Source organism: Pelophylax lessonae, assembly GCF_965119305.1.
Source record: "Pelophylax lessonae genome assembly, chromosome: 12".
NCBI classification, from domain to species: domain Eukaryota; kingdom Metazoa; phylum Chordata; class Amphibia; order Anura; family Ranidae; genus Pelophylax; species Pelophylax lessonae.
In genome coordinates this window covers 102156745-102705640 of record NC_138779.1, presented here as the reverse complement: position 1 = coordinate 102705640, position 548896 = coordinate 102156745, and the positions used below count along the sequence as shown (strand labels likewise).

Here is a 548896-nt window from a genome sequence, read left to right as displayed (position 1 = left end):
AAGATCCGCTTTTATCGGCTCCTGTCTAAATTGTCTCTAGTATATGTATGTATGAATGTGAGTTGGGGACCTTAGATTGTAAGCTCCTTGAGGACGGGGACTGATTTGAACAATATATTTATGTTAAGCGTTGCGTAAAAAGACAACGCTATATAAATACCGGTACTGGTGAAAAAAGTGTAGTTAGTTTTAAATAAGGTGTAAACATGAAATATGGTCAAAAATTGGAGTTTAAAAGGAAAAGTGCACTTTAAAAATAAGCCCATTTATCTCTTTTGCCCCAGTGCCCAGACCTAACCGATCCCATCTTCTTCCTCCAAAGACGCATACTTACCTCCATCCAATGGCCACAACTCTACTGTTTATTTATATCAAGTGGTGCAAGTCTTTAGTGTCCTGGCTATGCCTGAGTATTAGGGCCTCAAAGACTTCTATGAGGCTGTGTCCTGAGGCCAAAGATGACCAAATATGGTCCCATAGAGGTCTATGAGCTTGCAGGTGTGGCCAGGAAAGCGAAAATTTGTGGTGATGCATGTAAGCAAACAGCGTAGCTACATCCATCAAATCTAGTGGGGGGGGGGGGGGGGTAGGACAAGGCAGAGTGAGAGGACAAAAAGGTTTATCCACTCGGGAGAAAGTGTCCCATTGGAAGGGGACAAACTGCACTACAAAGAATTCCATGAGATTTAACCGGTTGCCGACCGCCGCACGACTATATACTGCGGCGGTCAGCCCCGGCCAGGCAGAGTGACGTATCGGTACGTCACTCGCCTGTCACTGACTTGCGAGCCTATCGCGGGCGGGCGCGCGCCCGCCGAGGCGCGCGCCCGCCGCGGCTCGTTCACAGGCAAGTCAGTGCGTGTGACCGGCGGACTCGATGTCCGCCAGTCACACTGCGATCGCTCCTGTGAAGGGAGAAAGACAGAGCAGCTTGTGTAAAAAAGCTGCCTGTCAGTTCTCCCTGTGTAAAAGTAAAGATCTGACCGTTCTACTATGTAGAACGGTTGATCTTTGCTTTTACACCAATAGGAATGTCCCTACACAGTAGAAAGCACGCCCCTAGGACACACTTAACCCCTCCCTGTCCAATAAAGTTAACCCCTTCCCTGCCAGTGTCATTTTTGCAGTAACAGTGCATATGTATAGCACTGATTACTGCAGTAATGTCACTGGTAACCCCAAAAGTGTCAAAAATGTCAGTCAAGGGTCCGATCTGTCCGCCGCAATGTCGCAGTACCGAAAAAAAAATCGCAGATCGCCGCCATTACGCGTTAAAAAAAAAAACACTAAAAATGACAAAAATCTTTCTCTTTGTTAGTAAACGCGATAACTTTTGCGCAAACCAATCAAAATACGCTTTTTGCGATTTTTTTTACCAAACATAGGTAGCATTAAACAAATTGGCCGAAAAATGTTAAAAAATTTTGATTTTTACTTTTTTTTTTGGGGAATTTCATATAAAAAAATGTGAAAAATATTGTTATTTTTGCAAAATTTACGCTCTTTTTTTGTTTATAGCGCGTGATCAAAAAATCGCACAGGTGATCAAATACCACCAAAAGAAAGCTCTGTTTGTGGGAAAAAAAGGACGTCAAATTCGTTTAGGTACAGCGTCGCACGACCGCGCAATTGTCCGTTAAAGTCACGCAGTAAAAAATCGCAAAAAAACCCCTGGTCCTTTAGCAGCCAAATCCTCCGGGGCTTAAGTGGTTAAACAGGATTGTGGTGCGACTCCTGTCCAAATCACATGTGATTTCCCCCCACCACACATGAAAGGGAAAAGCGCCATCTAGTAGGCAGTTTATTAAAAATGTTAGAACTCACATTAAAGTAGAACTAAAGGCAAAACTTTTTTTTTTGTTTTGGCTAGAGTGGAGAGGGATTAGAACCCCTGTCAGCTTTTATTGCTGTATGTGCCCCCGTTATGGAGATTTACCCTCTCTATTTGTCCTGTTTACCGTTATCATTGAAAGTGAAATTAAAAGAAAGCCTCAAGAAAAGTTGTCCCAAGAAAAGTAATAGAGGGGAAATCTTCCAATGGAAACACTAGTTCTGGTGATCCGGGGGTCCCCAATAAATTCCTTTAATTTACAGGGATTTCCTCTCACTTCCTGTTTGCTTATGGGACATGAAGTGAAGAGAAATTCCCCAATGGGACACAGATGGCCCACTAGATGATGCTTTTCCCTTTCTATACACACACACACAAGAGCGGTGGGGAAAAATGCATGTGATTCGCACAGTGTCGGTACTCGGTATCGTTATTTGTACTGATAAAAAAACAGTATCGGTGCAACACTAGTTCTAACCCCTCACCATTCTATCCAAAGCTAAAAAAAATGTACCTTTTGTCATAGTTTACCAGCGCTAGGCTGCGTTGCAGTGTGAATGGGACACATAGTAAACACATGATTAAGGTATTACAGATACGCACCTCACATCTTACCTTCTGCCACCACTACCCATACCGCTGCTTGATAACAAAATACAAAACGTGACACCAATTGGGGAAAGATTTGGCCGGGTAGGCCATATTTATTAACAACTGAATGAAAAACATTTCTTAAAACAGAAACAAACCTAAATCAGTACCCGTAATAAACAGCTTGCCGATCTTGGGAGGCATCGAACACCAAATTAGAATTTGGTACCAGCGTTAAACTTAAAATGGTCCCCAGCCACAGTGGTGTATTTTGGTTTTGTGCTGCCCTAGGCAAGACTAAAATTGGGCACCCCCCCTCCAAAGTAAATTTGCCCCACTCCTTCCTTAACGGATGTGACTCCCTCCAAAATTGAAGTCGAGTCCCAGCGTGAACCCCTGAGATCTCACGAGAGGGGGGGGGGGTTGTGAGAGAGAGAGAGAGAGGGGGGTGGGTGAGGGAGAGAGGGAGGGAGAGAGGGGGGATGAGAGAGAGAGGGGAGGAGAGAGGGGGGGGGTAAGTGAGGGAGGGAGGGAGAGAGAGGGGGGTGAGGGAGGGAGAGAGAGGGGGGATGAGAGAGAGAGGGGGGTGAGAGAGAGAGAGAGGGGGGATGAGAGAGGGGGGTAAGTGAGAGAGAGAGAGAGAGAGAGGGTGAGAGAGGCAGCTCTAGCAACCAGTGGCCAATAGAGTCTCAATGATCCCTCCACCCCTGGCTTTTTAACCCCCTGTGATAGGTGTGTGCTGTACACCTTATCATGAGGACTTATTTTTTTTTTTGCTTCAGGCCTGACTTGTTTCCCTGCGGTGACAGATGTTTTACTATGCAATACCATGTCCGTCACTGAATTAAGTGTGAATTGGCCCTAAATATAACAAAATGTACCAGTACTTATATGTAGTGGCTGCAGTTTTGGTTTTGTATTTTTTTTTTTCACCTGGAGATTCGACTGTAGGTATGTTATTTTTCAACTTCCTACAAAAGATCAAGTTTTGCACGAAAAGTGTCAGTTAGAGGGTTGAGACCATTTACCGGTGGCAGTTGTGCTTACAATGATCAGCTTTTTTTTTTTATTGATGTAACACCTTTATCCTTTACCCAAAGCAAAAAAAAAAAAATGTTGTAACTGCCTAAAAAGTGATAAATGGAGTTTGACTTGATTTCTCAGTCAAGTTAATATAAATCTGCTAGTTATCTGACACTCCCCTCTCCTCAGACTGACAATGCTGCTTTCCAAACCTGTCTCTGTTGCTCCTCCATCCAAATACCCTAAGGCTGGCCATGGGGCAGTTTTCTTTCTGGCACCCACGATTTGCAGGAAAGAAAATCACTAGATTTCCCCATCAATACAGCCAGTGTTGATGGGGGAATCTCTCTCGTGGAGCCAATGTGTTCTCCAATTGGGGGGATTGGAAGATGCCCCCACCAGGAGAACAGTGATTATTGCTAGCGGCCATAACAGCTGCTAGCAATAATCGCATGTAAAATCCAACGGGCTGGTTATACCCAAGTTGGGTACATTCAGCCTGCCCATACATGGTTCCAATCTCGGCCAGTTCTTGCTGAAGCACCCGAGATTCAAACTGTCTATGACCGGCTTAACAACTCCCCGACCGCCCCACGCAGATTTACTGGGGCAGGGCGACTTGGCTGCGCATAATCACGTGATTATGTGCACGCGGCTTGATTAGACACAGCAGGTGGCAGACTGCGGGAGGAGCAGACTCGATCGCTTCCGGCCTCCCGCAATCTTCAGCAAAACTGACAGGAGAGCCGCCTGGAATGTAAACAATGTAAGACGGTTCTCCTGTCAGAGAGCAGGGAAAGTTCTGTGATTTAGCTAAGCTGAATCACCGATCTCTCTCTGCCTCTGTTCAATCCACCCCCCCCCCCCCCACAGTTAGTAAGCACATCTGGGGAACACATTTAACCCCTTGATCACCCCCAGTGTTAACCCCTTCCCTGCCAGTGTCATTTATACAGTAACAGTGCATATTATTTAGCACTGATTAGTGTATTAATGTCACTGGTCCCCAAAAAGTGTCACCCAGTGTCAGATTTGTCCGCCGCAATGTTGCAGTCCCAATAAAAATCGCTGATCACCGCCATTACTAATAAAAAAAATAAAAAGTCCATAAATCAATCCTGTAGTTTGTAAACGCTATAACTTTTGCTCTAACCAATGATTATTTTGGGATTTTTTTTACCAAAATTATGTAGCCGAGTACAAATTGGCCTAAACTGATAAAAATTTTAGATTTTTAAAAATTTTTATTGGGAATGTTTTATAGCAGAACGTAGAAAATATTGATGTTTTTTCAAAATTGATGCTCTTTTTTTGTTTATAGCACAAAAGTAAAAAACTTCAGAGGTAATGAAATACCACCAAAAGAAAGCGCTATTTGTGGGAAAAAAGGACAACAATTGTATTTGTCTACAGCGTCGCACGACCGCACAATTGTCAGTTAAAGCAACACAGTGGCGAATCGCAAAAAAATGGTCTGGTCATTAAGAGGGTAAAACCTTCCGGGGCTGAAATGGTTAAGACTGAAAGTGTGCTACTGGCCAGACTATCAAAGGGCCAACAATGGGGATGAATTGAATAATACAGTGATGTCACCTGCTGGCGTCCACTGCTTTATCCGTTGTTGAGTGGAAGAAGAGTCCTTCCCACCAGCCACAGCAGCTGGGCCAGCAGGGAAGAGGACCGGCCACATGATTGCATGTAAACACCAAGGCTCCATTCACACCTGAGCGTATCGATTCACTGGCATTTTTCAAGCTTTTTATAAGTCTTTTTGCCGCTTTTTACAAGCTTTTTTAACCACTTGCCGACTGGTCACTAGAGCTCTACTACGGCAAAGTGGTTCGTTATCGTCTGGCGACGTAGACCTTCGTCACCAGACACTCCCCTTTCTCGGCGGCGGCGCGCGCCCCCGCAGGCTCACTCCCGCTGTATTCAGTCACAGCGGGAGTCGGGCCAGGGGAGGAGCAGCGGCGCTCGCTGATCGTCAGGGAATCGAGTGTGGAGATCCGCCTGCTTATGTAAACACAAGCGGGCGGATCTCCTAAGTGACAGGCAGGGTCAAATTGCAGGGTTCAGCATAGCTAAACATGCGATCTGTCCTTGTGTCACTCAGTCACCTCCCCCCACACACGTTAGTAAGCACCAGGCATACATTAACCCCTCCCTCTCCAATAAAATTAACCCCTTCCCTGCCAGTGTCATTTTTACAGTAACAGTGCATATTTATAGCACTGATTACTGTAGAAATGTCACTGGTATCCCCAAAAGTGTCAAAAATGTCAGTCAAGGGTCCGATCCTCCGCAATATCGCAGTCCCGCAAAAAAAAAAAAAAATTGCAGATCGCCGCCATTACTTGTTAAAAAAGAAAACACCAAAAATGACAGAAATCTTTCCCTTAGTTAGTAAACGCAATAACTTTTGCGCAAACCAATCAAAATACGCTTATTGTGATTTTTTTTTACCAAACATAGGTAGCAGAAAACAAATTGGCCAAAAATTTAAAAAAATTTTGATTTTTACATTTTTGGGGGGAAATTTCATATAAAAAAATGTGAAAAATATTGTTATTTTTTTAAAATTTACACTCTTTTTTTGTTTATAGTGCAAAAAGTAAAAATCGCACAGGTGATCAAATACCACCAAAAGAAAGCTCTGTGGGAAAAAAAGGACGTAAATTTTGTTTGGGTACGGCGTCGCACGACCGTGCAGTTGTCAGTTAAAGTCGCACAGTGCCGAATCGCAAAAAGTGGCCTGGACGTAAGACAGCAAAATCCTCCAGTGGTAAAGTGGTTAAAGCATTTTAGAAGCGTATTACAAGCATTTTACAGCTTCAGGCGATTTTGTTTAGACAAAAGAAGGCACTAGGCGGAGGCGAGGGAGAGTAAATGAGTGTTGGGGAGCTGCTATTTAAGCGTTTTACAAGATTTTTAACGAGCATTTTTCTGCTAAATTCAGGCATTTCTATAGAAGTCTATGGGGCCAAAAACGCTTGCAATCTGCCAAAAAGAAGCTCATGTATTTTTTGAGATTCAGGCGTTTTACTTCAGGGGACAGAACGCTCAGATGTGATCAGGGGCCATTAAAATTAATGCTTTTTGGGGGGTTTGGAGCTTCAGAGCTGAGCTGGGGCCTAGGAATATGTATATAAGATTTGTGATACATTCTAGGCATCAGGGAGAAAAGGGTAGGGAATATTTCCATGTTGGTTTGCTAGCTGGCGATTCCTCCTACTTAAAGGATTGGGAACCTGCGGTTGATGCCATATTTGCTTTTGGATTTAGACACGCTTTCACTTTTCATTTATGCTTCAGATTATTGCTTTCATTATTTTAAAATGCTAATTTAAAGAACAAGTGGAAAAATCCCCAGGGGGTTTCAGTGCTCATTCTTGTGCTTCAATACATCATGGTCCGTGTGATCAGGAAAGTAGCAAGAGTCTGCTCCTTGCCTAAATATTCAGTGCTAAAAAGTGCCCCTTTTTCCCTTTCCAGAAGGTTAGGAGGTAAAGTATAGTAAAATATAAGCAAGCATACTAGGCAATTTATGACACCATCACATCATCCTGAATACTTGTAACCCAAATCTCTAAAATGCTTCCAAACCTATTTTGATGTGCCTAAATGCTCTCACTTGTCGGTTTATTTTCTTTCATTTATAACAGATATATTAAATAGCACTTCACAGAGTGCATGTCCTTACAACACTGAAAACTCTTAGGCTCTATTCACATCTGAGCGATCCAAATCGCGGGCGGAATTGCTGTGATTCTGCCCGCGATTGGAAATCGCGGGATGCTTGTGCAATGCCATTCCTTCTCAATGGCTCCTAATGCTGACACAATTTTGCTGCCATTGTCGCCCGACGAATCTCTGTAAAATCGCGCAAACAAAATTTCTGGACACCTATCACCCAAAAGAAGTTTTTGTTTGCCCGTTTTTACCGTGATTTGTCAGGCAACAATCGTGGTTAAATCCCACAGTGATTGGGGTGCCATTGAAAAGTAATTGGGATCACTCAGATGTGAATGGAGCCTTAGGCTGGCCATACATGGGGCACTTATTTATCTGGTACATCCATTGTGTAGTCCATCTTTACCCACCTTGTTAAGCAGTGGGTGCAGACCCATTTCATTTCTTTTATCATGATTCTCTGAGCTCCCACAATCTCCATGACTCCTGGGCATGCCCAGAGAATATAAATCAAACTGTTTCCTACCCTCATGTGCCAAGAAAGACCACACACGATGAGACAGCAGCAACCGGGAATGTTAGTTGTCATCCAATGAGAGTGGGGCGGCCCTGTATAGTTACATAGTTGGTCTGGTTAAAAAAAGACACAAAGTCCATCTAGTTCAACCAATAAAAAGGGGAAAACAAAACAAAAACATTTTTTTTTACAATCCTATATACACAATTCCATACCCACAGTTGATCCAGAGTAGGGCAAAAACCCAGCAAAGCATGATCCAATTTGATCCAGCAGGGGAAAATATTCCTTCTGTATCCCCGAAGAGGCAATCGGATATTCGCTGGGTCAACTTTACCTATAACTGTTAGTATCCAGTTATGTTATTAGGCCCTTTTTAAAGCAATCTACTGAGCTGGACAGAACCAGCTCTTGAGGGAGTCCATTCCACATTTTTACAGCTCTTACTGTGAAGAAGCCTTTCCGTATTTGGAGATTAAATCTCCTCTTCTCCAGCTGACTCCGTGTACACCCGTGCATATACCTTGTATCTTCAGCTGACTCTGTGTACACCCATCCCTGGGACTTTTGCTGTTTGCTGAATATCCAGACCAGAGACTCCTTTTGCCTCTCTCCTGTGGAACCTTCCTGGAGATCCCTCTGGTCAACCACCTGTGCTACCAGATACAGCCTGCCTCCTTGTGGTAGAGGTGCAACTTCACCTTCCAGGGAACCACAAGTAACAGTAGTGACAGTAGTAACAAGTAAAAGTAGTGTTTGAACTAAACTGTACTGTGCTGTTTATTATAAGTGATTTGTTCATGTACTATGTTCACTTAGATACTGTTAGTCTGTATTGTGTTGCCCCCTAGTGGCCTTTGTCACAATGTTCTTTAGCCATCACTGTATTGCAATAGTTGAACTGCCTGTTTGTCTTCCTATGTTTGTTGCATCACTCTTTAAAACTCTTTATCGTTTTATTGGCATTGTCAATTTTTCTTACATCTATACAGTAAACTTCAACTTGCGCACTACTGTTTGATCATTTGGCTGATACCTCTACATAGCACATCAAACAACTGCAAAATTATAACAAAGTTCAAAGAAAAATGCAAATTGAAGTTTTTCACAAGCTGAATGATCTTCTTGAAATTCATTTTTCATTCTGCTCGTTTATATTAGTGATGCAGCCAAATCTGTGCAGATTTCTAAACTACACAGTAATATCCCAATTCTCTGCATCTGACAACATGAGTGCTTTTGCACACAAAACGAACTAGTTGTCCCTAAAGTGCATAAAATCTTGGCAGTATCAGGTGAAAAAAATCTTTCCATCAATGGCTAACCTTTTTCATCCCAGATATAGTTAGCATAAAATGGATTTATAACCTTTTCAGACAATGCAATAGTAAGGGCTCACACTTGTGCCAACCGTTCATGCCCATCTGAAAAGCAATCTGCAGTAGACTGCATTTCAGAGGGCAGTTGACAAGCCGAGATGTAATAGGTTGTTTCCCTGTTATCTCTTTGTACCTTAAAATGCCTTAACCACTGTGCTGAAACCACATTCATTGCACATGGTTACAGGGTGATTGAAGCACGGACCCATTTACTTGTATTAATCACTTTTAGCAGTGGCATTACCTGTTAAAGGCAACAAGAGATATAATTATTACTGCACCCGCAAAGCAAAGCATCGCAGCATGTGTGCAAACCCAGACAGCCACTGTTGCAATTTAACCACTTCCCGGCTAGCCTATGGTTAAATGACAGCTGGGCAGGACATTCGTCATTCAGGGTGGACGTCATATGACTTACTCCCAGAACACACCTCGCACGTGCCCCACGAGCTGCGCTGCGGCGCAATCTGTCACCAGCTGTGTCCACTGGACACAGCCTATGACTGATCAGTGTACCGGCCTGCTGCTGGTACCATGTGATTGCTGTGACCATTGTGTACAATTGTGTTGCTAGCTGTGGTTGGTCACAGTGATCACATGTTACAGACAGGCCAATCTCATCTGTACCATGTTAGCTGTGGTCAATCAGAGCTAATCACAATAGTAGACACTGAATGGACGGATTTCAGGCAGAAAAAATGATTGCTTATACCAGTGTAATTCACTGGTATAAGCAATCAGAATGTGTGAAAAAAAATCCTGGTCACTTCCCCAGAGTGATACAGTGTTACTATGGTAAGACTGTATTGCTCTGGTCACAGTGGGTTAAAGAAATAAAATGTAAAAAAAAAAATAAATAAATAAAAAAAAAAGTTTTTTCTTTTTACTCTCACCAGTCAGTGTCACCATCAGTTATATGATGATGCTGTACTGCATTGGTGACAATATGTAGAAAAATACATTTGTGAAAAAAAAATTAAATTCTTCATTTTCTAAAAAAAATACAAAAAGTGTGCCATGCCTCTTACTAAATATCTTGGACTGTCCACTTTCCAAATAGGAGTAATTTGAGGGATATTTGTACTGTGATGGCAAGAATTGAGATAGGCCATCATTACATCAGGATTGATGGATTTTCACATATCTATACCAAAGTTTGTGGACTGTCCTACAAACTAAATAATAAACACTGATTTGAGTTATTTCCACCAAAGAAATGTATCAGAATACATTTTGGCCTAAATTTATGAAGAAAGATTTTTTTATTTGCAATTTTTTTAACAGAAACTTTTCAGTCTTTTTCATTTTTTTAGCAAAAAATTAAAAATCTCAGTGGTGATTAAATACCACTAAAAATAAACTCTATTTGTGTAAAAAATTAGAATAATTTCATATGGGTACAGTGCTGCATGGGCGTGCAATTTCAGCTGAAAGCTGAAAATTGGCCTGGGCAGGAAGGGGATTAAAGTGCCCATTATTGAAGTGGTTAAGGGGAACAGTCAAGGGACAATAAACTGCAGCTCAACTGCCAACACAGCCTGTGTCATTGAGCCCTAAAGAGTCGCTGATCATATTTATGTTGTAACAGCCAAAAAACTGAATTTTTGTAAAATCTTACCTGTAAAATTCCTTTCTCTGAGTCCTCCGACAGTCGCCGCCCACTTCATATTCATCACCAATGGGGTTATGTCCTTTATTCCTTAGGAGTAGCTAGGCAATAGAATATGTTAGTACAAAGACTTTTAACATATCCCACCCCCAGGGGGTGGTCCCCTCAGTACATAACCCTCCACTTCCTGTATCCAACTCAGTTTCAGTGGAATAGCAGTAGAGAGTACATCAAAACCCCAAAAGAGGGGCGGGGGCGGCGACTGTCGGAGGACTCAGAGAAAGGAATTTTACAGGTAAGATTTTACAAAAATTCCGTTTTCTCTTACGTCCTCCGACAGTCGCCGCCCACTTCATATTCATCACCAATGGGGATGTCCCAAAGCAGTGTAAACATGAGGGGTGGGAAGAACTCAGCCGCGCCCAAGGCAACGCCGTCTCCCCATCAGAGAAAGGAACCTTACCAAAGGAAGGAAACCAGTTGGGCATAAGAACAAAACACTCGCTCAACAGGAGCAAGAAAACCCAGGGAAAAAACAAAAATCCCAAAAAGCCAAAGAACCCGTAACAAGGGCTCTAGGAAACTGCCGCACTAAGAACCTTGCGGCCAAAGGAAGCATCAGCCGATGCCTGAACATCTACTCTGTAGAATATCGTGAAAGTGTGTACGGTCGACCAAGTCGCCGCCTCACACACCTGGGCCACAGAGGCCCCATGACGACAGGCCCAAGACGTACTCAGAGATCTGGTAGAGTGCGCCTTCACAGGTACAGGGGGAACTTTCCCCCTCAAAGCATAGGCCTGATCAATGGTCCGTCTGATCCATTTGGCGATTGTAGAAGCCGACGCCGCCATGCCCTTCCGAGGACCTCCCGGAAGGACAAACAAGGCATCCGACTTGCGAGAAGACTCAGTCGATTTGAGATAGACTCTAATCGCCCGGACAACATCCAAGGAGTGAAGCAACACCTCCGTCGGATGCTTCGGCTTTGCGCAAAGCGAAGGTTTGACAATGTCCACATTGAGATGAAAGTCCGAAACCCTTTTTGGAAGAAAAGAAGGGTTAGGTCGCAAGACCACCTTGTCCAAATGCACAACCAGACACGGAGACTTGCAGGACAAGGCTGCCAGCCCCGACACTCGACGAGTCGAGGTGATAGCCACCAAAAAGGCGACCTTCTTGGATAACAAAGACAGGGAGATCTCCCTGAACCTTTCAAAAGGAGCACGCTGCAATACTGATAGAACTAGATTCAAGTCCCAAGGGGGAAGAGGGTCCCTCCTAGGAGGGATCAGATGACGTACCCCCCGCACAAAAGTGCTAACCAAAGAATCAGATGCCACAGGCCGTTGAAAAAGAACGGCCAAAGCAGACACCTGACCCTTGATCGTGGCCAGCGCCAGACGCTGGTCAACACCCGTCTGAAGGAAGGGCAACACCCTAGACACCGAATAAGTGTCAGGAGAGAAACCCCTGGATTCGCACCAGGCAAAATACGCCTTCCAAGTACGGTAATAAACCTTCCCCGAGGAAGACTTCCTCGCTTTTATTAAGGTGTGAATGAACTCAGGGGAAGGACCCCTGTTCTTCAGGACCTCGGTTTTAACAGCCAGGCCGTCAAGACCAGCGACTGTAAAGCAGGATGGAAGATCGGTCCTTGCGACAGAAGATCTTCTCGAAGAGGCAGACGCCACGGGGCGTCGATTGCCAGATTTACGAGGTCTGCGTCCCAGGACCGGCGAGGCCAGTCCGGTGCCACAAGAATCACCATGGTCGGTTCCGCGAAGGAACCTGTACAGCAATTGAATCGGTGGGAACGCATACATCAGTTGGTACTGATGCCACGGGGCAACCAACGCGTCCGACGCGTCTGCCCCAGGATCGCACGCCCTTGCCACGAACCGTGGTACTTTGTAGTTCAGACGAGACGCGAACAGGTCAAGACCCCACCTCGCGCACAACATCTGGAAGACAGCCGGGTGAAGGGACCATTCTCCCTGGTCCAGGGTTCGACGGCTCAGATAATCCGCCTGCCAAATTTTCACCCCCGGAATGTGACCTGCCGATATTGCCGGGACATGCGTCTCGGTCCAAGACAGAATCGCGGCCACTTCTCGAGCCGCCCGGGCACTCCTGGTGCCCCCTTGGTGATTGATGTAAGCCACCGCCGTGGCATTGTCCGTCTGCACCCGAACCGGGTAGCCGTGAAGATTGTCCGTCCAACGACGAAGACAGAGGAGTATCGCTCGCAGTTCCAGAACGTTGATCGGAAGGGAGGATTCCTCCGTCGACCAAACACCCTGGGTGGACAGAACGCCCAGAACACCACCCCAGCCCGACAGGCTGGCGTCCGTGGTGATCACCGTCCACGAAAGGGGACGAAAAGACTTGCCCCCCGATACTGAGGGGGATTGAAGCCACCACAGAAGATCCCTTCTGGTCTGAGAACTCAATGACATCTGGAGATCCAGAGACTGCGGACGCCCGTCCCACTTGGACAATATCTCCGCTTGGAGATCCCGTGTGTGAAACTGGGCGAAGGGAAATCGCCTCGAAATCCGAGACCATCAATCCCAGACACCGCATGCACGTCCGAATGGACGAAGATGGAACGTCCCTGAGGGACCTGACTGCCTCCTGAAGAGCTGCGAGTTTTTCTTCCGGCAGGAAGACCTACGCCTGGACAGAGTCCAGAATCATACCCAGGTAAGAAATCCGAACCGATGGGCACAATGTCGACTTTGGAAAATTGATCGTCCAACCAAACTCCTGCAGAGTCTGCAACGTGACGGACAGATCCTTCTCCAGACATCGCAGACCGAACCAGAATATCGTCCAGATACCCCAGAACCGAAATGCCCTGGGCCCTCAACAAAGCCAGAACCGGTGCCAGCACTTTGGTGAACACCCTTGGAGCCGAGGCGAGACCAAAAGGCAACGCCACAAATTGGTAATGATCTTCCGCTATGGCGAATCGAAGGTACCTCTGGTGACCCTCGAAAATCGGGATGTGAAGATACGCATCTTGCAAGTCGATGGAAGCCATGAACTCCCCCGGAACCAGGGCAGCCACCACCGACCGCAGGGATTCCGTGCGGAACTTGCGCACCCGCACAAGGCGGTTCAGCGCCTTCAAGTCCAGAATCGGACGCACCTTGCCCTCCTTCCTGGGCACGGTGAGCAGATTGGAATAGAACCCCCGAAATCTGTCCCGATGAGGCACCGGGACCACCACTCCCTGAGCCCTCAGGTCCTGCACTGCTAGATGCAGGTCCCGCAAACGCTCCGGGGATAACAGAAGACTTGAGGGAAAAAATCTGCTCTCCGGCCGAGAGAGAAACTCGATCTAGTAGCCAGATCGAACGATTTCCTGTGAAGTGGGTGAGGGCGCCCCTTCAGGCCGCACTGTTGTGGGCCGCAGAACCGGATTGGCCGGACTTTTGCTTACCTGCCCACGGCTTCTTGCGGGAGCCTTGACCCTTGGACGGCTTGTCCCAAAATGTGGCCGAAAGGCACGAAAGGACCCCTGAGGGGGCCGAAAGAAAACATTCTTGTTTTTCCAGGAGCCGTCTTAATCTAGTGGGATTGAGGTAAGAGCGTGCTCTTACCCCCCGTGACCCCTTCAATTAGGGCATCCAGGGATTCGCCAAAAAGGCGAGAACCATCAAAAGGCAGATTGGCCAAGGTCTTACGTGAAGATTGATCCACAGACCAACACTTCAACCAAACCAGGCGGCGAGATAACACCGCCACACTGTGTACACGTGCAGCCAACGGAACCATATCCAGGTCCGCATCACACAAATACATGACACCCTGGTGGATTTGATCCACCATATCCAAAGTCGCCTGGGGGGCAGAATCAGCCACCAGGACACGCCTAAGCACCTGCGTCCAGTTCGCGACCGCCTGGGCCGCCATAAGTGAAGCAATAAAGCTTTCAACATAGAACCCATAATAGAATAGGTACGACGGGCAAAGGACTCCATCCTCTTGTCCGTGGCATCCCGGAACACCGGGGTGTCTGCAGCAGGAATCGCAGTGGACTTGTTCAAAACTGCTAACGCCTGGTCCACCGGAGGTGGGACACACCAACGCCCATCAGTAGCGGGCGTAAAAGGATAGCGCAGCTTAAACCTACTTGGTACAGCAAAAGGTTTGCGTATATTACACCATCGTTCTTTCACAGCGCGCTGAAAATCATCAGTGCATGGAAACATCTGCGATGATATGCGCCTTTTCTGCGTCCCATAAGCCGCCAAGGCAGCTGGAGGACCTGTTTCCTCCTCCAAACGCAGAGTTTGCTTGATAGAAGCAACCAATTCATCCATGAGCGCAAGCTCTTCAGACGAGCCAGGGGGAGAATTATCAACCCCCTCTACCTCAGCCTCCATTTCTGACCCTATAAGGTCCCGGGAGGAACGAGACCCCGATAAGGAGATCTCTGCCCCAGCAGCCCCAGTACCATCACCCTCTGAAACAGAGGAAATTGAAAACTCTGGGCCTTTTAGAGGATTGAGCAACCACCAGCATTTGCACCTGAGTCGCAAGGCTAGCCACAATCGCAGCCAAATCCCCCCCCCGGGGGGGGGGAAACCGCAGTCCCCTGGCTTCCCACTAAATTGGCAGGAGACTAGTATTCCTGAGAATCCATGCCCTTGTAGCAGCAAAAATAAATGGGTAACCGCCCCTTTAAGAGAGCGCTGCGATCGTAGCCCACTCACACTAAGCATCCCACACAAGGGACCCCCACAGGGACAAGTATACCAAGGCAGGATACAGGGAATAAAAAGAAATGAACCTGGAGAGATCGGTGCTGCTGCTGCTGCCTGCGGTGCTCCTGAAGGAAAGGAAATGCTGGCATACAGGGCGCTCTATGAAAGCCTATGGAGGCTACAAGAAAATGGCCGCCATGCATGTAAAACATGCGGCCGGAGCGATCGCAGCCAAAATGGCGCCGTTTGGCGCCAAAACCGCCGCTCCCACACCCCATGAGGGAGAAGTAAAACACACCATCTGCCCAAAAAAGGAACATGGTAAACCGCCGCAGCGGCGCTGTAATGTGCCCCAAGCATGAGAAACTCAAGCCCCACAGCACACAGCCGTTCACACAGACAGAAAACTGACACAGAGTGCAGCCAGCCCCCCCTCCTGCAGCCCACAGCTTGCAATGTGAGAGATAGGGAAAACGTAATAGTGTGAACACAGGGCAAGGTACACAGTCCCAGACTGACACCCCCCAGACAGACAGGTCCCCACATAAATGCACTTACCTCTCACATGGCGTGGGGGACCCGCACAGGCGAACAAACCGCTGCACATGAGGCAGGGAGAGTCGCATCCAGGACGCATCAGAAGGTGGGTTGAGAAACCGCACAGCGTCCAGTGAGGTGGCCACCTCACCTAGCATCCCTGCACGGAACAGGGATGGGTCGTTCAGATAACTCAGGAGCGATACCTGACTGAACGCTCGATGGCGGGCTGAGAAGCCACTGACCCACAGCCTGCTACCAGGGGGGTCAGCCCGAGACGCAGCCCGCATGATCCTCTTCATCAGAAGAACTAACTAACGCTGGTAAAATAACAGCTAACAAGAAAGAGAGAAAAAACTCAAATAAAATCCAAAGAAAGGAAAGAGAGCTGAGACAAGGTGCCCCAGCACAGAAACTTCCAGCTACTCCTGACAGCTAGACAAATGAAACTGAGTTGGATACAGGAAGTGGAGGGTTATGTACTGAGGGGACCACCCCCTGGGGGTGGGATATGTTAAAAGTCTTTGTACTAACATATTCTATTGCCTAGCTACTCCTACGGAATAAACGACATAACCCCATTGGTGATGAATATGAAGTGGGCGGCGACTGTCGGAGGACGTAAGAGAAACAAATGTTCCAGTATTGTGTGGCTATACGGTTATGCTGTACCCCCTCCACCTTTTAAAATATCTGTTGAATAAGAAAAAAGTGTTAGGTTATTTACCCTTATGCTGGTGTAGGAATGCGTGTAAATCGCAGATGTTCCTGCACTCCCAGGCAAAATGTGGTGCTCTTTGGCAGATACGGAGGGTTCCCACTAATTGTAAAAGGCAGCCCCACACATCTGAAAACACAGCACATTTTTTGGGTGCATGAAAATCACATCGGCAATGAGCCTGTGATTCTGAAAAGGTACAGCCTCGCTGCAGCTGTGTTTCCTACAGGTACAGCCACCCATCAAATGGATGGGCTGTTGTGCCCCCGCAAACATGGCATGCAGGAAACGGCTAGATGTGATGAGATGTTCTTCATCTCTTTACAAATGAAGAACAAGCTAGAATACTAAGTCAATGTACCACAAGGGGAACCTCTGGTGGGGTAATAGAGAGCTTCTGCATATTATTTTATGTAGCAGGATTCCCAGCTTTTTTGCTGGATATGGGTCCCCCTGGGTCACCGGGTGCAACAAAAGTACCTTTGTGCATGTTCCTCCATGTGTGAGCACTGAGACAAAGATCAGTCCAGTATCTTTGGGTTTTTCCAGGTTTATTTGAGAACATCGATGGGAGAAGGGAATGAGTGGGTTACTCCTTTGGCTCAACTATGCAAAATTTGCTAGGGACAACTGAAAATGCCGATTAGTGCTGACTAGAGTTGAGCGGACACCTGGATGTCCGTGTTCGGCGGGTTTGGCCGAACTTTAAAAAAAAGTCCGGGTCCGTGTCCCGGACTTTTGCCGAACTTTTCCCGGACACGAACCCCATTGAAGTCAATGGGGACCCGAACTTTCAGGCACTAAAATGGCTCTAAAACACCAAAGGAAAGGGCTAGAGTGCTGCAAATGGCAGCAAAACGTAATTAAGAGCATGGCAAGTGCTCTGCAAACAAATGTGGATAGGGAAATAACTTAAAACAACAAAAAAAAAACAGAAAAATAAAACAATGTTCTTCATCTCTGAAGGACGAGGCCCATATGGAGTAGGAGGGAGGTTGAGGTGGTGGTGGATGTGGCCGCGGTGTAGGTGGAAGCGGCGGTGGAGGAGGAACAGGCCTGGATTAAGAGCATCATGGGCTTGGTGCTGAGGATTTTGAAGGGCCTTAAGGGCCGTGCCTTGGCATGCACCCAGAGGAGGAAGAGTGCAGCCATGCATGCCTAATTCAACATGGGATGCTGTCTCTGAAGCCCATAAACACATCCATGCATCTGCAACTGTCCCTCCTTGTCCGGCCTTCGTGCTGTGTGGGGAGGTTCTGAGGGAGCTGCCTGGGGAAGCGAGCATAGAAGCCAGACTTCTGTGTTTACAAGTGACAGAAGAGCGGTAACAGTGAATATGGCCAACCCGGGGCCTATATAAAAGGTAGGGGCCTGGAGCTGCAGCTCCAATAGCCCCTACGTTAATCTGGCCCTGAGGAGGAGGACGAGGTAGCCAACACTGCTTCTTTTCACAAATTTTAAATGAGGGTACACCCCAAAAGAGTGAGAAAGAGCAAAAATGGAACAATGGGTGGGTAAGGTCGGTATCCATCGCTATTCTGCACAAGGTACGGAAAAGTCCCGTGGGATCCATGCCTGGTTCATTTTAATGAACGTGAGCTTGTCCACATTGTCTCTGGACAGGCGGCTGCGCTTGTCTGTGATAACGCCCCCAGCCGTGCTAAATACCCGTTCAGATAATACACTGGCTGCAGGGCACGCCAGCACCTCCAAGGCGTAAAGGGCAAGCTCAGGCCATGTGCCCAACTTGGAGACCCAGAAGTTGAAGGGGGCAGACCCCTCATTCAGTACGTCTAGGCGTGTGCACACATACTGCTCCACAATGTTGGTAAAATGCTGCCTCCTGCTAAGACGTTCCATCTGAGCTGCTGGTGCTGCTGTTTTTTGTGGCGTGCTGACAAAGCTTTTCCACATTTCGGCCATGCTAACCCTGCCTTCTGAGGTGCTGGCGGTGCCCTGGTTGCGTTGGCGACCTCTTCCTCCTCCTCCTCTGCCTTGTGCTTCCACTGTGGCCCCGCTGTCAGGTGGGAATGCCAGCAGCATGGTGTCTACCAGCGTGCGCTTGTACTCGCGCATCTTGCGATCGCGCTCCAGTGAGTGAATTAAGGATGGTACGTTGTCCTTGTAATGGGGATCCAGCAGCGTGGCCACCCAGTAATCAGCACAAGTTAGAATGTGGGCAACTCGGCGGTCGTTGTGGAGACACTGCAGCATGTAATCGCTCATGTGTGCCAGGCTGCCCAGAGGCAACGAAAGGCTGTCCTCTGTGGGAGGTGTATCGTCCGTGTCCTCTGTATCCCCCCAGCCACGCACCAGTGATGGCCATGAGCTGGCCTGGGTGTCACCCTGCTGTGAATATGGTTCCATCTTCTCCTCCAGCTCCTCCTCCTCATCCTCCTCATCCTCCAGAACTGTGCCCCTGCTGGACAATTGTGTCCCTGGCGTTTGTGTGTGCAGGAACCCACCCTCGGAGCCCCTTGCGAATGACTGCCCTGAAAGCCTTGGAAATGTTACCTCCTCATCCTCTTCCTCCTCCTCCTCCTCCTCCTCATCCTGTGCCACATCCTCTTCCATCATCGCCCGAATTGTTTTTTCAAGAAGAACGGCGTCATCGGCACTGGCCATGTTGGTGGAGTACTCAAAACAGCGCAACAAGGCACACAGGTCTCGCATGGAGGCCCAGTTAATGGTGGTGAAGTGGTGCTGTTCCGCAGAGCGACTCACGCGTGCGTGCTGCAGCTGAAACTCCACTATGGCCTGCTGCTGCTCGCACAGTCTTTGCAGCATGTGCAAGGGGGAGTTCCACCTTGTGGGCACGTCACATATGAGGCGGTGAGCGGGAAAGCCGAAGTTACGCTGCAGCGCTGACAGGCGAGCAGCAGCAGGGTGAGAACGCCGAAAGTGCGCACAGACGGCCCACACTTTCTGCAGCAGCTCTGACATATCGGGGTAGTTTTTAAGGAACCTCTGCACCACCAAATTCAGCACATGCGCCAGGCAAGGGATGTGCGTCAAACCGGCTAGGCCCAGAGCTGCTATGAGATTTCGCCCGTTATCGCACACCACCAGGCCGGGCTTGAGGCTCGCTGGCAGCAACCACTCATTTGTCTGCTGTTCCATGCTCCTCCACAACTCCTGTGTGGTGTGTGGTTTGTCCCCCAAACAGGCAAGTTGTAAAACTGCCTGCTGTCGTTTACCCCTGGCCGTGCTGAAGTTGGTGGTGAAGGTGTTACGCTGTCCAGATGAGGAGGCGGTAGAGGATGAGGAAGCGGAGTAGGAGGAGTTAGGAACAGGAGGCAAACTGAAGCGCCCTGCAATCCTCGGTGGTGGAAGGACATGCGCCAAATTGCTATCCGCCTCAGGCCCATCCGCCACTGCATTTACCCAGTGTGCCGTTAGGGAGATATAACGCCCCTGACCGTGCTTACTAGTCCACATATCGGTAGTTAGGTGGACCTTGCCAGAGATGGCGTTGCGCAGTGCACACCTGATTTTTTACCCCACTTGGTTGTGCAGGGAAGGGATGGCTTGCCTGGAAAAGTAGTGGCGGCTGGGCACGACGTACTGTGGGACAGCCACCGACATAAGGTTTTTAAAACTGTGCGTCTCCACCAGACGGAATGACAGCATTTCAAAGGCCAAGAATTTTGAAATGCTGGCATTCAGGGCCAGGGATCGCGGGTGGGTAGGGGGGTACTTCCTCTTCCTCTCAAGTGTTTGGGAGATGGAAATCTGAACGCTTCCACAGGACATTGTGGAGATGGTTGGTGACCCAGGTGGTGGTGTTGCTGACAGATCCTCTGTTTGCGGGGTGGCAGGTGCCGGTATCACTACAGATGTGGCTGGAGCGGCCGAGACTGCAGCAGAAGAGGAAGCAGGATGAGCCAGAGACGTTTCTTGGTTTTGAAGGTGTCTACTCCACTGCAGCTCGTGCTTTGCACTTAGATGCCTGATCATGCAGGTTGTGCTCAGGTTGAGAAGGTTTATGCCTCGCTTCAGGCTCTGATTGCACAGGGTGCAAACCACTCGTGTCCTGTCATCAGCACATTTTCTAAAGAACTTCCACGCTAGAGAACTCCCTTGCTGCGTTGGGCAGTAGCGGGCGTAGTGTCTAGGGCACGGCCGCTCCGCTTCTGCACCCTGCTCCCTCTTCTGCTGTGCTAGTGGCTCTGTGCGACCACCGCCTCTTCCTCCAAACTACTCAGGTCACCTGCATGACCTTCATTCCATGTGGGGTCGAGGACCTCATCGTCCTCCACATCATCTTCCACCCAGTCTTCACCCCTGCCCTCCTTGTCGGTCTCCACAATGCTGAACGCCACAGCAGTTGGCACCTGCCTTTCGTCATCATCGGAGACGTGCTGCGATGGTCCTTGCATGTACTCATCTTGAGAAATAAGTGGTTGGGCATCGCTGCACTCAATCTCTTCAACTTCTGGGGCAGGGCTAGGTGGATGGCCCTGGGAAACCCTGCTGACAGAGTCCTCAAAAAGAAGAAGAGACTGCTGTATGGATTGGGGCTCAGACTGCTTGCCTGATTTCCAAGGGGGTGTGGTGAAAGACGGTTGGACATTGGCTGCAGGTGCCAACTCTGACCTTTCTGCAGTAGACTGGGTGGGAGACAATGTGAAGGACCGGAGGCACTGTCAGCAACCCAATCTACTATCGCCTGTACTTCTTCAGGCCTTCAGGCCTCATCAAATCCTCCGCAGTATGAGATGCGCCCCAAAAATTGGAAAGGTGTATCTCACACGTACCGACACAGACTATCGCGCAATTTAATTGTTTATACCCAAAGGTTTTGATTAAATAGCGGAATAGAAAATATGATCCAAAAAAAAGTGTATGTATATCACACGTACACAACCACACTAGGCCCCAATTACTATTGTTTGTACCCCTAAAGGCAGGATGAGGAGTAGGAGGAGTATGGAACAGGCAGCACCCTCAAATCTTCAGAAGTATGAGATGAACCCCAAAAACTTGGAAAGGTGGATCTCTCCCACACGTACCAACACAGACTATCCCCCAATTTAACTGATCCCCAAAGGTTTTTGATTAAATAGCGGAATAGAAAATATGATCCAAAAAAGTGTATGTATCTCACACGTACACAACCACACTAGGCCCCAATTACTATTGTTTGTACCCCTAAAAGGATGGATGAGGAGTAGGGGGAGTATGGAACAGGCAGCACCCTCAAATCTTCAGAAGTATGAGATGAACCCCAAAAACTTGGAAAGGTGGATCTCACACGTACCAACACAGACTATCCCCCAATTTAACTTATCCCCAAAGGTTTTTGATTAAATAGCGGAATAGAAAATATGATCCAAAAAAGTGTATGTATCTCACACGTACACAACCACACTAGGCCCCAATTACTATTGTTTGTACCCCTAAAAGGATGGATGAGGAGTAGGGGGAGTATGGAACAGGCAGTACCCTCAAATCTTCAGAAGTATGAGATGAACCCCAAAAACTTGGAAAGGTGGATCTCACACGTACCAACACAGACTATCCCCCAATTTAACTCATCCCCAAAGGTTTTTGATTAAATAGCGGAATAGAAAATATGATCCAAAAAAGTGTATGTATCTCACACGTACACAACCACACTAGGCTCCAATTACTATTGTTTGTACCCCTAAAAGGATGGATGAGGAGTAGGGGGAGTATGGAACAGGCAGTACCCTCAAATCTTCAGAAGTATGAGATTGTGTTCACTGTACCCCACAAAGATTGTGTTCACTGCACCCCAAAAAGATTGTGTTCACTGCACCCCACAAAGATTGTGTTCACTGCACCCCAAAAGGATTGTGTTCACTGCACCCCAAAAAGATTGTGTTCACTGCACCCCACAAAGATTGTGTCCACTGTACCCCACAAAGATTGTGTTCACTGCACCCCAAAAAGATTGTGTTCAATGCACCCCACAAAGATTGTGTTCACTGTACCCCACAAAGATTGTGTTCACTGCACCCCAAAAAGATTGTGTTCACTGCACCCCACAAAGATTGTGTTCACTGTACCCCACAAAGATTGTGTTCACTGCACCCCAAGAAGATTGTGTTCACTGCACCCCAAGAAGATTGTGTTCACTGCAGCCCACACACAGCAAAATAAATGTGGATCACTGACACCTGCCTATCTCCTATCCCACACCACACAGCAATATCGATTGTAGTTTGTAGAACACACTTTCCCTAAAAATCAGCAGACTCTATCCCTAACAGGATTTATAAGATCGTAGATCGGGACTGCACCCCACCCCACACAGCAATATCGATTGTAGTTTGTAGAACACACTTTCCCTAAAAATCAGCAGACTCTATCCCTAACAGGATTTATAAGATCGTAGATCGGGGATGCACCCCACCCCACACAGCAATATCGATTGTAGTTTGTAGAACACACTTTCCCTAAAAATCAGCAGACTCTATCCCTAACAGGATTTATAAGATCGTAGATCGGGACTGAGTGCAGACCCCACCCCACACAGCAATGTCGATTGTAGTTTGTAGAACACACTTTCCCTAAAAATCAGCAGACTCTATCCCTAACAGGATTGATAAGATCGTAGATCGGGACTGAGTGCAGACCCCACCCCACACAGCAATATCGATTGTAGTTTGTAGAACACACTTTCCCTAAAAATCAGCAGACTCTATCCCTAACAGGATTGATAAGAGATCGTAGATCGGGTGACTGCAAACCCCACCCCACACAGCAATGTCGATTGTAGTTTGTAGAACACACTTTCCCTAAAAATCAGCAGACTCTCTCCCTAAAATGCCTACAACTCGCCCTGCCTAACACACTCCGACCTGTCCCTCAATTCTATCCGGACACAAATGTTTTTTTTTTCCTGTCTGTCCCTAATCAGCAGCCAGCACGTTGATGTGTGCTCTCTCCCTGATCTAAGCAGCAGAATGACGCGTAGCGGCGCTGCCTCGAACTTATAAAGACTTGGTCACATGCTTCAGACGGCCAATCACAGCTACTGGTACATTTGTAGGCATGGCTGGGATGGCTTAAGGCACACCAGTTAAACGCTTGTTGATTGGCTGTTGAAAGCCCGCCATGAAAAGCGCGCCAAAGCATGCAAAACCCGGAAATAAAACGACCGAACACGGATTTTTACCCGAATATACAGTAAAGTGTCCGTGTTCGGTTAAAAAAAATCCAATTATTCGGTACGAACACGAATAATACAGTCCGTGTTCGCTCAAGCCTAGTGCTGACTTGACGCTGGCTAAATTCCGGTCAATGCCGGTTGACGCTTGTTAACGCTGGCTTGCTGCCTGTTAACTCCAAACTGACTTTGGACTGCTTTCTCACATAAAAGAAGTCCTCTTAAGCTCCCTCAAGCACTCCTTGCTGAGGTAGCTACTTGTACTACTGCTGCACTGCTAAACACTTCAGGGCCCACACCAGCACCATCTTTCTCTCACTTATCTTCAGGGCTTAGACACTGGCACCCCCTTTCTCTAAACATTCTCCACAGGATAGCTGGCTCCCGGATCCCTCTGACCTTCTGGAGTGGTCCCCTCTCCTAGGCAGACCCCTGGGCGGTTTTGAGTACTCACGACACAAGTGGCAGCTGGTGCGTTAGGGGGGCAGGGGCACCGCCCCCCCATCCATGCGTCCGGCCCCCTAATCTACATGCGGGGCGCCAGACGCATGAAGTTCAATGGGTTTTTTATTTTTTTTAATCACCTGATTAGAGCCAGAGGCTCCAATAGGCTTCAGAAAAGGGTGGACCCGGGGCGCAGAGCAGTGCGCCCGAGCCCACCCATTGTGTGACAATAGCGAATGAAAATTCGCTATTGTCACATGGATCCTCCTCCTGGCCAATCAGGAAGCGGGTCCGAGACCCGCTTTCTGATTGGCCGAAAGGCAAAAACCATGCCATTGGCCAAGGAGGAGGCGGAAGGACTCGAGCAGACGCCAGGGGGACTGAGGAGATGCCGCCGCTGCAGGTAAATGCACTGGTCTGTCTGCATTGAAGGGGGCACGGCACGCTGGTCTGTCTGCATTGAAGGGGGCACGGCACGCTGGTCTGTATGCATTGAAGGGGGCACGGTATGCTGCGCTGGTCTCTCTGCATTGAAGGGGGCACGCTGGTCTGTCTGCATTGAAGGGGGGCACGCTGGTCTCTCTGCATTGAAAGGGGGCACGCTGGTCTGTCTGCATTGAAAGGGGGCAAGCTGGTCTGTCTGCATTGAAAGGGGGCATGCTGGTTTGTCTGCATTGAAAGGGGGCACGCTGGTCTGTCTGCATTGAAAGGGGGCACGCTGGTCACTCTGCATTGAAAGGGGCACAGCACACTGGTCACTCTGCATTGAAAGGGGCACAGTATACCTTAATTACTGAAGGCCCCTTTCACACTTTTGTGACCTCAAAGTCACGCAATTATTTACAGCGTTTTTTTGCCGCAAAGCAATGCCTATTACATTTTTCTGTTTGCGCCCCGCCAAAAATTTTGAGCACCAGCCGCCACTGCACGACACTTTTTTTTCCCAGAACTTCTGCCCAGCAGCTCCACTCGGTCCACAGCACTCTGGATCCCTCTCTCTGCAGCCTAGCTCAACCTTAGTCCTTTAGGCCGACTGGCCAGGACACCTTCACTACCGCTGACAGAAGGAGAGATACCCGTCATCCTCCTCCTGCGACTCTGCTTCCTGCCAAAGATGCCCTGTCACATGCCCCCCTCAGACTTATAGCCCATCCCAGGGTGCATTGTGCAACCTCCACCCACTGAGATTGCCATAAGCCCTGGTGTGCTATTGGCTAGGTTTCCTCCACTATCCAATAAGAGTCCTCATTGGAAGCAGTGGGGAGACTCCCCAGGCTCAACAGGTCACACCTGGAAACATGTGACAACCTAACTAAATGATCAGGCCCCCCTGATATGCAGACAGGGCCACCCATATGCTTTTTCCTAGCAGCTACCTAGGAGGGTGCTACATTTAGTTTCACATTTTATCAAACAGTAAATGATAAATAGAACAAATATGCTCATATTCATTCCTCCCCAATGTACCCCTTTCCCTGACTTCTCTGTCTAGATTGATGGCACAACTATCAGTCTGTCCCCACATTTCAGGGATCTGGGGGTAACCCTGGACTCTGAACTCTCCTTTAAGCCCCACATCCAATCACTATTCAAATTTTGCAGCCTCCACCTACGCATTATCTCCAAATCATGTACTGCATACTGAGAAATGCTGGCAAAGATGACTAAATATCATTTTACCAGATTCCCCTGCTTTGCTGATTGTAATTACTGCACCATATACTTATTGCACTCTGAACTCCTTCAGCTCTCTTTCCCTCCAATCTAGAAATCCTTACAAAAAGGAAAAGAAAAGTACAACCTCCATAGTGTAGTAAACAAAGTAAACAATATTTATTAATGATTAAAGACACAACACATTCACAAAAGAGGAGCTTGTGCAAAGTGGTAAAAGTCAAAGCTGCTGCCCGGAGCCCGAAGCCACTGTGGAATTCCTCTGATTCGGCGATGAGCAGGGGGAGAAGAGCACAGGCAGGAGGGAGCCACTGCTGCAGGGAGACAACCCAACCAGGGATGGAAGCCTAGATAGGCTGAAGATGAAGCAAAATGCTTTGAAACGCGTTCCTTTCTCCTAGCGCACACCCAGCAGGGCCAGGCAACCTCTCCATCTGGGCTTCGGCTTTCATCCCTGGTTGGATTGCCTCGCTGCAGCAGCAGCTCCCTCCTGCCTGTGCTCTTCTCTCCCTGCTCCCATTCGAAGGAGGCAGCAAGCTTTGACTTTTACCGCTTTTCACAAGCTTCTCCTTTATGGGTGTGTCATTAATCATTAGCCATTAGTCATTGGCCATACACTGATTTAATTTCAACTGAATTTCATTCATTTAAAAAGCTGGACAGAAAATTCCTGGCAAAACAGCATCTGAATTCAAAGAGATGAAGTCATTGGGGTTTATTTACTAAAGGAAAATTCACTGTGCACTACAAGTGCACTGCACGTTCACTTTGTAGTGCAGTCGCTGAAGATTTGAGAGGAACATGCAAGGAAAATTAATAACAGCATTCTTGCTTGCACGTGATTGGATGATAGAAATCAGCAGAGTTCCCCCTCATTTCAGATCTTCCCCTCAGATCTACAGTGACTGCACTTCCATGTGCACTTCTATGTGCACTTCCATGTGCACTTCTATGTGCACTTCCATGTGCACTTCCATGTGCACTTTCATTGCACAGTGGAATAGCCTTTAGTAGATGTAGCACCCTGCTAGGTAGGTGCTAGAGAGTGCATCGTTTTTGGGTTTCCCTGCTTACCAGGGGAACTGTCGGGTAAATGTAAGTACTCTTTGCCTAACAGGGAGCAGTGATCCATTGATAAGGTCTGCTCAGTGTGATCAGATCCTGCTCATGTTATCTGCCTGTTTCACACTGGTCCAATAGGATTTGGCATATTGGACAGTGAGAGGAAACCTGACAAATGGAAGCATTGGCGTAGATACAGCTCTGGCCATTGGTGGTGGAAAGTGCCTCAAGGCATGCTGGGTGACTGTATTTCTATCAAGAGAGCATGTGTGCAGGGGGTCTTGGACTGGAGACCGGGGGCTGCTTCCCCTCTTCTGTTCAAGCTGCCATGTGGCTTCAGGTGGACGACCTAAGGGCCAAAGTTACAGAAGCTGCAACCCTGATGTCGGGCAGAACTTACTGAGAAGGCGATATATATATGCTGTGAGTACAGATCTATGTCTAGGGGCCTGTTCGGTGAGGGCCATCCCTTCTTGTTAGTGAAGTCAGTGGACGGGTGCCACCTAAAGAGGTTACTAATTAGCGTCCTGAAGAGTCAGTGTTTATTGAGTCTACTGCCAGAGTAAAGAAAGGGCTTTTTTTTCAATACAAATCCTGTATGGTTCAGCAGAGGGTCTGCTATTCAGTTCAATTAAGTGAGGCCAAGTGAGAGTTGTCCTCTTTTGTGCATAGTTCAAGTTGGAGTATCCCAATAATCCTTCTCCTATCCAAGTTCTACCAAAAAATACAAAAAAAACAAATCCTCTGGACTGGTCATTGAATAACAAGTGGATGAGTGTGCACCTGGCTGTGTAAAAATGCTCAATCTTCTGGCTGCAGGATAATCAGAGGGAGACCCAAGGAACTTCATACTCAGCAACCCCTATGGGGGCAGTGCTACATACATAAACCCCATTGTTTTGGGTATTCTGACACTTGAAGGGGCTGACCAACACAGTACAATAGTCAGCAGGAGAAATTCCTCCATCCATGCTGTTTGGCGTGGATGTAGGGTTGATTCATTTCTCTTGGTCGCCAATGTGTATTGCCAGCGTCAAACTTGAAGTAGATAGCTAATTTTTTTTTTTTTTTTTTACAAAAACATTTCCTGCTCTCGACGAAAACCCATGTGTTGGCCTTTTTGTTATCATCATCTAATTGCATGCAAATGGTTTATTTTACAGCATCTAGCTAGAAACTTTGATCAATCTGGTGCTAATTAGGCAAATAAAAGCAATTGTTTGGTTGCTAGGGGCTACATTCTCCTGCTGCACTTCAAGAATAGTCAATAGAGCTGTGCACATGGGTGTTGTGTGCCCCATAGCAGTCCAGACTGTAAAATTCATTAAGCCCCTTATAGACACTTATTAGAAATCTGTCTGGCGGTGGTGTGACAAATTGCACAAATTTGCGACAGCTTCATGTTCATGCCGGTAAGGCGTGTCTCAGAAGTGCATCAGGCAGAGTTTTGTCTGCTACACAATACTTACACTCACCAGCCAGTTTATTAGTAGGGATGATCGAACGGTTCGGGTCGACCATCGGTTCGGCCCGAACATTGGGTGTTCGAGGTTCGGCCGAATTTAGAACTTTTTGCCCAAAAAGTTCGGAATTCGGCAACCAGAACCGCCCAAAATGCAATGCTTCAGGAAATGGGCTTTAAAAGCCCGTGATTGGACCAGAACCATTAGCAAAAGCCAATTGAGGGGGCAGGAGAATGCTAGGAATGTGATTGGAGTGACTAGGGGGTCCCTAGACCAATCATTAGTGAATACGCCCCCCAGCATATAAGATCGCCCCCGCCATATTCCTAGCATTGTTATACTGGACATGGAAGAGAGTGGAAGCAGTTCTGTTAATTTTACTTTAAAAGTGTCATTTAGCTATTTTTAGTGTGAGGAAAGGGATATCTAGTGTAGTTAGAGTGCTCCTTTACACTTTAGTTAGCTTCAAAAATTCAGTTTCTGTAGGGAAAGTGTTAAGTGTAAGGGGACCGTAGTGTAGTGTAGGGTTAACTGGCAGTGACTGCTATGGAAGGGTGACAAAACCCTTCCATAGCAGGGTGACCGCTATAGAGAAATGATCATTTCTCTGAATAGCTTCGGCACACCCATATGGCTTCTCACCAGCCAAGCATTTTTTATGCTGCAGGGGCTGCCACTGCCAGTGCTTTTTTGAGGACATGTTTGATGTCAGACATGACATCTGAACATGTGTATAGGGGGTATATATAGACATATATGTCTGAATATATACCCCTAGACATATATAGGTGTGATAGTAGCAGAAATAAATGCTTGCGCTAATGAAATCATTTACAGTAAAATATTTCTGCTACTATCACACCTATATATGTCTAGGGGTATATATTCAGACATCTATGTGTATATATACCCCCTATACACATGTTCAGATGTTTTGCCTGCCTCAAAAGAACCCAAAAAAATGCCAAAAAAACGCTAGAGTCAAAAAAAAATGCCCAGGTGTGTTTTTGCTGGCATTTTTTGGGGGGTTTTGGAGGCAGGCAAAACATCTGAACTTGTGTATAGTGGTGTATATACACACATCCATATATTTATATACACACCTAGACATATATAGGTGTGATAGTAGCAGAAATATATTACTGTAAATGATTTCATTAGCGCAAGCATATATTTCTGCTACTATCACACCTATATATGTCTAGGTGTGTATATAAATATATGTATGTGTGTATATATACCACTATACACAAGTTCAGATGTTTTGCCTGCCTCAAAAGAACCCCAAAAATGCCAAAAAAAAACGCTAGCGTCAAAAAATAAAATGCCCAGGTGTGTTTTTGTTGGCATTTTTTGGGGGTTTTTGGAGGCAGGCAAAACATCAGAACTTGTGCACAGTACCACTATACACAAGTTCAGATTTTTTTCCTGACTGCAAAGAACACAAAAAAATGCCTTCTATTAAACCGGCAAGGTGTTACAGCAGCGAAGCCAATCCCCTGTCACTGTGCTGAAAGTTTTCTAATACAAACAATCTTTTTTTTATGGTTCTGGACATGCTACAAAGCTGAAACTTCACATGTACACTTTTTAGACCCCCCAGATACTAAATCCAAAGGAAAAATTTAAAAAATCTCTCTTTTTTTTTTTTAATTTTTCAATAATTGGCTTTTTTATCAAAAATGACAATTTTTAAGAACTTTTTTTGTGTGTGATTTTGTGTCTGGGGGGTCTAAAAGGTGTACCTGTGAAGTTTCAGCTCTGTAGCATGTCCAGAACCAGAAAAAAAGATCATATAGTTGTTAAAGTTAAAGGAGGGTCCCGACCCACATCCCTGTTCTACTGAAAAATTATCTTTTTTTTTTCATGGTTCTGGACATGCTACAGAGCTGAAACTTCAAATGCACACATTTTAGACCCCCCAGATACTAAATCCAAAGTAAAAATAAAAAAATCTCTCTTTTTTTTTTTTTCAATAATTGGCTTTTTTATCAAAAATGACAATTTTTAAGAACTTTTTTTTTGTGTGATTAATAGTTAATGGGGCATGACCCAGAACCCTAGGCACTTTTTAGGGGCATTTATTGGGTTTTAGGGCTTAAAAATTGTGTTTTTTGATTACCGAAGTTAGGGTTCCATTGATTTCAATGGGGTTCTGAAATCCGAATCGAACTTTTGGGAAATTCGGGTGTTCTGGTCGAACCGAACTTTTCAAAAGTTCGATCATCCTTATTTATTAGGTACACCTTGCTAGTACCGGGTTGGACCCCCTTTTACCTTGAGAACTGCCTTCATTCTTCATTGCATAGATTCAACAAGGTGTTGGAAACATCCCTCAGAGATTTTGTTCCATATTGACATGCAGGGCCGCTGATAGAGGGGGGACCACCAGCCCTCTTGTAGGGGGCCCGAGCACACAGGGGGGCCCACACAGAGAGGGGGATTAGTGATGGACAACAAATACAGAAATCTTCTTCCATCACCTGAATCTGATCTGTCCCCCTCCCTGCTATCAGCTTTTATCTGCTGAGAAAGAGACAGTTGTCCCTCACTAATCCCCCTCCCTGTAAGGGCCCCCCTCCCAGCACTGGCTCTAATGTTATCTCTACTCAGGAGTTTATTTGTAACTTTGTTTCTCTCTCTCTCTCTGTCTCTTTGATCACCGAGCTCCAACTGCCCAGCCTGTAGATTTTTCTCATCTCATCTTTATTTTTATTTAACATATTTTTTTTTTTTTAGATTTAGCAGGAATTATGCGGGTTATGTTATATTTGTGTCTGCTAATAGTGATTTTGTTGTAATTTTAGATAAATATATCTTTAATATTTTCTTGGGGGGAGGGGGGCTCTGCCAGGTAGTCTGTACGGGGCCCCGCAATTTCTAACAGCAGCCCTGTTGACATGATAACATCACACAGTTGCTGCAGATTTGGCGGCTGCACATCCGTGATGAAAATCTCCCATTACACCGCATCCCAAAGGTGCGCCATTGGATTGAGATCTGGTGACACAATTTATTAGAGTACAGTGAACTCATCATGTTCAAGATACCAGTTAGAGATGAGATTTGTGACATGGTGCATAATCCTGCTGGAAGGAGCCATCAGAAGATGGACATGGTCAGCAACAATACTCAGGTAGGCTGTGGGATTTAAATGATGCTCAATTGGTACTAAGGGGTCCAAAGTGTGCCAAGAAAATATTCCCCACACCTTTACACCACCACCACCACCAGCCTAAACCATTGATACAAGGCAGGATGGATCCATTCTTTCATGTTGCTTACAACAAATTATGACCCTGCCATCTGAATTTTGCAGCTGAAATCAAGACTCATCAGACCAGACAACATTTTTCTAATCTTCTATTATCCAATTTTGGTGAGCTGACAGGAGCGGTATCCAATTTTCTTAACTGACAGGAGTGGTACCCGGTGTGGTCTTCTGCTGCTGTAGCCCATGTGCTTCAAGGTTCGATGTGTTTGGCATTCAGAGATGGTATTCTGCATACCTTGGTTGTAGCAAGCAGTTTTTGAGTTACTGTAGTCTTTCTTTCATCTCACACCAGTCTGCCCATTCTTCTCTGACCTCTGACATCAGCAAGGCATTTTCGTCCACACAACTGCTGCTCACTGGATATTTTCTCTTTTTCTGACCATTCTCTGTAAACCCTAGAGATGGTTGTGCGTGACAATCCCAGTTTTTAAAATACTCAGACCAGCTTGTCTGCCACCAACAACCATGCCACGTTCAAAGTCACTTAACCACTTCAAGACCAGGCCTAATTCTGACATTTGTTGTTTTTCAAGTTAAAAATCTGTATTTTTTGCTAGAAAATTACTTAGAACCCCCAAACATTATATATATATATATATATATATATATATATATATATATATACAGTATATATTTAGCAGAGACCCTCCTTAGACCCCAGAGAATAAAATGGCAGTCGTTGCAATATTTTATGTCACACTGTATTTGTGCAGCAGTCTTTCAAACGCTATTATTTTGGGAAAAATACATTTCAATGAATTAAAAAAACTAAACAGTAAAGTTAGCCCAATTTTTTTTCTGTAATGTGAAAGATGATGTTAAGCCGAGTAACTAGATATCTAACATGTCACGCTTTAAAATTGCGCACGCTCATGGAATGGCAACAAACTACGGTAGTTAAAAATCTCTATGGGCAATGATTTAACATTTTTTACCAGTTACCAGTTTAGAGTTACAGAGGAGGTCTTGTGCTAGAATTATTGCTCTCACTCTAATGATCTCGGCGATACCTCACATGTGTGATTTGAACACAGTTTACATTTGCGGGCGCGACTTACGTATGCGTTTTCTTTGGCACACAAGCACGGAGGGATGGGGCAGTTTAATTATTTTTTTTTTTCTTATTCACTTTATTTTATTTATTTTATTTTTTTACACTGTCCCCTTAAAAATTCTGATCACTTTTGTTGCTTTCACAAGGAATGTAAAAATCCCTTGTGACAGCAATAGGCAGTGACAGGTACTCTTTATGTACGGATCTGGGGTCTAAAAGACCCCAAACCCCTCCACTGCACTTCAAAGTATTCAAAACACTAAAATCCGGGTTTTTGAATACTGTCATATTTTTTTCAATCAGCACTGTTGGCTGTCGAGTAGACTGGAAGTGACGTCATGACGTAGATTCTGGGTTTCTACATCGGAGACCAGACCAAAGCCGAACCTGGCTTTGTTCGGGACTCCGGCCAGCTGTCGGATGTTCCGACTGGTGGCTTGGGTCTCACGGTGGGACGGGACACCCGGGCGGAGCGGTGGGGAGGGGGGGTGTAACGTCCTCTCCCACTCCTTGTAATAACAGCTGAGTGGCTGATTAGCTGCATCAGTTGTTATTACTAGAAAGCCAAATATCAGCATTTTCCCTATCACCAATATTGTGGTATTACTTTATGAATTTGTCATAACAATAGTGACAGACAATAAAAGCGTCACAAATAAGAATTACATGAGATAAGGAATTTGGGCCACATTTCCGGGGTGTGGATGTAGTTGGAAGTCTTACAATTCATTCACAAAACCACTGTGATGTTTTGTCACACACGTTGATACTAACAATGAAGACATCACAGTGATTTTGTGAATTAATTGCAAGGCTTCCAACTACATCCACACCCCGGAAATGTGGCCCAAATGCCTTATCAGGTCACCCCCACTAAATTTTAATGGAAGGTTGCTATTGCTGAACTATCCCTTAATATATTCTAGATTGGCTGTTACGATGGGCCCAAGACTTCAGTACTTTCTAAGACATTGACCTGGAACAAGTATGCAATTCAGGATTTCTAATTGCCTTCTAACTTCACTAATGCCTCGTTTCCACTGAACGGTACGGTTCGGTACAGTTCAGTGCGGTTCGGAACGGTACACCTTGATCAGGCTTTCATTTCCATTGCCAACAGTACCTCAACAGTGTAGCTCCATCCTGTTGGTATGGTACCCAATGTGCTTGGTACCCCAACGAAAGGGTCCCAAAAAAGTGGTACGGTACGGTCCGGAATTAGGGTACCATTCACAACTTTTGACAATGGAAACAGCAAAAATTGCGTACCGTACCGAACCGTACTGCTCAGTGGAAACGAGGCATCATTGTGTTCTTCTTCAGGGTATGTGACTCAAAGCATTAATGCCAGAGATGGCCAGGCAAATAGCATTTTTAGGAAAAGATCAGCAATGGCAGCTTTCATATTTCTTTTAGCCTTTCCTTTAATTTAAACATTTGATAGAAAAATACTTCCAGATCAGAGATGATCAATATTCCGCACATGAAATATGTTTATATTTTTTCTTCAAACAGCATAATCCCTATGGATTTGTATCTAGTGTATGTCTAGGCTTATACATAATGTATCACACATAACTTGTATATTTTATATTGTGATGAAAACAGAGTGTAGTATCATTGACTGCCCATTAGAAAGAAGATTTTCAGCGACTTCGATTTGACTAAACAAACAAGTTAAAATAATAAGCACAAAAACAATACACAAAATATAAATGCTTTTTAAAAATCAAAAGACCTTACAGAAAACCATTTGTAATTTCAAATGTTTGTGTTGTATCAGATTTATAAGACAACAGATCAGTATTGTGAAAATAAAGCAGTAAATAATTATTAAACCGTATTAAACCCAAAAGCAATCATTTCTTATATTGCAGCCTACCATTTCTTAGATGTGATGGCTGCATTAATTTTCTTTTTTTAGGCTCTCTTTCTTTTATTTTTCACTTGTGATTTGGCCAGTAAGTCTGTTGTTTTTCAACATAATAAGCTCCCCTGCAATTGTGGCAGTTAGAGTGTTGAGACAAACCATTTACTGACAGAGGTACTAAAAATTTATTCATGTAAAACCTTTATTTTTTTAAAAAATAAACTGTTTGCTGTAACTGCTTTTATAGATTAAGCTGGAGTTTAGCTTCAATTTGTTAGTGTATATTATGCCTCTTTTACATGAAACATTGGGTCCCCCTGTCAGTTTTTGAGCTGGAATCAATTGTACCCTCCATTCTCCTCTATGGGCAGTCAGATGAAAACAGACTTGTGTCCATTTACACACAGCTACCTCCGATCTAATGAAAGCAGTGGCGGCCCGTGCATAGGGGGCGCCGGAGCGCCGCCCCCCCTAAAAAAAAAGAAAAAAAAATAGAAAAAAAAAATGACAAAAAATAATAACGTTTTGAAAAAAAAAAAAATTGGGTTCGCAGGCCTATGCGCTCGGCCTGGTGGATATGGGAGGGGGGGGTGGGGTTTACGACCCAGAAGAGGCGCCGATTGGCTGCCTTCTGGGGGTGTAACCTGGGCGCAGCAAAAAGCATTGAGCCACCCCCACCTGACTCGCAATGGGGGCGGTGCCGGTGCATGCGTCAGTCACGCACCGTCACCGCTCCCTTGGCACTCTCCTCTTCTCCACCCGGCCCCTCTCCGCAGTGTCGATATCGGGTTCCAGCTTCCGAGATAACAGTCCGCAGACTCCGCAGAGCCAGCCCAGAGACGCTACTCCCGAGTCCCGCGGCCGCAGACAGACCCGCAGCAGCAGTGAGACTGAGCCGCCGAGCCGGTAAGCGATGCCTCGGGGGGGACTCGGTGCCTTGAAGGGGGCACGCACGCTGGTCTCTCTCTGCGTTGATGGGGGGGGGGGGCGTGTTACATGCCTGTGACATGCTTGTACCTGTGTACAATGACCTGTGCCATGCCTATTCCATCACCTGTGCCATGCCTTAACCATCTGTGCCATGCCTATTCCATCAGCTGTGCCATGACCTTACCATCACCTGTGCCATGCCTATTCCATCACCTGTGCCATGCCTGTACCATCTGTGCCATGCCTATTCCAACACCTGTGCCATGCCTGTACCATCTGTGCCATGCCTATTCCATCACCTGTGCCATGCCTGTACCATCTGTGCCATGCCTATTCCATCAGCTGTGCCATGACCTTACCATCACCTGTGCCATGCCTATTCCATCACCTGTGCCATGCCTGTACTATCTGTGCCATGCCTATTCCATCACCTGTGCCATGCCTGTACCATCTGTGCCATGCCTATTCCATCACCTGTGCCATGCCTGTACCATCTGTGCCATGCCTATTCCATCACCTGTGCCATGACCTTACCATCACCTGTGCCATGCCTATTCCATCACCTGTGCCATGCCTGTACCATCTGTGCCATGCCTGTGCCATGCCTGTGACATGCCTGTACCATCACCTGTGCCATGCCTATACTATCTGTGCCATGCCTGTGACATGCCTGTACCATCACCTGTGCCATGCCTATACCATCACCTGTGCCATGCCTGTACCATCACCTGTGCCATGCCTGTACCATCTGTGCCATGCCTATTCCATCACCTGTGCCATGCCTACACCATCTGTGCCATGCCTATTCCATCACCTGTGCCATGCCTGTACCATCTGTGCCATGCCTATACCATCACCTGTGCCATGACCTTACCATCACCAGTGCCATGCCTATTCCATCACCTGTGCCATGCCTGTACCATCACCTGTGCCATGCCTGTACCATCAGCTGTGCCATGCCTGTACCATCCCCTGTGCCATGCCTGTACCATGACCTATGACATGCCTGTACCATCACCTGTGCCATGCCTATACCATCACCTGTGCCATGCCTATACCATCACCTGTGCCATGCCTGTACCATCACCCGTGCCATGCCTATACCATTATCTGTGCCATGCCTGTACCATCACCTGTGCCATGCCTATACCATCATCTGTGCCATGCCTGTGACATGCCTGTACCATCACCTGTGACATGCCTGTACCATCACCTGTGCCATGCCTGTACCATGACCTATGACATGCCTGTACCATCACCTGTGCCATGCCTATTCCATCACCTGTGCCATGCCTATTCCATCACCTGTGCCATGCCTATACCATCACCTGTGCCATGCCTGTACCATCACCTGTGCCATGCCTAGACCATCATCTGTGCCATGCCTGTACCATCACCTGTGCCATGCCTATACCATCTGTGCCATGCCTGTACCATCACCTGTGCCATGCCTATATCATATGTGCCATGCCTGTACCATCACCTGTGCCATGCCTGTATCATAACCTCAAAGTCATGCAATTTTTTTACCGCGTTTTTTGCCGTGAAGCAATACCTATTACATTTTTCTTTTTGCGCCCCCCCAAAAATTTTGAGCACCAGCCGCCACTGAATGCAAGTGGGCCAAAACAAATGGAAGAGGATCCGCTCTCCTCTGTCTGGCCAGATTGGATCAGAGGGCAGTCGGGTGTAAATGGATAGCCGGTCTGTTTACATGGAACTGCCCACAGAGCAGAGCGGGCTGTGTCTGTGTCTGCCCTGCATAAGTGGAGCAGACACAGGCCTGTCTTCTCCACTCAATTTAGCAGGGGATCAGCTGACAGATCTCCTGCTGATGAAAACCAGATCGGGCCTGTGTGAAAATGTGCTAGTACATCTCACACTCTCCTCTCCCCCCCCCCCCCCCCACAATGACAATGCTGCTGTGTCTCTTGTGGTCATTCCTCCAGAATTGTGTCTCACTAAGATAGAAGGTGTATTACTGGCCAGGTCACCAGGTGAAAACAGAAGGAAAAAGTTAAAAAAAAAAAATAATGCAGCCACCACATCTAATGATTGGGAAGCTGCAATATCTTACATTTTTGCTTTTGGGTTTAATATATATATACAATATACAGGTGCATCTCATAAAATTAGAATATCATCAAAAAAGGTCATTTAGTTCAGTAACTTAATTGAAAAAGTGAACATCATATATTTTATATAGATACTGTAGGTTACACACAGAGTGATATATTTCAAGCATTTCTTTCTTTTAATTTTGATGATTATGGCTTACAGCTAGTGAAAGCCCAAAATCCACTTTCTCAGTAAATTAGAATATTACATAAGAAAAACAAAAAAAAAATAATTTTTTTTGATGCAGAAATGCTGGCTTACTGAAAAATATGTCCATGTACAGTATAGTACACACTCAATGGTTGGGGTCCCTTTAGCTAGAATTACTGCATCAATGCAGCGTGGCATGGAGGCGATCAGCCTGTGGCACTACTGAGGTTTTATGGAAGCCCAGGTTGCTTTGATAGGGGCCTTCAGCTCTTCTGCATTGTTGGGTCTGGTGTCTCTGATCTTCCTCTTGACAATAACCCACAGATTCTCTATGGGGTTTAGGTCAGGTGAGTTTGCTGGCCAATTAAACACAGTGATACCATCACTGTTTGGTCATCAAAACAGGTAAGACAAGTTTTTTGGAAAATATTGGCACTTTTTAGTGACTGATGAAACTGTTTTACAAATATGTTGATGTGTGACCTCAAATCACTTTCAGAAAATCTTCCTCGTTGAAAGATCAACTGGTCAAAAGTAACGATTCTAATAAAACTAGATCCCGGTGTCTAATTTTACAGAAACTAAACCATGCAAAAGATGTAATTTTTGCAGCCTTGTGATGAACGCCCGAGAAGTGACCTTACCAAGCGGTCACCTATACATGCCCAATTTCTAGCCGGTTTTCAAAGCATCGGTTTCGTCTACTACATGGCATGTGAATGTGGAGTTTTCTATATTGGGAAAACTAAAAGTGTCCCAAATTTCTAAAAATAAAATCGAGGAACTCATTAATAAACACATTGGTCTCAATCACAACTTTTATTCACCAAAGATGAGATTCTTTGCCCTTGAACATATACCCAAGCATGAAAGAGGGGGGATATTGATAAACTCTTGTTGCAGCGTGAATCCAAATGGATTTAAACCTTAGCGACTACTGGATTTCCAGGACTCAATGAATCTATGAGTTTTAAACCTTTCTTGTAAGAAACATATTTCATTATAACTGTCTATTAAGCTTCATGCACCTCTGGCCGGGTGATTATTATGTTTTTTTGCTGTTTGGTTTTATTCTTGTTTATGAATATAACTGGTATCTTTAAATGATTCTTGCATTTCCTCTGTTTAGATTAATTGTCAGATTCATTTATTTTTATTTTTTTAGTTTTTTTTATTTAATAGATGGCCACTAGATTGTGCTCTACATTTAGTCAGGTGGTTGTGAAATGATGGGCTACCATACGGACGCTCGGGACTCCGCTGGACAGATTATCTGGCATTACATACCGTTGCCAGTGTTCTCTCACAGCAGGTGTCCTAATTAGAGCTCTCTGCTGTGCTATTGTTCCATCTGGGATATTCCAGATTGCAGGTCTGTATAGTGGCTGATCATCATCTATCTCCTGGCAAAGCTGGTATTCCCAATAAGGCGCTGATGGACTCACGTCGCTCGTGCATGATGTCACGTCTGGCGCTATTTTGCGCATTGCGCAGTGGGTCTTTTTTGCTGTCCGCTCCTCTGCCGGCGCCATTGAATGCTGGGGAGGTGAGGGGAGATATTTAAGGAGAGTTTAATCTCTCTTCCTCATTTTTACAGACTCCACAAGGGTGGAAGTGGCCATCTTGCAGCCCGATTATCCTTCTGGAAGAATTTTTAAGTCTATATACACAAATAGGATTTATGAAAGTCTTGAGTTGTTTTACTGCTCTCAATTCCCACTGCCCCATTTTTTAGGTTAGGTTACGGTATAGCCTTTTGGGTTTTTCATAGTTATGCACAATATCTGGTGTAACTTTTTGTTATTTACTATACCAATATGTCCCTCCTTAGGTGTTAAACTCCCTGGGTGATCTCTCCCTGTAGTATGCTGATATCTTCTTAACACCTAAATTACTTGTCTCCTCTATGGGTTTGATATACTTTATCGTTTAATGCATAGAAACTGGATTGCTCTTTCCAGAGGACTTATTAGTGTAAGCATCATTGTATATATAGTATAAATGTTGATGTGATATTTGTCTTTTTTCTTCTTATAACTAATTCATATGCAATTTCTTTGTAGTGTTTGCAGTATTCATATCATAACTATCTCCTGAAGAAGCTAAATCATAGTGAAACAAGTAGAGTGAAGTTGAAAAACTGCATAGCATATGTAAAGCAATATTTCTTTTATTGTTGTACATTTTAACTTTGTACGAGTAAAATTAAATATTTTATCTACAACATCCTTCGTGTTTAGCACCAAAAAAAAAAAAAAAAAAAAACGAATTTTTTCATATTTGCACAGTTTTTCCAATTTTGTGTGTGGTGCATGTGTTTTTTTTAGACAATCAGCCTATCTTTCTATACACAGTGATACCATGATCATGAAACCAGGTATTGGTACTTTTGGCAGTGTGGGCAGGTGCCATGTCCTGGTGAAAATGAAATCAGCATCGCCATAAAGCTGGTCAGCAGAGGGAAACATGAAGTGCTTTAGAATTTCCTGGAAGAGGGCTGCGCTGACTTTGGACTTGATAAAACACAGTGGGCCAACACCAGAAGCCAGCACAAGACATGGCTCCCCAAATCATTGGTGGAGAGGCACAGAATCTAATTTGTATGAGGTCCAGTGTGAAGTTTCCACAATCAGTGATGATTTGTGGAGCCATGTCATCTGCTGGTGTTGGTCCACTCTGTTTTATCAAGTCCAAAGTCCATGCAGTCCTCTAGCAGGAAATTCTCGGGCACTTCATGCTTTTCTCTGCTGACCAGCTTTATAAGGATGCTGATTTCATTTTCAGAAGGACTTGGCACCTATTCACACTGCCAAATTTACCAATACCTGGTTTAATAAATATGGTATCACTGTGCTTGATTGGCCAGCAAACTCGCCTGACCTAAACCCCATAGAAAATCTGTGGGGTATTGTCAAGAGGAAGATGAGAGACACCAGACCCAATATAGCAGATGAGCTGAAAGCCGCTATCAAAGCAACCTGGGCTTCCCATAACACCTCAGGAGTGCCACAGGCTGATTGCCTCCATGCCACGCAGCATTGATGCAGTAATTATTGCAAAAGGAGCCCCAACCAAGTATTGAGTGCATACTATGCTGTACATGGGCATACCTTTCAGTAAGCCAACATTTCTGTATTTTAAATCCTTTTTTTTATTGGTCTTATATTCTAGTTTTCTTAAGATACTGAATTATGGGTTTTCACTAACTGTAAGCCATAATCATCAAAATAAAAGAAAGAAATGCTTGAAATATATCACTCTGTGTGTAACGCATCTATATAAAATATATGATTTTCACTTTTTGAATTCAAATACTGAAATAAATTAACTTTTTGATGATATTCTAATTTAATGAGATGCACCTGTAAGTGGCAATTTGATAGAATGATCAAAATTTTGACCGTCAAAGTTACAAATAATTAAAAGGTATTACAGGCGGTCCCTGGGTTACAAACAAGATAGGGTCTGTAGGTTTGTTCTTAAGTCAAATTTGTTTGTAATTCGGAACAGGTACATTTTTTAATTGTAGCTCCAGAATAATAAAGAATCATTTTTAGGTTTCCTTCCTAGGGGTAGATTTCCTCTCACTGCCTGTTGTTTCCCTGTTGTTTAGGAATCATTTGTAAGTCGGATGTTTGTAACCCAGGGCTCGCCTGTACATGGAACTTTTAACAGACTACAAGGAGGCTTAGGTTGCCTCAATCAAAGACAGTGGGAAAATCTGATCATTTTTAAGGACATTGCAGTTTGTTTGTTTGTTTTTTTTACATTTTTGATTTGATCTTTCAATAAACTTTATTAAATTTGTCAATTTATAGCCACGTTTTAGCTTCACAATCAACCAAATTCTAGTGGTTGATCGAACTTGTGAGAAGTAGATTGCTTTGTTTCACTTCATTATTTGTGTTTGTAATTGCTATTCTCTTTAACCACTTAAGCCCCGGAAGATTTTACCCCCATTCCGACCAGGGGTTTTTTTGCGATTCGGCACTGCGTGACTTTAACGGACAATTGCGCGGTCGTGCGACACTGTACCTAAACGAATTTGACGTCCTTTTTTTCCCACAAACAGAGCTTTCTTTTGGTGGTATTTGATCACCTGTGCAATTTTTACTTTTTGCGTTATAAACAAAAAAGTGCGTCAATTTTGCAAAAATAACAATATTTTTCACATTTTTTTATATGAAATTCCCCCCAAAAAAATGTAAAAATCAAAATTTTTTAACATTTTAGGCCAATTTGTTTTATGCTACATATGCTTGGTAAAAAAATCGTCGGCAAAAATCGTATTTTGATTGGTTTGCGCAAAAGTTATTGCGTTTACTAACTAAGGGAAAGATTTCTGTCATTTTTGGTGTTTTTTTTTTAACGCGTAATGGCGGCGATCTGTGTTTTTTTTTTGGGGTACTGCGACATTGCGGCGGATCGGACCCTTGACTGACATTTTTGACACTTTTGGGGTTACCAGTGACATTACTACAGTAATCAGTGCCATATATATATATATGCACTGTTACTGCAAAATGACACTTGCAGGGAAGGGGTTAACTTTATTGGGGAAGGAGGGGTTAAGTGTGTCCCTAGGGGCGTGCTTCTAACTGTGACATGGCTACTGGTGTAGGAACAGTGATCAACGGTCCTACATAGTAGAACCGTATGATCACTATTCCTACACAGGGGAGAATGACAGGCGGCTTGTTTACATTAGCCGCCTGCCTTTCTCCCTTCACGGCGGAAGATCACACGCACGGACTTCCCAGGGAACGAGCCAGGGCGGGCGCGCGACTCAGCGGGCGCGCGCTCACCCGCTATTGGCTCACATGCAAGTGACAGGCGAGTGACGTACCCATAGGTCACTTTGCCTGGCCGGGGCTGACCGCCGCAGTATATGTACTTGCGGCGGTCGGCAACCAGTTAAATAGATAGTGGATAAAATTTACTGAAAAATGCCATTGCCTTGTGATCACTTTAAATATTTAAATATTTTAGAAAATATTTAAATATAATATACTTTAAATATTGCCTTGCGATCACTTTAAATATTTATTTTGGGCCAATATAGCGCAAAATTCCCTCTCTAATGCATGCGCATCCCGTAAGCACTGTATAAACTGTACATAGCATCAGCTTCATACAGTATACAGGGCTGTGTTCCAACAGTAGTATAGGGACTTTTCATTCAGTTCCTGGAACAAAATCGAGTCAAGTGGAGCCCTGCTCAGCCATTCAGAGGAAGCATTGTATATTAGCAATGAATGGAGGTGGAGATTGTGACTTCATCTGCCCATATCTCCACCTCAACCAATCAGAGGAAACAATTTAATTCCAATCAAAGGAAGCCTATTCATTTATCAAAATAGAAGGCTTCCTGTAAATGTCTGAACAGGGCTCAGCCTAAATCAATTTTGTTCAAGCAGCAGATGGGAAGTCCCCATATTGATGCTGGAACACAGTAGTCCCCGTTCACACTAAGGCGACCTGTGAGGCGACCTGGTCGCCTCACAGGTCGCCGTAGGTCGCCTTCCATAGGGAAGCTGCGGACCCGTTCTAATAGGAGCGACACAAGTCGCTCCGACTTAGAAAAGGGTCCGGAGCTTCTTTGGGGCGACCCGGAGGCGACCGCCATAGACTTCAATGTTATGAAGTACGTGGCGGCCGCTCCGAGGTCGCGGCGTGCTGCTCGCACCGCGACCTCGGAGGTCGCCCCCCCCCAAGTCGGATCGCGGCAATGTGAACGGGGCCTAAAGGAAACAGTTTGTTTTGGCCAGCTTGGCTTACATAAACAAAAAAAATCATTTTTTTGATTGGTCTAATTGGTCTAATATACTAGTTTTCTGAGATACTGAATTTGGGATTTTAACAAAGTGATAGCAAACCTGGAGTAATGCCTTGTACACACAATAAGAACATTGGCTAAATGATCGTCTGTTTTATTTTTTATTTTTGCATGGTAGTCTCATATTGAAAACCAATAGGTTACTAAACTTACGAAAATTCTCTTATGACAAGATACATCTTCGGAAGTGATGTAATGCATTGCATTGTAAGGTATTTTTTCATTTCCATGCCTGCATGGTCTTGGTCACACAGTTTATTTTCTTAGGCAGCAACCTCTATCCTGGGGTCAGTGTGACAAGACAAACAGGGGGACTGGGGTCTGAGACTATTATTTCTTGTATGGTCATTTAAGGCAATGCACTGCCCTTGGGGGGTCTTCCTGACAGCTGCCGGTGATCCTGATAAATATGTCCTTCTCCGATTCTGAGGTGACCTGGACTCCTCTGTGGGGACTAAGCATCTCTGAGCTTTTTTATTCTTTTCTTATGATCTCCTGAAGAAGCCTTTTTGGCAAAATACATAGAGATCAATACCCACTACTGGATGCCCTACTACCTAAACCGATACCATTTGTTTGAGATTTATAATTTATGTTCAGTTATGTTACATATACACTATATTACCAAAAGTATTGGGACACCTGCCTTTACACGCACATGAACTTTAATGACATCCCAGTCTTAGTCCGTAAGGTTCAATATTGAGTTGGCCCACCCTTTGCAGCTATAACAGCTTCAACTCTTCTGGGAAGGCTGTCCACAAGGTTTAGGAGTGTGTTTATGGGAATGTTTGACCATTCTTCCAGAAGCTCATTTGTGAAGTCAGGCACTGATGTTGGATAAGAAGGCCTGACTCGCAGTCTCTGCTCATATTCATCCCAAAGGTGTTCTATCGGGTTGAGGTCAGGACTCCCACCCCAAACTCGCTCATCCATGTCTTTATGGACCTTGTTTGTGCACTGGTCATGTTGGAATAGGAAGGGGCCATCCCCAAAATGTTCCCACAAAGTTGGGAGCCGGAAATTGTCCAAAATGTCTTGGTATTGAAAAATGGAAGGCTTCTTAAAGCGGTTGTAAACCTAACAAAAAAAAAAAAACCCCTGCAAGACAAAGGCACAATGAGCTAGTATGCATCACATACTAGCTCATTATGAATTACTTACCTTACGGAACCCCGGACACCGCTGTGGGAGCTGACATGATCCCTCGGCGTCTCTTCCGGGTTCGGCGGCTCCGGTGCCGTGATTGGCCAGAGCCGCGATGACGTCACTCCCGCGCTTGCGTGCGGGAGTCATTTTCGGGCAAGCTCCCGGCAAGGAAAGCTAAAGGTCCGCCGGATTAGGAGATATTAATTGTACCTACAGGTAAGCGCCTTATTATAGGCTTACCTGTAGTTAAAAGTGGAAAAAAGCGGTATAACGGAAAATTCCTATCATACTTACCGTAATTTTCCTTTCCTGGTGGTCTCCATGGCAGCCTACGTGTGGGTTAACCCCGCCTCCTCTCCAATGGTATAGGACCCCCCTCTATAAATTTCAGCTTGCAGGCACAGCCAGTGTTCCATATCTTAGCCGAATCCAAGACCAGAGGGTGGGAACTCCGGCTGCCATGGAGACCACCAGGAAAGGAAAATTACGGTAAGTATGATAGGAATTTTCCGTTTTCCTGGCAGTCTCCATGGCAGCCTACGTGTGGGAAATAACTAGCCCAAACCACACGGGTGGGAATGTTTCAAATCAAATTTTACTTCAAATTATTAGCAGACAAAACAGTCAAGCCAAAATTAACTGAAGATAAGGAGGCTGGCTCCACACAATAATGTGTCATAAACGTATTTACAGAAGACCAGGAAGCTGCTCTGCAGACTACTTCTGGTGCAACATGATGTGAAGCCGCCCAGGACGTTGAGATGCTTCTCGTCGAGTGGGCTGTCACCGCCTCCGGAGGAGCCAAACCCTCTACACAGTAAGCTCGCTGAATGGCAGACACAATCCAGGCCGCAATGGACCTTGACGAGGCCCGTTTCCCTCTATTCTTGCCTGAGAAAAGGACGAAGAGATTATCCGATTGTCTGAAAGAAGACGTTGACTGGAGATATTCCATAAGAGTTTTCCCTACATCCAAGGGATGAGGTTCATTATCCTCTGAAGAACGAAAGGTAGGAAGTACAATCTCCTGGTTCTCATGAAAAACCGATGATACCTTCGGATTGGAATTGAGCATCGGAATTAGGACTACTCGGTCCGGGAAGAACGTGAGAAAAGGTTCTTTATGACCAAGAGAACTGATCTCAGAAACTCTTTTAGCTGAAGTGATTGCTACTAAAAAGGCTGTTTTAATGGTAAGATCTCTAATGGAGTCCGACAAACTAGATCTTGAAAGGACGTTAAGGACAAGGGGAAGGTCCCATTTTGGGAACCTTGGCTTCCTCTGAGGTCTGAGTCTGACCGCACCTTTGAAGAATTGTTGTATGAGTATATGCTTGGCCCAGGAGAACCCTGAGAACACCGATAAGGCTGATATTTGCACCCTGAGAGTCCCAACTGATAGGGACTTATCCAGACCTGCTTGAAGGAACTTCAGGACTTCTTGAACTCCGAAATTCAGGGAATGATTTCCCTCCGGGTACGTGAATTCCAAGAATCTAGACCAGACTCTACAGTAAACTCTGTTCGTGCTAGGTCTCCTAGAGTTCATTAAAGTAGGGATTGCCCCAGGAGGGCATCCGAGTGACTCCAACCTCTCCCTCTCAAGAACCAGACCGTTAACCTGAGCAAGGCGGGGCAGGGGTGTAATGTTGTTCCCTGCGAGAGAAGGTCTGGTTTGATGGGCAGGGGAATCGGGCTCCGATAGCTGAGTTGCAGGAGAAGTGGGAACCAGGGCCTGTTCGGCCAGTGAGGGGCTACCATGACGATCTCCACATCTTCTGCTTGGAGTCTCTGAAGAAATCTGAGGATGATGGGAAATGGGGGAAAAGCATATGCCCTGCTGAATTCCCATCTGTCGGTCAGAGCATCCGTTCCGCATGCTTGGTGACACTTGCTGCGTGTGAAGTACCGAACTAGCTTGTGGTTGCATGGAGATGCAAACAGGTCTACTTCTGGTGAGACCCCTAGGGACAGAATCCACTTGAATGAGTCTATGTGGAGAGACCACTCGTTGTGATTCAACTGAACTCTGGAAAGGAAATCTGCCTGAACATTCTGTGGCCCCGGAATGTAGGCCGCCGAGATGTTGGACAGATGGGCTTGGGCCCATGTCATGATTGGGTCTACTTCTTGAAGAAGGGAGAGACTCCTGGTACCGCCCTGTCTTTTCACATAAGCCACTGCCGTGGTGTTGTCCATTCGAAGAAGTACGGATTTTCCTTCTATTAGATGATGGAAAGCTTGAAGAGCTAGAAAAGCCGCACGAAGCTCCAGGACGTTGGAAACCGGGGAGTGGGCTTGCGGGGGCCATTTCCCTTGAGCCACCTCTGTCATGCAATGGGCTCCCCAGCCAGAGTTGCTGGCGTCGGTTGTAATGATGACCCATGTGATGGGGACTAGAGAATGGCAATTGAGCAGGTTCTTGCGTTGGAGCCACCAAAATAAGCTGCTCCTCATGCTGTGGGAAATAAAGATATGCTGATCGTGATCTTCCGGATTCCACTGCCGAAGGAAGCCCCTCTGAAAGGGCCGCATTCGCCACAGTGCCCATTTGACCATAGGGGTCGTCGAGACCATTGTGCCGATGATCTTGAGACACTGGGATGCCGTCAGAAAAGAGGATGAGAGGGCTGGAAGGATCCTCTCCCGAACCACCGGGATTTTCTCTAGAGGCAGAGAAAGTGTATTCTGAACGGTGTTGAATTGAGCCCCTAGATAGACCAGATGTTGAGAGGGCTCCAGATGACTTTTTTGAAGATTCAACAACCACCCGAACTCCATGAGAGTTGTAGTGACCAGGTCCCTGTGGAACAAAAGTTGATCCCGGTCTTGTGACAACAGTAGAAGATCGTCCAAGTAGTGATGTAGACGTACACCCTTTGTTCTGATTAGAGCCACCACAGCTAGAAGGACCTTGGAAAACACCCTTGGGGATGTGGACAGGCCAAAAGGAAGGCAGATGAACTGGAAGTGTTGATGTTCTACCGCGAAACGAAGGTACTTGTGGAAGTTTACTGCTATAGGCACATGGAAATACGCGTCTTTGAGATCTATTGACACTAGCCAGTCTCCTGGAAGTACTGCTTTCTGGATAGTAGATAAGGTTTCCATTTTGAACTTTTCGTTCTTGATGAACCTGTTGAGATAGGTGAGATCTATCACAGGGCGCCAGGATCCATTCTTCTTCTGTACTAGAAAGAGGGGCGAGTATACGCCTTGGAATCTTTCCTGCACGGGCACCGGAATTATTGCGCCCTGAGCTACCAAAGTGCTTACATAGTCGAGCAAAACGTTTCTTTTCTCGTCCTGAGAAGGCAAGCGAGTGGGAATAAATTTGGACACGGGATCTGTTGAGAAAGTCCATGTGTGTCCTGTGGACACTGTCCTGATGGTCCAGAAGTCTGAGATTGAGGCCGCCCAGACACGCTGAAAGCGGAGCAGGCGTGCCCCCACCTGGCATGTCTGAACGGGCCCAATCTCAAAAGGACTTCGAGGTTTCTTGACCGGAAGGTGCTGAGCCTCTGACCGGCTTACGAGAGGATGCTTGGCTGCTCTTCCAATTTCTCCTGTAATCTCGCCCAGGCCTATATGAGCGGGCATCCTTTGATCGCTCTGCAAACTGCTTTCTTGGTTGCTGCTTCTTAGGGCCAAAGAGGCGCCTATCTTGGGGAAGGAGACCTGACTTTCCACCCGTCACTTTAGTAATTGCATTATCCAATTTGTTTCCAAATAAAGAGGAACCTTCAAAAGGGATTTTGCACCAAGCCTGTTTAGAGGCTGGGTCTGCCAGCCAGGGACGCAACCACAGGGCCCGTTTGGCTGTGACAGAAGCCAACATGGATCTGGATAAGAGACGTAACACATCAATGGATGCTTCTCCAAGAAACACAGAAGCTAACTTCAGTTCCTGAACAGGAGAGTTCTCTACTGCATCTTCAGACACACTTCTTAATTTTAGTTCAACATCAGAAACCCAGGTTTCCATGGCCTTAGACATGGCTGCTAGTGCTAGCACAGGTTTACAAGCCGCACCGGCTGTGACATAAATTCTTTTTAAATCCAAGTCCATCTTCCTATCCAGAGGGTCTTTAAAGGACACCGCATTATCCAGCGGGAGTGTAACGTGTTTAGCCAGTCTGGAAACTGCAGCATCAACCAGAGGAGCTGATTCCAGGTGACTGACTTCTTCCGATTTAAAAGGATACAACTTGGACAGTTTGGAGGATAAGGAGGTCTTGCTGTCCCCTTTACTCCACTCTTCTAGGATGACATCCTTCAATTCTGACAGGAGCGGAAAGTTTAGCCGCTCTTTCCCCAAATGTTTGAAAAACCTTCTCTGTTTTACTTGTGGGGTACTGGGATCTTCCCATTTCAGAGCCTCTTTGACTGCTCTTATGAGAGGTGCAACAAGGGCAAAATCAAAACCCCCAACTGCACCTTCCTCTTCTTCCGAATCGCTCTCTGAGGATTTCCCGGAAGTGAAGCTTGGCTGAGAGGGACCTTGCTCTTCAGGAGCATCAGCAGGAGAGCTGGGAGTAGCAGATCCAGGTGTGGGACTAGCATTCCACTCTTTCATGGATTGTTGGACAATCCGTTTCACCAGGGAATCCAATCTCTGATCTTCAGACTCTCTTTCACCAGCTGCACGAGCGAAACAGGGCTCGCAAAGGGACTTGTCCTCCGGGACATGCGCCCCACAACCCCAACAGGCTCTCTGGGCCGCATGGCTACTGTGGCGGTGTGTGCGGTGTCTGGAGGAGGAATGTGAGCGTCTCCTCTCATGTCTGCTCCCTGATGGAGACTCACGGCGTCTTGACCTTGAAGATGATTCTCTTCGTGGCCTGACAGGGTCTCTTTCTTGACCAGACCTGGAGGAGCTGGGAGAAAGAGAAATCCAGGGAGACACAGGATTTAGCCATGAATCATGAGCCAGCATCCCTCCCTTCATATCCCTCTAAATGTACCAGCACTCACCTGTTGTGAGAGGGCTGGCCACAAGAGGGCGGTGAAGCAGGATCCATGTTTCAGGCAAAACCACAAACTCACTAGGAAGTAGAGCATACAGGGATCACTACAAAGCAATAAGGAACATTCAGGTGTTGTCCTAATATGCATCCAACCGCTCTCCCCCCCCCCTGCATACCACAAAAAGGTATGCAGCATCCGGTCCCCACATACCTGGTAAACAAACGGACAAGGTACCGGGAAGACGTCGCTATGCCCACAGTGCATTCCCAAATGCTCTGGAGCTGACAGGCGTTTAAATTTTCGCGCCAGGATGACGTCAGCGATGGCCGGCCGTGATCGCAAGTGCGCATGCGCGGACCAGGCCTCGCTTCCGATCGCGGCGAAGTGCGCATGCGCAGGCAGCGAGCGGAGCTCCATTACCATACAGCGCATGCGTCCGCCGGACTGAGCGGAGGGGAAGCAGGAAGGAGATGGCTGGAACGCACGGAGCGTTCCAGCCGCCATTGGGCCACCAGGGATAGCAAAGAAAGATAGTTTGGAGACAAACAAACATAACAAAAACACTGCCATGGAGGAGACAAATCTTCAGACCCTGTCAGGATATCCGTCGGCCATCCGAAGCACCGCACAGTTATCAGCCAAAGGGGATTTTGAAATGTCACTCACCCGCCCGTGGCTGGGCCCTGGACATAGACACCGACTTTTCATTCTGAGGTAAGCCGACCAAATTCCAACAGGAAATAATCCAAATAGTTGGTCCTTGGAGGAGGACAAAAAAGGAACACTGGCTGTGCCTGCAAGCTGAAATTTATAGAGGGGGGTCCTATACCATTGGAGAGGAGGCGGGGTTAACCCACACGTAGGCTGCCATGGAGACTGCCAGGAAACTACCGCTTTAAGGCTGACGCCTTAAGAGTTCCCTTCACTGGAACTAAGGGGCCAAGCCTAACCCCTGAAAAACAACCCCACGCTATAAACCCACCTCCACCAAATGATTTGGACCAGTGCACAAAACAAGGTCCATAAAGACATGGATGAGCGAGTTTGGCGTGGAGGAACTTGACTGGCCTGCACAGTCCTGACCTCAAACAGATAGTACACCTAAGACTGGGGTGCCATTAAAGTTCACGTACGTGTAAAGGCAGGTGTCCCAATACTTTTGATAATTTGGTGTACTTTTGGGCTAGAGTTATATGGGATGTGCACAGTTTATATGTTGTGTAACTCATTTCTGGGTTTACATTTGTTATCCATCACGGATATATGATGTTTTTACACTGGTTTTAATGATTTTTTTAAAATACATTGTATATTTTTTCATACACAATTTGCTAGTACACACTCCTTTATTGGGGTTATATATGTGGCAACCTACAAAATCCCCTCTTTTGCTTTGTTTTTGTTTTATTTAATTTTTTTTTTTTTTGTACAACTAGCATACTAATTACACAAATCATTTGTTCTGTTATCGTATGAGAAAATTTTTCCCTTCTGATATTCGGATAATCAGCTCTTGAAAGCTGTGTACTAACAATCAGAAAATCGTCTAATTTTCTCATTGTGTGTGTACTAGAAAAAAGACTTAAAGCAGAGTTCCACCCAAAAGTGGAACTTCTGCTTTAGGTAGTTCTAACCCCCTGACATGCCACATTTGGCATGTCATTTTTGGGGGGGGGAGCGGGTACCTAGTTTTGACAGGTACCCGCTCCCACTTCTGCTCGGAGTGCCGCGGCACCCTGAGCGGAAGTTCTCCTCTCCCCCTCCCTCCCTGCAACCTTCTAGGACATGTCAGAGGTCCCAGAAGATTGCCGGCCAATCACGACGCGTAGCGCAACTCGCGCATGCGCAGTGCGTACCCGGCTGTTAAGCCGCAAACTGTCACAGCCGGGTGCCCACACCAGTGATGCCGGCGCCGGAGAGCAGAGAGGGAGAAGAACGAGGCTTCGGGTGGCCGCATCCCTGGACCGTTGGACAGGTGAGTGTGTTAGGCTGGAACTCCGCTTTAAAGTCTAAGATTGATTCTCCATCAGTTTGTTCAATATTTGATCATGTTAGTTGTTTGAGAGTTTACATTTTTTAGCCAGGTAAATTAAGTATTTTATGGGATGCTTTCAATTTACATTACCATTTAGCAATTGGAGCTCTAGACTACTTTTCTGTCATCCTATTGCCAGTTTTTAATAATTTTCAGTCTATATACATACTGTACATAATTGAGAGTTTGGGACTGCAGTCACATGGCAAGAGCTATGCTTTTGCTTCAACAACGCTCACACAACTGTACGTTATGATGTGTGAGCTCTGATCTATCCAGACTCCATTCAGCCCAGGAGTGGAGTGGCAAGCAAGATGCAGAGTGCAGTCATGGAATGTGGAGACGGTAATTAGTACACTTACCTTAAAGTTTTACTAAACCCTGGACCCTGCATTTACTATATCTCTCTTTGTGCTGGGAAACGCTTTTTCAGATGTTTTTGGGTCGGTTTTTTTGGGCGTTTTTCAGGCATTTTTTTCAAACGTTTTTTGCAGGTGTTTGGAGGAAGGCATTGACATCTAACAAAAACACTGCCAATCTGCCAAAAAAGAATCTCATGTACTTTTTTGAGCTTCAGGCGTTTTGCTTCAGGTGACAAAACACTTACTATACTCGAGTATAAGCCGAGTTTTTCAGCACATTTTTTTGTGCTGAAAACGTCCCCCTCGGCTTATACTCGAGTCAAGGAAAAAAAAGTCCGCTCCGACGGGCTTAAGCTTTAAAAATGGCGCCGCCCGTCGCATACATGTCACCGCGCACGCACCGCCGTAGGGAACCCCTACCGAAGAAGCCAAACGGAGCCCACGCTCCAGGCGTAACGCGTATAGGGAGGCGGAGCCTGCGTGCCTGACGCCGATCGCTCGGGTGCTACTCTCTAACACTGAATGCCATAACAGCAGGCACGGCTGAGTGCCCAACAAATGTGAGTTACCCCTTTATGCTCAATAAAAGCTCATTATTTACATTCAGAGAGCACTAGATCTTTGCTTTATCTTTATTTTATGTCCTGGCGACCCCCGGAGGTGAAGGCTGGAGAGGTTACCTGTGATAGTCTGTTTATCCCCTGATATGCTCATGCTGGCCCGTTTGGGTCTGGTATCAAGGTGAGAGGCCAATCTTACTGGTGGAGGGAGTTCACACACTGGTGGTTCCTGCTTGATTCACAAGGGATTGAGGCTGTCCTGTCATCACCTGGATATACTAATCATTACTTTGGAGCACTTTATATGAACATTTATGTTTCATCAGAGCACATATGATGGACACCATATTTTGTTGATAACACTTGTTGATTCATGTAATCACTAATTATTTTTGTGCCCTTCTGGCGCAGCACGTTTTTTGATTTTTACGTAGTACTACGTGACTGGAGTGCATATTGTTTTGGCGGCGCTGCCCTCCCGCGATCGTCCGAGAAACCGAGAGAAGACCCACCTGCTTATGTAAACAAAGCAGGCGGATCTTCTGTCAGACAGGCAGGGAGAGATCAGCAGTTTCAGCTAAGCTGAAACTGTGATCTGTCTGTGCCTGTCACAGAACCCCCCCCCCCCACATACACAGTCAGTAAGCATATTAGGCATAAGATCACCCCCAGTATTAACTCCTTCCCTGCCAGTGTTATTTATACAGTAACAGTGTGTATTATTTAGCACTGATTACTGTAGTAATGTCACTGGTCCCCAAAAAGTGTCAAAAATGTCAGTTAGGGGTCCAATCTGTCCGCTGTAATGTTGCCGTCCCGCTAAAAATCGCAGATCGCCGCCATTGCTAATAAAAAAATAAATAGATAAACAAAAAGTCTAAAAATCTATCCCGTAGTTTGTAAACGCTATAACTTTTGCGCAAACTAATTAAAATACGCTTTTTGGGATTTCCTTTTGCCAAAAATATGTGGCAGAATACAAATTTGGTCTAAACTGGTAATAAAATTACATTTTTAAAATTTTTTTATTAGGAATGTTTTATAGCAGAAAGTAAAAAATATGGCGTTTTTTTCAAAATTGTCGCTCTTTTTTTGTTTATAGCGCAAAATCTAAAAACCACAGAGGTGATCAAATACCACCAAAAGAAAGCTCTATTTGTGGAGAAAAAAGGACAATTGTATTTGGGTGCAGCATCGCACAACCGCGCAATTTTCCATTAAAGTAACACAGTGCCGAATCGCAAAAAATGGCCTGGTCATTAAGGGGGTAAAACCTTCCGGGGCTGAAGTGGTTAATTGCATAGTTACATTCGCTTAGCTTGGACCAATGCAATTAAGCCTATCACATATCTGAGAGACCTCTGGGGAAGCTGGAAATCTCCTCAGGGGGGTGAGGGGGGCTGCTTATTATAAGGTGATTGTAAAGTCACATTTTTTTTTTTTCGTTAAAAATAACAAACATGTTATACTTAGCTGCTCTGTGAAGTGGTTTTGCACAGAGCAGCCCAGATCCTCCTCTTCTTGGATCCCTCTTTGGCTCTCCTGGGCTCTCCCTGCTGCTGAGTGCCCCCACAGGAAGCAGCTTGCTATAGGGGAACCCGAGTCGCAGCTCCCTGTGTCCATTCAAACATGGGGTCGCGGCCCAGCCCTGCCCCCTCTCTCTCCTCATTGGCTCACTGACTTTGACTGACTGTAGTATGAGCCAATGGCACCGCGCTGCCGTCTCAGTCAATAAGGAAGGAGAGTCCCGGGCAGCTGAGACACTCCCGCAACATCCGTATTTTGGCTGGTGATCTAGATGTTGCTCGGTTAAAGCGGAGTTCCGGGCACAGAATCGTTTTTCTACAATTTATTGCATGGTCTTCCTAACCCTTCGCTGAGGCAGAATTGGATATTCCCGTGTTTTTTTTTCTTCCCTTACCTTTTTATAGAGCATTATATACTCACCTTTCCACCGACTTCCTCTCTTCAGAGCCGCGGCTCTCCCCGTCACTTCCGGTCCCGCAATGCGTCCTGGGAGCTCTTACTCGGCGCTCCCAGGATGCACTGTGCAGTCACGTGGGCGGCCGACCGCTCGTCTCATCGCGCTATTTCCAAACAGGAAATGACGCGATGTTAGGCGGAGCCCAGCGCGGACGGCGCCATCTTTAAATAGGTCGACACAGCACTCTTTCTCCTCTCCTGCACGTTGTCTGTGCTTCCGGGAGGCTTTATAGGGGCGGCAACTTCCTCTAACATTGCCGTCCCTATGGAAACCAGTACTATGCCGATCGCATAGTACTGGGCATGCGCGAGATTTCGCGCTGGACTCACAGGCCTACGCCCACTCGACTCAGGAAGAAGGGAAGACATTTCCCCACAACGGACTCGGCAATCCACAGCAAAGATGGCGGCGCACATCAGAAATTATATAAAGTAAGATTTTATTCTTGCAAACACATTATTTCACCGTAACAAACAGGATTAGCAGATGTATAGAGGTGTAAGGGTGATTGTTAGGGGGAGATTGAAATAAAAAAAACGATTCTGTGCCCGGAACTCCGCTTTAAGTATTAGAGGGGCTGAGGGGGGCTACTGCACACAGAAGATTTTTATCTTAATGCGTAGAATGAATTAAGATAAAAGGCCTTCTGCCTTTACAACCACTTTAAAGGAGTAGCATAGCCAAAGCTTGTTTGGCTGTACTTCTCCTATAGATCACAGGAGTGCAATGCATTTTGCACTCCTGTGACCCGTTGACATCACAGTCGGTCCAGGCTCCGCGTCATCGAGGCGATGGAAATCGGGACCTGCCAGGTGCCTGGACCGGCACCCGGCTCAGTCTCTCAGCAAACCACTGAAAGCCTGAGCCGGCCGCTCCCGCCCCTGCACAGCCCAGTGCTCCAATGAGTGAGAAGAGGGCAGAGCAGAGAGCTGCTGACTGACAGTCAGCAGCTCTCTGCTTGGGGAGCGACCAGAACAGAGTGATCAGTGGTGTTCGATCGCTTGGTTCTCAGTGCAGAGGCGCTGGGGGACAGATGCAGCTTCGGACCGATGCTGCATCCACCTAGGTAAGTATGATTGGGGAAAATAAATAAAGCCTACACAGCTCCATTAAATTACTGTAAGTTTAATTTCCGTCTGTGACCCCTCAGTCTTGTTCCTGCGGCATCAAGTATTTGGGTGGAGTCGTTGTCACAGTATATGAAGGCACAGGCAGGAATAAAAATATTCTCAAAATTTCTAACGCCTCCTTAATCTACTAAAACATGTTTGTTTGTGTCCCCGCTGGAGAGATTTTTCATCATTCCCTACCCTGACAGCTAGTGGGAGGAAGTGGGAGGAAGGTCCTCCGATAGCCTCATAGATGGCAAAAAAAAAACCTGACAGAGGCTTTAACCTTGCCCTGCTCTATCAAAAAAAAAAAAAAAAACTTTTGTCCAAAGTTGCTTTAATCCTGGGACTGTAAAAAATTGTGGGTTTGTACCTTTTTACATCTTTTGTGTGACCTATTGCTTGGGCTTTCCTTTTCATGACCACCTTACACACACAAAGACCCCAAACGGTGTCAGAAAGATATATATGGCTTTTTGTGAATTGACTCTTCTTTTTGGATTAATGCTCTGTCTGTTTTTTTGGACAGTTGTGTTTCTTTTATTAAAGATGAGTGTTTTTAGCTCTTTGACCTTGGAACAGCCTGAGCCTTTGAGGTTTGACTTTTCATTAAGAGACATTGACATTTGTACAGAACATGCACACTTTTTCCTCCTAAACAGATAGAGGCATAACAAACAGAGCTTTGCCTGAGTGTATAGCTCACCAGGAGATGAGCACATACCATGGATTTAGTAATAGTAAATTGTTCTTTAAAAATAGTTCCGACATGTTCCAGAAAACTAGAGACATGGGAGTACATCTCACCGTCTCTTGGGGTTTGGTAGATATTCACTCCCGAGCAATAGGAGTAAACAATAAGAGTAGACGTCATCACCTCCTCTGTAGTCCTGGATTATCTCTCTCACCAGCTCTTTCTTGATATTACACAAAAATTCTCCAGCTATTTGTGCCATACAGAATGTAACAAAATATGTTTAAAATCTTCAATATAGTTAACCTTTTCGCTACCAGAGCCGTTTTAGCATTTTTTTTTTGCACACAAAAATAATTTTTTGCTTGAAAATTACACAAACCCCCCAAACAGACACCTTAGAGAATAAAATAGTGGTAGTTCCAATTTTTTATGTCACATGATATTACCGCAAAGGTCTAGGCAATGCAAAAGTTCAGGAAAAAACACAAAAAAGAAGTGAATTCTAGGGCAAATAAACGCAATAAACTACCCACATTTTAATAAAATATAAAAGACGAGTAAATAGATACCAGATAGAAGTCAAACCTTAAATTTGTGTGCACCGTGAAATGTGGACAAACTTCAGTACCCTATATCTTCTTTATCTGACACTTCAAAAGACCCCCATAGGTTATCAGTTTACTGTTATGGGGGAGGTTTTGTGCTAAAAATGTTTCTCTTATTTCGGTGTGCGTGAAGATATGTAAACTGTATATCGCAATTGACGTTTTAATGCATAGGCATGTGCTTATGTTTGTACGTGCGTATATGTGGGGCCTCAAACATTTTTCTTTTTTTTTTGGGGGTGGGGGGGGTATTTTATGTGCTTGGGTGTAACTTTATTTTTTGCCAAAAGTCTCCTATGTGATTATTTTTAGGTGGCAGGTTCTCTTTTATGAGACAGCTTCTCTTTAAATGACCCTGCATGTCTCCTCTGTGTTCCACTGAATGTTTTGCAATGCTGGTTGCATTGCAATACATCGCTTCCCGGCTATGCTAGCCAGGGAAAGTGACAGGTGACCCAGAAAGTTATGCCATAGACGTCGCTTTGCGGGTCACAGCAAGAAGGGGAGCATAAGTGTGTCCGTGCTTCTCCCTCCCCTCCTCCCGCCAGCACCTGCCTTGATCCTAGGCCCGTAGATGGGCAAGCGGAGCCTGGAATACATGGTGGGGGGCACGGGTGGGGGAGCACTGGTACCAGGTGTGTGTGCAACCACTGGATGGTGTGTCAAACCCCCCGCTGTCAGGTCCGTATGATGTATGGACCTGGCAGTGAAAGGGTCAAAGAAGTTCTATAATCACAGTATACATTTTCATTTCATAACTTTAGCATTATAATAACAATACAAACAATACTTATTATTGACAAACCAATATAAACTTACTTGAAAAATGTCCTTTCATGCTTTGAGTTCTGCCTGTCTCTTGGTCATCTCTTTCTACAACGTCCTGGATTCCCGGCATGCTTTGCAGTTTCTCCTCTGCTGTTTAGATTTGATTTGTAAGGACCACATATCCCATGGTACCGTGCTGTGTGCAAACAGTGATTCCTGCACTGACTCTACCTCCTAAAACTCCACCTCTCAGCAATTCTGTAGTTCGGAAGGCAGGCTCCATGAAATGTGTGACACAGCAGTGTCTAATCACAGGACATAGTGAATACGCATCAAAGAATTCAAAGAAGTGAATGTGTGGGGATCTTCACAAAGTCAGTTACAAACTTCATGATTGTCCAGATTAATAGGAGTAGGCAATAAATTAAAAAAAAAACAATGTGGAAATGAATATACCACTCTCAATTTTGACCATAGATTCATTTCAGAATGCTTTAGAAATAAATATAAAGAAATATCTACATATACTGGGTATAGAAAAATAATTCCCCCCCCCCCCCGCCCCCCATTTAAATCACATTTTGTTGCCTTTCAGCAACAATGAAGACAGACACAGTTTGTGTTTTATATTTACCTTCTAACAATCAAAGTCAAAGATATAACACCAACATGAATGTGTGTGTAAGTCAGCGCTGCTCAATAAACCACTTAATGCCATAAATCATCAAATAATCAAATAAATATTCATCAAAAAGTATATAAAGTACTCAGTGCAAACTGTGCCAAATATATAGTGCAACAATATCCTGTGAATAAATAAAATGTCCTCAGATTTCAGTGTAACCTGTTCATATGTGCAACTGAGCCAAAAGTGTTTCAGTGCTCCAATCTGAAGAAAGTGCTCGTGCTCCCTCTTTGGTTCCCTACTCACCGAAATAATATGCAATTCAAGCCTTTATGACACAAAGACTGTGCGGAGCTGCTATGCCCTTTAAAGATGTCCTCAGAGCCTGTGTCTTAACCGCTGTTCCTGTGCAGGACTGTGGGAGGCTGCTAGTAGGTAATGCTGGCCGTATTTCTCCTCAGTGATATAAGGAAATAAAGCTTGCCATGGTGAAGTATGTATAAATAATTTTATTGAATATAAGAAAATCCACTTACAATAAAAAGACTGATATGCAGCATTGTACTGTCCAGTGGTTGCTGCTCCTGCAGCGTGCGTTCCACTGACCGGAAATGACGTTGTACGCTCTGCCTCACTAGACGCGTTTCGCCCTCCCCCTGTGCGTCCTCTGTAGCATAACATGTACTAAAGTGGTCCTCAAGCCATCTTGTCTGGTCTGGAGGAAGCTATGCCAGCGAGGAGACGGCTGGTCTTTCAGAAGGGCTTAGTGACTCACTTGGAGGACGCACAGAAATTTGGGAACATGGTTACATGTTAGCATGTTGCCAGGTGGGCTTAAAGGTTCTGACACTGTGAAGCTGTAACGCTCCTGCGTTTTATGTATGATGTGGATTTTCAGCTGCAGAAATATTCCACTTCAGTAGTCATGTAGAGAAACGCTGAGACACCAATCCCAATGACTCATCATATGTGGATGATCTCAATTCAGCAAGTAAATACACACACTCAATAAGATGTTTCCTAGAGTGACTTATGTATATAGTAACACAGTGATGATAGGCTGAAGAGACAGGTTGGGTAGAGATGGTAGATGACAGACACTTGAAAGGAAATGTTCTTGAAAGTAAGATAGTAGCAGATGGGATGCAGATAGGTTTAGCAATCATGTATGGTAGCAGATGACAGAGTAGCAGGTGGACATACAGGAGAGATCAACCCAGTGCAAGAACAGGTGGTAGTAGGCTCAAGAGCTAACAATCTTAGATAATGCAGATGTAGTAATAGTCCTTAGTATGCAGAGCTAGATAGTGTAAGCTTTAGTATGAAGGTTATAGAGGTTTCCCCTGTGGGGTACTTATCACTAATAGCAATGTAGCAGAGGAGAGGTTCGGCAAGAGCGGATGATCCGGTAGCGGGATACAGGGATCAGCGCAGCGTGGTTCCGACAGCGAGGTATGCTTGCAAGCATGAGAGCTTCAAGACAGGTTAGCATCAAGGCACAAAGCAGTTTGAACGAACACATGTGAGTGAGAGCCGGCGATCTAAATAGCCATCCAGTCCGGCGCTCAGTGATGACAGCATCAGTCTTAAAGGTGTATGCGCACCTTACCAAAAGAGAATGGTGGGGCGCATACACTTATGAAAGAGTAATTAGGGTACCCAAAGGTACCAGAACATTACAGAAGCTGGACATTGATCTGGATCTGTAGAGTCTTTAAGTGATCTACTATGGTATCTGGACCCCCTAACCCTCACCTCCTTAACCAATAAAACTTTAAAAAGACAAAAGTGACTGGCACCCAATATCCTTTCTCATTTCCCCTATTTTAGCCATGGATTCAGCCCTAGGGTGAAATGTTTGCCTACCCCTGGCTTCTGGAGGTGCTGCTCTGCTGTTGAGGAGTGCTACACCATTATCATTGAAAGTGGAAGAAAAAAAGAAAATCTCAAATATCATGACATCAGGGCAGGAATAGAAGGGAAATCTTCCAATGGAGACAGTAGTTTTGGTGACCCCAGTGACATCCTGGGATTTCCTTTTACTTCTTGTTTTGGCTATGCAACAGGATGTGAAGGGAAATCACCCCTATGGGACACATATGGCCAAAAAAAAAAAAAAAACTGATAGGGGTTATAACCCTCCCTCACTCTATCAAAAAAAAAGTTGTACCTTTAGTGACACTTTAGTCACCAACATAGCTGAGGTCCTCCATTCCCCTTATTAAAGTACATCTGAAACTTAAAGTGGTTCTAAAGCCTCAAGGTTTTTTTTTTTTTTTTACCTCAATGCATTCTATGCATTAAGGTAAAAAACCTTCTCTGCTGCAGGATCCCTCCAAACCCCCCCCCCCCTTTTATTCTTACCTGAGCCCGATCCGATCCAGCAATGTGCACGAGATCAGCGGCTCTCACAGCTGTCTCCCTCCTCATTGAGCAGATTGATAGCAACAGGAGCCATTAGCTCCCGCTCCTGTTAATCAACTCCTGTGATGAGGGAATGGGGGGGGGGGCAGGGCCAAGTCCTGTTGTCTGCATCAATGGATGCACAGCAGGGCTCGAGAGCGATCCCATTCAAGTGCCCCCATGGGAATCGGTTTGCTATTGGGGGCACCAGCAAGAGAGGAGGAGCGCCGGCAGGGGACACGAGAAGAAGAGGTTTAGGGCCTCTCTGTGCAAAACCAACTGCGCAGAGCAGGTAAGTATAACATGTTTGTTATTTAAAAAAAAATCCCTTTACAACCACTTTAACCACTTGCCGACCGACGCAAGTACATATACTTAGCCCCCCTGGGCAAAGTTACGTATGGGTATGTCCCTCGCCCGCGAGCCAATAGGGGGCGAGCGCGCCTCCGGCTCCCACCCCCGCTCGTTCAATGCCATCCCCGCGCTCAGTAACAGTGCATATGTATAGCACTGATTACTGTAGTAATGTCACTGGTACCCCCAAAACTGTCAAAAATGTCAGTCAAGGGTTCGATCTGTCTGCCGCAAAGTCGCAGTCCCGCAAAAAAATCGCAGATCGCCGCCATTACTAGTTAAAAAAAACAATAAAAATTACATAAATCTTTCCCGTAGTTAGTAAACGCAATAACTTTTGCGCAAACCAATCAAAATACGCTTATTGCGATTTTTTTCACCAAAAAATATGTAGCAGAAAACAAACTGGCCTAAAATGTTAAAACATTTTGATTTTTACATTTTTTTGGGGGGGAATTTCATATAAAAAAATGTGAAAAATATTGTTATTTTTTCAAAATTGTAGCTGTTTTTCTGTTTATAGCGCAAAAAGGAAAAATCGTACAGGTGATCAAATACCACCAAAAGAAAGCTCTGTTTGTGGGGAAAAAAGGACGTCAATTTCATTTGGGTACAGCGTTCGCATGACCGTGCAATTGTCCGTTAAATTCACGCAGTGCCGAATCACAAAATAGGCCCTGGTCTTTGAGCAGCCAAATCCTCCGGGGCTTAAGTGGTTAAATGGATTTCATTTCATTGCTGCTATGTTTCATGTTTTCCTGTGTACTGTTTTCACCATTTTGTCCTCCTTTGCTGTTACTCGGTGCTTGTGATAGCAATCACAGTCTCATATATAATACAATATACAGTATTATTGGAATTATTTTATTTTAAATAAGTATCTGGTAGTGTCTTTTTTCGTATATATGTCCATTGTGCTGTACTTTATTGGTGCAGAATATATGATATCACAAGGTAATGTGAGCTCATGGTTTCCAGAATGGCAGTTATGAGGCACTGTCTCTGAGTTATATTTTGCAGTGCATCAGCTCTGTAGATTCAGCAGTGACATACTTTTAATGATTAACTAAATGACTCATAGCTAGAAACTCTGGGGAAATGATGGGCTTAATCAGTTGTTTAACTTCTAAAATAGTGAACATATCACATTAATATTTTCAGTGGTGCTTACCAAACCGCGTATTTAAAATGAAGCAATAAATAGATGAAGGTACCATCTAATTTGCTAATATTTTCAATCAAAAGTCATGACAATGTAATATATTGCAGCTTACAAATCATTAGATGTGATGGCTGCATTTGTTTTCTATTTTTTTTAGGCTTTTTTCCCTCCCCCCCCCCACGTACAAGAACACAACTGTCAGGGGCCCCTACTTATGAAAACGTTATTTGCACTACATGTTACATATTGCTACACACTCAGGAGTGAGATCAAAGATTCTAGGCCCATTAATTACAATTAACTCTAAACTGATGACCTGTAGGGGCTTTAACCGCTTGCCGACCGCCGCAAGTAGATTTACTGCGGCGGTCAGCCCCGGCCAGGCAGAGTGACGTTAATTAACGTCACTAGCCTGGGAGGGTCTGGGGAGCGAGCGCGCGCCCGCGGAGGCGCGCTCCCGCTCCCGCGCGGTCACGGACCCCCCCGCGCGTGTGACTGGCGGACCCGATGTCCGCCGGTCACTCGGCGATCGTCGGGGGAGAGGGAGAAAGTCAGGCAGCTTGTGTAAACAAGCTGCCTGTCATTCTCCTCGGTGTAAAAACACTGATCAGACGGATCTACTATGTAGAACCGTTGATCAGTGTCCTTACAGCTCAAGCCACAGCCAATCACTGTAGAAAGCACGCCCCTAGGGACACACACAGCCCCTCCCTCCCAAATAAAGTTAACCCCTTCACTACCAGTGTATTTTTACAGTAACAGTGCATATATATAGCACTGATTACTGTAGAAATGTCACTGGTAACCCCAAAAATGTCAGTCAAGGGTCCGATCTGTCCGCCACAATGTCGCAGTACCGCAAAAAAAATCGCAGATCGCCGCCATTACGCGTTAAAAAAAAAAACAACAAAAATGACAAAAATCTTTCCCTTTGTTAGTAAACGCGATAACTTTTGCGCAAACCAATAAAAACACGCTTTTTGCGATATTTTTTTTTACCAAACATAGGTAGGATAAAACAAATTGGCCGAAAATGTTAAAAAATTTTGATTTTTACATTTTTTGGGGGAATTTCATATAAAAAAATGTGAAAAATATTGTTATTTTTGCAAAATTTACGCTCTTTTTTTGTTTATAGCGCAAAAAGTAAAAAGCGCACAGGTGATCAAATACCACCAAAAGAAAGCTCTGTTTGTGGGAAAAAAAGGACGTCAAATTCGTTTAGGTACAGCGTCGCACGACCGCGCAATTGTCCGTTAAAGTCACGCAGTGCCGAATCGCAAAATACCCCCTGGTCGTTTAGCAGCCAAATTCTTCGGGGCTTAAGTGGTTAAAGCATTGGCTATGGAAAATATAAGGTATTGAGGTTCGTGGTCATTTTGCAGGTACATGCAATTTTAAAGCTTTTATTTATGGGTATGTATTTGAAGTGCAACTTCATCTTTTATATTTTACCAAGAAATTGGGTAATATGTTTTATTTGTGTGCCCTAAAATAGACTTTACTACATCCCATGTAACTCATCTTAGACTCTATTTTTTTTTTTCAATTTCTTTTTATTGCTTTTTTAAAAGAGAAAAACATCTCACCCCACAGAGCGGAATATACAAAATAAAAACATCAAAAGCACCCCCCCACCTCCAACTCCCATTCCCTCCCTAAGCAGGTTCACCACCCTATAGGCAACTCCACCATCCCAGAATGGAAGTCCCCCTTAGGAGACGTGAATAAACAAAGCTATAATACATACAATAAAACACATACATATGCAGCTCTAGGATGATAATGTAATTGAGCACATAGTCAGGCACCTTCTACATCACCTTCAATCCAATTCTCACCCATGTGTCCATTATTCAGACTACCTTGTTCGATAGAGGCAGGGCTCTCCAGCCAGATCTTCCATACCTTATCAAACTTCTTTGGACAGCATCTGCTCAAATATGTAGCTTTATAGAACCATATTCACAAGTCCTTTCCAATAAGATATAGAGGGTATCACTGGCTTTTTCCAATAGAGGATGAACGCCTTGCGAGCAAAGCCTTTGAGTCATGGCCAATATTTAGCACAATGCAAATCACACCTACCTTTTGCCATGGCACGCATAGTGCATATTCTTTATTCTCTAGCCTCTATGGCCCAGAGTATGATTCTGCATACAAGCCCACTGATTTCATAATAGGCCCTTGGGCAAAACAAACAATACTTTTCTGCCCTGGCTGATTGATTTGGTTTGTTCTGAAAGGTTATTTGATTTGTTTGCTGATTCGATCCTCTTGATTGAATCACACATTTTTGCATGTTCCCATGCATTCCCATACATTCATTTGAATGGGCTGCCCTACACATGAAAAACATGTAAAAGAAATCCCTGACCCTTTTGCAAAATCCTACCATGCATTTGGACAAACATGCATGTTAGCAGATGCTTAGGGGTGCCATTAGGAATTAATGGCACAAGCGTGCATCTGCTAAAGGGCAGCACAGTTCTGTGCGTGACGAGAAAGAGCACTATTTTGTGTGCGTTCCCATCATGCATAGAGCGTGAGCGCAGCCTCAAGCTGGCAATACATTAGAAGAATTTTATTTGAAACCTTTCATTTCAGGAACATTCGTTTGATGTTTGAATCGTTAGTGGGGTCAAATCGATGTTCATTATAAAATGCAGTGGTGAAAAAATTTGAAGGCGTAGGATGGAAAATATGTCTATCCATTATTGTATATGCAGCTTTATAAGCATTCTTTGTCAGTGCATTCGCACTGCAGCGGAGACTGACTGCTGTCTCTCTCAGTCTGATGTGCGCAAGATTATTGGAGGTTATTGGACAAAATAAAAATGTACTTATTTGAGGTATGCACGCACTGATTTCTGTTTTATTCTGCCTGGGGTTTCGCTTTAAAAGGCTCGTGAGGGAGAAGAATTGCTGGTAAAAGTTGCAGGTACCGGTCACAATTAATTGTTGACTTCACACAAATTGTAAACGATTGATCTATCAAGCTGGTCGCTGGATTGCCACATTCATGGTATTATGTGATTATTCACAGGTCTCTATTATATAGATCATATTCATTTACATTGGCTGAAAAGCCTGTGATTAGATGCAGGAGAGACTTGTGCAGCAAGATTATCCAGAACTGCACATGAAGCACAAGCCTTGGAGTACTGTCTACAAGGTGCCCTAGTAGTAAAAATGCATGTTGGGCAATGAGCACACTTCCGGATTGCTGAGGGCTCATTTGCATTCATTTTGCTTCCTTGCATTTTGCTGCATTTTACAACAATGCATGGACAGTGAAAAATTCTTCATTTCCAATTGTGCAAATATCGCCAGCTGTGTGTCCAAACAAACATGGGATAACATCAAAATCACTCTCAGGGTTTGTCTTAAAGTATACAAACAAACTGAATATCCGCGCTACCAGTGTAAGCAGCTGCCATAAACCACAATGTGATCAGAAAATGAAATATAAAATGCAGCGCTGAAAATGAAATCCTATGTATATATGGAAATGTAAATACAATAAAAAATAACGATAAAATTCTGGAACAGTCCAATCCACCCATGCACCATGGCAAGTGAGGAAATCCGTCTAATAGGTGCTTGAAAAAGTGAGAACCTCCACCACACGTATAGTGACCAATTGGCCTCTTACCGAATACAGGTGACCAATGCTCTCACAAAGGTCATTAACGCTTTTGCTCAAGGCAGGACGACCAGATTCCCAAAATGGTGACAGAAGCTCCTAGATTTCTTAGATCTCCTTCCAAGGATAGGATCTATCATGTAGTGTCCCTCTCAAACATGGAATAGAGACAGGGAAAGACCATGGTGCAGTATGTTCCAAATAAAAGCGTTTATTTAAAATAAAATGCACTCACCACACGTAAGAACATGAGGGACCTTAAGAATAAAATTCAATGATCGCTGGCAGGCGATACATTCAATCCGGCTTGTGACGTCGACGCTGACAGCTCCGCCTACATGTTTCGCAGGCAACTGCGTCATCAGGGGGGGAGGGAGCAGCGTAATAGACGTCTTTTAAAGGCCAATGGAAACCGGAAGTGCAAGCGGTCAATCGGCACGCCCTCCGAGGTCACACAGGAAGTGAAACCACGTATGGACCGCATTACGACACCGAAAGGGGTTCTCAGACCTTAGAACTAAAGGCTGATGAACCGGAAGTGTGCCTTCGTTCCGGAAACAAAACAAATGATCATCTCCCGGAAAGATACATCCACCTGCCATGGGAAAGATCATTTAACGATAACTCATTATACATGGATAAAAAAGGTATATGTCCACAAATGGGAAATATTACCAAAACTATATCAAAAAACATGAATTATTGTAAACAGCCCCATAGACCATCCAAGGACTCATGGGAGCTAATATGTAAAAACCGGATGTGGATCCCCAAACCCAAACCGGGGGAGAAATACAAGAATTAAAATCAAAAAAGAGTCGAGGTCACAAGCCAGAAGAATTACCAATATAACAAACATATACAATGGTGATGTAAAAATCCAAGAAGTATACAATAACTCAAAGCATACAGGTTAAATGAATGTGTACAATCTAACACAACTTGATATAAAACTTAGAATCAGAAAATAATTTTATACCAGCATAATAGTCCATAACAACATAAAACACAATGTCCAAGGTTAACTGTTGTTAATGAATGAATTGAGATCCAGGTCTACATTCAAACCAGATGGCCTAAGGCATTTGAGGAGATAAATCCATCGGGTTTCTAACTGTGAGATACCTCTACGTAGGTTGCCACCCCGCCAGTTAGATTGGAAAAGATCAATGACCATAAATGAGGTCCCTGTAGGGTCCCTCCCATGGTATTTGTCATAATGTTTGGATAGGTTGTGCTTCGGAAAACCCCTGCGAATGTTACCGATGTGCTCATTCATTCTCACCCGAAACTCCCTAATGGTACGCCCTACATAGTGTAGCCCACAGGGACAGGTGATTAAGTACACTACATTTTTAGTGCTGCATGTTGCAAAACATTTGATGTCATAGGTTAAACCCGTCGCATTGCACAAAAATTGAGTGTACTTCCGCTGTTTCAAATGATTAATTGAACAGACAGCACAACGTCTTCAAGGGTAGAACCCATCTCTGTCAAAAAAGAATTTAGGTCTAGTGGGAGGATCAATGATGTTCGGTGCTATCCTTAACCTTAATGGAGGGGCACCCCTAAAGACAACCGGGGGCTGGTCTGGAATCAAAGAACCCAGAACCCTGTCACTCTTCAGAATGCCCCAATGTTTGGTCAAAATTCTTTTCACCAAAAAATGGTGAGAAGAATAGGACGTAAAAAAGGAAAAGCGAGGTGAAAACCTAGTTGTCTCCCCCACTGGCCCATTAATAGGTAAAACCTCCCTCTCAGGGTACAAGATCAGACTCCTATCCATCTCCGCAGTGGCACGAATAGCGGAGTCAAGTTCATCTGATCCATAACCTCTGTCCAGGAATCGTTCTTTTAGTACCTGGGCCTCCTCAAGGAAGTCCTGCAACAAAGTGCAGTTCCTCCTGAGTCTACGAAACTGACTTTTAGGGACACCTTTTAGCCATGGTCTATGATGACAACTCTCTAGGCTTATGAACCCATTACGGTCCGTTTCTTTAAAAAACGTAGATGTGATTAGTTTATTATCCTGGACCCGAATTCTCAAATCCAGAAAACTAATCTCCTCCCTACTGATGTCATATTTCAGGGCTATACCGCGATCATTGTTGTTCAGAGTGGAGTATAAGTAAAGTATAACTAAATGCAAAACTTTTTTTAAATTTTGGATAGAGTTGGGAGGGATTAGAAAACCTGTCAGTTTTTATCGCTGTCTGTGTCCTCTGTAGAGAGGCGAGCCCATGCCACACGGTTTATTAGCAATTTGTGCCTGATTTTGGAGAGGCAGGCATGCTGATTGTACAGGTGTGGACCGGGTTTATTATAGTCCCAGGATTGGCACTCAGGGCTCCCAGCTGGAGACAGTTCCACCTGGCAGACAGGAGGTCAGGAGGACACCAACCAGCTTATAGGAGGTGTGTGTATGGGAGTCAGGAGGGCTCCCACCTAAGGTTGAAGGCCATCCCTTTAAACCAGAACACACATTAATTACACAGGTTCTGTGGCTGATTAAGGTGGTAATTAAACTCAGTTAGTGCCTTATGAGCATTATATTAGCCTCAGAACCTGAGTAATTCATATGCGTCCAGGTTTAAAGGGATGAGGTGGCAACCCTACTCTCACCTTCTCTAAGAGATAGAGAGGGTGCAGTTTGAGGGTTCATGTCTGCAGGAGGCAGAGGTAGCCCGTGACAGCACTGTGCAAAGCTGACCCCAAGTAAGCTTCAAGGGAGCCTATCTGAAGGGTACTTGTGTTGGTCTGAGGAGCAAACCTAAGGCCTAGGAGTGAAGCCTGAAGCAGCTGTGTGGTAAGTGAGTAAGCCAGGGGGCTGCACTATCAGTTTACAGAAATGGCGGAACCCCCTGCGAGGGAAATTTCTGTTGTTTTTAAATTTCTGTTCCTTTAAATAAAATTGGGCTGCCATGCCCTTAACCACTTTACCACCGGAGGATTTTCCTGCTTTACGTCCAGGCCACTTTTTGCAACTTGGCACTGTACGACTTTAACTGACAATTGCGCGGTCATGCAACGGCGTACCCAAACGAAATTTACGTCCTTTATTTTCCCACAAAAAGAGCTTTCTTTTGGTGGTATTTGATCACCTCTGCGCTTTTCATTTTTTGCGATATTAATAAAAAAAGAGCGACAATTTAGAAAAAATAACAATATTTTTCTACTTTGACAGTTAAAAAATATCCAATATATTCAATTTTTGTCATATATTTAGGCCAAAATGTATTTAGCTACATGTCTTTGACAAAAAAATTCTCAATGAGCGTATTTTTAACCGCTTTAAGACCGGAAGATTTTACCCCATTCCTGACTAGGCTATATTTTGCGATCCGGCACTGCGTTATTTTAACGGACAATTGCGTGGTCCTGCGACACTGTACCCAAATTACATTTATGTCCTTTTTTTTTCCCACAAACAGAGCTTTCTTTTGGTGGTATTTGATCACCTGTGCGATTTTTACTTTTTGCGCTATAAACAAAGAAATAGCGACAATTTTGAAAAAATAACAATATTTTTCACATTTTTTTATATGAAATTCCCCCCCAAAAAAATGTAAAAAATCAAAATTTTTTAACATTTTAGGCCAATTTGTTTTCTGCTACATATGTTTGGTAAAAAAAATCGCAATAAGTGTATTTTGATTGGTTTGCGCAAAAGTTATCGCAGCTACTAACTACGGGAAAGATTTATGTCATTTTTACCTCCCCCTGAAAAAATGTATGAGCTTTATGTGTCAGAAAAAATCCCCCCCCCCCCCCCAAAAAAAAAAATTTGAGCACTAATCTTACCCCATAGGTAAAAAAGAGAGGGGTGATATCTGCGCTTAGACGAATAAATACATAAATATATAAATATAAAAATATATAAATATATATGTAAAAATACGTAAGACAATAATATATTGATTAGGCAGCCAGCTAAAAAGTAGATTACATACTTGTAGATGTTAAAAAAGAATAAAAGCAGCGCCAAAAAATCTTACCCCATAACCCCTTTTGCAAGCCATAATTATACCCCCAAAAAATGTCCCCTCCTCCAGTACAAATCCCACCACCCATCTCAAATCCTCCTCCTCCCAAATCCCCCCTTCTAGCACAAATCCTCTACCCCTTAAAATGTCTCTTTTGAGCATAAATCCCCCCCCCCATTCCTAGCACAAAACCAAACCAAATCCCCTCTCTTAGGACTAATCCTCCCCCTCAAATTTCCCCTACTAGCACAAATCCCCCAAATCATCCCAACTAGCACATTTCCTCCCCCCCCTCCAAATTCCCCTTGCTAACAGAAATCCACCCTCCTAGTGCAAATCCCCCCTCCAAATCACCCCTTCTAGTACAACCCCCCAAATCCCCAATGCGCCCAGGCCAGCCTGCCCACCCCTTGTCCTGGCCCTGCCCATGATTGTCCTATAAAGATCCAGCAGGGCCCCTGACGCTCAGTTTGGACAGTGCTGATTGAGCCTGAGCTGATCACATGCACCCTCCCAAGAAAAAAAACAAACTCTCTAGCAATATGCATGATACTGAGCATGTTCAGCTTGTCCCCCAGCCTCTGTACTATCTGAGTATGGTTTGGGGATTCTGGTAGTAAGGGAGTAACAGAGGAGACAGGATAAAACAGCCTTTTTACACAATGCAGAGGATTAACCCCTTAGGTTCCTCAGTGAAAATAACAAGCATGCTTTACTGCATATACACACTAATATTTCTGTTGTGGGTTTAGTAACCCTTGACTCTGGGTATCTTTAAATATTTACCTTGCAGTGCTCTCCCTTCCCCTGAGCTATAAGGGCTAAATGCTCGTTTTGTCTGGGGGGATTGAAAAAAGGTAAAATACTTACCTTATTCCTCCCTCCTGGCTTCCTCTTTCTGTTTAACAGGTCCCCCAAATCTACCCCTCTTCACTACTTGAAGTCCCACAACTCACTATTACCATCATAACAATCATACATAACAACCAGGCAGCTAGCATTTTCAGCAGTCAGTGGGGGAAAACCCTAACATTCTGTCATGAAAGGTGTAATTTAAATTTGATTACTAGGGTAACCGGAGCACATGTACACTACAGGAACTCTGTCCATCTTTAAAAAAAATCCTTGCGGTCTTCCACTTCTCAGTCGCCCCAGACCCTGCTCTTACCGTACAACATTGCCCACACTATGAGCTGCCATTCAAATGCCACGTCAACATGCTGCATCTTTAAAGCCAGTAAAGATAGTTCTGGAGCAGCGGCACGCTAGCTGACCCACAAATTTCAGATACAGCATCACCATTCAAGTTAGAGAAATAGGAACATGCACAGTTGCACATTAGTAGTTTCCTGTTTAAGGTTAATTAATATTCTCACAGTAAGTCACATTTAGGGACAACAGCTCACCTGCATTTATTGTGGAGTACAACACAGGCAAACGAGCCCTGGAGTGACTCCTAGATCGTTCCTAGTCTGTTTATTAAACTACAAAGACCAAGACCTCATTCTGTCAGCAGAATTTCAAAAACCAGTATAAAGGAATAGTAGTGGTAAAAAAAGCATTTGTGTGTGGGAGCAGGGTGGGCATAACCTTGCAGACAACAGCAAGTTGTGGGTGGGGCCTACTCACCCTGCACTTGTGGGTACCTTTATTGTGCGCTCATCAATGCCTGGGACCAGCCAGGGCCTGTGTGCATTGTACTATGACACTACACACCTTCCTTGATGTATGTTGCATTTAGGAGCAACACTGCTAAGCCCATGCCTTCTCCACCAGTTCAGCGTATCTCTGCAACCCCACTCCAAATGACACAATGGGGTCACGCCAAGCCCTATGGCAGACCTCATGCAAGTTCATTCTCCTTCTCTCTCCTGTACGGCTAGGTATATGGGGTCTCTGGCCTATTTTGGGGGAACCCAACTGACTGCTAGGGAAGGAGCCAGATCACTGCCCCCCTCACTACTGGAGGACCTGTCACTTATGCCATGTACCACGATTCATGATGGACTGCTGTTCACTTCCCACTAGTACATGGTTACCTGTGGGAACTGCTCTCCAACTCTCCTTCGTAACCATTCGTAGAGGCTTCATACCCCATGTGTGCTTTACAGGCCCTGTTCTTCTGATACACCATGTACAACCATGCATCCCTTAAATAACTTCAGACCAGACTCAAGAACAGTTCCAACATTTTGCTGAAAACATTTGAATGCATTACAGCAATAAATTGCAACTCAGTTAATTTACTAACTAACTGACCTGTGGCTGATTCCAAAACAGGCAAAGTCCAATGCTGATGAATCCTTTAGGGTGGCAGATGAAGGTTACATTCTTCCCGATGACCTTCAGGCTCCCATGTGGTCTTGTTTGGCAAAATGGCCCTGAGCCCAGCCTTCTACTGTGTGTATGTATATATATATATATATATATATATATATATATATATATATATATATATATATATATATATATATATATGCACTGGGAAAGAAGGCAGGACACAAAAAGCCCAGGAAACAATTAACTCTTCCCTGGCCTGGGCAACCTAACCTCATTTGCTGTAACAGTGCATCCCTCTTGTAGGCACCTGCCTACATGTAGGTTTAACCAATCATTTTTGTACAATAATTATATGTGTAATGAGGGTGTGACAAGGGTGTGTCCTTTGCCTATATACTTTTTGCTAAAAGGGTTTCCCTTTTTCTCATTACAGAAAGTTGGGAGGTATGCATACATCATTGTTGTATGACTAATAAACAAGTGTACATAGATCACTAGAAAACATAATTTTTATAGTACATGAGTTGTAATTCACCAACCAGTTTGAAATTACGTTAATGTACAGGAGGTCCATAATGAATGGATTACACAGAAAGATGCTTAAAAAAGAACAAATGTTTCTAGGCTCAAAATTTGTGGGCTTGTGAAATGGCAAAACAAATGTTGTCCATGATTGCAAATAGGTGACATAATACAAATTGTTACAGCTCATTAATTAGATCCTGATCTGCTTGTACATCTAGCTGCTGTGCTGGTATTTTGACAGCTCTGACTCTGGAAGTTTCCAGAGCCCGGCACTTTCTGGTTTCATTCTCAGTGGAGGAGATTCATGAACATGTGCATCTCAAGCTCTTCCACCTGCTTGGTCTCCCTGAAAGCCCTGCATCCTTTGATGGTTATGTCTGAACAGAGGATCCAGGTGAATCCGAGGCGCGGGAGAGTGGCTAGGCAATATACACCCACCAAACAACCAATATGTAGAAGTGATTGAGTTGCTGCACAGCCACTTGGACCGAATCTACATATGGACTGCAAACCCGCTGATTTGCAGAGAACAAATCTTAAGCTGCTATTGCGGTCAAAGGTTTTTTTAATACCTAACTGCGTCATTGTAACAAACAGTTACAGGGGAGGCAGAAAGCAACATTTTTCAGGAAAAAAAAGTGTTACTATAAAGAAATCAAGCATAAGTAGCTATAAAGTACATAAACAATGCTTAGGAAACGCGTGGCAATCATTAAAAATGCATCAAAGTCGATTTGAATAGAAAAACATTTAGAAGGCGTTCAGCATGAATAAGTCTTAATCAATGACCTAAAACTCTAAATATTACTGTTTTTTATGCAGTCAGATACTCTTGCGCATAGAATGTGAACCATTTTGGAACCACAAGAAACAGATGTCATTAGCTATGAACTATGGTGATGAAGTCTTTCACCTTTGCCAATGTAGCACCCTCCTAGGTAGGTAATAGGAAAAAAGCATCTATTGCTCCTTCTGCTTATCAGGGGAGCCTGATCTGTTAGGTTGCATGATGCATGTCTCCAGGTGTGATTCACTGGGTCTGAGGGAGTGTCCCCACTGTGTCCAATGAGGGAGCTTGTGGGACAGTGGAGGAAACCCAGCCAGTGACACATTGGCTTTTGTGGGAGTCCCAGTGGGAGGGCATTCTTGCAATGCATCCTGGGATTGCTTTTAAAAGCCTGGGGGACATGTGACAGGGTGTCTTAGGCGGGAAACAGAGTCCCAGGAGGAGGCAGACGGCTGGACTCTCTTCCTGCTGTGTATGAGGAAGGTGATCTTAGGCGGTCGGCCTAGTGAACCAGGTGTGGAGCTGAGTTGCAGAGGATCGAGTGTAGCTGACGGTGGAGTTGCTGGCAGAGTCTCTCGGGGAAAAACAGTGTCCGTGAGTACCAAGGCACTTGCCAAAGGGTCAGCCCAGGAAGGGAACCACTCCAGTGAAGTCAGGGGATCAAGGAGTTAGCTCACACAGAGAGAGTTACAGTAAAGGGGGTGCAATGTACAACCCTGAAGAATAGGGATAAAGGGGGTGCCTAGTTGGGACCTGAAGAGCGATTCACAGAGCAATACAAATAGCAAGTCCATTAAATTATTCTTCACTGCTAGTGACAAGGTGAAGCAGCAGCCTTGCCGCACTCAGTGATATCTATAGACGTCCCAGCAAATTGGGCATAGTTCATTTAAGTTGGAGTATCCCACTCATCCCTTTTCCTATTCAAGTTCTCAAATAAACTAAAAAAAAAAACAAAACCCCTAGACTGTTTCTTGACTGAGCCAAGCACTTTGAAAATGCTAAACCGTGATGTTGTTGCTATGGGTAGCCCAGGGGAATCCTTAACCAGCAGCTCCCAAAGGAGTAGTGCTAAACCAATATAAAGAGGTGTCTAAAAAATAAGCAATACATTCCCCAGTAATGCCACATAAATAGTAATTAACTTCCTAACATGCAATGAATAAAGGAAACACACTGCAAATGAAGACAAACTATGCCAAAGGTATGAATATTTCCAAATAATCAAATTCCTCCTTGCCTTGATTTAGTATGTTACCATGTAGCTTGAACTAACTGTGAACAAACTGCACAAGTTAATTCCTTTCTTTCTTTCTTATGTACAGAAACCCTGCCTGAGGACATGTATAGTAACTCAGTAAGTGTACAGGAAACGATCATCTAATTAGACGACCATAAATTTAGTGCAGGTGCTTTTTATCTTTTTGCAGCCAGACAAATAAAACCCACCATCAGCCTCGTGTCATTACCTTCAATACATACAGCTGTAGTCACCCCAGATGTGCTTCGCTAGTCACAGTGTATTTGTATAGAATGGAAAATTAAATCTCACTTGTGCATTACAATAACAACATTCCGGGGGAAGGCAAACAGTCAAAGCAGCTAAACATTCAGAAAACAGAAAACCTCAATTGCCTCCCCAGGATTTTAACATGAATGCTTAGCAGGACGTATAGTTCTGTAAGTATCAGCAATGTTGTTCAGTTCCATCCATCCAGGTGCACCTTTGGACTAAGGCTATGTTTACATGGGCGATGGAGTGCTGGGAGTTTGCTGCGTTAAGTTAGCTGCGGCCAGTTTGTATGCAGCCATAGCGCAGAGTGCAGCTGCGTCCAGAGGCAGGGTTTAGCTGCCTCCGAATGCAGCAAACTATCTGCACTCATTTCCTGTGTGAATGTAGCCTTAGACCGAGGGAGCATTTAGACTAGGTGTGGCCAGTTTGTGTGTGGTCAGAAACTCTGCAAAAAAACCAACCCTGGATGCACACTGTTCACATCTACGGTCAACTGGAGGCTCTGTTCGCCAAAGTGCGGCCATGGGAATGTAGCCTAATACTCTCTTTTCAAAGCTCTCTTTTCATTGATGAAGACGTTCTTATCCAAGCTGCCACTGCCAAAGAGATCACACTTGAAATCTAAGCAGTACAAGTGACACCTGCCCAAAGTGGAGAACATCAATCACAAGTCAGGAAGCAATGACAACCTCTCTGTTTCCAATACCTACCAACGTTCTAAACTGTTATTGGATTATAAACTGCTAGCCAACAAGGTAGCCACTAAATTAAACCTGATCTGAATAATTCCACCCATAAGATATTTTCTTGTTCATTATCAATTTTAAAATAAAGTGGAAAAAAACAAGACCAAAGGATGACAGATTTTGAAACTAGATTCAGCAACATAGGAGATTCATCCAATACAGTCCGCATCCACCAGATCTTGGTATGGTTGAGGAACAGGGGACACACCCTCACTGCCCTTATTTTTCTGAGCCCCCAAGGCTGCCTGGATAAGAACCTGTATGAGTTGTATGGGGCTATGCACGCCATATTTTTAATTTTTTTTAAAATTTACTGTATATTTAAAAAAGAAAAAATGTTTTGGGGTTCTCCTAAAGTTGCAACCAGGCCCCTATCCAGGCATGCAGCATGAGTGGTCAGGAAAGGGAGGGCAGCAAGAGTGAACCATTCCAAGCTACATACCTTTTAACATTTGGAAGGTACCCTGCAAGGGGAGAAGGGTGGCAAAGCCAAGTCCCGATGTTGAGGGGACAAGAGCAGTATTCCTACATAAAGTGCCTGAAAGGATGAGGGGGGGACGTTTCAGAATTAGAAAGCCCTCTTTTTAAAAAGGGGTTCCATATACCCCCCAGCAAATTAACAAGGCACCCATTGTCAATTGTCAAAAACAAATAAAGACACCCACCCCATGATAAAACTTTATATTGCAAACAAAAATATAGTCATCAAGAGAAGTAGATTCAGCTTCAGTTACGAGGACCCACCACTGTATGATGTTGCCCCACTGCCATGATGACCCACTGCTCTACAATGTTGCCCTGCTGCAATACTGTTGCAAGATCACAGATCCCCACCCAGTTTCTGTTTTTAAACAAACCATCTGAGAATCCTGGGAGACGCCATTGACCAAATATTGCTTTCACCATATTTGCTTAGTGATATCACCCAGAATCTGCTTTCTGATTTGTGCATCAGTCTTGCAGAGTTGGGGGTCCATGTTTTTGTACGAATGAGGCTTTAGCAAACCAACAGACTTGTATAAAGTATTCAAAATTTCTACTTGAGTAAAAGTACAAGTGCTCGATCAAAAAGTTACTTGAGTAGAAGTAGAAGTGCTCGCAGAAAAAGTTACTTAAATAGAAGTACTAAAGTATTCAACATTTTTTTTACTTAAGTATTGCAAGTAGTTTTTTCCAAAAATTTGCTACTTAAGTACTAAAAGTAAAAAGTACCAGTAGTTTTGAAAAAAAATTTCTACTCAAGTACTGAAAGTAGAAGTAGAAGTACTGTGTTATGTAGTTATTAAAGAAAGAAGTCAAAAGTTTGAACATGATATTGTTTTTTATTATTTCAAATGATTTATTCAAATGATTAACCTAAAGGACAATCACAATTCCTTAGGCTGTAACTTTTTGTAAACAAAAAACAGATAAAGTATGTCCCTCCCTTCCCCTTTTAAAGCATCCACCTTTTAAAGCCAGGGGTGGTCTCCTTCCTGAGCTTCCTCACTCTCACAGCCAGGCAGATCACTTGAAGTTGAAGGGCCAGGGGTGGAAGGTAGTGTTTTTGGTTCGTCCATCTTTTCAGCTGATCAAAAGGCAGAACAGGAGCATGCGCAGTCTTCTTAATCGCGGTTTGATTTGATTTGCTCAATTGATGATGATGTGCCAGGCCAGCTTCATCAAACCTACAACGCTTAAAGTGAAAAATGCATCAAAAACTACTAACAAAGTGGCTGTGCTAAAAATGCTACTAAAGTGCCTGCAAATATATATATATATATATATATATATATATATATATATATATATTCTTCTTGTATTCAAAATCATCGCCCACAGTATCAAAAATAAAGTGACATGTCTGTGCTAAATGCAGTGCAAATTATTCCCACAATGTAAATTTTATTCATATAAAATATATATGACAATACCACAATAAAATAAGTTGTGATTGTGAATAAGTTAGGTGCAAGTTTAAGTGTGTAAACTAAACTTTATAAAGGAAAGTCCATAACTGAATTCCAGTGTGCAATCTAAGAAGTGTTGTCACTTGCTGTCAGATGCTTCCACCTTTCTTCTGTGATCTGCTCAAGTAAAGTGGTGGACTGGATAGCCTCTCTCTCTGCCTCTCACCTTTGTAGCACTGGCACTGCACTGGTTCAAAAAGCTGTCTATATTATTTTCATTATAAGAACTTGTCAGAACATGCTTCCACCACCTGTCCTTCACACTAGTAGTGCTCATTTGCTTTGCTCAAGTCAAGTGCCACTGCCAGTGGCCACTGCAGTGCAGGCACAGCCGCACAGGCAGAGGCAGGCCGCAGGAAGCACAGGCACCACCACAACACAACACTTATGGTCCATGGACCATGGATGGTCGGATAATCATCATAGCCGTCAGTCTCACTCTTCTTGGTTTAAAAAAGCCACCATGACCCATGTGTATATAATATATTAATATTTTATATTGATTATTTGATTCTCAAATGGCACATTTGCCATGGCAAGGATTAGGCCCTCTCCACGGTCCACCTCACTCACCTCATAGAGAAGAAGATGAGATAACGAAGAAAATGCTCCGAGTCCCACCGCCCGTGTCACAACTCCTCTCAGTAAGGGCCCTAAGGGGTGGAGTCTGAGTGACACACAACACGTTTAGAGGCGGAGACCTCGAGCGGGAAGATGGCAGCAGGGCTCCTCCAGTGCGGTCTTAACTTGATGACCATGACAGTGATTCCGCGGGCCGCGGCGCGAGCGAGGCTGTGGGATTGATTGAATTGAGTTGTGCTGCCTACTGCTACACGCTACCTACTACTAAATTGTGAGTCAGTATATTTTATTTCATTTTTATATATAAAAGCGGTATTGTTGAGCACTACTAGCCACTAGATCCCCTGGCTGTCACTTTGTCACATGTTGGGGAATCACAGCGGCTCGGCTCCAGAAGTGGCGGGTGTCCCCGTCATCCTGCCAGGGCCGCCAAGAAGTTCATCTCCTAATCTTAAGTTATTAATATCTTATGAGGAGAGGACCTATGAGATTGAGAATTGAAATAATTAAATATATATGGCTTTTTGAACCAGTGCAGTCAGTGCCAGTGCCACAGTGCCACCCAGACGCTATCCACCAGTGCCACCACCATTAAGTGTGTTGGTCGGTCACTCGAGCACTGAAGGAGGTGGAAGCATCTGACAAGTGAAGTGACACTTTAGATTTGCACACTGGAATTCATTTATGGACTTTTCATTATAGATAGGTTTACACACTTCAACTTGTTGCACGCACCTGACCTAACTTATTTCATAACTTATTTTATTGTGATTTATTGTCATATTTTATATGAATTGAATTTACTGTTACATTGTGGGAATAATTATTTTCACTGCATTTAGGCTTTAGCACATTCATGTCACTTTATTTTTGATACTGTGTGGAGTATGGGCAGGGCACTGGGGGCAACGATGATATTATATCGATTGCACAGGCACTTTATTCGCACAGCCAAGTTGTGTTTGTTAGTTGTTTCTTGATGCACTTTAAGCGCTGTAGCACCATTTATTTGTTTGTTTCATATTTTCTTTTTATTGGAAAGATTTGGTATAGCAGCTTTTATTATACACAGCCTTTATTTTCGTATGCGCTGATTTACAAATGACATTATACGCATTTTTTTGAGCTTTATGCAACCTGCCATCTACTGTTCTGGCAGTGGTAATTTTTTTAAAAGTAACGAGTAACTATGCAGCACAAAAAAAAAAATACTTGAGTAGAAGTATCGAAATCATCGAAAAAATGTAGTGAAGTAAAAGTAGAAGTAGGAGAAAAAAATTCTACTCTAGGAAAGTACAGATACCGCATTTCGGTACTTAAGTACAGTACTTAAGTAGTTCTACTTCGTTACTATACATCTCTGCAAACCAGAGATGTATAGTAACGAAGTAGAACTACTTAAGTACTGTACTTAAGTACCGAAATGCGGTATCTGTACTTTCCTAGAGTAGTTTTTTTTTCTCCTACTTCTACTTTTACTTCACTACATTTTTTCGATGATTTCGATACTTCTACTCAAGTATTTTTTTTTTGTGCTGCATAGTTACTCGTTACTTTTAAAAAAATTACCACTGCCAGAACAGTAGATGGCAGGTTGCATAAAGCTCAAAAAAATGTGTATAATGTCATTTGTAAATCAGCGCATACGAAAATAAAGGCTGTGTATAATAAAAGCTGCTATACCAAATCTTTCCAATAAAAAGAAAATATGAAACAAACAAATAAATGGTGCTACAGCGCTTAAAGTGCATCAAGAAACTACTAACAAACACAGGTTAATCATTTGAATAAATCATTTTAAATAATAAAAACAATATGATGTTCAAACTTTTGACTTCTTTCTTTAATAACTACATAACACAGTACTTGTACTTCTACTTTCAGTACTTGAGTAGAATTTTTTTTTTCAAAACTACTGGTACTTTTTACTTTTAGTACTTAAGTAGAAAATTTTTTGAAAAAACTACTTGCAATACTTAAGTAAAAAAAATGTTGAATACTTTAGTACTTCTACTTAAGTAACTTTTTCTGCGAGCACTTCCACTTCTACTCAAGTCACTTTTTGATTGAGCACTTGTACTTTTACTCAAGTAGAAATTTCGAGTACTTTATACAAGTCTGCTGCAAACCAACCAACGAATATCAAGCTGCCCAGATTCCCTGAACAGTTCCTTCTTAAAGAGGAAAGAACAGGGCCCAGCTACCTTCTGGTTGCCTCTTTCCAGAGAATGGCTGGGGCATGACAAATATTCATACTGATCATCTGAATCTCCCTGCCTTATGCTCTAGAAACTTCTTTCAGACGTAGGTGGGAGCAATCAAGCTTTCAGCTCTGGAAACCCTAAACAGACCAATAAAATCAATCACTGTTCCATTCATTACAACAGAGAAAAAAGAAAAAAAATTACATAACAGCATAACGGAAGGTCACTATACATATTTTAGTAAATTTTTTATGCTTTGGCTACCATAAGCTTGCAGCAAAATCCGGTGTTAGTGCTGAGGGGGAGGGAGAAGGTCTACGGGTCATTCAAGAGTAGTTTTATGTCACAAGTCCACTGCCATTGATCACAGCTGTTGGAGCTCCAGGTCATGTCCTCACAGGATAGAGTGGCAGAATCAGATCAGATGGCTGCAAAAAAGGGCACTGGTCAAGAAATGGCACAAAGCTTAAATTTGGACCAGGGCATGAGCAAGAATTGGCTCCCTCATGACTATACCAAAAGCTGGACCAGGTAAATGTCCTGGGTGGCTGCAAGAAGTGGGCTTATTGATGCAATAATCAAATCAGCATAAATGCTTAGAAAATATATGCACTCCTATTAATAGTTTTAGCAAATCATGGATATATGCAGCAATTCACCAGACATTTAAAATTATAGTAAATTGCAAATGAATGATTATAAATTGCATGTGGGATTAAATGCAAGATCATTAACATATACAGAGACACATAAATACATTTTATGGGATGATTAATAAAATAAAAACCCACAACAGAATCATAAGAGTTGCTCCGGAATTAGTGGAAAATAAAATTGTCCAAAAAGCTCTCTCTCTGTCTGCCCAGACCACCATATGCCATTCCAATCGAGAAACTGATCGCCTATATCCTATTGTTTTATGTGAGGTCATGGAAGGAACCGCTGGGTTCAGAAGAAGATTTCTCTTTATTAGAGTGGTGTTTGGCAGCACAGGCATTGAAGAGGTGAGTGTTTACTTTAATATAAACATACTTGGCAGTGCTAATATTTTTAGCGCTGCACTGTATGTTTATATTTATGTAGATTCATTTATATTGATTAATGTGATAGCTGCTTCACCTATATTCTAAGCGCAGTTTCTTTTTTAGATGAATATGAGTATTTATTTCTTTTTTCTTTTTAAATTTAATTTATTTATTTATTTGTAGAAAGATTTTTGCCCAATTTTATTTTCCATACAGGATCACTTTACCATGAAGAAAATATCTGTTGCTAGGTCCTCTATAATTATTAATTATTACTCCTTAGTGTCCCAGGAGTTGTCTTCTACCCAGTAGGGATGAGCCGAACACCCCTGGGTTCGGTTTGCACCAGAACACAGAATACGAACAGAGGAAAAGTTTGTTTGAATAAACGAACACCATTGAAACCTATGGGACTCGAATCTCGAAAATCAAACTGTCTCATTTTGAAGGCTTAAATGCAAGCTATTGCCCCAAAAAAGTGTGTGGGGGTCCGGGTACTGACCTGGGGAACATGTAGCAATGAAAAAAAAGTTTTAAAAACTATCGTTTTTAAAGGAGCACTGATTCACTGATTTTAATGAGGCTTAAAGTGAAACTATAAAAATGAAAAATCCCTTCAAATATCGTGCCTGGGGGGTCCCCTAAATGTGCCTGTAAAGTAGTGCATCTCTACGATGTATGTAGCCTTCTGCAGCAATACTGACATTTCTAAAGCAAAACATGTCATATACAAATATACATACAAATTTCAAAACGCATGTACTTGTCATACAGGTGCAGAAAAATTGGGCCTTGGTTGTTGGTGGTGCCTGAACACCCCAACCCCTCACAGTTACTCTTGCTAGGCACAGGGACAGGCCCTGCTGCTACAATTTCCATACAAATTTGAAATTGCATGTACTATAAAGGTGCCAAAAATTGGGCCTTTGCTGTTGGTGGTGCCTGAACACCGTAACCAAGCCCTCACAGTAAATCTTGCTGGGTGCAGGAATGGGACCTGCTGGTAATAATTTCATACAAATTTGAAATTGCATGTGCTATACAGGTGCCAAAAATTGGGCCTTTGCTGTTGGTGGTGCTTGAACACCGTAACCAAGCCCTCACAGTTACTTTTGATGGGTGCAGGAACGGGACCTGCTGGTAAGAATTCCATACAAATATGAAATTGCATGTGCTATACAGGTGCCAAAAATTGGGCCTTTGCTGTTGGTGGTGCCTGAACACCGTAACCAAGCCCTCGCAGTTAATCATGCTGGGTGCAGGAATGGGACCTGCTGGTAAGAATTTCATACAAATTTGAAATTGCATGTGCTATACAGGTGCAAAAAATTGGGCCTTTGCTGTTGGTGGTGCTTGAACACCGTAACCAATCCCTCGCAGTTACTCTTGCTGGGTGCAGGAACGGAACCTGCTGGTAGGAATTCCATACAAATTTGAAATTGCATGTGCTATACAGGTGCCAAAAACTGGGCCTTTGTTGTAGGTGGTGCCTGAACACCGTAACCCCTCACAGTTACTCTTGCTGGGTGCAGGAACGGGACCTGCTGGTAAGAATTCCATACAAATGTGAAATTGCATGTGCTATACAGGTACCAAAAATTGGAGCTTTGCTGTTGGTGGTGCCTGAACACCGTAACCAAGCCCTTGCAGATACTCTTGCTGGGTGCAGGAACGGGACCTGCTGGGAAGAATACCATACAAATTTGAAATTGCATGTGCTTGTCATACAAGTGCAAAAATATTGGGCCTTTGGTGTTGGTGGTGCCTGAACACCTTAACCCCTCACAGTTAGCAGAGCACAGGGACAGGGCCTGCTTTTAAAAATTACATACGACATTTAAATTGTATGCACCTGTCATACAAGTGCAGAAAAATTAGGCCTTGGGGGTTGGTGACCTAAACCAAAAACATTGTTGGAAGCTAGCAGAATCAAGGTAGAGGAATAGGATAGGCAGCATATGCAGTCTTCAAGGGATGGCAGACCCCTAGCAAATCCAATCAGCTACATCAGCATCAGGGGCTTGATAGCTCTTGTTGATCCAGGACTGGTTCATTTTGATAAAAGTCAGCTGGTCAACAGAGTCTGTGGACAGACGTATTCTTTTGTCCGTCACAAAACCTCCAGCAGCACTGAACGTCCGATCGGAAAGCACGCTGGAAGCAGGACAGGCCAGTAGCTCCATTGCATATTGAGCAAGCTCTGGCCAGTGGTCCATCCTCAAGACCCAGTAACCAGTGGATGCTCAGCTGGAAAGGTCTCCAAGTCTGCTCTTGCGCCTAGATAATCATGCACCATATGATGGAGACGCTGCCGATGATTGCTTAAACCTAAGAGCCCTGGGTGCTTCTGAGGACAAAATAACTTTTTAAAGGCATCGGTCAGCCAGCTGCCTTCTCCACCACTCCTCCTTTGGCTGAACAATGCCTCAGAAACACGTCCAGAGAATGTTGACCTCCCAGTGTCTGGAAAGGTGGTACACAGTTTTTTTTTTCAAGGCCTCCTCAAGATGTTTCATCCTTTGCTCCCTCTGCGAAGGCAGGATGAGCTCTGCAACTCTACCCTTGTAACGTGGGTCAAGAAGGGTTGCCAACCAGTAATGATCCCTCTCCTTGATAGCACGAATTCTCGGGTCCTTTCGCAGGCTTAGCAGAATCAGGGAGCCCATGCAACGTTAGTTGTAGGAGGCATGAGCTTCTGAATCCTCTGGGTCACTAAGTATGACATTGTCAGCAGGGGCAACCTCTCCCCAACCACGTACAACTCCTGGGGTTTCTGGGGAATCAAAACCATCCCTTGAAGACTACTGTATGCTATTCTCTACATCCATGCTGCTGAAATCCTCATCTTCCTCCTCCTCTTCCTCCTGTGTGTTTTGTGGCCCTGCAGGAATGATATCTGCATAAAGGGGGCCTTGTGAGGAAAGGAAGTCCTCCTCTTCCTGCCGCTGTTTTGCCTCAAGTGCCCTGTCCATGATTCCACACAGTGTGTGCTCCAGCAGGTAGACTAGCAGGATAGTGTCACTGATGCATGCATCGTCCCGGCTCACCATCCTTGTGGCCTCCTCAAATGGTGACAGGACGATGCATCTATCCTTAATCAAAAGCCACTGGTGTGGTGAAAAAAGCCAAGCTCCCCTGACCCTGTCCTTGTACCATACCCCCACAGGTACTGATTGATGGCCCTCTGCTGCTTGTGCAGTCGCTGCAGCATTGCCAACGTTGGGTTCCACCTGGTGGGCATGTCACAAATGAGGCGGTTGGTGGGCAGGTTGAATTCCTGTTGAATGTCAGATAAACGACCACTGGCATTGAATGAATGGCGGAAATGGCCTCAGACTTTTCTGGCCTGCCTCAAGAGATCTTGGAAGCCCGGTATCTGCTCAATAAACTGTGCACCACCAGATTCAGAACATGTGCCAAGCATGGAACATGTGTCAAGTGTCCCTGTCGGAGGGTGGAGAGAAGGTTGGTGCCATTGTCACATACAACCATTCCTGGTTCAAGCTGTCGTGGCATCAACCATCTCTGAGCCTGCCCCTACTCATAGATGTACACAAGTGACCGATTAACAATACTCTCACTGATGTGATGTAATTGATAGCCCTATAGATGAGCTTTGGTGCTTATAGATGTACGCAAGTGACCGATTAACAATACTCTCACTAATGTGATGTAATCGATAGCCCTATAGATGAGAAATATCTCTCCCTTCCTGCTAGGAATGAATCACTGGCACTGCACTGTCTGACAAACTGCAAAGAAATGATTCTCTCCCTGCCTCAAACACGTTCCTGGCCCTCTGTACACTACTAGTAATGTCTCACTGCACTGTCTGACAAAATGCAAAGAAACAAATCTCTCCCTGCCTCAAACACGTTCCTGTCCCTCTGCTAGGAATGTCTCTCTGCACTGTCTGACAAACTCCAAAAAAAGCTACTCTCGCCCTGCCTCACATGGGTTCCTCTCCCTGTCTCCTCGCCCACACAATCACACTACACGCTGCGGCTGCGCGAGCAGCCTTTATGTAGTGTGGGGCGTGTACTTGGCCCCTGAGCTATGATTGGCTAAAGGCAGCCTGCCTTTAGTCCAATCATGACAGAGATAATTTGAATGGCCAAAGCATGAGGTCAGGGTGCATGCTTTGGCCAGTCACAGAATGCACTGCACGCGTGGAGCACACGCAATGCATTATGGGATTCTTAAATTTTCAGCGAAGAAGCACATTTGTTCGTCATTCGAACCACCAATGTTCGAGTCGAAGTTAGCTTTGATTTAAAGCGGAGTTCCAGCCATTTACTCACCTGTCCAACGGTCCAGCGATGCGGCCGCCGGAAGCCTCGATCCTCTCCCACGGCGCCGGCATCACTGCTGTGGGCACCCGGCTGTTACAGTTTGCGGCTTCACAGCCGGGTGCCCACTGCGCATGCGCGAGTCGCGCTGCGCGCCGTGATTGGCCGGCAATCTTCTGGGACCTCTGACGTGTCCCAGAAGATTGCAGGGAGGGAGGGGGAGAGGAGAACTTCCGCTCAGGGCGCCGCGGCGCTCCGAGCGGAAGTGGGAGCGGGTACCTGTCAAAACTAGGTACCCGCTCCCCCCCCCAAAAAATGACATGCCAAATGTGGCATGTCGGGGGGTCAGGACTCCCTAAAGCGGAAGTTCCACTTTTGGGTGGAACTCCGCTTTAAACTCAAAGCTCATCCCTACTACCCAGCATCCACAGGTAAATCCTCAGTGAGGAAGATAAAAAAGGCTTCTCCAGACCAGTACTTCGAGACAGTGCCCTCCAGCAAACAATCCTTTAGCAAGCAGGCTCCTGATGAGGCCCTGGTGGCAATTGTTTTGTCTTTTCCCAGGGGCAGCTGTTTCCCAGGTGACTAGAACCCTTCTTGAAGAGGAAATAACACTCTCCTCAGGCCCCAGCCACCTTCTGGACACCTCTTTACAGAGATTGGTGGGGCATGACAAATGTTCATACTGGTAAAGAGAAGGTGTGTGGCGCTGCCAAAGTATACTGATGGTTCCGTATGTCCAACAATGATGCTAAATGTGTATTCAATATAAATCTCCAATGTGAATCCCAAATTAATAAAGTGTCAAGTGCATCATATATGTTACAAGTATAAATGTGTGCAATAATATAGGGGATCCAACCCTGTGAAAGGTTACTGATAGTGCTAAAACCGTGAAGAAAAAAATATATATAAAAAGGTGAAAAATAGAATGTGGATAAAACAATACTATATATATATAATTTATGGGTAATATCTGGACAATAAATAAGAAAAATAAATGAAGAACATTTAAATCAGTTGGATCCACTTAGAAAACTGTGAAAGTCTAAAACCTTATAATTATACAATAAAAGGCATCATATATGGCATAAACTGAGTAAAAGATAGATGTATAAATCTTATGGCAGCAATAGTCCAAGTATTGGTAAGTCCGTAATAACTGAAAAAACCTAAAAAAGGGAGGGTGGTCCCACAATGGGAAAAGACCCTTCCTAAAATAGGGGAGCAGAAAAGTGACTAGAGTGCAGGTGCTCTAACGACAAATATTTTGGAGGTGTTCAGATGTTTAGTGACAATTCAGTGCTCCCCGCACCCCTTGGACCGCACTCACCAGAGCTATTCACCCCTACAGGGGTATCAGGCCTTGGATATATAATCCTGGGGTCCCCTTGACTGGTTATCAGAGTGATTGGGTGGTCCAATATTCTGCCCAAATCTTGCAAACCAGGGTCCTTGGCATTAGGGTCCACAGGTGCACCGATGTATATGGGGGAAGAAGGCTCACATAGAGTAGTACCGCTTTTTAAATTGCTTTATTAGAATCAAAATTAGGTACTCACAAACGAAAAGAGGGTAATCGGCATGAAAAAACGGCAATAGTAGCGCACTTCCGGGACGCCGTGCGTTCCACGGGGCGGATGTGCGTTCCACTTGGGCGGATGTGGCGTGATGACGCTCTACGTACGTTTCGTCGTGATGACGTCTTCACGACGAAACGTACGTAGAGCGTCATCACGCCACGAAAAGAGGGTAATCGGCATGAAAAAACGGCAATAGTAGCGCACTTCCGGGACGCCGTGCGTTCCACGGGGCGGATGTGCGTTCCACTTGGGCGGATGTGGCGTGATGACGCTCTACGTACGTTTCGTCGTGATGACGTCTTCACGACGAAACGTACGTAGAGCGTCATCACGCCACATCCGCCCAAGTGGAACGCACATCCGCCCCGTGGAACGCAAGGCGTCCCGGAAGTGCGCTACTATTGCCGTTTTTTCAAGCCGATTACCCTCTTTTCGTTTGTGAGTACCTAATTTTGATTCTAATAAAGCAATTTAAAAAGCGGTACTACTCTATGTGAGCCTTCTTCCCCCATATACATCGGTGCACCTGTGGACCCTAATGCCAAGGACCCTGGTTTGCAAGATTTGGGCAGAATATTGGACCACCCAATCACTCTGATAACCAGTCAAGGGGACCCCAGGATTATATATCCAAGGCCTGATACCCCTGTAGGGGTGAATAGCTCTGGTGAGTGCGGTCCAAGGGGTGCGGGGAGCACTGAATTGTCACTAAACATCTGAACACCTCCAAAATATTTGTCGTTAGAGCACCTGCACTCTAGTCACTTTTCTGCTCCCCTATTTTAGGAAGGGTCTTTTCCCATTGTGGGACCACCCTCCCTTTTTTAGGTTTTTTCAGTTATTACGGACTTACCAATACTTGGACTATTGCTGCCATAAGATTTATACATCTATCTTTTACTCAGTTTATGCCATATATGATGCCTTTTATTGTATAATTATAAGGTTTTAGACTTTCACAGTTTTCTAAGTGGATCCAACTGATTTAAATGTTCTTCGTTTATTTTTCTTATTTATTGTCCAGATATTACCCATAAATTATATATATATATAGTATTGTTTTATCCACATTTTATTTTTCACCTTTTTATATATATTTTTTTCTTCACGGTTTTAGCACTATCAGTAACCTTTCACAGGGTTGGATCCCCTATATTATTGCACACATTTATACTTGTCACATATATGATGCACTTGACACTTTATTAATTTGGGATTCACATTGGAGATTTATATTGAATACACATTTAGCATCATTGTTGGACATACGGAACCATCAGTATACTTTGGCAGCGCCACACACCTTCTCTTTACCTTTATTCTTACTATATTTCCAGGAATATAGTGTACAGGTGGGCTGCAGCCAATATCAAATATTAGAAGTCTAAAAATTATCCTAAGCGCGGATTTTTTATATTTCAAATGTTCATACTGATTGTCTGAAACTCCCTGCCCTATGCTACAGAAACTCCCTTCAGAAGCAGGTGGGAGCAATCAAGCTCTTGGCTCAGGAAACCCTGAACATACCAATACAATTAATCACCGTTCCATTAACTACATTGAAGAGGTGAGTATTTACTTTAATATACACATGCAGTGCTAATAATATTAGCACTGCACTGTATGTTTATATTTATGTAGATCAATTTATATTTATTAATGTGCTAGCTGCTTCACCTATTTTCTAAACATGATTTTTTTTTGATGAATTTGAGTATTTATTTACTTTTTTTTTTTCATTTAATTTCTTTATTTTGTTTGTAGAAAGATTTTTGGCCAATTTTATTTTCCACACAGGATCACTTTACCATGAAGAAAATATGTGTTGCTAAGTCCTCTATAATCAAGTTTTTATTTAACTTTACAAATATGCATTTAAAAAAGTATTGTTTTGCTGGATTTGTAATTGCATTGCTTTATTCACCCACCCTTACCTCTGGTATTGTCTTTTTTTAAAAATGCAGCTTTGTATAATTGTTCAATTTGCATATATAACATATTTTGCTGTGATTGTGCTATGTAAACTATTGTGACTAGCAAGTGCTTAAACATATGGTTGTGCAAAATACGTAAACTTGGATGAGGCATCCGGGTTGTAATGGTTAATTAAAACCTGAACATCAGTTGGCTTCTTGCAAATAAACGCAAAACTATAGTAAATCTCATAAAAACCCATGCTATGCAGTTGTGATATTAAAACAAATGTAACTAAACATTCCATACACTTTCAGCATTATACATGTAGTGAACCATATTTTAACTGATCATGTTTTTTAAAACTGAATTCCAGGATAAGCAGATATAGTCTAAACACAAGAAGCATGCGTATCCTAACTTAAATAATGCTGTGTTTTGTGTATTTTTTCCAGATCTGTGCAGTAATCCAGTGTGAACATTTGCCTCAGTGCAGGAACTTCATATAACAAAGACCAGTCCCTTCTGCTCTCTCTCCTTGTGCAGGGTGACTGGTCATGTCTCCACCCCCTCTGTTCTTTTCCAGCCATCCAGTAGTGGAAAGACCTGCTTGGCCCCTCCCATGGCTCTGCTGCTTTTACAATGTAATATCTGGGTTTCCAAAAGTATTTGGTGCATGCAAAGTGAATATATATCCTTGGAGGCTTTGGAGGAATACATTTAAATTAAGGTTTTTGTGCCCAGTGTTTCACTTTAAAGGGTAACTCCACTTTCGTGGGGGAAAAAAATAGCAAATAAAGAAAACATAATAAAGCGTAAAGAATTGCAACATAAGTCATATTTGTAATTTAATGTTACTAAAAATTACCTTTCCTTTTCAATTTGCAGCCGCTGTAATTTTCTGAAAATGCAATGCAAAATGGCTACCTGGAGTTGTTCTGTACACAGCATGTATACTGACCACACCCCCAAAACATAATTTCCTGCTTGTGTGATTGGCTCACTGATTTTCCCAAAAGTCTGATACAAGTCTGATACAAGTCAGATTTCAGGAATTCCTTGCAACAAAAATTTGATTTTTGGTGAGATACTTCCAATAGGAACATGTCTAAAGGGATGCACCTCCAGAAAATTTCTCATTAGAGCCCTGTAGCTGTACAGCTGACTGATAATTATGAAACCACTCCCATCAGACCCACTCTGCACAGGGGCACAGAGAAACAAACAGTGATTTCTTCAGAATAACAAAAGGTAGGAATCTGCAACAAAGGTTGTTGTAATCCTTGCAATGTACAGAGATCACCCAGAAGGAAATGTATTTTTCTCAACAAAAGAGGAGTTACGCTTTAAGATTTTTGTTCATTTGTTTTCCAAGTGCTGAATCACTCACTCAAATTCCAAAATAAGACTTATGTTCATGGGTATATACTTGTTAAGGTTATGTGGCTTACCTTATCATGTACATTATCCAAAAAAGAAAACTTTATTATAATTTAATTAGGAGTTTATGATATGTAGTGATATGCAGATCAGACATGGATAAAAGCAGGTGCAGTTAGCTAGTCTGCCACTAGGTGGCTCTGTATCAGTATAGTCTGTGGTTACAGAGAATAGTGTAATCAGGGGCTAGGTTCCTTTTAGCTGGAGCCCTCTTATAGCAATGTAATGAATGACTTAGTGCTCACATATAAGCCTGATTGAGAGGAGCCCTAATGCAGTTGGTGCATGAGAAGTAGAGACCCACCCATCAGGCAACGGATATAGTCAGCTAGTGGAGGCCCTGAATAGGGTTGGAAAACAGGGAGAAATAGTCTTGCACCCAAATGAGAGCAGGTTGCAAAAGGCCTTTTAGGCCAGGCCAAGTGTTCCCTGGAGGGAGGCTACCCCCCTCCCTCCCCCAGTGTCACGGCACTGCCGCGTACTCACCTGCGTCTGGGCGCCTGCGGCGTTCTCGCAACAGAGTCTCGGTGCTTGCCGGTCACAGAGACACCCCCTCCGGGTCTGCGGTGGCTCCTTCTCCTCCCCTCACCTCTGAGGACTGCAGCAGCACACTGTCATGGCAAGATGGCGGCCGCCATGCGGTTAGTGTTTTACACAGAGGGAGAGAGGAGAGTTGAAGATCTGGTAAGATCAGGTTCTATGAAGCAAACCAAGATGGCGCTGGGTCTGTGACCTCCCTTTATAGCCCCTGGCAGCCCCACCTACTGGTGGGAGGTGGCGGGTCATGTGATCCTGGCTCCCTATATAAACCAAGCACACCTTCCAGTCAGTGCTTGGTTATTTTCCTTGCTCCTGTGTGTCTGCTAATTGCATTGTCTGTGTTCCTGATCCTTTCTCCCTCAGGTGGATACTCCTTGATTGCCTGCCAGACCTGACTCCAGAGTTGTCGACCTTACCTCCTCCTCTTCATTAAAGGCCCCCGTGCCACCACAGTTCCTACGGGGCCCTGTTCCCACTTCCAGGGACTCCTAAGGGTCGTGTTTGTAAGGGAGTGCTGTTCCACTGCAACTGGGTTCCCTCTCCACTGCAAGACCCCAGGTGGGTTGTGACATAATAACCAAGCCGCAAAAATGGAACCCGCAGGAACAGCCGAAGCTATTACTGCTCTCACCCAACAGATGACAGCCTTGGCTCAAGCCGTCCAAGATCTACAAGCCAGTAACGCTATGCTTCTTCAACATGAACAAAGAAGGGCTCAGTCTGTACCCCTTCCAGACTCACCCCCAGCCACTGGTCCGGTACTAACTGCATTCCCAGAACCAGCCATTCCTATGCCTGACAAGTTTACTGGAAAGAAGTCTGAACTGCGATCATTCATCACAGCTTGTGAACTACTCTTCGTCCTAAAACCACGCACCTACCCCAATGATTACGTGAAGGTCCGCACAACCATTGCCTTGCTGTCAGGTCAACCACAAACCTGGGCACACCAACTCCTGCACTCAAAGAGTCCAATACTGGAGACCTGGGACTCTTTTGCCGCAGCTATGCGTACATTATATGATGACCCTTTGAGACCCTCCGCTGCTCGCTCAGCCCTCCGTTCCCTCCGGCAAGGAAGAAGACCTGTGGAGGACTACACCACGGATTTCCGGGAGTTGGCGTCTGACACTGGTTATAATGAAACTGGCCTGATAGAACAGTACCGACTAGGACTATCCGAGGCCTTAAAAGATGAATTAGCCAGAGTTGGGGTACCCCCTTCCTTGGAGGGTCTGATCCTCCTAGTCACCCAATTAGACCGACGCTTCCGTGAACGAAGAAGTGAGAGACAGGCTCCAGCTAATCTCCGGTCCTTGGATTCCCCAGGGCCTATGCCTTCTGCTTCTCCATCCTCTTCCTCATCTGAAGAACCTATGCAAATAGGCATGGTTCGCCGTCCACTAACGGAAGAAGAACGCAAGAGACGCCGTTCTCAAGGACTTTGTCTCTATTGTGGGAAAGCCGATCACCAACTCCGGTCATGCCCCGTCCGACCCACAACCTCACCTGGTAAGGGTTCCTTAGCCCCTTCTTCCTGGACTTCTACTGTTCCATCCACCTCTTCTTACTTATCTGTTTCTCTTTCTCTCCAGTGGGGAAGTAGAGATCTCCAGATTACGGCCATCATCGACTCCGGAGCCAGCGGGTGTTTCATAGACCAGACCTTGGTCCGATCACATCATCTGCCTATGCAACTTAAGTCAAGGCCGTTATCCCTATTCGTGGTAGATGGTACTCCTATCAAAACTGGACCCGTACTACATGAAACCGGTCCCATCTGTCTCCTCCTTGGTCACCATAAAGAGACTATCAATTTGGATATTGTACCCTCACCAATATTCCCACTCATCCTTGGCCTTCCCTGGCTTCGCATCCACAATCCAGCGATAGACTGGATTAAGGGTACTCTCACCTTCTCTTCCACCTTTTGCACCACCACTTGCTTAAAAGAGGCACCCACGCATCTACTCACGATAAACCTTGACCCTCCAGTTATCTTGCCAGACAAATACAAGGAATTCCAGGATGTCTTCAACAAACAGAATGCAGATCAGTTGCCCCCAAGACGTACATATGATTGTCCAATCGATTTGCTCCCAGGTGCCCCTATCCCCTATGGACGTGTATTCCCTCTGTCGGAAACTGAACTCGCGCACCTTAAGGGGTACATTTCTGACAGCCTCGCCAAAGGTTTCATCAGACCTTCCACGTCACCAGCAGGAGCAGGTATATTTTTTGTTGGTAAGAAAGATGGAGGTCTTCGCCCATGTATTGACTACCGTGCCTTGAATAACATCACTATTAAGAATCGATACCCCTTACCTCTGATACCCGAGCTCCTAGATCAGTGATGGCGAACCTTGGCACCCCAGATGTTTTGGAACTACATTTCCCATGATGCTCATGCACTCTGCAGTGTAGTTGAGCATCATGGGAAATGTAGTTCCAAAACATCTGGGGTGCCAAGGTTTGCCATCACTGTCCTAGATCGATTAAGGAAAGCAAAGATTTTCTCGAAACTAGACCTACGAGGGGCATATAACCTGGTCCGCATACGCAAGGGGGATGAGTGGAAGACAGCATTCAGGACACGCTACGGACATTTTGAATATCTCGTCATGCCCTTCGGGCTCTGCAATGCCCTGGCCACATTCCAGCACTTCCTGAATGATGTCTTCCGTGATATACTGGATTCTTTTGTCGTAATATATCTAGACGACATACTGATCTTCTCCTCTTCTTCTGCTGAACATAACGAGCATATGAGAAGGGTACTTCTCCATCTCCGTGAGCACAGACTCTATGCCAAGTTGGAGAAATGTGTTTTTGATACAGAATCCGTGGAATTCCTGGGGTACTTGATCTCTCCGGGGCAAATACAAATGGACCCTCGTAAGATCACAGCTATCCTGGAATGGCCTATCCCTAAGGACAAGAAGTCTGTACAGCGCTTCATTGGGTTTGCCAATTTCTATAGACGTTTTATCAGAGGTTTTTCCCAGGTATGCTCCCCCATTACAGCCCTGACAAAAAGCCACAACCTGTTCATATGGACCAACCAAGCTCAAGAGGCCTTTGAGAAACTAAAAGAACTGTTTACCCAGGCTCCTATTCTCATCCAGCCCGATTCTACAAAGGCCTTTTTCCTTGAAGTTGATGCCTCCGATATTGCCATTGGGGGTATCCTGTCCCAAAGAGGTGAGAGGGATGATCGACTTCACCCCGTGGCATTCTACTCACGAAAACTCCTGCCCGCTGAAATTAACTATGACGTGGGCGAAAGGGAACTTCTTGCTGTCAAAAACACTCTAGAGGAATGGCGCCATCTCCTTGAAGGAGCACCCTTACCTGTAACTGTATATACAGACCACCGTAATCTAGATTACCTACATACTGCTAAGAGACTGCGTCCCCGTCAAGCCCGCTGGGCTTTATTCTTTTCCAGATTTAATTTGCAGATCACCTACCGCCCTGGCTCAAAAAATCAAAAGGCAGATGCTCTATCACGCATGTATGAAAAGACAAACCCAACAGATCAAACCCAAGACACCATCCTACCTCCAAACCAATTCCTAGCAATACAGGTATCACTCCTAGACCGTATACGCAATTAATCGGTCCAACCACCGGTGATGATACCTCCTCTGATCCAGAAACAAGGCTTATGGTACCATGGTGAACAACTGTATATACCACCTTCACTCCAGTCTGAAGTAATTGGCCAGTTCCATGATACCCTTTCAGCAGGTCACGGAGGAATTACCCAGACATTTGAAAACATTAGCCGTTATTATTGGTGGCCTTCTATTAAATCGGACGTCAGGGATTATGTCCTTTCTTGTGATATATGTGCTCGATCAAAGACCCCAAAGATAAAACCTGTGGGTCTTCTCCAACCTCCTGCAGTTCCTCAAGGGCCATGGACCGACATAGCCATGGACTTTATTGTGGATCTACCCTTATCACACAAACACAACACCATCATGGTGGTAGTGGATAGATTCACAAAAATGGCACATTTCATTCCTTCTGTAGGACTTCCATCTGCTTCAAAGACTGCCTCCTTGTTCCTGCAAAACATCTTTCGTATACATGGATTACCCCAAACCATCATCACTGACCGTGGGTCCCAGTTCACCTCCCGTTTCTGGTCCCATTTTTGTCGTCATCTAAGGATCCAACGATGTTTATCCTCGGCTTACCATCCTCAGACCAACGGCCAAACAGAACGTGCCAACCAGATTCTGGAACAATATCTTCGTTGTTTCACTACACATCTGCAAGACGACTGGTTATCTCTGCTTCCCACAGCAGAGTTCTCCTACAACAACCACATGCACCACTCCAGCAAGATGACACCTTTTTATGCCAACTATGGTTTCCATCCATGTGCCCTTCCAGAGCTACCTTGTCCAAACACAGTGCCTGATGTAGCCTCACAACTGAACAAACTTAGACATCTTAAGCCTATGTTGTACCAGACCCTGAAAATAGCACAACAACGCTACAAAGGATATGCAGACAAAAAAAGGTCACCAGCACCCACCTATGTGCCAGGAGACAAAGTCTGGCTGTCCACACAACATATGCGTTTGTCTTGCCCCTCACGGAAGTTGGGACCACGTTACATAGGGCCTTTCACTATAACCGAGATCCTATCTCCTGTGGCCGTCCGCCTGGACCTCCCTTTCACCTGCAGGTTACATCCGGTTTTTCATGTATCCCTCCTAAAACCTTGGAAACCCAACAGATTTCCTTCCCGTATTGTGGTTCCACCCTCTCCAGTGGTTGTGGATGGCTCTGAAGAGTTTGAAGTCCAAGAGATTCTTGATTCCAGACGTCGTAGGGGAAATCTGGAGTATCTCATCCACTGGAAAGGGTATGGCCCAGAGGAGAGATCCTGGGAGCCAGCTAAGAATGTTCATGCACCTGCCAAGATTAGAGCTTTCCACAGAAGACACCCTGGCCGACCAACCCTATTTCGCGCCCTGAGGTCGCGTTTAGGAAGGGGGCTCTGTCACGGCACTGCCGCGTACTCACCTGCATCTGGGCGCCTGCGGCGTTCTCGCAACAGAGTCTCGGTGCTTGCCGGTCACAGAGACACCCCCTCCGGGTCTGCGGTGGCTCCTTCTCCTCCCCTCACCTCTGAGGACTGCAGCAGCACACTGTCATGGCAAGATGGCGGCCGCCATGCGGTTAGTGTTTTACACAGAGGGAGAGAGGAGAGTTGAAGATCTGGTAAGATCAGGTTCTATGAAGCAAACCAAGATGGCGCTGGGTCTGTGACCTCCCTTTATAGCCCCTGGCAGCCCCACCTACTGGTGGGAGGTGGCGGGTCATGTGATCCTGGCTCCCTATATAAACCAAGCACACCTTCCAGTCAGTGCTTGGTTATTTTCCTTGCTCCTGTGTGTCTGCTAATTGCATTGTCTGTGTTCCTGATCCTTTCTCCCTCAGGTGGATACTCCTTGATTGCCTGCCAGACCTGACTCCAGAGTTGTCGACCTTACCTCCTCCTCTTCATTAAAGGCCCCCGTGCCACCACAGTTCCTACGGGGCCCTGTTCCCACTTCCAGGGACTCCTAAGGGTCGTGTTTATAAGGGAGTGCTGTTCCACTGCAACTGGGTTCCCTCTCCACTGCAAGACCCCAGGTGGGTTGTGACACCCAGATGACCTGGGAGAAATGTACCCAAGTCAGGGGTTAGTGCAGTGATCCTGTTTTAGAAAGACTACCTGCAAGGAATATCGAGCTGGACACACAGCCTAAGACAACCCAGGACCCTCTGAGTGAGTACAGATGACCCTTGACCCTCTGAGTGAGTACGGATGACCCTTGGAGGACAGAGAGACAATAGAGAAGATGGCTTGGTAATGTGACTACTACTATATGTGATTGACAATGTACTGTCATGTGACCCCGGTATTATGTCGGTGTGATGTGACTGTGAAAGTCATCTTTAAAGCAACATCAATAAAGTGCAGTAATTCTTATTTTTGTGTGGACATTTCTTCTTTGGGGATATAATGGTTAATGGCCGAGAATACCGCGAGGGAGAGGGGAGGGATGGAGGAGGGATACAAGGAGAGGCTCACAATATGGAGGAGGGTTAAAGCCTCAAGCAGGTGGGATGTTGTTCTGGAGGGGAAAAAGCGGGACAGGGACTTGTGCTCTTGGCACCATTACTAGCCATTTTCAAGCTCCCCTGACATATACTGTCATGCCTATAACTGGCCTTTGCAGGGGTTTAGTGTACACAAATTTGCAAATAAATGCGTAGGCTGCAGAGCCACTTCACGGCACCCCAGTATTATCTGCAGTCCTAACTCTGAATTTTGAGAGCCTCTACAGTGGAAGCACAGTTATAAGTGGGGGCAGTAGCCATTTGTTTGTACTGTTGGAATACTGGTGAGGGGATGCACTGGACACCTTTGCTACCATTGTTATATATGCTGGGTGTCCAGTGTGCCCCTGTGCCTTTAGGGAGAGATGGACTCCCTCCAGGCTCACCTACCCTCTGCCTATCCATTATAACGCATGTGCTTCCATTGTGGAGGCTCTCAAAATTTAGAGTTAGGACTGCGGATAATACTGGGGTGCTGTGAAGTTGCTCTGCAGCTTACTCATGTATTTGCAAATGTAGGAAAACTAAATCCTTTTAGTGCATACTGTTAGACAAGATAATTCAGTTGGTTGCAGACTGGTCGGTAAGTTGAGCTGGGAATTTTCTTTGGTTTTGTTTCGCATTTTTACTGGCCTAGCCAATAATAAACCACCAATCACAAGACACTGTCCCTACCACTCTGCTTGGCTACAGGAAAAAAGAGTAATACCTGGTAGTTCTAGGTATAGGTAGCATGTGACTTAGTCTTTTTCCTCCAATTTAACAGTGCTGGTGCTAAGTCACATAGGGGGTCTATTTATAAAAAAACAAATGTGCTTTGTAAATGTCTCATTATCCATGTAAGTATAATGAATAATACCTATAATGTTTGTAATTTGTGTGAATTGTCAATTTCTATTTGTTTCCTTTCGCCAAGCAAATGCAACATTTCTTATCATTTGATCCTACTAAAAAAATTAGCCATGAGAACAATCAACCATAAGCGGTAAAGAACATTTGCCAATAGGGAAAATACCCTAACATTATAGGCTATTATAAGGGAAGGGAAGTATGTGCAACTGGGAAGGGTGTCAGTTAAAGTATACCTAAAGACAAAACTTTTTATTTTAGTTTTGGATAGAGTACAGAGGGATTAGAACCCCTGTCAGTTTGTATTGCTGTCTGTGCCCTTGTTAAGGAGATTCTCCCTCTCTATTTTTCTTGTTTACCATTATCCTTGAAGGTGAAAGTAAAAGAAAATCCCAAACTTTGTGTTGTCCATGGAAACAAATAGAGGGGGAATCTTCCAATGAGGATATTAGTTCTGGTGACCTGGGGATCCCCAAGGAATTCCTTTAATTTGCAGGGATTTCATCTTACTTCTAGTTTGGCTATGGGACAGGAAGTGAAGGGAAATCACCACAATGGGATAAGACAGCAAAAAAATCTAACAGGGGTTATACCCTCCCTTGCTCTATCCAGAATGAAAACAAAAGTTCTGCCCATAATTCTACTTTAAGTAATTCTGTGGCTTTTCACCCTACATAGACTAAGCACAGGATCACTTGCTGTCAGTGGAGTGGAGTGAAGTGTTCAAAAGTGGCTGAAAAATGTATAAATTAAAGTGGTATTAAATTCTAATACATTTTTTAAAATGGGCCCCCAGGTTGTGCATGCCATACTGAATTAACATGCATAGCATATAGAGTAAGTACATAATGAGAGACTTACCTGTCATACTGTGCCCACCAGTGCTGTGCTGTTCCTGCTCCCACTGGTCATGGACGCCTCCATCGTCACCTGGTCTTCCTTCCAGGTTGCGTCTGATCGGCCACTTACAGTTACCAGGCCCATTCTTTTGTGTTGCCCTCACTGTCCCCAATCTCAACCACTTCTATACTCTCATGTCTCCCAAAGGCCACTTGCTATACTCAATGATCTGTGAGGAAAAGAGGCCGTGGGACACTTCCTCTAAGAGAGCCTGGGGATGTTATATGCTCTGGCATGTTTTTTCATTGGCCAACATGAAGCATGCATAACACAAAAACACATGTAGTGTCTATCTAGGTAGGTTGCACAGAGGATAGGTAAATGTGGTTATTTTTGGCTCCTCTGTAATCATGGGAACAGCTATTGATTACTTTGGGCCGTTCTAGATTTTACAAGTTGCAGGTTTAATTTCTCCCCCCTGCATTCTGGAGGCTTCCAGAACATAGAGGGCTGAGAGAGGCAAATGGGCAGCTTGAATATTTAGTGTACTTCCGCCTCAGGTGCTCTGCCCCTCTGAGGCAGATTTTCTTGAGTTTGCTGATGTTCATTGAGGTCCCTGCTGTGACATGGCTGAAGGGGCTATTCATAATCATCTTTGGAGCTAACTAAGTTCTCATCTGGTATGGAGGACTCACTGGAGAGTGCTGGGTGGAAGCTGGAAAGTGGGTAGCTTTTCTTTGGCATTGTGAGTATGTGAGTATTACCCCTTCCTGACTGAAGAGTGTCTGGTGGAAGTTAGGAACTAAGCAATTGTCCTGAGGAATAGAGATATCTGGAGAAAACTGAGGGAGTTCAGCTGTCCTGGAAAGACATTGTGAGAATAGACCTGAGCTCAGCACCCTAGTGACTGTGTGCTGTTTTACTTTTGGTGTGCCAGCAGCAGCTCTCTCCCTGAGACTGCTCTCATAGGGACTCACATACTGGCCATTTCCTTGTCCTCAGCAGTATTCTGGACTGTAAGCTTTGTGAAGAGTGCTTTCCTGCTCTGTGCAGTGTTCCTGAAGTTGCACTGGTTAAATACCTACAGCTGTGCAATTGTGCAGGGTAATCAGGTGCCAAAGAGACTTACCTCATGGTCCCCAGCTATAAACCTTTAAGACTGTGAGGGTTTAGACTGTCCTCTCATTGATGTTCCCAGTCATTTTGGAATACCCCATACCACCCCAACCCCTCTCCTTTTACAAGTTCTACAAGCAATAAATCATAAAAAGACATCCCCTTGACCAGTGATCTCCAAACTGCAGCCCGAGGGCCAGATGCTGTCCTTTGCTTGCCTTTATCTGGCCCTTACGGCACTTTTCCTCCCACTGATATAAGACACCATTCCTCCCACTGACACAAAAAAATGGGGCATAATTCCTGCTACTGACACCAACAATGGAGCACTATTCCTTCCTCTGACCCACTGACATGAACAATGGGGCACTATACCTCCTAATGACACCAACAATGGGGGACTATTCCTCCCACAGACACTGACAATGGAGCACTATTCCTTCCTCTGATACCAATTATGGGGCACTATTGCTTCCACTGATATTAATAATAGGACACTATTCCGCCCACTCACACTAATGATGGGTCACTATTCCTTCCACTAATACCAATGATGGGTCACTATTCCTCCCACTGATACCAATGATGGGTACTATTCCTCACACTAAAACCAAGGAAGGGGCATTATTCCTCCCACTGACACCAATGACGGGACACTATTCCTCCTACTGATACCAACAACAGGGCGCTATTCCTCCCCCTAATGCCAAAGATACATTTTTTACTCCCACTGACGCCAGGACAATTTCTTCTCCCATTGGCCACAGTCTGGTCCCCCTAAAGACTGAAGGGCAGTAAAACTGACACCAACTATGGGGATCAATTCCGCCCACTGACATGAAGAATGGGGCAGTATTCCTCCCTTCATGACCAGGCCTCAAATATAGCTTTGATTACCACTGTTTTTTTTTTTGTTTTATATTAATGAAAAAAGACTGAAAAATTTAAAAAAAATATATATATTTTTTACTTACAGATTTAAAACATAAAAAAATTTAAATAATACAATTTCTTTATAAATGTAGGCCAAAATGTATTCTGCTGCAAGTCTTTGGTAAAAAAAAAAAATCCCAATAGGTGTATATTGATTGGTTTGGGTGAAAGTTATAGCATCTACAAATGATGGTATATATACTGGAATTTTTTCTTTTTTTTTTTTTACACTAGTAATGAGAGTGATCAGCAACTTATAGTGGGACTGCGATAGTGCAGCAGACAATCTGACACTAACTGATGCTGGGGGGAACGGACTAACTGCCACTGACATCACAAGTAACACTAATACAGTGATCAGTGTTAATAATAAATACTGTCGCTGTACCAATGACACTGGCTGGGAATGGGTTAACATTTAGGGGCAATCGAGGGGTTAACTGTGTGAATAACAATGTTTAGTGTGTGTAATGTGTGCTGTATTACTCCCTGGTTTGCAGGGAGAAAAAAAGGCACATAGCTGCTGTCTGTAACGAGTTCTGTGTTGTTTACCAACAAAGGGCTCTTTAATGGCATTTCCGATTGCCGATCAGCAAGTTTTAGCAATAAATCATTGGCCAGGACCTGCTGACCTGGCTTTTGCTGTAGCAAATGACAGCACAGCCGGGGTGGCGGGTGCGCACACACTCCCCCTATCCAGAAATGAAAATATTTACATGATGCACAGCTGAGCCACCCTGTAGCAGTAAAGTTACAGAAGGTGGTCAGCAAGTGGTTAACAATCTCTTTCTTACCAGACATATAGACCAGTGGCGTAGCGTGGGGGGTGCTGGGGGGGCGAGCCGCACCGGGCGCAAAATCTGGGGGGGTGCAGTGTCATGCTGCCATTTAGGAGCCTGCTCAGCCATCCTGAACAAGCCCCTGCATGGAAGGCGGGACTCGGGAGCCAGGAGGCTGATATTAAAGCCAGTACAGCTCCGGAATGGAGGGCTTCAAGTTAACTCACAGGTGATTGGTTGCTAGCAACCAATCACAAGCTGATTATCTGGAAAAGTTGTGCAGATTCCACCCTCCTTCCAGAGCTGTCCTGCTTCTAATATCAGCTTCATGCTTGCTGCCATCCATGCGGCGCTGTCCACTCCACTGCTGTCCCCTCTGTGAGTAATGTGGATTGTGGAGGGTGCTGTGAAGGTGGAGCTGAGGACAGGGAGCTGAGGATGGGGGGGAGCTGAGGACAGGAATCTGAAGATGGGGGATGGGGGGGGAGGGCTGAGGACAGGAATCCAAAAAAGGGGGATGGGGGGGGTGAGGACAGGAAGATGGGGGATGGGGGGGCTGAGGACAGGAATCTGAAGATGGGGTAAAGCTGAGGACAGGAATGTAAGGGGGTAGTGGGGGTCAGGAATGTATAGTGGTAGTGGGGGTCAGGAATGTAAAGGGGTAGTGGGGGACAGGAATGTAAAGGGCTAGTGGGGGTCATGAATGTAAAGGGGTAGTGGGGGACAGGAATGTAAAGGGGTAGTGGGGGTCAGGAATATAAGGGGGTAGTGGGGGTCAGGAATGTAAGGGGGTAGTGGGGGACAGGAATGTAAAGGGGTAGTGGGGGTCAGGTATGTAAAGGGGTAGTGGGGGACAGGAATGTAAAGGGGTAGTGGGGGTCAAGAATGTAAAGGGGTAGTGGGGGTCAGGAATGTAACGGGGTAGTGGGGTACAGGAATGTAAAGGAGTAGTAGGGGTCAGGAATGAAAACGGGTAGTGGGGGTCAGGAATGTAAGGGGGTAGTAGGGGTCAGGAATGAAAACGGGTAGTGGGGGTCAGGAATGTAAGGGGGTAAGTGGGGACAGGAATGTAAGGGGGTAGTGGGGGTCAGTAATGTAAAGGGGTAGTGGGGGTCAGGAATGTAAAGGGGTAGTGGGGGTTAGGAATGTAAAGGGGTAGTGGGGTGAGGACAGGAATGTAAAGGGGTCGGGGGGTGATGAGGACAGAAATGTAAAGGGGTGGGGGGGATGAGGACAGGAATGTAAAGGGGTAGGGGGTGAGGACAGGAATGTAAAGGGGTGCTGGGGATGAGGACAGGAATGTAAAGGGGTGGAGGGGGGGTGATGAGGACAGGAATGTAAAGGGGTACTGGGGTGAGGACAGGAATGTAAAGGGGTACTGGGGTGAGGGCAGGAATGTAAAGGGGTGGGGGGGGGTGGTGAGGACAGGAATGTAAAGGGGTGGGGGGGATGAGGACAGAAATGTAAAGAGGTAGGGAGTGAGGAGAGGAATGTAAAGGGGTACTGGGGTGAGGAGAGGAATGTAAAGGGGTGGGGGGTGGTGAGGAGAGGAATGTAAAGGGGTGGGGGATGAGGACAGGAATGTAAAGGGGTAGAGGGTGAGGACAGGAATGTAAAGGGGTACTGGGGATGAGGACAGGAATGTAAAGGCGGAAAGGAGGTTATATAAAGGGGGCTAAGGACAGGAATGCAGAGAGAGGCTGAGGACAGAAATGTGAAGGAGGAGGGGCATGATATAAAGGGGCATGAGGATAGGAATGTAAAGGGGGGGGTGACGACAAGGATGTGAGGGGAGGGTGGAGGGATATGAAGGTGGGCTGAGGACAGTAATGTGAAGAGGGGGTTTTGATGTGCAGGGGGGACTGAGAACACTATTGTAATGACAGGATTGTGATTTGAAGGATATGAGGCTAGCTTTATAACATTGCTACCGGTGTTATGCATGTAGGCAGCCCATTCATTTCATTTTGTGTAATTGTCAATATAGTAATCAGGTAGGTCTGTGTAGGTGTCAGTATAGTAATCAGGTAGGTCTGTGTAGGTGTCAATATAGTAATCAGGTAGGTCAGTGTAGGAATAAGGTATGTCTGTGTAGTGGTCAGGTAGGTCTGTGTAGGTGTCAGTATTAGTAATCAGGTAGGTCAGTGTAGGAATAAGGTAGGTCTGTTTAGTGATCAGCTAAGTCAGTGTAGGTGTCAGTGTAGTGGTCTAGTAGATTTGTGTAGGGGGCGCAAATTACTTACCTTGCCCCGGGCACTGACAACCCACGCTACGCCACTGATATAGACGGACACTCTTCTTGTTTCATGTTCCATTATGGTGAATTTTTTAAAACATAATGTTTCAGATCCAAGATATTATAATAGAGATTTAGGTACTTTTTCTAGCTGAATTATCATTATTTATTGCTGGCATTTACATAGTATTGACAATTATTGCTGTGCTTTACATATTGTACATTCACAGCAGTCCCTACTCCCAGGAGCTTACAGTCTAATGTCCCTCTCCCCCATACACGCACACTAGAGCCAATTTAAACAAGAGCCAATTAACCTCTAATCATGTTTTTAGAGTGTGGGAAGAAACCGGATTACTTGGAGGAAACCCACTCAAGCACAGGGAGGACATAGCAAATCCATGAAGACAATGTTCTTACCAGGACTGTAACCTGGGACCCCAGTGCTGCAAGGAAGAAGTGACAACTCTTAAATTTTATATGCATTTAATATGTTTGATGCATAAATCACTGTATTAATTGCTGTTTTTCTTATACTTGCCCAGGTTCAGCTTTAAATGTTGCTTTTTGATATCTATTGCAAACTCTGGTTCCTCATCTTTTTTTTTTTCAGGCTAGGAAAGCCACAATATTAATATGTTTTTCTTTATATATTGCAGGTGTTTAAAACTAGCTTTAATTCATAAGCAATATAAAAAACACTGAAAAGTGTTTTTTTTTTTTAAGTCAAACTATATTTAGAAAAATTATAATATTAATGTGTGCTAGGAAAGCCACAATGTTAAAGTGGTTTTCTTTATATCTTCCAGGTGTTTAAAACTAGCTTTCATTCATAAGTAATATAAAAAAAAAAACAGGGAAAAGTGTTTTTTTTTGGGGGGTTTTTTTTAAGCCAAACTATAATTAGTAAAAAAGAAATGATAGAAATAATGTGGGGACAATGCATGCCCATAACTAGCTAGGAGTATGTACAAGAGGTAGTAGGATGTCCACTCTAGTTTTATATCCTGCTTTTTTTTTTAGTTATTTGTATACCGATTTATTTTCGATCGCAATACAACTCTTTTGTGTAAGTTAGGTTTTTTTTTTCCAATGTTTTATATGACATGTAAAATAGGAGAAATAAAAATGGGAAAAAGGCAAGAACTAATTAAAAATTAAAAAATAAACATTTGTCAGCCAGATTGTGACTCCAGGTTTGCCATCTAAAGCCGATGGCTATCCTAAAGCATGTGTCCTAGTTTCCTTGTAGTAAATACAGTAGACAGAAAATCCCAGTATTGCTGTTGCATATGTTCTAACTATTAATGTGTTAAAGCTGGTCGTGTTTGCCCAGCAGCTATATAAAGGTGGCCAATTCATTGACCGGCATGCCTCTTGATACCCCTTGTAGACGTTCTAGTTTCCAATGTCACATCTTAGGATGTGGGAATCACATGAAGGTCCTGATGAGTCATACATATCTTTTCCGTCCCTCTAAACTGTTTTAGCCATCACCACAATGGAGGTTATGTCATCTCTGCCTTTCCACCAAATTAGCTTGTGCCGTTCTCCTGCAGTTTCCCCCGTTAGTGCTGCTGCTGCTGAGGCTGCTGCTGAGGCTGCTACCACGATGGTCTCCATGACGACACTTCTCTCCCTCCTCTTTACAGCATCTCCTTTACTAGGGATCCTAAATGACATCGCTGGCAGCCAATCTCTATGTCTAGATCTAAAGACATGGAGGTGGGACAAAAGGAGGGTCTCCTATCCATCACATAGAAGGGGGCCCTTGCAACATACAGAGCAGAAAAAATATCAATCTCAGCATCATTATATTTTTTTTAATACATCCTTTTGAATCATGCAATTCTTTTTTGTAATCATTCGCACATCAATGCAGAGATTTGCCTCCTCTGTGTATCTGTTGCTGTGAGCATTTTTCTAGACCACATAGCAGGCAGAAATAATACTACTACATTAAATCATCTCTACTCACGTTACCTCTGCCTGCTTCCCCAGAAAGGATTTTTTTTTTCCTGTGATCCGTCTGTGCATGTATGTTTTCCTGCTATCCTTCTGGCAAGCGAGGATTTTTTTTTTTTTTTTTTCTTGATATGAGACCTGGAGACCTGCAGTCTGCAATGCCATCATACCAATGGGGAAACAGGTAAGGCATGGGCAAGTGATTGGCCCTTTTTTAACCTCCATCTCTGTTGATGATTTTAAGCATGCACAATAGGGACACTGACATCATTAATACACACAGATGCTGCATCCCTCATCTGTGCCCATTAGTTTAAACACGCATACTTTGTGCGCTTACGTTATAATGGTAAAGCATTGCATGCAATCTGCATTCATGATGTCCACTGAATTCTGTTTGTGTGTTTTTTTTTTTCATGTTGTGCTGTAGCAGAGTCTGATCTCTCCAAGACCCAGGAATCTGTCCCCCTAAGATGCTGAGACTGGACCCCCTGTTAATCCTGGTGGTTTCCATGTCGTATTTCAACCCCGAAAAGGCCTTAGCAGCCCCGGCAGAAAGCGGTGAGCTACCCAGCCTCCCCCCCCCCCCTTTTTTTCCTTTTGTCCTCTGTCTTATTGCTATCCATTTTATTCCATACAGGCTGCATGTGCTGCTATTTCACCTGGACTTTTATGCCGATGAGAAGCATTGGCAGACCATTCTTTGATTTTTTTTTTCAACTGTTCTACTATGCCGTAGCGCCTTTCACCCATTTTCCACACAGCGTCTCGGTTATCTCATCGGGCGCTGTATATTTATCCTTGCCTCAACCATTTTTAACCCTTAGCACCCTTGGTTTATTAACCATAGCCTTCTCGGAAGACTGTTGCCGATAGCATAAAATTTCTAGCAGGTCGTAATAAAACCTAATGGCTTGTGACAGCGGACCTTTAACCCGTTAGGTAGAAAGGTTTTATTAACCAAGATAGGCATTTTAATTGGATTGTAAAATCCTTTCTTTTCTGGAATTAGAAATCTTAATGATGTATTGAGACACATGCAGGCTTATTTTTAGAAGGTATGGCTAAAAGCAATGGTGATGAAGAAAGTAGAGTAATTCCTAGTAACCAGGCGGTTTATTGGTCAGAGCAGTCAGACATGGTTTCTTATTCTGTGCTGTGGTCTACTGGTCTTTATTTCTTGTCTTATTAAATAATCTTCAATTTGTTACGGTTGTGAAAGGGTTACCTGATGCGGTCTCATAAACGAGATGAAGAGACAATGAAACGAAGCTTGTTTTTCGCTGCTAAATTTGTTACAGTAAAACGTGTTTCAGCATTTGTACTTCTCCCTGCTCAGTCCCCGTGGACGTGTCAGGTTTTTCCCTCAAAGGCTCCCTAGGGTAAACATGGGTGTGATTATGCATTGTATACACAGAATATGAGATTGCGCTGTAGGAGAATGGACAACATTGGCAGGGCTGGACCGCTTAAAAACCCTCTCTACATATCCCAGCATGCTCTGCCAGTCTCTGCTGGGAATTGTAGTTCCTTAGCACTATGGCCTTGGAAAGGCTGAGTGTGCTAAATGCTGTAATTTATGGCATGAATCAGGATTAATCTTGTAGTATTCCTTTAGTAAAGTCATTTCGGATGGGTCACTGTGCTTTGTACCTAATCATTGCTCTGCACTAGAGACCTGCAAAGGTCTCTTGTCATAAACCTGAACCCTAATAGCAACTCGGGTATATTTCCTAACCAACCAAATTAGCTAAGTTTTTGCCAACAAATCTACCTGAAGGCCATCTTCACCATTGTCAGATGTTGAGAGACAGCCATGTTACAAAAGAATGCAGCATGGAACAAGAGAGTGCCACAGTAAAGGGAGATGCTTGTTGTAAGAGACTGTCATGTTATAATTCCCATTCATGCTCTGCATGTTAAGTAATTAGAAACCAGGACACTATCCCCAATTGCCCACAGCAGTGTGTTCTACCACAACCCAACCTGCGGCCTGATTCATCTAACGCAGTCGTTCTCAACGTTATAGACCAGGGCCTAGTAAATTCTTGCAAAATCTTCCGTGCCCTATTATTAAAAAAAATAAATTAAAAGATAAGGAGGAATTAGGGGACCCTGTAGGAGACTTGGTGGCGCTGTAGAGCATGAGGTTTCTGGAGGGAGCTGAGGGCAACTTTGGGGGATGGGGTCTCTTCAGGAGACTGGGGGCTTTGCGGGGCACTGTGAGAGACTGGAAGGTCCTGCAGGGGCTGGATGAGACTTTTGGAATTCGGAGGCACTATGGGAGGCTGGAGGCTCAGCTGCAAGCTATGGGACACTGCAGAACACTAGGTTGCGTTGTTGGAGGTACTGTGGGAGTTGGGGGTTTTCTAGGAGGCTGAGGCACTGTGGGATATTGATAGGCACTACAGGCCACTATTGGAGGTAGGGGGCACCATGGTAGGTTAGGGGATCTTCATCTGGTTGGAGGTAAGGAGAAGGGAAACCACAGCCTGGCTGAAGCCCACTGCCCGGTGGTTGAGAACCACTTATCTAACACATTTTAGGTAACTTACAGGTATCCTACCTGCTGCAGGAGTGACTTTATGCTGCTTTATTGAATAAGCCTGCTAGAGCCTACTTTACTGAAATGGTGCAAACATGTGCAGCAGTCCACAGCAACCAATCAAGAAGCAGCTCTCATTTTTCTAACTATACTTAAATGCCAATAGTGATTTCTATTTGGCTGCCCAAGATTAAAGCACATAAACGATCGTTGCAATATAAGACTTCAGGTTAATTATTAAACTCTTGTCTAATGACTAATCTTAAAAAATTTGAACTGATCTAAAAATTGATATGTCTGGGCTTCTATATTTTGAACATCATTAGTGCACTATATTATTGCTCATATTTGGTATTTGGTTCTGTACAGTAGCATTCAACACACCCACACTGCAGCACACCGCAAAGCATAAGCCATGAGTTATATTGCGCTGTGTGGAGCTGTTAAAAAAAGTTATGTCTGGTTTTCTTGCTGTCGCTGAACCCATTAAAGCATTGTGATATGTATCTCTCCTCCTGCATGGCATTAGAGGAGTGGAATCACCTCCAAAAGGGAGAAGGCTAGCATTTACCCCAGGATGGATACATGGCCACGGTAGAGAGCACCAGTCTTTTCAAAGTTTTATAGCTCCAGTTTCACAGGGAGAGAGGGGTAGGGTTAGTTCTCCAATAGCAACAAGGGCTTCTAGACTCCATGAGACCAAGGGATTGCAAGTACCCTCTGAGGGCAGACACTGATCCCCCTTCAGCAGGACTTCTTTCAGGCTCTACCACCTTTAAAGCCCTACCCTCCTCGACCAGGCAGAGCAGCTTGAATAGCTCTGTGCTAGGCCCCATAGGACTCAGGCCTGCACAGCACAAACATACATCCTCTTCAAGCCACAGCCTGGGGGATAGAGAGGACAACAGACCACCCCCAACGCTTTTATTCCTTTTCCCAGCATGCACCACTGGCATGAACATTGTAGTGTAGTGCCATCAATAGTGCAAGATTTGCTACCAGGCTGTATCTATTGCCCTGAGTGCAAATGACACCCAGTGGTGGCAATGGGGTACTGCAGCAATCTCAAACATAGCGGAGAAACCAAATGATGAAAACTACAAATTGTCCTGAGCAAACCACTATTCAGGAAAGGTAAAAATACTAGCCATCTTGAAGTACATGATGGCTACAAATATTTTTTTACCTTATCCCAGAGTCAGCCCATTGCTATGTGGGTCTTTAAGTGAGACACCGGCAGGTATGCCCAGCGTCTCCATCCCTGTATCGGAAAAAACAAATTGAAAAGGATTAAAAGAGGTGCATGGAAGCCAGCCAGCCCCCAGTCTGATGTACTCACCCTCCAGTCTGCCACCAACCAAGTAGACCATGCACCTCTTTTAATCCTTTTCAATTTGTTTTTTGAGATGAATACTGAGGCATGGTTTCTGGAAGCTATGTAAAGCATCCTGTCGGCCCTGCCCACTAGCTATAATCTACCTGCATAGATTAGCGCAGAGACCCAGTTATGACGTCACTGTATCTAAAATAAGGTATGTAATGAAAACAGAATCAGGTTTTAATAAGCAAGTAATTAGCATGCTGCTAAGGAGGGAAACAAGGGACCAGGGAAGGCAAATTATAGCCAGATTAAATAGCAGCAATAATGGAATTCTTATTGATAGGACTTTCTTTTGAAAACCTACCTCTGAAACTGAAAGATGCCTTGCTGTTTATGACTTATATTTTCTGAGTCACTGACCCAGAACAAGCATGCAGCAAGTAGAGTCAGCGTGAAGTTAGAACATTTGATCTGAATTTTTTTTATTCAGGATCAGTGATTCAAAGCATTGATGCCACTGGACTATTATAACAGCCTGGCAACTCAGAGGAAAGGTCATCAGTGACAGCCCTTATATTTCTGTTAGTACTGTCTTCTTTAATAAATCCCTGGTATTTTCTACAAGAAATAGGTCATTATTGTAAATTTTGTTGCTGAAACTACGTGTACATGGTTCATTGAGGCTTAGAATTGAATTTTTTATTGTTTAATTAGTGTAGCTCATGGCTGCCTGATTTTATGTACAGGTTAGAAAAGGTTTGGGAGTTGTTATTTAAGAGACTTAGAGTTATAGCTCCCTCAAAGTATCTCTACGTTGATGTAGAAGTGGAAGTTGCATTATCACATAGTTGCCAACATTTAAAAAAATTTCACAGCACAGCTATAAATTACCACACCCACTACCCTAAAGCTCCGCCCACTCTGCATAATTAATCTCTCCTACTTATCAGATTATAGAGTCTACTCCAATATAGAGAGAATTACAGGAAATGAAAAAGGGGATTTCAAACTTAAGGCCACAGTAGCAGAGTTGGAATAAGTCTCCCATTCAGCTGCACTACTTCTGCGTAACATTTATGGGCAGCCCGATTAACAGGCGCTTCCAGGGACAATATAAATTACCTGGGACAGGCTCCTATTTGCAGGGACTGTCCCAGGAAAAAAGGGAGAGTTGGCAAGTATGTGAGAGCTATATCTATGGTAGCATAGCTATCAGTAGGACCACCCATTCCAAGAATGTCTCGTGACCCAGACAAAAAAGTGGTACCCTAGTCTAGTTTAGGGGTTGGGCATTGGGCTAAGAACCCTGTCCCAAAAAAAGACTGCAAAGTCTAAGATCCTTCATGAGTTGAAGTGTACATCTTTAATCAGGTAAGTAAGGATGGTTGGTTATCACCAAGGAGATTTGTACACATGAATGAGAGATCCTACATGTTCTTGCCTTTTTTTTTGACTCAGGTGCCTTCATTCTTTCAGTTACTGAATGCTGAGTAAAGTGATTGTTTCTTCAGTATGGGGAAAAGGGAATGATTCCTAAAATAATGCTGTCGCTAAAGATAAAAAAGTGTTCCATACAATGAAGATAGTTAATAAGTACCTTTCTAAACATCTCTCTGCCGCTGCCTTGAGTGGAAACTGCCACCTAAATAATCTTCAGAATCTGACACTTCCAGAAGTGTCAGTTTCCTATTCTCCTGGTGACCTCACTAATTTGATCCTGCATCATTACTGTGTCTTCTGTTTTGTGAATTCACTTTCACATAGATCCAAAGAGACTCAAGTGTTGTTATGTGTGCATTTCCCAGTCATCCCTCCAGCAGGTACTGAGATTGGGAGTAACTAAATAGTTTGCGTTGACATGGTTCTAAAGCCCCATTCTCTTCATTAAGGTAAAAAAAACCTTCTGTGCTGCAGGATATCCCTCCCTCCCCCGATCACTTCTTTTATACTTACCTGAGCCTGATTTAAATCTAGTGCTGTGCACAAGAGAAGTGTCTCTCTCTGCTCTCTCCCTTTTCACAGGGCAGATCAATAGCAGTGGGAGCCATTGGCTACCACCACTGTTAATCAAATTCTGTGGTGAGGTAGTGTTAGACACATGCAGTGTGGCTCAGGATCGAGCATGCACAAGTGCCCCCATTGAAAGCGGCTTTCTATGGGGGGCACTCGCTGAAAAGGAGGAGCCAGGACCTCCAATGGAGAACCCCAAAAGAAGAGGATTGGGGCTGCTCTTTTCAAAACCATTGCACAGAGCAGGTAAGTATGACATGTTTATTGTTTTAATTTTAAAAAATAACGCTTTACAATCCCTTTGAAAATCAGTTTTTCTTCAAGCGGTCCAAAAGCTCCGAAGCGGGTTTCTCTGAAACTGTCAAGGCTGCATGACATCAATCTATCTATACGTTGCTCCCTATGTCAGTCTCAGTACTTACAGTGTCAGCAGGAGGCATGACATAGCAGTCAGGTGGGGGAGCTAGCACACAGTAAGATGCAATACGTCTAGAAATTTCAGATTCCTATAAACTATGCAGGGCTTATAAAGCAACAAGTAAGGAGTAAAAATGGGGACCACATAGGTATTTATTGTTTCTTTATTTAAAAAAATATTACATTTACCACTGCCCGCGAATCGACGTACCTGTACGTCGGCTCGGAGAAGTGGTTGTACCATTCTTTAGAGCCAACAGTCGGCTTTCAGAGGATAACAGCCGCTGCAGCTCAGCCATTATCCCAGCGAGCGAGAGGGGCATCCCACCGGGAGACATGAGCAACCACCCGACACGCCTGCCAGCTGTTTGGAGTCCCGAACAAAGCCGGATTCGGCTTTGATTGGGTCTCCGGTGTATTAACCAGGAAGCGGCGCCGAATTTAAAAAAACTGTCAGTATTCAAAAATGTCAGATTTCAGCATTTTGAATACTTTGAAGTGCAGTGGATGGGTCTGGGGTCTTTTAGACCCCCGATCCCTCCATAAAGAGTACATGTCTCTGCCTATTACTGTCACAAGGGATGTTTATATTTCTTGTGACAGCAATAAAAGTGATCCGATTTTTTTTTTTTAAACAGTGCTAAAAATAAAACATTAAATAAAATAAATAGGAAAAAAAAATCAAAAAAATGAAAACACCCCTGTCGACGTGAGCTCGCACACGAAAGAAAACGCATATGTAAGTCGCGCCCGCAAATGAAAACGGTGAGGTATCACCGTGATCGCCAGAGCGAGAGCAATAATTCTAAAAAAAGACCTACGCTAATTCTAAACTGGTAACTGTTAAAAGGTTTTAAAGCATTGTCTATGGAGATTTTTAAGTACCGTAGTTTGTCGCCATTCCACGAGTGCGCGCAATTTTAAACCGTAACATGTTAGGTATCTATTTACTCGGCGTGACATCATCTTTCACAATATATAAATAAATTGGGCTAACTTTACTGTTTTGCTTTTTTAAATGCAGTGACATGTATTTTTTTCAAAAAAATTGTGTTTAAAAGACCGCTGCGCAAATACCGCATGACAAAAAATATTGCAACGACCGCATTTTATTCTCCAGAGTCTTTGCTAAAGAAAAACTGTATATATAATGTTTGGATGTTCTAAGTAATTTTCTAGCTAAAAATACAGATTTTAACTTGAAAACAACATGTGTCAGAAATAGGCCTGATCCTTAAGTGGTTAATAGGTCACGTTAAAACGTTTTTTCATCAGGCGCGAAGAGTATTCCCTTGTCTTTTGCAACGCCCTCATAGTGAACAACTTTACACCAAGTTTACAGTATGCACCATTTGTGTAATTATAAAAGAGAATAGAAAAGTCAGGCGTTAGCACACAACCTTAGCTTCTCAAAACAAATCCAACATAAACCACATAGATATAAAATGTGCTAAACATAAATCCCATATTCCATAAATCCATAAGCCTAAACCTCCAAGACATATTTAAGATGTATGGTTGATAAGTGTGCATTTTGTGCAGACTGTGGTGGAGCATTAACTGAAGGAGTTCTAAGCACTTTCTGTTCTAGTGCCTGACTTTCCTATTCACTTTTGTATTTTGAGGTGGGTATCCACTTAAAGTGTTTGCCTTTAATAAGGCTTACCTATATGTACTGAAAATATTTTCTAAACTTGCACAGTTTAGGAGATATTTACATTTCATTCAGTCGATGAGGTCATCGGCACATGCGCTCTGAAGAAACAGCCACCCGTGCCGTTTCTTCAGAGCCCTGTGCTGTGACTGCGCATGCGCGGAGTGACGTCACGAGACCGCCGGCCAGTAGCATAGCCGGAGTCCGCAGACCAGGAAGTAAAACGGCAGAAAATGGATGCGGGGACGAAGAGGGCTTCGTTTGGAGGTAAGCATACTAGCACATTATGCATTTACTTTGCAGGGGAGAAAAAAACAAAAAAAAAGGAAGAGTTTACTTCCTCTTCAAAGGGGTAGCTGCACACATTTAAACTATTGAGGTTGACGCCATGTTTTACACACATTTTTTACACATTTGTGTAATTATATCTACCCTTAATCACCTCCTCTAAAAAAAACAAAACAAAACCTCTGTGCTGCAGGATTCCCCCCCCCCCCCATCACTTCTTTTATACTTACCTGAGCCTGATTTAAATCTAGTGCTGTGCACAAGAGAAGTGTCTCTCTCTGCTCTCTCCCTTTTCACAGGGCAGATCAATAGCAGTGGGAGCCATTGGCTACCACCACTGTTAATCAAATTCTGTGGTGAGGTAGTGTTAGACACATGCAGTGTGGCTCAGGATTGAGCATGCACAAGTGCCCCCATTGAAAGCGGCTTTCTATGGGGGCAGTCGCTGAAAAGGAGGAGCCAGGACCTCCATTGGAGGAGCAGGGATGTATGACATGTTTATTGTTTTAATTTTAAAAAATAACGCTTTACAATCACTTTGAAAATCAGTTTTTCATCAAGCGGTCCAAAAGCTCCGAAGCGGGTTTCTCTGAAACTGTCAAGGCTGCATGATATCAAACTATCTATACGTTGCTCCCTATGTCAGTCTCAGTACTTACAGTGTCAGCAGGAGGCATGACATAGCAGTCAGGTGGGGGAGCTAGCACATAGTAAGATACAATACGTCTAGAAATTTCAGATTCCTATAAACTATGCACGGCTTATAAAGCAACAAGTAAGGACTGGAGTAAAAATAGGGACCACATAGGTATTTATTGTTTCTTCATTAAAAAAATATTGCATTTACCACTTCCCGTGAATCGATGTACCTGTACGTCGGCTCGGAGAAGTGGTTGTACCATTCTTTAGAGCCAACAGTCGGCTTTCAGAGGATAACAGCCGCTGCAGCTCAGCCATTATCCCAGCGAGCGAGAGGGGCATCCCACCGGGAGACATGAGCAACCACCCGACACGTCCTTCGGCTGTTTGGAGTCCCGAACAAAGCCGGATTTGGCTTTGATTGGGTCTCCGGTGTATTAACCCGGGTGCGGCGTCAAATTTAAAAAAAAAAAAAAAAAAAAAAAAAACCTCATCGATGCCCCCTGTTAACTTAGTTGCCCTTCTCTGCACTCTTTCTGCTTCTGCAGAAGCTTTTTTTGTGAACTGGTGCCGAATCCTAAGCTGCATATTTTAGATTCAATTTTACAAAAACTTTGTACGGGGGTAATATTGTGTCTTAAGCCTATACCTTGCTCACTCTACAGATTGGAATTGCATACTGTTATTAAATCCCAACTCAAAGACAGATTTAGGCCCCATGCACACTGGTCATTTGCCCAACTCTTCTAAACATATTTTGCTTAAAGCGGAGTTCCACCCAAAAGTGAAACTTCTGCTTTAAATTCTCCTGACCCCCTGACATGCCACATTTGGCATGTCATTTTTTTGGGGGGTCAGCGAGTACCTAGATTTGACAGGTACCCCCTCCCACTTCCGGTCGGTCTGCCTAGGTGGTTCAAGCAGAAGTTCTCCTCTCCCCTCCCTCTTTGCAATCTTCTGGGACACGTCACAGGTCCCAGAAGATTGCCGGCCATTCACGGCGCGCAGCGCGACTCGCACATGCACAGTGCGCACCCGGCTGTGACGCCACAATCTGTCACAGCCGGGTGGTGCCCACACTAAAGATACCAGCTCAGTCAAGATGAGAGGGAGAGGAGCGAGGCTTCGGGTGGCCGCATTGCTGGACCATGGGACAGGTGAGCGTGTGTTCATTACAAGTCAGCAGATACACTTTTTGTAGCTGTTGACTTTTAATAAACACAAAAACGAGTGGAACTCCGATTTAAGCGCATTTAGACATGTTTACATGCGCTGAGGCGCGTCAGGAGTATTTTCCTGCCAAAAACGTTGCTGCTCCTGAACACGTTGGCTGTGGGGGGGGGGAGGGGGTTTCTAACTCTAAACACCCCTGCCCCAAACGCCTGTTAAAGCCTATGTGTACATTGACACACAGGGTAAAATTGAGGGGCATTTAAAGGTAGAAATAAACTCCCCGCAAGATGCCTCTATAGCAGGGGTTTTAAACTGGCAGCCCTCCAGCTGTTGCGGAACTACAAGTCCCATCATGCCTCTGCCTATGGGAGTCATGCTTGTAACTGTCAGCATTGTAATGCCTCATGGGAATTGTAGTTCTGCAACAGGTAGAGGTCCATCAGTTTGAGACCTCTGCTCTAGAAGCAGCGTTTAAATTCCCAGTGTGCATGAGGCCTGAAACCTACCTGCTCTGTGTAATGGTATTGCACAGAGCAGCCCCTTACCTCATCTTCTGTAGCAGACCCCTGCTGGCATTCTTGATTATTCCCCCCCCCCCCCCCCCAGCAAGCAAACCCCTCCCCACAGGATTTGACTGACAGCCAGAAACCAATGCTGCTGTCCTGTGAGAAGAGGAGCAGCACGGTTGCAGATGGACACAGCTCTGGATTGAGACAGGGCTCAGGTAAATGTTAGGGAGGGGGAAAATAGGAACAGGCAGCAGGATTTTAATGCAGGGAATGCATTAGGGTAAAAAATGTCTTGACTTCATAAACACTTAAACTTACATTTAAAACAGCTAAACACATTCCATGTGTATCTCTATCGGAAGGACTCTTGCACTCTGTGTGCAGTGCTGACTTGTCCCCCAGGGAGTCGGAGCTAGATCTTTCCAAACAGCAGGGAGTGTGAGCATTGCTGATTACAAAGCTCTACCTCTGACTTAGCAGGAGGTGTGTTGGACCCCTGCAGAGAGACTGCTGCTTCCACAGAGAGATCAAGGCTGCAGTGTGTTTTAATTGGGTTTTAAAGTAGAACTACAGGCAAAACTTTTTCTTTTTTTAATTTTGGATAAAACAAGGAAGGGTTATAACCTTTTTCTTCACTTTCTGTCCCATAGCCAAATGAGAGGAGATCCCTGCAAATTAAGGGAATTGCTTGGGGACCCTCAGGTCAACAGAACTAGTGTCCCTATTGGAAGATTCCCCTTTAATACTTTTCTGGGGACAACCCAACATTTGGGATTTTCTGTTACTTTCACTTTCAGGCCCCATGCACACGGGACGTTTTTAATGCCGCTGTAAGTAGCGTCAGGCGTTTTCTTTTTGCAGCCTAAAAGCGCACCTCCATGTTATTCTATGGCCTCATGCACACACAGACGTTTTTGAGCTGTAAGTGGCCTAGGCATTTTTAAGCTGCAAGAAGAAGCGTTCTGAGGACCAGCGTTACAGCTGTAAAAATGTCTGACGCTGCTAAAGGCTGAATAACGTTGCTATAGCGTTGCTTAACGTGCGTTAAGCCACGTTATACGTTTTTTCTGCCTCCATTGAAAATCAATGGTTCCCTATGGGAGCCTATTGATTTGAATGGAAGTCGCACCGCAAGTCGCATCAGGATGATCCGACTTGCGCTGTGATAATCTTGAGGGGGAACTCCACGCCAAAATGGGAAAAAACGTCGTGGGGGTCCCCCCAGGTTCCAAACCAGGCCCTTCGTGTCTGGTATGGAATTTGAGGGTAGCCCCACGCCAAAAAAACAGTGTGGGGTCCCCCCCAAAATCCATAACAGACCCTTAACTGAGCATGCAGCCCGGCAGGCCAGGAAAGGGGAGGGGATGAGCGAGCGGCCCCACCCCCCCTGGACTACACCAGGCCACATGCCCTCATAATGGGGGGGTGTTGGTGCTTTGGGGTAGGGGGGCTCTGCACCCCCCACCTCAAAGCACCTTGCCCCCATGTTGATGAGGACAAGGGCCTCATCCCCACAACCCTGGCTGGTGGTTGCAGGGGTCTGCGGGCAGGGGACTCATCGGAATCTGGAAGCCCCCTTTAACAAGGGGGCCCCCCCAGATCCCGGACCCCCTCCCTATGTGAATGGGTATGGGGTACACTGTACCCCTACTCATTCACTACATAAAAGGCAGTGTATGTAAATAACGACAGGAGACGTTTTGGAAATTTTATTAAAAATCTTCATCCAGTCTTCTCCTGCTCTGGTCTTCTCCCTCTCCGGTCTTCTGCTCTTTTGCTGTCCGCTCTTCTGCTGTCCGCTCTTCTGCTCTTTTGCCCTCTGCTCTTCTTCTTCCTCCGGTCCTCCTCCTCCTCCGACGTCTCCGGTGATTATGCCGGTCTCCGGTCTCTGCAGCTTATTATATAGCCATTAGGGGCGTGACCGTCCAATGACGTCATCGGGAGGCCCCGCCCCCTTATGTCACAGACACCGTTTTTTCGGCGTGGGGCTACCCTCAAATTCCATACCAGACCCGAAGGGCCTGGTTTGGAACCTGGGGGGACTCCCACGTCGTTTTTTTCCCCATTTTGGCGTGGAGTTCCCCCTCAAGATTCTCACAGCGCAAGTCGCGCCGCAAGTTGGATCATCCTGATCCGACTTGCGGTGCGACTTCCATTCAAATCAATAGGCTCCCATAGGGAACCATTGATTTTGAATGGAGGCAGAAAAAAACGCTGCTAAAAGCAACGTGAAAAACGTGCAATAACGCAAATGGAAAAAGCTACTGAAAGCACGTTTTTACAGCTGCTTTTTCCGGCGTCAGAACTAGCTCTGACGCACGTTTTTTCTAACGCCCCGTGTGCATAGGGCCTCAATGATAATGGTAAACAGGACAAATAGAGAGGACAAATAGAGGGGGTGAATCTCCAAACAGGGACACAGACAGCAATAAAAACTGGCAAACTTCTAATCCCTCTCCATGCTATCCAAAAAAAAAGAAAAGCAAACAAAAAAAAAAAGCTTAAGATCTTCCAAGACACCCAAATGCTTTGCCATCAGGTACTCACCCAGGTTTCTCCACTTGTGTTGTATGGTGCATGCTTTTTATTTTTACAATTGCCATGCAGGTGCCCAATTAAACTTTGCATCCAGCTTAGCTTGTAGGTTAGAGTAATCTTTTATGGACGTTGTTCCACCACACAACTTTGTGTCATTTGCAAATACAATAGTATTTTTTATATCCAAACTCTATACTGCCAATATCACCAATAAGTATAGAGTGGGACTTTCATGCTGATAACAGTGGAACAGAGCAGCAGAAAGACATGGGACTTAGAGCTTTAGAGAGAGATAAGTAAACGTTACAGATATATGTGCCCAGGTAAATTTTCATGAATGGGGTTCACATCCACTTTTATGCATTCCCTGCTTTAAGCTTTAAAAAAAAAAAACACCTCACCTCCTTAAACACTTATCTGACACCTCTCATGACCCACTGGCAGTCCTGCTCCCCTCACTTTCCAGATTTACTGGCTACACTGAGAGCAGCGGAAGCCATAGACTGCTGCTGTCAGTCAAATCCTAAGAGGAGGAAGCAGGAGCCATGGCCGAGCCGCGCTCTGTGTGTCTATCCAGCTAGGGAGCGCGCCCATAAGGGTCCCTCCATAGCACATGGCTTTCTATAGGGGGAACAGGGAAGAGAGGAGAAGCAGAGAGTGCCGGAAGAGATGTGGGCCTGCTGTGTGCAATATTGTTGCACAGCGCAGGTAACCATATCTTGTTTTTTATTTTAAAACATTTTTATTTTTAATAATAATAATAATAAAAAGCAAGGTTCATAAAGACATGGATGGGCGAGTTTGGGGTGGAGGAAGTTGACTGGCCTGCACAGTCCTGACCTCAACCCGATAGAACACCTTTGGGATGAATTAGAGTGAAGACTGCGAGCCAGGCCTTCTCATCCACATCAGTGCCTGAGACCTCACAAATGTGCTTCTGGAAGAATGATTAAACATTCCCATTGACACACTTCTAAACCTTGTGGACAGCCTTCTCAGAAGATTTGAAGCTGTTATAGCTGCAAAGGGTGGGCCAACTCAATATTGAACCCTACGGACTAAGACTGGGATGCCATTAAAGTTCATGTGGGTGTAAAGGCAGGTGTCCCAATACATTTGACATTATTGTGCATATTTATATATACACTGATCAGCCTTACCTTTATGATCACTGACAGGTTAAATAAATAACACTAATTATCTCATTACAATCACATCTATAAGTGGGTGAAATACAATAGCCAGCAAGTAATGGTGTCCCTGAAGTTGGTGTGTTGAAAGTAGAATAAATGGAAATTGCATTTTTTTTGTGTAGCTGCAGATAGGTCAGGGTGCCCATGCTGATCGGTATCCACAGCCAAACGTGCCTACAATGGGTAAGTAAACAGGGAAATGCACCAGGGGACAATGGAAGAAGGTGGTCTGGTCTAATGAATCATGTTTTCTTTTACATCATGTGGATGGCTGGGTGCATGAGAAGGAAGAGGTAGTGTGATGCTTTGGGCAATGTTCTGCTGGGAAACCTTGGGTCCTGCAATCTATGAAGATGTACATGACATGTACCAACTACCTAAATATTGTTGCTGACCAAGTACACCTCTTCATGAAAACAGCATTCCCTCATGGCAGTGGCTTCTTTCAGTGGGATAATGCACACTGCCATACTGAAAAAATGATTCAAGAATGGTTTGAGGAACACAACAACGAGTTTGATGTGTTGACTTGGCCTCCAAATTCTCCAGATCTCAATCTAATTGAGCATCTGTGGGATGTGCTGGAAAAACAAATCTGATCCATGGAGGTGGAGGCCTTACTTCACAACTTAGGACTTAAGGAATCTGCTAATGACAGCTTAGTGCCAGATACCACAAAATACCTTCAGAGGTCTGGTGGCATCCATGCCTTGAGGGGTCAAGGCTCTTTGGGAGGCAAAAGAGGTACCTACTGAATATTAGGTGAGTGGTCATAAAGCTATGGTTGATCTGTGTATATTTCCTGTTATAGGGTGACTTCCAATAGTGCTGCTATGTCATTACCTTGTCACATGTGCTCCTTGTGAGACTAAAGTTGGCTGTGCCAACACACATTGTGCAGCATGGTCCACCTTTATCACCATCAGAAAGTGGCAGCAAAGCAATGATGTGCAGCCAACGCTGAAGAAAGTGCATGAAAGGAAGTGGCTGAAAAAGGTTGGAGGAGATAAGCAGTAGTAAGATACAGTTAAAGGGCAACTCCACTTTCGTGGGGAAAAAAAATAGCAAATAAAAATAATAATCTAGCATTTACAATTGCGACTCAAGTCATATTGCAATTGAATGTTATTAAAAATGACCTTTCCTTTTCAATCTGCAGCTCTATAATTTTCTGTAAAGTGCAATGCAATATGGCTACCTAGAGGAGTTCTGTACACAGAATGTGTGAAGGGCTAGGGTTGCCACCTTTTCTTCAAGCCAAACCCGAACACTTTAGCGGCGCGCGGCAAACATTTTTTTTGTAGATTACATAACAAATGAAAAACAAAATGTAATACAAATAGATTTAAAACCTGTATAACCTTTTTAAAACTTGTGCTGCACCAAAACACATGGTACTTTTTTTATTATACGTTTTTGCCGCGGGTGAATGAGCGCAAAAGTAAGGTGTGTGGTTGTGCCATTAAGACTTAATGTCACCACTGCCCACCTGCAAAAGGGCTGTGTCTGTTTTTGTGCATTTTAAGAATGTATGCAAAATTTCATCTATTTCTGTAATGCACAAATGTTTACCTAGGGCAGGGGTGATTCATTAAAATTCATGAAGGTGCGGTGACTAAACGTTTCTTTCAACCGAGGTCCAAATTGCTCTTTTACTGTATATAACATAAAGTAAGTAAAATGAGTCAATCACATCCATATTTCAAGCAAAAGAAAGTAAACCACCCTACAGAAGCTGTCCCCATCAGAGTGCCCCCTTAGACCAGCTGCCCCCATCAGAGTCTCCCCTTACATCAGTTGCTCCCTTCAGAATACCCCATTACATCAGGTGCCCCCATCAGAGTGCCTCCTTACATCAGTTGTCCCCATCAGTGTGCTTCCTTCCTTACATCAGGTGCCCCCATAAGAGTGCCTCCTTACATCAGGTGTCCCCATCAGTGTGCTTCCTTCCTTACATCAAGTGTCCCCATCAGAGTCCCTAATTACATCCTGTGTCCCTATTAGAATGCTTCCTTACATCTGGTGTCCCCATCAGAGTGCCTCCTTAAATCTGATTTCCCCATCAGAATGCTTCCTTACATCTGCATCCCCATCAGAGTGACTCTGAGTCCTTACATCTGGTGTTCCAATCAGAGTGCCTCCTTACATCTGATGCCCCAATCAGAGTGCCTCCTTACATGAGGTGTCCCCATCAGAGTGCCTTCTTACATCTGGTGTCCCCATCAGAATGCCTCCTTACATCTGGTGTCCCCATCAGAATGCTTCCTTACATCTGGTGTCCCCATCAGAGTGCCTCCTTACATCAGGTGTCCCCATCAGAGTGCCTCCTTACATCTGGGGTCCCCATCAGAGTGCCTCCCTACATCTGGTGTCCTAATCAGAGTGCCTCCTTACATCAGGTGCCCCCATCAGAGTGCCTTCTTACATCTGGTGTCCCTATCAGAATGCCTCCTTACATCTGGTGTCCCCATCAGAATGCTTCCTTACATCTTGTGTCCCCATCAGAATGCTTCCTTACATCTGGGGTTCCCATCAGAATGCTTCCTTACATCTGGTGTCCCCATCAGAATGCTTCCTTACATCAGGTGTCCCCATCAGAGTGCCTTCTTACATCTGGTGTCCCCATCAGAATGCTTCCTTATATCAGGTGTCCCCATCAGAGTGCCTCCTTACATCTGGTGTCCCCATCAGAATGCTTCCTTATATCAGGTGTCCCCATCAGAGTGCCTCCTTACATCTGGTGTCCCCATCAGAATGCTTCCTTATATCTGATGTCCCCATCAGAGGGCCTCCTTACATCTGGTGCCCCCATCAGAATTCTTCCTTATATCTGGTGTTCCCATCAGAGTGCTTCCTTACATCTGGTGTCCCCATCAGAATGCTTCCTTATATCAGGTGTCCCCATCAGAGTGCTTCCTTACATCTGGTGTCCCCATCAGAATGCTTCCTTATATCAGGTGTCCCCAACAGAGTGCCTCCTTACATCTGGTGTCCCCATCAGAATGCTTCCTTATATCTGATGTCCCCATCAGAGGGCCTCCTTACATCTGGTGCCCCCATCAGAATTCTTCCTTATATCTGGTGTTCCCATCAGAGTGCTTCCTTACATCTGGTGCCCCCATCAGAATGCTTCCTTATATCTGGTGTTCCCATCAGAGTGCTTCCTTACATCTGGTGTCCCCATCAGAATGCTTCCTTATATCAGGTGTCCCCATCAGAGTGCTTCCTTACATCTGGTGTCCCCATCAGAATGCTTCCTTATATCAGGTGTCCCCATCAGAGTGCTTCCTTACATCTGGTGTCCCCATCAGAATGCTTCCTTACATCTGGTGTCCCCATCAGAATGCTTCCTTACATCCGGTGTCCCCATCAGAATGCTTCCTTACATCTGGTGTCCCCATCAGAATGCTTCCTTACATCTGGTTTTCCCATCAGAATGCTTTGATACATCTGGTGTCCCCATCAGAATTCTTCCTTACATCTGGTGTTCCCATCAGAATGCTTCCTTACATCTGGTTTTCCCATCAGAATACTTCCTTACATCCGGTGTCCCCATCAGAATGCTTCCTTACATCCGGTGTCCCCATCAGAGTGCCTCCTTAAATCTGATTTCCCCATCAGAATGCTTCCTTACATCTGCATCCCCATCAGAGTGACTCAGAGTCCTTACATCTGGTGTTCCAATCAGAGTGCCTCCTTACATCTGATGTCCCAATCAGAGTGCCTCCTTACATGAGGTGTCCCCATCAGAGTGCCTTCTTACATCTGGTGTCCCCATCAGAATGCCTCCTTACATCTGGTGTCCCCATCAGAATGCTTCCTTACATCTGGTGTCCCCATCAGAGTGCCTCCTTACATCAGGTGTCCCCATCAGAGTGCCTCCTTACATCTGGGTTCCCCATCAGAGTGCCTCCCTACATCTGGTGTCCCAATCAGAGTGCCTCCTTACATCAGGTGTCCCCATCAGAGTGCCTTCTTACATCTGGTGTCCCTATCAGAATGCCTCCTTACATCTGGTGTCCCCATCAGAATGCTTCCTTACATCTGGGGTTCCCATCAGAATGCTTCCTTACATCTGGTGTCCCCATCAGAATGCTTCCTTACATCAGGTGTCCCCATCAGAGTGCCTTCTTACATCTGGTGTCCCCATCAGAATGCTTCCTTATATCAGGTGTCCCCATCAGAGTGCCTCCTTACATCTGGTGCCTCCATCAGAATGCTTCCTTATATCTGGTGTTCCCATCAGAGTGCTTCCTTACATCTGGTGCCCCCATCAGAATGCTTCCTTATATCTGGTGTTCCCATCAGAGTGCTTCCTTACATCTGGTGTCCCCATCAGAATGCTTCCTTATATCAGGTGTCCCCATCAGAGGGCCTCCTTACATCTGGTGTCCCCATCAGAATGCTTCCTTATATCAGGTGTCCCCATCAGAGGGCCTCCTTACATCTGGTGTCCCCATCAGAATGCTTCCTTACATCTGGTTTTCCCATCAGAATGCTTCCTTACATCTGGTGTCCCCATCAGAATGCTTCCTTACATCTGGTGTCCCCATCAGAATGCTTCCTTATATCTGGTGTTCCCATCAGAGTGCCTCCTTACATCTGGTGTTCCCATCAGAATGCTTCCTTACATCTGGTTTTCCCATCAGAATGCTTCCTTACATCTGGTGTCCCCATCAGAATGCTTCCTTACATCTGGTGTCCCCATCAGAATGCTTCCTTACATCTGGTTTTCCCATCAGAATGCTTTGATACATCTGGTGTCCCCATCAGAATTCTTCCTTACATCTGGTGTTCCCATCAGAATGCTTCCTTACATCTGGTTTTCCCATCAGAATGCTTCCTTACATCTGGTGTCCCAATCAGAATGCTTCCTTACATCTGGTGTCCCCATCAGAATGCTTCCTTACATCTGGTGTCCCCATCAGAATGCTTCCTTACATCTGGTGTCCCAATCAGAATGCTTTGTTACATCTGGTGTCCCCATCAGAATGCTTCCTTACATCTGGTGTCCCCATCAGAGTGCCTCCTTACATCTGGGTTCCCCATCAGAGTGCCTCCCTACATCTGGTGTCCCAATCAGAGTGCCTCCTTACATCAGGTGTCCCCATCAGAGTGCCTTCTTACATCTGGTGTCCCTATCAGAATGCCTCCTTACATCTGGTGTCCCCATCAGAATGCTTCCTTACATCTGGGGTTCCCATCAGAATGCTTCCTTACATCTGGTGTCCCCATCAGAATGCTTCCTTACATCAGGTGTCCCCATCAGAGTGCCTTCTTACATCTGGTGTCCCCATCAGAATGCTTCCTTATATCAGGTGTCCCCATCAGAGTGCCTCCTTACATCTGGTGCCTCCATCAGAATGCTTCCTTATATCTGGTGTTCCCATCAGAGTGCTTCCTTACATCTGGTGCCCCCATCAGAATGCTTCCTTACATCTGGTGTCCCCATCAGAATGCTTCCTTAGATCAGGTGTCCCCCATCAGAGGGCCTCCTTACATCTGGTGTCCCCATCAGAATGCTTCCTTATATCAGGTGTCCCCATCAGAGGGCCTCCTTACATATGGTGCCCCCATCAGAATGCTTCCTTACATCTGGTGTTCCCATCAGAGTGCCTCCTTACATCTGGTGTCCCCATCAGAATGCTTCCTTACATCTGGTGTCCCCATCAGAATGCTTCCTTATATCTGGTGTTCCCATCAGAGTGCCTCCTTACATCTGGTGTCCCCATCAGAATGCTTCCTTACATCTGGTTTTCCCATCAGAATGCTTCCTTACATCTGGTGTCCCCATCAGAATGCTTCCTTACATCTGGTGTCCCCATCAGAATGCTTCCTTACATCTGGTTTTCCCATCAGAATGCTTTGATACATCTGGTTTTCCCATCAGAATGCTTCCTTACATCTGGTTTTCCCATCAGAATGCTTTGATACATCTGGTGTCCCCATCAGAATTCTTCCTTACATCTGGTGTCCCCATCAGAATTCTTCCTTACAACTGGTGTTCCCATCAGAATGCTTCCTTACATCTGGTTTTCCCATCAGAATGCTTCCTTACATCTGGTGTCTCCATCAGAATGCTTCCTTACATCTGGTGTCCCCATCAGAATGCTTCCTTACATCTGGTGTCCCCATCAGAATGCTTCCTTACATCTGGTGTCCCCATCAGAATGCTTTGTTACATCTGGTTTTCCCATCAGAATGCTTCCTTACATCTGGTGTCCCAATCAGAATGCTTCCTTACATCTGGTGTTCCCATCAGAATGCTTTGTTACATCTGGTGTCCCCATCAGAATGCTTCCTTACATCCGGCGTTCCCATCAGAATGCTTCCTTACATCCGGTGTCCCCATCAGAATGCTTCCTTACATCTGGTGTCCCCATCAGAATGCTTCCTTACATCCGGTGTCCCCATCAGAATGCTTCCTTACATCTGGTGTCCCCATCAGAATGCTTCCTTACATCTGGTGTCCCCATCAGAATGCTTCCTTACATCCGGTGTCCCCATCAGAATGCTTCCTTACATCCGGTGTCCCCATCACAGTGCTTCTTTACATCTGGTGTCACCATCAGAGTGACCCCGTACATCTGGTATCCTCATGAGAGTACCCCTTACATCTGTTGCGCCCCTCAGAGTGACCCCTTACATCTATTGTCCCCACCAGAGCAACACCTTACATCTATTTTAGGAAGCCACAGTCCAGTCTGAATTATGTGTCTGGTTTTCAGGTGGACTGAAAACTGGACACATGATTCAAAACCAGGACTGTCTGGGTGACAGTCCAGTACAGAAACATAATTTCCTGCTTGTGTGATTGGTTCATTAATTTCCCCAGAAGTTTACACTAAGATACAAATCAGATATCAGGGATCCTCTGCAACAAAAATGTCATTTTTTAGTGAGATACTTCCAATAGGAAATCATGTCCAAAGGGATGCAGACCCTGCAATTTTCCTCATTAGAGCCCTGCAGGTGCAGCAGCTGGTTGATAATTATGAAACCACGCCCATTAGACTCACTCACCACATGGACACAGACAAACACACAGGGGTTTCTTCAGAATAACAAAAGGTAGAACTCTGCAACGAAGGTTATTATAATCCTTGTAACGTACAGAGATCACCCAGAGGGGAATGTTTTCTTCTCAACAAAAGTGGAATTATGCTTTAAGGATGAAAGTGATGTACGCAGCTTCCCAGTCGTTTCCCCCAGCTTACTGAAGCCGTTGGTAGTGGGCAGAGATGTATAGTAACGAAGTAGAACTACTTAAGTACTGTACTTAAGTACCGAAATGCGGTATCTGTACTTTCCTAGAGTAGAATTTTTTTCTCCTACTTCTACTTTTACTTCACTACATTTTTTCGATGATTTCGATACTTCTACTCAAGTATTTTTTTTTGTGCTGCATAGTTACTCGTTACTTTTAAAAAAATTACCACTGCCAGAACAGTAGATGGCAGGTTGCATAAAGCTCAAAAAAATGTGTATAATGTCATTTGTAAATCAGCGCATACGAAAATAAAGGCTGTGTATAATAAAAGCTGCTATACCAAATCTTTCCAATAAAAAGAAAATATGAAACAAACAAATAAATGATGCTACAGCGCTTAAAGTGCATCAAGAAACTACTAACAAACACCGGTTAATCATTTGAATAAATCATTTGAAATAATAAAAACAATATGATGTTCATACTTTTGACTTCTTTCTTTAATAACTACATAACACAGTACTTCTACTTCTACTTTCAGTACTTGAGTAGAAATTTTTTTTCAAAACTACTGGTACTTTTTACTTTTAGTACTTAAGTAGCAAATTTTTTGAAAAAACTACTTGCAATACTTAAGTAAAAAAAAATTTGAATACTTTAGTACTTCTACTTAAGTAACTTTTTCTGCGAGCACTTCCACTTCTACTCAAGTAATTTTTTGATCGAGCACTTGTACTTTTACTCAAGTAGAAATTTCGAGTACTTTATACAAGTCTGGTAGTGGGGAAAACGATCTGGTCCGATGGAGTCCTAGACAGGAAGATGGCCCCAAACTCGACTCTATGGCCTTGGAGGACCGGAGCGACGTCATACATCGCTTCCTTCCAACGACCTTTTCTTGCAGAAAAAAAATGACTTTTTTTTTGGTTTTTAAGTGTAGATGTGAGATCTAAGGTCTTTTTGACCCCCAATCTCACAATAAAGAGGATCAGTCCTTCTTATTTCTATTACAAGGGATGTTTACATTCCTTGTAATAGGAATAAAAGTTATAAAAAAAAAAAATTAAAGGGACCATGTAAAAATTAAAAAATAAAAGGTAAAATAGATAAGAAAAATTAAAGTGCCCTGTCCCTCCGAGCTCGCGCGCAGAAGTGAACGCATATGCAAGTCGCGCCCACATATGTAAACGGTGTTCAAACCACACATGTGAGGTATTGCCACAATCGTTAGAGCGAGAACAATAATTCTATCTCTAGACCTCCTCTGTAACTCCAAACTGGTAACCTGTAGAAATGTTTAAAGCGTTGCCTGTGGAGATTTTTAAGTACCAAAGTTTGTCACCATTCCACGAGAGTGCGCAATTCTGAAGCATGCTAGGTATCAATTTACTCGGCATAACATTCTCTTTCACATTATAGAAAAAAAATGGGGCTTACTTCACTGTTTTTTTTTATTTTTTATTTAAAAAAGTGTATTTTTTTCCAAAAGAAATGCGTCTGTAAGACCACGGTGCAAATACAGTGTGACATAAAGTATTGCAACAATCTCCATTTTATTCTCTAGGGTCTTTGCTAAAAAAAAAAAAAAAAAATATATATATATATATATATATATAATGTTTAAGGGTTGTAAGAAATTTTAGAGCAAAAAATACTGGTTTTAACATATATACAACAAGTGTCAGAAAAAGGTCTGGTCCTTAAGTGGTTAATGAACTACCACGGTGCTGTTGGATGCTGTGGGGCGCTCTGGTAGTTCATTCTCTCTTCATGTCAGATTGTATCTGTTTGCCTGCATGAGATGTATGCTGCTGCTGCTCTGCTGGAGACCTGCATGGCACCAGCAATCTGCTGAACGCTGGTGCAATGCTTTGCAGGCTCTAAATAAATAAATATATGCACATTTTTTTTAACCTGCAAAAAAATATGCATTTATTATTTTTTTCTAAAAAGTGAACTTATCCTTTAGGTTAGGTTTAGCTGTGCAGCACCATTGCCACACCATTGAAAAGCAAATCGTGGTGAGGAGGCTATATGACGGTTCCTTCCTTCCTGTTTGTCTGTTTAAGGCCCGTATATGTTGCACCACCAGTGCAGTAACCCATAGCAACCTTTCAGAACACATTACATTTGATTGGGTGCTGTAATGCATTTTTAAATAAGCCATATATTGAGTACATGGTAATAATTTGGGAATACTGCAGTGTAATTGATTAGTTTATAATCAGATGTTGTTGAACATTAGTAAATGTGTAGGTGGGGTGCAGCGTGGTGCGGAGTCAATAATTCACACAGGCTGGTACAATAAACTTATATTGAAGAAATGCAGCAACAGTTCACAACAACCACCCAGCCAGGCACACTCACAGTTTAGTAGTGTGACAGGAGTAGATTCCAGCCTGAATGACAGCTTCTGTTATGAGGGGACTGAAAGCAGTCTAGCCATCTGGTCTCTAATCGGGAGAATGTCCAGAAAACATGAGACCCTGTGCTTACCCTCCCCTTCAGAAACCTTTCCCTAACACGGTTAGTGTCCTTCACATACATGGTACTTGTCCCTACTCTGTCCATTCGCCAAAGAGCACCAAAACCCTGGAGCCAGGACCTTAAACAAAACCTGGTAGCCAGGGCCTTACCAAAACCCGGGAACCAAGGTCTAAACAAAACCTGGGAGCCAGGGTCTTAAACAAAACCCAGGAGCCAATGCCTTAAACAAAACCTGGGAGTCAGGGCCTTAACCAAAACCCAGGAGCCAGGGTCTTAAACAAAACCCAGGAGCCAGGGTCTTAAACAAAACCCAGGAGCCAGGGTCTTAAACAAAACCCTGGAGCCAGGGTCTTAAACAAGACCCAGGAGCCGGGGTCTCAAACAAAACCCTAGAGCCAGGGTCTTAAACAAAACCCAGGAGCCAGGGTCTCAAACAAAACCCTGGAGCCAGGGTCTTAAACAAAACTCAGGAGCCAGGGCCTTAACCAAAACCCAGGAGCCAGGGCCCTAAACAAAACCCGGGAGCCAGGGTCTTAAACAAACCCCCAGAGCCAGGGCCTTAAACAAAACCCAGGAGCCAGGGTCTTAAAGAGAACCCATGAGCCAGGGCCTTAAACAAAGCCCCGGAGCCAGGGCCTTAAACAAAATCCGGGACCCAGGGTCTTAACCAAAACCCAGGAGCCAGGGCCCTAAACAAAGCCCCGGAGCCAGGGCCTTAAACAAAACCCAGGAGCCAGGGTCTTAAAGAGAACCCATGAGCCAGGGCCTTAAACAAAATCCGGGAGCCAGGGTCTTAAAGAGAACCCGGGAGCCAGGGCCTTAAACAAAGCCCCGGAGCCAGGGCCTTAAACAAAACCCGGGAGCCAGGGTCTTAAAGAGAACCCGGGAGCCAGGGCCTCAAACAACACCCCAGGGCCAGGGCCTTAACCAAAACTCAGGAGCCAGGGTCTTAAACAAAACCCCAGAGCCAGGGCCTTAAACAAAACCCAGGAGCCAGGGTCTTAAAGAGAACCCATGAGCCAGGGCCTTAAACAAAGCCCCAGAGCCAGGGCCTTAAACAAAACCCGGGACCCAGGGTCTTAAACAGACCCAGGAGCAAGGGCCTTAAACAAAACCTTGGAGCCAGGGTCTTAAAAAGGCTCTGTCTGACCAAGGATGGCTGCTTGAGTCATGTGGTGCAGCAGCAGATAAGCCTGCTTCCCGACTAAACTATAGAGGAACCTTGTTCCTCCTGACTTCCTCTCCAGCAACAGGGCCACTGCAGAAAATTGCTTCCTGCCATGGAGAGAGTAGACTGCACCTGCCTACAAAAGCTTTAAGCAAAATCATGTCTCCAATCAGGGGGGTATTTACTGCTTTTTTTTTGTCAAGTGGTTTGGTAACTGGACAGTGTATATACAGAGATATATCCACCATACTGGCAATAATGGGCCAAAGCCTAGGACAGCAAGGTAAGGGGACAGGGCAACATGAAGCTTCAAAATTTACAAACTTCTAGGTTTTCTTGTTTAGTATCACTCTAATATGTCCTTGTATGGACATTTCATAAACGCTGGTTGCCTGGCTGTCATGTTGACCTTCTTCCTTTCCTAACTACCATATGCAAATAATGAGTTCTAAAGGCTTTTCTAGCCTGTATGCTTGTTCTGGGGCAGTAATTCAGAATGTACTAAAGCCAGAAAGTAAGCATTAAAGCCAGAGAACTAGCATTTGCAGAATGGGGTCAAAATAATGGCAGCCTCCATGCTTCTCTCTTGAAAGATTTAATTAAAACAAATAGAAATGAAGGAGAGTCATACAGGAAGACTCAATGTAATTCCAGGAACATGATACCATGTCAGGGATTCCCCTGAAGAAGCCACGTGAGCGGAAGTGGCGTAACGCGTAGGGCCGCTACCGGAAGTGACGTACGGACGCGGAAGTGAGGACCGCGATCCTCAGTGTTTGTTTACACAAGGCGCTTTCTTTTAAAGACGAATGTAAGTCTTTTTAACCTATGTCAATAAAATTGAATATTTCTGGCAATATTGCACTATTGTGAGCACTTTACTTTCGAGATTCGCTGGCCATTGGGAATGTTTTGAAAGTCGATCCATCCAAAGGTACCACTATTCATTGGCAAACAGGGAAGGAGTGGAGAGGATCCCGGGTCAGAGCTTATAAGGCGTATAATAAGATATTCAGAGGTGAGAGATTAGTACACCTATAGGGGCACAAAAGTGAAGAAGCACCCCACTATTTTCTACACTGTTTGAGGTGGAGGGCAAAAAAACCCTATATGCTATTACCTCTTTCTGGACACATCATTGGAGGACATTCCTTTTTTCCCACCTTTGAACTGTTTGAGTCACCTGCAGTATTTGAAAAGGACTGTGTGAAAATATGCACATCACTGTTTAATGCACCTAACGCTTTACCTGTCACTTAATTGGTTTTATATTTGATTATTGTTATTAATGGATTATGGATTGCACTGAGCACTTTATTTATTGATTATATCGATTTTATATTTTATTTATTGAGATAAGATTGTGTATATCCTTTATCTATTTATTTGCACGATATATCGAATGTTTTTTTAGTGTATGATCCACTCTAATTATTAAATCCACTTATACACTTTATACAAGGTACACTGACACACAAATGAGATACACAGTTTAATTTAATTTTTTTCACATTTATTACACTCCTATTAGAGTTCTACTTTAATTTTTAATTTAATTTCATCACTTCCCAGAAGTGCTGTACCCCCCAACCCTCACTACAAGTTCCTTTAATGCATGGTTTTCAGTAACGGTACATGCAGCATCTAGGAAGTGTTTATTTAATTTAGACATTTCCTTGGACAGCGCGAGACTCATAACATAATACGTATGATACCATGTCTCCTTCCTCTTGTTTGTTGACAGGTAAAAAATATTTGGCTTGGATCTGCTAATACCAGATTCTAGCAATTTTATTTGAAAAAACATTTGCTTGATGGGGCGGGCCTTATACAAAATGATGTACCTATGATAGCATGAACCAAGCATACAAAAAGATGTACCTAGGATAGCATGAACCTAGCATACAAAAAGATGTACCTGTTCAGATAGACCTAGGATAGCATGATGCCCAAATACAGCCTTGTGTATATGCTAAATGTCTTGGCTGTAGGTAAAGTGCATCTATGGTCAAAAGGTAAAGTCATATATTCATTTCCACATTGTATTTCAATTATTTCCAGCCTACTCCTTTTAATCTCAATAATGTTAACATTTGCAAACTTACTTTGTGAAGATCCCTGCACATTTACTTCCTTGAATCCTGTGACACGTAATCACTATGTCCTGTAAGTAGGCACTGCTGCGTCACACATTTCACAGAGCCTGCCTTCTGAACTACAGAGGTCCTTAGAGGAGGAGTTTCAGGAGGCGGAGTCAGTATGGGAATCACTGTTTGCAGGCAGCAAGGTACCATGGGATATGTAGTCCTTAGAAATGGAAAGTAAACAACAGAGGAGAAACTGCAAAGAATGCAGGGATTCCAGAAAATTGTGAAAAGAGATGGCCAGGAGACAGGCAGAACTCACAACATGAAAGGAGATTTTTCAAGTAATCTTATATTGGATTATCAAAAATACCTATTGTTTGTATTGCTATTACTGTGCTGATATTATAAAATGAAAATGCATGCTGTGTCCATAGATATCCTTTTAGGCTTCCATACACCATTAAAATTTTAACCAATTCCTGCTGAATGGGCCAAAATTCAAGCCATGAATGCTCCTGTCAGTACCACCCTACTCCACCATTATTGCTTTTTTTTATCGACCTTCATTGAGGGAGCCAGATTGAAAATAGGCAACCAAACATTAATTGCTAACAGCATACAATAGCCAGTGGTTGGGGATTCCTTCATCCACACTGTTTAGCACAGATAGATGAATCTATTAGACTTTTATTAATTGATAATGGTGTATACGTATCTCTACTCTTATTCTCAGGACACCAAAAGCACAAAATTGATAACCTTAGCGTCATGGCTGACAGACCATGTGCCAATGTGCACTAAGAGTGTATGTATCAAAATTATGCTTATGGGATAGTAAAGGGTAATGTCAAGTTGGTTTATGCAAAACATTGTTTATTAATAGGGTCCATTGATGAATATAAAACAGTTTCAGTGAAAGCTGGAGGTGAGCAAAATTGAGGGTTTTCAATTCCCTGAAATTTTGGTAAACAATAGAAGATTAAGGTCTGTTGCACACGGCTCCCTAAAAATGCATGTTTTTAGCTATACAGGCAGTTTTTTTACTGATGTAAATAGAGACCATTGTTTTTAATGTTGTGGCGCTCTTAGTGCACCACCATAGGAAGCCACTTCTTATGGGGGCGCACCTGCGTGCTTGCTCCTGAGCCAGGCTGTGTGCCTCTATAGATACATACAGCCTGGCTTGGCCCTGCTTTTGATCCCTCCTCACAGGATTTGACTGGCAGCAGCAGGAGCCAATGCTTCCCACTGCTCTTGGCCAAGCTTGTGAGAGCGGGGGGAAGGGAGAGAACAGATACAGCCAGGCACATTGCTGTATAGATAGTGGAGTGTTTTTTACCTTAATGCAGGGAAAGAAAAAAAAGCTTTAAAGCTTCGCTTGTTTTCACCCTCCACTGACACATTTGGCACTTTTTTTTTGGGGGGGGGGGGGGGGTTCCTGGTTTTTACAGGTACCTGCTCCCACTTCCGGGTAAGATTTCTGTGGCAATCTCTGAGCATTTCCGGCCCCTCCTCCTCCCCCGCTGCCTTCTGGGACACACACAGGTCCCAGAAGAAGGCAGGATTCAGAAAGCGCAGCACAACCCATGCATGCACAGTAGGATACCGGCTGTGAAGCCCGAAGGCTTCACTGCCAGTTTCCCTTACCTGCACACCTTACCCTGCCGGCACATGCAACCTAAAAATTGTCTTGGGGTGCCGACATCGTGGGATCCCTGGACAGGTATGTGTCCATATATAAAAGCCCGTAACTACAGTATTTGTAGCTAATGACTTTATTTTTTTTTTTTTGCTAGACTGGAGACTCTTTAACCTTAAGAACCACTTTAAGTTCTTTCTGCTATCCTGGACCTGTTTTTGAATCCAAAATCGTAATCTTTTTTCACAGAAATAAAAAAGCAGACCTCAAAAAAAGTAATGTAAAAAATGTAAAGTGACTTATAAAAGGATGGTCAAATGCATAAAAACACATACCAAAGAATAATAACTGAAATAATCTACCCTAAAACACACCTTCTAAAATGCCTAAATGTTGGCAATGCTCACAATTGGAAAACCTGCATTATATAGTAGGGACTGGGCAGACAGGGATCACACAGTGGGGCTGATTTAGTAAAACTGGAGAGTGCAAATTCTGGTGCAGCTGTGCATGGTAGCCATGCTTTTAACTTCAGCTTGTTCAATTAAGAATTGACAAAAAACATGGAAGCTGATTAGTTTCAATGCAGAGCTGCACCAGATTTTGCACTCCACAGTTTTAGTAAATATCAACCAGTTGGCCAGCTTGAACATGTATTTCAATATATGCAAACTAGAATCCCCCTCTTTTATAAGTTTGCTATGCATATGTAATGGTTAATAAGCTGCTACACCCCTTTAGTATCTCATGTGTTGTCTATATTGAAGCTATTTAGGACCTGAACCCCCATGTTTCCATTTTCACTGCATAGTGCAGTTTAGTAATTAAAAAGAGCAGGGATGCCTGGAGTTGATAGAACAATCAGTTATGCTCACTGTGCTGTAACTCCCTTGTGTTTTATTGTTTTATGGAAGTTAATTGTGTATTCAGAAGAATTCCAAAAATTCTTGGTGCGGGAAGTAGATGCTGTGTTATTTGATCATTTTAAAGAACAGTGAATACTTTTTTGAGAAGCACAACACAGCTTCTGGGAAAGTCTATAGGAACTGAAGATCAAAAAAGTGCTGCCATTGTGTAATATATATCAGCTTACCGATCATTAGATGTGGCTGCATTCGTTTTCCTTTTTATGCTTTTCCCCCTCTGTTTTTACCTGATGATCTGACCAGTATTACAATGCCTACAGACAGGGCACAGCAGACAGCAGGGAGCACCAGATCTTAACTCTGTGGGCTCCCCTGTTGGTACACACGGTTATAAGCAGTGTTGGGGGTAACAAGTTATAAAGTAACGGATTACAGTAACTACATTACTTTTTTGGGTAACGAAGTAACGTAATGCATTACAATAATAATATTGGTAACTACACTACTTTAGTAGGCTATAGGAATGCGCTTTCCTGCGTTACCCAAGCCGCGTGGTGCGTGCGTGGCGTGCATGGGTGCGTGTGCCGCCGCCCATTGCCATAGAGATCGACATCTCCTCTGAGCGCAAGGGATCGGGTGGGAGATTAAAATGGCCTTCTTTATCCTGTTGTTTCTGGATTTTACAGAGAGGCATATTTCTTTGTGCAGAGGGGGATATTGTTCTTTCATATGGTTCAATATTTATACAATATTTATGCAATAAACTCTATGCAGAAAGAGTAAATGTTTGTCCATGTTTCTTCTTCTACACTGTCAATTAAGAAAGAAGAAAGTAAAGTAATAAGTAGTGAGGATAGATACTTTTTAAACGCAGTAACTAGTAAAGTAATCTCATTACAATTTACAGAAGTAACTAGTAACTAATAACTAATTACATTTTTGAGTAACTACCCCAACACTGGTTATAAGTAAATACAGTTCTTACATTCCTCTTGGCTCTTCACTGCAATAATCAGTCCAAGGGTATTGGGTTTTTCTGTTGTCTATTTTATAATGAGGATAGGAGAAGGGAACAGTGGATAACTGCAATTCAACCATTCACAATATCTGAGGACTTCTATCTTCACAATTCCGCTTGTAGATATGGAACAGCCAGGCTGTTAATTCATCCTGCCACTTTAGATGAATGGGGTTAAGTCTCTTGCTTTCTTTATCCTCTCTCACAAGTTGACTAGATGAACAATATCTTATCTTCAGGACACTCCCCCTAGCATCCTCTCTCTGCTGACACCTGTCCACTGACTATCCTATGTGCAGGTGTGGCCCCCCTCAGGTCAGGCCCCTTGGCATTAGTTCCTGTACTCATGATACTGCAGAAACACAACCTCCAGTGTCTCCCCTCTCAGTCAGTTTCCCTGGACCTCTGGGTTCAGCTCCTCTCAACTACCCCTCTTGCCCTCAGGACAACCTCCTGCCACCGCATGGCATCCCCACAGAAGAAGAGGCAGCTGCCCACCTCCCTCTGGGACTCTGCTCTCCAACGAAAGACCCTTAGCACATGTGCTCCTGGCTTTTATACAGTATCCCAGCATGCACCGAGGCAACCTGCTCTCTGCCAATCACCAGGACTGTATCAAAAACCCATGCACCCATTCGTCAGGTTGCCTCCCACTGTCCAACATGCCTCTCTTTTGGACCTGCGTGAAACACTCTCTAGACTGAATGAATCACATACTGAGCACAATGAGCAGACCTCACTAACAGATCCTGCTCTCTGGTAAGCAGAGAACAATATAGATTTACCTGCAGCTCCTCTGGTAAGCAGACAGAACCCAAAACTCTACTTTCTCACTAGCACCTACCTAGGAGGGTGCTACATAAGCACCACTGTTAGTGGTAAATAGTTTGTTTCAACCATGTAACTGCTACATCGGCAGGACAGCTTATTCTTTTACAAAACAACCTGTATCATCAGGTGAAAATAAAAGAAAAAAAGCCTAAAAAAGAAAACGAATGCAGCCACCACATCTAAGAATTGGTAAGCTGCAATATAATAAATGTTTACTCTTAGGTTTATTACTGCTTGAAATCAAGAGTCATTTTCTAGCTTACAGATGCTTGGTAATATAGCTAATCCTCACAAAAGAATGTCAAGTGCACTATTCTTGAAATTTCAGGAATTCTCCCCCAGTAGGCCATTCCTGTGCTTTTATCTGTAGTGTGCACAGGTAACATTATTCATGGGTGAGATATGTTGCATAAGAATGACAAAGATGTTTTTTGCCCTAATAATAATAACAATTATTAGCATATGTATGCATTTGCATTTGAAGGATAACTGTACTTCTGCTTGCAGCTTGCAGCTTGCAGCTTCCCCCGCAGCTCCTCCTAAATACACACCTGAGCCTGATCTCCATACAGCAATGTGAAGGAGAGCTGAGGCTCTCTCAGCTCTCTTGCTCCTCATTGGCTCAGATACAGAGAGCAGGGATCGGTAGCATGAGTGCTCAAGAACCCCCATAGCAAGCAGCTTGGGTAGGAGTCAGGAGCACCAGCAGGAAAAGCTAGAAGGGGAGAATCAAGGCTGCTCTGTGCAAAACCATTACACAGAGAAGGTAATTATAACATGTTTTGTTATTTTAATTAAAAATAAAACCTAAGTCACTTTAAAGAAAGTCTCATTTATTTAGATGTTTTACAAAACAGTTACATTCAAGGCATGCCATGACTGATAACTGTCAAAAGTTCTTGTGCTCTCAACTGAACCGTCAAACCATCAAATTACTGGTGTCGGAACTAATCACACGTGCAGCACCATAGCAATTGCAGATCAAACCGAGGCTAAGATGACCCCTTCCTTGGGTGCGAAGAAGAGGAGGGTTTACTTCTGCTTTAAGGCACTCCCCCGCCCCACCTTCATCTTTGATTCAATGATTTTCATTGTGCAGCACTGTCTGGAGTTGTACAGCCATGCTTCAGGAAACATCCCTACCAGGCACTCTTTATCCATCCCATATTCGCTGTAGCCCCAATTAATCCTATCCTATTAATCCTATGGGAAGCTGTACTCATGATGGCCTACAATGATCCTACAGAGTACAGCCCTCTCTCTAGAAATCAATGAGGACACACAATACATGCACCCGATGAAGAGGACAAAGGCAGGGATGCTTTAGGAAGCATAGCTGTATGGCTCTACTCAGGGCCTCACAGTGGTGGTCATTGGATCAAGGAGGTATCGAGAAGCTTCTCCTGCTGGCTTTCATCCAGGGGGATAGAGGCATGATGTAATGGATAACTTGTACCTGTCTTAAAATACTGTTTTTTGTAAGAATGGCCCATTTTGTGAACCTCATTGGAATCATGGCAGTTTTTTTATTGGTGAATAAAAGTCCTGACTTTGCTTGCAGTGGTCTGTTGGTGTGCTAAGTTTAGGAGACTTTATGGAAAGATATCTTTTCTTTTTTTTTTCTTCTTTTTTTTTTGTTTGTTTTTTTGCAGATAGTGTTCTTGCTTTTTGCCCTTCTATGATCTATTTTGACAACTGATTTACAAAGTGTCATTTTTCTTTTGCACTTTTTTTGGATTGTTAGTCTCTCTTGGTATGACCCACTGAACTTCACTACAAGGGTGTTAGTTATTTTCCCTTTGCACTAGAGACCTAGCATGATGATTTATTTTAAACATCTATGGGAAGCTGTCAGTTGTGGATGGACAGGATGGTGACAGCTTGTCCCAGCCCTATGGATTATTGGCTTTGTAAACTAAACTAGTTGTAAAAACTTCCTTAGATAGCCATCCGGATGATTTCCTGCCCACCTTTTGAGGCTCACATAACTTTCCCCACCACAAAAAAACAAATCATGCTTTTGGTGACACCGGTGATATTTGGTAATATTCAGTTCATTCAAAGAATATTTGCTGAAAAATTCGTTATGGAAGTTTTTTTAATGAGAGTTGGAGAAGGAGCAGCTCATGATAGGTATGCTAGTGTCTCTATGGCTAAATGCTCCCAATATCACAGGGAAGGAGAATTCAAAAATAATTGAAAAGAGGGAGCACTGGCATAGCGCATTATCCCACAAAATTATATTAGGAATGTAATAAAGTATTAATCATATGCTTAGGTAATAAAAACACTCATCTGGCCACTCTCCGTGGCTATACTGTATATTTCCAGACTGGCGGATGACCTAAGCATAGGAGGGACCTCACCGCAGGTTAATGAATTTTGAAGGAATTCCTTCTAAACGCGTCAGCCTGCAAGGACCCCAGTGAGGCTTGTGAGTAAATTTTTTATCACATTCTTAATACAATTTTGTGGGATAATGCCCTAGGCCAGTGCACCCTCTATTCTCTTATTTTTCTAGTGGTTTGAGGACAACCCAAGTCCTAGAGGGCAGCAAGGCTTCAAGAGATATTTCCCAATGGGCTATCTTACTAATGCGCAGGAGATTATTGATGTTATTGAAGGAGAATTTAAGTGGATGAACTGGGCAGTTTTTCATATCCTTGGTTTTATGCTTAGGTGGCAAACTGCTGTACAAATCAACAGAAAAGATTTCGATTTTAAAATCAGTCAACATTGAGTTTAATAAGAAAAGTTAATTGTTTGATTACAGAAATACAGTATGTATTTGTTGTACCTATCAGGATGAATAAGCATTTTTCAAGAATATGAAATATGGAAAATATGTTGCCCTACTAAAAATGTACATTATAATGTAAATTTCAGTTACAGTATACTATGGCCAGAGAAAGGGTTACGGGCAAGTGAAAAACACTGACATAAGTGAGCATCTCCGAGGAGTTATGTTACATGGGCCCTGGATAAGAGGTTATTGTGACTGATCTACATCTGTTGCAGCCATTGTGCTTTGAAAAATTAAGATATGTATCAAATATTACATAAGTTTAAATATATTTAGTTTCTTTGGGTGGCACAAACATTTCATGGTATTGCATTGGTGGTGGTTTAAATGGTTAAAAGCTTAGTCCATCCAAAAGTATTATTTTGGTTATGTGCAGAGTCTGATGCTCTGGGCCACTATTTAACATTTCATCAGTGGGTATATATCACAGAGAGTTGGGGTAGCAAAACATATCAAATATAAATCCTCATTCTCTAGAAAATAACTAATCTAATGATACAAATAAAACATATTTAAGAACACAGCATGGGACCCTATACTTTTTTGACACTTGTCCATAAACTCTTCTGTATAAATCTAAATAACTTTGCATAAATGAAATAACTTTTATACTTAACATCTGAAAATCTTAGGTTGCACTGAAACATCACTATCAGAAAATGTTCATAGTTACATAGTAAGTCTGGTTGAAAAAAAAAAAGTCCATCTAGTTCAACCAATAAAAGGGGGAGAAAAATGATATAATCCTATACCCATAGTTGATCCAGAGGAAGGTAAAGAACTCCAGCAAAGCATGACCCAATTTGCTCCAGCAGGGGAAAAATTACTTCCTGATCCCTCGAGAGGCAATCAGATATTCCCTGGATCAATATTACCTAAAAAAAGTTAGTATCCAGATATATTATGTACATTTAGCAAATAATCTAGGCCTTTTTTAACCACTTGACCCCCGGAAGATTTACCCCTTTCATGACCAGGCCATTTTTTGTCATACTGCACTGCGTTACTTTAACTCCCAATTGTGCGGTCATCCACACTGTACCCAAATAAAATGTGTGTCCTTTTTTTCCCACAAATAGAGCTTTGTTTTGGTCGTATTTGATCACCTCTGCATTTTTTATTTTTTGAGCTTTAAACATAAAAAGAGCGACAATTTTGGAAAAAAAAAAATATTTTTTTAAATTCTGCTATATGACATTCTCAAAAAAATGTTAAAATCAAAATTTTTTAACATTTTAGGCCAATTTGTTTTCTACTACATATTTTTGGTAAAAAAAATAGCAATAAGTGTATTTTGATTGGTTTGCGCAAAAGTTATCGCGTCTACTAACTATGGGAAAGATTTATGTCATTTTTATTGTTTTTTTTTTTTACTAGTAATGGCGGCGATCTGAGATTTTTTTGCAGGACTGTGTAACGCTCCTGCGTTTTTGTAGTAGGCTGGATTTGCAGCTGCAGAATCTCCACTCAGTAGTCATGTAGAGATGTGTTGAATAACCAGATCCAACTCTCCAGACTCATCACTGTGGGCCCATCAGCTTCAGCATACAGATATACACACACTCAATAAGATGTTCCTGGAGTGATAGGATGTATATGATAGTATGAAGGTGATGTGCTGAAGGGACAGGTGTGAACAGTGACAGAGATGGTAAGCACTTGATAGAAATGTTCAGGAGAGTATTAGATGGTATTTAGGTAGAATGCAGATAGGTTAGTAATCGAATATGGTAACAGGTGGTAAGGACAGCAGATGACAAATACAGGATAGGCTAACCCAGTGCAAGGATAGATGGTAGTAGACTCAAGAGCTAGCAATCTATGTAACAGTGCAGATTATAGAATTAGTATGCATAGATAGTAACAGTCCTTAATGTGCAGAGGTAGGTAGTGTAAGTTAGGTTATGGAGGATTCCCCTGTGGGGTACTTATCACTAGTAAGGTTAGTAGTAGAGGGGTCCAGTAGTGAGGGAGTGATCCGGTAACGAGAAACAGGGATCAGTAGCGAGGTTCCGGTCTGTTCCAGGTAAAAGCAAATAGCTGGAGGTTCCGGCAGCGAGACAAGCTTGTAAGCATGTAGACACACAGGCACAGGCACATTGAACGAACAACGTGAGAGAGAACGCCGGCGGTTGAAATAGCCGCTCAGAGTGGCGCTCGGCGATGACGTCATCCGTCTTAAAGGTGTATGCGTACCACCTAATTAGAAAGGTGGGACGCATATTGAAAGGAAATGGAAATTAAGGGTACCAGAGGTACCAGAATCTTACAGTACCCCCCCCCCCTTAAGGCCGGCTCCGGAAGGCCTATAGCACTGGTTTCTCCGGGTATTTCGAGTGAAACCTTCGTATAAGCCTAGGTGCGTGAACATCAGAGGTATCCAACCAGGTGTCGTCTTGGGGTCCATAGTTCTTCCATCTTATGAGATACTGGAGTCTTCCTCTGTGGATACGAGAATCCAAAATCTCCTTAATCTCATATTCTTCTCCGCCTTCAACTTGTATTGGAGGTGGAGGCAAGATGGTAGGCCTTATTCCTTGGTTAGGAACATGGGGTTTCAGTAGCGACACATGGAAGATGGGATGGATCTTGAGATCTGCCGGTAAGGTGAGCTGTACTGCAGCTTTTCCAATAAGTTTCTTAATTGGGAAGGGTCCCAGAAATAAAGGTCCAAGCTTTTTGCTAGGGATCTTTAACCTTAAATTTTTTGTCGATAGCCAAACGAGGTCCCCAATAGCATACTGAGGAGAAGGTCTTCTACGAAGGTCGTAGTACCTTTTTTGTTGACTATGAGCGTGTGAGATAGTGGTATTAAGTAAACCCAGAGAGTCTTTTATTTGGGTAAGATAGTCCGAGGCTACTGGGTTACTTGATGGATGCGTGGTGGAAGAAGTGTGGGATGAAACCCATAGTTCAAGTAGAACGGACTTTGCTTAGTAGTACTGTGGGTTGCGTTGTTATAAGCAAATTCCGCCAGAGGGAGAAGGTCCACCCAATCATCCTGTAGGTATGATGTGTAGCAACGCAGATATTGTTCTATACACTGGTTGACTCTTTCAGTCTGTCCGTTGGTCTGAGGGTGGTAGGGTGAAGTGAGCTTTCGCTCAATCCGTAATATTTGACAAAGAGCTTGCCAAAATTTGGAGATGAACTGTGAACCACGGTCGGATAGGAGAGTCTTTGGAATTCCATGTAACTTGAACACATCTTTCATCAGTAGTTCCGCTGTTTGTTTAGATGAAGGTAGTCTACGGATAGCGATGAAATGTGCCATCTTTGTCAGGTGGTCCACTGACACTAGAATGGTATTAAATCCTTTAGATGGTGGTAGTTCTACTATAAAGTCTAAGGACACAACTTCCCATGGAACCTGGGGTATTGGTAGACTGCAGAGTAGACCAGATGGTTTTGTAGTGTCAATTTTGGACCTTGCACAGATGTCACATGAGGAAACAAAATTTTTGTACAGACGTCTTCATATCAGGCCACCAAAACTGCCTGGTAAGCAAATTAAGGGTTTTCGTTATACCCATATGTCCTGCCATGGGCACATCATGTGATAACTCCAAGATCTTGGTGCGCATAGTAGGGGGTATGTAGAGTTTGTCGTTGTAATAGAGGAAGCCTTCTGCATCAGTACTTAGTTGTGATGGAGGTGAATCCAATCCTATACTGTGCAAAATCTCTTCCTTCAAGGAACGAACAACACCAATAATACGTTCATAGGGTATTATAGGAATAGAAGGGATTTCGGCGCAGTTATCTTCGGTTAATCGTGATAGCGCATCCGCTTTTTTATTTTTGTCTGCAGGCGTGTAGGTCACTAGGAAGTTGAATCTTAGGAAGAATAATGACCATCGTACCTGCCGGTGGGAGAGAGTTTTGTTAGTCTGGAGGTATTGAAGGTTTTTGTGATCTGTATATATGAGTATTGGTAACCGGGTACCTTCAAGTAGATGTCGCCAATTCTCCAGTGCCAGTTTTATGGCAAGCAACTCCTTTTCACCCACTGGGTAATTCACCTCTGGGCTGCTTAGTGATTTTGAGAAGAAAGCAACTGGGTGGAGTGGTGAAGTATTTGTTGGTCGTTGGGAGAGAACTGCTCCTACTGCCATATTTGACGCATCTACCTCCAGAATATATTGGAGGGATGGGTCTGGATGGCGTAGTATGGGAGCAGAAGTAAAGCTTGATTTTAACAAGCAGAAAGCTTGATTTGCTTCTTCTGACCATTTGAATGGTTTCTTTATACTTGTCAGTTGTGTGAGAGGTCTCACAATAGCAGAAAAGTTCTTGATGAACTTCCTATAGAAGTTTGAAAATCCAAGGAATCGCTGTAATGCCTTACGAGTTGTTGGTATAGGCCAGTCCAGAATACAGGATATCTTGCTCATATCCATCTTAATTCCGGTTTTGGATATGATGTATCCTAGGAATAATATTTCTTCTTTATGAAATAGGCATTTTTTTAATTTCACGTATAGATTGTGTGCGAGTAATCTGGATAACACAAGTCTTACATGTTTTATATGTTCAGACAGAGATCGAGAATAGATAAGTATATCGTCCAGATATACTAAAACACAGACATCAAGTAAGTCTCTAAAGATGTCGTTTATGAACCTCTGGAAAGCTGCGGGAGCATTACACAACCCGAATGGCATCACAAGATATTCGAATAATCCGTATCTGGTTCTGAATGCTGTTTTCCACTCATCTACGTCACGGATTCGGATTAGGTTGTATGCCCCTTTTAGGTCCAATTTAGAGAAGTAAGTAGCCCCACGCACTTGTTCGATGAGTTCAGGGATGAGCGGTAAAGGATAGCGATCCTTTATCGTAATCGTATTTAATTGCCTATAATCGATAATAGGCCTAAGACTTGAATCCTTATTGCGGACAAAGAAAAGTCCTGCAGCTGTGGAAGAAGTAGAGGGTCTAATGAACCCTTTTTTCAAATTTTCATCTAAGTATTCCTTGAGATGAGAAAGTTCATCCTGTGAAAGAGGATAAACATGACCGAAAGGCAATTTGCTGTTAGGGAGTAGATCGATAGTGCAATCATAATCCCTATGGGGAGGCAACACTTGAGCATTTTTCTCAAGGAATACTTCGGACAGATCCTGATAGCATAATGGTGCAATCTCATCTGACACCACAGACAGGATCTTTCCAAAAGATGGGAGGTTACACGTAATCTCGCAATAGTGAGAAGGGAAAGTTAAAGTCCGTCGGTTCCAATCTATGATTGGTTGATGTGTGTGTAACCAAGGAAGTCCCAAAATAATGGGATAATGGGGTGAAGGTAGTATATCAAAAGTGGTGGTCTCCATATGAGACTCGTTAGCAGTGACAAGGAGTGCTTGTGTCTGGTTGGTGATTGGACCAGAAGATAGCGGAATACCGTTAATGAAACTAACAGAAACAGGTTTAGGTTTTGAAATAATAGGTATTTTATTTAAGGTAACAAAACATGTATCAATATAGTTCCCACAAGATCCTGTGTCGATCATAGCCTTGGTGGTAATCCTAGTCTGGTCCCACTGTAATGTTAGATGAACAAAGAGATAGGGGTTAGAAAAGGAAGTCGTTAATCCTCCTAGCAAGACATGTGAACACTCACCCTCTTTTTTGCGGACAAGGGGACAGACGCTTATCAAATGATCCGGGGATGCGCAGTACATGCAGAGGTTTCTGGATCTTCTTCTGGCTCGTTCAGTAGTTGATAAAGGTGGGCGTATGGTTCCTACCTCCATGGGAGTAGGGTCAACGGCCGAAATCTGAGAAGGACTAGACAATGGCATTCCCATTTTCTCAGCCTTTCTTTCTCGCAGTCGCCTGTCGATGTTGATACTGAGTTGTATTAAGGCATCCAAGGTGCCAGGTAAATCCGCTCGGGCGAGCTCGTCTTAACAGCTTCTGACAACCCGAGTCTGAATTGAGTTCGCAGAGATGTATCATTCCACCCTGAATCAAGGCTCCATCTTTTGAACTCTGCTACAAAGTCTTCTACAGGTCTCCTACCTTGTTTTAAAGCCCTCAATTGAATATCAGCAGTACTCTGCCTATTGGGGTCTTCATATAAACTAGCGAGTTCCGCTAGGAATAAAGAATAGGAGTTGAGAAGCTAATCATTTTTCTCAAAGAGAGAGTCTGCCCAGGCCCGTGGATCACCCGTTAAGTATGAAATAACGGTACAGACTTTAATTTGATCAGAAGGGTATGTACGAGGTTTTAACAAAAAAAGCAATTGGCATGCGTTTTTGAATTCACTAAATTTTTTCCGATCACCTGTAAACACTGGAGGAGGGTTTATTTTAGGTTCAGGGGGCTGAGCAGCAGTAAGCCGTGAAAGACGGGTTACCTGCTGTGTCAGAGTTTGATTTTCTTCTTTTACTTCAGTAAGAGCAAGTATTAATGCATTTACTTGTTGTGTTAATTGTGTCACTTGAGTGGGTAATTCTGCTGAATCCATTTTTTTTTTTTTAGGTTCGTTCAATCTGTAACGCTCCTGCGTTTTTGTAGTAGGCTGGATTTGCAGCTGCAGAATCTCCACTCAGTAGTCATGTAGAGATGTGTTGAATAACCAGATCCAACTCTCCAGACTCATCACTGTGGGCCCGTCAGCTTCAGCATACAGATATACACACACTCAATAAGATGTTCCTGGAGTGATAGGATGTATATGATAGTATGAAGGTGATGTGCTGAAGGGACAGGTGTGAACAGTGACAGAGATGGTAAGCACTTGATAGAAATGTTCAGGAGAGTATTAGATGGTATTTAGGTAGAATGCAGATAGGTTAGTAATCGAGTATGGTAACAGGTGGTAAGGACAGCAGATGACAAATACAGGATAGGCTAACCCAGTGCAAGGATAGATGGTAGTAGACTCAAGAGCTAGCAATCTATGTAACAGTGCAGATTATAGAATTAGTATGCATAGATAGTAACAGTCCTTAATGTGCAGAGGTAGGTAGTGTAAGTTAGGTTATGGAGGATTCCCCTGTGGGGTACTTATCACTAGTAAGGTTAGTAGTAGAGGGGTCCAGTAGTGAGGGAGTGATCCGGTAGCGAGAAACAGGGATCAGTAGCGAGGTTCCGGTCTGTTCCAGGTAAAAGCAAATAGCTGGAGGTTCCGGCAGCGAGACAAGCTTGTAAGCATGTGGACACACAGGCACATAAGCACAGGCACAGGCACATTGAACGAACAACGTGAGAGAGAACGCCGGCGGTTGAAATAGCCGCTCAGAGCGGCGCTTGGCGATGACGTCATCCGTCTTAAAGGTGTATGCGTACCACCTAATTAGAAAGGTGGGACGCATATTGAAAGGAAATGGAAATTAAGGGTACCAGAGGTACCAGAATCTTACAGACTGTGACATTGCAGCGGACAGATCGGACCCCTGACTGACATTTTTGACACTTTTGGGGGTACCAGTGACATTACTACAGTAGTCAGTGCTAAAAATATGCACTGTTACTGTAATATTGCCATTGGCAGGGAAGGGGTTAACCCTGTGGGTGATCAAGGGGTTAAATGTGAGCCTAGGGGAGTGATTCTAACTGTGGGGGGGGGGCTTCTGAGATGACCATAGAGACATGTGATCCTATATAGCAGGATCACATGGGCTCTGTGATTATCCCAGGGAGAAGGACGGTTAGCTGTGTTTACAGCCAACTGTCCTTCTCTCTCAGCAGGGAATGATCGCGAGTGTCAGGCGGCAATTGGAGCTGCCTGACACACGCATTGGCTTCCCCCTTATGAGCGGGCGCAGGAGCGTGCCCCCGGCAGCGCGCGTTTGCCCCCTAGACTCCTGAGAGCGAGCGCCGTACAGTTGCGGCAATTTGCCTACTGGTTGACCTACTATCTTTTGCAATCTGTCGTTCGTTTTGATTTTTTGTGGCCTTGATTTCCTTTTTACATTCTGTTATATTCTTTGTAACCTTTAAACGATGATAGTGTTCCTTTAAAAGATGATAGTGTTCCTTCGTTTTTATATTTTTTAAAAGCTCTTTTCTTATTATTTATAGATTTTTAACTTTGGCTGTGAGCCACCTAGTTTTTATTTTTAGCCTTTTAATCTTATTGCCCATGGTAATATATACTGCCTGGCCAAAAAAAAAAAAGTCGCCACCAAGAAAAAAGGTCACACACTCTAATATTTTGATGGCTTTGATTACGGCACGTATTCACTGTGGCATTGTTTCAATAAGCTTCTGCAATGTCACAAGATTTATTTTCATCCAGTGTTGCATTCATCTTTCACCAAGATCTTGTATTGATGATGGGAGAGTCGGAGCACTGCGCAAAGCTTTCTCCAGCACATCCCAAAGATTCTCAATGGGGTTAAGGTCTGGACTCTGTGATGGCCAATCCATGTGTGAAAATTATGTCTCATGCTCCCTGAACAACTTTTTCACAATTTCAGCCTGATGAATCCTGGAATTGTCATTTTGGAATATGCCTGTGCCATCAGGGAGGAAAAAAAACATTGATGGAATAATTTGGTCATTCAGTATATTCAGGTAGTCAGCTAACCTCATTCTTTGGGAACATGCAGTAACTATCCAATCGGATAGTTACTGCATGCTTAGTTTAGTTAGTTGCTTAGTTAATTCCAGGTGGTGACTTTTTTTGGCCAGGTAGTGTACTTTGCAGTGAGTTTGCATACAGTGGTCTTGAAGAATTCCCATTTCTAGTCCATCTATGCCAATACTCCCTCCCACTCTAAGTCTTGGAGAGCATCCCTCATCCTTGGAAAATTTGCTGTCTTAAAGTTAAATTTCTAGTATGTGCTTGTTGTTTACAGCTAAAATGAAATTAAATCATGTTATGGTCACTGCTACCCAGATGTTCTTTTATATGAACATTAGTAATAAGCTCTGTATGGTTTAGGAATACCAAGTCCAGCAGAATATCATTTATAGTCAGGGCCTCTATGAACTGGACCATAAAATAGTCTTTAACTAGGTATATACATTTTTCCCTTTAACTGTTCCTGCACTGCTATTACTCCAGTCAATTTCCAGGTAGTTTAAATCCCCCATTTTTATTACTGTCCCAGCCTTCAAAGCCCTTTCTATCTCTGCCAGGAGCTGAGTCTCCACCTCCTCATTAACACTTTGTAAACTATAACAAACTCCAATCATTAACTTTGCAGTTCTCACAACCATGTGCAGTTCCACCCATATTCAATTTAGATTGTCCAAACATACTAACAGAGTGGGTCCAATATACTAACCTATATATTGAAATTAGCATGGTAATAAAACAGCTTTGTGTTTATGATTTACAATTTTACAATTGGAAAGACTTATAGATGCTCGCAGGGCATTTGTTTTGTTGCCCTAACTCTCTGGAGATAACTACTTCCTAAATTATTTAGTATATAAGAGGGGTGAAAAGTTTTGTTGGGTCAAGGTATTCTCCCAATAAACCACATATATTTCCTATTACCTTCTCTCTATAGAATTCAAGTAGTGAGACCTTCTTGCTATTGTTGCTGGCTTGTCTCCCAATGACCCTGAAGCTTTGGGTGTTCCTCGGCATGTATGGGTGTTTCCATTCTAGATATTTTAATCTATACACATATATATATATATATATATTGTGGTGAACAGCACAATGGTTTAGAGTAGAGTGCAAGGCAATCAGACCATCGTACCGGTCATATATAAAAAATTTCAAACAGGGATTGCTGCACCTAAAATTTTTTGTGAGTCCAAAAAAGACAAAAGTTACATGTTATGTTCCAAATAACAACAGTTTTGGGCAAACTAAAGCACACCCTTCTTCAGGCTGGAGCATAATCTAAATTACATACATATACAGGTGCATCTAATAAAATTAGAATATCATTTAAAAGGTAATTTATTTCAGTAATTCAATTCAAAAAGTGAAACTCATATATTTTATATAGATGCGTTAAACACAGAGTGATATATTTCAAGTATTTCTTTCTTTTAACTTTGATGATTATGGCTTACAGCTAGTGAAAACCCAAAATTCAGTATCTCAGAAAATTGAATATTACATAAGACCAATAAAAAAAAAAAAAAGGATTTTTTAAACAGAAAGGTTGGCTTACTGAAAAGTATGTTCATGTACAGTATCGTATGCACTCAATACTTGGCCAGGGCTCCTTTTGCCTTATTGCTGCATCAATGCAGCATTGCATGGAGGTGAACAGCCTGTGGCACTGCTGAGGCTTCCATAATACTATGGAAGCCCAGATTGATTTGATAGTGGCTTTCAGCTCATCTGCATTATTGGGTCTGGTGTCTGTCATCTTCCTCTTGACAATACCCCACAGATTCTCTATTGTATTTAGGTCAGGCGAGTTTGCTGGCCAATCAAGCACAGTAATACCATCATCATTAAACCAGGTATTGGTACTTTTGGCAGTGTGGGCAGGTGCCACGTCCTGCTGGAAAATGAAATCAGCATCTCCATAAAGCTGGTCAACAGAGGAAAGCTTGAAGTGCTCTAGAATTTCCTGGTAGAGGGCTGCACTGACTTTGGACTTGATCAAACAGTGGACCAACACCAACAGATGACATGGCTCCCCAAATCATCACGGACTTTGGAAAATGTTATTATAAGAATGTCTAATCTGTAATTTGATGCCTTTTGGAGATTTTTCCATCTTTCCTTGGCTTTTTTATGCACATTAATACAAATTTTACCTGGGGTGCCCAAACTTTCGATCCCCACTGTATGTATCATTTTTTTATACCCTAATATATTGTTAGCTTGTTTTGCATTCTTCCCTTGACTAGTGTTACCTGTTCCCCAGGTCCCCCTTCCACCTCAAAAATAAAAAAGTATGAGTGTGTGTGTGTGTGTGTATATATATATATATATATATATATATATATATATATATATAAAATATGCACTCCCTTTTTAACAAATAAAGTGCAACATTTATTGTAAAGTTCCAGTTTACGAGGACACCTCCAAAATTCACGTGCATTAAACAAATAAATATAAAACAGATGTAACAACAAAATAATTTAACCTGTATGCTATACTAACAAAAAAAAAAAAAAACACCACAATGTGTGATAATGATTCCCTCACAGGCAATTTCCAAAACAAGTAGTGTATATAAAAAAAAAAATTCCCGCCACAATGATACAGGAGATGGTCAGAGACTGTGTGTGAACAATGATACAGATGGTCAGAGAGTATGCAGACAATGATACAGGAGATGGTCAGAGACTGTGTGTTCATGATACAGGAGATGGTCAGAAACTGTGTGTTCGTGATACAGAAGATGGTCAGAGACTGTGTGTGGACAATGATACAGGAGTTGGTCAGAGACTGTGTGCGGACAATGATGCAGGGATGGTCAGAGACTGTGTGCGGACAATAATACAGATGGTCAGAGTATGCAGACAATGATACAGGAAAAGGTCAGAGACTGAGCATTCGTGATACAAGAGATGGTCAGAGACTGCGCGGCCATGATACAGGAGATGGTCAGAGACTGCGGGCCATGATACAGAAGATGGTCAGAGGGCTGCACAACCATGGTATAGTAGATGGTTAGAGGCTGAGCGGCCATTATACAGGAGATGGTCAGAGACTGTGCGGCCATGATATAGGAGATGGTTAGAGACTGTGTGGCCATGATACAGGGGATGGTCAGAGACTGCGAGGCGATGATACAGGAGATGGTCAGAGACTGCATTACCATGATACTAGAGATGGTCAGAGACTGAGCAGTCATGATACAGGAAATGGTCAGAGACTGCGTGGCCATGACACAGGAGATGGTCAGAGACTGTGTGACCATGAAACAGGGGATGCTCAGAGACTGTGCGACCATGATACAGGAGATGGTCAGAGACTGCTCGGCCATGAAACAGGAGATGATCAGAGACTGTGTGCGGACATTGATACGGGAGATGGTCAGAGACTGTGTGAAAAAGTACAGGAATGCCGTTCCTATGCATTCCTGCAGGACTCAAGCCCTGCTGCCAGCACTGGGAAGTGGAGACTATGGCAGTCTCTGCTGACCTGAATCTTGAAGCTGTGCACATTGAGGACACATCAATGACCCTAGCTACGGGCCGGCTAAAGGTCTTTAGGGGGCCAAATGTGGCCTTCAGGCCAAAGTTGTGGGACCCCTGGATTAGAGCATGGGAGTCATAGGCCACTTAGTGCACACTGCAGATATCAAACCTAGACCCCTGGAAACCTGCTCAGCTATAGGTACCTACCTGGGTAGTCTTTGGGTGATTTGTCAGTGTACATAGAAATTCTGCCACTATTTAAATTTAAATATTTAAATGTTACTCAACAGTCATAACTCTCAGTATTCTGCAGGAGAATAAAGCTTCTGAAATCACGATTGCTAATTCTGTAATCTTTCCTAAAACATTTTGTTATTGCTCCTCCCCCAAGGCTAAAAACAATGTTAAGTTTATAAATGGATTGTAAGAAAAATGTTATTATTTTTTTAAAGAGGTTCTGTTAACAAACATAACTTTTTGCTGGATTATTAACCTCTTCAGTCCAAGAGCATTTTTTCCATTTTGCTATTTTTCCAATGCTATGGTTCCGCACATTATATCTTTTAGGGTTTGTAGTCTATCCTAACAGATTATATATTGATTTTTTGGGAGAGATAGGGCTTTTATTTGGTACCAAATCTGAATACATATATTTTATTACCTTGGTTTTTATTGGAAATAAATAGTATAAATAGGAATCGTGAATCAACTGATCTTTAATTAGCTAAAGCGTATTTGTGAATCTGATTTATATATAAAGAAAGGAGAAAAATCAGTTAATTAAGATTCAGTTTGCATGTGAAATGATATATTCTTTGACAATGCCTCCATATTTGTTTTTTTTTTTTTGTTCTAGTTTTTGGCAAATCCCTTATATAGAGATTACTTTTTGCAGATAAAGAAAACTAGAGCTGTTTCCAAGAGTAACTATTATCTTCATTCAATGAGCCTGTATTGCAATATATTGAGCACATTTTCTGGTAGATAATAAAAACTACCATTAATTCAGATATGTACAAATAAAAAAAAAACATGCTCATCAAGACTGAAACTGAGAAAGGGAGAGACATCACTGTGACCTCCTTTGAGTTAATGTAGTCAGTTTAACACTGAAAACATGCTTACAAGAAGGAGAGAGAGCAGAGTAATGACCTCTTCAGTGTGTAGATGATTCTGCTCCTTCATTGTCCGCTCTGCAGGTTTGGAGCAAGTTGGTACAAGTGATTCATTGTGTATTTAGCCAATTACCTATTTGTCCCTTGCAGGGAAATCAACATGTTCTCTTAAATCCTGCCCACCCCAGCTGAACGTACTCGCCCTCTCCATGCTTCCCTGCCACTTCACTCAGCCTGTCAGGCCCTTCATTTGTAAAGCAAATGTTCACATTAAGGCTTTAAATACGAAAACTTTTGTCTGTTTTCTTTGGGCCAGCTTTGCAGCCTTTATTTGCAACCACACTTTGATTTTGGGAAGTAGATAATTTACGAACCCGTCAGTGTTTTCTTCCAAAAATGAACCATGCTAGGTACAGTGAGATCATTACGGCAGAAAGCCGAGCAATCATATAGGATTACAACATCTGTTATAAAAACGATGGCTTTGGTAATACATGAATATGGTAAGATCTAGTACAATGGTGGTAAATGCCTGAAAACATCATATTGAGCTTACTTTTGGCAATATTAGGCTATTGCCTCTCGAAAAACAGATATGTCTTCTAATTACTTAGATGCTGACGTAGCTTGTAAAACAGACAATACTGTCAGAAGGTGTTCACGCAGAATTAAACTTATATAAACTGTCTTGGAAAAATGACAATGTTACCTTGATGGTGTGTCTATTATACTGTATATGCTTAAAACACATACAGTATCTCACAAAAGTGAGTACACCTCTCCCATTTTGTAAATATTTTATTATATCTTTTCATGTGCCAACACTGAAGAAGTTACAGTTTTCTACAATTATTATTATTCAGGATTTCTATAGCGCCAGCAGTTTAAGCAGCGCTTTACAATGTTAGAGGGAGACAATATAGCTACAATACAATAAAATACAAGAGAATTAAGAGGGCTCTGCTCAGAAGAGCTAACAATCTAATGGGGTGGGGCAGGTTATACAAGAGGTTGTAACAGTAGGGAATGAGCTGATGGAAGATTAGTTGGTGGTGTGATAGGCTTCCCTGAAGAGATGAGTTTTCAGGGATCGCCTGAAAGCAGCTAGAGTAGGAGATAGCCGTACAGGTTGAGGTAGAGCATTCCAGAGGATGGGAGAGGCCCTGGAGAATGTAAGGTAGTGAGCGAACAGCTTGTATAACAGGGTAAATTTGCTGACCCCTCAAAATAACTCAACACACAGCCATTAATGTCTAAACCGCTGGCAACAAAAGTGAGTACACCCCTAGGTGAAAATGTCCAAATTGGGTCTAAAGTGTCAATATTTTGTGTGGCCACCATTATTTTCCAGCACTGCCTTAACCCACTTGGGCAGGGAGTTCATCAGAGCTTCACAGGTTGCCACTAGAGTCCTCTTCCACTCCTCCATGATGACATCATGGAGCTGATGAATGTTAAGAGACCTTGGGCTCCTCTACCTTCCGTTTGAGGATGCCCCACAGATGCTTAATAGGGTTTAGGTCTGGAGACATTCTTGGCCAGTCCATTACCTTTACCCTTAGCTTCTTTAGCAAGGCAGTGGTCTTATTGGAGGTGTGTTTGGGGTCGTTATCATGTTGGAATACTGCCCTGTGGTCCAGTCTCCGAAGGGAGGGGATCATGCTCTGCTTCAGTATGTTACAGTACATGTTGGCATCCATGGTTCCCTCAATGAACTGTAGCTCCCCAGTGTCGGCAGCATTCATGTAGCCCCAGACCATGACACTCCCACCACCATGCTTGACTGTAGGCAAGACACACTTGTCTTTGTACTCCTCACCTGGTTGCCGCCACACACGCTTGATACCATCTGAACCAAATATGTTTTTCTTGGTCTCATCAAACCACAGGACATGATTCCAGTAATCCATGTCCTTAGTCTGCTCGACTTCAGCAAACTGTTTGCGTGCTTTCTTTTGAATCATCTTTAGAAGAGGCTTTCTTCTGGGACAACAGTCATGCAGACCAATTTGATGCAGTGTGCGGCGTATGGTCTAAGCACTGACAGGCTGACTTCCCACTCCTTCAACCTCTGCAGCAATGCTGGCAGCACTCATACATCTATTTCCCAAAGACAACCTCTGGATATGATGCTGAGCACATGCACTCAACTTCTTTGGTCGACCATGGCGAGGCCTGTGCTGAGTGGAACCTGTCCTATTAAACTGCTGTATGGTCTTGGCCACCGTGCTGCAGCTCAGTTTCAGGGCCTTGGCAATCTTCCAATAGTCTAGGCCATCTTTATGTAGAGCAACAATTCTTTTTTTCAGCTCCTCAGAGAGTTCTTTGCCATGAAATGCCAATCCAGTGACCAGGAGAGAGTGAGAGGGATAATGCCAAATTTAACACACCTGCTCCCCATTCCCACCTGAGACCTTGTAACACTAATGAGTCACATGACCCGGGGAGGGAAAATGTGGCCCGATTTGTACATTTTCACTTCGGCATGTACTCACTTTTGTTGCCAGCTGTTTAGATATTAGTAGCTGTGTGTTGAGTTATTTTGGGGGGGGGGGGGGGCAGCACATTTACACTGTTATACAAGCTGTACACTCACTACTTTACATTGTAGCAAACTGTAATTTCTTTAGTGTTGTCACATAAAAACATTTAATAAAATATTTACAAAAATGTGAGGGGTGTACTCACTTTCGTGAGTTACTGTAAGCCTGGCATAGTGAACAGTGCGTTACCAGTATTTGATACCCTGCTGTTTATTGTTAATATTGTAGTGGTACTTTGGTAGCACAAATGATCTTGTAATAGCCTGACCTACAAGAGCTAATAGGTCTTGCCTGGACAGCAGTTCCAGATTTCTTGCGTAGTGGCACTTGTTGGTGAGAATTTTTTTTTTTTTTTGCATCAATACCATAAAACTGCATTGGGAACTGTTATGATTTGAGATTCACCATGCTAAAAAACAAGCACAAGACAGTATTATGTTTATGTTCACAAAGGGACAGTAGGGACTGTCTAATTACACATGAGCACCGTAAGGGCCATTCCGTATGACTTTACTATTAACCTTATGAGGGTGGTTTGTAAGGATGATAGTTCCACTTTCTAAAATATTACATTGCATATGCCCAATGTGCTGGTAAAACCTAAATGAAATGTGAAATGTGCCCAATGTCAGTTATAGTCTTCATTCTTCTATCATGTATGATTAAGTTCCATGTTTTCCCCATTAAGCTTAGCTCTTAGCACCTCTTTTGTTCATCTCATGTAGTCACACACATCCTTTCACAAGTGTTTATTCCCATTCTGATCGTTTCTATTTAGTTCATTCATGGCTCTTCTGAACTGTTGATTCATTTTTCTTTCAAAGTGCACCAAAGCAAGAGGCGCACACAACAGTAATCACAACTGTGAAATAGTCATGGGTAAAAGACCCAGTTTAAGGACAGGATTTAAATCTAGTTTTTACTTTATTTTTTAAGTAAATATGTTTCTCTTGTTAGAATTAAGTAAAAAAATAAACACAGAATTATTGACCTAAATATTTTTTCAGCCGTCTAACTTGCAATGTGACCAGTAGTTGTTGCAGACATTGACAATATGGTTTAAACACTGGCACCTTGGCAAGATGGTTTAAACATATGAAAAATACAAACAAAAATCCTGAAAATGAGAAAGTAACTTCTGGATAAGGGGTAATTATGGGGACATAATGGATCAGCATAAGGGGAAAGCCATGAGGCAAGAGTTTCATATTAGAACGATAACTGATATGGTACCTGTCTAATGGCTGAGGCAATAAAAGGGTATTAGAGTGAAAACATGTATGATAGATCTCGATCAGAAAATCCATTAAAGATAAAAAGGCATTTGTAGTGTGATATGTCATCTAGCCTGAATATGTGCGTAGAAGAGGAATCATGTGATTGGTGCCCCCTGCAACCAAGCTCTCCATGTGCATTTTATTATTTAGCACTGCAGCCCATGCAAAGAGGGATGACGTCTCTCTGGAGATTTTTAGCATATAGAAATGGTTCTGTGGGCTGCTTTCAGGCAATGCCTGAGACTATCAATCTTGATGTATTTTATGGAGCATGGAAGCATGGAAAAACAGTGCAATTTCAAGTGACATAATGTCTGTAGATTGCATTTCTCAAAAAACTTTGTACCCTATCACAGCTCTAACAAGTATGTAAATGAGTCTCTCCTTGACAGCAAACAACAAAAGCAAATGTTGGAGGAAGGAAATAGATGCTTTAAGGTGACAAGGTACCTGTACCATTGTAATATTATATTGTAGTTGTTCTCCTGGTAGTGATTAGACATGTGAAAGTTATAAGTTAGTGTGAACACTTTGATGCACTCCTTCCTTAAAGTGATTGTAAAGTCTTGTTTTTTTTTTTTTTTTAAATAACAAACATGTGATACTTACCTGCTCTGTGCAGTTGGTTTTGCACAGGGTGGCCAGGATCCTCCTTTTCTTGGGTCCCTCTTCAGCTCTCCTGGCCTCTCCCTACTGTTGAGTACCTCAACAGCAAGCAGCATGCTGTGGGGGCACCCGAGTCATGTCAAAACTCCCTCTGTCCATTCAGGCACAGAGCCCCTTTTTCTCCTGATTGACTGACTGATTTTGATTGACAGCAGCGGGATCCAGTTGTGCTGCACTGTTGTCTTAGCTAATGAGGAGGAGAGACCTGGGCAGCTGAGAAACTCCTGCGACATCGTTGGATAAGGATGGGCTCAGGTAAGCATTTGGGGCAGGGCTGGGGGGAAGGGCGGCTGCACACAGAAGGATTTTTTATCTTAACCACTTGCTGACCGCTCACAGTACTACTGTGGCAGGCTGGCTCCCCTGGGTCCAGCAACGTAGACCTACGTCGCTGGACCCCTGAAAGAGTATTTGCAATTACTTGAGACAGGGGAAGCACAGAACGCAAAATATTTACACTGACGAGTCTGACTGACTGACCTGTTGCTTCAGGACCTCCCTCGGCTCTACAATGAGCCCGCACTGCCGCCTGGAGAAGAGAGAGGTGGCCGGTGGTGGGTGGAGGAAATTTAGGAGCGGAGGAGGAATTTGACCATTGCCCTCGCTCTCCCGCTGTCACGTGACAACACTGATGTCACGTGATATCACTGGTTGCTAGATGCCAAGAGCATACTAGCAACCAGTGTGGCCGCAGCGCGCAGGCATGGACTGGGGCTAATAATGATATACTCATAGCAGGAGACCCTATTTGTCTGTGAGCCAGATGCAGCCATCAAATGAGCCACGTCTGGCTCGCGAGCCATAGGTTCCCTACCCCTGCTTTAGATGCTGGTCTCACCATTTTACTGAGAGGAGGAAAATAAAAATCTATTTACTGACTAAACTATAGGGAAACATTATGCTATGATGGTGGAGAACAATAATTGGAATAATGTAAAGGTTAAATAAGATACATTAATTTGTCAGCCAAATTTACCCTCCCATATTTCAATTAAGGCCTGAGAGGCCAGAAATTATCATCATCTATTGTATCCCAACATTCACCCAACTGTAGGAGGTACAAAGGGGAGCCTACAAGCAAACTAAACTGGAGCTTTTCCCCTGCAGTGTCCCCTTGTGGCAGCAATGTATATTTCTCTTGTTTAAGAACTGCATTGTGAAGTACAGTGTTACTGGAATTGTATTCCAGGATTTCCTTGCCTTCAGCTGAGAGAAATTTCAATAATTTAAGACTTTATATAAAGTCTCAGAAATCTTTCATTAATGCCTTTATGTTGTATAGTTTGAATACATATATTTTTTATAATTGCAAAAGAATATATTCCACACTTCTGTTTTTTTTTTTTTTTCAATTTTTCTGGAAAAAAATAAAAAAACGTCTTTGGGGGAAAAAAAACAGTTTTATCACAATGTTTTAGTTTTTTTTTCCAGGCCTTCTCATCTCTCTGTATAGTATGAGGTAATTTGCACAAAAATAAGGTTTATGGTGATGTGTACCAGTATTGAATCAAATTATTCACCTTGGTAGTGTTGTCTTTGGCTTCCCTGCCAGATACAAAACCACAGTGATATATGTGAATCAGTCATTGAAGAATAGATTTTAATCTAGAAACCAAGATTTAATGTATGAATATACATTGACAATAATCAATGAAATTAGTTTAACGCTACCTCAATTGGTTAAAGTGTCTGTCCAAGGTTACAATAATTAGTGTATAAACAAAGCATGCTCTTTAAATTAGCTTTATGTAGTATAAATGAATTGAATTAACATCCTGCTGATACATGCTTATTACAATATTCCACCTCCAGCTGAACAACGGTATACATCCACAAAAAAATTGGCCTATCTTCCAGCATTGTTCGAACCCTGAAGCTATGCCATATCATTATCTCTGTAAAAAGCACCATTAGCCTCACGTGATTGCTTCACTGCACATGTGCTGGAATTCTCAGTCTGAGAATGGTATATAGTTAGGGCCATTTCTTTCTAACAGGTTATATCTCTAAGTAATTTCTCAGGTATTAGCATGATGAGGTGTATCTACAATTGGATACAATAAAAGGGGCATGGGCAGACTATAATATACAACAATTATGGGCTGTGGAAGTGAGATTGAAGATGAAATGTTGTACCCAATGGTTTCTTTTTAGCTGTGCATACCATGCAGAGCCGAGTAGTGACTAAAATCCTTGGTTGTAGGGTTCAGAATATTCCAACGATCCATTAGCTTCAGTCTGTGCATTTGGGGTTTTTGATTACATAAGGATGCTCTAGGGAGGGATGACTTGCCTGTTGCATTCAATGAACCTTAAAAAATTGAGTTAAGATCTCCAGAAACAATTACTTTAATGCTTCAAATAGTTTTAGAACCTTGAGACTGTATTTGATGCCAATTAGGAGAGTAAATATTAACAAGAGCAACCCTGAAAGACTGGGAGAGACCCTGCAGACTGGGAGATTGGGAAATCCTGACAGACTTGGCACTGATTAGAAGAGTAAATAGCAGCAAAAGAGGATGTTTCAGAATAAACAGTATATTTCAAAAATATGAAACCACCCTGAGGATCTGTGAGTCAAGGATATCTATGTAAAAATCTGTCAATTTAGCTAGCGAGTCAGGACTGTGAACCCAAGTGGTATAGAACCTGTTTTTGCATTGGGGGTTATGCCCTATTTTAAAATGTGTTTCCTGAGGAAGCAAAAAGATTAATTCTCTGTTTATGAAAAAGATAATGATTTTGTGATCTTTTTAAGGAAATTCATACCTTTGGCAATAAATTTGGCTAATGTAATCTGCACCAATATACCAATAAGGGGCAGGGGGAATAAAGTGAAGCTTTCCTGAAGATGTCCTGGTAGATGGAGCAAATAGAGGCATGGTTATGGCTGCCAGCAGGAGCGCATGCTTCCATCAAGGATGGAGCAGATGGAGTGGAGCATCCTTACAGTATATTTGCTTGCCTATCCAAGTGCCAGTTTGTGAGTGCATATATATATATATTTTTTTTTAATATTAGTATTTTAAATTAAACGTTGTTAGATGATGGAGACTCCTTCATCGTTTTTTTCTTTACTGGGTATTGTATGAGGGAGGAGAGGAAACGAGAGGAGCTGTCTGTTTTTTCCCTTGGAACAGTGAAGAATATGCAGGTGCATTTCATAAAATTAAAATATCGTCAAAAAGTTACTTTATTTCAGTAATTCAATTTAAAAAGTTCCATAACACTTCAGCAGTGCCCCATGCTGATCGCCTCCAAGCCATGCCGCATTTATGCAGTAATTCATGCAAAAGGAGCCCCAACCAAGTATTAAGTGCATAATATACTGTACATGGACATACTTTTCAGTGAGCCAACATTTCAGTATTAAAAATCCTTTTTCTATTTGTCTTATGTAATATTCAAATTTTCCGAGATACTGAATTTTGGGTTTTGACTAGCAGTAAGACTAATCATCAAAATATGAAGAAAGAAATGCTTGAAATATATCACTCCGTGCGTAACACATCTATATATAATATATGAGTTTCATTTTTTGAATTGAGTACTGTCCGTGATACTTTTTTATTTGCACTAACATACAATTTTTCAGGACAAGCTTTCGGGGTATGTCCCCTTCATCAAGATCCAAGCAGTACTGATTAACAAAATGTATAGCAGAATGGTAAAAAAACACAAAATCTGTAAGCCTTAGCCTTAGCCACTCTCTAACAGAGTATGAGCAGCATATCCATCTACTGGTAAAGTTTAATGAGCATCCTACCTAGTAAAATGCATGTATTTATATCTTTATGATTAGTTTTATGATTAGTATTTAAGATTGATACTCTATATATTCATATGTTTTTTTTCTATAAATTTTTAAGTATTTATTCTTTTAAGAGAGTTTAACTTTATTTTCTTTAATCCAATCTCTGTACTTATGGTGGGATTCTGGTGAGGGCATTCTAGATCTCATGTCCAACTCTGCAGAGGGGTAGAAAGTCTATGAGAAAAAAGCAGACAAAGGTGGAGAGAAGTGTGACTGCTGGAGTGGTAAGGCCATTGCTGCCATATTGGATTTGCAGGCCGCAACAGAACAGGAGGACTACGGCATGAAGAAGGCTCCAATTTTCTACATGCTCAGATAAGGTTCTGGTATGCATTTTTTTAGGGAGTGGGAACCCACACTTTTTTTTCTTTTTTGTTGCATCGGGTTCCCCCTTAAAGTTCAAACCAGACCCTAAGACCCTGGTATGAAACTATAACATCCATACCAAACCATCATCTAAGGTAAAGTTCTAGTATGTATTTTTAAAGGGAATCCCTTCCCATTTGCTGCGAATTAAAAACCATTTCTTTCCTTTGCTGTAGTCATATAGATGCACTACCGCACAGACTTTTTAATTTTTTTCAGAGACTGGAACAGGTTTATGACATCAGTCGACAGCGGGAACTAACTGCACTTGTGTGATCCATAGGAGAAGTTTAGCCCAAAAAAATGTTGGCTATACTCCTTTAAAGCATTATCCCTACTAAACAGACCTTTTTCTTTCCTTTTTTTTTATTTGGTACATGGGAACATTTGCTCAGCCTATTGGTTTGACACTCCCTTGACTATTAGTCTAATCCTGTTTTTTAACATTCAGCTCTCATTGACTTCAATGGGGTTCGGATTCAGCACCCAAACTTTAGTCATGTTCTGTGAATTTGCTGTGAACCAAACCCAGGTACATTGGCTCATCCCTACTGCTAATGCTTTACAGTTATTTTACAATACCTTAGCCTGAGTTCTATGTAATTCATAATTAGATTGGTGGGTGAATCTGCTTCCTGTATCTCTTCTGTGTAACTTCCTCCCTATCTCTTTCTGTTTAATATATCAAAGCAACCGTCCAAGGCAGGGCTGAATCTTATTGGCAGCTGTGACAAAGCAACGTCACTAAACTTGCTGATATACTTAGATAAGTAAGGCTTTTTTATGTGATTAATTAACAAGAAGAAAAATTTAAAAAAAAAAGAAAAATGCACCTCCTGTGTAACATTTAGGCAACAAAAAGGTTCCAAGATAACCAGGTGTAAAGATTATGGGCTAGCGCTGAGGATTATGATAGCTCTAATATCACAGTATGGTGAGCTGCTGCTAGTGAAAAAATACCTGCGCTGCTTCACAGAGCACACTAATAAATAAATCTCAATAAATATTGTGTATAAATTATATGTGTAAGGTGCTAGTGCTTCACTAAAACCACATAGTTCCTATACCATAAATATTGATTAATATACATTAATACATATGACATAAACTTAAAAGTAATAAATGTGAAATAAAATCCTTCAATCAATCACGTGTTTAAATTGTGACAGTCTTTGTGCAAAACATAAGTCCAAAGTGCTGCGTGCTCATATAATAAGTGCTGGTGCTCTCTGTACACGGGTAGGTGCTCCCCTCTCGGTCCCCTACTCACCAGAAGCCAAATAATACACCGCTTTCAGAGTTTCCTTTAGATGAGAAGAGCCTTATTGGACCATCAACTGAACAGCTTTACTGTAGATTACAACATCCAGGTATTGCTCAAAAAAGAAAGAGATGCTGGCATCGTGAAGTATGTAACAACTTTATTCGATGCACACAATACAAGATACACTTACAGTGTAGCAGAGGTTCAAACGCCTATACACTCATCCCACGGGTTGCCATACAATGGGCTGTGTTCTTTCCCCGTGTCCCCGTTTACCGGAAGATGGATGTGGTCGGGCGTAGTACGTACTCGGACGGACAGCTTGACGCATTTCGCTCCGCACACAGAGCGTTATCAAAAGCAAGTCCGTTCCGGATATGTACTATATTTATAAGGTAACATAATTGCATAATTGCTGACACCTAGAGGAACCGGAAGTGGAATGCCGCCATCTTGGGACTCCTGTGATGACGAACTTCCTGTTCGTTGCCATCTTGCTATACCCTCTATGTAATATACATAAGCATTATCCCCACATCTTATGCTATTCTCCTGCGCTCAGTAGGTCTTACAAATTATTGGCAGTGTAAATTCCTAATTGGAGGGTTAAAGACTATTTCCAACAGTGTGTCTTTTATTATTATATCCTAATGGCGAAACCGGAAGTAGTTCCGCCATGTTGGGACTCACATAATCGTCTTACAAAGATGATGAAGCCGGAAGTGACGTCATCAAATCGGGACTCACCCAATGACGCACCTCCCGCCCCTCGCCTCACTGTTGGCTGCTCCTACCGCTCCGATCATACTCATTTCTCCTAGCAAACATTGCCAGCTCGGGCCACGCTATATTATTTACCATAAAAATGGGCTTACTATGCGATAATATGTGTTTATACTGTGATGGCGAAACCAGAAGTACCGGCGCCATATTGGGACTCATAATCTCATGTAAATTCCGTGGCGGTCGCCATATTGAGACTCTCACATTATGCTTCCTGCTCCTCGCCATATATTACTTATTCCTCACAAATGATTAATGCTAATAATTTTAAATTTTAAAACCGGGGCCATTCTAATTGCGGTACCTCTTTACATGTAATACACCTCACAAATTAAAATAAAATAAAATATCAAAATACAAACGATTAATAATAATGTTGATACATCCACATACATAGACCAATTAATAATAATATTGTTAAAAAAATCCATATACACAGACCTAATAATTGTATGCCCATCCCATAACTAACTTAAACTCCATAAATACAAAGTATTTATATTAACTGCCTATCCCAACTATCTCTGAAAGGTATATAAGTGTAATAATAGGATATATGAATAACTATAATGTACTGTGGATTCCATATCCATTACATTAGACCATTCCTTATGATGTAACATTCACCAATACTCCTATGTATTTGGTATTTCCCTCTCTAGACAGGCTAAGGTTTCTATACTAATAATTTATATTCTAAAAATTTAAAATTTGCTATACAGCATGTGGGTTATTAATTTATTTAAAATATCATTAAAAATTATTAATAAAACAGTTAATATCCAGCTCTATGTTAAGACCTGCAGGGACCATGGTTTTCAACTGTTGAATCCACCAGGTTTCATTTTGGGACACTGCCCTTTTTAAGTGTGTCCCTCTCCAATGAGGAATGATCCTATCTATGCCACAAAAAGTCATCTTGCGGGGGTCCTTGTTGTGGTATAATCTGAAGTGATTGGAAAGGCTATGTTTGCGGAACCCTTTCTTTATATTACTTATATGTTCCCTCAACCGCACTCTCAATTCTCTTGTGGTGCGGCCCACATATTGTAGGCCGCACTCACATTGTAACAGATATGTCACATGCGTATTCCTACAATTGATGAATTGGTTAATCTCATATTTTTTCTTTGTGGTCCAAGATTCAAAGTGCTTAATGCTTCTCCTTTTGTCTTTGCGGCAAGTCTTGCAAGCTACACATCTGCCGCATTTATAAAAGCCCGTTCTATCCAAAAAAGTTACCAATTTCTTTGGAGGATCCGGAATACTTTTAACAATTCTGTCCTTCAAAATGGGAGGTCTTTTATAAATGAACTTTGGTTTGCTCGGCAATATTTGTTTAAAAATAGGATCCCTTAACAAAATGTCCCAATGTTTTTTTATACTTTTCTCTATCGATCTATATTGTTGGTTGAACTCCGTGCAAAATGCAATATCAAAAGTATTCTTGTTATTTCTGGGTTTATCAGCCAATAATTCTTTCCTGTCTAATCTCTCAACTTGTTTTTTCACTCTATCCAACTGTGTTCTTCTATATCCTTTTTCCTCAAATCCGTTAATCAAAACCTCAGATTGCTCATTAAAATCACTCTCTTTATTGCAATTCCTTTTTATTCTGAGTATTTGGCTCTTTGGGATGGCTGAAATCCATTGCGGATGGTGGCCACTACTAGTTGGAATATAACTATTCCTATCTGTACTTTTAAAATATGTTTTTGTAAAAAGGTCAGAGCCATTCTTAAAAATAGTAAGATCCAAATAATTCACCTCCTTAGTACTAAAATCCTCCGTAAAAGTGATACCATAAATATTGTTATTAATTTCAGACATAAAATTTAAAAAAGAATCATGTGACCCCTCCCATACAATAAAAATGTCATCGATGTACCTCTTGTACATCTTAAGAGGGGTATGGGTTTTCTTAAAAATAGTTTCCGCTTCCCATTTACTCATGAACAGGTTAGCCACTGTGGGGGCGTACTTGGCCCCCATGGCTACACCTTTTGTCTGGTTAAAATACTGTCCATCATGCCAAAAATAGTTATTCTGCATCGCCATATTAAGAATGTCCAAAATAAAATTAATTTGTTTTTGCGGGAGCTTTTTTTCTTTTAATAATGCCCATTCTACCGCTTTGCTGGCATCCTTCTGTTTAATATTTGTATACAAGGAGTTGACATCTATACTAGCTAAAATGGTATTTTCTGAGATTTTGATTGTAGATAATTGATTAATCAAATCTTTTCTGTCCCTAAGCTATGCTGGACAGCCCTGTGCAATGGGTTGTAGGTGATAGTCCACGTATTCCCCCACTCTAGAGTAAATGGACTCCACACCATTGATGATGGGACGTCCTGGGGGGTTGGTGGTGCTTTTGTGTATTTTAGGATTGTGATATATAATCGGTTTCCTGGGCTGTTCAGGTATTAGGTATTTAGCTTCTTTTTTGTTTAGGATCCCATCTTTTTGTGCCTTTTTTATTTTTCTTTTCAGCATAGCTTTTAGTTTTTTCATTGGGTCACCTTTTAATTTAGTATAAGTTTCTCTATCTTCTACTAGGCGGTTCAGTTCGGCTATATAGTTCTTTTTATCCATAACCACAATTCCCCCACCTTTGTCCGCAGGTCTTATTATAATATCATTGGCCTTCTCTAGTTTTTTTATGCTCTGTTTGATTTCCTTACTGCCTTTGATAGGATGTATGGATATGTTCTCTATATCTTGCTCGACCATCATTTTGAATACCTCTAAGCAATGATTGTTGGAGTTCTTGGGATTGAATGTGGACTTATTCCTTAATCCACTATGTACATAACCATCTTCTTCTAAAGTGCTCGTAGCCGGTTTATTAAAAAAATGTTTCTTAATATTTAACACTCTGACAAATTTATGCAAATCAATAAAAGTCTTAAATTTATTCAACTGTTTGGGTGGTGCATACTTTAAACCTTTATCTAAAATCATAAGTTCATCATCATTAAAAACTTTATTACTAAGGTTAAAAATTCCTGCGCCTAAGCGTCTCTTTTCCTTTTTCTTCTGTCCTCCCCTACATCCTCTCTTCTTCCCTCTCCTCCTTGGGGTGGTTGGGTGTTGTAGTTCCTCTGTGGTGCCCCTTGGGGAGGGTGTGTGTTGTGTCCTCTGTATGGGCCCCTGTATGGGCCTCTCGGTCTCCAATAATGTTGGCCCCTTGGCGGGCCCCAATATTGTCCCCTTCCTCTGTATCCTCCTCGTCCTCTCCCAGGAGGTCTCCCTGGACCTTGTTCCCAAAAATCCCCTCTGTAAGGGGGTCTGTAATAATTGTCATATTGTCTATCATCTTGATGATGCTCCCTTGGGGCAGGGCTGACCGGGGAGATGGGTTCATATCTGTTGTGTGTGGGCACATTGTACCTAGGGATTGCTGATATGGTGTGGTGTTTCTATTCTCCCTGATTGGGGTTTGTGAATCACTCATAGGTGTTCTTGTTGGGGTCTCTGTGGGAAAAGTGAAAGTTACCTCTCTTTCAGGTGTCGTTTCTCTAGATTGTTCGTTGTTCTCTACCAAATCCTCTTGCCATTTATATACATTACCCTGTTTATAGTCATTGCAATCTCTATGAAATTTCTTGATTTTCTTCTTCTGTATGTCTTTATCTAATTTGGCAATATGGTCCTGGATGTTTTTCATTTTATCTTTATATTTCGTATTATCTAGAAAGGGCTCTAGAATTTCTTTCAATCATTTTACTTTGTTCTCTAACATTTCTAATTTGGTTTTTCTACGTGAAATGATAAGCCCTAATAGTTTTTGTTCACAGCCATTGAAAAAATTGTACCAACTATCTTCTAGTTCTTTGGTCTCCAAGCCATCGTTAGGGGCTACATCCCACCGTAACCTCGTCGGTGTGATGCCCTCTTTTAGGTATTGGCTCAGTGTGGTAATATCCCACCAAGATCTAATTTGTTTATCTAAGGTGTTTTTTAATTGTTTCAGGCTGCGATCAATGTCCATATTTACTCCACCTTGGGAAAAAATCTCCTCTGAGTTGATTTTTTTCTTGCTAATCATATTAAATAAATCCATAGCTGCTAAGCAAAAAATATATGAATATTTTTTAAAATAGTAAAGATTATGGGCTAGCGCTGAGGATTATGATAGCTCTAATATCACAGTATGGTGAGCTGCTGCTGGTATGAAAGGTGACGTGCCTTTAAAAGTGTATAGTGAAAAAATACCTGCGCTGCTTCACAGAGCACACTAATAAATAAATCTCAATAAATATTGTGTATAAATTATATGTGTAAGGTGCTAGTGCTTCACTAAAACCACATAGTTCCTATACCATAAATATTGATTAATATACATTAATAAATATGACATAAACTTAAAAGTAATAAATGTGAAATAAAATCCTTCAATCAATCACGTGTTTAAATTGTGACAGTCTTTGTGCAAAACATATCAACATTATTATTAATCGTTTGTATTTTGATATTTTATTTTATTTTAATTTGTGAGGTGTATTACATGTAAAGAGGTACCGCAATTAGAATGGCCCCGGTTTTAAAATTTAAAATTATTAGCATTAATCATTTGTGAGGAATAAGTAATATATGGCGAGGAGCAGGAAGCATAATGTGAGAGTCTCAATACGGCAACCGCCACGGAATTTACAGAGATTATGAGTCCCAATATGGCGCCGGTACTTCCGGTTTCGCCATCACAGTATAAACACATATTATCGCATAGTAAGCCCATTTTTATGGTAAATAATATAGCGTGGCCCGAGCTGGCAATGTTTGCTAGGAGAAATGAGTATGCTCGGAGCGGTAGGAGCAGCCAACAGTGAGGCGAGGGGCGGGAGGTGCGTCATTGGGTGAGTCCCGATTTGATGACGTCACTTCCGGCTTCGTCATCTTAGTAAGACGATTATGTGAGTCCCAACATGGCGGAACTACTTCCGGTTTCGCCATTAGGATATAATAATAAAGACACACTGTTGGAAATAGTCTTTAACCCTCCAATTAGGAATTTACACTGCCAATAATTTGTAAGACCTACTGAGCGCAGGAGAATAGCATAAGATGTGGGGATAATGCTTATGTATATTACATAGAGGGCATAGCAAGATGGCAACGAACAGGAAGTTCGTCATCACAGGAGTCCCAAGATGGCAGCATTCCACTTCCGGTTCCGCTAGGTGTCAGCAATTATGCGATTATGTTACCTTATAAATATAGTACATATCTGGAACGGACTTGCTTTTGATAACGCTCTGTGTGCGGAGCGAAACGCGTCAAGCCGTCCGTCCGAGTACGTACTACGCCCGACCACATCCATCTTCCGGTAAACGGGGACACGGGGAAAGAACACAGCCCATTGTATGGCAACCTGTGGGATGAGTGTATAGGCGTTTGAACCTCTGCTACACTGTAAGTGTATCTTGTATTGTGTGCATCGAATAAAGTTGTTACATACTTCACGATGCCAGCATCTCTTTCTTTTTTGAGCAATACCTGGATGTTGTGATCTACAGTAAAGCTGTTCAGTTGATGGTCCAATAAGGCTCTTCTCATCTAAAGGAAACTCTGAAAGCGGTGTATTATTTGGCTTCTGGTGAGTAGGGGACCGAGAGGGGAGCACCTACCCGTGTACAGAGAGCACCGGCACTTATTATATGAGCACGCAGCACTTTGGACTTATGTTTTGCACAAAGACTGTCACAATTTAAACACGTGATTGATTGAAGGATTTTATTTCACATTTATTACTTTTAAGTTTATGTCATATGTATTAATGTATATTAATCGATATTTATGGTATAGGAACTATGTGGTTTTAGTGAAGCACTAGCACCTTACACATATAATTTATACACAATATTTATTGAGATTTATTTATTAGTGTGCTCTGTGAAGCAGCGCAGGTATTTTTTCACTATACAAGATAACCAGGTGCCCCAGCTGTATTAGTTATGTCAATGCTTCAAAGATATAAGCTAAGTGGAAACCTATGTGCAGCACGTACCTTTGACAACTAGAGACTCATTTTTTTCTAATCCAATTGATTCTATATTTTTTGTCCATTGAGGAATTGAGCTAATTTGTAAATTAGAGAGACGTACTAGAGTTTTACATATAACTAGCAATTAGTTGCATTTAATATTTGCTGTCACATCTAATACAAAAATTAAGTAATAGCAGAAATCATGTTATGTTTTACAGTATATGGCACTATTTCTGCTAGGTATAGAACTACAGTGAGTGGTCAGTTAAAGCTGGGCTTCCAATACTGAATACCAACTAAACTGTGATCCATAAAAGTCTCCAAACATTATCACTTTGACAGAAGAGATTTTAGGTGGCCCCATTATAAGCAGAATCTTTTCCATGTCTACTAATGGTTTGCACAGCCTTCCTCTGCTCAAATTCAGTTAGAACATCAGTTTTTACATACCATCTGGTTGGCCTGCAATAATATAATGTCTGTTCTGGCATTCTGCCAGAGAGGGTAAAACCTGACCATGCTATATTTTTTTCGTTGCCTATTTTTTATAATTGATCATTCTTTGCTATTGTGTCTTCATGCCTTTTCACTCTCCGCTCCTTTATGTATTAATAATGTGTCCTTATCAATTTTTAGACTGACTTGTGAAATACTTTGGGGTTGATTTACTAAAGGCAAACAGACTATGCACTTTGCAAGTGCAGTTGCTCTAGAGTTTAGTAAAGATTTACTTTACAAAGAATACACAATCACATGCTGCAAGGAAAAAAAAAAAGAAAACAAAACGGCATTTCTCTTGCACCTGATTGGATGATGAAAGTCTGCAGAGGATTACTAATTTTCTAAGTTATGCGACAACTGCACTTGCAAAGTGAATAATTTACCATAAATGTATATATATATCACTATGATTGTTCCAAATGGAGAGCCATTCATTTACTGAAAATGCATTATAAAAGGGAAAAAAATAATCCTCATAGTTTAGCATTTAAACATTATCTTTAAATCATTGCACTCGACACCTTTACATGTAGTTGTTTCTATGTAATAAATAATAATGAAAATAAATATTTTGGCATCAATGGACTCCACATGGACTCCAGACTGGAATGGCTCTGCTGCACTGTGCTTCGGTCTTTCAGTACCTTTTTGGTTGGAAATTGTTAATATTGCTCCTTTGTGCTATATGATATTCCACAATTGATTCTGCCTTGTAAAGGCTGAAATGCTGATTTCAAGCTGCTGAACAATACCAGCGCCTGACTTGTCTCTGGGGAGTGCTGGAAATCCATAATGTAAATTAATTCATTTGTCAACAGTATTTCCATTATGAAGCTTGTTCTTGTCTTCCCATATCTCCTTGCAGATGGCTCCTCTCAGAGAGCTCCTCTCGCTCCACCGTACGCAGTGGTACTTATCTCCTGCTCTGGACTGCTAGCCTTTATCTTTCTGCTCCTCACCTGCCTGTGCTGCAAGAGAGGAGATGTTGGGTTCAAGGTAAGATCAGTGTTACTAAACCTGTAAGGCTGAATAGGATATCCAGTACTCAAAAGTTTTATATTTGAAAATGTCCTGTATGTGTAAGTGAGTCATGTCAAGCTGTGCTCAAGTTGGCAAGATTGTCTGCTTAATCAAAATCTCTGACTAAAAATCTCCTTTACATTTTTTCTCCAAATTTAGGGATGAGCTTTGCATTTGCCCATAGTGTGATGGGGTAAGCCTAAGGGGTTCAAGGACCCATACATCCCGACCTAACATTTCACCGGTGGTCAGAAGGGTTTGAATGGCCAGTAACAATGACTTTGGTCAGCAATAAGCAGTGCATTCAGTATACGCATTAACTGCAATGTGAATAATATTATTATAACTAGTCTAGAGTGCACTCTAGAAGAATGGCTAGGTCAGCCTTTCTCAACCGGGATGCCACCTGAGGTTTTTAGGGATGCTACAGCATCCTGGTAGGAAAAGGCTTGTCAGATGAGACTAAGCTCCAGATCCCCAACCAAACTGTAAATCATCATTCATCGAGCTCTGTCAGAAGGACCGTTAAGAGGGTGAAAAAAGTGAGAGGGGGAGGTGTCTTTCTGAGTGCTGTGCTCTCTGCCTCCCCCTGCAGTGCAGTACCTGGCTATGTGAGTGAAGGTAAAGTACTGCAGTTTTTAAAAGGCTATGTGAGAATGTGTGTTTCTGTGTATGTGTGTTTATATGTGTGTATGTATATATGTGTGTGTACTTTTAATCCTGATCCCCCATTTCTTTACAATCACAACTGCTTTTTTTAGAGCTCGTAATAGCAGCAAGGACTGTCACTCCTCTGAAAAGCAATTCCTGCTCAGATCATTTTTCAGAGGCATTTGACAGGCGGTAAGGAGGCAATATGTTGCCTCCTCACTGCCTAATAAACCCCCTAAAAGCAGTATTACTATGCTGCAACTGCCTGCAATGCACACAGTTATGGGGCGGTTGCAGTGCAGCTCCATTCACCTGGGGGTATACTTCCTCCTGTTGCCACAGCATGAGTACACCCCCAGCTGCTGCCTCTGCAGCAAAAGGGGGAGCAGTTGGGGATAGATAAAAGGGTCTTTCCACCCCCACCCCCCCAACCTCACATGTGAATGAGCCTTTCGTTCACATTTGTGCTTTTGTGTGCATGTAAGGCATTCCTTTCCTTAAATAGGCTGCCGTACCAAAAGAAACACAGGGGTTTGCCAAAGCGTGAGGGTACTGTTAAGAATTAATGGCATCCCTGCGCATTTGCTAAAGAGCAGCACATTTTTTTGCATGTCAGGAACGTGCGTGATTTTGCATGCATTCCACAACACGCCGTAATGTGAACCAAGCCTTAGACTTGGGTACCTCAAGACTGATAGTGCTTTTCAAGATTGACTGAAAAAAGATTAAGAAACACTGGGCTAGGATATGGAACAATGTTTCCTGAGAGGTACCTCAGATACAGGTTTCTCTTAAGCCTGCTAGCGTTGGGACCCAGTTGTACTGTTGGCGCACCTGATAATAGCCCCAGTCAAGCCAGAAGGCAGCAATATGGCTACTAAATGGCTGTATAGTCAGTTCTTAAAGGAGAATCTCTAGCAGAAGAAATCCCCTCAGCAGCAGTTCACCAGTTCCAGAGATACTGCAGCTCATCCAAAGGAGAGGCCGCACAGCAGCAAGGAACAATTTTGTTCAGGGCTGTTTTCAGAGGAATGGAGCCATTCAAATTTGTCTGGCTGCTTTCCCCAGCACCAGTACACAGAGCCAGCCACAGTCTAGGCTTATTTTTTTTTAACAAATATGCTGCTGACAGCACTAGTTATGGTAACTACTGTATACCAACAATTTAGGTAACATGAATCTGCACCACACAGCTTAGTGGGAGTAGCACCTCAATAAGAAAAGTCACCAGCAAAAGGACAGCACTCCTCCTCCTTGTTCTTCACTTTCTGCATCTCCTTCATCCCCCACAAAATTCTTCTGCAATATCTGCAGCCTCTATTCACAGGGAGGGAAATCTCACAAGACGTTTAATAGACAGAGTACAGGCCACGCCAACCAGTTATGGGGCCACACTGAGGAGGATTAAGTAAAAGCTGGAACCTCCACAAGATTTGCCTACACATTCTCCTACAACTCCTGAAGAATCATTCCCAAGGCCAAGGTCTCTTCTACAGCTGCTGGAACAGCAGAAAAAAATATCTCCTAATCACGCTGCATAATGATCATGCCTAGCATGTTAATGCTATCTTGGCAAAAGTGCTGGCTTTGCAGCTGCTCCCAGCTCATGAAATCAGCCTCCTTTCGCAAGTTTATGGCCTCTACTACAAGCACAATGGCAGGTACCCAGACATCATTATTTTGGCCAGAACCCCATTCCTGCTCTCCACCAGTATGTGGAATGTAATGCGTCAACTGCATAGGGAAAGATTGGGATCAAAGGGATTCTAAAGGCAAATGTTTGTTTTTTACCTTAATTCATTTTCTGCATTAAGGTAAAAAATCGTGTGCATGCAGTTCCCCCAATGGCTCATCCCAGAGTCAGATAATATTAAAAATTTAAAGTGACATATTCTAACTGGATCCTTATCCAGACATACATCCTGGGTGACCAGGAAAGTGATGGCAGCGAGCGAGCACCCCTTTATCCCTGCATTCACCTACTGCATTATTTTAAAATAAATGTTATTAGTGTCCGCAGAAGTGATTCCAAATCAATCATGGCGTCCAGCAAGATAATTCATGTCAATCATGGCGTTCAGCAGTGTAAATCCAGTGTCAATAGCGATGACCAGCCAACTGCCGGAGTGTATATGCCATTTCATTAAATGATAAATCCCTGGCAGGGGTAATGTAAATTGATGTGGATTATCTTGCTAGATGCTTTAATTGATGTGGAATTACTTCTGGGGACATTATTTAAAGGAATTTTAAAAACAGGTATGTGTTTGTGTTTTATTGTGATTTAAAGACTTTTTATTTTGGTGTGTGTTTTTTTCCTTTGAACTCTTTTTGCAAATAGGTGAGGGATGTGTTAGTACCCCAGGGAGGGGTAGATATCTGATTGATTAAGGTAAGACATTCCTATGGGGGACATTTTTCCAGGGAAAACTGCCTATGAGGCTATTTCCCCTCACTTTGGAGAAATTTTCACTTTCTTCACCTTGTGTGTCCATGACAGGATGTGAAGAGAAATCTCTCCAATGGGGCCCAGTAAAATACAATATCTGCCTGGAGCTTTAACTATTCCTCACTCAAACATAATTTTAAACTAAAACAATTTAGGCTAGAGATACACTTTAAACTGGCTAGAAGATCTCCTATTGAAAAACAAGACATACTTTTTACCTTAGGTGGGCGGTGCTCTCACTGTAACCCCGTATACCTGTATTTGTAAAGTGTTAGTAGTCTGTTAAATATTATGCTTTTTGTTTTCAATTATGCTTAAAATGTTGCTCTGTATTATACTTGACATATGGTCCCCTAATGGTCTTTGGCATTTACCCACTAATGTTTTACATTAGCTTTAGTGCCTAAACTTAGGTGGAATCGACTTCCACAAATCCACAGATCCAAATCTAGCTACATGGATGGTAGGAAAGGATAACAAAAGGTTTTTTGTTTTATTAGAAAAAGGAAGTATTTTAAGGTTGGAGCATTTACTGTTTTCTACTATTAACCCATCTATCCTTTAAGTAAATTATAGGAGTGTGGTGGTCCACTGCTTCGAGGGACAACTAAAAGTTTGGTGCCTGAAATTGTTTAGCAATTTGAACTGGTTAAAGTTCTCTTGAGGACGGTTTAACTATAGGACAAATGAGCTTTCCTCAGAAGAGCGCTTCAAAAATTTTAATGGATCAATATAAAACATTTTTTATGATTAATTTCTACAAACTGAGCATACAGAAGCTGATGCTATGCATACTGTTCTGTAGGGTCTCCCCAGATATTTACTAGCCAGTGTTTGCTTGCTTTCAAATAAAAAGGATCTCCCATATCTTTTTTATGGTCAGCTCTATCGTGCATAGCAAACAAGGTTTTGGCTTTTGTCACCTCTTAGTGAGATATAATGGAGTGACACTAATTTTGTGTAACCCAAGACATTTTTAGCACTGTTATAGAAACATAATTTCTCCTGTTAAACATCTTGGCATATTACAGTATATCAAAAAATGTAGATGTTGTTTACACTTTGAGTATCACCATGTCTTTTAGGAGTTTGAGAATCCAGATGGAGAAGAGTTTTCAGGGGAGTACACGCCTCCTGCTGAGGAAACCTCCTCTTCTCAGTCTATCCCTGATGTGTACATCCTGCCACTCTCTGAGGTGTCCTTACCTGTCCCCAATACACAGGCTCCTAAAACAGGTAATTGTCTCTGGGTAATGTTTCTGAAATGTGCTACCTACGACCTGTAGGAAACTATATATTAACTGTTAATGCAGTATTCCAAGATATGTTATAGCATGCAAATGAGGAACATGTGGACTTAAAGATCCAAATGGCTAGTTTTGGAAAGTAGCTGATCTTGTCTGAATTTGGTCTTTAATTACCCGTTGAACAACATATAAAGGCAGCGCTAGCAGGTAAAATCTATAAATACGTGCTAAATGATTAACATTAATATAATATGATAAAAATAGTACTAGAAATTGAGTGTATATAATTCAGTGAATACATAAATTCATAAATCCATAAAATGCAACAGTGAAAATCAAAAATTCATAAAATGTAACAATAAATATAATCTCCAAAAATAAAGTGCATCCAGTGTCCAAAAATGTAAAAAATATTAAAGTGCAAGATATATTTAAGGTGCAGTCCAAACTTATATTCTTCCAAAGAAGTTTATGTGCCAAAAAGTGCTCAAAATCCAAATAGAGTTCCCAAGTGCTCTTCAAAGAAAATCCCCCTATGGGGATGCACTCACCGAACTTAGGATGTAAATGAGCCTTGAATATGTGTGGTACTCCGTTTAGAAAGTAAGAGCAGCCCCACTGAGACTTAAGGTTTCCCTTGCCTGGATGGATGGCTGCAATCCTTTACTATGGGCTCCTTACTACTTCCTCTCCACTCTCTCCCCAATGGTGTACTCAGAAGAAAGGAGAGAAGCCAGACATCGTGAAGCCCGTAATTTGTTTATTTAAAAATATTAGAAAATAGAGGTACTCACAAAGGTAAAATGTAATTAAGCATGGATTGGCATATACAGCGAAGTCCTTCTCTTCCGTGTCCGCTGCCGGCGTGCGGTTCACGGTGGTTCGCAGGAAATGACGCTGTAGCGTGCCGCTGCCCGGAAGTGCGTCGACGCGTTTCGCCTGCCTTGTGGGCGTTATCAAAGACATTACTTCCGGTAAGGCGGCTCGTATTTATACTTATCACGCTCTGTTTACAACCAATCAGCCGGAAAGGGGGTGGAACAGATTACATAGACTTCCTGCCAGTGTTTATCCCGAGCGTGTCCCCACAGGGCTAAATTGGCAGTTACGTCCGCGGATGTTTTCTATTCCAAAAAATATATAACTATAATATTGATTTATTTTTGTCATCAGACCCATAAAACAATCATTTAAGCCACCACCTCATTTCCTGTTGCCGATTTAAGTAATTGACATTTAAAACATATTAAATTTATTTAAAAACATATGTATATAACATTTAGAATTATTTTATGATAAAATGGCAATGAAATATTAATACCGCTAGATTTCATAATCCCTGGTATATTTTATATCCCTAGTCCATAGTATTTTTCCGTTGCAATTCATCATCTACATGAACAATTGATTTCAAAATATACAAATATTATGTAACCATTCCTCAGAGTGCATTATTTATAAAAATTGTTAAAAATTATATCCTGTAAATATAAGATGGTAACTGAAAAAAATAATAATAAAAATAAAGATAAAAAATGAAAAATAAGTAAAAATAAAATAAAAATGAAAATAAAAATAAAAATAAAAATAAAAAATAAAAAATAAAATATAAAAAATAAAATAAAATATAAAAAATAAAAAATAAAATAAAAAATAAAAAATACAAAATAAATAAAAAATAATAAAAAAATATTAAAAATAAAAAATAAAATTAAAAATGAAATAAAAATAAAAATATAAATAAAAATAAATATAAAAATAAAAAATAATAATAAAGTAAACAAATAATAAAAATAAAAAATAATAATTAATAATAATAAATAAATAAACAAAAATAAATAAAAAATAAAAAATGAAAAATAAATAAAGATAAAAATAAAATAAAAAATGAAATATAAAGATAACGGGAAAAAATTGTTTTTTCTATATCATTTTGGTATTCAGATTTACAGGAACAAAAGGGGAAAAAAAGGAATAAAAGGGAGAAGGGGTATCACCAATTAGATAAGAAACAGTTTAGATCTAATTCTATATTAAGGCCCCGGGGCTGTAAAGTACCGAGGCGGTGGATCCACTGTGTTTCGTTTTTAGAGATTGCTCTCTTTAGATTGCCACCTCTCCAGTGTGGTTCAACCCTATCTTTCCCGTTATTTCCCGTTATCTTTATATTTCATTTTTTATTTTATTTTTATCTTTATTTATTTATTTTTTTATTTTATTTTTATCTTTATTTATTTTTCATTTTTTATTTTTTATTTTTTTATTTATTTATTATTATTAATTATTATTTTTTATTTTTATTATTTGTTTACTTTATTATTATTTTTTATTTTTATATTTATTTTTATTTATATTTTTATTTTTATTTCATTTTTAATTTTATTTTTTATTTTTAATATTTTTTTTATTATTTTTTATTTTTATTTATTTTGTATTTTTTATTTTTTTATTTTTTATATTTATTTTATTTTTTATATTTTATTTTTTATTTTTTATTTTTATTTTTATTTTTATTTTATTTTTACTTATTTTTCATTTTTTATCTTTATTTTTATTATTATTTTTTTCAGTTACCATCTTATATTTACAGGATATAATTTTTAACAATTTTTATAAATAATGCACTCTGAGGAATGGTTACATAATATTTGTATGTTTTGAAATCAATTGTTCATGTAGATGATGAATTGCAACGGAAAAATACTATGGACTAGGGATATAAAATATACCAGGGATTATGAAATCTAGCGGTATTAATATTCCATTGCCATTTTATCATAAAATAATTCTAAATGTTATATACATATGTTTTTAAATAAATTTAATATGTTTTAAATGTCAATTACTTAAATCGGCAACAGGAAATGAGGTGGTGGCTTAAATGATTGTTTTATGGGTCTGATGACAAAAATAAATCAATATTATAGTTATATATTTTTTTGGAATAGAAAACATCCGCGGACGTAACTGCCAATTTAGCCCTGTGGGGACACACTCGGGATAAACACTGGCAGGAAGTCTATGTGTAATCTGTTCCGCCCCCCTTTCCGGCCGATTGGTTGTAAACAGAGCGTGATAAGTATAAATACGAGCCGCCTTACCGGAAGTGATGTCTTTGATAACGCCCACAAGGCGGGCGAAACGCGTCGACGCACTTCCGGGCAGCGGCACGCTACAGCGTCATTTCCTGCAAACCACCGTGAACCGCACGCCGGCAGCGGACACGGAAGAGAAGGACTTTGCTGTATATGCCAGTCCATGCTTAATTACATATTACCGTTGTGAGTACCCCTATTTTCTAATATTTTTAAATAAACAAAATTCCGGGCTTCACGATGTCTGGCTTCTCTCCTTTCTTCTGAGTACACCATTGGGGAGAGAGTGGAGAGGAGGTAGTAAGGAGCCTATAGTAAAGGATTGCAGCCATCCATCCATCCGGGCAAGGGAAACCTTAAGTCTCCGTGGGGCTGCTCTTACTTTCTAAACGGAGTACCACACATATTCAAGGCTCATTTACATCCTAAGTTCGGTGAGTGCATCCCCATAGGGGGATTTTCTTTGAAGAGCACTTGGGCACTCTATTTGGATTTTGAGCACGTTTTGGCACATAAACTTCTTTGGAAGAATATAAGTTTGGACTGCACCTTAAATATATCTTGCACTTTAATATTTTTTACATTTTTGGACACTGGATGCACTTTATTTTTGGAGATTATATTTATTGTTACATTTTATGAATTTTTGATTTTCACTGTTGCATTTTATGGATTTATGAATTTATGTATTCACTGAATTATATACACTCAATTTCTAGTACTATTTTTATCATATTATATTAATGTTAATCATTTAGCACGTATTTATAGATTTTACCTGCTAGCGCTGCCTTTATATGTTGTTCAGCTTTTCCCGGTCTTTTACTTGGTGAGCAGCAGCTTCAGGATAGATATATATATTTACAATTGTTTAAAAATCACTAATATTTATTCATCACAGCGCGGGTATTAATCTATTGTTTTACACATTTAATTACCCGTTATCAATTCTTTACACTGTATATAGAGCATCACAGTTTCAAAGATGTATTCTTATCATACACAGATGCAGGCTCAGACCCCTTTAAAGTAGGTTCACATTTATGTGGGTCCAGCATGTGTGTTTGTACTGGTACATCATGGGTACAGAAGCCTATTCATTTAAATGTGCTGCTGTACCCAGAATCACAGAGAGAGAATTTGCCAACCCTTTCTTAAAAATGCGCCACATGGACCTTCATGGTGCTGCAACAACATATGGTTTCACACAAGCAAAAATGTGCTGCATATGGGGTGCTATTAAGAATTAATTGCACCCCTAAACATTTGTTTAAGAGTTTCACCTGCAGGTCGGGAACGCGTGTGATTATGCACTCATTACGAAACTGCACAGATATGAACCTAGGCCTGACTCAATAACCCTTAACTCTCTGGGTTCCTGGATATGGCCAAGGAGTATAAGTTCCTACCCTAGACTAACACTAGAGGGTGCCTGCCAGTTGTAGATTTTTGCTTGAGCAAAATGGCATCATGTATGCAAAAACGCAATGACGTCTTGCTGCGGTGCGTCACATAATGACGTCCAACATAAATATACGTTGGCATGTATGTGCGTCATGACACAATGATGTAAATAAATGGCAGAACAAATTGGAGCCCAGGGGAACCTATATAAGATTGTTTGGCACCTGGTGGAGGCCCCATTTTGATTTTGTTTTGAGCACTGTGCACAGAGCACATTATTTTACTTTGTTATCCCTGATGAAGCCTCAATTTAGGTAGTAAAACATGTTGGGGTTTTGGTTTTGATATTTGATGGCGTTTTAGTTTGGGGGGTGCTTTATATTTTAATGGGGTTCATGCCTTACTGGAGGAAGAATTTAATAGATGACAAGAGAAATGAGGAGAGCAATAAGATATGAGGAAATATAATTATTGTAATCAGACAAGAAGAATATAGTTCTAAGAGATAGCAATTCTGGGGTTTTTCTAATTCTCAGATAGATAATAGATTTCCTCACAAAGGTGTTCTTAGATTTGATATAGATTTACTGAGGGGAACCTAAGTGGCAAATAAAGATCAGTTTGACGAGGTGATAAATTTAGAGATTGGGTCCTTACATAGATGAAAAGGATGTAGTGCTCTCTAGAGGAATTGATGAAGAGAGACAGTATGTGATCTTTGGAGGCTTTCGATGTAGATAGTACAAATCAAGTAGTTTGTAATAACTACACATAAATGTGTAGTAAACCTCTTTGGTCTGACCATCTAGTTCACAGGTGTCAAACTGGCGGCCCTCCAGCTGTTGCAGAGTTTAGTTGGAATATAAGGCACAAATTCCATAAGGAATGCTTTTTTAATCCTGGAATTGGATCCATATGTGATGGAGTAAAAATGAAAATGCACCTCTAAAATAGTAAATAATATGAAAAAAAAAAACACTACACCACTGCACTTAAATGCTGTAAATAAAAATATACATTACTATATTACTTTGATAGGAAAGACATGCATATAGGGGATGCATGACATACCTGGTATGCAATATGCAATATCCATATGTGATGGAGTAAAAATGAAAATGCACCCCTAAAATAGTAAATAATATGAAAAAAAAAACATTACACCACTACACCACTGCACGTAAATGCTGTAAATAAAAATATACATTACTATATTACTTTGATAGGAAAGACATGCATATAGGGGATGCATGCCATACCTGGTATGCAAAAAGTATAATGTGAAATCCAGGGCACAGAGCATAAGAAATATTTACAAATATATAAATACTTTTTTCTTTTAATTATACTAAGTGTGTGTCAAAAGAAATCTCCAGAGTCTTCCTCATTTTCACCCCATGTCCATTAGAGAAGAGCTGCCTTAATTGAACGTTCAAATAAATTACTCTGCCAAGTTAAATCTGTGCATTCTTAACAAACATAAATTAAAAATGCTTTTGGTATTCCACTCACTATATACCTAGAAAGGTCATTCATGGTCTGTGGCAGTAATCACCTTAAAGGGTTCCACTATTAGTTATAATTGTTGCTGTGCAGTGAACAACTGAAACTTGAATGACAGTCAGCAACAATATTGGTCAAATTGGCTTGTTTACTACCATTATTAATTAGACATAATAACCAAGCTGTAAGAATTGGAACACAATTCTCCTTACATTTCTAAAATAAAATAATGCTTTTCTTATAAGCTTAAAATCAAACTGACAAAGGTTTACTTTAAAGGTTCATAAACACGTATAAGAAATTCAGGTGAACATTTTCATCCGAGGAACGATCGTACAATTTTCTGATAGTGTGTACACAACTTTCGACAGCCAATTCTGAAAATTTAGGAAAGGACAATCTCCAACATTTTTCTCATACTGGAACAGAACTAATAATTTTCATTCAATGTGTACCATTTTTGTATGATTTTTGTATGTGAAAAATCAGAAAAAAAAGAATAGGCATGATCAGAAACAATAAACATCAACAAAAAAAGCCTCTGTCGTGCAAGAATTTTCGTATGTTATTTCCTTCCTTGGTTCCGACTTGCTGTGAAACAACAAGGAAAATTGGACACCTGATTTTCTTATAGTGTGTACCCCATTTAATAGGTTTTGTTAGGGCTTCATGTTCTATTGTAGAATATTACACAATTTAAAAATGCCAGGAGCATTAAAGTGTCTGTTATTAACTGAATTTTTTCTTTAACTAGTAAAACAGACTGGATTTAGCCGCCAGGACTTAAGCTATCTTCAAGAGATTGGAAATGGCTGGTTTGGAAAGGTAAGTCTAAAATAGCATAATTAATTTATTACTTCTTACTTAAAGTGACCCTGGTGCAGAATTAAAATTCCACTTTATATAAGAGATAATATACTTACTTTTACGGCCTCCTGCACTGGCAATCTTTCTTCCTTTCAACAAAAATAAGGAAGTGCACAGTCTTCAGCCGACACATTTCCAGGAGCTTCTGAGTTCTGGTCCCCTACCAAGTTCTGTGGTTCCTTCCTCCATGCTCCCCACATTACTGAAAGACACCTTGGTGTCATAGTGGTCTGCACAAGGAACCACTAGTGCTAGACTGGATACCAGGAAATTGACACCCACAGGAGGGAGTCAGGTCAGGAGAATTCTACAGGCACTGTAAGGTGGTGGGGAAGGTAATTGTAACATCTGTTTTTTTAGATGGGAACCCTGTTTGTTCTTTTTACATTTTACAGCAGGATCACTTTAAAGCATAACTATCAGGCTATTACATGTTTAAAATTTTGCCCAAGAGACAGTCACTACAAGATGATTTTTGTTACTTTATTAGTCAGTCCATGATTCTCTGCGTGGAATAAAAAGATGTGAGGCCCACCTTCAAGCACAGGAGAGTGGAGTGTTGGTTTGATGATTCTCTGCGTACCTCCCTTAAACTCTATGACTAAAGTCTAACTTTCCAGATATTTGGCCTAAGCCCTGCCAACAGTTATGTCCCTGTTCATTGAGAATTCCCTTATACATTATCTCACAAAAGTGAGTACACCCCTCACATTTTTGTAAATATTTTATTATATCTTTTCATGTGACAATACTGAAGAAATGACACTTTGCCACAATGTAAAGTAGTGAGTGTACAGCTTGTATAACAGTGTAAATTTGTTTTCCCCTCAAAATAACTCAACACACAGTAATTAATGTCTAAACCGCTGGCAACAAAAGTGAGTACACCCCTAAGTGAAAAAGTCCAAATTGCCAAAGTGTAAATATTTTTTGTGGTCACCATTATTTTCCAGCACTGCCTTAACCCTCACGGGCATGGAGTTCACCAGAGCTTCACAGGTTTCCACCTTCTGTTTGAGGATGCCCCACAGATGCTCAATAGGGTTTAGGTCTGGAGACATGCTTGGCCAGTCCATTACCTTTACCCTCAGCTTCTTCAGCAAGGCAGTATCTTGGAGGTGTGTTTGGGTTCGTTATCATGTTGGAATACTGCCATGTGGCCCAGTCTCCGAAGGGAGGGGATCATGCTCTGCTTCAGTATGTCACAGTACATGATGGCATTCATGGTTCCCTCAATGAACTGTAGCTCCCCAGTGTTGGCAGCACTCATGCAGCCCAAGACCATGACACGTTCACCACCATGCTTGACTGTAGACAAGACTTGTTCTCTTTGTACTCCTCATCTGGTTGCCACAAAACACGCTTGACACCATCTGCACCAAAAAAGTTTATCCTAGTCTCATCAGACCACAGGACATGGTTCCAGTAATCCATGTTCCTAGTCTGCTTGTCTTCAGCAAATTGTTTACAGGCTTTCTTGTGCATCATCTTTAGAAGAGGCTTCCTTTTGGGACGACAGCCATGCAGACCATTTTGATGTAGTGTGCAGCATATGGTCTGAGCACTGGCGTATGGTCCGAGCACTGATAGGCTGAACCCTACCCCTTCAACCTCTGCAGCAATTCTGGCAGCACTCATACAGTATGTATATTTCCCAAAGACAACCTCTGGATATGACGCTGAGCATGTGCATTCAACCTCTTTGGTCAACCATGGACAGGCCTGTTCTGAGTGGAACCTGTCCTGTTAAACTGCTGTATGGTCTTGGCCACCGTGCTGCAGCTCAGTTTCAGGGTCTTGGCAATCCTCTTATAGCCTAGGCCATCTTTATGTAGAGCAACAATGTTTTTTTTTTTCAGATCCTCAGAGAGTTCTTTGCCATGAGGTGCCATGTTGAACATCCAGTGACCAGTATGAGAGAGTGAGAGCGATAACACCAAATTTAACACACCTGCTCCCCATTTACACCTGAGATCTTGTAACACTAACGATTTACATGACACCAGGGAGGGAAAATGGCTAAATGGGCCCAATTTGGACATTTTCACTTTGGGGTGTACTCACTTTTGTTGCCAGTGGTTTAGAAATGAGTGGCTGTGTGTTGAGTTATTTTGAGGGGACTGCAAATTTACACTGTTATACAAGCTGTACACTCACTACTTTACATTGTAACAAAGTGTCATTTCTTCAGTGTTGTCACATTAAAAGATATAATAAACTATTTACAAAAATGTGAGGGGTGTACTCACTTTTGTGAGATACTGTAGGTCACCATAGAACTGTTATTGCATATTATCATGTTTTTGGTAGACATTGGTAGACATGGCTTACTTCTGAGGTCATGAAAATAAGACTGCGGGAATCAAATAAAAATATTAACACAAAGTAGGGCTTTTTAGCTAAAAAATGAAATTGAAGGCATCTAGAAGCATTTGCTTTGAGGCTTTTACTTATAAATCTCTAAACTACCTGGCAGATTCATGTTAGTGAATGATTTAAGAAAATGCTAAGTGAACAACTCATTTTTTCTGATCCTTTGTAACAGGTGATATTGGGGGAGATATTCTCAGATTATACTCCTGCGCAAGTGGTAGTTAAAGAACTCAGAGTGAATGCAAGCCCTTTGGAGCAGCGGAAGTTCCTGTCAGAAGCCCAGCCTTACAGGTAATAGATGGCTAGTGCGATAAACTGGAGGTGTCCTTCATTCCTATTAGGATGCAGTCTGTAGAATGTAGACCAGGTGGCCAGCCTATGGACACTTAAATGTTCACATGGTCTAAACAAGCAGTAAACAAGTTCTAAAACAAATCCTCCACATGCGTCTGTTATAACAGGCACTGTGGATTAATTCATTCTCAAATTTCATACCTAAAAATGTTTACTATCATTCCTCTCAGTAGTTAACTTACTACCCCCCAATGCCATCACCACCAAAACTAACTTGGCAGCCTGCCAGTAGGAATGAGCGTTTTGGCCTTGGTTCAGGCCATGAGCTGTTCAGCTAATCAATCCTAAAGTCCAAAAATTATGAACTTTAATCTAAACTCCATTGAAGGCTATGCGGGAATCGAATCTTGAAAATCAATTACGGCCATTTTCAAGACTAATAGACAAGAGATTCTCAACCAAAGGACATGAGATGTGGGCAGTACCAAATGGGAGGCATGCCCTAGTGCTAAAAAAAAAAAAAAAAAAAAAAAATTTAAAAGTTCGGCACAGCAGGGACATTTGAACTTTTTTTTCTGGTAAGATATCCTGCACATCTCAATCTATGGACTCTCTTTAGATGTTTATATATTATCTGCTAGTTTAAGGAGGCTGCAGAAAGACTATTGTAATAATTTTATGTATCACTGATTGTTTTATTGGTTTTACTTTATTGTTATTGTGTGGAAGTGCTCAATCCTTTTGAGTTACATAGCGGGGTGACTGAGTGGAATAATATGGTGTCAGCAACATATTCAACCACACTCAGACATTGCATATTTTGAATGTAATGGAATCTTAAAATTTTACGTTATTGCTTAGCTTACATACAGCAGCAGCACACTAATCTGTTGCACGACAACATGGAAAGTTTAGATAGTTTTGTCCGCAACTCCTGATTTTTTAATTCAATAGGTCTGAATTGAACAGTGGAAGTAGTAAGCACTACAGATATAAAAGCTATGGCCAGTGGGAAAACTGTTTTATATTATAGCTTGTGAGCTTATTTTTCAGAGTACCACATTGCATTGTCCTAAAAGTTTAATAAAATGAGTGCACAGAAACACTTCAAAACCACAACCCTGCATTCCCGGAACCTCCTTCGGGTATGCTTTTGGGACAAATTGGCCAGCATCAGGACAGCTTGCGAGCACTTGAATAGGCAGCATATAGAAAGTGCTATATATAGAGTATATAGAGTTCTGCAGCATGGGCATTTTTTAAAGTATCTGCTGTCAACAGTGCCATTGTAGTCTGCAGCCTCTGCATGCAGCATATTAGCTGTATTAAATGGGTAGACATGGCAATGCAATTTGGGCACTCCCTTAAAGTGATAGTAAAGCCTCAGTTTGTGAGGGGAGGAGGAAGAGGAGGAAAGGATGCATTAATAGACTCAAAATACATGGATGCTATGTACCCTTGAGGGGGGAGGGGGAGGAGGTAAAGCGCCAGGAACATTTACCTACATTAAATGGCAGGGATTGAAGTGCGTATACACATAATCACACTTGAGTAGGAGGAGTAATAGGGCATGTTAGCATGTCAGAAAATAAGGATGCTATGTGCCCTAGAGCAGTGGTCCTCAACCCTGGCCTACAGGGCCCACTAACAGGCCAGATTTTAGGTATTACCTTGGGGAGATGCAGACTAGAGTACTGCAATCACTGAGCAGCAAATTATATCACCTGGGATGTATTTCAGTTATCTTGCAAATCTGGCCTGTTAGTGGGCCCTGTAGGCCAGGGTTGAGGACCACTGCCCTAGAGGAGAAGGAAAAGACCACATTAAAGCGGTAGTATACTCCGCTTTTTAACTTTTACCTACAGGTAAGCCTAATATAAAACTTACCTGTAGGTAAAAATTAATATCTTCTAAACCTGCAACATTACCAACCTGCCATTTTTGCTACTTCAGTTGGCACATGACCTGCGGAATCCTGATAAGCAGCCCAACACCTGATAGGCAGCTTAGCAATGTCAGCCTGAAACAGGAATTACTGTTACTAAAAATAATTCTGGCAAGCTTATTCTGTAAAAGCAATATACAGTAAGGCATGATGTTAAACATACAGAAAAATAGATTTTTACATACAATTTAAAGAGACTCTGTAACTGGGGGTGGTAAAGTATGAAGTAAAGGCGTCTAGAGGTACCTCCTGCACATTTCTATTGGCCAGTGAGGTTGTCCATCATAATGATGGGCCAATATGAATGTGTTCAGTGGGGCCTATTGGAAATTTCCAATGTCTAGGTTTGCCCACTCCCCTTTGCCCCATGACAGCCTCTCTAACTATGTCATGACAAGGGTTAGACAAATCCTAATGCTCTTACACAGTTTTGCAACTTTGACATGTGTTAGTAAAACTGTGCATATCACTGAAACAACGTAGTGTATCCTGGTGCATTGTATCTTGTTTTTTTTCAGGACAAGTTAGGCTTTCATTTGGTAGTAAATGATAATGGATGTCTCCTTTTTTTTTAGTTTTTTATTAAGAAAAACTACCCTGGAGTAGTAATATATATATACTGTATATATATATATATACCATGTATATATATATATATATATATATATATATATTTTTTTTTTTTTTTTTTTAATTTTAGTTGTATATTTATTGATACTACCATAACCTACCATTAAAGAAAAACCCCAAATAAATTATCTTGCTCCTGATGATCGCAGTGCTACCACATATGTGTATCTTATTTGTTGTTTGTACCTGTAGTATGGCCCAGAACAAATAGTTTATTTTATTAATTTTTTTATAAATTTTGCTTTTTTTTATCCTACTTAAAATACACTGACCCTTACTTTTCACCCCAACTCTTTACCCCGACCTTTGTCCTGACTTTGAACTTTGACCCTGACCTTGAACCTAACTATAACCCTGACCTTGTCCATTCAAGAGGTGGAAAAACACATGGGTGGGCTCCACAGTCACTGATCGCTGTGATAGCCAATCAGAGGCTATCACAGCAATCAGGTGCTCAGGAAATGGGCTTCCAGGTTCCCAATCATTAGTATGGGGCCTGGGGCTCTCAGTGAAAGCTCGGCCCCTGTGCTGGGAGCAACCCCCCTGCATAAACACATGTATGGCTATATGCAGCCTAACAGAAGAGGACCTGATTCTATGAGGCCACATAAATGTCCACACTTGGCAGGAAGGGGTTAAGGTAGTTTTAACATTACCTTAATATATCCAAGTGCTCCATCTCAGTTCAGTGTATAGAAGGTTATATAAAATATTTTATCAACTGACTTATAATGGAAAAAAAAAATTAAATGTGACCTCGTGATAGAAATGTTTTTTTGCTAACAGCTATATAAGATAACCAAAGCATGTGCCTTATACAAGGACACAAAGTAGCGGGTCAGGATCAACCATATATACTTGAATGGTTACATTACTGAAAATAGTGAATAATCTCATCTGTCGGTTCTCTAAATTATGTTTTACAAACATGTGTGTCTTCAGCTCCAAAAACATGTATTCTGTATTCACATTAACACATCATAATAAAATCTTACAAAATTCAGGTACAGTAAACCCCCGCTCCATCGCGGTTCAGTTTTTGCGGTCCCGGTATATTGCGTTTTTTTTTTTTGTAATGTTATTTTACTATATAAATCATTAAAAATGAAATATTTTTGTGTTTTCCATAGCTCTTGCTATGTCTCTCAGTATCTTATGTGTGTTTCAATGAGTTTCTATTGTTTTAAAAGTGTGTTTAAAGAACTTAAAATGCTTTTACACGTACAGTGACAGTAAAAAAAACATGCCTACAATGCATTTTAATAGGGTTTTTTCTATTTTGCGGAATTTCACTTTTTGCGGCTGGGTCCGGAACGTAACCGGGGGTTTACTGTATATTACATTACAGTGAAAGTCCATTCTTTTTATTAAAGTACTCACAATACCTATATTTTAACGGACTTCCAAGTAGTCTGATTTAATGTAATTCCTTATATTACATTTCTATTCTGGTCAATTCACTGAAGCGAAATGTATGTGGTATTTAGTTTGCTTTGCATTATTTGCTATTTTTGTAATTTTTTTAACAATTCAATTAGTGCTTGCTAAAGACGTAAGTATGAACAGTCTGCTTTTAAATGTACCCTTCTTTTTTTAGGTAAACATTAAAATCCACCTTCATTTTGCCTTCCTCGTTGACTAAAATGTATTTTAACTAGTTAACGACCGCCTGCCGCTGTTATACTGCGGCAGGTAGCCGCTCCCAGGCAAATCGCCATACATGTACGGCGCTCGCTCTCGGGAGGCTAGGGGGCGAGCACGTGCTGCCGGCGGCATGCTCCCTCCCCTGCTCATCAGCGGAGAAGCCGATGCAGTGGGCAGGCGGCTACGATTGCTGCCTGACACCCGCGATCGTTCCCCGCTGCGAGAGAAGAACGGTCAGCTGTGTAAACACAGCTGACCGTTCTTCTCCCTGCAATGATCATAGAGCCCATGTGATCCTTCTATATAGGATCACATGTCTTTATTGTGATTTCAGAAGCCACGCCCCCCCCCACAGTTAGAATCACTCCCCTAGGCTCACATTTAACCCCTTGATCACCCATAATGTTAACCCCTTCCCTGCCAGTGTCATTATTACAGTAACAGTGCATATTTTTAGCACTGATTACTGTAGTAATGTCACTGGTCCCCCCAAAAGTGTCAAAAATGTCAGTCAGGGGTCCGATCTGTCCGTCGCAATGTCGCAGTCCCGCAAAAAATCGCAGATTGTCGCCATTACTAGTAAAAAAAAAAACAATAAAAATGACATAAATCTTTCCTGTAGTTAGTAGACGCAATAACTTTTGCGCAAACCAATCAAAATACGCTTAATGCAAATTACTGCTACAAAAATATGTAGCAGAAAACAAATTGGTCTAAAATGTTAAAAAAAATTGATTTTTACATTTTTTTTGAGAATGTCATATAGCAGAATGTAAAAAATGTTTTTTTTTTTTATTTCAAAATTGTCACTCTTTTTATGTTTATAGCGCAAAAAATAAAAATCGCACAGGTGATCAAATACCACCAAAAGAAAGCTCTATTTGTGGGAAAAAAAGGACATCAATTTTATTTGGGTACAGCATCGTACGCGCAATTGTCCGTTACAGTAACGCAGAGCCGAATTGCAAAATAGGGCCTGGTCAGGTAGGGGGCAAATCCTTCCGGTCTTAAAGTGATTAACAAATTCTCCTGATTACCCACTAAAAGATGTAGGACAGGTGTCCTAATCATGCTCCTTGATTGTGACAGGTACTTAATGGACACTGGGAATATGGTTTGGATTACTTCAAATAGGACAGTAATCTTTATCAAGCATATATCTCAAGAAACATATGAAGACTGCTTCACACACACAGGAGGGGGATGTCCATCCTGTATATATTCGGTGTGAGTTTGTTCAATAAAGAGTTCACCCCCAGCATTCAGTCTCGACTAATGTCTGTGGAGGAAAGCTATACCTGCTTTGGATTATTGGGAAAGTCTACTTTTTATTGCTAATGAGAACAGAGTTACTACAGCATAACTTGCTACTAGGGGGAAAAGGACATCTCTGTTGTGTTCCTACCCCGGTGTCTGCCACATCTTGATGTCTATCACATTAAAAAAAGAAGTTCCAGAATTATGTGACAGAGCAGAATTATACAACAGAAAACATGTAGGCTGGCCATACGATACAATTTTCTTATTCAATTTCCTTTAGATTTACCTTCAACTATGTAGTGCAAGGGCCTGATTGCATACAAACTGAAAGTGTTTATGTTTGACCTCATATTATATGGTTTTGGTAAATCTAAAGGAAAATTTTGCAATAACATTGTATAATGTATGGCTGTATGGCCAGCCTTAGCTGAGTACTGAGCACTGAGAAGAGACGTTTTACTTTGTAAAGTGAATTGTCACTTAGGTTAGTAAATGAGGTGAATGAGGCATGCCGGTAATGTAACTTCGATGGGTTTAGTTCCACTTTAAGTGTACAAATGGCTTGAATACTTGGGTGTGTGGTTTATTTACCCTTTCGTTTAGTCTACTCTAACTGCAAGTTTTATATTTTTCTTTATAATCTTCCTTTTTGGTTTAGTGCAGTTTCTATTCCTATTTGTATTTATGTAACAATTTATGGTACTTGTAAGGTATTAATAATGATTATGATCATGAGATCCAAAACAGCACAAAATAAAAAAGACATAATTTACTTACATTTTAGTAGTAATACAAAAAACAAATGATTATGCTGCTCTATAGTGGACCATGGAAAGCATTGATTGAGTATCCAGCTGCAGCTGAGAGGAACACCTGTGTACCTTAATGGTCCCAATACTCAACAAACAACACAATAACCTCTATGTGGAGCTCTGGGGGATTTGAGTTTGTCAAGCCCAATCATAGTACACGTGCTCAAACTTGCTGGCTGTTATAAGTGGGCTGTTATTTGTAGTTCAACAAAATGGAAACAGTCACCATGGATGATAATGATAAAGATAAAAGTTTTATTGTAAGTCAAATAGAAATGAGAGTTCCAAAGAAGTTGTGAATGGCTGTAGGCAATGTATAGCAAAAAACAATTGTTCATGAACCATCACCCTGAACAATAATCCCCGTAGGACTACACATATCAGAAATCCAAACACTGAATGGAAGGCAGGAAGTGATCTGCTCGGGGTTGTCATGGTGACAGCTTTGTAATGAAGGGCCAGGCTTTGGATCCATCATCCCTGTTTGATCTTTTTCCTTACACAAGGAGCGCAGCTTCAGCTGTCCAGCCGGACCCATTCCTTATCTGGGATTCCACCTACAGCAGGATCGCTCACTTCCAGCCTCCCCGCCTGCTGATCACAGTGTGGTTTGCAAGGCTGCCGCTGCAGCGTCCAAGACAGCACTCTGAGTTAAGCGGAACATGCAGCATGGGAAGTAAAGCTGCTCTCCCCTTTCTGGTTTTTATCCACATTTCCAGCTCACTGTGACACACTACGGAGACACAGCTCATCACATTGTGGAGACAGGTCAGTTTCTTCTCGGGCAGATCACTTCCTGCCTTCCATTCAGTGTTTGGGTTTCTCATATGTGTAGTCCTACGGGGATCATTATTCAGGGTGATGGTTCATGAACAATTGTTTTTTGCTATGCATTGCCTACAGCCGTTCACAGCTTCTTTGGAACTCCCATTTCTTTTTGACTTACAATAAATCTTTTATTTTTTTCATCATCCATGGTAAATGATTCCATTTTGTGGAACTACAGTTACACTTATAACAGCCACCAAGTGTGAGCACATGTACTGTAATTGGGCTGGACAGTCTCACACCCCCCAGCACTCCACAGAGAGGTTCTTTTGTTGTCTGTTACATTTTAGTAGCAAAATGCTAGAACCAGAACAGCCCAAATCCACCTGTACAGTACATGAGTGTAATCTGAAAAGCCATTCTGATCCCGTCTCAACCTTGCTTCATGAGACTGAGGTCAAAGCAGGCTTCTGTTCTTCTGCTATTTACAGTATATGGGGCATGTTCCTAGAAAAATAAATTAGCACATCATAGGTTTGATGCATACAACCTTGTTTTACAGGTGTATGACTGTTGGTAGCCCCACAAAAGCTTGAACTATAACAAAGCAGCAGAAAAACACCTAAGGCATTATATGTTATATCAGTGCTAAGAATTTTGGTGATGCTCAGAATACAGTATCTAAATTAGCTGCCATTTAGATTAAGAGGTTCATCAATTCAAAAAACTAACAGCAATGCAGTATAAATTGTGATTGGTAGCTGTGGATTGTTCTTTCCTACAGTTAGGTACAATAGACCTATGGTATTCTGGGAATTAACATTTAAAGGAGTAGTACAGCCAAAATGTGTTTGGCTGAACTTCTCCTGTGGATCACAGGAGTGCAACTCGTTTTCAGCAGACAGTGGGCTGAAGCCTTCTTTCGGCTGACTGTACAGAACCGGCCAGGCTTAGGCAAGATTGCGACAATGAAGTCGGGATCCGCCTACATGCCTGGACAGGCACCCAGCGCAGCCTCTCAGTGAGACGCTGGGAGCCTGAGCCAGCCGCTCCCACTCCCTCCACAGCCCAGTGCTCCAGTGAGCAAGGAGGGGGACAGAGCAGACAGCGGTGACTGACAGTCACCAGCTCTCTGCTTAGGGAGCTCTGAGAACCGAGCCATTGGCAGTGTTTGATCGCTTAGTTCCCAGTCTTGGAGCTGGTGGGGGACAGATGCAGCATCAGACTAATGCTGCATCCACCTAGGTAAGTATGATCCTTAAAAAAAAGTTTGGATGAGAAAAAGTAGGCTATATTCAGGGTACCTTATCCATATGATACATCTATTTACAAACTGGAGAGTTTTGGACTTTACTAGTATGGAAAGATGGACGACCACATGGTATAGTAAAATAGCAATATTTATTTCATAAAAAAAAATGTATTCTTAAAAACCCATACTTCTCTTTTAAATAAACCTGTCACGGACATATAAGTTCAAATCTCAGCCCTTCCATCTTCTGAGTCTTCTGCGTCTCCATATTGGTCTCATAATGTGATAAATTTAACTGTACTATTTCTTCTTAAATATACCATTGGAAGCATTTTGATGTATCTGTTTTATGAGTGCAAAAAATGTTAGCAGAAATGTAGCAGGTTTTCCAGGCATGTGGCCTGATGTGGGTCTGCCATTGTTACCGGTTACCTCTCCAGCTCATGTGAGCTGCGACCCTGGGTGTGAGAACTGAGACATGGATGACTCCGGCATCTTGGTTTTGTGGTTTTTATTGTAGAAAGGGGGATGGGAGAAGGGACTGAGTGGGATACTCCTTTAGGCTTAACTAATTACACTTGGGACTTAATCTTAGAAAAACGCCTGTTGGCGCATCCTTGACGCCAGCCGACGTCGCCCAACGCTCACTAACACTGAGAACACACTGTAGCTTGATCGAAGTGCTGGATCCTCGACAATAAGTCCAGAAGACCCAAGACTGTGAATTGTAGAATTACTGACACTGCTGTACTGCAAAGTCACTAAATACTCCCCTCCTGCCTTGCACTGGCTTGAGGTAGTACGCTGTGGATTTCTGTAAAGCCGCAACTCTCAACTGTCACACTCTGTCCAATTCAGGGCCCATATGCAGGTGCCCCCTTTAACCTTGAACTCTTCGGGGTTTACTGACTATGTACCCCCCTCTATAACTTAAGGATCCTCAACCTAGGTACCCCCTTTCAGCTAGCTGGCACTGGATCCCAGAACCTCTTCCGGAGTGGTCCCCTCTGACTCTGGCAGAACCCCTGGGGCAATCCACAGTACTCACGACCTGTGTAGGTTTTCCTGGGATTGGACTCCTCTCTGCTCCACAGGCTCTCGGCACACCAGATCCCCTCAGCTCAGCTCAACACTCTCTGGATTCTCAGGCGACAACCCGAGACATCCACTACACAGCCATACTCTCCCTCCTGGGACTCTGCTCCCACCAAAGACACCCTGTCTCGCACTTCCCCCAAACCTATACCCACTCACAGAATCCTTTGCAGCATAATCTGCCTTCTGGGGTAGTTACAAGCTTGGATGTGTCCCCTGATTGGGCTTCCCACACTGCCCTATGAGAAGCCTCTCACAGGAGCCAATGGGGATACTTCTCCCCTCAGCAGGCACATCTGGAAGCCCTGACACCCTAACTAAATAAATCACAGCCCTGCTGGTAGGCAGATAAGGCCCACTATATATTTACCTAGCACCAACCTGTAGGGTGCTACAGAAATTTAATTCTCCTGTGTTCCTAGATCTCTTCCAGTGTTGTCTCAAATAGACTATTTTTCTCTCATTGTTCTTATCTTGGACTACAAGTCAATTAGTCATTATGCCATGGTTAAGAAGACAGTGAGTGTGGGAGAGAAGTTTAGCAATAACAATAGGACATTAACCACTTTACCACTAGAGCATTTTGCTGTCTTACGTCTGGGCCACTTTTTGCGATTCGGCACTGTGCGACTTTAACTGACAATTGCGCGGTCGTGCGACGCCGTACCCAAACGAAATTGACGTCCTTTTTTTCCCACAAACAGAGCTTTCTTTTGGTGGTATTTGATCACCTGTGCGATTTTTACTTTTTGTGCTATAAACAAAAAAAGAGCGTTTATTTTGAGAAAATAACAATATTTTTCAAATTTTTTTATATGAAATTCCCCCCAAAAAAGATGTAAAAACCAATTTTTTTAAAAATTTTTGGCCAATTTGTTTTCTGCTACCCATGTTTGGTAAAAAAAAACGCAATAAGCGTATTTTGATTGGTTTGCGCAAAAGTTATTGCGTTTACTAACAAAGGGAAAGATTTATGTCATTTTTTGTGTTTTTTTTTTAACGAGTAATGGCGACGATCTGCGATTTTTTTTGCGGGACTGCGACATTGCGGCGGACAGATCGGACCCTTGACTGACATTTTTGACACTTTTGGGGGTACCAGTGACATTACTGCAGTAATCAGTGCTATAAATATGCACTGTTACTGTAAAAATGACACTGGCAGGGAAGGGGTTAACTTTATTGGAGAGGGAGGGGTTAATGTATGCCTGGTGCTTACTGACCTGTGGGGGGGGGGGGTGACTGTGTGAGACAGGGACAGATCGGATGTCCAGCTATGCTGAACACTCCGATCTGTCACCCCCTGTCACTGAGGAGATCCGCCCGCTTGTGTTTACACAGGTGGGCGGATCTCCACACTAGATCCCCGACGATCGGGGCAGAGCAGCGGCGATCGCCGCTGCTCCTCCCCTGGCCCGACTCCCGCTGTGAATGAAAACAGTGGGAGCGCGCCTACGGCGGCGTGCGAGCGCCGCCTACAGGGGAGGAGTCTGGCGACGTAGGTCTACGTCGTCAGACCTACAAGAGCCACTTTGCCGCAGTACTATTACAGTACTTAGTGGTAAAGTGGTTAAAGAGGAACTGCAATCTGCTCACTTAATTAGTAATAAAAACATCTTTGCCATTCTGAAGCTTCCCTCCAACCACTTTGCATGTTATGTTATATGTTCTGTGATTCTGCACTTGCCAAATATGCTGCAGAAATCTCCCTCCACTAAGTCTGACTGCAGCCATTTTAACTGTGGGCAGCTGAAGTTGTTGACCGCTCACTTCCTGGATTTATACAAACACAGACACACAGAGGAAATTAAGGAAAACCCGCGCTATGGAAATGTGGGGGGATAGTGGGCTGCAGCCTCCCTGAAATATAGCAATGCTATATCTGGATATGAAATGTGTAGAGGGGTAGGGAATTGGCGCTGCCAAAAGGGGGACCTACTATAAATCTCTAGGTGGTCACAGATAAATATTGTGCAAAATAGTTGATATCTCCTAAATCATCAGCTAGTTAATATTCACAGATAAATGTTATAAAAAAAATTCCTTTAAAATCTTTAAAACATATATATCAAAAAATACTCAAACCATCAAATATGCATAGATATAAAGTGACTAGTAATAAAGTGATATAGTGATATAGAAGCTTGAAAAATATATATATATTATAAATGTATAGAAAGGGTATCTATATCGGTGACACAATATAATTAGTGACAATTATATACTATGAAAAAGGTATATATGGGTGACCCAAAATAATCAGAATAAAAAATATTTATTACTAAAGTGCAAAGTGATGAACAGGTATAAATCTGTGTGTGGTGTATACTGGTATGTGTATACACTAATAAAGTGCTCAGTGAATGGGAAATTTGTTCCCAATAACTAAATCCAGGTGACAAAGAAAAGGAGAATTAATTAAGTGCAGTATAAACAAATGTGTCCCACTGTTTGGTCTGGAGTGCTCCTTAATACACTCTAAAAGTCCATAGAATAGAAGCACACTGAGTGAAGTACATCAAAAACAGGGGGAGTGCTTGATCTTCAAGTGGTGCTGAAATCCAATCCTCGTGCACTAGAGTGGGTGCTCAAAGTGATTGGTGAAATAGATTGCACTCACCAGAGTGCCCAACCCCACACAGGGGTATTGGGCAAGGTGTGTTAACTGTAAGCCACAGCAGCAAAAATGTATTCCTTATGGTCATCAACTTCCTTGTATCTTAGCGTGGGGGAGAGGAAGGTGACCCTGCTACTCTCCAGTCCTCCGTTTGGGTAATGCTCCGGTGGTGCAGTGTGTGGAATAAATAAAAGGGGGGACATATAGTGTAATTCCGTACGGTATCTTTATTTAGATATATGTTAAAAGGGTACTCACATTACAGAAGATAAAAATCAGCATTGATATTATGTCTCGTGCAGAGACCAAACGAAATGCCGGCAGTAGCGTACTGTGTTCCGGAACGCAATGCGTTCCATGGCAGATCCGGATCGGGAAGACTTCCTGATCCGGATCTGCTCACAGACACACGGAGGCACACAGACACACATACATTTTTTCCCTGCTCATCTTTTCTGACTGTTTTTTTACTAGTTTTCCATCTGGTTAGGGTCAGTGTCACTACTTAAAGCATGAGGCGTTATCTGAACCCTTATAGAGGTTGTAAAGACAGTCCAACTCTTACAGGATGGCACATCAATACATGCCATTGCCAGAAGGTTTGCTGTGCCTCCCAGCACAGTTTCAAGAGCATGGAGGAGATTCCAGGAGACAGGCAGTTACTCTAGGAGGGCTGGACAGGACCGTAGAATGTCCTTAACCTTAACCCATCAGCAGGACTGGATGTCTGCTCCTTTGTGCAAGGAGGAACAGGCTGAGCACTGCCAGATCACTACAAAATTACCCCCAGCAGGCCACTGGTGTGAATGTCTCTGACCAAATCAGAATCAGAATTCATGAGGGTTGCTTGAGGGCCTGACGTCCTCTTATGGGCCCTGTGCTCATTGCCCGACACCATGGAGTTTGATTGGCATTTGCCATTGAACACCAGAATTGACAGGTCCGCCACTGGTGCACTGTGCTTTTCACAGGTGAGAGTAGGTTCCCAGCAAGCACATGTGACAAATATGAAAGGGTCTGGAGAAGCCATAGAGAATGTTATGCTGCCTGTAACATTGTTCAGCATGACCGGTTTGCTGGTGGGTCAGGGATGGTCTGGGGAGGCATATCCATGGAGGGACGCACAGACCTCTACAGGCTAGACAATGGCACCCTGACTGCCATCTGGTATCAGGATGAAATCCTTGGAACCGTTGTCAGATCCTACGCTGGTGCAGTGGGTCCTGAGTTCCTCCTGGTGCACGACAAAGACCAGCCTTATGTGGCAATAGTATGCAGCCAGTTCCTGGATCATGAAGGAATTGATACCATTGAATGGCCCCCACACTTTCCTGACCTAAATCCAATAGAACACCCCTGGGACATTATGTTTCGGTCCATCCGATGCCGCCAGGTTGCACCTCAGTCTGTTTAGGAGCTCAGTGATGCCCTGTTCCAGATCTTGGAGGAAACACTCCAGGACACCATCCATTGTCTCATTAGGAGCATGCCCCGATATTGTCAGGCATGCATACAAGCATGTGGGGGCCTTGCAAACTACTGAGTACCTCTTTGAGTTGCTGCAATGAAATTTCAGCAACATGGACTAGCCTGCTGCATCATTTTTTCACTTTGATTTTTGGAGTATCTTTGAATTCAGCACTTTGTAGGTTGATCATTTTAATTTCCATCAAACGATGTGGCATCCTTTTGTTCCTAACACATTACCCAGTCCATATCAGTATAGATATCCAACATGACATTTTTCCCCCTTTGAGATCTGATGTGTTTTCAAAGTGTTCTTTTCGTTTTTTTGAGCAGTGTATATACAATAGGGGAAAAGGGCTTTTTTCCTCCATCAACTGCTTTAATTGTTCTGTTTTCATTTGTACAGGTAGACAGAGGAACAAAAAATCCCTGTTTTGGATGAACTTGATCTACTCTAAAGCCATAAAAAGTGTATTTGTGTCAATTTAGGATTAATTTATATTCTTATAAAACTGTATTCAATTTTTAAAGCAATCCATTAATAAACTCAAACACTAATCAGTGGTGTTCCAACTCATAATGGAAGAGTGACCTAGATCTTTGCCGGTAGACTTGTTTTGCTCAGGAGTAGGTGAAAATATTAAAAGAAACAGGAAAAATAACATTTATTTTATGTAATCACCTGTGCCACAGCATATAACTATACCAGTTTGTTCATTAGTGTAATGCAAAGAGCTGTGATTAGGTGTGTAGTGCTCTCCTCCAGAGGGGTGGCTCAGAATGTGCCCAGGTTTCTCTTGGTGGCACAGAGGCTACCTGCCACAGTCACAGACCCAAGTACACTAACAACACAGGCTCACACCCTAAGGGATGTTTTTTTGTGGATTTTATTTGCAGAAAGGTGAACAGGAGGGTCTTTAAGGGTTCAGGATACTCCAAAACTATAACAGGAATGAATAGTAAGACAATCCTAAAAAATAATTTTAAAACAGCCTTGACTGGAGGTAAAAGGCAATGGCCAGTAATTTTAGTTCTCTGTAATAGCAGAACCATTCCATTCAGTAACTTCTGGCTCTAAAAATCCCTCCAGCTCATGCACACTTCCAAACCAGGTCTTACTCACAATGTCCTAGGACAGCTATCTGCCTCCCAGCTTCCATGTGTCAATATTCAATGTGGGAGACAAACATTCTTCTCCAGACTGGACTCCAAGATGATGCACTCCAGCAAAAATCCTTTTATCATAGGTTCTCCAGTCCCTCAGCCCAACACCCACTGAGGACAACAAAACCCCAGTACACAGACTGCATCCCAGGGGCTGCAGCCACAGGACAAAAACACTTTGAATAGGACTCCCAAACATGTATCACCCTTTCAGCCACCCTCCAGGCACCCTCTCCTGAGGGAGTGTTTTGATTCTTGTAAATATCCATAAATCAGCGGTTGGTCCTCCTATTCTATATTATGGAAGCTTTTTCCAGAGGCAGAGAGGAACAATCAATCACTCGCCTTAGAAAAACCTGACCAGACCAACAAACAGATCACTCCACTAAATACAGTGAAGCCAAAAACTAAATTTAGACTGACTAGGGCAAAGCGCTACATCCACTCCTTTCCCCCCTTAAAACTTGTCCTATCCTCATTTGCAAGAAAACTTCCAAAATTCTCTTGAGCCCAAGAGCAGAGTATCCTGTTACAATGGATGGGTAGGGTACATAGGGTTAACAGTAACCATAGTCAATATAGCAATATATGTGGCGTTTCACATACAGTTTGAAATTGCAAAAATAGTAACATAGTGCAGTTGAGCTTGTCACTAGGCCACCAGGTGACACCACATGGCACCATTTTACAGAAGAACATATTATAAACAGTCTATCTGAGGTAGAACCCTACCACTTACTAACCGTAAGTAGTCAGTGAATCACTAAACAAATTAGTACAATAAATTCCCTTTGAAGTTTAGATCTCTTGCCATTGTTCCCCCTGCAAAGAAAAAAAAAAAAGCAACAGACAACACACATCACAATCCTAGATTTGAAGCATCATCTCCGCAAAGATGATCCTCAAATGTATCAATGGTGTCTAATTATTATATAGCCCTAAGGTATTAGGTATTAGTAAAGTTTAAATTGCAAATTCCTATAAGCACTCTAAAGCCACCTAGTGACACAGAAAAGCAATGCAATAACTCATTATATTTGTGAGAAACTAAAGTGCAGCTCAACCTGGTTCAAGGATAGTCTCTCCTTCTTTCCTTTATTTATTTATTTATTTTTTCTTACTGGCTCTGTATACCAAAGCTCAGTAGGCCTTAGCTTGTGTGCACCACCTTAAGTATTGTTTTGGCTTTGTGGCACCAAAGTCCAACAGGCCTCAATGTTCTTAGCCACAATGTTATGACTAGGCTCCTTTCTTGAAAAAAGAATATTGTGAAAAATTTAGAAAAATCAAACGCAGCCGCCGGTTTTACTGTACAGGTCCAGCAAACAGTAACAAGGGCAGAGGGTGCCCTATGCAGATCCAGCATAATGTGAGCACAACATGGTGCATCATTTACAAGTTCTCCCCTGCTTAAGGCAACAGTTCAATTCCTAATTTTATATTTTAATGATGACTACCAAACTGTAAAAATAGCCAGTTAGAGCATGAACAACAGAAGAATGGGCAAAAAAAAAGAGAAAGAAAGAAAAAAGAGCACATAGCAATTTAAATGTAAAAATCCAGGTCAGGGACTAGCACCATCTTCCCGTCAGGGCCTCAAATGTTAATGGAACAATTCTGATCCCTGTGTCCAGCATTTTTAACAACTTTGTCTGTGTAGATGATCCTTCCAAAGTTCCAGCTGTCTCTGATATTTGGGAACTACAACTAGAATACAGGGGAGGTAATCCCATAATTCCTCTTCACACCAACCCTGTCTCAATTTTCTCCTTCAGTTTCCTGGGAATATTAAGAAATTTGTAGCCATACTCCAAAGCCCGGTGCTTGCATCAGAGTATTGTAAACATTACTATGATAGCGCAGTGACAGTGATAGCTCTTTTTCCCTAGAGGCTTCAGGGTCAAGTTCTGGGGTACCCCGGGGCTTCTGTTGCTCTCCTCTGTCCCCTTAGGACCAATCAGGCTGAGACCCCTTTGACATGTTCCACTCCTAAATGTCTTCTTCTGACTGCTCTGCATCAAATTTTTCGGCAAGCCCAGATTAATTCTTTCATCACTGGTTTCCCCAACAGGCTCACTTTCCTCTGTTTCTGCCTCCAGCTTCTCCCTGACACAGCTCACACGTATTAGAGCAGTCGCCAGCGCCTCCAGGAAAGTCCCTGACTCAGAGAGATCCTGTGCCTTTGTGCAATAGCCCATGCTCAAATCCACGCTAAAAACACCTGGTGGCAAATTGCTGGGTAGCAGATCTAGAAGCACTTCCCTGTAGTGCTCACATCAGCTTTAGGCCCTGATTATTCTTTGAATAAGTATGATATCAGTATCCTACTCACACCTATGTTAGAGTAACAAGAAACAAACACCAGACTAATTAATTTTAAGGAAAGCAAGTATATCGTCACAAGGCAACGTAAAGGGCAATACACCAATATCAGTGAGCAGGTAGAGAAACTGCATGCAGTAAACTGACTGACCTATCATTAGTTGATTGCCTATTAATTTGGTCTAAATCACTGCATTAATAAGGCAGTATTAGCCTAGCAAAAACAGCATCTGTTTTAACTGGTAGCAGGCAAACAGGATAACCAGTGAATAAGATCAACAGAAAACAGAGAATCCACAGTAGCTCCTCTCGAGTTAATAGTCAATAGGGGTTGATTTACTAAATGCAAATAGATTGTGTGCTTTGCAAAGTGCAGTTGCGCTCTGCAAGTACAGTTGCTCTAGAGCTTAGTAAATTAGGTAAAGCTTCACTTTGCAAAGAGTACCCAATCACATGTTTTTGCTTGCACATGATTGGATGACGGAAGTCAGCAGAGCTTCTGCTCATTAATTAATCTCTGGAGCAACTGCTCTTCCAGAGTGCAACTGCTCTTTGCAAAGTGCACAGTGTATTTGTATTTAGTAAATCAACCCCTTTGTGTCTGTTTCCCTATGTATTTAATTTGTATATATCCCAATTGGGGTACTTTTGGGAGGCAGCTGTAAAGGATCTGGCACCTGACCTGCAAACCAGCTTGGCAAATAGTGGGGCCCAGTCTGTATGGTGGTGCACCTAATTACTGTCCCCTTATTGTTCTGCATGCAATAGGTAAGTCCCATAGTGGAGATTAGTGCCCTGTCCTGATCTGTAAGCAGCATCACTCACAGCTGTGGCTCACCAGTCCTGGCAAAACTCACTAGTTCTCAGTAGTTCAGTCCCACACTCTGGTCCTTAAGCTATCGTTGGAGTCTGTACGCACACACAGAGGCACAGAGTAGTGCACTCAGAAAATTGCTCCTCTCTCCTCCTCTTACAGGGTGTGTAGTTTACAGCCTCGACCTCTCTCATGGCAAAATTCCCCAGAGAGACTGAATTTACCAAAGTTCTGCGTGGCTGCATCATCTAGTCCTTAACCCTTGTTGGTATTACCAGCATTGTGGATCAGGGGTGGGGGGGTTGCAGGGGGAGTGGTAACAGGCAGAAGATAATACACAGCCATTCCAACAGCAGCAGAGAAGCCCAAGCACTCGGCTACATGTGCGAAGGTCAGCAATCCACAGTAACCATAGGAATTAACTTTGTTGAAATCTGATAAATTCTGCTTTATTCGTCATGGGCACTTTGCACTGTGCTCTGTGTTTTATTGAATGAGCCTGCGAATATGAATTAAGTGAATAAAGCATAAACGTGTATCTGATGTGCTAGTAGAGCCATTGTTCTGTACTATGGGTAGTATATTGTTTTAGTGGTTATCACGTGCGAGTTGTAGTGCTGGGATCCAGGGCACAATTTTTACCAGAGATTCAGTCTTCATGGCGTTCGTATGTTCTCTCTGTGTTTATGTGGGTTTCCTCCTGGTGTTCTAGTTTTCTCTCACATTCAAAAACATGCTAGTAAGATAATTGCTCCAAAGATAAACATCACTATATAAATGCAAAATCTAATTTATCAGCTTAAATTCGTGCAAATAGCCATGAAAAAAAAAAGTGCTTAAGTGCATAGATAAATGTATACATGTACAAAACAGAACGAATTAATAGCAAAGAAGTTCATAACATATTCAATGTGCAAGCGGATCAACTGCCGCCTTTGAATAGGTTATAACGTTTTTTGCTATTAATTCAGTTTATTTGAACTGTACATGTATAAATTTATCTATGCACATTTTTCATGACTATTTGCACAAATTTAAGCTGGTAAATTTGATTTTGAACTTTATATGAGATAGCACATCTGTTTGTCTTTGGAGTAAATCCTGGGCTTGAGTATTCGTGCACTTAACAGTTTGCTGCTTTCTACACTAAATTGCTAACAATATTTGATTTTAGATTTTTTAGTCTAAGGGCAGAGGTTCTATATTAGTTTTGTGGTAAGATAATTGGCTTGGAATTTTCCATCCATCAGCATTCAAAAAGAAAAACACAAGAGTGGTTAATAAAAAAGTAAATGTTTATTAGTTTAAAAGGTATTAAGTTTAAAACCATGCATAAAACTAAATTTGACCCAAAACTATTTTTTTCTAACATAAGCTAGCATATATTTGTGATCTACTGTATTGATTTATGTACTGTTTTCTCAACATTTCGGGACAAGAGTATGCCATAAAATATTTTTATATTGTTTCATAAAACAAGTAATGCATAGAGAGTTACATGTTTTTTTGTGTTTTTCAGAAGTCTTCAACATCCAAACATTTTGCAATGCCTGGGGCTGTGCACAGAGACCATCCCTTTTCTCCTTATCATGGAGTTCTGTCAGCTGGTAAGTCCAAAGCATAGATTCTCTCTAAATGGATGGCAAGTCAGTGACCTTTTGGTAGTTAAACTGTGACTGCATTTTACATGTGGACTGTTGTAATTAATAATACTTTAACCCTACCTGCTCTTACCTCAACCTCCTCCTGCCATTAATAACCCATACTACAGATCAGATCAGTAAGTGACCTGAACCATGAGCCAGGACCTTCAATGGTTTGGGTGGAGCTTTCATCTCCCACCAAGCCAGACACATGCACTGCCTCTTTTACACGGGCAATGGAGAAGTAGCCACCTCCTTAAAGGCTTGCAAGTAAATGGCTTCTCCTGTAGCATCTATAGAGAAAAGGGCACACGTGCACTGCTTGGTGTAAAACAGGACACTAATAAATACCTGGTCTGTAGTTAGCACTAATAATTATATGGGATGTGGTGGGGGGAAACTGGGGTAAATATGTCTGAAACGAATATATCCTTTAAGGAAAACCAGAAAAGAAAATAAAACCACCAAACCAGCAGCAGTGGAAGAACTGTCTTGCTGTTCTTTCCGTGGAATTGCCCCTAAATTGCTATCTAGAGCCTACTTTAGTTTTTCTACTCCAACATAACGGCGATTAGGCACACACCATTTTTCCCTAAACAAATGAGAGGTATGTTCTGATGTATTCTGATTTATGTAACCAGCTTTTGGCCACTGCTTTTGTAATTTTGTTTTCACGAGAGAATTTTATAAAACACAGAAAAGATGCATGACCATATAAAAGCCTGATTCTATAGTTTATGGATTAATTGGTAACCATCAATCTGTATTTTGTTTAACAACAGTGGACATACTGTATATTCAAATATTGTTTTTTAAAAGCATATTCATTACTCTTAGGCTCCCTTCACACCTGTTAGCATAGCTGTGATTCCGCCTGTGATTTCAAATTGCTGCAAAATGCGGAACGGTTTGCGAGACCATTACTTCTTTTTTTTTAATTCTTTGCGAGACCATTACTTCTAATGACAGTCCAATCACGCCACGATGTTGGCACAACTGTCATGCGATACATCGTGCTGAAATTGCAGCAAATTGCAACGGGCGATGCTGTCACCCAAATTAAGCTCTTTTTCTTTATGAGCGCTACGCATTGCGATTGCAGTGTAATTTACCATGGCAGAATCGCGGCGCTATTGGAGTGCCATTAATAAATAATGATATCGCAAACGCGTCCCGTATTTCGCAGAGATTTAAAATATCGTGGGCGGAATCGCGGTGGTTCCACCCAGTATCAGATTATACTCCTGAGCTTCACCTTTAACCAACATCAGAAACATAGAAAAGTGACAGCAGAATAAGACTGAGCAGTCCATTGAGTCTGCCCATTTTGTTTTTGTTTTTTTCTTGTTTTTTTTTTAACTTTATTGTCTAAGTATAGATCTATGTTTGTCACAAGCATGTTTGAAGTAATTTACGGTTGACTGTCTCACTACCTCTGTTGGGAGTTTATTCCAAGCATCATCTACCCTTTCAGTAAAAAAAAAAAAACTTTCTAAGAATAGTTTTAAACATTCCTCTAGTTAGTTTGAGATCATGTCCCCCTGTTTTTGATTTCGTATTGAAAAAACTGCCCTCTTGAACCTTTTTCACACCTTGATGTATTTAAAGGTTTCCATTATGTCTCCTCTTTTCTCCAGACTGTACATTTTAAGTTCCTGAAGTCGCTCTTGATGTGTTTTATCCCCCAAACCTTTCACCATTTTTGTTACCTCTCTCTGGACTCGTTATATTTTATTAATGTCTTTCTGTAAGTGAGGTCTCCAGAACTGGACACAGTATTCTAAATGAGGTCTCACTCCAGGAGATGAGCTAGGCTCTACTGATCATGAACGGTTCCAGGTGAATTCTAATAGCTCATTGTTTTAGTGCCCCATTGCAGGTGACCCAGGCTTACTCAAGGCATGGAATCAAAAAGCAGTTGGTCTTGACCAGAGCTCCTGATAGTGAAGAAGGGACGGGGACCCTAGTGGACCCAGTTTACTTTGCTGTAAACTGACACCATCATGGTCCTCAAGATCACCACACCAAGAGGGTGGCTGGACTGGAGAGGCAACAATGCTGAGGCTGTTCACAGGGCTACAGACAAGAAAACAGTGAGATCAAGACAGGGAAGGGGAAGATATGATATATGAGGAAATAGTCCAAGCAAAGGTCCAGCCAAACAGCAAGCAAGAGCTTAGTCAGATCCAAACAGAGGTCTCAGCAGGCAGCAAGTAAGAAAGTCAATCCAGGTTGATAACCAACAGGTGACTGAAGTATTATAGATCTTTCCATAAGGTAACTAATAGCGATTTGCTGAACACCCCCAGTTCGTTCCCACCAGAACTCCCTAACATTGAAAAAGTTTGGACCCGAACCACGAACCCTATTAAAGTCTATGTGATCCGAACTTGGAAAATCCCTATTTTGAAGGCTTATATGCAAGTTGTTGGCCATAAAAAAGGTGTCAGGACCCGAGGACTGCCCTAGGGGACATGTATTAATGCAAAACATTTTTTTTAAAGGGGCAGTGATTTTAATGATGCTTAAAGTGAAACAATAAGAATGAAAAATGTATTTAAATATAGTGCCTGGCGGGCGGGTCCCCTTAGTCTGCCCCTGTAACGTGGCATATCTGTACCATGTATAGAACCTGCTGCAGCAAAACTGACATATATAAAGAAAACAAATGAGATTTACAGTAATTTGATTTTACCTGCAAGCTTTCTTTATTTTATAAACAATGGCTTGGGGAGCCAGTCTGTATGATGAGGCCACATTTTAGTGCATGTGCTTGTAAATAGCTGGTTGTTAAGGAGCGGACGGGGAAGCCAGCTTCCCTGCTGACAGCTAAATAAAATAAAACCCATTGCTGGCAATTTAAAAATGTGTAAAAAACAGTGTTGGGGTCTCCCCCAAACCATTCTAGGCCCTTTGGGTCTGTTATGGATTTTAAGGGGAACCCCATGCCAAAATGTTTTTAAAAATGGCGTGGGATTCCCCCAAGATCCATACCAGACCCTTATCTGATCAGGCAGCCTGGCAGGCCAGGAAAGGGGGGGACTCACTCGTCCCTCCTCCTGAATCATACCAGGCCACCTGCCCTCAACACTGGGGAAGGGTGCTTTGGGGCAGAGGGGGTTCTGCCCTCCCCGCGCTGCACAATGCATTCTAAGTCCAAATTGGCCGCGGCATCCTTAACAACTGATGAATCATCAGCTGACAACGGGCTTCCCCGCTGACAGCTTAATGAAAAAAAAAATGGTACCCCTACTCATTCACCAAACAAAGTGTAAAAAAGCAATAAAAACACACAGAAACGCAGTTGGTAAAAATTCCTTTATTAAAATAAAAAACAATTACCCCCGATGTAGATCCTTTATCAATCTAGATGCCCGCTGCACCTCCGAACCCGAAAAGAAATAGAAAAAAGCACCGCCCATGATGAAGGCTACCGCCGTCTGCCTACTGTGCGGTCTAACAGTTCTTAAATAGCCAAGGGGCCGAGCCACCTGGCGACGCCACATGGAGGCACTTCCCCAAGTGGCATCACCACCCAGTGCATGCTGGGTCGGTGACATCCAAAGGGCAGTACCACCAGGTTTAAGAACAGCTTAACTACTGTCAGATGGCAGGGTCATGATTGACAATGTATCCACATTGGGGGACATTTGTTTTTTATTTTTAATAAATAAATTGTCAAAAACTGTATGTGCATTATTTTTTCTTTGTGTCACTTTTTTTGATGAATGAGTAGAGGTACAATGTACCCTATACTTATTCACATAAGGGGTCAGGGCCTTGTTAAAGGGAGCTTCCAGATTCTGATAAGCCCCCTGTCCGCAGACCCCCTCAACCACTGCCCATGATTGTAGGAAAGAGTCCCTTGTCCACATCAACATGGGACAAGGTGCTTTGGGGTGGCGGGGCAGAGCCCCCCCCTGCCCCAAAGCACCCCCCATGTTGAGGGCATGTGGCCTGGCATGGTTCAGGAGGGGGCGTTTGCTTGTCTCCCCTTTTTACCTGGCCTGCCAGGCTGCATGCTCAGGTAAGGGTATAGTATTTTGGGGGGGACCTCACGCCGTTTTAAAAATTTTGGCATGGGGTTTCCCTATCAATCATTACTAGTCCCAAAGAGTCTGATATGGATGGGGGGGGGGGGACAATGCCTGTAGTCTCATTTCATTGCATTGCAACTGGCCATTTTGTTAGAGGTGCAGAAATTTGATTCTTCATGTCAGAGCTATCTTCTGATGACTGGTGATCAAATGACTGATAAAAAACATATTTATAAGGCTATAAGGCAGCAGGAGATCTGCAAAAAGTACAAATCTACAGAAAAAATGCAGCAGAAGCAGGGAGATTCTTGCACTGTAGGTACTGATTTCTTTCTAGCAAGCCTTCATGAGAAAAGTAAGCAGCACAGAAGTGTCATCAAAAAATATCACTCAAAATCTTGTGAGATTCGATTTTAAAGGAACAGACACATTTTTGGGGCTGCTGTGCAGGTGCTGGAAATATAAAAGTTGGTGCCAAATGCCAGCTGTGCACTTGTGAGCATGGCCAAAATGTAGGTGTGGTTAAATATGGGCATGGCCTGCAGTGAGTGTTTCTTCACAGTCTATGGCTTGTAGTATTTTGCATTTACTCTTTTGTCCTTAGGACACTGAGGGAGAAACTTAGAAAAATCACTTAGCATGTCATGGCTATCGACGGGCTTGCAAAGATTGCACTTACCTTTTGGAATGGCTTAAGGGGAAAAGGTTAAACAGAGTCTGAACCTACTTGCTATATACATGGAACATATTATTATTATTATTATTATTGCTATTATGAAACAGGATTTATATAGCAGCAACAGTTTGTGCAGCGCTTTACAACGTTAGGACAAACAGTACTGTTACAATACAATTCGATACTGGAGGAATCAGAGGGCCCTGGCTGTTAGAGCTTACATATGTCAGTCTTTGTACCCACAAATATGCCTTAATTACTGTGCTAGTCCAACAAACACACATAAACCTTGGCACAAATTATCAATTTAAAGAAGGAATATCTTCTATCATATATGCTTTTCTGGACACTAAATATACAGAGAGAACTAACACGTTGTCTGACCCTAAAAAATAGTTTAGAACTTCTTTGCAACAAGCAACTTTTAAGACAATAAAAATCTTTGATACAAAGTATATACTGAGCAACAAAGCATAAAAATTGCAGCAATTAGGACTATATAATGTACAATATAGCGTAAATAGTGGTTAGGACTATCTAATGTACATATAGAGGACAGCAGTCAGGACTATGTAACAAATAACAGAGAATATGGAGTGAGCGATCAGTAAGATCTAATGTGCAACATAGCGTATAATGCAATTGTCAGGACATTGTAGTGTACAAAATATCATATATGGTGCAGCGGTAAGGACTACATAACATACAACATAGCATACTGAGTATAGCATTCAGGACTGTGTGGTCAGTGTGCCCCCTTCATTGTGTAACATTCAACATAGCATATCGAATGATGAGGTTAGAACTATGTAGCATATAGGGTGCAGGCGTCAGGACTATGTACATTAGTTACTCAGTGTGCCCCCTTACATTGGTGGTCAGTGCTTCCTCTCAGTGTTCAGTGTACCCTCTTATACTGGTGCTCTGTGCCCTTTATATTGGTGGTTAGTGCTACCCCTTACATTAGTGGTCAGTGCTCCTGCTTATACTGGTGGTCAGTGCTCCCTCTTATACCGGTGGTCAGTGCGCTCTCTTATATTAGTGATCAGTGTTCCCTTATCCATGCTCCCTCTTATGTTAGTGGTTAGTGTTCCCTCTTTTGTTAGTGATCAGCGCTCCCTCTTGCTCCCTCTTATGTTAGTGGTCAGTGTTCCCCCTTGCTCCCTCTTATGTTAGTGGTCAGTGTTCCCCCTTACATTAGTGATCAGTGCATCCTATTAGGCTAGCCATTCATGGATCGAAATTCAGTCAGTTCAACAGGGACTGGTCACATTTCAATCCATGTATGGGCTAGCTGGATGTGCCATGTTAATCTTGTGTACAACCAGCCTGTTTGTTTTTTCCCAAATTATCATTGCTGCTGGCTATAGCTAGCAGCACTGATAATTGTATTCTGCTGGCAGGGAAGGCGCCCTGCTGACAGAACACAATACCTTGAATATGTGGATGGCGAATGGGAAAATATATTTCTTTCATTCAACCTGCTGGTGGAATGAAAAAAATCTATAATGCATGGCCTGTCTTAGATTAGTGATCAGTGGGAAGTTTTGGGGGTGCTAAAGCACACCCATGCACCCCCCGCCATCACCCCTGCAGAGCCACAGTGCACACTTTGCAGCTTACACTGCAGATACAGTATATTGTTTAGGCCTCAGCCAGTGTTGAGGGCATGGAGATTACTAATACATTTTTGCTGGAGGGCACTGTGCTGAAGGCCTGGTCTGGGGAAGGATCTTTTATTCCCCTCACTGAGGAACTACCTGTGGAAGCGAGGTGGCAGTCAGCTTCTGGGACATTGTGAGTAAAGGATTTTTATACTTGTCTACAGCTATAGAGATTTTTGCTAGCAGTTTGTCCATCTTTTGAACATTTGGCAGTATCTTGATCCCCTGAACCCCTCTCCTGTTTCAAGCTACTGAGCAATAAACTCTAAAAAGATATCCCTTAGACGGAGCCTGTATTGTCAGTGTGCATGGAAATGTGCTTGTGACTGGCAGCCTCTGTATTAACAAGGGAGACCTGGATAAATCTACAGTGTTGGGGTGATCGCTACATTTCGGTTTGAAGGCTTTAAGTGTTACTAAACCCACAACAGTAAAATCAGTCTGTATCTGCAAAAAGTACAAATCTACAGAAAAAATGCAGCAGAAGCAGGGAGATTCTTGCACTGTAGGTACTGATTTCTTTCTAGCAAGCCTTCATGAGAAAAGTAAGCAGCACAGAAGTGTCATCAAAAAATATCACTCAAAATCTTGTGAGATTCGATTTTAAAGGAACAGACACATTTTTGGGGCTGCTGTGCAGGTGCTGGAAATATAAAAGTTGGTGCCAAATGCCAGCTGTGCACTTGTGAGCATGGCCAAAATGTAGGTGTGGTTAAATATGGGCATGGCCTGCAGTGAGTGTTTCTTCACAGTCTATGGCTTGTAGTATTTTGCATTTACTCTTTTGTCCTTAGGACACTGAGGGAGAAACTTAGAAAAATCACTTAGCATGTCATGGCTATCGACGGGCTTGCAAAGATTGCACTTACCTTTTGGAATGGCTTAAGGGGAAAAGGTTAAACAGAGTCTGAACCTACTTGCTATATACATGGAACATATTATTATTATTATTATTATTACTATTATGAAACAGGATTTATATAGCAGCAACAGTTTGCGCAGCGCTTTACAACGTTAGGACAAACAGTACTGTTACAATACAATTCGATACTGGAGGAATCAGAGGGCCCTGGCTGTTAGAGCTTACATATGTCAGTCTTTGTACCCACAAATATGCCTTAATTACTGTGCTAGTCCAACAAACACACATAAACCTTGGCACAAATTATCAATTTAAAGAAGGAATATCTTCTATCATATATGCTTTTCTGGACACTAAATATACAGAGAGAACTAACACGTTGTCTGACCCTAAAAAATAGTTTAGAACTTCTTTGCAACAAGCAACTTTTAAGACAATAAAAATCTTTGATACAAAGTATATACTGAGCAACAAAGCATAAAAATTGCAGCAATTAGGACTATATAATGTACAATATAGCGTAAATAGTGGTTAGGACTATCTAATGTACATATAGAGGACAGCAGTCAGGACTATGTAACAAATAACAGAGAATATGGAGTGAGCGATCAGTAAGATCTAATGTGCAACATAGCGTATAATGCAATTGTCAGGACATTGTAGTGTACAAAATATCATATATGGTGCAGCGGTAAGGACTACATAACATACAACATAGCATACTGAGTATAGCATTCAGGACTGTGTGGTTAGTGTGCCCCCTTCATTGTGTAACATTCAACAAAGCATATCGAATGATGAGGTTAGAACTATGTAGCATATAGGGTGCAGGCGTCAGGACTATGTACATTAGTTACTCAGTGTGCCCCCTTACATTGGTGGTCAGTGCTTCCTCTCAGTGTTCAGTGTACCCTCTTATACTGGTGCTCTGTGCCCTTTATATTGGTGGTTAGTGCTACCCCTTACATTAGTGGTCAGTGCTCCTGCTTATACTGGTGGTCAGTGCTCCCTCTTATACCGGTGGTCAGTGCGCTCTCTTATATTAGTGATCAGTGTTCCCTTATCAGTGCTCCCTCTTATGTTAGTGGTTAGTGTTCCCTCTTTTGTTAGTGATCAGCGCTCCCTCTTGCTCCCTCTTATGTTAGTGGTCAGTGTTCCCCCTTGCTCCCTCTTATGTTAGTGGTCAGTGTTCCCCCTTACATTAGTGATCAGTGCATCCTATTAGGCTAGCCATTCATGGATCGAAATTCAGTCAGTTCAACAGGGACTGGTCACATTTCAATCCATGTATGGGCTAGCTGGATGTGCCATGTTAATCTTGTGTACAACCAGCCTGTTTGTTTTTTCCCAAATTATCATTGCTGCTGGCTATAGCTAGCAGCACTGATAATTGTATTCTGCTGGCAGGGAAGGCGCCCTGCTGACAGAACACAATACCTTGAATATGTGGATGGCGAATGGGAAAATATATTTCTTTCATTCAACCTGCTGGTGGAATGAAAAAAATATATAATGCATGGCCTGTCTTAGATTAGTGATCAGTGGGAAGTTTTGGGGGTGCTAAAGCACACCCATGCACCCCCCGCCACCACCCCTGCCGAGCCACAGTGCACACTTTGCAGCTTACACTGCAGATACAGTATTTTGTTTAGGCCTCAGCCAGTGTTGAGGGCATGGAGATTACTAATACATTTTTGCTGGAGGGCACTGTGCTGAAGGCCTGGTCTGGGGAAGGATCTTTTATTCCCCTCACTGAGGAACTACCTGTGGAAGCGAGGTGGCAGTCAGCTTCTGGGACATTGTGAGTAAAGGATTTTTATACTTGTCTACAGCTATAGAGATTTTTGCTAGCAGTTTGTCCATCTTTTGAACATTTGGCAGTATCTTGATCCCCTGAACCCCTCTCCTGTTTCAAGCTACTGAGCAATAAACTCTAAAAAGATATCCCTTAGACGGAGCCTGTATTGTCAGTGTGCATGGAAATGTGCTTGTGACTGGCAGCCTCTGTATTAGCAAGGGAGAACTGGATAAATCGACAGTGTTGGGGTGATCGCTACATTTCGGTTTGAAGGCTTTAAGTGTTACTAAACCCACAACAGTAAAATCAGTCTGTATATGCAGTAAAGCATGCTTGTTATACTCACTGTGGAACCTAAGGGGTTACTCCTGCTCATAGTGTAAAAAAGCGGTTTTATCCTGTCATCTCTGATCCTCCCCTTCTTCCACTGTCCCCAATCCATCTCCGGATAAGACAGAGCTTTTGGAGTCACTCTGCACATGCTCAGTTTGGTGTGTATTGCAAGATATTTTTTTTTTCTGGGAGGGTGCATGTGATCAGCAAAGGGCCAATCAGCACTGTCCAGACAGAGGGTCAGGGGTCCTGCGGCCTCATAGGATAGTCAGAGGAGAATGAAAATTCCTCCTACAAACTTTAACCATGCACTGATAGAAGTAACAAGACTGCTGTATACTGCTGATGAGAAAAGGTATTTAGCAGTTTAATTTTACTAAAATAATTGCATTTCAATGTGTACTGTGGAAGACCAGATATAGTGAACGCAGGGTCCTGGGTATAGTAACACTTTAAAGGCTAAGTTAATCTTTAAGTAAAACAACTAAATGCACATATTTATGCAGGTAAACAAGTGTATTTATTATTTTTTTACACAGGAGCCTGCAAAATATTGCACCAAGTGGATTGCAGGTGCCATGTCAGGCTCCTGCACATCCTCTTCCAGCTTTTTGCCCATACCTCCTTACATGTTTTCAGTTAGAAATCTGGAGGAAGATTAAAATAACTAAAAGTGTGCTGATAGGCACACTTGTAGTCCATTGAGAAGTACAAGCCCATCTGCCACAGTGACTTGTAGTTTATTCTTTCACAGATCTCTGATTTTAAATGTGACAGCGGCTGCAGAACCCCCACTTGCTGTCACAGGAAAGGACTCAGTGGGTGAGGCAGGAAAGTTCACCCTAAATACGGATGTACCATATTCCTTAAGGTGAACTTATCCTTTAAACTTTCCTTTTAAAGCAGAGTTCCACCCAAAAGTGGAACTTCCGCTCATTTGCTTCCTCCCCCCTCCTGTTTTTGAGAGGTACCCTTCCCCACTTCGGGGAGACGGAAGTCTGGCCCCCTCCTCCTTCCCTCGCCGCTGAGCCAATACAAATCCGAAGTGCGTTTCGCGCATGCACAGTAGGGACCAGCCTGTGAAGCCGCAAGGCTTCACTGCCGGGTTCCCTCACCGGCAATGGTGGCGGCAGCACCCTACAGCCGATGGAAACATCGGCTGCGGTGCTGACATCGCTGGACTCCAGGACAAGTAAGTGTCCTTATATTAAAAGTCAGCAGCTAAAGTATGTGTAGCTGCTGACTTTAAATTTTTGGAGGGGGTGAGGCTGGAACATGGCTTTAAGCGGATCGTCGCCCGCCACCCCATTCTATTTTTAACCTCTGCTTACCAGTTGGTCTATTGTGCACATTTCAGATACTCATTTACCCAGAGGATTCAGCATTGTGCCTCTGAGATCCTCTTGTCTTCTTCCTTTGCTAGATCCCACACCGCCATGTTGCTTGTGACATCATCAAGAGGCCCACAGGTTCTTCTGGGTTCAACTGTCCCAATGATGCAGTGCTAGGCACGTCCCCCTCCTCCTTTCCTAATAAAGTGTTATATCTATGGTATATATGACATGCATATCCCAGGAGGCACAGAGAGCACTGTACAAGTCATTCGCCTAGGCAAGTGACATGCATTGGTGGTGAGACTGCACATTTTCATGAACCTCTTAACGAAAGCTATACTATACGCATGCAGTTGGTATAGAAAAGAATCAACCCCTTTTAAATAATCACGTTTTGTGGCTTTGCAGCCTGAGATGAAGACAGACACAGTTTTTGTGTTATATTGCTGTATTTGCTTAGCACGCAAAGCGATTTGGCTTTCAGCTGTGGTCATTTTGATTAGCTCATCATAAAAAGAGCTTTCCTGGAGCATTTCAATTCCTAGGAGTGAAACTGAAGTAAACAATCAACTATGGGTGGCAAGGCACTGTCAAAAGATCTCCAGGATAGTTGTGGACAGGTGCAAGTCAGAAGATGGATACAAAAAAATACCAAATGCTTTATCAATGCCTAGAAGCCCAGTGAAGTCTAATAATAAGAAGTGGAAGGTATTTGGTACAACAAAGGCCCTTGCTGGATCAGGAAATCGCTCCAAACTGGATTAAATAGCCAGGAGGAAACTGGTTACAGAAGCTACAAAGAGGCCTAAAGCAACTGTAAAGAAGTTGCAGGAATTTATGACAAAGAGTGGTCATTGTGTGCATGTGACAACAATATCACAAATTCTCCACAAATGTGACTTGTACAGGAGGGTTGCAAGAAAAAAGCCACTCCTCAAGAAAAACCACATGCAGTCATGACTGAGCTTTGCCATAACGCACCTTAAAGATTTTGAGGCCACATGGAAAAAGGTGTTATGGCTAGATAAGACTAAAAATGAATTATTTGGCCTCAACACCAAACGATATGTCTGGTGAAAATCCAATACAGCTCACCATTCAAATAACACTATACCTACAGTAAAGTGTGGCAATATACTGTTATGGGAATGTTTCTCTGCAGCAGGGACTGGAACACTTGTTAGGATAGAAGAAAAAATGGATGGTGCAAAATACTGTCAAACTACTGAGGAAAATCTGCTGCCTTCTGCCTGAAAGTTGTCAATAGGAAGAAGGTTTACCTTCCAACATGACAATCATCCAAAGCACACAGCAAAAATGACCACACAGTGGTTGAAGGAGAAATGGCCTAGTCCGAGCTCAGACTTAAACCCCATTGAAAATCTGTGGAACGACTTGAAGACTGCAGTCCAAAAACGGTCACCATCAAATTTAACTAAACCTGAGCAGTTCTGCAAAGAAGAGTGGACAAATACCGCAAAGTCTAGATGTGTAAATTAGTAGAGAAATATCCCAACAGACTAAAGGCTGTAATTAAAGCAAAAGGCGGTTCAACAAACTATTGAAACAGGGTGATCCTTTTTCCAACTCAGTAATTCTATTTTAGAATTTTTTACATTTTATTCTGAAATTGTTAGTGTTATATCTTTCGCTTGGATGTTATAGGTTGCACTGAGTAAATAAAGCTGGATAAAACAAAACTGTGTCTGCCTTCACTTTTAAGGATGTAAAGCAACAAAATGTGATTATTTCAAAAGGGGGGTTGATTCCTATACCCACTACCTACTGTATATATGGCCTCTTGGCAGGTTGACTTTAAACCTAGAGGCCGCATATGTGCGTCCCATATGTAAATATTTTTGTGATGAGAGCATGCTCAGATGTCTACTTGCAATCGGAAGCTTTCCGATCATGTGACCGCTGTGACAGCCAATCACAGCGATCACATGATGAAATGCCCGCCTTCGCCTCTCTGCATTTAGAGCCTTTTAAAGAGCCAGGAGACAATGACGAGAAGGGATTAAATAAAGATAAATAAATTCTTTGTGAAATCTGTTGACATTTTCAGCCTACTGATAACTGGACTGAGTCCCATCCCAATTAAAACAAAATGGCAGCTGTTGAGACATCACACACTCCAAAGGGTTACAGATAAGGAATTGCATTGCTAATATTGTTTCTTGCTTCTGCGCTGCTACAAATGAATGACCTTCTTCTGATTTTCTCACTTTAGGGGGACCTGAAACGTTATCTGAGAGCCCAGCGGAAGGCAGATGGCATGACACCAGACCTTTTGACCTGTGATCTTACAACCTTACAGAGAATGGCATATGAAATTACACTTGGACTCATGCACCTTCATAAAAATAATTATATCCACAGGTACACCACCGCCTTATTTTATTTCTCTACAGTACACACACCTATCAATGCTTTAGCATTTTCTTTAATGATAAACTATTTCTTTACATATGCTTTATGGACTAAATGTGTTTCATGAGATGATTTTTGTAGCAAAAATGCACGGAGAAGGAAATTGGGGCAGGAAATCCCTGACCTATGTGAAATAGAATATTACTGTAATAGAAACAGCAGAGAGGAGATTATAAAACATTCATCCAAGCAAGGAATCAAGGAGTGTGAAATGTCCTTATAACACATCCTTAGAACTCATTAAAATGTTCAAGAGAGTCATAAATTGGTAAAAAAAAAATCTTACTGGGTGGCTCTTTATCTTTTTCATGATCTTTAAAATCGTATGTACATTTCAAAGTTCTGCACAGTGACGTGAAACTTAGCGATAAATTATACACTGTGACAATAGTCAGTGTAATAAGTTGGTGTGACAGATTATATACTGTAATATTAGGTAGTATGATAGTCAGTGGGGAATTCTGTACAATGCACATATGTTAATTCCAAAATGGGGGAGCAGATGGAGCCATGGAGGTGAGTGAGCAGAATGAGGGGCAAAGTACAATGCAGCCAATACAGATCCAAGTCAATGGGGGGGAAAAGCTGTAACTTAGTTCTGCCAGTAGAGGGAGACCTCAGAGAAAGTGGTGTGTAGAGTATGGAACTATAAGGAGTGTGGTGACTAAGTAGCTGTACATAAGCAAGAAACAGGCAGGACATTGAAGCCCTATACTTGAATACCACAATTCTACCACTGCACCATATCATATTATATTAAATTCACAGACAGATAGTGCAGTGCTAAAAAAAAAAAAAAAAAAAAATTACAATAAACATGAAAAATGAATGTATAAATATGTTGGAAAGAAGCAAAGTCCAAATAAAAACATAAATAAGCAGCCAGATATAGAGCAGTAGTCACAGTGGAGAGAAACAACCACTGGTGATAGCAGATGTAAAAAGGTGACTAAAAGTTGTAACTTCACCCCAAGATGGATATTGAATCTGCTTACCAGTTGGGATGACCACTAGATTATAGGTGGCCTGACTGGGCATATGAAAATGGACCTCTTCTGGATCATATAGGCTGAGAACACTCAGATGGTAATACCGGTTCCCAAAAAATAGAACACACAGCGCTTCCATAGTGCAATAACGAATACAACTTTTAATGGTATATAAATAAATGCATTGTCCTTTTAGGTGTCCCTAGACCAGTCAAGCTATCATACTTTTGTGTGCCAGCATCTCATGCTTAGCTCTTGTTTAATGACTGTGAGTAATGTCTGTGGAATGACACACACTGCTAGAGAGGTGGAAATTGCTTAGTAAGCATAGTCTGTAAGAAGACATGGACGATTCCAGGGAAGTCTACATGGATTAGTGAGCAGTGTCTGGGTGGAAGACAGGGACACTGGTGAGGATTTGGACACTAATTAGTGAAAGCTCTCTGTTGCTAGGACACGGGACACTACTAAGGATATAGAAACTGCTCAGTAAACATGTCTGGGGGGGGGGGGGGCAATGTTGTGGCTGGGATGTGAACACTGATTAGTGAGCAGTGTTTTTTTTTTTTTTTTGGGGGGGGGGGGGGACAAGGAAACTGCTGGAAATGTGGTGGACACTGCTTTAAAAACATGAAAATGGATAGGACAACACTGCTGGACTGATAGGTGAGGATGAGGATTGTTTGTAGGAAGACCATGAATACTGCTGAGGATGTGGACACTGATTACTGAGGATTGTCTGTGGGGAAGACATGGACACTGCTGGGGATGTGGACACTGATTAGTGAGGATTGTCTGTGGGGAAGACATGGACAATGCTGGGGATGTGGACACTGATTAGTGAGGATTGTCTGTGGGGAAGACATGGACAATGCTGGGGATGTGGACACTGATTAGTGAGGATTGTCTGTGGGGAAGACATGGACAATGCTGGGGATGTGGACACTGATTAGTGAGGATTGTCTGTGGGTAAGACATGGACACTGCTGGGGATGTGGACACTGATTAGTGAGGATTGTCTATGGGGAAGACATGGACAATGCTGGGGATGTGGACACTGATTAGTGAGGTTTGTCTGTGGGGAAGACATGGACACTGCTGGGGATGTGGACACTGATTAGTGAGGATTGTCTGTGTGGAAGACATGGACAATGCTGGGGATGTGGACACTGATTAGTGAGGATTGTCTGTGGGGAAGACATGGACACTGCTGGGGATGTGGACTCTGATTAGTGAGGATTGTCTGTGGGGAAGACATGGACAATGCTGGGGATGTGGACTCTGATTAGTGAGGATTGTCTGTGGGGAAGACATGGACACTGCTGGGGATGTGGACTCTGATTAGTGAGGATTGTCTGTGGGGAAGACATGGACAATGCTGGGGATGTGGACACTGATTAGTGAGGATTGTCTGTGGGGAAGACATGGACACTGCTGGGGATGTGGACTCTGATTAGTGAGGATTGTCTGTGGGGAAGACATGGACAATGCTGGGGATGTGGACACTGATTAGTGAGGATTGTCTGTGGGTAAGACATGGACACTGCTGGGGATGTGGACACTGATTAGTGAGGATTGTCTATGGGGAAGACATGGACAATGCTGGGGATGTGGACACTGATTAGTGAGGTTTGTCTGTGGGGAAGACATGGACACTGCTGGGGATGTGGACTCTGATTAGTGAGGATTGTCTGTGGGGAAGACATGGACACTGCTGGGGATGTGGACACTGATTAGTGAGGATTGTCTGTGGGGAAGACATGGACACTGCTGGGGATGTGGACACTGATTAGTGAGGATTGTCTGTGTGGAAGACATGGACAATGCTGGGGATGTGGACACTGATTAGTGAGGATTGTCTGTGGGGAAGACATGGACACTGCTGGGGATGTGGACTCTGATTAGTGAGGATTGTCTGTGGGGAAGACATGGACAATGCTGGGGATGTGGACTCTGATTAGTGAGGATTGTCTGTGGGGAAGACATGGACACTGCTGGGGATGTGGACTCTGATTAGTGAGGATTGTCTGTGGGGAAGACATGGACAATGCTGGGGATGTGGACACTGATTAGTGAGGATTGTCTGTGGGGAAGACATGGACACTGCTGGGGATGTGGACTCTGATTAGTGAGGATTGTCTGTGGGGAAGACATGGACAATGCTGGGGATGTGGACTCTGATTAGTGAGGATTGTCTGTGGGGAAGACATGGACACTGCTGGGGATGTGGACTTTGATTAGTGAGGATTGTCTGTGGGGAAGACATGGACAATGCTGGGGATGTGGACACTGATTAGTGAGGATTGTCTGTGGGGAAGACATGGACAATGCTGGGGATGTGGACACTGATTAGTGAGGTTTGTCTGTGGGGAAGACATGGACACTGCTGGGGATGTGGACACTGATTAGTGAGGATTGTCTGTGGGGAAGACATAGACACTGCTGGGGATGTGGACACTGATTAGTGAGGATTGTCTGTGGGGAAGACATGGACACTGCTGGGGATGTGGACACTGATTAGTGAGGATTGTCTGTGGGGAAGACATGGACACTGCTGGGGATGTGGACACTGATTAGTGAGGATTGTCTATGGGAAGGAAAATAACACTGCTGGGGATGTGGGCAATGATTAGTGAGCAATGTCTGCAGGGAGAGCATGAACACTACTCGGGATATGGACACGGCTTACTGAGAAACATCTGTGAGTTGGACATGGGCATTACTGGGGATGTGGTCTCTAATTAGTGAGGATTGCCTGTGGGGAAGATATGAACACTGCTGGGGATGTGGACACTGATTAGTGAGCAATGTTTGCAGGAAGAGCATGAACACTGCTGAGGATATGAACACAGCTAAGTGAGAAATGTCTGTGGGGAGGACAAGGACACTGCTGGGGATGTGGACACTGATTAGTGAGATATGTCTGTGGGGAAGACATGGACAATGCTGGGGATGTGGACACTGATTAGTGAGGATTGTCTGTGGGTAAGACATGGACACTGCTGGGGATGTGGACACTGATTAGTGAGGATTGTCTATGGGGAAGACATGGACACTGCTGGGGATGTGGACTCTGATTAGTGAGGATTGTCTGTGGGGAAGACATGGACAATGCTGGGGATGTGGACACTGATTAGTGAGGATTGTCTGTGGGGAAGACATGGACAATGCTGGGGATGTGGACACTGATTAGTGAGGATTGTCTGTGGGGAAGACATGGACAATGCTGGGGATGTGGACACTGATTAGTGAGATATGTCTGTGGGGAAGACATGGACAATGCTGGGGATGTGGACACTGATTAGTGAGATATGTCTGTGGGGAGAACATGGACACTGCTGGGGATGTGGACACTGATTAGTGAGATATGTCTGTGGGGAGGACATGGACACTGCTGGGGATGTGGACACTGATTAGTGAGGATTGTCTGTGGGGAAGACATGGACAATGCTGGGGATGTGGACACTGATTAGTGAGGATTGTCTGTGGGGAAGACATGGACACTGCTGGGGATGTGGACACTGATTAGTGAGGATTGTCTATGGGGAAGACATGGACACTGCTGGGGATGTGGACTCTGATTAGTGAGGATTGTCTGTGGGGAAGACATGGACAATGCTGGGGATGTGGACACTGATTAGTGAGGATTGTCTGTGGGGAAGACATGGACAATGCTGGGGATGTGGACACTGATTAGTGAGGATTGTCTGTGGGGAAGACATGGACAATGCTGGGGATGTGGACACTGATTAGTGAGATATGTCTGTGGGGAAGACATGGACAATGCTGGGGATGTGGACACTGATTAGTGAGATATGTCTGTGGGGAGAACATGGACACTGCTGGGGATGTGGACACTGATTAGTGAGGATTGTCTGTGGGGAAGACATGGACAATGCTGGGGATGTGGACACTGATTAGTGAGGATTGTCTGTGGGGAAGACATGGACACTGCTGGGGATGTGGACACTGATTAGTGAGGATTGTCTGTGGGGAAGACATGGACAATGCTGGGGATGTGGACACTGATTAGTGAGGATTGTCTGTGGTGAAGACATAGACACTACTGGGTATGTGGACACTGATTAGTGAGGGTTGTCTGTGGGGAGAACATGGACACTGCTGGGGATGTGGACTCTGATTTGTGAGGATTGTCTGTGGGGAGAACATGATTTTTCCTGGAGATGTAGACACTGATTAGTGAGGATTGTCTGGGGGGAGGACAGGAACACTGCTGAAGATGTGGACTCTGATTAGTGAGGATTGTCTGCGGGGAGAATATGAACTTTCCTGGAGATGTAGACACTGATTAGTGAGGATTGTGTGTGGGGAGGACAGGAACATTGCTGGGATGTGGACTCTGATTAGGGAGGATTGCCTGTGGGGAGGACATGAACACTGTTGGGGATGTGGACACTGCTGAAGATGTGGACACTGATTAGTGAGAAATGTCTGTGGGAAGGTCATGAACACTGTGGGGATGTGGACACTGATTAGTGCGGATTGTCTGTTGGGAGGACATGGAAACTTTTGGGGATGTGGAAACTACTTAGTAAACGCTAAATGTAGTAGGAGTGTAGGTACTTCTCATTCAGGAATATCTCTGTATTGTCTGTGGACACTGGGAAGTAAACAAACTTTGTACACAATATTTATAGCCCTAAGATTCCAAGAGAACTGTTTTGTCCTGATGTTTCAGATCACAGTACAGTTTTTCACTCTTTCTAATTCCTCTCCATGTAGCAGAAGTCACAAAAACTTCAACAAATAAAGCTCTAATGTGCTTCATTTATTTAAAAGAATGCCTAAAAATATCTCCAAGCTGTCCTTAGAAACACCAGTGCACACCAGCATCTATGCAGGTTATCTCTACAATACATTACATACTTGATTTATCTCTTTGAAGAACCTGCAAGTGCAGAAATGTACTTCTTGACCTGCCAATAACACACTGCCCTGTTGTGAGTTGACAACACACTGCTTTTTTGAGGACTGAGTGGTGTCAGCCCTACCCAGTGTCTTTCTTTACACAGTCAGCTACTCCCATTCTCAGATCTCTAGAACATAACAGCTAACAATTCTGTAGTCCAAACTAAAGAGGTCTGAAGAGTCTCTTTGAGAAAACACAAGAATTATGCAGGGGGCACAGACAGGACAGCTCTGAAATTGTGACAAGCTCAGCAGTTTTCCCTCTACTTATCTAGGAGATAAAGCAACATTCTTCCAATGGTTACTATACCAGATCAAAAGGGAGCAAATAGGAAAACTTCATAGTTGGGATTTACACTTTATTGGTTAGAGGAGGACAATACAATAGCCTGTGTTGCCATTATAAATATCTCTCTTCATTTTAATATCATATTGAATATTAGGTTTGTGGGTAGAATTGAGGTAGAATGTACAAAGGTAGATAAGAAATCTTTACAAAATGATGCACCTCTCTCATCTACATAATTAGGGATCTGTTGACAGAATACACAATGTCCTGTGTCACTGATAGAATAACTAAAAATAGATAGAAATATTCAGAATTCCATTCCTTACCAATACATGAATGTCCGTATCAGAGAATGCACGTATGTATTGATTTGACACCGCCATTGAGCATTATCTTAAAGAAACAATAACAATTGGCCACTGCCAGTAAAATACAACCCAGTTGATTGGCCGCACCCTTTAAAAATAATCACCTGCGTACGGTAATCAACTGCAGGAATAAGATTCTAGCGGTGTGATGTTTGTGCCTTGACCTCTTCAAAGTGGGAAGCTGTGCACTCTAAAGTTCTCCCTTTATGGGAATAAATTGTTCTGATCTTTTCTGTTTTGGTAGGCACAGTCTATTTTTGTCTGCAGGTGCAGATAATGGTGTTTCTTACTGAGTTTTCATTTTTATATATTTGCAGTGATCTTGCCCTAAGAAACTGCCTTCTTACCTCTGATCTGACTGTCCGAATTGGAGACTACGGCATTTCTCACAATAATTACAAGGTATGAACAACCTAGGGAGTCTAAATGTTTTAGAATAACCCAAGATGGAAAGAAGGTTGTGTGTGCATTTCAACAGTGTTGTTTGTTCATTTTACTTCTCTTCCCTCATCAAACTGTCATTGGTAGGGGGCCCAAGGCTAATGGCTGCTCCAATGGCAATGCTGGTAGCAAACATGCACACAGTCCTCCACTAGATAACAGATTGGACTTCTAGAACTGGTATTAGCATGTTGGCTTTTTCATACCTATGTGAATGACAACAACTCTTTTACACCACATGTCCACCACATTTTGTCACCAACCATACTGTGGACTTAAACCTAGAATGTGCTATTAGAAAAAACTTTGAAATGGAGCTAGCATTTAAAGTCACACTTAACACGAATTGACAGGGCACAAAAAGCTTTACCATACCCTATTATTACAGTGAGTAAAGAGATAACTAAACTCAAGAACAGAAATGTAGTATATTGCAGCTTACAGTCCTTAAATAGGATGATTGCATTCATTCTCTCTTTTTTTTTCAATCAAAAAACTTTTTCAGCAAATACAGACAATACCTATTGATCTTGCCAGAAAAACATTGTCCTTGTCACTTCCTACGAGCTGCAATGAAGAATGTTTTCCTTCCTAGCTCTCTGCTGTACACTACCAATTGACCTTCCCTCAATGAAGGTGAAGAGACATATTTGTAGTCCATTTCAGGAGAGCAACCTAAGGTGACAACCATGTCTCCCTCCATAGATACAGTGGAGGAATGATAGGGACCCAAAGACAGGAGGGCTGTTATTTATATACAGGGGAGCTCTGTATGGATCAGGATAAGATCTCCCAGCCATAAATGGGGCTCTATTCCTACTTCCTATCCACCACAGACTTTACTCCCCCCCCCCCCGTACGTATGCTTCATAGTAATAAATTAAAAATTGAAAAAGGAGAGTAGGATCCAATTGTAATGGCCGTGGCAGGTGTAAAAGTTTAGAGATCTCAAAACCAGAGTTTAATACTCTAGCATGCAAAAAACCCTAAAATATCCATTTTTAAGTGGACTGACTCTATAAGATGATTTTTAATCTTTTGCTTTTCTATGTATAGCTAAGAAAACAACAGTAACTAGCAAACAAGCTTATTTTTCTGTATCGTTAAATTAGGCTAAAGTTTTTTGACTTGGGTAATTCATACTCTACTGGGCATTACTGCCTAATCCATCAACATTTTAACTGAAGACATGTTTTTTTAGGTGTGCCATCTCACTTAAAAAAGAATAAGGGGGAAGACAGAGCAGAAAGTGACCTTGGTTGTAGTGAGGGGATAGATAATTTATTGGGAAAGCAAGTAGAGTGGGAGCTGACTGTGCAAAGTAAGAGGATAGGAAGAAAGAGGAAGCAGAGTGACAGGTGATAATGGGCCAGGAGAGAGTATAGATAATGGAAAGAGAAATTCAACTGCTTGTGGACCAAGAAAGCATAAAAAGGGAGAGCAGAAGCTGATCATAGGAAGCGGTGGAGGCAAGAGAGGGATGACAGCAAAACATGGATCATTGCCATGGCAACAGGTGCAATTGCTACTTTAGCAAAGGGGTAGATCCTTTCCACACCATGGCAATAGGAATGATCCCTTCATTACCATGGTACCACCAGAGATTCCTCTTGATTCTCATGGTGACAGAGTGCCCAGCACAATTGCCATGCCAAAGAAGGCACTGGAACCATGGCCATGGTGATAGAGGGGTTGGTCTCTGTTGTTTGCTGGAAATATCTGCCCCACTTCCAAGGCATTGGAGAAATATGTAGTGCTGCCCTAATAGAGGAATCAGCTCCACTGCCTTGAATCTAGGAGGCCTCATTGCCATGGTCCAGATGATATGATGATGAAAGGATGTTCCCCCACCTCACTGCAACAGAGGTTACCCTTGCATTGTCATTGTGAAGAAGAGTAAGGATGAGTTTAGGTTTGTCAATCCTGTCCACTGCCACAGGCATTCCCTGCCCCACAGCTACATGTACACAAAAGGAATGCTTGTAACATCATTAAACTAATATGGCCACATAAAGATATGACGTCAATGAGAAAGCTGTAGAGATAGAAGAATTGCCTCCATTGTCATGGCAACAGAGGTGTATTGCCCCCTCATAATCATGATGGAGGGATCAACCCCATTGCCACGTGGATGGTGGGATCTATGCGGTTAATACTGCAAAGGTTAACCAGTGCTCCATTAAAATTAGAATTTGAAATATTCTTTCACCAATATATGAAAGTTATCATTATATATTAGTAAAATATATGAAATACTTATTGTCTGCTTTATATGCAGACACAGTGTTAACCTCTTCTTCAGTTCTGTTGAGGAATTTGCTCCTTAGTGTCCACCATTAGCTGCTAGACAACAGAAATATAAAGAAGAAAATAAATAAACTGTATATGTTTTGTTTTATTTATTACCCCCCAAGCACTTGCCCAGAAGAACTTTATATAGTAAATGTGGTCTGTCATGAGGCCCTCTGCAATTATGTTTTAGCAACAGGTTTGGAGCTTAAGGTGCAAGTAAACGTGTAATTGACCTAAAGTGGTTGTAAAATATGAACAAAGCATATTCTATATACTGTATACTTACCTCTATCCAAAATTATTTTTCTCTACTGCCTCATTCCTCTGTTATCTGAATGAGTCACTTCTGGCAGCTTTTCCAGACACCAAGAGATAAAAAGGTGATGGGGGAGGAGAGCGCTAGATCACAGCCTGTGGCTGATATCCGCAGTTCTGCAGGTTTTCCTGTACTGTGTTTGGGGTGTGTGTGTATCTCTTCCCTCCAATCAGGGCTTGCAGCACCCATCACTGAGATCTGCACTGTGATACGTCAGATCCCTGCCCCCTGCCAGGGCTGAGAAAAAAATCCTTTGATCTGTTTTTAGAATTATCTACAGAAGAACGGGCTGCAGATACAGTGCCTTGGGAAAGTATTCAGCCCCCTTAAACCTTTGCGACCTTTTGCCACATTTCAGGCTTCAAACATAAAGATAAAAAACTGTAATTTTTTGTGAAGAATCAACAACAAGCGGAACACAATCATGAAGCGGAACAAAATTAATTGGATATTTCAAACTTTATTAACAAATAAAAAAACTAAAAAAGTGGGCGTGCAAAACTTTTCAGCCCCTTTACTTTCAGTGCAGCAAAGTCTCTCCAGAAGTTCAGTGAGGATCTCTGAATGATCCAATGTTGACCTAAATGACTAATGATGATAAATATAATCCACCTGTGTGTAATAAAGTCTCCGTAAAAATGCACCTGTACTGTGATAGTCTCAGAGGTCAGTTTAAAGCGCAGAGAGCATCATAAAAAACAAGGAACACACCAGGCAGGTCTGAGATACTGTTGTGGAGAAGTTTAAAGCTGGATTTGGATACAAAAAGATTTCTCAAGCTTTAAACATCCCAAGGAGCACTGTGCAAGCGATAATATTGAAATGGAAGAATCAGACCACTGCAAAGCTACGAAGGCCTGACCGTCCCTCTAAACTTTCAGCTCATACAAGGAGAAGACTGATCAGAGATGCAGCCAAGAGGCCCATGATCACTCTGGATGAACTGCAGAGATCTACAGATGAGGTGGGAGACTCTGTCCATAGGACAACAATCAGTCATATACTGCACAAATCTGGCCTTTATGGAAGAGTGGCAAGAAGAAAGCCATTTCTTAAAGATATCCATAAAAAGTGTAGTTTATAGTTTGCCACAAGCCACCTGGGAGACACACCAAACATGTGGAAGAAGGTGCTCTGGTCAGATGAAACCAAAATCAAACTTTTTGGCAACAATGCAAAATGTTATGTTTGGCGTAAAAGCAACACAGCTCATCACCCTGAACACACCATCCCCACTGTCAAACATGGTGGTGGCAGCATCATGGTTTGGGCCTGCTTTTCTTCAGCAGGGACAGGGAAGATGGTTAAAATTGATGGGAAGATGGATGGAGCCAAATACAAAAGAAAACCTGATGGAGTCTGCAAAAGACCTGAGACTGGGACGGAGATGTGTCTTCCAACAAGACAATGATCCAAAACATAAAGCAAAATCTACAATGGAATGGTTCACAAATAAACATATCCAGGTGTTAGAATGGCCAAGTCAAAGTCCAGACCTGAATCCAATCGAGAATCTGTGGAAAGAACTGTAAACTGCTGTTCACAAACACTCTCCATCCAACCTCACTGAGCTCGAGCTGTTTTGCAAGGAGGAATGGGCAAAAATGTCAGTCTCTCGATGTGCAAAACTGATAGAGACATACCCCAAGCGACTTACAGCTGTAATCGCAGCAAAAGGTGGCGCTACAAAGTATTAACTTAAGGGGGCTGAATAATTTTGCACGCCCAATTTTTCCATTTTTTATTTGTTAACAAAGTTTGAAATATCCAATAAATTTCGTTCCACTTCATGATTGTATCCCACTTGTTGTTGATTCTTCACAAAAAATTACAGTTTTATATCTTTATGTTTGAATCCTGAAATGTGGCAAAAGGTCACAAAGTTCAAGGGGGCCGATTACTTTCGCAAGGCACTGTAAGCAGGTACATCTTCTGTAGGAGGATTTGTTTCATCTATGTTTATCACCTGGGGCTAGTCACTTCACTGAGTATATGTAAGGGTTTTTAACCACTTCCCCCGGATTCCCGTCATATGACTTCAGGGACTTGAAGTGGCGATATCTGAATGATGCCTGCCAGGGCCGCTGATAGGGGGGGACCACCAGTCCTCCTGTAGGGGGCCCAGGCACACAGGGGAACCCCAACAGCATGGGGAATCGGTGCCATCGGGCGGAGGGGCAGTTACAGAAGAAAGCCCTGTGTGGCTCTCTGCAGCAGATGAAAGTCAGTTTCTCCCCCTCCTGCCAGCTTTCAGCTGCTGCAGGGAGAGAAACAGGGCATCTTTCCTGTAATAAATCAGTTAAAAAAATTGTAAAAATGTTTAACATTTAAAAAAAAATGTAAAACACAATTTAAAAATGGCTAATTCACACAGGTTCTCTGTTATGTTTGTGTCCACTAATAATGATTTTAGTGTATTTTTTGTGAAAATATTGTCTTTAAATATTTGGGGGGGGGGGGGGGGGCACTAGACCTTCCCTGTAACTCTAAACTGGTAACCTGTAAAAAATGGTAAAACAAAGCCTATGGATATTTATAAGTACGGAAGTTTGGCGCCATCCCATGAGTGTGCGCAATTTTTAAGCATGACATGTTAGGTATCTATTCACTCGGTGTAGCCTCATCTTTCACACTATACAAAAAATCAGGCTAACTTAAGTGTTTCGGTCTTTTTTAATTAATGAAAGTGTTTTTTTTTCCAAAAATCGCACTTGAAAAATTGCTGCGCAAATACCATGTGACATAAAAAGTTGCATAAACCACCATTTTATTCCCTAGGGTCTCTGCTAAAAAAATCTATCTATCTATCTGTATATAGTATATAGTGAATACAGATATATTTTTTATATATATATATAATGTTTGGTTTAAGTAGTTTTTGCAACCAATAAACGTAAAAAAGATTTTTAAATGTAGGAGAGAAGTGTTAGGATTGGCCCTACTATTTCTGCTGATGTTTTCCTTTTTAACTCATGTATAATGTCTGCATGTTTTAGTTCTACTGTACATTGATACATGGATAAGTAGGAGGTAGTGTCACTGGTACAAACACAATAACAGAGGTTCTCAATCCAGGAAAATAGAGAAGGCCGCTAGTGGGCAGTGACGATCCCGTTCCCTCACCTCATACCCCGCCCCTCAGTGGCCATAATTTAATGTAAACTGCAAGGTGACAATCCAGAAATAACTTTTTTATTTTTTATATCCAGGAGGATTACTACATTACTCCAGATCGACTCTGGATCCCATTACGTTGGGTTGCTCCAGAACTTTTAGATGAAGTTCATGGAAACCTAGTTGTGGTGGACCAGAGCAAGGAAAGCAATGTCTGGTGAGTGTCTTCTTCATCACCTTTATCCTGTACTAGATTTGCTTTTTTTTGTGTTTCTCCAGAGGCAGCTGATTTGTTTTATTTTTATACAAGCAGTCTACACGGTTGTAATACATTATTTAAAACATGACACATCACACCGTGCATATTTATTATTTTCACTGGCCTAGAACTGTCGTGATTTCTGAAATAGCAGACAGTATAAAAAATAAGCTTGACTTGTTTTTTAACACGCAGATCTGCAGATTTCACATTTTAATGGATTAAATCTATCAGGAAAGTAAGACTTCCAGCCTTCGTATATATCATTTCAGTTTGTGCTTACTCACACCAGACACATTACGTATTTTGCAGACAAAATGCATACACAATAGAAAATATATTGTTTTTAATAGAACATGTTGCGTTTGGTGTAGATATAGCTTTATTCCTAAACAATATACAATTGACAACTGTAAGGGCTCTTTCACACGGCCGCTCCGCTGCTTAAGTCCGCTGCGGGACTTTTTTTTTTTTTTTTTCACGGAGCGGATGACATTTGTGTCATCCGCTCCGTGTGCCCGCATATCATCCCATCCGTTTGCGGATGATATACGGACATAATGTAAGTCTATGGCATTGCGGATGTCAGCGGATGACACCGCTGACATCCGATTTTCCTTCCTTTCCGTTTTTTACACGGATGGAAAAATGGGGTTCTGTTCCATTCGAAAAAACGGAACAGAACTGAAAGGAGGAAAATCGGATGTCAGCGGATGGTATTCCGCTGACATCCGCAATGCCATTCACTTACATTATGTCCGCAAATCATCCGCAAACGGATGGGATGATTTGCAGACACACGGAGCGGCAGTGTGAAAGGACCCTTAGTATTTAGAATTTAGACAGTTATATATAAATAATCAGGTTGATAAAAGACACATCCATTAAAAAAAAAAGACCCATCCATTAAGCTCACCAAAAAAGAAAAAAATAATAAAAAGGATTGAGCCACAATTTTACTGGCCCCTGACCACCAACCTGAACACAGGCCTTCCCCAGCTCAAGGCTGTACACATGCCACAGCTGCGCTTGGTGGCAAAAAAAAGGAAAAGCATGTGGCATTCGGTGGACATTACTGCTGACAAACGTGACCCATACAAGTCTATTGAGCCTTGTTGCAACCGCCGCATGCAGTGCATTGCGGCTTGGTGATGTGGCATTTACAGGGTTAAATCAGGTGGTGAGGAGGTGTTGCCTCTGAAAAGTAATCCACCACGGATTGCTTTTCAGATGGGCAGCAAGGGCTGTCGCACTTGTAAATAAAGTGAGGTCCAGTTTGGTCAAACAGAGAAAAATATCAAACCATCTCCGTCCTTCCTAAATACATGTTGGCTATTGGTTTTGATATTATTTTCCAGCAGTCTGAAGTCGTGGACTTTTAGGGTTTCTAGACCAATGCAGGATTATTTAAAACAGTTTTTTATTTTTAATGTAGATCACCTTTGGCTTATTTCTTAAAGTATATGTAAACTCTCACTTTGTAAACAACCCACTTTGTGATCACATTCCCACTGTTCAGGGAATGAAAGAGGGAGAGAAACAGCCACACACTGAACTTCCCAGTAAATGGCTGTGGGGGAGGTGGGGGGGGGGTGCTGACAGGACACGTCTGATCATTAGAGGAGAGCAGGCTGAATTCCCAGCACAGCTAGGGATCTGACCATGCTGTGCTCTCATACCTATGGTCAGTTTGTAAAAGGAAAACAGAGAGACTGGCAAGAACACCAGATGTTTCACACAGAGAAAGCATTACAAAGAGGACAGGATACTTTTCCATACAAGTACATGGTACAGCAGGCACATATCAGGAATATGAAATGTTGGGTTTACAAATTCTTTAAATAAACTATTGCTCTGCAAGATGGTTTAGGACAGGATACATTACAGGTAAGGCTTATACTATGTCAAAGAGACCCCATCGTCATCAGAAGGTTTAAAACATCAATGTAAAGGTTGATTATAAGTTTGATAACATTTTAAATATTTTTATCTTAGGCCCCTTTCACACATGCAGACCCTTCTTTTTATCAGTTCAGTCACTTTTTTTCAAAGAAAAAACATATGAAGTTTACATCAGATTGTAATCAGTTTTTCATTCATTTTTCATCCGATTTTATATCTGCCAGCTGGAGTCCTTAACCACTTAAAGTCCCGTAGTCATTCTTTCATGCAAAAACATACCATTTGTCCGTTTACATCCTGTTTTTCATCCGAACCGTTTCTTTACTGGAAGAAAAATAGGGCTTTGATCTGTTCCAAAAATGTTGACAGAAGCGGATGTAAATGAATGTAAATGGATGATCACCCATTTACATTTGTTTTCCCATTGAAATGCATTGATGTCCATTTTTCATCCGAGAACAGATGGATGAAAAACGGACAAACAGTCCGCATGTGTAAAAGGGGGCTAACTCTGATTGGGTGCTCTGAAATCAGGTGCATGCATTAGTTAATGACCTGATTTAAAGTTGCTAAGCACTGACACTGAAAGGCAGACCTGGTGATCTGTTATGGTCCTTAGTGCTCCATGACTCTTCGAAGGTCTCCATATATAGTACAGGAGTTAGTTGGTCAGATCTTGTTAAAGGAGCCATGATATTAGACCATGGGTAGAATTCAAATTTAAAAGAAGACTTCTTTAATATGATTGTTTGGATCCCACTAAGAAAACCAGAAATATGTCAAGAGCAGCTCAAGGAATACTCTTGTAACTATGTGACATTCAGGCCCTCTTCGCACTCTTGATGTATTGTGGTGCATTACCGTATGTTTGTTAATATTCAGTATTTTGAGCGGCAAAATGCACTACGGTATGTATGGTAATGCACAATTAATAGTGTGCCATTCTTTTGAAAAGAACCCCAACACACCTTGCCAGCTCACTTGATGCACATACATTTCATTGCCCCACATAGTTAAAACGCCAGTCTCAATCACAATATTACTGATTTAAATGAACAAATATACATGACTTAGGCTAGTATGGGTATCTTTTTCTCTTTTATTGTATGCTAATTCAGCAGAGCATTTACATGTAAACTATAGAGATACTAATTATAATGGAAACCATAAAGGCTTGGCTGCAGTGCCTATCCATATTGCTTCACTATATTGTCTGATGCTCTTTTAAAGGTCTCTAGGAGTTGCAGTATGGGAACTCTTTGAATTTGGAAGTCAGCCATATCGTCACCTGTCAGATGAGGAAGTGCTGACCTTTGTGATCAAGGAGCAGCAAATGAAACTGGCCAAGCCTCGACTTAAGCTACCCCATTCGGATTACTGGTAAAATCATCTCTAGACCAATGAACTGAAAACAATTCTTATTACAAATTGTGCTTAATTTAATTTGGATGTTTTGACTTCAATGAAAACTTTATAATACTGAACAAACTTGTAGAACCCTGTAAAATTCAAGTTTCTGTTAAAGTCAGAAAGAGTTTATGTATAACTGAAATGACATATTGCAGATTCCTAGCATATGGATTATATAGTATTCTTGCCCTTTGCTTTGTGGACAGGGATGGTATTGATTCAGTGTCTGTAGAAATGTTTCTGGTGTATCAATACAGTATTGATAGTGTCTCTATGGACATGTTTCTGGTGGTGTCAGTACATGACCAGTGTAGAACAGAGGTCCACAACCCTGGCTGAAAGCCTGACCCCAAACCACTTCACATTTTCTATCCTAATAAAGGAGACCACACAACGAGTGGAGTAAAAATTGGCCATAGCAGCCTTTTATTATCAATTTCAACTTAAATTAACATAAAGGAGAAAAAACATTCCTTAAAACAGAAACATATCAGTCACTAAGCCTGGTGGTCTTTGAGGCACCCCCAAAATGTTCCAATCATACACTGTGGGACCTTTATCCTGATAGGCCTCCAGCCACAACACATTGGCTCGGAGACAATACACTACCCGCAGCACAACCATTTTATAATTCCAGGTAAACTGACATTAACTGAAATGCACCAGAGGGACACATACCACCGATGGGTCCTGAACCATTCATGTATCCTAAATATTTTACCCCCACCAGCAAAGACCAATAAAAAGATGCCACAGCACGCCAAGGGTAAACCCTTACCCTTAAGTGCACTTCCACACCCTCAAGGGTCGCTGTATCCTGTCTTGCAACCCAAGGGACCACAAATCCATCCCCACGGCATTGAGGTGCACACCGTCACCTCAAAGGTACTGCCAGGTATCCACCTCCAAATCTAAGTGGCCAACAACCAACACCCCATTGCGACAAACAAATTTGCCCACCTCCATATTCACTTTTAGGTGGGCCTTATTAAGCCACTCCACCAAATTATATTTCCCGAATCAGTTCCCGCATGAATCTGACTTCCAAATCATTACCCCTACATGGAGTACCAGAATGTCTGGCTGCCTATCTAGTGAGAAGCGATGAACTTCCGGCACAGCCCTGCTCTACATCATACCCGGCACCCCTAACCACCGGACACAGGCCTCCTGTCTAGAGAAACCCAGTTGCCTACCATTAGGATGAACGTCCGCTTGCCTGGCACCCCAAAACACATAGGAGTGGCCCAATATCCAGACAAAGCATGGTTCAACACCTGAAATAAAGGAACAAGACACAGCGAAATAACACCAACTATTGCATAATCAAAAACAGTATAGACACCGACACACACCCACACACACACCCTTTACGCCAACAAAAGAAGAGGAGGAGCATACAGTAAAAACCTCTTAGAATCCCACCTGCCAATAGGCTTGACTGCTTCCTCACCTAGACTGCCCAAACCCCACTCAGTCATCACCACCTCCAATCAGATAAGCCCCCCTTTTCTCTTCTACCATACCTCTCCATAATTAACTCTTTCTTAACTTGTTTTTCACCTGGTCATGTCTGCCCTGCGCTATTTTTTTTTTTTTTTTTTTTATGCTCTGGGCCCTGCTGTTCTGATAATGTCTTTATTGACCTGTTTCTGGTAGTGTCAGGACAGTACTGATTGTGTCTCTATGGGCATGTTTCTGGTGTATCAGTACAGTACTAATATTGCCTCTATGGACACATTTCTGGTGTATCAATACAGTGCTGATAGTGTCTCTATGGACATGTTTCTGGCTGTGCTAGTACAGTACTGATAGTGTCTCTATGGACATGTTTCTGGCTGTGCTAGTACAGTACTGATAGTGTCTCTATGGACATGTTTCTGGTGGAGTCAGTACATAACTGATAGTGTCTCTATGGACATGTTTCTGGCGGTGTTAGTACAGTACCAATAGTGTCTCTATGGACATGTTTCCGGTGGTGTCAGTAGAGTATTGATTGTGTCTCTATGGACAGATATTTGGTGGTGCCAGTATGGTACTGATTGTGTCTCTATGGACAGGTATTTGGTGTCAGTATGGTACTGATTGTGTTTCTGCAGACTTGCTTTTGGTGATATCAGTATGGTACTGACTGTACCTCTATGGACATGTCTCTAGAGGTATCAGTAAAGAACTGATTTGTAGCAGAACAGTAAACATATTGTCGCTGTGAATATGTAATTGCGATCATTTAATCCTGATTCACATACTGTAAGTATTATCGTGATCTTGCTGTTGTTGCAATATTGTAAGTCTTGGTTTGTTAGTTCTGATTCTGTATGCAGTGTGAGTATTTGGAGATAAAGAGTGACAGAAAGTAGCTGACCTTGTGGAGGAAAAGATTAGAACCTGCCCATTACAGTGACAGGAAGGGGTGAAGGATGAAAAGACCTGGGTGAAAAACTGCAACCCCTCGTGGCTATTGTCTGTTGAGCTGTGGCCCAGTGCAAAATTCAGATCTGTATCAATGTACCATTTTTTTCAGGACTTGGTTATCTTATCTTAAGTACTGTAAAGATTTTTTGTGTTAATTATTTGCTGTCTGGTTTTTAGACATGTTTCATAGTTTGCATGTATCCCCTTGTCTCAGTCTGTAGCCCCCAACTGACGATATATTTTACTATTTTACCATTTTACTATAATAAAAGCTAACCAAGGTTTGCTAAAATGGACGAAGTGTCTCTAAATGTACCTTATTGTGACGTGTCCTATTTTGCAAGGATGTGTTGTAACTGGGCATGTCAGATTACTTCCACTGTCCCTAAGTCTATCCCTAGACAAAGCAAAGTTTAATTTCAACAGCCTTCTATCATTTTCCCAGTGTTATGCTCCTTAACAGGATTATCATGTTATAAAGAAATGAACCATTCACATCTCTTGCTATCCTGCATATTATGATTTATATTTTATATAACGGTAAAGCAGTCTCCCTATTTATTTATATATATCTGTTATATTTTAGGTATGAAGTGATGCAGTCCTGCTGGCTCTCTGTTGAACAAAGACCTACAGTAGAAGAACTTCATCTACAGCTCACATATTTGTTAAATGAATGCTCCAACCAGACAGAGGAGAGTTTTGAGTGGCGATGGAATGCACTTAAACCAAGTAAATCTTCGGTGGGGCCTTTGCGTCACTCAGATGAGATTTCTGCATTTCCACTACTAGATAACTTTAACGGTGGGGATGGATTTCATGCAGATATGGATGACATCTTGACTGTAACAGAAAGCAGCCGTGGACTTAACTTTGAATATATGTGGGAGAAAGCCAGACTGGGACGATGGAAGTCAAACTCACAATGCCAAGATTACCCACCAAGTAATGGGAGCTTGACTGTGCCTGCTAATCCATTTTATGACTCTAGCCACCAACATTCACGTCAGAGCTTGGAGACTCCGAGTGTGGTTCCAGTTATCAGTGCTCGTAGTCCATCAGTAAGCAGTGAATATTACATTCGCTTGGAGGAACATGCAGACAGAGGTAGTGGTGTGGACTGTACTGTCTGTGCACCTAGTCCAATCTATGAGAGAAAGTATGATATGCAGGATCAAAGAACACTTCATCAGCGATTGTCCCTTGGGAGCCCATCTTCCCCAATTGAACCACTCTTTTCTTCAGACTGGGACCCACTTGAAAGTGGTAGAACCAGTCCAGATGATCCTCCTGCTCATCTAATATTACATGAAGTTCCTAAACTTATAGATAGATGGACACCTAGTAACAATAATCCCTTTATAAATGTAGGTAGAGACTTGCCTCGTTATGTAAACCCTTTCCGTGGCCCAGTTGAGAGAGACTTGTCAAGACAGGTACAGGAGACCTCCCTAATGGAGTCATCTTTGCCTGATGTCTTTTCTTCTGATTCAATTCTGAATGTTTACAGAGACATTGAAGATCATAGAAGAAGCTGGGATTCAGATACTCTTGAAGAGAGGGGTGCTGGGGAAACCCTTGCTGGAGACCCAGAATCTCTAGCAGAGTTTTTGGATGATCGAGCTTCACCTTGGGATTGTGAGCCCTCACTAATGGAAGATCAGAGCACAGAAAGCAGCAGCAGTAGTACAGACAATAGCAGTCATCGCAACATGCCCTCTTGTCCTTTGTGTAGTAGAGGTGTGATGGGCAGTTTGCAGAGATGCTCCTGTGCTATGTTGCGTGGAGATGTGGTAATTGACTGGACCACACATGTTGCCATGCATCAGGACCATTATGGCTTAGATGATGATTCTTCTTTAAAAGTTGAACAAGGTTCTCTTTCTGAGTGTTCTATACCCGCTCGAGCTTTTGGTGATGGAGATCTCTATGCTGGACCCTTTGGAGACAGTCTTTGTGCTGCAGAACACCAAGAGTTTTATGATCCTTTAATGGGAGCAGCAGTAAAAAGCTATGATATTCAAGACTATCGTAACCGTAGTCAATTAAAGACTTATGAATCATTACAAAAGAGTATTACCAACCACCCTCCTTCCCCTTTCATAGGAATTTCCAACTCAATGGCCAATTGCAGTGTAATTGTCCCCATCGAAATCCCACCCCTTTCCACACTTGCAGAAAGCATAGAAGAAGAGGAGACAATTGAGATTGCTCCAGATGTGCTCAAAAGATTCCCAGTGAACCATAACGCGCTAAACTTAGTAAAGACATCACGGGACTCTAGGGCAACATTAGATTCTGTTGATTCCTTGGACATCCCTTCCAACACCAGCTCATCAGATGTATGTAGCCCATCTTCTCACTTTTCATCTCCTGGGCAAAAGTTTGGAGACAGTGGCTATGACACAGAAAACACATTTTCTCCAGAGTTCATCCTTAAAGATGTTACAGAGGAAAAGGAGGAAGACATGAGTCTTAAAGATTTGAAGTTACCCTTGACTCCTATATCAGAGTCAACTAGTGACTTGACTTTGACAGAAGATTTCTCTGAACCTCAAGCTACTCCTATGGAAGAAGAAGCCTCTCTTAGAACATTAAATCTTGCAACACCTCACCGAGATTCTGCTTACTTTTCTGATTATGACAATGAAACAGACAAACATGGCAGAGCAGTGTGTCAGAAGCTTGATGGCAGTGATACAAATGGAGTGTGTACAGAGGAAATATCTGTTGTTATATCAACAGCGGATGAAGATCCAACTCATGAAGTTAAAAGCACAGAGGAAGCCAGTCTACACAAAAAATCTGTTGAAGATGTTGAAGATACACTTGAAGAATGTTCCAAAGCAGAAAATAAAGAACAAAATAATCATAAGACAGACTTGCTACAAGGTCATTTTAAAGGAGATGGAGAAGAGATTTTGAACTGCAATGGTGGAACGAACACAGTACTAGAGGAAGATATAAGTCATATTTTCTCTGAAAAATCTTCTGTTGACTTACAGGAAACAATAAAAGACAATTTTCCCATTATAGATCAGAAAAACTCAAATGAAAACATGCTCAAAAAACAACCAGAAAGTGGCTTTGTAGTTCAGGTCTGCAAAGAACAGCTACTTGTCTCCCTGAGAGAAAATGTGACTAGGAATGTTCTTTCTACCTTTGAGTCAGGAACTGTAAATTCATGCGTTTTGAAAGACCAAGCAGTTTTAAAGTTGTGGTCTATGGAACCCAAAGCTAACCTGTCTACTCAAGAAAAAATAAAAAGCGAACTTTTGTGCAAAGAATCATGTGAACTCACTGAGTCTGGGGATAACAAGTGTTCATTAAGTGATCTCACTCTGGACATAAATTCCTCTGAAGAATCCTCTACAGTGATGCTAAATGAGGATCAAGATGAACGTGAAAACAATGAACCAGAAACCCACAAGGTAGAAGATGAATTAGTGGATGGAAAAGAAGATTGTAAACATGAATCCAGTGAAGAGCCTGCGTCTTTGTCATTAGAACAAACCCTTGACAACAGTGAGAAGAACCCAGGAGACAATCCTACTGGACAAGAAGATGGGCCAGTGCCAGAACAATCAAAACTCTTTCTAGATTTTGGATCAGTTACAAATCCTGGGAGTGAAGCTATAAAAGGTATGGCATTTATTTCTGAAGGGGAAACACCACAGGTTTTCTTACAGGTTTTATTTTTAAACTTATATCACGCAAATTGAACAGCGTGCCTAGGTGTTATTTGGCTGCATTCACAGAGATTGATCTTTAAATAGATCTTTTCTTTTTATTCCTGCATTCAGTAAAGTATTTTTATACTGCATACTACCATCTGTGCTCCATTGCTTTGTAACCTTTGTCTACAGATGTGCATGGCAGTTCTTTTTACATTGCTTTGGTTGGTTTTCTTCATGGCTGTCCTAGTTAATTGCATGTCTTGCCAACTAACATACTGGGGTTAAATAAAACAAAAGGCTTCATGTTAACTTTATATATTTGGTATTAAGAGCACTGGGATGGAGTTACTAACCACTTGCTGACCACCGCAAGTACATATACTGCGGCGGTCAGCCCCTCACAGGCAAAGTGACGTATGGGTACGTCACTAGCCTGTGAGGCTCTGGGGAGCGAGCGCGCGCCGCCGGAGGTGCACTCCCGCTCCCGCTCGGTCACGGACCCCCCGACGTGTGTGCCCGGCGGACCCGATGTCCCCTGGGCACTCGCGATCGTCCGTTAGAGCAGGAGAAAAGCAGGCGGCTGATGTAAACAAGCCGCCTGTCATTCTCCCCTGTGTAAGAACAGTGATCATACGGTTCTACAATGTAGGACCGTTGATCACTGTTCCTACACCTCAAGCCACAGCCAATCACAGTTAGAATCACGCCCCTATGGACACACACAACCCCTCCCTCTCAAAAAAAAAGTTAACCCCTTCACTGCCAGTGTCATTTTACAGTAACAGTGCATATGTATAGCACTGATTGCTGTAGTAATGTCACTGGTAACCCCCAAAAGTGTAAAAAATGTCAGTCAAGGGTCCGATCTGTCCACCGCAATGTCGCAGTCCCGCAAAAAAAATCACAGATTGCCGCCATTACACGTTAAAAAAAAAAACAACAAAAATGACAAAAATCTTTCCCTTAGTAAACGCAATAACTTTTGCGCAAACCAATCAAAATACGCTTTTTGTGATTTTTTTACCAAAAATATGTAGCATAAAACAAATTGGCCTAAAATGTTAAAAAATTTAGATTTTTACATTTTTTTTGGGGAATTTCATATAAAAAAATTGGAAAAATATGGTTATTTTTGCAAAATTGACGCTCTTTTTTTGTTTATAGCGCATGATCAAAAAATCGCACAGGTGATCAAATACCACCAAAAGAAAGCTCTGTTTGTGGGAAAAAAAGGACGTCAAATTCGCTTGGGTACAGCGTCGCGCGACCGCGCAATTGTCCGTTGAAGTCACGCAGTGCCGAATCGCAAAATAGGCCCTGGTCAGGAAGGGGGTAAAATCTTCCGGGGCTTAAGTGGTTAAAGGATATAGAGAACTATCACTTTGCAAGGGAACTTTCAATTAGCTCAGTGAATGTGGTGAACATTTTCTTTTGCAAAGTATACCCAATGTGCAAGAAAAAAAAAAAGAACAGGATTTTTGTTTGCATATGTCTGGACGAGTGAAGTCACTACAGGCAATCCTCAAGTTACAAACATCCGACCTACATACAACTCATACTTTCAAATGGAGGGAGACAACAGTAAATGAGAGGAAATCTACCCCTAGAAAGGGAAATGCCCTAGGATGGGAAAAAGGTGTCGCCACTGAAGGTTTATCACCAATCCTCATTTCCACAACAACCCAAACATTTCAAAATTCAATTGTCACAGGGACAGAAAGTGAGATGAGATCTTCTGAACAGGGACACAGACAGAAAAACCAATGTTACAGGGGTGTTAACCCTTCCCTATGTTATCCCAAAAAAACATAAAAATATTTTTTTTGGGCTGGAGTTACACCTAAAAATTGTACCTGTTCCAATTTATATACAAATTCAACTTAAGAACAAACCTACAGAACCTATCTTGTTTGTAACCAATGGACTGCCTGTACAGACTCACCATATTTACTAATCTAAGTGGAAATTCACTTTTCTAAGTGTCGGTTCACACTATGGCGATCCAACTTCGGGGGCTACCTGTGAAGTCGCGTGCACCGCGACTTCGGCGCGACTTGCATGGACTTCACATAATGGAAGTCAATGCAAGTCGCTCCGATGTCGCCCCCAAGTAGTACAGGAACTACTTTCTAAGTCGGAGCGACTTGAGTTGCTCCTATTAGAACGGTTCCCGTAGCATAGAATAGACCGCGACTGACATGCGGTAGTGTGAACCCGGGACTAAGTCTTTCTTTAATAAATCAATCCCACTAGGTGTGAAGCAAATAATTTTATTGGGTATGATGCTGAATATCCTAGATTGGGACATTATGACTTTAAAAATGTAATCTTTCCACCCATATCAGAGTGTAATCCTTAGCTGGTTCTGTAACTACTGTACAAAGGGACTTATCTAAATGCATATCGTGGCCATTTATCAACTGCCGTCCTCCTCACGTACCCCCTACCTTCACTCACACACCACTAAATAATCATTTTTAGGATTTCACACAGATGAACCAGTTCAGGTCCACCCTATAGCAGTTTTTTTACTGCTACAGGGCGGCACCTGTGTGCCAGATCACGTATATATACGTGATCTGACACTTCCAGGTAGGGGGCACTCATGCACACTGCTGGCGACTCGCTTTCACTGTGATTACACACAGCAGAAGCCGATTGGCAGGTGCATGGTACCCGATGTCTTCCAGCACCCACCGATCGTTAGGTAGAGAGGTAGAACAGCGATCTGCCTATGTAAACAAGGCAGATCATCGTTCTGACAGAGGGGAAGGGATAGAACTTGTGTCCCTGCAACTTGTGTCTCTTCCCCTAGTAAAAGCCCCTCACACAGTATAGTAAAACACTGGCTAGGCGCACAGTTAACCCTTTGATCGCCCCTGATGTTAACCCCTTTCCAGCCAGTGTCATTAGTACAGTGACAGAGCATATTTTTTAGCACTGATCACTGTATTGGTGTCACTGGTCGCCAAAAAGTGAAAAATGAAAAAATGCAGAGGTGATCAAATACCACCAAAAGAAAAAAAGGACATTGGGTACAGTGTTGCACGACCACACAATTGTCAGTTAAAGTAACGTTGTGCCGTATTGCAAAAAATGGCCTGATCATATAGGTGGGGTAAATCTTCCACAGGTCAAGGGGTTCAACATCTGCTGGTAATTACTGAGACAGCAATACTGGGGTTGATTTGCTAAAGGCAAATAGTTTGTTCACTTTGCAAAGGAAATTTTTCCCAGAACTTAGTGAAAATGTGGTGAAGCTCTGCTGACTTCAATTGTCAAATTGCTGTTTTTATAATTTTCCTTGCATGTGATTGGGTATGTGATTAGGGAAAACTCCCTTGCAAAGCCAACAGTCTGTTTGTCTTTAGTAAATCATCTCCAGTCATTCCAGTGTCTATGGAAAATGAAAGAAAAAAAGAAAACTTATCCCGTTAGGGGTACTTGAGACCTGGAGTTAAGAAGCACAGCTGTAGCCTTATCATAGAAAATGAGGGTCTTCTTGTGCTTTTAGACCTGTCCTTTCAAGAGAGAGAAGCAGACCAATCATGCAACCCTGGCATTCTCATGACTTCAATCAGATATTTACAAAGATAGGCTTCACAAACTTGGGGAGTAGAAAGGACTATATCTGGCCATGAGTAATACTGTATTTTGGCATCTGAATTTATGGAAATGTTTATCCTCACAGCTAAAGTTGCCAGGCTTTCCTTATCTCTTCCACCATTGAACCTTCAAGCATTCCAGAGCTCCTCTGGCCGAAAATCTTTGTGGGAAAACGAAGAAGAAAAAAGAGATTTACATTTCAATAAGGAAGAGGAGGATGAGGACGATGATGGGTTTGGACTTCCAGAGTCACAGAGAACAGGCTCCGAGTCTGAAGGAGAGTTGACTGGGATCCCAATTGTAGTATCGGAGACAGATGATGCGTATAATTTGCGTAGCCTGCTAAAATCCCCAAAATCAGCTGATGAAGTAGATGATGACTTTGATCGGAAGAGGAAGATGGTGTCCTTCTTTGATGATGTAACCGTTTATCTTTTTGACCAGGTAATAGATTTAAATAATCATGATTTCAAGGTCATTAAAACTGATCTAAACCCAAAAAATGTAACATATTGTAGCTTACCAGTCCTCAGATGTGATGGCTGCTTTAGTTTTCACTTTTTGTTCTAAATAGATAATCTGCAAGTACAGAAATTATCTATTGATCTTGCCAGAAAGGCTGTATGGCCTGGAGCTAAGTGAAACTAGGAGGAAGGGCCAGCATGATTGGGGTGTGCAGAAGAGGTGGAGTATTAGTGGGGTGATTTAGAATGATGCATTCAGCTTACCGGAATGGAGAGTTCCAGGCAGAGGATGTGTCCTGTAATGAGTAGAGAGGAGGGGGGATCATGTCGGAGCTCTTCACAGCATCAGACAGTTTTCTCCCACCCTGCCTCCCTTGTTTGTTTTGGTTTGGGGGAGCCTCCTACTTTCTCATGGTGCTGGGGTATTTGTAGTGGGTTTTTGGTTCTCATGTTTTTTAGCTTGTGTAAGGGGTTAGCTCGGTAGCGGGTGTGGGTGACCCCTTGGGTGGGTTCGTTACACAGAGAGACAGCCGAGGAGTGGTTGAAAACAACGGTCTATGGTTTATTCTTCCAATTTGCTGGAAACAAGTGCAGGCATCCAAACAGCATAAATCAAACAAACATAAAATAAACCCTGGCCACTTGGGGTGTCTACCTTCACAACACAGGAACCTACCTATGGTGTCTGTCCCAACCTACTGCTGGTCATACAGCAGAAGACCAATAGTCTTTTTGTTTTCTTTTCACACAGAAAAAGTCAACACGACCTCACCTTCAGAAGTCTCTAAGCTCACTGCTCTCCTTAACACACAAAGCCTCAGGATGCAGCAATCAGTAGTCATCCTCTGGATAACTTATAGAGGCCTTAATTGCCTCATTCTGAATAGCTGAAGCTTTCCAACGTCCTTAAACCTTTCTGGCTATCTCTGCAGCCGACAACTGATAGTAATTGGTGAATTGTCTAAACAAGGCAGAAATGTATCTCCCGTCTGTGACAACGCCCACAGATTTACCTGACTTCCTGTCACACTTGCCATTCAGTTTCTTGGTCCTTTGAAGGCGGTGCTGGTTAACAAAATTGTGGAAAATTGTGGGCTGGGCCCATCTGAGGTATGGGTGTCCTTTCCTAACAATACGGTGGTAACATCAGGTATAAATTAGGTTGTATGTGGTAGTACATAAGTGATTAATTGTCCCCGAGCTGGTGTAGTTGCGGTAAGGGGCCTTTGATTGGGTGGCAGATACAACCGGTTGGTCGTGAGTTTATAGGCCTTCAAAGACTTTAGACCGGGCATAGGTTGAGGTTGGCTTATTTGTTATGCTTTGATTGTACTATATTTATTCTTTGACTGTACTATATGCATTAAACGTGTTTTCTTGTGACTGTTGTATTTAATGGTTTGTTGCTATAGCTATTTGACCCCAAATAAAATGTGTCGTCTGGTCATTTTTGGAAGGGGGGATGGGTAAAGTGTTTAATGTTTTTATAACCAGAGCCTCTGCATTCTGCAGGTCCCTCAGTCAAGTTTTCTTTCTTCCTGTGAGATGAAATGGCAGCAAAAACAAATGATATCCTCCTTGTGTAAACTTTTAATCCCATTAACCCCTATGTAAGGAAAATTATTAAAGGCAGACATGTTTCAAGTCCAGCCTATGTGGCTGCCATAGCTCCCTCCATAGACATAGTGGAGGAGTAAATGTAGCCCCAAAGGAACAGGAAGTGTGTTATTCACAGATGTACCAGATGAAAATAAAGCGAAAAGGCCTGAAAAAAGGAAACTAATGCAGCCACCATATCTAAAGACTGATTCATTATAATTTATTACACTTTTTTGGGGGGTTTAGAGGTACTTTACATAAGTCTAGACAGTGTATCCTATTTCTGAATGTTAGATTGTTCTGACCTTAGCATTACTGTACAGCTGTTAGATAAGCACCTTGGGCATATGGATTTTATCTGCATTTTAATAATATGCAAACTAGGGTATTCTCATAGCATATTGACCTGATACTTAAATTAGCAATATGGGAACAGAGATGTAAAAATACTTTTCTTTTTTCTTATTTTAACTTGGAAGTGACATTTACTGCTTTTACTTCTAGGGATGCAGGATAAGCGTAACCTGTATTATGGCGCTTGTGTTTAAATGATCTAATTTACGAATAACACTGAGAAAATAATTTTCTCTAGCGCTCATCGACAGACGTAGTCCTCGGTGATACACCACCTTCGGGTTATGTTACCTCCGCAGGAGCAGGACTAGACAGGAAATTAAAAAGCTCTGGCCACACCCTAGGGGCAGTCCCAGAGGGTATATCCTCTCTCTCTCTGCCTCAGCAAATCAGTTATTTTCTGTCTAGTTAGGAGTAAGGACCTAGACACCTTGCTGGGATCTTAGGTCCTGGCAAGAATTTTTTCTTAAAGGATTTTTTTAGACAGCTTTTTCTCCAGTGTTCCTGTGAGATCTTCAAGCAAGAAAGCTGAACTGGGCGACGGGCTGGATGTTGAGATCCGGTGGTCACCCCAGTTCAGCCTACGAGCGCGTGCAGGCCATAGCTCCGCGCTGGGTCGGCCGCGACAAAGTCCCATTAAAAGGACTGAACCCGCGAGTTAAACGTCTCGCTGAAACGCCAAAGACCATGAGTCACGGCGTTCGTATCGGTCGACAGCCCTCCCGCCCCGGTGGAGAGGGGTACTGTCAGGAGTTGGTGCCCGCCTGGTTCCGGTATGGTGAGTAGTATGTTCCCCCTTTCCCCCTGACGGGTTTTGTGGTGAACGCGGGCCCCTCTCTGTATGGTAAGAAAGAGTCCTTTCTGTCCTATAACATGTCACAGATCCTCCTACTTTGAGTGTGATTTTTTGTGTACAAAAAGCCAGGAGGCTTGGTTTGGGAGCTAACAATCTATTGTATACATGTTTAAAAGATGTAATCTGTGGCATTCTGGGAATCTTATGGGTTAAGTATAAGCTACCTACCAGTCAGAAGCCACGAACATGTAGACTGCCTTCCAAATCAGATCTCCAGCTATTAGCAGGCCTCCCGAACGGCCATGCGGTCCGCCAGGGGCCGATACCGCCAACCACGCCATATCCCCAGGCAGAGACAGTGTTGTGTGCCCTGCAGCACACCGCCATTCAGCAGGCCGCCGCCATTTTTTCTTGCAGGATCGCACGAGCCGCCATTTTGGCGTAGCCTCGTGTCTCCAGCATGGGGGCGGCCATGTTTGAGGTGATCCTACACCTCGTGGAGCTTGGGGGAGGCGCCGGAAGGCGTGCAGAGGGGCGGAGCCGCCTCCTTTCTTCCTGGGCAGCCAGCCAAAAGACTTCCTGTTTGTCAAGACAGCGCTGTAAGCTGTTGCAGTTTAACTCTGAGCATCAAGTGGTGAGCCTGGGGGTCTATCTCTCTCTCTCTCGATCGATAGCTAGCAGGTAACACTAAGGGGCTTTTTGTGGCGCTGGGGGTCAGAAAAAAAAAAAAAAAAAAAGTTTTTTTCTTTACTTTTGAATTATATTATCCAGGAAGTAACTGGAGTTATCATGGACCCTGCCACACATATTTCCCCACCTGTTTCCCTCGAGGGGGCCTCGGGACCCGCCGGTGCACAGAGTATAGAGTCATTTACAGCAATTTTGGAGTCTATGGTGGCTCGGGTGGAGGCAGCCTGTCAGGGACGGGGGTCAAGGAAGCGACCCCCGCCTACCCCTATACTATCTGACACCTCTGACTCAGATTCAGAGATGGTCACTGCAGTTGCAGGTTCCTCTGCAAGGGCTGTTATCCCAGGTAAAGCCCCCTCAGACAGTGAGGAGGACGCTTCTTCTCCTGCTATTATTCAGGAAGAAGCATTGGTGGACGCACTAGTTGTGGCAGTGCAGGAAACCTTAAAACTTGAGGCTTTACCGGCAGAGGCAACTGAAACAGAGATGCCTTTTGGTACTAATAAGCCCATCAAGACGGCGAAGGCTTTTCCTGTACCTAAATGTTTTGGTAATCAGATTAAAGGAGAATGGGAACATTCTAAGCGTACCTTTACTATTTCCAAGCGTATTGCTAGACGCTATCCGTTTGAGGAATCCATCATTAAGAAATGGACGGTACCACCAATCGTGGATCCGCCTATTTCCAGGCTGAATAAAGCCACGGTTATTCCAGTGGAGGACACTTCGTCCTTTAAGGATCCGGTGGATCGAAAGATAGAAGCAGAGTCCCGCACTATCTTTTCTCTGATAGGGTCAGCATTTAGACCAGTAATCGTTATTGGTCTAGTTTCCCAGACACTTACGGAATGGGCGAAAATGGTACGCCAAGATCTTAGGGGAAAAGATATTCCCCAGGAGACATCTGATTTGATGGAACAGATCATACAAGGGCTACGGTTTATCTGTGACGCAGCCTTGGACACTACTCCCCTATTAGGGCATGCATCTAAGTTAGCAGTGATCCTCAGACGTGTGCTGTGGTTAAAATGCTGGTCAGCTGACCTAGGTTCCAAAAAGACCTTGACAAATCTCCCCTTTCAGGGGAATCGTCTATTTGGAGCCAACCTAGATGAAATCATTAAGGATGCCACTGGGGGCAAGAGCACTTTTTTGCCACAGGCTGCAAAAGCTAAGGGACCTCGCAACAAGCGAGGACCTTTCTTTACCGCCCATAAAGGTCGCCCGGCTGGTACTAGCGGGAAAGGCAAGACTCCTCCAGGAGGGTTCAAGAAGGGCTGGTCGGACAAGCAGAGGACCAACCCAGCCAAACCCGAAGTAAAGGAGTACACAGCCTGAAGGTGCGCCCCCACCCGGTTTCAGGGTGGGGGGACGTTTTCACCGGTATTCAGGACATTAGATCGAGCATCAACCACTACTACCGGTGCGATTCTTCCCTTCCAACATTTAAGTACCACAGGAAGCGCTAATTACCGTTCCCTGAAAAGATCTTTTCCTTTACCTTTTCCTAAGATTAATCCCGATACCTCACAGGAATCGGATCTGGTTGACCAGATAGGCCAAGTAGCCTCTAGTCGGGTGACTTCGGTCCCTGAGGTTCAACCAGAAAAGATCACCTTTCCTGATAACTATCAGGTATCTGATAAATGTGTGGGAACAGAAAACGACCAGACTTTCTCGGATGGTCGGGGCCAGATAGCTCTAGGGACGCCTGGTTCAGATCCAATCAGCGCCAGTGGTCCTAGAAATTCTAGGCTGGCCTCCTCAAGCCGGCCTGGCCGACTTGGACATGTTAGTCCCAGACGTTCCGTGGGAACTTCGTCTCAGGGAGTGTCTGTGGTCTCTAGGACCAATTTACCTTCGTGCTTTACAGTCGCTGGTTTTAATGGCCTGGCCATTGAGACCCAAGTACTGAAGGATAGAGGTTTGTCTACTTCAGTCATTCCTACCCTTATTAAAGCAAGGAAAGCGACTTCCAGCAAAGTCTATTATCACACATGGAAGACTTATATTGCGTGGTGCGAATCTTTAGGATTTCCTCCACGTACCTATTCGGTGACTCGTATATTGGCCTTTTTGCAACAAGGGGTTGAGCAGAAGCTAGCCTTGAGCGCCATCAAGGGTCAAGTTTCAGCATTAGCAATCTTCTTTCAGAAGCCTTTAGCTACCAAATCCTTGGTGCGGAATTTCATCCAGGGGGTGCGGCACCTGGCTCCTCCAGTCCGCGCGCCCTTACCGCCCTGGGATCTTAATTTGGTTTTGTCGGTTCTACAGAAACCTCCCTTTGAAAACATCAGGGAGATTCCCTTGCTTACTCTATCCCAGAAGGTGGCCTTCTTGGTGGCTATTACTTCTGCTCGCAGGGTGTCAGAACTGGCTGCATTATCATGCCAGTCACCATACCTAGTGATTCATAGGGATAAGGTAGTACTTCATCCTAAGCCATCTTTTCTTCCCAAGGTGGTTTCAGATTTTCATCTGAATGAAGATATTGTACTACCTTCCTTGTGTCCTCAGCCCAAGCATCATCGGGAACATGCGTTGCATTCCTTAGATGTGGTTCGGGCAATCAGGGTATACCTGAAATCTACGGAATCATTCCGTAAGACGGATTCACTTTTTGTGATCACGGATGGCCCCAGAAAGGGTTTGCCTGCATCTGCCGCGACCATTGCCAAATGGATTAGACATACGGTGGTACAGGCTTATTCTATTAAGGGTCAGAGTCCTCCGTTCCCTGTTAGGGCGCACTCCACTCGAGCGCTCAGTACTTCCTGGGCCTTTCGCCATCAGGCGTCAGTGGTCCAGGTATGTAAGGCGGCCACCTGGTCGTCGGTACATACCTTTACAAAATTCTATAAAATTGATGTGACGGCATCGGCGGATGCCTCATTTGGCCGCAAGGTTTTGCAGGCCGCAATTTGAGGAGACCGGTGGTCTACCTCGAGGGTTTTTTTCTGTTTGAAAAAAAAAAAAAAAAAAAAAAAATTGTTTTCTCCTTTTTTGTTGAGTCTCATCATTAAGGATGAGCATTGTAAACTTCTAGTTGGCACCGGTTGGGCCTTCTAGATTGGGATTTGATTTCCATTTTCCCACCCCTCAGTTGTGATACTGCTCTGGGACGTCCCGAAGGTGGTGTATCACCGAGGACTACGTCTGTCGATGAGCGCTAGAGAAAAATGGATTTTTGTAAAATCTTACCGTAAAATCCTTTTCTCTTAGCTCATCGACAGACGTAGTCCCCGCCCCTCTGTTTTGGAGTTGGGTTGGGTTAAATTCTCTAAGCACTGCTTTTTCACATAACTGATTTGCTGAGGCAGAGAGAGAGAGGATATACCCTCTGGGACTGCCCCTAGGGTGTGGCCAGAGCTTTTTAATTTCCTGTCTAGTCCTGCTCCTGCGGAGGTAACATAACCCGAAGGTGGTGTATCACCGAGGACTACGTCTGTCGATGAGCTAAGAGAAAAGGATTTTACGGTAAGATTTTACAAAAATCCATTTTTTTTCTTTATTTTTTGGCTTCAGCTCCAGAAAAAAAAATCTATACAATGTTGATTTACATGTTTGCTTTTTTTTTTTTTGTCAAGGAAAACATCTTAAAATGTTAGCATTAATCAAATCCTGACTCTTATAGTGATGTACTGATTTATTATTGTTCATCCTAGGAAACCCCTACAAATGAATTAGGTAATAATAATGCAGCAGAGAATGATCTTATTCCCCAGAATCCTTCCTTAGAATCAAGTATGGATGCTTTTTCATCATCGGATGGCTTCAGTAAGATATATTTTCTTATTCTAACTAAAGTACTTTATTCCAATATTTCAGTATGGGAGGTAAAGTGTAATAGAATTGTCCATTACAAAGGCATAACAATATTCAAGGTCATTTATTTACCCAATTTTAAAGTGTTACTACACCCACAACAGTAAAATCAGTCTGTACGATTGAGGGGGGATATGATATCAATGTACAAATACTGTACTGGCAACCATAGCATATGGAAAAACCTATTCAGAGAAAGGCAATACAATAAGACACGTGGCCACTTACTAAAACTAGAGGAAAGGCGGTTTAACCTTAAAATACGCAGGGGGTTCTTCACTGTAAGAGCAGTAAGGATGTGGAATTCTCCCTGCTGTCGTATCAGCAGGGAGCATTACTAGTTTCAAAAAACTATTAGATGGGCACCTTAAAGACCACAACATAAAGGGGTATACAATGTACGGTTGACAGCAAACACACACACACATCATAGGTTGAACTGGATGGACTGATGTCTTTTTTCAACCTCACTAGCTATGTAACTATGTACTGTATATGCAATAATGCATGATTGTTATACTCACTGTGGACCCTAAGGGGTTAATTCTCTGCATTATGTAAAAAGGCTGATTGATCCTGTCTTCTTTGATCCGCCCCTTCTTCCACTGTCCACAATCCATCTCCTGATAGAACAGAGCATAGGGGACAAGCTGGACATGCTCAGTTTGGTGTGTATTGATAGAGAGTTTTTTTTGGGTGGGTGCATGTGATCAGCACAGGGCCAATCAGCATGGTCCAGACAGAGGGTTGGGGGTCCTGCAGCCTCATAGGACAATCGGGGGAGAATGAAAACTCCTACAAACTTTAACCAGACACTAAAAAATCACAAGCCTGCTATAACTGCTGATGAGAAATGGTATTTAGTAGTCTATATTTACTAACACTATGGCATTTCCATGTTTTGTGTACTGTGGTAGACCAGATATAGTGAATGCAGGCTCCTGTGTTTAGTAACACTTTATGGCTGTTCATGTTTTCTGACCTTTTGCAATTTTTAAATAGAAAATGATGTGTCTAAACTAGGGATCGACCGATTATCGGCAAAGCCAATATATCGATGGCCGATCTGCACTTTCCCCGATATATCGGAATCGGCCCCAGGGTACCGATATTGCCGATATTTCGGGAAAGTGCTGTACCGGAGTGATGCCTGCAGCTAGAGGCTTCTCCCCGGCACCGGCGTCCATAGCCAACAGTCGGCTGTCTTGTAATGACAACCGATGTGGCTGAGAAACCGCTCGGCTGTCATTACAAGGAGCGGGAGGGGACATCCCCCCCTCCCGCCGCATTCCGCGAGTCTTCCGGGTCTCCCGTCCCATCGGGAGACCCGGGCATCCTACCTGCATGGCCGCTGAAGAGAAGACCCGATCGGCTCTGATCGGGTTTCCATGTAAAAACCCAGAAGTGATGTCATGACATCACTTCCGGGTACTCTTCACCAATTTAAAAAAAATTACAGCATTGAAAACAGCCAAATTTAGCGTTTTGAATGCTTTTAAGTGCAGAGGAGGGGTTTGGGGATCTTTTAAACCCCCAGATCCCTCCACAACAGTACCTGTAAAAAAAAAAAAAAAATGTTTAAATGTCCAAAAATATCGGCAGATATCGGCCGATATCCATATGCGATGATCAAAATATCGGTATCGGTATCGGCAATAAAAAAACTATATCGGTCAATCACTAGTCTAAACACAAAACTAAATTAACCAAAATAATGCTTTTTCCACATTTTATTAATAAACATGATAATGTCTGATAAGCCAGTAGGATAGTGAAATGTATAAATATTATGTATTGCATGGTTTATTACCCTGTACTGGTACAAGATTTTATCCAGTGTTCAGCTACATTGTCTGCCATGTGCTGGCAATAACAATATTCATATAAACTAAGCGTTGAATAGCAGACATACAGTATAGTCCAATTATATTTCTATTGTCAAAATAATTAATCTAGCAACGCTGTCTGACTCCATAGAATTTGCGCATACCATTTTTCTGAAGATTATCACCCTCCGAAAAAAGTACTGTGATAGATGGGTGTAAAATTAGAGGCAAAGATGCAGTGTAGATGGTAGTAGTAGGGGGCAAGGAGGTTTTGAGTGTCAAGAACATACCTCAACATTTATATCTACCATTTACACTAATCAGCCATAACATTATGATGACCCACCTAATATTGAGTAGGTCTCCATTTTGCTGCCGAAACAGCCCTCACCCATCCCAGCATTGATGTCACTAGACCTCTGAGAGCATGCTATGTTATGCAGGACCAAGTAGCAGATCCTTTAAGTCCTGTAAGTTACAAGATGGGGCCTACATGGATTGGACTTGTTTCTTTCAGCACATCCCAGAGATGCTGGATGGATTGAGATCTGGAGAATTTGGAGGCCAAGTTAACACTTCAAACTCATTGCTGTGTTCCTCAAACCATTCTTCAACCATTTTGGAGCATGGCATGGCACATTTTACTGCTAAAAGAGGCCACTGCCACCATGGAATTCCATTTCCATTAAAGGGTGTAGTTGCTGTTTGGCCCGCACAGAGCTCTGATCTCAACAGTATCAAGTCTGTCTGGGATTACATGAAATGACAGAAGGAGTTGAGGCAGCCTACACCCACAGAAGATCTGTGGTTAGTTCTCGAAGATGTTTGGATCAACCTAACTGCCGAGTTCCTTCAAAAACTGTGTGCAAGAGTACCTAGAATAAATTATTGATTTGGATTTCTCTTCTATTCATTTACTTTTCATTTGTTTAATTGATAAAAATAAACTATTATCTGAAAGAATTCTTATTTTACAGCATTTTTTTACACCTGCCTAAAGCTTTTGCACAGTTGTGTTTGTATTGGGTACTGATTGGAATATCATATATATAGACCTAAACTTTAGAGGAAGATTTTAATACCCTATATGTATAGGGTACTGATTGGAATATCATATATTAATAGGGCACGGATCTGAATATTGTATATTTATAGAACCCAGATCAGAATATTGTATATGTATAGGGTACTGCTGGAATATTGAATATGGTTGGAATATTAAATATGTGTAGGGCACCACTTGTAATAGTGTATATGTATAGGAGTACTGATTGGAATATCATATATGTATAGGGTACTGATTGGAATATTGTATATAAATAAGGCACGGATCAGAATATTATATATGTATAGAGCCCGGATCAGAATATTGTATACGTATAGGGTACTAATGGAGTATTGAATATGTATAGGGCACCACTTGTAATAGTGTACATGTATAGGGGTACTGATTGGAATATCATATATGTATAGGGTTCTGATTGGAATATTGTATATGAATAGGGCATGGATTAGAATATTGTATATGTATAGAGCATGGATCAGAACGCATATGTATAGGGTACTGATGGAATATTGAATACAGGTGGAATATTGAATATGTATAGGGGTACTGATTGGAATATCATTCATGCATAGGGTACTAATTGAAATTTCGTATATGTATAGGGTACTGAGATGTTGTCTTTCAAACTTGCAGGTAAAGAAAACCTTTCTGTTTGTTGTTTTTTAGGTGGAAGTTTTGAGTGGGATGATGACTTTCCTCTGATGACGCAGAACTCCACATTCCTTCCTATGGCAGCAGAGGGAGCCGCTCTCAAGTCACCGATAAGTCCTACTATACCATCACCTCCTGCACTCCCTGGGAAAAGACTGGAAGGATCTCTGATGGACTCACTGCGATTCACTCGTTTTACTGTCTCGCCTGCTGTAGACCCACATGTTCCACTGTGTGAAACTGAAGTAGCGCCACCTGCAGGTTAGCACCATTTATAGCAATGCATGATGTGTCAGCTATTAAAACAAAAGCTGCAACCACTTTTGTATGAGAGGAGGAGAGATTCTTAAATGTTTAAAGTTCACCTGCCATAAAATACATCTTTTCTGGAAATGTTGGTTGGCAGACTGTTATGTTGATTCTTTGTCTTCCATATCCTGAATCACTGACTGAGAAAGAGATGAGGAAACTTTGACTTTTGCCCCAAGCTTGTTCATGTTATGTGGCTCAGAAGTGCCGACACCCTGTACAGCCAGGAAACTCACATTTTTAGAAAGGAGTAGCCAATGGCAGCCTCTGTATTTATCTAATGACACAGTAATTCATTTAGTAGTGTACATGTAATGTCTATTTTCTTTAAATGTTAACCTGGTAATATACTATAGCCTACAAACCACTGTAAGTTAATCTTGTCATTTGAAGAAAACATTTTAAAAATCCAAAATTACAGCAGCACTTGGGTGTGTGATTTTGTTTTTTTTTGGTCCTCCCATCAGCTGCTGGATCACTGTAATGTCAGCATTATTGTTCTTTGACAGTCAGCATGTCTCCTGTACTGACTCAGAGGTGGTGACTCTTGTGAGATACAGTGATTTTCAGGTACTTTCAGATAACTTGCTGTGTTTCGCTGCGACTCCAGCCTAAAAAGCAGCTTTGCTGCAATACTCACTTTAATCTGGAGCTGTGCAGACCTGAAATTTCTTAGTGCCACTAGATGTCCTCGGTCTTTTGAATTCAATGACATCTAGCATCATTCAACCCACTTCCTATGAGCCCAATCTGTCACAACCACACTCTGGGCAGCATCATCGCTCAGAATATTACTATGTGTTAATATTACCATATTACATGTGTGTGTAGGAGGGGGGCCAGACTTCTGCTTTAAATGTACTATGTAAAAAAGGGCTGCCCTTGCTGAAAAAGTTAGCTGTCTGGCTGTTCCTGTTTTTTTTTTTTTCCCAGAACCTGTTTTTATTGAGTTATACAGAGAACAAGAGGGTGCCGAGTGTAATCCAACATCCATAAATCACATCATGACATACTACTACATATTCATACCTCCCAACTTTCTGAGATGGGAATGAGGGACACTTATTATTTATAAATTTATAAATTGGATGAAAGGTTTAGCAATGTAAAGCACTTTTTGATACAAAAGTAGTGCATTTTATATACAGCTGAGGAAAGAGGGACAGAGGGACTTTGTTCTGATTGAGGGAGAGTCCCTCGGAATCAGGGACAGTTGAGAGCTATGACATATTTCCTATTACAGCATTTTATGGAAATAATAAAATGCCAAACAGCAGTCCACTCTCATATGGGCAATAGAAACATAATTACTGTTATATAGACAAAAGATTTAGCCCTAGTTCACACCACATCAGATCAGTGTGATTTGCACCTCCAGTTTTATTGCAGCTTGTGACTTCGGTAAACAGAAGTCTATGCAAGTCATAATGAAATCCGAAAAAAGTTGTGCAGGAACCTTTTTCAAAGTTGCTGTGACATGAATCATGCCGATTTGAATGGTTCTATTGCCGGCAATGGGGTGTGACTTGTCATGCAATTTGGAACTGTCAAATCACATGACAAATGGCACCGGTGAGAATTAGGGCTAAATGAAAGAGAACATAGAAGAACCTCCTTTCTGTCATCATGCATCCTGGAAATAATACCAAATATTAAATTGTGCATCCCATTTAGTCATCAATATACTACTTAAAGGCTATGTTCATCTTTTAAAAAAAAAAAATAATAATCAATGTACATAGTTATGCAGAAAAAATAAACATGCATTTTTTTTTTTTTTTACAGGAGCCTTTAAAGCATTGCACCTGTCCTCAGTGGCTCATGGGTTCAATGTCAGGCTTCTGAAAACTCCTCTTAAACAAAATAGAAATACAAAAGCGCGCACATAAAAAACACTTGCATACAGTTATGCCCATTTATATTTGGACACAGGCACAATTTTAGTTTTTTTCAGGTATTTACCAAAACATATTCAAGCTATAGTTATATAATGGATATTGGCTGAAAGTGAACACTCTTAGGTTTAATTTGTACATCCAAATTGGACAAATGGTTTAGGAATTACAGCTCTTAAGAATAGCCATCCCCCCTTTTTCAAGGGACCAAAAGTAATTGAACAATTGAATCAAAAGCTGTTTCATGGCCAGATGTGGGCTATTCCTTTATTTCTTCATCAATTAAGCAGGTAAAAGGTCTGGAGTTGATTCTAAGTGTGGTATTTGCATTTGGAATCTATTGCTGTGAACCTACATCATAATGCGTTCAGAAGAGCTGTCCATGCAAGTGAAACAGGCCATTGTAAGGCTTCAAAACAAAATCCATCAGAGAGATAGCAGCAGCATTAGGAGTGGCCAAATCAACAGTTTGGTACATTCTGAGGAAAGAAGAACGCACTGGTGAGCTCAGCAACATAAAAAGATCTGGATGTCTAGGGAAGACAACAGTGGTGGATGATCTCAGGATCCTCTCTATGGTAACGAAAATCCCATTCACAACATCCAGACAAGTAAAGGACACTCTCCAGGAAGTGGGTGTATCATTGTTGGAGTATACTTTCAAAGAAGACTTCATGAGACAAATACAGAGAGTTCACCACAAGGTGCAAACCATTTATAAGCCTGAAAAATAGAAAAGCCAGATTAGACTTTGCCAAAAAACATCTAAAAAAGACAGACCAGTTCTGGAAAAGTATTCTTTGGATGAAAAAAAAAAACTAAGATTAATCTGTACCAGAATGATGGGAAGAAAAATATTGGAGAAGGCTTGGAACAGCTCATGATCCAAAGCACACAACGTCACCTGTAAAACATTGTGGAGGCAGTGTGATGGCATGGGCATGCATGGCATCCAGTGCCACTGGGTCATTCGTGTTTATTGATGATGTGACTCAAGACAGAAGCTGCAGGATGAATTCTGCAGTGTTAAGAGATATACTGTCAGCCCAGATTCAGCCAAATGCAGGAAAAGTTGATTGGACAGCGCTTCACAGTACAGATGGACAATGATCCAAAACACACTTCAAAAGCAACCAAGGAGCTTTTGAAGGAAAAGAAGTGGAATATTATGCAATGGCCAAGTCAATCACCTGATCTCACCCTAATTGAACATGCATTTCACTTGCTGAAGGCAAAACTACAGCAGAAAGATCCACAAACAAATAACAACTAAAGACAGCTGCAGTTAGAGCCTGGCAAAGCAACAGAAAGAAGGAAACCCAGTCTTTGATAATGCCCATGGGTTTCAGACTTCAGGCAGTCATTGCCAGTAAAGGATTCTAAACAAAAATATTGAAAATGAACATTTTAATTATGATTTTATTCAATTGTCCAATTACATTTTAGCCCCTGAAAATGGGGGGGACTGTGTATAAAAATGGTTGCAGTTCCTAAAATTTGTACTTGATATTTATGTTCAACCCCTTGAATTGAAGCTGAAAGTCTGCACTTCAAATTAATTTGGATTGGTTCAATTTAATTTTATTCTGGTGGCAAACAGAGCCAAAAATTAGCAAATTGTGTCTGTATCCAAATATATATGGACGTAACTGTATATTCCAGGATGTGTGATCAGTGTCTATCAATAAAAAGGTTCCTGCCTAAAAGTAGCTTAAATCCTGTAGCTTTGCACAGACGCGAGTGGATCATCAATGGTGCAGAGAGATTAAAGACAAGTGCTTAGTTAAAAAGGCTGTGTACATTTAATGCATTAAAACAATAGCATGCTTACATGGAAGCAGTGCTGACCCAACAACTAGCACAGTGCATGGAAACCAGAACATTCTAAATGGAACAGGAGATTTTGAACCCTGATTTTGGCACCAGCGGACGCAGACCTGCTCAGCTTGCTGACTAAAATCAGTGTCTCCCTACCTCCCTGCTTGAGAAAGGAGGCGGTCCTTTGAAACGCGTTGCTGCCCCCTTGTCAAATGTGCAGCCCATCCATGAGTGGTACGCAGCAGCCAGAAATGCTGCTCTTTGTCAGCAAGCTGAGTTCAGCATCTCCTGTACCATTTAGGAAGTTTTGGTTTCTTTGCTGTCTGAACTGCACTTGTCTGAATAACCCTGCTTCAATGTAACTGTGCGATTGTTTTTAATGCAATAACAGTACGCAGCCTTTTTAACTGAGATATTGCACTCTTGTCCTCTCTCTCTCTGCAATCTCTTCCTGCAGCAATCTGATCATACCCCTGCATGAGCTTTCAGTTAGAGAACTAGAGGGCATGTCAATGGACTAGGAGTGTGCTGATTACCGCACTTGTATTCCATTGACAATTACAAATTCATCTGCCATAGTGGAAAAAAGGACTTGTAGTTCATTCATTCACTCACTCCACCCGAACAGCCATGCTGATTTTACACACACTATCACAAGTGAAGGCCACTTTGGAGCTGGGAAAGTTGCTTAGCAGCATGTTACACCCTAAATATACAGAAAAAGGAGCGCCGACAACACTGTAGTCCATATTTCAAAGTTTATTGGCTACATCAGAGCGACATAAAACAAACAGCTAATGCGTTTCGGCAGGGGTCTAACTCATAGCATGTTATAAACTGGAAATTAAAACATTCAAATACAAACCCCACCAAATGGTAAATCACAGATTGGTCCAATTATCTCACTACATAGTTGTACAATGAAACCAAAAGTGGGCAAGAGATATAGGAAAAGAGTTCTGGGTTCTAAAACCTACATTGTTTATTATAAAACATATTATTATTATTATTATTATTATTATTATTATTAGTGATAAAAGGTAGATAAAAAGGAGGCACAAAAGGTAAAAATAAAAACATAAATATATATTTAAGGACAATCACAAAAAGGGTGAATACAAACAATGAATAGTAATCCAAAGCAAAAAATAAAGAAATCTGTGTGAATATTGATATTGGAAGCTGATACAATTGATATACAGTGGGTACGGAAAGTATTCAGACCCCCTTAAATTTTTCACTCTTTGTTATATTGCAGACATTTGCTAAAATCATTTAATTTCATTCTTCTTCCTCATGAATGTACACATAGCACCCCATACTGACAGAAAAACACAGAATTGTTGACATTGTTGCAGATTTATTAAAAAAGAAAAACTGAAATATCACATGGTCCTAAGTATTCAGACCCTTTGCTCAGTATTTAGTAGAAGCCCCCTTTTTATCTAATACAGCCAGGAGTCTTTTTGGGAAAGATGCAACAAGTCTTTCACACCTGGATTTGGGGATCCTCTGCCATTCCTCCTTGCAGATCCTCTCCAGTTCTGTCAGGTTGGATGGTAAACGTTGGTGGACAGCCATTTTTAGGTCTCTCCAGAGATGCTCAATTGGGTTTAAGTCAGGGCTATGGCTTGGCCATTCAAGAACAGTCACGGAGTTGTTGTGAAGCCACTCCTTCGTTATTTTAGCTGTGTGCTTAGGGTCATTGTCTTGTTGGAAGGTAAACCTTCAGCCCAGTCTGAGGTCCAGAGCACTCTGGAGAAGGTTTTTGTCCAGGATATCCCTGTACTTGGCCGCATTCATCTTTCCCTTGATTGCAACCAGTCGTCCTGTCCCTGCAGCTGAAAAACACCCCCACAGCATGATGCTGCCACCACCATGCTTCACTGTTGGGACTGTATTGGAAAGGTGATGAGCAGTGCCTGGTTTTCTCCACACATACCGCTTAGAATTAAGGCCAAAAAGTTCTATTTTGGTCTCATCAGACCAGAGAATCTTATTTCTCACCATCTTGGAGTCCTTCAGGTGTTTTTTTAGCAAACTCCATGCGGGCTTTCATGTGTCTTACACTGAGGAGAGGCTTCGGTCGGGCCACTCTGCCATAAAGCCCCGACTGGTGGAGGGCTGCAGTGATGGTTGACTTTCTACAACTTTCTCCCATCTCCTGACTGCATCTCTGGAGCTCAGCCACAGTGATCTTTGGGTTCTTCTTTACCTCTCTCACCAAGGCTCTTCTCCCCCGATAGCTCAGTTTGGCCGAACGGCCAGCTCTAGGAAGGGTTCTGGTCGTCCCAAACATCTTCCATTTGAGGATTATGGAGGCCACTGTGCTCTTAAGAACCTTAACAGCAGCAGAAATCTTTTTGTAACCTTGGCCAGATCTGTGCCTTGCCACAATTCTGTCTCTGAGCTCATCAGGCAGTTCCTTTGACCTCATGATTCTCATTTGCTCTGACATGCATTGTGATCTGGAAGGTCTTATATAGACAGGTGTGTGGCTTTCCTAATCAAGTCCAATCAGTATAATCAAACAAAGCTGGACTCAAATGAAGGTGTAGAACCATCTCAAGGATGATCAGAAGAAATGGAAAGCACCTGAGTTAAATATATGAGTGTCACAGCAAAGGGTCTGAATACTTAGGACCATGTAATATTTCAGTTTTTCTTTTTTAATAAATCTGCAACAATGTCAACAATTCTGTGTTTTTCTGTCAGTATGGGGTGCTATGTGTACATTCATGAGGAAGAAGAATGAACTTAAATGATTTTAGCAAATGGCTGCAATATAACAAAGAGTGAAAAATTTAAGGGGGTCTGAATACTTTCCGTACCCACTGTATATCACAGAACACAGAAATATATCACAGAAAATTTGTTATCTTCAACAGGATATGGTTCCCCTTCATTTTAGGAAGACGTCTACATCCCATCTAAGGTTTAAACCTGTCGGGATACTTGTCCCAAAGAAAAAATCCACCAGGCTTCAGGTTCAAGTAATTTGAGATGTACACTATATTAATAAAAGTATTGGGACGCCTGCCTTTACACACACATTAACTTTTTTGGCATCCCAGTCTTAAACTGTAGGGTTCAATACTGAGTTTGCCTTTCTGGGAAGGTTGTCCACAAGGTTTAGGAGTGTCTATGGGAATGTTTTACCATTCTTCCAGAAGTGCATTTTTTGAGGTCAGGCACTGATGGTGACGAGTGGGCCTGGCTCGCAGTCTCCCCTCTAATTCATCTCAAAGTTGTTCTATGGGGTTGAGGTCATGGCTTTGTGCAGACCAGTCAAGTTCTTCCACCCCAAACTCGCTCATCCATGTCTTTATGGACATTGCTTTGTGCACTGGTCCAAACCATTTTGTGGAGGGGGGATTATGGTGTGGGGTCAGTGACTCAGTTGGTCAGTATGGTTCTGGGTCAGTGACTCAGAAAGCATTGAAGCCAGAAAATCAAAGGATGGTATGACAACCAGGGTATGGCATCCCAGTCTTAAACTGTAGGGTTCAATACTGAGTTTGCCTTTCTGGGAAGGTTGTCCACAAGGTTTAGGAGTGTCTATGGGAATGTTTTACCATTCTTCCAGAAGTGCATTTTTGAGGTCAGGCACTGATGGTGACGAGTGGGCCTGGCTCGCAGTCTCCCCTCTAATTCATCCCAAAGTTGTTCTATGGGGTTGAGGTCATGGCTTTGTGCAGACCAGTCAAGTTCTTCCACCCCAAACTCGCTCATCCATGTCTTTATGGACATTGATTTGTGCACTGGTCCAAACCATTTTGTGGAGGGGGGATTATGGTGTGGGGTCAGTGACTCAGTTGGTCAGTATGGTTCTGGGTCAGTGACTCAGAAAGCATTGAAGCCAGAAAATCAAAGGATGGTATGACAACCAGGGAGTTAGCATTTTAAGGAGGAAATCAGATCAGCAATGGCAGCCTTTGTATTGACAGGTTTCCTTTTAATTCAATGTTTTTTAATCCACATTTTTTTCAGTTTTGTTAAAAAAAAAAAAAAAAATAGTCTCTCTGTTGGTGACTAAAAACTATTTCTATTTATGTCATTCCAGGCACTATTGAAAACTGAGGGTGATTGTTTTGCCTTTGAGGAGAGTCTGCTGTGCCACAAGAGTCACTGAAGCCACTGAACGCGTTTCTGTTTCCTCCCTTAGCGTCTTTCGCTGATATTCTTTTTTTAGTAAGATTCAGGCATACCCAGCATCACACATTCCATTCTACGGTATTTCTAACTGTTCTGTAATTGAGATTTGTGTCTATGCCAGCAAAGGAACTTGCATCAGATATCCTGGATGATCACACCTCTGTACAGGAAAATTTTCTTCATATTTAAATGTGCCAAACTGACTCCATTTTATATGATGTCTAGTTCCAGCAGTGGTTAGAAATCGGTATGTCCGCATTTTGTGCTCTGCAGTGAAGCTGACCGCAGTGTTTATGAAATCTATTGATTGATGGCATTGAGTGCAGTTATGCTAATGAAAGATAATCTGTGATGGGTTACTAAGACACTATATATACAGGTAAATTGACAGAATACTATGCCCAGTTCAATGATATACATATGTCCATCCAAGTTGGTAACACTCACCACTGTGTGGAGCAGGAGCACAGACTGCCATGCTCAAGCAGCTTATAGAGATAAGTGGTGCAACGCACATCTGTGAGCCAAAACTACAGGAAGATGTGTCCTTGTACCTGCCAAAGCGTAATATTGTGTGATCAGTACTGCATATGCGTTCACCATATAGATTTGTATAAGCTGCAATAGCAATCCTGTCTGAGCTGATAATGAACAGACTACTAGGCAGTGAGCTGCATCTCTTATGGCAACTCATCTTACAGACACAGCAACCTTCTCGATGCTTCCTTAAGCTGGCCATTTACTAGCAGAATTCCATTCAATTGATTCTCTTTTTATTAGTCGGGCCAAATCGATGCTTATTTTTGACTGTAATGACGAGAAAATTCAATGGAGCAGGATAGAAAATTTTGCTTGGACAAACGCATTTTTAACAGTGAAGTCATTGAATGTACTGAGAATTTTCTACTAGTGTATGGCTAGCTTTAGTGAGTGGATGGCCTTTGCTCTAAGGCTCCATGCATGCTGGTCTAATCGCTGCTACTACAGGAGTTTTGCCTGTAGAAGCAGTTCAATGTTAACCTATGTGTTCATGCACATTAGGACGCTTTAGAGGCAGGAGAAAAAAAAACCCTCTGGTTTGTGTTTCTGATTGGAGCTTTCTGGCAGAAACAAAATGTAAAACTCTCCTAAAGTCGTCTTAACTGTAAAAAAAAACGCTCTATTTGAGGGTTTTTTTCTGCCAAGGGAACTGCCATTTTTTTAAGGCCAGTGTGCATGGAGCCTAACTGTGACAGTTTGCCTATATTTCTGTGGATAGAGAGCTGTCAGTTAACCACAGTGCAGACAAGCACAGGCATGGACATTGGTGCACACTGGGACTTCATCTCTCACATTTTTTGACTTCTAAAGCCCAAGCCTGTGCTTACCTATAATGTGTTTAAAGTAGTTGTAAACCTTCACATATACCAACTGAACTGAACAGCCTCAGATGATACACAGGGATGAAACAAATCCACCTACATGAGTTTTACTTGTTTATCTGCAGTCTTCGGCTCTCTACACCCTTTCAGATCACATTAAAAATCTTTCTTCATCTGTCTGCAACACAGAGCAAAGGGTAGAGAGACAGCAGTTACAGTATGTGAAAGCTGATTGGAGGAAAGGAATCCACCCCATCCTGCTCTGTTCTGAGATCCCCTCCCTCCTGACACAAATTTATCTCATGTGTCGGGAAAACTTCTCAGAAGTGACTCATGCTGATAACAAAGGAACAAAGCACCAGAGAGAAATGACACTTAGAACTTTGGAGAGAGATAAGTAAACACTACATATATATGTGCTTAGTTCAAAGTCCATGACTGGGGTTTACAACAACTTTAAATTACACCTCTTTTGTTTGTAGAGGGTCTATCAGTTGAGGACTTGCAGGTTGGTGAGCTACATCTGCAAGCTGCAGAGCCTCTTGTATGTGAATGATAAATGCACTGATCATCAGCATTTGTTTTTTATTAGGACCAATTGTTTAAAATCAAGGTTTTAGGTCTTAAAGGTTTGGGAGCACTAAAATAAACCTGCACAATCCTGGCCAATTCAAATTAAGCATATGATGAAATAGATGATGTTACCATCCAGAAATATAGGCAGCTGAAGTTATATGCAACTCTAATTAAGTCAAATTAGGCTATGCACCTTCCAAGTTCTAGGCCACCCAATTAAAGGTTGAGGTTTGCATATAAATTTAGCTGCCTACATCTCTGGATCTACTAATCAAATTGACAATACATTTTCACTAAGGTTATCTTTGCCTAAGTATTTTGTTAATTTATCCTTATCTTGAATTGTCCAGATTTGTGACAGGTTTGCTTTAAGCACCTATATTGGCAAAGCTTCACCAGTTAAGCACCAATATAATTTTGCTCATAACATTATACCTATCTGGTTTCCACAGGTGCAAATTGTTTTTTGTTTTTGCTCAGAAACCTTGTCTTGATAATACTTTGATATGCAAACAGTGATTCAAGATTAGTTAGAGCAGCTACCCATCAGAATGAAGGACTAGTAACAAAGCCACTATGGGAACTGGTCAGTAATTGTTTATCTGAAAAGGGAGCTGTACAAGAAATTAAAATATATTTGCAGGTTGCATAAGTTAATAGTAGCCATGGGCTGCTTTATAATTATAACGGTGCCTAGCCATAAATATGGAAAAAGAGATAGCAGAATGTCTTGCTTTCCTGCCTTTTTAGTACTCTAAGTGGCCCTTACAGGCCAAGTTTTTACATATAAAGATGAGGGTTCTATCTATCACAGCCAAGAAGACTTTAGCTTGCATTTTTTTTAGTGTAGATTATAAATTGAAACCTGGGATCGGACCTGTTTTTATAGACAGCACTTCTATCCACCATTGTCCCAAATTTTTACGTAAGTACAGTTCCGCCAAATACTGCGGTATTCATACTTTAGCCTCGAATTGTAGTCTGCCATTTGCTTGATGCTCAGTGAAATAATGTAATGTATATATATAATCACATGGTGCTTTTTAAAGAAACATCCTTCCCAAAAGTGATATCTTAGATATAGGTGACATCTTGTTGGCTTCTTTTACCTCTTTAAGACCTCAGTGGTCAGATCCCCCATTATAGTTGCTGGATATGTTTCCACCTACCCTAGAGCAGGGGTCCCCAAACTTTGTAAACAAAGCTCCAGCTTGCTGCTCTTTAGACCTTAGGAGGGGGTCGGACTGTGGTCCGTGGGAGTAGAAAATGGCAATGATGGTGTCAGAGAGAAGAATAATGTCCCATCTTTGGTGTCAGCGGAAAAATAATGCCTTATTATTAGTGTCAGTGGAGGAAAAGTTCCTCATCATTAGTGTCAGTGGGAGGAATAGTGCCCCAAGGTCCAGATAAAGGGGCTCCAGTGCCACAGTTTGGAGACCATTGCCCTAGAGTGTTGGCGTTCTAACCACCTTTAGGGGGACCCATTTGTGCTGTATTTATCTATATTAATATAGAATAATTAAACATTCAACAGGGAATATGGGTCCCCTCATAATGGACAAGATGGGTGTGTAGTAAACACAAAGCTCAGAACTCTAGTACAGGGGTTCCCAATTGAAAGTCCTCCAAAAAAAAATGTTAGGAAATGTAATTCTCCAGCATCTCCCAAATAACAAATATCACTTTTGGGGTGTCTGGCCCTTTACCTGAAAGATACCTGGCAATTACATTGTTCCAAAATAAAAATAGAAGAAGAATTTTCATCTTCACATCATCTTTTCCAGCTCTGGGCAAGGCAAGACTAAGACTAAGGAAATATATTTAGTAGAAATATAACATAGGTGTTTAGCTGAGAATCCTTAATGACTGAGTGTTGGTGAATGACGCATATTCCAAGAACAGATGCAGTGGGGGAAGATGTGTTTTAAGCAATGTATGTATAATAAGTATTTATGAACTGTTTTTTTTTTTTTTTTTAGTACAGGTAAGACAAACATGGCAATAGCAATTTCTGTGTGTAGATGTTTAGGGGATTAAAACATGGATCAAAGCAAAAGTGAAGGCATCTGCCCATAGAAACCATCAGACTCCTGTTTTTATTTCCTACCCTGTTTTGCAAAAATGCTGGAGTGTGGCTGATTGCTCTAATAATTCCACTTTTACTTTCCTCCAAATGAAAACTGTGAACAATAAATATGTTTTGTTTGCCTGATGGCTTGGAGAGGATAAGCATTGATATTCTAAATATAAAATTAAGACATATCATTCTATGTGATTGTTTGTTGCTTCAATGGAGTTTTAAATTTGAACTCTCTGAGGGTGATTTATGAAAACTGGAACAAACATGGAACTGTTACCATAGCAATCCAAATCTTTATTTAAAATGTGGTTGCTATGAGCAGTAGCCCCAATTTTCCCCTGAATTTTTCTCCGTTTTCATAAATCAGTGCCTTTGTGTTCAAAGTTTATGTCTGTTTTCATTATATTTCTCCTCTTTGCCTTTGAATGCAAAGCTGTTTTTTTCCCTGCAAAATAACTTCAGAATGTAAACCTGCTGCTTGCTGACTTGGTTTACTCCTAGTGCCAAATGAACCCAATGGGGAGCCTTACAGGTTGAAGCAATGACGCAGTGACTTTTGGTGGATTAAAAAATATTATTATAAATTCAAATTGTACGACAAACTGCAACTATTCAACTTTTTGTCCCTGGGCTAGGGTTAGTGCACTAGATGCACAAAATGGCTAATGTGCAATTGGAACTTTACTGTGAAATGATTTGTACTAAAGGTGTCCCATGAAGATGGATATGGTTCATAACCGGTGTACCAGTGGCTGCTTGACTAAGTTCGCCAATCTCCTTTATGCTGACATCAAGCTTACTTGCTTAAATTAAACGGGAAGTCGATTTAAGTAATTTGTTGGTGACAAATTTGAAAGAAGTCCACAAAAAATATCTACAGTTACTTGGCATCACATGGCTTGCACTGCAGGATCAAACTTTTTTTTAGAAGAAGAAAAACGAAAAACAAGTGGTGTTGTCCATTTTCTAACAGCTAGAACAGTAAATGTAAGGCAAAACTTCTCCGCTAATCATAAAGAACAATCTTGCCTCATTTTGAAGGAATTCATAATTACGACTGTCGGGATATTTTTTAACTTCATACTGGATTTACTCTTTGAAAAAAAAAAACTAGTAACATTATTGAGATCTCTGCTTCTTATCAAACTCAACTGACAAATGCCATGTGTTCTCCAAAGTATGGAGATCTTCTTTCCAGCATCTCATCAAATTGACTCTTACATGGTTTATGAGACTTTTCAAGATGCATCATGGGAATCCAGGCTTCATGAATGTGTGTTTGTATGTTGGTTTCTATTTTCTTTTATATTCATCCATGTTTCTTTTTTATTCTTTTTTAATAAGTACCATAGCCCAAGGAAAGAAATCAATGGCAGGTAGTATGCTCCCTTTTACTCTTTAAAGAAGCAGTACTAGATAGGGAAATTTAAATCAAAATGCCCCTTACAACAAACATTCTAAACAGAAGCTTTTCCCTGGAATTTTAAACATTTTAGTTTAAATTAAAGAATATGTCTACCTAAGCTAGGTTAATGAACTACTGGTTGACTGTAAGCAGAATGGAATTTTTTTACATTTGTTTGGAGGCATGAAAGTGTTCTTTAAAAGTAATTTTCATTTTATTTTTTTTTAAAGTTTATGACCTCTGTCTCTAATATTAAATGGTAAAATATTTATGATTAGAACAGCCCTATCCAAATTTCATACGTAAGGCAATTAGAATGTAAAGCTTATGTAGTTATGGACAGCATATAACAAAACCTGACCTGAGTATGAGCGAAGGGCATTGCACAATTTTGCTGGCAGTATGACCAGTTAATCATAACTGCAAATAGTGGCACTTGAGGGGGACTTATGGCTTGACCATCAGCCATGGTGATGCAGTTCATGGGTTCTGTCCCTTTCCTGAATGTAGGTAGCCGCTCTTCCACGGAATCCTTGCTTGTATTAAAATTCAACAAACTTTATTACATCTTGTACTGAAGATGCATCAAACCCCTCCTTGCCAGAACATTTTCCTTGTCTACTAATGCATTCCACCCAAGATGGGGCTTAAGTGGGGTACACACTAGTAGAAAATCTGCCGAAAATTCCAGTCCGAGGTAAAATCGTACGATTTTCGGCTAGTGTGTACACAACTTTCAGCAGCCGATGCCAACATTTTCAGCAAAAAAAAACGGAGGGACAAACACCAAAATTTCCATTGTGTGCCCCCAGCATGACACATTTTCGTTTAATATGTACGCATTATGTCCGCAAAAAAGACCGCGCATGATCAGAAGTTGCTGACTAGCCGGAAGTTTATCATAAAAAAACAACAGAAATGGATAATTGGTATGTATATTTGTTGCACTATGAACTGAGCACCGATTCTCTTTCTCTCTATCTATCTCCATCTATCCACACATTCAGTGTACAGGAGATATGTAAAGTCTATACACCAATGTTGATATGCCAGAATACAGAAACCTACAGTGTTGTGTAGACTTTAGATATCCCCTGTCTTTGTGCGTGTATAGCAATTAATTATACACTATACATATACACTGTTCAATGTGATCTCTATGTGTGTGTGTGTACCTGTATACACGTATACGTGTGGCCTCGGGGTCACAAGTATACATACTTACATCACACTCTATGAACAAACGTCCCCAAAAAAAAAAAAAACGGACGAGAAATGTTGTGAACATTGTGCACTGTCAACTAAAAACGGTTATGACCGCTGAGAAAGAGAGAGAAAAATCGGAGGATAATTCGTCCGATTTTCGTCAAGTGTGTACGAGGTGATTACATTTTGTCTATTCCCTGGGGCTATGACTAAGCCCCTTCCAGGGTGAAATGCATTACAGGAGAAGCTGGGTCTGCCAAGGAGGCTTTGATTTATCTTCAGTACAGGATGGAATTTCATTTTTATTTAAAAAAAAGTATTTGTTGGAAATGCGGCTCTTTATGTTGTGACTATGACCAGTTAGACCAGGCATGTCCAACATGCGGCCCGAGGGGCCACATGCGGCCCAGAACCCCAGGCAATGCGGCCCACTGCCCCCTGGCAATTTTTTTTTTTGCTGGGGAGGAAGGAAGTCAGGTCGGGGGCATGACTACGGCGGCTTCCAACTAACATGCTTGAAAGCATGTGCAGTGTTTCTGACTCTTACCACCATGACCACTTCAAATCACTGAAGTGGTCATGATGGTTAGAGTGTTTCTTTAATATCTCTCAGAAGAAGTAAACCTCTGTATACTGATTCCATATAATTTGATCATCCTCTAGTTGTTTTAAATTAGTGCGGGGGGTGTGGCGGCGTGGAAAGGGCGCGGCTGCATTTTTTACTTATATACCTTAACTATAGTATATATTTTATATGCAGCCCGAGAAAATTTCTCTACACTCAATGTGGCCCAGAGAAGCCAAAAGGTTGGACACCCATGAGTTAGACCATCACTGGTGATAATTGTGTTGTGTATTAGTAGCAGAATGTAAGATTTTCCTGAATGCTGTAAAATCTCCTAGACCACTCAGTAATAGAAAAACAATAATTTTACTGCAAACATTGCATTTAGGAGCAGTATTCGAAAAGTTACTCAGTGGGCAATTTAGGTACAAGTAGAACACTGTACCACACTGAAGTGGCCTTTATATTGAGGCCTAAGATGACTTTATCCTACACCTGGAACCTAACCTTCTGGTGCCCTACTAGTTTTCTTTTATAAGAGAGTTTTTTTTTTTTTTTTTGCTTCATATACATGTATTTTTAGACATCTTAGGTATTTTATTGACATGCAACGTCAAAGGTTTGTATACTATGTATATATACTGTATATATGTGTATATATTATATGCATGTATATGTATAATTACAGTTTACAGACATGCACAGTAGCAATTATTTAATAAACCCCCAAAAATTATATTGAAAAAAATACTATCATCTAGTACTGCTTCTTTAAGTTGTTATAGTGATTAAAGTCAAACTGGTCCAGATGTTTTTGTTGTCACCTAAAGAGACTGTAAAGAGTATTATTTTTAAAAAATGTTGTATCTACTCCAAACTAAAAAACAAAAAAACACAAAAAACTATTTTAAGCCCTAAACATAAGAAAATGATTTTATTTTTAGCTTGAAAATAATAGTCTGTAGAGAATTAGAGTGCTGAATACAGAATTTATTGGGAGTGCAACTTTTAGCAGGCTTTAGAACACTTTAAGTAATGCTGAAGCTTGCTGAAATCTGTTCAAAGCTTAGGCAGTGTTTAATCCTGTTAATAATTTGTTTAAAGCTACAGTCAACATTTTTTTAATGTCTGTATTTAACAGCCCCGCACTGGAGATTTATTCAGTACATCTGTGTAGTACATGCACATTTCTTCATGTTTCATTCCTCTATTTTCTGAACCTCCAGAAAAATTCCTGTTGATGTGTTAGAAATCCAGTATACTCCTTACTTGCTGTTTTATCTGACTACACAATGCATCCACTACACTGAAATCCCAAGCAGTGTTTTCAGGGCTGGCCAGTTCTCTCCTCCTGAACTACAGTGTTCTGTAGTCCAGCAAGGTAGAACTAAGGCAGGGCTGATAATACTACTTGGATTTCTGGTAGAATCAACAGGTAATTTTCTGTACATGCAGTGTTTTTTTTTTTTTTTATAGTTGTATTTATTGAATTAATGTAATAGTACATAAAAACAGAGGTACAAAGTAGAACAACTAAGAGAGAGGTACATTCAGAATAGAAATGACAACACCGCTCATGCTACAACCGATAGGAAGAAGTCCATGGGTCATCCAGCTAAGGACATAGGCAAAGACATGAAATGACACACAGCCATATCCAGTATACCAAGTTCATGGCGTCGGGGGGGGGGGGGGTACACAGGGGAGGGGCAGAAAAGGGGCAGATGGTGGAGAGGGAGGAGGAAGGGAGGGGGGGGAAGAGAAACACATCATGTGGGTAAATTTGTTACTCAGGGAACATAAAAAGCAAAATTTAAACAGTGAAGTTTAAGTACATCAAATAGTGAGGCAATGAGCATCTATCCAGCTAGTCCATATTTTGTTGAATTTGGCAGGGCAGTTCCTCCTCGCATAAATAAGCTTATATAGGGGAAGGGCCACTTTAACCGCTGCCCTCCATCCAGAGATTATAGGAGGGGTTGGCAATTTCCATCTTCCGCCGAGCATAATATGCAGAGAAGACTTGCAGCATTTTTAAAGAGGCAAAACATGGGGAAATTTGCATATATTTCAGAGATGTACTGAATATTTATTTTATTTTGCCCTGACATAAACTTCAAGTAAGCTTCTTGAAGCTTGATCAATGCTATAAAAATGCTTAGCAGTGCCAATGCTCTTTAGATTTGCATCTGTGAGCAAAGATGCCTTTGTGTTTGGGGCCTTTGTGCCCTCCTGCATACCCCTGAAGAACTGTCTACTTGGAGAGATCCAAGCTAAACCAACAGGGTTGATCTTCAGAGCTCTTCTCGCATACACATGCTTCCTTCTCTAGTGAATCTTGCCTTCCTCACCTTTCCAAAGTGCTAACACTACTGCAGGCATGTCCTACAAAACAGCCCAGTTCTAATATTGTTATGCACAGAAATGTCATCAGAGGTGTAGGGATTTAGAATGGCTGCTTCTGGTGAACGATGAGGTGAGTATATGGAACGGAAAGTGCTTTATTTAGGGGTCGATTTAGTGTTAGGGACAGGAATAAGGAATGCTAAGATACGTTTTAGAGGGTTGGAAGTTAGGGGTGAATTGTTGATGGCTGAGAGCTAATACACTGTCTAGCGGTTACTTATTTAAGAGACAGGAATTGCTTTTTGTTCAATCCCTAAAAACTCTAGGGTTCCATGAAACCTTGGTTGAGAAAGGCTTGTCTAAGTTTTTAGTTCAACTTTCTGGCAGGGAATTAGGAGGTAATTTTAGGTGTTAAGGTGTGCTTAAATGTTAGGCACAGTTTACAAAGGAGCATGTAGGCGAGCTGCATGATTTGGACATGTTTTTGGTGCCAATAACTTCAAAATGCCAATGCTGAGCTGTTGAAGCCATGACCATATAAAACAAGCTTAACAGAACATGCGAAGCATTTTTGGAGTGCTACAATCCCTTTAATATTTTTTTTAATAAGGGGACGATTCCATGTTGTAAAATTTAGCTTAGTTATTGTTTGCACACTAGAAACCCAGTCAGGTTAAAAGACACTTTTGAAAGTAACCCAAAAGTGATTTGAAAATTCCTACAGTGCCACTGCTACTGCATGGTAGCTAACCACTGCAGGTACCCCAAATCCCAAAGTGCTCTGATATTTAAGCAACGATCAGCTTCCCTGATCTAGAATCTTGACCCGCACTATTCATTTATTTTTCCTTATCACTATGATGATCAGTATAACTAGGCAATAGTATGGCAGAGGAGGAAGAAGAGGTGGGGACAGGTCCTAGAGCAAGGAATCTGGTATATACCTACCAGTGGGCCTATTTATTTATAAGCAAAGTAGACCTGATATACAGGCAGTGGTACATTACAGCAGGTACTTTAAAATCATTCCAGGTCCATTTTAATCTACAGTGAATTGGAACTTGCTGAGCAGCTGTAGGCTTTATACAACTTAAAGCAAATCTGTGCTTAATGCACACAAGGTAAAGCAACAAGCTCCCTTTCCTAGTAGTACATACTCATCTTACCTTCACTTCCATGTCACTCTTCTGAGACATCAGGAGCAAAGAGATATTTCATCCTCCTGGGTAAGTAGGAGCATGTGACTCTATCTTCTGCTGCTCCTTTGAGCTGCTGAGCGCGAGGAACGGAGTCCCTGTGTAAGCTCCAAATGTCCAAAGTAAGAGCTTACACAAGGTCAGTCGACAAGCATAAGTGTTGTCAGATGGAATTGCCAGGTAATTTCTTCACCCCTGGCAGCGGAATGGGGGAGCAAAGTGAAGTCTGTATGTGTTGCTGAGAAGGGGGGAATTAAAGTAAACCCATTGCTTTGCTGTGCATGAGGAAAGTACATTTGCTTAAGGCCTCATCATACTTGTGTGTGGGTTAATACGCACATTTTCACTTGTTATGGTGTGCTGCGTTAAGCCGGTCATAAACAATTAGAATCTTGGCTGGTTCAGCAGGGCTCGGTTGAGATTTGAACCATGTATGGGCTGGCTCATTGTACCCAAGTTGGTCAATCAATCAACTTGGGTACAACCAGCTTGTGGGATTTTGCATGCAGTAAAATGCATATTATGTAGGTGTGGGGCCAGCCTCAAAACCTCTTAGCTGAAAGACATACATGATATTCTTTATCAGCTTAAGTAAGTTACATTAGGTTCCAATGTAAGCTGTTCATATTTCCTGCCAGAAATTCTATAGCATCTTCTAGACGTTCACATATTTACTGGAGGTATTTAGGGAACACTAATCCAGGATGTACAGTGAAAGACAAAATTAAAACCGTGCTCCCTTTAAAGATTAAATCATCAAAAAAACAGCTTATAATAAGCTTAAGATGGTATAAGGGAATGTCCATACTTAATCACCAAGTGCTCCAAATAGTGCAATAAGGTGATGCAAAGATCCTCTCAAATGACTCCACACAGCAAAAAGTAGGTTGTGCTATCTTCCACCACCGTCAGGTAGATTTCCTACTCACCAGACACAGACATTTAGGATACATAATGGATCATAGAGAGGAGCTTCTCTCATAGAAATAGATGTTTTCCAGTAACACTCCAATCCAGTCAGATGATAACTCCTGAGTGGTGTACCATATGATTAGGGAAAAGACAAAAGACCCTTCATGGTGTAGTATTTTGAAGCATTTATTTATTGCGCACTAGTAAAAACACTTACGAATGTTGCAGATCAAAGTAGACATGTTAACATGGCCAATTTGCTTTCCCCCTGCGTTCCAAGATGGCCGAAGTGCCATGAGAAACTCCTCTCAATGATCCAATATGCGCTCTAAATGTCTGTGTCTGGTGAGTAAGAAATCTATCTGACGGTGGTGGAAGAGAGCACAACCCACTTTTTTGGCGTGTGGAGTCACTTGAAAGGATCTCTGTATCACCTTATTGCGCTTTTTGGAGCACTTGGTGGTTATGTATGGAGATCCCCTTATACTATCCTAAGCCTATTATAAGCTGTTTTTTGATTATTTAATATTTAAAGGGAGCGCGGTTTTAATTTTGTCTTTCACTATATTCCAGATTTGTTATGCCTTACAACCAGCTGCTTCACTTTTGTTATTTGTATAATTTGTCACAATTGTATTAACAATGATTTGTAAATTCACACAAATGTATTATTTCCTGAACACATTGGGTGTTAATTGAGACTAAACATATTGTTGGGTTTTATCCAGAGTGTGCAGGTTGAGGGTATTTACTCTATTTTTACTAATCCAGGATTATTTGTAATAATTTTCAAGGGTAAAACATTAATTCTAATATTTTACTAATTTTGTCCAAACATTAGGAAGTAACATCAACACTCATCAGACTTATAGATACTCTGTGATATCTGAGGACGCAGGCGCAGTGTGATTTTTTTTCACTAATATTCCTATTGATTTATAATGCAACCAAGTAGGATAACATAGGATTAAAAGAGACTTCACTTAAAACTAAAAAAAAACTTAGTTTTGAATGGATTTCCTCTTAAGGATCAAGGGAGGCTTAAGGCATCGCTGCTCCTTCCAATATGTATAAAATGGGTTATAAGAGTATAAATATATACATATATATATATGAAAAACCATAAAGACCGCAGTATTATCTCTCAGAAACTCACATTATTTTTACATGGTTAAAATGTGATGTATTTTGACAATTTTGTCTGTAAATAGGATACATTTGCTGTTCTTAAGTGCAAATTGAAAACAGAATTTTTCATTCAAAATGGTGTTTGTTCGCCAAAACAATGTTTGCCAAAAAGGGAAAAACATTAAAATAAGATCTTATACTGACTGGCTGTTTCTATGACTGAGAATTTCTCAGGTTTGCACAGATGATATAATTGTCATTAAAAATGTTATTATTCATATTGTATAGGATTACTGTAAAATGTTAAACAGAATTGCAATCAGGGGCTTTAACAGAAGGGGGTATATGGAGTTTGGATGTGAACAGAGCAAAACTCCATCCATGTGCTCACCAAAAATCAAGCACAATTCTGCCTGGACAACACTGGCTGCATTAAACTGGCCAAAAGCATTTCAGGTGGTTCAAGTAACCAACAAATCTCCCCTACAGCAGCTCACCCCAGTGTAGAAGCCACATTTCATCTCCTTTAGGATGTGTGTAGATACACACATGCAGCATTCTTTCAGAAGCATCATTTTCAGATGTTTCAAAGCTCCTTAAGAAGTGCTCCTGACTTCCTTCTAAATTGTCACTTTGCCTATGCAATGTCTCTGGAACGGGCATTCCCCGATCACCATAACCACACCTTAGCTTTTATTAAAGAATGATCACATCACATTAAAGCTACTGTAACATTTCAGAGCACAGGACCCCTTTGTCAGGCATGCCTGATCCTTCATCACATGCTTGACGAAGGGGTCCAACTCGGCTCCAATGTGATCATTCTTCAATAAATGCTTCAAACGACACTTGATTTTCTGTGGTCTACTGGCAAATATCTGCATTACTCACCCCATCTTGTTACATTATGGCATATAAAAATGTAGTACATTGATCTTGCAGTTCCTTACCATAACCAGCAAACCAGTAAGTACAGTCACATAAAATTTGAGCAATAGAATGAACAACTTTATTATAGCAGAAAATGAAAATGCACTCACAAACTGAGCTGGAATTAGGTGCTTTGCAGAGGCCGTGTAGACATCCTCTGCTTGAGATTGGCCCACATGCCTTGGCCAATGGTACAGTTGACAGTCAGATGATGATTGGATATTGGGATTGGCATGAACCCAGACCTGCTCAAAGAGATGACAGTCAGTCTTGCCGAGAAGGTTGTTTTTTCCTCTCTCTTCAAGGTAATTTCTATAAAGTGTTTTGGGGGTTCCCCCTTTGCCAATATTAGAGGTTTTTGAAGCTTACAGTCTTTATAAAAAACTTTGCCATAGTAACTACCTGGAAGGAGATACTCTAAAAACATTTTGGCAATGTAGATGCCGCTAATATCTTTTTGAGCAGGTCCTGGTTCACACTTATCCCAACATCCATTCATCATTCGGCTGTCAACCCCACTGCTCCCAACAATGTATGGGTAAGTCAGAAGCAGGGGGTGCCTACGAGGGCACTACTAAATGTTTAATTAAAGCTGTTTGGGAGTGCACTTTAATTTTCTGCTTGAATAAAGGTGTCTTTTTTTTTTTTTTTTAGCAAGAATTTGTGCACCCTTTACTCTTTTTATATTAATAGAATTATTGGCTTCCTTGGTCATGATGTGGCACTGCTATTTGCTATTATACATAGTGCGTTGATTCTGGATTAATATAATGAACTTCAATTATTATTATTATTCTCATTTTTTTAACTGGTAATTTTCTTGTGCATGAAGCATACAATCTGCCATTTTGGAAATTTGGTAGTTGAGCCACATGCACAACTTAAATTATGAACATACTCTTAAAGGCAAAGCTCCAGTTTCTCCATTTCTCCTTTCCATGGGTCTAGGTATACTCCTGGCTGTGGCCACAAAACCATTTAGGTCCTATTTTTTCAATCGCGTTTAGGCTCCCCTACTATTGCTACAGGGGAGATATAACTGTCTGCCTAATGCTGCTAATGGGTTTTCCTTACACTGTCTCACATTCACTGTCTCGCACAGTGAGCTGTAAAAGGCAGAACGTCTTATGTGACATGTGGCCTCTATGCAGATGTGCACCTCAGTGACAGGTGACCCCCTCCAACCTACAGAGGGGATTATGGAAAGAAGAACAAAACTGTCATGTGACCTTAACTTTTTATTCAGTTCTTAGGTCTTTTACTATGATAAACATTGATCTTTAACCACTTCTGGACCAAAAGGTTTTACACCCCTTAATGACCAGGCCATTTTTGCGATACAACACTGCATTACTTTAACTGACAATTGCACGGTCGTGCGACGCTGTACCCTAATAAAATTGATGTCCTTTTTTTTCCCACAAATATAGCTTTCTTTTGGTGGTATTTGATCACCTCTGCGATTATTTATTTTTTTTTTTTTTGCGCTATAAACAAAAGATGAGCGACAATTCTGAAAAGAAAACAGTATTTTTCACTTTCTGATATAAAACCTTCCCAATAAAAAAAAATAAAAAAAACATATTTTTTCATCATTTTAGGCCAATATGTATTCAGCTACATATTTTTGGTAAAAAAAAAATCCCAATAAGTGTATATTGATTGGTTTGAGCAAAAGTTATCGCGTCTACAAACTAGGGGAAAGATTTATGTCATTTTTATTTATTTATTTTTTTACTAGTATTGGCGGCGATCAGCGATTCTTAGCGGTACTGCGACATTGCAGTGAACAGATCGGACACCTAACTGACATTTTTTACACTTTTGGGGGGACCAGTGACATTACTACAGTAATCAGTGCTAAAAATATGCACTGTTACTGTACTAATGACAATGGCAGTGAAGGGGTTAACACCAGGTGCGATCAAAGGGATAAACCCCCGGGGGTGCTTTCTAACTGTGCGGGAGATGGGCTTGCTGAATGAACACAGAGACCTGTGTTCCTAAATAGGAGGAACACAGGATCACAGTATCCCTGTGTTCATTACTGACAGAACAGTGGTCTGCCTTGTTTACAACGGCAAACCGCCGTTCTGTCTCCACGGGGAGCGATCGCGGGTGCCTGGCAGACATCGCGGCCACCGGACCCGCTGATTGGCGCCCCCCACTACAGTTACGTCGTTTCACGGGACAGAGCCGACTTGCCGTAGTATGTGTACTGCTGGTGGTTGGCAAGTGGTTATACAGGGCCACGAATTTGTATTTTATGAGATAACTGGAGTTATGCTTTAAGTTGCTGGGGTTACTGAATGATTCCTCAACATAGCCGAAGGAGCACAGTATTAACCGGTTGCCGACTGCTCACAGTATATTTACTGCGGCAGTCAGCCCCGGCCAGGCAGAGTGACGTAGGTCTACGTCGCTCGCCTGTCACTCCTTTTAGAGCCAATAGCGGGCGAGGCGCGCGCCCGCCGAGGCTCGTTCACAGAGGAGTGCGGGCGTGTGACAGGCTGACCCGATGTCTGCCGGTCACACTACGATCGCCGGTACAGCGGGAGAAAGACAGAGCGGCTTATGTAAACAAGCCGCCTGTCATTCTCCCCTGTGTAAAAATGAAGATCAGATGGTTCTACTATGTAGAACCGTTGATCTTTGTTTTTACACTAGGAGACCTGTCCCCCTACAGTTAGAATCACGCCCCTAGGACACACTTAACCCTTCCCTGTCCAATACAGTTAACCCCTTCCCTGCCAGTGTCATTTTTGCAGTAACAGTGCATATATATAGCACTGATTACTGCAGTAATGTCACTGGTACCCCCAAAAGTGTCAAAAATGTCAGTCAAGGGTCCGATCTGTCCGCCGCAATGTCGCAGTACCGCAAAAAAATCGCAGATCGCCGTCATTACTCGTTAAAAAAAACACCAAAAATGACAAAAATCTTTCCCTTTGTTAGTAAACGCGATAACTTTTGCGCAAACCAATCAAAATACGCTTTTTGCAATTTTTTTTACCAAACATATGTAGCGTAAAACAATTTGGCCGAAAATGTTAAAAAATTTTGATTTTTACATTTTTTTGGGGGGAAATTTCATATAAAAAAAAGTGAAAAATATTGTTATTTTTGCAAAAATTACGCTCTTTTTTTGTTTATAGCGCATGATCAAAAAAATCGCACAGGTGATCAAATACCACCAAAAGAAAGCTCTGTTTGTGGGAAAAAAAGGACCTGAAATTCATTTAGGTACAGCGTCGCACGACCGCGCAATTGTCCGTCAAAGTCACGCAGTAAAAAATCGCAAAAAACCCCCTGGTCAGGAAGGGGGTAAAATCTTCCGGGGCTTAAGTGGTTAAATGAGGTAAGTGTACACAGGGAAAAATCACACTTCTTACAAATCAACAACAAATTTGCTGGCTATACCCAAAAACATTATACTGTACTTTGGTAATAAACGTTGCTGCTCTGGGTTCCATGGTGTCAGGTAAAGTCTAAGTAAAGATTACATGGTCTCTCACTACTGTGTGCAATGTGGGTGTTTGACATCATTTTAGGCATTTGAGAAGTCTGGGCCTTATCAGTAAGATAAGATGATCAACCGGGAGCAAACTCAGCTAATGTACAGGACAAATACAGCTGCACACATAATTGCAAATGACACACAGAAAATTTGATTTCAAAAGTACGCTTTAATAAAACGATTAAGCTGTTCATGTCTACATGCTTATGTAAAAAATAATAAAAAGCTGTAGACTCTCCCCTAATAGAAATATGGAGTCTGCCATTGCTGAATTTCACATAATGAAACTGGTTGCCTGGCTGTCATGCTGAGTCACTAACTCAAAACAAGGACACAGGGTCAGCAAAACAGCCGTGCAATTAAAATGTTCAGAAAAGGTTCAACAATGACTTTATTTCTCTTAGGATGGGCTTCCTATAACACCATACCTGTACATGGTGGATGGCTATGATCCAAAGAATACAAAAAGACATCAAAGAGTGGATTAAAGCAATATCTATTTGCTGAATTAGTGAAAAAGTCCATAGACATACTACAATGTATGTTACAATGTTACATTGTGTTACAAAAAGGTAACAGGCACTGCAGCATTAATTGTTGGCATTATATAGTTCAGCTAAAATATACACATCATAGAAAGTACTTATACATAGACAATATCACTGGGATGTGATCACAAAGACATTTTATGATTCAACATCATTTTTGAGCAACAATATCCTGTGCCAGTCAGAAGGTATGTAGATTTGAACAGTGCTACATAGTGCATTGAGAACTTTGCAAAAAAAAATATATATATTATTTGTCCAATGGCTTTGCGTTAGACTGCATGGGTGCTCACCCTGCGGCCCTCCAGCTGTTGCGGAACTACAAGTCCTATGAGGCATTGCAAGGCTGACAATAGTTACAAGAATAACTCCCAAAGGCAGAGGAATGATGGAACTTCTAGTTCTGCAACAACTGGAGGGCCACAGGTTGAGCGCCCATGCGTTAGAGGAAATATATTGGCTCTAAACTGGTTTACAAGTCTTGCTTTGTGTTCATACAGACTATACAACATAAACATTTTTCAGCAGACAACAACGATCATGAGGACTCCTTGACATGAAGTGTTCCCAAGCAGCGATAAAGGAACCAACAACACAAACCCAAGAAATTCTGCAACTCCTGATCTACTTCACAAATGCAGTGTGGAGCAATGCTGATCTTCTCACTTTAGTCTATTCTAAGTCATTATCTACAACAAATATGCAGGTAGTGAAGAACCCCTGTGATGTATACTTGTTTCAGATCAGTGACTTTAAACAGAGAATCAACATTTCATTCAGAGAGCTTTTTTTCAGAATGGGATTACCTATGACAGTCTAATCTTCTTTCATGAAAAATGTCATTACAAGCATAGTCTTAAATTTTCTTAAACATTTAATATTATAAGACAGGACAGTAGGGCTCCAATCACACTTGTAGGACTCCATAGTTGCGCTGACTTTGGAGTACAACTTTAATGCAACTTTGGATGAGTGTAACTTGGATACGACTTTGGCTTTGACCAGTGATAATTGACAACTGTTGCATCGTATAGCATTCAGGTACGACTTTAATGCAACTTTTGAGGGTTAACATTGAAGTCTATGGCCCTCAATTTGTATGAAAATCAGACCAAAGTAGTGCATAAACTATGAAAAAACAGGAAAAAATGGGACTTTAATTGAGGAACAACTGGACATAAAAATGAATACTGTATTTTATTCAATAAATATACATGATGTAAAAACACTGTACAATATACATATACAGAGGAAAAGCACACAGTAGATACAATAATACATCCAAAATAAATACAATATTTCTAGGACCAAAAATGGATCACTCAAGAATACAATAGATATGTTATGACATGAATTCACTGTGTGCTCACATTCTTTACATATATTGGGATTTTGCTAAACCATAAATTTTGAGTAATTTGTAGGCTCGACGCATTTCATGGACCTCCGTCCATTCATCAGGAGCTTGAATATATATCTAAAAACTAATGAGAATGTGGGTTGTATTAATATACTAAAGTAAATTGTAAGCCAAAATAAAAAGTATGTTGGAATGGACAGCTACCGTAGGCAGTGTCATGGATTCACGAGCCATCCAGTCTGGAAAAAAGAGACCGAAGTGAAACCTGGATGGCTCGTGAATCCATGACACTGCCTAAGGTAGCTGTCCATTCCAACATACTTTTTATTTTGGCTTACAATTTACTTTAGTATATTTAGTATATCTACTGTGTGCTTTTCCTCTGTATATGTATATTGTACAGTGTTTTTACATCATGTATATTTATTGAATAAAATACAGTATTCATTTTTATGTCCAGTTGTTCCTCAATTAAAGTCCCATTTTTTCCTGTTTTTTCATATGTTTACACATAGGGATGGAGGCAACTGTACATCTTTATATGGCAAACCATTATCCCCCTTTTTTCTAGTGCATAAACTACTTTAAAGTTGCTGCAACTTTAAGTTGCACATATATGAATGGTTATCATTGGAAAACATGGGGTATGACTTGTCATCTGACTTTGATGTCCAAAGTTGCATGACAAGTCACACAAGTGTGAATGGAGCATACAATGTTCAGCTTTGCAGTATTCATCCCAATCTTGTTTGATTATACCTGTTATTATATCTCATATCATCTGAGAAAAGCTCACATATCGGTCTATAGTTTCTTATGACAGCAAGTATAAATGTTTCCCAATAGGCACAGTAGATAAGTCAGGAGTCTGAACAGCTATAACTGAAAGTATGTGATAAAAGCCATTCATGTTTTTTGACTTTGCCTTAAGGATAGAGCTATGCTGTAAGTAATTAGCTTTTCTCTACTTTTATGTGTCATTGCTTAAAAAAATCAATCTTTTTATATAAATACACTGCTCAAAAAAATTAAAGGCACACTTTTTAATCAGCATATAGTATCCAGCCAATAAAACTCCTGGGATGGTGATCTGGTCAGTTAAGTAGCAGAGGGGGTTGTTAATCAGCTTCAGCTGATTTGGTGTTAATGAAATTCGCAACAGTTGCACTAGATCGGCAACAATGAATGGCAACAGGAATGGTTTTACAGGTTTGAGGCCACTGACTGTTTTTTCCTAGTTTTGCATTTGACTAGGGTCACTGTCACTACTGGTAGCATGAGTAGATACCTGGACCCTATAGAGGTTGCAGTCCAACTCCTCCAGGAAGGCACATCAATATGTGCCATTGCCAGAAGGTTTGCTGTATCTCCCAGCACAGTCTCAAGAGCATGGAGGACATTCCAGGAGACAGGCAGTTACTCTAGGAGAGCTGGACAGGGCCGTAGAAGGTCCTTAACCTATCAGCAGGACCGATATCTGCTCCTTTGTGCAAGGAGGAACAGGATGAGCACTGCCAGAGCCCTACAAAATGACCTCCAGCAGGCCACTGGTGTGAATGTCTCTGACCAAACAATCAGAAACAGACTTCATGAGGGTGGCCTGAGAGCCCGCTGTCCTCTAGTGGGCCCTGTGCTCACTGCCCGGTATCGTGGAGCTCGATTGGCATTTGCCATTGGACACCAGAATTGACAGGTCTGCCACTGGCACCATGTGCTTTTCACAGGTGAGAGCTGGTTCACCCTGAGCACATGTGACAGATGCGAAAGGGTCTGGAGAAGCCATGGAGAACGTTATGCTACCTGTAACATCATCCAGCATGACCAGTTTGGTGGCAGGTCAATAAAGGTCAAGGGAGGCATATCTACAGAGGGAGGCACAGACCTCTACAGGCTAGACAATCTCACCCTGACTACCATTAGGTATCAGGATGAAATCCTTGGACCCATTGTTAGACCCTAAGCTGGTGCAGTGGGTCCTGGGTTTCTCCTGGTGCATGACCATGCCTGACCTCATATGGTGAGAGTATGCAGCCAGTTCCTGAAGGATGAAGGAATTGATACCATTGAATGGCCCCCATGCTCGCCTGACCTAAATCCAATAGAACTCTTCTGGGACATTATGTTTCGGTCCATGTGGCGCCGCCAGGTTGCACCAAGTCTGTTCAGGAGCTTAATGATTCCCTGGTCCAAATCTGAGACAAAATACCCCAGGACACCATCCGTCGTCTCATTAGGAGCATGCCCTGACCTTGTCAGGCATGCATGCAAGCACGTGGGGGCAATACAAACTAATGAGTACTGTTTTGAGTTGCTGCAATGAAATTTCAGCAAAATGAACTAGCTTGCTGCATCATTTTTTCACTTTGATTTTTGGGGTGTTTTTGAATTCAGCCCTCTGTAGGTTGATAATTTTAATTTCTATGAAACGATGTGGCATACTTTCATTCCTAACATGTTACCCATTCCATATCAGTATAGATATCCAGCATGATCTGATGTGTTTCAAAGTGTTCCTTTCATTTTTTTGAGCAGTGTATATTAAACTGTGGCTCTCCAGCTATTGATAACTATTGCTATTGCTGCAAATGCACTGTGAGACTGGGTTCTCTTCCCAGGTGGGAGCTACAGGTTGTCATTAAGATCACAGTTTTTCCCAAATAGCAGGTTTACATTTGATGCTGATTTCTCTTATCAAGGACAGTGTTCTGTCGTCCCTTCACACAGAGAATGCATGTACAGGTACTATATACTGTCATAGTCACACTTTCCATACACTTTGCACCAATGCCTAACCAAGAACAAAAAAAATATAATGCCCTCAGAAGCTGCAAAGCAGAGTTCCCAGCATAGCCCAACTCTCCATGACCAGGAATTGCAACTCAAAGTTTTGTGTGGGTGGTTCAAGCCATGTTTTACCATATGGTGGGGTAGGGCCTTAGGCCGAACAAGATTAGAGCCCTTTTTTAAAATGAAGAAAACTTTTTCTTTTCAGCTTTTTTTTTATATCAAATGATGTATTTTTCCTTTAAATCAATCCCTGGTATATAGCTGGCCAACATCTACCTTTAGTATACTGTACATTGATATGCTTTAGGTGATGGACTAAATTGGCAGAATAATTTTAAAATTACAGCTAGTGAACAAAATAGGTGTGTTACTCTTATCCTGAATGTATTCATAGGCATCTGATTGCAAATATACAAGGATGCCTACTCAATCAAGCCACCTCAATCTTTTGTCCCATTGACTTCACTTCCAATGCACATTCACTCTAGCCCTAGCCTAGAATATCCCCTCATAACACATCCTTCCACAATCATTTTGCAACTTTCGTTTTCTTTTCAGTAACGTCTGTTCACCTGCATTATGTTCATAACACTAGTGCTATTTTAATACATAAAAGAAATGTATCTTGTATACAGCTGTTGCATGTATTTCCATCCCATGTCTTCTAGCAGGGTTGGTAGTAATAGTTGGTTAAACCAGGACATTTCAGCCAAGTCTTCACTTTGCTTCACCGTAGAATCAGGGTCTTCCGCTGAGAAACTTTTAGGTTGAGCTGAATTGCCTGTGAAGGTTCTCATTTATTCTGGTCTTGGTATATCTAGTAACAAGGTACACACATTGAACTGGACTAGTTCCATAATGTTGAAGATGTTTCGCAGCTTGGCTCAGCTGCAAAACCTCTTCAACATTACGGAACTAGTCCAGTTAATTGTGACTAACTACTACTAGATATATCCAGCTGCACTTTATAATCTTTCCATCTCCAGTCTAGTCTACCTGGTGGTCTCCTCTCATTTGGAAGTGATTGAACACCTCCACCAAGTGCCTTCTAGGTGGCATCTGAATAGGACACTCAAGCCAACACAACTGGATGCCAAAATATTTGGTAACATTTCTTATTCTTCTATGGATAGTACAGACATTGCTCAGGTTCTTGTAGAAAGGAGTGTATAGCATTCTGAATGTAAAGCAATAACAACCTAGTATTATCTTTACTAGTAATACTTTTGCTCTGTGAGTACTGTCAGATTTTGGCACAAATATTACTTATTGTCAAACATTTATGGACCTATCCTTGGCATAACTTCGGAGGGCATGGCTGCTACCAGGCCAATGAGATCGCCTGGTGTGTCATCCCATCACATAATGTATATGCAGATAAACAGTATGAAATTAATATATCATGCATATCACCTTTCTTATGCTTCCCTTTTTCCATTCAGTTATCCGCTGTTTGAGTATGCAATAGGCTTATTAGGTTTAAATAAAATGAGTATTAGACTTTATTCTGAGATATTAGAAGGTATTCAGATTTTAAACCAGGGCTCCAAGGCTTTTATTTGGCCTCTGGACCTAAGTTTAATGATCACATAACTTAGACTTAGCATTTAATGTTTAAATTTAAGCTTATATTTCATTACAATTTACATTTAGAATAATCGTAACATCTTAGATCGTGTTTTCTTTCAATGTGATCTTAGAACACATGGCTGCTTTGCTCTCTTTTGTTCCTCATGTGACTGGAGAAGGGTCACCTTTTCTATAATACTGTTGAGGTCATATGTAAATACTTTAATCAGGCCTGGTATCAGCAGCCTATAGCTGGCCGTATGCGTCCACGCACAGGGCTACTGGGAATCTGACAATCAGGTCAACGAAGACATTGCAGGCAATTATCTCAAGTATGCTGTAAACTGAACTGGGTACATGATTTTAGAGTTGCTGGGTAACACTGAGACCAGTTCACAGTTTATTACACCAGTTTTTTTAGATCCCATAGAGGAGATGAGACATCAAAGGATTTTTTTTTCCTTCAAGGACTTGTCTTGAGTCACTTTCCCCTTGAAGGATGTCACAAGGTCATTGGATGACAGGAGCTGAGCGATCGTTGGTAACGGTCCTCTTCAGTTTAACATGAGCAAATGGGTTGCTTCTTTGAAATGAATAAACAAAGAGGTTTTAAAGAGACTAAAAACAATAAAGGACTATACATTTTCAAATTACACAGCTTTAAGCAAAAAATCTAACATGGAGGCAGTGGCAATAGTGGTAGGAAAAACTTTTTGGGGAACGGTAAGAGGCAATTTTTGCTTCTGGCCATACTGTATATGGTCGCAATTGCCCGTTTAATCTACACATCTCTTATGATTGCCCATTTGTTGTATGCATATTGTCATAATTGCTCACATATTGTCACAATAGCACAACCACGGCGCTACCTGCTTGTTTGCTCCTGTCTAAATTGGCCCTAGTATGTGTATGTACTGTATGTGAGTTAGAGACCTTAGATTGTAAGATCCTTGAGGGCAGGGACTGATGTGACTGTATAATACATGTTGAAGCAGGGTAACCCTGTGCTAATATGTAATATGGTGGTTTACACCAGATTTTGTAGGAAGCAAGCCCACTGATGACACAGGTGTGTGCTGGCTTCATATTAGAGCCAGAGATAGAGCTCAGAGCCCCACCCTCCTGAGGGAGGCCAGTGTGTGTGAAGGGAACTGTGTGAGGTGCTGTAGTGCACAATGGTGTCCAGCTCAGAACAGAGGAAGGCCCAAGCCTAAAAGAAAGTCCTTATGGGACAAGAGCAGCAAGGAAGCTGTGGAGAAAGTCCATGAGGGACAGAAACAGCTAGGATGCTTCAGAGCTGAGGTGCAATGTCTGTGCATAAACACTAGGATGTGCTTCATGGTCATGGGGACAAGGGCCTCTTCCCGACAACCTTGGGCGGTGGTTGTTGGGGTCCTCCCGGCAGAGTACTTATAGGAATCTGGAAGCCCCCTTTAACAAGGGGGCTTCCAGATGTATTGGGTACATAGTACCCCTACTCATTCACCAAAAAAGTGTACAAAAGTAATAACCACACGAGACAATTTTTGACAAATCCTTTATTAAAAAAATAAAAAAATGGTGTCCCTCAATGTAAATCCATCTCCAATCATGCCGCCTGCCGACCTGAAAGATAGAAAAACGCTCTCGCTTCCTGGGAGGACTTTTGCCGTATGTCGGCTCCGCACTTTGACATTTTTTTATATAGGCAAAGGGCCGGGCCACTGGGTGGCATAACCAGGTGGTCCCGCCCCTTGTCTATATAAGAAATGTCAAAGCGTGGAGCGGACAAACAGCAGGAGATCATCTGACGTCACGCGGCCCTGAATGACGATGGACTTAAATTGAGGGACACTATTTTTTTTAATAAATGATTTGTCAAAAACTTTCTCATGTGGTTATTACTTATGTACACTTCTTTGGTGAATGAGTAGGGGTACTATGTACCCAATACATCTGGGTGCCCCCTTTTTAAAGGGGGCTTCCAAATTCAGATAAGCCCTATGTCCACAGACCCCAACAAACACAACCCAGGGTTGTCAGGAAGAGGCTCTTGTCCCCATCAACATGGGGTATGGTTAAGGAGAGGGCGCTAGCTCACCCCCCTCCTTTGCTGACCTGCCAGGCTGCATGCCCAGATAAGGGTCTTATGAAATTCGGGGGACCCCACGCCATTTTTTTTTTAAATTTTGGCGTGGGGTTCCTCTTAAAATCCTAGTATTGACTGGAGGGGGGACCGTATGCCGTTTTTTTCTTTATTTATTTATTTTTTTCAATAGACACTTTACAGTTTTTTAATTGATGCATATCCCCCAGTGCAGAGCCCATACCCCGGTATCCCTTTAATGGCCAATTAATTGCATATAAGCCTTCAAAATGGGCACTTTTGCTCTTTCCTGTTCAGCTCCCATAGATTTCAATAGGTTTCTAAGTTCAGGTTAGAACATTTCCCCTGTTTTGGAGTTCTCCTGTGAACCGAACAGGGGGGTGTGTGGCCCATCCCTACTGACTACACATTGTACCAAATTGACTGATTGCTGTATTGTATACAATTGTCCATATGGAGCCAACTTATTTTCTGGATAGCCATTTTTTGAGTATGTATTGTGAAGTTACAGCAGATGATCATTTTACTATTATGTAGTCCCCAGTCCCTATCAGAGCACGCCACTACTATCCCTAAGTTTTGCCATGAAAAACAAACTACACCACAACCCTTGAATTTTATGTTACTTAGCATGCCATTAACATCCCTGTGTTTCTCTGTGGTGCACTATATGCACCACTATTAAAACCTTTTTTACTTTACAGTAGAACAGGTTTTTTTTTTTTTGGCGGCTCTCTACACGTGCTGCTATAAAAACCTAAATCCTGGTTTGCGCTTACCTGGAAGGAGATGATGCGGGGCTTCCAAATTCATTCGCTAACTGAAATAGAGAATCAAATATAATATTGTTGCTTGTAAAACACCAGCTGCTTTGCACATTTTTTAAAATTATTTTTTTAGCTAAAAAAGAAAAGCTAAACCTGAGTATTACCTGTAGCTTGCACTACCGATTTTTTTTCCGCTTACTTTTTGTCCTGATGTCACAGCCACAGAAAGTGAAAAAAAAAAATCCCCCCCCCCCCCCCCCCAAAAAAAAAAAAATAGAGTTAGGCCTAAACGCTTCAGTTATAAATTTGTATTAAGAAAAATACAATAGGAGGAATTGAACACCCATGTGAGACACCAAGGTATATGGGTAAGTGCTAATAGTAGTAATAGGGGTAGTCACATTTTAACTTGGACTGTAATGATGAAGACATTTTGCTTCTCATCCTTCCAGGCTCTCCAGTTCTTGAGTGTCAGGGACATGAAAACCCAAAACTGAAAGAGTTGCTTGGATGAGAGGGGAAATGTTTTTAACGTTACAAAACAAGTTCCGCTGAATGTGACCAACTATCTATACCTTGACCTGGCGAACTGAGAACCTTCAACGACAAACAAAGCGTGAATAAGTCTATCACACGTCATCTATAAATTAAATATCACTTCTGGTTAGATTGACCATTTAACTTGTGATTACTGGAAGAAAACATACCTGCACCAGGTCCGGACTGATCATGCTGTACGGTCGCTGGCGGAAGGTGCTTGTACGTGGTGAAGGTTTGTATCTTATTGCTTCTAGCCGAACATTTTCAGACTCAGGGATGGTAACTCCAACTTTGTCCAGATTTCCAGTGCTGCTGCTGTTTAATTTACTAAGAGGAAAACTGCAAACCCAAATAATAAATAACATGTAATATATGGCAACAGAGATTTAGCAGGCAAGAAATATGCTCACTAGATTTACCAATAAATGCGTTACTAAGTTTAATCAATGCCCCCGTAACAATCATTGCTTCCAGACATCAGGTCATGTAAATGCAAGCTCAGGAATGATAATAACCATTGCAAGGATTGGAAAAGACCATTATTATGCAAGGATAGCCTCTAAAGTGCTGGAAAACCTCTGGGAGAATTCAGGTGTGTTCAAAGCATAAAGCTGACTGACTCAAGGAAAGTATCAAGCCATCTTGCAATGGTGGTGCAGCAATTACAAGCAAGCAGTGTTAGATTTCTGACCAAGCTTTGTTCTCAGTGGAAAAATTGTTGATACATGACCAACCCAGAGAAATAAGAGAAATATGGTGATGACTGGAATATTCAGCAACTAAATCACTCTTGCAGCCTACAGTATGTTATCCCAATGGAACATTAATCATCAGCCTTGGTTGATCAATTCTTCCCCTAAATATGGTGGCCAGGGGTTCTCTGCACAGACCACATATTGCCCATAAATACTACTTAGATATTGTAGCTATTATCTTTTATATTTGGATACCTTACAAAAACCCTGCACCTTGCCCATTCAGAACAACTTGACAAGGTGTCTTTAAAACTCATCTCCCAACTCAGTTACTCAACATCGTAGCAATCCAGCGACACTCCCTAATCTGTCCCAGCCACTGCAAAATACCACATGTTGATTGATGTAAAAGCGTACAGACAGCAATGACATCCCCCCCATTGTCATGTGACTGGGATTTGCATGGTGATTGGTTACAAGGCCAGAGAACTGCTTCATTGGAAGGTATCACATCATATTTTGCGGCGACTACATAAGGGGTGGTTGGGGGAGCACTTTGAAGTGTGTATAACTGGGTAGGTCCTGCCACTTTGTTCCATGTGCAGTGTCCGGAGTTTCATGTGCAGTGCGCACCCGGCTGTGAAGCCGCAAGCTGTAACAGCCGGGTGCCCACAGTAGTGATACCAGCGCCTCGGGAAGAAGACTGAGAGAACCGAGGCTCATCCTGGCCGCACCGCTGGACCATGGGACAGGTGGGTGTGTGTTTATTAAAAGTCAGCAGCTAAACTTATTGTAGCTGCTGACTTTTAATAAACACAAAAGCCAGTGAAACTCCGCTTTAATGATTGGGGTTAGCAGCATGGATCGGCACCTAGACCAACGTCTCAGTGAGCCACTTAGAGCCTGAGCCGGCCGCTCCCACCCCTTCCACAGCCCAGCGCTCCAGTGAAGTGGGAGGGGGGGGGGGGGGGGCAGAGCAGACAGTGGTCACTGACAGTCACCAGCTGTCTGCTCACAATTCACTGAGAACGGAGAGATCAGCAGTTTTGTTTACTTAGTTCTCAGTTTTAGATCCGGCAGGGCACAGTTGCAGTTTCGGATCGATGCTGCATCCACCTAGGTGAGTATGATTTAAAAATCTCTTTAAATGCACAGTGCATAGCCTTTACCCCTATCCACAATTTAAAGGAATGGATAAAAGAACCATATGGGTAATGGTCATTCGTACTGTCAAATGTATTTTCATTACAGTGAAATTGCCTACCAGACTTATTTTTAGATATGACCTGCATTGAAGCGGAGTTCCACTGGCTTTTGTGTTTATTTTTAAACCCTTACATATACCCAGTAAAGTGACTGGCCTCATATGAAACACAGATCCTCCTTCATAAGTTGTACCTGTTTATCTGCAGTCTTCTTTTCTCTACATTCATTCAAAGTCCAGAATTTTTAAAGCGTGTCTGAGCGTTCAAAAAAAGGGGGCAGACAGCAGAAATTACACTCTGCGGAGATCAGTGAGGAGAGCTCCGAGAGCTGATTGGAGGGAAGGGACACCCCCCCTCCACACAGCACACAGGAACAGAGCTGAGGCTGCCAATGAGCTGGAGGTCCCTTTTTTCTCTTGGTGTCAGGAAACCTTGTCAGAAGTGACTCATGCTAATAGCAGAGGAATTAAAAAGCAAACAGAAATGACACTTAGTGGTCCTAATAGAATGATATGATTTTCTCATAATTCATGTCTGAGGTTTACAACAGCTTTAAGGCATGGCATAACACTTTTTAGGTTAGTCTGACACAACATACTCTGGCAAGTTTAGGAGTATCCAAAAGTGATCAGAAGACATAAAATAATAAGTATTGGTACTCACTTTGAGCCAAGTTTGTCTGAAGACTCTGACGGTGGAAGGGGACGAGTATAGGAAAATGGAAACCAACCTTTCCTATAAAAAGAAATAATATAAATAAAAACCTATTACTAATACCAATTTTGCAGCTGCTTAAATCTGTAGTGGGAGCACAGTTGACTTCCTATTGTCTCCTGCTCTTCTTGGAGGATTCCAAGTTGTTTACAGGCAAACTAGACATGTCTGGTACAACTGCCAAAGGAGCCACCTAGGCGATCATGATATAAGATTCTCAAACTCCTTCAGCTGGCACCTCTGGATTGAGTGTTAAAGGGCTGGAATCTCTGTCAGGTTTTATTACTGCCTGCAGCTACATTTAAGAAAAATGTCATTTACTTGTTCCGAAGACAATTCAACAAGACAATTTGGAGACAATTTTTAAAATTTTAGGTAGAACGCTGATGAGTTAGAATCTCCTAAAGTGAGGGTTAATGTCTCTGATGGGGACAAGGAAAGCAATATAATCCTGGTAAAGGTTTTAAATATTTACCTCTCTAGAATTAAGGCTAGAGTTGGGTTTGAATGTATAGATTTGGGCAGCCATCTCCATGTGGAAATTTTCACATTATTCCTATGTTTGCAGAGGTAGCAGGGACCGGAAATAATGGAAAATCTCTCCCATGGCAACACAAGCATAAACACAGTAGCAGACTAAGGAAATATTAGAACCTCTTACAGTGCATGCAAACCAGTTCTTGACCTGGCATCACAGGGATAGAATATAAGAGAAATCTATCCAATGGAGTCACAGAAAGAAATGTAAAAAATGTAAGATATTAAAGAAGTACAGCCAAAGCTTGTTTGGCTGTACTTCTTAGGAACACAGTTCGTTCTGCACTCCTTAGACATATTTTCAGCCAACAGCAGGCTTCACAGAACCAGCCCCTCTCAGCATGGGGAGGCAGAGCAGATAGCAGCGACTGACAATCACCAGCACACTGAGAACTGAGTGATCAGTGGTGTTTGTTCGCTCAGGTCCTATCTTAGAGCGAGCCGGCGGGGGACAGATGCAGCATCGCACCAATACTGCATCCACCTAGGTAAGTTATGAATCCTACAAGAAGAACTTCTCTTTTAACATTTAAGATAAAAGTCCAGGACCTAAAAATAACAAACACATATACTCACCTATGTGGATGCAGCATGGATCTGAACTGTAGCTGTCCTCCACTGGCTCTAAGTCCAAGAACTGAGCGATCAAAGACTGCTGATTGCTCAGTTCTTGGTCTTCAGTAAGCAGAGCCGGTGACTATTAGTCACTGCTCTGTGCTCTGCACCTCCAACACTCACGCTGAGAGGCTGAGCCAGCTGCCAGTTGGGCACCTGGGCATATCTTGACATTATTGTCTGAATCCCTGCAGACCCTGGAATGGCTCTGTGATGTCAGCTGACAGTGCACTTTAGCCTGCTGTTGGCTGAATCTGGGTCACAGGAGTGCAGAACTAAGTGCATCTCTGTGACCCACAGGAGAAGTATGGCTAAAAAAGCTTTGGCCATACCTCTCTTTTAAAGCAAAACAAGGTATCTTTTTTAATTTGTTCATCTGCAGCCACCAACTTTAAAAAATCCAAATGTAGTAACACACTTTAAGCAATGATATTCAGCATTTTGGATTTACAAACTTGCACATACAGTACAATTGCAATGAAGGGGTTGAATGTGGATGAATGTACGTATCTTGATGCCATGTCAAAAGGAAAACAAAATTGTCATAAAATAGTGTCAAAGGGGTACATTCTGACTTGTGATATTCTTTTATATTGTGTAGGCTAAACATATGGAGTTGTGCTAATTATAGAATGGCACTGTTATAAAAATAAAATGCATTTTGGTTCAAAAACATTATAACCTGGAAAAAAAACACATTCTGGGATCAATCACATCCCATTTCACCATACAATACTTTTGGGTGCTATCACCACTAAATAACACTAGAGGGCACCAACTGATTATTGATACTCTTATACAGAAAGTGATTCTTTACAAACTCACATCTGGAGTTCAGCAACACAAATGAGTAAAGCCACATTTTCTGCAAACAAACACTCCCATTTTAATAGGGGGTTCATGTACACAACTGTGAAAAAAGCAGCGTTTTTTTTTTTTTTTTCAGTAAACGTTTTTATATCTCTAAACACAGGTGGATTGTTTTCCATGGGTCCAAGCACACAGTTGGATAAAGCTCAGTAAACTTTTACTGAATTCAGATCCAGGAAAAAAAAAAGGAAAAATCTACATATGAAATTTATGTTATGCTGTACTCATGTAAACATTTGTACTAATGTTTACATGAGTGCAGCATACAGCGCAGGTGTACTCTACGGACGTGCAAGAGCCGCCTGTGTCCTAGCAACAAAGGATGCTAAGCATCAATAGACGCCCTCTTCCTAACAACGGAGGACACTCAGACATTACATGTATACAGCACTTTTTACAGTGAATCTTGCTGCTGCCTCCTGTGAGCAAAATCCCACATACTAGTTGCTGTATTTTCAGTCATGTGCCTGTACCCTTTAGTCGGTTCCTAAATTGTGTAAGTTTATCTTTTTGGTGAGATATTACCTGTAGAAACAATTTTAACATAGAAATTTGACATCTGCTGTTCAACCGTACCATTTGACAGTTTTTAATCACTTCAACATCGGGCCAATTCTGACACTTCTCTTCTACTTTTAAAATCTACATTTTTTGCAAGAAAATTACTTAGAACCCCTCAAGGAGACACTCAGATCCAGAGACTGAGGTAGTCTGTCCCACCTGGTCAGGATTTCCGCTTGAAGAGACCGGGTGTGAAACTGAGCAAAGGGTATCGCCTCGAAGGCCGATACCATCAACCCCAGGCACCGCATACAGGTCCTGAGTGACGAAGATGGTTTGTCCCTGAGGGGCCGATCTCGTCCTGTAAGGTCCGGAGCTTATCCTCCGGCAAGAACACCTTTGTCTGAGCAGAGTCCAGGACCATTCCCAGATAGGGAAGACGAACCGACGGCAACAAGGTCGACTTCTGCACGTTGATGGTCCATCCGAACTCCCGGAGCGTCTGTACTGTGGTGGACAGATCGCTCAGTAGGTCCTGGCGGACACTCGATCTTAGGAGGAGATCGTTCAGATACCCCAAGACCACAATGCCCTGTGCCCGTAGCAGGCCCAGAACAGGCGCCAGTACTTTGGCAAAGACCCTTGGAGCCGAAGCGAGACCGAAAGATAACGCCACAAACTGATAGTGGTCCTCCGCTATAGCGAACCGAAGGTACCTCTGGTGACCCTCGAAAATGGGGATGTGTAGGTACGCATCCTTCAGGTCTATAGAGGCCAGGAATTCCCCCGGACTCAGGGAGGCCGCCACCGAGCGGAGAGATTCCATACGGAACTTCCGAACACGCACAAAGCGGTTCAGCGCTTTCAGGTCCAGAATAGGACGCACCTTGCCCTCCTTTCTGGGCACAGTGAACAGATTGGAATAAAACCCCCGAAACCTGTCCCGATGAGGCACCGGGACAATTACCCCCTGGGCAAGAAGGTCCTGCACCGCTTGATGCAGGTCCTGCAGACGCCCTGGGGTCAAATAAAGATTTAAGGGAAAAAATCTGTCCGCCGGCCGGGAAAGGAATTCGATCTTGTACCCTGATCGAATGATTTCCTGAACCCACCTGTTCGGAATTCGGAGCAGCCAAGGTTGGAGGAAATCACGCAAACGTCCCCCCACCACTAAAACGGGTGAGGGCGCCCCTTCAGGAAGAGGCGGAACAGGCAGTGCCGGACTTCTGCTTGCCTGCCCAGGGCTTCTTCTGGCTACCCTGGCCCTTGAAGGGCTTGTCCTTGGTTTAAATCCGAAAGGCACGAAAGGACCCCTGATTGGGTCGAGAGGTGGAACCCCGCTTGCCACGAAAGGACTTGTTTTTCGGGTTCTGGGGCAGCATGGTGCCCTTACCCCCCGTGATGCCTTTCACCAAGGTATCCAAAGCCTCGCCAAAAAGGCGAGTACCTGCATAGGGAAAATCAGCAACTGTTTTTCGTGACGACTGGTCAGCTGACCAGCTCTTCAGCCAGAGCAAACGACGGTTAAGCACCGCAACACTAGATAGGCGTGCAACCAAGGGGGCCTCATTTAAGGCCGCATCGCACAAATACATGACTCCCTGGTGAATCTGGTCCACCATAGCCAGCGTGGCAGGTGGGGCAGAATCGGACACGAGGGTGCATCTAAGCACCTTAGTCCAATCCGCCACCGCCTGAGCCACCAGGACGGACGCAAAAACAGGTTTGAGCAAGGAACCCACCACCGTGTAGGAATGGCGGGCTAGAGACCCCAACCTCCTGTCCGTGGGATCCCGAAAAACCGGGGTATCCTCAGTGGGAACCAAGGTAGCCTTGTTCAAAATGGTCACAGTGTGATCCACCTGTGGAGGCACACACCATCTCGATTCCGTAGCCAGTGCAAAGGGATAAAGCAACTTAAACCGGCTCAGCACCAAACGGGCGTTTTAAGGTGCGCCACAGCTCATTTACCATGTAATGAAACTCAGCGGGACAGGGAAAAACCTGCGCCGACTTGCGGGTCCTGTGTGTACCAAAAGAGGACACAATGCCCGGAGGACTGGGCTCATCCTCCCAGTCATCACAGAAGAAATCAACTCATCCATGGTCGCGCGTTCCTCAGGCGACCCCGGGGAAGAAACATCAACCCCCTCCACCTCCGCCTCCCCCTCAGACCCCAGAGGGTCCAGGGATGAGCGCGACCCTGAAAAGGGCACGCCCACCACAGCAGCCACATCACCATCTGAATCAGAGGAGAAAGATAACCTGGGTCTTTTCCTAGCAGCACGTTCAGCCATCAGCACTTCCATTTTGGACACTAAAGACGCCACTACGGCGGCTAAATCAGGTATAACAGGGGCCCGAGCAGGACTGGGGTCCCCCACCGCATCTGTAGGGAATTTGCTGTCCTGAGATTCCATTGCCCAAGTTAGAAAATAACAGTGCAATAAAATGTACTGGCCCTTTAAAACTTCTGCGGAGTGCGCAGCCCACCGCAATATGTACAGTGCAAAAGACCCCCAAAAGGGGAAGAAAACTGAGCCAGAAATGACACAACAGAAGGTTATGGGAGAGACAGTCTGCAGAGCCCCACAGAGTGTTACCACATTGATCGCTGCTTCAAAGGAAAAGGAAGTGAGGTCATAAGAGGCTGAACTATAGCTGCAAAGAAACCCAGGGAAAACGGCTGCCCATAGGACTGAATGGGAGGCTTCGGGAAAATGGCCGCCGAACATGTGCTCGGAACGATCGTTCTGCCACACACCCCGTCTACACCCCCAGAAAAACACCGAAGTGACACAGGGGAAGGGGCCCCCCAAATATACACAGCACCGCAGTGCATGTATAAAATAGACCCCGTAGGGATCGCAACAGGGAGACCCACACCGGCACAGACATGGGGAACACACAGCAACACAGGACTGCCACCCCAGACAGAGGCCCCACACAGAAGTACTTACCTGTACCAGATGGCGTGGGGTGCCTCTCAGAACGGAAAGCCGCTGTCCTCATCTGACAGGGAGTGCCGTTAGCCAAGGACATTACACTGCAGTATCGCAGATGAGTCCAGTGAGGTAGCCACCTCACAGCTGCATCCCTGCTGCGAGCAGGGATCAGTCGTTCATAATGCCAGGACGAACCATGGCTGAATGCTCGATGGCGGGCTGGGAGTCCCTCTGACCCTCTGCCCTGGTCAGGGCGGTCAGTCCGAATCCCAGCTCCGCATGAATCCATCTTCATCCGAAGAGTCGACTAAAAACTGAAGCTGACAAAATAAACAGCTAGTAAATCAAAGAAAAAACTGACATTTTCAAAGAAAATTAAAGAAAAAATATTAGAAAGGCTGAGACTGTAGCCCCAGCACAGGGAAGCCTAACTACTCCTGACGCTAGGCAGAAACAAACTGAGTTGGGAGTGGTCACTGCAGGGGGGTATTGACTAGTGGGACAGCCCCCATGGGTGTGTATATGCAAATGCTTTTGTTCTTTTGACTAAGTCTTATGCCTAGCTACTCCTGCGGAGAGGAAGTCAATACCCAATAGTGATGACTTAGAGGAGGCGGCGACTGTCGGAGGATGTAAGAGAAAATGGATTTTTGATGGGATTGCTTTCATTCAGCGATCCTCATGGAAATCAGTATGTAAGTGTTTTGGCTTTTATTACACAATGCACTCCCTACAAGGATAAATGAGTCAGTGAAATTACCATGGCTAGTACACAGCCATAACTTACATCTTGGTGGCTTCATTCTCTCCATAGTGCCAGCCATCTCTGGCCTCTGGCACAAGTAGAAGGATGATATCCCCTTCCTGGAAGTTTAGTAAGGTGCTGTTCTCTGAAGCCACATGTGAGAAGATTGCTTGAACTCTACGTCGCTCCACACGAGGAGGTAAAACAGAGAGGGGGCTGATTCGAGGTAGGGTTTTATTTTCCACTAATCAAGGAAAAAAAATACCTGTTAAAACTCCAGCACTGTCATACTTTGCATATAGTACAGGACCATTATTACAATAATACTTACCCAAAGTGGCCAGTCTGTTCTCTGAGGCTGGTTTGCGTGGTATGGGTAAGGTGCATGAATACAATTCATTGGCCTTTGGGGTTGGGGGTGTGAGAGATGCTGGCGTTGAAGGAATTGGAGGGGCCACTTGATTGGTGGATAATGGGTCTATAGGAACAGGGTTTCCCATGTCACGAGACCCTCTTGTGCGATGAAGGCCCTCACCATTAGGAATTGGAAGAACTTCTTGAACAGACATTCTCTGAAATGTTTAAGAAATATTAATAACAAAAGAGTGGACAAGTTAAAGTACACCTAGAGGCTTTGATATCCAAGCTTCACAAAGTGACAAACCTAATTTACCTTCCCTGACTGAGCCAAATACTCCTTAACCTGTTTCACATGGTCCCCCTCCCAGACACTGCAGCTCCGGGTGAGGCTTTCAGTAATAGAGGCATTGCTGCCAATCGAGAAATCACTGCCAATCCAGATATCACTTGGTAGGACTAGGTGTGACCTAGCAGATAGACAGCACATAGACAAGCCAATATGCCTTGCCTCCTATAATACAAGTTCACGTCACAGCATTTCTGTGGTGCGTGGTGAAAACAAAAAACTAACAAAATTAAATAGCGCAATGCTCTGGGATTGGCGCATTGACACTGTGCCTCACAGCACACACCAGCAGCCACCATGATTTACTGTTGTGTGTGGGCTCTAAAATCCAACGGTGAAAAAGGCCGGTAAACCTTTTTAATAGACAATTCAGAAAATAATGACAGCGTATTTGTGCACCAATACAGGGCTGCTGTTAATAATCATGGCGCCCTGTACAGCCTTACTGATAGGGCCCCCCCCCAGTCCTGTCTACACCCCACACACCCCCTGGGGTGCAGCAAAACAGCGAAACTGACTTTACCCACTTACACCCTGAAAATGAAAAAAAGTCCCACTTCCTGGACCTCTCTGTTGAACTGATGCTGCCCAGGGGAATGTAATTTAAGCCTTGGTAAACAAGTAGGAGGGACTATGGACTAGTAAAATCCATTTATTCATATAGGAAGAAATGAACAATAAAGTTGCCCTGGGCCACCCTGTTTAGCTGATGAGGTCTGGGCCCAGTACAAAAGGACCAGTTGTACTGCCGAATCCATAGCTCCCAACTGTCCCTGATTTCAAGGGAATGTCCCTGATTTGGAACAAAGTCCCTCTTTCCTCCTCATTTGTCCCTCATTTTGGTCTGCTCTATATAATTGTATATAAAATGCACTTTTTTTAAGTATTTCCCAGTACTCAACATTTCATCCAATTTCTAAAATGCTGCATTTGAAAAATGTCAAAAGCCAATCTAAAATAATATTATTGGTAAAAAAAAAAGCACTTGTGGGTTTAACTAATCATTTTTTGTATAATTCTCCTTTAGGAGGGCGTAGCAGGGGGTGTGTCCTATGCCTACATACTTTTGTTAGTAGGTATCCCTCATTCCATTCTCAAAAAGTTGGGAGGTATGCCTTATCAGCAGCCCAATGCACTGTTTAGTGGAAGGCTATTTGGTTCTTTTTTAGCCCACCCACCCCACTATAATCTTGCCTTACACTTTGTCACTGGGCCACAAACCTTGTTACATAAAAGACATGTTGGCATATGCTGCATTGATGATAATCAACAGGTTAGAATAATTGTCTTTATGATTTTAGTCTCCATTTATGCTGTAACCAACAATTCTAAATGGAATGGATTACATGGCTCTGTCCACCATGATGGAAGTGAGAGATATAGATGGATATCTTCTGTGCAAAAGCTAAAGCTTACCTTAAAAAAAAAAAAAAAACATTCCTACAGTTTTAGTCCTGTGACTTATCTATAAAGAATATGTCCCACATCTTACAGTCACCTGGATCCTGGAGAAATATTTACTGCAGGAATGCATGTCCTCTTCCTATCTCCGAACTTCCAGTGCTGCAATGGTTAACAACTAGGGTTCTTCAGGCAAAAGAACGGTATAAATGGCCCCAAGGGAAAATGCCTCCTCCTCCTTCCTCCTCCATTGAGAAAAGTTTTTTCATTGGTTCAACTGCTTGTAAAATGATCTGTGAACTGGGGAGAGAATCCTGTGATTGATCAGATTCTCCCCCATTCACAGTGTAACCAATAAATAACTTCTCAATAAAGCAGAAGGAAGGAAGGAAGGGGCATGTCTCCTTGGGGCAATCTATACCATCGGTTTGCCTGAAGGCCCAAAGTTGTTAAAGTGTAGCTCCACCCACAAGGGGAAGCTCCGCTTGTCTGCCTTCTTCCCCCCCCCCACCCCCTTCCGCTGCCACATTTGGCACCTTTTGGAGGGGAGAGAGGGAGCCGGTATCTGGTTCTGACAGTCGAACTGAGCCAAACGTTTGCCCCCCCCTCCTTCCCCTGCAGCCTTCTGGGACACTTCTCTTAAATACGGAAAGGTTTCTTCACTGTGAACTAAGAGCTGTGAAAATGTGGAATAGACTCCCTCCAGAGGTGGTTCTGCCCAGCTCACTAGATTGCTTTAAAAAAGGCCTGGATTCTTTCCTAGGTGTACATAATATAACTGGGTACTAATATTTATAGGTAAAGTTGATCCAGGGAATATCCGATTGCTTCTCGGGGGATCAGGAAATAATTTTTTCCCCTGCTGTAGCAAATTGTAAATTGCTTTGCTGGGGTTTTTCGCCTTCTTCTGGATCAACTGTGGGTAAAGGATTGTGTATATGGGATTGTATGGTTGGGTTTTCTTTACTGTTTTTTGTTTTTTATTGGTTAAGCCAGCTGGGGTTGTGCCTTATTTTCAACCTGACTAACTAGGTAACTATGTTCACAGGTCCCAGAAGATTGTAGCCCATTCACAGTGCACTGTGCGCTTTGCACATGCGCAGTAGGAAACTGGCTGTGAAGCCGCACAGCTCCACTGTTGGTTTTCTTTAGTCAAGATGGCCAGCACTCGATAGCCGCTTAAAGAATTGGCTTGGGTGAGGACACTGCTAGATGCCTGGACAGGGTAAGTGTCCTAATGTTGAAAGTCAGCAGCTACAATATTTGCTCCTCTTTAACCATTGCAGGTTCAAAGACAGGAAGAGGAATGGAATCCTGGCACTGAAGCTTTCTACAGGATCCAGCTGCCTGCAGAACGAGAGACATCCTTTGTTAGGCCCCTTTCACACATACGGTCCGTTCAGTTCATCAGTTCAGTCACGTCAAAATGTATCAGTTTTCCATCCATTTTTCATCCGATTTTTCATCCGTTTTTCGTCAGTTGTGGTCCGTTTTTCATCAGTTTTTCATCAGTTGTTATCCGTTTTTCATCCGTTTTTCGTCAGTTGTTATCCATTTTTCATCCGTTTTTCATCAGTTGTTATTCGTTTTTCATCCCTTTTTCGTCAGTTGTTATCTGTTTTACATCCATTGTCATCCGTTTTTCATCCATTATCATCCGTTTTTCGTCCAATCCGTTTTTTTGACGGATGAAAAATAGGGCATTCATCCGTTCAAAAAAACGGACATTGACGGAAGCGGATGAAAACGGATGTTAACTGATGATCATCCGTTGTCATCCGTTTTTACATAGAGATACATTGATGTTCGTTTTTCATCCGTCAACGGATGGATGAAAAACAAACGGACAGCATGTGTGAAAGGGGCCTTAGGCCCCTTTCACACATACGGACCATTCATTTCATCAGTTCAGTCACGTTTTTTTCAGTCAACATCAGATATTTATCCTTTGTCATCCATTTTTCATCCTTTGTCATCAGTTTTTCATCCATTTTTCATCCTTTGTCAACAGTTTTGCATCCGTTTTTTCATCCTTTGTCATAAGTTTTGCATCCGTTTTTCATCCTTTGTCATCAGTTTTGTCTTCCGTTTTCATCCGTTTTTCATCCGTTGTAATCAATTGTCATCCGTTTTCATCCATTTTTCATCCGATCTGTTTTTTTAAATGGATGAAAAAGAGGGCTTTCATCTGTTCAAAAAAACAGATGTTGATGGAAGCGGATGAAAACGGATAAAAATGATAGATCATCCATATACATCTGTGCATTGATGTCCGTTTTTCACCCATCAACGGACGGATAAAAAAAACGGAGGAATGGTCCGTATGTGTGAAAGGGGCCTTACAGGTAAGTTATGTGACTAAAGCTATATGGATTTTTGTTTTTGTTATTTGTTTTTTATACATTTTTTTTACAATTTTTTTTATCATTTTTATATTAACTTTAGCTTTAGGAAGGCACATTGATTTACAGTTAACAGAGGCTATTTTTTTTTTTTTTTTTTTTTAATAGATTAAAATATCTCGTGTAAGATTCTACAAAATTAAAGAGAAATCAAATAGGATGCACTTACATTATTATTTTTCAGGATTTATATAGTGCCAACAGTTTGTGCATGGCTTTATAAAATAAAGGAATACATTACAGTTATAATACAATTTAACACAAGAGAGTAAGGAGGTTCTTACATGGTTTAAAGAGAGTCCCCCGCCTAAAAGCGGAAGCAGTTCAGGAGGGACATCTAGCGGTTTGGTGCTTAGCACCGGATCTGAGATGACTAGCTCAGTCGAAGCATTAGCAGTTTGTTTCACAAGCATCAGCGCACGTTCTGGAAGTTTTGTGGGCTGAGTACATGATTGCTGCCATGACGGTAGCTTGGCACTTAACAGTTCCTTCACCTATAAAAATATAGAAAAAGAAAAAATGGTGTTTTAAAAGAGAAGTTCAGGGTTTTTAAAAAAAGAAACATTTATACTCACCTAGGTGGATTGTATTGATGCCGCATCTGTCCCCAGCCGCCTCTGTAGTGAGAACTGAGCAATCAAACACTGCTGATCACTCAGTTCTTCCAATCCGCTCTGATCAGAGAGCCATGACTATCAATCAGCGGCTCTCTGCTCTCTCCTCCAGTGCTCACTGGAGCACTGGGCTGTGGAGGGGGCGGCAGCGGCTGGCTTAGGCTCTCAGAAGATAGCTGAGAGGCTGAGCCACGTGCCGATCCAAGCTTCTGGGCAAATACCAACCATATGGTTGGGATCTTTTCAGAGCCTGGACCGGCTCTGTGACATAAGCCGACAGCAGGCTTCATCCCGCTGTCAGCTGAAAACAGATCACAGGACTGCCAAATTAACTGCACTCCTGTGATCCATAGGAGGAGTATGGCCAAAAAGCTTTGGCTGTACTTCTCCTTTAACAAACATGGGAAGCAGTTGCTTAAAGCAGAATAAATCCTCCTATCTGTTGAGGACAGTGCCATCTTAGCTTCTATTTAGATGTTTATTTGCCATGGTGCTGCACACATGGTGAGCTATGATACCAGCCATTGAGGGCTTAAAAGCTTGGTTGAGAGCTGACATAATCACACTGACAACTGTGACAGTTATCACCAGAGGCAATGCCTTGAATGTAGCATACTGCACATATGCCAGCAGACAAAATGTAAATGAAAACTACATTGGTGAGTTTGATTAAAAACCAACTCCGGGTCTAGCTATTTTTAATTCTTTTTTTTAATCTTTATTTTTCCCATTAATGCTGTCATTTTGTTATTATTTCTGGAGCTCTCTAAGCTCCTCTGAGAGCTCCTGATATACAATATGTCTATGAACACCATTTCAGTATTGTGCATCCTCTGCTCCCTCACTCACATTGACAAGGCATAGCACAAATGTCATTACTATGTTGCCTGTGCACATCACATGCAATGTCTGTGCGGCGCGATTTGAGCCATGGCTCAAATTGCATTGCCTCCGCACCAAAATGATGCAGGACTTGTCTTTTCCTGCACCGGAATCGCATCGCATGGGTGTTCACACCCATGCAATGTAATTGTGGCGATTGCACTGCATTTTGCAATCTATTTTGGGGTGTCATTAATCTAACATTGACACCCACATCAGATCGCATGGACGCCGTGCGATTGCTATTCAGGGTGATGCAATGCAGGGAAGCGCAGTGAATCTTGTGCATTTCCCACTTAACATCAATGTGAATAAGGGCTCAAGGATAATATTCATTTAACATTTCTATGTTGAGCTTTCTTTTGGGAAGCAGATAAATCATTGGGGTTTGTTCCATTTTAAAAATAACCTTTCACAAAGGAAAACACGTGATTAGACTCCTGGGGAAGCAATCATTGAGGCTGGGTTCATGTTATTGCCATGTTAGACATCACATGTGATTCACACTGCACTGATGTGCAAATCACATGCGATGTCTGTGTGATGCAAATTCAGCCATACAGGTTGTATGGCTGAATTTGCATCGCATTCAATTATTGAGGATGGGTTCACACTATTGTGATGTTAGACATCACACATGATTCGCACCGCACTGCTGTTCAGATCACATGCGAAGTCTGTGTGGTGTAAATTTAGCCATACAGGTTGTATGGCTGAATTTGCATCGCATTCGCACCAAAATGGTGCAGGACCCTTTTTTTTTGGTCCGCACTGAAATTGGGTCGCATGGGTGTTCACACCCATGGGATCCAGTTCCTGCAGGATTTGGCAGTTTGAAAACGATCTGGGGGTGTCTTTAGCTGTGTATTAACACCCACAGCGGTTCACATAGGGCAGTGTGAACTGTCTGCCAGAGACATGTGATGCAGGAACCTGCACTGGAATCACGCTGGCTCACAATAGTGTGAACCCAGCATGAAGCCCAGTTTATACCTGAGCATTTTGTAGCTCAAAGCTCCAAAAATGCCCATTATCAAGAATCCCGCTGTGCCTCTTCCCACCTGAACACAGTGCTGCTTGAAGCTCAAAAAAGAACATGGGCTGCTTTTGAGAAACAAACTTCAAGCATTTTTGAACCCAATTAAATTCAGTGGGAGCACCTGAAAAAAATGCTGTTCCAGTGCGATTCACGTGCAGTTTTGTGCAGTGCGATTTCAGCCGATTCAGAATGGGCTGAAGTCACACTGCATCAAAAATGGTACATGCACTACTTTTGGAAACGCACTGCAATAGCATCGCATGATACTTCTGTACCATGCGATCTGGTGTGGGCAAAGACACTGCTTTGTAACCTGTCAATAACTTAATATTAAAAAGTTTTTTTTTTTTAAAGTTGATGGCTGTGCTGGACTGACCTGCTCGATAGAGGGTCTGTGGGTGGGTGATAAGTGAGAGAGGGCCACTTGGGGAAATTAACTCCCAATCAATCTGGCCCGACTGGATGAAAAAAGGCAGTGGACCCTTGTTAAGGGGTCTGGGCTGCTACCTTAAGATACGGCCTAGTGGTCGTTTCCAATGTTTCTAGTGGTAGTCGGTTAAAGGAGCGCCCAAAATCAGCAATAAGAATCCAACTTAGATCAAAAGATCATCGTTTTATTGGTAGCAGAGCATGTTAAAGCCAACGTGTTTCAGGGGAATAGAGAATTCCCCTTCTTCAGGGCTTGTCTCCAATAGCCCTGAAGAAGGGGGAGTCTCTGTTCCCCCGAAATGCGTCGGCTTTAACATGTTCTGCTACCAATAAAACGACTATCTTTTGATCTAAGTGGGATTCTTATTGCTGATTTTGGGCACTCCTTTAAAAGACTACCACTTAATATTAAGAAGAAACAGGATATACCTGTGCTCAGATCCCAATGGCTTGTCCATGCATATAATCTACCAGGTGCTAAAGGCCACAGTAGCATTTACAGTGGCAAAGCAGAGTAGGAGTAGGAGTAGCTAAAGAGGGATTACTTTGACACAGTTGGCCAGCTTAAACATGTATTGCAATATGTGTGAACTAAATCCCTATTTTATATTGCAAAGTTTGCTTGAATAGTTATAGCAGTGTGCAGAGGGTTCATCCCGTATTTTTAGTATTAACTTAATATCGACACCTGCAGTGCGTTTTGAACGTGATGCTGGAAATGCGGGGTACAGTGTTCTGGTGTGAGTGAACTGGTCCTTACTGACTGGCTTGCTACATACTAGTTACAGTATAAGTCAGTGACTGGTTAAAGTATAACTAGGGGCAAAACCTTTTTTTAGTTTTGGACAGAGTGGCGGTGAATTAGAATACATGTCAGGTTTTTATTGCTACTTCTGCCCCTGGTAGGGAGATTCACCCTCTCTATTTGTCCTGTTAATTATTATCATTGAAAGCGATGGTAAAAGAAAATCTCAAATTTAGAACAGAGGGGGAACCTTCCAATGGGGACACTAGTTCTGGTGACCTGAAGGTGGGGGGGTTGGGCGGTTCTCTCACTTCCTCTTTTGGCTATAGGACAGGAAGTGAAGGGTAATCTCACCAATGGGACACAGATAGCAAAACAGACAGAAAACAAAAACTAACAGGGGTTATACCCTCTATTGGATGAATTAGATGGACTTGTGTCTTTTTTCAGCCAGACTAACTATGTGACTATGTAACCCTCCCCCAAATATAATAATAATAATTAATATATACTGCCTTTAAGACGTGGTGGCTGTATTTGTTTTCCATTTCATTTTTTCTCTAATTGTACTTTACCTTTGACAAACTCACTCAGGACAGGGGCTTTTGGAGGGGACTGTAGGCTCTTGCCTACTGACTATGGGCCCTGGCTTGTGAGGGAACACTGCTGGGTGGGGTGTATGCTGGGGGGACCCTTGGAGTAATGTTACTTTGGATTCAAGTCCACATCTCCCCAAGACACACAGACTCTGGGACTCTAGGCCTAGGATCCATGTTTAAGGCCTAGCTGCCTATTGCCAATAGGGGACTGCTCCACACAGTAAGACTCATGGCAGATGCTATTGTCATCAGCTCAACCACCTGTCTTCCACACATTGTTGATTGTGCTAATTAACTCACCTATTGTCTACTGTGGGGATGTGTTTTCATTTATATTAATGTGTATTGTACTTCACGAGCTAGATGAAGGCAAGTCTGCTAGTTAATTAGCTCAAGTTAATTAAATCAGTGTCTTCTACTGGTTGTTAGTGGGAAAGTAGAATACTGTTTTTTGTTGGTTGTTCCTTAGATATGTTAATTATTTTTCTGTACACAATTTCATCTGCATATGTTAATGTAATTAGGCACCTGACCTGGTGGGGTATATATTCTGTGTGGGTTTGTTCGTGGATCGTATACAAGCTATTCTCGGCTAGCTTTGTATGGGGGTGGCTAGAATATCTGATATCTATGTTCAAGACTGAATGAAGCTGTATTCTGATGGAAGCACACAAGCACATTGCAGTTCCATAATAGTACCTATGGGAAGTATTTTACTAATAATGACCAACCCCCCCCCCCCCCCCCACTTTCCCACAAAGGTAACCTAGGCAGAAACAACACTACTAGATTATAGAACAAACTTGTTTTTTTTTGGGGGGGAAGATCAACAGGTATTATTGTATTTGCACTTCTTGAACATATATAACAAAACGGTTTGACTGGCATATATAACAGACCAAAAATCATCATTACTTCCTCTTAGGTCTTCAGGACAGGAAGTTAAGATAAAACTCCCCAGTATATACACAAATGGAATAGAAATCTGACAGAGGTTATAGCCCACTCTAAAGTTAACATAGCTTTGCCTAACTTTTGCCTTTATTTAAATTACTTTCTACATATAAATTCATGTATAACTCACCCAAACCATTTTCCAAACTGTTGTCAAACAATGTTGTCTATTAAACCCACTATAACAATGAGAGACAAGATGCAACCAAGATTAGACTAATTTAAAATTTTAGATCTCTAGAATCAATGAGCTTGTTTTATAGGGAGGTGATTAGGAAGCCCATGGCAGCCAATTAGACTGCTTATAAAAATGTAGGTACTGTAAACATCTAGAGCGGAGTTGAGAATCTTCACTCAAAAAATTGTGTGAATATTCACTTTAATTATCCGATCACATGAAAAGCAAATTCATGTTTACTTTGAGTACCCAATTGAAGCTAGGCAAGCTAACCTCACAACAATCTTGGAGAAAGAATAGTAATAGTTTTAGAACAGTATCTAGAAGGGGGTGGTGTATATTATGATTATTGTAATAACAATAATAATAACAATACTAACCACCACAACAGCCACCACCACCACAACCACAACAACCACCACCACAACAACAACCACAACCACCATCAAAACCACAACCACCATAACAACAGCCAAAACAACAGCCAAACAGCCAAAACAACAACTACAACAACAATAATAATTGTTATTATTATTGTTATTTTTATGATGATGATGATTATTATTATATAGCGCCAACAGTTAAAGGGAGGCAATACAGTTACAATACAATGCAAAACAAGAGGGTTAGTATTTTCATTGACGAAGAAGGATCTCTTTAAATGTAAAATTAAAAAAAAAATTCCACATATGTCTTACTAGGAATAGAAAAATATATTTAAAGAGTAGTGTATGCCTAGAAAAACTGTACTTGTTATAAAAAATACTATGTTTTCTTAAATCACATCAACACTAAAAAAAGGCACTAATAATATATAATATTATTATAATATATTACTAATATCAACACGAATACTATTATTAATAAGATATGCTCAGCTGAGTATTGCGAGCTGTCGGAATCTTCTCCTACTTTCAAAACCAAACAAGTGGGCCTAGGGCAGTAGTACAGTTACCACAGTTAGCTGTGGCCTCTTCTTCATCTACATCTAGTATCTTTGCAAAATCTTTTGACCTTCACTAAGGCTTACATGTTAGGTGGTCTTGGAACAAATGCCCTTTTGACCCTATAATAAATCAGCTTTGTAAACTGTATATTTATCAGTAGCGATGAAGCTAAAGAAGTCCAGCGCCAATACTGGTCAACTTTGTGCTGTACCTTGCTGTGGTAGGCACTGAAGTGCTTGGACACCGCACATTGCCGGTCCACCAGGAAGGAATATCTCCGTCGTTCTTCTGTTAGAGCTGCTTTATAGCCCTCTGCCACAAATTGGTCCAATTCACACTGCTTGGTGCTCATAATTTCAACATACTGCAAACACAAGACAGGGTACAGATTGAATAGTTGTCATAATAACAAAATAAATAAGTAAAATACAATAATAATGTAGCTTTGCCAAAGTGTAATCCAGATCTTTTACATAGCAGCTTAAATTCTAGCCCAACTTTGCTTCTTCCTTCAATTTCAAACAACGGCAAGATGCAACTCAATGAGTAAGAAATGCTACTCCAGGAGCTTCTAACTTAAGGCCTAAGTATAGGTATTTTTTTTTAAATCAGCACTAGGGATAGTATTGACATTTAATGAGAAGTGTCCTTTGCGGTGGTGCCAGCTGTCCTAATTGTAATATTCCATCCTTTGCCCCCCTTCCCCTCTTCCCCTCCACGACCCAACAGTGGTAATCTTCTGGTGTTGTAGTGGTTACTACAGCTGCTGGACGAGTCATAGGCACTCATAAAGAGTGCTGACTATGCTGACTATGTCCCCCCCATTCATAGATGTACTATATATTAACTCAATTAAAATTGCTCTATGAATGGAGGATAGGCTGATGAAAGAAATGTCAGTCTCATTCATTCATAGAGTGCATTTTATTGTTGAAAACTTTAATACAGCTTTTATGATTGGAGGAGGGGGTGGAAAGAGAAAGCACAGTTGAAAGTTTTGATGAGAGCCTATGACAGGTCTAGTGGCTGTATTAGCACCAGAAGATTATCACTGCAGGATTGTGGGACTGAGGAAGGAAGATTTCAACTAGGATAGCCAGCAGCAGCAGAAGGGACACATCTCATTAAATGTAAGTACAGTACCATATGCTGATAAAAAAAAAAATTAAACTTAGTCTTTAAAGCATTAATCAAAGGTAGACTCCAGTCACATCTGAAAATAAAGCTATACAATGCAGATTAATGACACAGAATATGTCCGAGGCTTTGCTTTTTACCAAGGCATACATGTAGAACATAGCCCTATCACATAGCACAGCCCTGTCTATAGGAGTGAGGGACCTGATTTTATTCTGCTGCAGTTAAGTAAGAAAAGCAGGTAAATGGATCTTGGAATCTAGTTGTACTCGATAAAAGAAAACTCAGATTAGGGTAAACAATGTGAACTTTCTGGCAGTTGAATTATTTCTGGCAAAGCATTTTCACTTCGTTGACTGATCTCACTTGAAAATCACCACTCAAGGCCGCTCCAACTCTTAGCATGCAAAGAGATCATTGGAGCAGATCCACCTCATCCCTAAGAAACAGAAAACAACTGGAATGCAGAAGAAGCAGAATATACATTTTTATTTTGGGTGCAGATATACACAAAGAAGTGGCTTTTAGGAGGGAACCTTTCTTCTTCCTCAGACAACAGCAATACAATGCAGATCATATTAAAATAAATAAATAAAAACTAGCAAAAGTGTACACATTTGCTGAGTGGGATGAATTCTGAATTATTTAAAAATGTCAAGAAGTACAATATAATAATAATAATATACAGAGTCTGGCAGTTAAGAAAATGTAATGTATAGCACAGAGTACAAGTTTGTGGTACTTTCTTGTTGTACTTTTGTGGAGTTATCTTGACAACATCCAGTGGAGAAATGTGCAGGTGCAGAAGTGGTCAGTATAGGAGAGTGTGGGAAAAGGGTATAATGACAAAGTGTGTGGGTGTGGTGCTGGCCAGTTGGGAAGTATGTAGGCGCAGTGGTGGTCAGTGGAAGTGTATGTGTGTAGTGGTGGTCAATGAAAAAATGTGTAGGTGTAGTAGTGGTCAGTGGAGAAGTATGTGGGTGTAGTGGTGGTAAGGGTAGAAGTTAGTGGTTGCAGAGGTGGTCAGTGGAGGAGTGCATAGGTGCAGTGGCAGTTAGCGGAGAAGTTGCATTGGTGCAGCAGCCATTAATTGAGATGTGCATGGATGGCAGTTAGTGGAGGAGTGTATAAATGCAGTGACAGTCACTGGAGAAATGAACATCAAATCAGTTGCAGTCAATAGAGAAGTGAATAGATGTAGTGGTGGTTAGAAAAGTGAATGGGTGTAGTGGTGGTTAGTGGAGAAGTATATTAGTGTAATGGCAGTTAGTTGGGAAGTGCTTTGGTGCAGTGGCGGTCAGTAGAATTGTGCATAGGTACAGTGGCGGTTAGTAGAATTGTGCATGGGTACAGTTGCGGTTAGTAGAATTGTGCATGGGCACAGTGGCGGTTAGTAGAAATGTGCATGGGTACAGTGGAGGTTAGTAGAAAATGTGCATGGGCACAGTGGCGGTTAGTAAAAATGTCCATGGCCACTGAGGACAGAGAAAAGGCGGAAGTGTTAAATAATTTCTTTTCTTCAGTCTTCACAAAGGAATCGGGGGGCTACACGAACCCCGCTTGTAAGGCCGAACTAAATAATACACCTCAGGAAGTGCCGCCATGGCTAACAGAGGATAGACTTAGAGCTAAACTAGAGAAACTTAACATAAATAAATCCCCGGGACCGGATGGCTTGCACCCAAGGGTTCTAAATGAGCTCAGTCAGGTGATTGCCAGACCATTATTCTTGATCTTTAAGGATAGTTTACAGACAGGTATGGTGCCAGCTGATTGGAAAAAAGCCAACGTGGTACCAATATTTAAAAAGGGGCCGAGATATATCCCGGGTAACTATAGGCCGGTCAGCCTCACATCAGTAGTCTGCAAAATTTTGGAGGGGATGATAAGGGACCACATACAAGACTTTAGTAATGAAAACGGTATTATAAGTAGTAATCAGCATGGATTCATGAAAAATCGTTCATGCCAAACCAATCTATTAACCTTCTACGATGAAGTGAGCTGCCACTTAGATAAAGGTAAGCCTGTGGATGTGGTGTATCTGGACTTTGCAAAGGCCTTTGACACTGTTCCCCACAAACGCTTACTGTACAAACTAAGGAAGGTAGGTATGGACCATAAGGTGAGTACCTGGATAGAGAACTGGCTCCAGGGGAGAGTACAGAGGGTGGTGATTAATGGGGAGTACTCAGATTGGGCGGGTGTGGAAAGTGGGGTCCCCCAGGGTTCTGTCCTGGGACCAATCCTGTTTAATTTATTCATAAATGATCTAGAGGAGGGGATATCTAGTACAATCTCAGTATTTGCAGATGATACTAAATTAGGCATGCCAATATCTTCTATGCAGGATGTGGAAATCTTGCAAGCAGACCTGAACAAAATAACGGGGTGGGCAACTACATGGCAGATGAGATTTAATGTAGAAAAATGTAAAGTAATGCACTTGGGGGCCAGAAACCAGAAAGCAAGCTACTCACTAGGGGGGGAACCTCTGGGTGAGTCTAGGATGGAAAGGGACCTGGGGGTACTGGTAGACAACAGGCTTGGAAGTGGCATGCAATGCCAAGCCGCTGCAAGCAAAGCCAACAGAATACTGGGTTGTATAAAAAAGGGGATTCACTCCAGAAATAAAGAGATTATTCTTCCACTCTACAAGACTCTGGTCCGGCCACATCTGGAGTATGCTGTCCAGTTCTGGGCACCGGTCCTCAGGAAGGATGTGCTGGAACTGGAGAAAGTCCAGAGAAGGGCAACAAAAATAATTAGGGGAATGGAGGACATCGGCTATGAGGAAAGACTACAAGCACTGAACCTATTCTCTCTGGAGAAGAGACGCTTGAGGGGGGATATGATATCAATGTACAAATACTGTACTGGCGACCCTAGCATAAGGAACAAACTATTTAGAGTAAGGGAATACAATAAGACACGTGGCCACTCACTAAAACTAGAGGAAAGGCGGTTTAACCTTAAAGTGCGAAAGGGGTTCTTCACTGTAAGAGCGGTAAGGATGTGGAATTCTCTTCCGCAAGCAGTCGTATCAGCGGGGAGCATTGATAGTTTCAAAAAACTATTGGATGGACACCTTAAAGACCACAACATACAGGGGTATACAATGTACGGTTAAAAGCAAACACACACACATAGGTTGAACTGGATGGACTTGTGTCTTTTTTCAGCCTCACTAACTATGTAACTATGTAACTATGGGTACAGTGGTGGTTAGTGAAGGAGTGCAAATGTTCACTGGTGGTGAAGTACACATCAAAGCAGATGCAGTCAATAGAGAAGAGGCTGAATGCAGTGGTGGTTAGTGGAGAAATGCATGGACAAAGTGATATTTAGTGGTGAAGTTCATTGGTGAAGTGGTGGTTAGTTGAGAAGTGCATGTGTAGTGGTGGTTGGTGGAGATGTGCATTGATGCAGTGGCAATTAGCAGTGATGTATGTAGGTAAAGTGGTGGTAATGGTGAAGTGCATTGGTGTAGTGGCAGTTAGTTAAGAAGGGCGTTGGTGTAGCGGCGGTTGGTTCCATTTTATGGGAGTTTTTCAGTCACTTGTAGATCTGACTGTCACCTGCTCAGGAGGTGCCTGCTTCTTTCCCAGAAAGATTCTTCTGCTGCTGAACCTCATTCACTGCCATGTAGTCAGCAAAAGTACAAAAAGATTATCGCACACTGAGTGCTAATCTTTCTTCTTTTTATTCAAATCAGCAAAAGGCACATTTGGAACACTTGGACTCTTACAGGCGTTGTGCTGCATACAACCTACACTGTACGTAGCAAAACTACATACGATTTCAGGTAGAAAAAGGCAGAAGATAGTATGTTGGTGTGAACATGTTCAATATCAAACTAGAACATCATTGTAAGAAGAATGGTAAATGCTGCCTAAAAGACACTTCATCTTGCCCATTACGCTGCCTTATTAAATAATTAACATACAGATCAACACTATACGACAGAGCACTGGTAATGTGCAAAGTGCAGTAACTCATAGCAATCAACCCCACTAGCCATTACTCTGATCAGATAACCGATTTCTAATGGTAGCTCCACTTTTTTCAGTTGCTCTTTGCACTCTAAATAACACTTTAGGGTTGATTTACTAAAACTAGAGAGTGCAAAATCTGGTGCAGCTCGGCACAGAAAACCAATAAGCTTTCAGTTTTGTTTTATCAAAGCTTAAAGTGTTTGTAAACCCTCACTTTTTTTTAATAAAAATCACAAACATGTTATACTTACCTGCTCTGTACAATTGTTTTGCACAGAGCAGCCCCGATCCTCTTCTTCTGGGGTGCCCTGCCGGGACTACAGGCCCCTCCTCTTTATCAGTTACCCCTGTTTTCCATGTCGGCACCGCTCCACTGAAACAGACAGCGGGACTTGGCACTGCCCCCTGCTCCCGTGTCACAGATTTTGATTGACTGCAGCAGGAGCCAATGGCTCCTGCTACTATCAATCTGTTCAATGACGAGAGTGACAGTGGCTGGAGCTGCTGCGCTAGTGCACATGCTGGCTCGGGTAAGGAAAAGGGGGGTTCTGGGGGGCAGCACAAAAGGTTTTTTACCCTAATGCATAGAATGCATTAAGGTGAAAAACCTTAAAGGAGTTATAAAGGCAAACGTTTTTCTATCCTAATGCATTCTATGTATTAAGATAAAAATCCTTCTGTGTGTAGCAGCCTCCCCAGCACCCCCTAATACTTACCTGAGCCCCCTCTCTGTCCAGCGATGTCCCTCGGGTGTCCGGGACTCTCCCTCCTGATTAGCTGAGACACAGCCGCAGCACCATTGGCTGTCAATCAAAGTCAGTTAACCAATCAGGAGAGAGAGGGGGGCGGTGCTGAACCTGCAGCTCCGTGTCTTAATGGACACACGGAGCTTCCGTTCAGCTCGGGTGCCCCCATAGCAAGCTGCTTGCTGTGGGGGCACTCGACAGGAGGGAGGGGCTAGGAGCAGCAAAGAGGGATCCGAGAAGAGGAGGATCCAGGCTGTCCCATGCAAAACCACTACACAGGGCAGGTAAGTATAACCTGTTTTTTTTTTTTCTAATAACAAACAAGACTTTACAATCACTTTAGAGCCGGTTCACACTGAGGCGACACGACTCCTTACTACTTCGGGGGTGACTTGTGCATTACCATGCACCACGACTTCGGAGCGACTTGCAGGGACTTCACATAATGAAAGTCTATGCAAGTCGCTCCGAGGTCGCCCCGAAGTAGTACAGGACCCTTTTTCTAAGTCGGAGCGACTTGTGTCGCTCCTATTAGAACGGGTCCTGTAGCGGTCAATGGACCGCGAGGGAGCGCGACTTGTCAGGCTGACAAGTCGCGCTAGTGTGAACCGGCTCTTAAGGCTTAACAACCATTTCAATTGAACAAGCTTAAGTTAGAAGCCAATTGGCTACAATGCACAGCTGCACCAAATTTTACACTCTCCAGTTTTAATAAATGAACCCCTTTCTGTATTTCTTTTAAGTGTTAAACCGTAGGGGTCCACTTTAAAGCATTCACTGAGAAAGAAAATATTGATAAGAACTGTCAAGCTATTAGTTGACCAGACAAAATGCAGATTGCTTTAACTTTAACTGTTGATAGTTCTTGACAGATGCTTATTTACACCAGAACCTTTCCCCTTCTCCCCAGAACAATTAGAAAACATCTGGTGGACCTGTGGTTCACCCCACAGCTTATCAGAGTCAATTTAAACTTAAGCCAAATACTAAAGATGTCAAAACATCGCTCTGAGTCAAGCAACGTCTACGACTAGGGCATGAATTACTAAAAGGATGTATCAGCATGAGGAACATTCTGACACAGAAAGGGTTACCACGAGGTCTTTGGCCTCCTGATCTATAGCTGAATAAACAGGATGGCACCAAAGCATTACGTTGGGGAAGAGTGGGTGGGGGGCATCCTTAGATTCTTTATAAGAAACAGTCACTATTCATTGCCCTCTCCCCTCCTCTCTGCCTTCACCACCAGCTTCATCTTCCCTCCTCAGTTAACCTCCCCCATAGCACTCCCCTACCAGACTGGCCTCAAGTAGGCAAGCCATGATCCAAAAGTAATGGTTGCTGTGGTGACCATGTTTACAAAAGGGACGCAGAGATAATGCCCAAGCCTTTCTAAATCACTGGAGCCAAATGCTGTTCCTCCCTCCAGCCTCCTCCCCCAGCCTCCTACACAGCTGACATACTAATGAAAAATGGACCCGAGAGCTGAGACAATGTAGATTCAAGCACACAGCAAATCAAAGGCCCGAGCCATAGAATGATGGAAGAAGCTTTTAAAACATGTTTTCTATACATCGCTAGCTGCTCAATTACTTTTATTAATGTGGCATTCCAACCAAGACACGGGACAAAGTGGGTCTCATGGATAATGATCCCCTAAATGCCAAGAATGGAGAGTCACTATTGTTCTCAATAAAGAACTTTTTGTTGATGTGTTCATTCACTTTTCAGGGTAGATCCATCTTTTTTTCCCACAATGCCATCATCAACATTTATATTGAAGGAGCGCTCTGGAAAAGTAAGTATGGGCAATGCCCTCCTGGGTGGCAGAAGTATAGTTACATTAAACACTTAAGCCCCGGAAGATTTTACCCCCTTCCTGACCAGGGGGTATTTTGCGATTCGGCACTGCATGACTTTAACGGACAATTGCGCGATCGTGCAAAGCTATACCTATACGAATTTGACGTCCTTTTTTTCCCACAAACAGAACTTTCTTTTGGTGGTATTTGATCACCTGTGTGATTTTTTGATCATGCGCTATAAACAAAAAAGAGCGTCAATTTTGCAAAAATAACAATATTTTTCACATTTTTTTATATGAAATTCCCCAAAAAAAATGTAAAAATCTAATTTTTTTAACATTTTCAGCCAATTTGTTTTGTGCTACATATGTTTGGTAAAAAAATCGCAAAAAGCGTATTTTGATTGGTTTGCGCAAAAGATATCAGGTTTTCTAACAAAGGGAAAGATTTTTGTAATTTTTGTTGTTTTTTTTTTTATCGCGTAATGGCGGCGATCTGCGATTTTTTTTTGCGGGACTGCGATATTGGGGCGGACAGATCGGACCCTTGACTGACATTTTTGACACTTTTGGGGTTACCAGTGACATTTCTACAGTAATCAGTGCTATACATATGCACTGTTACTGTAAAATGACACTGGTAGTGAAGGGGTTAACTTTTTTTTGAGAGGGAGGGGTGGTGTGTGTCCCTAGGGGCGTGATTCTAACTGTGATTGGCTGTGGCTTGAGCTGTAGGAACAGTGATCAACAGTCCTACATAGTAGAACCGTATGATCACTATTCCTACACAGGGGAGAATGACAGGCGGCTTGTTTTCATCAGCTGCCTGCCTTTCTCCCAGTGTCACGGACGATCGTGAGTGCCCCGCGGACATTCCTAATGATGGTAAGGAAAAAAACATAATTTTTCTTCCTATACCAGTTCAAAACACTCACAGTGTTTCTTCTCTTTTTCACAAATGTAGATTGTAAGCTCCTTGAGGGCAGGGACTTATGTGAATGTATAATAAATATAAAAAGTGCTGCATAAATTGATGGCGCTATATAAGTACCTGAAAGTACCAAAAGACAAACATGGTTAATTAAGATGAAAATACATTATATTTTCTTAGAGTTCACAATAAAAAACGGATATTAAAAAATTGTATAAAACCATCAAGATAACATCCTCATGGTCTGTGCATGCATTTACTTCAACTCTCCACATGTTTTGCCAATCATTGGCTTCTTCAAGAGATTTATGAGTACTACCCATTGCACCACTATAATTAGAGAATAAATGCAATCACCAAAATGTATATCATGTAGATCAAACAATCTCAATACTTGTCAAAAGCAATGAATGTATTGTATGCCAAATAGGACACAAAAATACATAAATTATACAAATCAATCAAAAATGAATCAGCTGGAGGTCATCTCACCAAAAGGAATCTTACTGTGAACTTGTGTCAATGCAGTAAAGATGATCTTTATCTTTCATGCTTTCAAATATCACCCCCAAAGGTAGGTCATAGTAGGGAGTGGGGCACAAGATCACAGGTAGTTCCTTCAGTTAACTTCATAATGTAAATAGATATAATGAGAATTGCAACAAATGTATATGCTAAGCCCCTCCCCCCCCCCCCCCAAATAGGGATATGCTGATATGCTGGATATGTATCTGTGGATGTTTTGCCATTGATCACTATTGAGGATCCCTGTGATTTTTTGTGCCTGTGTTTCTCCTCATGGCTGGATTGGTGAATTGGTTATCTTTATTATGATGATGACGCATTATGCATACGCATGACATCTGGGTGGCAGCATAGTGCATGCGCAATGATGTAATCACATGTCCACTTCCCACCGCTGATATCAGACGCCAGTGGAGTGGGAGGGGTATAAGTGGCGGTAATTCAGCCACAGCATACGCAATGACAGGTGCTATCCCAGCTCTCTGACCCAACCATTTTGCTGGTGAGTGCGATTTTGTTGGAAATGGACGTATTTGGGTACTGCTACTTCCGGACTGAGTCTTTGGACCCCTTTTATTTGATTTATCTTTTTTAACCAAGAAAATAAATATATATATTTTGGTCTTTATGGTATTTGGTAACTCAGCAGCCTGACATTGTTTGCCCCTAATGATATTTTTCCCTGGATGACAAAATGTATGCATGGATTGCAGGCTAATGTAAACTTCACATCCATTTTTTGGTTTGTTTATTGTTTTAAAAAAAAAAAGTATACCTCATCCTATACATATCAACCAGTGTTGGGGGTAATTAGTTACAAAGTAACGGATTACAGTAATTACATTACTTTTTTTGGTAACGAAGTAACGTAACTAGTTGCAATACTAATATTGGTAACTACACTACCTTACTAGGCTATAGGAGGTAACTACACTACTTTACTAGGCTATAGGAAGTAACTACACTACTTTACTAGGCTATAGGAACGCGCTTTCCTGCGTTACCCAAGCCGTGCGATACAATCGTTATTTCGAAGAATAGAGAGGGAAGAAGTTTATGACTTTTTGTTGCACTTTATGTTTTATTCTGTTTTTTCAGGTTTTGTTCTCATGTTTCCCAAAGCCTGTGTTTATACAATAAACTCTATGCAGAAAGAGTGTCATGTATCTTCTTCCACACGGTCAATTAAGAAAGAGGTAAGTAAAGTAATAGGTAGTGAAGTTACTTTTCAAATGCAGTAACTAGTAAAGTAATCTCGTTACAATTTACAGCAGTAACTAGTTACATTTTTTGAGTAACTACCCCAACACTGATATCAACATATTCCTTTTTTTTAGGGGGGGGGGGCTTTGCATATACATTTATTCATTATATCTATTTACAGTGCATTATGGAGTTAACTGAGGGAGCAACCTGTGTCCATACTATGGCCTAACGATACCTTAGAGGGTGATAGCTGAATGTGTGAAAGATATAGATCATCTTTGCTGTTCACGGTAAGATTCCTTTTGGTGAGATGCCCTCCAGCAGATTCATTTATTGATTGATTTGTATAATTTATATATTTTTGTGTCTTATTTGGCTTACAATACAATAATTGCATTTGACAAGTATTGAGGTTGTTTGATCTACATGATTATTATTATACAGGATTTATATAGCGCCAACAGTTTGTGCAGCGCTTTACAACATGAGGGCAGACAATACAGTTACAATACAATTCAATATAGGAGGAATCAGAGGGCCCTGCTCATTAGAGCTTACAATCTAGAAGGGAGGATCAGGTGAGGTAAAAAGGTAATAACTGTGGAGAGTGAGCTGATTGTTGTTAGGTGTGAGTAGGATAGGCTTCTCGGAAGAGGAGGGTTTTCACGATATACATTTTGGTGATTATATTTATTCTCTAATTACAGTGGTGCATTAGGTAGGACTCATACACCTCCTGAGGAAGCCAATGATTGGTGAAACATGTTGAAAGTTGAAGTACCTACATGCATAGACCACATGGCTGTTATCTTGAAGGTTTAAAAAAAAATATTTTAAAATCTGTTTTTACTGTGAAGTCTAATAAAATATAATGTATTTTTGATCTTAATTGACAGTGTTTGTGTTTTGGCACCTTTAAAATCCCTGAACCTTGCTTCCTCTACAAATTTGATATATGGGACGTGGTGCTCTTGAGTCCCAAGTTCACTGGTGGTTATCCAAAAATAAATGTATAAAATCAGGCTCATCTACTATAGCAAAGAACAAAGAGCAATGGCCCGTAGAAAGCAGTCAGCATGCATCCATCCAAATCTACCAAATTTAGTGTTGATCTCCAGTCACAGATACAATATATTACTGCCCTTTAGGCCGTGATTACACCTTTGCTCTGCGATTAACGTGTGCAATACCGCAGTACATGTAGGTGCACCTTTGCCTGTGTTAGTGTGTTGCAGTGCCATTCCTTTTGAATGGGACCCCAATGCATTAAGGCAACACTCCTTTTACCATTATTGTGAGCTACCATGTGTTGCACTCACAAAAAAGAGTCAGGTGATTTCTAAGAGGTGCACAGAAGCTACCATTACTAATCCCTCCTTCAGAAAATGCTAATTTCCTGGTGGTCAAGCAGACCCTATTGCTTTAGTGTTGCCTAAGTCCTTGAGCAAAGACCTGTCAGCAAATATTGGTTCACTTTAAAGCGGAGTTCCGGCCTCAGGGGTCAATTTGAGCTAAAAATACCCCCAGGACAGTCAGGGCTAGTACATTCCATGATGGATAGCCTCTGAACTGTCCGGGGTCGCACTTACCTGTAAGAAGAAATACTTACCTTGAACATTTCTTCTCCAGCGCTGCCATCTCAGGTGTGGGCAGTTGAAGACGCAGCCTCCCTCTTCGTGTCCTCTTTCATGTCCTCTTCGTTACGTCGGAGTCCCACAATGCACTGCACCGGCCCTGCTCGTCACTTCCGGTGCAGGCGCGGCATCCCTGCACAGCTTCTGGGCATGCCCAGAAGCTGTTTAGCAGTGAATACCGCGCCTGCACCGGAAGTGACGAGCGGGGCCGGTGAAGGCACATTGATTCCTGGGAGTGATGGCGTTCCACTCCCAGGAATCATCGCAAACCGGAAGTGATGGCGCAGGCCGCGGCCGCAGAGGGAGGAAGTGGAAGGAGGGTGAGTATATTTTCTTCTATAATAAGGTAAGTGACCAAAAAAAAAAAATCGCCATTATCCGTTTCTTTTTCAGGTTCCCCTTAGCAAGTGGATGGCCCAAATCGATTTTATTGATTTTGAGGCCGGAACTCCACTTTAAGGTCCACCCTATAGGAGTTTTACTATAGGGCAGCACCTCTGCGCCGGATCTTGTATATATACGTAATCTAACTCTTCCGGGTAGCGCCTGTGTGCCAGCGGCGGATTGTATGCAAAAAGTTAAGTTGCGCTAAAAGTGAAAACATATTGAATATTGACCTAAAATAAACAATATAAATAATTGCGAAATGAACACCAATGTGCCAGTAAACAAAAATGTAGTTACATTAAATGAGGGCAAAAAGTACCTGACATACACATAAAAATAATAATAAAAAGTCCATACCTGCTAATGTGCACACCAGTGCAAAATAGTGCATAGAGGAAGTCCATGTGAACTCCAATCATTACCGCAAATGAGTGAAACCATGTTCATCCACCACCAAAGTCAATATCCTTTACCGCAAACAGAATGCCTGCTTACCAGATGGTATGACCATATAGGCCCTCTGCGCCTTTGGCTGATACCCAGCCAGGGCCTTGGGTCACCACATCAGTAAGTGGGACGGTAAACCTCCTACGAGATCTATAAACCTTATCCCGCAATCCAGCTTCTCAAATGGTGATACTCCCCATAAAACATAGCAAGGAATCCAACATAGTGTCAAACTGTATGTTGAGGTTTATTAAATAATACAAATCGCACTTCTATTATCATAATAGAAGACAACTGCACAATCTCGCCCGTCCTTCCGGGTTTGCTCAAACACGGTGATGTCAGGACCTATATGGTAAGTAAGCAGGCATTCTGTTTGCGGTGAAGGATATTCACTTTGGTGGTGGATGAACACGGTTTCACTCATTTGTGTTAATGATTGGAGTTTATATGGATTTCCTCTATGCACTATTTTGCACTGGTTTTATTTTACATTTACCTTTTTGCATATTGTTTGTTGGTGTGTATCTCACTTTTAAGTTTCTGCTCTTCATTGTGTATATAGCGCAGTTTACTTTCTATTATATTTTTATACAATTCAACTGATAGGCAATTTTGCATGCCTTTCTTAGTTCAGATGAACTGTCAAAGGCTATGTAGATGTCACATCACAATATTTCAAAGTGCCCAGGGCTTCTATACAATAAGGAGTGAGGTGAGGTCAATGTCCAATAGAAATACTCCTTATCTCTAATATCATTTATAAATAACGGTACACTTGAAATGCTATACCATGCCTTATTTAATCATCATCATCAACAAATACGAAAGGTTGAACAATACTGATGCCTATAAATTCCACATTCAATGTGTTTCTTTTTGCAGCATTCAGTGTGATTATTGTGCTGTGGGAAATGCCCAGAGAAGATCCTTTATGTGGAACTCTTTGCTAGCTTCAGACAAGCGTCTCTTTCCTTTCTGACAGCAAACAATAGAATGAAGAAGTTCAATGACAGGAACTGCTTGACATACATAGGAAGTGTATGTAACCTAGGTCAATCTGGTATAAATTTCAACTTTATATTATGTACAATCATTATAAATAAAAGTTTAGTAGAAAACTATCTTTATGAATGAAGCAAAATAATGAGCTAATATAACAAAACAAGTTTCAACTGCAGTGACCCATTGTAACATATTTATTTTACTTTTTCTCTATAGACAAATCATTGAAAGATGAATTTTGATTGGTTGGTTTAAGATACTACTCCATGCCTTAATAATCAATCTTCTTTGTATGGAAGTACAAAAAAAAAAAAAATATATATTTTTCTCTGCTTCATATTGCTGTTGCAAAGTAATTCACAGCTGAAAATCATTACTTTAGGCACTTATAGTTCCAAATCAAAAACTGCATGAAGACAGGCGCTCTCTGTGCGCAAACATGGCTCCGCGCAACTATTCAACCACCACTCATTGATTTTGGCAGGTCCTAATAGCGCTCATTCATTTCTTTTCATCTGTATGTAGAGGCTACTAGTTCTCAAAGCCAAAATAAAACACAAATTATCATAACGGTTTTAACTAAAAGTGTAGCATGGTGATGGCAAGCGGCACCCCTCTGGGTATGCCACCATTCCATCAGAAAGCAAGAGGACACTTATTTATGTTACAATACTAAAATATGCCCTGATGCACCCCGTGACGCACCTCCATCCCTCAATAACATAGAAAGTCGCAAAGAGTTGCCCTTGGGACTTATTTTTGTTACATTCCAGTGCTAAACCTTTGTCATTGCTTTGGAAGAGAATGCAAACCACTATCAGGTCTTAATTTTATCCTGCGCCACCATTAGGGCTTGAGCAAAGAGCCACGTATTTCTGAAGAAGGAAAGCACAGCTCTCTGCAAGGACACACAAAAAACAAAGGTTTTCTGTGTGCACTTCCACACATCTGCCATCTGCAGGGAAGAGAGGTACAGAAAGCTGCAACATGTCTGCATTTTTCCGCGTTGCTCATCGAGCCATTTTTATGTGCTGCAGAAATGAATGGATTGTCACTCTGGGGTTAATGTAGTTAAACTAGAGAGTGCAAAATCTGGTGCAGCGCTGCATTGAAACCAATCAGCTTCCAGGTTTGATTGTCCAAACTTAATTGAACAAACTGAAGTTAAGCCCCATACGCACGCAACGATTATCGGCCAACCGATCATCCGACTTTTGTCCAGAGTTGTGTTTTGTTGGTTGGAATGTGCCTAGACTGCACACTAATTTTCTCGCCCAACAAAATTCTACTTCAGAAGTGATGTCATGTGTTGGTTTGCTTTCTTTGTGTTTTTGCATCTCTGAGCATGCCCAGACTTGCTCATCAGATTTTTCCCTGTCGAAATCTGTACTGACTGCACACCAGATATTTTTCGGCCGAAAAGTCGGAGTCGGTTGTAGGAAGCATCATACTAACAAGCCGAAAATCGGCAGATCGGACATTGGACGAAAATTCCCTGCCAATTTTCGACGTGTGTGTACGGGGCTTTAGAAGCTGATTGTCTACCATGCACAGCTGCACCTGATTTTGCACTCTCCAGTTTTAGGCCCCTTTCACACAGGCTGGGTCTGATCAGGTTAGACAGACCAGATCGGACCCTCCAGTCTCTTCTATGTAAACCATAGGCACGTGTTTACCCCATCTGGTGTAAATCCGTCCCTAAAGCCACCCATAAATGGATTGAATTTTGGCTGGTTCAGCAAGTACTGGGCAAGATTTGATCCATGTATGGGCAGGCTCTTTCGTTTCATTGCAGGAAAGAAAACCGAATCATCTATGACCTGCCTAAAAGACCCTCATGCCACATTTAATGTTCCCTTCAAGTGCAAATAATTATTTACTAGATATAAATAGTAGTTAGATTCATACGTTGCAGATAGATAGACATTTCCTGGGCTCTTTAATGGTTCAAAATACAAAGGAGACAGTGAGCTAAGCCCTTTACCTTTAGTCCAAATGGTATCAAGGGGTAATGGAAGAAGCATTCTGTATGTGCCGGTCAGGCAAGGATTGAACATGGTGAACTTGGATATTACAAACCAGGATATTGATTGTGATTTCTCAACTGCCATTGAATAAGGAGTGCCCAGATACATGACAGGAACAGGGTCCAATACCCGCCTGACCAACATCTGCTGTAACTGGGTATATGGTATGTCCACAATTGAGTTCATAGTTAGCTTCAGCAATGATGGGGTCTATGTATAAAATGTGACAAACATCCACACATTTAGTATGAAAATAAACGTATTTTCTCTAATCTATGTAGTTCCTAGAAAGACTGCTCTAGCAATTCTCATATGCTTCTATTAGAACTTGCCTGACCTATGCCCTATCTGTAAACTAAACACCCCCACACACTTAAATGTAACACTTCCAGGAGCGGATCAGAGCCTCCAGTCTCTTCTATGTAAACCATAGGCATGTTTACAGTGCGTTCAAGGCGTGATTGTGGTGCGTTTCAATAGAAGTGAATAGAGGTAGTTGCAAAGCCTCAACGCTTGCTAAACTCTGCAGGCAGCGTTATTTGTGCCTCGCCACAATGATATCGCTGCAGTGTGAACACCTCCAACCGCTCGCTATTATTCTGTATGGCATTGACAGGCGTTTGGGAAGTGTTAAAAATGCGACCTAACCGCTTATTTTCAAGGCATGTGTGAAAGAGCTCTTAGTGCTAGGTGTATTAAAAATGGCAAACTCTGATCACTTACAGTAACTTTCTTATGAAAACCCACTTTTCCCATGTAGTATGTGAACACCAGCATGTGTTTTCAGGGTGAAATCAATGCAAAACAAACTTGTAAAATACTGTGGTAAACAAGTCCACATCAAATGTGATCCTGGCCACAACATTACCTCTAATGGTAATCTATTTGATAACTAACCAAAATGGATTGTAAGCTCTAACGCACAGGACCCTCTGATACCTCTTGTATTGAATTGTATTGTAACTGCCTTCAGTTTGTAAAGCACTGTGCAAACTGTTGGCGCTATATAAATCCTGTATAATAATAATAATAAAAAAATGTCACCCTTTAAAAATGTAGTTGGCTGGTCACCACTGGTTAATACTAAAGACTTATTTAATGGCAGGTACATTGTGTGAAAAAAATCCCAACGTGAACCGAGATCTTTACCTATGGATAATTTATTGAATTGCAGATGACCGCATTGCTAAGCACTGTTAGCTGCTTCTTACATATACATTCAGGAATGCAAACTTTACTACTTTACCTCCTTCTATGTGGCACACAAGGAATGTTTACTGCTACTATGAAGAGGGGAAGTTGTGTAAACCTGTTATATATTGTTTGCAGTCTTTAGAAGTGATACATTGTCCAGATGAGCACTTCAGAGTTTCCTGGGCAGATGTGTCATGTTTCTTTTTTGAAGGAATTCGGAAAGGCTAAAATTCTATTGTTCTATACTACAAGTTTGCTGGTAGATTAAGTGAATGAGTGCTAAAAGTTAAAAAAAGAAAGTATGGGAAATGTTTTTTTTTTTTAAAGAATTATACTTACCTAGGTGGATGCAGCATTGGTCTGATGGTGCATCTGTCCCCCCGCAGGCTCTAAGACTGAGAATGGAGCGATCAAAGACTGCTGATCGCTCAGTTCTAAGAACTCCCTGAGCAGAGAGCCGGTGACTGTCAGTCACTGGCTCTCTGATCTACCCCCCCAACCCCCCCGTGCTCACTTGAGTGCTGGACTGTGCAGGGGGCGGTAGCCTCTGGCTCAGGCTCTCAGCGGCTCACTGAGAGGCTGAGCCAGGTGCTGGTCCTGGAATGTGAGCGGATCCCGACTTCAATGTCGTGATCTTGCGGAGCCTGGACTGACTCTGTGAGGTTAGCCGACAGCGAGCTTTAGCCCACTGTCTGCTGAAAACGGATCACAGCAGTGCTGAACGAAATGCACTCCTGTGATCCACAGGAGAATTACAGCCAAACAAGCTTTAGCTGTAATTCTCCTTTAAAAAAAGTATATATATATATATATATATATATATATATATATATATATATATGTATATATATATATATAAAAAGAATTATAGAACTGTGTGTGTTTACATAACATTTTAAAAATCATTTTAAATGAAAAACTTTATTAGAAATGGTTTATACCTTTGCTAAGATTTACACTTTTTCTAGGATATTGTTTCCATAGGAGTGCAACGTATGGCAGTGGTTGTACACATAGACACATGTACACAGTGGTGAAAAAGTCCCTTAGACCCCATTCAGACAGGCACAACTTGTCGCGCTCGGTCGCTCGCCATTGATTAGCACAGGACCGGTTCTAATAGGAGCGACACAAGTCACTCCGACTTAGAAAAAGGGTCCTGTACTACTTTGGGGCGACCTGGGAGCGACTTGCATAGACTTCCATTATGTGAAGTCCCTGCAAGTCGTGCCGAAGTAACAGGTCGCCCCTTAAAGTCGGATCGCACCAGTCTGAATGGGCTGTAAGTCAGCAGCTGGTTTGTGTTGGGATAACAGCAGTGCTGATGCAATGATCGTGGCACATCACACTGTTTACTTTTTTTGTTTAAACAAACTTTTTAGAAATATCACATGGGGTAGATTTACTAAAACTGGAGAGTTCACAATCAGGCTTACTTCTGCATAGAAACCAATCAGCTTCTGACCTCAGCTTGTTTAATAAAGCTTTGGCAAGAAAACCTGGAAGCTGATTGGTTTCTAAGCAAAAGTGAGCCTGATTTTGCACTCTTCAGCTTTAGTAAATTAACACCATAGTGACATTTCATTAAGTTCTATTGGCTGCAGTGCGGAGTGAGTCAATGGATTGTGTTGCAGAGTGCTGCGCTGAAAAAAAAAAGCAGCATGCGCATTACTTTTTTTGAGCGCACACCACCAGGTTGCAGAGGTGTAAACGGCCCAGGTAGAAGAAAAGGCATTTGGCCTTGTTTTGCAGTGGGACTACACTGGAATAACCAACCAACACAATCCTACCCTATCTGGTGTGAATCCTTCCCTAAAGCCGCCCATAGATTGATTGAATTTTGGCTGGTTCATCAAGGACCGGCGCAAGATTCGATCCATGTATGGGCAGGCTCTATTATTTCCTTGCAGGAAATCTATGACCTCCCTAAAAGACCCTCATGCAATGACATTTAGGCTCCATTCACACCTGAGCGTATTGTTTTCAGGCGTTTTTTTTTTGGTGTTTTATCAGTCGTTTTTTTTTCGGGCGTTTTTTTTAGGTGTTTTTGCAAGTGTTTGAAGGCAGGCATTGACATCTAAAAAAAAAGATTGTAATCTGCCAAAAAAGAAGCTCATGTACCTTTTTGAGGCCTCAGGTGTATTGTTTCAGGTGACAAATTGCCCATATGTGAACAGGGCCCATTGAAATGAATAGGATTTTGCTTGTGGGTGTTTTGAGGCTTCGAAGATGAGCGGTATACAAGCTGAAAAATGCTCAGGTGTGAACAGGGCCTTATAGGTCCCTTCAAGTGCAAACAATTACTTACTAGATAAAAATAGTAGTTAGATACGTACGTTGCAGCTAGATAGACATTTCCTGGGTTCTTTAATGATTCAAAATACGAAGGAGACAGTGAACTAAGCCCTTTACGTTTAGTCCAAATGGTATCAAGGGGAAATGGAAGAAGCATTCTGTATGTGCCGGTCAGGCAAGGATTGAAATTGGTGAATTTACTGGTTACTGGTATTACAAACCAGGAGGACAGTTAAAGCAGAGTTCCGCCTCCCCCTCCAAAAATTAAAAGTCAGCAGCTACACATACTGTAGCTTCTGACTTTTGTTATTAGGACACTTACCTGTCCTGGAATCCAGCGATGTCGGCACCGCAGCCGATGTTTCCATCGGCTGTCGGGTGCTGCAGCTGCCATCAGTGGCGTAGCGTGGGTTGTCAGCACCCGGGGCAAGGCAAGTAATTTGGGCCCCTATAACCCATGGGATTTTAGCACTAAAGTCTCTTCCACTAAATTAGTTAAAGAAACCCTTACCCCCTAAGCACATGTATTGTTTGTTATGAAAATACTGATGTAATTAAAGTAAAATGCATCTAAATACAATTTTGAATGACCAGCGTGCCCCCTTTCAATGCAGAGTGACCAGCGTGCCCCCTTTCAATGCAGAATGACCAACGTGCAGCATTTAAATGCAGAATGACCAGTGTGCCCCCTTTCAATGCAGAGAGACCAGCGTGCCCCCATTCAATGCATAGAGACCAGCGTGCCCCCATTTAATGCAGAGAGACCAGCGTGCCCCCATTCAATGCAGAGAGACCAGCGTGCCCCCTTTCGATGCAGAGAGACCAGCGTGCCCCCTTTCAATGCAGAGAGACCAGCATGCTCTCTTTCAATGCAGAGTGACCAGCGTGCCCCCTTTCAATGCAGAATGTCCAACATGCCCCTTTCAATACAGAATGACCAGTGTGCCCCCCTTCAATGCAGAGAGATCATCGTGCCCCCTTTCAATGCAGACAGACCAGCGTGCCCCCTTCAATGCAGACAGACCAGCGTGCCCCCTTCAATGCAGAGAGACTTACCTGCAGCGGCGGCTTCTCCTCAGTTCCCCGCGTCTCCTCGAGTCCTCCCGCCTCCTCCTCGGCCAATGGCATGCGTTCGCCTTTTCGGCCAATCAGTAAGCGGGTCTCGGACCCGCTTACTGATTGGCCAGGAGGAGGATCCATGTGACAATAGCGAATTTTCATTCGCTATTGTCACACAATGGGTGGGCACGGGGCGCAGAGCAGTGCGCACCGGGTCCACCCTTTTTTGAAGCCTATTAGAGCCTCTGGCTCTAATCAGGTGATTAAAAAAAAAAACACTATGTGACAGCGCCAGGCTGCTGACTCAATCGCTGCTAAACTGACTGAGCAGTGAGGAGAGGCGGCATAGGCGGGGCTTGGCTTGCAATGCCACCCCACCCTACACCAATGGACAGGTGAGGCACAGTCCAGCCCTGCCCCGACCCGCCATTTTCAGCCATAGGACGGCCATGCTGGCATCTCCCAGCCTAAAGATGAAAGCAGCCGCAGACAGTGTGGGATCTGTGTATGTCAGAGTCAGACAGACAGAGTGACACTGCAGATGCGCCCCCCCAGATGTTGCGCCCGGTGCGGTCGGCCCCCCTGCACCCCCCACGCTACGCCACTGGCTGCCATTGCCGGTAAGGGAACCCGGCAGTGAAGCCTTGCGGCTTCACAGGCGGGTCTCTACTGCGCATGCGCGAAGCGCGTTGCACATTTCTACTGGCTAGGCGGCGGAGGAGGGGGCTGAGCTTCCGAGGGACAGCGCCACAGGGCCGTATCCCGGAAGTGGGGAATGGGTACCTGTCAAAAACAGGTACCCGTTACCTCTTACCCCCTGAAAGGTGCCAAATGTGGCACCGGAGGGGGGGAGGAAACAAAAGAGCGGAAGTTCCACTTTTGGGTGGAACTCCGCTTTAAGGCATCATGAATAATGATTCTTATTTCTCAACTGCCATTGAATGAGTGCCCAGATACATGACAGGAACTGGGACCAATACCCCCCTGACCCACCTCTGCTGTAACTGGGTATATGGTATGTCCACCCTTGAGTACATAGTTAATTTCAGAAATGATGGGGTCTATGTATAAAATGTGACAAACATCCACACATTTAGTATAGAAATCAACGTATTTTCTCTAATCTACGTAGTTCCTATATCGGCGGAAAGACTGCTCTAGCAATTCTCATATCTTTCCAGTAGAACTTGTCCGACCTATGCCCTACCTGTACACTAAACACCCCCACACACTTAGATGTATCACTTCCAGGTTTTTGTTACCTATTACAGAGATAACAGTACTCTCCCTGACAAAGCTTTTATCTGACCTTTCTTAAGAAAGATGGCGCCATCTTTATTTAGTCATCATCTACTGAGTGTATCTTCATCCCAGACTGAGATGCTGACTCAGAGATGACACAAGACAGTAAATTCTGGTGCTTGTACAGTTCTTGGCTCTGTTTGCAAATTTCTGATATAGATAAGCTCTTTGCTGCAGCCTCTCACATTGCTGTTAGGATGCTGCATTCTGACGGTTGGATCAGGGAAAATTGACCAAATGCCTGTAGCAGACTAATGACATAATATTAGTCTAGGGAAAGTCACTTGACTGGAGCTCAATTACTGCATTGAAATAATAAAAGACACAGATTTTTTTGAAGAAAAAAAAAGTTATTCTGTTGCTGTGATTTGTGACAGGGTGAGGAGTTTATGCATGCCGACTTAAAATTTAAAGTGGTTGTAAAGGCTTCGTTTTTTTTTTTTTTTTTTTTTTTACCTTAACCCCTTTCCACCAACGTAACTCAAATATGCAACCTTGGCTTCAAGGGGTTCTGCTGAGGTAATGCCTGCAGCTAGAGGCATCACCTCAAGTTTTTTAGAGCCTTTCTTGTAATAACAACCAATGCGGTTAATCAGCCGCTCGGCTGTTATTGCAAGCAGCGGGAGGGGACAACAACCCCTCTTGCCACCTTCCGTGGCTCGTCTGGGTCTCCCGTCCCACTGGGAGGCCTGAGCGACCAGTCAGCACGTCCGCTGGCTGGCTGAAGACATGAACAATGCCAGGATCACTTCCTGTTATTGGGGCCTTAAGTTCCGGTTCACACAAATGCGATGCGGGAACCACTGCAGATTCCCACATCGCATTCAACGCGCAGGCAGTTCACATTGCCATATGCGAATTGCTCGGGGTGTCCACATAGGGTTAACGACACCCCCAGATCAGTTCGCATATGGCAGTGCGAACTGTCAGTTCGGACATGAATCGGATCGCATAGGTGTGAAGACTCATACGATCCGATTCTGGTGCGGACCCAAAAAAGGTTGTGTCCGAATGTGAATCTGTATGGCTGAATTTGCATCGCACAGACATCGCATGTGATTTGCAGAGCAGTGCGCTCCAAATCACATGCAATGTCTGTCATCACACATATGTGAACCGGGACTAAACCCGCCAGATTTAAAAAAAATGTCAGTATCCAAAACAGCCTAACTTGGCATTTTGAATTCTTTTAAGTGCAAAGGAGAGATTTGGGGTCTTTTAGACCCCAATCCCTCCGTAAAGAGTACCTGTTACTGCCTATTACTGTCACAAGGAATGTTTACATTCCTTGTGACAGCAATAAAAGTGATCAAAAAATAATAATTTAAAGGGACAGTGTAAAAAGAAAAAATAAACTAAAATAAATAAGAAACATTTTTTCTTTAAAGCACCCTGTCCCTCCGTGCTCGCGCACATACGTAAGTCATGCCACATAAGTACACAGTGTTCAAAGCACACGTGAGGTATCACTACGATCTTAAAGCGAGAACAATAATTTAGGCAACTTCTCTTTAACTCTAAATAGGTAACCGTTAAATTTTTGTGAAGTGTCGCCTATGGAGATTTTTAAGTACTGTAGTTTGTCACCATTCCACAAGTGTGCGCAATTTTAAAGCGTGACATTTTAGGTATCGGGTTAACCTCACCTTTCACATTATACAAAAATATTGGGCTAACTTTACGGTTTTGGTTTTTTTTTTTTTAATTCATGAAAGTGTATTTTTTCCAAAAAGATAACATTTGAAATTAATAACATAAAATATTGCCACAAATGCCATTTTGTTCTCTAGGGTCTCTGCTAAATATATATATGTGTGTGTGTGTGTGTGTGTGTGTGTGTGTTTGGGGGTTTAAAGTACATTTTTAGCAAAAAATACTGATTTTAACTTGTAAGCAACAAATGTTAGAAAAAGGCTTAGGCATAAAGGGGTTAATGCATTCTCCGCATTAAGGTAAAAATCTTTTATGTGCAGCCAAATACTTATCTGAGCCCTAGTGCAGTTTCTCCAAAGCTTAGTAAAAATGAGGTAAAGCTTCACTTTGCAAAGAGTACCCAATCACATGCAAGGAAAATAAAAAAAGAATGCATTTTTGCTTGCACATGATTGGATGATGGAAGTCAGCAGTGCTTTTCCTCATTTACTAAGCTCTGTAGCAAGTGCTCTTGCAGACTGCAACTGCACTATGCACAGTGTATTTGCCTTTAATTAATCAACTACATTGGCTCTGGATGCTGTCCATCAAACCCAGTGACGCAGGGACATGGATGGGGGGTGGCAGGGCTACATTGTGTGTGTCAATAGACACACACACAGCACAGCTTGGGATCAAGCCTGCACGTGTGTCATCATAGGGCACAGCTTCCTATGGTGGCACACAGAGAAGAGGAGCCACCATAGGAAGCTGTGTCCTATGATGGCAGAGGAGCTCAAAGTGCCAACAGAGGACCCCAGAAGAAGTCATATGTACTATAGCTGCATGTATGGTAAAGCAATTCATTCTCAAAGCTCACCAAAGAAGCAGTCAAATCACCCAAATTAGTTTTCTGGGCAGCTATGCCTCCCTTTGCTTTCCCCTTTTTTTGTGCTCCTGCTCTACTTTAAATACTAAAAGGCTGTGTCCTACACGGCCTCCAGAGGTTCTGTTTTTATCTTCTTGACCCACATACTGTATGTTTTTCTCTATTGGGTCCTATTTAAAAGAGGCATGAGCATTATGGCTCAAGAAGATGACTGCAAAACCAGAAAGAGGTCATTTATTTTGTATACCACATATAGAGTGTATATTATGGGGGTTCACTCAAATGCAGAACTTTTCATATACTTCAATCCAGCCAGGGAAGTCAATTTCAGGGCTTTATGCCCAATTATACTTCAAAATTAAGCTCACAAAATCTCACAGAAGGTTACCCTCATCCTCACAGGAGTTTTCAGCATTGCAATGACAAAACAGACATTTTCCAGCCTCCTGGCTATCCGGACTGTGTAGTCCCTGAGTCTGACTCCGCACAGACTCACCACATTATCACATCCAGCTTTGTGACACAAACTGACCAGCTTGGGCTGCAGAGGCTCCTGCCTAATTGCACAATGTCTGTTAGTACTTCTTCAGGTATGGCCTGGTAAGACTGGACCACCTCTACTTGAGGTCAGTCATAGGCGTGCGCACAGGGTGTGCCAGGTGTGTCTGGGCACACCCTAATCACCCGGTGCAGCGCAAATGCCCCCTACTGCACTGGCCCCCCTCCCCCCCACAGTGCTGCAGGCTTTCTTCCTTTTTTCTTCCACTGGCTGTTGCTGTGGGCACACACAGAGGGATGAGTAGGGGAAAGGTCCCTTTCTGAATGAACACAGTGAGTAATTGTTACTGTGTATTTACATTTTGGAGTGCACACCCTAATGCAATAGGCTGCACACACATATGAGGTCAGTATAGATCAGCCTTTCTCAACCTTTTCAACACAGAGGAACCCTTGAAATAAATTTCTGGTCTCTGGGAACCCCTGCTAAAAATTAAAAATCTACAACTCATGACACATTAGTGTGACAGTCAGTGGGAAGAATGCTCCTTACTCTTCTCATCATTGGGAAGAATTACCCCCTTACAGATAGCTAAAAGGAACAATGGTGTCATTGGGAACTTATGTGAGAGGTAGAAATTGCCCATTTCTCAAGGAACCCCTAGCAACCTCCCTGTTTTGAGGGAAGTGTTATGGGTTAGTATCCAGGATCACCCTTAAACTTAAATTAACTAAAATAAATAAATGACACCACACCTTTCTTTTGTTGGAATAAAAATTCTTTAGGCCGCGGCCATTTATTATTTGCAATAAAACATAAATAAATAAATAATTTAAAATATAACAATATCTGAAATACTGTAAGCCACCTGATCACCAAGATCCGGGTGCCATTAAAATGACACATCATCAAACTTTATCCATAACATATAAACATAATGTCCCCCTTTGCAAAAACAAAGGTGACCCTCAAATAATAAATTTAGCCGCGACATCCAAGGGAGGGGGGGGGGGGGGGGGAGCTGAAGTTCTCTTCTTGGTCTTCACAGTGATGACTGAATGAAAAAGGCGGCAGCGAGCCCCTTAAATAGCCCAATACTGAGCCAGAATCAACTGGTTTATGGCTCTAGACCTACTAATTTGAGCGGGAAGATGACTGTTCCACAAAATCTCCCCAGATACAGGGCTAAGATTTGGGCGGGAAAACCCCGCAGTTCAAAAAACTCCCTAGCTACAGCCCTATAATGAGCGGGAAAATGAACACAGGAGGGCCAGGTCAAAAGTTCATATGACCTCAGTAACCCAGGCCCACCTCAGCCTAACCTAGCACCTACTAATGTTTCTCAATAGGCCTAACTTAATTTGTATATTAACTGCCCTGTTAACTAACCCATGGGGAAAATAAAGGCATAAAATATGCCTATTTTCCTTACTTCTTCCCTCAAAACAGGCATCCCGGAGCCCCTCAACCTGCATAAGTGAGAACCCCGGATTCCATCTAATCCTATGACACAGTGAGAAGGCTCAATATATATATATATATATATATATACACTCCCACAACGTTATTAGGTACACCTTGCTAGTACTGGGTTGGATCCCCTTTTGCCTTCAGATCTGCTCTAATTCTTCGTGGCATAGATTCAACAAGGTGTTGGAAATATTCCTCAGAGAATTTGGTCCATATTGACATGATAGCATCAGGCTGATTTTTTGGCTGCACATCCATGATGCGAGTCTCCTGTTCCACACATCCCAAAGGTGCTCCATTGGATTGAGATCTGGTGACTGTGGAGGCCATTGAGTACAGTGAACTTTGAGATGATTTGAGCTTTGTGACATGGTGCATTATCCTGCTGGAAGGAGCCATCAGAAGATGGGTACACTGTAGTCATAAAGGGATAGGCATGGTCAGCAACAATACTCAGGTAGGCCGTGGCATTGAAACAATGCTCAGTTGGTACTAAGGGGCCCAGAGTGTGCCATGAAAATGTCCCCCACACCATTACACCACCAGCCTGAACCGTTGATACAAGGTAGGATGGATCCATAGTTTTGTGTTGTTTACACTAAATTCTGACCCTACCATTTGAATGTCGCAGCTGAAATTGAGACTCCTCAGACCAGGCAATGTTTTTCCAGTCTTCTATTGTCCAATTTTGGTGAGCCTGTGCGAATTGTAGCCTCACTGTCCTGTTCTTAGCTGACAGGAGTGGCACCTGGTGTGGTCTCCTGCTGCTGTAGCCCATCTGCTTCAAAGTTTCATGTGTTGTGCATTTTGAGATGGTATTCTGCATACCTTGGTTTTAACGAGTGGTTATTTGAGTTACTGTTTTCTTTCTATCATCTTGAACCAGTCTGCCCATTCTCCTCTGACATCCAGAAAGGCATTTTAGTCCACACAACTGCCGTTCATTTGATATTTTCTCTTTTTCAGACCATTCTCTGTAAGCCCTAGAGATATTTGTGTGTGAAAATCCCAGAGGATCCGAAGTTTTTGAAATACTCAGACCAGCCCCTCTGGCACCAACAAACCATGCCACGTACAAAGTCACTTAAATCCCCTTTCATTCCCATTCTGATGCTCAGTTTGAACTTCAGCAAGTCATCTTCATTACATCTAGATGCCTAAATGCATTGAGTTGCTGCTATGTGATTGGCTTATTAGCAATTTGTATTACCAAGCACTTGAACAGGCGTACCTAGTAAAGTGGCCGGTGAGTGTATATATATATATTATATATATATATATATATAGTCTATCACTGGGGAGTAGGGTTGCCAACCGTTCCATAAAAAACGGAATCGTCCTGTATTTTACAAAGACAAGTGCTGTTCCGTATCAAACTGATATGGAACACACTTTGTTCCGTATTCCGCGGTACTTGGTGACGTTCGTGCGGTGTGACTCACTTTCGTAGTAGTCTGTGACTGTCTGTGATGTGACTGGTGATGACTGTGGCTGCTGCTGTGCGTCCCTGACTCCCCTCCCCTCTCCGCCTTCTTCTGACCAATACCAATTGAATTCCGCAATGCCGTCCCGTTTTCGAAGACGTCACAACGTAACCCCTCCCTTCTCCGCCCGGCGCCCGCGGTGCCTGCTGCTGCAACTCTGCAAGAAAGCGAGCAGACTCTGCCAGAGGCTGGGCACAAGAGAAAAAAAAAGGTAAGCAGCAGAACTGAAGAGAGAAAAGGGGAGAAGAGCAGAGGAAAGGAAAGTTGAGCAAAGAAAAGGGATATATTAAGCAAAGCAGATAAGAGGAAGGAGAGCATGATCATCCATTCCCATCAGGACTGAGAGCAAATAAAATGGGAAGAAGAGAAAAGACAACAAAATGGGACGGAGAGCAGAAAAATGGGGAAGAGGAGCAGAGGGAGGACTCGGAGAGCAAAGGGAAGGAGAACAGAGAAATGGGAAAGAGATTTAAAAAAGGGGAAGAGGAGCAGAGAAAAGGGATATGAGAGCAAAGAGAAAAAGGAAAGGAGAGCAAAGAAAATGGAAGAACAGCAGAAGGAGAGCAAAGAAAATGGAAGGACAGCAAAAGGAGCAAAGAAAAGGGGAAGGAGAGCAAAAAAAGGGGAAGGAGAGCAAAAAAAAAGAGGAAGGAGAGCAAAGAGAAAAGGGGAAGGAGAGCAAAGAAAAGGGGAAGGAGAGCAAAGAGAAAAGGGGAAGGAGAGCAAAGAAAATGGATGGACAGCAGAAGGAGAGCAAAGACAGGGGAAGGAGAGCAAAGAAAAGGGAAAGTGCAAAGAAAAGGGAAGGATAGCAGAAGGAGAGCAAAAAAGGGGGGGGGGGAGAGTAGCAGATAAAATGGTAAGGAAAGCAAAGAAAAAGTTATGGAAGTATAATTATATAAAGATATTTGCACTACACTTCCTTAAAATGTTGCACTGGAAAAAACATCCCCCGCCCCGCCCCCCATTCCTTATTTCCATTTCAGATAGTTGGCAACCCTACTGGGGAGGTTTCCGCTATTTCTAGGTAAATCCCCTCTTAGACAGTTGTTAGCATTGAAAGATTTCCTCTGAAATAATGTTTTGCTGACAGCCTTAACATTTTGGATTATCATCACTTTCTGTTCTGATGACATTATTCTCTAGGACACATAGAAAGGTTAAGGCTCCTAAGATTTTAACCCTTCCCTACTCTATAGAAGGACTCTACAGTAAAAGGTTAATATGTTTTGACAGGAATACAATTAGGCTTGACACTTTCCTGAGAGTGACCTTGTGGGCTGCAGGAACAATTGCACTAATAACAATATATCTTGAATTCTTTGAAGCATGCTTTGATCTTAAATCAGTAGAGATCTTCTTTGGCAGATATTGGGTGAAGGTGAAGTCACATAACAGAGGCAGACAACCTCTATAAATTAAACTTTACTATGATTTAGGTATAAGCTACAATGGTGAGTTTTATCTGCATGACCAAGTTTCATGTGTTTACAATGGGTTTAAATGTGACCTCTCGAGGCAGGGAGGTCATCACATACCTTCACCTAAAATGTGAACTGCAGAATAGTGCCCATAACAGAGTGGGAGCATGCACTTTGGATTTTTACATTTTTTTTCCCCCTTTTTTAATACATGCAAGAAACAAGATGCGCTCCAAGTTTTGTCTTTTGTTGTAAAGTTTGTGGTTTATTGTTTATTGTATTCGTCATATTTTATGCCTATACTGATGCCATACAAACATGAATGACATAAATACAGTATGTACAAGCAGAACAAAATGATTTCTGCAGTTATAGTTGCAAAGGGTGGGCCAACTCATTATTGAACCCTACAGACTGAGACTGGTATGCCATTAAAGTTCATGTGCATGTAAAGGCAGGCGTCCCAATACTTTTCACAATATAGTGTACATTGTGCAAAAAGGTGTGGTTGGCATGAGCTCCTACCTCACTGACTGCAACCTTCTTGACTCCTGGCTCCAGTCACACTTGTGTGACTACAACGTCATGCTACTTCCATTGCAATTTTACGTTGCGACTTTGAGGGAACTTTGGATGGCTTTGACTGTTGCACAACTGCCACATTAATAACATTAAAGCGGAGTTCCACCCAAAAGTGGAACTTCCGCTTTAGGTGGTCCTAACCCCCTGACATGCCACATTTGGCATGTCATTTTTTGGAGGGGGGAGCGGGTACCTAGTTTTGACAGGTACCCGCTCCCACTTCCGCTCGGAGCGCCGCGGCGCCCTGAGCGGAAGTTCTCCTCTCCCCCTCCCTCCCTGCAATCTTCTGGGACATGTCAGAGGTCCCAGAAGATTGCCGGCCAATCACGGCGCGCAGCGCGACTCGCGCATGCGCAGTGGGTACCTGGCTGTGAAGCCGCAAACTGTCACAGCCGGGTGCCCACAGCAGTGATGCCGGCGCCGAGGGAGAGGATCGAGGCTTCAGGCGGCCGCATCGCTGGACCGTTGGACAGGTGAGTGAAATGGCTGGAACTCCGCTTTAAGATGTGACTTTCATGCGACTTTTAAGAGTTTACATTACAGTCTAAGGCACTCAAGTTGCATCAAAGTAATGCAGGATGCTTTTTAAAGTAGCATAGATTTTGAACGGCTTCTATTGAAATACATTAGTTGTGACTTGTCATACGACTTTTAAAACTGCCCTACTAAAACTCTCTAATGATTTACTAATTGCTAAAGCAAATGGCCACTACTCCATACTTTTACAACTAGACCTTCCTGCAGCCTTTGATACCCATGACTACAGTACCTGCTTTTCCTAAAAGCTACACTCCCTTTGCCTCTGAGACTTTGCTCTTTCATGGTTCTCCTCGTACCTCTCACAGCATTCCTTCCATGTCACCTACAACTCTGTCCCCTCCTCTCCAGCTTCCTCTTTCTGTAGGGGTCCCCAAAGGTTCTATCCTTGTACCCCTTCTCTTCTCCATCTACACCTCCTCCCTTGGTTACTTGATAAACTTCCACGGCTTCCAATACAATCTCTATACTGATGAGACCCAAATCTATCGCTCTACTCCCCACTTCACCCCTTCAGTCTACTCTTGCATTTCTAGTGTGTTAACTGACATATCCGTATAGATGTCACGCCACTTCTCAAGCTCAATCTTTCTAAAACTGAGCTCATAATATTTCCCCTAGATCAGGGCTTCCCAAACTTTTTTGGGCCGAGACCCACTTCTGAAAACAGTTATTTTTCGGGACCCACTTGCATGTAATTGAATATTGAAAAGCGCTACAGAATTTGTTGGCGCTATATAAATGCAAATAATAATAATAATGCATATTTTAAAGGGAGGGGATGTTAAATTAAAAATATAAATTTACTACTTTTCAATTTATTATTGAATACGCTTGCCAGATGTTCTATTGAAGGGTCAGAAACCTATGGCATGTTTGGCATATAAGTGCCGTTGTAAATAATCAGCACCCTCATAGACAGTATAAGACAGGCAGAGGACAGAAATCAACCACCCCAGGACAGTGATCAGCAGGCTATATGGAGGCACTCACCCTCCTTCCTCTCCCAGTGGTCCACAGTGAAGGTGAAGCCCCTGTTTGCCCTCTCCAGGGCCCAGCCCACCTCACCCAGAGTCTCCATGATAAGGAGCTCTATGCAGGTCTTGGTGTCTTGGCTTTTCTCCTTCGGATCCTCTACTGGGGTCACAGAAGCTGCCATGAACTCCTGACACCGCCCGGCCACATGGTCCTCCCTTGACACCGAGGCTGCCGTCTCTGCCCGCTATAGCTGAGAGAATCCCGTCGCCAGTCTAGCCACCACCGCTGCCGCCAGCAGGACCAAGGAGCTGGCTCTGCACCCCATGAACATATCCTACATAACAGCCCACATACGTACTCAGTGATGCAAGTATCCTCCTCGTGGGAAATGCAGACCAGCCTCCGTAAACTGCGTGGGCGGGGTCCTGAATCCATCAGGATTTGACTGCTCAGGCTCTCTGTAATTTGCGCTGGCTCGCACAGCACAATTTAAGTGAGCCCACTCTCAGTAATTTCCGGCTTAGCGCAACCCACTCAAACGCAGCTCGCGACCCACCAGTGGGTCCCGACCCACCATTTGGGAACTCCTGCCCTAGATCATACTACTTCCCCTGACTTCTCCATCAAGATCGATAATACAACTATCAGTCCCTCCCCTCATGCTAGGGTTCTAAGTGTAATCCTGGACTCTGACCTGTCCTTTCAGCCCCAAATCCAACACAGTCCAAATCTTGCAGAGAACACCTTCGTAACATCCAAAATACACCCCTTTTTAACAATTTAAAACACCAAAGCAGCTCTTCCACTCCCTTGTAATCTCTCACAGTGACTAATGTAACTCCATTCTCATAGGCCTACCTTAGTGTCCTCCAACCCACTTTGCCAGTTCCTCCACTGGTTTCTGATTCCCAAAGGAATACAATTCAAAATGCTAACAACAAACAAAGCCATTTACAACTCTGCCCCAAACACCAATACAGTGATCAGAGATTAAAAAAAATCACTGTTACTGTATAAATGACACTGGCAGGGAAGAGGATAACACCAGGGGCGGTCAAGGGGTTAAGTGTACTCCCATACTTGTCAACTGTCCCTTTTTTCCAGGGACAGTCCCTGCAAAAAGGAGCCTGTCCCAGGTAATTTATATTGTCCCTGGAAGCACCTGTTAATCAGGCTGCCCATAAATGTTATGCAGAAGTAGTGCAGCTGAATGGGAGAAGTATTCCAACTCTGCTACTGTGGCCTTAAGTTTGAAATTCCCTTTTTAATATCCTGTAATTCTCTCTATATTGAGTAGACTCTATAATCTGATAAGTAGGCGAGATTAATTAGGCAGAGTGGGCGGAGCTTCAGGGAAGTGGGTGTGGTAATTGATAGCTGTGCTGCAAAGTGTCCCTGGAAAAAAAATTTAAATGTTGGCAACTATGTACTCCTAGGGAGTGATTTCTAACTGTGGGGGGGAGTGGATGCACTGGGAGAAAAGAGAGATCTGTGTTTCAGCCTAGCTGAAACACAAGATCTCTCTTTTACTGCCAAACAGAACAGCGGTCTGCCTTGCTTACCTAGGCAGACTGCCATTGTGTCATTCTGCCAAACGATCGGCAGGTCCTGGCGGCCATCGCAGCCGCCGGACCCGAATAATGGCTCTAACTGTGTCCAATCACAGCGGGAGCGGCACTTCGGCCATGTGCACACGCCCCTTACATTACCTGCACAGTGTCATATACATGTACGTGATTTTGTGCAGCCGGGCCGCCCTGCTGCAGTATATATGCCGTGGGCGGTCTGAAACTGGTTAAACAAGCTGATGTTAGAAGCTGATTGGCTACCATGCACAACTGCACCAGATTTTGCACTCTCCAAGTTTAGTAAATCGACCCTATTTAGTCACCCTCTAAGGTCTATGTACAGCTTTAGTCATGTTGTGTACAGTATATGTCTGATGAATAGCTATCATTCACTTGAACAGATCAAACAGTGAACTGCAGATTTAGGAATTGTTCTGATTTTGTAGTGATTTGTTTACATTTTCTGTACACCTCTGTGATCACATTTGATTAAACTTTATGTAAAGTCTTTTTTTAGTTTCAGATAGTGTGTGCAAGGGTTATCAACCCTGTTAGATTTTTATTGCTTGTCTCTGTACATCTGGCACACCCTGTGCGCATGCCTATGTCAATTGTATAGGAAATGGTTTGACAGCACTCCAGTGTCAGCAGATAAAAAGTCTTTATTTCTCCAAAAGCATGGCAGCACAATGAACAGATGCCTCAAACAGCAGACGCGTTTCACGAATCAGGTTCCCTTATCTGAGAGATGTTTATGTACCCTGGTGACATAGACGTGCGCACAGGGTGTGCCAGGTGTGCCCGGACACACCCTAATCACCCCATGCACATTAGCATTATCACTCTGTGTGCCAGCAAGAAGATCGGAAAGATCTCCCTCTTACCGGCTCTGCCATAATAGAAGTGTTTACACACTTCTCTTTCACTGGGAGATCAATGTGGTGGGGTCATATATATGTAGTACACACACAAGCGTATTTGAGCTTTAGGGTGCACACCCTAATGCAATAGGCTGTGCACACCTATGCCGGGTGACCATAGTCTCCAGGATGGAATGTGATGGGAAACTTAAAATATTTCAAGTTGTCACAGAAAAAGGTTAGAGGAAACTTTCCAGGGGAGACACCTTTTCTGATTACAAATCATTTTGAATAGATTGACTCTTACTGCTGTGTCTTTAGACAAGAAGTGAACAGTAAATCTCCACAATGGTAAATAGATAGCTAAAAAAAAAGTATATGACAGAGGTCTTAACCTCCCTGGCGGTATGATTATGTCTGGAAGTTCATACCAAAAGCGGTACAATTATTTTCATGGAAATTTGGTGTTATGTATTATAGGCCTACAATTCTTAGTAATTACTGACTTAAACCTGAGCAAAACAAGACTCTAGTAGACATCCCAGATGTGATAAATTTTGAAACACAAACGCATGAATTATAATCTCATAAATAATGTAATTTTATTCAATAATGCAGTAAATAAGGAAATTTGTCAAAGAAAGAAAATTCAATACAAATGCTGCGTGTGATAAATCTTGAAACAAGGAACTACACAAAGTCCAACGTCACAGTCGGGACATAGGAACCTAGTTTCCTTTCGGACTTTCTTTCCATTCCTATCGCGTTTCGAGCAGCAGACAACACACATCCTGGTTGGTGCTGCCTTTTTTGCAGTTGGCGGAATATAGTCTGCAAAGTGACGGCCGGTCAGACGCTCTGGGTTGACCACGTCAACAGCGCGACGTCCAGGTCTATTTTCAACTCCTGATGGTGTCTGGTACTTTGCAAAAATCTGCTCAGCCACCTTCCAGACAAACTCGGAATGAGCAAGAGGGTTTTCACTGTTGGCTTTGTGCAGGATGTAAGCGTTCCATAGACATTGTTCCAGAAGATGTCTAAATATTTTTTTATAATATTTTTTTTGCTGTTTTCGTACAGCGGGATAGAAGGTCATGGCCTGATCGGCTCTGTCCACACCTCCCATTGTTTTGTTATAGTCAATTACGACCTGTGGTTTCAGCACATCAGTCCCACGTTTTGTATGGACCGTGGCAGTGGAGGTAGTGTGAACAGTGCTCATAAGACACACATCCTTCTTGTCTCTCCATCTCATTGCCATCACCTTTCCCTTCTGCCAGGCAACCATTTCTCCGGTTTTTAGTTTTTTTTTGGCAAAAAAAGATGGCATGTCTCGACGGTTAGGCCGAACGGTACCATATGCGTCGGTTCTATTTTGTAGCAAAACATCATATAGTTCCGGGGAGGTATAGAAGTTGTCCGTCGTCAAACAATATCCCTGGTTCAGCAAGGGGTCAAGAAGTGTCAGGACGGATGATGTGGCAATCCCATAGTCGCTGTACCTCGGGTTGAATTTAGTGCCTTTGCCGGTGTAAATTACGGAATTCCATATGTACCCCGTGGATGACTCGCAGAGCATATATGATTTGATGCCAAACCGTGCTCTTTTTGATGCGATGTACTGAATCCAACTTAGGCGACCTTTGTAGGCCATCAAACTCTCATCCACGCTGATGTCCCTTTCTGGCACGTAGGTCCGCTGGAAATTTCCCACAATAAGTTGCCATACCTCCCAGATCTTTTTCAGTTTGGGCGCAGGATGCGTGGCCTCATCAAATTCCTCATTGTTTGTGAAGTGCAAATACTTCATAATCAGGGAGAAGCGATACTCAGACATCACGGTCCCAAAGAACGGTGTGGCCAGTAACCTGTTGGTGGTCCAGTACCATTTTTGGAAAGGTTTCCCCACCAACCCCTGAAGAAAGAGGAGTCCCATAAACAGCCACATGTCCTCTTTCGTTACCGGTTCCCACCTTCTGCTTCGGGAAAGCCTGGCATGCAGCGTTGCGGATTGCTGCTGTTGGTAGCGATTCGTCTCGGCGACAATTAATTCAATTACCTCCTCAGTGAGAAATAATTGAAGGTAGGCCAGAGGATTGTCACGCTCGACATCTACCTTCATCCCAGGTGATCCGGTGAAGGGGAATCTTGGGGGCGCTACCTGGTCCGCATCGCAATCAATAGCGCACCAAGTGCGCACATCGCTGAGGTCAGGGTCATCGCCGTTCTCACTTGCCAGATCCGTGTCAGTGTCAGTGTCGGACGACAAATCACCGCATGACTCGCTATCGCTCACTTCCGCGAGCACCTCTGGGTCGCTGTCGCTGCCGCTGTCACTCAGCTGGTCCAAAAGCGGTTTAGACTGGCGCTTTTTTGATGCCATAATATATTTTTTTTTTTTGGGCACAAATCACGTTTACTGAAGAGAGGGGCACTGTAATATCAGATCTGAGGTGATCTGTGGTGATACAGTGTAATCCTATCAGATTACATTGTATCACCTCTTTTATTTAGTTTCACTTTTCAAAACTCCCGCCCAGTTCCGCTCCCGTGCGCCGCCTCTGCTCGCAGGGAACGGAACCAGGAAGTCAGATGCCGGTCACCCGGCGATCGGAGCGAAGGACATCGCTGGATCGCCGGGACAAGGTAAGTGGAATGCTTCTGGGAGCCAAGGGAGGCTCCGCTGGCACTCTGCAACTCTACCCCGAGCGTGACTCGGGGTTACCGCTCTTGATATGAAAATTCAACCCCGAGTCACGCTCGGGATTACCGCCTAGGAGGTTAAAGTGGTAGTAAACTGCTGTGTTTTTTTTTTGGTTTTGTTTTTGGAACCCGCAAGGTAAAGCCATAATATGCTAGCATGTTTCGCATACTTGCACATTATGTGAAACTTACCTTAGAACTAAGCCCTTCCAGCGGCGAGCTGTCATCGCTGACAAGGCTTCCATCTTTACCCATCTTCCTTCCAGGTTGGCAGACTCCGGCTGTGTGACTGGCCACAGCCGAGATTATGTCACTCCCGCGCATGCGTATAGGAGATGCTCTTTATGGCACAGGGCTCTGAAGGAATTGCCCAGGTGGTTGTTCCTTCAGAGCGCATGTGGCGGTGATGTCAACGGCTGCATGTACAGTAAATATCTCCTAAACGGTGCAAGTTTAGGAGATATTTACATTACCTATTGGTAAGCCTAATTATAAGTTTACCTATAGGTACAAATTGTGCATGGGAGTTCACTGCCACTTTAACCATTGCCTACTCTAAAACATAGAAGTTTTGGCATTAAGATAAACTATAAAGTGAAAGTTCACATTAATCTATTTTGCTCTGAGCAGTTGATATTGCATTCCCTCACCCTTTATCTTCTAATGTACTCAGTCCTCAGTAGATGAAAAATAAGGGGAAAGTAAAAAGAACAATAACCCCCAAAGATAGTAGGACTTTATAGGCATCCACTGATTAATCTCACAAAAAAACGTACACTCTTAGGTAATTTAAATACAGACAAAATTTATTGTTGTAAAATTACATAAAAACCATCACAGAGATGAATATGCACAACCGTGCGACATTATGCTCCTAATCCAAGAGAACCCATATATGGTCCGACATAATGGGGTCTGTCTCTGAACATCATAAATATGGTCGACCTCCGGTGCTTGGATCAACAGGGTTCAAATGTGCAAGTGTACCCAAGGATTCGCTACGCGTTTCACTATGCAGCTTCTTTATCTCCAATGTCTCCCGCAGAAGCTGTCTTAAAAAATGACTGGATCGGCACCCCTAGAGATTGGTATATTATAACAGAAAGGAGACATATGCAATGTTAGTTCCTTTTGGAACAGCTATATTGTTCCTGCAACTCTGGCCCCCTCTCAATAGATTGTTTGGTGCCCTCTGTTCCTGCTTTTACCTCCCACAGAATCCTCCGAAGAAGCTGCATAGTGAAACGCATAGCGATTCCTTGGGTACACTTGCTCATTTGAACCCTGTTGATCCAGGCACAGGAGGTCCACCATATTTATCGTCTTCAAACACAGACCCCGTTATGTCAGACCATATATGGGTTCTCTTGGTTTAGGAGCATAATGTCGCACAATTGTGCATATTTATCTTTGTGATGGTTTTTATGTAATTTTACAACAATAAATTTTGTCTGTATTTATATTACCTAAGATTGTAAGTTTTTTTGTGAGTTTAATCAGTGGATGCCTATAAAGTCCTAATATCTTAGGGGGTTAGTGTTCTTTTTTCTTTCCCCTTATTTTTCATCCAACTATTTTATGGGATGTGGCACCACTACATTTTGGATCATGTCTCAACCTTTGTACATACTCAGTCCTCAGTATCAACTTGGAAAGTCAAGATGATTGCATCCTTATAAGCGCACCTTTTTTAAATATTCACACAAACTTTTTATTTTTCAGGACAACTTTTTTAACAGATCCACTTTTCTAGCCTCAATACTCTCTTCATGAGGTCAGTACTGTTTTGACCCCATGATGATAGTAGATCTATTGGACGTATGTCCTTAAAGTTAACTGAAGTGCAAATAAAAATGTACAATAGTCAGCTGTTTGGAAACCAACTTGTTCATTCATTTAGTAAATTCCCACAAGCCAATACTTAGATGTGAATATATCTGAGCCCTACAAGTGCATCTCTTTGATTCCAGGTCTTTGTGTGTCTGGTATTTATATCTATTTATTGTAACAGACACTGGTGCTCCACTTGCCTGCTCAGTCCCATCAATGGATTACAATTCATGCCATTCCATTAAAGGGTTAACCATTGGTATGCACCACTGCCTGGAACAGGCACAGGATTTCAATGAATTACAAAGCCTTTTCTATCGCTAATGGGATTTGCCTGGTTTATGGGACATGTGTTGAACATAAAGACGGTCTCATATTGGTGTCTGGTACGACAGTGTATTGGCTCTTATATACTTGCTGACTATCTCAAACTGCTTTGTGTTTTCAAATAACAAGCACATTGCTGAAAAAAGCTGGATACACACTATACAACTTTTGTTGGTAGATTTCCTTTAGATTTACCTTTAACTATGTAGTGGAAGGGCCTGCATGATTGCATATAAAATGAAAGTGTTTAGGTGTGACCTCATATTATATGGCTTTAGTAAAGCTAAAGGAAAAAATCTAAAGAAAATTGTATAGTGTGTATCCAGCTTTAGTGGGTTGCAATGTGATTGATTCTGCACACCGAATAATTATTCATTATAATATGAAGACAGCAGGGCACTTCATGTAAGTGTTAGTGGGTGGCTGTTGTGCACATTCAGGGAACATACACCACCTTCCTCTCCTGTGCCCAGTGTCTCACCTCCCTGTGCTTCAGTTTCCTTCATGTTGACCCAGTTTCACCCAGATACCTTCTTCAGGCTGGGTTCACATTTGTGCGATGACAGACATCGCATATGATTCGCACCGTACTGCTATGCAGATCACATGCAATGAAGAAGAAAAATATGTTGAAGAATGGAGAAATGAAATAACAAACTCCAAGAAACTAACTGTTTACCAGTCACTGCAGAGAGACTACAAACTGGCCCCATACCTGGAGGTGCTACAAGAGCCCAAAGACAGACAGACCTTCAGCCTGTACAGACTGAGTACCCACAGCCTGGAAATAGAGTTAGGATGGCACAGACAGACCTACAAGCCCAGGGAGAGAAGATTGTGCCAGCAGTGTGACCAGGGGGTCCTGGAGGACGAGGACCACTTCCTGCTACAGTGCCCTACAGACACAGACCTACAAGCCCAGGGAGAGAAGATTGTGCCAGCAGTGTGACCAGGGGGTCCTGGAGGACGAGGACCACTTCCTGCTACAGTGCCCTAAGTACTCATCAGTGAGGGACACTCACTTCCAGAGACTCTCCGTTTTTATCCCGCACTTCAATTCTATAGAACAGAAGAGGAAACTCCAAATCCTACTGGGAGAAGAAGAGCCAATGGTAAAAATAGCTGCACAATATGTGACAGCATGTGCATGTCACAGACTGAGAGGGACATGAATAACCGAGGACTTAAAAATCCTTTACATAGACTCACCCCCCATTCCCCTTTATATTACCCATTACCCCCCCCCCCCCCATCACAAACTCAACTGCTTTGGCAATGCTAAAATGTATTTGGTCCTGCCAATAAGGCTAATTTGAATTTGAGAGAGGGAGAGAGAGAGAGAGAGAGAGAGGGAGAGAGAGAGGGGAAGAAATAGGGGAAGAGATGGAGAGAGAGGGAGAGAGGGGGGGAGACAGAGGGAGGAAGAGAGAGAGAGAGAGGAGAGGGAGAGAGGGAGACGGGGGAGAGAGAGAGGGAGAGAAAGGAAGAGGGAGAGAGGGGGGGAAGAAAGAGGGAAGAGAGAGATGCGGAGAGGAAGAGAGGGAGAGAGAGAGGGGAGAGAGAGGGGGGAGAGAGGGGGGAGGGAGAGGGGGAGAGGGAAAGGAAGAGGGAGAGGGAGAGAGAGAGGGAGAGAGAGGTGGAGATAGGGAAAGAGAGGGGGAGAGGGAGAGCGAGAGGTGGGGGGGGTAGAAGGAGAAGTAGAGAGGGGGAGGGAGAGGGGGAGAGGTAGGGAGAGAGAGGGAGAGAGAGAGGGCGGAAGAGGGAGAGAGAGGGAGAGCGAGAGGGAGAGAGAGAGGGGGAGAGGGAGGGGGAGAGAGAGGGGGGGGGGAGAGTGAGAGAGAGAGAGAGGGAAAGAGGGAGAAGGAGAGAGAGAGAGAGGGGGAGAGGGAGAAGGTGAGAGAGAGAGGGAGAGAGAGGGGGGAAGAAAGAGGGGAAGAGGTGGAGAGAGAGAGAGATAGAGAGGAAGAGGGAGAGATAGGGGGGAGAAGGAGAGGGGGAGAGGGAGAGGGAGAGAGAGGGGGAGGGAGAGGGAGGGAGAGGGAGGGAGAGGGAGGGAGGAGGGAGGGAGGGAGGGAGGGAGAGAGGGGGGAGAGAGGGAGAGGGAGGGGGAGAGGGGGAGAGAGAGAGGGAGAGAGGGGGGAGAGGGAGGGAGAGAGGGGGGGAGAGGGAGAGAGAGAGAGTGGGGAAGAGGGAGAGGGAGAAGGAGAGAGATAGAGAGGAAGAGAGAGAGGGAGAGAGAGAGATGAAAAACAGTTTCTAAATAAAAGCGCTGATGAATGCCAGTAAACGTGGCATGTAAAAGTGGTCAAACATAAGTTTTTTAACTTCATTCACTAGCTGTCAAGTTCCAGCGTCCAGAAGAGGTTTTCTATTGTCCAGTGTACATGAGGCCTTAGCGGCATACCTCTAGTACTAGTTACTTTTACTTAGGGCTGCTGACTATTTTAGTTTATTGCATGGTTCAATAATTGTACCTTATGTTTCAAGTGTCTCCTTAGCATTCCTACATATCATCTGGAGATTTACTTCCTGCATACTTTTTTTTTAGCACCAGCTGGGATCCAAAACTCCTTCCTTTCTTGGAGTGAGTGCTATATTTTAGGAATCACATGGCACTCCAATTTTCAGTTATCTTGAATAGAGTAGTGCTTCTGCTGGAGAGGGTGAATGTGGAGGGGGGGGGTTTGTTGGTGCTGCAGGGAAGCTGTAGAAAGTACAGGATTTTGAGAAGGGGTAAATGTGCCAGGAGCCAATGCGCATGAAGCCTAAAACTGCAGGTAGACACTAGCAGTTGCGGTCTCGCAATGTGAAGTTGCCACTCAGCACTAAAAAAAAACTACAAAAAAAAAGTATTTGTAGGCAGCCGGGTAGCGAGAGTATCTTTTCCACCATGGCTGCAAAGCATAGCATCAAGACCATGGCATTTTAGCGAAAATCGAATTTGATATTTTTGGGGGTCAGGTAGGTTGTACGGGGGCCCCGTGATTTCTAACAGCAGCTCTGCCCGCATCGCATTAGTGTGATCCGAGATTTATGTTTTACTATGTATTGTCTTCCTTCTCAGAGTCTTCAGTTCATTTCAGTGTGATATTTTCCCCATTTGTGGTAATTTTCTCCTCCATGCTTTTTGTTTATCAATCCCTGTTCTCACTGTCAGTGATTTATCAATGGTTTTCCGCACTCTACTTTCCTGTGTTCCTTGTCTGCAGTATTTATGCTTTGCCTGTCCAATCTGCCCCCTTATACAGCTTACTTTTTCATGGCAACCCTCTTGTGTGCCCATTCTGCTGTTCCCTCCCAATGTACTACGCTTGCCTGGTTCGCTCCTCATCACTCTCAAGGCTGCTATTTAGCATTCAACTCTCCACATCAGTGCTGTGTGCTATTTATTTCCCATTCTCTTATCTCACTCCACTGTAGTACTGCAAACCTCAGATCCTGCACCCCTTCTCCCCCATGTCCTCCTCATGTACTTTGCTCCATACCCTGCTCTTGTCTCCATAGCCTGTTATCTCCATTAAACCATGGCTGTATTGTGTGACTGCTGTGCTCCATACTGGCTGTGCTTCCCTGCAACTTTGTTCTCTTTAACCACTTCAGCCTTGGAAGGTTCCCCCCCCCCCCTCATGACCAGGCCATTTTTTGCAATACGGCACTGCGTTACTTTAAATGACAATTGCGCGGTCGTGTGACGCTGTACCTAAATAAAATTTATGTCCTTTTTTTCCCACAAATAGAGCTTTCTTTTGGTGGAATTTGATCACCTCTGTTTTCATTTTCTGCACTATTAACAAAAAAAGACCGAAAATTTTGAAAAAAAAATAAAACAATATTTTTCACTTTTTGTTATAAAACACATCCGATAAAAAATTAAAAAAATCGAATGTGTATTCTGCTACATGTTTTTGGTAAAAAGAAAAATCCCAATTAACGTATATATTTCTCATGATGCTCAACTACACTGCAGAGTGCATGAGCATGATGGGAAATGTTCTGGGGTGCCAAGGCTCGCCTAGGGGATCACCCATGCCCAAAAATGAGTTTTACCTGGCTGTGTGATCTGCCAGTGTGTCGGCATCTTTCTACCTGTTTTGGAGGCAAGTGCATAGTCCTTCTGTAGTTATAGAGCAGAATTATTTACAAGGATGTTATTTTTTTCTTTTCAAGATCCAGTATACCATAGGATTAAAACCAGTAGATCCATTTTTACAGTTTGCTCCAATGTAGTACTACAACAACCCTACCTGCACTTCTCTGTCTCCATATTTCTGGGGGTTTTTGCTGTTTTGACATTTTTTTCTGAGCTTCTTGAGTTCAGATTGACATTTTTCAATTGACTCGGACTTGGAACGATGCTCAACCTGGTATTTCTTCAGTGTCGCCTGGGAAAAGCGAAGGAAACACTATCAGTTACGGGTAAGTGTCAAACCCCTAATATAAATAAGGCTGAACAAATTATCACAGTGGAGAATGTAAAGTAGAGGAAATGAAAGTACGCACAGTTAAATACTTGATGTCTAATTCCAGCTTGTGTTCGAGTTGAGCCAGGAGTTCAGAGTGGAAAAGCTTTAACTGAAACATAAAGAGAAACATGTTTGTCATCTTTAAATTAGTATTCTAATATACTTACAGGACATAAAATTCCCAACAGTGCCCACCTCTACCATTCATCTTAAATCTAAATATAATAATCCTGTATATCTATGTATTAAGGTGCTTGGGTAAGAATGGAGAGTGAAAGAAACACTGGCTGCAACTGCTCTCTTTAGCTGCTACCCTGTGGTGCTGAACTGGTTAACAGCTATAGTATATCAGCAACAGGACAGAGCTGCCGAAGAGTTCAATAGACTAAGGCAGAACTACAATGTGGGAACTTTTGTCCAGAGGAGAGAGACTCTACTATAATCAAGAGCTTTTGAACTACATTTCCCAGAGGGGGATTGCCAAGAGGAGGGAAAGAGCTGCATTTTCTCAGCCTGTAGAGGAGGCAGCTTCCTCTTGCCATGAGGAAGCCCGGTGAGTGCAAATAGCTGTCCAGTGTGCACCACTACTGCTGCATAACAGCAGCCTGAGCAGAATCTGGGATGCTGAGTTCAGGTGTGCTAACAGCCAGAGTCACCTGGGTGCAGAACAAGGGTGAACTAATCCCGTTGTGTGAGTGGATGGCGAGCTTCAATATCATTGAGACCGGTGAGCTGCTGCAGTGGGGATTTACTATCTGTTGCTAGAGAGACTAAGCCCTTTTGGAAATGACCATACAGTCATCTAGTAGCCTTATTGCTGCCTGCAGGCCTGACTGAGATAATTCAACAGTACAACTGGGCCCCAACGCTAGCAGGCTGAAGAGTTAGGGCTAAAGACTGTCCCTTTACAGCTGCTACACAGAGACCTTCACCTATTGCTTATGCTAAGAGGTACCTCTCAGGGGGCATTGCACCATATCCTAGTAATTCTCCTAGAGTGCAATCTAGACTAGTTATAGTATTATTATTCACATTACAGTTAATGCTTATATGCACTGTTTACTGCTGACTTTGCTGATTCATAAGTTAAACCCAGTCTAGTGGTACAGAACTCTATTCTAAGTTACCTTGGCATAGTGATTATACTGTCTAGCAGACCATGTTTGATCCTACTTTCTGTGTATTTATTTATACTCAAACCACCATATATTCTAACCTGTACCAATACTTTGAGTTAATTTACCACTGAACAGTTTTGAGTCTATCTCTTGGTGCTAATTCACACCCAAATTAAAAGGTACATATACTCATGTTCCTATAAGTTCTTGCACTAACTTTCATTCAACCAGGTGTGTCAGAGGGGCTGAGGGTGTTCTAAGAGTTGAGACGTAGAACAGAGAAACCAAATTACCAAGCATCTCCTGCAGGGGTAGCGCTACACCTACATTCAGTGTAAGTAACTAATTCCATTTGGTGCATGCATTGGTTGCAAATGCTGACCCTCAGATGGTCAATGGGATTGGAAACTTATCCCATGCCACTTTCTGATTTACTGAAGCACTACTGACATTTTAAATAAGCCTGAACCTATAGTGCCTTAAAAATTATTTATACCCCTTTAATTTTTCCACATTTTGTCATGTTAAAACCAAAAAAGTAAATGTATTTATTAGGATTTTATGTGATAGACCAACACAAAGTGGCACATCATTTTAAAGTGGAAGGAAAATGATAAATGGTTTTCAAAATTTTTTACAAATAAATATTCCTGAAAAGTGTGGCGTGCATTTGTATTCAGCCCCTTTACTCTAATACCCCTATCTAAAATCTAGTAGAACCAATTGCCTTCAGAAGTCACCTACTTAGTAAATAGAGTCCACCTATGTGTAATTCAATCTCAGTATGAATACAGCTGTTCTGTGAAGTCCTCAGAGGTTTGTGAACAAACAGCATCATTAAGGCCAAAGAACACATCAGACAGGTCAGGGATAAAGTTGTGGAGAAGATAAAAGCAGGGTTAGGTTATAAAAAAAATATTCCAAACTTTGAACATCTCATGGAGCACTGTTCAATCAATCATTCGAAAATGTAAAGGGTATGGCACAACTGCGAACCTACCAAGACATGGCCATCCACCTAAACTGACAGACCGGGCAAAGACAGCATTAATCAGAGAAGCAGCCAAGAGGCCCATGGCCCATGGAAAATCTGGATGAGCTTCAAAGATCCACAGCTCAGGTGGGAGAATCTGTCAAAAGGACAACTATTAGTCGTGCACTCCACAAATCTGGGCTTTATGGAAGAGTTGCAAGAAAAAAGCCCTTGTTGAAAGAAAGCCATAAGAAGTCACATTTGCATTTTGCGAGAAGTCATGTGGGGGACACAGCAAACAAGTGGAAGGAAGTACTCTGGTCAGATGAGCCGAAACTGAACTTTTTAGCCTAAAAGCCAAACGCTATGTGTGGCGGAAAACTAACACTGCACATCACCCTGAACACACCATCTGCACAGCGAAACATGGTGGTGGCAGTATAATATTGTGGGGATGCTTTTCTTCAGCAGAGACAGGGAAACTTGTCAGAGTTGATGGGAAGATGGATGGAGCCAAATACAAGGCAATCTTAGAAGAAAACCTGCTAGAGTCTGCAAAAGACTTGAGACTGGGGCGGAGGTTCACCTTCCAGCAGAACAACAATCCTAAACATACAGCCAGAGCTGCAATGGAAAGGTTTAGATCAAAGCATGTTCATTTGTTAGAATGGCCCAGTCAAAGTCCAGAGCTAAATCCAATTGAGAATCTGTGGCAAGACATGAAAACTGCTGTTCACAGATGCTCTCCATCCAATCTGACAGAGCTTGAGCTATTTTGCAAAGAATAATGGGCACACATTTCACTCTGTAGATGTACAAAGCTGGTAGAGAGACATCCCCAAAAACACTTGCAGCTGTAACTGCAGTGAAAGAAGGTTCTAAAAAGTATTGACTCAGGGGGGCTGAATACAAATGCATGCCACACTTTTCAGATATTTGTTTGTAAAAAATGTTGAAAACCATTTATCATTTTCCTTTTACTTCACAATAATGTGTCACTTTGTGTTGGTCTATCACATAAAATCCCAATAAAATGCATTTACGTTTTTGGTTGTAACATGACAAAATGTGAAAAATGTCAAGGGGTATGATTACTTTTTTGAGGCACTGTAGAGCTGAACTCCAGGAATATTTAAATACTACACTTTCATAGGGGCTCCCCTGGACTACAAGGGCTAAATGCTTGTCTTTGCATAGGGTACTATAAAGAGCTCTTGTGGGCTTTCCCCACTCCATGCGATCGGTCCCCCAGAACCACTTTTCTTGGGTGCTGCATCCATCAGTCACATTCTAATGTCATCACGTACAATGTAGGACCAGCAGTCCTGTATTGTACGTGAGGGTCCTGAAGGCTCATCCATAACCTTGAGCATCAGATGAGGAGAAAAGGGCCATGTTCCAGGGGCGAGGAATAAGGCACTGTAAGTAAAGTGCTTTTTACTGGATCTAGGTAAAAATTAGCATTTAGCCCTTGCGATGGACAGCACTGTAAATAGGGAGAAGCACTCATTTTTACTGTATAACCCAGTTGAAATGCATTCTTTTTATAACAGTATGCTGTCAGGCAGTTGTAAAGGGCGGCATGCTCAACTGGTATTGGCAGCAGTAAACCATGCACAAGACTAGGGCACCCAGGAACAGTTTAAGCAGCACATTACCAACATACAGCACATGCATGACAGATCATCCACACCTTCTTGGGTCCCTGGCTTGTGTTTTAAATAAAATTTAGGGATAGTTTACACCACAATTTCTATTTTCTTGATGCGTTTACACGTGTTTTTGATGCATTTTTAAAGCATTCCAGTGTATTTTTTTTTTTCTTATTCTGACTCTTGAAATATCTTTATCTTAATTCAGGACAATGTGCATTCTGGTGTGTTCTGGCACCTTTACATGCATTCCAGTGAGTTTACATGTGTTTCTAATGATTACATTTCCAAACATTTAACAAGAATTATAGATTGGAATTGCCATTATCCTAATAAAGATTGGGTCCAATTGGAAGGCGTACAATCACTACCACCTCTCGAATATCTTCCTTGGATAACTTGGTCACATAAACTTCTTTTGCTTAAACAACATCCTTTAAAAGGACCTACTCTTGCAGCATTCCAATGAGCTGCTTCTTCTCAATATAAGATATCTTTTTCTCCATGACCTCTAACTCCATTGAATAATAATCCTGAATTCCTGCCTGGCATTAACCAATCATTCCCTTTCAAATCAAATGATAATCTTATATTGGCCTCGTAATTATTTATTTAAAAATTTAAAACTAAGACAGAACTTGAAGAAGATATACAAGGTGGCAATATACCTAATTGGATATATTTTGAAATTCGTAACTTTATCAATAATCATAAAAATGTACACGATTTCCTTAGGACTCTCAGTTTGAAAATACCTGTGTTCATGGAACTACTTTTATATATTCAATCCAATGTGCTTATAGTCTATTCTAAGATATCAAAAAAAGGGAACCAGATACACATAGGAATTTGTGGGAAGATGCTTTACAGGTAATATTTTCTGAGAAACAATGGGAAAGAGCTTGCATTTTAGAACATAAATTCTTTAGCAACACTCAATTACAAGAAATTTCTTCTAAACTTTTTATCAAGTGGTATGCTACTCCTACAAAAATAAAAAAAAAGAATCCCTTGGCATCAGATTTATGTTGAAGATGTCAGCAAAAATGTGGCTCCTTATACCATATTTGGTGGACGTGCCCAATGATTGTACCATTTTGGAGCCGAGTGAAAGAATTGATTCCTTCAATCCCTAAAATAAATATGGCTGTTACACCAGAATGCTGTTTATTATATAATTTTGATATACCATTACATAGCTAAAAAAAATGAATTAACCTATCCACCTTCTCAATTCGGTCAAAACATTGATTCCTTTACATTGTAAATCAAGTACAATACCCTCAGTGAAAGATTGGTTGTACAAAATGGATTCTATATGTGCCATAGAAGAAACTAGAGCCTTGTATTCAGATATATTATCACAAACTTTGATTAAACTGGTCCCTATTCAAGGATTCACCTTAATTTTAAAGTACTTATTCAAAATTAACAGCAATATCTACAGCTTTTTATGATTACTATCATGTTCTCATATCTTTTTTTCATTTCCCTACTCTCTATTTTTCATTCTTTCAGAGACTATCACAGTGCAGGTGCATTTATACGGAGACTTGATAACACACAGGTGGATTCTATTTATCATCATTAGTCATTTAGGTCAATATTGGATCATTCAGAGATCCTCACTGAACTTCTGGAGAGAGTTTGCTGCACTGAAAGTAAAGGGGCTGAATAATTTTGCACGCCCAATTTTAAGGATTCACCTTAATTTTAAAGTACTTATTCAAAATTAACAGCAATATCTACAGCTTTTTATGATTACTATCATGTTCTCATATCTTTTTTCATTTCCCTACTCTCTATTTTTCTTTCTTTTCTTTTATTTTATTTTATAAAACATGTAATTCATAATCCTTGAGATCTGATGCTTTGGCCTATATACACAATTAATCACTTCAGCTCCAGAAGGTTTTACCCCCTTAATGAACAGGCCATTTTTTGCGATACGGCACTGCGTTGCTTTAACTGGCAATAACACGGTCATGCGATGTTGCAACCAAATAAAATTGGTCTTTTTTTTCCACAAATAGAGCTTTATTTTGGTGGTATTTGATCACCTCTGCGGTTTTTAGTTTTTGCGCTATAAACAAAAAAAGAGCGACAATTTTGGAAAAAAAAAAAAACAATATATTTTTTTACTTTCTGATATAAAACATTCCCAATAAAAATATTTTAAAAATCATTTTTTTTTTCCAGTTTAGGCTTATTTGTATTCTGCTACATATTTTTGATTCAAAAAATCCCAAAAAGCGTATAGTAATTGGTTTGCGCAAAAGTTATAGCGTTTACAAACTATGGGATAGATTTTTGGACTTTTTATTTATTTTTTTTATTTTATTAGTAATGGCAGCAATCAGCGATTTTTATCGGGACTGCGACATTGCGGCGGACAAATCTTGACACTAAGTGACACTTTTTGGGGACCAGTGACATTAATACAGTGATCAGTGCTAAATAATATGCACTGTTACTGTATAAATGACACTGGCAGGGAAGGGGTTAACAAGGGGTAAATGTGTTCCCTAGATGTGCTTTCTAACTGTGTGGGGGAAGGATTGAACAGAGGCATAGAGAGATCGGTGATTCAGCTTAGCTACTTATGGAAACTTGTCAGGAACCTCTGCTTTAGGTATTCTTCAGTATCCAACAGATATCTGAGCTTGTCAGATGCCTCAGGGCCTGGACAAGGGGTGGGCGGCAGGAACAGTTTACTGGGTGTGGGATCCTCTAGCTTGCACATCATAAATGGGGGAGGGGCACAGTTTGGAATCTATGCCCTGGGCACTGGATGACCTTGTCCTGGCACTGAGATGCCTGGTCCCCTGATGCATGCTGTTTCAGCCTGCCAGCCAGCCAGTATATATCTTCTGTGTCTTATAGTGACATAGCAGCTGGTGGATGAAACCACAGGCTTCAGCAGGAAACCAGGGAATTGACAAACCCAGATATGCGTTAAATGCGTAAGATTCTTTGGCAGAGGTAGTCACAAAGAGAGAAGATCTGTGGCATGGACAGGCCATAATTACAGGGCGCATTTTACATTTTTTTAGGTGATGATAGAGTAATTTTAAACTGCATTCTAACAGCATTTAGTAAAGACAGGCGGAAGAAGAGATGGTGTCTCTTTATGTTTGCTGTTGATTGTACAGGAAAATTCATGGTATGCATTTGACTTTCAGTTGACAACGGTTAATTATTTGGACAAGTATTAGCAACACAAAAGGAACAGGATAATTGCAATGTACTTGGGTAGACAAAACACTGTAATTCATGTTATAATTAATTGCTTTGGAAAAAGGCAACAGATTAAATAAACAGTATAAGGTTTAATTAGCTATTCATTAACAAATACTGCTAAAATCTAGAAAGCGGCATCTAACACTCCTGAGTATACAGAGGCAGTATTATATTTATTGTATTCATTATATTGATTCTACAGGAAGATTCAAAGCAAGCACTTAGAAGGAAATGCAATATTTTACAGGATTTGTGATTTTGGATGTATAATAGCTACAAGCAGCAGGTACAAGGATTAATTATTAGCTGAGACTGGTGATCAAATGATCAAATAAACTTTACTTTTTAAGAGGAATTAACCCTCCTCTGACACTTTTACCTATAGGTAAGCCTATGATAAGGCTTACCTATAGGTACTGTAAATATCTCCTAAACATGTACCGTTTAGGAGATATTTACCTTACATGCAGCCAGTGACATCACTGGTGCATGCGCTCTGAAGGAACGGCCGCTGGTGCCGTTCCTTCATAGCCCCGTGCCATGACCGTCGGCTCCCGCGCGTGCCATCCTGGAAGACGGGCGACTGAACATGTCGCCCGTCATTGAGGTAAGCAGGCAGCAAGGCGGGGACTCGTTCTAAGGTAAGTATTTCATAATGAGCTAGTATGTGATGCATACTAGCTCATTATGTGTTTCTCTTTCAGGTTGAAAAAAAAAAAATAATAATTTTGGGTTTACAACCTCTTTAAGCAAAAGCTAAATACATTTTTAAGATATATGTACATGTAGCACTGCCCCCTAGAGAGCTGCTGAGAATTACACATTCTTGGGTCCCCTGGGTTACCATTAGCGACTGACAGTAGATAAGCAGCAGTAACAGTTCTTGGCTCAGACAGTCAGTCCAGGGGATTTGGTTTTTGTGTTTTAATTAGAACTGGGATGGGAGAAGGGATAAGTGGGATACTCCAACTATAAACTATACACAAACTTGAGGACAACGATCTGTAGTGTGCGGCAAGGCCGCTGCTTCACCTTGCCACAGAAGTGAAGATAAATAGACTGTTCCTGTTTGAATATTCTCTTCAGGGTTAACAACTTGGCGCCCCCTTTACTATAACTGCTTGTGTGCTGACACCCGTCCGCTGACTCTAGCCACTGGAATGGTCCCCTTCCTGGGCAAGCTCCCCTGTACTCACGGACACTGCTTTCACCTCCGTTTCACCTCTCAGTTTCACTGGACCTCTGGGTTCAGCCACACCACTGGTTCACTAGGTCCACTGCCTGTGACCACCTTCCTCAGCAAACAGGAGGAGAGACAGCCGTCACCCTACTCCTGGGACCTGGCTTCCCGCCTAAAGACACCCTGTCACATGTGCTCTTGGCTTTTATAATCTATCCCGGGATGCACCACTCTCTGTGCCAACCCAGTTACAAAGCCTGTGCGTCACTGGCGGGGTTTCCTCCACTGTCCAACATGCTCCCTTATTGGACACAGTGGGGACACTCCCTCAGATCAGATGAATCACACATAGACACATGCAACAGGCCTGACTAGAAATCCTGCACCCCTGTTAAGCAGATAGAGCAACTAGGTTTTACCTACCGCTCTCCTGATAAGCAGGCAGAGCAAACTATACTCCCTACCTAGCACCTATCTAGGAGGGTGCTACATACAGTACTGTGCAAACATTTTAGGCAGGTGTGAAAAAATGCTGTAAATTAAGATTTCTTTCGGAAATTGAAGTTTTCGCTTATTTCTATCAATTAACAAAATAGAAAGTAAATGACCACCCTTTGCCTTCAAAACAGCATCCATTCTTCTAGGAACACTTGCACACAGTTTTGGAAGGAACTTGGCAGGTAGGTTGTTCCAAACATCTTGAAGAACTAATCACGGATCTTCTGTGAATGTAGGCTGCCTCAAATCCTTTTTTCTCTTCATGTAATCCCAGACATATACAATAATGTTAAGATCAAAGCTCTGGGTCATCACTTCCAAGACTCCTTTTTCTTTATGCTGAAGATAGTTCTTAATGGCATTGGCTGTATGTTTGAGGTCGTTGTCCTGCTGCAGAATAAATTTGGGACCAATCTTACCCATCCCTGATGGTATGGCATGATGAATAGGTATCTGCCCGTATTTCTCAGCATTGAGGACACCATTGATCCTAACCAAATCTCCAACTCCATTTGCAGAAACTTGCAAGGAGCCTCCACCATGCTTTACTGTTGCCAGCAGACAGACAATCATTTTCCTTCGGCAAACAAGCTGCCCCTTGCTACAGCCAAATATTTCAAATTTTACTCATCAGTCCAGAGCACCTAGTGCCATGTTTCTGCACCCCAGTTCCAATGTTTTCATGCATAGTTGGGTCGCTTAGTCTTGTTTCCATGTCAGAGGTATGGATTTTTAGCCTCAATCCTTCCATGATTTCTCTGGACAATAGATGGGCGTACTTGGGTCCCACTGCTTTCCACCAGTTCTGTGCTGATGACACAACTGGACATCTTCCGATGTATAAGGTAAGTAAGCATAATGTGACTTTCATCTGCTGCATTAAGTTTCCTTAGCTGACCACTACGTCTACAGTCCTTAGCATTACCTGTTTCTTTGTGCTTCTTCAAAAGAGCTTGAACGGCACATCTTGAAACCCCAGTCTGCTTTGAAATCTCTGCCTGGGGGAAACCTTGATGCAGTAAAACTACCTTGAGTCTTATTGCTGTCCTTAGTCTTGTCATGTTGTATGGTCCATGACATGAACATGTCTTCCACAACCTCACTTTAGTAGCAGAGTTTGACTGTTCCTCACCCAGTTTTAAGCCTTCAAACAGCTGTTTCTGTTTCAGGTAATGACTGTTTCAACCTACATATGAAATAATGATCCTTAGCACCTGCTTGGTATAATTGGTTAATTACACACCTGACTCTAATCCTAACAAATCCCTGACTTTGTGCAAGTGTACAAAATGTGCAAGTGTAACAGTTGATGCTGGTTTAAAGCCAAAGTGTCAGAAATCCCAACTCTCCTGCGAGGAGTCTCGGCTGTGGCTCCCTGACACCCACAAGTGCCACGTGATAACCCGGGTGTCAGCAACAGCATTAGGGGGGTACAGATGATACACATCTACGGGGCCCTGGCAACCAGGAAGTAGGCAAGAGAGATGGGCCGGAGGCTGCTGGTCCTGTCTGTTAATCCAGCCCGCCCGACCGCATAGCATACGTAGCATAGTAAGCTAGCTGGCAGGGCTGGGACTCAGGAGATGTTATGGGGGAGGGACTTTAGACAATTTCAGCTACCTATTGGCTGAGGAGGCAGCAGGAGGCAGGCTGCTCTGCCTCCCACTGCCTCCTTAGCCAATGGGTACACAGGGTGCACTGTCTATCACAACATGGCCTCTTCCTGTGCTGGTGGGATGGAATTCCTGTGCAAACAATCCGTTGCAGAGATCGAGGTAAGAGAAGAAAAAAGAGTGCTGGAATGTACAGTGCATAGCCCCCTGGTAATAACAGTTACTGTATTGCCAACCTTATTGCTGTCCTTTTAGCAGGATGAAAGAAACTTTGCAAATGTGCAGCATAAGTGTCAGTTTATGTCACCATGTTAAAAAAGCAGATTGGAATAAAAAATAAAAAAAAAGGGCATCAGTATGGCTAGCATTAGAGAGACTGTTATTAATTATTTATTAGTAATTAATTAGTTCATTAAATATTATTATTAGTCAAGGTTCACTAAGTTATGTAATGCTCTGAAAAGCAGTCCATGCAACGAAATGACAGAACGGCAGTCTGCCTATGTAAACAAGGCCGACCGCTGTTCTGTCAGGGAGGAAAAAAGAGATCTCTCTTTTCCTCTAGTGCATCCCCCTACAGTTAGAAAGCACTCCCTAGGAGCACACTTAACCCCTTGATTGCCCCTGGTGTTAACCCCTTCCCTGCCAGAGTCATTTATACAGTAACAGTGCATTTTTTTTTTAGCACTGTTCACTGTATTGGTGTCAATGGTCCCCAAAAAGTGTCACTTAGTGTCAGATTTGTCCACCGCAATGTCGCGGTCCCACTGAAAATCACTGATTGCTGCCATTACTAGTAAAAACAATAAAAAAAATAAAAACCTCCCTGAAATGAGTTTTTGCAGGTTGGGATGTCTGAAGTGTAGTCATACCCAAATTGATTTGATTTATATTTTTCTTCTGTTCTCTAACTTTGTTTATTTGTATCAATTTACAAAATGCAATTAAAATTGTCATTTTTGAAAGCATTGTTACTTTACAGCTTTTCTTCACACCTCCTAAAACTTCTGTACAGTACTGTATATGTCAGAGCCTGTGTCGACAGACTTTGGGCTCGTCCTGATGGCATCAGTTGGAGATTAGTTTCAGGCGCTTCTGAGATCAATCAGAATTCCTTGACAGGTGAATTTAACCTGCAGTTTACCTCTTGACCTGCATTTGACTTGCTTATAGCTGGCAGAGACTTGTATTGTAATGCAAAACCCATTTAATGAAAACAAAAGTCTGTCAATGCAGGTTAAAATTCGTGTTTTTCCAATTAAAAGGGCAGTTAAAATAATCTCGCTTTTTTTTTAATAACAAACATGTTATACTTACCTGCTTTGTGCAGTTGGTTTTGTACAGAGCAGCCCAGATCCTCCTCTTCTCAGGTCCCTCTTCTGTGCTCCTGGCCCCTCCCTTCTGTCGAGTGCCCCCACAGCAAGCAGCGTGCTATGGGGGCACCTGAGCTGAGCTGAAGCTCTGTTTATCCATTCAGAGATGGAGTTGGAGTTCAGCCCTGTCCCCTCTCTCTCCTGATTGGCTAACTGACTTTGATTGACAGCCGCGGGTGCAAACGTTGACGCGGCTGTGTTTCAGATAATCAGGAGGGAGAGTCCCGGATGGCCGGGGGACTCATGGACATCGCTGGACAGAGATTGGGCTCAGGTAAGTATAAGGGGGTGCTGGGGAGGCTGTTACACACAGGAAGCTTTTTATTTTAATGCATAGAAGAAAAAAAAATGTCTGTCTTTACAATTCCTTTAATTGCATAAAACCTTTGTTTTACAAATAAAGATTAACCACTTAAGGACTGCTCCAGGTACATGTACTGCGGCAGGGCGGCCCTTAAGTGCAAAATCACGTACCTGTACGTCAATTTTTCTATCTACTCTGGGGGGCACACGCGCGCTGCCGGAGCCGCGCTCCTGCTGTGATTGGACACAGCGAGAGCCAATCAGCCGGTCCAGCAGCCGCAATGGCCGCTGGCCACCCACGATCGAGTGGAGGAATGACAGAACAGCGGTCTGCCTATGTAAACGCAGCAGACCGTTGTTCTGTCAGACAGGAAGAGAGAGATCTTGTGTTCCTACTAATCAGGAACACAGACCTTTCTCTTCCTGCAGTCAGTCCATCCCCCACACTTAACCCTTTGAGCGCCCCTGATGTTAACCCCTTCCCTGCCAGTGTAATTTATACAGCGACAGTGCATTTTTTTCAGCACTGATTATTGTATTGGTGTCACTGGTCCCCAAAAAGTTTGACTTAGTGTCGGATTTGTCAGCCGCAATGTTGCAGTTCCACTAAAAATCGCCGATCGCCGCCTTTACTAATAAAAATAATAACAAAAATAAAAAAAGTCCATAAATCTATCCCATTCTTTTGTAGACACTGTTACTTTTGCACAAACCAATCAATATACACTTTTGGGGATTTTTTTTTACCAAAAATATGTAGCAGAATACAAATTGATCTAAACTGATGAAGAAATTCGAAAAGGTAGCAAGATGTGGGGCCAGGGTTGGGATTTTAAGGGTACCGTTATATAACTAATAAGAGAGATGTATCTACAAAAAATATCTAAAAAGTATATAATTTTATTAATCACATAGAGTGAAAAGGATACAAATACAAATACAAAGACATTACTGTTACAAGATAACATGAAACATCATCATGGTAACAACATAATTGATAAAATATCATCAGAGATAATTTCCTTGAGATTGTGGACAGGACTAGTCAGAGGTCACAGTCAGTCTGGAGGTGCCAGGACTGGTGTGTGTCCCTCTAGTCAGTCTGATTACCACTACCCGACATGTTTCGCGGTAATACCGCTTCTTCAGGGGTACAAGGGATGTAACTTGATAAAAAGCCACTAAAAAATGACAAAAATAGATACATGATTATCATACATATATATACATATACATGTTCGTTTTTGCTATTTCGAATATCGGTGTGTGTCAAGTATGGAGCAATTGGCGATAAGCCCCTCCTACTTCTGACACTAGTACGTCATTTATTCAATCACATGGTAGACATTTTACTTACATGAGTATACAAAAAAGAAGAAAGATCTACACTGGCATGTAGGCCAAGGCATATATATGATACTTCCAGTGGTGGAACTGATGGTTCATGGCAAACGGAGCATGGGCGTCGGTCATCAAAAATTGTCCCCCGGGCGGGCAAGGATGACCAAATGGCAAAAAAGCCTAGACAGTGAAAGATATAGAGAATGCTGGTATATAGAATATTGTATTCGTTCAAAGGCTGCAGAAATATATATTGCAGACTATATTGGTCACATTATTCAGATCATTGAATATAAGTAGAGATTGGTATTGAAAGATCTACAGATATATGTTGAAGCGCCTCCAATCTTTAAGAAAAAGAGGGGAGGAAGGGAAATGCTCACCAAGAATGACATCAATATAAGTATATGGAAATAATAACCTGTAGAGGTTCTTAGTGTGTATAGTTAACACATAGTCCCTTTGTCTACACGGAGGAATCCGCTTCCTAACGCCATTCCATCTGCACCCGTTCAGTGTTGCTTCTTGGCGTCCTAGGTTGCGTGGCAACCAATGGAGGGGCGGCCCTGTGTGTCTTTGACAGCTGCGCGCCGCGTCTATCGACGCGCGTGCGCAGTTGTACATCTGACTCCGTGACGTCACCGAGACGCGCGTCGCCTGCGTGTGACGGCGGAGTTGATGATCCATTTAAGACAGGTACGGTAGCCAGCTAGTGTGCAGACGATGGAGCTCCGACACATGGATCACTAAACGGTAATAACGCTTCAGCCTTTTTTTCATCCACTATTCTCTTACTCTACACACTCTGAATATAGCCACGTACCCTCCCTCTTGGAGATTATGTATGGGCAGTAAGCTGTACCTACACGGCATTCTGTGACTATGTATGGATTCAGAGCATGTTTTGAACTAGCCTGCCCAAGCCCCTTTTGTTTATTTGCTATTTTTTCTTTTTGAACATATTACAGAGCGATACCAGCTGATCTGGAGACTGAAATTTGATGTCTCGCTTGATGTGCGATATCATTTCTGTGCTCCTCTGATCGTATGTTTTTGTCCACCCTTTCTCCATCGTCTGACCATCACACAAGCCCTGGCATAGAGTTTGGTAGGTTATTATTTCCATATACTTATATTGATGTCATTCTTGGTGAGCATTTCCCTTCCTCCCCTCTTTTTCTTAAAGATTGGAGGCGCTTCAACATATATCTGTAGATCTTTCAATACCAATCTCTACTTATATTCAATGATCTGAATAATGTGACCAATATAGTCTGCAATATATATTTCTGCAGCCTTTGAACGAATACAATATTCTATATACCAGCATTCTCTATATCTTTCACTGTCTAGGCTTTTTTGCCATTTGGTCATCCTTGCCCGCCCGGGGGACAATTTTTGATGACCGACGCCCATGCTCCGTTTGCCATGAACCATCAGTTCCACCACTGGAAGTATCATATATATGCCTTGGCCTACATGCCAGTGTAGATCTTTCTTCTTTTTTGTATACTCATGTAAGTAAAATGTCTACCATGTGATCGAATAAATGACGTACTAGTGTCAGAAGTAGGAGGGGCTTATCGCCAATTGCTCCATACTTGACACACACCGATATTCGAAATAGCAAAAACGAACATGTATATGTATATACGCTCATATATGTATGATAATCATGTATCTATTTTTGTCATTTTTTAGTGGCTTTTTATCAAGTTACATCCCTTGTACCCCTGAAGAAGCGGTATTACCGCGAAACATGTCGGGTAGTGGTAATCAGACTGACTAGAGGGACACACACCAGTCCTGGCACCTCCAGACTGACTGTGACCTCTGACTAGTCCTGTCCACAATCTCAAGGAAATTATCTCTGATGATATTTTATCAATTATGTTGTTACCATGATGATGTTTCATGTTATCTTGTAACAGTAATGTCTTTGTATTTGTATTTGTATCCTTTTCACTCTATGTGATTAATAAAATTATATACTTTTTAGATATTTTTTGTAGATACATCTCTCTTATTAGTTATATAACGGTACCCTTAAAATCCCAACCCTGGCCCCACATCTTGCTACCTTTTCGAATTCGATTAGGGATGAGGTACCTCAATACCTAATACTAAATCTAATGGGCTAATTTCTGCTGATGAAGAAATTCGATTTTTTACATTTTTTTTATTGGATGTGTTTTATAGCGGAAAGTAAAAAAGTAAAAAATATTGTTTATTTTTCAAAATTGTTTGTTTATAGCACAAAAAAATAAAAACCACAGAGGTGATCAAATGCCACCAAAAGAAAGCTCTATTTGTGGGAAAAAAATGACATTAATTTTATTTGGGTACAACATCGCATGACCCCGTAATTGTCAGTTAAGTATCGCAAAAAAATGGCCTGGTCATTAAGGGGGTAAAACCTTCCGGGGATGAAGTGGTTAAATAAAGGTTCTTTTCAATTAAGAAAATGCGTTCTCATTTTCTAGATGTCTCTAATGAAAAACATAATTTGTGACAATGTAAGATGGAGAGGGAAGGGATGTGACACTCCCCAGATGCATTAAAATAACCTTAAGGTTGCAGAAGCTAGGGCAGCCCAAAGATAGTAATGTGTAGCTATATAATATTGTAATTGTATGATAAAATTACAGTATTGAACAGTGCAATAATGTAAAAAACTAAAAAGCCTAAACATCATATCGTATTATTATATAACATTTTATATATTATATTATTTACATATTTGTTTTACATTGTTGTTTATTTGGCAGTCTATAATAAATAATAAAAATAAATAAAAGTAAAGTTAGGTAGGAAATTGTTGGAGTTATAGTCAAATTAGCCGATACATACTGATGCTGCTAAATTTGGCATGGAACTCTAGCCAACAATGACCTCTGATTATGAAAAGGTTAGGCCCCCTTTCAGAGTTTGCTGCTTGGCTATTTCAGTCTGGTTTTACTGGTTGCCTAGACTAGCTATTTAAACCTACAAAGACCAAAGCTCTCATACTTTATTCATGCTAAAGTGCTTGAAAATGCTAGTTGCCTGGTTGCCTCTTCCATGCATCCCTATGCAGGCAGTCAAATTCATGTCAATTGGGACGCATCAGTTGTATGACCGCTGCTCCCAATTAGACAGCCATGCGAGTGCGGGTGCACAGCCCCGAACGCAGACAGTGTGCACTATAGTACGTCCGTGTCAAGGTCTAAACGCAGATCAGGAGTTCTGACTTCACTGGCTGCATTCTTTTTTAAGAAAGGTTATACTAAGAAAAATATAGAAACTGCCATGTTTACCTATTTTTGGATATACTAGTTGTTGTTTCCCCAATGTTTTTGGATTTAGATATGCTTCTATTTCATTCCTCAGCCCCCTACCCAGTCCCTAGGTTACCTTTTTCTTTACCTTTGCTCTGCCCCGTTCCCAATAACACTTGTGTTCCTCCTTTGCTTCTAGTTTGTCCTTGACTAGCTTTACCTTTTATCATTCTATGCCAGCCCCTGTCTGTCAATCTCCATCCCAGAGCTGTCACACAAGAAGGCAATACCCATGTACTAAGAGGTAGTTGTTCAGTCTTGCCACTAGAAAACCAGCCTCAAACTTCAACTTGAAACATAACCAGAGCGGAACCAACAGCCAATGGTTATAGCAGTTAAGCAGAGCTTTTTGGGTGTATGGTAACAGGCTTTTTTTGCTTTGAGTGGATTTTCCAGTTTTTTTGGGAGAGAAAAATCCACATAAAGCAGGTAAAATGCATGAGAGAAGCAGGTCAACTGCAGGTTTAATCAAGCTGTCCATAAATTCTGAATTATCTCAGAAGCACCTCAAACTGACATCAAATTTATTATAAACCCAAAGACCGCTGGGCACAAGTCAATATTCAGGGAGGATTCATTCCACCAGCAATTGCAGCCAATGTTCAAAAGTAACCCCCCCCCCCCCCCCCAGCTGCAGGCACGCGACCGATGTATACCTACTGTACGTTGGTTCACCCAGGAGGGCTGCCCTGCCTCAGTATAACTTTGGCGGACGGTCAGGAAGTGGTTAAACGAAGCACAGGGCTATAAGATGATGAAAAATCATTGTGTAATATCATGTTTATTAATACATATACAAATATTAGGCCGTAACAAAATACAGTGAATAAATAGTATTGCTCATTAATAACACATATACATATCGCCGCACCACTGTGGTATGGGTGGTGTTAATTGGTGACCTGAGCCTCTCTATAAAAAATACATTGATGGATCATGCTTGTAAAAGCGAGTAATTGATCATATGGTAGTAATGATGTAGCATCGAAAAGGGCTCTACGTGTTTCGTGGGTGCTTCCCACTCATCAGGAGCCGATGCAGGATACATATGCTTGTACCTGCAATAAAGTGCATATATATGTAATCTGATGTTTGATACAAAGAAAAGGAGGGAAAGGAAGATAAAAGGGAGGAGAGAATTCCCCTTGGTTACTCACAGATCAACTAAAGGTTCCAAATGGGGTGCTGGAAGCCGAAGACATGGTGGGGGACTCATCTCTGGGAGCTGTGGCAGCGGTATGAAGACAACACAAACCATGGTGAATGGACTACCATGGGAGTGGGATTCCCATTGGAAATCAAAAGTGGTGAAATGTGTGTCTCAAAGGACACTCTGTGGAGAGTAATAAAATATATATAAATGTAAAAAGTGCATATCTGATGATATAGTAAGGACTGAAGCCCAAAAGCATGGTGGCAGTGGAGTCCCCCACCATGTTTTCAGCTTCCAGCACCCCATTTGGAACCTTTAGCTGATCTGTGAGTAACCAGGGGGAATTCTCTCCTCCCTTTTATCTTCCTTCTCCTCCTTTTCTTTGTATCAAACATCAGATTACATATATATGCACTTTTTTGCAGATACAAGCATATAAATGCTGCATCGGCTCCTGATGAGTGGAAAGAACACACGCAATGCGAAGAGCCCTTTCGATGCTACATCATTACTACCATCTGATCAATTACTCGCTTTTACAATTATGACCCATCAATGTATTTTTATAGAGAAGTCCAGGTCACCAATTAACACCACCCACACCACGGTGGTGCAGCGATATGTATGAGTATATACATGTACTATGTGTTTTTAATGAGCAATGCTATTTATTCAATATATTTTGTTACGACTCAATATGTGTACATGTATTAATAAACCTGATATTACGCATTGATTTTTCATTACCCTATAACCGTGTGCTTCATTTAAAGTCCCAAATCTCCATCCTTCTTTATCAGTACCCCTTCCTTGGGGAGGGAGTTCCACATTTCTACTGGTCTAACAGTAAAGAATGCTTTCCACAATCTAAGAATAAACCTCCTTTCTTCTAACTTCAAATTGTGACTGTGTGTCATCTTCAGAAACTTTACAGTAAACAGTTTATACCAGTTACTGGAGTCACCTTTGATATATTTGTACATTGTAATCATATCACCTATTAACCACTTACCGACCGCCCAGCGACTATTTACGTCAGTCGTTTGACGCTAAATACCGGGTATGGCAGCAGATAGATAGATAGATTTTTTTAAACGGCGGGCGGTTGGCTTTCAGATAAGGGTGGTCCCAGCGGCAGATTCACTGTGGGATCACCCTTATGGTGCGGCGAAAGAGGTGCCCCCCCCCTCCCGCCACGTCCCGGCCGTTTTCCCTGCTTACTGGACCAGCTGGCAGCGGGGAAAACAATCCGGTCCCGGATCCTCTGAGACAGAGAGTTGAGTGAGGGCAAGATGGCCCTCACTCGATTCTATGGTCTTGGAGGACCGGAGCGACGTTGAACGCCGTTGCCTAGCAACCGGTTTATAGGAACGTTTTTTCAGGAATTTTTTTTTTTCTTTTTTAGTGTAGTTGTGAGGTGTGAGGTCTTTTTGACCCCAGATCTCACAATAAAGAGGTCCTGTCATGCCTATTTCTATTACAAGGGATGTTTACATTCCTTGTAATAGTAATAAAAATTATAAAACATTTTTTTAAAAAAAAACTGTGTAAAAATAAAAAATAATAAATAAAATAAATAGGAGGGAAAAAAAAAATAAAGCGCCCTGTCCCGTTAGCTCGTGCGCAGAAGCGAACGCATACGCAAGTCCCACCCACATATGTAAACGGTGTTCAAACCATACATGTGAGGTATCGTTAAAGCAAGAGCAATAATTTGGGCCCTAGACCTCCTCTGTAACTCCAAGCTGGTAACCTATAGAAATGTTAAAAGTGTAGCCTATGGGGATTTTTAAGTACCAATGTTTGTCACCATTCCGCGAGCATGCACATTCTTGAAGCATGACATATTGGGTATCTATTTACTCGGCGTAACATTATCTTTCACATTATGGAACAAAATTGGGCTAACTTTACTGTTTTCTTATCTTTTAATTAAAAAAGTGAATTTTTTTCCCAAAAAATTGCTTTTGGAAGACCGCTGTGCAAATACGGTGTGATAAAAAATATTGCAACGATCTCCATTTTATTCTCTAGGGTCTCTGCTAAAAAATATATATACACAATGTGTAGGGGTTCTTAAGTAGTTTTCTAGCAAAAAAATGATTTTAGCTTGTAAACACCAAGTGTCAAAAATAGGCACGGTCTTAAAGTGGTTAAGTGCCTCTCCTCTAGAGTGAATAATTTTAATCTATGTAATCAATACTCATAGCTGAGGTCTTCCATTCCCCCTATTTTTTCTGGTGCCCTTTGCTCTTACTAATTCAGGAACATCTTTTGTGATTACTGGTGACCAAAACTGTATTATCAAGATGAGGCCAAACCAGGGTTTTGCAAAGAGGTTGGATTATTGATGTATCTCTTTAAATGTATGCCTTTTAAATCCAAGAGAGTATTTTGCTAGCATTGTTGGCTGCGACTTGGCATATTGTTGCCCTGACATAAACTTTCAGGTTTGATTCTGTCTTAGTAACTGTCAACAGAAAGGCCACAGCCCAGAAGTACCTGCAGAACAACTCTAACTCAACAGTCAGGAGCTCCAGTGATGACCAGGCATTCTCAGGTCCTGACCCGTACTACGTGCCTCTTACCACCTGCTGGTGACATGACCTGTCTCTTATTGCATGCACAATTTTCACCCTGTCCTTTCAGATGACTACTTCTTCTGGCATTTGACACTCAGCAATTCCTTGGGCTATCCTATAGGGCTTTTATCATGTTTTTGCCTTCCCTCGCTCCTGAACTAGGAGTTTCTAACTCCTCCAACCTCAGACAACATTCCCCTGCTGACAGTTATGCATGCCTTCTCTTTGGCCACCAAATGAAAGGGACTTGCTGACCAATACAATGTCCCGAGAGGCGGCAGGAGATGGGCCAAAGTGCAACAATTCAAGCTGTGGTTGGAATTTTCATAATAGAGCAACCCTGGGGCTCAATGGAAATCTATATGAGCTTTAACCTGGAGGTGCCAAGACAGTTTATCAGATTTGCAGAAGCCAAGGTTTGCTTTATAGGCATTTAAGATGTAATGTGTCAGTTACATTACATTTTCAATTCAAAAGCCAGACTCATTTGGTGTTCCTATTTCAGGCCAACAGTAATTCACACTGAGCTGAGTGAACATTAACAAAAGTCTCCATTGTAAAGCACTAAGCAGATTCTGCTTACTTCACCACATGCCACACTTATCTAAGTGACCTGCATATCAATATAAAACAATATGAAACATAGGGCTATTTTCACCCTGAATACTAAGCCATGCTGGCTTTTCTCAAAGGACAAATGCACTTTGTGCTCAAATGCCTCTTCACACTTCTGATCACCTCAATATATAAAAACAAAAATCTCAGCACAGTGGCTTAGTGGTTAGCAGTTTTGCCATGCAGCACTGGGGTCATTGATAGGAACGAACGGCCATACTACCTGCATGTTCTTGTGTGGGCTTCCGCTCACACTTCAAAGACATGCTGGTAGGTTAACTGGTCTTAGTATAGGTATGTGTATATGTAAGGCATAGTTGCCAACATTTAAAAAAAAAATTTCCAGTGGCTGGAGAATGTACTTTAATTAGGTGTTATTAAACAGGTTTTAAAGGAGGACTGCAGACATTAAACCCCTACTTTGGGCAAATAAAAGATTATCCCTTGCAGTGAGTCTGCACCAGTGTTGGGGGTAACTAGTTACAAAGTAACTGATTACAGTAACTACATTATTTTTTTTTGGTAACGAAGTAATGTAACTAGTTACAATACTAATATTGGTAACTACACTACTTTACTAGGCTATAGGAGGTAACTACACTACTTTACTAGGCTATAGGAACGTGTTTTCCTGCGTTACCCAAACCATGCGATACAATCGTTATTTCGAAGAATAGAGAGGGATGAAGTTTATGACTTTTTGTTGCACTTTATGTTTTATTCTGTTTTTTTCAGGTTTTGTTCTCATTTTTCCCAAAGCCTGTGTTTATACAATAAACTCTATGCAGAAAGAGTGTCATGTATCTTCTTCTACACAGTCAATTAAGAAAGAGGAAAGTAAAGTAATAAGTAGTGAAGTTACTTTTCAAATGCAGTAACTAGTAAAGTAATCTCTTTACAATTTACAGAAGTAACTAGTAACTAGTTACATTTTTTGAGTAACTACCCCAACACTGGTCTGCACCCACACTTCAATGGTTAATTTCTCATTTTGTCTAGAGAAGAGGAGAAACAGTTTTACCTACTTGATCCTCCTCTCCCCTGGCAGGTGGTGCTCCCCCATGATCTGGCGGTGGACTGTCCTCCAGTGCAGCTTCCTCAAGTCCAGTGCAGGGCTTTGGACCCTCTGTCAAAGGATCATAGATGATCCTTCAAAACAGCAATGCAGCTCATCAAAATTTAAGGCAATGAGCTACCATAATAAATGCAAGTATGCATTATGCAGTGAATGTGCCCCAAGAGCCTGCAGAGAAGAGGGTAGTCCCAGGAACCCATATCTCTGTTAACAAAAGAAAATGTTTTGTTGCTTCTTTTTCCACCCAGCTGCATTGGATACATTACTGACCCACAAGTTTTTCTTCTTCTTTTGCTCGTAAGTGGACTACAGAGCCCAGGTACATGCTCACTATTCTGATCTGTTGGTTGCTTTATATGTTTCTACATAGTAGAAGGCCTTCATCTCTTTCTCCGAGGATCGTTTCAGTTTCCTAAGAGTATGCTTCTTTGTCAGTTTCCTAAAAATATGCCCTTTCCATCCATTCTCTTCTTTTTTTTTGGACACTATTTTAGTTTGAATGCTTTATTTTACACAAAGTTGATACTTGATAACATCTTTGAGCATTTTGTGTTTAATTATGTCAAATTATTTTTTTTTATTCTGCAATTTGCATATGGTACAGCTCTACAATAGGGGAGTTTATGGAGTGGTTGTTAAAAGATGTGATAGAAGTGGCTGTGCAATATTCATCTTGGTTCCTCTTTCAGTGCTGGTTTACACCAGAATAGCAAAGGAACACATTCCATATTCTTGTGCAATTCATGTATGATTCAGTGCGATGCAACTTACAGCCCATTCATTAGAATGGGCTAAAATAGCACTGGAACGCACCAAAAGTAGCGCATGCGCTAATTTTAAAAAGGCACTACAACTAGATCGTATGGTACTACGGTGTCATGTGATCTGATGCAGACAAGTGCACTGATTTGCGATCTGCATTTCAGGTGTTGTTAGAATCTATTGACACCTGCAGCAAATTAAACACCCAGTATGTTTGGAATGTTCCGCGAGAAACAAGCACTGTATGTAAGTATCCCGCACTGCATTCCAAAGTGATCGGGCCATAACTGAGAATTAATACTCACGACTTCTTCCAGCTGCACTTGAATTTGTCGATGGACTTCAGCCATTTGGAATAATGTATCACCTGTAGAAATAAATCACAAAAAATAATAAACACTAAATAAATCACAAACTGTTGGCTATGACATACTTGCCTAGACTATCTGGATATGCATGAGAGATAACTGTTGGTTAGATGCTATAGAATACTTAAGTTTATCTGTAATCCAAACAAAATGAGTTACTATAGTAATATGTGATGATCTTAGACCAGGCCTTGGCAAATCTTTCCAAAATCCAGGAGGAAGCCCAAAAATGTTAGCATCAATGTGGCTCCCCCACCCAAAGTGACCACATACTGTATGGTTATCTTCCACTGGCCTCACACACATTCAAAACATCAGCCACATGCCACATACAGTCATCTTCCCACAGCAGCCATGCATATATCTGATATTTACTTACAACAGCTATAAGTAAAGTTCTACTAATCCTTACACCATATAGGCCACATGCATATTAAACATTTAACCCCCCACCCTGTTACTCCCATCTCTAGTTTTATCGTTGACATAGTGGGCAATTAATATTGCTGTGTCTTAAAGTGGTTAGGCACAGTGAAGGCATTGCAATCATCTGCCTGTTATAGGAAGAGTGACTCCCCATACTCTGAACTCCATTGAGCATCTATGTCATGTGACAGGAAGCCAAGGCTACTTCCTGGCAATGCCCACTGACAAAGAGTTGGGTGAAGAATACCTTTCCACATAGAGAAAACACAGTCTACTAGCCTTTGGCTTCAGTTTTTTTAATCCAGGTATTGCGCTTGTGCATCCACATTCCCCTACATCCCTTTTGTCAGAAATCTGTTAGTCTGGGAACCTTATTTCTATCCTGTATGTAATGCACAAGGGCAATCTCCCAACACACCAACAGCAGAATCCTTAATATCCTCCACAGATACAGTAATAAGCCTGATGTAATAAACTGCCAGCAGTAAGAGGTTTCTGACAGCCATCAATCACTTTCAGCCCTACCTTGGAAAGTTTAATAAGTCTAAAAAAAATGTAAAGTAACCAGGGAAAGGAATCAATGCAGAGATCAAGGATGGAAGAGAATGCTTAGAACCTGTAAATAGATAGCAAAAGTCTCTCACTGAGGTCACCAGCTCTGAAAATACCTGGTCTTCACCAGAGGCACTGATAGGTGGAACTTGCATGGTGAGCAATGAGCATCCCCAGAGACTGAACACAAAATGCCCTTGTTAGTGAAGACCGGAAGGGCAGTAGTCCTGAGATAGACTATGAGATGTCCAGAATTTTTTGGGGGATTCACGTTAACGATTGGGACAGTACCAGAGTGAGGTATCAAGTCAGAGCAGATGTAAGAACACTAGAACAGTGACATAGATGAGATTGGGCCACGTGAAAATCAAACAGGATAGCAAGATCAGGATGGAGATATCGTTCAGTAACTAGTCATCCAACAGGAGTAATAGAGTGTACCCACACAGTCAGGAGGAAAGCTCAATATTGTGCAGTTCACATGAGGTGCAGAGTTCCTTTAAGACTACAGTTACCAATCAGCATGCACAATCTATGCATAGCTCCCAACTGTCCCTGGTTTCAAGGGACTATCCCTCATTTGGAAAAAAAAGTCTCTTAACCACTTGCCTACAGGGCACTTTCACCCCCTTCCTGCCCAGGCCAATTTTCAGCTTTCAGCGCTCTCACGCTTTGAATGACAATTGCGCGGTCATGCTACACTGTACCCATATGACATTTTTATCATTTTTTTCACACAAATAGAGCTTTCTTTTGGTGGTATTTAATCACCTCTGGGTTTTTTATTTCTTACAAAAAAAAAAGAAAAATTGTTGAAAGAAAAAAATGTGTTTCTTATTTTCTGTGAGTAAATTTTGAAAATAAATACATTTTTCTCCTTCACTGATGTGCGCTGATGAGGCAGCACTGATGGGCACTGATAGGCTGCACTGATGGGCACTGATGAAGTGGCACTTATGGGCACTGATGAGGTGGCACTTATGGGCACTGATGAGGTGGCACTGATGAGGAGGTACTAATATGCACACCGATGAGCACTTATAGGTGGCACTGATAGGCGGCACTGATGAGCACTAATGAGCACTGATAGGTGGCACTGCTGGGCACTGAGAGGTGGCACTGCTGGGCACTGAGAGGCGGCACTGACGGGCGGCACTGATGGGCACTGAGAGGCGGCACTAATGGACACTGATGGGTGGTACTGATGGACACTGATGGGTGGCACTGATGAGCACTGTTGGACGGCACTGATGAGCACTGATGAGCAGCACCATCAGTGCCCACACTCAGTGCCCATAGTGCTGCTAGTCAGTGCCCATCATAGCCTAGATGAGCAGGCACTGATGTGCACTGACTGGCAGCACTATGGGCACTGATTGTGGCCACTGATGGGGGACACTGATGGCGGGCACTGTGGGCACTCTTGGCATTTTATTTACCTCTTGTGTAATCAGGGCACTGGTGATCAGTGCCCTGATTACATTTCTCTGTGTCTGATCGGCTCTCCTCTTCCTCACACTGCAGTCTCTGTGTGAGGAAGAGAGCTGGAAATGAGAGATGATCTCATATGTTTACATTTGAGATCATCTCTCATTGGATGTTCCGATCACGTGGTAAATGGCCGCTGTGATTGGCCATTCACCACGATCCGTGATTGGCTGTGTCCAAGGGACACGGCTGACACAGATTTTCCCCGATGCGCGCTCACGGGAGCGCAGGGAGCCTGTTACTGGGAGGCCGTTTAAAGACGGCCTCCCAGAAATTAGAGCCCGCGCTGTAGCCGTCTTTTGGCTATAGCGCGGGCAAGAGGAGGTTAAAATGTGGGGGCAAACAGTTTCAAAAATGACCCATTGGTCTTTGAGTACTGGTCACTTGCTGGAGGAAGGCACACAGACATTCACATTAGTGAAATAATCAGCAATGGTTTGGTGATGTGGACTTTTTTTTGAAGAGCATTAAAGTGATATTAAAGTCAAAATTGTTTTAAGCTATTTGAAATGCTCACAAAATCATTTATAATGGATGCTTGATGTTGATATTGTAAAGTTTAAGAAAATCAGCTAGTCTCCTAAGCTCTGGCCTGGATGCCTAGTTTTCATGCATACTCCTGGGATTGGACTACAGAGTAAGTAGTCCCAGGCAGCCTGGGATGTCAACAAACAAAAAAAGACCCACCTCTGGTCCCTCCTCCACATGGATCGATTGGCTCAGATCAGTAAAAACCCAGCATATTATTCAGACATAATTGTAGCTTGGAACAGGGCCTCACAGGAGGGTGAGGGGGCACTATGCGCGCTGCATTACTATTCTCTTTAGAGTGCCCACAGGTTTTCCAGGTCTGTTATCCTATAGAGCAGGGATCTCCAAACTACGGCCCTCCAGCTGTTGCGGAGCTACACGTCCTATGAGGAATTGTAAAACTCTGACATTCAGACATGACTAGGCATGATGGGAATTGTAGTTCCTGAACAACTGGAGGGCCATAGTTTGGCGACCCCTGCAATAGTGTATACTAAAGAAGAAAAAATTGCTGTGCGCCACAAAAGAATTCAGGTTTGGCTTGAAGAAAAAGTGCCAACCCTAGTTACCTGGCTGTGTGCATCTTCAATAGTTTAAATCACTGACCTGGAACAAACACACAGAAAGCAAAGTCAGGCTTTCTGATCTAAGTACTTGTTCTGGGTCAGTAAGTCAGAATAGTATCAGGATGGCAGTCATGCAACTGGCATTTTGTTTTTCTCAGCAAAGTATTAAATGCCCAGCATTGCTGTCTGCTCTTTTTACTTTCTAGTCTTTTTGCATTTGTCTCCAGGCTATCACTTTAAGGAAATCTGTCATGAAAGAAATATGTGAACTGCCATTGCTGATGTCATTCCCGAAAAAGTTAGTTACAAGTCTGTCTCTTGTTTTAATACTTTGACTCACTGACCCAGAGCAAGTAGCAAGTCATTAAAACCAAACTCCTAAACAGAAAACTTGTCCCCCTGGGTCCGAGGTTCCATGTTTTTAGAACAGTGGATCAGAATAACAGCCATCCAAATGGCTTTTTCAGAAGAAATGGTCAATATAGTCAACGTTTTTCTTTCAGTCTGGCCTTTCTTTATCTTGGTAATAGAAACAATAGTGGGAGATAAGGGGGAAGGCAAGGCAACTTTCAGAAAGCCTGCATTTCCATAAGATTTTCTGAAGCCTCCTGTTCTTTACAGCCAAGGAAGTTGCCATCTTAGCCTCTGCTTGATCTGTAGTTGCTGTGGTACTGCACATGTGATCAGTTATGACACCAGTCATTTGATGGCTTGACAGTTTGGTTGGGAGCACAGGCAACTGTGACAGTTATCATAATAATATTTGTTTATTGCTTTTAAGCAACAAAATACTTTTTACATGCTGTAACAGTTATCCTTCACAGCATGCCTTGAATGCAGGCCCAGACTGGCCACAGGGCATACCGGGAACTTGCCTGTGGGGCCCAAGGCAGTTGGGCTGCTATTTAAGCCAGCGCTGCTCACCCAGCCTCTCCACCTTCAATTTAGTTCTGCCTTCAGGGCTGGGGGGCAGAAACAGGTGACCCATGACCATGAATGGGGGAGGAGCTAGAGGAGACACCTGCCACAGACACTTGATTTCAGATACAAAGTTTGACACACTACTCTCTCACATCCGACTACTGGTTAGCAGGTCTGCTGATCACAAAGGGTACCCAATAGTGAGCTGTGGAAGGAGAGAGGGGGGACCTTGAAGCTGCAGGCTGGCTAAGTATCCCAGATTTTGGAGGTTCCCATGTACTTTGGAATAAAATGAATGGTATGTGCAGACATCTCTAAATGCCTGCTAACAAGAGGCAAAACATTTATTTAGATTTGGATAGAGTGGCGAGGGGTTTGGACTACTATCAATTTTTTTTTTATTGCTCAATGAGACTATTTACTGTACAGGAAACTCCAATCCAAATAAAAAAATTGAAAAATAATGCAATATCTCTGCAAAACAAGAAGGGAAAGGAAGAGAGGGAACCACCTTGACTCTGAAAGCATAAAATACGTATACAGAGCTTCAATTGTCCCCAAATCAATAAATAAACAAATAAAAGTAATAAAGTACCAAAAAGATACTTTTATTCAAGTGAATATTCCCCCAGAAACACTAATCCACAATTAAAACCACTTAAAATGACATACCATGTGCCACAACTCCTGAAAAGAACCAATGTGAGGTTGCATTAACCCATTAATACTGCTGTAAAAAAATGAAAGGAACACTTTTTAATCAGAGTGTAGCATTAAGTTAATTAAACTCCTTGGATATTGATCTGGTCAGTTAAGTAGCAGAGGGGGTAGTTAATCAGATTCAGCTGCTTTGGTGTTAATGAAATGAACAACGGTTCACTAGATTGGCAACAATGAGAAGACCTTCAAAACAGGAATGGTTTTACAGGTGGAGATCACTGACTTTTTCCCCTACTCATCTTTTCTGACAGTTTTTCACTAGTTTTGCATTTGGCTAGGGTCAGTGTCACTACTGGTAGCATGAGGTGATACCTGGACCCTACAGAGGTTGCAAAGGCAGTCCAACTACTCCAGGATGGCACATCAATACGTGCTATTGCCAGAAGTTTTGCTGTGTTTCCTAGCACAGTCTCAAGAGCATGGAGGAGATTCAAGGAGACAGGCAGTTACTCTAGGAGAGCTGGACAGAGGTGTTGAAAGTCCTTAACCCATCAGCAGGACCGGTATCTGCTCCTTTGTGCAGGGAGGAACAGGATGAGCACTGCTAGAGTCCAACAAAATGACCTTTCAGCAGGCCACTGGTGTGAATGTCTCTGACCAAACAGTTAGAAACAGACTTCATGAGGGGGGCCTGAGGGCCCAATGTCCTCTATTGGGCCCTGTGCTCACTGCCTACCAGAATTGGCAGGTCCGCCACTGGCGCCCTGTACTTTTCACAGATGAGAGCAGGTTCACCCTGACCACATGTGAAAGACATTAAAGGATCTCGAGAAGCCGTGGAGAACGTTATGTTGCCTGTAACATCATTCAGCATGACCGGTTTGGTGGTGGGTCAGGGATGGTCTGGGGAGGCAAATCCATGGAGGGACGCACAGACCTCTACAGGCTAGACAATGGCACCCTGACTGCCATGCCATTAGGTATCAGGGTGAAATCCTTGGACCCCATTGTCAAACCCTACACTGGTGCAAAGGCTCCTGGGTTCCCCCTGGTGCAGCCAGTTCCTGGAGGATGATGCGCCAGAAGAACACCTTTGGGACCTTATGTTTCGGTTCATCCGACACCTCCAGTTTGCAGTCTGTTCAGGAGCTCAGTGATGCCCTGGTCCACATCTGGGAGGAAATACACCAGGAAACCATTTGTCGTCTCATTAGGAGCATGCCCCAAAGTTGTCAGGCATGCATACAAGCAGGTGGGGGGGCTAAACAAACTACTAAGTACAATTTTGAGATGCTGTAAAGAAATTTCAGCAAAATGGACTAGCCTGGTACATAATTTTTGCACTTTGATTTTTAGGGTGTCTTTGAATTCAGCCCTCTGTAGGTTGATCATTTTCTTTTCCATCAAATGATGTGGCATTCTTTCCTTCCTAAAACATTACCCAGTCCATATCAGAATAGATATCCAGCATGATATGTTTCCCCATTGAGATCTGAGGTGTTTTCAAAGTGTTCCTTTAATTATTTTGATCAGTGTATATCAATCAACAGAATAGTTCCCAAAAAATAAGAGAGGGAAAATTTGCATTTTTCACATAAACTACAAAAATAATCTAGAATCATCATTCAATGGTTCTTATCAAGTACAGTGCACTTTGTTGGCATAAATTAGGGGACGTTAATTCCAATAGAGTATACAGTATGTACACAGGGTAATGCACTAAATATCTATAGATAATTTGAATCCAGAAATAAATAGGTGAAACAGTGCAACAGTCTGGTCAAACATACCGTAGTTTAGATAACAAAACCAATGGAGAGCGACTGTAAAACATTAAATCCACAGATACATACATATGATAGTAATAACTGAGCTGGCATACACTGATGTATTCAGTCAAAAAGGAGCAAATTCCAAGTTAGTAGAATCCAAATTGTTTTGGGCACTCCCTCATCTTACATATAACTAACTATCTGTATTTATAGTGAAGAATATATCCCAAATGCGCTCAGTACAGAACACAACAATGCACACCTTCTCCTACTCTTTCCAGAATGAAAAAATGTTTTGGCTTTAGATATACAGTATCTCACAAAAGTGAGTACACCCCTCACATTTTTGTAAATATTTTATTATATCTTTTCATGTGACAACACTGAAGAAATTACACTTTGCTACAAACCGTTTGAGGATGCCCCACAGATGCTCAATAGGGTGTAGGTCTGGAGACATGCTTGGCCAGTCCATCACCTTTACCCTCAGCTTCTTTAGCAAGCCAGTGGTCATCTTGGAGGTGTGTTTGGGGTCATTATCATGTTGGAATACTGCCCTGAGGCCCAGTCTCTGTAGGGAGAGGATCATTCTCTGTTTCAGTATGTCACAGTACATGTTGGCATTCATGGTTCCCTCAATGAACTGTAGCTCCCCAGTGCCGACAGCACTCATGCAGCACCAGACCATGACATTCCCACCACCATGCTTGACTGTAGGCAAGACACACTTGTCTTTGTACTCCTCACCTGGTTGCCGCCACACACGCTTGACACCATCTAAACCAAATACGTTTATCTTGGTCTCATCAGACCACAAGACATGGTTCCAGTAATCCATGTCCTTAGTCTGCTTGTCTTCAGCAAACTAAAACTGCGAGCTTTCTTATACATCGTCTTTAGAAGAGGCTTCCTTCTGGGACCACAGTCACGCAGACCAATTTGATGCAGTGTGCGGCGTATGGTCTAAGCACTGACAGGCTGACCCCTCACTCCTTCAACCTCTGCAGCAATGCTGGCAGCACTCACACGTCTATTTCCCAAAGACAACCTTTGGATATAACGCTGAGCACATGCACTCAACTTCTTTGGTTGACCATGAGTGGAACCTGTCCTGTTAAACTGCTGTATGGTCTTAGCCATGGTGCTGCAGCTCAGTTTCGGGGTCTTGGCAATCTTCTTATAGCCTAGGCCATCTTTATGTAGATCAACTATTCTTTTTTTTCAGATCCTCAGAGAGTTCTTTGCCATGAGGTGCCATGTTGAACCACATTTAACAACGTTTTTACCAAAAATTAATTATGAACCACTCTAATTTTTTTTACTATCTGTGGATTTGGATGTGCTAGGCTCACCACACACAGATCCTTTAGATCTACCAACAACTTTGTAGTCCAAGGGCTTGCCTGATTACATACTGTACATGTTAAAGCGGATCTTCACCTTCAAAATCATTATCGCTCCTCTTCACTCCTCTTCCAGTTCTTCACAGAAAGCGCTCTTTTCTTTTTCTTTAAAATAAATTGTCTGGTCCCACTCCATTGCATGTCACTCGCCTAGTTGAAGGACATGCATTATGCTCCCTTTTCTTCCTGGGATATACACATCACATATCCCAGGAGGCATAGCCTTACATTCACCAAAGGAGGAGGGGGCAGGCCTAGTGGCACATCATCAGGAGGTGTGCCAGCTAAAAAAAAGAATAGCCGGCAGCCATGCAATAATGTGGCTCGTGGCTGTGGCTGTGGCTGTGGCTGTGGCTGTCGCTGCCAGAAGAGAAAAGGATCTCAGCCGGACAATGTTGGATCCACTGGGTGGGTGGGTGGCTGAGTACTTGACATGAGCAGATCTAACCACCAGGTAAAAAGGTTTTTTTTTAAAAAATGGAGGGGGAGGGTGTGAATCCACTTTAATTGTCTAGTTTAGATAGGTTCTCACATTATATAGTTTTGGTAACTCTAAAGTGACAATTAAGCTGGCCAAACACTATTGGAACTTTGGTTGATTACTTTGAATCTGATGAAATTCTAACTCGACAAAAGTCAATTACTTAATCAACTTTGGTCAAACGAGTTAGGTCAAAAATTGTCAAAAATCCAGCTGCAGGCACTGTTTGGGTATTCAGACAACCATTGCTAGTGGCTTGTGTGAGCCCAGGCTTGTCATAGCGACTTTAGCCTACGTTCACACAAGAGCGATGCGGGAAACTTCGTAGTGCGATTTGAGCCCATTCATTTTTAGAGGCTCAAATCACACTGCACACAAAAAAAATAAAATGGTATCGGTAATTGGTATTGGCGAGTACTTGAGGAAAGCTATCGGTACTTGTACTCACTCTGGAAAAAACTGGTATTGGTGCATCCCTAATATCAATTATTATTATCACCATGACAATAATAAAAGCAAATCTTTCTAAAGGAGCCCCATATAGAATTAGAAACCAACCAGGGGTGTAAACTTTCCTAACTTTATCAAAAGCTAAAATGTTTTGGCTGGACATACACCTTACGTAATAAATGTATAATAAACTATAAATATAAGCTAAATTGAGGTGTTTACATTAGCCCGGAATTCCTTTGGTTATGTCACTAGGTTTGCACCATAAAAATATCTTACCCCCACAAGCTACAATGAGAATGAATATTGTTTCCAACTGATTTTACCCTAATTACGACATTCTTGAAGGGCAACGTGACTCAGATTATCTTTGAGTTCTAGAGAACTAGCGCATTGTTAATCACGCAGCTGCATAGCTGAAATACTCAGTCATGGAAGCTGGTGTCTGCATAGATGACAGACTGCATTAATCATAGTATGGCGCACACATTGTGGTTGTGAGGTGGAGTTAAAAGGAGCTCAAAATGTAACTAAACCCAATAAAAAAAAAAACAAATATAATGCTTCTTACCTTAAAGTGTTACTAAATGCACAACAGTAACATCAGTCTGCATATGCAGTACAGCATGCTTGTTATACTCGCTGTGGAACCTAAGGGGTTAACCCTCTGCATTGTGTAAAAAGGCTATTTAATCCTGTCTTCTCTAATCCTCCCCCTCTTCCACAGTCCCCAATCCATCTCCTGATAGAACAGGGCCTTGGGGGCACTCTGCACATGCTCAGTTTAGTGTGTATTGCTAGACAGTTTTTTTTTCTTGGGAGAGTGTTCATGATCAGCACAGGGCCAATAAGCACTGTCCAAACAGAGGGTCAGGGGTCCTGCAGCCTCATAGGACAATCAGGGGAGAATGAAAACTCCTTCTACAAGCTTTAACAAGACACTGATAGAAGTCACAAGACTGCTCTATCTGCTGATAAGAAAAGGTGTTTAGCCGTTTATATTTACTAAAATAATTGCATTTCCATGTTCTGTGTACTATGGGAGACCAGATATAGTGAATGCAGGCTCCTGGGTTTAGTAACACTTTAATAGGCGGTTATCTAAATACCTTGGTAATTTAATCTCAGATTCTATATGCCAAAATTAGTATCAGCACCCTTCCTTTATGAGGGTGAATAATAGAGATGCTGTGTCCACGTAGCCCCACATATAAAAGCTCTTTGCAATGCATATCCTTCACAGCCCCATCCGTGCAGTATCACCCATGGACTATTTGGGGGACAACAGGATCAAGTTCACACTTGTAGAAGGTACTAACACTGCAAAAAAATGATAATGGCCACGCATGTGCAATAATATATGCAAGCACAATGATTTTTAGGAGATTTAGTCTGTGCAGAACAGTCACCATAATACATGTGCACAGCTCATATATCAAAAGCAGAAGGGTGGGGAAGGTTCTTCTTTAGACAGCGCAATGAGGTGAGTATTAGTATGCTGTAAAAACATAAGTATACATCATCTGTGTATTAAAATTGAGAGGTGTTGCCTAATATACAGTGCTGGGTTGGAGGTGTGTTTTTAGCTTAAAGTGATACTAAACACACACTGTTTAATTTACATTATCCCTTCTAATTCTGTATGAGGATGATGGCACTGTAATTATTTAAATAAAAAAAACATCTAAGTACCTTTTTTCCTAATCGTTATACAGCTGTCACATGACCCAGCTCTTTCCCAGCACAATTTTTAAGTATTCACTTTTAATCCCCCTTACATATATTTTGTCCATACTTGTCTGATTTGTTTTTTATATTTCAACACTTGTTGCATTGGTAATTATTTGCACTTTATCATTTATTACCAGCGCTGGAACATTTTTTATGTATAATTATCACGAATTGTTGTTCACTTTTGCTGGCTGCAGGTTACTACTACTACATTGTTAGCTCGGTATATTTTTCTATATACCATATTTGGTCAATGGCTTTGACTAAAAGTTTGGCCTTCACCATTGCTTATCTCTATTAGGAATTTTAGATATGCAACCAGATGGAGCTCTCAGTGCCATTATTCTTTATTCATAGTAATTTTATCCAAATTAATACAGTTGTATTTATCAACAACACATGCCAATATAATGGAAAAAAAAAATTTTTTTTTTTTTTTAGTCATTTGTAATTGTTTTTTTCATTATTTTTTATTCATTAACAACTGTTCAGATGAAATGTATTTTATATATTGGCTCCCCGAGTCAGATAAGCTCACCCTTTTGGGGGCATTAACAAAGGGAAACACATCAGTTTTGTAGTGTAAATAGTGGCACATTTCCAATCTGACAAATTAACAATGGTATAAGACATGGTATTGGACCAGCCACGCTATATCACAGTTAAAGTTTTTATGATGGTATGTCGGTAGTTTGAAGCCTGTGATGAGGGGATTGGATAGAATTGTCTCCGCCAAGGGCTCAATAACAAGATTAAAGATTTTCTATAAATTAACCAATCACATGCATGAAAATAATGAAGCACATGCACTAATATTTTTAATATAAAAACAATAAAAATGATTACTAAAGTAATATAAATATTGTAGTTAGGAGGGGCAGATATCGATGTTCGGCACTGCAACAAGGGGAGGAGAAGAAAACATTTAGGATAGTCCCAGCAGAAAATGACCTCAGATTTGTGCCAAAACTTTGGTGGATGCTGAAGTAAGCTTCAAATCTGGCACACCACCATGTAATAAAATAAATTGGCGTGCTCCTCTTTTCTTCTTTAGCCTTTTTATTGAAAATCAGACTGAATATAAACATTGGTGGAGTTGGTATAAATACAGAATGAAGTGGGATTCGTGCCCATGGCAAGTACAATACTTATCATAACAAAGCAATTTAACAACATATAACAGTAAATTGACTGATAGATACTAATAGGAGTGGAGATCAGGGCACCCGGCCCAACGTAGTTAGAGTGATATCAGCTTTTGGGCACAAAAAGACCTAAAAAGTATTCAATCCAGAGGAACTGAGGTGCAAAATAAGTACAAAAAGCCAAGTAACATATGCCAAAGAATAGAGAGAAGAAAGCTGGAAAAAGGTGAGTTAAGGGAGCAGGTGGGAAAGAAGGAGGTCTACTGCCCTCACTGGGTTGAGGTAGTCCAGTCTCCCTACAGGCAACTGGAAAATTATGGTTCAAGAAGAGAAGAGTCAAAACCTGAAGGTAAAAAATTATCCATCAATGGTTGCCAATCCTTTAAAAGTTTAGGGACTGTGCCCTAGAGAGTTGCTTCGATCTTACTGTGAATCATGGCCAATGTGATCCGATTTTATGTCTCCAAAGTCCATGGTGTCAGGGTCCTACAGGCCTTTGCAATAGTTTGTTTAGATGTGGTCGTGACCCAAAGGAAGAGTTTCAGCTGGGCTCTCGTGAGGTCAAGGGAATAAATGATTCAGCAGTGCGTGTCTGCCGTTATGGAGGTGTTAGTGTGGAGTGGAGATTATGTGAAAAATTTTGTCCCAAAAACATGCACTGCTGGGCAGAGCCACCAGAGGTGAGCAGGTGTGCCCCTTCACCGCAACCCCAAAAAACACTGGGGCGAATAACTAGGTAAAAATTTGACATGTTCCTCTTTTATTAATTTTATCTGCAGGAAGGACTATATAGGCAAAGAGATTGTTGCAGGCTGGGACAGCCTTTGTTGGGACTCATTTTCCTTTGCAATTGAGAGGTGGTAAAAATAGTTGGTTGAGCTGTGGTTTTACCCCCTTCCCCCTTAATCTGCAAAGGCAGCAAAACAGGGATTTTAGACATCTTGTGATCAAGTTGCTTTGATTCGCAGCAAACAAAAATCACACTTTATTACACGCTTGGTGGTTCGAAACCGCAAGGCATGCGCTAGGCTCATGGTTGCAACATGACATTTCCATTGAAAAACCCTGTTCAGCTCTCATAAAAATACAAAAAAAAAAAGAAGTTCAGGTGGCGGCAGTGTTACCTCCCAAAATAACTGTCGCTGCACCTGTACTGCTCTCTGAAAAGTCATGCACCACAGACTGCTTTTTAGAGAGCAATGCAAGTGTAAACTAGCCCTTAAAGTGGTACTAAAGCCTAAACTTTTTTTTACCATAATGCATTCTCTGCATTAAGGTAAAAATCACCCCAATAGCTGCCCCCCCCCCCCCACCTCTAAACCCTTACCTGCCTCCATGTCACTGCTCCAGCACAGTCTTTGTTTCCAGCGCCACTCCCCTCACTTACTTTTGTTCACAGGCTCCTGATGCTGTCAGTCAAACTCCTTTGAGGAAAAAGCAGGGGCGTGGCTTACCGAGGCTGTGTGTGTATATGTATGCACACAGCCCGGCTTCGGTCCCAGTGGGATCACGCAAACATGGGTGCCTCCTTAGCACCTAGCTTACTACAGAAGGCACTCAAGGGAGAGAGGAGCCAACAGAGCCACCGGGGACTGTCAGAAGAGGAGGTAAGTGACCTTTCTATGCAATATTATTGTACAGAACAGGTATGTATTACCTCTTCTTTTATTTTATTTTTATTTTAGCTTTAGTATTACTTTATGGTCCCTCTATGTTTTTACATTTTGAGTGCATTACATAACTGTTATTGCTAATACAGCAAACCTTTTTACACTTTACCAGTGCATTATGCTCTTGTTTAGGTTTTTTTGCTGTTTGTGTCCCGTCTAGGGGATTCACTCCTCTATTTATCCTGATGAATATTGTCATTGGCTCTGTAAGTGAGGGAAAACTTTCAGTTGTCGTTGCAAAAGGAATAGAAGAGAGGTCTTCCACAGGGGGCACTTACAGTGACAGCTGCCTCGCTTTGGAGAAATTTCCTCTTACCTGTTGTGTCTGTAGCACAGGAAATGAAGGAAAATCTCCCCATCGGCACACCAATGTTAAAAGAAAACTGACAGAGATTTTAACTCTTTCCTACCCCGTCTATAAAAACAACAAAAAAAAGTTATGGCTTTAAGTATACTTTAAAGTGTTACTAAACTCACACCAGTAAAATCAGTCTGTATATGCAGTAAAGTATGCTTGTTATACTCACCGTGGAACCTAAGGGGTTAATCCTCTGCATTGTGTAAAAACATAGCTCCAAACTGTCCCTGATTTTGAGGGACTCTCCCTCTGTCCCTCTTTCCTCCTCATTTGTCCCTCATTTTGGTCTGATCTATATAGTTGTATATAAAATGCACTACCTATATAACAAAAAGTGTTTTACAGTGCCAAACTTTTCATCCAATTTATAACTTGCTGCATTTGTAAAATCCAAAAGCCAGTATAAATAAATAGTAGTTTAAAAAAAAAAAAAAAAAAAAAGCACTTGTGGGTTTACCCATCTTTTTTTTTTTTTACAATTCTCCTTTAAGGGGGGGGGGGGGGGGCGTGACAGGGGTGTGTCTTATGCCTTTAAATTTTTGCCAATAGGTGTCCCTCATTCCCATCTCAGAAAGTTGGGAGGTATGTAAAAGGGCTGTTTCATCCTGTCTTCTTTGTTCCTCCCCTTCTTCCACTGACTCTTAATATATTTCCTGATATTTATAGAACCACGGGACAGGCTGCACATGCTCAGTTAGTTGTGTATTGATACAGATTTGTTTTTTTTCTTGGGAGGGTGCATGTGATCAGCACAGGGCCAATCAGCACTGTCCAGACAGAGGTTCAGAGGTCATGCATTCTCATATGACAATCGTGGGAGAATGAAAACTCCTCCTACAAGCTTTAATTGGACACTCATAGAGGTCACAAGACTGCTCTATACTGCTGACGAGAAAAGGCATTTAGCAAGTTATATTTACTAAAATAATTGCATTTCCATGTTCTGTGTACTGTGGGAGACCAGATATAGGGAATGCAGGCTCCTGGGTTTAGTAACACTTTAATAAAAAATGTCTGCATTTAAAGCGGAGTTCCACCCTGGATTTTTTTTTTTTTTTTTTAATACCCCCGGGACAGTCAGGGCTAGTGCATTCCACAATGGCTAGCCTCTGATCTGTCCCGGGTTGCACTTACCTGCAAGACGAAATACTTACCTTGCAAACGTCTTGTCCAGCGCTGCCATCTCAGATGTGGGCAGCTTGAAGCCAGCGCGTCCTCTTCGGCGTCTTCTTCCGCCTTCTGTGGTCCCACGATGCTCTGCGCCGGCCCCGACGTCACTTCCGGGTCGCGCGCGTCACCCCTCCACAGCTTCTGGGCATGCCCAGAAGCTGTTTAGAAGGGGATGACGCGCGCGACCCGGAACTGACGTCGGGGCCGGTGCAGGCGCAATGATTCCTGGGAGCTATGACGTCCAGCTCCCAGGAATCATTGCAGAGCCAGGAAGTGACGACGGGCCGCGGCCGAGGAAGGAGGAAGAAGGAAGTAAGGTAAGTATATTTTCTTCGCTACGAGGTAAGTAAAAAAAAAAAAAATATGCGATTATCCATTTCTTTTTCAGGTGACCCGGAGCGAGAAGATGGAGGTAAGTATAAAAATAGGGTGGAACTCCACTTTAAAGAATTTATTCTTTGAAACAATGCTTTATTCTGGTAAAATTAATTGCAACGTCCTTTCAGTTTTCCTGAATTTTATCCTATAATCATGGCAAAGGTGAATAAATGATACTGCATTGATTTTGAAAGAAAGTTTTTCCTATTTGTTGAAACTAATGAGTTGCTCTACGGGGGAAACATGATAACATGTTTACAAGCAACTCACTACATAGTGTGAAAGGGGGCTTCGAGACACTTGCTGTGTATTTACATTAGAGGGCTGGCAGCCTGCTATAATTCTGCTATACTAAAAAGTAGCTGAGTTTTCTGTGCCTCTGCTGTGAGATTTGAAGATGAATTTCTCGACAATGCCTATGGCAACAGAGGTGAATAAAAGGTTGTTTTAAATTGCTTTTCCTGCTTGTTCATAATTTGTAAATACAATATATTACCAAAAGTATTGGGACACCCGCCTTTACACTCACATGAAACTTAATGGCATCCCTAGTCTTAGTCCATAGGGTTCAGTATTGAGTTGACCCTTTGCATCTGCTTCAAATCTTCGGGGACTCGCTCACTCATCCATGTCTTTATGGAGGGGGGATTATAGTGTGGGGTTGTTTTTCAGGGGTTGGGCTTGACTCCTTAGTTCCAGTGAAGGAAACTCTTAAGGCGTCAGCATACCAAGACATTATGGACAATTTCATGCTCCCAACTTTGTGGGAACAGTTTGGGGATGGCCCCTTCCTATTCCAACATGACTGCATACCAGTGCACAAAGAAAGGTCCATAAAGACATGGATGAGCGAGTTAGGAGTGGAGGAACTTGAATGGCCTGCACAGAGTCCTAACCTCAACCCAATAAAACACCTTTGGGATGAAATTGTGCGGAGACTGCAAGCCAGGCCTTCTCATCCACATGTGCCTGACCTCACAAATGCGCTTCTGGAAGAATGGTCAAACATTCCCATAAACCCACTCCTAAACCTTGTGGGCAGCCTTCCCAGAAGAGTTGAAGCTGTTATAGCTGCAATGGGTGGGCCAACTTAATTTTGAACCCTATGGGCTAGGACTGTGTTGCTATTAAGGTTCATGTGCATGTTAAGGCAGGCCCTATACTTTTGGTAAAAGAGTGTATATTTGTGTGCACATAGGAACAGAGTTTGTACTCATGCAGGTTGAATGTCAAGTTTAAAAAAAATGGAATAATAAAAGTGCAGATTAATAAAGCTAACTGATAAAGAAAGCTTTTTCTCAAATGCAAGTGTCATGAATGTAATATTATTAGAGACCCATCCCACCAGTTCACAGTTTTATTAACTTGGCGACACATGTATCAGTTCCACTGTGGCAATATATCGGGTTTGATAATTTCTCATAAGGCAGATGCAACAATTGCCTGACATAAACTACACCATAAGAAAAGGAAAGGAAAATGATGCCAATGACCAGAATCTTCCAGGACTATGATCATGGAGAGTGCACAGTGACTTAGTATAGCATGTCTACCTTACAGCTCTAGGGTTGTTGGTCTGAATCCCAGCCAGAGCACTACCTGTCTGGAGTTTGCATTTGGGTTTCTTCCAGGTACTCCGGTTTCCTCCCACACTCATAAGACATGCTGGTAGGGTTAAATGGTTTCTGTCTAAAACGACTCTAGTATGTGTATGCATGAGTATAGGTTAGAGATCTTAGACTGTAGGCTCCTTGAGGGCAGGGAATGGCGTGAATATATTGTATGTGATGTGCTGCATACATGTTCAGCTATATAAATACCTCTAATAAATAAAGTGCACCCTGTCAATGGAAATAGCCTTAGGGCTCATTTACATCTATGTTGCTCTGTGAAGAGTGATCTGTGATGAATTGCTTATCACAGAGTTTTGCAGGCATGGCTGTCAGGCATTTAGGAGGAGATACTTCCGCGTCCCGAATGCCTATTTTTTTTTTTTTTGTTTTTTTTTATTAACTAAATGGGCTGTTTGAATTAGAATACTGTGTGACAACTGTGAGCCTTGTATTTGGCTTTTGATTGTGTTGTGGCCCCACTTACCTTAATTCCATTAATTACAGTAACAACCCTATACAGAGCGGAAAATAATTATTTGATTCCCTGCAGATTTTGAAAGTTTGCCCACTTACAAACAAATGAAGGGTCTATAATTTTTATAATAGGTGTATTTTAAATGATAGAGACAGAATATCAACCACAAATCCAGAAAAAACATGACACAAATACTTTAAATTGAGTTGCAGTTCAGTGAGTAAAAAAGGATTTGATCCCCAAGCAAAACATGACTTAGTACTTGGAGGAAAAACCCTTGTTGGCAAGAACAGAGGTAAGATGTTCTTTCTAGATATTGACCAGATTTGCACACATCTCAGGAGAGATTTAGGTCCACTCTTCCACGCTTGTCAACTCAAAATTTTAGCTCCCTTCATAAATTTTCTATAGGATTAAGGTCTGGAGACCAGCTAGGCCACTCCATTACCTTAATGTGCTTTTTCTTGAGCCACTCCTACCGGTATGTTTGGGGTCATTGTCATACTGAAAGACCCATCCATGAACCATCTTCAGTGTTCTGGCTGAGGGAAGAAGGTTCTCATCCAAGATTTTACAATACATGGCCATGTCCATTGGCCCCTCATTGCGGCAAAGTCGGCCTGTACCTTTAGCAGAGAAACATCCCCAAAGCATAATGTTTCCACCTTCTTGCTTGACTGTAGGAATGGTATTCTCGGGGTTATAGTCCTTAAAGGCCCCTCCTTTAAGAAGGCACATGTACAGTCATGCCAATGAGCATCTAAATAATTCAGAGAAAGATTGAGAGAAAGTGCTGTGGTAAGATGAGACCAAAATTGAGATCTTTGGCATTAACTCGACTCGCCATGTTTGGAGGAAGAAAAATTCAGACTATGACCCTAAGAAATGATGCTTTGGGGTTGTTTCTCTACTAAAGGCACAGGCCAACTTTGCCCCATTGAGGGGCCAAAAGAGGGGGACATGTTTTGTAAAATCCTGGATGAGAACTTTCTTCCCTCAGGCAAACACTGAAGATGGGTCGTGGATGGGTCTTCCAGAATGACAATGACCCAAAACATACCTCCAAGGCAACAAAGGAGTGGCTCAAGAAGAAGCACATTAAGGTCACGGAGTGGCCTAGCCAGTCTCCAGACCTTAATCCTATGGAAAATTTACTTCGAGTTGGCAAGAGACAGCCAAGAAACCTTAAGAATTTAGAGAAGATCTGTAAAGAAGAGTGGACAAAAATCCCTCCCTGAGATGTGTGCAAACCTAGTAACCAACTACAAGAAATGTCTTACAGTACCTCTGTGCAATGGTTTCTCCACCAATGGTTTCTCCACCAAGTACTAAGTCATGTTTTGCTTGGGGATCAAACATTTATTTTTCTTACTGAACTGCAACTTAATTTATAGCATTTGTTTTATGTGTTTTTTTTTCTGGATTTTTGGTTGATATTCTGCCTCTATTATTTAAAATACACCTATAAAAAAATGATAGATCCTTCATTTATTTGTAAGTGGACAAACTTACAAAACCTGAAGGAAATCAAACAATTATTTTCCTCACTGTTTGCAACAAGGAGGATCATTTTGTGCAGCTTACATGGGGGTGGTTGGGGGAGGGGGTGTTCAAACACAGTTTAACTACCTATTTTTACTGCCCCCCAACCGCAAGTGTGAACTATTTTAAAAAAAAATTCCCTTAAGATACTAAAACTCCTTAGTTACCTTTAGTTCTTATCCACCAAGTAATATTCATTCCCATGACTTGGGAGAGAAAAAAAAGAGCCCCATTCTGCATTAAGGTGCTTATATAGTATAACTTCCTCTACTCCCAGAAACAGCAATAAAATGAATAGAGCTGAACCCTTATGAATTGAGTTCAGGACTTTCCTGACATAGAAAGCAGTTTCACGGAATGTGTAACAGCCATTAACTTAAAGCAAACCGTTTTGCATAACTTTGAAGGTCACTTGGGCAACAAAAGGTGTAAATGGAGACAAGTAACCCTGGCATGAAGAGGGAGGCCATGGGAGAGCCAGGCACTGACTATACGCGCACCTCACCCATCCATTCTGTCAGTGTTAGGGAGAACTGAGCACGTTGCCAGGACAGCAAAACGGGGAATGCAGTTTAATTTCAGAAAAGCAGGGAGCTGGCAACGATGTCAAGGAAGGAACAGAGCAGAAACTAAGGATTAGTTCATTTTACATTCCCCTTGCAGGAGCCACACCATATTTCACGTCTAAGCAATTGTATGTGGAAGGAGAGAGTTAACAGGAATTTCTGGCTCTCGGCAGGAAAGCAGAGCTTCCTGTTTAATCAGCTTTGCGATGAATCCCTGGTCTTGAAGGGTCCTAGATACTAAACACTCAATGCATGAAGGAGCCAAGTGCAAGGCTGGGGGGAGGGAATTGGATATAAAGATGAATTAATAAATACATAAAACTTACCAAGCTCTTTAGATCCTTGGCTGATGCTTGCAAGTTCGCCAAGTTTCACAAGGGCATCAAAGTAGCCCTTTGCTGCTACCGTAACACCTGCAACACAAAGGACAACTTTATTTGTCTGGCAACTGGACTTCAGTTACTTTTTCCATAGGCATTTCTCCAACCATATGATTATAAATACCACTATCACTAGGGAAAGTGATGGTTTTCTAAAGGATTGCAACCATTGGCCTAATGCAGTGGTCTCCAAACTGTGGGCCACGGGCTGGATGTGGCCCTTGGCTTGCCTATATCTGGCTCTTAGGGCACTATTCCTCCCACTGATACAAGGCACTATTCCTTTCACTGACACCAACAATGGTTGACCATTCCATCCACTGATGCCAAAGATGGGGCACTATTCATCCCACTGACGCCAAAGATGGGGCACCATTCCTCCCACTGAAACCAACGATAGAGATTATTCTTGCCACTAATACCAATACCTCCTAATGCCCACAGGCGTTATATACATTTTTTCCCACTGCTGACCACCAAGTCTGAGGCATTTTATACTCCGACTGGTCACAATCCGGCCCTTCTGAAGTCTGAAGGACAGTAAACTGGCCCTTTGCTTAGAAAGTTTGGAGACCCCTGGTCTAATGTATCAAAGAGTCTAAGGCTTCCTTCAGACAGGTGGCAATGCTTACTGCCCTCCTTGGTAGATCTCTAGGACTGTAATTCTGATTCTGCCACCTCTTGAATGTCTGCTTTTTTTTTTTAATCCCAGGGGGATTTTGTAGTATTAAACGCACTGCAATCACGTGCTGAGCATTCGGCACATGGTGGCAGTGCGCTTCTGTTTAACTTAATGCCACATTTGACAGGTGGTTCCACCAGTTAGACTCTGAAGTCTGAGTTGAAAATGCCACCACAGCCCTGTCAGGCTGTAATTTTAGCATTTCAGTGGGTAGCCAGAGGGCAACAAAACAGCAGTTCAATCACCTGCTTTTATCACCCCCCCCCCCTCCCCCACCAGCCGCCAGTGCGAAAGAATGCCTAAAGAACTATCCTTGCTGCTGGGGAACTCTCAGTTTTAAGGTATTTATTATATACTAATGTTTCCCTAAAAGAGAACTTGGCAAGAAGACTTCATAAGATAATTTGGAGACAGGAGCTGGCTTCAAAGATTCAGTTACATTTTAAGCTACAAACAGGCAAAAAGCAGCAACTTGAAAAAAATGTGCAGTTGATCCAAATATTCCTTCATTTGCTACAAACCATTTACATATTCAAAAGAGTTTCCATAGACAAATGTTGTCGGAAAAATTGATGTCAATGCCAAAATTTTTTTATGATCTTTCATCGGCCGTTTTCCATCAACGGAACAAAAAAAAATGTTGCCCCAAGCCTCGTGAGTTGTCCCTCTGATTGGTACAATGGTACCAACACAGACAGGACTTCCCTCACATACTCAGATGGTTTTTTTGTAAATGACTAATGGTAGATATTACAGAAATTTATAGTATTTATTGTGTAGTTAGCAATTGGCACAGCCTGCGAGGTTGTAAAATTGTGGCTGGAAAAAAACACAAGCCTTTTCATGTTCTTTGCATTACCAAAAATCATGATGTGCATGATTGACCCTTTCACTGCCACCACTATTTTGGGATTTTGTTTTTTTCAATCATACTTACCTAGGTGGATACAGCATCAATGCAATGCTGCATCTGTTCCCTGCTGGCTCTAAGGCTGAGAGCTGAGCAATCAAACACCGCTGATCGACCAGTTCTCGACACCGCTCTGAGCAGAGTGGTGACTGCCAGTCACCGTTTTCTGCTCTGCCCCTCCAGTGCTCACTGAAGTGCTGGGCTGTGAATGGGACAGGAGCGGCTGGCTCAGGCTCTCTGTGGTTTGCAGAGAGGCTGGGCCTTCTCCCGGGCAAGGCTCCTGGGTGGATCCCGACCATATGGTTGCAATCTTTCCTGGACCGGCTCCTTGGCATCCACTAACAGGGGGCTTTAGCCTGCTGTTGGCTGAAAATGGGCCACAGGAGTGCAGAATGAACCACACTCTGTGATTCACAGGAGAAGTACAGCCAAACGAGCTTTGGTTGTACTTCTCCTTTAAACCCAAATACAAAAATGTTTGCAGCTTACCAATTTTTAGATGTAGTAACTGTAATTGGTTTTCTTGGGAGTTATTTTGATCTTTTTGTCTTTAATTTCCACCTGATGATCCAACCAGTAGCACACCTCCTGTCTTAGGGTGTCTCCACTCTGGATGTAGGAGCAATGGAGCCACCCCTGGATAGCAACATTGTCAGTCTGTGGAAAGGGTAGTGTAAAGAAGGCAAAACACATATTGGAACCTCTGTGTTCAACAAAAGCCAATTGTTAGACCAGCTTCTGTGGAATGGTCCTTCTGGAAAACTAGCATTTGATCAGCACATGTAACCAATAGCTGTAGCGCTGATCAGTGTGTTCTGATGGGGTGGGGGATACGATAGCACAGAGAGGGAGATTCCCATGTCTACATCTCTTATGTGGATGAGGGAATCTGTCTTTTTTATTTTTTTAATTTACCAGCTAGATGAACAAATAAAAAAATGTAGCGCAAGGATGGTATTACCCTCCTATCATAAAGTGCAAAAAGTGCATAAATAGCATAAATACATATAAATATATATAAAAATCAATACAGCAAATAAAAGATCCTTCAAAAAAGTCCTTTGTTAAATGCCAGAGTATTGTAAAGTCTCTCAATGAAGGGTCTGTTTGGTGCCAATTACAGGGATCACCATAGGAGAATTAGCCAAAATGCAGACTCACCAGAGAGCCATGCCTAACCACTCTCGTAGAATAGGCAAAAACAGCATGAATATATCAAAGCTTCCTCCTGGTATCTGCGGCTGCTGTACACTTCTTCCTCTCCTCGTCCACTGATAGCGGCATACAGATCCGGGCCCAGGATGCTGGTGAAGGAGTACCGGATCTGTATGCTGTATCCATCTAGGTAAGTATGATTGAAAAAAAACAAAATCCCAAACTTCTCTTTTAATAATGGTTAGGCATGGCTCTCTGGTGAGTCTGCATTTTGGCTAATTCTCCCAGCACTGGTGGTGGTGACATCCTATGGTGATTCCTGTAATTGAGAGACTTTACAATACTCTGGCACTTAACAAAGGACTTTTTTGAAGGACCTTTTATTTGCTGTATTGATTTGTATATATATTTATATGTATTTATGCTATTTATGCACTTTTTGCACTTTATGATAGGAGGGTAATACCATCCTTGCACTACTAAAATTCTAAAGAATTATTTGATTTCTTTCTGGGATGAATTTTATTTTGTTTATGATTACCTTTTGAAGTAGCAGCACTACATGTATTTTTGTTTTATCTAAATATCCCGTGAGCGCAGAGGATCACACTAGCCTATTACGTGGTGGTTCTGTGGTATTATTATAAATAAAAAAATGCGTCTGCTTAGATACACTAGCAGACTTGACTAACAATTTGAAGCTGAACGCCAACTAACAATACAAGCAGTTACAGCAAACTTTTTTTTCTTTTTAGGATAAAGGTTTAATTTAAATGAATGAAAGCTTTGTAAGCAACCCTGTCAATTTTAAATGGTTTGTTTCAACCCTCTAACTGCTACTTTTGCTGGACAGCTTGGTCTATTAACCACTTTCTGACCGAATCTTTTTCTGACACTTGTTTTTTACAAGTTAAAATCAGTTTTTTTTTTGCAATAAAATTACTTAGAACCCTCAAACATTCTATATTTTTTTAGCAGAGACCCTAGAAAATAGAATGGAGATCATTGCAATATTATTTATCACACTGTATTTGTGCTGCGGTCTTACAAATGCAATTTTTCATGATGAAAAAAAATGAACTCTTTAAATCTGTTGCTAGGAAGCGACGTATGATGTCACTGCGGTCCTCCAAGGCTATAGAGTCGAGGGAGGGTCATCTTGCCCTCACTTGACTTCCTGCCTGAGGGGAGAGACGACCAGACCTTTTTCCCCGCTACCGGCAGGTCTGGTAAGTAGGGAAAACAAACAAGAAGAGGTGGGGGCACTTCTCCCACCGCCCATAAGGGTGATCCCGCAGTGGATACCCTTATGTTTATGTTTTTTTAGCAGTACCCTTATGTTTTTTATTCTACTTTATTAGAGGTCACGTGACTGTTATCGCTTCAGCAAGGGCAGGGACTAATAATGAGGTTCTGCTGTACTGATAGCATACCTCCCAACGTTTTCAGATGGGAACAAGGGACACCTATTAGCAAAAGTATGTAGGCATAGGACACGCCCCCTTCCACACTTCTTTAAAGGAGAATTATACCAAAAAAAGATTGGTTGAACCCACAAGTGCTTTTTTTTTTACCACTACTATTTTTTTATATTGGTTTTTGAAATTTTTGAAATTTACAAATGCAGCAATTTAGATATTGGATGAAAGGTTTAGCACTGGGAAACACTTTTTGAAAGATAAAAAAGTGCATTTTATATACAACTATACAGATCAGACCAAAATGAGGGACACATTTTGGAGGAAAGAGGGACAGTGTGCCAAATCAAGGTCATTCCTTCGAAATCAGGAACAGTTGGGAGCTATGCTGATGGCAATACAGGAGATGATGGTGTCCATCAAAACTAAGGGCTAGGACATTTATCACACAGGCTGACTACAGTAGTCTGCAGTACACTATGCTTATAGACTCAATCAAGGAGACTGCATGTCAGCACAACAACACTACCATAGGAAGCAGGAAGAGGTGTTCGCTGGCAGGATCAACTGGCAGTTTAATCATTACTATGCAGAATGTTAAGTAAATAAACTCTGTTACATCACTTATACCTACAGGTAAGCCTATAATAAGGCCTTTAGGTACTGTGAGTTAGACATGTGCAATTTGTTTTGTTATGAATTTGTGAGCATCCGAATGAATGAAAGACTCTTTTGATAAATGTGTGCGAAAACAAATTGTCCGAAAGGATGAAAGCCCAAAAAGAACGAAAATCCGAAAAAAACTAAAATTCTAGGTAGGTGCTAGAGAGAGTAGAGTTTTGGATCTTTTCTTTTCACCAGAAGGATTGCCAGGAAAACCTTGCCGTTTCTTCAGAGCCCTGTGTCGTGACTGGCAGCTCCCGTGCGCATGCGCGGGTGTGACGTCACGTGGCTCCGGCTAATAGCACAGCCGGAGTCCGCAGACCCGGAAGGAAGACAGGCAAAGATGGATGCGGCCTCCAGCTGAGACGATGCAGGCTTCATTTGCAGGTAAGTGTCACATAATGTGCTAGTATGCGTTGCATACTAGCACATTATGCATTTATTTTGCAGGTAAACAAAAAGAAACATTTTTTTTCAAGACTTTGGTTCCTCTTTAAAAAGGCAGAGGGGAGTCAATGGGCCCAGAAGTTGAAATCCTTCAGTTCGTCCAGTAAGGGGAGGCAGGGGCAATTGATGTGGGGTTACACAGTTTCCAGAATTGATGACTGGGGGGCAGAAGTAGAGGCTGAGTGAGACTGTGGAACTGTAGGAAGAAGTCCTGCAAGTTCCAGTTCAATCAGTAAAGAGGCAGAGACAGCAGTAGTTAGAATGCAGTGCGCAAGGAACTTGGGGTTCTGTGAGGCCTATCCCCACCTCACACCTATGCCTGGACCCAGGCACAGAATGATGCTTACTCTCATCTGATCCAGAAAGTGGGGACCCTTTACCTCCCACCTGGGAGAGGAGACAGGCAAAAACTCCTCAAGTTCTCACATTTTCAACGCCTTGTCCAGAGGAAGGTGGCCATGATTATCCATATGGATATGATTATCCATACGCTCCCTTGGAGATAATGGAGAAAATCGATCGCTAAAGAGGGGCCTGGTGTAAAGAAGTCATTTCGGACTTCCTGTACATCCCAAGCCATATCAGAACCAGCCCAAGTCTCAATTATGGGACATCTTCCTGTCAATCAAGGCAAATTGGAATCTGGGGTGGTCCATCTACATTGACTGGGTGAAGGTCAACCGCCCATATGGAAAAGGCCAAGCCTGGGCCATCACCAGTATGCTGAGTCCTGAAGGCAAGATTGTCTGCATACCTCATCCTGACCACTACTACTGAGGTATGCCGAGTTCTTGCTTCAGTTGGAAGTTTGAGTTACAAAGGGGCTAGTAAGCCTGAAAAATTTGTTGTAGCTGTTGGAAAGGCGTTGGTGTGTTACAAAGGGGCTAGCATGCCTGAAGAGATATTTTAATACTATGTTGCTGTTAGGGCTGGGAGCCCTTTTTCCTAAATCTCCAAATATGCAGTACTTGTAAATGTAATAATTTTAGTGTAAATCCTATTTTAGGGTTACGAGGTAGCATGACACGTCATTTCGGCCGTCTGGAACACAGGTGGAGCACAATCGGCTTGCAAGATTGTAAGTGTTTTTAAACCTTTTATATTTCAATTAAATTAACTTTATCACACTATGGAAGCCTCTCTTTCTTGTCCCCCCACTGACAACTTTTTTCTACTTACAAAGCATGTAGATTTTATTGCATGACATGAGTATTTGATATATCAGAAAAGCAGAACTTAATATTTGGTACAGAAACCTTTGTTTGCAATTACAGAGATCATACATTTCCTGTAGGTCTTGACCAGGTTTGCACACACTGCAGCAGGGATTTTGGCCCACTCCTCCATACAGAGCATCTCCAGGTCATTCCGGTTTCGGGCTGTCGCTGGGCAATACCGACTTTCATCTCCCTCCAAAGATTTTCTACTGGGTTCAGGTCTGGAGACTGGCTAGGACACTCCAGGACCTTGAGATGGTTCTTACGGAGCCAATCCTTAGTTGCCCTGGCTGTGTGTTTAGGATCGTTGTCATGCTGAAAGACCCAGCCACGACCCATCTTCAATGATCTTACTGAGGGAAGGAGGTTGTTGGCCAAGATCTCGCGATACATGGGCCCATCCATCCTCCCCTCAATACGATGCAGTCATCCTGTCCGCTTTGCAGAAAAGCATCCCCAAAGAATGATGTTTCTACCTCTATGCTTCACGGTTGGGATGGTGTTCTTGGGGTTGTACTCATCCTTCTTCTTCCTCCAAACATGTTGAGTGGAGTTTAGACCAAAAAGCTCTATTTTTGTCTCATCAGACGTCAGGTGACAGCAGCAGCCAGAGCGCGTGGCGGCCCCGAGAATTCCGCCTCCGCGCCAAGAACTCTGACTCCACCCACTGGCCACCTCCCTCTTCTGCAGGCACTGGCACCGTTTCCAGTCAGAGAGGACATGTGGGGACCAGGACCAGGTAGGTTGGCGGCAGGGCGGGCAGGCCAAAGCTTGCCAGAAGGCGATCGTTGGGGAAGAGGATTGTTTCTATGTGAGGGTGATGGCTTTCATAGCGTAGAAATAATAGTAGGAGACCCAATAACATGCGCATTACCACTGTTGGAACTTGGCAGGACTTTCTTTAACCACTTTACCACTAAGTACTGTAATAGTACTGCGGCAAAGTGGCTCTTGTAGGTCTGACGACGTAGACCTACGTCGCCAGACTCCTTCCCTGTAGGCGGCGCTCGCGCGCCGCCGGAGGCACGCTCCCGCTGTTTTCATTCACAGCGGGAGTCGGGCCAGGGGAGGAGCCGCGGCGATCGCCGCTGCTCTGCCCCAATCGTCGGGGATCTAGTGTGGAGATCCGCCCGCCTGTGTAAACACAAGCATAGCTGGACATGCGATCTGTCCCTGTCTCACACAGTTACCTCCCCCCCCACACGTCAGTAAGCACCAGGCATACATTAACCCCTCCCTCTCCAATAAAGTTAACCCCTTCCCTGCCAGTGTCATTTTTACAGTAACAGTGCATATTTATAGCACTGATTACTGCAGTAATGTCACTGGTACCCCCAAAAGTGTCAAAAATGTCAGTCAAGGGTCCGATCTGTCCGCCGCAATGTCGCAGTCCTGCAAAAAAAATCGCAGATCGCCGCCATTACTCGTTAAAAAAAAAAAACACCAAAAATGTCATAAATCTTTCCCTTTGTTAGTAAACGAAATAACTTTTGCGCAAACCAATCAAAATACGCTTATTGCGATTTTTTTTACCAAACATGGGTAGCAGAAAACAAATTGGCCAAAAATTTAAAAAAAAATTGGTTTTTACATCTTTTTTGGGGGGAATTTCATATAAAAAAATGTGAAAAATATTGTTATTTTCTCAAAATAAAGGCTTTCTTTTTTTAGCGCAAAAAGTAAAAATCGCACAGGTGATCAAATACCACCAAAAGAAAGCTCTGTTTGTGGGAAAAAAAGGACGTCAATTTCGTTTGGGTACGGCGTCGCACGACCGCGCAATTGTCAGTTAAATTCGCACAGTGTCAAATCGCAAAATGTGGCCCAGACGTAAGACAGCAAAATGCTCTAGTGGTAAAGTGGTTAATGGCTGGTGTGTCACTGGGACAGGAAGATGGGAGAAATCTCTGTAAAGGGCGCACAGGGAGCAAAGAAATCTTGCCAAAGTTTCTATGCTTCTTTACTTGAGTAGAAAAAAAACGTTACTAGTAGTACTTAACAGCTGAGCTCATACAGAACTGGGCCTGGTTGAAAGGTGGCAAAATTTCTTTGCTCCCTGTGCGCCCTTTACAGAGATTTCTCCCATCTTCCTGTTCCAGTGACACACCAGCCATTAAAGAAAGTCCTGCCAAGTTCCAACCAAAATACAGCAATACAAACCTAAAATTAAAGGAAAACGTTTGGCTGCTGAAATTCCACACTTAATATTGCCAAAGTGTACCTCTGTAAAATCTCCTCAACCTCTCTTTTGATGAGACAGTCACCCATTTCAGGAGCTACTTCTTCAGGATTAATGTTACTTACATGGATGTTCCTATGTGTATATTTTATTATTAATTATCCCACGTTTATTTTGGATATTCCCAGTCTATGGCACTTTGATTCACTTATATTTTTTACCTCATGGATATATGGATATATTTATTTATTTAGGTGGATGTCACTTTAATGCACTGTCACTTTTTTATTCACCATTGTGTGCTATTTCACTTTGATCTTCTGCCATTTGCACCTTCTACCTTTTATTTATATAGATATTTATTTGTCAAGAGACTCTTGTAGTATATAGTGTTCCCTGTAATATGTATATAGTAAGGTATATACTCCAGTCTAGTTGTACTCTCTTGTAGTATATATTGGTCCCTGTAATATGTATATAGTAAGGTATATACTCCAGGTAGTTGTATTCTCTTGTAGTATATATTGGTCCCTGTAATATTTTTATAGTAAGGTATATACTCCAGGTAGTAGTTGTACTCTCTTGTAGTATATAGTGTTCCCTGTAATGTGTATATAGTCTATATACATATTACAGGTAGCACTGCAGTATATACTACAAGAGAGTACAACTACTACCTGGAGTATATACCTTACTATATACATATTACAGGGACCAATATATACTACAAGAGTGTACAACTAGGCTCAGGCTGGAGTATATACCTTACTATATACATATTACAGGGACAAATATATACTACAAGAGACAACTACCTGGAGGATATACCTTACTATATAAATATTACAGGGAACGCTATATACTCTTGTAGTATATAGTGTTCCCTGTAATATGTTTATAGTAAGGTATATACTCCAGGTAGTTGTGCTCTCTTGCCATGATGAATGCATGTCCTCGCTCACCTCCTCCGGACTCCTCTCCGACCTGCCATTTTTATTCTCGTGGGTGATTGTGTAGGCAGGGGGCCCCAGTGCACTGCATTGCCCAGGGGCCTATAAGGCTCTTAAGATGGCACTGGATAAAAGCAAGGCCTGAACTCTTACAGAATGAGTAAGAAGATGAAAGAAGGCACAGAATATTGTTTCACTTCAGAAAACACAAACAGGTGCATGCAGCCTGTCTCTAATTATTATCTGAGAAGGAGGGGGGAAGTATGCGGAGACAGGTGAGCTGAGTGACACTGGGTGCAAAACAGTCTGGCCCCAAGAACTAGCAATCTGCTACTGACATTTCAGAGAAGAACACCTCTATCCTCTCATTGCAAAGTCTTTCATATTAGGGACAAGCTATCCTACCTAAAATGCTGATGGCAGTGGGCGAATATGAGGCTGCGCAAGATGATGAGAGCGGGGTGGACGAGTTTGCTGTGCCGCAGGGATCAGAGACAGCACTGCGAAGGCAGCAAGCATGCATTGAAAGACTTTGGAGTAACCCTGAACATACTTGGAGTGCTTATGCAGGATGCCTTACCCCTGCAAGCCACGAGACACCAGCAAATATGTGTTCAACTTAAAGCGGAGTTCCGGGCACAGAAAGCATTTTTCAATAAACATACCCCCGGGACAGTCAGGGCTAGCACATTGCACAATGGCTAGCCTCTGATCTGTCCCGGTTCGCACTTACCTGCAAGAAGAAATACTTATAAAATTTCTTCCACAGCGTTTCCATCTCTCTTGTGGGCAGCTGAAGCCGGCGCGATCCTCTTCCGCATCTTCTTCTCCCAGAATGCGCCTGCACCGGCCCCTCTCGTCACTTCCGGCGCGGCGCTGCATTCCTCCACATGCCCAGAAGCTGTTTAGCAGGTAATGCAGCATCGCCCCGGAAGTGACGAGCGGGGCCGGTGCCGTCGCATTGATTCCTGGGAGCGATGACGTTCAGCTCCCAGGAATCATCGCGAAGGAGGAAGTGACGGAGGAGCCGCGGCACAGAGGGAGGAAGTACATTGAGGTGAGTATTTTCGATCTTCAATTACAAAGTGAGTTTTAAAAAAAAAAAACCTAACTATCCAATTCCTTTTCAGGTGAAGGTGAAGAAGCGGACGGGCACAAAAAAAAATATCGATTTTGTGCCCGGAACTCCACTTTAAAGGAGAATGAAGGAGCATCGTCTAAGGTAAGGCTGTGGAAAGATCTAGCTTAACATGTTTTGATATACATAATATTAAGTAGAGAAGAAGAGGAGAGTTGACAAGTTCCTTATAAACTTGAAGAGAGGTGGGAAGTTTCAGGTGACCCAAAGCTGTAATCCAGTTTAGCTGTGCTTCTGTGGAGCTGGAAAATGAGGAGGAAGAACAGCATGGGGTGAAATATGGTTTATGATTTTGTTTAACTTAAACACATTGCTAATAGCACTATCTACATGTTTATAGTTTAATTATTCATATTTGCATGGTTTAGCACTGAAAACTGCTATTTTATGTACATTTTTGCAGTGCCAGTAAAAAATTGGTGCCGTCCGTAAATTTTGGCGTTCTGCCAGTAAATTTCACTCCGGGGGGTTGGCAACACTGGGACACCGGTACTGGGGTGATGCCTCTAGCTGCAGGCATCACCACGGTACAAGCACTTTCCCTAAATATTGGCAATATTGGTAACCTCAGGGGCCGATTCCGCTATATCGGGGAAAGTGCATATCAGCCCCCGATATATCGGTGTTGCCGATAATCGGTCGATGCCTAATAAAAATTACAGACCTCTACATGCTTTGTAAGTAGGAAAACCTAGAAAATCGGCAGTGTATCAAGTACTTGTTCTCCCCAATGTATATACCTACTTCGGATGTGGCTAATCGTTACGGTGGAGATTATATGCCCACTTTGATAGTCTCCCTATCCCAATACATGAGTCACATACTTACCTCTGGTTAATTGGCATTGCTTATCGGTGGTGGATTTAGACACGATATCTATACACATCCCGTGGGGGTTCTTTTGAAGAGCGATCCACAAGATTTTGCACATGTGAATCACAGTGGTGGTCATTGACATTATACGTTAATATCTTATGCAGTTTACAGCAATTTTTGCACTCATTTATATTGATTTATCACATTGGTAATTATGGACATTATACAATAACTTTTAATGCAATTTTTCATCACTGTATGCACTTAATATTAGTTTATTATTTAATTTTTTTGGTAATTTATACAGAATGAATTTGAGTTTGTTATGATCTTACATATTGTCATTTATATGAATTTCTATATATATTTATTGGCACTTATTCACTTTATATAAGCGTGGTTTGTCAAGGGACCGATCGGACTAGGAGCTGACCGTTTTTTTGTTGAAGTTTACATAATGGTAAATAGGAAAAATGGAGAGGATGAATCTCCTTATAGGGGGCACAGACAGCAATAAAAACTGACAAGCGTTCTAATTCCTCCAAAACTAAAAAAAACAAAAAAATCTCTAAATATGCAGTACTTGTAAATGTAATCATTTTAGTTTAAATCCTATTTTATATCTTGCCAATATAAAAATGCTTGTGTGGTCTGTAAATATATATTGTAACAACTGTCCTGTATGGGAGTCTAAATTCAGTGTCCCGGACTTGCTTTGTCTGCTGTCTTTCAGGGTACGAATGAGTCACTGACATACAAACTCTGCCAAAAGGCAACTGCCTAATGGTAGATTTGTTGGCACAGTGGGACTTATGCCAGTTTAACAAAGCAAAACCTTATATAATGAAAATTCAGCAGCATGTTCCTATAGTGAAGAATATGAGCCTGCTATGAAGAAGCACAGCACTTATTCTGTCTCTGAAGCACTGACTTCATTTATAACAAGGTCTTCAAGACCCCAAATTAGCAATTAACACTGTTTGATCACTGAGAACATCATTAAAAACATTGAACTGACGTTTTCTTTGTGTAGCTGACCTAGAGACCCTGAAGTAGATGTAAAAGACCAACCATGGCTTAAAAAAAATATTTCTGTGGGTCCATGCTGAGCATCCTCCCATACCAAACGTAAATGCTTTGTTCTCCTATGTACTTGGAGACAGACATATTTGCTCATTACACATGCAGGATGTGCTTCCTCCTGAGCTGTACTACACTGCTATTGTACTTTATCACAATCTTATCTCTTATCTCATTTCAAGTAGATTGCTCTCTTATTGCAAAAGTCTGAGTTTGGGTTTGATTAAGTAAAGATTAATAAAAAATGACCTAAATCATGCTACCAAATGTTCATAAAATTTATCATACCTATGAGGCTTTAATCAAAAGCAAATATATGCAAAAAATAATACAACATTCAAACTTACTATTTATTTAAAGTGACTGTTATTATGAAGAAACGTCTTATTGACTATGGCTGTCATGTTAATGGGCAGGCCACTTTTTGAAATTTCTATTTGAAGTGCACCTGTGCTCAGACTATGGACATTAAAGCGGTTGTAAACCACGGCTGGTTAAAAAAAAAAACACCTGTAAGGCAATTGCATAATGTGCTAGTATGCAACGCATACTAGCACAATACGAAATACTTACCTTAAAACAAAAGCCCTCCAGCAGCACACTGTCACAGCTGAGAGGGCTGACATCTACCCCCGGTCTTTCTTCCGGGTTCGCACGCTCCAGATGTGTGCTTGGCCGAAGCCACAATGACATCACTCCCGCGCATGGGCACAGACGCCCTAGGTTTCCGACAATACGAACGTGCTCTGGTGACGGGGTGATTATCTCCTAAACGGTGCACGTTAAGGAGATATTAATTTTACCTACAGGTAAGCCTTATTTTTGGCTTACCTGTAGGTAAAAATAGCAAAGCGGGTTTACTACTGCTTTAAAGCCCATTTGGACATTCGGTTTAAAAACTTCAATAATGCACCATTGTAAAAAAAAAACAGTGGTTAGGTGGACACAATTTTCTGGAGTACCGTTTGTGAACAGTCTCGCAGAAAACACGCATGGGTGGCCAGTGCGTACTTTGAATGCCCGTGATTGAGCTGTCATTAGACTGCTCATATCACAGATAAAACTAAATGACACAACTGGAGTAGCTGAAACACTTGTGATCACTGATCGCAGTAACTGCATGTGCAAACACAGCAGTATGTAGCAGCCAGATCTCCTCCCAGATCATGTCAGAGAACAGAGAAGTGTTCCCAATTGTAGGTGTCATTGATGGCATGATGGATCCTGGATTGTGAATTACTGTATGTGTCCAGGGGGGGACTGGGCCAGGGGGCAGGGGGGCAATTGCCCCCTGGGCCACTCTGATGTCCTGTATAAAGGCTGCACCAATTCTGCCACAGACATGCCTAAAGGATTCCTGGTGAAGGGAAGTAAAAAGTCTCTGCCACTGACCTACTGAATGCGGGATGAAGACAAGGACAGAGCGCAGGCTTCCCTCCCCAGCATGGATGGTGTAAGCTGTGTCTGAGCAGAGGCCAGTTCCATGCCCCACTTGAGACTCTCCTCCCCTAGCCAGCCCCAACCGAGCTGTCCCAGCTCCCCCCAACCGCCCCTTGCTGGCGAGGTTTGGAACCCAGATTCAGCTGATGAGTACAGAGTACCTGGAGCAGAACTTCAGCCTGGAATAGGGGTCAGGAGGAGGATGGAAATAGGGAGAATGGAAGGGGGACTCAGTCGCTGCACCATAGGCCTCTGGTTTGTACTTGCCCCCTGGGCTGAAAGTTGCCAGTCTGCCCCTGTATGTGTCCTAGGGAAGATCTCCTTGGTGGTAGAGAGTGAGCCTTGTGTATTGGAGTGCACATCTTAATATTGGATTATGAGCTGCCTGTGCGGGATCAAAGATCTCACTGGTGATTTGAATAATGTAGAGTGAGCTTCACTTGCTGTATGTGCAGGAAATCAATGACTTCACTACTTATATATGCAGGGAATAAGTACATAGCATCTGTCTGTTTTAGCATCTTTATATGTAGGGCAATAAAAGGTGTCTAATTGCATATTTCTAGTAATCAATGATGACATTTATGAATGAAGACTAATTATTTGATATGTTTTGATATGTCTTTGTTTGACTTCTTTAGGTCCCAAAACTAGAACCAATTAGACCAATGGTGGGCAAACTCCGGACCTCCAGTTATTGCAAAAGCACAAGTCCCTTCATGTCTCTGCCTCTGGGAGGCATGCTTGTAACTGGCATTCTTGCAATGCTTCATGGAACATGTAGTTCCATAACAGCTGGAGGGTTGCAATTTGCCAACCCCTTAGACCATAATCCAAAAAGGAGATGTACTGAGGACTTTTATGAGTGAGCACCCTAGCAGCCCCATCTGAGTAAAGGTTGTGGGAGGTTTACATCTTATTGAGGACCAGTTCCTGAATGTTATGGCCAACTGCTTTGGGACATGTTACTACCAATTATGTGGCTCAGTCAGTACTGTTCTGTAAAGTTCACAAAAGCAACTACAAAGTGTTTTTTTTTTTGTAAATTCCATTTTTATTAAGAAGGAAAAGGCATACAAAATTGATAAGAGCAATGATATACGTCCAAACATCAGTGAGTGAACACAGAAAGAACTGAACAGAAAAAATAAACCAGGAGTTAAAGATAATACACAGGATAACCGTAGAAATCTGTAGGGCCCTAAGCCCCCTGGCTGACCCCGATCCCCACCGGCATCTACCATATGGCCGGCATACGGGGGCAGAGAGGAACAACCCAGGAGGCCGGCCACCCCAACAGGTGTCAAGAAGCTACAATTGTACGTACGCCCAGGGGGAACGGGAGAATTTTATCCCAGAAGACGGGTATAACTGTCAAAGAAAAGGAGTAAAGGGAACAGAGCAAAGAAGAGGGGAGAGGGGGGTAGGAGGGAAAGGGAGAGAAGGATACATGTACAGGTACTTGGAACATGTGGAGGTTTTATATGTGAAGAAGAATATGCAATCTACTTGGTGGTCTGAGAAGGAAACACCTAAATCGCGTTCCCAGTGAGTTAGATACAGGGGTCTGAAGGAAGGATCAGGCGCCGTCAAGAGACGGTAAAGCAATGATATAGCGTGGCACAAAGGTCCTCAAAGGGCGTGAGGCGTCTAACAAGAGAGGCCGCAGGCGGAAAGGATTGCAGGAAGTGAGCCAGATGTACCTTTTGTCAGAATGACAAAACAGCAAAGGAGCTATTAGAGAGGAGAGTCTGCCGAGAGATCCACTGACCTCTGCAGAGCAAATGCCTGGCCTGATAGAAACCCTTGGCCCTCGAAAACCCGGATCTCGCAAGCCTGGTGCAAATTCCGGATTCTCTATCACCGGGAGCAGAGGAGAGGGCAAGGTCGCAATCTGGCCAGTCTTGCATAACCGGCATCCAAGCGACAGGGTGGCCCCTATGGTCGGATGGTCTATTGCCCGTTTCGTCAGAGGAGATGTACCCCACAAAAGAGATTCCGGGGGAGAGTCCCCATGAAGCCTTTCAATCCGCACCCACTGTTTCAGGGGACCATGTTTATGCCAATCCAGAATCCTAGCAAGGTGACATGCTGCATAGTACATCGTTGCGTCTGGGAAGGCCATGCCCCCACTTCGTTTGGGCATGCGAAGGATCTTTAAAGCTACACGGGGGGGGCCCCTAATCCAAAGGAACCTACGAAAGGTTCAGTTTATCTGCCGGGGGAAGGCCGGAGGTACGACGATTGGAAGGGCTTGAAGCACATAAAGAAGGCGGGGCATGACATTAATTTTTATAATGTTACAACACCCAAACCAAGAAAACATACCTTTCTGCCATCCTTCTAAGTCCTTCTGGATACGAGCAAGAAGAGCAGGGAAGTTGCAAGCAAAGATGCGTTCGGGACTATTGGGGAGGGATATGCCCAGATACTTTATATGAGAGGAGTTCCATTTGAATGGAAAATCGGTCTTGAGAAGATTAGACAAAGCAGGCGGCATCGTGACTGAAAGAGCCTCAGATTTTTGATGGTTGATTTTGTAAGAGGACAAGGCTTCGTAAACCCGAAACTCCCTCATAAGATTAGGTAGAGAAATGAGTGGTGTGGAAAGGAAGAAAAGGAGATCATCTGCGTAAGCCGCTACCGTTGGAGCGAGCGACGAGGAGATCGACAACCCTACAATGTCGGCGTTGGCCCTGACCGATCTCAAGAAAGGCTCAAGAGTCAAAACAAAACTCAGGGGAGACAGAGGGCACCCCTGACGCATCCCATTGGTAATCTCCAAAGGGTCGGAGAGTAAGCCGCTAATCCTGACGCTCGCAGACGGTCGGGAGTAGATCGCCCGAATCCATGACATCATACGTTGACCCAGACCAATATGACCGAAGGTCTTCAGAAGGAAGTGCCAATTCACTCAATTGAACGCCTTTTCGGCGTCCGTCGAGAGGAGTAGCATAGGGATCTTCCGTGAGCATGCCAGGTGGAGCAGGTCAATTGCATTCATGGTGTTGTCTCGTACTTCACGGGAGGGTATGAAACCCACCTGGTCGTCGTGAACCAACTGCGGAAACAAAGGTGCCAGGCGTGACGCTAGGATTTTGGTAAAGTGCTTCAAATCCACATTGAGGAGCTGCAAAGGGTTTTTACTGGCTTTGGATGTAAGTATGTAAGGAAAAGTGACATTACTGCTGGGAACGTCTGTGCCTTTCAGCATAGCCTATATCTGAAAGGTATATAAAATGCAAGTGTATACCCAATAACAGTGAAGTGCTTCTTCATAAAAAAAAATACCAAATGTAAACTCAGAATGTGCATATATACAACAGTGCTCATACGTTTTACAATTGTAAATCATGTGAAGTAAATAAATAAAATATATCATCCAATTTGGTTGTAAGTATCCAGAAAAAAACAGCCACCACAGTCCATATGCCTCCAATAAAGTGTAATGGTGCAGGGTTTTTTTTGCACTAAAATGCATAAAGTGTATACAGCGTATTTAGCAGCCACCACGAGTCAAAATAAATGGCCTGGAGGCCCGGAAATAGTGGCCCTGCTAGTGGAGTGGTCAGAGAAGGTCCCTGTTGCACTCACTGAGTTGATTTGATATTTACCTGTTTATTCAGGAGTTTTGAGGTTCCTTTTTTTTTTTTTTACATACCTTCCTATCTATTCTTAGCTGCTCAGTTGAAAATAAAATTGTTTACAGACATACAATTCCCCAAAATACACATACACGCCTTGTGTGGTTCAGAGTGGATAGCAAATAGCTTTTCTGTGCTCTCTCTTTGGAAAACATATATTGTGCTGTGAAACAAATGTCAGTTGTGCACACTGTAATAAAAATAATTCTAAACCAATGAGCAAAAAATGAACAAATAATATAAAAAAAGCACCAATGACTAATTGCACAAGTAGACATGAAATGATTATTCATCGGCTCCAAGCCACATGGCAGTAATCCACAACTTCCTGTGAAAACATGCAGGACTGCTGTTAGAAATCACAGGACCACGTACAGCCTACCTAACAGGGGTCTAAACCTGACATCTCAACTTTGAGACAGAGAAAGCAATTGATACAGATTCTTCAGTTCCTTTCTCTGTAGCCTCAGCTGCATTGAAGATGAATAAATGGGAGACAGAGGCTCCACAGTGTACTCTGCTCAGTTATCAATGGACACAGGAGGGATCTGTACCGACTCTTCACTGTGTCCAATTCAGAAAAGGAAGATGCTTGCTATGGGGGCACTCAGCAGGGGGGAGGAGCCCAGCAAGGGAGAGGAACCCAAAAATAGGAGGATCAGGGCTGCTTTGCACAAAACCATTGGACAGAGCAGGTAAGTATAACAAGTTTGTTATTCCTTTAAAAAAATATATAAGCCTTTAGTATTACTTTAAAATGATGGGTTTCGATCCACATTAAAGGAGTTGTAAAGGGAGAAGGTTTTTTTTTTAACTTAATGCATTCTATGCATTAAGATAATAAGCCTTCTGTGTGTAGCTGCCGCCCCAGCACCCCCTAATAATTACCTGAGCCCCATCTTTGTCAAGCGATGTCCACAAGTCCCTTAGTCGTCCGGGACTATCCCTCCTGATTGGCTGAGACACAGCAGCAGGGCCATTGCCTCCCAAGGCTGTCAATCAAAGTCAGTTAGCCAATTAGGAGAGAGAGGGGGCAGGGCAGAACCACAGCTCCATGTCTAAATGGACACAGGGAGCTGCAGCTCAGCTCAGGTGCCCCCATAGAAAGCTGCTTGCTGTGGGGGCACTCGAAAGGAGGGAGGGACCAGGAGCACCAAAGAGGGACCTGAGAAGAGGAGGATCTGGACTGCTCTGTGCAAAACCAACTGCACAGAGGAGGTAAGTATAACATGTTTGTTATTAAAAAAAAACAAAAAAAAAATGAGACTTTACAATCACTTTAAGTGAACAATCTTTAGATAGAAGCTGATTAGTTGCCATAAACAACACAACGCTCCAGTTTTGATAAATCTCCCCTCTGCCGTGTTCCTATGGGCAACTTGCACATGTTTGAAAAATTTTCACTCCACTTGTTCATACAAAAATATACCAAAAGCAGACACAGCTTTACTATCTCCCCCAAGGTATAGTCCTAGTGAAAGCAATAAAGACAGATCCAAACAGGTTCACAGGAAGCTGACAATCCTGGTGACAACATACACATTCTTGTGCTGTCCTGTTACCTGTTCTATATACTGTATGTGATCACTGTCTCCTACAGCGATCCGTGTCAAGTGATATACATCAAAGAATGTTCCCACATACAAATTGGGACTTTTACTACAGGTTCATGTCTACATGATGCAGCCTGCCATCCGCTAACATGGATAGTGACCTACATCCGTGCATGCATTTCTGCACAACGTGCTCTAAGGTGCAATTCACACTGCTACTGATTTAAAGAGAAATATGTGAGGATAGAAGTTTGGGAGCAACTATTGCAACTATTGCAGACTTGCTTTTGAAGATGCAGACTCCAGGGCTGTCATTTTGTTCCTGCATGCAAAATCTAGGAAGTCAGACCTTGAGAAAGTATTCCGAACACAAGTTCCGACTTCACTGGCTACATGCTCGTTTCATGCCACTGACTCCGTAGTTCTTTATATATTATGAATTTTTCATTTCTGAAATAATGTTAGAATAACATTAGAATAGATAAAGTTAACACTTGTGACCATGACAACTGAGTGCGTCACATGCTCTCTATACCCAGAAGTACTAGATGCTTCCCTTTGCTCCCTCAATAGCCAAACGTAGCAAAGAGAGAATACAGGAAAAGGGAGTGCCTGCTGCATCATTGTGATAGGAAAATAGAAATGTATTTCTTATTCAGTTATTCATTTATTACAGGAACTTATATAGTGCCATCAATTCATGTAGCGCTTAAAAACCCACACACACATTCACACACACACACACATACACACATATATAAATATATATATATATATATATATATATATATATATATACATACATGTACATTATCTCACAAAAGTGAGTACACCCCTCACATTTTTGTAAATATTTTATTCTATCTTTTCATGTGACAACACTGAAGAAATGACACTTTGCTACAATGTAAAGTAGTGAGTGTACAGCTTGTATAACAGTGTACACTTGCTGTGCCCTTTAAAATAACAACACACAGCCATTAATGTCTAAACCGCTGGCAACAAAAGTGAGTACACCACAAAGAGAAAATGTCCAAATTGGACCCAATCAGCCATTTTCCCTCCCCGGTGTCAGGTGACTCGTTAGTGTTGCAAGGTCTTAGGTGTGAATGAGGAGCAGGTGTGTGTTAAATTTGGTGTTATCACTCTCACTCTCTCATACTAGTCACTGGAAGTTCAACATGGCACCTCATGGCAAAGAACTCTCTGAGAATCTGAAAAAAAGAATTTTTGCTCTACATAAAGATGACCTAGGCTATAGGAAGATTGCCAAGACCCTGAAGCTGAGCTGCAGCACGGTGGCCAAGACCATACAGCGATTTAATAGGACAGGTTCCACTCAGAACAGGCCTCGCCCTAGTCAACCAAAGAAGTTGAGTGCACGTGCTCAGCATTATATTCAGAGGTTGTCTTTGGGAAATAGACGTATGAGTTCTGCCAGCATTGCTGCAGAGGTTGAAGGGGTGGGGGGGGGGGGGGCAGCCTGTCAGTGCTTAGTCCATACACTGCACACTGCATCAAATTGGTCTGCATGGCTGTCATCCCAAATGTAAGCCTCTTCTAAAGATGATGCACAAGAAAGCCTGCAAACAGTTTGCTGAAGACAAGCAGACTAAGGGCATGGATTACTGGAACCATGTGCTGTAGTCTGATGAGACCAAGATAAACGTATTTGGTTCAGATGGTGTAAAGCATGTTTGGCGGCAACCAGGTGAGGAGTACAAAGGTAAGTGTCTCTTGCCAAGCATGGTGGTGGGAGTCTCATGGTCTGGGGCTGCATGAGTGCTGCCGGCACTGGGGATCTACAGTTCTTTGAGGAAACCATGAATGCCAACATGTACTGTGTAAAACTGAAGCAGAGCATGATCCTCTCCCTTCCCAGAATGGGCCACAAGGCAGTATTCCAACATGATAATGACACCAAACACACCTCCAAGACAACCACTGTCTTGCTAAAGAAGTGAGGGTAAAGGTAATGGACTGCCAAGCATGTCTCCAGACCTAAACCCTATTGAGCATACCTGTATGTGGGGCATCCTCAAACGGAAGGTGGAGGAACGAAAGGTCTCTAACATCCACCAGCTCCGTGATGTCCTCATGGAGGAGTGGAAGAGGACTCCAGTGGCAACCTGTGAAGGTCTGGTGAACTCCATGCCCAAGAGGGTTAAGGCTGTGCTGGAAAATAATGGTGGCCACACAAAATATTGACACTTTGGGCCCAATTTGGACATTTTAACTTAGGGCTGTACCCATTTTTGTTGCCAGCAGTTTAGACATTATTGGCTGTGTGTTGAGTTATTTTGAGGGGACAGCAAATTTACACTGTTATACAAGCTGTACACTCACTACTTTACATTGTAGCAAAGTGTCATTTCTTCAATATTGTCACATGAAAAGATAGAATCAAATATTTACAAAAATGTGAGGGGTGTACTCACTTCTGTGAGATACTGTATATATTATACATTAACATCAGGCCCTTCCTTCAAGGAGCTTACAATCTAAGGTCCCTAACTCTCATTCATACATACACATACTAAGGCAATGTGTGGGGTCAAGGCCTAATAGCAAGTTCTGACACTACAATTCAGAATGGCTTGTGATGGAAAGGTTTGAAAAGCCTCTAGGCATCTGCATTTTATACCTGCAGTATTTAATGTTTTTCTCTTTAATGCCCAACAACTTGGGGCAAAATAAAAAATTGCCCTTGGTATGCCTCCCCCCCCCCCCCCCCCATGCTGCAAGAGGTAAATGCTTGTTAGGTCTTGGGATAAAGATATAAGCTGTAGTACTTACCTTATTCCTCATGCCTGTAAGTTCCCCATTGACAGGTGCATTTGACCGTAGCTGACATCCTTCTTACATGCATTTGACCTGCTTCAAGATGGTTTTGATAGACTTGTATTGGTATGCAAAACCCATCCGAAGGGAACAAAATCCAGCAGACACAGGCCCATGTGACTCAAAACACAACAGCATTATACTCCCCCTGGATCAAGGGCTGGTTTTGCATGAACCTTGCTGAATTGGGGTAGAAACTATAAAATTTGCTACCCCTGGTGTTATTCCCACTACAGACCAGACACCTTCTGGTCTGAACATAGAGGCAAATAATGGGACCTATATTCCTATGTCACTGGAGGTATTTTTACTTAAATTACTTTGCGGTCCACATCTGGATTTTTTAAGGGCTATTTCACACAGGAAGCTGGGGGAGGGGTGGCTGTAAAACAAAAAAAGGCAGCTGAGCCTCGCTTTTACCACTCTCAAGCCGCTCACCCAAATTCTAATATTACAGCAGGAAAAGGCTGTACACATGCCATGGCTAATTCAGGCTGTAGAGTAGCGATGAGCCGAACACCCCCCGGTTCGGTTTAAACCAGAACATCGCGAACAGAGGAAAAGTTTGTTCGAACAAACAAACCCCATTGAAGTCTATGGGACTCGAACCTCAAAAATCAAACGGCCTCATTTTGAAGGCTCAAATGCAATCCCAAAAAAAGTGTATGGGGGCCCGGGTCCTGACCTAGGGAACATGTAGCAATGAAAAAAAATAGTTTTTAAAGGAGCACTGATTTACTGATTTTAATGAGGCTTAAAGTGAAACTATAAAAAAGAAAAATTCCTTTAAATATCATGCCTGGGGGGTCCCCTGAATGTGCCTGTAAAGTAGTGCATCTCTACGATGCATGTAGCCTGCTGCAGCAATACTAACATTTCTAAAGCAAAAAATGTCATATACAAATATACATACAAGTTTCAAATCGCATGTACTTGTCATACAGGTGCAGAAAAATTGGGCCTTGCTTGTTGATAGTGCCTGAACACCGTAACCCCTCGCAGTTACTCTTGCTGGGTGCAGGAATGGGCCCTGCTGCTAAAAAATCCATACAAATATGAAATCGCATTTACTTGTCATACAGGTGCCAAAAATTTGGCCTTTGGTGTTGCTGGTGCCTGGACACTGTAATCAACCCCTCACAGTTACTCTTTCTGGGTGCAGGAACAGGACCTGCTGGTAAAAATTCCATGCAAATATGAAATCGCATGTGCTATACAAGTGCCAAAAAGTGGGCCTTTGCAGAAGGTGGTGCCTGAACACCGTAACCAAGGCCTCGCAGTTACTCTTGCTGGGTGCCAGAATGGGACCTGCTGATAAGAATTCCATGCAAATTTGAAATTGCATGTGCTATACAAGTGCCAAAACTTTTCACAATGGACACAGAGGCTGCTTGCCCTCTTTTCATGGCCTGTGAGCATCGGCCACTCCTTTTCGGCCTTTCGGACATGATGTTGATACAGATCAATATAGGGTATACGCAACTGGCCAATAGATACTCAATGACCTGATATGATGTAATTGATAGCCCTATAGATGAGCTGTGGTGGTTATAGATGTTCGCAAGTTACCGATTATCAATACTCTCACTGATATCTGATGTAATCTATAATCCTATAGATGGATGATCTGTGATCCCTATAGAAAGATCCACAACTGAGCAAAGGTTACTGTGGCTGATATCAGCAGTGATCTCTATTCCTACAGGTCTGAGACCCCTATACAAAGATCCACAACTGAGCAAAGGTTACTGTGGCTGATTTCTGCAGTGTTCTCTATTCTTACAGGTCTAAGACCCCTATAGAAAGATCCACAACTGAGCAATAGGTTACTGTGGCTGATTTCTGCAGTGATCTCTATTCCTACAGGTCTGAGACCCCCTATAGAAAGATCAAAAACTTAGCAAAGGTTACTGTGGCTGATATCTGCAGTGATCTTTATTCCTACAGGTCTGAGACCCCTATAGAAAGATCCAAAACTGAGCAAAGATTACTGTGGCTGATTTCTGCAGTGATCTTTATTCCTACAGGTCTGAGACCCCTATAGAAAGATCCACAACTGAGCAAAGGTTACTGTGGCTGATTTCTGCAGTGATTTCTATTCCTACAGGTCTGAGGCCCCTATAGAAAGATCCACAACTGAGCAAAGGTTACTGTGGCTGAAATCAGCAGTGATCTCTATTCCTACAGGTCTATGAATATTTTAGAATGTTGCAAAAACTGACTGATGAACAATACTGTGACTGGTATCTGATGTAAATAAAGACAGCTCTCCCTACCTCAAACAGGAACCTTGGCCCTCCCTACACTGCTACTCACTCACTGGCGCTATACTGTCTGATATGATGTAAAGAAATCAATCTATCCCTACCTCACACAGGAACCTGTCCCTCCCTACACTGCTAGGAATGTCTATCTGCACTGTCTGACTCCAAAAACAATGACTCTCTCCCTGCCTGAATCGCGTGCCTGTCCCTGTCTGATCGCCCGCACAATGACACTACACACTGCGGCTAAGCGAGCAGCCTTTATGTAGTGTGGGGCGTGTACTTGGCCCCTGAGCCATGATTGGCTAAAGGCAGCCTGATTTTAGTCCAGTCATGGCAGAGATCATTTGATTGGCCAAAGCATAAGGTCAGGGTGCATGCTTTGGCCAATCACATGGCGTGCGTGCAGTGCATTATGGGAAACTCGAATTTCTTGCGGAAAAGCACATTTGTTCGTCATTCGACGAATGATTGAATTGGCGATGTTCGAGTCCAACTTACCTTCGACTCAAACTCGAAGCTCATCCCTACTGTAGAGTTCAAAAGGTGGCACTGCTTGTCAAACTCCCCTATTGCAACCAATGGGGCTACTCCACAACTAAAAGCCAAATGCTTGGGTCAGAGTTACAGTGCAATCCTGCAATGAAAAATCGCCTTTCCACAATGAAAAAAAAAGGAAAAAAAAAAAAAAGGCAACGGGAGGTGGCAGTGGCCAGCTACTGCCTGTCTGATAGAGACAGTGCATCTACAGTGCATTCTACTGCCTGTCTGAAAGAGACCTACAAGTTTAGATCAATATTTATCAATCCGGGCTTCTCCCAAGGTTGCTAGAGGTTCTCTCAGTTAACTAAGCACTAATGACAATGGTCTTTTATGTTGTCTGTAAAGGAGAAATTTTCCCAGTGACCACAAATATAAAGGGCATTCTTCTCACTCACCAGCATGCTAATGTACCATTGGCTGTGGATATAGTAACTGTTAGTAGGGGTTCCCCAAGACCAGAAAGGTATTTTATGGGTTCCACCATGTTAAAAAGGTTGTGAAAGGGTGGTTTAGATACATTTTAGTCAGAAAAACCTGTATTTGTTCAGTATGTGACTTTTAACCTCAGCTTGATAAATTATAACTCAGTCTTACCCCAAAACACACTGGAATTCTATTTTTTTTAACACACTTCCAAAGTTTCTAAAAAAAATTGGACAATACTAGATTGTTTTTTGCCAAATAATCTGTCATTCTCTTAGTTTCCAATATCTGAATTGCTAGCAATGGAATTCACATATAGCTGCCACGTGTAAACTATTTGTTAGCTGTTTCCTATAATATACACTTGTCCAATATTCCTGTAATGAAACACCAGAAAATAGTTCTACCATGTTGAATTGTCCACAATGTGAAATGAACTGATAAGCAAAAAAAGGAGACAGTCTGAGAAAAGATATATACTCTCTCTCTCTCTTTTATACTTTAACTATTAAGGCCATTTCAAATTGACAACCTTACTGCTCAGCTATCTCTTGATGATGGCAGATCTGAAGGCAGATTCTTCAGGGAGGGTAGAATCTTCCTGCTGGGTGTCTAGGAAATTTTATAAAGATGGCAGATGGCTGAGCCAGCCAAGGTCTAACCAAAACAAAGTCATCAGCTTTTGGTGAACTTAGGGCTTTTTCACAGCACACAGCACGCTCTAATGTGGACATACTGCAAGTGTGTTGGTGTGTGGCGTGAACATGTGCTGTGTTTCTACAACACACCTTACCCTTTAATGTAAAGGTATACAAACTAATGTAGAGCTGAGCCAGTCAATGTCTCTCTGGAGATCTCACAAGCCTTTCTCAATACAGGGGCAACTGGAAAAGGGCGTTAATTTCTGTATTGCAGCTATTGGCATGACTATGCCTGCAGAAAAGAAAGCTTTTCTGGTAGGGCATTTTTGAAACCCCAGGGGGAACAGCGGAAGCTTCAGATAATGACACAGCTGTAAACAAGCAGACTGAGTAATTCGAGCCAAATTAAAAGTGCAAAAAGATGAAGAAACAACTGACAGTTAAGTGTTGAGGAAAAATATTTAGCAAAGTCTGGTGATAACGGCACACAAACAGAGGAAATCACTAAACATGTGCCTTTCTCGTTATGTTCTAGCATTGTGCCTGTACTGACTCTCCTTGTCTAAGCATAAAGTTACTGTGATATTGAACAACCCTGCCTCTGTTTCTAAATTAAGAATTAAAAAAAAAATGTGATGTAGAGTGTATAAAGTGTTGAGAAAAAATTACCTGTAATAAACAAAAAAAAAAACAAGATTCAAGAAATATACATCTCAGCCTCTCAGAAAATGGTTACAGGGCCTAATCTAATGCTGGCCACAGACTGATTAAAACTTGGGTTGTACAGCAGGGACTGTGGAAACACAAAGATTGGCACAAATTAAAGGGACCAATTATGGAGGCTATGGTTTATAATAAGCAAAATGTCCATATGCAAAAATAGTCCATGTTAGGAAAGTCCATATATGATGAGACTCACTTTCATCGCAGCTCAGTCTAGAACCAAGAAACAACTCTATAGATACAGGGAGAGAGGGAGACACAAGCGCCTACTAAGTGTAGCACGGAAGTTATTTTAATAAAGATAAAAGAATGTTGCTCACAAACGGAGTAAAAAATCAAGCATGTAGCGCTGTAACAACGGGTCCTTGCCAGCACGGTCTACATTTGGGTGGATAGAAAGGGCTTGGGTCCTGACTTTCAGGGGCGCCAGAAGCTCTCGGTGGTTCCTGATCCATGGCATTCAAACTCAGCAGACGTGAAATCACAACCGGACGAGATGCAAAGAGGAAGCTGGCGATGTGTTGCGGAGTATGCTCTCCTTCTTCAGGCCATGAAGGCACCATGTTGTAGAGAGCTTTTACGGGCAAACAGGCAGTGGAGGACCACAAAGCCCTGCTGTTTACTTAAAACAATAATAAGCAATACAAAACAAATACAATATTGGGTAGATTAAAGAGAGGATAACAAACTTATAAAGTGAAACATATAAAAATATATAAAATAAAATCATAGTCTGGTGCATGTAAATACCTCAATCTTCTGATACACTGATGTGTTAATGAACCTATAGTGTGGAATTTGTATGTATGTACAGTACATGTTTGCCTGAGAAGATTATTATACCATTACGACTCACATAATTTGTATAATATGGCACCTACAATTGGACATCTTGCTTCGGACCTTTAGGGTCCCATGCAAAATTGGAATGTATACCTGAATTAAAAAAATATATTCAAAATATATGAAATCACGTTTATGTATTTTGTGTAGATATATACATTTGAACTATAATATGATCATATAGGTGGAATATCTAAATGTGAAGTAAAAGAGAGACCTATATGCAGAGTGTTTTATTAGCAGGTGTAATAAATAACTGAACTAGAGGGCCTATTCATAAAGGTCCAGCATGGGCGGATTAAAGAAAGGTGTTGACCTCCATTTCCTCATTGAGGCCACCAGGTGTCAGAGTGTCCAGGGGATAGATCCAAAAAGTTTCCCCTTGGCAGAGGCATTTAAAACACTCTGCCTCCAGGAAAGTGTTTGGAATGGATTCATTAAACATCTTCCTTGTGGTCAGCTGCCGTCTGTTTGCCAATATAGCCCCCCTTTCAACATGGGGCATACATGGCCTGAAGAAGGAGTGCATGCTCCGCAAACGTGTCACCCGCTACGTCCTTGCGTCACATCCGGGTTATGACGTCACTTCCGCTAAGTTTGCATTCCGAGAGCCTCGGGTGCAAAGAAAGCCAGGACCCAAGCCCTTCCTATCCACCCAGATGTAGACCGGAATCCATGCCAACAATGACACGTTGTTACATCGCTACATGCTTGATTTTATACTCCGTGTGTAAATAACTTTTGTTTATCTTTATTAAAGTTACTTTCTTGCTAGTCAAGCTTGCTTGCAAGTCCTTAGTAGGTGCTTGTGCCTTCCTCTCTCCCTGTATCTATAGAGTTGCTTCTTGCCTCTAGACCGAGCTGCCACAAAAGTGAGTCTCATCGTATATAGAGTTTCCTAACATGGACTAGTTATGCATATGGACAATTTGCTTATTGTGAACCATAGCCTTCTCCATTGGTCCCCTTCATTTGTGCCAATCTTTGTGTTTGTCCTGTTCTTAAAGAAGCCAAATTGTGCTGCATTTGGGGTCATTAGGTGGCATTGGTTCTGTTGCCCTTGCATTTATATTGCTGCTTATAATATCTGTATATGTTTTACTTTAACATTTCAGTATATGCCTATGAGTATGTTTTACCTGTTCTGGTGCACTGATTACCTTTTTTAAGTCATTTCCACCATGGAACTCATACATGACATTGAATCTGCCAAATACGAGACGCTTGAAGAATTATATACTTGTTTTCCCTCTGGGTTTTTTTCGCAAGACTACTCTCTGCCTAAATCTGCCTATAAAGAGTGCTGCATTAAGTTTAGAAAAATAGAACAATTTATTATTTCAGCCAACCAACAATGGCGGGACAAATTCTTTTTGTCATATTACATATCTCACACCATTTCCCCCAGGGAAATGAGGATATTAAAAACATGTTCTTTTTTCATCAGATTTAGAAAAGAAATGGTTCCAAATATCCGAGTTTTGCACCCGTAAATGGATGCATGTGATCATAAATCAGCAAGAGCAGAAGTATCACGATTTTCAACATCAAATAAAATCCCTGTTACAGACCTTAACTAAACTTACACCTCATTTACCTTTACAATGGTTTTTAACCATTACAAAACACACCAAAAGGAAAGACCAACTAACCCAAACAAAACTAGGTAAAATCCGGAGAGACCTAGATGACTACAAATACAACATGGTGTACATTTAAATCACACCCAAGGCCCACCCCTCATCTCACAATGCCACATTACCTATACTTCTCATATCTTGTTGTCTGGTGCCCAGATTGCAAGTCCCATCCGGGAGTACCAGACCCAAGCCTTCTGCTCATTCCAACCCAGCCCCGCCTACCGTGTCTAAATCATCCAACACACACATGCAGGGTTCCACTACTCCTCAGAAATCAAATTCTCATTTCACTTCTAAGAATATGCTTTCTCCCAGACCCCACAAAGAAAAGAGAAAATCTCGTAGGAAAAATCGATACCCTATTCAATGCAGGATTAATTCCAATGCAGTATCGTCTGTTACTATCCGTCCCAATTTAGATGACAGTCTACCTACTCCCAACCCTACTAGTACCTCTGGTCTCCTACTCCCTCTTACCCTACCCAGCTCCAGCTCTTTAGTTACTACAGAACAACTGGACATAGTTCCTAATACATCTTCTAACGAACATACAGATAATGTACACACCCTTCCATCTATTAGCACAGTGATCCTCAACTCCTCGGGGCCCACTAACAGGCCAGGTTTGCAAGATAACTAAAATACATCACAGGTGATCTCATTTGCTGCTCAGTGATTAGAAAATAAATTATATATAAATATATAAAAGCTGCGCTCTCCAGTGAAAAATTAGTTTACATAAATCATAAAATGCAGCCCTAAATGTTTAGATAAGTAGCAATCAAGTGAGATTGGTAGACAATTGATTTCTTAGCGTGCAATTATTCACTTATCACTAAGTGCCACCTTAAATTAAATCCAAATACAAGAAAAGAAGGATAAGCCCCATTAAGTGGCTTATAAATTGAATAGATGTAAATTAAATCAGTAATACACCAATATCATATAAATAGTCCAAAATAGCAATATAGTGCAAAAAAACTGTGCACATAAGAGTTCCAACAATAGTATTGATGAACAATAAACAATCCGAAAAACACTAACCAATGGATTAAAAAAACATAAACTGTGCAAAATAGCAATTTAGTGCAAATACATTGTGCATATAAGAGTCCCAGCAACAATGTTAATGAGCAACAAACAGTCCACAATCACTATCCAATGGGTTGGAAAACCAGAAAGATCTTGCTATGAACTTGTGAATGCCTTCACCAAACACACAGATCACCCAGTCAAGCCTCTTACCAGAAATGGTAGACCCTCAAATTATAAAGGGACAGGATAAGAATGGATGCTCTCTGTATGCCTTCAACCAGGGATGGACCGTCCTCCTCTGCTACAAGATGCTGGGCTCAAGTATGTCATGCAAACAAAAGGGACTACATGGTGAAGTACATCATGTAAAATTAATTTATTGAAAGAATAACACTCACAATATAGACGATAAAATTAGCATTCAGAGACAGCCGTGGTCCTCGAGGACACACTGGTCTCTGCAGACTGCATTGAAAGGGGGCACGAATGATTATCTCTGCATTTAAGGGGGCACGAATGATGATTTCTGCATTGAAGGGTGCACGAATGATGATCTCTGCATTGAAGGGGGCACGAATGATAATCTCTGCATTGAAGGGGGCACAAATGATGATCTCTGCATTGAAGGGGGCACGCCCCACGCTGGTCTCTGCATTGAAAGGGGGCACGGCATGAGCATGAGCACGATGATCGGCATGAGCACGATGATCTCTGCATTGAAAGGGGGCACGCTGGTCTCTGTGCATTGAAAGGGGGGCACGCTGGTCACTGTGCATTGAAAGGGGGCACGCTGGTCACTGTGCATTGAAAGGGGGCACGCTGGTCTCTCTGCATTGAAAGGGGGCACGCTGGTCACTGTGCTTTGAAATGGGGGCACGCTGGTCACTGTGCATTGAAAGGGGGGCATGCTGGTCACTGTGCATTGAAAGGGGGGCATGCTGGTCACTGTGCATTGAAAGGGGGGCACGCTGGTCACTGTGCATTGAAAGGGGGCACGCTGGTCACTGTGCATTGAAAGGGGGGCAGGATGGTCACTGTGCATTGAAAGGGGGCACGCTGGTCACTGTGCATTGAAAGGGGGCACGCTGGTCTCTGTGCATTGAAAGGGGGGCACGCTGGTCACTGTGCATTGAAAGGGGGCATGCTGGTCATTCTGCATTGAAAGGGGGCACGCTGGTCTCTCTGCATTGAAAGGGGGCACGCTGGTCACTGTGCTTTGAAATGGGGGTACGCTGGTCACTGTGCATTGAAAGGGGGGCATGCTGGTCACTGTGCATTGAAAGGGGGGCATGCTGGTCACTGTGCATTGAAAGGGGGGCACGCTGGTCACTGTGCATCGAAAGGGGGCACGCTGGTCACTGTGCATTGAAAGGGGGGCAGGATGGTCACTGTGCATTGAAAGGGGGCACGCTGGTCACTGTGCATTGAAAGGGGGCACGCTGGTCACTGTGCATTGAAAGGGGGGCACGCTGGTCACTGTGCATTGAAAGGGGGCATGCTGGTCATTCTGCATTGAAAGGGGGCACACTGGTCACTGTGCATTGAAAGGGGGCACACTGGTCACTGTGCATTGAAAGGTGGGAACGCTGGTCACTGTGCATTGAAAGGGGGGCACGCTGGTCACTGTGCATTGAAAGGGGGCACGCTGGTCATTCTGCATTGAAAGGGGGCACGCTGGTCACTGTGCATTGAAAGGGGGCACACTGGTCACTGTGCATTGAAAGGGGGGCACGCTGGTCACTGTGCATTGAAAGGGGGCCCACTGGTCACTGTGCATTGAAAGGGGGCCCGCTGGTCACTGTGCATTGAAATATTAAACCATGCTTGAAAGTCGCAACTGGTTACTAAAATTTTTGAATCTCACCACTAATGTGGTGGTTCGTCAACCTGTCACACATTTCCTTGTAGAAGATCTCTCACTCAATTCCAAACAGGCCCAATTCATCTTGGATCATATCTACCTATGCATATATATACTATTATCAATTACAATCATCAATTAATATATTAATTACTGTCATCAATTCCACACATGCAGGTTCATTAACACATCAGTGTATCATAAGATTGATATAGGTATTTACATGCACCAGACTATGATTTTATTTTATATATTTCTATATGTTTGATTTAGTTATCCTCCATGTAATCTGCCCCATATAGTATTTGTTTTGCATTGCTTATTATTGTTTTAATTAAACATTCTCAGTCCGCCGCTGGGCCTTGTGGACCACCGCTGCCTGTTTGCCCATATAAGCCCTCTTTCAACATGATGCATTCCCAGGCCTGAAGAAGGACCGCATGCTTTTGCATCCCGTTTGGTTGTGATGTCACATACGCTGAGTTTACTTTTCATGGACCAGAAAACATTGAGAGCCTTCAGTTGCCCTGAAAGTCGCAGGGAATCCATGCCAACAAAGACCTGTTCTTACAGCACTACATGATTGATTTTATACTCTGTGAGTAACATTTTTTATATCTTTATTAAAGTTATTTCCTTGCTACACTTCGTAGGCACTTGTGTCTCCCACTCTCCCTGCACAGACTGGCTATCCCTGCTCAACAAAAGTCAATCGTTTGATCAACTTGTCCAAATGACATGCTGGAAAACCTTTGGTGATCAGTGGCTGCAGCCAATCAGCCCATTGGCTGAATGAAAAAAAAAAACATTTTAATGGCCAGTTTTTCTTAATCTCCAAACTTGCATTTAAGGAGAGGAAAGACAAACATACCAAATCAAGAATTAGAGTGATAAATCGTAATGTCAAGAAGCCATATCTATGGAAAGTGCGCTAAAGCTGGCCATAACTGTTAAATTTCTACATCCGTGCTCAACTGCATGGATGGAGGAATCTTCCTGCTGGGTCATTGTATTGTGACAGCCATTGGAGGGGCTATTAGGATACCCAATCAGTGACTGCGTCTGATTGAATGAAGCAGTTGTTCAGGCAAAAGAAAATTTCAGAAGGCTCATTCTACTAAAGCCGATCAAACTATTAACTTTTGTTGAATGTAATGGGGCTGACAGGGCTTCTAAGTGAATTTCAGCTAGTTCATTAGGAACTGGACAACGTTTCCACAGAATACAGCCAGCCTTAGTGTGGTAAAAAAGAAGTTGTAAAAAAGCAGTGGTTGATTGCTTCCCAACACAAGTGGACTGATGAACCAACCACACTTGTCTTGTATACTCATATGCGAGCAATTAAGCTCATCTACTTTCTAACAGCTAGAAATAACAGTCTAGACATCTATAAATAAGCATGTGTCTCTGGGTCTGCTTAGACATCTAACCTGAAACCTCTAAACACAATGATCTGAATAAATCTAAACCCACACCTTTCATCGATTGCTTCCATCTCCTCATCTTGCTTCTCTCCACCCTCTTTGCCTCCCAACCAATGTTCCCTTTAAGCTGCGCGCATGCGCGGACGCGTAGTCTAAATGAAGGTCCCGCACAGCACAAGTTCAGACCGTGCAGCCGCAAACGGTACCGGCCGGGGCGCCAGAGGAACTTTACATTATTTGACTGTGGCGGCCGTGGAGCAGAGCAGTGCGCCCCGAGCCCGCCCATTGTGTGACAATAGCGAATGAAAATTCACTTTTGTCACATGGATCCTCCTCCTGGCCAATCAGGGAGTGGGTCCTCCCGCTTTCTGATTGGCCGAAAGGCAAACCCCATGCCATTGGCCGAGGAGGAGGCGGGAGGACTGAGGAGACGCGGGGACTGAAGAGAAGCTGCCGTGAGGTAAGTGCACGGGTATCTCGCGGGGGGAACGCTGGCAACTTTGGGGGCAGATTTCCTCAGCTCTGAAATTTATTGTCTAACTGTTGAGGCTGGTGGCAAGCAGTGGGGAGAGATGCTGCTGTGGTGTTGGTGAATGCAGCACCAAGGACCTGGGGGAGCCACCAATGTTTCAAGGCATGCTACTGCACAAATCTATTATTATTGTCATTAGGTTGCTATTGGAGATATCATCATAATGTGTATGAAGGTGTGAAAAGTTGCTTAAGTGATCATATGCATTGTGAATGTGCTTTTATATTTATTTGTTGGTAATATGAACGTGTGGATATTTATTTGGACCTATTTTTATAGCTATGCCCTGCCCCTCTCCCCAGCACCTGTGTCCTCTGTGCAGAGCTCTGCAAGCAAGGTGTGGCAGGAGGTAGGGGAAAGGAGTTGGCAGATGTATCAGCCTGTACATGTAAGGTAGGCTCACTGTTCCCGGGATGGACCCCAGGTTGAAAACAACCAGGGACAAACAGCTAAGCAGGACTGTTGGCAACTATGCACAGCCCGCAGCTTCTCCCAACTCTCTCCTCCTTGCTCCCAGTGCTGCACTGACAGGAGCAGTGATGCTGCTGTCACTGCTCCTGTCAGCGGTGGCTCCCCTCACAGTGTGGTCCCCGGGGCCTATGCCCCCCCCCCCCCCAAGTTTCAGCCCTGCTTCCAGTATAACTAGACAGCCAGATAGTCGATGGCATAACCTTGTAAAAATAAAATGACTTCTGATATTCCCATCATTTTTTGTCCCTTGTTTATTCATGTAACCAAAAGAAATACATATGTATTACCCCATGGTCAAAAAAATCTACTCTACATGCACTTTTTGTCTAAAGGTTTGTGCTCAGAATTTTTTTTATTTGCTCAGCACAGTAAAAAATTAGAGGGAACATTGCTCCCAACACTACCCATGTGCTGATCTTCCCTCACTACAACTCTCCACATCCTCTTCCCTTCATACTCTAATTCTTTATGTCTTAAATTAGAATCCCAGTTTTAATTTCCCTTAAAATAGCTTTTTTGGCAGGATAAGTGTTTCTCCACATTTTAGGAGAAATCTTGAATTTTTACGAATAAGTACAAGGCTTCCTCTGATTGGCTGTGGTGGAAACTGTGATGTGATCAGGCCGCCTCTCCACCTTGGCTAATCAGAGGAAACCTTATATTCCTTGATAAAAATACAAGTCTTCTCATGAATGGTGGAGAAGCACTCAGCCTGACTCTCTTTATGTAATGCTAACCCCAAAGGGGCCACTAGAAAAAACTCAGGTCTCCCTTACCTGTTTAGTGGCTACCAGGCCAGGTACTAGTTACAGTGCACACTGACAAATTAGGGCTCAGACTAGCGCTGTCTCTTTGAAGATTTATTGCAGTACTTGAACACAGGCAAGTAGAGGGATGAGGGTGCAGGATAATCTTGGCACTTACATTTATAAGAGAACATGTTCTTTAAAGATCCTGGTTCCAGCAGTAAGAGAATAAAATGGGATAGCCAGCAATCTGACACTCTACAATAGGGTGACCAGACGTCCCCGGCTTTTGGGGACAGTCCCCGTACTGTGGACACTGTCCCAAGGCCAAGTCTGTCCCTGGTTTTGTCCCAGGCACTGATCTGTGTGGCGGTGGGGGGATTTACAAGCACCAATCTCTCTGTGTGGCTTTTAGTGAAGCAGCTGACAGCTGCTTCTCCTGCTCTCCTTCCCGTGGCTGTCAGCTGCTTCATTGAAAGTCACACAGGAAGATCGTTGCCTGTAACTCCCCCCACTGCCGCACAAATCATCTCCGAATGCACATCAAATGTCCCTAATCTCTAGGCCCCGTGCCCTCCTCTGGCTTCCCGAGTCCTCCTCTGGCTCCTCCTCCATGTCTCTGTGCCCTCCTCCGACACCCAGGGTCCTCTGTGCTCCTCCAGATCCCCCTCTATGCTCCTCTGGTCCTCCTCTGTGCTCCTCCGGCTCCCCCTCTGTGCTCCTCTGGTCTCCCTCTGTGCTCCTCCGGTCCCCCCCTCATCTTAGATCTGTCAGGATGGAGAGCGGTGGAAGGAGCCAGTAAATATGTAATTTACAGACTCCTTCCTTTTCTGAATGAGCAGAGTCAGTGATAACTGACTGTTCATTCATAACTGAGCATCATAAACAGTGTTTACGTTGCTTCCGTTTATGAATGAACAGGATCCTGTCCATTCATCTTCAGTGCAGAGAAAGGGACCGGGGAATCTGTGTCCTTAGTCCTTTTCTCTGTCTCAAAGGAGAGATGTCAGGGGTTTGTTTAGACCCCTGATATTTCACCAAAGCCCTCCAACAAGGCTGATAAAAAAAAAGAAAGAACTGTAAAAAATAAATATTAAAAAATTACATTTTACAATATTTACAATATTTAAAAACTAAAGAATAAAACAAAATAAAATAAAAAACACTGACACCATCCTCTCTCCCCCCCCCCCAAAAAAAAAGCATTGTAAAAGAAAACAAAATACCAAAAAAATATATAAATTGTAAAAGATAAAATAGTAAAGAAAAAAACAAAATAAAAATAAAAAACTATTGACACCGACCAATTCTCTACTGACACCATCCACTGCCCTACTGTTACGATCCACTGCCAACCTCCTGCCCCCAAAAAAGAATTGTGAATTGTGAAAAAAAATTTTGAAATTAAATTGTAAAAGATATAAATAAATATATTTGTAAAAAATGTATAAATAATAAAAAAATAATAATAATAATTACTGACGCTGTCCACCGCCCCACTGACACCATCCAGCCATAACCGTCCACAACCCCCACCCCCAACCGAAGCACTTTAAAGAATTTATATATATATATTAAAAAAAAAAGAATAAAAATAAAATACAAAATAAAATAACAGAAAAAAAATGACACCATCCACTGCTCTATTGACACTGTCCACTGCCCTCACAAAATGTTTGTAAAAAAAAATAATACAAAAATAAAATTGAAAAAATAATTAAAAATAAAATATTAAACAAAAAAAAAATTGACACTGTCTATTGCTCTACTGATATTATCCACTGCCCTACTGACACCATCCTGCACATACTACCCACCACCATATACTCCACACTCTTCTCCTGCACATACTACCCACTGCCATATACACTGCACTCCTTAGCTGATCATTATATTTGTGTCACTGTTGATGTCAGTTAAGCAAGCCATGGATGATTCAAATCTTGCCTGCTCTAGCAGGGACATCTCTGGGTGCAGCCCTGAACTCTGTACATAGTGCACCTCTGTGCTTCTTTGGTAAGAATAAAATACAAAATATGCATTGAACATTTTTTTCTTTATCTTATCTTCTTAACATTTGGTAGTCATATTCCAAAAAAATTCTAAGAAGTATCTTTTATTTACCGTATATACTCAAGTATAAACCGACCCGAATACAAGCCAAGGCACCTAATTTTACCACAGAAAAGTGGGAAAACGTATTGACTCGAGTATAAGCCTAGGGTGGGAAATGCAGCAGCTACTGGACCCAAATGGACCACCACGAGACACAAAACAGGGGCTGCAAACATGGTACAGGAGATGCAGGGCTGTGGGCATGGTACAGGAGATGGTTCAGGCATGGCACAGGAGAGGTTCAGGCATGGCACAGGTGATGGTACGGGCATGGCATAGGTGATGGTACAGGTATGGCACAGGTGATGGTACAGGCATGGTACAGGAGATGGTACAGGCATGGCACAGGAGATGGTACTGGCATGGCACAGGTGATGGTACAGGAGATGGTACAGGCATGGCACAGGAGATGGTACAGGTATGGCACAGGTGATGGTACAGGAGATGGTACAGGCATGGCACAGAAGATGGTACAGGCATGGTACAGGTGATGGTAAATTTCCTGTGCCATGCCCGCATTACTGCATGAGGAAATACAGGGACTGCGGAGGAGTCTCACTTACCTGTCGGTGAGGCGCCTTACATTTAAAAATGGCGCCGCCCGGCACCAACACGTCACCGAGCATGCGCCAGCGATGCTCAGGAAAGCCCATACACGTTCGGCTATTCCCGGGCTGACGGCGCATGCGCGGTGACGTGTTGGTGCTGGGCGGCGGGTATAAGTATAAGCCAAGGGGGGCTTTTTTTTAGCATAAAAAAAAAACATGCTTAAAAAGTCGACTTATACTCGGGTAAGGACGAAATGTGAGAAATAACGTATATATATCATACAATCAGTCCATAAACACATACCACATGCACTGCATATATCATCTTTTTATAAGATTATGCTTATAAAATAAATTACCATTTGCCATTAAAAAAATATGTCCCCGGATTTCATTTAAAAATCTGGTTACCTTACTCTACAAGAGCAGTCCAAGTACATAACAGCAGCCTCTGGCATCTACCCTAAAAAAGTACTTCCAGCCCGGAGCTTTAGGCAAGAGAGCCCTCACCTCTCCAGCCAAGCTTCCACAGGCAGCTTCCTCCAGCAAGTTCTCCTTAACCACTTGCCGACCGCCAACATTGAGCGTACTGCGACAAAGTGGTTCGTTATCGTCCAGCGACGTAGTACTACGTCGCTGGACTCCTCCCCCTGTAGGCGGCGCTCGCATATATATAGCACTGATTACTGCAGTAATGTCACTGGTACCCCCAAAAGTGTCAAAAATGTCAGTCAAGGGTCCGATCTGTCCGCCGCAATGTCGCAGTCCCGCAAAAAAAATCGCAGATTGCCGCCATTACTCGTTAAAAAAAAAAAAACACCAAAAATTACAAAAATCTTTCCCTTAGTTCGTAAACGCAATAACTTTTGCGCAAACCAATCAAAATACGCTTATTGTGATTTACAAACATAGGTAGCAGAAAACAAATTGGCCAAAAATGTAGAAAAAAATAGAGTTTTAAATTTTTTGGGGGGGAATTTCATATAAAAAAATGTTAAAAATATTGTTATTTTTTCAAAATAAACGCTCTTTTTTTGTTTATAGCGCAAAAAGTTAAAATCGCACAGGTGATCAAATACCACCATAAGAAAGCTCTGTTTATGGCAAAAAAAGGACGTAAATTTTGTTTGGGTACGGCATCGCACGACCGCGCAATTGTCAGTTAAGTTTGCACAGCGCCGAATCGCAAAAAGTGTCCCAGACGTAAGACAGCAAAATCCTCTGGTGGTAAAGTGATTAATCAAGGCTCCTTCAGGCCCTCAGCCAAGCACATGCTGAGGCCTAATAGCAGCAGCTCCTCAGTAACACTGGCTGCCTCCTTCTGGAGAAGTTCATGGAGCGAGATAGATCAGACTGTCCAAAACATTCATCCTATTCCCAGCCACACCTTCTGGGTCTACCTCCCAGGGATTGGCTGAGGCCAGATAAATATTTATAATCCAGTAGCTGACCCTCTAACTTTATTTCTGAGAGGCTTCTTCCAGAGGCAGGCAGCAGCATTCAACCACTCTGCTGGGTACAGCATAGTCAAAAATGAAATTAGCCAGCAGACGAGAAGTCATATGTACTGCTGCCAAAACACAGCATCCCTTACTGATTGTAGGTAATATTACTATAGTCCATTACAGCACACACAGTTGCCACACTGTAATGGAAATGGTTTGTATGGGCCAGCTTGACCTAAACTAACTATTTAAAGTGAAATTAAACCTGGAATTCTGTTTTCACTAGACTATTCACTAGACACATTCTAGCTCCAGACCTAATGGCTGGAGTCCTATATGATGCTTCAATGATGAAATAATTGAATAAGATACGCTGAACACTTGAAAGCCTTCTAGAAAACTTTTTTTTTTTGTAGATGCTGAAGCTTCATAATCTGTGCAAGTCAAACCAAACAACTGCAGAGTCGACTGTCATCTACATATATGTTGGCAACCTCATGGATAAACTCACTGGACCCAATAAACTATGAGCAGTGTGACAATAAAAATATGCAGATTGCTACATTTATACTAGTGTGATAAATCACCAGTGATTTGTACTGTGTGTTCCTGTGGAGCGTAACGTGCATAAGAAATCCGAAAACCCCTATCTGTGAAATGTCACATGAATGTCACAATTTATAATTGAAAAGATTGGATATATTTTGGGTAACATGTAACATGGTCTAAAAGGAGGCATTAACCTTTAATTTAGTATTACAAAGATTGTCAGTTTTTTTGCTGTCTGTGTCCCCGTTAAGAAGATTCACCCTCTCTATTTTTCCTGTTTACCATCATCTTTGAAAGTGAAAGTAAAAGAAAATCCCAAATTTTGGGTTGTCTCTAGAAAAGTATTAGAGGGGGAAATAGGGTTGGCCGGGTCAAATGGAACCTCTGGGGAGTAAGGGTATATACATATGTGTAGCTTGGGTTCTCTGTACGATGAGTGAGGAGCATGGGTGTATAGCCTCACGATTTAGAGAGATAGGGTAATTTTCTATATGTAAGGTTAGTTGTGTGGAATATATCAGTTTATATAGGGCCTATGGGCCATATGGTTGAGTAACAAGCTGACTGTTGACATGGGGGGTTTAGGTTTTTTTTTTTTTCTCTTTCCTTTCCTTATTTTGTTTGGTTGTACGTATGTATTGATCGCCCAGTAGAGGGCGGTTGTAAGTTTGTTTTTTTCTATGTATTTAATAAAAAACAATTTATAAAAAAAAAAGAGGGGAAATCTTCCGAAGGGGACACCAGTTCTGGTGACTTGGGGGTCCTCAAGGAATTCCCTTAATTTGCAGGGATTTCCTCCCACTTCCTATTTGGCTATGGGAGAGGAAGTGAAGGGAAAATCTCTGCAATGGGACACAGATGGCGAAAAGAAATCTGGCAGGGGTTCTAACCCTCCCTTGCTCTAACCAAAATGATAAAAAAAAACGTTTTGCTTATAGTTCTATTTTAATGCTCATGTGAAATATTGTAAAAACGAAATAACAGCAGGTGCGGTACAATGCTGTCAATGACCACATTTCAAAATTCATGTGCAATAGTAGCTAACAAATACACTGCTCAAAAACATTAAAGGAAAACTTTTAGTTCGCAGTATAGCATCAAGTAAATTAAACTTCTGGGATATTGATCTTGTCAGTTAAGTAGCAGAGGGGGTTGTTAATCAGTTTCAGCTGCTTTGGTGTTAATGAAATTAATAACAGGTGCACTAGATGGGCAATAATGAGATGACCTCCAAAAAAAGGCCACTCACATTTGTTTCCCCCTACTCATCTTTTCTGACAGTCATTAGTTTTGAATTTGGTTAGAGTCAGTGTCACTACTGATGGCATGGGCGATGCCTGGACCCCTATAGAGGTTGCAAAGACAGTCCAACTCCTCCAGGATGGCACATCAATATGAGCCATTGTTGGAAGGTTCGCTGTGTCTCCCAGCACAGTCTTAAGAGCATGGAGGAGATTCCAGGACACAGGCAGTTACTCTAGGAGAGCTGGACAGAGCCAAAGAAGGTCCTCACCCATCAGCAGGACCGGTATCTGCTTATTTGTGCAAGAAGGAACAGGATGAGCACTTCTAGAGCCCAACAAAATGACCTCCAGTAGACCACTGGTGTGAATGTATCTCACCAAACAAACAGAAACAGACTTCATGAGGGTGGCCTGAGGGCCCGACATCAAAAGTGGGCCCTGTGCTCACTGTTTGGCACCATGGAGCTCGATTAGCATTTGCCATTAAATATCAGAATTGACAGGTCCGCCACTGGCGCCATGTGCTTTTCACAGATGAGAGTAGGTTCACCCTGAGCACATGTGACAGACGTAAAAGGGTCTGGAGAAGCCATGGAGAACGTTATGCTGCCTGTAACATCGTTCAGCATGACTAGTTTGCTGGTGGGTCAGTGATGGTCTGAGGAGGCATGTCCATGGAGGGACGCACAGACCTCTACAGGCTAGACAATGGCACCCTGACTGCCATTAGGTATCGGGATGTAATCATTTGACCCATTCTCAAACCCTACACTGATGCAAGGGGTTCTGGGTTCCTCCTGGTGCACGACAATGCCCGGCCTCATGTGGTGAGAGTATACAGCCAGTTCCTGGAGGATGAAGGAATTGAAACCATTGAATGGCCCCCACGCTCTCCTGATCTACATGCAATAAAACCCCTCTGGAACATTATGATTTGGTCCATCCGACGCCGCCAGGTTGTACCTCAGTCTGTTATGGAGCTCAGTGATGCCCTGGTCCAGATCTGGGAGGAAATACCCCAGGACACCATCCATCATCTCATTAGGAGCATGTCCCAAGGTTGTCAGGCATGCATACAAGCACGCGATGGCCATACAAACTACTGAGTATCGTTCCGAGTTGCTGCAATGAAATTTTAGCAAAATGAACTAGCCTGCTGCATCATTTTTCCACTTTGATTTTCAGGGTGTCTTTCAATTCAGCCCTCTATAGGTTGATAATTTCCATTTCTATCCATTCGTTACTAACGCATTGTCCAGTCCATATCAGTATAGATACCCAGCATGATATTTTTCCCCATTGAGATCTGATGTGTTTTCAAGTCTTCCTTTAATTTTTTTGAGCAATGTATATACATGTCATTAATATACTACAGAACGTGCAGTTTTACCAAATTACCTGAAAGTGCTTTTTCATAATGTTTGCCCATCGTCACAAAGTTCTTTAAGCTTGGGTTGAATTGGTCTAATATAACCTGTGGAAGAGAAATAAAAGTACATTAGGCATAAACCTGGCATGCTACCATACTTTAAGGTTCTTGTAACAAAAGCACAGCAGGCTAACACCTGAAAACAAAAATAAAATGAATGATGCAGTATGTGATCTTAGCCATTCTTGAACTCTAATTCTGTTAAGCCAGTCTTGTGATTTCCACACTGTGTATCAGCCTTTCTCAGCCAGAGTTCCTCTAGAGTTCAACCAGGGTTCCTCCAGAGGCTGTTTGAGGTTTCTTAAATAACGAGTCATTTCTGCCTCTCAGATAAGTAACCATTGAAACCAATCATCTTTTTAGCTTTCTGTAGAGGGAGATTCTTCCCCCTGACCACAAATGTGAGGAACATTCTTCCAATTGACCATCACTCTAATGTATCTTGAATTTTCAATATATTAACCGCTTCCATACAGAGCAGTTAGACCCCCTTCCTGCCCAGACCAATTTTCAGCTTTCAGCACTCTCACACTTTGAATGACAATTGCTCAGTCATGCTACACTGTAACCAAACAAAATTTTTATCATTTTTTTCACACAAATAGAGCTTTCTTTTGGTGGTATTTGATCCCAACTGGGGTTTTTTTTTTTTCGTGATATAAGCAAAAAAAGAGCAAAAATTTTGAAAAAAAAACACTTTTTTTTAGTTTCTATTATAAAATTTTGCAAAAAATTATTTTTTCTTCATACATTTGGGCCAAAATTTATACTTCTACATATTTCTGGTAAAATTAACCCAAATTAGTGTATATTATTTAGTCTGTGTGAAAGTTATTGAGTCTAGAAGCTATGGTACCAATTACTGAAAATTGATCACACCAGATGTACTGATGGCCTATCTCCTTTCTTGAGGACCTGAAATGTCAGGATAGTACAAATACCCCCCAAATGACCCCTTTTTGTAAAGTAGACAGTCCAAGGTATTTAGTAAGAGGCATGGTGAGTTTTTTGAAGTTATAATTTTTTCCCACAATTCTTGGGAAAATGAAGAAAAAATTTTTTTTTCTTTTTTTTCCCAAAACGTTGTCAATTTATAAGCTATTTCTAACACATAGCATGTACACAGCAAAAATGACACCCCAAAATTCATTCTGCTACTCCTTCTGAGTATGGTGATACCACATGTGTGAGACTTTTACACAGCCTGGCCACAAAAAGAGACTCCACGTCCAAGTAGCACCATAAGGCGTTTTAGGAGCATAAATACACATAAAACTTTCTTACTACCTATCACACTTTTCAAGGCCCTAGAGCACCAATACAATGGAAAAGTCCACAAAATGACCCCATTTTGGAAAGCAAACACTCCAACGTATATTCTATGAGGCATTATTAGTCCTTTGAACATGTCATTTTTTTCCACAAGTTTTTGGAAAATGTGGGAAAAAAATAAAAACTTTTTTTTTTTACACAAAGTTGTCAATTTATAGGTTATTCCTAACACATAGCATGTACATAGCAAAAATGACACCCCAAAATACATTCTGCCACTCCTCCTGAGTATGGCAATACCACATGTGTGAGACTTTTTCACAGCCTAGCCATATAGAGGGGCCCAACATCCAAGGAGCATCATCATGCCTCCTAGCCACTTGCCTAGGCCTATTTTTGACATTTGGTGTTTACAAGCTAAAATCAGTTGTTTTTGCTAGAAAACTACTTAGAACCCCAAAACATTATATATTTTTTTTTAGCAGAGACCCTAGAGAATAAAAGAGATTATTGCAATATTTTTTTATCACACCGTATTTGCGCAGCGGTCTTCCAAACGCAATTTTTTTGGAAAAAATTCACTTTTTTGAATAAAAAAATAAGAAACCAGTAAAGTTAGCCCAATTTTTTTCCATAATCTGAAAGATAATGTTACACCGAGTAAATAGATGCCCAACATGTCATGCTTCAAAATTGCGCACGCTCACAGAATGGTGACAAACTTTGGTACTTAAAAATCCCCATAGGCGACATTTTAAAAATTTCTACAGGTTGCTATCTTAGAGTTACAGAGGAGGTCTAGGGCTCAAATTATTGCTCTTGCTCTAACGATCGCGACGATACCTCACATGTGTAGTTTGAACACTGTTTACATATGTGGGCGGGGTTTCCTTATGCGTTCGCTTCTGCACGCGAGCTCACAGGGACAGGGCGCTTTAATTTTTTTTTTTACTATTTATTTTATTTATTATTTTTTATTTTTACACTGTTTTTAAAAAAAAAAAATTGATCATTTTTATTTCTATTACAAGAAATGTAAACATTACTTGTAATAGAAAAAGGCACGACAGGACCTCTTTTTTGTGAGATCTGGGGTCAAAAAGTCCTCAGATCTCACAAGTACACTAAAAGATAGAAAAAAAAAAAATAAATAAATAAATAAAATGAAAAAAAAAAAGGGACCTTTAAACTGGTTGCTAGGCAACGACGTTTGCCGTAGCTCCGGTCCTCCAAGACCATAGAGTCGAGTGAGGGCAAGCTTGCCCTCACTCAACATCCTGTCTGTGAGGATTCGGGACCGGATAGTTTTCCCCGCTGCCGGCGGGTCCGGTAAGCGGGGAAAAGGACCAGAATGCGGCGGGAGGGGGGCACCTCTTTCGCCACCCCGGAAGGGTCATCCCGCGGCGAATCCGCCACTGGGACCACCCTTATCGGAAAGCCAACCGTCCACCGTTTAAAAAAATACCAGGGTTATGGCAGCTATCTGCTGCCATAACACCGGTATTTAGGTTTAAACGGAGGACGTATATAAACCTTTTTGGACTTAGACATGGTGGCTGTATGAAGGGTGACAGGTACTCGGGTACTTTGCTGGGCAGGTGACAGGTACTCTGGTACTGATGAGCAAGTGGCAGGTACTCGAGTACTCTGATAGGCAGGTGACAGGTACTCGGGTACTCTTATGGGCAGGTGACAGGCAGGTGATAGGTACTGATGAGTAGTACTGATACTGATAGGTGATACTGATACTGTACTGATGGGTACTAATGATCAGTACTGATACTGATAGGTGATAGGTACTGATGGGTACTGATGAGTACTGATGAGTAGTGATGGGTACTGATGAGCAGGTGGCAAGTACTCGGGTACTTCAGGTGTCAGGTACTCTGATGAGCAGGTGGAAGGTACTAAGGTACTCTGATGGGTAGGTGACAGGTACTCGGGTACTCTGATGGGTAGGTGACAGGTACTCGGGTACTCCGATGACGGGTACTCTGGTACTCCGGTGATGGGTACTCAAAGTACCCGAGTACCTGTCATCAGAGTACCCGAGTACCTGTCATCAGAGTACCCAAGTACCTGTCATCAGAGTACCCGAGTACCTGTCATCAGAGTACCCGAGTACCTGTCATCACTGTACCCGAGTACCTGTCATCAGAGTACCCGAGCACCTGTCACCAGCCCATCAGAGTACCCGAGTACCTGTCATCAGAGTACCTGATGGGCTGGTGACAGGTACTCGGGTACTTTGATGGGCTAGTGACAGGTACTTTGATGGTCTAGTGACAGGTGCTCTTTATTGGGGGGGGGGGGGGCAATCAGTGTGTTTGGGTGCACTGTACTTGGTAACTAGCTGTTACCACAATCTCCTCCTCACACAGGATCAGTGTGTGAGGAGGAGAACACGGTGACAGCTAGTTACCGTGTTCTCTGATGACATTTGTGACCGGCTGTGATTGGACACAGCCGGTCACGTGGTAAAGAGCCAATTTTATTGGCTCTTTACCTAGATCGGGGATAAGCTCTGTCCAAGGGACGAGCCTCCTCCCCGATCGCCGCGCTGTGCGCCCCCGGGGGGGTGCGCATTGAGGAAGGAACGAGAGGCTCGCGCTGGAGCCGCTCATGTGATCGGCTGTGATTGACACAGCCGATCACGTGGTAAACAGCCAATTTCATTGGCTGTTTACCTTGATCGGGGTTGGGCTCAGTCCGAGGGACGAGCCTCACCCCCGATCGCCGTGCTGCGCAGTAGCGGTGAGACCGGGCGGACGTCATATGACGGCCGCCCGGATCGAGAAAGGATTCCTGCCAACGTCATTTTATAATGGCGCGGTAGGGAAGGGGTTAAAGTGTGATGCTGGCCATACACCTGCCGAAAAATTGTTTGAAAATCTGTCATTTGGTCCGATTGTCCGTTTTTCGTCCAGTTGATGGGCACAAATAGAAAATTTGTTTTCAACTTTTCAGAACCAAAAAATCGAAGGAACAGTTTTGATAAACAAACGATAAATTGAAAGGTTAATGTGTTTCTCGGCCGACCTGTTTGCACTAGGTATATGTGACAAACTGAACGAAAAATTTATTAATTTATGTCCATTGAACGATTTATCTTTCGAAATTTGGTCATTACATGATGGCACGATCGTCTGCTCTCACGTTTTTCGCAAAGGAGTTTGTCCGATATTTTTCGGCTAGTGTATGGCCAGCTTAACTAAAGACAACACTTTTTTTTTAGTTTTAGATTACAGAGTAGAGAGGGATTAGGTTAATTTTTATTGCTGTTTGTGCCCCTGTTAGGGAGAATTAGCCTCTCTATTTTTCCGGTTTACCATTCTCATTAAAAAGTAAACAAAAATCACAAATTTTGGGCTGTCCCCAGAAAAGTAATAGTAGAAGTAGAAGAGTAGAAATCTTACAATTGAGACACTAGTTCTGGTGCCCTGGGGGCAGGGATCTCCTTTCACTTCCTGCTTGGCTATGGGACAAGAAGTGCAGGGAAATCTCTGCAATGGGACACAGATGATGAAAACAAATCTGACAGGGGTCATAACCGTCCCTTGCTCTATCCTAAATAAAAGAAAAGTTTGGCCTATAGTTCTACTTTAATTATTAGCAGGGGTTACCTGAGCCTGGAAAGTTATTTGAAGGATTCATCCATGTTAAAAAGGCTGCTCTATATGTAGGTCACAGGTGACAACTCTTTTCTGGTTCTCTTTTGTAGCTTCCTGTGTCACCTCCAGACGTTTCATTGGCCAGGAAATCAGCATCATCACACTTCTCCAATGAGCAGGTAGGCTGCCTAGGAAGCTGTATAATTGAACCTTAAAGTATGGTTGCCAACATGTTTCAAGAACTGTACCCTTCATCAGGGTTTAAAGAAACAAAGTATCCAGACAAAGCATAGTAAGGATTTTTTGACATTGTGTGGAATTGCACAGCAATTATTGACAGATTCTGGATGCTAAGTGAGGCGCTACTGCTAGATATCACACAATTAAAATAAACATACTGTTAAATACCGAGTACATATAGAGGTGAGGCGCCATTTTCTTGATAAATACAATCATTGACAGATGTTTTAAGTAGCCCAAACCAACCAATATAGCAGGGAAATATCGAGTAAGATGTAAAGCTGAACCAGGAAAAAGCAGATAAATATTCTTGGATGTTTTAGCATGGCAGAAGTGTGCCTGCCAGGTTTTCAGTGCTCTCTGTACCCCTGTCGGAAAAGTGTTTCCTTTTTTCCACTTGTGATAACAAGTATTACAAGGAAAGAACAGAGAGCAAATTAGTCTAGGGGGGACACAGATAGCAAGATTTTGTGTGATGTTCCATTATATTCTAATAGCAAAAAGGAAAAGTTAAATAACTAAGAACAGGGAGTTCACAATTTGGTGTAGTTTTTGTACACAAAAATATCAACAGAAAAACCAAAAACCACACCATAGCAAAACAACTAGGTTAAGAAAGCGGTAACCTTAAAAGAGAAGTACGGCCAAAGCTCTTTTGATCATACCTCTCTTGTGGGTCACAGGCGCAGGGGAGGACTGGGCCATGGGGCAGGGGGGCAGTTGCCCCCTGGGCCGCCCTGATGCCCTTTAAAAAGGCTGCACTGCTTCTGCCACAGACATGCCTGAATGATTCCTGGTGAAGAGAAGTAAAATGTCCCTGCCGCTGACCTACTAAGTGCGGGTTGAAGACAAGGACAAAGCAAAGGCCTCCCCCCCCACCAGCATGGATGGTGTAAACTGTATCTAAGCAGAGGCCAGTTCCATGCCCCACTGGAGACTCTTCTGCCCTGGTCAGACCCAACCAAGCTGTCCCAGCTCCCCCCAACCTCCCCCTGCTGGGCAGGTCGGAAACCCGGATTCAGCCGGTAAGTAGAGAGCATCTGGAGAAGGGCTTCAGCTTGGAATGGGGGTCAGGAGGAGGATTGGGAGAGTGGGAGAGGCGAAAGGGAAAGTGGGAGGGGGGCCAAGTCGCTGCACCATGGGCCTCTGGTTTGTACTTGCCCCCCTGCGCCGAAAAATGCCAGTCTGCCCCTGCACAGGAGTGCACTTACTCTCCCGTGATCCAGAATCAGCTGTCAGCAGGCTAAAAGTCCACTGTCAACTGACGTCACAAAGCCACTCCAGACTCTGGAGAGATGCTTACAATAATGTCGGGATCCACCCGTATGTATTACAGGCAGCTATCTCAGCCTCATAGCACATCACTGAGAGCCTGAGCCAGCTGCTCCCAACCCCTCTTCTGCATGGCGCTTCAGTGAGCACTGGAGGGGCAGTCATTGCTCACAGCTCAGAGCAGACCTGAGAACTGAGTGATCAGTGGTCACATGTTCAAACAGTTCTTGGGCTTAGAACCAGTGGAGAACTGGTTGGTAAGTATGTGTATTTTTTAGTATTTGCACACTTGGTGGTGTAGACACAAATGATCTTCCTCATTTTGCCATGTAGCAATATCCTGTCGAAGCCCAATTTCACCATTGTACTGAACACGTCTATATAATCATGCCTGACGTCTCGGTCACAAGCCTCTGGAGACATAGCGGTAACTTGCAACAATAGGGAATTGGTCCTGCAGCAGGCAAAGCAAATTATGCCTTAGCCATGAGCAGTGAATTTCAGGTGAAGGCATGAGTGGAAGGAGTGGATGTAAAAATCAGAGGGGGCAGTAATCTTCTCGTTCCACTCACAGACTGGTGAGAAATACTTAGGGGAAGTGCCAGTTAAATGGGGACTGTTACTGGTTTTGCGCACTTAGAAACTTTATACCTGCAAACTGCAGCATACCCCCTCATTTCCTATCACCTAAACGGATGTGTTAAGTAAAGTGAATGAATACCTGCCCAGCTTGTACAACTTACACTGCTTTGCCAGCACATGCTTAAGGTGGTTGTAACCTCTTTATTATACCCAGTGAAGTGACTGTCTTCAGATTTTAAGAGAGCAAATTTTCCAAGGATGAGGGCTGCTCTACAAGACTTAGACTGGGAGAGAATATTGGCATCAATGAACACAGAACAGAATTGGGAATTCTTCAAAAAGACTATATGCAAACTCACTGCAAAGTATATTCCCATGGGCAATACGATTAAAAGGCTACAAATAAAGGCTGTGCGGCTTACAACCAAAGTTAGAAAAGCTATAAATAATAAGAAAAAAGCTTTTAAAAATATAAAAATCAAGGAACATTTTTATCATTTAAATGTTACACAGAATATAACAGACTATGTAAAAAGGAAATCAAGGACGTAAAAATTCAAAACAAACCTCAGATTGCAAAAGATAGTAGGACAAACCCGCCAAATGTCTTTAAATATATCAATGGTAAAAAGGCCAGGTCTGAGTATGTATACAAACAAGAGAAATTGGCCCGCGGGACTTTGTGTGAGGTACGTGTTTGGTGGCTGGAGAAAAATGAAATACACAATCAATAAAAGCAATATTTGTTTTATTGCATAATATGCACAGGTTGTAAAACTACAAATAGTAACGTGCTCAGTGGCGCATGATGTAGCTCAAAGGCTATAATATGAATAATATACAACACAGGATCACGATGTTATATATTCTACTGTCATGTCATCTCAGCACACTATTCATGTTATGTTTGTAAATGAGTGGTCACACCAAGTTGTTTGCCAACATGTGATTTAACATTGCCTGTGTTGTATATTATTCATATTATAGCCTTTGAGCTGCATCATGCGCCACTGAGCACACGTTACTATTTGTATTTTTACAACCTGTGCATATTATGCAATAAAACAAATATTGCTTTTATCGATTGTGTATTTCATTTTTCTCCAGCCACCAAACACGTACCTCACACAAAGTCCCGCGGGCCAATTTCTCTTGTTTGTATATATATTTTGGGATGGAGGAGTGTTTTGGTGGGAACCAGATCATTGCCCCTTTTTTGAGGTCTGAGTATGTAGGCCCTTTACAAAATAATCTGGAGTGGGTGACTGGGGACATAGAGAAGGCAAATTTCTTCAGCTCTGTGTTTACAAAGGAGCATGGGAGAGCTCAAGTCCATAATGGGGATAGTATTGACACAGCCCCAAATGATCCACAATGGCTCAAAAGTGATATGTCCAGAAATATTTAGAAAAAATAAAGGTGGATAAGGTGGATATCCTTGGATCTCCTTTATATCCATAAAGGTGGATTCTGGACTAACTGTATATACTGTATATATATATACTGTATATAGGTATATACACTGCCTTGCGAAAGTATTCGGCCCCCTTGAACTTTTCAACCTTTTGCCACATTTCAGGCTTCAAACATAAAGATATAAAACTGTAATTTTTTGTTAAGAATCAACAACAAGTGGGACACAATCATGAAGTGGAATGAGATTTATTGGATATTTCAAACTTTGTTAACAAATAAAAAACTGAAAAATTGGGCGTGCAAAATTATTCAGCCCCTTTACTTTCAGTGCAGCAAACTCTCTCCAGAAGTTCAGTGAGGATCTCTGAATGATCCAATGTTGACCTAAATGACTAATGATGATAAATAGAATCCACCTGTGTGTAATAAAGTCTCCGTATAAATGCACCTGCACTGTAATAGTCTCAGAGGTCCGTTTAAAGCGCAGAGAGCATCATGAAGAATAAGGAATGGGCAAAAATTTCAGTCTCTCGATGTGCAAAACTGATAGAAACATACCCCAAGCGACTTACAGCTGTAATCACAGCAAAAGGTGGCTCTACAAAGTATTAACTTAAGGGGGCTGAATAATTCTGCACGCCCAATTTTTCAGTTTTCTATTTGTTAAAAATGTTTGAAATATCCAATAAATTTCGTTCCACTTCATGATTGTGTCCCACGTGTTGTTGATTCTTCACAAAAAATTACAGTTTTATATCTTTATGTTTGAAGCCTGAAATGTGGCAAAAGGTTGAAAAGTTTAAGGGGGCCGAATACTTTCGCAAGGCACTGTATCTATATGTGTGTGTATTATAAAGTGGAACTCCAGAAAACACATTGCCCACCCTAAAGCCCCCTAGCTATTTTTTTTTAAATCCACCATACATATCTTATTTCTTGCAACCTTCTAGCAGGCATCTAGCGCTATCATAGATGTTCCCTTTTTCGAAGGTGGTGGTAGGTTGGGGGGGACAGGCCTTCCTTCTGGACTAAGCTGCACTCACATATGAGCACCACTCAGTTCTGAAGTACTATGAGCCCAGCCTCCCTGATGACACTTCTCCCAGGGGGTGTCAGTGATAGGCCAGGATCACAGAAAATGGAAAGAATGATAGGACAGTTGTTCTGCCCAAAGAGGACTGGCAACGCTGGATGGAGGAGGATCCTGGGGACAGTGCTGGAGCATGGAGAGGGCAAGTACAGTTTGAGTAGCATAGCTTTTTTAGAAAAAAAAAAATAGTGGAGTTACAGTTGAAGAAGTTAGGAACAGTTAAGAGTAGCATTGGGATCTTAACTAAATCTCAGTTTCAAAAAACCCACAACAGGAACTACCAGTGCTGTCCTCATCAACGTTAATTCACCTCCTCTGTTTGAAGATTTATACAGCCCTGCAGTAAAAAGCAAAAAAAAAAAATACAATAGGAAGAATATTAGGGCTTATTCTTAGCACTGAGGCCCATACTCTGTGAATTTGTTTATGTGCCTGCAGCCTCCCGATGCTGCGTGCAGGCAGCCCATGTAGCAGCTGTACAGACAGGCATGCGGGTGACTGTCTGCATTCAAAACCATTCATCTGCATGCCTGTCACTTTAGAAAAAAACGGATGTGTCCCTACAGCTGCTGCATCCACATAGATTTATGTGAATAAGGCCTTAAAAAGTAGTTAACGTGGCTTTCACCAAATATGAAGGGGGTTGTGCTTTATAACAGCTTTTGTTTCTGCAGCATATTACCCTTATTGTTTAATCGGTGCACTATAGTCCTCTTACTGCTTAACCATTACTGTGTACTTTTTCGTCTGTTTACCTTGTTGCAATATACTTTTCCTATTACTTAACTGCTTGCCGACCGGCGCAAGTAGATTTATTGCGGCGGTCAGCCCCTGCCAGGCAGAGTGACGTTAATTAACGTCACTAGCCTGGGAGGGTCTGGGGAGCGATCGCGCTCCCGCGGAGGCGCGGTCACGCACCCCCCCGCGCGTGTGACCAGCGGACCCGATGTCCGCCGGCCACTCGGCGATCGTCGGGGGAAGAGGGAGAATGTCAGGCAGCTTGTGTAAACAAGCTGCCTGTCATTCTCCTCGCTGTAAAGACACTGATTACACGGATCTAGTATGTAGATCCGTTGATCAGTGTCCTTACAGCTAGAGCCACAGCCAATCACAGTAAGAATCACGCCCCTAGGGACACACACAGCCCCTCCCTCCCAAATAAAGTTAACCCCTTCACTACCAGTGTATTTTTACAGTAACAGTGCATATGTATAGCACTGATTACTGTAGAAATGTCACTGGTAACCCCAAAAGTGTAAAAAATGTCAGTCAAGGGTCCGATCTGTCCGCCGCAATGTCGCAGTACCGCAAAAAAAATCGCAGATCGCCGCCATTACGCGTTAAAAAAAAAAAACAACAAAAATGACAAAAATCTTTCCCTTTGTTAGTAAACGCGATAACTTTTGCGCAAACCAATCAAAATACGCTTTTTGCGATTTTTTTTTTACCAAACATAGGTAGGATAAAACAAATTGGCCAAAAATGTTAAAAAATTTTGATTTTTACATTTTTTTTTTTGGGGAATTTCATATAAAAAAATGTGAAAAATATTGCTATTTTTGCAAAATTGTCGCTCTTTTTTTGTTTATAGCGCGTGATCAAAAAATCGCACAGGTGATCAAATACCACCAAAAGAAAGCTCTGTTTGTGGGAAAAAAAGGACGTCAAATTCGTTTAGGTACAGTGTCGCACGACCGCGCAATTGTCCGTTAAAGTCATTGAGTGCCGAATCGCAAAATACCCCCTGGTCTTTTAGCAGGAAAATCCTCCGGGGCTTAAGTGGTTAAAATAGTTCTAAAGCCTTATACGTGTGGTTTGAATGTCACTTACGTATGCGTTCACTTTTGCGTGCAAGCACGAGGGGACAGGGGCGCTTTATATTTTTTTTCTTTTATATTGTTAATGTTATTTACATTTTTTTATTTTTACAATTTTCCTTTATTTTATTTTTTTCTATCACTTTTCTTCCTTTTTACAAGGCATGTAAACATCCCATGTAATAGGGATAGGGCATGGCAGGTCCTCATTACAGAGAGATATGGGGTCCATAAGTCCCCAAATCTCTCTTCTAGCCTGCGATTTAAAAAAAAAAAAAATGATCTCAGCTTCCCAGCAAAAAAAAAAGGCAGTGCTTACATCTTCCAGTGCCGGAAGTGACATCATAATGTCACACCCGGCCTCCGAAGGTCATAGAGATGGCTGGCGACCATCTGGTCCTCCGGCAGCTCTATTTTAAATGCCCACTGTCATTACAGGCAAGGCGATAGAAGCACCGGAGGGCGGAGGGAGGGGGGACAGCCGCTATGATTTTTTTTACATTGCAGGGAATCGCCAGCAGAAAAAAAAGATATCTGAATGATGCCTGTAGGTGCAGGCCTCATTCCGAATCTCCACTCAAAGACCAGGAGGTCATAGGACTTCATACGGTATGGAAGTGGTTAATGTACATACAGTGGGGATCGAAAGTTTGGGCACCCCAGGTAAAAATTTGCATTAATGTGCATAAAGAAGCCAAGGAAAGAGGGAAAAATCTCCAAAAGGCATCAAATTACAAATTAGACATTCTTATAATATGTCAACAAAAGTTAGATATTATTTCCATCATTGACACTTTCAAAATAACAGAAAACAAAAAAATGGCACCCTGCAGAGTTAATATCTTGTACTGCCCCCTTTGGCAAGTATCACAGCTTGTAAACGCTTTTTGCAGCCAGCCAAGAGTCTTTCAATTCTTGTTTGAGGTATCTTTGCCCATTCTTCCTTACAAAAGTCTTCCAGTTCTTTGAGATTTCTGGGCTGTCTGTCACGCACTGCTCTTTTAAGGTATATCCATAGATTTTCAATTATGTTGAGGTCAGGAGATTGTGAAGCCCATGGCAAAACCTTCAGTTTACGCCTCTTGATGTAATCCCCTGTGGATTTCGAGGTGTGTTTAGGATCATTATCCATTTGTAGAAGTCATCCTCTCTTTAACTTCAGCTTTTTCACAGATGGCATCAAGTTACCATCCAAAATTTGATGAAATTTTATTGAATCCATTTTTCCTTCTACTCGTGAGATGTTCCCTGTGCCACTGGCTGCAATACAACCCCAAAGCATGATTGATCCACCCCCATGCTTAACAGTTGGACAGAGGTTCTTTTCATTAAATTCTATGCCCCTTCTTCTCCAAACGTACCTTTGCTCATTCCAGCCGAAAAGTTCAATTTTAACCTCATCGGTCCACAGAACTTGTTTCCAAAATGCATCAGGCTTGTCTATATGTTCATTTGCAAAGTTCAAACGCAGATTTTTGTGGTGAGGATGTAGAAGAGGTTTTCTTCTGATGACTCTTCCATGAAGACCATATTTGTACAAGTATCTCTTTATAGTGGAATAGTGTACCACAACTCCAGTGTCTGCCAGATCTTTCTGGAGGGATCGTGCAGTCAAACGTGGGTTTTCATTTATTTTTTTCACAATCCTGCGAGCTGTTCTGTCTGATATTTTTCTTGGTCTTCCAGATCTTGCTTTAACTTCCACTGTCCCTGATGACTGCCATTTCTTAATTACATTCCGAACAGAGGATATTGACATCTGAAAACACTTTGCTATCTTCTTATAGCCTTCTCCAGCTTTGTGAGCGTCAACTATTTTCAGTTTCAGTTTTCTAGACAACTGCTTAGAAGATCCAATGGTGCTGATTGTTGGGGCAAGGTCAGATGAGTCTGGGCATTTAAAACCTTTGAGATTGACATCACCTGGTCTTCCCAGACGATGATTGAGAACAATCCATGACACTGGCAGGTCTCAGCCTTGCAAAGGGGGCAGTGTATGCTATAAATTCTGCAGGGTGCCCAAACTTTTGCAGACACCATTTTTTTGTTTTCTGTAATTTTGAAAGTGTCAATGATGGAAATAAAATATAACTTTTGTTGACATATTATAAGAATGTCTAATCTGTAATTTGATGCCTCTTTCCTTGGCTTCTTTATGCACATTAATACAAATTTTTACCTGGGGTGCCCAAACTTTCGATCCCCACTGTAGATCACCCAGAGGGGAATTTTGTTTTTCTCAACAAAAATTGAGTCAATTTAAAAAACGTATTTTAAAAAAGTAAAAAACTAATTCTCAAGCTATTATGGTGATAAGCCATAAAATTTCTCTTTAACCACTTTATGATCGCCTGCCGCAGATTTACTGTGGCAAGCAGCCGCTCCTGGGCGAAACGTAGCTCTACGTTGCTCGCTCTAAGGAGGCTAGGGGGCGAGCGCGTGCCGGGGAGCCAGTGCATGTGTCAGGCAGCTCCGATTTCAGCCTGACACCGGCGATCGTTCCCCGATGAGGGAGAAAGACGGTCGGCTGATGTAAACACAGCCCTCCGTCCTTCTCCCTGAAGTGATCACAGAGCTCATGTGGTCCTTCTATATAGGATCGCATGTCTCTGTGATGACTTCACAAGTCCAACCCCCCCACAGTTATAATCACTCCCCTAGCGTTAACCCCTTGATCATCTATACTGTTAACCCCTTCCCTGCCAGTGTCATTATTACAGTAACAGTGCATCTTTTTAGCACTGATTACTGTAGTAATGTCACTGGTCCCCCCAAAAGTGTCAAAAATGTCAGTCAGGGGTCCGATCTGTCCACCGCAATGTTGCAGTCCCGCAAAAAAACGCAGATCACCGCCATTACTAGTAAAAAAAAATGATATAAATCTTTCCCGTAGTTAGTAGACGCAATATCTTTTGCGCAAACCAATCAAAATACGCTTATTGCAATTTTTTTTACCAAAAAATATGTAGCAGAAAACAAATTTGCCTAAAATGTTAAAACATTTAGATTTATAAATTTGTTTTTGGGAATGTTATATAGCAGAATGTGAATGCAAAAAAAATTTTTTTTTTCAGAATTGTCGCTCTTTTTTTGTTTATAGCGCAAAAAATAAGAATCGCACAGGTCAAATATTACCAAAAGAAAGGTCTATTTGTGGGGGAAAAAAAGGACATAAATTTCATTTTGTTACAGTGTCGCACGACCGCGCAATATGTCCATTAAAGTAACACAGTGCCGAATCGCAAAATAGGGCCTGGTCATTAAGCAGGAAAATCCTCCGGTCTGAAAGTGGTTAATAGCTGCCTTGTAAAGAAAATGATACTTATTCCACACGGTCCTTTGAGGTAGATGTGTAAAGCATTTAAAGAAACCGTAGTACATTGTGCACCAGTGTAATAAATGAATGACGTATCCTGTCCTGGTCTGCTTCTGGCACTCTCATCATTTGATTTGTTTGCTGTCTGATCCTATTGGTCACATGACCATGTAGGCTAAGCATTCTCATCACTGGAAAGCTGCCGGATGGGGCAGTTTTGTGTCAGTTGGACCCCAGCAGTGTGGGAGTTGACTCACTAAGTTCAAGCAAGCATATAATTAATTCCTAGCTTGTTATACAGTGTGCATCGGAAACTGCTGGCTTACAAAAGCTGCACTGAAATTAACCATGAGCACAAAGTATGCTATTTGCATTATGACACAAATTGCGCAGGGTTCATCCTATACTTGCACACTGGGCTTAAAAAAATGTCTGTTCCCTTGGCAGAAAAAATGCTCATATAGAGAATTTTTTTTGTACATAGTTGAGACAAGTTTAGGAGAGCTTTGCGTTTTTTTCTGCCAGTAATCTCCAGTCAGACACGCAAACCCGAAAGGTTTTTTTTTGTTCCTGAGTTTAACCAGGAAGATTTGCCAACTTAATGACCAGGGCATTTTTTGCTATTTGGCACTGCGGTCCTCTGAAGCAGTACCCAAATACAATTGATGTCCTTTTTTTCCCCACAAATAGAGCTTTCTTTTGGTGGTATTTGATTACCTGTGCGATTTTTTTTTGAGCTATAAACAAAATAAGAGCGAAAATTCTGAAAAAAAAAAACAATATTTTTCACTTCCTGCTAAATAACATTCCCAAAAAAATGTAAAAATCAAAATGTTTCATCCTTTTAGGCCAATATGTATTCTGCTACATATTTTTGGTAAAAAAAAAAAAAAAAAAAAAAATCGCAATAAGCATATTTTGATTGGTTATCACATCTACAAACTAGGGGAAAGATTTATGTCATTTTTATTTTTTTTACTAGTAATGGCAGCAATCTGTGATTTTAAGCGGGACTGCGACATTGCGGCGGACAGATTGGACACCTAACTGACATTTTTGACACTTTTGGGGGGACCAGTGACATTACTACAGTAATCAGTGCTAAAAATATGCACTGTTACTGTAATCATGACATTGGCAGGGAAGTGGTTAACACAGTGGGTGATCAAAGGGTTAGGTGTGAGCCTAGGGGAGTGTTTTCTAACTGTATGGGGGATGGGCTTGTGAAATGATCATAGAGACCTGTGATCCTATATAGAAGGATCACAAGCGCTCTGTGATCTTTTCAGAGAGAACGGTCTGCTGTGTTTATAACTCTCTCAGTGGGGAGCGATCGTGGGTGCCCGGCGGCAATCGCGGCTGCCGGCCCCGTGCATTGGCATCCCTGCTGCCTAGTGGGGGGAAGCGCGCTGCCGCTGGCGCGCATGACCGACGTAGAGCTACGTTAGCTTGCGCAGCCGAGCCAGCCTGCTGCAGTAGAACTGCAGTGGGTGGTCGGAGAGTGGTTAAATTATGCCTCTAATCGTCCCAATGGGCATGAACACATAGGATAACATTGAGCTGCTTCTATAGGCAAAACACAAAACTCCTGTAGAAGCAGCGATTTTTAAGCCAGGGTGCATGGAGCCTTAAGATAGGTATGAGCTGCTTTAACCTACAGTATTGTTCTCAGTAGTTTCTTTTTTTTTTTTCCTTGGGTCTAAAAGTACCGGTATATAAGGTATAACAGCTGCTCTTTAGAGCCCTTTCAAACTGAGGAATTTTTCAAGCGCTTTTGCATTAAAAAAAAAAGCACCTGAAAAGCTCAAGAAAATGATTCCCATTAAAATCAATGAATGCGTTCACACTGGGGAGGTGCGCTGGCAGTGCAGTGAAAAAAATTCTGCACGCAGCATCTTTGGAGCATGTTTGAAGAGCTAAAAAAGCACCCAAAAAACGCCCCTCTCCATTAAAACGACTGGGAAGCAACTAAAAAGCGCCTCAAAAACGCTCAGCGTTTTACTGGCAGTTTTGAAGCAAACCAGTGTGAAAGGGACCCAACCTGACAAAATGTTTATTTTTCCCTTCAGTGCCCCCTTCAATAGTTGCTTTATCCCAAGTTCCTACTCTTACATATATTTTTTAGCTAAACTCTGCAACCCAAAGACATGTCTGACATCTGCCTTAATTCTCATCACCTTTCTCACCCTGTCATGGTACACATGTATTGTCTGCTTGTTTGCTTTAAATAATTTTGTAGCTAGGGGATGCTACATGTAGTTAGTTCCACCTGTCTTCTTCATGCAAAATGTTATTTAGATTGAGTCACTGTCTGCCAAGCTACTGAGACTTTAAGTTAAAGTGTCACTAAACCCAGCTTGTTGTGCATGGGGCTGAGTAGTCGTAGACCGGTCAGGGTGCGCATGATGATGACTCATGTATGCCAAATGGACAATGGCACAGAAGCATTGGACAACAGAGCAATGGAAGAAGGTGGCCTGGTCTAATAAATCACATTTTCTTTTAGATTATGTGGATGGCCGGATACATGCTCTTACCTGGGGAAGAGATGGCACCAGGATGCACTATGACAAGCCAACCATGGCAGTGTGATGTTTTGGGCAATGTTCTGCTGGGAGACTTTGCCATTTACTGTATGTGGATATTACATTTACAGGTACCTCCTACCTAAACACAATAAATCGTGTCCTTTAGTAACATCCACCTTTACCATACCTGCCAATCACTGCGGCACCACGGTACACTTTTTGTAGCCTACAGTACTCTATCCCCACTGTAAAAGTTATTTGGTTGTGTTTTCCTCTCAGGCCAAAAAATTCTCAGCCCTCTATTACGGGAAAGAGTTTTCTCACCATCATTGCAGCAGAATGAATCGCAAAGCCTCTGTCACATTTTGTAGACTGTAAAATCAATGAAATACAGGGGGTAAGATGTACTGATCATTGCTGTATGGGTGGGCAGAGTTGCAGAAATCTCCCTACTGGAGTCCCAAGGAAACAGAGGAAGCTGCTGGGTGATTTATATACTGTCATCTACCTGACTTCACTTACAAGTATCCAACTGCCTGTAATGATTCACAATACATGGATTTCAACACAATGTTCTTGTCAGAATTACTCATCTGTTCACTCCTTCAGCTTTGTTAATAAGAGATTTAAAAATTAGAAATTATAGAATTACGGTTTCCTACCTTGGGAATTAGCTTAGATTTTATTGAACTGGAAGATCTATCTATCTATCTATCTATCTATCTATCTATCTATCTATCTATCTATCTATCTATCTATCTATCTATCTATCTATCTATCTATCTATCTATCTATCTATCTACCTATCAATTTTATGTGTTATAGTAAAGAATTGATAATTATAGACTAAAGTAGGGTTCTCCAAACTTTTCAGTATAAGGGCCACATCGTATATTATGCAAATATTGACAGACAAAAAGATAATCAGTTTTATAAATGAACAAATTAAATTAAATTGAATGAAAATGTTTTATTTGTAGTTTTTTTTGTAATCAGCATGATATGATTTAGAAAAACAGAAAAATGTTCAGCAAACAAAGCAAAAAAATTCCAAATAAACTTGAGCCTATCAAAATCCCCATTACATTGTAGTCCCCTTTACACCCTAGTCCCCCTTACATCAGAATCCCTTTACAGATTAGAGTCCCAATCAGAGTCCCCCCATACATCAGGGTCCCTGTCAGGGTCCCCTCTTACATCAGAGGGTCAGATAAAATCTTGCAGCAGGCCATAGTTTGGAGACCCCTGGACTAGAAGAGGGTGGTGGGACTTGCAGACTTGAAGTTATTAAGGTTTCCTATGTCCACTTTTAACCAATAATTTACACGAACACTGAAGTACAGTAGACTTATTATCAGGTCATCATCATGTTGCCCTAACCAAAACTGAATGATTTTTTACAAGTTTTGAGTACGATTTTACACAAAATGTTTCATTTTGCACAAGTTTCATCCAATTGTGTCCTGTGAATATATTAGTAAAAACTACTGCTAGAATTAGCTATGGGAGGCAGCATAGGGGCTGCGTTATGAACAGTGCTACTTTTCCACCTTACAGTTCACCTAACAAGGAAGAGCACTGACTGCCCACAAGGGAAACACAAGTCTCTTGGTCACCTAGCAAAGTAACAGTGTTTGAAAACAGTAAGTGTAGCCAGAAATGCAGAGACCATCTTAGGGGCATGGTTAGAAATCAATAGACTCTTTATTCTCCATCTGCTAAGGATTAAGCACAGCCAGTGATACAGCCTTCATTGGTAAATGCTTCATGACTCCTCTGTGTAGGACTTCACATACAACCACAGCAGAACTTCATAAACCCCAATTGTAGGACTTTACATCCTTCACTAAAGCAGAACTTCACACCTGTGTCTCTCCAGCAATACTTCACATCTTCTTCTAACCTAGCAAGCCTTCAAACTATACTTGCCATTAAAACACATTCCTTATGCCTCGTACACACGCATCGATTATTGGCCGGGAATTTTCGGCCAACGTCCGATCGGCCGATTTTCGGCCTGTTAGAATGATGCTTTCGACAACCGACTCCGACTTTTCAGCCGAATAAAATATGGTGTGCAGGCTATAAAATTTTAGTTAGCCGTCAACACAACGGCCGATTTTCCGTCAGTCAGTACAGATTTCGTCAGACAAAAATCTGTTGAGCAAGACTAGGCATGCTCAGAGAAGAAAAAACACACAGAAAGTAAACCAGCACATGACATCACTTCTGAAGTAGATTTTTGTTGGCCGAGAAAATTCGTGTGCAGTCTAGGCACATTCCAACCAACAAAACACCACTCTGGACAAAAGTCAGACGATCGGTCGGCCGATAATCGTTGCGTGTGTACGAGGCATAAGTCTCTGGTTTATTCCTGTCTGGCAAGCTTGCATTATTACCACTTACTGGTATGTCTCCAAAGTGGACTTCAGGGGCCCCATTGTGAGTAAGTATTCTATGAGTTTAAAAAAATACAGATACTGTAGCTGCTGACTCAATAAAAGAACACTTACCTGTCCAAGGATCCAGCGCTGTCCTTACCCTGGCCAGCTCCTCAGAAGTCTTCAGGTTTCTGACGCCGGCATCTTTAGTGTAGGAAGCGACTCTGCGGCTTCACAGCTGGCTTCTCACTGGACATGGTGAATGGTTCAATAGCCTTCTGGGACCTGTGACATGTCCCAAGAGGATGTGGGCCGGGAGGGGGGGTAGAATTTCCGGTCAGATTGTCTAGAAAGTAGGAGCAGGTACCTGCCAAAACCAGGTACCTGCTCCCCCCCAAAAAATATATAATGGGCAAATGTGGGAAAGGAGTGGGGGAGGAGGCAGAAAAGTGCAACTTCCCCATTTGGGTGAAGTTCTGCTTTAACCTGCCCCTTATAGCCGACAATCTGGGCTCCTTGAGGCTGCAGTGGCTGGACAATTCTCCAGCACAACAGCAGCATGGGCTTTATAGAGTCACAACCAGTGGTGTATTTAGGTTTTGTGCTGCCCTAGGCCTGACTAAACTTGTGCACCCCCTAATTGAAATATGACCCACCCCTTCCTGTAAAGGCCACACTCCTTCCTGTTTATGACCTGCCCTTTCATCTGTAAACCAGACCACAACCAGTCTATCAGTGCCCATCAATGCTGCCTTACCAGTGCCCATCAATGCATCCTCATTACTGCCCATCAGTGCAGCATATCAGTACAGCCCCATCAGTGGCCATCAGTACAGCCTCATCAGTGGCCATCAGTGCAGCCTATTGGTGCCCATCGGTGCAACATATCAGTGCCCATCAGGGCACCATATCAGTGCAGCCCCATCAGTGAAGCTTCTGAGTGCCGCCTCGTGCCCATCAGTGCAGCCTCATCAGTGCTGCCTTATCAATGCAGCTTCATTAGTGCCCATCAGTGCAGTTTATCAGTACAAACCATTGGCAACTCATTAGTGGCCATCAGAGCAGCATATTAGTGCCCATCAGTGCAGCATATTAGCGTAGCCCCATCAGTTCTTTTAAGATATTTGGACTAGTGTTTGCTGCCACTGATTGTAATCATAGGATTATGTCACCTATTTGTATAATAAATAGGAAGTCCAGAGTCATTATACAAATAAGTGAAATAATCAGTGGCAGCAAACACAAGTCCAAATGTTTTGCTGCCCCCCCCCCCCCCCTACAAAGTGCTGCCCTAGGCCTGGGCTTTGTTGGCCTAGGCCAAGATACAGCACTGGTCACGACACCACACTAGCCATGGCTCAGTACTTTGACCTCCCCCCCAAATTTATTATCAGGCGACCGGGATGTACACAGAATCAATGCTAGTATGAAAACTAGAGATATTATGCATTTTCAATTAGAAATCTTTGATAGGACAGTAAGAACAAGGAAACCTAAAGAGAATATACAGGCAGACTGTACCTATTGGAAACCTTAGCTCAAGGTTAATGTTTACATAATTGGTAAGGATTCATGTTAATCCCCAGTAATTATACACAAAGCCCTAGAGTTCCCTAGCGAAAAAAGCCCTAAAGTTCAATGTGTTACAATAAAACTGGCAAAACACTCCACAATGGTATACAAAGTAATGAAAGCAGAGCTGTGAATCCTACTGGCACAGCGTAGGTTACCATTGCTGCAACTCAGCTCAGATTATTTTCCTGAACTTCATAACTGCCCGAGGGGTCTCAAACAACTTCAAACTTGCAGGGATGTTCTGAGCTGACACTGTTTGTTTCATGGCCTTTGTAGTTTCCAACCAGCTGGCATGAAACTAAAATTGGCCACGTGTTTACAAGCTGACTGCCACTCCAGCTTTCTGCTATGAAATCTTTCACAATGTATTCTGCAAACACAAAAATCTTCTTTTTGCAGATCTAGAATAACATTAAATATAAATTACAGAAAAATGTAAGACTTCCAATCTAGGTAAACTGGACTTTCTGTGAACAAATACCAAACGTATTCTTATTTTTAAAGTGGTCAGAAAGAGAATAAATCATAATTACAAAAGGGGCTCCCCAGCACACATTTAAAGCATAACTGCACTTTTGTTGAGAAAAAAACATTCCCCTCTGGGTGATCTCTCTACATTACAAGGATTTTAACAAACTTTGTTGCGGATTCCTACCTTTTGTTATTCTGAAGAAATCATTGTTTGTTCCTCTGTGCTGAGTGGGTCAAATGGGAGTCGTTTCATAATTATCTATCAGCTGTGGCAGCTGCAGGTCTCTAATGAGGAAATCTGCTGGGTCTGCATCCCTTTAGACGCGTTCCTATTGGGAGTATATCACCAAAAATGACATATATAATGCAGGGGATGCCAGACATCGGACTTGTTTCTTAGGCAGAATTCTGGGAAAATTGGTAAGCCAATCACACAAGCAGGAAATGTTTATGGGGTGTGGTCAGTACACATTCTGTGTACAGAACAGCTCCAGGTGGCCATATTGCATTGCAATTTCAGAAAATACAACAGCTGCAGATTGGAAAGGAAAGGTAATTTTTAATAACATTCAATTACAATATGATTTGTGTCACTATTGTATACACTATATTGTTTTTTCTTTGTTTGCTATTTTTCCCCCCACTAAAGTGGAGTTACCCTTTAAGCTTGCCAGCAAAAAAACATATCTGTTTAACTACTAAGGTTAAAAACAGGGGCTTTAGTCTTTACATTTGCAAACATGTTTGGAAGCCACATTGCTGCTTCAAAGCACCCTCTGATACAGTAAGTGTGGTTCCTAACTCTAAGCTCTCTGAGTTTCCCAACTATGGGAAATTTATAGCAATGCACAGACAGGGAGAAGGCTCATCTTCTTTCCTTCCTAAAGGGGTTGCTGCCTTCGGTTGAGCCTGCTCTCTGTTTGTGTATTGCTATATATGTCCCATAGTTGGGAAACTCAGTGTAGAGATAAGGACTACGCTTATCAGAGATGCTTTCATATGGCGGTGTGGATTCCACATGTATTTGTAAGCCATTGCTTACACTAGCGTTGCAAAGGCAGCCAAGGTGTGTGTACATATTCCATGGCCATGATGATTTGCAAAATTATTCCCGCTGTTGCCTTCAGAGTGTAGTACTGCCCATTGAATACAACTCAATAAGATAAATGGGGGCACCCTACAACCGCATGTGATGCAAACTGGCTTGGTGTGCTGGTATGGGGTTCAGGGGGTTAAAGTAGTTGTAAACCCTCACATATACTCAGTGAAGTGAACAGCCTCAGATGATACACAGAGATCCTTCTACATAGGTTTTACTTGTTTATCTGCACCCCTTCACCCATTCAAAAGGGCGGAAAATGTTAAAATCTTTTTTTCATCTGTCAGGAGCACAGAGGAGGGGGTGGAGAGGCAATAGTTACAGTGTGTGAGAGCTGATTGGAGGAAAGCAACACACCCCCTTCCACAAAGTAGAAAAACTGTGTTCTGAATAGACAAGCTCCTTGCTGAGCTCTCCCCCCCCCCCCCCCATGACAAAAATTTATCTCATGGGTTGGGAAAACTTCTCAGAAGTGACTCATGTTGATACCAGAGGGACGGAGCACCAGAGAGAAACAACACTTAGAGCTTTGGAGAGAGATAAGTAAACACTACAGATATATGTGCTTTGTTCAGATTCCATGGCTGAGGTATACAACCACTTTAAGGGAGGCGGTGATTCGCCTCTTTATTGCCAGTCAAATACTCCTTACAGAGAGATTCAAATGAGAAGCGCTCTCCAGAGAGCAACGCTAGTGAAAACTAGCCCTAAATGAATGCAACTACAATCTGTCTTCAACCTTAGTCGTTAAAACATTTCTTTTGTTTTTCTTTCTTTTTTTCTTTTGTCTACAATTTTACAACTTACCTGCTCTGTGCAGTGCTTTTGCACAGAGCAGCCCCAATTCTCCTCTTCTTAGGTACCCCCGTTGGCATTATGGGCTCCTCCCACCTGCAGAATGCCCCCATAGCAACCACTTGCTTTGGGGGGCACTCAAGTATGCTCGTTCCCTCAAGTCTGCTCGCTCTGACTGTGTGTCAATTGGAAGCTATAGGCTCAGTCACACCCCCACTCCCTCCTCCCTGGCTGTGATTGACTCAGTGTCTCAGCCAATGAGGAGGTAGAGAACCAGGAGAGCAGCGGCTCTCATGCACATTGCTAGATCGCAATCAGGCTCGGGAAAGTATTGGGGCAGCTCTAGGGGGAATCACTTTAAAGTGTTCTGGGGACTGCTTTTGTACTATTTTTTTTTTTTTATATATTGCCCTGCCCATGTTCATGTGCACCTTTTCCTTTTTGCTAGTTTCAAACAGATCAAAGCGGCTGCCATATTTGCTTTTTGAAATAATAAATGCCCCCTTCCCATCTAATCCAGCTATGAAATGATTAAAAATACCTACATGTACCACATGTACCAGGACAAATAGAGAGTGTGAATCTCCTAAGTGGGGACACAAATCTGACAGGGTTTCTAACCCTACTCACTCTATCCAAAAATAAAAACTAAAACATTTTGGTTATACATACACTTTAAGCAAAGCAGAATTTAAAGATCAATTCCAGGGTTAAAAGAAAAAAAACATTATTTTGGCAGTTACTTTGTAAAAATAAAATACCTCTAATGGTGTTCTTTAACTGGATGCTGTTCCTTTCTGTAAAAATCTTAGAGGGGAATTTTCTAAAACTGGAGCAGCTGTGCATGGTAACCAATCAGCTTATATTTTTAATTTTTAAAGCTTAACGAAAGAAACTGAAGATAGAAGCTGATTTAGTTACTATGCACATCTGCTCCAGATTCTGTCTGTGCCAGTTTTATTAAATCACTTATACTCTTGTGAGTACCATTCACCACTGTAAGCGCTGAACTTTCGACAATGAAACTTTAGGTCGCAACTCTAGTACAGTTCTCATAGCGGATCTCTAGCTTTCCATCTCAACCATTCATAATACATCTTGCTTTTTTTCCCCCAGGATACAAGGCATTCTATGTTTGGAAGTGGGGTGATTTTGATAGTCACCCCCCTCATCCATTCACAGAATGTCTTGAATTCTGTGTAAAGAAATGTTTAATCTTCTAGGCTTAAACAACTAGTGTTTGGTGTCTTTGCATATCTTTGCATCGCAAAACAAAAAACATGAAGCATTAATCTTACTTTTTGATGTATAATTTTAAAACTGGGTACAAGATTGTGATTATTCAGATCCTACCTCTGGCACTTGCCAGCCTTTACCATCCGCATGAACAGACTGGGAGAAAGGTAACTCCATGGTGATCTGCAATCAAATAAACATGGAGATCTGCAATCAAACCTTGTTCATAGATCATATCTGAGGGGTCCCATCATTGCTGTGAGGTATGATCTGCATGTTTCCATCCAACTAGGGTTGCACGTGTTCGGGATTCACTTGGACAGTCCGGTTTTTGAATCATGTGTCTGGGTTTCATTCCTCTGCCCTACTGACCCCGTAAACTGCTCTAATGATACCATCCACTGCCTTACTGATACAATCCACTTCCCTTCTGACACCGTTCACTGCTCTACTGACAAAGTCCACTGCTCTACTGACTGCAGCTGTACTGATACCATCCAATGGCCTGCTGACACCAACCTCTGCTCTACTGACACCGTCCACACACCGTTCACTGCCCTACTGACACTTAGGGATGATCGAACGGTTCGGGTCGACCATTGGTTCGACCCAAACATTGGGTGTTCGAAATTCGGCTGAATTCCGTACTTTTTGTGGTAAAAGTTCGGAATTCGGTCACCAGAACAGCCCAAAATACAATGGGACAGGAAGTGGGCTTTAAAAGCCCGTGATTGGCCCAGAAACGTCAGTAAAAGCCAATTGAGGGGGCAGGGGGATGCTAGGAATGTGATTGGAGTGACTAGGGGGTCCAGAGGCCAATCAGGAGTGAATACGCCCCCTAGTATATAACATAGCCCCGCTAAACCTCTAGCACTGTAATACAGAGGCTGTGGAAGAGAGTGGAAGCATTTGTGTTTCTCCTGTTGCTTGTAAAGCTCCAGTGTCATTTTGCAATTATCTTCTGCTGTATGGAGCTGTTCTTTCAGTGTGAGGAAAGGGATATGCAGTGTAGTTAGGGTACTATATACCACTGTAGTTAGATTCAATAATCTAGTTTTTGTAGGGATACTTTTAAGTGTCAGGGTGACCGTAGTGTAGTTTAGGGTGAGCTGACTCTGCCATGTCAGGGTGACCGTAGTGTAGTTTAGGGTGAGCTGACTCTCCCATGTCAGGGTGACCGTAGTGTAGTTTAGGTGACCTGACTCTGCCATGTCAGGGTGACCATAGTGTAGTTTAGGTGACCTGACTCTGCCATGTCAGGGTGACCATAATGTAGTTTAGGGTGACCTGACTCTGCCATGAAAGGGTGACCGAACTCTGCCATGTCAGGGTGACCGTAGTGTAGTTTAGGGGGTTTTACTGATTAGTAATGTAGTAATGTATTACTGTAGTAATGTCACTGGTACCCCCAAAAGTGTCAAAAATGTCAGTCAAGGGTCCGACCTGTCCGCCGCAATGTCGCAGTCCCGCAAAAAAAAAAAAAAAAAATCACAGATCGCGGCCATTGCTCGTTAAAAAAAAAAAAAACACCAAAAATGACAGAAATCTTTCCCTTAGTTAGTAAACGCAATAACTTTTGCGCAAACCAATCAAAATACGCTTATTGCGATTTTTTTTTTTACCAAAAATATGTAGCAGAAAACAAATTGGCCTAAAATGATAAAAAAAATTTGATTTTTACATTTTTTGGGGGGCTAATTTCATATAAAAAAATGTGAAAAATATTGTTATTTTTTCAAAATTGTCGCTCTTTTTTTGTTTATAGCGCAAAAAGTAAAAATCGCACAGGTGACCAAATACCACCAAAAGAAAGCTCTATTTGTGGGGAAAATAAGAACATAAAGTTAATTTGGGTACAGCCTTGCATGACCGCGCAATTGTCCGTTAAAATAACGCAGTGCCAAATCGCAAAATATGGCCTGGTCAGGAATGGGGTAAAACCTTCCGGTCATAAAGCGGTTAAAAATACGCTCATTGAGAATTTTTTTGTCAAAGACATGTAGCTAAATACATTTTGGCCTAAATATATGACAAAATTGAATATATTGGATATTTTTTAACTGTCAAAGTAGAAAAATGTTGTTATTTTTTCAAAATTGTCGCTTTTTTAAATTAATATCGCAAAAAATGAAAATCGCACAGGTGATCACCAAAAGAAAGCTCTGTTTGTGGGAAAAAAAGGATGTAAATTTTGTTTGGGTACGGCGTTGCATGACCGCGCAATTGTCAGTTAAAGTCGCACAGTGCCGAATCGCAAAAAAGTGGCCTGGACATAAGACAGCAAAATCCTCCGGTGGTAAAGTGGTTAAGGTAGGCTACGTTTATATTTTTACAGTTTGTTTTATTAATCTAAGCATATTTCATGGGTACAAGAATGCTTTTGTTTTATTTAACCATGCTCCTTTAATCCTCTTATACCCAAAGGTGTCGCAGGTCTTTTACGATCCTATAGTGTATACTACAAAAAGAAAAATTGCCATGCGCTGTTATAGTGTTCAGGGTTGCTCTGAAGAAAAGGTGGCAACCCTACATCCAACCCCGGAAGCAGGAGAAAATTCTTTTTCTGTGAGTTTCATCCCTTTTATTTTCAATGTAGTTTACTTCAGTATGTCTTACTTTGTAACTTCTGTACTTTGTAACTAATGTAACCATTTGCTATGCACCTCTGGCCTTGGAAAAATAAATATATAAATAATACGCTGTTTTTCGATTACTCTAAATAATTCATAACTATGAAAGAGTGTTGCATTGTATTAACAAGTACTTGTTCAGTCACTTCTAATCTTTGTGAGATTGCATTTTATGGTTGCACCTTCAGGTTCACTTTTATTGCAGCGATTGGCTGACAGAAAACAAGAGGACCAATCTGATTGCAATGGCAATTGTTACAAGTACCAACTGTGCATGAGAGCTGCGTCTGGTTTTTCTTCGAGGGGATGCTCCCTGCAGAAAATATATCTCCATTTGGCTGCATTCACCTTTGAAAATCAGGAGCTCAGCACCACTCCATGTCCTGTGTACACATCTCCATCCAGGGGACAACTTCAGAGAGCTCACCCCCCCCTGGACACAGCACAACAAATGTGAAAATGAGATCACACACTGATGACATCACACCATATACTTTTATTCAACCAAGCTTGCTTCCTGGACATTCCCAACCAGTAGCCACATCCCAATGAAGCGTTTCACTCCTAATGGGCTTAGGGCCCATTCACACTATGTGCAATCACCTGTCTTGGTAACTGCATGGACACCCAGAAAACAATAGAATGCAGTTTTTCTCCACATTCCAGATCAGTGCGATTTTAAGCAAGGTTTACATAATATCACGCTGCAAAGCACAGAAAGGTGTGTAAACGCATACAAACAAAATGAAACACACCTCTCACCCACAACAATTAGGTCAGAGGAAACATGCCTTTGTAAAAAAAAAAAAAAAAAAGGACTATGCAGAAAAATGTGCATAAAAATACATGGAAACATGCATAAAAAATGCATGGAAGTTTGCATAAAAATGTACGAAAGGGCAGTTAACTGCAAGCATATTTATACGTGCATTGTAGTGTGAATGGGCCCTTACCTGTAGAGGTCTCTACAGTTAAGCCTAATTGGGCTACAAATGCGTCAGGGGGATGTGTCCACAGGTGTGGACTTCCATGAAGCCAGCTTGGCTATATGTCCATTTGGCTGTATGTTTAGGATATACAATTGCTCATTGTACAAAATGTGAACATCATGAGTTCTGAAGGCAGCATGGTTTAATTACCAGTGAAGATTGGAAATTTGTAATAATCTTATTTGTTCATACTACTTCAGTTCCTACCTTATAAGGTTATTTATCCTGTTCTATAAAGTCACATAGTTAGGTTGCAAAAGACACAAGTCCCTAGAGTTGAAGTATATAACACTTTACATACTACACATCTTTGTACTGCCACTGCACAGTTATCTGGGACTCAGCTCGGTGGGAACAGAGAAACTCTGTTCTGATTCCTCCAACTAATCTCAATGTCTGAGCCCTTCCATGGCAAAGTGGATGTAGGCCGACAAGCTGAAAATTCTGATTAGATGCAATGTTTGGGTGAGGTTTGTGAGACTCTGTGTAAGACAAAAGTTCTATAGAGGAAGTTTATTAGATCTCTATTAATAAATAGTAGGTTACACAAACCCAAGGATTTCAGAATAGAAAATTATGTAAACCCAGAAGTTTTCATTTTTACGATACAATTTTCAACTAGCAGGATCTATATTTGCAGTACAGCTATCAAACTAAGCTAGGTCATTTTGGTCACAAATAAAAAAATGGACAGCTGTCATCAGTTTTAGAACATACGTTATAGCAGTTCATACATCTGCTAGTGGATCAATAGACATGTGGGCCTTATGTGGGCAAACCGTACCTAGTCTCTTCATCCAGCTACATGAAGTCCATGCAGATTATGTAATTATCTAACATGAAATCCACCAAACACAGACATATTAAGGTACAACTAAATTAAAACCCTAATACTATAATCTCATATAAGCTTTAAACATGTTAATATAATTTCATTTTCTTTTCAGTATGTTTAAATCTGCAGTTCTCATTAATTTAGTTCCTGGCATGGCCCACTGTTGGCCCCCTGTTGTCACCATTAGGAAACCACCCAAAGGCGCGCCTGCAGGCTCCCTCCTACTTTTGTATAGAGTGGAAAAGTATTGAAACTGTTGTCAGTTTTTTTTAGCTATCTGTGTCTAACTATGGAGATTTTTTATTCAATTCCTGTCCTGTACACTAAACAGGAAATAAGAGAATATTTTTTCCAATTCCATGGGAAGTCCCCTCTGAGACTGTTTATACCACTCTAATGTAGGGGGTCATGGCTCTTAAGCCTCTACCTATTTCCTGTGGTGACGCAGAATTGGGAACAAATGGCACTTTTCCACTGCAAGTACCGGCTCGGCTCCACTCGGCCCTGCTTGGCTCTGTTTGGTTTTCCACTGCATGGTACCGCATTGTTCGGTGTTGGAACGGTTCGGTACAGTTTGGTATGGTTTGCTTTTCCACTAAAGTAAAGTGGGTGGGTTAACAATGATTCTCTGACCAATCAGTGGCTAGTAGAGACAAGCAGTCAAGGCTGCATGCAAAGGATTGTGGGATATGGTACCGGAACGGCCCCCTTGGAACCACAACTGAGGTGGTACTGTTTAAGCGAGCCGTACCGTTCGGTTCCATGTAGTGGAAAAGCGCCGTTGTACCATACCGTACTGAACCGTTCCAACACCGTACCATGCGGTACCATGCAGTGGAAAAGCGCAAAAGTGAGCCGAATCGTTCGGGTCCATGCAGTGGAAAAGCGCCAATAGAGCACCATTTGATTCTGCTATTATAGCTACACACGTTTTTCAACTTTGGGATTTCTTTTATAGACTTATGTTGCAAGATTTATATTTGTTTATATTTTATTTTATGGTAGTTTGGTGTGTTGTCTATACACTTAATTCATATACATTTTTAGTTGCTTACATCAAGTAAAATGCAAAATGTGAAAAGGGACCTAAATCTCCACCTGTTTTCTCAAAAGGAGGATACAAAGCATACAACATTTTATATTTGCTAGACTAAAAAGGATGTTTACTTCATTTTTAGTTCACAAAGTAAGAAAACTTTACAATCTCTATACATTCCCTGTGAAATGAACTCCAGGCAAAAAGCTATGTATACAAATAAAATACATACCAATATTTTTTTTACTTTTTTATTTGCCTTGGGGTTTATAATTAATTTGAGCTAGTCTTGTGATCCAGAATCACCTGACAGCACAGCCAGGTTCTGGATCTCTCTCTTAGATCATGCGGACTGGTCCAGAACTCGCTAAAGCATGTTGACATGTTTGATTTAACAATGCTGTGCTTAGTAAAAGAGTCCTGGCATTGCCCAGACAAATTGCATTATATATCCTGGTTCTATGTGAACATTTTTAGAATAACTACAGGGCTCAATAGAATTGTGATTTTTCTTTTTATTTCTACACAAAGTTTACAATTTAATAGCATTAACAAACAAATAAGAGGTCTCAATTATGAGTTGATAATTCCATTACGTGCCCCAATCACATGTTCCAGCCTTATATAATTTTTGGATGTGTGCTGAGGAATACCTGGTACAAAAGTTATCTGTATTCGATGGTTTTAACCATTAAATGTTCTAAAGTCCTTCAAGTGCCACAAACTTTAGTACCAGGCGCTCCTCAGTACACATCTAAGAACCAGGGCCATCTTTAATATTGATTGGACCCTGGCAAACATTTTCTTGGGCCCCCAATGCAATTTCATTCTCTACTTTCTCTGAGACATACAATTAATAGCAGCTAGACTCAAGATCTGTTTAGTGGATCAAATCAGTCAGCAATTACGATTGGTCGCCAGAGGTTACAGCATATCTTTACCGCTCACTGACTGGCTGCTAGAAGTTGCAGCACACATTACGGTTCACTGATTATTTGCTGGAGGTTACAGCACATGATTTCTGCTTGTCTATTGGTTGCTAGAGATTACTGTACATCAATACTGCTCACTGATTGGTTGCTAGAAGTTACTGGACATCCTTACCACTCGCTGATTGGTTTCTAGAGGTTACTGCACATTATTACTGCTCACTAATTGGTTGCAAGAGATTAGTGCATATCATTACTGCTCACTGGTTACTAGAGGTTACAGAACATCATCTCCTCACTGCCTGTACACCATAGACTGGAGAGGTGAGGGGCTCATCAATAGGTAGAAAACTCCTAGGTATCCTAGGACTCCTGGGATCAGTAGTATGAATACCGCGTCAGCCACTATTTACATATTAATGCTGCCGCTATTTACATAGCAATGCCGGTTATTTACATGTAAGCGCAGGGTCTGCAGGTGAGTCATTTGTACATGGCAATAGGAAAGAGCTGGGCAGCGTTAGTAGCAGAACTTCACACTGAGATATCTGAACACAGCATGGGACTAAAACTTCAAGGGACAAGGGAATTTATACTGGGATAGTTGGCAAGTATGAGGCAGCTGCTTTAGGCCCCACAAAAACGATGGGGCGCAGGCAGCTGCCCCTTTTGCCCTGCCTTAGAGATGGCCCTGCTAAGAACTAATGCTTGGTGAGCGCTTCCTTTGTTGCCATTAGAAAGGTGGCAGTCTAGAACCAGAACAGGATTCACCTATACTATATATTACCATGGATCTGCTTCCTTGAAGGAAAAATCCCACTTTGGTAGATCCATCAGGACCAGCTTTCACTTCACTCAGTCTAGCGCTATCACACAAACATCAGGTAGCACTATGTCAGGAATCCTTACTTAGGTATAGCTGACAATTGGGGCAATATGGAAGCTCAGTGGGTAAGCCCTTAAAAATGCTATTGGTCAATTGAGATTACTAGCATCACCTGTAACAAATATGTGCTGATTGGATGACTCTTTCAAACATACCTAGAAATTTTATCAGGGTCAGCTGGTCTGGCTAATTTTGTACACTAGGCCACAATCCTTAGTCCTAAGGGTATCAATACTTACCATTTAATAATCTTTCTCTCTGCTGAACTTTTTGCTAGTGATTCCCCTTGATATGACCAAGGAATGCAGTGTTTGTAAAGTACCTACCCATGAACTAACATGTATTTTTAGCAAGGGCAACTCTACATGAAGAAGGCACATAGGGGTTGATTTACTAAAGCTGCAAAGTGCAAAATCTGGTGCAGCTCTGCATAGAAACAAATCAGCTTTCAGTTTTTTTTTTGTCAAAGCTTAATTGAAGAAGCTGAAGTTAGCAGCTGATTAGCTACCATGTACAGCTGCGCCAGATTTTGCACCCTGCAGTTTTAGTAAATCAAACCCACAGTCTGCTGGTACACCATACACTAACTGATATCACAGGGTTCATAAAAAGGAACTATAGACCTACTTCAGTTCAACTTTTAACCAAATCTTTTTTATTTTGAGACTGTCATCTGTGAATGATTGACCCTCTTTAACAGCTGTGCTGATTTCAAGGCCTGGCTAGTGGCCTACAAACGATAAGTAAAGTAATAGCTGACTGAGTAATTTTATGGTTCCATTACATGTTTCCCAGAGCAGCCTGACCTATTCAATGTTTGTAACAAAAAAGGCAGTAGTAAAAATCAGTACATACCATATGGTATGACCTCAATATTCCTGAAGCCTATCAAGAAAATGCATTGTTCTCAGGCAGCTCCACTGGGAAAAGGAAGCCCCCATAGGCTGTGATTGATGAGGTCTGTCTAACCAGTAAATACTCTGATTAGCAGTACAGATAACAGTGCAATCATCCACAAGCATACATCAGATCATAGGCGATGAACCGGTGGGTCAAGTCCTAAAATGGGATTGAAGAACCACGTTTTGGAGCACAGCGAATGACAGGCTTGCTCTGGTAAGGTCTTGTAAGAATTAAATATGTCACTAGCCATATACATTTACAATAATAGGGAATTATGGTTAACAAAGAGGCAGTAACAGCAAAGTCATTTATTGCTTTATCTTAGCAGGATAGTTATACCTGTCATGTTAAAAAATCATAGTAAAATGAGTGAAATGATGGTGCATTGGTTTTCAGTGGCAAGCTCCTGGTAGTTCTTGGTGCCGCACTGACCGCGCTGACAATAAAAGTGAAACAAAGATCCCCCTAGACCTCCTGAGCCCCAACCATCTCTGACCCTTAGCCTACGCATTATTAATGTGTTTGAATAAGGAAAACTTTTTTTAGTATTTTGATAGAAAGAAAAAAGTTTCAAAGCCCAGTCAGTTTATCTTTTTTTTTGCTGTCTCTATATCATTGGGGCAATGTCTTTACCCTTGCTACCCTGGAGACATAACAGGAAATTGGAGACAATTTTTAGAAAGTGTGGGGTAGTCTTTCAGACATTGGTCATTGGAACAGGTGTCAAATTGAAAGGTCTACCCTCACCTCTTGTTATAGAGACAGCTGGAAAGTATTGGATTTACTATTTTCCGTCTTGGTGGCAATGGGCAGGAAAACTAAAAAGGGTGAACTTCCCACTTTGTCAAAAAATTTTTTTAAAAAGTTTTGCTATACATACATAGTAAAGTATCTCTATACTCAATAAAATAAAAAAAAAAACAGTAGCTTCAGGGCCGGTGCTAGACTATTTTACGCCCTAGGCAAGACTAGCTACTTGCACCCCCCCCCCAAAAAAAACCAAAACAAAAAAAAAGGGAAGGGGTTAAATACTCCTCTATGTCATATCCAGTGACCCTAATCTGATGGTTCCTCCATGTTATGCTTTCATACCCAGTAACCCCCCCATGTTCCTCCATGTCACACCCGGGGAGCCTAATGTCCCTCCGTGTCACACCCAGAGACTTTGATGTTTTTCCATGTCACACCCTTGGACCCCAATATTCCTCAATGTCATGCTGTCATACCCACTGACCCTGATGTTCCTCCATGTCACACCCAGGGACTCCCGTGTTCCTCCATCTCATGCTGTCAAACTCAGTGACCCCAATGTTCCTCTATGTCAGACCCTGATGTTTTTCCATGTCACAGTTGGGGACCCTGATGTTCCTCTATGTCACACCTGGGGACCCCGATGTTCCTCCGTGTCACGCTTGGGGACCCCAATCCCCCATGGCACACCCAGGGACCCCAATTCCTCATGGCACACCCGGTGACCCCTATCCTCCATGTCACACCTGGTGACTCTGATACCCCATGGCACACCTGGTGACCCCGATTCCCTTTCATACCAGGGATGCTCCATGTAACACCCAGGGACCAGCTCAGTGCAGAGAGTCACTTCCTGCCTGGGGTTAAGACCGTTCAGCTCCAGCTGAAGAGGATCATCATGCAGGCAGCACTCTGGTGGGCTCCATTCCTGCCTCTTGGGGCCCCTCCAACAGTAGTGGAAAGCCAGGGCCTTATAGTTCCGCCACTGCCCAAGACACCTGGCATCTTTCTCTGTCCCTTCTTCCTCTCCTACTGCCACCTCTCCCCTCAGCTCACAATAATCATTCATGATGGATAGAGATTGCCGACTCCTGGCTGCGCCCCTAGGTGGCAATGCGCCCTAGGCGGCTGCCTAGTTTGCCTAGTGGAAGCACCGGCCCTGAGTAGCTTACCCTCCAATATGATAAGTGAGTTAATTTTTATGTCACTGTAGGCTTTATTTTCCATTTTGGTACCTGTTGAGCCTGCCGTTAATAGTCTCCTGTTCTAGGATGACAAAGTAACAAAGCTCACTAATATAATAATAAGCTTGCTGTGTCTTTATACAGGACCAACATTCTCACCCTAGCTAGGATGTGTGCTCCTGCAATGGACTTCAGGCTGGCTTTACGTTCAATCTATGTCCTATGCATGAGACCTGCCTACTCCAGAGCTTCCAGCTTCTGTACTTTCCACCACAATGACATGTATGCTTATAGCAGAAAATAGAGCACAGAACCGAAGATGCAAAGTCCAATTAAAAAATAATCAAAAATTAGCAGTATTCGGTGTACGGAAACATTCTTAACATGATTTGCAGTTAAAGTAGAAGTTCACTTTATTGACCTTGTACTGTACATAACAGCCCAGCATCCCCTTAGCCTGTACTAAGTCCAAATCCAAGTACTTCCATACTTACCTTGCTCCACATACATAGTTAGGTCTGTTCAGCCTTTCTAGCCAAAAATGTCCTTGCCTAAACATCTTCCTAGTGTTCATGCACACTGCGGCACTGTGTTCTTTTCTTCATGTCTCAGACCAGGTTTGAGAGATATCTTATTATATCCGGTCCTTGTGACACCCTCTCAAAAAGTTAGGGACACCGACAGCAATAAAAACTTATAGAGGTTCTAACTTTTCCTCATGCTGTCCAAAACTGTTTTGGCTGTATATTTAAAAAAGGTCAGATCTAAAAGGTTACACACCTATATCTCATACATAGGGTTGATTTACTAAAACTGGAGAGTGCAAAATCTGGTGCAGCTCTGCATAGAAACCAATCAGCTTGCAGGTTTTATTGGTAAAGCGTAATTGAACAAGCTGAAGTTAGAAGAAGCTGATCGGCTACCATGCACAGCTGCACCAGATTTTGCACTCTCCAGTTTTAGTAAATCAACCCAATAGTGTTTCATATTCTAAAAACAATAATAAAGACTAAATTCACATAAAATAAATAAATAAATAAAAGCATGTGTTTGCTGGTAAAATAATGTGCATTTATTATTTTTTGGAGTCGGCAGAGCATTGCACCTGCGATCAGATGATCACAGGGGCAATGTCAGGCCCCTCTACATTCCCCTCCAGCTTTTTTGCTCATACCTCTGTATTGGCTTTTTGTTAGAGAGCAGGAGAAAGTGTGATTAAAGTGGAGTTCCACCCTATTTTTATACTTACCTCCATCTTCTCGCTCCGGGTCACCTGAAAAAGAAATGGATAATCGCATATTTTTTTTTTTTTTACTTACCTCGTAGCGAAGAAAATATACTTACCTTACTTCCTTCTTCCTCCTTCCTCGGCCGCGGCCCGTCGTCACTTCCTGGCTCTGCAATGATTCCTGGGAGCTGGACGTCATAGCTCCCAGGAATCATTGCGCCTGCACCGGCCCCGACGTCAGTTCCGGGTCGCGCGCGTCATCCCCCTCTAAACAGCTTCTGGGCATGCCCAGAAGCTGTGGAGGGGTGACGCGCGCGACCCGGAAGTGACGTCGGGGCCGGCGCAGAGCATCGTGGGACCACAGAAGGCGGAAGAAGACGCCGAAGAGGACGCGCTGGCTTCAAGCTGCCCACATCTGAGATGGCAGCGCTGGACAAGACGTGTGCAAGGTAAGTATTTCGTCTTGCAGGTAAGTGCAACCCGGGACAGATCAGAGGCTAGCCATTGTGGAATGCACTAGCCCTGACTGTCCCGGGGGTATTAAAAAAAAAAAAAAACAAATCCAGGGTGGAACTCCGCTTTAATCTAGGAGGGTGGTCATGAGCTCCCTCCTAGTTCATTGAGAACTACAAACCGTCTGCCGTGGTGGGACTTACTGATTCTTCATTCACAGACTTCTGTGAATAAATGAAACAGAGCCCTGCACAGCCGTGCCAATTTTAAAGGGGTTAAAAGGGCAGAAGGTTTTTTATCTTAATGCATTCTATACATTAAGATAAAAAACCTTCTGTGTGCAGCAGCCCCCCCCCCCCCCCCAGCCTCCCTAATACTTATCTGAGGTCCATTTAGATTCAGCAATAGAGACTTGGCTGTCTGACTCCCCTCCTCTTTCCTTGAGACAGCAGCGTGGCACCATTGGCTCCCACTGCTGTCAATCAAAGTCAATGAGCCAATGAGGAGAGAAAGGGGGGCTGGGCCGGGCCATGTCTCTGTGTCTGAATGGACACAGGGAACTGTGACTCGGCTCAGATGCCCCCATAGCAAACTGCTTGCTGTGGGGGCACTCATCAGGAGGGAGGGGCCAGGAACACCGAAGAGGGACCCAAGAAGAGGAGGACCTGGGCTGCTCTGTGCAAAATAATGTCACTTTAAATTGTGACAGTGGGTGTGGGGAGAGGCCGCTGTCACAGGGGGGATGGGGGGAGGGAATGCTATATAGTAACATGGTACATGTACACCCTAAATACGGGCATAACATGTAACATGTTACTGAAGGTAATCTAGTCCTTTAAACACATCTTTGTTAATAAAACTGCTTGGGGGAATCAAGGGTGGAGTGCAATTTCTTTACACCCACAAGATCAAAGCTTGAATCTTTGGTGAGTGTTAGGCAGGCCATATATAATTAGATAGATTCCGACATCAACACAGTTAGTGCTGATAGGAGAATGTCTCCTGCAGCACTATTGTATTCGGCCAGTAGGGTGGGGGAGGGGGGAGCAGGAAGCCTTCCTGGCCAGCAGAATTCAATGATTACTGCTAGCCTCTATAGCTGCCGGCAGTTATCCCATTTAAATAATCCAACTGGCTTGTTTCACCCAAGTAGAAGGATTGACTGAGGAACAACCAGCCTGTCCATAGATTAATTGAATCTTGGCCGGTCCCTGCTGAACCAGACAATTTTCGATCCATCTATGATAGGTGTTAGAGATGGTGGATCTAGTAGATCTACAATCAGATAACCATTTAAGGGTTAGTTCACCATTGGTTGAATGTTGCAAACACCTGAAGCTTGATGCATGTGTAAAAACACCTGTGATACACCCATAAAATGCTTCAAAAATTTCCAGGAATACATTCTGTTAATGTGCGAATTCTGGTTTACACAGACAGAATGTAAAAAAATCGAATTTATCAATTTAGGCCAATATGTATTCTGCTACATATTTTTGGTAACAAAAAATCCCAATAAGTGTATATTGACTGGGACTGGTTTGAGCAAAAAATATCACGTCTACAAACTATGGGATAGATTTCTGGAATTTTTATTTTTATTTTTTTTTATTACTAGTAATGGCGGCATTCAGCAATTTTTACGTGACTACGACAGCAGTCAAATCTGACACTAAGTGACACATTTTGGGGACCAGTGACACCAATACAGTGATCAGTGCTAAATAAAAAATGCACAGTCACTGTATAAATGACACTGACAGGGAAGGGGTTAACATCAGAGGCAATCAAAGGGTTAAGTGTGCTCCTAGGGAGTCATTACTAACTGTGGTGGGGGTGGCCTAACCGGAGGAAGACAGAGATTCATGTTTCTACTTAGTAGAAACACAAGATCTCCATTTTCCTCTGTGACAGAATGGCGGCCTGCCTTGTTTACATAGGCAGACCGCTGTTCTGCCTCACCTCCAAACGATCAGCCGATGTCCGCCGGACCTGCTGATTGGCTGCCACTGTGTCCAATCACAGCAGAAGCAGGTCACCGGCAGTGCGTGCGTGCCCCGGCAGCTGCTCTGCTTCAGTATATTTGCTTGGGGAGGTCCTCAAGTGGTTAATCTGCAAAGAAAACAGAACCACACAATCCTATACCCGCAGTTTAGCCAGAGGAAGGCAAAAACCACTAGCAAAGCATGATCCAATGTGCTACAGCAGGGGAAAAAAAATCCTTCCTGATCCCCCGAGAGGCAATTGGATATTCCCTCGATCAATTTTACCTATAAATATTAGTACCCAATTATATTATTTGCACCGTACATTTAGGAAAGAATCCAGGCCTTTTTATAAAGCAATCGAGTGAGCTGGCCAGAACCATCTCTGGAGGGAGTCTATTCCACATTTTCACAGCTCTTACTGTGAAGAAACCTTTTTGTATTTGGAGACAAAATCTCTTTTCCTCTAGATGTAAAGAGTGCTCCCTTGTCCTCTGTGATGACCTTAAATTGAATAACTCAACACCAAGTACACTATATGGACCCCTTATGTATTTATACATGTTGATCCCCCCCCCCCTAACCTCCTCTTCTCAAGAGAGAATGAATTCAGTTCCTCTAATCTTTCCTCATAGCTGAGCTCCTCCATGCCTCTTATCAGTTTGGTTGCCCTTCTCTGCACTTTCTTCAGTTCCCCGATATCCTTTTTGAGAACTGGTGCCGAAAACTGAACTGCATATTCCAGATGAGGTCTTACTAATAAATTGTACAGGGGCAAAATTATATCTCTCTCTGGAGTCCATGCCTCTGTTAATACAAGAAAGGACTTTGCTTTGGAAACCGCAGCTTGGCATTGCATGATATTATTAAGCTTATGATCTACCAGAACACCCAGATCCTTCTCCGCTATGGATTTCCCCAGTTCTACTCCCCCTAGTATGTATGATGCATGCATATTCCTAGCCCCAAAGTGCATAACTTTACATTTATCAACATTAAACCTCATTTGCCACCTAAATGCCCAATGAAACAGTGCATTGAGGTCAGCTTGTAAGTTGGAGACATCCTGTAAGGAAGTTATTCCACTTCAAAGCTTGGTGCCATCTGCAAAGCCTGAAATGGTACATTTAATACCAGACCTAATATCATTTATAAAGGTATTAAAAAGTAAGGGTCCCAACACTGAACCTTGGGGTACACCACTGATAACCTTAGACCATTCAGAGTACGAATCATTAACCACTACTCTCTCAATTCTATCTTTTTTTCTATCCAATTTTCTATCCATTTACAAACTGATCTTTCCAAGCCTGTAGACCAGGCATGTCCAACCTGTGGCCCGCAGGCCAGATGTGGCACGGAACCGCAGGCAATGTGGCCCACTGGCCGTGGAACTCAATCGTTCTCGGTGGCACCTAGCGGCCACAGCAGAGGAGGAGTCAAGGACAACTGGCTCAGAGTGAGGAGGACAGACACTCATCTGAGTGAGGGGGACAATATTGCAGCCATAAAGGGGGCAGAGGTCGGAGGACACACTGATGTGTCTGTGGAGGGGTGAAAGGGGCACAGCACAGGAGGACACTGATGTCCAGAGGTAAGGGGGACAGAGGAGGAAACTACCATGACCACAGTCTCTGACCAGCTCCTGTAACATGACTGCAGCCTGTGACCAGCTCCTGCGCCATGACCGCAGCCTCTAACCAGCTCCTGTACCATGACCGCAGCCTCTGACCAGCTCCTGTACCATGACCGCAGCCTCTGACCAGCTCCTGTACCATGACCGCAGCCTCTGACCATCTCCTGTACCATAACCACAGCCTCTGACCATCTCCTGTACCATGACTGCAGCCTCTGACCAGCTCCTGTACCATGACCACAACCCCTGACCAGCTCCTGTACCATAACCACAGCCTCTGACCATCTCCTGTACCATGACTGTGTAAGATTCTGGTACCTCTGGTACCCTTAATAATCTATTTCCTTCCAAATATGCGTCTCACCTTTCTTACTAGGTGGTACGCATACACCTTTAAGACAGATGATGTCATCGCTGAGCGCCGCAGAACGGCTATTTCAACCAACCGGCGTTCTCACTCACATCGTTCGTTCAACCTGCCTTGTGTATCCACATGCTTTCAAGCCTGTCTTGCTGTCGGAACCTCCAACTGGTTGCTTCTACCTGGAGCAGACCGGAACCTCGCTACTGATCCCTGTATCTCGCTACCGGATCTTCCCCTCTCTACTGGACCCCTCTACTACTAACATTTACTAGTGATAAGTACCCCACAGGGGAATCCTCCATAACCTACTTACACTATCTATCATCTGCACTGTTGCATAGATTGCTAGCTCTTGAGCCTACTACCATCTACTATCTGCACTGTTACATAGATTGCTAGCTCTTGAGTCTACTACCATCTATCATCTGCACTGTTACATAGATTGCTTGTTCTTAAGTCTACTACTATCTATCCTTGCACTGGGTTAGTCTATCCTGTAATTGTCATCTGCTGTCCTTACCACCTGTCACCATACTCGATTACTAACCTATCTGCACTCTACCTAATACCATCTAGTACTCTCCTGAACAAACCTATCAAGTACTTACCATCTCTATCACTGTTCACACCTGTCCCTTCAGCACAACACCTTCATACTGTCATATACATTCCACCACTCCAGGAACATCTTATTGAGTGTGTATATTTCTGTATGTTGAAGCTGACAGGCCCACAGTGATGAGTCTGGAGAGTTGGATCTGGTTATTCAACACATCTCTACATGACTACTGAGTGGAGATTTTGCAGCTGCATATCCAGCCTACTACAAAAACGCAGGAGCGTTACAGACTGCAGCCTCTGACCAGCTCCTGTACCATGACCCCAGCCTCTGACCAGCTGCTGTACCATGACCGTAGCCTCTGACCAGCTCCTGTACCATGACCGCAACCTCTGACCAGCTCCTGTACCATGACCGCAGCCTATGACCAGCTCCTGTACCATGACCGCAACCTCTAACCAGCTCCTGTACTATGACCGCAGCCTCTGACCATCTTCTGTACCATGACCACAGCCTCTGACCATCTCCTGTACCATGACCGCAGCCTCTGACCAGCTCCTGTACCATGACCGCAGCCTCTGACCAGCTCCTGTACCATGACCGCAGCCTCTGACCAGCTCCTGTACCATGACCGCAGCCTCTGACCAGCTCCTGTACCATAACCGCAGCCTCTGACCAGCTCCTGTACCATGCATGCAGCCTCTGACCAGCTCCTGTACCATGACCGCAGCCTCTGACCATCTCCTGTACCATGTCCGCAGCCTCTGACCATCTCCTGTAACATGTCCACAACCTCTAACCATCTCAACAATCATATCACTGAAGTGGTCATGATGGTTAGAGTGTTCTTTTAATATCTCTCAGAAGAAGTAAAACACTGTATACTGATTCCATTTCATTTTATCATCCTCTAGTTGTGTTAAATTAGTGCGGGGGGGGGGGGGGTGCAGTGGCGTTTTATTACTTATATACCTTAAGTATTATATATTTTATAAGCTGCCCGAGAAAATTTCTCTACACTCAATGTGGCCCAGAGAAGCCAAAAGGTTGGACACCCATTCTGTAGACTTTACCTTACACATTAGTTGTGTGTGGGGAACTGTCTCAAATGCTTTTGCAAAATCCAAGTATACTACATCCACAGCCACCCCTCTGTCCAAGGTTTTACTTACCTCCTCATAAAAAGAGATCAGATTTGTTTGTTGTCCAAGGAGATAGCAGGGAACATTGCTAACTGATAACAGTCCAGAGACAGAGATTACAGAAAGTTATCAGTTCATAGGATTTCTGGATGAACAGCTATTTCTTTGCACTTGTTGAACAGATATAATGTAAGACTTTCAATGGTATATATAACAGATCAAAAGGGAGCAAAAAGGGCAAACTATTATTTATGAGTTAACATACACATTAATCTTTTAGGTCTGGTTACCACTGTTCAAACACTGAAAATGGAATCATCTGGTTGATATGTATGAAATGATTTGAAGACAGAGTTAATTTTAAACAGCTCTTTTCACATCTGCTATTTGTGGGAACGTTAAGTTTTTCTCTTTGGCCGGCCCAACCATCAAATACAGCAAACACCCGGGGATGTAGTGGCCAAGAAGAGGCCCTGTAAGTAAGAACATTTTCAGACACTTCCCAGACAACAATAACACTGCTGTGGCTGAATCTACGTGGTCAGAGCTTGTAAAAGTTGTCAGCAACTTTGTAAATTACATTATTAATCAGTTGTAACTTCCAAGAGAATTTTTAAGGGAATCCTAAAATGAATAACTAAGATGTTACTTTTACATTTCAAGCAAACCCGTATTTACAAAAAAAGAGACCCAACTCCGTCATGCAAGTACAGGCACCATAAGGTACTTGTACATACCTTTGGGTTTTTATTCTGGCCCTCCAGAATGGCCTGGGAGCCCAGCTACAGCCACCTAATTCAAGCCAGCAATTGCATGAGTTTTTGTGCTGACATGAGTGATAAAGTCAGGTGTTCTTACTACCACTACTTTAACAAGATGTAACTATGGAAGTGACAGGTATGCCAATACTCAGAGTGGGACATGTCTGTGCTAGGAAGCTATCATAAATGTGACAGTTTCCCGCACAGTGCTCTAACACCAGCCCCTCTCAGCTGTCAGGCTGGAAACTCAACACCTTAAGCAAAATGTAAACAAAGGGGTTGGGATAGTGGTGATGTCATGACCTATATACAGTATTGTAATGCCCTTATTTGGGAAATGACAATCCCAAAGGGGACCTGATGGAGAACTAGCCCCCATCAGGCTGGATTACCCACTAGGCACTGTATGTGTCTTCAGGGGCCCTTCCTAGAGGGGCGTCTGTCTGTATGGTTTTCTTTCCTTTTCTTTTTTTTTTACCCTTTCGCTTCCAGGTCTTTACATCGTATGGACCTGATGGCAGTGGGTTTTACACACAATCCGATGGCTGCAGCCACCTGGATTGTGTGTAAAACAGACAGGCAGACTCCTGGCTGTCATCATCAGCTGGAAGCATTCAGGCAGCTGCGCTGCCACACGATTGCTTCCACACACCCGCCTGTACCACCCCCACGTGGGCGCGCACGTGCACCCCCACCATGTATTCCAGGCTCTTTTTTTTTTTTTTTAACTTCGTTTTTTTTAGTTTTCAAGTTAAGCAGAACAAAGTATGCTTACATAGATATAATAGGAATACATGGTTCGGAAATTGCAGGTAAAATCAGATACATTACCAGGGAGCAAGTATAATAGAAAAATTAATTACCAAATATGCCGCAATAAAATTGACAAGTCAAGTTCAATTCTATATAGGTTCAATTCAATAGAGTCTGAAGTAAGTCAGATTTCCAAAGAGATCCAAAGACCCCAAGTTGTAAGAAATTGGTGAGAGCTACCTTCTGAGGCGGCAGATACCATTTATGATGAATAGTGAGATTGGATTGAAGCTTCACATCTGATAGGTTGGGGGTTAGGGAACCTCTCTACTTCCTACAAATCATTAATCTTGCAGCAAATAAAATATGCATTACTAGAGATCTAAAGTAATTCGGGGCTCTTTTTGCGGGCCTGGGACCGACATGGCGGGTGTTTGGTGGGTGGCGGGGAGGAAGAAGAGCCGATACACTTGCCAAAAAAACGTTTACACCCAAGCACATAAAATCCCCCCCCCCAAAAAAAAAAAAAAATGTTGAGGCCCCATAATAAATGCACGTACGAACGTAAACACACATGTCGGGGGCGCCTACACGTGAAAATGTTGATTGCAATACACAAGTTACATATTGTTGCGTACGTCAGAGTGAGAGCAATAATTCTACCACAATACCTTCTCTGTAGCACTAAACTGATGACCTATAGGTGGCTTTTGAAGCATCACCTATAGAACAAATGGGATACTGAAGTATGTCACAATTTCAAGGGCGCACGCAAATTTAAGGTTTGACATGTTGGCTATCTGTTTACTCGGTGCGCCCTCGTCATTTATATTTTACCAAAATTGTGGGTAGTTTATTGCATTTGTTTGCCCTAAAATTCACTTTAGTGTAATTTTTACTGATATTTTGCATTTCCTAGACCTTTGCGGTCTTACTGTCTATTTTTTTGGGGGGGGGGTGCTTCAGAATTCTCTGCCTATAAGCTCCTGAAATGTAAATCCGGCCCTACTAGTTAACCCATGACCCCAACACCTGTTGGGTGGGTTGAGCCCAATGAGGAACTAGTGGAACAATGGAGAGACTAGTTTCCCATCAGTAGATAAGATCACATCAAAAATAAATAGTGTAACGTTTCGGAGCCACGCAGGACCCCTTCGTCAGGCATGTGCTGGCGAATATGTATCTACTTGTAACTGATCCAGTGGCCAGCTGGTGATCGCTTCAGCACCCAGTATACAAGTGCCTACAAACCAGGAGGGTGTGTGATAGGAATATGTACTGTACTGTAGTTTCCCATCAGGCCCACCTTGGTTTGATTGACAGTGGATGGCAGTGGGTGGAAATACAAGCCTCTATTGGACTGAACATCAGCTACAGATATGCCCACTGCTGTGCGCTGTCAACCAACAGCAAGGTGGACCTGATGGGGAACTAATCTCTCAGTGCCCCACATCAGGCTCTGCCTACCCTACAACAAAATTCCTAAGTCATGTGCCAGTCTGTGTGATGGGTTAGAGAGGGAGCCCCCTGAGCAAGAAGCATTCAATCTATACACTCCCGCTTCAGTGCCACCTTCCAAAAGATCCATGTATCTGTTTCTGACAGGTAAATTAATCTATTGCAAAGACTGGCAATTTCCTGGTGGAGGCCCTGAATTTAAAAGGGTTTATACGACATCTTACATCAGTGTTTCTCAATCTTTTTTCAGTTGAGACACCCTTTAAAATTATAGATAATCTCAATGCACCCTTTAAAATTATGGACAGTCCTGAGACACCCCATGTAAAAAAATATTCTAATAGCTTTACACAATGCAGCAACATCCACACGTAGGACACCCAACGTTAGAGGTGATTTATTCTTCCAAAACAAATACAGTTTTGCACACTGGTACTGATTAGTATTCCAATGTTTCTATTCTCCCTCAATTTCTCCCCATCAGTCAGCAAATGTCACCCCCGTGCTGAGGGAGAAAGTCAAACAAGGATGCTGTGGAGGCAACAGACATCCTCCTTATTGATTGATGATGTCACTGGTTGTTAGAATGTCAGTATCTAGAAAGTCATATTAGTGCATAATGAAAACCCGTGGCTTTGTGTAACTAAAAGGCAGGCTTGATCCACCTGCTGGCTTGTATACAATTTTTTTACATTTTTTAGACATTTTGCCAAGGAACCCCTGAAGAAACCTCAAGGCACTCCAGGGTGCCTGGGCACACCGGTTGACAAGGCCGCATTACATAATTCTTCCCCAGTGTCTTCCAATTCCTTCCCTTGATCTCTAGTGGCATACCTTTTTCTAAGAATGGTGGAACGCATTTAGTAGACATCAACACACATTCTCCTAGTCTGAGCAAAACAAGCTTCTCCATCTATTGCTTTTTCTGATATTTATGCCCTGAATATACATTCTGCACCCCTATGTAGTCACCCAACAATGGTTCTAATTATGCAGCCAATCAGAAATCAGTTCATTATTCTAATCGTTATTATGGTGATCAAGTTATACCACAGTTTGAGATAAAGGACAATGTGCAAAGCTTAGCACCTCTATGTAATCAATATAAAGTTATCTTTACCACTTATAACTTTGTTAATTAGAATCACTATCATGGATAATCTGACATCATAGTGACTACCTATGTTTACAATCTGATGCAAATCATCAATTAAAGCTGACCATACACTAATACAGGGGTGTCCAACATTTTGACTCCCTTGGGCCTCATTGGAAGAAGAGGAATTGTCTTGGGCAGCACGTAATAAAAACGACCAATAAGGCCCCAGTCACCGTTAGAGATTTTGAATTGCGCCAATCATGACAAAACGCATCGTGTGACGCTCCCGCCCGGAGGAAGCTGCTGTTTCTTTTTGGTTGACAAGCTTTGCTCTGTGTGTTTGGCCATGATTGCCACATGATTTTGCCATGTGACAATCGTGGCAAAATCACACCACGTTTGAGGTGCTGTTAAGAATAGACGGCAGCCAAACACAGGTGGTGCATTTTTCCACGATTGCAGCGCAATTTGGAATTGCAGGCAGAATGGCAGCGATTGCCCACGATTCAAAATTTTACGAAGTGTGAATGGGGCCTAAGGATAACTGATGAGCAGAAAAAGTAGGACAGATGACTGGATTTCAACTATGTGCTGTGTGTCCAGGCTATGTGAGTACAGTACAGGGATGGGAGACGGCTAGGCATAGTGTCAGGGGTAGAAGGAGGGTTGAGGGCATTGGGGGCTTTGGGGGTGGTGGAGTCTACCCCAGCATACCCCTAGATCCAACGGGAGTCCCTGCATGTGCTGTCGGTGCTATTGCATCCCTTCAGATGTTCCTGGGCCCTGCTTGTGTTGCCCGCTGTGGGTGCTCTTGGGCCGCAGGTTGGACTCCCCTGCACTAATAGATATCTTTTGTTCAGCCAGCTAACTGAATAAAAAAAATCGAACAGATTCTGCCATCCACACAAACAGCATGGATGGTCGAATCCCCTGTAAGATTCATGTATTCTGACAGCCGCTAGTGCCAGCTGTCAGATTACCTGAACAGTGCCTGCCTTACCTACATCATAGATCACCCCTCTTATCTTGTGCTGCTGCCAGAAAGAAGCTGGGGACGGAGCTGGAAAACAGTGCAGGGTCTGGAGGAGGACCAGAGGAGTCAGCTGCCAAAGTCTGCTGAGACAAGGTGGGGGGGGGGGGGGTGCCCTAGCTGCAGGAGAGGTGCAAAGGCCAAATGAAATGGCCTACAGGGCCGCGTTCGGCCTGCGATCCTTGTGTTTGACACATGTGCACTAACAAATTGAAGCCAAACTCCAGCTAACACTTTTTAGGCAATTGCAGTAACAGATCATTTTTACATAAATTAATAAAAGCAAAACATTGTAAGCACCCATGTCAGTGCTCAATGGTTTGTCTCATTCCTCTAACTGTTACAGCTACAGGACAGCTTGCTCTGTTAAAAAAAAAAAACAACAGACTTATTGGCTGGATCACCAAGTGAAATAAAGGAAAGAAAGCGTAAAAATGAAAACGAATACATCCGCCACATCTAATAATTGATAAGCTGCAATATAATAAATATTTGCTTTTGGGCTTACAACGTAATACGCTTTAAGATTTTCTGATGCGAACCATACACACATTTTTTTTTTCATGCAATCATCCATTCATATTAGGCCGGCCATACACAGTTCAAATCTCTAAAAAACTAAACACATAGCAGCAAAAATGTCAGCTTCAGCCCATGTTAATTGTGTCATACAACACGTGATCAGTTTGTATACAATCAAAGATTTTTCCAACCCAATTACTTTTCTCTTCGATCCTACAAACTTGGTCTGAAAAAATCATCATTGGAGTAAAAAGAGATTGCTAAAGTCGATCAGAATATCAAAGTAATCTTTTAAGTGAACATTTGGATCAATAAGACTACAGTGCATCCAGAAAGTATTAACAGCACTTCACTTTTTCACAATTTGTTATGTTACAGCCTTATTCCAAAATGAATTAAATTAAATATTTTCCTCAAAATTCTACAAACAATACCCCATAATGACAATGTGAAAGAAGTTAGTTTTAAATCTTTGAAAATGTATTAAAAAATAAAAAAACAAACAAAATCCCATGTACATAAGTATTTACAGCCTTTGCCATGACACTCAAAATTGAGCTCAGGTATGTCCTGTTTCCACTGATCATCCTTGCGATGTTTCTACAACTTGATTGGAGTCCATCTGTGGTAAATTCAGTTGACTGGACGGCACACACCTGTCTATATAAAGTCCCTCAGTTAACAGTGCATGTCAGAGCACAAATCAAGCTATGAAGTCCAAGGAATTGTTGGTAGACCTCCGAGACAGGATTGTATTGAGGCACAGATCTGAGGGAGGGTACAGAAAAATGTCTGCAGCATTGAAGGTCCCAATGAGCACAGTGGCCTCCATTATTCGTAAATGGAAGAAGTTTGGAACCACCAGGACTTTTCCTAGAGTGGGCCGTCGGCCCAAACTGAGCAATCGGGGGAGAAGGGCCTAGTCAGGGAGGTGACCGAGAACCGGATGGTCACTCTGACAGAGCTCCAGCATTTCTCTGTGGAGAACCATCCAGAAAAACAACCATCTTTACAGCACTCCTCCAATCAGGCCTGTATGGTAGAGTGGCCAGACGTAAGACACTCCTCAGTAAAAGGCACATGACAGCCTGCCTGGAGTTTGCCAAAAGGCACCTAAAGCACTCTGACGATGAGAAACTAAATTCTCTGGTCTGATGAAACAAAGATTGATTTCTTTGGCCTGAATTGCAAGTGTCATGTCTGGAGGAAGCCAGACACCACCTGGCCAATACCATCCCAACAGTGAAGCATGGTGGTGGCAACATCATGCTGTGGGGATGTTTTTCAGAGACTAGTCAGGATCGAGGGAAAGATGAATACAGCAATGTACAGAGAATGTACAGAGACATCCTTGATGAAAACCTGCTCCAGAGTCAAGAGTGCTCTGGACCTCAGACTGGGGTGAAGGTTCATCTTCCAACAGGACAACAACCCCAAGCGCACAGCCAAGATAACAAAGGAGTGGCTACAGGACAACTCTGTGAATGTCTTGGGTGGCCCAGCCAGAAACCAGACTTGAACCCGTTTGAACATCTCTGGAGTGATCTGAAAATGGCTGTGCAACGACACTTCCCATCCAATCTGATGGAGCTTGAGAGGTCCTGCAAAGAAGAATGGGAGAAACTGACCAAAAATAGGTGTTCCAAGCTTATAGCATCATACTCCAAAAGAATTGAGGCTGTAAATGGTGCCAAAGGTGCTCCGAGAAAGTATTGAGCAAAGGCTGTGAATACTTATGTACAAAGGATTTGTTTTGTTTTTATTTTTAATAAATTGGCAAAGATTTCAAATAAACTTCTTTCACATTTTCATCATGGGGTATTGTTTGAAGAATTATGAGGAAAATAATGAATTAATCCATTTTGGAATAAGACTTAAACATAACAAAATGTGAAAAAAGTGAAGCGCTGTGAATACTTTCCAGATGCCCTGTATGGTCAGCATCTAACCCTCCACCAATCAATAAACTATGTTATGGCACTTTTCCACTGCAAGTACCGGCCCGGCTCTACTCGGCCCTGCTTGGCCCGGTTTGCTTTTCCACTGCTGGTACCACATGGTACGGTGTTGGAACGGTTCGGTACGGTACGGTATGGTTTGCTTTTCCACTAAAGTAGTACTAAAGTTAAGTGGGTGGGATAACAACGGGGTGGGTGGGATTCTGACCAATCAGTGGCTAGTAGTGACTGCATGCAAAGGATTGTGGGATATGGTACCGGGTATGGTACCTGTTGGAACCACAATCGAGTAGGTACTGTTTTTGAGAGCCGTACCGTTCGGTTCCATGCATTGGAAAAGCGCCACCGTACCGTACCGTACCGTACCGAACCGTTCCTACACTATACCATGCGGTACCAGCAGTGGAAAAGTACAAAAGCGAGCCGAACCGTTCGGTTCCATGCAGTGGAAAAGCGCCATTACTGAAGTCATTCAGCCCAAAACTTGGACCAAGGAAATATGGGATAAGCTGGATAATAGATATTTGTAAGCTTTGCTCTAGTTTTTTAAATTGATACTGTTTCTTTTTTGTTCTGCTTTTCTTTTGTTTGTTTATTTTTAATGCTACACTGCTCTTTGTTTACCAACAATGTATCAAATGGTTTTAAAGCAGATGGCAATTACCTAAAATTCAATTTTTCTTTATTGCCATGAGGCAGACCGAGAATCAGGCTTTGAGGACATATCACAGAGGAGCAATATGTGCATCAATCAATACTACTCCAGCAATGTATTATATTTTTTAAAAATTGTCAATAAGCATTTAGCTAGAATGCTGTTTCATTTACTGCCAACAGACATAAAAACACAACACACAACTTTAGAAAAAGTCTCATGCCTGTCGTGACTCTGAAAAGCCATCTAAATTTGGATTTCAGTGCCACCCCCATTCACTTAAATGGGTCATGTTCATGGCGGTACTGCCGCTGAGTGCGTCAATAAGAATAGTTTTTGTCGCAGACGTTGAGCAAATCATTGCAACCATGCCATGTAAACACCCCCTTCCCTTGAGGGCGGTTTTACTGCTCCTCAACCCAAAGTCTTAACAAGCTCTAAGTCAGTGGTCTCCAAACTCCAGTGCGGGGGCTAGATGTGGCCCTTTGCTTGCCTTTATCTGGCCCTTGGGTCACTATTCCACCAACTGACACCAACGATGAAGCACCATTCCCTCTACTGACACCATCAATGGGGTACTATTCTTATCATTGATATCAACAATAGGGCACTATTCCTCCCATTAGAACCAATGATGGGGTACTGATGCCAAGGCATTTTCTCCACCCACTAGCCACAGCTAGCCACTGGCCCCTAAAGCCTGAAGGACAGTAAACTGGCCCAGGCTTAGAATGTTTGGAGACCACTGAGTCTGCCCCTATTTTATTTTTTAATTTTTTTTAACTGAGTATAGATCTATGTTTGTCCCACATGAGCCAGAATCTGGATGTAAATGCATTCGTCAAAACAGAGAGTACTTTTACACAATAGAGTATACCAGCAATTCATTTGAAGTTTTAAAAACAGAATATAAGCATTTAGTTAGAGAACAGAAGAGCTTTTTAAAATTGTCTGAATATAAATCTATGTTTGTTACATGCATGAGCCAGAGTCTTTACCTTACAGAGAATACCAGCATTGCATTTAATGGTTTTACAACAGATAGTATAGCTAGAATTCTATTTCATTCATTGCCATTGGGCAGACTGAAGCTGTTCAAATGTTCATAGAAAAATCATTGGTCAGAACTTTCTTCCTTGCTACCATTAAGACAACTAATTTTGTAAGCTCTTCGAATTTCATCCAAATGCACTATTTAAATGTAATCTCAGATGTATTAAATAGGTTTCATTACAGTATGTATGATTTTTTCCCGAATGAAAATCACATTCACAATTAGAATTGTGCTTGTTCAAGAAAAATTTTCCATCCTGCTCTTTCAAATTTTCTTTTCACTGCAGCAAAAAGAAATGTTAATTTGACCCCACTAACCATTACACAATCAAACCAATGTTTCAAAAACGACTATTGTATGGTCAGCTTTAATGTCGGTTCATACATATGCGATGTCAGACATCGTATGTGATTCCCACCACACTTCGGTGCAAATCACATGCAATATCTGTGCGATGTGAATTCAGCCATGCAGATTGCATTCGGACCAAAGCGGCTGTGGTGGTGAGCTATATGTGATTTAAAGTGGAGTCTATACATTTACACTACAGAGTATACAGCTATATATTCAATGCTTTAAGGACATAAGGTAGGGAGTTAGATAGAATACTATTTTAATTATTCCCTTTGGGCAGAAGGAGAATGTAACTGTGGTACTGGTGAGCTGTACATGCATCAAAGTACAGTATCTCACAAAAGTACATTTTTGTAAATATTTTAGTATATCTTTTCATGTGACAACACTGAATACAGTAAATTACACTTTGCTACAATGTAAAGTAGTGAGTGTACAGCTTGTATAACAGTGTACATTTGCTGTCCCCTCACAATAACTCAACACACAGCCAATAATGGCTAAACCACTGGCAACAAAAGTGAGTGCACCCCTAAATGAAAATGCCCAAATTGGGCCCAATTAGCCATTTTCCCTCCCCGGTGTCATGTGACTCGTTAGTGTTACATGGTCTATGGTGTGAATGGGAAGCAGGTGTGTTAAATTTCGTGTTATCGCTGATACTGGTCACTGGAAGTTCAATATGGCACCTCATGGCAAAGAACTCTCTGAATAAAAGAATTGTTGCTCTACATAAAGATGGCCTAGGCTATAAGAAGATTGCCAAGACCCTGAAACAGAACTGCAGCACAGTGGCCAAGACCATACAGCGGTTTACTAGGACAGATTCCACTCAGAACAGGCCTCGTCATGGTTGACCAAAAAGGTTGAGTGCACATGCTCAGCGTCATATCCAAAGGTTGTGAAATAGACGTATGAGTGCTGACAACATTGCTGCAGAGGTTGAAGGGGTGGGGGGTCAGCCTGTCAGTGCTCAGACCATACGCCAAATACTGCATCAAATTGGTCTGCATGGCTGTCGTCCCAGAAGGAAGCCTCTTCTAAAGATGATGCACAAGAAAGTCCACAAACAGTTTGCTGAAAGCAAGAAGATTAAGGACATGGATTACTGGAACCATATCCTGTGGTCTGATGAGACCAAGAAAAACTTATTTGGTTCAGATGGTGTCAAGCGTGTGTGGCGGCAACCAGGAGAAGAGTACAAAGACAAGTGTGTCTTGCCTAGAGTCAAGCATGGTGGTGGGAGTGTCATGGTCTGGGGCTGCATGAGTGCTGCCGGCATTGGGGAGCTACAGTTCATTGAGGGAACCATGAATGCCAACATGTACTGTGACATACTGAAGCAGAGCATGATCCTCTCCCTTCAGAGACTGGGCCGCAGGGCAGTATTCCAACATGATAACAACCCCAAACACACCTCCAAGAGGACCACTGCCTTGCTAAAGAAGCTGAGGGTAAAGGTGTTGGACTGGCCAAGCATGTCTCCAGACCTAAACCCTATTGAGCATCTGTGGGGCATCCTCAAATGGAAGGTGGAGAAGTGCAAGGTCTCTAACATCCACCAGCTCCATGATGTCATCATGAAGGAGTGGAAGAGGACTCCAGTGGCAACCTGTGAAGGTCTGGTGAACTCCATGCCCAAGAGGGTTAAGGCAGTGCTGGAAAATAATGGTGGCCACACAAAATATTGACACGTTGGGCCCAGTTTGGACATTTTCACTTAGGGGTGTACTCACTTTTGTTGCCAGCAGTTTAGACATTAATGGCCGTGTGTTGAGTTATTTTGAGGGAACAGCAAATTTACACTGTTATACAAGCTGTACACTCACTACTTTACATTGTAACAAAGTGTAATTTCTTCAGAGTTGTCACATGAAAAGATAGAATAAAATATTTACAAAAATGTGAAGGGTGTACTCACTTTTGTGAGATACTGTATATACATTTACACCACAGAGTATAAGTATTCAGTGGTTTTACAGAAGATAGCTATAAAATACTATTTAATTTGTTGCCATTGGGCAGAAGGAGAATGTAGCTGCGGTGGTGAGTTGTATGTTAAGAGTTTATACATTTACACCACAGAGTATACCAGTATTGTATTAAGTAGTATTATAGCAGATAACAATTAGCTAGTATGCTATTTCATTTATTAGCATTAGACAGGATGAGAATCAGGGTATGAGGACATTTCACAGACAGTAGTGCTAATCTTATATGTGCATCAATCAAAGCGAAGTGTTTACATGTACATCACAGAGCATACCAGCATTGCAATAAATGGTTTTACAGCAGTTAGCTGGAATGATATTTCATTTACTAGCATTAAGCAGAAGGAGGATCTGACTGTGTTGGTGAGCTCAGATGTACATGCATCAATCAAAGCACAGTATCTACATTTACACAACACAATATACAGCAATGTATTTAATGGTTTAGGGACAGCAGATAGTCATTTAGCTGGAATATCTCATATACTAACATTAGACAGAAGGAGGATCTGACTGTGGTGGTGATGAGCTGTACATGCATCAATCAAAGCAGAGATCTACATTTACACCACAGAATATACTGCATTATAATAAATAGTTTTCGAGAAGATAGCTGAAATGATGTTTAATTTACTAACATTAGACAGAAGGAGGATCTGGCTATGTTGGTGAGCTGTACATGCATCAATCAAAGCAGAGATCTACATTTACACCACAGAATATACCAGCATTATATTACATTTTTACAGCTCATAGCTGGGGTGATGTTTAATTTACTAACATAAGGCAGAAGGAGGATCTGGTTGTGGTGGTGAGCTGTATATGCATCAATCAAAGCACAGTATCTACATTTACACCACAGAGTATACCAGCATTATAATAAATAGTTTCACATGAGATAGCTGGAATGATGGCTTTATGGAGAAGGAGGATCTGGCTGTGGTGATGAGCTGTATATGCATCAGTCAAAGCAGAGTATGTACATTTACACCACAGAGTATATGGCATTGTATTTCATGGTTAAGGACAGCAGACAGTCATTTGGAAAAAATATTTTCATTTACTAAGATTAGGTAGAAGGAGGATCTGGCTGTGGCAGTGAGCTGTACATGCATCAATTAAGGAAGAATTCACATTTACACTACAGGGTGCACTACAGCAGATAGTTGGAATGATAGTTAATTTAATAACTTTAGGTAGAAGGAGGATCTGGCTGTGTTGGTGAGCTGTACATGCATTAATAAAGCAGGGTGTGTATATTTACACTACAGAGTATTCAGCATTGTATTATAGCAGATAGTTGGAATTATATTTAATTTACTAAGATTAGGTATGGATCTGGCTGTGGTAGTGAGCTGTACATGCATCAATTAAGGAAGAATTCACATTTACACTACAGGGTGCACTATATTACAGCAGATAGTTGGAATGATATTTCATTTACTAACATTAGATAGAAGGAGGATCTGGCTGTGGTGGTGAGCTGCACATGCATTAATAAAGCAGAGTATGTACATTTACACTGCAGAGTATACAGCACTCTTATTACAACATAAAGTTGGAATGATATTTCATTTACTAACTTTAGGTATAAGGAGGATCTGGCTGTGGTGGTGAGCTGTACATGTATTAATAAAGCAGAGTATGTATATTTACACTGCAGAGTATACAGCACTCTATTACAGCAGATAGTTGGAATGATATTTCATTTACTAACATTAGGTAGAAGGAGGATCTGGCTGTGGTGGTGAGCTGTACATGCATTAATAAAGCAGAGTATGTATATTTACACTGCAGAGTATACAGCACTGTATAGCAGCAGATAGTTGGACAGCTATTTCATTTACTAGCATTATGCAAAGGGAGGATCTGGCTTTGCTGGTGAGCTGTGCATACATCAATCAGAACAATAAAGGGAGCTGTACACAACACTGGGGTCTTCTACCATCAGCTCCCAGCAAAGTCTATGGCATCTTTGTAGAATACTTACTCTGTACACATTCTCTGTCAGTCTGTTCACCTCATCGGACCTGGACATGGTGCTGGGCTGGTCTGTGCTGCTTACATGGAAGTTGTAGAATCCAGCTTTGGGGGATGGCTCCCTCCCTGGAGATGTGGAGACAGAAGGTGTCCCTCTGATGCTGCGCTGGCTTGGGGGGAGAGGTAGCCTGGGGAGGAAACAGGATGGGAGGGAGAACACAACCTCAGACAAAAGTTCTGTGCTCAGGATAAAAAAAAAAAAAACTTCCCTCCAATCAGGATCGCCCTCTGCTGTCACCCAGCTAACGTTCCCAGTGTAAAGGGAGGGGTCTGCTTGACAGAAGGGGAGGGGCCTTCATGTAGACATCTGGGAGACACTATAGAAGGGGCTCTTTAACCTCCCTGGTCTCTTTCATCTTCTCTGACACTTCCCAAATATAAGGACACCCCACTGTATAGTATGATCCTATAACCTGCACACAGCACTAATGAATGGAGCTGTGTTCTCATTACTATGAATGGGCTATTCTACAAGAGGTTTCCTGTCCCATGTCAGTGGTTGGGAAATATACAGACACATAGATTGGACTTCTCAGGCACTATGTGTGCACAAGGTGTTCCTACATCATGTAGGATGATTAGAGGATGTATTTCTTAAACACTTCCTTTGGGACTGCAGGAGATTTCTGTACTAATAAACCCTGAATCCCCCTTCTGGTGGAGTAGATTATACATCATAGGGTCCATTCACACAGGCTTTTCTGCAGCAACACAGGTTCTTGTTGGCAGAAGAAGATCCTGGAGAAAATATGCATCCTAAAGTACTCACATTTAGATGCGTACAGCGTTTAAATGTTCCTTCATTCAAATGAATGGCACATTTATGCCTCGTACACACGCAATGATTGTTTGGCCGTGAATTTTCGGCCAACGTCCGATCGGCCGATTGTCGGCTTGTTAGTATGATGCTTCCGACAACCGACTGCGCCTTTTTGGCCGAACAAAATCTGGTGTAAATGCTATAAAATTTTTGTTGGCCGTCAACAGAACGGCCAATTGTTCGTGCAGTCAGTACAGATTTCGGCAGACAAAAATCAGATGAGCAAGACTGGGCATGCTCAGAGAAGAAAAAACACACTTAACCAGCACATGACATCACTTCTGCAGTTGGTTGTTGTTGGCCGAAAAAATTTGTGTGCAGTCTAGAGCACATTTCAACCAACACAACAACACTGGACAAAAGACGGCCGATCGGTCGGCCAACAATCGTTGCTTGTGTACGAGGCTTAAGGCACATTAGGTGCATTTGAGCGTACAATCTGCAGATCTGTGTGGCCCTTGATTCATAAGTGTCCTACTTATTTCTGCTTAGCTAAACTAAGCACACATTTTTGCAGATATGTGCAGCTGTTTGTATGGGCTAACTGATTTCTGTGAGTCCCGGTTCAAATATAAGCGATGACAGACATCACATGTAGGGATTGACCGATTATCGGCAAAGCCGATATATCAAGGGCCGATCTGCACTTTCCCGATATATTAGAACTAGCCACCAAGGTGACCGATATTGCCGATAATTCGGGAAAGTTTTTGCACCGGAGTGATGCCTGCAGCTAGAGGCATCACCCCCGAGCCGGCGTCCATAGCCGACGGTCGGCTGTCTTGTAATGACAACCGATGCGGCTGAGAAGCCGCTCGGCTGTCATTACAAGGAACGGGAGGAGACGCCCCCCTCCTGCCACCTTCCGCGGCTCCCCCGGGTCTCCCGTCCCACGGGGAGACCCGGGCAGCCATCCTGCACGGCCACCGAAGAGAAGACCCGATCAAAGCCGCATTCGGCTCTGATCAGGTTTCCATGTAAAATCCCAGAAGTGATGTCATGATATCCCTTCCGGGTACTCGGTGCCAAATTCAAAAAAATTACAGCATTCAAAACAGCCAAACTTGGCGTTTTGAATGCTTTTAAGTGCAGAGGAGGGGTTTGGGGTCTTTTAGACCCCCAGATCCCTCCACAAGAGTACCTGTAAAAATAAAAAAATAAAATAATAAAAAAATAAAAAAAAATTTAATGTACGAAAATATCAGCCAATATCAGGTGATATCGATATGCGATAGCCAAAATATCGGTATCTGCAATTTAAAAAACGATATCGGTCGATCACTAATTGTATGTAAATTGGAGCACACTGCTCTGCAAATCACAGGAGATGTCTGTGCAATGCGAATACAGCCATACAGATTGTATGGCTGAATTTGCATCGGATTCAGAAACAACTTGCACAGTACACTTTTTTGAGTCCGCACCAGAATCGGATCGCATGGGTGTTCACACCTGTGCGATCCGATTCATGTCCAAACTGACAGTTCGCACTGTGATATGCGAACCGATCTGGGGATGTCGTTAACTTTGTATTGACACCCCCCCCCCCCCCCCCTCCAGAGATTCACATATGGCTGTGTGAACTGCCTGCATCGCATATGTGTGAACCGGGTCTCATGGTGCATTTAGAGCGCACAAATCTATGCGCAGTGCACAGCTAAACTCAGTGTTTTTTCTGCCCGTGTGAATGAACCCATAACTACACATCATCATTTTACTATATATCATAAACAGATTACATCACATAAAGACAACCTTCCAATGGGTATTTTGGGTCCTTACATTCTGCGCAGTGTATATTCTTGCAAGTCACCGAAATTCAGTTATATTTAAAATACAAAGTCATTAAGGTGGTTGTAAAGGTAAAAGGTTTTTTTCTTTACCCTAATACGTTCTATGCATTAAAGGAGTTGTAAAGGCAGAAGGTTATTTATCTTAATGCATAATATGCATTAGAGCCGGTTCACACTGAGGCGATCCGACTTTGCCGGGGCGACCTGTGAAGTCGCGGTGCACATCGCGCACCGCGACCTCAGAGCGACATGCACGGACTTCATATCATTGAAGTCAATGCAGGTCGCTCCAGGTCGCCCCAAAGTAGTACAGGACACTTTTTCTAAGTCGGAGCGACTTGTGTTGCTCCTATTAGAACGGGTCCTGTTCTAATCTATGGCAGGCGACTTGTCAGGCGACCAAGTCACGTGACAAGTCGCCCCAGTGTAAGCCGGCTCTTAACCTCCCTGGTGGTCTGATTATGTCAGTATTTTTAAATGTCAAAGCGGTACATTGTTTTGCATGGAAATCTGTTGTTTTATATTGTAGGCCTGTAATTCTCAGGAAAAAAACAGTACAGGTGAATAAAAATTATTAATATATTTTTAATAAATTAATTATTAAATATACTCAATAAATTATTAATAAAACATTATTAATAAAAGTAAAAGGAATAAAACAGTAACAGAGCAGGCAGAGCACTGGACACTAGGGACACAACTGAGATAAAAGGATTTGATACAGTAATGTAATCCTAACAGATTACAATGTATCATGTCACGTTTTGTGTACTTTTTTTGAATTTCCTGCCCGGCTCTGCCCCCTGCGTCATGGCGCTCGCAGAGAAGGGAACACGGAAGACAGAGGACACAGCAGGAGGACATCAGGGGATCGTAGGGACAAGGTCAATTTTACCACAGGGTAACCCCAAGCAAGGGGGGTCACTGCTTTTGGTACTGAAAATTAACCCAGAGCCACACTCGGGATTACCGCCAGGGAGGTTAAGATAAAAAGCCTCCCCAGCACCCCCCCCCCCCCAATACTTACCTGTGCCCCATCTCTGTCCAGCAATGTCTACAAACTCCTCGACTGTCCGGGACTCTCCCTCCTGATTGGCTCCCGCGTCTGTCAATTAAAGCCAGTTAGCCAATCAGGAGAGAGAGGGGGGCCGAACCGCAGCTCCATGTCTGAATAGACACACAGCTCAGCTCGGGTGCCCCCATAGAAAGCTGCTTGCTGTGGGGGCACTCGACAGGAGGGAGGGGCCAGGAGCACAGAAGAGGGATCCGAGAAGAGTAGGATCTGGGTTGCCCTGTGCAAAATCACTTAACTGGGCAGGTAAGTGTGACATGTTTGTTATTCATTTATTTTTTAAAACAAGACTTTCCAATTACTTTAAGATAAAAAAAAAAAACATTTTCAGTGCAGCTCCCTCCCCCCCCCCCCCCAATACTCACCTGAGCCTGATCTCAGTCCAGCGCTCTCCACATCTGCAGCAGTTCTTTTCCCCTCTCCCAGCTCTCGCAGGCTTAGCTAAGAGCAAGAAGATGCAAACAGCCTGGCTCGGGAGCAAGCCCGTACGAGTGCTCCCCCATAGAAAGTGGTTTCCTGTGCAGGGCACTTAGTGGGGGGCAGGAGCACCAGCGGGGGATCCGAGAAGAGAAGGTCCAGGGGCTCCTCTGTGCCATTGCAGAGCAGGTAGGTATAACATGTTTGTTATTTTAATGAAAAAAATCCCATAAGCTTAATTACTTTATTCTCAATAGCTGAGCCTGAAGCTGAACTCCGAGTAAGAATTTTATAGCATTGGCACCTTGGCCAATGTAAGTACACATATCCCATACTTGTCTGACCCCTGTGGAAGCTATAAATCAGTGTAGTAACTGGTCTGGCACTACTACAGTAATAGAAGCAGTCTTCTGGGTCCTGTGCCAAGCAGCAGCCCTTCTGCCTAGTAACCACAGCATAGGAGCCATTCACAGAACACCTCGTACTTTACCAAAAATAAGGCATTCTCTGAGGTGAAGAGGTGGGGTGGGGGCATTAAATGCACTTTGTGTGCACCAAAGCCTGTGTAAACCCAGATATTACCTTGTAAAAACAGCAGTGACATCATCACTGTGTTGTTTAGAGAGCAGAGCTGTGGATGGGGAGGGGGGGGGGGGGAGCAGCAAGCTCCTCCCACTACAGGCTGCCTGCAGAAAACTACAGGAGGGGGTGGCTATAAGACCAGTCACCCTGCACACACAGAGAGAGAAGCAGTGACTGGTCTTTATCACAGGAAGCTCCTGCACTAAGGCAAAGTTTCACACTAGATTACTGCACAGATCTGGAAGATATACACAAGTACAGTACACCAAGAACACATATGCATCCTGCTGTATATAGATAAGATTTGCTTATCCCAGAGCTCAGCTTTAAATAAAATGCTGTTTTTACATTTTTGAATCCTATTGCTGCTGATCTCCTCCAGACTATTTCAGCCACTTTTTGTCTACGTCCACCTGCTCCAGCTGCTGCACATCTTTCCTCCTCAGGACCAACTTCCTGGCAGTGACAACCATGGACTATGTGGAATGTATGTGAAATGTTATTGTCCCACATTAACCACTTGCCGACCAGCCGCTGCAGTTATACGGCGTCAGGTCGCAAATCGCTGTACCTGTATGGTGGTTCACACGGCAGGAGCGATCCCGAGAGCACGTGAGCGCCCACTCGCCAGTGGGGAAGCTGATCCGTGGGGCCGGTGGCTGCGATTGCAGCCGGGCACCCGCGATCGCTCCCCGTGAAGAGAGAACAGCGGTCTGTTGTTGTAAACACAGCAGATCGTTGTTCTCTCTGGTATCAATGCAGAGCTACTGTGGTACTCCTATTTAGGATCACAGGTCTCTGTATTGGTTCCACAAGTCCATCCCCCCTACAGTTAGAAAACACCCCCCTAGGCTCACACTTAACCCTTTGATCGCCCCTGGGTTAACCCCTTCCCTGCCATTTCCCTTCCCTGTGTCATTATTACAGTAACAGTGCATATTTATAGCACCGACTACAGTAGTAATGTCACTGGTCCCCCTAAAAGTGTCAAAAATCTCAGTTAGGGGTCCGATCTGTCCACCGCAATGTCGCAGTCCCGCAAAAAAAATCGGAGATCGCTGCCATTACAAGTAATAAATAAATAAATAAAAATGACATAAATCTTTCCCCTAGTTTGTAGACGTGATAACTTTTGCACAAACCAATCAAAATACGCTTATTGGGATTTTTTTACCAAAAATTTGTAGCAGAATACAAATTGGCCTAAAATGATGAAAAAAAAATGATTTTTACATTTTTTTTATTGAGATTGTTATATAGCAGAAAGTGAAAAATATTGTTTTTTTATTTGCAGAATTGTCACTGTTTTTTTGTTTATAGAGCAAAAAATAAAAATCACACAGGTGATCAAATACTGCCAAAAGAAGGCTCTATGTGTAGGAAAAAAAGGATATTAATTTTATTAGGGTACAGCATGGCACGACCGCGCAATTGTCAGTTAAATTAACGCAGTGCCGAATCGCAAAAAATGGCCTGGTTATTAAGGGGGAAATACTTCCGGTTCAGAAGTGGTTAACCACTTGCCGACCGGTCACGTTGACCATACTGCGGCAAAGTGGTTCGTTATCGTCCAGCGACGTAGTACTACGTCGCTGGACTCCTACCCCTGTAGGCGGCGCTCGCGCGCCGCCGGAGGCGCGCTCCCGCTGTTTTCATTCACGGCGGGAGTCGGGCCAGGGGAGGAGCGGCGGCGATCGCCGCTGCTCTTCCCCGATCGTCGGGGAATCTAGTTTGGAGATCCGCCCGCCTGTGTAAACAGAGCGGGCGGATCTCCTAAGTGACAGGGAGTGACAGATTGCAGTGTTCAGCATAGCTGAACATCCGATCTGTCCCTGACTCACTCAGTCACCTCCCCCCACACACGTCAGTAAGCATTAGGCATACATTAACCCCTCCCTCTCCAATAAAATTAACCCCTTCCCTGCCAGTGCCATTTTTACAGTAACAGTGCATATATATAGCACTGATTACTGCAGTAATGTCACTGGTACCCCCAAAAGTGTCAAAAATGTCAGTCAAGGGTCCAATCTGTCCGCCGCAATGTCGCAGTCCCGCAAACAAAATCGCAGATCGCCGCCATTACTCGTTAAAAAAAAAAACCACCAAAAATGACAGAAATCTTTCCCTTAGTTAGTAAACGCAATAACGTTTGCGCAAACCAATCAAAATACGCTTATTGTGATTTTTTTTACCAAACATAGGTAGCAGAAAACAAATTGGCCAAAAATTTAAAAAAATTTTGATTTTTACATCTTTTTTTGGGGGGGGGGGGATTTCATATAAAAAAATGTTAAAAATATTGTTATTTTTTCAAAATAAACGCTCTTTTTTTGTTTATAGCGCAAAAAGTAAAAATCGCACAGGTGATCAAATACCACCAAAAGAAAGCTCTGTTTGTGGGAAAAAAAGGACATAAATTTCGTTTGGGTACGGCGTCGCACGACCGCGCAATTTTCAGTTAAAAACGCACAGCGCCGAATCGCAAAAAGTGGCCTGGACGTAAGACAGCAAAATCCTCCGGTGGTAAAGTGGCTAAAGGTGTAGTAGGGAGCTTACAGGAATATTAATAATAGCTGTATTTATTATAAGTCTCAGTCCTGGTTCACACTATTGCGATGCGGGAACACTGCGAATATACTGCGTGTTCCAGCATCGCATCCGCAGAACAGGCAGTTCACACTGCCATATGCGATACGCTGGGGGTGTCAATTCAAAGTTAACGACACCCCCAAGATCAGATCGCATATCGCAGTGTGATCTGAAAGTTCGTACAGGAATCGGATCGCACAAGTGTGAACCACCAAGCGATCCGATTCTGCTGTTGACCAAAAAAAGGGTCCTGTGCGAGTTTACTGCGATTGCTGTATGGCTGAATTTGCACCACACAGACATCGCATGTGATTTTAGGAGCAGTGCCCTCCGAATCATATGCGATGTCTGTGATCGCATGAAGTGTGAACCGGCACTCATGGTGGTAACACCTAAGTGCAAAATATACAGTTTACAATTGTATTGTTTTGTTATTTCTGGATGACATAATTACTGGTATGTACTGTAAGTGCAGTGGGGGTCCTGCATATAAAGAAGGGGTTAGGACCACTGTCAGGTTTTTATTGCTGTCTGTGTTCCCATCAAGGATATTTACCAGTGTCACTGGTTATAAAAGTGGGGATACAGCTGGCACAGAACAGGAATAAAGGGGAGCTCTTCCGATGAGGACACAGCTCAGAGGGGAATTCCCTTAGATTGGAAAGATATTCTCTCACTTCTTGTTAAGTCTACAGGACAGAAAGAAAAGGGAAATCTCCCTAATGAGACACATATGGCACAAAAATAACCTGACAGTGTTTTAAATCTTTCTATGTTTCCAGTGAAAAAAGTTTTAGCTTTAGATTTACTTTACCCATTCAGGATCGGCATGTTAAAGTGGAAAGAAAGTTCTAACACTAACTATTCTGAAAATACCCCCCTCCCATCTAAAATCCTCTCCCCTTTCTGCTTCCACAAATCACCCCCCCCCCCCCATCCCCTCCAAGCACAAAGCCTCTTCCCTCCCAAATCTACCTTCCAATACAAATACTTCCTCCAACACATATCCTCTTCCCCCTTCTGGAAAAAATCCCCTCTCCCAGCATAAGACCCTCCCAAATCACCCCCCCAACACAAATCCCCCTCCTAGCACACACCCTCCTCTATCCCTCTCTCAGTACAAAACCTCAAAGCACAAAACGTCTCCCAGCAAATCCCTTCTCCCAGCACAAATCCCACCTCCCATCTAAAACCCTCTCCCCTTTTTGCTTGCACAAATCACCCCCCTCCAAGCACAGAGCATCTTCCCTCCCAAATCCACCTTCCAGTACAAATACTTCCTCCAACAAATATCCTCTTCCCCTTCTGGAAAAAATCCCCTCTCCCAGCATAAGACCCTCCCAAATCACCCCCCCCCAACACAAATCCCCCTCCTAGCACACACCCTCCTCTATCCCTCTCTCAGTACAAAACCTCAAAGCACAAAACGTCTCCCAGCAAATCCCTCCTCCCAGCACAAATCCCCCCTCCCATCTAAAACCCTCTCCCCTTTCTGCTTGCACAAATCACCCCCCTCCAAGCACAGAGCATCTTCCCTCCCAAATCCACCTTCCAATACAAATACTTCCTCCAACAAATATCCTCTTCCCCTCTCCCAGCACAAGACCGTCCCAAATCACCCCTCCATTAAAAAACCTTTTATTCCCAAACCAAATTCCACTTCCCACCATAAATCCCCTCACCCCAGCACAAATCTTGGTTACTTCCCCCTTTCCCCAGGTCATAGTGTCCCCCCCAGTACAATTTGTCCGCAGTCCCTAAAGCTTACAGGCCTTAGATGCTGAAAGATGTTCTTCCTCCCAGGCTCCTCCCCCGGTGTGTCATATGACATGTCTAGGGTCTAGGGGAAGCTTCCCTTGGCTCTGATGTTTCTTGTTATGACAGGCAGCCGGCGGGGAGAGATTGTGGCTGCTGCAGTAGCAGAGATTACAAATTTGGGAACCTATGGCACCTTTTAGGAGATGCAGGGCACATGCCCTGGGTGCCCAGCGCTGTCTCTCTCCTGCTAGTGCTTTAAAGTAAATGAGTGGAAGCAATTGGCGGGACTTGTTCCAGCATTGGGCTCCTTGGGATGACAGATGTTGATGAAATCCTGGGACAGCCCCAGGGCCGTCTTTTCCACTGGGCATACCCGGCGGTTGCCCGGGGCCCCACTTGCCAAGGGGCCCCACATGGATCGATGGTGGCATGTCCCACTCCCTGGTGGTCTAGGGCCCCCCCCCCGTTCCGTTGTCCGCCGGCCCGCCCGGGCCCCCCCCCCTTATTGCTTCCTCCCCTCCGGAGTCCGGCGGCAGCCGTGGCTCGAGTCTGCACTGCAGTGCACACTGGTTGCTAAGGCCAGCCCGATTGGCATCTAGCAACCAGTGACGTGAGCAGCAGAGCAGACCCAGGATGCACACCGCCGCCGCCGCAGCGGAGGACTCAGAGGAGGATCATCCTCCTCATCGGCTCTCATCCTCACTCCTCTCCTCCGGCTCTGTCCGTCTCGACCCTAGAAGAAGACTGGCTCCGCCTACGCCTCCACCCACCTCCTCCCATGTGCAGCCGTTGTAAGGTAAGGCTGCCACAGCCTGCCAGGCTGATTAAATTATATATTTTTTTAACTCTCATTCTCATGGCATGATGGCAATGATGGGATCTAATCAATGTGACACAAGAGACAGAGTCAGACAACTACTACCTGTCCTGGCTGGAGGATATACTACCTACTATATATTGGTCCCTGGCCTATATGTATATAGTAAGGTATATATCCTCCAGGTAGTAGTTGTACTCTCTTGTAGTATATAGTGTTCCCTGTAATGTGTATATAGTCTATATACATATTACAGGGAACACTATACTACAAGAGAGTACAACTACCTGGAGGATATACCTTACTATATACATACTACAGGGAACACTATATACTACAAGAGAGTACAACTACTACCTGGAGGATATATACCTTACTATATACATATTACAGGGACCAATATATGCTATGTAGCACCACCCCCGCAGGAGCTGCTGATTAGATTATTGGGTCTACGTCCTGCCTAACAACCCACAGAATTGGCTCGAACCCTCCCTAGGCACAACTGACCCAGAATAGGACTGGAATACCAAATGGCTACACAGATTGGAATATAACACTTCAATAAATAATAATGACCTGTTACCTCTCTCCAGCTGCAGTCCTTCTGGGTAATACAAGGTGACCACACACAAGCTTGCTTTTAAACAGGAAAGTTATTTACTGTGAATCAAATAAACAGTTTCGATACAGTAAAATATGACTTTGTAAAAGGATATACTAATTAATTAATCAAAGATAAGATAAATACTGTGATATCACTCCTCAAGGGCACATTAATTGTTTCAGGAAATGTCTCAGAGCCTATAGGACCGCCATCTTAATCACTATTATACTTTTGGAGATAAGGCTCAGCATTCAGTTAGACACAGTATCAGAATGTCAGACCTATCTGAGTCCGCTGTTTCTTCTCTATATCTTCGCTAGCAACGTTGGTGCACTCGCAATTTGTAATCCACATTGAGGATGGGTGATCAATAGAGAGAATGGCAGCAAACAGTTAGTAATCACCGCGGGGTGTCTGTGCAGGATTGCCGGTAAAACTTCTGTGAGAGATGTACTGGGCCACCTGGTATATTGCCTTCTACTACTCTAAGGCTAATCCTGACTAAAGTTACTTCTTTGATAGATATAGTCAGTTTTTGGGCAGGTGCCCTCTCACCAACAGGACTGTCTCCCAGGAAGCCTCCGCTGCTGTCTCAGTCTCCGGCCTCTGTCACCAGCCGCGCTAGGTATTTGGGGTGGATGAGTCTGGTCTCTGTAGAACATCGATGGGACCTCCAGGAGGGATCCTCTACTGGAGATGAAACACTGCAACTTAGTCACTTAAGGCCCAGGAGTTTCGGCCTAGCATACAGCATCAGCCCACAGCACTGGCATCCTGCTTGTCTCACTGTGTCTTTCCCAAGAGAGTGAGCCTGGCTCCTCCCTTCCTTTATAAAGCTTCCCCCAGAAGGCTGTGCGGTGCAGCAGTGCACCCTGGTATTCTCAAAGCACTATGGGCGATGAAGACTGCTCAACTTCCTGAAAGGAAAATAACATCAAAAGACATTCCATAGCCGCTGCAATGTGTCCTTTTGGCCACTAGATGGAGCCGAGTTCCTCTCAAATGTCAAGCAGCAGTCTTTTAGAACTTGTATAATGGAAGACCCCGCTACACACTCCCCCCACTTGAGAAACTTTGGTCCCCAAAGAGGACAACAGCATGTACTCCAGTGCATATGTTGGCAGTACACAAAAAAAACATTAACATATGCATAACAGGGAATCATCTTCCTTTTCAGAAGCAGAGTTCAAACTTAACAACTGCATATTACAACACAGGTTCGACATAGGAACCTCCCACCAATTGTCAGGGGAGGGAAGGTAATTCTGTTCACAGACCCCTGACACTTGAGTGGCTTGTACAGATGTGCCTGGGGGTGAGCTAGGGTTGTCCTCCACCAAATCTGCGGTGGAAGAACTAGGCTGATCAAGAGTTCGTTTGGAAGTAAAGATAGCCTCTTCTGAGCATTCACCCAATTGGTCATAGGTCAGTCTTTTGGGCGGGTGAATGACTCTTCTTTCCCTCTGTTCTTTGGGATGCACGATCTCAGAGGTACTAGGACCAGCCACTTCTGGGGATTCTTCAATGTCCTCCTCCTCATGTTCCAACACACAGGAATCTGATGCTTCAAGAGCGGTCAGTTCTTCTTCAGAGGAAGGTGCAACCTCCTCCTCAGGATCTTCATCATCAACTACTTCTTCTGGAAGCATGTGGAAAGGTATGAATTCGGGGGCTTCCGCCCGAAGGGTTCCTCTGTCAGCCAATTCGGATGAAGACAGGGAGGCAGGTGTGGGTTCTGGTAACTGAGACGACCACATCCAGTCAGGTACCTCCTCTTCATCTTCCAGATCTTCAGATGGAGAATTTCCCTCCCTCACATCTGGGAGTGTCGACTGAGATCTGGTGACTGGTCTGGACAGGCGAGAGGTCGAAGGGGTCTCTGGCGAATCTACGACAGGAGGCATGCGAACTGCTTCAGAGAGAGGCAGTAAATGGTTCCTATGCCAAGTCTTCAATGGACCCACACTTCCTTCAGGCCGAATTTGATACACAGGGAGGTTTGGTAGTTGCTTGCAGATAACATAAGGTTGGGACTTCCAGCGGTCTGCCAACTTGTGTTTTCCTGGGACACCCAAGTTCCTCAACAATACCCTGTCCCCTGGTTGCAAGTCTTGGATCCGAACTTTTAAGTCGAAATTCCTTTTATTCCTCAGTCCACGTTGATCAGATGTGGCCTGAGCTTTATCATAGGCCGATTTCAGACTCTTCCGCAGTCGGTCCACATATCCCTTGTGCGATGCTGAAGAGGTGTGATCGGGCGAGATGCCAAAGGCCAAATCCACTGGCAATCGAGCCTCTCGTCCAAACATTAGACGATAAGGGGAATATCCAGTAGCATCACTGACAGTACTGTTGTAGGCATGCACAATGGCAGCTACATGTTTGCCCCAATGCTGTTTCTTCTCTGAGCTTAAAGTCCCCAACATGTCCAAAAGAGTCCTGTTAAATCGTTCCGGCTGGGCATCCCCTTGTGGATGGTAGGGAGTAGTTCTAGTCTTTTGGATGCCTAACAGATCTAACAGTCTCTTGATCAGTCTGCTTTCAAAGTCTCTTCCCTGATCTGAATGGAGGCGTTGTGGTAACCCATAGTGTACAAAGAACTTTTCTACAAGAACTTTGGCTACTGTAGAGGCCTTCTGATCCCTTGTTGGGAATGCTTGGGCGTATCTGGTAAAATGGTCTGTTACCACAAGGACATTCCCTTGGCCACTCAGATCAGGCTCTAGGCAAAGGAAATCAATGCACACCAGTTCCATGGGTCCCTGGCTTTGCAGATGGCCCATTGGGGCTGCTTGACGTGGCAGAGTCTTCCTTTGTATACATCGGACACAAGAATGACAGTATCCTTCAACTTCGGCCCTCATACAGGGCCAGTAGAACCTGTCTCTGACAAGCTGAAAAGTTCTTTCAGGTCCCAGATGGCCATGATTATCATGAAGAGCAGCCAGAACTCTCTCCCTGTATTTAGCTGGTAAGAACAGTTGCCACTTCTCCTCCAGATCTTCAGATGGGCCTCTTCGGTAGGCCACCCCTTCTCGGATCTGTAACCGGGTCCACTCTCTATGCAACAGACGGGCCCCCTGAGGAGAGTCGGTGAGAAGCAACTCAGGGCGCTGGATCTCCAAGGCTTCCAAAAGAAGTTTTCCCAGAGGGTCTTCCAGCTGCTCCTTCCTCAAGTCCCTTTTGGACAGCCGGGGTAAATCTTCCCCTTCAACCTGGGTCACCCTGCAATAGTATTTGGGTACTCCGACAGCCGAAACCCCAATCTCTTCGGCTCTTGATCCTCCTCTGGATCGAAGTTCAGTTCCCTGATATAGGGCACGCACCCCTTCTGGAGCCAAATGGGTCCATTCTTCATCAGGTTCGTGTGGTGCATGCAACCTTCTGGATAGGGCATCTGCATCCCTGTTCCCGATTCCTGGCCGATACTTCAGGCTGAAGTTGAAGCTAGAGAGGGCAGCCAACCATCTGTGTCCTGTTGCATCCAGCTTAGCTGTAGTCAACAGATAGGTAAGGGGATTATTATCCGTCTTGACAACGAATTCAGCTCCGTACAGGTAATCTTTCAGTTTGTCGACCACTGCCCACTTTAAGGCCAGGAATTCAAGTTTGTGGGTAGGATAATTCCTTTCAGCAGGTAGTAGACTCCTGCTCACGTAGGCTACGGGTCGCAGGTGGCCCCCATGTTCCTGGTAGAGTACCCCACCCAGCCCATCTCGGCTGGCATCGACATGTAGTTCATATGGTTTCGTGGGGTCTGCGTAGGCCAACACAGGGGCAGTGGTTAGATTCTTTTTCAACTGAATGAAAGCCCCTTCACATTCTGGGGTCCACTGATCCTGGATGGACTCCTTGGCCTTCCGGGGTCCCATGGTGGACTTCATTGGCTTGACCAGTTCAGGAACGTCATCTTCTTCGTTCTTTAGTAACTCATTGAGGGGTCGGGCAATCTTGGCGAACCCCTCTACAAACCTCCTGTAATAGGAGCAAAAACCCAGGAACGACCGAAGTTCGGTCACATTTGTAGGTCTCGGCCAGGAGGCGACAGCATCCAGCTTGTCCGGGTCGGTGGCCACCCCTTCTTCAGACACGATGTGGCCCAGGTAATGGACCGATGACTGATAGAATTGGCACTTCTCAGGAGAAAGTTTCAGGCCTTCTTCATGTAGCCTCTTCAGGACCTTTTCCAACCTCTCCTCGTGTTCTTCCAAAGTTCTGCCAAACACGATAACATCATCCAAGTATACCAGTACCTCTATCAAATTCATATCTCCAACGGTCCTTTCCATCAGCCTTTGGAAGGTAGCAGGGGCCCCTGACAATCCCTGAGGCATGCGATTGAACTCAAAGAACCCCACAGGGGTGATGAAGGCTGTCTTCTCCCGATCTTCAGGGTGCATGGGGATCTGATAATACCCACTCTTTAAGTCCATCACACTGAACCACTTCGCCCCTGACAGGCTCTGTAGGGCGTCTTCGATTCGAGGAGTGGTATACTGGTCTGGGATGGTTCTTCTGTTCAGTGTTCGGTAGTCGATACAAAGCCTCAGAGATCCGTTTTTCTTCCGGACTACCACTATCGGAGAAGCATATGGGCTCCTGGATTCTCGAATAACCCCAGTCTTCTTGAGTTCCGCCAGCTGCTGACGTAGATCTTCTAAGTCACCTAAGGGAACTCGCCGGACTCTTTCTCGGAAAGGTTTGTCCTCACTCAGGCGGATCTTATGAGTGGCACTCCTGGCGCATCCCACGTCGAACTCATTCCTAGAAAATATTCCTCGCCATCCAGCAAGTTGTGCCTTGGCCCTCTTCACCCATTCTGGTGGGAGGGCAGCGTTTCCAGAGCAGAGCTCTTCTATAACATCTTCACCCCTTCCCTCCTCTTTAAGATCAGATGGGACAACTGGGGTAGCCGGGTTAACTTGGCCCAACAGCACTCTGGCCGGTACCTTCACCGGTGTAGTAGAGGTGTTTCTGACACTCACTAAAACCCTTCCATGGTTTTTCTGTAACACCTTCAAAGGGATCACTTCAGGGATTACTTCTATCCCTCTCTCCTCTTCCTGTGGACCTGATTCAAAGATGATAAAAGGGCCCGGCTGTTTCCATGTGAGTTTAACGGAAGCTTTCAGACAAGCCACCTCTCCTGGCTGCAAGACCTTTTCCGTTCTGTCCAACTTCCAGAGTCTTCCAACTCCTTCTGCAGGAGTCTCTTGCTCCAATACTAATCGTTGATAGGCCTGCCGTAGCATGGGGTGAATCCTTGGCGCTGGAGCATCCTGTCCCTGGACCAGTTGTGTCAGGAGGCGCCTTACTAGGTCAGTGTTGGTCCCTACGATGAGAGAGCTTTTGTTGGCCCCTGGCGGACGAGGACAGACCACCGCTAGGGTGTCGAAGGTTTCAGCTTCACCAGCCACTGATGGGTCAAAGGTCAACTTGATTGGCAGATACCCGTCATAGGGAAAACTTTGAGTCCCGATACCCCATATCTCCAGATCTTCCAACTTCTGCAGAGGTAGATGGGTAAGGTGTTTATCATAGAAGTCTCTATACAGAAGAGTCACTTGGGCCCCAGTGTCAAGGAGGGCTCTTGTGTAAATTCCTTCTACCTGGACAGAGACTACAGGGGAAGGCCCGACCAAGTTAGTTGGGAATTCTCTTGAAGTGGCCCTGTTGTCTGATTCAGTTCTCTGCACCCAGGCTCTTTTCTTTTTTTTTCTTCTGGACTTCAGTCCCCTCTGGGCCCGGTGTGCATTGATTTTCCTTCTCTCAGTAGCCTGGAGTATAGAACTAGGGGCGTTGTACCTGGATCTGACTCCCTGACTCAGATTCCCTGAATCATTGAGTCTCTTGGATTCCCTTGAAACTGGCGGGCACCCGGTCGACTCCTTCACGGGTGCCCTCTGAAGTTTCTCCGCTGGCTTGCGAGGTTCTGAGGCGACATTTCCTGGGCTGGGACATACTCCTCTAACATGTCCTACTCCCCCACAGTTGAAACAAGTTAGCGATCTCCTAGGTCTCGGTTCCGGGTCTACTCTAAGGTTAGAAGGTTTATCCGGCTTCTCTGACACGTTCCCATCAGGTAGAGTAGATGCCTGACTAGTCAGGATGGACACCATTTCTATCAACTGGGACACCTGGGTCTTTAGGAGTTCAACTTGCGAGTCACTTTCTTTTGCACTTATCACTCTGACACGAGCAGTTGAGTCAAACTGCCGACTCTTCCTTTTGTTGTCTAACATGACCTCTTCTTCTCTGACCATTCGGATCAGGTCAGGGTATTCCAGAATGCCACCATCTTGGCGAGTTCGCAACAGTATGGCAATGGGATCTAAGGGTTGAGCCCCTCTCAGCACCTGCCGTGCACGAGTCTCATCTACCTTCCGGGGGTCTATCCCTTTCTTTATCAAGATCTGGTGGATGATCTTATCTAGGCGTCTAATAAATTCGGACAACTTCTCTTCCTCTTCTTGGTAACAGTGGTCTAACTGGTAAAGAAGTTCAGCCACGTTCTCCGTCCGACCAAATACATCTTGTAGAATGTCTAGATAATCCTGTGCAGTACAGTTCTTTTTGCTTAGCTTGAGATTACGTACGGCCTCTAGTGCAGGTCCCTTTAAACTTTCTGTGATTCTCTGTTTCTTGTGCTGTTCTGGTACCTCCCACTCTTCCAAAGCCTGAGTGGCGGTATCTAACCACTCTTCAAACCCATCTTCTGTCGAAGGCACAGGCTGTTTCCCAGAGAATGTCCTGAGCTTCCTATATTCAGTCATCAGATAGTTTGGGGAGTCCTTACTACATTTTGCTACGATTTCCCCGAGAACAGCACACAGTTCTGAGCTAAAGGTAGACAAAGGTGGTGACTCTGGACTCCCTTCTTGGACACCTTTTTCTTTGCTGGATCCCCCAGGAGTGGTGGATGAGGGACCTTCAGTAAGGACTTCTGGATGTATTAAGAAAAGTTCTGTTTGGTCAGTAGTCTTTACACTGGTTCCCTTAAAGTAATCAGGGACCCCCTTCCTCCACTCACACAATGCATACGTGTGTGGAACGGTGGTGTCTGTCTTTATGTCAGTCACCCAGAATTTCCTGTCTGTGGACAGTGCCCTTAAAACTGGGAGGAGTTTTTCCTCAGTCCAGACCTCTCCCTTGATTTCAACCACCAGGCCATTTTCCACTACGACATTCTCTTCCCTGCACCACTCGGCTGCAGCGGTAGGATCCATTTCTGCGTTGAGGGGGATTCTGTGGCTGAGAGGGTTGTGTTGCAGGACTGTAGATAATCCCGGACGAGCCCCCACGTGTAGCACCACCCCCGCAGGAGCTGCTGATTAGATTATTGGGTCTACGTCCTGCCTAACAACCCACAGAATTGGCTCGAACCCTCCCTAGGCACAACTGACCCAGAATAGGACTGGAATACCAAATGGCTACACAGATTGGAATATAACACTTCAATAAATAATAATGACCTGTTACCTCTCTCCAGCTGCAGTCCTTCTGGGTAATACAAGGTGACCACACACAAGCTTGCTTTTAAACAGGAAAGTTATTTACTGTGAATCAAATAAACAGTTTCGATACAGTAAAATATGACTTTGTAAAAGGATATACTAATTAATTAATCAAAGATAAGATAAATACTGTGATATCACTCCTCAAGGGCACATTAATTGTTTCAGGAAATGTCTCAGAGCCTATAGGACCGCCATCTTAATCACTATTATACTTTTGGAGATAAGGCTCAGCATTCAGTTAGACACAGTATCAGAATGTCAGACCTATCTGAGTCCGCTGTTTCTTCTCTATATCTTCGCTAGCAACGTTGGTGCACTCGCAATTTGTAATCCACATTGAGGATGGGTGATCAATAGAGAGAATGGCAGCAAACAGTTAGTAATCACCGCGGGGTGTCTGTGCAGGATTGCCGGTAAAACTTCTGTGAGAGATGTACTGGGCCACCTGGTATATTGCCTTCTACTACTCTAAGGCTAATCCTGACTAAAGTTACTTCTTTGATAGATATAGTCAGTTTTTGGGCAGGTGCCCTCTCACCAACAGGACTGTCTCCCAGGAAGCCTCCGCTGCTGTCTCAGTCTCCGGCCTCTGTCACCAGCCGCGCTAGGTATTTGGGGTGGATGAGTCTGGTCTCTGTAGAACATCGATGGGACCTCCAGGAGGGATCCTCTACTGGAGATGAAACACTGCAACTTAGTCACTTAAGGCCCAGGAGTTTCGGCCTAGCATACAGCATCAGCCCACAGCACTGGCATCCTGCTTGTCTCACTGTGTCTTTCCCAAGAGAGTGAGCCTGGCTCCTCCCTTCCTTTATAAAGCTTCCCCCAGAAGGCTGTGCGGTGCAGCAGTGCACCCTGGTATTCTCAAAGCACTATGGGCGATGAAGACTGCTCAACTTCCTGAAAGGAAAATAACATCAAAAGACATTCCATAGCCGCTGCAATGTGTCCTTTTGGCCACTAGATGGAGCCGAGTTCCTCTCAAATGTCAAGCAGCAGTCTTTTAGAACTTGTATAATGGAAGACCCCGCTACAGCTACAAGACAAGAGACAACTACCTGGAGTATATACCTTACTAACTATATACATATTACATGGAACACTATATACTACAAGAGACTCCTGTAGTATATATTGGTCCCTGTAATATGTATATAGTAAGGCAGTGGTCCTCAACCCTGGCCTACAGGGCCCACTAACAGGCCAGATTTGCAAGATAACTGAAATACATCCCAGGTGATATCATTTGCTGCTCAGTGATTGCAGTACTCTAGTCTGCATCTCCCCAAGGTAATACTTAAAATCTGGCCTGTTAGTGGGCCCTGAGGACCGGAGTTGAGGACCACTGTAGTAAGGTATATACTCCAGGTAGTTGTACTCTCTTGTAGTATATATTGGTCCCTGTAATATGTATATAGTAAGGTATATCCTCCAGGTAGTTGTACTCTCTTGTAGTATATAGTGTTCCCTGTAATGTGTATATAGTCTATATACATATTACAGGGAACACTATATACTACAAGAGAGTACAACTACTACCTGGAGTATATACCTTACTATATACATATTACAGGGACCAATATATACTACAAGACAAGAGACAACTACCTGGAGTATATACCTTACTATATACATATTACAGGGAATCCTATATACTACAAGAGACTCTTGTAGTATATAGTGTTCCCTGTAATATGTATATAGTAAGGTATATACTCCAGGTAGTTGTACTCTCTTGTAGTATATATTGGTCCCTGTAATATGTATATAGTAAGGTATATACTCCAGGTAGTTGTACTCTCTTGTAGTATATATTGGTCCCTGTAATATGTATATAGTAAGGTATATCCTCCATAGTTGTACTCTCTTGTAGTATATATTGGTCCCTGTAATATGTATATAGTAAGGTATATCCTCCATAGTTGTACTCTCTTGTAGTATATAGTGTTCCCTGTAATATGTATATAGTAAGGTATATACTCCAGGTAGTTGTACTCTCTTGTAGTATATAGTGTTCCCTGTAATATGTATATAGTAAGGTATATCCTCCATAGTTGTACTCTCTTGTAGTATATAGTGTTCCCTGTAATATGTATATAGTAAGGTATATACTCCAGGTAGTTGTACTCTCTTGTAGTATATAGTGTTCATGTGCATGATGGTGACCAACTGTGCAGGAGAGCGTTCGTTCTCAAGATTGAAACTGATTAAAAATGAGCTTCGCAGCACAATGGGGCAGCAACGTTTGAACTGGCTGTCACTCATGTGTATGGAAAATGATATCCTGAAGACCACTGACTTTAATCCAATTATTAAACAATTCTCTACAAAGAAAAATCGCAAATTTCATCAATAATCCATAGTGTTTTCGTACTGTAATTTCTTGTTTTTTAATTCCTTGTGTTTCACGCTCATGTTATGTTGTACAAACGTTGTGTTAATGTTTAAACACTGGTTTTGTTTGAGGTACCAATAAAAATAAATATCGCCTTATCGATAACTTGCATTTTTATTCTCGTGCGTGATTGTGTAGCCAGGGGGCCCCAGAGCACTGCATTGCCCAGGGGCCTATAAGGCTCTTAAGATGGCACTGGACAGCCCCACAAGATTCGGGGTGGTTGGGAGGCGTGCAGTATGGTGCCACCATAGTGACACTGTCCTGGGGTGGCTAGCGATCAGGGACGCTGACTGGCTGCTCTGATGACACTATATGCCAGTGCAGCCAGCCAGTGTCCCCAATCACTTCTGCTGAAAAATTGAAATGTTCCTGTACCCTGCTTTGTGATCTGCTATGTCTGATTGACATACAGCACACCACTACATGGGATGCCATATTAAAAAGGAACTCACTGAACGATTTTCACATTGGTACATTAGGAATCAGATGAAATTTGCACAGGGTATGGCCAGTTTTATGCCTGAGTGCTCATTCAGTGCAGTGACTTGCATTTTCACATACTGGATAAACACAGATCGCTGCTGGGGCACATAGGAAGCAATAGTTTTCTACTTTCCCCATTCCCCCTGCAACGCACTAGACGGCACCATATATCACCACATAGCAGCACTTTGTCACACTTCAAATAAACGTATAAAAAAAGGAAAAATTTAAACAGTGCATGTTCTGAAATACGCATTGCATCGCTCCCTCACCGCAGCACACGGCAAAGAAAAACTGACAGCTGCCCGCACTCTAAATGGAGCATTCAGCATGCAGGCATTGTGAATGATCCCTAAGCCCAGGTTCACACTGCTCCAACATGAAAGTTGCGCGACTTTCAATCCCACTTTGCCCTGCAACTTCAGTCTGACTTTAATCCAACTTAGGCCCCTTTTCACACTTTCACTACTGGGATTTTTTTCTTTTTGCCATGATTTCACCGTGATTTTGATGTGATTTTACCACGATTTTCACTGGACTTGAAGCAAGGCCTATGTATACGCACCTCAAAACACATTAAAATCGGCCCAAAGTATTGCAGGGATTACTTTGAAGTCGTTACGACTTGAAGTCACACAGATATGAACGGTACTTATTGGAAGTTCATTGAGTACGGCTTGTCATGCAACTTTGCAGTCCCAAGTCACAAAAGTGTGAAAGGGACCTTAATGTGACTTTTTACACCCTATGACATTGGAGTCATATCAAAGTCGGACCAAAGCAGTGCAGGAACCTTTCTCAAAGTAGGAGTGATTTGTGTCGGATCAGTTAGGATGGCTCTTATAGGGAAACATTGAATTTGACACGTCGTGCTCTCACAAGTTGGATCCCATGTCGCATTAGTGTGAACCGGCCCTTAATTAGACAAGCTATCTTGATCAAATGCAGTTCCCTTGCAGGCAGCTGCCATATATCACATTGGTCATTTGGCTAATGACTCTCTTGCCAGGTCATGGAGTTATAACATCTAAACTGTTGACAATGACAGGACTCCAAATAAATTATTCAGTGCATTTTTGTACATTATTCTGTGCTGATTTATGTTTAATTTATAGTATAATTTCCTGTATACCTATTGTGGGTGTCAAACAGTAAGTGCTGTGTATGGTGGCTGTTTGTCTGTAAATATAGCAAATGCTTGAACAGTAATTAGGCTGCATTCACATGTCAGCTTATAATCGCGGGCAGAACCGCTGCGGTTCCGCCCGCGATTCGGAGATTTATTGCAAATCGCGGGACGCCTAGCGTTGCCCGTTGATTTGCAATAGCCCCCCAAACGCCGAGCGATGTTGCCGCGATTTACGCCCGCCGAATCGCGGCAACATCGCGCAAACAAAATCGCGGGACGCAATACGCTCCAAAAAAGTGCAAGAGCTTCTTTGGAGCGTATTGCGTCCCGCGATTTTGTTTGCGCGATGTTGCCGCGATTCGGCGGGCGTAAATCGCGGCAACATCGCTCGGCGTTTGGGGGGCTATTGCAAATCAACGGGCAACGCTAGGCGTCCCGCGATTTGCAATAAATCTCCGAATCGAGGGTGGAACCGCGGCGGTTCTGCCCGCGATTATAAGCTGACATGTGAATGCAGCCTTAAATTATATTGCTCATTAGATCTAAACCCAATCATGAAAATCTCACAAAGGATTTCACATGTTAATGTAATTTTCAAAGTCGCTTTCAATCTTTTCCTGCAGCTTTCAATAAAATAAGACTTGGTGATCCCCGGGTAAAAGGTCCTTGTTAAAGCACCTCCTGTTATAAGGTGATAACTGTCACCTAATTGTGCTCCCGCAGTGTCACCTCTCATATGTGCCTATGATGAAGACTACAAGTGGCTGAACCAACATTGCGCAGGTACGTCCCACCATTGTAAAGCAATTAATGAGCAACGATGTGCAGCCAACACTGGAGCACATGCATATAGAAAGGAAATAAGAAGAGAGAAGAGAAGACCAAGCCCCAATCTAAGTGTAGCAAGGCAAGTATTTAATATCAATTAAAAGGGTGTTACTCACAAAAGTGCGTTAAAAGCAGGCATCTCAAAGTAATAGAGGATCTGGGCAGTCTGGATGAACACTGCCCAGATCCTCTATTACTTTGAGATGCCTGCTTTTAACGCACTTTTGTGAGTAACACTCTTTTAATTGATATTAAATACTTATTATCTCTAGAGAAGAGACGTTTGAGGGGGGATATGATATCAATGTACAAATACTGTACTGGCGACCCTAGCATAAAGAACAAACTGTATAGTGCAAAAGTATACCTGCGCTGCTAACAAAGCAAATACATAAATAAATCCCAATAAATATGGTGTATAAATAATCTGTGTAAAGTGCTAGTGCTCAACTTCAAACACACATTCCTATATCATAATCCCAATCAATATATAAAGAATAATAAAAATACAATAAATACAAATTTTATCACGTGTAAATGAATATCAATAAAGTCTTTCAATAAAAGACGTGCTTAAATAGTGACAGTCTTTGTGCAAAACATAAGTCCAAAGTGCTGCGTGCTCGTAAAACAAGTGCCGGTGCTTTCTCTACACGAGTAGGTGCTCCCCTCCTGGACCCCTACTCACCAGAAGCCAAATAATACACCGCTTTCAGAATATCCTTAGATAGGACGAGCCTTAATGGACCATCAACTCAATCAGCTTTCCTGTAGGTCATATCATCCAGGTTTAACCTTAAAATGCGTAAGGGGTTCTTCACTGTAAGAGCGGTAAGGATGTGGAATTCTCTTCCACAAGCAGTCGTATCAGCAGGAAGCATTGATAGTTTCAAAAAACTATTAGATGGGCACCTTAAAGACCACAACATACAGGGGTATACAATGTACGGTTAAAAGCAAACACACACACATCATAGGTTGAACTGGATGGACCGATGTCTTTTTTCAACCTCACTAACTATGTAACTATGTAACTATGTAGCCATCGAAGTGATCTAGTAATTCCACTGGACTTTGTCATTTGGAACTAACATTTGCATTTGCCTATATCTAGACTACTGCAGCAGCTCTGGCATTCCGATTGCGCCAATCTCTCCCCCTCTCCTTGCATGATATATAGAAAGGAAATGACTGAAAAAAGTGATCAGCAGCACTGAGATATCAAAAAGAATGAAAAAAATCTAACAGATTCCTCCATCCACACTAAACAATGCAGATAGACAAATCTCCCGCTATGGCTATTGTATTCTGAAAGCCAGCATCAGCGGCTGTCAGAATACCTGACCAGTGGCTGCATCTGATTGGATGGTAAGTTATGTATAGCATACTAATGCAGGTCATACACGGAGCAAATTTATTTTCTGCAAGGGTTACAGGCAGGGCCGGTGCAAGGATTTTGGCCTACTTAGGCGAAGGTGGGACAGTGGAGTTTGGTGAACATGGCAGGTTGGGGGGGGGGGGGGGGCTGGGGCAGCACAGCACACTGCGGCAGTTGTGAAAGTGATCAACGGCTCCACAGCCACTTGTATCACTTCCACGTTCACACTCCTGGCTATAGCGGCTGGGCGTGTGTTAAAAGCACATGTCTGCAGCAGTTAAAAATTGGAATCCCTAGCAAATGGCCAGGGATTCAGAGCTTACTGTCCCCCCCACCCCCCTTTCCCCATCCTGGCACCCTATGGAGGCTGCTTAAGCCACCTTATGGTTGCGCCTGCCCAGGAAAGATATTTGCTTGATCCCCCCATCAACACAGACAGTGTTGACAGGGGAATCCCTCCTGCCAAGCCATTGTATTCTAGTGACAGTATTCAAGACAGTGATTATTGCTAGAGGCTATATCAGCCGCTAGCAATAATCGCATGCAAAATCCATTCAATTGATCAACTTGGTATATTTAGCCTGCCCATACATGGTTCGAATCTCAGCCGGTTCCTGCTGTCTATGGCCGGCCTTTGCATGTTGATAGGGTTTAGAAGATAGAGCAAATGTTTGCAATTTTGATGTAGCGGTTGATGAATTAATATATTGTGAGGTATACGTACTTTGGCTATGTGATATTTGTGCTCTGGCCACTATACAGGAGGTCCACAGGTTCTGAGCTATGTAGATGGCCATGCTTCTGTAATGCATTATTGGAAGAAACAAACAATTAGTAAGGCAGTTGGGTGCAGGCAATTCCTGTTTTGGGTACTGTACTTTATGACATTGAGGACCCTTTTATAGGAGCTGGCATCTTACCACTCTTCTTTCTTTTAAGTTCCTGAGAAATTTGCATTATTTTAGTGAGGCCGTGTAATTCAAACATTATGCTGGAGTGGACAGGTATCTCCATTTTAGATTTTCTTTGGAAAAAAAACCATGCCATTTTCATAATGTTATATGTATTGACATTTGTACTACTATCCATTTCAATTTATATTTTATTTTATTTTATTTTTTTTTTACTTTATTTTATTTTGATCATTCCATACTATTTGAATGTTTTCAACTTTTCTTTTTCAAAAAAACATTTATTTTGAAGAAAAAAAAAAACATAAATCGTAGCAGGAGAACCCTTTGTACTTCTGAGTGTTATGTTCCTACAAGTAATATATCCTACAAAGTTTCCATCCAGTAAAGATATTTGTATATTTAAAACAACAATTTTGTGTAAAAGAAAATATTTTCAATTACTTTCTTCATTTTTTAAAGACTTGCGGCAAAAAATTTAAATACTTTTGCCTATCAAAAATGTGGTATTTTGTGGGTGTTTTTTTACTGTCCTGGAAATCCAGGGCCTCCAAAAATGTAATGGGCAGTCGGGAAATTAGATGGTGCTCCTTGGATTTTGGAACTTTCTAAGCATATACAGTAGGCAAGTCTCAAATACTCGAGAGGAATAGCAGAATGTTTTGGTGTGTAATTCTAGGTATGCCTATGCCCATTGTTGAAGTGTATGTAATGGGGGCTGATTTGATTTTCACTGTTCTCTCTGTTCTCTCTAGGCTGGCAGTAGAAGAAGGAGAAGCTCAGTTCATGTTGGAACAAGAAGGCCATTGCATACTCATTTTCATATTTATGAGCAAAGGCTCATTGTATCTTCGGCATTGGCACACTCGTGTAAACATATGCACGTGCACATCCTGTACGAGTACTGGTGCCAAACGGCCTATTTAAAGTGGAGTTCCACCCAAAAGTGGAACTTCCGCTTTAAGTGCTACTGACCCCCTGACATGCCACATTTGGCATGTCATTTTTTTTTTGGGGGGGGGGAGCGGGTACCTAGTTTTGACAGGTACCCATTCTCTAGACGGCCCTAGCGGAAGTTCTTCTCTCCCCCTCCCTCCCTGCAATCTTCTGGGACACATCACAGGTTCCAGAATTTGCCTGGCAACTAAGAAAGCATAGCCCAACTCACACATGTGCAGTGCGCACCCAGCTGTAAAGTCACAAGCTGTCACAGCCGGGTGCCCACACTTGTGATGCCGGCACTGTGGGGAGAAGAGGGAGAAAACCAAGGCTCCCGCCGCCCGCATCCCTGGAGGACAGGTTAGTGTGTTTTCACACTTTTTGTAGCTGCTGACTTTTAACCACTTAAGCCCCGGAAGATTTTACTCCCTTCCTGACCAGGGCCTATTTTGCGATTCAGCACTGCGTGATTTTAACGGACAATTGCGCGGTCGTGCAACGCCGGTCACTCGCGCGGGGGGGTCTGTGACCGAGCGGGAGAGCGCCTCCGACGGCGCGCGCTCGCTCCCTAGACTCTCACAGGCTAGTGACATGAGGGGCTGACTGCCGACGTAAAGCGTTATTAGGCAGTCGGCAAGTGGTTAAATACCACCAAAAGAAAGCTATCCATCTGTCTCAAAAAATGATATTAAAGTGATTGTAAAGTCTAGTTTTCATGTTTTTTTTTTTAAAATAACAAACATGTTTGTTACCTGCTCTGTGCAGTTGGTTTTGCACAGAGCAGCCCAGATCCTCCTTTTCTCTGGTCCCTCTCCTGTGCTCCTGGCCCCTCCTTCCTGTTGAGTGCCCCCACAGCAAGCAGCTTGCTATGGGGGAACCTGAGCCAAGCCACAGCTCCTTGTGTCTTTTCGGACACGCAGCTGCAACCCAGCCCCACCCCCTCTCTCCTGATTGGCAGACTGACTTTGATTGACAGCAGTGGGAGCCAATGGTGCCGCACTGTTGTCTTAGCCAATGAAGAGGGGAGTCCTGGGCAGCTGAGATACTCCTGCAACATCTCTGCATAAAGACGGGCTCAGGTAAGTATTAGGGGGTTGGAGGGACGGCTGCACACAGAAGGTTTTTTTTTTACCTTAATGCATAGAATGCATTAAGATAGAAAAAAAACCTTCAGACTTTACAACTCCTTGAAAGCGGAGTTTCGGCCTCGGGGGTGAATTTTAGATAAAAAGGGCTAGCGCCTTCCATAATGGATAGCCTCTGTACTGTCCCGGGCCGCACTTACCTTTTAGAAGAAATACTTTAAAATTTCTTCTCCAGTGATGCCATCTCAGGTGTGGGCAGCTGAAGCCAGCGCGTCCTCTTCTGCCTCCTCTTCGATGACGTCGGAGTCCCAGAATGCCCTGCATCAGCCCCACTCGTCACTTCCGGAGCAGGAGTGGCATCCCTGCACAGCTTCTGGGTGTGCCCAAAAGCTGTTTAGCAGGGAATTTCTTTTTCAGGTGACCCTCAGCAAGCGAATGGCCCCAAATCGATTATATTCGATTTTGAGGCCGGAACTCCGCTTTAAATTCATTTGGGTATAATGTTGTATCACTTAGTAATTGTCAGTAAAAATATCCCTGAGCTGAAAACTGAACAACAATCTGGACAGGAAGGGGGTTTACCATGCTCATTTTCAAGTGGATAAATCAGGCTAGATTTACACTAGCTCATAAACTGTTGTTATACCAGTCATTTTGGATATTGTTTCTTTGTTTGGAAAGCAAGCACATTCAATGACCCATGAAACTGGCAATACATAAACTCATCTCTTGCCAATAAAGCCAAAATATGCAATTGTTCTTGTGCTCCAAAAATCACTGAGCACTTTAACAGCTAATTTCCAACTCAGATTTATTTTTAGTTGTACAAAGGGTACAAAGTGGAAAAAAAACTACTATTTCTTCACTGACTGCTAATTTCCTGAACAATGTAATACTTGAAGTGCATATATAGTATTTTCAAACATGCTGTTTTGTCTGACTGCTTTATTTTTAGATAATTGCAATAAAGTTTAATTCTTTTGTAGTTTATGGTAGTATTTGTTTAATCCATCTTTTCTAGGTTTTACCATTAGTCAATTTCCTTTTTTCTTTTATAATTATATACGTTGATTCCTCCTGTATTGAATTGTATTGTAACTGTACTGCCTGCCCTCATGTTGTAAAGTGTTGCACAAACTGTTGGCGCTATATACAGTAAATCCTGTATAATAACAATAATAATTTACTTGGTAGGTCAAACCTTTTGTGAAACAATTGTGTCTATTGAATTTTTGGATCTTTTTAACTAATTTGTCTATATTTGTAGAAAGATCATATTTTAACTACTTGCTGACTGCAGCCACAGATTTACTGTGGCAGGCTGGCTCGGCTGTATGAAACAACGTAGCCCTACGTTGGTCGCACTCGTGGTGCTGGGGGGCGAACGCACGCTGCTGGAGGTGCGCTGGGGTTGCCGATCCACGGGAGCGGCGGCCGCGATTGCCGCTGAGCACCCGTGATCGTCTCTTTGCAATGATAACAGAGTGCCTGTGATCCTTCTATGTAGGAACACAGGTCTCTGTGATCATTTTACAAGCCCACCCCCCAAAACGAGAAAACGCCCCCCCAGGCTCACACTTAACCCTCTGATCACCCCTAGGTTAACCCCTTCCCTGCCAGTGTCATTATTACAGTAACAGTGCATGTTTTAGCACTGATTACTGTAGTAATGTCACTGGTCCCCCAAAAGTGTCAAAAATGTCAGTTAGGGGTCCGATCTGTCTGCAGCAATGTCGCAGTCCTGCAAAAAATCCCAGATCACTGCCATTACTAGTAAAAAAATAAATAAATAAAAATTAAATAAATCTTTCCCTTAGTTTGTAGACACGATAAATTTTGCGCAAACCAATTAAAATATGCTTATTGCGATTTTTTTTACTAAAAATATGTAGCAGAATACAAATTGGCCCAAAAGGATGAACATTTTACATTTTTTTTTTGGGGGGAATGTTATATAGCAAAATGTGAAATATATTGTTTTTTTTCCCAAAATTGTCGCTCTTTTTTTGTTTATAGCACAAAAAATAAAAATCGCACAGGTGATCAAATACCACCAAAAGAAAGCTCTATTTGTGGGGAAAAAATGACATCAATTTTATTAGAGTACAGCATCGCACGACCGCGCAATTGCCCGGTAAAATAACGCAGTGCCAAATCGCAAAATAGGGCCTGGTCAGGAAGGGGGCAAATCCTTCCGGTCTTAAAGTGGTTAAGGGGGAAAATCTTTCTGATCCAGAACTGGTTAAACAGTACCACAATATTTAAAGAGAAACTGTCACTTTGCCTATTTAGGGCAAAGTGACGGTGTGTCTGTCCAAGGCACTGCCCGCTTCCCTATAGTACCTTGCCAGCATTACCCTCCTGCTCTTTCCTCAGTCACAACTGGCACTAAAATCCCCAAATTTGGCTGGTGTTGGAAAAACCTGCAGATCATCTCTTTTTCCCTTAGCACAGTTCCTTTGGTGCACGCCATAAAATGAGCCAGCTTGTATATGCCTGCTTAATTTGCATTTCCTGCGACAAATTGATAAAAGTGGCACATGCCAATTCATTAACATGGTGGTCCGCGAACCCGGAAGGAAGACCAGGTGAAGATGGAAGCGCCTTTAGTGGTGACAGTGCACCACTGGTGGTTCGTTGTAAGGTAAGTGTCACATAATGTGCTAGTATGTGATGCATACTAGCACATTATGACATTGCCTTGCAAGTTTAAAAAAAAAACGTATATAAGAATCACAAAGATGCAGGTATCAGGTATTACCTACTATGCAAATATATATATATATATATATATATATACTGTATACATGGTTGAATTCAAAGACACCCCAAAAATCAAAGTGAAAAAATGATGCAGCAGGCTAATCTATTTTGCTGAGATTTCATTGCAGCAACTCAAAATTGTACTTAGTAGTTTGTATGGCCCCCATATGCTTGTATGCATGCCTGACAACTTCAGGGCATGCTCCTTTTAAAACGACAGATGGTGTCCTGGGGTATTTCCTCCTAGATCTGGGCCAGGGCATCACTGAGCTCCTAAACAGACTGAGATGCAACCTGGTGGCGTCAGATGGACCAAAACATAATGTCTTAGAGGTGTTCTATTGGATTTAGGTCAGGTGAGCAAGGGGGCTATTTATTGGTATCAATTCCTTCCAGGAACTGGCTCCATACTCTTGCCACATGAAGTCATGCATTGTCATGCACCAGGAGGAACCAAGGACCCACTGCACCAGTGTAGGGTCTGACAATGGGTCCAAGGATTTATCCTGATACCTAATGGCAGTCAGGGTGCCATTGTCTAGCCTGTAGAGGTCTGTGCATCCCTCCATAGATATTCCAATTGAGCTCCACGGTGCCAGGCAGTGAGCAAAGGGCCCAGTAGAGGACGTTGGGCCCTCAGGCCACCCTCATGAAGTCTGTTTCTGATTGTTTGGTCAGAGACATTCACACCAGTGGTCTGCTGGAGGTCATTTTGTAGGGCTCTGGCAGTGCTCATTATGTTCCTCCTTGCACAAAGGAGCAGATACCGGTCCTGCTGATGGGGTAAGGACCATCTTTGGCCCTGTTCAACTCTCCCAGAGTAACTGCCTGTCTCCTGGAATCTCCTCCATGCTCTTAAGACTGTGGAGGGAGACACAGCTAGCCTTCTGGCAATGGCACGTATTGGTGTGCCATCCTGGTGGAGTTGCTCTTCCTGTGCAACCTCTATAGCAGTGGTCTCCAAAATGTGGCCCAGGGGCCAGATGCAGCCCTTTGTTTGCTTTAATCCAGCCCTTGGGGCACTATTTTTATCCACTGATACCAACAATGGGACATATTTCCCCCCACTGACACCAATGAGGGGGCAGAATTCCTCCCAATGAGATTACCGATGGGGCACAATTCCTCCTAATGATACCAAATTTGGGACATAATTCTGCCCACTGACACCAACGGTGGGGTGCTTTTCCTCCCAATGACACCAAAAATGGGGCATTGTTTATTCCCAGTGATGTCTGGACCTTTTCTACTCCCAAAGGCCACAGTCCGGCCTCACCTTAAGTCTGAAGGAGAGTAAACTGGCCCTTTGTTTAGAAAGTTTGGAGACCCCTGCTCTATAGGGTCCAGGTATTGCCTCATGCTTCCAGTAGTAACACCGACCCTAGCTAAATGCTAGTGAAAAACAGTCTGAAGAAAAAATTCAGTGGCCCCCAGCTGTAAAACCATTCTGTTTTGGAGGTTGTCTCATTGATACCCATCCAGTGCACCTATTGTTAATTTCATTAACACCAAAGCAGCTGAAACTGATTACCAACCCCCTCTGCTACTTAACTGACCAGATCAATATCCCAGGAGTTTAATTGACTTGATGATATACTCTGATTAAACAGTTTTATCTTAAATTTTTTGAGCAGTGTGTATATATATATATATATATATATATATGTATGAGAATTGTAAATGGCCATGTGTCTTGAACAATTGTGGACTGCATTAATTCTGATGTTAGCGCCTTGTTCATGTAGACATTTGCTTCCTGCCACAGTAGGTCACCCAAAATAATTTTGCGCACTTATAAACATGATAATAACACACAGTGACAGTGGTATGATGCAAATACTAAATGTAGTACTTGCTTCTACTTAGCCTAATAAATACACAGAATATTTCATGAAGAAAAAAGTAATATTGGGATGGCATCTGATATCAAAATCATCCGTTTTTAGAAGAAAAACTGTATAATGAGACCTTATGAAGGCCATTTTAAAGTAAGGGAGCTGTTAGAGTACAGCTTTTCTCTTTCTGATCTTTTTTTAGATCTACTTGTGACAAAGATCCGCTTAAAGTGAATAATCTTATCAGGGTATGTTAGAGGCCATGTAGTCTAGTCTGCCTCGGTTTTTAAAGCAAACCTGTGCTGTGCTCATACATGGTTGTTTTTTTTTTTTTAGAATACCCCTGCCTGGATATTGTATTCAGACAGTGGCACCCATCACTGTCAAAATACATTGATCAGAGGTTGTAGCTGATTGGCTGCCACCACTGATCCAGGAAAATGTCCTAACATGCCTTCAACGGAAGTCGAATATTTGGTCAACTTCTGTTGAAGGCACATGTTGGAAAATTTTCCTCGAGTAGGGACAGCCACACACTCAATAAAAGTTGGCAAATCCCTGCTGAACCACCTGGATTTCAGCACAAAAAAAAAAAAAGAAGAAACCTAACTTATACGTCAGTTTACCATCAGTATGAGACGTTTCTGAGATAATTCAGAAATCATTGACCGGTGCCTAAGACCTGAGATTGACCTGCATTTTACCTGCTTCGAACAGATTTCACAATTCAGTAGACTTGTATGGTAATGCAAAACCCTCTGATGCGAAGAAAAACTTATCAACTCAGGTCCGTAGGCACATTTGCCATCAGAGCTGGTGTAAACACAAATTCTTAGCTTGGCCAATTACTCATTTTTATTGTTATGCAGGAGGATAATAGAGAAACAGGAGAGTGGACAGCAGGGCTGGCCCAAGACATTGTGCTGCCTGGGTCCAAAAATGAAATGCTGCCCTCCTAACGCCCAGCAAAAGGCCCTCCTCACACCCAACTAAAAAATCACACCCAACAAAAGGACCCCACATTCATTTTTTTATATAAATATAACATTTAGAAATAATTATATATGCTGTTAATCTTCTTCCATAACTCACCACCAGACTGGTCCACCAAACACCCACTGTCTGTCCTCAGTCCTCCTGTCACTCCTGTGTCTGCCGCGCCCACCACCCTAGAAGATCCAGCCTGCCATGCATGAGAATGCTGCCCATAATGTGCCACAAACTGATGACACACAAAACTGCTGGAAAAAAATTCTTGGAAGTCGATTTGATTCCCCTCTCCAAGTGCTGCCTGGGTCTAATGGACCCAGCAGGACCCATGGTAGGGTCAGGTAGATTTTGTGTGGACAGGTAGATTTTGCTGGCACTACTTGCTTTAGTACAGACCAACAGGAATGGAAAATGTTTTCCAAAATTCTCTGTTCAATATTTCCCCTAAAAATGGAGATCTGGAATATGTCTGCTTTGCCTACTAGACATGCCAATAAAAGATTGTAGGTTTCCTAAAATTACAATGAGGCAATGCAGCTATTTTAGATTAATGAATGCACATGGGAGTTCTTGAGGGGGGTTATATTACATTATATTATTTTATATTATATTATATTATATTATATTATAATATTTGTACCTAACTGTAGTTTTGCCCCTTCATATATGCAATTCATAGATAAGCCCTTATAAAAATAAAAAGAAATTACTCTGGACAAGCACATGATCCATGGCAGCCCTGGAATTAAAGATTTATTTATTTGACACATTTGCAGCAATTCCCAGTTCTGCTTTGCTCTACCAGGTTATTCAAATCTTGTGAAAAATGTGCACTTTATTCAGAGGGCATTAACCGCACATTACTTCTTTCTTTCTTGTAGCGACCGTGTCAAAGTAATTTATCCCACTTGTAAATGCAGCATTAGTTGTTGGAATGAAATTCTCAGACAAAAGGAACACTGTGCAACAGCTAAAAACTAAAAATAAAGAAAAAAAAAACAAGACAGGGATATCTGAGGTCTAGCTAGAAAAATGTTTAGTTCTAAATCATATTGGTTACCATTGCTATGGTGTTAAAAGGTTAGGGCAACTAATGCACTGTCCGAGTGACATAGCTCATAAAAATAGTTGTGTGTTAAAAAATAGCATATAAAACCATGGGCGTCTGCAGAACTTTTTTCAGGGGTGGTCATCATTTTAAGGTCACCCATGCTCCACCCCTTTTCAACATTGTCATGAAGGGAAGGGGCTTAGTCATTATACTTATTTTGAGTATTTATTTTTAAAGAGCAAACAGCAGCATTTAGGCTCCATGTACACGGGACGCTGGAAATGGTCGTTTAGGAGCAGTTGGGCGTTTTTTTCAGAAGCCCCTGAACCCATCTACATTTTATCTTATCTGTCCATGTACACCAGGTCATTTACAGTCATTTGCAGGCAGTTGCGTTCAGGGACTGTTTTTAGAACGCAATTATTTGCGTTCGAACGTGTGTTTCCCGGCGTTTCAAACGCACAAACGCGTCCGAACGCGTCTGAACGCGCCCGAACGCGTCCGAACGCGATGACCCGCGTTTAGCTTCTAAACGCAAACGCCCCTAAATGCCCGCTAAACGCGGGTACAAACGCGACTGAATTGACGTTTCAAACGTCCTAAAAATTCCAGCATTCAAAGGGACTTTTAACAACGTCCCGTGTACATGGAGCCTTATTTTTAAAGCATTTGTTAACTTAAAAAAAAAAAAAATAATAATAATTTGATCCTGTTCCCTTAACCTTCCTAACGGTATTCCCGAGTGTGACTCAGGGTTAGATTTTAGTGCCAAAAGCGGTAACCCCGAGTCACACTCGGGGTAGCACTAAGAAGATCGCTGGATGCTGGAGGAGGTTTTACTTACCTTTTCTCCGGGATCCAGCGAAGACTGCGGGCGGTGTGCGGCGGCGGAGCTTCCTCCCGATCGTCTGCAAGCCCCGGCTTCCGTCTCCGGCGACGTGACGTCCGCCGGGGGGTGGAACCGGCGGCAAATTCGAATGTAAAATGCACCAAACACACTGATATCGTTCAAAATAAAATAAAATCACATTACATTACCCCCCAGTGCCCTTTCCTGCAGTTTTACTGTACTTTTTATGTAAATATATGTATATATATATATATATACATATATATATACAGTATATATATATATATATATGTATATATATATATATATATACACGTATATATATATATATACACGTATATATATATATACACGTAATTCTTGTGAATGAGCAGCCCAAACCAACTGTATACATTATATATATATATATATATATATATATATATATATATAAAATATGTATAATAAATGTATACAGTTGGTTTGGGCTGCTCATTCACAAGAATTACATGCTTTCAGCACCTAAAATAATGGTACCGCTTTCAGCACCTAAAATCCAAAAGAATCATACCGCCAGGGAGGTTAAAGCATGTTATACAGCACAGTGCTTTGCTGTGTTATTTGGCCCCTTCTATCACCTAAAATACCTGGCTGATCCTGCCTGGCTATGTCCTCCCCTCTGTAAACTGACCATGTTATACCATGGCTGCTGATCCCTGACACTCTGGTCAGTTTACGTGTCTCCGTCATCTGCAGTTGTCCTGTCCTCCCCTCTCTCCCCCCTTCCTCCCCATCTGCTCCTCTATGTCAGTGCCCCCCCCCCCTCATGTTGCTGTAGTTTAATTTAAAGTTTCAGTCTACAGTCTGTTTAATAATCTTTTGTGCCCCTGTGTCTGTGTTTTATAAAAATAAGCCATTCTTTACCAGTTTTCAGAGCGCCACTCGCCGCTCACGTGACTCGCCGCCTCTCTCTTCCTCTTCCCAGCTTTCAGGCAGGGAGAGGAGAGAGCCGTAGGGTCACGTGAGCGAGCGGCACTCGGCCCCCCTGAAAACTGGTAAAGAACAGCTTTTTTTTTTTTTTAAACACAGACACAGAGGCACGCAGGATTATTAAACAGACCAGACAGGATGGTATAAAGTGGCTTAACAACCACTTGAAATGGGAAGTAGAGATTCCAGGGGGGGCATTTTGCCCCCCCTTGCCCCTACCTGCGGATGCCCATGTATAAAACCTACAAGGGACTCAAAACGTAAAACTGTGTAAAATCCTCAGGTCATCAGACCAATTATGCATCCCAGGGGATCCAAGCTCTACCTATAGTGATGGGCCGAACCCCCCCCCCCCCCCCAGAACTCCCGAATATGTAAAAAGTTTGTGCCCCAGCCTCAAACTCTATTAAACTCTATGGGACCCCAACTTGAAAAATTAAAAGTACCCATTTTGAAGGCTTATATGCAAGTTATTGGCCTCATTCAGCTGTCAGCAGGGAAGTCCGTTGACAGCTGATGACTTATCCGTTGTTAAGGATACCGCGGCTGGCTTCCTGGCCCACTCCATAACAACCAGCTAGTCAGTGTGCCCTGATTTTCAAAGCTTTGCCCATTCAGGGCTTAGAATGCTCTTTGCAGCACAAAGTGCATTGTGGGGTGTCTGGCAAGCAAACATCCTACCTAGAGCCCCACAAATTCAGGTGTTCAGCGAATGGGCAAACGGGCGATGTTTGGGCCCAACTTATGCTTGGTCCGAACCGCTCGCCCAAGACTATGCACCTCTATAGATTATGCACGCTGGTGATGGATTCTAATTACGCGGACTCCTATTGTTAAAAAACACTGAGCTCCATTCACAAAGCTGTATTTTCCTCTTTAAAAGGTAAATTAGCTAATAGCGTTTTTCAAAAGTTTTTTTGCAATACACAAAGATGCTACTAAAATAAGGTATGCAGTATTTCATCAAATTGTGAGGTATTTATCTCATGAAACTATTCAGTATTCATCTCATGACGTGATATCCAGTGAGATGGATACAGTGGAGAAGGATTAGAACCCCTGTCAGTTTTTTATTGCTAATAAAGAGGTAAAATGGTTTAAACTGTAGAAATATGCCAATTCACTAAGTCAGTGCGGTCCCTGCAGAATATGTATTAATACAGAAGCAAAAAGGTGACTGGAATACCAGTCAAAGGGAAGCTGCTTTCACAGGACACATGTGATGTATTAAAAACAAGTGGTGTCCGTGTTTGGTCTTAATTCGATTGTTATTTTATGGGGCACCCAAATATCTACTTTCTAGAGACATATCTTGCTTGGGTATAAAGTTAGGACGTTTTGTGGTTAACTGTGTCATGTTCCGAATGACCTAGGAGCCATATGCTGTGTTCAGATTACCAATTCACTCTAGAGCATGAGGAGACGGAATGTCTGCTTGGTCAATCTTCTTGTGTATAGTAAAGATGTGAAAAATGTCAGCTGTGCAGGAACCTGGCATTCAGTGACCCAGGGGGTCATTACACTGCCAAAAGGCTGGAGGATGAGGCTGGTAAGAATGACCATTTCCAACACTGTCAACTAAGCTCGCACCACAAGATGGATGCTTGTGACAGCGTTTGAACGAAATGGCGGCCTTACAAACTAGGGTGCCAATGCACGATACCATTACACCTCCCCTTCTTGTGGGCGCATAGGCGGGAATTGCAATTTCCCGCCGGACGCAACCGACTTCCGTGGGTTCGGTTTGCCGCGACAAACCACCCGCATTGCCATGGGTACTGCCTTCCTACTGCTGGATGACAGATGCTACTCCCCTGGGGAGAAGTTTCCGGCTCAAATAGGGGATGAGAGTTTCCTCTCCTTTAGCATCCCTCCGGCCTAGGGCTGCATCTGGCCCAAAGGTAATGGCATAGGGTTGTGCCGGAACTAGGCGTTTAAATTCCGGGCCCCATGTCCCAGGTGCACGGGCCAGTACCTCCGTCAGGGCCGGACGGTCCTTCTGACACACTGGTGTCAAGGAGGCCTGTCTAACCAGGGTACCGTTGGGTTGGTCAGTCACAAGTTCAGCTGAGCCACTATCGTCGCACCCCAGCATCCACCTGTGGCCAGCTGTACCCAGGAATGTCATACCCCAAGTGGTGGTGTGAGGAGTCGGCCAGGTCCTGGTATCCTCAGTTCCAGATCTCTGGGTGCCTACTCCTCCCTGCTGTTCCCAGTACAAAACCGCTGACAGGTTCATCTGACAGTTACTAGGCAGAGCTGTCAAACTAGGCCGTGCCAGAACGTTTGGGACTGTGGACAAGAGCTCTGGGTGTTCCACCCAGACTGGGCCAAACACTACCAGGCCCCTAAAGCAGGCCACTGCACCAGGTTCGACCTCTCCCCGTGGATCACACGTGACCCTTAGGGAGGTGTCTGATGCGTTCCCAACCCCATCTAGCATTGCCGTAGACGCAGTTAAGCCACATGGGGTGGGGAAGGCTGGCTCGTCCTGAGCCTTCCAGGGTGAGAGGGTTTGGTCCACGCCCCCTGCTCAGGTTCAAGGTGGTTAGACAGCGGGCACCCACCAGCTGCTTTGACACCTCATGGTTCCTGGGCACGGGGTAGGCCACAATCGCAAGGCTGACGTTCAGCCTGCTAAAGGCTCCACAAAGCCTTCTCTCTGTCTTCTGTTCCCCATCGGCCTGTGCCTCCTGTGAGACAGGGGGGGGTCGCAGGTGTGGGGGGAGCAGACACCCAGGTGCCCATCTCATGGTCGTCAGGGTGTGTCCTCTCAGGGTCTCCAATATCTCTGACGCGGCAGGCAGTAAGCACTGCCAGCGGCATAGATACCTGGAGGGGGAAGGGGGGCTTCAGCTGAAGGCCCAAACCCACGCCCTGAGTGTCAGCTACCGCTAACAGGACACCTGTCTTTCCCAGTTCAGGGGTAGCACTTCCTGGAAGATTAGAAGGCGCTGTCAGGGTCCTTTCACACAGGCCAGTCTGTTCAGGAGCAGATCTGTGAACAAACCATCTGCTGAATCAGGGGAGAATGGGATGAATGTCACTTTTGTGGCATCCATGCCGTTCAGTTTTTTTTCTGCTTTTTGACAGCTTAACTTTCCAAACTTGCACTTGACTTGATCTATGGGTGGCCAGATAAAAAGTCCATTTGCACCAGGCTACCTCCGATCTATCATATTTAGGTCTAGAAAAATGGAAGGATGCAGATCTTCTTCAGTACTTTTTGTTGACCTGGATAGACTCAAGCAGATGAAAACAGATGTACTTCTGCTTACATCTGCCTGTTGATAGACTTAAATGGAGCTTCCGATCAGGTCTGCACAGAGATGTATAGTAACGAAGTAGAACTACTTAAGTACTGTACTTAAGTACCGAAATGCGGTATCTGTACTTTCCTAGAGTAGGATTTTTTTCTCCTACTTCTACTTTTACTTCACTACATTTTTTCGATGATTTCGATACTTCTACTCAAGTATTTTTTTTTGTGCTGCATAGTTACTCGTTACTTTTAAAAAAATTACCACTGCCAGAACAGTAGATGGCAGGTTGCATAAAGCTCAAAAAAATGTGTATAATGTCATTTGTAAATCAGCGCATATGAAAATAAAGGCTGTGTATAATAAAAGCTGCTATACCAAATCTTTCCAATAAAAAGAAAATATGAAACAAACAAATAAATTGTGCTACAGCGCTTAAAGTGCATCAAGAAACTACTAACAAACACAGGTTAATCATTTGAATAAATCATTTGAAATAATAAAAAACAATATGATGTTCAAACTTTTGACTTCTTTCTTTAATAACTACATAACACAGTACTTGTACTTCTACTTTCAGTACTTGAGTAGAAATTTTTTTTCAAAACTACTGGTACTTTTTACTTTTAGTACTTAAGTAGCAAATTTTTTGAAAAAACTACTTGCAATACTTAAGTAAAAAAAATGTTGAATACTTTAGTACTTCTACTTAAGTAACTTTTTCTGCGAGCACTTCCACTTCTACTCAAGTCACTTTTTGATCGAGCACTTGTACTTTTACTCAAGTAGAAATTTTGAGTACTTTATACAAGTCTGGGTCTGCATGAAAAACCGACAGGAGAACCTAATCGGAAAGCCTGCATAAAAAGATCCTTAGGCTAAATGAGGCATACAATCCTAAAAGCATAAGCTCCCAACTGTTCCGGATTTCGAGGGACTGTCTCTAATTTGGAAAAAGTCCCTCTTTCCTCCTTATTTATCCCTCATTTTGGTCTGATCTATATAGTTGTATATAAAAGGCACTTTTTATCTTTCAAAAATTGTTTCTCAGTGCTAAACTTTTCATCCACTTTCTAAATTACTGCATTTGTAAATTTGTAAAGCCAATAAAAAAGGAATAGTAGTGGTGGAAAAAAAGCACTTGTGGATAAAACTAATCATTTTTTTGTGTATACTTCTACTTTATGAGGGTGTGGCAAGGGGTGTGTCCTATGCATACATACTTTTGGTAATAGGTGTTCTAATTTCAAAAAGTTGGGAGGTATGCTAATAGTGTGCTTTAGATCCATCATTATGATCACTATTAAGAAGTCACTTAGTCAGCTGATAAGGTAGTGCTGTAGACTGTGTAAATAGGAGACAAATGAATGCAAATATTGATTGGGGTGTGGCAGAGTTGTGTTCCTAACCTGTATACCGTATCCCACTGCAAGGGGAAGCCATTGGTGCAGGGGCTGAACGATCCACCCCAGAACCACTCAGGAAAGTGAAAAGTCTTATGGGCTCCAGGCCCAGATCTGTTGGTCTCGAAGGCAACTGACAAGGGTAGCAAAAGGTTCATAGGGGGCAATCTGTGAGTGTATATGATTACCAAACACACTAGTTTCTACACAGAAGTAGGTTATTTTGCCTGAGTGGCACCATGTGTATTAGTTCCTCTTGACCACTACAATCTGTGCATTACTTACCCCTGAGCTCTGCTCCCAGTGCATTACATATTCATGACCTTTGCATTCTATGCCTTAGCTACTTCTGACCTCTGCACTCTGTGCCTTACTTACTTCTAAACCCTGCACTCTATGCCTTACCTACTTCTGACCTCTGCACTTTGTGCTGTGCTTACTCTTGACCCCTGCACTCTATGCCTTACCTACTTCTGAGCTCTGCACTTTGTACCTTGCTTACTCCTAAACCCTTCACTCCATGCCTTACCTACTTCTGTCCTCTGCACTCTGTGCCTTGCTTACTCCTAAACCCTGCACTCTATGCCTTACTTACTTCTGACCTCTGCACTTTGTGCCTTGCTTACTCCTAAACCCTGCACTCTATGCCTTACCTACTTCTGTCCTCTGCACTCTGTGCCTTTTTTACTCCTAAGCCCTGCACTCTATGCCTTACATACTTCTGACCTCTGCACTTTGTGCTTTTCTTACTCCTGACCCTTGCACTTTATGCCTTACCTACTTCTGACCTCTGCACTCTGTACGTTACTCACTTCTGACCCCTGAATTCTGTGTGTTACGCACTTCTGAGCTATGTTCTCAGTGCATTACTTACTGACTCTTCACAGAGTAGGCTTAGCTTTTATGTACCCATACCCCTTTAAGCACCTCCCACTGATACTGCATTTTGGCCACACCTATAATTCACTGCAATACCACAATATGCACGCTGCATCACTTCTCTACTCATGGTGCCCAAAGGCATTGAATGTCTGCCTCTTGTTCCAAAAGTCTGTGACCAATTGTTTGAGAAAGTGTTAAAAATGGGGGCTTGATTTTGCGTGTGTGACTAAAAATGTGGGTGTAATTTTATCAGCATGTTTAAAAGTTGGCAGGGTCACTAGGGTGTCCCCAGATTTCACTTTGAAACTCTGGTAACTTATATAGAATGTAGTTGAACATTCGATTTGCACTGGGCATTGTACAAGGAAACGTTAATCTGCAGATTTCAGATGTGATTTTAAAAGGAACCCATCAGGCTGGAATTCAGGAGCTACAACTATAAACTTTAGCAGCCTAGAGATGATTTATTTTTTTTTCCTTCCACCATGGGTGGAAGAAAAGAAAATCGCTTGATTCCCCCATCAACACAGTCAGCATTGATGGGGAATGCCTACCGCAGCACTATTGTGTTCTGCCAGCAAGTGGGCAGGGAGCCTTCCCGGCCAGTAGAACAAAATGATTACTGTTAGCAGCCTGCAGTAATCAAATGTAAAAAAATTAGGCAGGCTGGTTGTACCCAAGTGGTTCAATGGAATGACTTGGGTACAATCAGTCTGCCTGTAAATGGATCGAATGCCAGCCAGTCCCTGCTGAACCAGCCAAATTTTAATCCATGTATGGACGGCTTTACTTTTGGTTAAAGTTATGGGTTTGACATCATTATCCATACTCATCCCACTCAGTTTCCCACCTCATCCTGCCTGGTTTCTCATCATTATCCATCCTGCTTGGTTTCTCACTGACACAGAACAAGTATGTGCATTTTAGAAATCAGGACACCTAGGGGTCTATGAAAACAAGTTTGCCAAATGAATTTGACACACATCCACACAGCTCCAACAAAATATGCAGTATTCTGTGTTATAGAACTATCTTGTAAGTTTGCAAATGCCATCTAGTAGCCAAAATTCCTTTTTTTTCTCAGAGTTGTTAAAAAACAACTACCACAATATGACCACTAGATGGTGCTAATAATTTTACAAGATAGTTCTTTAACACAGAATATGGCAAATTGTGTTGGAGCTGTGCATATGTGCAGGGCTGCTGTTAGAAATCGCGGGGCCCCGTACAGACTACCTGGCAGGGCCCCCTCAAGAAAATATTAAAGATATATTTATCTAAAATTACAACAAAATCACTATTAGCAGACACAAATATAACATAAGTCGCATAATTCCTGCTAAATCTAAAAAAAAAAAACTATGTTAAATAAAAAAGAAGATGAGATGAGAAAAATATACAGGCTGGGCAGTTGGAGCTCAGTGATCAGAGAGACAGAGAGAGAGAAACAAAGTTACAATTTACAAATAAACTCCTGAGCAGAGATAAGTGCTGGGAGGGGAGGGGCACACAAGGGAGGGGATTAGTGAAGGGACGACTGTCTCTTTCTCAACAGATAAAAGCTGATAGCAGGGAGAGGGACAGATCAGATTCAGGTGCTGGAGAAAGATTTCTGTATTTGTTGTCCATCACTAATCCCCCTCTCTGTGTGGGCCCCTCTGTGTGCTCGGGGCCCCCTACAAGAGGGCTGGTGGTCCCCCCCTATCAGCGGCCCTGCATATGTGTGTCACATTCAACCAGTAAATGTTTTATACATAGACCCTCTAATGTACACATGCTTATTCCGGATATGTGCAGTAATAAGCAGTGAAGCAAGGATAGGAATGACAAACAAAGTAATCAATGGCAGCTTCCATATTTTTATCATGATAAGTTTCCTTTATTATATAGTGACAATATTCCTGAAAACAAAGTGGAATCTACAACAAAAGCTGTAAGCTCATCAAACCTAATTTATAAAACTGTCTTTTAGTTGAAAATGAAGATACAATATAACAGGTTGCTATTGGCCAAAGCATACTGAAATTTGCATATTAACCCTCTCTGGCATGAGTTGTTTGGTATACTCTAGTATATATAAAAAAAAAAAAAAATCACCTTCCATAGGAAACATTGATTCTTATTGCTGTGGGGCAAAGCATGCAGTTTTTATTTCAGACACTTTGATAAAACAGGTCCAGTTCTGCAGTTAACCCCCCTTGCATCTCTTCGGTTAGTCTTGCTCTTTGCCACTTCCCTCTTGACACTGAATCCTTCGAACTTCCCCATCTATCATTATAATCGGCCACGTGGGGTCATTTAGTGTAGTAAGATAATAAAAAGAAACGTAGGAGAGAAGGAGAAATAAAAAAATTCTTGTAGCCTATAAACACCTCATACCCTTCGTAATTCAGGATTCTGGTTTTGTTTTTTAGAATAATATGTATTATTATATTTTATTATTCTTCCTACAAATACACCTGTCCTGTAATTGATGAATCATATCTGAACACTGCAAATCATGTGCTATTTGGGATTTTACAAAAGAATCCTAAGCAGCACACAGATGATTCTGATAAAGACATGATCTGCTTCATGCACCTACTCGTATTTAATGTGCATGTGTGTATGTTTCCGTATGATAAGGGATGAATGAATTACTTACCTCTGCACAGGGTATCCCTCTACAAGCCTGCAGGCCTGTGTTAAGCTTCCTTTGTGGGTCTGATTCAGTATAGTCTCTGGCAGCTCAGAACAGTACTGCAGTGTGATCATCTGAACTGGAGTATATTAATTCAGGCCAGTATTATGTGTGAGAGCATGTATGCACCTGTTTTACTGAGCCCAAAGGCACACTTTACATGGGTTCTAGATATAATGACTGATACTTTATTATTACTTATACTAGGATTTCTACTTATGAGATTATACAGCTCTCTTAAAGGGTCAGTCCACCTAAAACTCATTTCAGCCCTATGTGGATGTTGGTGAATTGAATAACCCATCAGCAATTATTTTCATATCTTTAGGGGACTTTGGCAGTGTAGCATCCTCCTAGGTAGGTACTAGAGAGTGAGTATAGTTTTTGGTTCTGTCTGCCCATCAGAGGGGCAGCAGGTAAATTCTATATTGCACTCTGCTTAACAGGGAGCAGAATCTGTGAGTTAGGTCTGCTCAGTGTGCCCAGTGTGTGATTCATATGGTCTGAGGGAGTGCCCAATGGGAAGGCACATTGGACAGTGGAGGAAACCTGGCCAATGAGGACACAGGCTTTGATATAGCCCCAGGGATTGGCACAGACGGCTGCCTCGATGCATTGTGGGGTGTGGTATATAAAGCCAGGGGCATGTGTGCACAAGGTCTTTGGTGGGAAGCAGAGTCCCAGAAGGAGGGTGGCGGCTGCCTCCTCTTCTGAAGTGTTTGGTGCGTGGTCACAGGCAGTTGGCCTGGTGAACCAGAAAGTGTGGAGCTGAGCCCAGAGGTCCAGGAGAGCTGACTGGAGGAGTCAAGGCATTGCGAGTATCTGGAAAGCAGTATCGTGAGTACAGAGGATCTTGCCTAAGGGTCTGTCCAGGAAGGGGACCACTCCGAAGTAGTGTAGTCAGTGGACGGGTGTCAGCTGGAGGAAAGGGGGTACTAGGTGAGTGCCCTGAAGAGAAATACTATAATAGACATTTACTTTAGATTCATCTAGTGGCAGGATGAAGTAACGGCCTTGCCGCATCCTCAAGTTAGAAGTCCTCAGAATTGTGAATAGTTCAAGTGTTGGAGTATCCCACTCATCCCTTCTCCCATCCCAATTAGGGATGATCGAACGGTTCGGGTCGACCATCGGTTCGACCTGAACTTTGGCTGTACGAAATTCGGCCGAATTCCGAACTTTTTGTGCTAAAAGTTCGGAATTCGTCCACCAGAACGTCTAAAATGCAATGGGACAGGAACTGGGCTTTAAAAGCACGTGATTGGCCCAGAAACATCAGTAAAAGCAATTTGGAGTGACTAGGGGGTCCAGAGGCCAATCAGGAGTGAATACGCGCCCCATATGCCCCCCAGTATATAACATAGCCCCGCAAATCTCTAGCACTGTACTACAGAGGCTGTGGAATAGAGTGGAAGCATTTCTGCTGCTCCAGTGTCATTTTGCAATTATTAGTGTGAGGAAAGGGATATGCAGTGTAGTTAGGGTACTATATACCACTATAGTTAGATTCAATAATCTAGTTTCTGTAGGGAAAGTGTTAAGTGTTAGGGATGATCGAATGGTTCGGGTCGACCATCGGTTCGACCCGAACATTGACTGTTCAAGGTTCGGCCGAATTCCGAACTTTTTGCTGAAAAAGTTTGGAATTTGGCAACCAGAACCGACCAAAATGCAATGGGACAGGAACTGGGCTTTAAAAGCCCGTGATTGGACCAGAACCATCAGTAAAAGCCAATTTAGGGGGCAGGAGAATGCTAGGAATGTGACTGGAGTGGCTAGGGGGTCCAGAGGCCAATCATTAGTGAATACGCCCCAGAGTATATAAGATGGCCCCGCCAAATCTCTACCATTTTAATACAGGGCTGTGGAAGAGAGTGGAAGCAGTTCTGTTACTTCTGCTCTCAAAGTGTCATTTAGCAATTATAAGTGTGAGGAAAGGGATATCTAGTGTAGTTAGGGTACTATTTTCCACTATAGTTAGATTCAAAAATCTAGTTTCTGTAGGGAAAGTGTTAAGTGCCAGGGTGACTGTAGTGTAGTGTAGGGTAAACTGACTCTGACTGCTATGGCAGGGTGACAAAACCCTTCCATGTCAGGGTGACCGCTCAAGAGAAAAGATCGTTTCTCTTAGAACACTTATAGAACCGGATAGTGGCTTTGTCCCTGTCACCCTGCTTTTTGTTGCAGGCATTTATAGGGCTTTTATGAGGATATGTTTGGAGTCAGGCATGACATCTGAACATAGGCGTGCGCACAGGGTGTGCCAGGTGTGCCTGGGCACACCCTAATCACCCCATGTACATTAACATTATCACTTTTTTGTGCTGGCAGGAAGATGACAAAAATGTCTTTCTTACTGGCTCTCCCATAAGAGAAGTCTTTAGGCATTTGCCTTTCAATGTGCCGGCAGGGAGATAAATGTGCTGGGGTCATATATACAGTATGTAGACACACACAAATACGTGTTTGAGCTTTGGGGTGCACACCCTAATTTAATAGGCTGCGCTCACCTATGCATCTGAACTTCTGTGTAGGGGTATATATACACACACATGTATGTATATATACACATACACATATATAGGTGTGAAAGTAGCAGAAACCTATGCTTGCGCTAGTGAAAAAATTAACACCCATATGTTTTGTCTGCTAGAACACCTATATATGTGTATGTGTATAAATACATATAAGTGTCTGTGTATTTATACCCCTATACAGAATTTCAGATGTTTTGCCTGCCTCCAAAGACCCCCAAAAAATGCCCAAAAAAACGCCTGCGCCAAAAAAAACGCCCAGGTGTGTTGTTGCAGGCGTTTTTTTGGGCATTTTTTGGGGGTCTTTGGAGGCAGGCATAACATCTGAACTTCTGTATAGGGGTATATATACACACACACTTACATGTATTTATACACATACACATATATAGGTGTTATAGCAGAGAAGCCATATGGGTGTTAATTATTTCATTAGCGCAAGCATAGGTGTCTGCTACTTTCACACCTATATATGTGTATGTGTGTATATATACATACATGTGTGTGTGTATATATACCCCTACACAGAACTACAGATGTTATGCCTGCCTCCAAAGACGCCCAAAAAATGCCCAAAAAAACGCCAGCTACAAAAACGCCCAGGTGTGTTTTTGCAGCAGGCGTTTTTTTGGGCATTTTTTTGGGTTCTTTGGAGGCAGGCAAAACATCTGAAATTCTGTATAGGGGTATATATACACACACACTTATATGTATTTATACACATACACATATATAGGTGTTATAGCAGAGAAGCCATATGGGTGTTAATTATTTCATTAGCGCAAGCATAGGTTTCTGCTACTTTCACACCTATATATGTGTATGTGTATATATACATACATGTGTGTGTGTATATATACCCCTACACAGAAGTTCTGATGTTATGCCTGCCTCCAAAGACCCCCAAAAAAATGCCCAAAAAAACGCCTGCTACAAACCGGCAAGGTGTGAAAATAGCGGAGCCACTATCCTGTTCTATTGCAATTCTAATACAAACAAACTTTTTTTTTTCTGGTTCTGGACATGCTACAGAGCTGAAACTTCACAGGTACACTTTTTAGACCCACCAGACACTAAATCCAAAGAAATCTCATTTTTTTTTTTCAATATTTTTTTCAATAATTGGCTCTCTATCAAAAATGACAATTTTTAAGAACTTTTTTTTTGTGTGATTAATAGTCCCTGGGGCATGGCCCAGAACCCTAGGCACTTTTTAGGGGCATTTATTGGGTTTTAGGGCTTCAAAATGGTGTTTTTTGATTCCCGAAGTTCGGGTCCCATTGATTTCAATGGGGTTCTGAAATCCAGGCCGAACTTTCGGGAAGTTCAGGTGTTCTGGTCAAACCGAACTTTTGAAAAGTTCGATCATCCCTAATTCCCAATATAAAATAAAAAACAAAAACATCAACCCCTAGACTGATCATTGACTGAGCCAAGAACGTAAAGTGCTATTTCTGCTTGCAGTTTCTACGGTTAACCCAGGGGAATCCAAAAGGGACAGTGCTACAGCAGTAAGATCTTTGTATCAAGATTCCCAGGTTTCCAAATCTGCATGGCTATGAAAGGATCTCACTCATCCTGTTGGATTTTATAGTTACATGGCATGGCACATAATACAGTTTGAAGATTGAGACTCCACCTGCTCCGGCAAAAAGTTGGCGGGGCAGTGGAGGATGTGGGCAAGGTATGTGTTAGAAGCAGTCAGAAGGTAAAGTGTTACTCCAGAAAAATCATTTTTTTTTTCCTAGTTTGGGATAATGTAGAGCAGAGATAAAAATTGATGTCAAGTCTTTTTGCTACACAGTGGGTACATTACTGAAGGCTTGCTGGCAATGGCGCAACTTAACTACTTGCCTACTAGACATTTTACCCCATTCCTGCCCAGGCCAATTTTCATCTTTCAGTGCTGTCACACTTTGAGTGACAATTGTGAGGACACTGTGCCCATATGAACTTTTGATCACTTTTTCACACAAATAGTGCTTTCTTTTTAATCACCACTGGGGGTTTTATTTTTTTGTTAAACAAATGAAAAAAAGACCGAAAATTAAAAAAAAAAAAAATAATAATCATAGTTTGTTATAAAATTTTGCTAACAGGTCATTTTTCTCCTTCACTGATGTGCTCTGGTGACACTGCACTGATAGGTGGCAATGATTGGCACTGATGAGGAGACACTGATGAGGCTGCACTGAAGGGCACTGATAGATTGCACTGACAGGCAGCACTGATGGGCACTGGTAGGTGGCAATGATGGGAATTCATATGCAGCATTGATAGGTGACACTGATGAGGAGGTACTAATGGGCACTGATTGACAGCACTGTTGGGACTGCACTGATAATCAGGACACTGATAATCAGGGGCCTATTTATCAGTGAAGATGTCCCTCTAACACAAGCTGGTTATTGGCTCTCTTCTCTTCTCCACACGCTGCCAGCCTGACTAAAGAAAACCACTCTATGATTGGCCCTCTACCCCGATCTGTGATCAGCTGAGTCCAAATGACTCAGCGATCACAGGACATGCTACCCACGCACTGCAGAAGGCACATGGGCAACTCGACGTCCATTGCAGCCCTCCCGGTAAAGTATGCACATAATATAGCTGTCTTTTGGCTATAGCATGGGCAGGAAGATGTTAAAGGAATAGGTCACGTTTGCTGAAAACCTGCCTATGCAGGTAAGGGCTGTCTGCAGATAAAAACGCGCAACTTTGGCCAAAGCTGAATAATGCCCCTGCTATAGGTGTAGGACATTTACATACTTCCCGAAGCCTGACTGAAAACTCAATGTAGACCATTTAGGTACCTCCTGAAGCCTGGTTGAAAAACTTAAAGAATTGGCATAATCCCTCCCTACCTTGTAGGTAGGAGATTGCTAAGAAGCTCCCAGCTGTTACAGCTCAAAGTTACTGTGTCAGGGGAGAGAAAGCACATCTGACGGTGTTTGAATCATTGAAAGAGCTTGCTACTGTGATGGTGGAAGTGAACAGGAACAGCTTGGAGTCTCTTAGCAACACCCTAACAACAAAGCAGGATGGAATGATGCAATCTCTGGGAGTTTTTTAATCAGGCATTGGGAGGTACATAAATGGTCTACATCTACAGTATAGGGCAGTATTCAACTTTGGTCAAAGCTTAATGGGCCATACACACTATAAGATTTTCTGAAGACTTTTTCCTTTAGACTTACCAAAACCATATAATATGAGGTCAACCCTAAACACTTTCAATTTGTATGCAATCTGGCAGGCCCTTGCACTACATAGAAAAGGTAAATCTGAAGGAAATCTAACCACAAAAGCCACTTATCTACATTCACAATTTTTTTGGTAAAGTTGAACTTAGCCTTTAAGACTATATCAATTAAGAAACTGAAAAATATCTTCACCAACCAACTGTGAGAAGTATAAAACGTTATATATATTATAAAATATATATATCTCCATACCCCTAATTTGTGGTCATGGGATAGATGCAGCCCTTTAATTGGCACTTTGGGCAATATTTCTCTTTTTGACACCAAAACAGGATACAATTCCTCCCACCGACACTGATGATGGGGCACTATAATATTATCATGTAGCACTACTCCCGTGGGAGCTGCTGGTTACGGGTTCCCCTGGGTTACCCATATCAACAACTTGACAATTTAGCATATTCTAAGTGCTTGGCTCAGTCAGAAAACAGTCCAGGGGTTTTGTTTTTTTGTTGTTTCATTTGAGAACTGGGATAGGAGAAGGGATGAGTGGGATACTCCAACTGTATAAACTATGCACAATTACTGGGACTTCTTATTACAGATGAAAGCGGCAAGGCCGCTGCTTCACCATGCCACTAAAGTGAATTAGAATTAAGCAAACTGCACTGTACTGTGTATCACTCTTCAGGGTCCTACTTGGCACCCCCTTTTTCCCTACTCTTCAGGGTTTTACATGGCATCCCCTTTAGTCTTAAACACTGTGTGAGCTGACCCTTTATCCTCTGACTTCACTGGAGTGGTCCCCTTCCTGGACAGACCCTTTGGAAAGTCCCCTGGTACTCACGGACACTGTTTTTCCCAGAAGACTCTGCCAGCAGCTCCACTGTCAGCTTTACAGGATCCTCTGCAGCTCAGCTCCACACACCTGGTTCACCAGGCTGACCGCCTAAGACCACTTTCCTCATGCAACAGGCGGAGAGACAGCCCTCCACCAAAGACGCCCTGTTACATGTCCCCTCAGCTTTTATGAGCAATCCCAGGGTGCACTGCAAGAGTGCCCCCCACTGGGACTCCCACAAAAGCCAATGTGTCACTGGCTAGGTTTTCTCCACTGCCCAACAAGCTCCCCTATTGGATACAGTGGGGACACTCCCCCAGACCCAGTGAATCACACCTGGGAACTAGCAACAGGCAACCTAATAGATCAGGCTCCCCTGATAAGCAGATGGAGCATAAAATGCTTTGAACCTAGCACCTAACAAGGAGGGTGCTACACTTATAATTGCAGTTCAATGTTTCTACATGTAAAATAATGCACTCGGAAAAAGGAATTCTTAGATAGCGTATACGATTGTCACTACAGAGGAAAAAGATTTGGTGGTACTTGTTTCAAATAATTGAAAAATGAACAATCTGGCCATGCAGTGAGAAAAGAAAATAGAATTCTTGAATACATTGTCATAGGGGTCACCAGTAGGAGGAAGGAGGTCCTGATTCCTCTAAATATGTGCATCTTTAGTTAGACCTCATTTAGAATACTGTCTCCAGTTCTGTAGACCTCACCCACAAAAATGTATTCATAGAATAGAACATCTCCAGAGATGGGCAACAAAAATGATGAGAGGTCTGAGGGATAAAACATATCAGGAGAGACTTCAGGAACTTAATATGTACAGTCTGGATGAAAGAAGGGAAAGTGGAGACATGAATGAAACCTTCAAATACATTAAGCGGGCGTATAAGGTTCAGGACTGCAGTATCTTTAATATGAAGCCAAGATCAAGAACACGGGGACATAACCTCAAACTAGCAGAAGGAAAGTTCAACACTAATCTTAGTGTTTTTTTTACCAAAAAAAAATTTTAATCATCATCAGGTTTTTTGTTTTTTTACTAAATAAATAGATTAAGGCCGAAAATTATGAAAAAAAAAAATTTTTCATAGTTTCTTATAAAATTATGGAAACAGGTCATTTTTCCCCTTTCACTGATGTGCGCTGATGAGGCTGCACTGATGGGCACTGATGAGGTTGCACTAATAAGGTAGCGCTGATAGGCATTGATGGACACCGATAGGTTGAACTGATGGGCACGGATGAGGCGGCACTGTTGGGCACTGATGAGGCTGCACTGATAGGTGGCACTGATAGGCATTGGCAGGCGGCACTGATAGGCATTGGAAGGCGGCACTGATAGGTGGCAGTGATGAGGAGGCACTGATTAGCACTTATTGGCAGCACTGGTGGGCATACATTGTCAGCACTGGTGGGCACTGTTTGGACTGCACTGATAATCTGAACCTCATTCTCCATATTATTTCTCCTCATGCTCTGTCTTCCCCCCTCCCAGGGCTCTATTCTCTTGCCACCGCCCCTGTGGTTCCCTTGTTCACCGGAATTCTTTACTCTTTTTCCTTCTTCACCCTAGATTTATCCCCCATCGACTTTTCCTATCCTCCCCTCCTCCTTCTTCCCCTGACACCTTTCCCCCTTCACCTCAGTCTGGTTCTTCTCCGTTTCCCCATCCACATCAACACACCCTTATACCTCACCCCCTCCTTCTTAATCATACCTTAAAAAAGAAGCTTTGAGGAGCCAGGGTCAGTTACGGGTCGGTAGCCAGGGATTCTTCTGTTTAATCTCCTTAGAACAGTCTGACATTACTTATTGTTGTCGTCACGTGGAGTTCTTCCCATTGCATTCATATTATTGAATACCACTGTCTATTATTGCATTTCTTTTAGTTCTTTCAAACTGTGCCTGTACATGTATGTTTGCTTCTTTACTCGTATTGACAGTGCTGTGTATGGACAGTCTATGGTCCTGTTTTGTGAACCTCTTCATTAAAAAAATAAAATAAATGAATAAGTAAAAGGAAGATTCACTTCATTTGTCATTTATCGAAAACTTTTGGTTGCAATAATTTGAAAATACATGCTAAGCCACACTGCCCGTCGCATCTCTGAAAAATGCAGTCTCTAACAATAAAGTATCTAAATATGATACTATAGGAAATTACAAAGCATAACTCAATGCATAGTAAAATGTATTAGCCTTGTAGTAGTATCATTGTTTGCCATGACTGCACACAACTTTTTTTTATTATTGCTAAATGAATATGTGATCAAAACACTACACAACGTGTATACTGGAAAAACTGTAAATGTAAAACATGCTATTTTTAACCACTTCTGGACTGGAACAATTTGCCCCCTCAATGACCAGGCCATTTTTTGCGATCCGGCACTGCGTTACTTTAACAGAAAATTGCGCCGTGGTGCGACGCTGTACCAAAATAAAATTGATGTCCTTTTTTTTTTTTTACACAAATAGAGCTTTCTTTTGGTGGCATTTGATCACCTGTGCGATTTTTATTTTTTGTGCTATAAACAAAAAAAGAGCGACATTTCTGAAAAAATATATATATTTTTCACATTCTGCTATATAACATTCCCCCCCAAAAAATGTAAAAATCAAAATGTTTCATCCTCTTAGGTTCATTTGTATTCTGCTACATATTTTTGGTAAAAAAAAAAAAAACGCAATAAACTAATTTTGATTGGTTTGCGCAAAAGCTACACAAACTAGGGGAAAGATGTATGTCATATATATATATATATATATATATATATATATATATATATATATATATTTTTTTTTTTTTTTTTTACTACTAATGGCAGAGATCTGCGATTTTTAGCAGGACATTGCGGCGTTCAGATTGGACGCCTAACTGACATTTTTTACACTTTTGGGGGGACCAGTGACATTACTACAGTAATCAGTGCTAAAAAAATATGCACTGTTACTGTAATAATGACATTGGCAGGGAAGGGATTAACCTAGGGGTGATCAAAGGATTAAGTGTGACCCCTAGGGGAGTGTTTACTAACTGTATGGAGGATGGGCTTGTGAAATGACCATAGAGACCTGGGATCCTATATAGCAGGATCACAGGCGCTCT

The 548896-nt window shown here is 42.6% G+C and overlaps 2 protein-coding genes across 3 annotated transcripts; one reads left to right on the top strand and one right to left on the bottom strand.

Annotated features, from left to right (window-relative positions):
- The first annotated feature begins 106082 nt into the window (after positions 1-106082).
- On the top strand, positions 106083-264959 carry LMTK3 (lemur tyrosine kinase 3). 2 transcript variants are annotated; one of them, XM_082274377.1, is made up of 16 exons: positions 106083-106435; positions 106685-106812; positions 171855-171985; positions 176195-176345; positions 183113-183183; positions 185771-185889; positions 205202-205289; positions 218263-218411; positions 225355-225439; positions 231296-231417; positions 234592-234741; positions 237773-240828; positions 244555-244913; positions 252038-252149; positions 255756-256001; positions 263826-264959. In XM_082274377.1, exons 2-16 carry the CDS (start codon positions 106725-106727, stop codon positions 263840-263842), a joined length of 4944 nt encoding a protein of 1647 aa, XP_082130503.1. In that variant the 5' UTR covers positions 106083-106435; positions 106685-106724; the 3' UTR covers positions 263843-264959. The 2 variants fall into 2 exon arrangements, with proteins under 2 accessions (XP_082130503.1, XP_082130502.1); XM_082274376.1 differs by having other exon boundaries at positions 106682-106812.
- A 21725-nt stretch (positions 264960-286684) lies between these two features.
- On the bottom strand, positions 286685-539240 carry LOC309567913 (BAR/IMD domain-containing adapter protein 2-like). The gene is made up of 15 exons (XM_082273449.1): positions 539162-539240; positions 495342-495519; positions 439476-439551; positions 396844-396930; positions 376557-376618; positions 353494-353565; positions 353238-353375; positions 310731-310883; positions 304417-304626; positions 299955-300195; positions 299666-299867; positions 293360-293431; positions 290964-291135; positions 290269-290309; positions 286685-287986 (listed from the first exon to the last, which is right to left on the bottom strand). Exons 2-15 carry the CDS (start codon positions 495387-495389, stop codon positions 287914-287916), a joined length of 1647 nt encoding a protein of 548 aa, XP_082129575.1. The 5' UTR covers positions 495390-495519; positions 539162-539240; the 3' UTR covers positions 286685-287913.
- Between the last annotated feature and the right edge of the window lie 9656 nt (positions 539241-548896).

Excerpts from the sequence above, each read along its gene's own strand:
- LMTK3 (XM_082274377.1), top strand. The coding sequence starts at position 106,725 with ATGCTGAGACTGGACCCCCTGTTAATCCTGGTGGTTTCCATGTCGTAT. Across the intron at positions 171,986-176,194 it reads GAGGAGATGTTGGGTTCAAG|GAGTTTGAGAATCCAGATGG; the intron begins GTAAGATCAGTG and ends CATGTCTTTTAG. Across the intron at positions 244,914-252,037 it reads CCGTTTATCTTTTTGACCAG|GAAACCCCTACAAATGAATT; the intron begins GTAATAGATTTA and ends TGTTCATCCTAG.
- LOC309567913 (XM_082273449.1), bottom strand. The coding sequence starts at position 495,389 with ATGTCCAGGTCCGATGAGGTGAACAGACTGACAGAGAATGTGTACAGA. Across the intron at positions 304,627-310,730 it reads TCAGTGCCTACCACAGCAAG|GTGAAGGAACTGTTAAGTGC; the intron begins GTACAGCACAAA and ends ATATTTTTATAG. Across the intron at positions 291,136-293,359 it reads TCAGACAAACTTGGCTCAAA|TTTTCCTCTTAGTAAATTAA; the intron begins GTGAGTACCAAT and ends TTGGGTTTGCAG.